Genomic DNA, 576716 nt, shown 5'->3' with positions numbered 1-576716 from the left:
CTGTGCTTGTTCAAAGTTAGCCGTTTTACTGTTTGTCAGAGCAGTTCTCTGTACTGATAAGCAGTTCCTTCTTCTCACACAGGAGACAAACTGAAAATCCAGTCTCTTTAGATAATCCATTTTCAGACACATCACTGTCAGCCTCATAGTGCCTCTTGGAAATACCGTTAACCTCCTTGTTCCCTGTCAGTGCCGCAGTACTTTGGGGAAATGAGGAGATCTGTTGACTCTAACAGACCCTGCCAGCTGCTGTTACACGTGCTTCCGGTGGATAAGGACATGTGATCCTACCGCCCCCTCTGCTCCTATCTGGGAACTGAGATGTGGTACACATTTTTTAAAAAAAGAATAGAGAAATACATTGCCAAACATTTTTAAAGCAAGAAGGGGAAGTCATGGTGGATGTGAAGCTAAGAAACCCCTGAGAAAATGAAGCATCGGGGATTGAGTTGAAGAGAGAAGCTGCCGCCTGAAACACGGGTGGCAGGTGCGTGGGTGAACACTACCCTAATAGGTGGCAGGCCTGCTGGGGAGGCCCGGTACCACTGCAAGTGGTGGAACCCGGGGCCAGGACAGGCTTGGGCAACGTACAGACAGGAAAGGCACAAGGGGATTACATGGGGTGCTGCAGCAGAAGCAGCCAGGCCAGCAGGTCCACCTACACCAGACACACACCCATCCCCGTCTCACACCCTCCAGGGTGGGAAGAAGCCATATCCTGCAATAGGGAGAACGGGAACATCCAAGTCCAGGAGGCCAGCCACTAAGAGACCCTGCTTGGCAGCACGTCTTTTTTGGCAGTGAACACACTGCACCTACCCTTAGGCAGAGTGCTCTCTCCAGAGCGGCAGACGCTCCACCCAGGGGTCTCAAAGGGGAGCGCCCAGGCAGGGATAACCAAGCAGTTGAGGAGAGCCCAATGGAAGAAGACAGATTCACAGAATTTACCTTCAGGGGAACAGTTGACAAAAAGACCTCCATGCTTACAGTTCCAAGTACTGGAGCCATCCATTGGCCCAGAAGGTCTTGCCAAGCGTCGTACAAAATCAGGTTGATGAAGTCAAGTCACAGAACATTTTACATTTCTCGCACCCAAATCCAATTAGGATTCCCCAGGACTGAACCCTGAAGAACTATTTTTTCCTCAAGGCTCTTCTAACTATAACAATAGATTTGACTCAAAGATACGGTGAATACAGTAAACTTATTATTGATAAACCTTTTCCTGCAATATGTTCTCTTCCTGTGGCATCCTGTCCTGAGACTGAACCTAGAACCTGCTGTCTGCATGGATGGAAAGGAGGGGAGAAGCATACCCCATCTCATGAGATGCTTAGATTCCCACCTGGAACAATACGTGGCCACCATCAGCACTTACTCATTCCATAGATGTTTGGAACCAGACATCAAAACCACAAAGTAAATGAAAAGGAAGGTGAATAGGAAACTGGAAGTAACATATACATGGTACTATATGTAAAATAAACAACATGATCCTACCGTATAGCACAGGGAACAATATTCAGTATTCAGTATTTTTTAATAACCTATATGGGAAAAGAATCTGAAAAAGTATATATATATAGCAGTACACCTGAAACTAATTAATATATAACACCATAAATCAACCATACATCAATTTTTAAAAATTTTAGAAATTGTTAATCGCTCTTTTGCAACCCCATAGACTCTAGCCTACCAGGCTCCTCTGTGCATGGGATTTCCCAGGCAAGAATACTGGAGTGGGTTGCCATTTCTTTCTCCAGTGGATCTTCCTGACCCAGGGATTGAATGCATGTCTCCTGCATTGGCAGGTGAGTTCTTTACCACTGAGCAACCAGGGAAGCTCTAAAAAACATATCCTCCCTTAAAAGAGGAAGGTGAAGACAACAAACAGAAGAAAGTATCTTGAAGTTCTCTACTACATTGTATCTATACAGTGACTATGATTATAGAGGAAGGAGGCAGAAACTGAGGGGCTGCTGCTGCTAAGTCGCTTCAGTCGTGTCCGACTCTGTGCGACCCCATAGACGGCAGCCCATAAGGCCCCTCCATCCCTGGGATTCTCCAGGCAAGAACACTGGAGTGGGTTGCCATTTCCTTTTCCAATGCACGGAAGTGAAAAGTGAAAGTGAAGTCGCTCAGTCGTGTCCGACTCTTAGCAACCTCATGGACTGCAGCCTACCAGGCTCCTCGGTCCATGGAATTTTCCAGGCTAGAGAATCCTAAACAAGCTCATAAGTAACCATTCAAGCCTCCAGCCTATGTGACAGTTAACATTCTTACTTTTATGTTTTTCCTCTTCCAAAGTATTCCTGGAAATTCTAGGAATTCTTCTATGTTGCATAAACTAGTCTTGGTTGTCACTCATACCTCAGCCAATCTCTAGCCCTGGGCTGGCTTCCACTTCTCTGCAGCCACCTTTTACCATCTTCTAATTGCTTTACAAGCTGCAAATTTCTCCCGAAATCCTGCACCCCAATCGTGGATTTTTGTCCCCTTCTCTTGTGGCTCAGCTGGTGAAGAATCTGCCTGCAATGCAGGAGACCTGGGTTCTATCCCTGGGTTGGGAAGATCCCCTGGAGAAGAGAACGGCTGCCCACTCCAGTATTCTGGCCTGGAGAGTTCCATGGACTGTGTAGTCCATGGAGCTGGAAAGAGTTGGACACGACTGGGTGAGTTTCACTTTCACTTTTACAACCAGGGATAGGATCCTGCAAAGCACATCAAAAGCCTGGCTATAACTTTACATAATTTTTAACGGAAGGCCTGAGGAAGAGAGGATTACTATATACCCTCCCTTCCCCCACCCCTACCCCCCACAAAAAGAAACCAACCATACAAACTGGGCATTGGACTCTGGCTTCTAGAGTCTATTGGCCATGGGCTTGTTTGGAGGCTGCCCCAAGTCCTGCCTCCCTGGCGCTGACCTGTCCCAAGTTGCCAGCACCATCTTACCTCCCCTAGATGGGAGGGATTCTTGGACAAGGTCCCCTTGCCTGAGTCCAGACCCCACCTCCAAAACACAATAATCAGTGCAAATGCAACTTGGCCCCTAGAGAAGATAGAGTTACTCATAATTAACCACATGATCCTTTCAACCCTTTTAATCCAAGAAGGAAGATTTTGTTTCATGTGGCCAAGAAGCTCATCAAAATGTTGCTTCTTCCATCACCCTGAACAAGCTCTGTTAAAATGAATTAAAAATTTATTGATAATGTCAAACACCAGTTTCCCCTACTTCTATCCATGAAGATACTAAAATGTCAGGATTTGGTATCATCAGAACATCATGCATTCTGCATCAGAAAAACCTTGATTTGCCTATTGGCATATTCATTAATGTTATGCAGTCACATTGTTAGTTGCTCAGTCATTTCCGACTCTGTGACCCCATGGACTGTAGCCCACCAGGCTCCTCTGTCCATGGAATTCTCCAGGCAAAAATACTGGAGTGGGTTGCCATTCCTTTCTCCAGGGAATCTTCCCAACCCAGAGATTGAACCCAGGTCTCATGTATTGCAGGCAGATTCTTTACCATCTGAGCCACTAGGGAAACTAATAGTTGATCTTTGAACTGGGGCCAGAGGTGTTGGGAAATCCTCCTGTACCAGTCAGGGTAGGTTCAACTTGCTGCAAGAAGAAACAACTGCTCAAATCTCAGGGTGAAACACAACAAAGGTTTATTTCTTACTCACTATGTGTCCGTAACAGGCTTCTCTGGTAGCTCAGCTGGTAAAGAATCCACCTGCAATGCATGAAGACCCCATTTTGATTCCTGGGTCAGAAAGATCCCCTGGAGAAGGGATAAGCTACCCACTCCAGTATCCTCAGGCTTCCCTGGTGGCTCAGATGGTAAAGAATCTGCCTGCAATTCAAGAGACCCAGGTTTGATCCCTGGGTTGGGAAGATCCCCTGGAGAAGGGAATGGCTACCTACTCCAGTATTCTTGCCCGGAGAAATCCATGGACAGAGGAGCCTGGCGGGTTACAGTCCATGAGGTTGCAAAGAATTGGATATAACTGACTGACTTACTTTCACACACACATGTACATCACGGCTGGCTCTCCTCTGGCATCTTCTCTTGGGAGCCTGAGCTGACAGCTCTTGGCAGAAGAGACCAAACATGGAGACCCACATGGGGGTTCTTAGAACTTCTTCCTGGGGGCACACATGCTCCACCCACCCACTGACCAGGGCCTGCAGTGGGTGGCCAAGCCTAATCTCAAGGGTGCAGGTGAAATTCTCTCAGTCGTGTCTGACTCTGTGTGACCCTATGGACTGTAGCCTGCTGGGCTTCTCTGTCCATGGAATTCTCCAGACCAGAATGGAGTGGATAGCCATTCCCTTCTCCAGGGGATCTTCCCAACCCAGGCATCGAACCCTGGTCTCCCACATTGCAGGTGGATTCTTTACTGTCTGAGCTACCAGGGAAGCCCAATCTCAAGAGTAGGTGGCAGGGACCAGCCCCGGCTGATCCAGGGTATTCAAAGGAGAGACAGCATAGGCGACCTATTAATTTATAAATATTTATCAAAGATATAAAGAGTAATAGAATGAGGATAGCTCAGTAGGAAAATTCAGTGGAGAAAAGAGGCTGAGTAGCTTGGTTTACACGGGAGACCAATAAAACTTCAAGACAAGAAGCTTGCACCACTTATGTAGGCCGCAGGCGTCCTTCCGTTGTCCTGAAGGAGAGGAGACACTGAGGCCTCCCTGGTAGGATCTTAGAAGCCCAGGCATAATTAGCAAGCATGGCGGGTTCCGCTCTCCAGATGGAGACTCAGCCAGAACTTGAGAGAGTGAGTGACATGGGGAGACCAAGTTTCAGTGAACAAGGCCCGCACTTTATTTTCCAAAGTAGTTTTTATACCTTAAGTTATGCATAGAGGATAATGGGAGAAGGGGTGGAGTCATGCAAGGACAGCAGTTCCTGGTTCTAATCGAAGCCAGGCTTTCAAACTTATCATATGCAAAAGTTCAGGTGATTGACATCATCTTCTGGCCAGGAGGCCTGTTAACATTTTAAGAAACGTATTTTTCTCTAAAGGTGATTATTCCAAAGTCAGGCACCAGCCTCCAAAAAAGCACTGGACAAAGCTGCATTCCTGTAAGGCAAAGGTGAGGTGGGCTCAATCAAGAAAAGAATTAACTCAAGGGTCCAAGGTTACAAACATTGAGGCTACTACTTACATTTCTATACACCCATTATATCAATCAATACACTGCCAAGGACACAGTAGGTAAGGAGTATGGAGACTTAGCAGCAAACGTTGGCCCAATAAGTGAAAAACCCTTCACCAATACAATTTCTAATCAATCTTTTAACTACTCAAAAGAATCTGTGTTTAAACAGTTTAGAACATCTCCTGCCTCTCACAGTTGGGAGGCTCTGAACAATCACATGTGGTCGGAAAAACCTATTCAGGCAGGCTAGAGGATTTCCAAAGGAGTTTGTAGGTTGAAACACTGTCACACCCAGGAATTATTAACTGGAGCTGTAAGCTAACTCCTTTTTCAGAGAGAGGTAGTGGGGGACAGCCCCCGTAAAGTCAGAGGTGTAGGTGAGAGCACAAAGCAGAAAGTAGGCAGACTCTGGTTTTGGGGGTAGATGCTCAAGAATTTCCAGGGGGACTCCTGAGGCTCGATCCCGCCTTTGTGTATGCCGAGCCTCCTTCCTCATGACCTTTGCCACAGGCGGAATGCCTCATGCTGGCTCCCAGCAGTGATAGAATTCTAGTTGAGCTATTCCAGATCCTGAAAGATGATGCTGTGGAAAGTGCTGCACTCGATATGCAATATGCACTCAATATGCAATATGCCGGCTCCCGGCAAGTAGGGAAGTAAAATTCAGAAACACAGACCAGCACCATTCTTTTGACCACTCTTCCCTTATTTCTCTTCTGTCCCTAACCCTCTTATCCTGTACTTTAATTTCTTTTTTTATTTAAGTACTCTGAATCTGGTGTTATTATGAATAACAGCATGATACCTAATAGCCAAAAATGAAGTGTCTGTTCTTCGGTGAAGCCTGTGTTCAATTTTTTTGCATAGTTTTATTGTTTGGGAAATAGGGACAGTTGAGAAAGTTCATATCAAAAATAATCATTGCCCCTTCACCTATCAGTGCTGAACCCAGAGATTAGAGGAAACCAAGTTTTCTGTACCATCTGATAATTTATAAAAAACATGAAGAATCTGTTGGAAGTGACTTGAATCTGTTAGTCTAATAGTTGACATTTTATTCAGGATAATTACTCACGATTGCCATTTATTCTTTTCTAGCAATGGGTCATTGCAATGCCCATGCCCATAATCTGTTGGTCTCTACCGTGCTCCCATGAATACGATTGTCAAATCTGTTCTTTCACAGCCATTGAACCTGCTTTACCATCAACCTGTTCCTCACTGTTTGATCCACTCCCCTTCACCCAGGGTTGGCAGGTTGGCTGCCAGGGTCTCTCAGGTAACCAGGAAAAGAGCTCATTGCCTGCAAGGTGTTGGTCACATGGGCTGAGTTGCATCCTTTGGGCAGAGGTAGAACTTGACTTTCAAGATCTCCAAATTCTTGCCAGGAATCATACTCAACACTTTCCATCTGGGCCTCCTTTTCCATAATTCTCACGGAACTGATGAGTCAAAGATTGATGGATCAACAGACTGGACGTGTATGTGTGAATCCTACAGTTTGCTTTATAAAACTACATGAGTAGCAAAAAGCAAGATCAGATCATCACCTTTGGAGACATTGAACAGTTGAGGTGGATCACTAAACCTGGTTGCCCATTTAGAGCCACTGGCTGCCTTTTGGTCATGGCATCTGCCAACAGATTAAAAGAATGCCAGCGCGAGTGCATGGCTGCACATGCATCAGGGGGATGGGACTGCCCTGTAAACCCAGCGGATCCAAAACAATAGGGCGAGAGGTGGCCTCAAGTTTTCATGGAATATTTACTAAGGCAGTGTTATTTAATTAGACAAATAATAGCATCTATAGTTCCTTGGTCCTCTTAGGAAAGCAAAGTTTGTAGTTTATTTTTGTTAAATATTTTCTTAAGATTTCAATTTGGGATGACAAATTGAAATTGTAATTGAGTAATCACACTTTGGGTGTATAAAAATGGTGGCCACGGGGAATCTGATTTCAGATGCCTCTCTGCCTCTCTGAGAACATGAACTTTCTTTAAACCCTTCCAACCCAAGGACACCATGAGCTGTCTTCAGAACAACACCTGCCAGCTGCAACCTTGTGGTCTCGAGTCCTCCCCCTTGTAACTATGCAACCATTTAGGGCCCCAATCAGTTCTTACTCAACAAGTATCCTTAATTTTTGCCAGTTCCAATGGTAATTCTTAATAAAAAGTTCATCTAACTGTAACCTTGTGGGTTTTGCCCTTATAAACTCCCCTTCCTGTGATGCCAGCGTTCCACTCCTTTGAAGATAAGCTTGCCTTCCCAGAGCCAGGGCCCTGCTGACTCACTGTGTGCGTGTTAATCTGTAATCATCTGTTGAAACCTTGAAGAAAGGTCATGTTTGCCGTAGGCTCTACGTTTTGACACAATATAAAACTATAGTGAAAACCATGCTTCTCCAGACCACTTTCTTCCTTACTGGAGACTGCTCTCCTGAGCTAGTCCTCAGCCTGGTTCAAATAAAACCCTCTCCTACTCATTGTTACAGATTGTTTATTGATTCTGTCAACACGAGAATTCTGAGCTTTTCAGTTAAGGCTTATCCCCTTTCACCAGAATCTCACAAGATGATGCTTTCAAACAACAAGATGAGGTCCCCTGTGGAGGGCTGTGGGAAGGATCTGTCAGGGCTCCTCCCAGACCCTTTAGAGTAATTTGGTGGATACCAAGGTAGGAGGCCAAAGCTTCCCTGGTAAAGCTCAGACGGTAAAGAATCCACCTGCCAGTGCAGAGACCTGGGTTTGATCCCTGGGTCAAGAACATCCCCTGGAGAAGGGAATGGCAACCCACTCCAGTATTCTTGCCTGGAGAATCCCACGGACATAGGAACCTATCCGGCTACAGTCCATGGGGTCCCGAAGTGTCGAACATGACTGAATGACTAACACACACACAAAAGGTGGGAGACCAGCGGTCAGGAAGTGTATGTCCTCTAGGGGCTGACTCTAGTATTTGTCCCACAGAATCTAATTCATTTGACCAGGGCTGCTGCCCACAGGGCAGAGGCTACTGGCCACTTCCTTGCATTTGTAGAGGATAAGCATGATTGGTCAACGTACAAGCCAGAAAGAGATAGAAAGTAGGGGTAGCCTGGGGACCACTTCTAGAGCAAGCAAGAGGGAAAAAAAACATCCAGTTCTGGCAGCAAGGTCAGAGCCATGAGGTCAATAACAAGAAGAATGAGCAGGTGCTATCAGTCAAGGGCATTTGGGAGTCCCTGAGCAGGGTCTTGGGAGTGATAATTAGCAACTCAAGGAAAGAGAAACTAAAGTTGCCAAGGATCCTGTACTGAAAGAGCTGAGTCCTAACGAAGGGAACGAGGAAGGGAGAGAAGACACAGTCTCTTTTCTCTGCCCTTCTGGGGATCCCAAGGATCTCCCCTGCAGACAGACAGTTCCAGGGTCTATGTCTCCTTAGAGTAATTCTCTCAAATTGCATTGTTCTTTTTTAAATGTCTTTTTTTTTTTCTTTTTTCTTTATACTCTCCAGCTAAATGAAACCCTTCCTGGTAGATGCAAACAGAAAAAGAAGGAAGCAAATGTCCTGGTTGTAACCAATCAGAGGAGCAGAAATGGAAATAGAAAAAGAAGGAAGCAAATATTCTGGTTGTAACCAATCAGAGGAGCAGAAATGATCCCTAGGAGAAAGGGAGAGAGAGATTTGGGGAGACCAGTTGCACTTTAAAATACTTCATTAACCAACTAATTTTAAAGCTGAACATTGTCTCATATACATTTCCCTAATTATTAAGAGCACTCACTTAAAATTGTTAAAGTGTAGCATATATACAGAAACTTGCATGGATCTTTTTTTGGTGTGTATCTTTGGAGGGGGGTGTGTGTATGTATGTGTGTTGCATGGATATTAAGTGTATAGCTTGAAGGGTTTTCATAACCTGGAGAACACATACATCCATGTAGCTAGCTCCCCAGAGGTACCTCTAGAAAAAGCATTTATTTTTAATATCTCTGAAAGAGGCCATCATAATTTGCTTAACCATTTTCCTCATGCGAAATATTTTTCTCTATAATAAATAATGCTGCAATGATTAATGTTTCTCCGAGTTTATGAGACCACCAGCACCACCATCCCACTTGTTTCTCTGGATTAATCCTTAAGATTGCCATTTCAGTGCTTGTGATGGTCTTAGATTTGTTGCACCACTTCGAATAATTTTTATTGTGTGTTATCAGTGGCATTTCTGTATATTATTACTGTATGGTTTGATAAATGCAACATGTAGATGATTCAAAAATTTAAATGAAGTTAAAAAGTTGTAATAGGCTATCAAATTTATACAGCAATACTATATTTATTTTCCTTTTCAAAATCGTTTTATGTATTTATTTTTGGCTGTGCTAAGTGTTCATTGCTGCATGGCCTTTTGCCATGAGCGGGGGCTATTCTCTAGTTGTGTTTGGTGCCCAGGCTTCTCGTTGCGGTGGCTTCTCTTGTTGCGGAGCACAGGCTCTAGGCCTCTCAGGCTTCCATAGCTGCAGCCCGTGGGCTCCCTAGTTGCAGCTCCCAGGCTTAGTTGTTCCACAGCATGTGGGATCTTCCCACATCAGGGATCAAATCTGTGTCTCTTGGATTGGCCAGTGGATTCTTTACTGCTAAGCCACTGGGGTATAAAAAAGCCCTATTTTCCTTCTTAATAACACCCCCTAGGCTATCTACTGTATCCTCCTTGACTGTACCCCATGCTGGAAACCCCATTTGTCCACGTTGTCTCCTCTGGGATGTTGAGTGTAGTGAGAGAAAGGCCACAACACATTCATCCCATCTGTTTAAGGCACTTAACGCTTGTTGCACTAAGTCCTGTGTGCTGAGATCAGGGGCTGTTTGTTTGCCTTAATGATGGCAAGTGATATTGACATAACTTTCTAAGTGATCTATGCGTGTATATGGAGAAGGCAATGGCAACCCACTCCAGTACTCTTGCCTGAAAAATCCCATGGATGGAGGAGCCTGGTAGGCTGCAGTCCATGGAGTCACTAAGAGTCAGACACGACAAGCGACTTCACTTTCACTTTTCACTTCCATGCATTGGAAAAGGAAATGGCAACCCACTCCAGTGTTCTTGCCTGGAGAATCCCAGGGACGGCGGAGCCTGGTGGGCTGCCATCAATGGGGTCGCACAGAGTCGGACACGACTGAAGCAACTTAGCAGCAGCAGCAGCAGCAGCATGCGTGTATATATATTATAACTTCTTAGTATTACCTTTGTTAAATTTTAGACATTAAAAGCTTTTTGCAATTTTATGTTTTGAGGATGAAAATGTTCTGTATTAGAAGCTTAGATACCTGTATAATTCTTTCTTTGGTGGGACAAACGTAATCCTGGGATAAGCAGATGATTTTAAACAGTACACAAACATTTCTCACTCAAGCAAGGATGTGTTTCTTTTAAGTGAGCTCCAGAGGAGAATAAAATTAGTACACCAAAGCCAATTTTTGCCAATGCTACTACTCGGAACAAAGTTTTTAAAAATAAGATAAGTTAAAGTTGATTTGAAGAAAAAAAATTAATTAGATAATAATCCAGGTGGCCCACAGATGTGGTAGTGCTAGGAAAATGCTAGTTAAAATGACATTGCTTCACTGGAACTTGGAGGTCCTGACTTCTTTCTCTCAGTATATTTTAAATCCTAACAGAAGAAGAAACAGAGGAAGTTATATGCCAAGAAAAAGGACCAGACCCTCAAAGTTGTACTAAAACAGTGTTTACTTCCTATTATCAGTCTCTTCATGGGATATATTTCGTGAATCAGTTTTGTACTTAAGTAATTTAAATAATTTTAAGTATTTAATTATGTAAGTGATTATCTAGTCTGCTGGATTCTCAGTTTATTAACATATCCCTCTGAGATAATATCAGCCTTGCCATTTTTAGACCAAATTTTTCAAATTCTTGGTGGTTTTGTTTTTTTTTTTTGGCTGTGCCGCACGGCACGTGGGATCTTAGTTCCCTGATCAAGGATCAGATCCATGCGCCTGCTTTAGAAATCAAAGTCTTAACCACTGGACCACCAGGGAAGATTCAAGTTACTTATGATCCTGTGACTGACTGGGAGCTGTGGCTGCCCTGCCCAGCACCCCAGGAGAGCCTTATATCATAAATCACTAGCCAGGAATAGATAAAAATTCCAAGCATGATTTCCACTGAATATGTATTGCTTTTGCACTATTGTTAAGTTTAAAAGTCATAAGCTGAACCATTGTAAGTTGGAGACCATCTGTAGATGCCATTTTCCACTTTGTTCACAGCACCTTATATTTTTTAAAACTTAGGTTTAATTGGAAGATAATTACTATGTTGTGTTAGTTTCTGCTGTACAACAAATTGAATCAGCTATCACTTCAGTATTCTTGCCTGGAGAATCCCAGGGACCAGGGAGCCTGGTGGGCTGCCATCTACGGGGTCGCACAGAGTCGGACACGACTGAAGCAACTTAGCAGCAGCAGCAGCTTATGTATACATATAGCTGTATAACCTCAGCTATGCGGATGACTCCACCCTTATGGCAGAAAGTGAAGAAGAACTAAAGAGCCTCCTGATGAAAGTAAGACATGGAACAATAGACTGGTTCCAAATTGAGAAAGGAGTATGTGAAGGCTGTATGTTGTCACCTTAACTTATATGCAGAGTACATCATGCAAAATGCTGGACTTGATAAAGCACAAGCTGAAATCAAGACTGCAGGGAGAAATATAAATAACCTCAGATATGCAGATGACACCACCCTTATGGCAGAAAGCGTAAAGGAACTAAAGAGCCTCTTGATGAAAGTGAAAGAGGAGAGTGAAAAAGCTGGCTTAAAACTCAACATTCAAAAAACGAAGATCAGGCATCCGGTCCCATCACTTCATGGCAAAAAGACAGGGAATCAATGGAAACAGTGAGAGACTTTATTTTCTTGAGCTCCAAAATCACTGCAGATGGTGACTGCAGCCATGAAATTAAAAGACACTTGTTAAAAGCTATAACCAACCTAGACAGCATATTTAAAGCAGAGACATTACTTTGCCGACAAAGGTCTGTCTAGTCAAACTATGGTTTTTCCAGTAGTCATGTATGGATGTGATAGCTGGATAATAAAATAGGCTGAGTGCCAAAGAATTGATGCCTTCTAACTTGTGTTGCTAGAGAAGAATCTTGAGAGTCCTTTGGATAGCAAGGAGATCAAACCAGACCATCCTAAAGGAAATCAATCGGGTATATTCATTGGAAGGACTGATGCTGAAGCTGAAACTCCAATACTTCGGTCACCTGATGCAAAGAATTGACTCACTGGAAAAGACCCAATGCTGGGGAAGATAGAATGCAGGAGGAGAAGGTGACAACAGAGGATGAGATGGTTGGATGGCATCACTGACTCAATGGACATGAGTTTGAGCAAGGTCCGGGAGTTTGTGATGGACAGGGAAGCCTGGTGTGCTGCGGCCCATGCAGTGGCAAAGTTAGACACGACTGAGCGACTGAACTGAACTGAACTGCTTCCTCTTGAACCTCCCTCCCACTGGCCCCCCCAACCCCTCTAGGTTGTTACGGAACACTGGATTGAGCTCCCTGTGTTATCCAGCAATTTCTCACACTATCTAGTTTACATATGGTAATGTATATGTTTCAATGCTACTCTCTCAATCCATCCCACCCATTCCTTCCTTCTCTGTGCCCAGAAGTCCATTCTCTATGTCTGCGTCTCTATTCTTGCCCTGCAATAGGTTCATCAGTACCATTTTTCTAGATTCCATGTATAAACATTAAAGTACCTTGTATTTTTATGTATCATATTAAACCTAAACTTTGCTTCTGCACATAAACTGTAACCCCTAAGGGAAGAAATCCTGTCTTTTTCCTTTCTGGATCCTCAGTATCAGCATCAATAATATATCATTAAAGTAGATACACAGATTTCCATGTCAAGACATCAGATATATACATCCATTACTTAAAAAAAAAAACAAACACACAACTTTTATCATGGAAAAGTGCAAATACATGCACACAGGTGCCATCTAGTACTTTCTATCATCTGTTTCATGGGGCATATGAGAGGAGGGATGGGAAAGATGTCAGTTACATTTATGCTTTCTCTTAGCTAACAGGAGAAGCAAAATACAGTACACCGTGGGAAAAACACTGCTGTAAGAATTCCACAGCAGCCAGAGAGACGAGAGGCTCCTGGCTTCCACGGCCAGCATTATGTAGGCGATGATGAGCTGGGTGTGGGCCCAGGCCAGGGCTCTGTAGAGCAGCCGCGTGGGCCAGGAGCTGATGAACACGCTGGCGAAGGCGTGAATCAGGTAGTCGGCTTCCACCATGACAGCCCAGCAGAGGAAACCGAACACCTGCCCCGGGTGGAGACCGTGCCACCAGGCCGAGAAAAGGAACGTCTGCAACAAGGGCCAGGTCCTGCGCTGCTGGAAAACCAGGCGTCGGAGCCACCGAGCCGTGCTCTGGTTCCACTTCCTGGTGAACAGGGCTATCCTGTGGGTCGTTTCCAGTGTCCAAATGTCCGCATCGGGGAGGAGTCCCTCCTCACCCGGGCTGCGACCTAACTCAGATCCAAAGCCGGCCGCACGGAGGAGGCAGTCATCCAGGAGCCAGTGGGAGTAGTAAGTGAGTTTGAAGAGCCCGGCCGTGGACCACAGGATGAAGACGCACTGCAGCTGCCGGCAGCCTCCGAGTCCTGCCCCCACGCCCACCACCCCGCTGACGATCACCTTCAGACTCTCCAGTCCCAGGATCTGCAGCACCCTCCAGGTCAGAGCCCAGAAAGAGTGCCTGGACCACAAACTGCTGGGCCCTTCAACTCGAGCCTGAAACCTCTGGAAGGAGCACAGCGGACCTCCTAGGAGGGCAGGGAAGGAGAGCAAGTAGCTGAGATAGGGAAGAGCCGCACGCAGATGCTCAGACAAAGAGTTCTTGTTAGGGATGCGTCCTGATGGTGCTACCACCTTCCCCTCACGAATATCCAGAGACAGGGATGTGACCTTCTGGGTCAAGAGCATGAGCGAAGAGAGAGTGATGCAGAACCTGAAAGAGATAATTTTTTTTCTAAGTAAAACATTCCATAGTTTATTTTAGCCCCATCCAATTGCTCAAACAAGATCCCTGGGGAAATGGGTGGCTCTAGACAATTGAGATCAATCTGAGACTCTCCTGGAGATCCAGAGGTTAAGACTCCACTTTCCAATGCAGGGGTCATGGGTTCAATCCCTCTTCAGGGAGCTAAGATCCCACATGCCATGGGGGGAGGGGTGACCAAACATTTTTTTAAAAATTTTTTAAAAAGCATGTAAGACCAATCTAATACCCCGCAGTGCTGCCCCAAAGACTCTTGGCTTAATTCAGAGCCACAGGATCCTCTGAGCAGGATAGAAGGATAAATGAAGAGATGAATCCTTAGTCAGAAAGGCAAATAAAAGAAAAACAAGGAATATTATGGGGGAAACACTGAATATATTATCTCTGAGAGTGGCTTATTAAGATTAGGATCAGGGACCTGGGAGAAATTTGCCACAGAAGAAACAGAACCTTAGGAATGAAGAGAGTCTAGGAAGCTGAAGATCTGGACTGTAAGATTCTGCAGGCTTTGTTATACAGAGTGAAGTGAGTCCGAAAGAGAAAAATAAATACTGTATATTTTGTATATGAAATATAGAAAAATGGTATTGATGAACCTATTTGCAGGGCAGGAATAGAGACATAGACATAAAGGATGGTCTTGTAGACCCAGTGTGGAGAGGAGAGGGTGGGATCAATTGAGAGAATAGCATTGACTTATATACACTACCACGTGTGAAACGAATAGCTAGTGGGAAGCTCTGTGTAACACAGGGAGCTCAGCCTGGTGCTCTGTGACGACCTAGAGGAGTAGGTTAGGGCGGTGTGGGTGGGAAGGAGTCTCAAGAGGTAGGATGTATGTGGAGAATCCCATGGACAGAGGAGCCCAGTGGACTATACTCCATGAGGTTGCAATGAGTCAGACATGGCTGAACAACTAATACTTTTCACTTTTCATATATATAGTTTTGACTGGTTTGAGTTGTTGTACGGCAGAAACCAACACAACATTGTAAAGCAATTATCCTCCAATTAAAAAATTTTTTTAAATGAAAGATTCTGCAGGCTTTGGGATCTGAGCTGAGGAACAGTGAGTCATGCTAGAGGTTCAGGGTGTTCGCTGAGTCATTAGCTATTCGAGGCGTGTTCCTAACCAGCCACCTGAGCTCTTCCTGCTTTGCCCTCACAGTAGAGAAGATCCTGCTGGCAGGACTGTCAAGGAGAAAATTAATGACAATTATAGTGACACACTTGACAATCAGGATTGCTGTCCTGTGGGGAGGAAATGGTTCTGTTTCCCAACCCATGCTGTTTCTGTGTCTGAGAACTAAAGGACAACTGACCTCCTTACTTGACTTATCAAACAGTAAGCAAACCGGCCACTCACCCCTGTTCAAGGGCTGAACGTGTCCACCCCACCCTCAATTCATATGTTGGACTCTTAACCTCCAGCACCTCAGAATGTTGGGTGTTTTGTTTTTTTTTTTCAATTTGTTTATTCGTTTTGGTTTTGGTTTGGTTTTGGCTGCACTGCGTGGCACGTGGGATCTTAGTTCCCCAACCAGGGATGGAACCCGCGTCCCCTTCATTGGGAGCATGGAGTCTTAACCACTGGACCACTGGAGGTCCTAGGATGTGTGTATTTGGAGCTAGGGACTTCAAGGAGGTAATTAAGGTAAGATGAGGTTGTGAGGGTGGGCCCTAGTCCAAGGTGACTGGTCTCCTTAGAAGAGATCAGGACACAGACCCGCCAAGAGGGAAGACCGTGGGAAAGCACAGGGAGAAGCATCTACAAGCCAAGGAGAGAGGCCTCAGGAGAAGCCGAACCTGCCAACACCTTGACCTTGGGCTTCAGCCTCCAGAGGAAATAAAATGTCTGTTGTTGAAGCCACCTGTCTGCAGCCCTCTGTATGAGGGCCAGAGCAAACAAATGCATCTTCCCACTTCAGCTCTGGCTCAGCCTCCTTCCCGTCCAGCCAGATCCTCTTCGACTTGCTCCTCCAGGCCCCCCAGGTAGCCCTAGGTCACCACATCCCAGTCGGGACTCCCTACTCCCTACCCACCCGCCATCGTGCCTTCTCCTCAGAGAAGCAAGCCCTGGAGCCTTTGGTGAAAATAGAATAAAGAAAAGGATCCTGGGTGCAGAGGGATGGCAAAGTGCAGGAGCCAACGGCAGCTAGAATCAGAGAGGTGATCCTCCCCTTGATAGGTCACCACTCCAGTTCACCACGAGACCGTGGAGCCGGGAGCAACAGCCCTCAGGATGGCAGAGGTGCCTGCTTCCCTCTAATCCTGCTGATCTCACTGGTTCAGGAAAACACGTCCCTAGACTTTGCTTGGCACCTGATTTTCTTTCCTGGATTGGGTGACTTCTCTTCTTCTAGGGGACGGAAGAGTTGTGTCTCAGTGAAAGTAAAACTCTTGCGGAGCAGGTGTGCGGAAATTCAGCAGAGGCTGACAGTCAGTTTGGACCTTTCTTGTCTTACCGGAAAACAGCAAGGAGGCTGCCAGCTGGGTGTCTAAACCACCTGCACTGAGGTGTGTGTCCTCTGCTTAGTCACCTGCAGGCGGGGGCCTGGGACTCCTGGTTCACCCTCTTTCTTGGGCACAAGGATAATTACAGCTGGTGCCAGGCACCGTGCTAGTAGGAAGCTCATGGTTGTTACTAGGCTATCAGTCATACATTTACACTTACAGTAAGTCTTCTACATACGAACAAGTTCTGTTCAGAGAGAGCATTTGTGAGTCCAATTTGTTCATTAAGTCCAACAGAGTTAGCCTAGGTACTCAACTAACAGAATCAGCTATACAGCACTGTGCTAGAATGGTGGTGGTTTAGTCGCTAATTTGTGTGCGACTCTTTCGACCCCAGGCTACAGTCCCTGGGATTTCCCAGGCAAGAATACTGGAGTGGGTTGCCATTTCCTTCTCCAGGGGATCTTCCCGACCTAGGAATCAAACCTGGGTCTCCTGCATTGCAGACATGTTCTTTGAGATATGAGGGAAGCCCCTTACTAGAATAGATTTATACAGTAACTCCCCTACATATGAACCTTTAAGTTGCGAACTTTCAGACATGGACGCACATTCCATTAACATCAGGTGGGAGTGAAACTGCAGCTCGCCCTCCGTCTCCTGTTGCAGACAATCCTTCAGCTCTACCATCTCCCACCTCCTCTCCCTCCTCCTGGCAGTAACTCTGCTTGCCTGTTTGCTCAGTGTCAGCCCCTGTGTGCCAGGGGCTGTACTTTCCAAGGTACTGTACCATAATATTAAAAATGTTTTCTTTATTTTTTGTTTTTTATGTATTGTTTGTGTGAGAAGTATTATAAACCTATTTCAGTATATATAGCTGATTGTGTTAGTTGGGTACCTAGTCTAACTTTGTCAGACTTTTGAACAAATTGGACTTACAAACACACTCTTGGAGTAGAATTCGTTCATGGGTAGCAGACTTACTGTATATTCATTACCTCTAACCTAAGAAGCTTGGAAGATAGGCATTGTTATCCCCCAACACACACACACACACACACACACACATATACAGCCTTTATTTCAGAAAAAGACATGAAGGCTGAGAGAGGTTGACTGATTCCCTCAAGATCACACTGCTGAGATGTGGAAGAATTCGGATTCAAACTCAATGCCCAGGTCCTCTCCACCATCTGGGTGGAAGCAAACCCTGGTGGCTCGGTACCAGTGCAGGAATGGGCTGCTTTACCTTGTAGAAGGAGCTTCTTGCAGATAATACTCCGTATAGTGCAGACCCAGGTGGCACAGCGTCTGCCAGGTCATCTGAAAGAGGAAGGTCGGCCTGTGGACATCCTGGGGGCCAAGCGAGTGGATGAGGACCACCGTGCACAGGGCGGGGATGAAAACCAGCACAGCGAAGGCACCCATAGCAGCCACGGCCAGGGCACCGCCTCCCGCCAGGAGGAACAGGTACCTGGAACACAGACGACAGCCTGGCCTTGAGCCCGCCTTCAAGCACTGCACAGTCAGTCCCTGTGGCAACCACCTGGGAAGCCCGATGGAGGTGGACCCCACTTCACCCCTAAAGAAGTCACAGTGGCGTGTGAGAGCAATGCGGGAGGCAGGGTCAGGGTGGATTTGTGAACTACTTCATCCGGAGGCAAACCGTGATTCCTGCCTGGTCACCCCTCTTTGATGTCCACTGTAGCAGTGAGAACACTTGTCCCCAACAGTCCTGTGGGGACAGGTCTGTAATGTTTCCCGGTAGGGCCACACACAGCCCTGTGCCTGCTGCGTGACCTAAAAGCTCTGGGAATCTAGGCTTGAGGATCTAGGAGGGCTCCAGATGTCATCTCAGCCAGATGGGTGTCTTCCCTTTGACATACTCACACTGTCCTGGCCTTCAGAGGGAAGGTTGAGGGGAGGGATAGGCTCAGTGGCTCCCTTTTAAAATTTATTGTTATTATTATTATTGCCATGTGACATGTGAGATCTTAGTTCCCCAACCAGGGATTGAACCCATGCACCCTGTATTGGGAGCATTAACCACTGGACTGCCAGGGAAGTCCAATGCCTCGCTATAATAAGTGTTTGAAAATTCAATGACAAAGTCTTTGTGTATCATTTAATAATTTTTGTCATCTGTATACATAGTTTAGCCTACTCTCTACATTCATACGAATAAAATCTTACAGTACATCCTTATTCGAGTAAAGCTGCTACCATCAGTATAATATTTTGTTTTGTTTTTTAATTTATTGAAGTATAGTTGACTTTCAATGTTTCAGGTGTACAGCAAAGTGATTCAGTTAAACACACACATATATCCTTTTTCAGATTTTTTCCATTATAGGTTGTTACAAGATATTGAATACAGTTCCCTGTGCTATACAGTAGGTCCTTGTTGTGTATCTATTTTATATATGCTGCTGCTGCTAAGTCGCTTCAGTCGTGTCCGATTCTGCGTGACCCCATAGACGGAAGCGCACCAGGCTCCCCTGTCCCTGGGATTCTCCAGGCAAGAACACTGGAGTGGGTTGCCATTTCCTTCTCCAATGCATGAAAATGAAAAGTGAAAGTGAAGTCGCTCAGTCGTGTCCGACTCTTCACGACCCCATGGGCTGCAGCCTACCAGGCTCCTCTGTCCATGGGATTTTCCAGGCAAGAGTACTGGAGTGGGGTGCCATTGCCTTGTCCGATTTTATATATAGTAGTGTGTATATGTCACTTCCAAACTTCTAATTTATCTTTCCTCCCCCACCCCCAGCTATCCCCTTTGGTAATCATAAGTTTGTTTTCTGTGCCTGTGAGTTTTTCTGTTTTGTAAATAACTTCCTTTGTATCATTCTTTTAGATTCCACGGGTAAGTGATATCATGTGATTTTGTCATTATGTCTACCCTTAATCCACCCTGCTGCACTTTAAGGCCTCATGACTTAGCACTTTTTATAATGTTGTAAATACCCACATCCACATCGATGGTTTGGGAGCTTGCCTCCCTCGGAAGCCAGTGGATGACTCGAGGACCAGCAGAGGCCCTGGAGATTCCACATAATGAAGACTCAGCTCTTCTTTCCACAGTATATGGAGGTTTGTTTGGTTTTTCCTTTTAATTGGTGCCAACTTAATAAATCTGAACAAAAAGATCAGAAGAAACCACCTGAAACAGGGACTGAGGAGTCAGGGGCAAGAAAAATGACTGAATATGCCCCGGGGTATGGATCGAGGCTCCTTGGCTCCTGTGCTTGGGACAGACACGCCTTTGCAAAGATGTCTTCCTTTCTTGAGGGAGATGTAGGTTCCTCAGTGTGAGAGGCTCCATTCCACAGGCCCTGGCCCTTCCTGAACCGCTTGTTGAGCCTATGTGTAGGGCTTTGAACACTGTGGTTTAAGCCTTCGCCCCCTTGCCATCCAAAAATAAGGGAAAACACTTATTCCTTACACAGCACAAGCAAAACCTGAAGCAACTGCCCTGGGGATTTGTTAGCACTGTTAAGTTAGGAAAAGAAAACCAGATATTGTTTATTAACACATGCACATGGAATCTAGAAAAACGGTACTGATGAACCCATTTGCAGGGTAGGAATAGAGACTCGGGCATAGAGAATGGACTTGCAGACACAGAGCGGGGTGGGGAGGGTGGGACGAACTGAGAGGGTAGCCCTGACCTATTCACACCACCACGTGTAAAACAGGAGGCTGGTGGGAATCTGCTGAATAGCACAGGGTGCTCAGCTCAGTGCTCTGTGACGACCGAGAGGGGATGCAACGGTGGGGGTTTGGGAGAGGGAGGGAGGTCCGAAAGGGAGGGGATGTATGTATACTTAGAGTTGATTCATGCTGTGGTACAGCAGAAACAAAGACAGCACTGTAAAGCAGTTACATTCCAATTAAAAAACAATTAAAGAAAAAAACTGTCTACACGTATACAATGCAAGATGCATGATTTTTTTTTAGTGCTTATTTTATTCTGGGCATTGGGCCAATAATCCCTTTATAAGAAATTTCTTTATTTAATCCTTAAAATAATCCCATGAGGATTATATTATTATTATTGTTATTTCCATTTTACAGATAAAGGCGAAGTTTATTCACATATACAAGAACACTCAGGAAGAGAGGGCCCAGGACTCATCAAGCTGACTCCAAAGCCAGAAATCTTAACCTGTGGGAATTAACCCTTATTCTTACATTCATTTTGCTTTATTGTTAGTGATTCTTCCTCAATAGGAAACTATTTTTTTTTTAACAACTGCTTCCTTCATCTCTGAAGCAAAGCTAAAGAGCCACCAACTAGCTGTGTACATGTAATAGTCTACCATAGTTTAATCAAACTCAGCCATCCTGATTGTTAAATATAGCCAGATTTTACATAAGAACCCCCAACATGTAAAAATCCAAATTTCAGAAATAAGTGAATTATTAGGAGGTAGAACTTTGTCAATGGATTTTAACTTTGCAAAAGGATATACCATAAAAATTTTTTTTTCATTAAACTTTTTTACAAAATAGGGACTGTCTCTAATGTATCGAGTTGACTGGCTATAAAAAATCATTTTAATCATTATCAGATCTCTGATGTGAAGTGAAAGTGACTCAGTCATGTCCGACTAGTTGCAACCCCATGGACTATACAGTCCATGGAATTCTCCAGGCCAGAATACTGGAGTCAGTAGCCTGTCCCTTTGCCAGGGGAGCTTCCCAACCCAGGGATCAAACCCAGGTCTCCCTCATTGCAGTTGGATTCTTTACCAGCTGAACCATGAGGGAAGCTGAAGGACAGTGGAATGGGTAGCCTATCCCTTCTCCAGTGGATCTTCCCGACCCACAAATCGAACCAGGGTCTCCTGCGTTGCAAGTAGATTCTTTATCAACTGAGCTATCAAAGAAGCCCATCAAATCTCTAGTGACAATAATCACTAGATCCCAGGTTGAGATAAAACTAATCTAAGAAAATTGGTTTTGACTTATTTCATTTCTCTGGGAAATCATACAAAGGCACTTAAAAAAATCATATTTAAGAAAATTTAATTTTATTGAAAATGATAGAATTCCGTGAAACTAAGACTGTTCAAGAACATCTGGAGTGCATGGTTGATTTATAGATGCATCCATTGGGGGAAATCTATATCACCCCAATATTCATCTCTCCCTGGTTTATTTTCACCCTTTTCCCTTTTAATGTGAACTTATCAAACTTAGCTGAGTCAGGGCAGACATGATGTCAACTTCCAATTCTGATTCACTCTATTAGACATATGCATAATCAAGCAATCAATAATCAGTGGCAGTGATGATATGATGATAACTTAAAAATGACCAGTGTAATTAATATTTAATATTCACAGGTGCACTCCAACCTAAACATAAGAGCAAAATTAGCCATCAAACCTACCTGGCCTGAGTGGAAAATGAATCCATAATGCAGAGATGATTAAACAGAAGTGCAAAAGGAAAAGCAGCTCCTTGATAAAGTGATACAGGATCAAGGAAGAACAGCTGGAGCCAATCCATCATGAACTGGAACAAAAGACGCTGTCCTTCCTAGAGTCCTTAACTGATGCTTTCCTGAAAGAGAAGTCTCAACCAGGTTCTCTGATCTTTTTATATGGTTTAGGAAGGGTGAGCAAAAGGCAAACAAAAGCACTGGAGATAAGCAGTATAAAAAGTTGGCTTTCTGATAAAGGGAACTCACTATAGAAACCAAAACGTATTTGGTGTTATATCACTTAACAAGGACATGTACAAAAGCACTGCTTTCAGAAGTTCTGGTTTTGTTTATATACTGCAGTATTTGCCTTTCCAGTCATCTGACTGTCATATTCTTTTCACTAAGTAAATGAAAAATCTCATTTTCCCATTGAGGACAGTTCACTCACTGGATTAGGAAGGGAGAGCAAGAACGTGAGCTGTGAGAAAGGGAGGCAGGTTCTCAAAGACTAGGAAGACTCTCCCAACCATTTCCTCCCTGTGCTCCTTATACTATTTCCTTATGCTCTATTCTTTTTTATAGTACTGGTCACCAGCCCTTGTATATCTATTTCTGGATTAGTTTATTGCCTGTCTCCCTGTGAGCTCTACAGGGGAGGAACTTTGTTTTTATTGCTGTATTCCCTGCACATAGAACAGTGCTGGGTGTGTATGATGTGCTCAGTAAGTGCTTGTTAAAATTCAAAAGGTTTTAAGGAAGAAAACATGTGGAGAGGAATATTTAAAGAGAAGCTTTTCTTTAGGGTGTGGACAAGCAATCCAAGAGACACTGCCCAGAAGTAAGACAAGAACAAGAAGCCTCATGCGAGTTGAGGTCCATCTACTGAGCCCAGAGCATTACCGTGCTGTCCCTGACCAGCCATTTTTCATCTCCGAAGGTACATGCAAGAGCAAGCAGCCTTAAATAAGAGACAGGAAAGTATAGCCTGATATAATATCATCTTAAGGAAAAAAAAAATCTTAAAGGCAAGGACCACCTGTTAGTGAGATACAGCTCTTCACAGAAGAGAAAGCATGAAAGGAAGCCTCCTGTTAGCTGGGGAACCCTGAGCAAATCACTTTACCTCTCTGAGACTGAAAGCCTTCATCTTAAAAGTAGATACAATAATGCCAGTTATTCAGCAAAATTGTTCTGTTGTCTTCAAGAGAATTGTTATGAAGATTAGATACCATATATAAAAGCATGGAGGATAAACTGGTTGGTTAGATATAGTTGAAGGTAAACCAACTGATTAATAAAAATGATGAGCACCATTGGGCTGCCAATTTACGAGAGACCTGTGCTAAGCTCTTGGGATAGAATGATGAATACGATATGGCTCCTGCCCTCCAGTAGCTCTGAATTGACTAGGAAGAAGGAAAAGGCAACAAATACTTTCATTAAGGAGCTAGTGATGCAGTACATCACTGGCATACTGCAGTGAATAAATAAAGAAGCAAGCATCTACAGAGATGAGGAATTCTTCAAATGCAAGGGAAGTAGAGAAGGGGGAATGCTCAAATTGGCTCTGGAAGGATGTTCCCAGATGGATAGTTTTTTCCAGGCTACAGATGGCACAAAACCCTAGACAAACAGTAGAGCAATTAATGGGAGAAAAGGGCTCCCTAAGCAATGAATAAACTCACATCATATTAAACACATTAAAATGCAACCACAACCCCCATTGAATATAGTTGCTAGGTTCAGAAGAATTGAGCTGCACTTATTTTAATAGGGAAAAGTTATGCTTTTTGTCATTGAATTAAATATTTATTAATACCTACTTGTACTTTTCTTCTTAAATTTTGGAATCAGCACATTTTACTTTCAGGTCTCAAATAATTTATAGAGTTCTCAAAAGCTTATAGGTCCTAGACACTGTACCTAATATTGATAAAATTGTCCTTCTTATAAGCATGCTCTTGCTATTAATTTTGCATCAACCCAGGCTTCACTGCCCAGCTCTTTGTCAAACACCAGTTTAAATATTGCAGCAGAGGTATTTTTAAGGTGATATTAATGTTTAAATCAATAGACTTTGAGTAAACAAATCACCATCCAAAATGTGGGCGGGCCTCATCCAATCAGTTCAAGGTCTGAAGAGCAAAGACCGAGGTTCTCCCCCCAGAAAGAAATCCTGCCTCAAAGAAACCTTGCTTGAATTCCCACATTTAGGTTTTGGGTATGAGATTGCAATATCAACTTTTCCCTGAGTTTCCAGCCTGGGGGGCTGCTTCTACATGATCAAGTAAGCCAATACCTTAAAATAAATGTGTGTGTGTATATATTATCTTCCACCACTTCTGTTTCTCTGGAGAACCCCGGCTGTTACTCATGCCATGGAAGTCTTTTAAATTAATTTAGACATTGCTTAAAAGTGAATAGGTGTTTACCTGCTTGGAGACAACAGGATGTTCTAAATTCATCCATATATTTATTCAAGTGTTTTTTTTTTAAGTATCAACTATGTGTCAGGTATTGTGGCCAGTGTTGAGTAAAGAGTAGGGCCAAAGTGGGAATTGCCTGATGGTCCAAGGGTTAGGATTCTGTGCTTCAACTGCAGGGGACATGGCTTTGATCCCTGGTCAGGGAACTAAGATCCTGCATCAGTTAAAAGGCCTTAGGGGCAGAGCTGGAGCTTCCCTGAAGAAATTCTACCTGTATACACAGTGGCTGCGCTCCATGTATGAGTGTTGCAATGCGCCCTGCAGATTTCTTACCTGCCAACAACCCCCACGATCACGTTAACCATTCCCTGCAATAAGCCTCTTATTATATTATCTCCTAATGCTTTTGTTTCTGTGGCTGAACCCTGACTAATACATTGAACATGAGACTTAAACAGTCAGAAGAGGGGTGCGGGTAGAGGGCGGGTGGAAGCAGTTTGGGTTTGAATTCAAACTGGCTTCTTGGAGAATTAAAGTGTGATTATGTTACCGAAAGTTAGGGTCCAGGTCCTCGCCACTCAAAAGCCAATAAACAGGCCAGGCTGGTGGAAAGGAAAGTTTGCTTTATTTCGGATGCTGGCAATGGGGGTAGGGGAGGACAGATGTCTGTTCAAAGGTGGTTCCCCCTCCACTGACAACCAGAGGGGCAAGAGCTTTTATAGACTGAGGGAGGGGGCTACATGCAGAAACAGCACAGTCCACTCTTACGATCATCTTCAAGTTGGTCACTGGTGGTCTGACCAGCTTCATCTTGATTGTTTTAAATACAGTTAATCTTCAGTTCCAGGGTCAGTTGTTTCCATTTCTTTGAGGCCAGTTCTTGAAACTGTGGCAGCTTATGTCACGGCTACAGTCTGGTCATCGTGTAGTTAGCGTCTTCCACCTGGTGGGGGTTTCAGTGTCTATAAGACAGCTCACAGCATATGGCTCAGAATATTATCCATACCCCTTGAGAAGGAACTAAAGTTCCCTGACTATGCTTAATGAGTACATCATTAGTATTTGGTCTCCTTTGACCGCTACCCTTTGTTTCCACATTTTCTCATTTCTCTGATTAAACTAATAAGTTTTGACTGAGATTTCAACAGACAAAAGGCAGGCAGAGGACATTGGGGGAAGGATCATAGGGTCCTGCTCCGTTTCAAAGAGGAAGAGGAACATGAAATTAAAGAAGAGAGAAGTGGGCAGGAGCTGGATCAAGCCCAGAGGTAATGGCAATTTTAAAAGGAAAAAGAAGTAAAAAAAAAAACCTAAATTTGGTTTTTAAAAGGATGATTTTAGCTACAGAAGAATAGCTTGGATGGAAATGTGATTTTAGAGGTCAAGGGTAGATGGTGCAGACTACAGAGGGAGCTTTAGAGATAGTAAATGATGCAAACTGTAAGCGTAGGACCAGCAGAGGTGAAAGTCACTCAGTTGTGTCCAACTGTTTGTGACCCCATGGACTATACAGTCCATGGAATTCTCCAGGCCAGAATACTGGAGTGGCTAGCATTTCCATTCTCTAGGGGATCTTCCCAACCCAGGGATGGAACCCAGGTCTCTCGAATTGCAGGTGGATTCTTTACCAGCTGAGCCACAAGGGAGGTCCAGGACCAGCAGAAGTTGTTGGCCAATTATATATGGACAGGTGAAGACAACCAAGGATGACTTGAGTTTCTGTCTTGAGCAACTGGGTGAATGGTGGACTCCTTTATTGAGACAGAGATCAGAGGACCAACTTACATTCTTTAGAGAGAAGTGCCTGCGAGCTCAGGTGCTCCAGACGTGTCCAACTCTTTGGGACCCCACGGACTGCAGATTGAGGGCTTCTCTGTCCATTGAATTTTTCAGGCAAGAGTCCTGGAGTGAGTTACCATTTCCTTCTCCAGGGGATCTCTCCATCCCAGGGTTTGAACCGGAGCCTCCTGCAAAAAGGGAATGGTTACCCACTCCAGTATTCTGGCCTGGAGAATTCCACGGACAGAGGAGGCTGGCAGGCTACAGTCCATGGGGTCACAAAGAGTCAGACAGCACTGAGCGACTTTGACTCACCCACTCCTGCATTGGCAGGCAGATTCTTTACCACTGTGCCACCAAAGCTCTGTTCTGGACATTTTAGGTTTCATAAGACCTCGCAGCATCCAGGTCAAGATTCGAATAAGCTGGTGTGAAGCTTGGCAAGAAGGACAGAATTAGAGATTAACCTGAGAAAGATATCAGGTAGAGGGCACTTAACTTACGGGGGCGAGGGGAGGAGAACCAGCTCACATTGAAAGGGAAAAGGGCCCAGGTTTAGCAGGAGGATCCTTAAGGAACTTAACTGAGAATGAACAGTGGGGCTTAATGAGGTCACAATGACTTGCGTTGGATCTGACTTAACGGCCGTTTTAAATCCGAGTCCCCCGATCTTTTACTGCACTAACGATCAGTTCGCGGCCAAACACCGCCGCCTGGCTGGAGCCGGCTCACGCAGAACTGAAACCTCCAACGCGAGCCGGCCCCGCCCCCGCCCACGCGAGCAGCGCCAAGGCTCCGCCCCTTCCCCGTCCTGCCAGGCTCCACAATCACCTACAGAGATCATCGCTGTGGCCAGGCGGTTGTGTCGATCCAGCTAGAGACAGGAGCTGAAACCATGGCGGAGAAGACTCAAAAGAGGTGGGTCGCTGTCTGAGAACCTATCCTCTCCTCCCCTCAGGGATGGAATCTGCTCTTGGTCACCAGTGGTGGGGACTTAGGTGGTGTCTTATTCCAGTCGCCCGGCCCAGATGGTTCTTAAGGCCCAGACCTGGCGTTCCCGGAGGGAGGAGGCGACGGGCTGGGGGTAGCGGAACGGGGGTTCCCTGGGGGTAGGGCCGGGAAAGGATGCGGAACGGGGTGGGGGAAGGTCCTGGTTCGTGGTCCCTCCGTGGCCTCGCTGGCCCTCCGCCACGCGCCCGCGCTGTCTCGGGCGGGCCTGCTGGGGATGCAGGGCGTCCCCGTCGCCTGGGACACGGAGGGACCCTCCCTTTTCCCGTGGCGCTCCGAACCCGTGTAGCTGTCCTGTGTCCCCATCACCCACGGTCCCCCAAACCCTCCCTGTCCGTCGGGGGCGCTCCGTGTATGTGTAGACGGACTCAAAGCGGGGCCCGCCCCTGGGCCAAAGCTAGCTGCTTGGTAAACGCGTGGGGACGGGCCTCGGGGCTGCTGGGCGCTGTCGGTGGAAAGGGACAGCTGGGATGCAAGACAAGCTTCAGTTAAACCGTTTCCCAAAGCCTCAAAGTTGAGCACCCTCTGCTGACTCTTTTAGAAAATGAACACCGACAAGCCTCGTTTTGGGGGCGGCCGTAAATTAACATTTAGGTTTTTCATCCATTTAGGCAGGTAATTGTAATCTTTTGCAAAAGCTAAAGAGGAACAGATATGCTAGGAATAATATGCACAGTATATAGGAGTGTACTGTGGAGATGAGGATACTGTTGATATTTTATAAGTTAGGACTTCGGCTAAGTCTTCCCTAGGCTGTCTGCTCCCGGCTCCGCCCCTTCACTCCTGAGTTTTATTATTCCTGCCTCACAAAGAAATATGCTGACTGACGCACGCAACCTGGGGCGTCTTCCTTGGGCCTAAAACTGAAGACAGGGCACTTTTGAGTCTCTTCCGTTCTCACTTGCCCAGTATAAGTTAAATATTAGATAATGCTTTTTTCATTAAAAAAAGAAATCATAGCAAGAGGGAGGCTGAGGGAATGGAAAACTAGGATTGGAAATCGTGTAAAATGAGCTGTTTTATAGAGGTTAATTTATTTGTCCACAGCTTAATAAGATTGCTTTTTTTACATACACAAACCCACCTGAAGGGAAAAGGATCAGAGAAAAAGTGTTTATAAATGATGATACATTTATCACCATTTTCAAGGGCAAAATCATTCAGCTGACACAGGAAAACTGTCCAAAGTGACAGGCTGTTTCCAGGAAACTTCCAGCTAACAAAAAAGGGATGATTGATGTTTGTGTTTTAGAGTGTGGCTGAGCACAAACCTTAGCATGGACTGTTGCTGTACACCTTTAAGCCCCGCCCCTTTAACAGGTAACAGTTGCCCAACTCTTGGTGACCCCATGGACTGCAGCCCCCGAGGCTCCTCTATCTATGAAAATTTTCAGGCAAGAATACTGGAGTGGGTTGCCATGCCATTTTTTTGGAGGGGGTTGCGGTCTTCCCAACCCAGGGATTGAACCTGCTTCTTTTGCATCTCCTGCGTTGGCAGGCAGATTGTTTACCAGCAAACCACCTGGGAAGCCAGGTAACAGTTACTGGGCTCCTGCCATAAACAATCAACTGCTGGTGAGCAACCGTTAGCGGTCCTGCTCAGCCATCCATGGGTGCTGCAGAGGGCCCCTTCCACAAGCCACCAGCTGTCAGTGAGAGATAGTGGTCCCCTCAGTCAGCAGAGCGGTGGTCTTCAGGCCTCAGGCAGAGAGTCTGGTAAGAGGCAGATCCTGGGAACATTTGGGGGCTGTGTCCTGCAGGGCTTCAGAGCCCTGGCCAGGCTCAGATCTTGAGTGGCTGCGAACCTCTCCCCCATCCCTGTGTCTGCAACGTAATGGCAGTGGCGTCTGCATAGGATGCAGTCTGCAGGACCCAACCCCTGCCCTAAGGGTGGCTTGAGGAGCCTGAGAGTCGTTGGGGTCCTGGGCGCCTGTCTCCCTCAGCGATGACGGCTAGGCAGGGTCTGGGGATGGATGGTTATCTGATGGGTATCTGCCTCTTCCTAGCCAGGACCTGGACTTTGGAGGGTGACAATTGTGCCCTGGGACCTGGGCCTTTCTTGTCAGAACAGAGAATAACACTTGTTTGGTAGAGATTTACAGGAACATCGTTATCTGAGCATGAACTAACCTCAAGAACAAAGGATCTGACACCAGGATGTTTGCAACAACTAATCATGCCCCGACCCCGATTCCTAGAAAAGGGCTTTGCTAAAGGCTTTCAGGGAGTTTGGGGGTTTTAAGGCATAAGCCACCTATCTCTGCCTGGCTCTGCAGTAAACCTTTCTCTGCTCCAAACTGACGTTTTAGTATTGTTTGCCCTCACTGTGAGTTACATGGACTTGTGTTTCGATAATATTAGGACAGTAATGTCCCGGGAATGAACTTTGCTTCAAGAAATTTCAAGGCCCTGGGCTTCAATTTCCTCATCTAGAAAATGAGAGGTTTGGAGCATTTTCTGTTTTCTAGTCCATGTCGCTAAAGTTTCTCCTTCTCCTATTCAATAGAAGGGTTATATATTTTCTGTGATTTCAGCAGACAAGTGACATGTAGTAACCCAGATGGATCATTTTTAAATTGTATTATTTTGTGCCTTGTAGAGAGTCAGTGCCTGTGAAAATGATGGAGACAGATGTAGCTGTGTCTCCTCTGGACATTTCGTAAAGATAGACTTAAGGATTATAAGTATTTTATTTTATAAGTATTTTTTTTTAACTTACTTATTTTTGGCTATTCTGGGTCTTCATTGCTGTGTGGGGACTTTATCTGGTTGCAGTGAAGGGGGGCTGCTCTCCATTTGCGAGGTGCGGGCTTCTCGTTGCATGGCTGCTCTTGTTGCAGGGCATTGACTCTAGGCTGGATGGTTGTGGTGCACAGGCTTAACTGCTCCATGGCACGTGGAACCTTTTAATTTCAGAGATGCTTGCTCCTTGGGAGGAAAGCTATGACAAACCTAGACAGCATATTCAAAAGCAGAGATACCACTTTGTCAACAAAGGTCTGTATAGCCAAGGCTACGGTTTTTTCCAGTACTCATGTATGGATGTGCGAGTTGGACCATAAGGAAGGCTGAGCACCAAAGAATTGATGTTTTCAAACTGTGCTGCTGGAGAAGACTCTTCAGAGTCCCTTGGACCCCAAGGAGATCAAAAACCAGTCAATCCTAAAGGAAATCAACCCTGAATATTCATTGGAGGACTGATGCTGAAGCTGAAGCTCCAGTACTTTGGCCACCTGAGGCAAAGAACCGACTCATTGGCAAAGAGCCTGTGCTGGGAAAGATTGAGGACAAGAAGAGAAGGGGGCAGCAGAGGATGAGATGGTTGGATAGCATCACTGACTCAGTGGATATGTGTTTGACCAAACTATGGGAGATAGTGAAGGACAGGGAAGCCCAGCATGCTGCAGTCCATGGGGTCAAAGAATCAGACACAACTTAATGACTGAACGACAACGATGTGGAATCTTCCCGGACTAGGAATCGAACCCGTGTCCCCTGCATTGGCAGCCAGATTCTTAACCACTGGACCACCAGGGAAGTTCTGATGGATATTCTTTTTACTTAGAGCTTTAAAAATACTTTGTGAGAGGAAGATATGTTCACTTAAATTTATAGAAGAAAAATCCGTACGTCTTTTTTAAGTTTTCCACATCAGTATGGAAGTGGTGATTTTTTAAAATATTTATTTTTGGTGTTACTCTGCATTTATATTAGGGAATATTTGGGTGGATTCTGGAATAAGAATGATGGAGAAACATGTTAAAGAGTTTGTACTCTGCTGACTCTCAGCTATATTTCTGGTCTAGCGCTCTCTCATAGCCCCAGATCTAGATATACTGGGTCTTTCTCCATGGGTACCTCAAACTGACTTCATCTAAAATTTAACCAAATAACTTCCATTTTTCATTTTCTTTTGTATGTACTGATGTTTTTCAAATCTTCCAACAGATAATGTCAAATGCCTCCTAACTTTTTCCCCAAGTGCTCATCACATAATCTTTCAGTTTTTTTTCTTTTTTCCTAGAAATCTTCCCTTTGAAGTCCTCTGTCTTTGCTCTCTAAGACCGATGCACAGCAATTACCCTAATGTTCCCCTCTGTCCTTGTATGCTAGAGCCTCTGATTCTAATCCCTGGCTTCGATTTTTTTTACTTAACAATGTAGATTGGAGATCATCCCGACTCGTTACACACAGGATTGTTCCTTCTTTTTTATGCTGTATATTAATAATAACGTATTAACCAGGTCCCTGCTAATGAATACCTAGGTTGTTTTGAGCTTTTTGCTATTTAAAAACAATGTTGGTATTAAGAGAGTCCAGTGCCTCATTTCTTCTCAAGCATTTTAAGAACACATGATAAATGATTTTAGGTTGATGGATGGTGAATCACCTGAGAAGTTTATAATATATTAAATCTTACAGTTTACTTTTCATTTTTCCATCAGTTTGTTTTAACTTTTCTATCACTGCAGTGCCAGGATAGCTCCTATAACAATATTTTTAAACCTTACCCATGATGCATGTTCCTTTTTTCTTCCTGCAGCGTGAAGATCGCACCTGGAGCAGTTGTGTGTGTAGAAAGCGAAATCAGAGGTGATGTCACTATAGGTAAGAGAATAGCCTATAAGTGTTGTCTCTCAAGAACTGGTGTTATTTAGTTTATTTCAGTGCTTTACATTTCGTTAGGTATTATTTTCTATGTTTGACTGAGCCCCTAATTTTATTGACAAAGCAATGTATTTCTCTAAGTGTTTAGTATTTCACAAATAATTTAGTATGATGGAGTCTATGTTTAAACTCCCATCTGATAAACTAACAAGGCAGTATAATAAAGTAATTTATTCGAGAGACATCTGTGTACCTACTATGTGCCGGGCCCTATGCTCACACCTGTGCTTGCACTCTGGACCCAGCAGTGAATATAGCAGAACTTACATTCTTCTAAGAGTGTAAACCACAGAGTCTGACGGACTTGGGGTTAGCATCCTTGCTCTTTATCTGCTGGATTACCTCAGGCATATCACATATCACAGGCCAGGACGTGATGTCTGGAGCACCAAGAGTGTCCTGGGTGAGAAAGGAGAGGAGTGGAGACAAAAGGGTGCACCTCCCAGTGGAGTCCACTCCCCTTAAGTAGTCTTCCTGAAGGTTGCACAACACTCTGCCTTGGGCCTGGTCTCAAGGACACGTCTAGCTACGGAGAATGCTGGGAGATGTAGTCTGAACCGGACACATTGCAGCCCTGTTGTATTGGATTCACTTACATAGAAAAAAGGAAGAATGGATATTCAGCGGCAGCAGCTTTTGTCACATGCAAAATAAGAGTGCCTTCCTCAAAGCTTTTTGAAGGATTAAATGAGAATATTTATGAAAGTCATGGCCCAATACCTGACATGTAGTAAGCACTCAATAAATGTTGGCTGGCTGCACTGTAAAATCAGCGTGGCCTTGCTCTAGAGGTTAAGTCCAGTGTTTAAAATGAAATGAAAAATTTAACAATGTGGCAGCATGGACTTCCCTGGTGGCTCTCCGTGGTAAAGAATCTGCCTGTATTGCAGGAGATGTGGGTTCAACCTCTGGGTGGGGAAGATCCCCTGGAGAAGGAAATGGCAACCCTTTTTTATTCTTGCCTGGGAAATCCATGAACAGAGGAGCCTGGTGGGCTGCAGTCTGTAGGGTCGCAAAAGAGTTGGACACCACTTACCAACTAAACAGCAACTTGCTTATATGAACATGATTGAGTTCCCCCAAATGCACATTTTAGCCACTAGATCTTTTCCATACATTTTCACCGGACATGGTACCCTGGTAGCTTTATTAACATGCATGCATGTTTACTAGCCACTGGGTATTAACCGAGTAGACCTTTCAGGAAACTTAAGTGCACTTTCAGAGAGAAAATGTGCCTTGTTCCCTTACACTAACAGTAACTGCAAAAGAAAAAAAAATTCTGTAATTTTAGTAAGTCTAAGCCTCCAGCCACTTCAGGATCATGTCTTATAAAACTAGTTACGATTATGCCAGTATTATGGAGCATAATTAGGGCTTTGCCCAGGTTGGATCTAATTAATTATTTTAAATTGACAGAATTTCAAAGTTTAGAAGGTGACTCTGTTTCTTTTCAGTCCTGTATTAACTTTGTTAACTTTTAAACCACTTACAAACTTTTTATGAGGAGAAATTAGCCACATGTTTCTCTTCCTCTGCATTTTTATTCTAGTATTTTTATGGTTTTCATCATGATTCGAGGGAGAACACCTAATATTAATTCGCAGGGTATTCTGTAATTAAAAGGAAAGTAAGACTAAAGTAATGATATTTCCCTCTCGTTTCTACTTCTTCCCTACTTTAAACAACGTGTTCAGTATCTACTGCGTAGTAGATACATAGATGGTACGGATATCTCTACAGGCATAAGTATACATACAAGTATACATATATGTTTGTGTGTGTGTTTCAGATTTGAAATAACAGGTCCTGTCCTTGCAGAAGCTTCCCTAGAAGAGCAGTAAAGGCTTTATCCTGGGCAAAGGAGAGCTGGACTGCTGCATAGGACTGGGGCCTGGGGATTTCAGGAATCAGCACTCACTTTCCTGTTCTCCCTCTGTCTTTCATGTCTTGGTGCTCTTCCCTCTTCTTTATCCCTCTTATCCTCCTGCCTTCCTTGAACGTTGAAATTATGTAAAGAAATGTGGTATTTAAATCTGCTTTCCATGTAAGCTGATCACCAGCTGATCGTGCACCGCTCTGGTGGTTAAAATATAAAATGATTGTTCAACACAGATTTTCAGTGATGGATTGTAGCATAAGAAATGATAATATATTTTTTTTTAACTAGTGATTTTAATTTCATCATTGAATGGATCTAAGTTAATATTTTGTTGGGTTTATTTTTGACCCAGGTTTTTAAAATCAGAAAATGTTCTCACTTTACAGAAACACCTCAATTTTCAAAACTAAGGAAAAGATTCAGAGTGATACCCAGTGTATCACTCTGGTATAACCCAGTTACCCAGTGTTCCATGTTCCATATTTCTTATCTCATTTTCATTGTGCCTGTTTCTGATTCTTAATTGTATATATAAATATGGAAATTTTCCAAAACTGATACTTAGTCATTTCTATCACTTTTGTATTTGGTATAAAATAATCTCTAATCTTTTTGTACTGTTAATTGCTTTTTCTGATGTAATATCTCAAATTAAAAAAAGCTCTTGGTAGATATAAAGTTAAATCAAAGCAGAGAGTAGAGATAAGTTACCTGATGAAAACTCACTCTCCCTACCGTGTTTTCTTTTTCCTTCTTTTTTTTGGGGGGAGGGGTGTGGAATTTTCTTAGGGAAACTTTTATTTTTTATTTATTAAAAAATTTCATTGATGTACAGTTGATTTACAATGTGTGTTGTTAGTTTCTGCTGTACAGCAAAGTGAATCAGTTACACATGTACATATACCCACCGTTTTTTAGAGTCTTTTCCCATATAGGTCATTACAGAGTATTGAGTAGAGTTTCCTGTGGTATACAGTAGGTCCTTGCTGCTACTGCTGCTAAGTCGCTTCAGTCGTGTCCGACTCTGTGTGACCCCATAGACGGAAGCCCACCAGGCTCCCCCATCCCTGGGATTCTCCAGGCAAGAACACTGGAGTGGGTTGCCATTTCCTTTTCCAATGCATAAAAGTGAAAAGTGAAAGGGAAGTTGCTCAGTCGTGTCCGACTCTTAGCGACCCCATGGACTGCAGCCTACCAGGCTCCTCTGTCCGTGGGATTTTCCAGGCAAGAGTACTGGAGTGGGGTGCCATTGCCTTCTCCGAGGTCCTTACTGGTTATCTATTTTATGTATAGTTGTCTGTATATATCAATCCTAATCTCCCCATTTATCCCTCCCTCCCTTCCTCCCTGGTGACCATGTTTTCTATATCTGTGACTCCATTTCTGTTTTGTAAATAAGTTCATTTTTTTAGATTCCACGTATCGTATTATATGACATTTGTCTTTCTCTGACTTACTTTGCATAATATGATAATCTGTAGGTCCATCCATGTTGCTGCAAATGACATTATTTCATTATTTATGATGGCTGAGTAATATTCCATTATGTATATGTATCACATCTTCTTTATCTATTCCTTTGTCGATGGGCTATTGTTTTTCAACTTATGGCTTGTTTTGTTTTTGCTTAATTTATCAGAATAACGGAGAAGGCAATGGCACCCCACTCCAGTACTCTTGCCTGGAAAATCCCATGGATGGAGGAGCCTGGTAGGCTGCAGTCCATGGGGTCGCTAGGAGTCGGACATGACTGAACGACTTCACTTTCCCTTTTCACTTTCATGCATTGGAGAAGGAAATGGCAACCCACTCCAGTGTTCTTGCCTGGAGAATCCCAGGGACGGGGGAGCCTGGTGGGCTGCCGTCTGTGGGGTCGCACAGAGTCGGACACAACTGAAGTGACTTAGCATAGCATAGCATTAGAATAACTAATGTAGGTCTTCTGTTACAGTATAGATACGGAGATTTCACGATGTTTTACATAACTTTCCATCCCCTCGTCAGTTTTACCTTGCTATGTTTCAGTTAGTAGAACATTACGTTTTCTGTTTTCCTAGAAAATCAAGTATTTGGTTTATTAAAGAAACTAGTCTGAAGCTTTGAAGTATAGTCCTTAACCAGAAACCCTATGTCTGTGGCGCTGACGGAACCTGACCCCTTTCATTAGAGTCTGTTAGGAAACAGAGCTTAGGAAAAATAACAGTTCTCTCGTTAATTATAATTTGGGTAAATAAGCTTTCATCTTATTTACTATCAAGCCTGCTTTTTTTTTTTAAGCCTGCTTTTAATTAGACTGCCTTGATTCAGGGGTTTTGCGTTATTTTCTGAAAATTTGGTTTTAAAAGCTGAAACCCATCTTAGAAAGGTCCGTCTGTGCACAGTCCTGCGGTCCTGTTGCAGCCTGGAGGCAGAGTCCTGGGCTTAGGACAACACCCGGGGACTCCCGGTGTGAAGGCAGAACGCCTACAGAGTGACACAGCTTTGTGATGGAAGCACTTTGTCCCACATTGTTGTTCTTTCCATTAGAGTTTTTAATACAGATCAAAAGCTTCCCTTTTATTGTGGAAATTTTTTAAAATTGAGGTCACATTGGTTTATAATATTACGTAAGTTTCATATGTACGACATTATATGGAAATCTTTTTCAATAAGGCAAAACAGTGGCTTTGACTTGAGAATGCATCGAATATAAAACAGTTGTTAAAAGTACTTCGTCTTATAGGTCAAAGGAATTGTTTTCATTTTCAAGAGACCTTGTGGCTTTTGGAACTGTTTATTGACATATGAATATGTCCACAAAGATTGCATTCTGTGGCAAAGATAGACAGGAAAAATACCCTTTACTAACTGAAGGGAATGAAAATATGATGCAAGGAATGTCTTTCTGGCTAGGTTGTGTCAAGCCCAGCCAACCATTTAGAAAAATAATTCATCAGCCAGTAAGGCAGCTCCAACTCTAGACACATTTATCCAAACAAGGAGATAAGCCAAATAGGGTTTCAGCACATTTGGTAAGAAAATACACAAACTACCCTGCCAGAAAGAGCTCCAGAAAGTTCACGACAGCCTTTTAACAAAAACTTTCCATTGTGACAGATTTTTATTTTTAAAGGATTTTAACCCCAAGACCCTTCAACTTGGTTTGAATTCAGCCCCATACTAGGTGAAAGTGCCACTTGGATGCAGAAAAGTGTGGGGCAGACGGCACTCACGTTTCAGCGTGAGGGTGCTGCCCGCGTCTTGCGCTAGTGCTGGGCTGCCAGGCTTTCTGGGGCCAGCCTCCGGCGCTGTGCAGAGACAAAGCACCTGCTCAGACGTTTCCTTCAAGAAGTTCACCAAACTTAAGTCTTAGCAGTCACGTGTACTGCAATTCATGTTTAAAAACTAACCTCTCTAGTCTCTGCCCCAAAAAAGCTCTTCAAGAGGTTAAGGGGAGCTATTTAGTTTGTCACCCATGACCTTGCTGTTTCTTCACAATTCAGAATAGATTGCATTGCCAACATTCACTGGCTCATGGAAAAAGCAAGGGAGTTCCAGAAAAATATCTACTTCTGCTTCATTGACTATGCTAAAGCCTTTGACCATGTGGATCACAACAAACTGTGGAAAATTCTTAAGAGACAAGAGACCAAATCACCTTACCTGTCTCCTGAGAAACCTGTATGTGGGTCAAGAAGCAATAGTTAGAACCTGACATGGAACAATGGACTGGTTCCAAATTGGAAAAGGAGTATCTCAAGGCTGTATATTGTCACCCTGCTTATTTAACTTCTATGCAGAGTACATCATGCAAAATGCCAGGCTGGATGAAGCACAAGCTGGAATCAGGTTTGCTGGGAGAAATATCAGCAACCTCAGATAGTAGATGATACCACTCTATTGGCAGAAAGTGAAGAGGAGAGTGCCTGTTGTTGAGAGTGGAAGAGGAGAGTGAAAAAGCTGGCTTGAAATTTAACATTAAAAAAACTAAGATCATGGCATCTGGTACCATCACTTCATGGCAAATAGAAGGGGAGAAAGTGGAAGCAGTGACAGATTTTATTTCTTTGGGCTCCAAAATCAGTGCAGGCAGTGACTGCAGCCATGAAATTAAAAGGCGCTTGCTCCTTAGAAGAAAAGCTATGATAAACCTAGACAGTGTATTAAGAATCAGAGACATCACTTTGCTGACAAAGGTCCATATAGTCAAAGCTCTGGTTTTTCCAGTAGGCATACAGATGTGAGTTGGACCATAAGGCTGAGTGCTAGAGATTTGATGCTTTTGAACTGTGGTGCTAGAGAAGACTCTTGAGAGTCCCTTGGACAGCAAGGAGATCAAACTTGTCAATCCTAAAGGAAATCAACCCTGAATATTCATTGGAGGACTGACGCTGAGGCTGAAGCTCTAATACTTTGGCCACCTGATGAGAAAAGCTGACTCATTGAAAAAGACGGTGATGCTGGGAAAGATTGAAGGCAAAAGGATAAGGGAGTGGCAGAGGATGAGATGGTTAGATGGCATCACTAACTCAATGGATATGAGTTTGAGCAAACTCCAGAAGATAGAGAAGGACAGAGGAGTGGCATCCTGCAGTGCATGGGGTCGCTAAGAGTTGGACATGGCTTAGGGACTGAGCAACAGTTTCACCTTTCAAGTCACTTCAGGAACTCCAGGACTTGTAGTTTGGCAGTGTGACCACCAGGTGGAGGTGTTTTCTTAAACAGGTCTCATGGAATCTGCTCACTGGTCTCCTGTAGTGCTTTCTATCCCAGGGAAGGCCCTGAGACTTAGAACCAGTTTTCCAGTTATTTACTAACCCTCTTGTTAAAAATGATAATAAATAATAATAATAAAATACCTGGCTAACACAGCGCCAACATTATTTTTAAAAGGGAAAAAATGAAAATATCAGTTGTTTTCAAACCTGTACTTTAGAGGAACTTTTAGAAACATAGGTCCCAGTGTAACTTTTGTCTTATCAGCCTTTTCTCACGTAGCTTTTTGCAAGACTGCTTGTTGTCAAAAGCTGCAGCCTGAGGACCAGCAGAATATCTTGTGCCCCTGGGTACTAATCGAGCTGCGGTAAAGGATCTGCTTTCTGTCACAGCCAGGACGACCTCTTCCTCCTATCAGATTTTTAATGCCAGTATGGAAATTTTTTATTAATCTGTTTCACTGTCTTACAGTAAGGTGAAGAATTTCTTCCCTGTTTAAAAGGAGGTTTCACCCTGTTACGGGAGTATCAGGGGAATAAAGCAGTCCCTTTTCTTCTGTTTCTCAGACCAGAAAGAGTCGTTTTATTTACTGTGATAAAGTTCTTAGCTCTTAGTGTCAGATAGTGATGAACCTCCCATTTTGAAGAACTATGGGCCAGACCCCATGATCTTCTTTCCAAATATAATCCACACTTCAACCTGGTGAGATAGGCTATCATAGACTTCATCTTTTTATAGATGAGAAAACTGAAGCATTTGAGAAGCTAAGCACACAGCCTTTAAGTGATAAAGGCCAGAGCCTGGACTTTGTAGACAAGGGATGTGGTTGCTGGCTGGGGCTTTAATTATAAAGAACCGAAAATAGAAAGATCGTGTCCCTTTATCATAGAATATCTTGACATAAAATATAAATATGGTATTGTGCAAACCACAGCTTTAAATTGCTTCACACAGCTGGAAGGACCTATAAGAAATTTCTCATTTCAAAGGAATCCAATGTTTGTTTCAGCATTGTTTTAGCACCTCTCTCCAGAAGTGGTAATTCTTCTAAATGCCTTATATTAAGGGGTTGGTTAAATAAATCATGGTATATTAATATAATGTGAAATAATATTCAACAATTTATGTGGAAAAAAATCACGATAACTTTTTAGGTGAAAAAGCAAGTTGCAGAATAAGTACCATTCCTTAGTTTTTGAAATTCATATTTTAGTATGTAAAATTCATATTTTTTCTCCTTCAGGTTGAACTTATCTTCTAACTTTCTAGGGAAATATATTTTATATACAGTCATATTTACAGATTTTAAATACACACTAGTACTCAAGTCTGGAGTAATACTCCAAACTTTTAAGAATAGTTACCTCCAGGGAATGAGATCAGCAGGAGGAGAGAGGATCTTTCACTTTTGACTTTGATTGAGTTTTTTGGGGTGAGCAGGTATTCCTTTTATGATTATGTGTATGTGTGTGTGTATATTTATAATTATGTGTATGTGTGTTATATTTATGATTATATGTATGTATAATTATATATGTGTGTGTGTATTTAAAATTATGTGTATGTATGTGTGTATTTATATGTGTATGTGTGTTATATGGATGATTATATGTATGTATATTTATGTATGTGTGTGTATATATTTATAATTATGTGTATGTGTGTGTGTATTTATAATTATGTGTATGTGTGTGTATTTTTTAACCAAAGGAAAAAGGCACCCGTGGTCACAGTCATGGCCACCGTGAGAAGTTTCCCAGGGATCTGAGTGACCCCATCTTCTATTCTGAAATCTCCGATCCTAAACAGGAGCATTTGCCAGGAAAGTTTTACTTTAGCAACTGAGGATTTAGGGAGCCAGAGGTGACATAAATAACAAAGCCACCCTCTGTGTGTCCCCTGACCCCGCACCCCATGTTGGGCCCCACCCTCTGTTATCAGTCCCCAGCTCTTCATTGTTGGGGAAAAAAAATAAGCTGTCCTGAGATTCTTTCCAATTCTCTGGGCACCAGGAACACCTCCTTATTTATTTTAATACATTTTTGAGTGAGCGTGTTAAGTCTTCCCGATTTTCAAGACAAACAAAGCTCCAGAGGGCAAAAATAGCACCCATTCCTCTTTGTTTCCCTGTAACATACAGCCCTGCGTCTTGCCTGCCATTAGCAGATAGTGATTGTTGGGTAAATTAACAGTTGATTAGTACAGTTGACTGAAGCAGTTGAGCGCTGAGCTTGACGGGCAGCGTCGTCTTCCCGCCTCCCTCCCACCTCGTGCCGCCCTCCCTACCTTCTGCCCACCCAGTCGTGCTGTTGGAGTCCGCTGCATCCTGTGCAGAGCAGAACTTCCTGTCCCCTTGTTTACAGATAAGAACGGCCTTGATCTGGGTTGGTGGGGCAGGTTGGGAGGGAGTGCCTGCAGTGAGGTGATGCTTTCTCATCAGTGGCTTCACTATTAGCCAAATGCTAGGCCTTTGGGTCAATCGAGTGGAGGAAGGGAATGGTACAGTCTGGAACTGACGGCCTTGTTGAGGCCGTGCAGGGCCTCCTCCACCCCGGTGGTGAAGGGATGCGATGAGGGCCCTTCCTGCCCCGCAGCGTGAGGCTGGAGTCACTGCCTCAGCTCAGCTCTCCCACTGCCAGAGTCCAGTAACCGCGCTTGGCTCCTTCCTCTGCCTCCCTTTATCCTTTTCAACTGGTTAAAATCATATCCTCGACCAGACGTCAAGGGCTCTGCCTTCTTCCACTGAGTAGGCGTATAATAAGGATGGTGACAGAGTAACAAAGGTCAGGTTAGTCTCCATGTTTTCTAACTCCCATTCCACCCGTATTTCATCATATTCCCTTAATAAAAGGACTAATCCTGTAATACAGCAGCATGAGAAAGTGTTATGTGGTTCACCAGCATAAGCAAGTACCAGTGTTGTAGCAACGAGAGCCTTACCTTTAGGAGGGAAGAGAAGGAAAGGAATTAACTTTTATTGCCAACTCTGTGCCAAAATATCATTGTCTACAAACAGTGTTTCATCTAATTCTTACAACAACCCTGCAGGACTGGTATTATCACCACCCCCATTTCACTACTGAGATAACAGACTTCACAACAGAGGTGAGCCGGACTGTCCGGCTCCAAAGCCCTGTGCTGTGTCCTCTCTCCTGGGCTGGAGATTTGGCCCAAACTACAGTGATAGCCTTTCTAACGTGCCCTCTGGGATACCTGGTACCTGCTTTAGGAAACGTTCCTCCCAAGAGCCTCCTTAGAAGCTCAGCCTCCACAAGTAATTTCTTTTCCATCCGTTTAACAGGACCCAGGACAGTGATCCACCCTAAAGCACGAATCATCGCAGAAGCCGGTCCAATAGTGATAGGCGAAGGCAACCTAATAGAGGAGCAGGCGCTTATCATAAATGCGTGAGTAGCACCCTTACACATGCTCTGAACGAGCTGCCGCAGAGAGAGTCTCCTTTCATGTCAGCCATCTCTAGGGACCTTTTACAGCTGACATCTGGAAAGCCCACTGTCAGAACCAGGAAGACACTAAGGATCTTTTTCAACATAAGCAGTTAGTGAGGACGCTACAGAAGCAGCTTGTAGGTAACTAGAATCTCCGAGTCTGGATCTGGTCCTCTTCCCTTCCGTGTTCCAGCCTCTTGTGTCCCTTAAGGAGGCGTCTCCTGAGGACATCCCCAGTGGCCCTGTCCTGTGCTCCCAGCCTCAAATTGTCTTCTGATGGGGTGGCTTGATCCTGACTACCATGTTATTACTCATACCAGGACGCGTGAACTTCAGTCTGATGTATATTTTCATGTGCCTTGTGGGGATAACATTCAGAATTATATTTGAAAAACTGGAGGTCCTAGAGGCAATGTTTCAACTTTAAAGATTAAAAAAAATTATAAGCTATTAGAACATGTATGATCTTAGTCAACTAGACTGTAATACCTATGAAATTTTTACAAGCATCTGTAAAGCTAGATAAAATTTTGGCAGGAAATTCAAGCTTATACCTAATTTATAGCAACAGTGTATGGAATTTGTAGTAAAGACCTTGGGAAAATATTTAACTGTGATAAAGAGATTGATTTGTCTTAATGCTTACTTAGGCTTTGGGAGTTTCTTACTATATTAAGCAGTTTCTTTTTAAAATATATTTTGGCACCTTTAGTGTAAGTCAATTAACAACAACTATATTCTGCAGTAACTCAGCTGTCAGAGATAAAGCACCGTTTTTAAATGGCTTCCTTCTCTTAGACTGCAAACATTTTTTTGTTACAAATGTTTCAGCTAATCACGTAACAGCATAAAATGATTATTTTACATGAATATCTGTTTACATTTCACAATCTTGAATGGTTATTAGGAATGGAAAATTTTCAAGTTAGGCATGATTTTGATTCCAATTTAACAAGCTGAAAGTCCCAGCCAGCCTCTTTTCTACCTTGTCCTGGGAAAGGTCCCCTGGGCTTTGAGTTTAAAAAATAAACAAAGGAAGACTGACCTTCTATACACACCTGTGATTTCTTTACATTGCAGTAGTTCTTTTTCAATTCAGAATCAAGTCTTCTCCAGCATAGAGGATAAATAATTCACTTGGATTAAGAAGTTACTTAACATCATTACATGTATCAAGCTTAATAGAGGTACAATTGAGAGAATGAACCCAAATTCTGTAACAGGAGAATTGCTTATTGCATTATTGACTTTTTGATCATTTCTCTCTTCTTTTTATAGTCACCCTGATAATATCACTCCTGATGCAGAAGATCCAGAACCCAAACCTATGATCATTGGCACCAATAATGTGTTTGAAGTTGGCTGTTGTATCCTTTGCAATAATTTAAGAGAAATCATTTGCAACTGTCTTTTCAGTACCCAATCTTCTCTGTAGAAATTGTTGTAATTTATCTATCAAATACTTTATATATATATGTGTGTGTGTATATACACACACACACACATACACTTTATATATAATAGATCATTTAATTATATATGTGACATATATTATGTATATATATAGATAAATGTATGAATTATATTTTTAGGACTAGGCCATCCATCTCTTGAAAAGACTTATTTACAGTATATATAAAAAAAAATTATTCCCTCTCCTTCATTGAGTAACTTCAGAGAGTAAAGGAAGCACGCTGTTTTCAGGTGTGCACGCGTGCACACACGCACACTCACCTTTAGGAGCCGTCTTGCTTGTGTTGCTGCGTCTTGTTGTTGGGTAGTGACTGAGTGGCAGTGGACATGAAGCAGAGCGATCTTGGCTTCAGTCCTGATTTAAGAGCTGCAGCTCTGCCCGTTTGCGATTTCTGTGTAGTTTTAAAGGTTGACAATGTGGTGTTGTCTGATACAAGGAAATGGTGGATGGGCTGGAAATATTTCATTCTTTGATGTTTTTCTCCTGAGTGTTACCAGTGCCTTTGCTGATTTCATGCTCTTAAAAAGAGTAAAATCTTTGCATAATGTGAGTAAAACCTTTTCATAGTGTGAGCAAAACATTATCTTATAAGAGAAACTATTAATACTTCAAGGAAAAAACTAAAGGTTTAACAATAGCAAAATATTTAAATGAATTAAGCTTCATTTATAAGATAGACCATTAGAACCATTAAGGAGTCGCATAAAATTATGTTTTTAAATATTCTGATGGTATGGAATAAGGCTTGCAAAGGTAGGTGAACTGAATAAAGTAAGCTACAAAAGGTTATAGAGTTTTATTTTATACAGTTTGATTTCCAGTTATATAAAGGGAATTATATATCTTTACAATGTAAAGATATGTCAAGCTGTTAACAGTGCTGCCCTTACGTGATTGGGTGTTAGACAGTTTTAATTTTCTTAAAACAATTATGAAAATATATTTCTTAAAACAATTATGAAAATACTCATAAAATTGGGGTATAAGGTACTCATTTCTTTAAAAATATAGAAGTCGTTTATTTATACTTCGAGATATTTCTGTTTAAAGCATTAAACTTTACTTGCCTGCTGCCCTGGGCAGGGAGTTCTGGCCAGCCCAGCCTGCGGGGCCCTCTCAGGCCTCGGTCCACCCCACTGCAGGACGAGGAGAGTGAATCAGAAAGAAAAAGATGAACATGTTCACAATGTGTGCTTAACTCTGGCTTACAGATTGCCAAGCCATGAAAATAGGAGATAATAATGTTATCGAGTCAAAAGGTAAGCTACATTTGGAACTATATTGTGAGAAGTGATTACCTCCTCTCTCTCGGTGGTGTTCTGGAAAACAGCCTAAGTGCAAACCACGACGAAGCCACGTGCTTAGACGGAAGGCAGGCGTGGTTGGGAGCGGGCTAGCATAGCCGTGAGATGAATTCTTTGCCTTTAAGGAACCTCATCGAATCATGTTTTTTATCCACTAAATTAAATTTCTAGCTGTGTACGTTTAAATCGGGATTGAATTAAACCTTCAGGTGAAAGATTTGAAAACGGTTTCTTCTAAAAACTAGTGTCGATGGTAATTTAGTTGATTCATGTTGTTGTCAAATTAAAGGAAAAAAACCAGTTTCTCTACTAGTTTGCTTTCTTTAATTTCAGTACTGCTTTCCCCTAGCCCACTAGAAACAAATGTAAGCTACTTATCATAGGAGGGGCTAGGCAAGGGGTCTCCTGAATTGCCACCACTGATAGGAAGTGACTCCAAGAGCTTGTCCAGAAAGAACCAGAATGATAAGACTTGTCTATTTTTCCAAATAATGTTATCTATTTAAGAGGACAAATACAGTCATTTTATTCATTTTTAAAATTTTTATTTATTTTTGGCTGTGCTGGGTCTTTGTTGCTTCGAGGGCTTTTCTCGAGTTGAGGTACTCGGGCTTCTCGTTGCAGTGACTTCCCTTGTTGGGGCACAGGCTCTAGGGCGCGTGGCTCAGTAGGTGCCGCTCCTGGGCTCTAGAGCTCAGGCTCGATAGTTGTGGAGCATGGGCTTAGCTGTTCTGCAGCACGTGGGATATTCCCAGATCAGCAGTGGAACTCATGTCTCCTACATCGGCAGGTGGATTCTTTACCACTGAGCCACCAGGGAAGCCCAAGACCTCTTTATTTTTTTTTTAATTAATTTATTTTAATTGGAGGATAATTACTTTACAACATTGTGGTGGTTTTTGCCATACGTTGCCATGAGTCAGCCATGGGCGCACATGTGTCCCCCCATTCTGAAGCCCCCACCCACCTCTCTCCCTACCGGCTTTGAGTGCCCTGCTTCATACAACGAACCTGCACTGGCCAAGACCTCTTTAGAATAGTGCCTTTCCTTTCTTAGTCTTGGATGGCATGAAAGAAGAGCTTTTTTAAAAGAGTAAGACTTGTTGTTAACCTACACAGTGGTTTTTATTTAACTTGGATTGCCAGTTATGATGATGATGAGTATCACTGTCATTTTCTATTTATTGTATACTGACCGTGTGTCAGACCTGTGCTTGACACTTGACATTTATTATCTCATTTATTCCTTACAGCACATTGTGAAGTAGGATGGGCTCCATTTTAGAGATAAACTTGCTGAGAGTGTGTACAGGTCACGCAGATCACAACAGGGCTCTGTTTTGAATCCACTTAATACTAGCCTGTTTTGTGCCTCTCTGCTGTACAAACTCTGGACTGAAGTACTTCTTTTAATATGTTTCTTAAGGACAGTTTGTATTTTTATGCTTGCATCATCTCAGGAGGAAAACAGTGTTCTGGTCTCTGACTGTCTTCTGTAGTCGCTCTCTGTGTGTCTTTCCTGCAGCGTATGTGGGCAGAAACGTGATACTGACGAGTGGTTGTATCATCGGGGCCTGTTGCAACCTGAACACGTTTGAAGTCATCCCTGAGAACACAGTGATCTATGGCGGAGACTGCCTGCGACGGGTGCAGACTGAGCGGCCACAGGTACTAGAACCTCTTTAGTCGGTAGCGTCCTTTCTAGGGCTGCTAATTTTCCCAAAATACCACATAAATGTTTTAATGGGGCCGCGAGTCTGTTATTTTAAAAGCAAGTGATTAAAATAAAGCATCAGAGGAACATTCCTAAAACTACAATTTATTTGTTGACTCAACAGAATTATTGAGTCCTTAAGTTAATATCCGGAGAAGGCAATGGAACCCCACTCCAGTACTCTTGCCTGGAAAATCCCATGGGCGGAGGAGCCTGGTAGGCTGCAGTCCATGGGGTCGCTGAGGGTCAACACGACTGAGCGACTTCACTTTCACTTTTCCCTTTCATGCATTGGAGAAGGAAATGGCAACCCACTCCAGTGTTCTTGCCTGGAGAATCCCAGGGACGGCGGAGCTTGGTGGGCTGCCGTCTATGGGGTCGCACAGAGTCGGGCATGACTGAAGCAACTTAGCAGCAGCAGTAAGTTAATATCAGAAATACGTCCAAAGATGACAGTGACACATTGACTGTGGGAAGAGAACATCCAGGGATGTTTCTCCTAGTCTTATGTATTTTCACTGAAGGTGCATCGCCAAGCCTTACGAACTACACTGATTTGCTCCTAAAGTACCAACCTTCAAGGGTAAGAAATGGACCTACCAAATTACTTTACACCCAACTTGGGTCCACCTATCAGTTTGCTGACATAGTTGGCCTGAAAATAAATGCAGCTTGTGAATATGCAAGTATATTTAGATATTTTCCTGGCTTATGAGGAATTGTCCCCTCCTAATAACCATCACTTCATGGGAAATAGATGGGGAAACAGTGGAAACAGTGTCAGACTTTATTTTTTTGGGCTCCAAAATCACTGCAGATGGTGATTGCAGCCATGAAATTAAAAGACGCTTACTCCTTGGAAGGAAAGTTACGTCCAACCTAGATAGCATATTCAAAAGCAGAGACATTACTTTGCCAACAAAGGTCTGTCTAGTCAAGGCTATGGTTTTTCCTGTGGTCATGTAAGGATGTGAGAGTTGGACTGTGAAGAAGGCTGAGCGCCGAAGAATTGATGCTTTTGAACTGTGGTATTGGAGAAGACTCTTTCGAGTCCCTTGGACTGCAAGGAGATCCAACCAGTCCATTCTGAAGGAGATCAGCTCTGGGATTTCTTTGGAAGGAATGATGCTAAAGCTGAAACTCCAGTACTTTGGCCACCTCATGCGAAGAGTTGACTCATTGGAAAAGACTCTGATGCTGGGAGGGATTGGGGGTGGGAGGAGAAGGGGCTGACAGAGGATGAGATGGCTGGATGGCATCACTTACTGGATGGACGTGAGTCTGAGTGAACTCCGGGAATTGGTGATGGACAGGGAGGCCTGGCATTCTGCGATTCATGGGGTCGCAAAGAGTTGGACAGGACTGAGCGACTGAACTGAACTGAACTGAATAACCAAGAATAATGGCAAGTATGCATTTGGAGTTTCATGTTAGAGTAGGAGATAAGTATTGATAGAGCATTTGGGGCTTCCTTTGGACAGAAGGCATTCTGATTGAAGTTTTAACCTTACTGCTTGGCACAATCAGTATATTTCCTTAGTTATGCAGCCTCCTTCCCCTCCCCCAAAGAAAATGTTTGCAAGATATTTAGCACTTTTGATTCTTAGCCATATTTTATCAGAAATTAAAATGCCAGTTCTTTCTGGGTTATTCTAATTCTGTAATCTTTGGCTTTTATTATTATAAGCAAGTATTACTATTCTTTGGACCAAAAAAGAAATAAGAACAAATCTAGTATTTTTTCACTATCTTTCTGCATAACAGCAAAATGATTGAAGAGGGAGAGATGAAGCTGGAGTTGGGTTAAGGGAGATTAGAACTAAGTGAGCAAGAATATCTGAAGTTTAATACGTAATGGTATGTATGCAACACTGTTTTCCATGTTTTACCAATTATAAGGATCACATAGAGGTCCTTGTTACAAATGATCCCCAGACTTTTTGAACCAAAGTGGTTAGGGTAAAGGGCCTAAAAGTACCCCAGGTGAATTTAAAGTAAGGCCAAGTGTGAGCAAAGCTGATGTATGAAGAGTGAAGATCAGATGCGTGTTGTAGCTGTGTGCTCTGTCATATAGAAAGCAGTGTACTCATGATGTCTACTATAATTGAAACTCTTTCACTTCTTAGAGGCTAAGATGAAATCTACAAAAAGCAAGGTTGAAAACTGATAAACAGACATTTTTACATGCAAAAGTTTTGGCTTTTTCTTATTACCAAACTTAATGTATGTTCATTGTAAATTGAAAAAGCAGGGAAGCAAAATTAAGTCAGTGAACGGGATCCACTGCAGGGGGCACAGGTTCAGTCCCTGGTCAGGGAACTAAGATTCGGCATGCCTCAGTCCAAAAAAAAGAGATCGGTGAAAATCACCTGTAATCCATGACTTAGTGATAATCATTTCTACCTGATGCTCTTAACTTTGCCCTCTGCTGGCCAGTTCTTAATTCTCTTATCTTTTTAGCCCCAGACACTACAGCTGGATTTCCTGATGAAAATCTTGCCAAACTACCATCACCTAAAGAAGACCATGAAAGGAAGCTCAACTCCAGTTAAGAACTAAAAACAATAGATGACATCAAGATAATATTTGTGTTTGACCAATGTCTTTTTTTTTTTTTGACTGGTGTCTTTTGAAAGAGCCACGTTTGTGCATTTATAACAGTCCACGAAACACCTGTTGACTTTATCTTGTAAAATTGAATTTGAGAAGAAAGTAATGGATTTTCATTGTAACTGTCCTCTATAATTTATATAAAATGTATTATTTTCTGATGTCCTTGTCCCATTCTGATAATTTACAGATTTTTTTGTTCTATGTTTTATGTTATATAAAATGTTGGCCATGAGTTTTAGTTATGTAAAAGACTACCCATGATAAGAAAGAACATATTGTTATGTATTTATATTCTAACAAATACTAAACTAAATAAAAATGTTGATGACAGGACTTTTACTTTAATCAGTTTTTCTACTTGCATCAACTTTCCCAAAATAGCTCTTTTAATTTTTATTGTATACTAGTTAAATATTAAAGCTAATGTGTTTTCATTTTCCTTTTGTGAATTTGTGTCTGTCTAAAATTTCAGGTGAAATTTCAGCAGCTATTGAATTAATTTAGATTTCATTATGTTCCTAAGAAAAATATTTTTTTTTTCTTTTTAGTAAAACAAAAGTAATCAGGGAAAGATGTATTCAGTAGAATATGAAGTCAAAAAGAATGGTCTAATGAAAATGACAAGTAAATGACCATTGAGTGATATTCTTAGGTTTCTGAGGACAATGAAACTAGAAGAGATTTTGATATATTTATAAATATATGAAATTATTTTGGCATATTACTAATCAATAATTATCAACCTTGGGCATGATTCTGTTTACCTGATTACATAGTAGGCAAAATGTTGAGAATTTTATTGTAATTCCAAGGTTTCTTTTTAATAATTCAAGTGCATCCATTAATGGAACATAGTAACTTTTGAATTAGTAGATGTTAATTAATAGTAAGACATTAAATGCTAAAATATTTTCTCTTTTTTTTTCTTTTTTCTTTTTTTTTAATATTTTCTCTTGAAACATTTTTTTTAATTGAAATACAGTTGAGTTTGTTGTGTTAGTTTCCCATGCACAGCAGAATGATTCAGTTATACATGTATGTGTATTCTTTTTAATATTTTTATCCATTATAAGTTATCACAAGATTAATTTTTAATTGTGGACAGTAAAAAATTATTTCTGAATTTCCAAAACTGACTGGTACAAATTAGCCTTTGTTCCAAATGTGAATGACTTTATTTTGATAAGAATATTCATGACTCAAATTAGAAAAGTATACTGCTACACGTAGTGGTTTGAGAAGAGAAGAACATCACATAAATGTCCTGTTTTTTGATAACTTTTGTCTATTCATTTTTCAAGCCCTGGTAATCACCTTAGAATGTTGTTGATCACAAAAATTTCTACATAAAAGAGCAGAAATTACAAAACTACCCTTGAAATGCTGTGCCAGTTCTGAATATTATATCTGGATAAGCTCTGTTGTGCTCATAACTGCCCTGTGCTCCAAACTACGCAAGTAGTATGTGAAGACAGCCGCGGGATCCCTCCCGAGGACTTGGTAATAAGATATCCCCAGAGAGTCAAACTATTGACTCATCATGTGAGAAGAGCCTCAGCGTTTATCAGGTACACTATGGCTTTTAATTGCCATTAACTCATTTGAGGAAAGAAAATGTTAACAGAAAATGGTGGTTTACCAGGAATACAGAGAAAGAAAATGTGACAGCGTGAACACAGCGTTAACCCATGGAGGGGAGGCGCTGAATCCAAGAGATGTGAGCTGTTCAGTGACCAGAGGTGTTCTCTGCCCTCAGCTGCCTTCAGCTTCCTCCAGATGCAAGCAAGGAAAGACCTAGTCTCCAACATTACACACCACCACTTGCGCTTCATTTTATCTGTTAGAAGCAGGTCACTAAGTCCATCTCACACTCAAGGGGGTCATTAGGCTCCACCTTTTGAAGGAGCCAAGAACTGATGTTCTTGGAACATCCAAGAGTCGATATTCATCTTCTAAAACTGCCGGCATCCACAAACACACGTCATTTCCACCTGGGTTCCTCCTGGTGCACCGTCAGCGTCTCTTAGGGGCCCCCACACTGTGGGGAAGCTTTAGGAAGGACTGCTGTCTAAGATGGGCACACACATGACATCATTCAAGGTTTCTTTTCTGTTTTGGCCACACGTCCTGCGGGATCCCAGTTTCCCAACCAGGGACTGAACTCAGGCCCTCTGCAGTGAAAGCATGGAGTCCCCACCACTGGACCAGCTGGAAATTCCCTGTTTAAGATCTTCATCTCCTTACCTTGTATAAACCTTGTCCTCTTAGACATTTAGGTTACTTGTCCTAAGTTGAGCATGCATTTCATTAAGCCTCTGTTTAACCTGTCTGGGCTGCCCTGGTGGCTCAGACAGTAAAGAAACTGCCTGTAATGCAGAAGACCCAGTTGATTCCTGGGTGGGGAACATCCCCTGGAGAAGGGCATGGCCACCCACTCCAGTATTCTTGCCTGGAGAATTCCATGGACGGGGGGCCTGGCGGGCACACCCCACGGGGTCACAAAGAGTCAGACATGATTGAGCGACTAATACTAACTTGTCTAGGCTAAGTAGGAAGTATTAGTAAAAAATCTTAAAGGATAAGGGTGCTGAATGTTGAAAATAATATGAAAACTGTTCATAATGCTAAAATATATACTTAGTAAACTCACTGACATTTAAAAAATTTGCCTGAATTTGTTAAACTTGTATAGAACCTATTACATGTTAGGCACTGTTTAAAGCAGTTTACATATAACTTACTAACTAGACGTTAACTTAATATTCTTAATCATCAGGGAGGTAATGTTATTACAACTATTTTACAGATGAGGAAATTGAGGTGCAGAGAGGTTTAGTAACCAAAGTCACTCTGCTGCTGCTGCTGCTGCTGCTGCTGCTAAGTCGCTTCAATCGTGTCCGACTCTGTGCGACCCCATAGACGGCAGCCCACCAGGCTCCCCCGTCCCTGGGATTCTCCAAGCAAGAACACTGGAGTGGCTTGCCATTTCCTTCTCCAATAGTCACTCAGCTAGTCAATGGCATTTCAGCTCCAAAGTGCATAACCTTTACCCCACTCAATGCCGCCATTAGGAAGGCTAGTTAAACCTTTTAAGATAGAGATTCTATAACTTGGTGAGCTTCCTAAATGCTAGTGGGAAAACAGCTGTGGATTTGTCTTGCTTGGTTTTGGGCTCTCAAAGTTTTTAAACAGCCTGAGACAAAACAATAGGAACATAAAAGATTTGGTCTTCCCACTGGATTCAATAAGAATTACTCAAAGAGGGATTAAGGTTAAGACTACAAGTCATTCTATCTAGAACTCTAAACTGCTTCTGCTTATTATTACTAATTAAGTGTGGTGGTAAATTGTGGTGGTATTTTCATTGTTTTTACTTCTAAAAGTAATATAATTTCATTTTAGACATTAAGAGGGTAGAGAGGAAATACTTCTAATTCCATGGCTTATCCTCAAGCACCACCTCTTTTATCATTTTGCTGTCTAATTCTTAGCATTCAACTCCTAATGAAGGTAAATGAAGATAATTTAATCTTAAAGGTTTATAATCCCACTGTAGACCTGCTGTTTTATCACAAGAGAGCACCAGAAACAGGATCATTTTTCCCCCCTTTTGGCTAGCAGATGGGTTCTCCTAGAGAATTTTATTATCCTTAGTAATCCAACCTATATTAAGGCTACTTTAGACTTAAGTGTTTTATTAAACGTAAACTAGGAACAGTTCCTCGCCTGCCTCCTTCAAAGGAAGATAGGTATATTTTATATTTTAGAGTATTTACCAGGGGCAGAACCAGTCCCACTGCACACATCCAGATGGGGGCTCAGGCACAACATCGTCCCTCAGAGAAGCGTTGCTGGTCCCACTAGGGAGCTATTAATAGCAAATGAAGGTTGGCCAGATCTTTGTTAACATCCCTTCCAGAAGAGTGTCTGCACTAACTTCATGTGTGTGTGAGGGCTAAGTCTCTGAGTTTAGATGTTCTGTTTCTTAAACCGACTCTGCTTCCCTATGGTTCAGACGTTTGAACCAGTCTCTGTTCTTTCTGAAAAACGGTGAGGAAGGCCCACAAACTTTTTACAGCTAGTAAGTAGGCCAGTCCCTGATGGGCTAGTCACGTTTTTCCTGGCATTGTATGCTTTTCAAAGTCAATCACTTGTTCCCAAACTTGTTTATGCAAGTTGTACTCAGTAATTACATAATTTCATGCAGTATTACCAAAATCAAACAAATATGAGTGTGAAGAGAGTCATAATCTCTCTGAAATTACGTTGAATGCTTGAGAAAGACCTGGTATCAGGAAAAAAAAAAAAGATGCTGTGGAATCAAGTGTGGACAGAACAGATGTGAAAGTTTGGGTGGGAGGAAAGGGCAAAATCTAGAATTCTGCCCTTGGTTTGCTCCCCAAGTGTCTTGAGTCCTCACTGCGCTGAAACTAAAATGGACAAGGCTACCTGCTGCACTAGTGGATATCTTACGTGCACCCCAATCAGGAGACCCCGTTCAGAGAAGAGGTCTTAGCCTGATATCAAAGGAATGATGGGTGAATCAACTTGTATATGTTTTATGTTAAAAATAAAGTTATAAGGACATTTATTATAATTTTGTGATTCCCCATTTTAACTTGCTTTTCTGTTCAACTTACTTTTCTCTTTAACTGGCCATCGACAGATCCTGACGACACAGCAGCAGGGAGGTTCCACAGTGTGATATAACAAGCAGCTGCCAACCGCACACAGGTACAGGAACATGAATTACCTAGACCTCAGTGCTTGCTAGTGACGTAAGTACTTTTTTAAATCAGTCTCATTTTTATAAAGATTACACGAAAGTCCTTATTTCTGGGTTAGACGTGCTTCATTTTTAATACAGTAGATTTTATAACTTAACTACATATAATGTGCCTAAGCCCATTATCTGAAGAGGTGGTTTCAGATCTTTCAACTTATCCTGTAACCGTGCCTGAAGTATGTTTCCATTTTACTTAAGGCTGGCATAATTGTAGATATGTGCTATATCAATATATTGCTTAAATGCTTACAGCCCAGAAGGAAAGACTGTGACTTTTTATTTACTCCTGTAGTCAGTGAAGCTCTGCCATCATGTTAGTATATTTTTGGGAAAAGAATGACCCACACCTGATCACATACACCAGCTTTTACATTTTAACTTTGTCAGAATGTAATAAGAAAAATTAGAAAGCTCTTTACTTAATTATAGACAAATTATTAAAGTTAGTTTGTGCCGGGTGACAGAAAATCAAATGCGTTTGGGTTTTGAATATTGAAATAAGAAGCGGGGGAAGTCATACTGCAGTATGACTGTTTTGCTTAAATTACCTTCCTCTGTCTGCAGTATACAGAGGCCCCTTCCCTATATTTCAAGCTTTGTATATAAGAAGAGCCATATTAGATCAGGGGCAAGCATCTGTCTCCTCTTCCTCCTTCTCTGCAGATTCTCAAGTTTTGTTCAGCTGTCCACCTAATCCACAAGTAAGCCTCAGTCAGTCCAGGCCAACAAGTTTTTGGCCTTTCCTTGGCCCACACAGGTGCACATGTAGCTTAGATTTGCTCAATTCAAGCTTAGGGAAGAACTTATAGTTGGGAAGGAGATTTTCCTTCTACCACAGGATGTGTTTAGGGGAATAGGCTGCATATTTGCTCCTGACAGCCACCTTACCACCCAGAGGGGAGGCAGCAGAATGGAAAGATAGGAAAAACATAGGCGCTTCAAGACATGGCTGAGCCTACCTTAGGGCCTACCTAACCTTGAACTTGTTAGGAGAGATAATACATTTTCTCACTGTCTTAGCTGGGGTTTCTATTACCTGCAGGAATTTTGTATCCTAACCGATAAAAAATACAAAATTTTTCAAGAAAGCTTGTCTCGATTTTGTGTGTGTGTGTGTGGTGAAGGTAAGTATAGCATTTATTTGCAGGACACAAATCCAGGAGAATGGACAATTCACCCTCAAAAGACCTGAACCCCCTGATGCTTTGGAGCAAAGGTTTTTTTTAAGGCAGCATTAGGAGTGAGGATCACAGGTTTGTGATCAACTCATAGACATTCTTCTGATTGGTTGGTGGTGAGATAACAGGATGATGTTTTGGGAATCTTAATCATCAGTCTTCTGGTTCTAACCATTCTGGGGTCTGCATGCTTGTGGTCAGTATGTACTCTGACTGTTTGTGATCCCATGGACGGTAGCCCACCAGGCTCCACCTTCCATGGAATTCTCCAAGCAAGAATACTGGAGTGGGTTGCTATTTCCTACTCCAGGGGATCTTCCCGACCCGAACCCGTGTCTCTTGCATCTCCTGCACCGGCTGGCAGGTTCTTTTACTACTGCACCACCTGGGAAGCCTCCACCTGGTGGGGCTCTTAGTTTATATCTTAAGCAAGGTCCTGGATCAACACCCACTGTGTACCACAGACAGCAGGCATGACATGGCAGGCTTCCTGCCTCAGTTTTTTGGTGGCCTGCTTTGTGGGACCAGCATAAGCCTGGTCCATCTATTGAGCAACCCAGCCCTGTCAGCTACTGCGTGGGTGATAGGTTGAAGAGCGGTAAGAGTGAGTAGAGAGACCAGAAAGAAATTTTGTTAGCAAGAGATGTTTGTATGTAGGCTTGGTATGTAACAATAAAGGTATTGACAAGAGGAAAGGGACCAGAGGAAAAACTAAAGGAGAGATTTATGAGATAAAAATGAAAAGATTCAGGGATGAACTAAACCTTGCTGGGGGGAGGCAGGCAGGGCAGAGACAAGATGCCAAGCATGACCCAGGGGTTTCCACTTTGCATAAGTAGATGCACTGTGGTCCATTCTGAGCTCCACAGAGCATAGAAAGAAGACAAGGTTGATGTGAAAGAGCAAGAATTTAGTGTTGGACTCCTGAGTTAGAGCTGCTTTTGAGATCCCCAATGAAGATTTTTCTAGAGCAGTTTGAGACATAATTTATCCTACAAAAAGAAAACCCCATACTCATTAGCAGTGCTTCCTCCTTAACTATGGCCACCACTAATCTATTTTCAGTCTTTATGGATTTGCCTGGTCTAGACATTTTACATGGAGAAGGCAATGGCAACCCACTCCAGTACTCTTGCCTAGAAAATCCCATGGACAGAGGAGCCTGGTAGGCTGCAGTCCATGGGGTCGCTAGGAGTCGGACACGACTGAGCGACTTCACTTTCACTTTTCACTTTCCTGCATTAGAGAAGGAAATGGCAACCCACGCCAGTGTTCTTGCCTGGAGAACCCCAGGGACGGGGGAGCCTGGTGGGCTGCCGTCTATGGGGTCGCACAGAGTCGGACACGACTGAAGCGACTTAGCAGACATTTTACATAAATGAAATCATATAATATGTGATCTTCAGTGACTGGCTTCTTTCATTTAGCATAATGTTTTCAAGGGTCATGTAAGTTATATCATGTATTGATACTTCATTCCTTTTTATGGCTGAATAATATTCCAGCATACAGATAATACCTTATTTTGTTTATCCATTTATCTGTTGATGGACATTTGGGTTGTTGCAATTTTTTTGGGGGGTATTATAAATAATGCTGGTATGAGTATTTATGTACATGTTTTTTGAGTGACAAGTTTTAATTTCTCTTATTCATACCTGGAAGTGGAAGTGGAATTGTTGGGTCATGTGGTAACTACGTTTAGCTTTATTTTTTTTTAGAGATCTTATAGGTTCTTTTTAAAAATTTTGCCTGAGATCAGCATGTACACACTGCTCTATTTATTTATTGACATGTACACACTGCTTTATTTATTTATTTTTGGTTGTGCTGCCTCTTTGCTGCTGCACTTGAGTTTTCTCCAGTTGGAGAGCACGGGCTCTGGACACATGGGCTTCAGTAGCTGCAGCACAGGGGCTTATTAGTTGTGGCTTGAGGGCTTAGTTGCTCTGCGGCATGTAGAATCTTCCCAGACCAGGGATCGAACCCGTGTCCCCTGCATTGGCAGGAGGATTCTTACCCACTGTGCCACCAGAGAAGTCCTGTGCTTTTTGAGGAAATGCCAAAATGTTTTCCATAGTGGTTGCACAATTTACATTCCTACCAGCAACAAACAAGGACTCCAGTTTTTCTACATCCTCACTAACACTTGGTAATATTTGTCTGTTTTATTTTAACCATTCTAGTGGATGTGAAGTAGTGGTGTCTTATGGTTTGAGTTTTTATTTTTTTGATGACTAATGATGTTTGGGGTACAAATCATGGTTTGTATGCAAAAAGTATTTTAGTAATTGAAAAAAGTATTTTTCAATATTGCAAAGTTTTGGGGGTTTTTTTTTTGGTGTTTTTTTGGCTGTGTCCCATATCATATGGGATCTTAGTTTCCTGACTAAGGATCAAACCTGCAGCCCCTGCATTGGAAGCACAGTCTTAACCATTGGACCTCCAAGGAAGTCCTATTATAAAGTATTTTGATAAAATATATATCCAGTAGTTTAACAGATAATAATAACTTTATTGAACAGTACCATTTGAGCCATCTGGTAATAAACTAAATTTACAGAGAAACAAATCTTTTATCTTTTACAAAGAAGCTTATAATTGGGAGATATAATGAAAATAACATGTATGTAAGCCCCATTTATTAAGGCTCAAATCAAAACACTAATTACCTAACTATTTAATTTGTGGTCCATGGATTATATGCAAAATGTGGGGTTTTTTTCTGAAGAGAGGGTCTGTAACTTCCATGAGTTTCTTAAAGAATTCTAACCATTAACACCCCCCAAAGCTAAAAATGACTGCTCTAAAGTTTTCATCAGGGAAAAATGACTAATATATTCTTAATGTCTGCTTCTGTTTACGTTTCTTTCTCACTATTAGTTCCTGATTAAGTTACGCATTTTGCTTTGGTTACCATTTTTCCTAGTCAAGACTTTTTGGGTCACAAAGTAAAGACATCACTTCAAACTAGTTTAAGCAAAAAGGCCTTTATGGAAGGCTCTCGAGGTGGCTGATGGAATCCGAGGGCATCCAGCCTGCCTTGGGACCCACAGAGGACTGGCCCAGAAAGCCGGCAGCCTGCGCCCCTCGCTTGCGTTCTCTCTCTAATTGTCCGCTTGGCTGGTCCCTGAGCGAAGCAACTGCCACTGCAGATGCGGGCCCCTGACCGCGTGCCTGCCCTCGCTCCCTAGTTTCCAGTCCTCCGTTCACTGCCCTGCGGTGATGACTAAATAGCATCTCACAGCCCCAGTGCAAAACTCTCAGGACTGAGACTCTTAGTCCCACTGCTAGTCCCATCCGACTCTAGCCAGGAAGGCCGGATCCTGTGGACCAAGTGTGACTGCCCCTGGGTCTGAGCAGAGACAACTCTCAGGAAAGGGGAGCAGAGGCCAGGGGACATCTGGTCTGTGTCTAATACTCCAGTCAACTGAAAATCAATTTGCATGTCTGTCTACCTGACTTTCAGGAACTTTTCATTTATCTCTAGAATCTGAAATAAAACACCCTCATGTCCTGTGGAGAAGATAATCAAGAGAGAAAACTCACTGAATTTACTTTTAGATCAAAATCTCCATTATGTTATCTTTATTGCCAACCAAGCCTTGAGTGACTTATGTCACTTCTCGTGTTATAGTTTCAGATCCTGGCCAGCATCACCACCACGGCCACACCCACCCTCACACCCGCTAGCCAAAAAGACGTCATAGTGTTTCTGTTCAGTTGCTCAGTGTCTGACTCTTTGCGACCTCATGGACTACAGCACACCAGACTTCCCTGTCCTTCACCATCTCCCAGAACTTGCTCGTGGCCAACTCTTTGCAACCCCATGAACTGTAGCCCACCAGGCTCCTCTGTCCATGGCATTTCCCAGAATGCTGGAGTGAGTTGCCATTTCTTTCTCCAGGGGATCTTACTGACCCAGGGATCAAACTCGCATCTCCTGCATTGCAAGTGGATTCTTTACCACTGCCTCCTTGAATATTTAGCTTAAAAGTTGTCATGGTTGGCCTGTTTATTTTTATCAATCTGAAAGAGGTGAATCCCAACCTATAGAACCACATATATATTTTATTTCACAAATCCTCTCCCATTTCCAAGAGTGCTATGAGTTTTGTTTGTATGTGTATTTTTTTTTTAATGAATTTAAATGAATATTGCTTTGAAAATTAACTGACTATTTTCCAGTATCTGGTAGGTTAATAAAGGATGTGGAAACCACCCTGGGGAATCTGTTCAATCCAAGGGACCCAGGGGACCCACGCCCTGTTATCCATTCATAGCAGTGGGTGGCTGCTGACACTCCCTTCAGCTTCTGATTCCAGCCAGAGTCTTGCTGTCATGGCCTTCACAGGAGGGTCATACCCAGATTAATAAGAAAGCCTGGAAACCATTAGCTTGTTACCTAAAAACTGGGTTTTTCTCTTGACAGACATCAGGCCAGAAGACAAAACCAAGCACAGAACTCATATACACAGAACTCATAGCATTCTTGGAAATGGGAGAGGATTTGTGAAATAAAATATATATGTGGTTCTACAAGTTGGGATTCACCTCTTTCAGACTGATGAGTAGAAGGAGGGATTTATTATTACTTGCAGCAAGTAAGAACACTAGGGATCTTTCCCAAAGCAGTCTCTCTCTGAAGAGCAAAACTGGGGAAGTCTTAAGCTAAAGGTACATACATACTCATGAAGGTCTTTGAGCAGAGGAAAATTCAGCATAGAATAGAAAATTCAGTATCGAATGGGGCAAAGATCGACAGAGGCCAAGCTTTAGTTGATTGAAATCAGGAGGGTCGAGTCAGCACTTTCTGGCTTCCACATGGAAAGGAGCCTTAGTTCCTGCAGAACTCAGACATAAATCAATATTATGTATATCCCTTGAGAAAGAGCTAGGACTCTGCTTTATCATTTCACTATTTTTTGACTGCCTTTTCTCAGTTCCTGTATTCCTTTGTTCCCTTAGCATCGTTAATTACTGAGCCACGTTAAGGCGAACACTGTGGCTAGGCTTAGAGCCCAAAATGACTTCTCTTATGTTGAGAAAGCCATTCCTGGTTCTCTTTCTCCAGGGACCCCCTAAACTATCTGTTTTAAGCTCAAGGGTCCTCTACCTGGGCTTTACATCAGCACCCCCATTCTAGACCTCACAGTCTCTGAAGATTAAAAGCTTTCCAGGTGACACACGTCCCCCAGGTTTGAAGATACTACATTCGATGGAATTTTCAGACAAAATGTGTAGCATAAATTGCAAAACAGGGTAGGTTCCCCCCCCCCACCATATTTCAGTTTCATTATAAATATGTCCCATTTAGTACAAAACTTGGGAAAAAAAGACACCCACCTCAACGTGAGGAAATCACTGGTACTATTTAATTATATTTTCTGCTAATTTTTTTCCTATCCATATTTTTAAATAACTGAGGCCCCAGTGTAAATACACAAAGACTATTTGGTTTTATTTTGTACTACTAGACACCACAAAGAAGCATTTTCCCAGGCAAGGCAGGCAGTAGGATTATCCGAAAATGAATGAAAATCCTTCCATCACTGTAAGGTCCATCCCCCCCATCTTACTCCTAGCTTCACCAGGTCAGAACAAGAACTCACCAAAGTGTACAATGTTAAAACACAAACATGCCAATGGCAAGTCAGAACGCACTGGTTTTACCTCAGCACCTCACCGCGTAAGGGCCCTTTTGATAACAGAGCTCCGTTTAGGGACACTGAGCTGCCTCCCCTCAGAGTCTAAGGGCCACTTGCTTTGATGTGCAGTGCGCTTTAAGGTGCCTGGAAGTTCCTGAGAGGGCCTGTAAGTCAACAGCACGGATTTTTGAGCCATGACCTGACCTGATGTCCCTTCCCTACCTCTCCCAAAGGCAGCATGTGTGGGGCAGACAACGGGACCCCAGCCCCAGAGGGAGCATCCGTCCCTCTTCACCACCGCCGGAGTCACAGGAGGGAGCTGCCAGCCAGAGAAGGCTCCTCCTGCCCTCGAGTGAAGGTGTGGCCAATCCTCCTGGAGTCCTCGTTAAGAGTCCTTGTCACTGGGCAGCCGCCCTCTCTGGAAATCTGAATTCTCTTTGAATAGTTTCTATTTCAGTTAGGTTACTGTGCACAAGTATTTTGCATAATTATGGGGGGTGACTCGGGGAGAAATGAAACAGAGAAATGATCAGATACATAACTGTACTTACAGGCACACACATATAGATTGTCCATAAAGTACAAGTGTAAAGATTATGTATATGTGAAGACACATTATTTATAAAGGAGAGTGAGCTTCATTCTAGACCACAGTCCACCCCACCTGTCACTTATGATGCACGGGCAGCTGTGGAAATGCCAGAGCCTCCCTCTGAAGCCCCACCAGACAATACAGATCTTCCTCAACTTGCAGAGGGGTTACTTGCTGATACTCCCATCATAAGTTGAAAATGCATGTAACCTACAGAACATCATATGTTAGCCTAGCCTACATTAAACATGCTCGGAATACTTTAACTTGTGTACTTAGTCAGGCTTCCCTGGTGACTCAGTTGGTCAAGAATCTGCTTGCAATGAGGGAGTCCTGGGCTCCATCCTTGGGTTGGGAAGATCCCCTGGAGGAGGGCATGGCAACCCACTCCAGTATTCTTGCCTGGAGAATTCCCATGGACAGAGGAGCCTGGTGGGCTACAGTCCATGGGGTTTCAAAGAATCAGACATTAAACACAGAACACTTACATTTGCTTACAGTTGGGCAAAATCCTGTATCACAAAGCTTCTCATGTCATTGACTGAGCGCTGTACCGAAAGAGGAAAACAGGGCGGCCGTGAGGGTCTAGAATGACTGTAAGTGTATGAATTGCTCACCCACGCGATCACAGGGCTGACCAGGAGCAGAGGCTCGCTGCCCCCACCCAGCATCACCAGGGAGCAGGCCGCTAGTCCAGGAAAAGATGAAAATTCAGAATTTGAAGTACGGTTTCTACTTGCTGAGTATCACTTTCACACCATCCTAAAGTCGAAAGATTGTAAGTCGAACTAAGCTGAGGACTCTAGTGTACACTTAGTAACAGAGGAAAGGCCTTTGCCCCTGCAGGGCCCAGATCCAGGCTTTCCAACTTTGTTTGCATAAAAGAACACTGTTTACAAAGTAGAAATGAGCAGAATAATTGAACAAGAATGGCGGTTGTCTTTCGGTAAAGCCATAAATTCTTTAGCATTTGAGTCAAACTGAAACCTTAATAATCGATCCCTCTAAAAAAGTCATTCCAAAAATGTATTTCATTCATCAGGATGTTGCCTTTTTCCAAAAGAAACTTGAAGTGGGTTAAGATAAAGATGTGTACACGTTAAGATTAACAAAGCAGACATGAACAGGACAAGCGGGAAAATGAGGAGAAGCAGAAAACCTGACCTCAAGAACCAGCTAATCTCTGACGATCAGCCTGGGCTTCGAGGGCAAGTTTATAAGGCACCTATCAGGAAACCTGAAACATGGTATGGGCTAATAAATGGTGGCCAGTGTTATCATAATTCATAACCAATATTACATTTATGTTCTCAAATTCCCATTTTATATATTTTTTAATTTAGATTTCCCTGTTTTTCCTTTTGGCTATGTTGTGCAGCTTGCAGAATCTCAGTTCCCTGGCCAGGGATTGAACCTGCGCCGTTGGCAGTGAAAGCACAGATCCTAACCTCTGGATCGCCAGGGAATTCCCTCAAATACCTATTTTATTTCACCACATGAAATTGCAGCTACATTCATTTTTAAGGCTTTAAAATAATTCTGGAACAAAATGTCATTGGGTTGGAATCTTCTGGTACAGCCCCATACCAAACTCCCTCTTCTGAATCAGGATCATCTGAACCTTGCATTTCAGCAAATAAAAAGGAATGATTAAATTAGCAATGTGCTTTTCCCATACATTTAGCTCTTCCATCTCTGACTAGAAAGTTTGGAGGCAATAAGGTCCCCAGTATTTTGGTTTGAAAAACATTTCTGTGATTCTTGGTAGCCATGACACACAAGAAAAAAGGACTTCCCTGGTGATCCAGTGGCTAAGACTCTGAGCTCCCAAGGCAGGGGCCCCTGTTCAATGCAGTCAGGGAACTAGTTCCCACATGCCACAACTAAAGATCCCCAAGCTGCAACGAAGATCCTGTGTGCCGCAACTGAGACTGGAGCAACCAAATAAATGCGTGCGCTCAGTCGTGTCCAACTCTTTGCAACCCCATGGACTGTAGTCCGCCAGGCTCCTCTGTCCATGGGACTTTCCAGGCAAGAATACTGGAGCAGGTTGCCTTTTCCTATTCCAGGGATCTTCCCAACCCAGGGATTGAACCTCATCTTTTATGTCTCCTGCATTGGCAGGCGTGTTCTTCCACTAGCACCACCTGGGAAGCTCTTAAAAAGGGGGGATTCATTTTGATATTTGGCAAAACTAATACAATTTTGTAAAGTTTAAAAATAAAATAAAATTAAAAAAAAAATGGGGGGGGATAAAAAGAGTAATTTCCATTTTCCCCATCACCTATAATGGAAGGTTTCAACTGGGAGACTCTCAAACGATATTTCCAGTGCAGGTCAGAGAGACAGAGAATTGAACCAAACGGGATTTTTCTGTTATCCTTCATCTTGATCTAAGACGCTGCCCTCAAGGACCAGCTTGTATAGCCGATGGCCCCAGCACAGTCCCCGCAGGTCTCCCAGAAATGTCTTGTGTTGAAGCCTGGAGAGAGTGTCCCACTTTGTACAGCAGGCTGTCGCCGGCACCAGGGGAAAACTAGCAGATTCCACCTGGGCACGAAGGCCAAGTCTCCCTTCATAGCCCTTCCTTTAGCTCTTCCGTTTGCCTTCTGCCAGATCCTTAGGTGAGTCCATCCTGAGATTCACCTGAGATGATACCAGAAGGTGGTTTATAAAAGCCTGGCCTCTCCCCAGGCGTCTAGCACAGTGCATGACGCATACGTGCTCAGTAAGTAAATGAGAACTGAACTGCATCCAAACAAAAATGACCCCAATGATTCAAGTTCAGTCCAGAAGGGAAAAAAAAAAAAAAAACCCTCAAAAGAGGAGAATGAGCTGTCAGAATAATACTGTCAAAATGAGATCCTCTAGATTTTCCCATATATGAGTCCTCCTCCTCCAGTCACACTGGTTGGATGTCCCTTCATGTCTGTATTCATTCGAGCCTCCTCACCTATCAGAAACCATCATCGGCTATTATCATTTAGTAATTCTATCTTGATGAGATTAACAAGATTGGAGGTGAGAGGGGGAACAGCAGATGGAATATATTCTGAATTGATAAGATAAAGAAGGGAATGTGGACATGGACAGTTTGCATCACTGATCAATTAAAAAATACTCATTTCCTGAAAAGAAAATGTGTGGGTTCAATGCGTCTTTGTTGTTTTAGTCACTAAGTTGCGTCTGACTCTTTTGTGACCCCAGGGACTGCCAGGCTCCTCTGTCCACAGGATTTCCCAGGCAAGACTACTGGAATAAGTTGTCATTTCCTTCCCCAGTGAATCCTCCCCATCCAGAGATCAAACCCATGTCTCCTGCATTGGCAGGAGGATTCTTTACCACTGAGCCACTAGAGAAACCCCAATACCTTTCTACTTTTTCTCAAAAAAAAAAACTGTATTTGCTTCCCATGCACCAAATGAATGTAATTTTCCTGGATTTATATCAGGCTAAAAACTACCCCATCTCACTTCATTCATAGTTAAGAACCTATAAAAGCTGCCTCCTGTCCACTGGAATTTTTATTTAACCAAAGAAATGATCATTAATACTAACATATACATTGTTTACATTGTGATTATGCAAAGCAGAAAATTTAAGAGAGTAATTTGACTTGTGGAGTCTTTCCGTCATTGTTAAATTCTCTAACCGTCCGCCACTACAACCCCACATTAAAATCTTCAGAAGTGAATTTCAAACTTCATACAAATGTATTTTAAATTAGTTTGCACATATAGAACATGATTTCAGGGTCTTCCCTGGTGGTCCAGTGGTTAAGACTTCTTCCAATGCAGGGGGTGCAGGTTTGATTCCTGGTGGGGGAGGTAAGATCCCACATGCCTTGGAGCCAAAAAAAAAAAAAATCAAAACATAAAACAGAAACAGTGTTGTAAAATTCCATAAAGACTTTTAAAAATGGTTCACATCAAAAAAGGAAATCTTTTTAAAAAAGAAACAAAACATGATTCCACTTGTGATGTGAACCTAGGTACACAAGCCTTTTATGGCATTATCAGGATTGTTGTTTAAGTAAAATTTCCAGCTAACATATGGTAGTTGTTAGAGGTGCTTAGCCGAGAAGGCAGTAGCGGGCGGTCGGGTTCAGAACACACCACTCAGGTCCTCTGATGGCCACGGGAGAGCCTTTTTCCCTGACTGCTGAGCGTTGAGACCTCCACCAATCAGCCCAACACCCAGTCTCTCAGCCAACAAGCAGCAGATTGTTAAGAAGCTTTTTTTCTTGTTTTTCTCCTGGAATGTTTCCACTTCAAGATCAAAGCCATGCTTGGAAATATCACTGTGTGGTATCTACACTGATTTTTTTTTTTCTTTCAGTGCAAAACAAGAAGGATTGGAATTGGCCCAGTGGTCCAGAAGCTCTTATCCAGAGACAAGTGAAGGGAGGCTATACACCCTCCTTGCTTTACCTCTGATCCCAGAGGCTCGAGCCCCCAAGGGTCAAGAGCCGGGAAGGATAGGCCCAGAGCAAACTAAGCGGGGCCTGGATTCAAAGAAGTTAGTACACAGGTGGGAGCACTCGAGTCCTGGTCACTTGGGCTAACCACCACCCCTTACCCTCCTCTCTGCCCCATCCTGCCCCGCTCTGCTTGCTCCCACTCTGCCAGTCTCCCTTCACTGGTGAAACGCCCTTTAACCAGCCTGGTCCACCCTGCAGCCGATTCCCAGCCTCTGCTCTCCCCTTGTCTTCTTCACACCCCAGTTTCCACGGCCACCACCTCCTCAGCTGCTCCCTAAACGCTGCCGTTCCTTGGGTTTCTGTCTGGGAGTTCTACTTGAGTGATTTCATGCACACCCCTGGCCTCAGCTGCCTCATTTGGTAATTGTTTGCAGCCTGGATTTCCAACCTGGGCCTCTCCTGGTATCCAAGCTCCGGCTGCCTTCTAGCAGGTTCCACTGAATGGTCTGCTAGTACTGCCTTCAGCGTGCGCTCTCTTCGGACCAGCCTCCCAGACGTGCCTCACGTGTGGGGGTCTGGAGCGAGTCCCACTTGACTCCGTGCCCGTTTATGCAGTGGTTGGCACCAGTGGCAGCACTTGCAGGCGTTAGGAGACCCAGCAGAGTCCACCTGGGCGCGGAGAACGAGCTCTCTCCACACGTCCTCCCTGAGCTCTTCCTTTTCCCTTCTGCCAAATCCGTAGGCAATTCCATCCTGAGATTCACCCGACACAGTAAAGTGTTAGTCGCTCAGTCGTGTCCGACTCTGCAACCTCATGGACTGTAGCCCGCCAGGCTCCTCCATCCATGGGATTCTCCAGGCAAGAACACTGGAGTGGATTGCCATTTCCTTCTCCAGGGGACCTTCCCAACCCAGGGATTGAACCCTGGTGTCCCACATTGCAGGCAGATTCTTTACTGTCGAAGCCACCAGAGAAACATCCTTCGATTCACCTGACATGACCAGTTTATAAAAGCCTTAGCCCCTCCTCAGGTATCCAAGTGCGTGGTAGGGACCTGCTCCCCAAACCAGCAAACTTTCTGTCATGCCTTACTCCTTCCTACACCATCAACAGCCAACAGAGCTCAATTCTACATCCTAAATATTTCAAGATACTGTCCCTTTCTCTCCATCCCACCTCCTGAAGCAGGCTTCATCACCTGCATCCTCTAAAAGCTTCCAGATTGCTTTTCATCACTTCCCTCTCTTCATGTCTCTCTAGTTATTTTTCTGAAAACACAATCCACCACTTCTGCACACATTCAATGAGTTCCAGTTGCTTGTACTTTAGTAAAGCCCAGCCCCAGTGTGTGGTGCGCCAGGGCCTCTGCAGGCGACTATACCAGCTGCATTCTGGTCACTCCCCAACCCCCCCATCCCACTGGGCTCTCTGTCTCCTCAGCTCTAAATGCACTTGGCTCTGCCTGCGAAACACCCGCTTACCATTTAAAAACTTAGTTTAGACATGAGAAGCCCCAGTCCCTTGGGCAGAGTCCACCGCAGCTCCCTGTGCTCCGTGGGCCTGCCAACCTAACCTCCCGGGACTCACGACTGGGCTGTCCCCTCACCCACCACCAAACCCACTCCCAAGGGTGGTGCTTTCAACAGGCCAGGTGCTCAAAAGTGCCTGTGCTTTTGATTCCACGAGAGTAAAAAAGCTGGAAAGCCACAGATCCGTTTCCTAACAGTCTTGTTATGTTTGTATTCTCTTCCATCCCCACAACAGATACTGTCTACATAAGAATCTAATCTGGTGGGTACTTATTGATTTCTAAAAGCAAAGAAGAAGCTCTCAATGCAGAAACTTCACAGTGGAAGCCTGTTTGGGAGCCATCAGGCACCACCCCCGGGGAGCGGTCAGTCTTTACCTGGACAACCTCGAGCCTGGCAGAAGAGGGCAAGGTAAGGAGGGAGAAGAAAAACTAGAATCGCCAACACTACAACAACCCCTCATACGTGTCTAGATGAGCAATTCATTTAAGCCAATAGAGAAGTAATGGTCTTAATCAACTGCAAAGAGCAAATGACATTACGTGGTGATCAGATATGAACTCAGGGTAGGAAGGCCTGGGGGCCTCTGCTCCATCTCTGATCCGTCTCTTCCCCTCTCCTACTTCTGGCTTCCCTGCTGTTTAACGGGAGCCTTGCAGAGGCTGGCTCATCAGAAGGCTGGGGAGCTGCTGGGGAAAGGCTGTCGGGGGCAGGGAGGACGGAGGGTGGTGAGGAGGAGACAGAAGTGTCACTTGGGTTGTGGAACAGCAGGGTAGTGTGGGACCTTCTGTCCACTGCTTTGTCCCCTCCTGGAATTCGGGCTCTGGTCGCCTCTCTCCTGGACTGTTTCCTTTGATGACTAAGCTCAGTGTCCCACCTCCACCCTCATTGCTCTGGTCCCCAGGCGGCCACCAGAGCAATGCTCCAAGGGGCTAATCTAACCTTGTCTTTCCTCTGCGTCCCGGGGCCCAGTGCATTACAGGATTCACTCGTCTACTTCAGCCAACAACTATGGGCCCCCCAGTCCTAACCCCTGTCCCCTCTCACCTCCCATTCCAGTTGATGGGTCTCAACTTGTCATCCATCACCTCTGTACTGGCTCTGCCCTTCTCTTTGATTGGAGTCTCCTTTCAAGATTTAGGTCAGGTGTCTTGTCTTCAGGAAGGTGTTTACCTTGTTGACCTAAAACAAACAGACTGCCTGTCATTTCTCCAAGAAAGATGGATCAGCAGAGAATTGTGGAGGAGAGCAAAACTTGCCACCCTAGGGCTTCCCTGGTGGCTCAGATGGCAAAAAATCCGCCTGCAATACAGGAGACCTGGGTTCAATCCCTGAGTTGGGAAGATCCCCTGGAGAAGGGGATGGCTACCCACTCCAGTATCCTTGTCTGGAGAATTCCATGGACAGAGGAGCCTGGTGGGATACAGTCCATAGGGTCTCAAAGAATTGGACATGAGTGAGCGACTATCACAGACAACATGCCTCTCAGTCTTGGGGATTATTTCAAGCTGGAAACAGTCAAGGCCCAAAAAACCCAGAAACTTTGACCTTCCCACTAACTGCCTAAAAGAATTTGCATAGAGATGTCTGTTCCCAGAATAGAGCTGCCCCAGAGACTTCGGCAGAAAGTATGGACCAGAGTGGTAGGGAAAACCCCTAGAGATCAGGGTCCAATCTGGGTCCCAATGTCTCTGCAGGCCCAGAAGACAGATGTTTATTTACCAAACATTTGCATTTCCATCTCCTTGTGAAGTGCCCTCCTCCCCTTTGAAGTCCTAAACCACACCCAACAGCCTCTTTTGCCTTTGGCTGTTCAAGGTGAGGGCTTGGCCCCATTTTCATGACTTGCTGAGTTTTCCTGGGTCTCCTCCATGAATACATATTATTGAAATTTTGTTTGATTGTCTCTTGTTAATCTGTCTCATGTGCATTTTATTCTTAGACCAGCCAGAAGAACCTGGCAGGGTAAACAAGAATTTCTTGCTCCCCTACAATTGCAGCTAGGGGTCTGAGCCATGGTAGTCAGGGGAAAGAGATCCCTTTTCTGGTGGCGGGCGTGGGAAGGGAGGCGTGGGGGCAGAGGAAGAGGAGGGCTGTAGTAAACGCAGAGTCTGTGGCTTTCCATTGGCTGAGAGCTTGCCAGGAAAGGAGTCTTTCTGCTTCCTGGTGGGCTCTGCGGTCATCACGGGGCCTGAGAGCTCCCTCTTCTGTTCTCCCAACTCCATTTAAAATAAATCGAGGGGGACTTCCTTGACAGTCCAGCGGTTAAGAGTCCAAGCTCGATGCATGATACTGGTTGCTTGGGGCTGGTGCACTGGGACGACCCAGAGGGATGGTACAGGGAGGGAGGTGGGAGGGGGGTTCGGGATGGGGAACATGTGTATACCTGTGGCGGATTCATGTTGACTTATGGCAAAACCAATACAGTATTGTAAAGTAATTAACCTCCAATTAAAATAAATAAATTTTATATTAAAAGAAAAAAGACTCTACTTTTCACTGCAGAGGGCACTAGTTTGCCCTGGTCAGGGAAATAAAATTCCACATGCTGTGTAGCACAGCCAAAAAAAAAGTTGGAAGAAAAAGAAAAGAAATTGAGGTTTCTACCTAATTTTTACAAAACATATAGATATACATATAGACAAACACAGAGATAGACACATATGTTCATACACACACACACACACACACACACACACACGCACACACACAGCATACTACACCACACGTTGACACTGGGCTAGATCCCTTCCCTGGACCCCCCCCAGCACCTCATCCTGACCTCATCCGCACTGAACCAACCATCTTTTACCTATAAATCTGTCCTATCTCACTGATAAACCCCTCCAGGTCAGAGACTGTGCCCCTCTCAACTTTAACACCCTGTTTTCCCCCACACTCTGTCTGCTTCATAGTGGGCCATCAATAAAGCTTTGCTAACTGAACCCAACCCTAAGGGTGACCAAATTTAAAACCGATTACCCTCTTCGAGTCCCTGGGCAGACTGCAACTACCTTTCATGGCAATGGACAGTATCACACCCCTCCCCACACCCTTCAAGTCTTATCCTTGCCCCTTAAAGCATACACAAAAATTGTACTCCTAAAACCCAGCCATTGGCTGTTGAATTCAAAACCCTTCTCCAATTTGAGATATTCCACAGAATAAATGGAGTCAGTGCCGTTTCTAGGCAGCCAAAAGGAAACAGAAAAGGGACTAGCTTAAAGTTTCATTCAGCACTCACTCACTTTCCCATTTATCTCCTTTATTAAGACCTTTTGAAGACAGAAACTACATCTGACAGTTCTTTCAATTTCCCACAGCTCCTCACAGGATGCTTTCGATACAAAAGACAAAGTGTTGCCAGAGGAGACAGGAGAGGATGGACATGGGCCCTTTGGACCCATGGACATGGGTTTTCCAGAGGAGAAAAATAACACGTAACATGGAAATGTAATACACGCTTCAAAAGTACATGTCACCACCTGTGTGCATCGCAGGAACTCAGCTGTGTTTCTGTCTGTCCCACGGCAGTTTATACACCTGAATCAGCTGCTCATCTGGGTCACACACAGCCACCACCACAGGCTTTGGGACCAGACAGCTCTGGGTGGAATCCCAACTCTCACCCACCAGCTGTCCGCCCAGGGCTAGCCTCTTGGGCTCAGTGTCCTCACGGGTAAAGAGAAGATGACACGCCTCGCAGGGATGGGGCGCTGTCACCAGGGGCGGTGTGCTCTTCAACAGTCAGTATTTGTCTTTCAAACTTCAAACTTTTGATTTTGCACTTTGTATTGGAGTATAACCAACTAACAATGTTGTGGTAGTTTCCAGTGAACAGCAGAGGAACTCAGCCATACAGAGACATGTGTCCCTTCTTCCCCAAACCCCACTCCCATCCAGGCTGCACACGTAATTGAGCAGAGTTCCCTGTGTTATCCAATAGGTCCTTGTTGGTTATCCATTTTGACTATAGCAATGAAACAGTCACTATCTGATTGTTATTGTTATGTGGGTCCTCAGTATTATCTGAAATGAGAGCAGAGATTCTGAATTAGAGCAGGACACTATTCAATTATTGGTGGAAGTTTGGCAATTTGGAGAGTATAATGGGAGAGATCACACCTGAATATTTCTAGAGCCAAACAACAAATTAGTAAAGAAAGTTTACTTTAGGCACTAAGACCACTGCCTACATAGGGCACTTCTTTGGCAAAAGAAGGTGGGGAGGAGGGGGTCCAGCTGGGCCCAGCACGTGGAACAGGGGAGTGAGGGAGTGGCCGACCACTGACAGAGGGTCAGCTCCGAAAGCCCCTTTAGGTCTCTGGTGGCAGCAAGTTCCCACCCGGAGAGGGGGAAGCAGCCCAGGAAATCCAGGGCTCAGGCGAACCTGAGCCTGGACCTTAGATGAATTCCACCTCTCAGGCAAAAGCGGTCAGCAGCCGCACAGAAGCCCTTTCCAGTGCTGGTGAAGCCTGGGCTTCTCTGAGGCTCCAGGACTGGCCAGACCCCTCTCCATGGGACTGGCCGTCAAGCACAGTGGAACCAAGATGGAAACCGGGGGGTCATTTGGAGGCCAAGGCTCCCTAAACCCACAGGAATCGGGGGTGGGGGGAGGTGCTTAAACTCTGTAATTCCTGCCTGCCTGAGCACTGACTCAGGAAACTGCACTGAAGGGAGAGCATCAGAGAAGTCAGTGGTCCCAGCTCTGAGCAATTGGTGGAAGGAGTCAGGAAGACGGGATGCAAGCCACACGTCCAGCCGGGTTCAAATATGTTGTGTTATCCATCATTGACATTGGTCAACTTTTTCCCTCCCAGATGCATCTTTGGATCGAGGTGCAGCTACCTACCTATGGGCACATGTCGTTAACTTGCAGATATTTTTATTTAAGAATTTTTAAAATTTATTTAGGCTGCAACACGTGGCTTGTAGGATCTTAGTTCCCTAACCAGGGATTTTTTTTTTTTTAATTTTAATTGGAGTATAGTTGATTTACAGTGTTGTATTAGTTTCAGGTGTACAACAAAGTAAGTCAGTTATATATACACATATATCCACACTTTTAGATTCTTTTCTAAAGAATAACAGGCCATAACAGTGTAGAGTCCCTTGTGCTATACAGCAAGTTCTTACTAGTTATCTTATTATATAAAAATATAGTAGTGTGTATATGTCAATCCCAATCTGTCAATTTATCTCTCCCCACCTCCCTTACCCCCTGGTAACCATAAGTTTATTTTCTACATCCATGACTCTACTTCTGTTTTGTAAATAATTTCATTTGTACCCACTTTTTTTTTCAGATTCCACATATAAGTGATATCATATTTGTCTTTGTGTCTAACTTACTTCATTCAGTATGACAATTTCTAGGTCCACCTGTGTTGTTGCAAATGGCATTCTGTTCTTTTTTATGGCCGAGTAATAGTCCATTGTGTGCAGGTACCACGTATTCTTTATCCATTCCTCTGTGGATGGACATTTAGGTTGCTTCCATGCCCCGGCTATTGTAAATAGTGCTACAGAGAACACTACAGTGTTTGACCAGGACTGAGCCCATGCCCTTGCCAGTGAGAACACAGGACCACCAGGGAATTCCCTGCAGATATCTTTATAATAACATCACCAGCATTTACACAGTGCTTTTTGGATTCCGAACCACTTTCATAAAAACCGGCTCACTTGTTTCTTGGAATAACTTGTGAGGTAGAAAAGGAGGTGATTTTTACCACCTGAGATATATTTTGAAGCCTAAGAGAATTTGAGGTGTCACACAACACTTGATTTGGGTTTCAGAAGAAGGAATAGGAGATTGCCAAGCATACTTGGAAGGCTGCTTTCTCCGGAAGTGATGGTCATTTGCACCATTATATGCATGCCAACCCATCCGCCCAGTCACTTTAATGCTGGACCAAAAAGTTGGGGAGACATAACCACTTCCAGTAGAGTATCTTTGTGGGACCAGTGCCCTGGGACTTGCGTGTGACCTACAATCTCAGTTTTAACGTAACATCTTCCAAAGCAATTAAAAATACTTTACCCATGGATTGACGTCGAATTCCCTTCTCTGTACCCAATTAAAAAATAATGATAACAGTCTTATTAGATCTAAAATAAGCCCAGATTAGAAACAGCCTGTTTAAAAATCAATAAACTTGCCTTAATCCCTGCAGTGGAAAAAGAAAGAGGCTCCTCTCTGTCTTCCCTAAAAAGTCAGTATTTACACAAAGCATTGCGTTGCCGGATTCGGAGACTCAGAGGTGCCCGAGCCTTCACCCAGAGGCCTGCACCCCCTGAATCCTGCAAGACTTATTTGGCCATAACTAATCTTAGCTCCAGGCTTGCTTACATTTTTGGGTGACCCTTTCGCCTGGAATGCTTCTCAGTGTTCTCATTAGCACTGTCTTCCCAGCCCCGGCCCTCATCTCCTTTTGTTGCTGTTACTTTCTGTCCTGCCATTTGTAATCTTGACTGCTCCCAGCAGCCGGCCTGGCATGTTCCCTCTCACACTGACATCTGTTCCCGCACCAGACCCGGCCCGCCTCCTACCCCCCTGCCCTGTCCCCACGGCCAAGCCCCTCTGCTGCCCTCCCTGGATGTTTGCACCTGGATTTCTGATGTTGTTAATTCTTTTTCCAATTATGAAACATACTTTATGCTTTTTATATAAGACTGTAAAGAAAGATATTAAGAAAACCTCCATAATCTACACTCAGAGTCAGACACTGCTTTTTGTAGTGTGATCCGTATTTATATTTTATTGTATGTTTCATTCAGAAAGTAACGTAGGGAGTTGTCTGGGGGTCTGGCATTAAGATTCGGCCCTGTCGCTGCCGTGGCCCTTGTTCCATCCCTGGTCGGGGAACTAAGATTCTGCAGGCCACACAGTGTGGCCAAAACAAATAAAAACAAACCAAGTAATTTTTTTAAAGTAATCTATTCTGTGCTGTGACGTGATGAGAATGACACTTAACTTTTGTGGTCTTTTTCCCCCAAATTCATAACTGCAATCTAATCATGAGGGAAAACATAAACCCAAAGTGAGGGACCTTCTACAAAATATCTGACCAGAACTCCTCAAAACTGTCAAGCTCACCAAAAACAAGGAAAGCCTAAGAAAGTGTCACGGTCTAAAGGAGCCAAGGGAGACACGGTGTCTAATGTCTCCTGGTGTCCTGGATGGGCTCCTCCTGGAACAGGAAAAAGGTATTAGATGAAACACTTTAAAAATCCCATGAAAGAATAGATATTGGTGGGATTCCCTGGTGGTCTAGTGCTTAAGACTCTGTGGTTCCATTGCAGAGGGTGTGAGTTCAATCCCTAGTGGGGGAACTAAGATACTCACATGCCATGAAGCCAAAAAAAGTTGACATTGGTTAACTAAAGTTGTTCATTAGTTGTAACAAATGCAAGATGTTAACAATAGAGGAAACTGGGTACTGAATATATGGGAACTCTCTGAATTATCTTTACAACTTTTCTGTAAATCTAAACCCATTTTCAAATTTAAAGTTTATTTTTTCTTCCAGTTTTATTGAGATATAATTGACATGCAACACTAAATAAGTTTAAAGTGTACAGCGTCATGATTTGACTCACATCACGAAATGATTATCACAGTAAATTTAGTGAACATCCATCAACTCATATAGATACAAAAGAAAAGAAAAAAATTTTCCTGGTGATGAGAACTCAGGATATACTCTCTTAAAAATGTTCATATGGAACAAATTTTCATATATAACATAACAGCAGGGTTAATTATATGAATCATACTTTATATCCCAGGTACTTATTTATCATATAACTGGAAGTTTATATATGTTTTGAGCACTTGCATCCAAGTTTCGGGAAAAAATATTCAGGCAACACGGAAGAGTGAAGCAAAAGGCAATAGGTTTCCAGCTCACCTCCCCACCTCACAGTTGGCACCATCCTTATTTTCTGGAAACGTTGCCTCTTTGTGTAGTCGAGCTCGTGCTGCGGTGCAGTTCTGAGTCCTGGCTTTTTTGTTTTGTGTTACAGTGTAAGCATTTTCCCATGCCCTTAAAATTCTTCTTAAAGACAATGTTACAGGTTGTATAACAGTCATGCACTGTTTTCTTGCCTAAGGTAGCTGTGATCCACCCTTATGATTCCAGGAGATTTGCTTTCATTTTCCATATTTTAGAAACTTTCCTCCTGCAAAGAACTGCTCCCCTACTATCTCCAAGCAACAAGGAAGACCTCAAAATCCTCATCCAGGCCTTCCTAGGGCCTCCAGAAAACTTGTTTAATCCAACTGCTTCAGCAGAGTTTGGGTGTCAAGCCTTTCTTTTCGTGATCTCTTCCCTTGCTTTTATTTCTCACGATGGAGGATTTGTGATCCAATGGGTAAAACTCAGGGGCTGTCAAGACTGGTGATTAAAATGTGGACTGTTGGAACGTTAATGTACAGGGTAGCATCCTTCCGAAATTAGATTCACCTGGAGCCCCAGAACAAGATGCTATTTCAAGGTAGGGTCTTTGCTCATGTAATATGGTAAAATGAGGTCATGCTCATTAAGGATTAAGGTGGGAGTCCAGTCCAATCACTGGAGTCCTTGAAAGAAGGCCACGTGGAGACACACACACACGGAAGGAGAATGCCACGTGAGGGTGGAGACAGGTTGGAGGGACGTATCTAGAAGCCAAGGAACGCCAGGGGCCAGCGGCGGCCACCAGGAGAAAGGCAAGGGACGATGATCCTCGGAGCCCCCAGGAAGGAACGAACCCTGCATATAGCTTCAGTTTGGACCTCAAGTCTCCGGAACAGTAAGAGAATACATTTCTGTTCTTTTAAGGCACCCAGGTGATGGCATTATTTACAGCAGCGCTTGCAAACTAATTCCAGCAGGCTGTGGTCTCAGAGGGTGGTGGGTGTAGGCAGAGCTCCGGCACTTGAGTGGGGAAGGGGTCGTGGTTCCCCTGTGGGGGCAGTGAAGTATCTGGGGATGGGTGGGCGGGCGAGAGCTGGGGGTCACAGGCGTCAGGCACTGAGCAAAGGTCCCACTGGCCGCAGGTGTTTCGTGTTATTTCCTTTCTCCACAGTCCTCCCCACCTCACGGCCGTTTCTTTCTGGTCAGACAGAAACAGGCCCACAAAGATCCCGTTCTTCCCTCACATCTGCGTCCAGAATATTTCTAGAAGACCCAAGCTGTTGTTTGCCAGGAAATGCCTTAATTACACAAAGCCTCGAGGGTGCAAAGCAGTTCATTTCCAAGCTCTGGCTATGACAAAATAAATTACTTCAGCGCTTCGTTTCTTATTCACTATTTGTAGTGAATTTGCTTGGATAACACACGCACACCTTAACAGCGATCGCTGTATGGATTTTTCACTTTTTCCAAAATCATCTTAGATTACTCTCCTAAGGAAAATATTGTCACAAAACCTCCTTTAAAAGAGAGGTGCTGTATCTGCTGTAAAAGCTGATTGCTGATGGAGAGGTTCTCCTCAGAAAAGAGGCTGAGGCTCAAGGTTGGTGAGCAAAGTGTGAGTGGGATGCTGTCGATAACTCTCAGCACGGTGACGTCTCAGGGGTCCATGGAGTCATTGTCTTTAAGGGGCTAGAAGGTTCCAGGAGATCATGAGGCAGGTATGTGGTGAGGGATTCCTCTCTTGGGGCTGGGGGAGGGGTGGTGCTGGAGAGCAGAGTCTTAAAGGGGCTTGATGACTTTTCCTACGATTATGACAGCGGTCCCCAACCTTTTTGGCACCAGGGGTTGGTTTTGTGGAAGACAATTTTTCCACGGACTGGGAGTAGGAAGAGTGGTTTCGGGATGATTCAAGGGCATTGCATTTATCATGCACTTAATTATAACATCAACTCCACCTCAGATCACCAGGCATTGCATCCCGGAGGCTGGGGACCCCTGAACTATGGGGTCAGAGTGGCAAGAGAAAACAGTCACCCTGGACTACTGTGAATGAAACCTGGAAGGAGGGTGCGGTTTGTGGGAGGAGAGAGCTCCCGGGGTTCACTGCAGGCAGATGGGCCACACCTCCCCAGAGGGGCCTTCACATCCTCTGAAAGTCCCAGCGTCGCTTTCTGTGTTGCTCATCAATTGCTGTGTAACCTCAGAACTGAGTGGCTTCGTACGACCAATGTCTGTTACCTCGGAGTCGACGTGGGTATGGAATGCGGGAGTGGAGTGGCTGGTCACCAGCCTCCGAGCCTAGCAGCCTCCCACTCGGGTGTGATCGTCTCCTTCACCTTCCTGACCTGAGTGTGCATCAGGGTGAGGTCGGGGCTGCGGAGCACCACCCGCCCCCCCCCCCTGCCCCCAGGGCAGAGCTAGGTGTAAGTACAGATATTCTCCCCTCTCAGCTCTGCAGCCTCATTGCTCTGAGCTTGGAAAGCTAACAGGGCCTCCCACCCAACCCCAAGCCACCCAGCCGTCCCTCAACCCCAGTGCTCACTGGCTCCAAGGCAAGAAATTGACACTTTGCTGTAGGCAGTAACGGGTCAGCCTCATTACCGGTCACTCTGAACATTCTTGGTTGGGTCCGCTAGTCTTCTGCATCAGGATGTTGCCAGCATGCAGTAAGGAGCCTCTTGCTGCGGTGAGGAGGGAGGTGAGGGACAAGGCCAGAAGTGGGGTCACAGAGCCAGCGATGGGCCGAAGGTCTGGCCAATCTGATGAAGCAACCTCAGAGAGGTCCAGAGAGTCCAGCCCAGGAACAGTCTGGGATGATGCAAAAGGAACCAGACATTGACTGGGAAGCCTTCATCCTAGCTTCACTTCCTGAACAGGTCTGGAGGCCTGGCCTGGTGAGCCAGGGCCAGCAGCTGGGAACAAGGACTCAGAAAAGCACCTTTTCCGCGCACGAGGGATGTGTAGCCATCAAAACAGGTTCCAATCCTTTGGCAGAAAACTCAGGCCCCTTCCTGCTGCAGCGCCTGCTTTTTGTAATTTAATTCATTGTAGGAATCCTCCCACCCCATACTACCCCTCCCTCCCAAAAAGCCAACTGCACAGTCCAGACAGGGACTCCTGCTTCCAGTAATGCTGAGTCCCTTTAGTTTAGACACTCATGCAGCTGGGCTCTCCGATGGAGACTGGTGGAGAGAACGCTGGTGCCTGGTTAGACAGACTTGTGTGGGGAGTGGGGGTGGCCAGTTACCAGTTCATCAAGGGTTTTAAAAATCATCTCAAAAACGAGTTCTTTTGTCATTTGCAGAGGCCAGGAGAAGAGTTTTAAGGAAAGGGTGGGAGAAGGGATAGGAATGGATAGAAGCCTACTATGAACTGTTTTCCCTCCAAGGCTTAACCAAATGCCCGCTCTCCTCCACGCACAGACCGTCTCCTAAAGGCCTCATCATCTTATATCCATCTCCCTTTCTGTGATTCCTAAAGCACTTTTTATCTGGGCATTCATCTGAAGTTTAGTTATAGGTTGTGTTAGAAATCTGTGATGGCTTACAAAAATATGAAATTGAAAAGACTTTTAAAACTCAGGTATATTGTCACAGAGAAGTGCATGGTCTTATCCAGTTGCTAAAAGGGGTCAGAAAGTTTCTCTGAGTATCCTTCCTGGAGGCAGAAGTTAAAGGGCAAAGGACCGTTGCAGGGGCCACACAGTGTCCCTTAGGGGTGATCAGACTGGTTTTTAGAAATAGAACATCTCTCAAAACAAAACTGAGAAAAATCTCCCCTGTGGGTCCAGCCAAAGACCTCCGTGTACTGTCTTATCTGAGAAAACGGATCATCTCTTATGACAGTGTGGGCTTTTTGTTTTTTTTTTAATCAAAATCACAAGCTGGCTCAACTAACTTACTCCTTTAATAGGAATGAGAAAAGCGTGTGTGTGTGTGTGTGTGTGTGTGTGTATTAGTCGCTCAGTCGTGTCCGACTCTGCAATCCCATTTACTGTAGCCCGCCAGGCTCCTCTGTCCATGGCATTCTCCAGGCAAGAATACTGGAGTAGGTTGCCATGTCCTTCTCCAGGGGATCTTCCCGACCCAGGGATCGAACCCAGGTCTCCTGCATTGCAGGCAGATTCTTTACAGTCTGAGCCACCAGGGAAGCCTGAGAAAAGCGTAAGCCAATGCAAATAGACAAGAAAGAAGACAGGAGGCAGGAAAGGGCACAAGAGGCTTCCCCGCCCCGACAAGAACAGACCATTTTACTAAGCAGTCGGCTGTTGTCCTTCCTTCCCAGCGGGGGCTGTGACTGGGCACCCTGCTGCATCTTCCCTGTAACCCCTTCTCCATTTCTCTGGGGGTCGAGAGGTTCCTTGTCCCTGTCTCCCGATTAGGGGCTTCTCCCAGGCCTGACTGTCACCAGCCTCTTCCTCTATACGTAGGTCCTCAGGAAACGGCATGCTTGCCTCTGGGTGCAGAACCTCCACCCTTGTTTGGCTTACTGTCTTGTTGCAGCTGGTGGATGACCTTGTAGTTTTATGTGTAGAAAAGCTCCTGTTGGGCTCCAGCCAGGCGAGTCACTGCTCAAAGACAGGGTCCAGCCGGGCCATCAGACTCTTCAGGTGTCGCCCTGTCTGGGCCAGCTGTTGTGTCACTTGGACCAGCTGTTGAACAGGTATTTTTTAGAAGCTTATCAAGAGTAAAGGACAGAAACGTTTAAAAAAAAAAAAAAAGAAAAAGCACCTAAAATTTCCACACCAAGAACCATGTCTAAAATTTGCTGCCTCCCTCCTACAGCACCCATCACAATGACTGGCCCAGAGTAGTTCCAAATTTTTCTTATTTATCACAAGGTCGCTGTCATCCCATTTGTAACTTTAAACAGTGTTCAACAACTGCTTTCTCTCTTCTTCCCTGAAGTCGCAGTCTGTGCTAGGCTGCAGGGTTCCAAGTGGCCAGCAGGTGTCGCCAGCTAACACGATTCTGAGACGCCAGAACACGTGAAATTCTTTTTCTCTGAAAACTTTCCATGGACCCTTAATATGGGTCGTGTAAAGTCCAAATCCTAACCAGGACATCCCAGGCCCTTCAGATTTAATCCAATTCACTTTTTATGGCCTTAGTTCTTACCAGTCCAGGCATCCATTCAATTAATCAGGAAAGGCTTATTGAATTTTTGTTGTTGTTGTTTTAATTAGGTGCTTTGCTGGGTGCTGGAGATAAAAAGATGACAGAGATTTCATCTCTGCTTTGGAGAAGCTCTCTGCCTACTCCACCTCAGAAAGCAATGTAGGGTTAAGCTGCTATGTTAAAGAGACATCTATCTACATACACATACACAGTGGCTTAAATTAAATTTATTTATTTCTCACACCAGAGACCAGAGTGGTCCAGATTGGTGGGTCAGCTGGGGTTCTGGCTTCTTCTCATACTGTTGTGTGTGTCATCATCTGTAGGATATTATCCTTAGTTCAGTTCAGTCGCTCAGTCGTGTCCGACTCTTTGCAATCCCATGGACTGCAGCACACCAGGCCTCCCTGTCCGTCACCAACTACCGGAGTTCACTCAAACTCATGTCCTTTGAGTCAGTGATGCCATCCAGCCATCTCATCCTCTGTCATCCCCTTCTCCTCCTGCCTTCAATCTTTCCCAGCATCAGGGTCTTTTCCAATGAGTCAGTTCTTCGCATCAGGTGGCCAAAGTATTGGAGGTTCAGCTTCAACATCAGTCCTTCCAATGAATATTCAGGACTGATTTCCTTTAGGATGGACTGGTAGGATATTATCCTTAATTGCACAGTCACTGCTGGGTCATAACCATATCCATGCTTCAACCTAAGAAAGGAAAAGAGAAAAAGAGGAGGGCGGGCAACTTCCTTTCAAGCAGCAAACACAGAAGTTGCACCTACCCTTATATTCACATTCCAGGGCAGGAACCTAGTCCTGTGGCCACATCTAGCTGCAAGGAAGGCTAGAAAATGTAGTCTTTATCCAGGTAGCAGCACGCCCAGCTAGCAATAACTTGCAACTATCAGTCTGGTCAAAAGCATCTCTTTTTTCATACAACCTAACTTTACGTTTCTTTAAACTTAAAAAAAAATTTTTTTTTCAGCAGAGCTCTGCGGCATGTTGTAATCTTAGTTCCCTGACCAGGAATGGAACCTGTGGTCCCTGCACTGGAAGCTCAGAGTCTTAACCACTGGATTGCCAGGGAAGCCCCAACCTAAATGGATTCTTGAAACAGTTTATGTATCTTCTACATTGCTGTCAATAGTAATTGTACTGTCAGGGTTTAGGAATGCTAGTTCATGGGAATTTGTGGTGACTGATAGCAGTTTACCATGCATGTTTCATATTTGTGAGACATACCTATTTCTGCCCAGCAGAAATGATAAAGTATGACCACAAAGACAACTAAGTTGATAAAATTCAGTGAAATGAAACTTAAAATCCAGTTTATTTTCCACTCAAGAAGATATGACATCTGAGTTAGTCTCTTGAGAATGTTCGGGTGGTAAAGGAGGAAGAACATTCTAGAATGTGAACAGCACCTATAGAGACCTGTAGTCATAGAGAGGCCAGCTATAGTGGTACATTGGTTATGGGGCGTGAGTATGTGTATGGGGAAGGGAGGCAGGAGAGAAAACGGAAAAATAGAATAGAATCAGATATTGCTAGGCTTCCTACTCCAAACCAAGGAACTTGGATTTTCCTCGGCAAAGCAGTTGCTTTGGAGGTACTTCCCAGTCCAAGAGCCACACTCAGATCTCAAACTTTCTGTCACTGTACGTGGGTGGGCTCCTGGCAGCCAGTGTGTAGAATGTGACCCAACTGACTTGTGAGACCGTGAGTGGAGATAACGTAGCAAAGGTATGTGTGTGTGCCTGTTGTTGTGTTCTTACTGGAAATTACTTGTGTGCGTTATGAAATCAATAGTAAAGATCCAGAAGCCAAAGGTTGAGAACAGGAGAGAGAAGATTTATGTTCCTCCAGAGGGCTCTTGGCCAAGATTCAAGGCAGGATTGAAGGACTGCGCTTTCATGGGGGGTTGTCAACCCTGCCATAACGAGAGGACAAGAAAGGAAAAGACAGGCTTTCATTTGGTGTTGGGAAGAAGAGGTGGCCATTACTGTCCCAGCCATTTCTGTGTCTCTGCATGGTAGAAGCAAGATCACTTCCTGAGTGAGGAGATCTGAGGAGAGTAGAGGGGGTTCAAAACCGGCAAACCTGGTAGTGTCACTCAGTAGTCATCAATTTATGCACGTGTCCAATCAACGAATGTTCACTGAGATCAGGCCGAATGGCAGGCAGTGGGAAGTGCACAGACGAGTAAAGCACAGCAGCTGACGCCAGGGCTTCCCCGCACAGCTGTGCGAGTTGTGCACTGCCCAAAGGTGCCAGTGAGGGACGAGCCTAAGCTGAAATCTGGTTCACGTGTAACGAGGCAAATCCTGCAGCAGATACGTGTGCCCAGAGTTAGTGCCTTTATCAGTGACCTCAGAGGGCCAGTGTGAAAGTCTGAGGGCCTGGTTAAGGGCGTTTTGTAGGAGAGAAGAATTCACTGTGGAGCGAGTGCTGTGATGAGGAGAAGGCTCTGCGGGCACAGAGGGAAGAGTGACATGAGCCAGTGGAGAGTGAGCAGGGGCCTGGAGCCACCAGAGAGTGCTCTGGGAAGCAGGCAGAGCAGGGGGGAGCGGAGTCACGAGCAGAGGCAAGGAAGCTCCGTTCACCACTTTTTTCTGTTTGACTCTGAACAATTCTCCACTGCAGGCACGCTCTCTCCCCATCAGGGACACCTAATCAGAGCTAGTTGGCCCCACAGGCAGGGGGCACCAGGCCCCCCAAGTGTAACACTCCACTCAGCCTGGAGTGTTAAGATGCTGATTGGCAGCAGGCTTTCTCCTCAGCCAGGGTGGGGTGGCCCGCGTGGCAGTTCTACTAAGCAAGAAGTGTTTATTTTCACGTCTAGGCTGTGTTGGTGAAGAACAGGTCCAGGAAGAGGACAGGACTGGGGTAGCCCCATGTAGCTTCTGACTCTGAAGGCTTTCTTTCCTTTCTGAAGCCGGGGGTCCTGCTCACAGAAGCCATGACGCCCTTATGAGACCTCCAGCAAGCCATGTTTTGGGCTTCCCTCAGATGGTAAAGAATCCACTTGCAATGCAGGAGACCCCAGTTCAATCCCTGGGTTGGGAAAAACCCCTGGAGGAGGGCATAACAACCTACTCCAGTATTCTTGCCTAGGAAATCCCATAGACAGAGGAGCCTGGCAGGCTACAGTCCATGGGGTCTCAAAGAGTTGGACACGACTGAGCAAGTAACACTTTGACTTTTTTCAAGCTGCGTTTTAAATATTTATCAGTGATTGGTGATATTACATATATTCACTTCATGGAGTAAAAGCTCTCACCTGTGTTATCCAGTCTGAGATGGGAGACAGCTCAGCGAGTGGACAAGGCCTGTGTCTCGGGGAAGGTAGCTGATTCGGCTGAGGACACGGCTGTTTCACCGGCAGAGCCAGGATGCAATCCCTGTCTGCCTGATTCAAAAGAACTGCTCTTATTTTTTACCCAGAGAAAAAGAAAGGTGACTCCTGCTTTATAGTTGTGAGAATCCCATGAGAAAATCAACACAAGGTGCCCAGCAGAACTCTCTACGCACAGTCGACATGTTCACTCCCAGAAACTCTTCATTGCCTTCTCTCTGTAATCAGAAGTGACCAACCGCTGCTAAACCACGACACTGAGAACACGGCTGGTCCCAGCCCCCATGCCTGCGCGTCACTCTGCTCTCACATGGCGCCCGGCTTCTGCTTGATGTTCTAAGATGGGCTTCTTGGGGTAGTGTTCTTCCTCTGGCTCCTCTCCCATGTGGTGGTTTAATTGCTAAGTTGTGTCCGACTTTTGAAACCCCATGGACTGTAGCCCACCAGTCTCCTCTGTCCATGGGATTTTTTCCAGGCAAGAATACTGGAGTGAATTGCCATTTCCTTCTGCAGGGGATCTTCCCGACCCAGGAATTGAACCCAGGTCTCCTGCGTTGCAGGCAGATTCTTTACCTACTGAGCTACCAGATGCACAATAGCTAAAAAAATGAGAAACAGCATGGCGGTCGTGGTGGGGTTCCAAGACCATCATCAATTCTTATAAAAAAAATAATCATTCTCTTTGAATGTGGTGTTTATCTGGGTACCGTGCCAAACTCAGTCTAGGACAGACACTGGGATAAGTTGAGGGTGGGAAGAGCGTCTCCTGACTCTCTAACCCACCAGCTGTAGGAAGTTTTTCTAGACCCAAGGGTTCTCAACCTCACCGGATCCAACTCCCCCCTTTTTTAATGAATACTCTATATTATTACCATGAAATAAAAAGGTAAACCACTGTAACTTGCCTTTGATGGAGTATTGATGGGCGAGCACACAAGGGAGCCTTCTGAGGTGTTGGAAATATTTTATATATTGATTTCAATGGTGGTTACATGCCTATATTCATATATAAAAATTCATTAAACAAGGGATCTCTCTTTTATTTTTTTATAAATGTATGTGAATCTATAATTATCTCCTTTAAAATTGAAATTAAAAGTGAGATCCAGGTAAAAATTTAACTGTGTGTTTTGCCATAATTTTATATAAATGAGGTGTGCTTACACCCATAAGATTGGCAGAAATTGGGGAGTTTAATACTATTCAGTTTACAAGGATGTAGAAAAAAGGGGAACTCTTCCGGGCTGGCAGAAGCATAAATTAGTACAGTGACTATGGACAGCAGTGTTGTCTGGTAAGACTGAAAATGTGTATGCCCAGCAATTCCACTTGCACACGTGAATAGGGATGTATGTATGAGTCTGTTCCCTACATCTGCACCTCTATGCCTACCCTGCAAATAGGTTCTTTCTAGATTCCATATATATGTGTTGATGTAGGATATTTGTTTTTCTCTTTCTGACTTACGTGGGGGGCAGAAGAGGGGCACTGAGAGAGCAGCATTGACATATATATACACTACCATCTATAAGACGGCTAGCTCATGGGAAGCTAGCTATCTTAGCGCGGGAGCTCCGCTCAACTCGGTGCACTGTGATGACCTAGAGGGGTGGGATGGGGGTGAGAGGGAGGCTCAAGAGGAAGAGGATATATGTATACTTAGAGCTGATTCACGCTGTTGTATGGCAGAAACTAACACAACATTGTAAAGCAATTATATTCCAATAAAAAAAGAATATATGAGATATTCTTTGGAATATTGCTAGTAATGGTACCATATTTAAAGCAAAGTATTCATAAGTTTTTTTCTTTTATTTAAAAATAAAAAATACTATGTAAAAGTCAACATGGAACAGGAAATATTAAACTTGACTCTGGGCTTTGAGAAACCATTCAGTGCCCAATAAGCGCACACATACCATTATTAAGCAATTGTGGTTATTGAAGAATTAAATAAAAATACTGTTTTTTTTCCTTAAAAAAAAAATCACTATTCCCCACTACAATATTTTGAAGCAATTAGCCTCAAATTAAAATTAATTAATTAATTAAAAAAATCACACTTCCATGTTGCCTATCAAAAGTGTAACAGACAGATGAGGTACTAGACCATTAACTCGTTTCTGTCTATTAAAAGCCCTTAGAGAAGCAAGCAGGTAAGTCATCCTGGCGTTAGTTCAATGATGGGGGTCAGTGTTTGCTGACAGTAAGCATAGTTCTCAGAACTCTTGAAGACACCTAGGAAGGTGCAGTCCTGAGGAGCCGGGGCGACCCTAGAAAACTACCCCCGCAGCACTCAAGACCTAGGATGTTAAGAGACGATGTGGCATTGGCACAACCGTGGGACCAGGAACTGAGCCCATCCACGGGGCAATGTGCTAGCCATCCCCCTGTAATCCTAGGCCCCAAGTATTCATGCCCTTGTGTGGTCCCTTCCCACGGGGAGTCAGCTGGTCCTATGGGGCCAATAGAATGTGGCAGAAATGACTTCATGTGGCCTTCGAGGCTAGATCATGAATGGTACTGCAGATTTCACCGTGGTCTCCTTGATCTCTAGGGAGGTCCATCCACCATGTTGTCGGGACACTCCAGCAGCCCCAAGGAGGGGTCCACAGAGAAAGGAACTGGGGCTCCCAGCTGCCAGCTGGCACCAACTTGGTTCAGTGTATGAGCCACAGTGAAAGTGAATCCTCTTACCAAGCCGTGTACATTATGTTCCGCTTTTTGTATACGAATTATACCTCAGTAGAGCTGAATATAAAAGAAAGAGAATCCTCTAGCCCCAGCCAAGCTTGCAAATGACTGCAGTCCCAGTTGACATCTGACCTAAATAAGAAACCCTGAGCTAGAATAACCCAACCAAACTGCTCCCAAATTCTTTGTGTGTCTATAATAAATGACCTGTAATATATGAAATATGAATATATATAGCCTTAAATCAAAACAAATAAGAAAATTTTAATAAAAAAATTTAAAAACTTTATTATAGTTGACTTGCAATGTTGCATTAATTTCAGGTGTACAGTAAAGTGAATCTTTGGTATACATATATATATATATATTTTCATATTCTTATCCCATGTAGGTTACTACAGATTATTGAGTAGCATTCCCTGTGCTATACAGTAAGTCTCTATTATCTATTTTATGTATAGCAGTGTGTATATGTTAATCCCAACCTCCTAACTTATCACTTCTCCCCACTTTTCCCCTTTGGTAACTGTAAGTTTGATTTTGATGTTTATGGATCAGTTTCTGTTTTGTAATTAAGTTCATTTACATCATTTTTATTAGATTCCACATATAAGTGATATTGCACTCTATCTGTCCTTCTCTGTCTGACTTGCTTCACTCAGTATGACAGTTTGTAGGTCCATCCATGTTGCTGTAAATGGCATTATTTCATTCTTCTTATTAGGTTGCTTCCATGTCTTTAGTGCTGCAATGAATATTGGAGTGCATGTATCTTTTGGGATTATGGTTTTCTTTGGATATACGCCCAGGAGTGGGATTCTGAATTCTTTTCTCATTCAATTTATATCAACAAATAAACTAAACAAACAAAAAAAAACCCAAAACAGTTTACTCATTTCCCCCATTCTCTACCCCTCACCTCTAGCAACCACCCATCTTTTCCAAATATAAGTGAGATTGTATGGTATCTGTCTTTGTCTGTCTGATTTATTTCACTCAGCATAATGCTTCAGAGTCCATCCATATTGTCACAAGTGGCAAGATGTCCTTCTTTTATGGCTGAATAATATTTCATTATATACATATAACACAATTTCTCTATCAATGGACACTAAGATTATTTGGCTATTGCAAATAATGCTGCTGTAAACATGGGAATGCATATATCTTTCTGAAATAGTGTTTTCATTTTCTTTAGAGGCATACCAAAGTGGAATTGTTGGATTATATGGTAGTGCTGTTTTTTTTTTTGGAGGAAACTCCATACTCTAGTGGCTGTGCCAGTTTACACCCTCACCAACTGTGCACAAGGGCCCCCTTTCCTCCACATCCTCACCAACACTTGCTATTTCTCATCTTTTAGATAATAGCCATCCTAACACATGTGAGGTGATACCACAGTGTGGTTTTGATTTGTGTCTCCCTGATGATGAATGATGGAGGGCATCTCTCATGTAATATCTATTGGCAAACTGTGTGTAGTTTTTTGAAAAATATTGTTTCAGGTCTTCTGTCCATTTTTTAATCAGATGGCTTATTTTTTGCTATTGAGGTGTATGCATTCTTTATATATTTTGGACATTAGTGCCTTATCGGATATACAATTTGCAAACATTTTTTCTTGTTCAGTATGTTGCATTTTCATTTTGCTGATGGTTTCCTTTGCTGTGCAGAAATGTTTTAGTTTGATATAGTCCCACATATTTATTTTGCTTTTGGTGTATGTTGGTTCGGGGAATTTAAAAAAATATCCAATTACTAGCTGACCACTAAGCTAAATGAGCAAAGAATTCAGTGGCCACACATGACCAAAAATGCAAACTCTATAGAATTAGTTCAGGAAAGTCACTAGGCAAGCAAATAACAAAACAGAAAGAGAGAGAGGAGAAAAAAAAATATCCTCCCCCTGGAGGAAGAGAATCTGATTTCCAGAGTTGCTGATTATATATTTTTTTAATGTCCAGTTTTTGACAAAAATTACAAGATATGAAAAAAACAGAAAAGTATGGGGCTTCCCTGGTGGTTTAGTGATAAAGAATCTGCCTGCCACTGCAGGGGACACGGGTTCAATCCCTGGCCTGGAAGATCCCACATGCCGTGGAGCAGCTAAGCCCCAGCACCACAAGTACTGAGCCAGTGCCTGAAGCCCAGGAGCCACAACTGCTGAGACCGTGTGCCTCAATTACCGAACTCCACGTGCCCTGGAGCCTGTGTCCTGCAGCAAGAGAAGCCACTGTAGTGAGAAACCTGTGCACTGCAAGTACAGAGTAGCTCCTGCTCACTGCAACAAAGACCCAGCACGGCAAAAAATAAACACACAAATTTTAAAAATACATAAATCAAAATATATTTTTAAAAAGAAAAACATGACCTATACACAGGAGGAAAAGCAGTTTATAAAAACTGTCCCTTGGATGTCTATACATTCAAGACCCTTAGCAAACTCCAAGTGGATTAAACTCTAAGACACCAACACCCAGACACATCATAATCCAACTACTGAAAGCTAAAGACAAAAAGAGAATCTTGAACATAGCAAGCGAGAAGCAGCTCATCACAAAGAAAGGATCTTCAGTAAGATTAACAGATCATTTCTCATCAGAAGCGATGGAGACCAAAAGACAGTGAGTGACATATTCGAGGTGTTGGGATGAAAAAGACTGTCAACCAAGAATTCGATATTCAGCAAAGCTATTCTTTAAAATAAAGGTGAAATGAAGGGATTTATAGATATTTTTAAGCAAGAGCATTGCTTGTTAGCAAACCTGCCTTGCAAGAAATACTTAAGGAGTTTCTCAAGCTGAAATAAAAGGATACTAGACAGCAACTGTGATCTATACAAATAAAGAACACCATAGGTACATATACGTAAATGTACCATTATACTTTTCTGTTCTCTGACCACAATGCAAACAAATTATAATAGCAGAAGGAAATTTGGAACATTCACAAATGCATAGAAATTAACCAACACTTTCCTTGAAATTTTCTGAGTGACAAGTATGAGAGGAGTGTCTTTTGTTATTCATAACAAGACACTTTCAACCATACCTGAGTTATTCTACTGAGGTAACTCTTTTGGTTTCCTAGATAGCTGACCGACAGAGGAAGCAATCTTGTGATTAAAAGGTTGGAATTTTCAGTCCCAACCCCTGACTTCGTGGAGACTGAGTTAATCACCAAGGGCCAATGATTCAATCAATTATGCCAGGTGGTACTCGTGGTAAAGAACTTGCCTTCCAATGCAGGAGACATAAGAGATGTGGGCTCAGTCCCTGAGTTGGGAAGATGCCCTGGAGGAGGGCATGGCGTCCCTCTCCAGTATTCTTGCCTGGAGAATCCCACGGACAGAGGAGCCTCGCAGGCCACAGTCCATAGGGTCACACAGAGTCAGATATGACTGAAGTGACCTAGCACTCACACATACACGCCTCTGTAATGAAACCTTCATCAAACCCCTAAAGTGCAGGGTTTGGAGAACTTCAGGTTGGTGAATACATCAAGGTGCTAAGAGGGCGTGCTGGGGATTAGCTCTCATTTGGCTATTCCTGAGTTGTACCCTTGAGTTCTGTGAGCCATTCTAGCAAATTATCGAGCCTGAGGAGGCAGTGTGAGAGCCTACCTCCCAACTTTACAGCTGATTGGTTAGAAGTACGGGAGGCCTGGGCTTGCAACTGGTCTTTGGGACTGAGCCTTTATCCCATCAGGTCTGCGCTAACTTCAGGCAGTTGGTGTCAGAATCAACTTAAATTAGAGGAAACCCAGCTGGTGTCCAGAGAGTTGGGAAATTGGTCGTTGTGGGAAAACTCCTCACATATTTGGTATCAGAGGTATTCTGAGTAAAAACAAATCGTAGTAGTAGGGTTTAATATATCCATTATGTATTCCTGCTTACTAAGTCATCCCAAACTTAGTGGCTGAAAACAAAACCGCTTATAACTTCTCATGATTTTGTGGCTTGGCTGGGTGGTTCTTCTGCTGATCTTGCCCGGACTCCATCAAGATGCTGCATTCAGGGACTTCCCTGGTGGTCCAGTGGCTAAGACTCTGTGATTCCAATGCAGGGAGCGCGGGATCGATACCTGGTTGGGGAAGTAAGATCCTGCATGTGTTGCAGTGTGGCAAAAAAAAAAAAAAAAGAAACTGCCTCCAGCAGCTGGAGTGGCTGGAACTGGAAGGTCTCACTTGGTGGAGACGGCCAGGAAGCTGGGACCTCTCTTTTGGCAAGTCATCTGGATTTTGAGAGCGTAAGCCCCAGTGTGCACGTGCGTGTCAAGCCTCTGCTGTGTCACGGTTAGGTCCCATTAGCAAAGCAATTCATAAGGCTAAGCCCAGTGTCAGTGTGGGAAGACGCTACCCAAGGGCATAGATGCCATGAATACCAGTGGGCTTGAATCACTGGGAGCCATCTGTGTAACAGTCTGTAATTCTGTAATTTTATATACATTATTGCTACCTTGACAGACAGCAGCCTGCCACCTAATTTTTCTTGTCACATCTTTTTCAGATGAGGCATCTAAGGCCCAATGAGGTCAAGTAACTTATACTTGCCCAAGGGCTTCCCTGTTGGCTCAGATGGTAAAGAATCTGCCTGCCAATGCAGGAGACATGGGTTCAATCCATGAGTCAGAAAGATCCTCTGGAGAAGGGAATGGCAACCCACTCCACTCTTCTTACCTGGAGAATCCTCATGGGCAGAGGAGCCTGGCGGACTATAGTCCATAGGGTCACAGAGTCAGATATAATGGAGCAACTAACATTTTCACTTTCCAGGTCCATAGCAATTAAATAGTGGGAAATTCTAATTTTTTTTCCAAAATCTGTGACCCTCTACTGGATTACAGGCTCCTCTTGGGAGGACCAAGAATATGAGAAGGAACGCAACTCACGCTGCTGCTGCTGCTGCTGCTAAGTCACTTCAGTCGTGTCCGACTCTGTGCGACCTCATAGACGGCAGCCCACCAGGTTCCCCTGTCCCTGGGATTCTCCAGGCAAGAACACTGGAGTGGGTTGCCATTTCCTTCTCCAATGCATGAAAGTGAAAAGTGAAAGTGAAGTCACTCAGTCATGTCTGACTCCTAGCGACCCCATGGACTGCAGCCTACCAGGCTCCTCTGTCCATGGGATTTTCCAGGCAAGAGTACTGGAGTGGGGTACCATTGCCTTCTCTGTACAACTCATGAGAGAACTCCAATTCATGTTTATATTTCAATGAGAAGCAAAGTGAGGTTTATTTTTGTTTGCATGTTCATGGAGAAGATGAATGAGTCCGATAATATGGGCAGAGGAGATATTAAAACTATTGACCTCGATGGCCAAGTCATCCATGCTCTCAGTGGAACGTTCATGGTTCCTCAGCTGTGGTCACTCAGTATTTCATAGGTGATTCTCTGTTGTAGCTCTTTCCTGTATACTATTTGGTGTTCACCCTTTATTATGAGTTCTTCCTGGTCTGAGTCCCCACAGCCTTTTACACTATCTGAAGCACAGAAAACTCTGAACAAATGTTTGTTGAATGAATAAATGAGCAAGCAGAGGTTAGGGAGACCAAAGATGGACTCCACACTTTTCCAGGGAGTCCAAGGAGAATCAATGATTCACCAGGGAGTGAAACATTAAATGTGATGAAGAATGAATGAATCATGTATTATCTGAAGAGCAAGCAAGAGTTCATAGGAGCAGGTGTTTTGATTAAACAAATAGGTCAAAATTCGAGAACTTAAAGACTAATCTTAAAATTGATTTACACTTCTAAGTAGCCTTGTCAGATTTTTCACTTAGAAAATTTCTCTTTCATTTCAGCCAAATCTGCTTGCTTGTTTCATTTTGATTTGTTGATTTTTTTCCTATAGCTTTTTATCAACAATTTTGAAAGTCCCCAGACAGGAGCCTGACTCAATAGCACAACTTCTCTCCTCTTGCTTGTTCTATTCCTTTCAGCCTTGATTTCAGGAATTTAAATTTTCCTCTCCAATTGAGAGTAAATTGTCCCAAAGAAAATTTGTTTTAAAACACAAGAGTTGGGAGGTTTTGTCTCCAGAGAGATTGAACCATAAAGGGTTTATCCCCAGTGAAGTAAAGGGGTGAAGCAACAATTCAATAAAAAAAAATAAAATAGACTTTAAAAAAGTGACTGTTATTCAGTCACTAAGTCATGTCTGACTCTGTGACCTCATGGATTGCAGCACGCCAGGCTTCCCTGTCCTTCACTATCTCCCAGACTTTGCTCAAATTCATGTCCATGGATTTGGTAACGCCATCCAACCATCTCATCCGCTGGCCTCTACCACCCTCTTCTTTTGCCTTCAATCTTTCCTAGCATGACAGAGTTGGCTCTTTCCATCAGGTAGCCAAAGTATTGCAGCTTTAGCAACAGTCCTTCCAATAAATATTCAGAGCTGATTTCCTTTAGGATTGAGTGGTTTAATCTCCTTGCAGTCCAAGGGACTCCCAAGAGTCTTCTCTAACACCACAGTTCAAAAGCATCAATTCTTCAGTGCTCAGCCTTCTTCATGGTCTAGCTCTCACATCCATACATGACTACTGGAAAAACCATAGTTTTGACTATACAGACCTTTGTTGGCAAAGTGATGTCTCTGCTTTTGAATATGCTGTCTAGATTTGTCATAGCTTTCCTTCCAAGGAGTAAGCGTCTTTTAATTTCATGGCTTCAGTCATGGTCTGCAGTGATTTTGGAGAAAATAAGATCTGTCACTGCTTCTAGTTTTTCCCCATCTATTTGCCATAAAGTGATGGGACTGAATGCCATGATCTTCGTTTTTTAAATGTTGAGTTTTAAGCCAGCTTTTTCACTCTCTTTTACCCTCATCAGGATGCTCTTCAGTTCCTCTTCATTTCTGCTATTATAGTGGTTATCATCTGCATGTCTGAAGTTGTTACTTTAAAAAAGTAAATGTATTAAAAAAAAACAAAAGAGTAAGTGTAAGTCCACTCACTGAATTTGGCCCCCCAGGCAGTTCGAATGCTATGTTTGAGTGGCGAGGGTCGAGTTTGCTACAAAAAGAAAAACGAACCTCCAACAGAAAGGAAGGGCAGATTCATATGGACCATTTCTGGAAAAAACACTAAGATGAGAAGGGGTAATTTAACATCCAAATGAAGTATAGAGGGAAAAGAAGGGTGTTTTGAACCATTTCTTGTTTAGCTGGATCGAGTGTGCTCACACAGACAGCTCGGCTTCCTTGGGTTCCCCAGATGTCCTGAGTGAAACTGGGAAGGGGTCCTGATCACCCAGGGTTGCTGTGGTGGCAGGAACCACTCCTGGTCCCAGATTTCCTTCCTCCTTCTAGAAGTGTCTGCGGCTCAAGTGGGTGTCTCCCTGGGACACTTGGGGCAGGGAGACAAGCGATGGTAAAGGCAGGGCTGGATAGTGTGAGATCTGGGAGGCCGGGCTAGAATTCCAGGAAGCTCGTACAGATTTCAGATTCTTTCTGGACTTGTCTTCACGCAAACATGTCTCCGGCATGATTTCTGGCGATAGTCAGAGGCTTGTGGAACCAGAGCAGGCACTCTTCATGTCGAGAGCTGATGCACAGCATTTTTTTTTCATTTTCCTTAAGAGCATGTGTGCTCAGTCTTGTCTGACTCTTGGCAACTCACCAGGGTCCTCTGTCCATGGAATTTTCCAGGCAAGAATACTGAAGCAGGTTGCCATTTCCTCCTTCAGGGGACTTTCCCAACCCAGGGATCAAAGCTGTGTCTCTTGTGTCTCCTGCATGGCAGGTCGATTCTTTACCACAGCAAACTTAGTTTAAAAGAACCTCTATATGCTCCATCTCAGTTGAGCAAGTGAGGCAGGTTATCACTGACCCAAGGTTAGACAAGGCCCAGCTAGGACTTCATGGCAATCACACAGAAGACAAAAACCAGACTAGAACCCAGGTCTTCAAGTCAATTATCCAAGAAAGTGCACAGGGCTCCCTAGGGCCCAATACCAGCCCTCCAAGGCCAGGTGGGCCCAGGATCCCCTAGATGGGCCAGTCCATCAGCCTGTTGCTGGCTCTGAGAACTCTATGTCTGGCCATGTCCCTCACCCCTCTCCCAGCTGCCGTGACTGGCCCCTCCAATGTTGCCAAGGGGTGTGGGGGACTGTGGCAGAAGTGGGTATAAATATTTATAACGTTATGCATTAATAAAACACATATTGAGCACAAAGTATGGATTCCTGCTTTGAAGATCAAGGTGACCTTTGATGGGTGCAGGGCTGATGGGATGCAGGGCCCCATCTCTATATATGGCCATGTTTTGGGGGATGAGTTTCTATGACTCTTGGCTCTCCCCAGCCTCTTGCTAAGGTGGTTCTCAATCAGGAGCAATTTTATCCCCAGGGCACATTGGGAGATGTCTGCAGGCATCCTGGGTTGTCAAAGCAGGGAGGAAGGTGCTCTAGCCTGCAGTGGGCAGAGACCAGGGTTGCTGCTGTGTATCCCAGGACACACAGCACAGCCCCCACAAATGTCAGTGGTGCCGAGGCTGAGAAACCCTGCTCCCAGGCAACAAGCCTGGGCTCAGGAAAGGACTCCCTTGACAAGGCAACTTGCTCAAGACCTCATGCTAGTGGAGGCCAAGCCTAAGGTCAGGGATTCCAGTCAGGTGCCTCCAAAGCCCCCATTCATTCAAGGAAAAGCCATTATGTTTCCTGACATTTCATTTCTTTTCCTTTCATTGTTGATTTCTTCTCCTATAGAATGGGGTCACGGGACTTCCCTGGTGGTCCAGTGGTTAAGACTCTGCATTTCCAATGCAGGGTATGGGGTTCAACCCCTGGTAAGGGAACTAAGATCTCACATGCCACTCATGGTGTGGCCAAAATACTATAAATAAATAAATGAGTAAATAAATGAAAAAATTTAAACTTGGATCGCAATACCTATCGAGTAGTATTATTATGAAGATTAACTCATCTAAGGCATATGAAAATGCTTTGTAAACTGGCCAAGTACTGAACTAATACCAGTTATTATGAATAATCAGATGGTGAGTAACCACACGGTACAAGACAGTCCGTATCTGATCTTGTAGGTTATGGACCGTGCTGGGATGTTGCTTCAACTCAGCCAAGAGAGAAAGCTTCCCTTGTGGCTCAGACAGTATAGAGTTTGCCTGCAATGAAGGAAACCCAGGTTTGATCCCTGGGTCGGGAAGATCTCCTGGAGAAGGAAATGGCAACCCGCTCCAGTGTTCTTGCCTGGAGAATCCCATGGACAGAAGAGCCTGGTGAGCTCCCCTTTGCATCTCTGCGGTAGACGAAGGACAGTGGTGTCTATCTCACTGTTGTTTCTTGTTTATAACACTGCTTGGCCCATAGGAAGTACAGAGTAAACTGTTATTTTGCTACCGTTATTGTTGCTGTTCTGCTATCTGTCACCTGCTTCCCACAGTGCTTTTTGTTTTTAAATCCCTGTATGAGCTCTCTGTACTTTTTTTTAGCCACACCAGGTCTCAGTTGCCGCATATGGGATCTAGTTCCCTGACCAATATCAAACCCAGGCCCCCTGCATTGCAGGTGCAGAGACTTAACCACCCGGACCACCAGGGAAGTCCCTACAGTGCTGTTTGACAAACTGCCTGTAGCAACTCCCCACCTGGGAACATTTTTGTCACATTTTACTCTTTGTAGTAAATGTCGCAAATTCCAATCAGATTGAGGTCAGGACTGTTTTGTTGCACCTCCACTTCCTAACACAGTGCTATGGACTGAATTGTGTCCCTCAAAAAGTCATGCGTTGAAGACCTAACCTTCCATGTGACTGAGTTTGGAGCTAGGGCCTTTAGGAAGGTAATTAAGGGTGAAGTCATAGATGAAGTCATATGGGCGGGGCCCTGATCCACTGGGATTGGTGTCCTCATAAGAGTGAGAGACCCTGTGGAAGACAGAGATCTCTCCCATGCGTGCACACAGAGGAAAGACCACATGAGGTCACAGGGAGAAAGCAGCCACGTGCAGGTCAGAAAGAGCTGTCACCAGAAACCAAGCCTGACAGCTGGTTGATCTTGCACTTGAGAAATTAAAGTTGTGTTGTTTAAGCCACCTTGTCGGAGGTATTTTATTATAGAAGACACATGGAGTGCACACAAACTTTGGTGGAAAAAACAAGTGAAAGAATAAATACATTTCCTGCTCTTGAGAATCATACCACCTAGTAGAAGTCTGTCACCAAGTACTCACAGTGTAATACTTGTAATTATTAAAATATCTACTGGTTCAACCAGTATTTATTGACCCTTTACCATGTGCCAGGCACTGTGACGTTACTGAGGATAAAGCGGTGAATGAAATAGGGTCTCTTCTGTCACATCTGATGTGGGAGACAGCAAACAGCTTGATATCCAATCAGGGAGAGGAATACAGCAGGTGAGAGGGAAGGAAATGGTGGCGGCTATCTTTTGTACAGGATGCCTGCGAAGTGCTTTCTGACCCAGTGGTATTTGAGCAGAGACCTGAAGGAAATGTGGAAGGAACTGTACAGGTATCTGAGGGAAGAAGGGCCAGGCTGAGACGGGCAAAAGCAAAAGCTTGAGCAGGGAGCTGACATGTTCATGCAAAGGGGGCCCCTATGGCTGGAGCGAGACAGGAAAGGCTGAGCAGGGCTGAGGTCCCCATGGAGCACCAGGGCCCCCACTGGCTCAGGTGTCTCCTCCAAGCCCTGAGAGGAGCCTGGTCATGTCTCGCTTGTCACCCACTTTGTAATTTACACAGTTGAGATATTCCAGCTGAATTGGGCCTCCTGCCTCCTTCTGTCCTGTTCCCTTCCATGGCACTTACTCCCAAGGTGGGTGGTGTCACCTGTTTGAGTCTTTGGTGATCCAGAAGAGAAAAAGCTAGGAAGCCATTAAGTGGTTGGTGGAGTGTTTTATTTTGGTTTTTGAGGGAAATGTCTTTCTTTTATTATGGTAAAATAGAATGACATAAAACTACCATCTTAGTTGCTAACCCTAACCCTAACCCTAACTACCATCTTAGTTGCACTTCCCTGATGGCTAGTGATAATGTTGGGTGGTTAGAATAGGAAACAGGAGTCCAAAATGGTGCTGGCTAAAAGACAAGGAAGGGAAAAGCCCTCGAAAATAGAAAAAAGGAAGGTCAAAGGAAGGTCCGAGGACCGTAGTGAGGACTTCAGGTAGAACAAACAGAATTTCTGGCTAGCCCAATTTGCATAGGGCAGGCCCAGGGGGAGGGAAAAACATATAAAAAGAGGAGCCAAAGGGCTCTCTCTCTCTTTCTCTTTCTCTCCCGCACGCTGGGGCATTCTTATCTTCGCGTCTTTGGGTCGACATGCCCTCACGCCTTGAGGATGGATTTTCCTGCTATTATCTAACCTTTTCCCTTTCACTATCTTAATAATTTTTAAGTGTGCAGTTCAGGGATATTAAATTCATTTGCATTATTGTGCACCCATCCTTGTAAGTCTTTTAATCGAAATATTGTTGACGTACAATATTATGTGAGTTTCAGGTGACTGCATAGTGATCTGATATTTGCATAAACTAGGAAATGCTCACCACAATGAGTCTATTAGTGTACAAAGTTATTGCAATATTATTGACCATATTTCTTATGCTGTGTACTACATCCCTGTGACTTATTTATTTTATAAATGGAGGTTTATAAATCTTAATCCCTTTCACTTATTTCACCCAGACCTCACCCCATCTGGAAATTACCTGTTTGTTCTCTGTGAGTCTGTTTCCGTTTTGTTTTCTTTCTTTGTTTGCTTTGATTTTTAGATTCCACATGTAAGTGAGATCATACAATGTTTGTCTTTCTCAGACATTCTTTTTTATGGCTGAGTCCGGTCCCATCACTTCATGGGAAATAGATGGGGAAACAGTGTCAGACTTTATTTTTGGGGGCTCCAAAATCACTGCAGATGGTAGCTGCAGCCATGAAATTAAAAGACGCTTACTCCTTGGAAGGAAAGTTATAACCAACCTAGATAGCATATTCAAAAGCAGAGACATTACTTTGCCAACAAAGGTCCGTCTAGTCAAGGCTATGGTTTTTCCAGTGGTCATGTATGGATGTGAGAGTTGGACTGTGAAGAAGGCTGAGCACTGAAGAATTGATGCTTTTGAACTGTGGTGTTGGAGAAGACTCTTGAGAGTCCCTTGGACTGCAAGGAGATCCAACCAGTCCATTCTGAAGATCAGCCCTGGGATTTCTTTGGAGGGAATGATGCTGAAGCTGAAACTCCAGTACTTTGGCCACCTCATGCGAAGAGCTGACTCATTGGAAAAGACTCTGATGCTGGGAGGGATTGGGGGCAGGAGGAGAAGGGGAAGACAGAGGATGAGATGGCTGGATGGCATCACTGTCTCGATGGACGTGAGTCTGAGTGAACTCCGGGAGTTGGTGATGGACAGGGAGGCCTGGCGTGCTGCGATTCATGAGGTCGCAAAGAGTTGGACATGACTGAGCGACTGAACTGAATGAACTGAATATTCGATTGTGTGTATATGCCACATCTTCTTTTTCCAATCATCTGCCGATGGTTGCTTCCATGTCTTGCCTGTTATGAATAATGCTGCAATGAACACCGATGTTTGTCTATCTTTTCAAATTAGTGCTTTTGTTTTCTTCAGGAGCTGACAGAGTGTTTTGAGCATTAAAGGATAGTGCATGTGTCCTGTTAAGACTACACCACTCTGAGGGGGTCATAGTACATCAGGACACTGGCCCTGCAAACCTCTGCATTTGAATGGAGTCACAGGGGTTTTTCTAGAGGGTGCAGGCAGCCTCACCCTTGGGTGGGGAGGAAGTTGCCATGGGGACTGGCCAGATAAGCAGTGAGGGGAGATTGATGTGAACTAAGGAGATCAGCAGGGCTGGATCACAATGGACTGTCGATCATCTCCCTTTTTCTTGGTTTTGTTGTTCTTAATAAACAGGCACCATATTAAAGTGGGAAAGCAGTGAGATCCACCAGTATCTTCTTACGCTCTTACTTGGCCCACACAGACTCTAGCAATGTAGCTGTCTTCTTAGTTCTTGGTCACAAGAGAGAGATCCTGAGGACATCTGGGTGACACCAAGGCAGCATATTCATGCTGTAGGGAACTGGCTCTCCACTGCACCCTAAAGTTCTGGGACCAGCAGGCCTGTCTGGGGTAAGGAGAGCTTGACGGATCTCTTTGACCATGACCCCTGGACACATTAGACATGAGTTTATGTGGTTTTGTGTGTGGGGGTTTGTGTACATGTCCCTTTCTACATCTTTCTGCCCTTCATTTCATTACCAAAGCACCATAAGTGGCTCTGTTTCCCAAAGACAGGTGGTCTTATTCTCGGAGGGGTCTGCTCTCTGTCCCAGCACGTCTCATCATTGTCCCTCGAGTGCACCATCTCATGTAAATAGATCCCAGGTGGCCTCACATCTGGCCCTTCTTTCATGTCTGAATATGTCTGAATTTCCAGGGGACATCCCAGGCTAGGCTCTCACTCTGGAAGCCCCACTCTCTGTACAAACATGTGTATACCCTATAAAGGCGTTATGTACATTCAGAGGTGTTTGTATATCTGGATGATGTGCCACGGCTCATGGAGCTAACCACAGGAACGTGCGTTTTGGTGTGTAGGCTAGAGTTTCTGCTCATGCCCACGTCCACACGATTGCCTTCTGGGACAGAATGACACGACTTCTCTCCCTTAGTGTAAACATGAAGAAGGAGATCCTTTCTGCTGTTTCAGTTACTCTTATTTTACATTAATCGGGGGGTGGGGGAAGAGAATTTTCCATTGAGTTTTTGGCTGATCATTTGGAGGTCTGTTGTCTGACGGTATTTCCTTTGTCTTCCTTCCGTTGTGTGTGTTTTCTACTCTGTTTTGACACAGGCATAATATTCAGTATCTACCATTCTCGTCGGTAAAGAGCTATATAATTTATAAAGTTCTTTGGCATACAGCAGTTCGTGTAAACATCACAGCAGCTTTGTTTAGAAGGCATTGTTTCTGTTTAATAGATGGAGTAATTACAGGCCAGAGAGTGTATACATTTACCCAAGGGCGCACAGATAGGAAATGGCAGTACCGGGACTTGAACCCTACATGTGTGTGCCAAGGTCGCTGCCCCAGTATGAGACTGTTGGTGACTCCTTGTGTTTTTGTTTGAGAACGTTCAGGTGGGTGGTTAATGCTTTCTTGCCACAGAAACACTAATGCTAAGGAAACAGTTCTCACTCTTGCTATCAGACAAACACAGTATTATTAGCTGTTCGAGAATGTCCATTTTCTAGCAGGGCTAGGCAACTTTTCAAAGCCAAAATTCCTGTTTTGGATGAAGAAGCATAATAATAAAGAATCAATGAGCAGTTTGAAGCTAGTTTGTATCCAGAAAAAAATATACCTTGGGGTTTTCCTGGTAGTCCAGTGGTTAAGAATCTGCCTTCCAATGCAGGGCATGTGGGTTCAATCTCTGGTCAGGGAACTAAGATTCCACATGATTTGGGGCAGCTAAGCCCGTGCACCCAACAGGAAGACCCAGTACAGTCAAAATAAAAATAAGGAAAATTTATAAACACATAAAGGACTGATGCTGAAGCTGAAACTCCAACACTTTGGCCATCTGATGCAAAGAACTGACTCATTGGAAAAGACCCTGATGCTGGGAAAGATTGAAGACAGGAGAAGGGGACGACAGAGGAGGAGATGGTTGGATGGCATCACCGACTTGATGGACATGAATTTGAGCAAGCTTTGGGAGTTGGTGATGGACAGGGAAGCCTGGCGTGCTGCAGTCCATGGGGTCACAAAGAGTCAGACACAACTGAGCGACTGGACTGAACTGAAAGTTTAAAAAAGAAAAAATACATCTTCCTACTGGATTATCAGTTGAAGTTCAAGGACCGGTAATAGAGATGAACATGGGTTAGCATAAACCAAAAGGAGGAATAAATAAAATCACAGGTTGTCTCAAGGAACCAAGGAGCAGAAGGCCGCCAGGCTAGGAGCAGAAAGCCACCAGGCTAGGACCAGAAACCATTAGGACATTTTCACCCCAGTTCTTGTCTCTGCTTCCCTCCGAGCATGTGCTGTGGTCTCCTTTCTGTTCTCAATTCAGACATGGTTTTTCTGCCTCTCTGGCCCTCCAGGAGGATTATGGAAATATGGCCACCTAGTATTTCCACAGCTTGAGACACCAGCAGAGGCTGACAGGCAGCTTTTTGGTCCCAATTCTCAATTCCCAGAAGAGAGAACCTGGGCCCCACCTTGGGGCCAGGTGTCCCCTCTGTTCTAATTAACAGGAGCAAGGAGAGGAGTTGGTCCCATAACAGTAACACCGTGAACCAGGGGAAGTTCCCAAAGGATGAAGAATAGCAGTTTTGCACTTTGTATGTGTCCTCAAAAGTGTTTATCATAACTGAGTTGCAGGAAAATTGTTTTTAAAATTTGGAATTAACCATTAGTGATAGTTCTGTATGACTTAATTTTCACTACTGTTTATAAAGAGTTCAGAAACTCTTTTTTCCCTCCAGTTTTTTTGCGATGTAACTGACACATGGAACTGTATAAATTTGAAATGTACAGCATAATGATTTGACATGGATACATCATGAAATGAATATTGTAAGAAGTTTAGTGAGCATCTGTAACTTCATGTAGATATAAAAGTAAAGAAATAGAAGCAAACTGTTTTCCTTGTGATGGAATTCTTAGGATTGACTCTCTTAACTTTCATATATAATATAGAAGTGAAGTGAAGTCGCTCAGTCATGTCCGATTCTTTGCAACCACATGGACTGTAGCCTACTATGCTTCTCTGTCCATGGGATTTTCCAGGCAAGAGTACTGGAGTGGGTTGCCATTTCCTTCTCCAGTATATAACATACAGCAGTGTTAATTACACTTATCAGTATTGTGCACTACATACCGGTACTTATTTATCTTATAACTGGAAGTTTATACCTTTTGATCACCTTTATCCAGTTCTCCCTCCTTCTACCTGCTGCCTCTGATAACCACAAATCTAATGTCATGTGTTTCCTTGTATGTTTAAATTTGAGAACATCTTTAGAGAACACCTAATCCACACCCTGTTATGTAACAGTGATGTAACCGACACTTGGAGGGTTAAGTGACATGACCAAAGTCACACAGCAAGTCAGTCGAAAGATGAAATTGGAACACATATCTGAATCCCAGAACTAGGCTCTTTTTATTGTATCAAGTTTCCCTACGTGATCTGGAAGTCTGATGACTGGTTTTGGATAGAAACGACATGTATCAGGCAGTGCTAGCTCCGAGAAGCCGAATCACTAGGAAGGATGTTGAATAAGGGCATTAAATTGACTGAGAAAGCTAGTTAAACAGTCTGAGTCCAGCTGTCCCTCCTGGATCTGGGGCCAAGCCCAGTGTCTCAGGGTGGGTGATGGAGAAGGTAAGATGAATGCAAAGTGGGGAAAAGAGGGGCAGCTGACCTCCCCCTGCCCCTCACTGAAGTCCACATCAGGCCACCCCATCTCCATTGTCACCATGACCTGCAGGAGAGGGTTTGGAAGAGCTGGAGGAAGAGATCCCACTGAGCTGGAGCTTCAGCCCATTTGCTTCCCGCACCAGTAATGGATCTATTGGATCCACAAAACCCAGTGGGAGCTGTGACCAGACCTGCCCTGTCTGGACCCTCTGGGAATAGTCGCAGCTGCCACCCCACCTCCATCTTCCACATCACGTGCAGATGCCTCTTGTGGGCAGCCCTCACCAGAAACACGGAAGAAAGGGAGTTGTGGGGCCCTCGCTCAGCCCCACCAGGTTGCAAAGCCACGACATTGCAGCCGATGGCTCTGGGGATGGAGCCTCCCAGCTGCCGCCCCTCCTCCGAGACCAGCTCTCTTTCTAGCTCTCTTGTTGCCACTCGCACCAGAACACAGGCAGCCAGAAGTCTACCATCTATGCTGATGTTCAGCGGGGGAAATGAGGTGATCAGAGGGGGCTTCTCACGGGCAACCTCTTTGCCTGTAAGTGATTCCCTAGAAGGTATCGACTCTTTGCTTGGGTTCACAGAACATGAGCATCTCCCTCCTTTGGAGGGTGGGGAGAGAATCGCTCCTCATTATGCACCCTGACTCATCCCCAGTCTCAGATAGAATCCATCTGGAGCAGCACAGGCATGGTAGCGGAACCTGTTCTGCCACTTTCTGTGAACTCCAGGGGGCGGGGTGGATGTGTCTGGCCCGTTATTGGCTAATTGTGTCAGTATTAGTTCCTCTCGTCCTCAGCTTTGAGCCTTAGCCACAATTCCAGCCTGATAAGAAAGTTCTGACATTTCACAATTCTCCCTTGGAGCTTTCCACAGACACTAAAGCTCCTACTATTAGGAACACCAATTAGGGAGCTTTTAGAAATATGTGCTTTTCAGCTGGGAAGGAAATACACATCTTCTGTCATCCGAAAAGTGATGGGGAATCAACAGAAAAACTGAATGTCCAAGATAGGTACCCTTCAGTTCAGTCGTGTCTGACTCTTTGCGACCCCATGGACTGCATCACGCCAAGGGAATAAAGAAGGGAATGAAGGACTTCCCTGGTGGTCCAGTGGTTAAGACTCCATGCTCCCAATGCACCAATGCAGGGAGCATGGATTTGATCGCTGGTCTTGAAACTAAGATCCCACATGCCACAGGGTGTGGCCAAGGCAAAAAAAAAAGAGAGGGAGAAGGGAATTGAAGCAACTTTGAGGCTTTCAGTGAAATGACTAGAGTCCTCTGGGCATCCTGGTTGCTAGGAGGAAGAACTAGGACCATGAATGGCAGAGGGAATGACTAACTTGCTGTCATACTTAGGATTCCAGAGGATAGAGGGTCATCATCCCTGCCCCAGGGCCATAATGTCTTCATGGCACTTGGCTAGAGGTTCCATTCCATAAGAGATCATAATTTGTTCCTCTAAACACCTACTCAGAAAGCTTTCTGCTTTTCTTTCTCCATAATCTCATCAGAAGAAAGGAGCAGATGTTTTTAATTCAGTTAATTTTCCTACCCCAATCACATAAAGAGAAATCTTTGGTTTCTCGGCAGACTTATGTCTCTGCATGTAAGTTGCCCTTTTAAGATGCTAGGCTGGTAACTTTCTTTCTACTTAGTTCATCCTCAGGCTGATTCCTTTCATCCCCGCAGGCCGATAGGAAGACATCCTCAGAGACACACCTGGAAATCTTGTTCTCCCTGGCCTCTGCATACCTCGGGCAGTCAGGTTCACACATAAAATTAACCACAGCATGACTTAACCTTTCTGAGTTTAAGTTTCTTCACCTGTAACTGGGACTAAGACTTTCTCCATCGCGGGGTACCTGTGAGGATCAAGGCGGTACCCAGTGTTCCCCTTCACCCTTTCTGTTCCCTTGTAGTGAGCACCCGTGGCAGGGGCTTTTATCCCCCAGGCCGATTCATGCTCTTTCTGACTTCTGCATCCTAGGAAAATAAGCAGAGAGCGTCAAGGTCAGTTTCTCTGAGCAATCAGGCTTGTCCAAGTCTCTGTTCCTGCTCCTCTCTGCCTAAAATGGGCTGAGTTTATTACCTTGAGGCTGCATATAACCTTCTTGGATTCAAGAAGGCAGAGATCAGAGAGTTCCCCTGTGTCTCTCTGGTCTAACCCATATTCTCCAGTGCATTTCCCCCAAGGCAACCCACATCTGGGAGTATGGAGGGCTAGGCGAACTATGACCAAATCATGCTTTGTTTCCCATCTGACTATTCTTCCCTGCAGAGAAGCCCCTTGGAGCTATGGGCCACGGGACTGAGAAAGTCCTACATTCCTGGGCATGATACAAACACTGGCAAAACCTCACTTCTAACTTCAAATACTGCCTTTCTTTAAGTAATACAGAACCTTTCTAAAGTCTTCAGTTCGGTTCAGTTCATTTCAGTCACTCAGTCGTGTCCGACTCTTTGCGACCCCATGAACCACAGCATGCCAGGCCTCCCTGTCCATCACCAACTCCTGGAGTTTACCCAAACTCATGTCCATCGAGTCGGTGATGCCATCCAACCATCTCATCCTCTGTCGTCCCCTTCTCCTCCTGCCCCCAATCCCTTCAGCATCAAGGTCTTTTCCAATGAGTCAACTCTTCACATGAGGTGGCCAAAGAATTGGAGTTTCAGACTCAGCATCAGTCCTTCCAGTGAACACCCAGGACTGATCTCCTTCAGAATGGACTGGTTGGATCTCCTTGCAGTCCAAGGGACTCCCAAGAGTCTTCTCCAACACCACAGTTCAAAAGCATCAATTCTCCGACGCTCAGCCTTCTTCACAGTCCAACTCTTACATCCATACATGACCACTGGAAAAACCATAGCCTTGACTAGCCGGACCTTTGTTGGCAAAGTAATGTCTCTGCTCTTGAATATGCTATCTAGGTTGGTCATAATTTTCCTTCCAAGGAGTAAGCGTCTTTTAATTTCATGGCTGCAGTCACCATCTGTAGTGATTTTGGACCCCAGAAAAATAAAGTCTGACACTGTTTCCACTGTTTCCCCATCTATTTCCCATGAAGTGATGGGACCGGATGCCATGATCTTCGTTTTCTGAATGTTGAGCTTTAAGCCAACTTTTTCACTCTCCACTTTCACTTTCATCAAGAGGCTTTTGAGTTCCTCTTCACTTTCTGCCAGAAGGGTGGTGTCATCTGCATATCTGAGGTTATTGATATGAATAACCTTAATGTTAAATCTATTTATGAATGAAATAACCACTGAGTTGTTGGAGGTTCAAAAGGAAGGAAACACATGCATATCTAAGGCTGATTCATGTTGATGTTTTGCAGAAACCAACAAAATTCTGTAAAGCAATTATCCTTCAATTAAAAAATAAATAAATGTAAAATTAACCAAAAAACCCTTCAACATCCAAAAAAGTACTTTAAAATTTTTAGTAAAACGTAGTATGTAATTGAATAGAAAATGCCCTAGAATATCCTTATTTCAGATCTGTGATTTGCACCTGCTCCCACCCACATGAAAAAGTCACTCCAGAAAAACAGGTAAACTGGGTCAATGCTGCTGTTCAGTCGATCAGTCGTATGTGACTCTTTGCAACCTCAGGGACTGTAGCATGCCAGGCTTCTCTGTCCTCCACTATCTCCTGGAGTTTGCTCAAACTCATGTCCATAGAGTCAGTGATGCCATCCAACCATCTCACCCTCTGTCACCCCCTTCTAAACTGGTGCGAAATATCATTTTGGAGACAGGGAATTTTGCCTTACGTTTGGGGACATGAAGCTCTCTGGGGGGCAATTTCTTATAAGCAAGAGCACACAGCAGGAGGCGGGTCTTGGGGCAGGGTGGTCTTCTGCTGTCATGTATCTCTGTTATTGTAAGAGTCTCACCCTACGCTTATGGGATTTCTGTATCATTACGGGCAAAGCTTTATGCCAATCTTGAAAAATCAAGAATTTTCTAAGGCATCCTAAACTCTGCTTGGGTGGAAGCAGACACTGCTTTAAGGCCACTGGAACTGAAGGAGGTGCTGAAAACAGGAGGCTTACAGAGGCGCTTCAGCTGTTGATGGTAGGGATGAACTAGCCATGTCCTGTGGCAGCGAAAGGAATTCTACATGATGGGAGCCACAGAACAGGCCTGGAAGGGGCTCAAAGTCATGGAAAGGCAGAATGACAAAGGAACCCTCTATCTTCAAGGAGGCGGCAGCTGTGTGCCCTGATGATGACTTGGCAATGACATGGTTTGAGAACTGAGACCCCAAATCCTCCAAAGTCCTGGAGATGAACAGAGGGACCCAGAAAAGGAGCAGGTACCAGAAGAAGAAAGTGGGACAGCACCCCTCTCAGCTGCTCTGTCTTGCAGGCAAACACATTCTGGATGCTGGTCACTGGATGATGTCATGATTGTCGTCCTTTTGACTTAAACACCATTTGAGTTTTACACATTCCAGGACTGAACATTTGCTTGACTTAAGAAGAAGCAACATTAGCAGAGGCAGTCTCTGAGTGGCAGGGTCAGAGGTGTTATTATCTTACTTTAATATATTGGCCGAACTGTCTACAATGAATATGTGCCACTTTTAACATTTTATAAAACACTACTTTAAAAAAAATCGTAATTACTGAAAGCTGTATTTAGACATTCTATTTGAGACTAAAGGAAGGAGATGCAGCCTGGGGAAGTCCAGGGGGCTGAAGAAGAGGGGACCCACAGTCTGGGTAGATGTTAGACTGGGAAGATTATGGTTGGAAGGTTCTAGGTTGTTTAAACCAGTGGCCCAGTGATATTATCAAGGAGCTGAATCCTTCCTCTCTCTGTTCTGCCTTCATCAGTTTCCGCTGCATCCAAAGCTGACTCCCCACATTCTGGCACAAACGGCTCCAATAATTCCAGGCTTCACATCTATGCACGGCGCCATCCAGCACAGCACTGTCCGGTAGAAATATAATGCAAGCCCTGTGTGTGATTTAAAATTTTCCAATAGTCATGTTTTTAAAAAGCGAGAAGAAAAAGGTGACGTTAATTCTAGCAACATACGCTATTTCACCCAATGTATACAAAACATTATCTCAGTGTGTAATCATTAAAAAATCAATAACCTATTTTGCATTCATTTTTTTGTACTAAGTCTTCAAAATGCAGTGTGTTTTTTAAAGTATTTATTTTGTATTTTTATTAATTTATTTTTGACTGCACTGGGTCATCATTGCTGTGCAAGGGCTTTCTCTAGTTGCGGCAAGTGGGGGCAACTCTCTAGAAGTGTGCAGGCTTCTCATTGCAGTGGCTTCTCGTTGTGGAACACGAACTCTAGGGTGTGGGCATTAGTAGTCGCGGCTCACAGGCTCTAAGCTCAGGCTTTAAGAGTTGTGCATGGGCTTAGTTGCCCCCTAGCATGCGGAATCTTCCCAGACTAGAGATGGAGCCCAGGTCCTCTGCAATGGCAGGCGGATTCCTAACCACTGGGCCACCAGGGATGTTCCAGCATGCGTTTCACATGTGTTTTACACTTAAAGAGGGCTTCCCTTGTGGCTCAGCTGGTAAAGAATCTGCCTGCAATGCAGGAGACCTAGGTTCGATCCCTGGATTGGTCAGACCCCTTGGAGAAGGGAAAGGCTACCCACTCCAGTATTCTGGCCTGGAGAATTCCATGAACTGTAAAGTCCATGAAGTTGCCAAGAGTCGGACATGACTGAGCGACTTTTACTTTCACTACACTCAAAGAATATCGTAAGTCAGAGCCGCATTTCAAGTGCTCGATAGCCTCATGTGTCCGGTGGCTCCTGTACTGGGTAGGACAGATCTAGAGCAGAGGAAAAGTCCTTCTGTCCCAGCGTTTCCAGCTAGCGTGGACATCCACTCTGATTGGACTGCATTAGGCTATTGCCTAGGACTGTAGCCAGGGCAATGGATTGTGCTAATTGGATACAGCTTGGTGTGACTGTGGGAGGCAGAATACTGCCCCTCCCCCAAAGATGTCCACATCCTAATTCCTAGAATTTGTAAACTTGCTAGATTACATGGCAAAGGGGAAGTGAAGTTACAGATGGAATTAAGTTTGTGATGAGTTGATCTTGGGTGGAGGAGATTGTCCTGGTGGTAATGTAGTCACAAGGATCCTTACAAGCGGAAGAGAAGTGGCAAAAGAGAGAACCAGCAAGATGGCAGCATGAGCAGGGCTCAGCTGCATGCCCCTGGCTTTGGAGACAGAGGAGGAGGGCCACAAGTCAATGAATGTAAGCTGCCTCGAGAAGCTGCAAGAGGCAAGAAAGGGATTCTCTCCTAAAGCCCCTAGAAGAAACGCAGCCCTGCCAACACCTCAACACCTCGACTTTAGTCCAGTGAGAGCTGTGTTAGACTTCGGATCTCCAGTGCTGTAAGATAATGTACATGTATTGTTTTAAGCCACCATGCATGTCGTCATTTGTTATAGCAGTCAAAAGAAACTAAATTGATGACCCAACTTGGAAACCCAAAATCTTAAATGACAGCCGTTTTGAGAGATAAGAGTCTTTAGTTCCAAATGCTTGGTTTTTAAGTGTCAAAAACAAAACCATGAAAGAATGAGAAAATGTGTGCCATAAACAATAGACTGAAAAGAGAACAGATAAAGAATTGGACGACTCTGTACCCTGGGAGGTCAGATGAGGTTTTCCTAGGAGAGGGAAAGGAAGTCAGAAAGGCAATAAGGTCATAAGATGCTGTTCATCTTAACAGGTCCTTGCACTCTGTTGCTTCTTTTATGCTCGAACAACAATAGAATTCCACATATATATATGTATACAAATACATACACACACATATGGGCTTCCCAGGAGGCGCTAGTAGTAAAGAACTCACCCGCCAATGCAGGAGACATAAGAGATGTAGGTCCAGTCCCTGGGTTGGGAAGATCCCCTGGAGGAGGGCATGGCAACTCACTCCAGTATTCTTGCCCGGAGAATCCCATGGACAGAGGAGCCTTGTGGGCTATAGTCTATAGGATCCCATAGGGTAGGACACGACTGAGCAGCTGCATGTGCACACACACACATATATATATGCGTCTAAGAATAGTTAACCGCCCCCCTACCAGGGATCAAACCCACGCCCCACTGCAGTTGAAGAGGGGCATCTTAACCATTGGAGTACCAGGGAAGTCCCAGCTGAAGGGTTTTTTTTTGTTTGTTTGTTTTTTATTTTTGGCTGCACTGGGTCTTTTTTTGCTGAGCTGGGGATTTTTCTCTAGTTGCAGCAAGTGGGGACTACGCTCCAGTTGCGGTGCTCAGGTTTCTCACTGCAGCGGCTTCACTTGTCGCAGAGCACAGGCTCTAGGGCATGCAGGCTTCAGTAGCTGTGGCTTCTGGGCTCTAGATCCCAGGCTTCAGTAGTTGTGGCGCGTGGACTTCGGTGCCTCTCAGAATGTGGGATCTTCCTGGAGCAGGGATCCACCCGTGTCCCCTGCATTGCAAGGTGGATTCTTAACCACTGGGCCACCAGGGAAGCCCAAGGTTGGACTCTCAGCAGTTGTAGGAACACAGACCTAGAGCCTGGAGATCCAGAGCTCCTGCTCTCTGGCTAACTGAACTGTTGGGTCATCCTTGACTCCAATATTTTTCAATGAAAACCCCTCACGTGTTTAAATTACTTTCCTTGCCTAAATCCAACAAAATGAATCTTTTCTTCTAGTGGAACATCTTGCAGGGTCAAGGCGGTCACTATTCTAAACATTCGCTCTCCTGTCCTCCAGGAGTATTTGCATCTTGCCAGCTTCCTTACAGGAAAGGTCCTGGAAGACCAACCTGAGGTTGTCCACAGACACCCTGGTCTCTGACAGCCAGCTCCCCAACTCTCTTCCCAGCCCTTTCTAGTCTCTTCTGACTTCACACGTGCTCCAGGTTTAATGTGTGGTCAGTGAGAGCCAGCACTTTGTAGACTTCACAGTATTTCCTGGTTCATGGCCCTGTGAAAAATCTAGGTTTTTTTTCCCCCTCTGTGTTTACAACAGACTTTTGTTGCTTAGATTCCCACACAGAGGGGAAAAACCCAGGAAGCTGTCTGCTGCTTTTTCCTCAAACTCTGCAATGGCACAGCCAACCCCCTGGGCTATTGTGAATCCTTAGAGTTTTGACCTTAGGATGATTTATGGAGGTTGTAAAAGTAAGTTTATGAGGGGAAAAAAGTGCAGGCATGTAATGTGTATGGAGAGAGAGAAAGAGAAGGGGGATGGGGAATATAGACACAGTAAAATCTACTAATCTTAGGGGAATGTATATGTGTGAGCTGTGTGTGTGCTTGGTTACTCAGTCATGTCTGACACTTTGCAAGCCCATGGACTGTAGGTTACTGTCCATGGGTTTCTCCAGGCAAGAATACTGGAGTGGGTTGCCATTTCTTACTCCAGGGCATCTTCCCCACCCAAAGATCGAACCCGCATCTCCTGCGGCTCCTGAACTGCAGGCAGATTCTTTACCACTGAGCCACAGGGGAAGCCCCAATAATTATTTATATTTATCATATTTGTCCTAAATAGGCACAAGTGCCTTAAAGATACGAACAGAAAATTCACATAGACATACAACTGATTAGCAGACATACAAGCAACTGTTCAATCTCACTAGCCTAATAAATATTTCTAGGTTAAAAGAAAATGCCCTTTCTATTTTTCAAATAATTAAACTTATTTTTTAAATGAATCCAATAAAATCCAATCCAATACTCCCATTGAGACTATAAATTAGCACAAGTCTTACAGAGTAAAATTCAAGAGCTTTTAAAAATCTTGATTCCCCTTTAATAGTTCCCTGTAGTGAGTCTAATACAAGGAAATCATCTTAAATATGGCAAAAGACTTTTGAAACAAAAATGCCCAGCCAGCACAATAAGTAATGTGTAAAGTAAGAAACAAGCAAATACCTAGCACTTAGGGAATCGTTACAAAAATTGTGACAGGTTCACTCAGCAGAATATTAGATCGTCTAGCTAACTCCCTTTCTTTTTTTTCTTTTATTTATTTCTCTTTTTTTTTTTTTTGGCTTGCGGGATTTTAGTTCCTGGACTGGAGATGGAACCCAGGCCTCAGGCTGGCAATGAAAGCGGGACTTCTAACCACTGGACTGCCAGGGAACTCCCAGCTGCCTTTGTTAGGACAAAGACAGACAGGAGAGGACAAGGTTCCAGTTAGCTCTGCCAGGATTGGCTGTTTTGTTTTACACACAGTGTTATAAAGCTGAAACCTCTGGAATCCAGGGATGTGCTTATCAACAAACAATGGACTTATTAAACTATTTTTTTACTTAATTAAGAAATGAAAAGCCTTTTCTGGTAAATGACTACAGAGTAGATTTATCAGTTTCTAGCACATTTCCTGGCCAAAGGAGGTGACAGTGGTTATTATCAGAGTAGTCAGGGATGTTTTATTGAATGCTGACTATATGTCAGGGGCTTTCTCAAGTGGTCCATATCATCTTATTCTCATTGCACACATTTTGCAAGGCTGCCCAAACTAGTGTTCCAATCTGTTTCGCTCCTAAGCATTTTGCCAGCCAGGTAGGTACGATGGCCCTGAGGGATGAAGACTTTCGAGTTATTAGCTTGGGGATCCTGGCAACCTGATCCTGGATTTTATTGCACTTGTGAAAGAGGACTGTGCAGGAAAAAGCAGGGAACTGGATTTGCCCATCAGCAGCCAGCTCACCCACCCAGACCAGCAGTCCCCAGCCACCGTAGGGCCTCACTGGGGCTCCAGGAGGAATTGGTACCCATGCTGGTGCCAGCCAGGTGCCCGCTCCAGATACAGGCTGAGACACCAAGTGTAGACAGCAAGGTCAGGGCAACCTGGTGTGTGGAGTCTACTACGGAAGATAGAAAACCCCTGGGAAGTAAAGGAGATGCAAATTCGTCCTTTTGGATTTGGCCTTTTCAGCCTTCTTCGTAGCCTCCCCACCACCCCACACCAGCCCCTTCTTCCCTCCCCCAACCCTCCACCTCCACCCGCAGCCTATAAGTTCACGCCTTTCAAACCAACAGGGAAAAAGCAGAATATTGTCGTCTTAGTCCCATTTCTTCAGAACAACACTGGCAGGGCACTGTGCCCTCCTCCCAAGGGTGTGACGGTGAAAATCTCAACCAAGTCAGCCTCGGAGTGGCCAAACCTCAGAACATCCCAGCTGAGCCAGCCCCAGGTAGAAACCTGAAGTCAAAAGCATTTCTCTTATTCCTTCTCATGTCTCTCATTTTTGGGGGGGAAAAAAGGAATTTTATGTCTATTATAAGAAGAAACGTTAACTTGTTTGAAAAACTGAACGCTGCTGGATTTGGAAGGAAAAGCGGGAATCCCTGATGTAGCCCTCTGCACTTCTGAGGCCTCTGCTTTTGTTTTTTCTGGTACTTACTCTGTAGTTTTGAAATATAAGCCTACTCAACTACAGCTCGATTTTTCAGTTTTAGATAGTGCCTATTGCCTTCCTAGCGGAAAAGCAAGATCTAGGGTTACAGAAAGGAAGACCCCTTCTGGGGCCGGAGAGAGGGCTCTTGTCTGACACCAGGAAATGATTGTTCAAGGATACACACGTGCTGACTAAACGAGAGACTTTATTGGGTGGGGGCAGCTGGGCGGAGAGCAGGAGGGTAAGGGAACCCAGGAGGACTTTTCTCCCATCTAGCTGGTATTATGGTGATGCTATTAGTCTCCTGTCTCTGGCCAATCACTCTGACTCAGGGTCCTTCCTGGTGGTGCCTGCATTGTTCAGCCAAGATGGATGCCAGCGAGGAGGATTCTGGGTAATTCTTACCATCTGTTGGTAAGACATATGGGCTGGTGTCTCCTTTTTGACCTTTCGGTGGTGGCTTATTAGTCCTGTGTTCCTTACCAGGATCTCCCTATCATAAAGTACCTCACACACACGGTTACTGCGATGCCTGACTAGGGTGGGCAGTTTCAGTCAGCGTTCCCCCAACACCAGGGCTCTCCTGCGCACTGCCTCCCACACATTCCACCTCACCCCTCATCCCGCTCACAAACCCTAAATCCACATTTAGGGTTTCCATTCTGGTGACCTTTCATTTTATTCACAGCTGTAGCAAAGTTGTGTATTCTCTCCTCTGAGTTCTCGTCCATTGATTTTGGCCCTTGTGGATTTATGCTTTTTTTTTTCTTTTCACTCCTTCGCTCCATTTTTGTGGGTTTGGGAGACTCATCAATCCTCTTGTCACCAAAAGTCGGCTTATCAGTCTCCAGTGTGTTCTTTCTCCTCCAAAGCCTTGACTTGGACCCATTCTTCAGAGTCTGTGAGCCGATAAAAGAAAAGCTTGTCATTTCCCTTCCCAAGGGTACTTGCATAATTTTATGAGGAAACACTAGATGACAAAAAATATTCAGGTTCCAGGAGACAGGTTTATGGAGCAGAATTTCAGGCAGGAGTTTGGGTCCCTGGAAACTTGAGTGACACCTCTCAGAGTCTGTCTGTCCTGCCTAAGGGTGAGGCCAGTAGGCACGTCGTCCTCAGGCCAGGAAGGGGTTAAGGGCCAGCCGGCAGGAAGGACTAGGAAGGGAGGGGAAGGGAGAAGACAAAGGAATCCGGGTCTCTGAAGGAAGAGGGCTCATGGGCTGGACCAGCTCGTCCCTTCCCTGGACTTGCTAAATATAACTGTTCAGTAATCTGCAGTCCCAGGGGGTCAGGCTCAGAGGAGGAGCCAGGCCGGGAAAGAAGTGGGTGTTGGGCCCCCCAGGTCAGAGGTGAGCTGGGGAAGGCGTCACCAGCGTCTTCTTTTCCTGGACTCAGTGCCCTGAGTTCAGTGTCATCCCCGTCTGGGGGTTTCACATGGAGTAGTCTGAGGGGCTGCCTGCACTTGCCCAGCGCGTGATAAAGATCCGCTGTCCCTGGGTCACTGCGACGGAGGGCCTGCATTCCTCCGGGTTCTTTATCTGGGGAACATTCCTGACTAAAACGGGACAGACCCCAGAGGAGTGCTGATGGACAGGGCCTCTGCCCAGAGCACACAGGCCCGGCCCCAGGCTCGGGGGCCCGCCAGGACCGCTCCCTGGAGGGCGAACCCTTAGGAAGGGCCTCGCGCCTTGCAGAGGCGCTGGGGAGGGACCTGACTGGGGTAGCACCATTGCTGGAAGTCTCTGGCGTCCCCCTGCCCTGTCTGTTTACGGGACAGCCAGAGGTCTACATCTTGGGTCCAGGGTTCGGTGAAGGAGCAGATCGTGGGCTCTGTCAACGGGAAACTTATGTCCTCTGTTAAAAATATCAACAGAGAAAATCTCTTGTGGACAGGGCAGTGAGAAAGAGAAAGCTGGATTCAGAGACTGGTTTCACTTCACAGTAAAGAAAAAGCCCTTCCCTCTCTTTGGAGAGAGAGGTTTCTGTACCCTCTCAGAAAAGGTCTTAATCATCTAGTATTTCCTTTTACGCAGGCACAGCGGTTCTGTTTATGAAAGAAAGCAGACCTTTTTCCTCACCATGCATATTGTGGAGAGGATTGTTTACAACACAACACACACAGGGCTAAGGCTCCAGGCACTTTGCAAACATAGCCTCTCGGGGCTGACCAAGGCTGTGGTGCTTTCAGTCTTGCCACGAGGTTAATTTGCTTCATGGTTTATGCAGGATTCTCCCTTCACCAGGCACCACTCAGGGTTTCAGTGGATCTGTCCCCCTCTTCTCCCATACGAATGGTTTTCCTGGAGAGGGGCCCCTGCGAGGTGTTTGACAAGGGGGCAGCCAGCCTGGAGGTTTCTTCTCTGACCAGCATCTTCTCTCAGTCACCCAGAAACATCGTGAGGGCTGTGAGCTCCTCCCACCTTCATGGGAAGGTGTAGCTGGTTAATAAATGGGGCTAACTGAGTCCCTCAGCTCCAAACTCCCAAGTGCTCATGAACCACCTGAACATCTTGTTTAAAATGCAGATGCTGGGACTTTCCTAATGGTCCGATGGCTAAAACTCTAATGCAGAGGTTGCGGAATCCATCCCTGGTCAGGAAACTAAGATCCTGCATGCACAGCATAGCCAAAAATAAATAAATAATACAAATAAAATGTAGGTGCTGATTCCGGCAGCCGGGGGTGGGGCCTGAGAATCAGCATTCCTTACCAGCCTCCAGGGGGTACCAGAGCTCTGGTCCAGACCACACTTTAAGCAGTGAGGCCTGACCCCAGGGAACCTTGTTACAGAAACACAGAGGCTTTGTCCTCTGCCTCACTCTGTTTGTAAGGCTCCGCGTCCTCCCCATGGACCTGGGGTCTTCCCACCACCCCAGTGCTCCAGGTCTACACCCCTGTCCTTGAACACCATGCTCACCATGCCTCCTCCTTCCCGCTGAAAGCTTACTGCATGCATAGCAATAGTAACCGCAACTGCTCCCCTCCTCATGGGCACTATTAATAGGTATTCCATGCCCAGTGTGTGCATCACAACAGTTGTGTCCAACTCTTTGGGACCCTTTGGACTGTAGCCCGCCAGGCTCCTCTGTCCATGGGATTCTCCAGGCAAGAACGCTGGAGTGGGTTGCCATTTCCTTCTCCGCTCCGTGCCCGTTTGTCGTCACAAATGAGGTAGACGACCATCATAACCGTGATCCAGGTGAGGACCGCAAGGCTCCGGAAAGGCTAACCTTTCCAAGGTCACAGTCAGTGGGGGATGCAGCTGGGGCGCCTCTTTACTGCCCTGTGCTGCCACCCCATCCGTGACATGGGTGGCAGCTGCTAGCAGGGAACCGAAGAGCAGGGCGCCTTCACGGACTCCGGGCGTAACTCTGGAACCTGTGCCTGAGTCGCTGTATGTAGGACTCTACCCACACCCAACAGGTTCCCTGCATCTGGGACATGGGAACTGGAGCCACGGGGTCTGAAAATGAGTGGAGCAAGGTTATCTTCCATCCACGCTGCTGGGAAAAGACCGAAGGGGTGATAATCCTCAGATCATGAGGCTTTGGGAAAGACAAGCTGTTAAGGGAAAATGGGCTTATCTCCAAAAGCAGCCCTGGGTAACCTTTGCTTCCACCTTCAGCCCTGGCATTCCTTTATTTATTTATTTTTTTTTGGTAGAGAATAAAGAGTCAGGGAAGCAGCTGTTTGCTCTAGAATCTTTTACTCTTCTCTGTTTACCACTGTGATCAAAAGGGGGGACATAGGTCCCTTACCTCCAAACATAGCAAAGGTCCAGTGAGCTCTTGTTATCTTGTGTGCACACACACACATATGCACATGCATGCACACATGCGCGATTTGCCAAGCAGATACAGGGCTCAAACATGGAAGCATGGAAGAGGGGAATGTGTCCACACTTGTGAAAACAATCTCGTAAAAAGAATTCCATCTGCCTACGTCTCCTTTTTTTTTCGGTCTCATCATGTGGTGTGCAGGATCTTAGTTCCCTGTCCAGGAATCTAACCCTAACCCCTTGCATTGGGAGCTTGGAGTCTTAACCACTGGACTGCCAGCGAAGTCCCTCAATATCTCCTTTTTTTAAACTGACTCTTAAAAAATTTATTATTATTTATTGGTTTTTGGCACTGCTGGGTCTCCGTTGCTGCGAGGGCTTTTTTCTTCTCTAGCTGCAGTGAGTGGGGCCTACTCTTGTTGTGGTGCACGGGTCTCTTATTGCAGTTGCTTCCTATTGTGGAGCGCAGGCTCTAGGGTATTCCGGCTTCAGTAGTTATGGTTCCCGGGCTCCAGAGCGCAGGCTCAGTAGTTGTGATGCCACGGGCTTGGTTGCCCCATATCCAGTGGGATCTTCCTGGATCAGGGATTGAACCCATGCCTCCTCCATCAGCTGGCAGACTTTTTACCACTGAACCATCAGGGAAGCCCTTTTTGCAAAATGACTTTTACAGGTTTTTTTTTTTTAATTGATTTTATTTTTTATTTCCAGTTTTATTAAGACATAACTGACACACGGCACCGTATAAGTTTAAGTGTACAATGTAACAATTTGACTTACATATGTAGTGATTATCATAATAAATTTAGTGAATGTGCATCATCTCATATAGGTGTGACATAAAAAAATAGAAACATCTTTTTCGTTCTGATGAGTGCTCTTACGATTTACTGTCTTGACTTTCATATATAACATATGGCAGGGCTAATTATATTTATCGTGTTGTGCATTACATACCTGGTACTTATTTATCTTCTAACTAGAGATTGGTCCCTTTTGACCCTCTTCATCCAGCCCCCCTCCCCGACTCCCTCCTATGTCTGCTTCTTTATCATTAATGTGAGTCTTGAGCTACTCTCACTTCATTAAATTTACTGTAAAAATTATCAACCATGCTCATCTTTTTTTTCCTGCATTCTTGGTTCTCTGCAGCTCAGTCTGAGCTCTCCTCCAGGCCCCCTGGGCAACCAGTCATCTCTTGGAAATAAACCATCTGATACCCTCAATCTTTGCCTCAAATGCTTGTTTCATCACCTTTTGTCAAAATCTGACTTTATCTGCAGGAGGATACGTTCCTCCTCTTTTTGCACAGCATTCCACACACATACCTCCTTTCCCCACCCTCCCCATTCCAAACTGACATGAGTCTCCTGATGCTTGCTTCCCTGGTTCCTTTTCCTGACTATTTTTTGGTCCATCATCAACTCCAAGGAAGTCCACGCCGCTATGCTTCCTCAGCTTCCCCAGTCCTTCTTCCTGCCTGCCACCCTCTAGGGTACTCTTCAGATGTCTCTTGCTCCTCACCATTCTAGAAACACCCATAGATCTTTTCTTATAGTTCCTCAGCCTCCTAGGGTCGAGAGAGCTTTATCTGTACTGCTTAATGTCATCAAGACACAGGCAGATAATCAAACAGGATCTCTCCTGGCCCACACTCTGAAGCCTGGAAATTCTCCACTGGGCTCTGCAGGCTCTCACATTCCCCCCCATCCCTACCGAACCCTTCTCGTTGTTTTCTTTCTTTGTTTTTTAAAAAAACATTTATTTATTTGACTGTGCCAGGTCTTAGTTGTGGCAGGCGGGACCCTTAGTTGCGGCAGGTGGGACCTAGTTCCTGGGCCAGGGAGGGAACCCAGACCCCCTGCACTGGGAGCGCAGAGTCTCGGCCACTGGACCTCCAGGGAAGTCCCCCCTTCTTGTGGCTTGAATGTCCTCCTGGACTTCCTTGCATCTTCACCCAGGCTGGAAAGTTCCCACTTCTGAATCACGCAGTTCCCTGTGTAAGCTGTTCCCAGCCTCCACCGTTTCTACGAGGGTCTCTCTGTGCCTCTTTGTTTTTTGATTCTTTTGCGTTTGTCTTTCGCAGGCTTCCCGAGGTCCCTCTGGTGGGGAACCTGCGCCTTTTACCTTCTCTCCTCTGCTGTGAGGCCACCACCGTGGAGCCTGGTTCCTGGTTTTACTTCTAGTTCTTACTAGTTAGTCTCAAGAAAGATGTCAATGACGCAATGCTCCAGTCACTCCTCAAACCCCGCACTGGAGGAGGAAATGGCAACCCACTCCAGTCTTCTTGCCTGGAGAACCGCATGGACAGAGGAGCCTGGTGGGTGACCGTCCCTGGGGTCACAAAGAGTCAGACCTGACTGGGCAACTAAACAACAATATACTCCCCACAGGGCCTGTCTCAGCCTTTGTTTCACCCTGTGGGTCCCCAGGCCGTCCCTTTTCCCTGCTCTTCAGATATCGTTCTGGACTGAAAACCCTGTGATTATCCAAAGTAAGGAGTTTCCTCATTTCCCCCATTCCCTATTGGCCTTCTCCTAATCAGAACATTTATTATTTTCAGCTTGGCACACTGTAAGAACCTCCTAGCTGCATGATCCCATCGTCTCCTCCATTCCAACCTACTGTTCAAAGACCACATTCCTGTCTTGCTTAAAAATCTTCATGTTTCCCCACTGAGGCTCAATGCTTTGACCTACTGGGCATGCCTATTTTTCACACATACCCCACTTTGCTGCTTAATCTTTGCTCATGTTCTTTTCTCTCTCTTTTTTTTAAAGATTTTTTTTTTAATGTGGACCATTTTTAAAGTTTTTTATTGCATTTGTTACCACATCACTTCTGTTTTATGTTTTGGTTTTTTTGGCTGCGAAGCATGTGGCATCTTAGCTCCCCTACCAGGAATCGAACCTGCGCCCCCTGCATTGGAACGTGAAGTCGTAACTACTGGACTTCCAGGGAAGTCCCTTTTCTCCATCTCAAGGGCCTTCTCTCCTTCATGGCCACATGAGAGAAATTCATCTTACCTTAGAGGCAAGTTCAAAAGCTATCTCAGACAAGTTGTCCCTAAAGCCTCCCCGTAGAAGTGATTTCTCCCACCTTTACTTTCCTACAGCTTTTGAGTCCTCTTAAACCTTGATAATTTTCCACCCCGTATTATGGTTGACACACAGAACTGTAAGTCCTTTAAGGGTGTGCATTCTTGTCTGTTCATCTCCGCACGCCCCCTACAAGCAGCATAGCACACGCCACAATGCTGGACTACAAGTGACAGGAACCTCGCTAACAGGCCGGGAAAAGAGAACGTATTAGATAAACAAACACAGCAGGTCACACAGCAGTGGGAGGCACAGGGGAACAGCTGGGCCTGGAATTCAGCAGGACACAGGCTCCATGTCTCTGCTTCTCCCTACCTGTTGGATTCATTCTCCTTCTGCAATCAAGATCCCTCCGCATGGCACTGACAGCTCCCAAGACTCACATACCAGGCTTCCACCTCCAAAGAGGGCCGGAATTTAAGTTGCAGTTGGAAAAATTGTCTTAGAGAACTACTCTGATTGGTCCAGCCTGGACCAGAGGTCTTCCTTCAATCAATCAGCTTGGCCAGTTGATTGGATGACTCAGTCTTTCAGGAGCTCACTCTGACAGTTCTGGAGCTGGTTTTTAGAAAAGAGGAATTTTCATGAGCCAGGCAGGCACCCCAAGAATTAGAGCATTCTTTTTCTCCTTTTTTTTTTTTAAAGAAGTACTATAGTTGATTTACAATGCTGTTTTGTTTTGTTTTGATGTCTGATCTTATTTATTTGTTACTCTTAGAACATCTCATTTTTGACTGGACTCAGAAGTAGAAGCTCTCAGAGAGGACAGCCTCCGTCTCTTGGCAATCTGTTCCTGCCGTTTTTCTTTGGCCTCCTTCATTCTCTTGGCCAAAAGTTTAGCATATTCTGCAGCCTCTTCTTTATTTTTCTCAGTACGCTGTTTCTTCAGAGCAGTACGCGGGCGTTTGTGCTGCAGAACTCCTGGAGTCACGAGACGTTGAATCTTGGGTGCTTTAGTCCTAGGTTTCTTACCGTCTTTGTTTAGGGGCTTTCGCACAACGTACTGGCGGATATCATCTGCTTTAGACAGATTGAGTAGTTTGCGGATTCTCTCGCTCTTTGGGGACCCAGGCGACGAGGCACTGTAGTATCAGTGAGTCCAGGAATATCCTCCTCCCCTTTTTTCACGATGACCAAATTGAGAACACTCAGATTGGCATCCACAGTGCAACCCCGTACAGATTTGCGCTTTCTCTCTCCAGTCCTCCTTGGTCTGTAACAGGAATGCCCCTTACTCCGTAGCAGGCAAACTCAGCCATGGGTCAAGACACTCTGCTTCATGGGGAAACCCTGCTTATCGTTCCTGCCACCTATTCGGACCACATAACCCTTCCATTCTTCACCCAGAGCGTCAGCAGCAACTTCTGTGGCCATACGCTTCTTGTTGAAGGTACGAAGTTTCTTTCATCGTCCACTTCAATGAGCTTCTGGCTGCCAGTGGCCAGGAAACAGATGTTCAGCTTCATTCTGAAGCAGCCGACAGCCTCCAAGGCGCCACAGAAAAGAGCTACAATGCTGTGTTAGATTCTGATATACAGCAAAGTGACTCATATATATATATATGTATATATATATATAATTTTTTAAATTATAGGTTATTACAAGATATTGAATATAGTTCCCTGTATTATACAGTAGGACCTTGTTGTTTATTTTATATATTAGAGTGTGCATCTGCTAACTCCAAACTCCTAATTTATCCCTCCCCTAGCTCTCCTCTTTGGTAACAATAAATTTGTTTTCTATGTCTGTGAGTATTTCTGTTTTGTAAATAAGTCCATTTGTATCATATTTTAGATTCCATATATGAGTGATACCATATGAGATTTGTCTTTCTCTGTCGGATTTACTTCACTAAGTATGATAATCTCTAGGTCCAACCATGTTGCTGCAAATGGCATATCTCATTTTTTATGGTTGAGTAGTATAGCACTCTTCTATCCAATAAATTTATTTCAAACATATTATTAGTATTTTTGTTGATGAGAATTGTGTAGTAGTGCCCTAAGAATTCAATCACTGGTTAGGGCTGTTCTTTGTCATATTAACCACGTACCCATTTCTTGAAAGGGAAAGGCGTTCAGTTGTGTCTGACTCTTTACGACCTCATGGTCTATACAGTCCATGGAATTCTCCAGGCCAGAATACTGGAGTGGGTAGCCTTTTCCTTCTCCAGGGGATCTTCCTAACCCAGGTCTCCCACATTGCAGGCGGATTCTTTACCAGCTGAGCTACCAGGGAAGCCTATTTCTATTCCTTAAAGTAGGACTTTTAATAATTCCACTTGTCAATCTCACTCCTAATAGAATATACACCTGAAAGGAAGAAAATTGATTCTTTCCTTCTTTCTTCCTTCGGCCACAACCTGAAGCCTGTGGGATCTTAGTTTCCCAACCAGGGATTGAATCGGCACCGTTGGCAGTGAAGGCATGGAGTCCTAACCAATAGACCATCAGTGAATTCCTTCCTAAAGATCCTTTAAAATCAAACTTTCCTCTAATCTAGATAAACTTTACCTCTAACTAAAATGGGTTGATGAAATTTCTATGTGTATGTAGCTGGACCCCAGTGAAAAAATGGCATCAAGCTTATTATAGCTCTTGGTTGTTGTACACAAATTCCTTGTACTTTTGACCAATTTTCTCTCTTCCACTTTCATCAACATCCTATACCTTGAATCCCAGCACTTGTGGATTTGCTATGTAGAATGCATGTTTGTTTCTTTTGCTCAAATTGACCATTATTCATTATGAAAAATTATGAACATATTCTTCAGGACTGGTTTTTCTGGGATGGGCCCTCATGGCCAGGGCTGTGAGACTCAGATTGGAAAGTAGGTCAAGGGTGAATTGGTTTTCTCACTTTGAGCTTTTTCACACTTTGAGATCTTTACTAACAATTTTGACCCCTTTTATCAATGTCACCTCCACTGAAAGTCAATAAGAACTGAATTACCCAGACCTTCTGGTCCTTGAGTCCTTGAAAGCTGGGGGGATGGCAAGAAAAACCTTTTATTTCAACCAATACTTATGATTAAGAGAGGAGAGAAGCAAAGAGATGTTAAGGATAGCAGAAAGTGGGCTGTTAACACTACACACAATAGCCAAACATCTATATGAAAAGGAGATTAATTTATCCAGATGATATGTCAAATGTCTAGACCATACCATGAACTGAATATTTTTTTCATAGATTTGGAGTTGCCAGGCTTAACAAAAAATATATAAGATGCCATTTAAATTTGAAATAAACAATGATATTTTTAAACTATAAGTATTTCCCATGTGATACTCAGGACAAACTTACACTAAAAAATTTAGTGTATCTGAAATTCACATTTAATCGGGTGTCCTGTATTTTATCTGGTAGTTCTACTTAGATTAGGTACTTTGGCCTTATATAGACACAGTATGAATTTTACTTGTAAGTCAATAATTTTTTTTTTAAGATATATATACATAGGATTTCCTGGGTGGTCCAGCAGTTAGGAATCTGCCTGCCAATGTAGGGGACACCAGTTGTATCTCTGGTCTGGGAAGATCCCACATGCTACAGGACCACTAAGCCCATGAGCCGAAACTATTGAGCCTGTGTCCTAGAGCCTGGAAGCGGCACCTACTGAGTCTGTGAGTCACAACTACTGAAGCTCGCATGGTCTAGAGCCTGTGCTCCACAGCAGGAGGAGCCACTGAGATGAGAAGCACATTCACCGCAGCTAGAGAGTAGCCCCTGCTCACCACAACTAGAGAAAGCCCATTCACAGCAACGAAGACCCAGCGCAACCAATATAAATAAATAAATAAAAAATTTCAAAAGGTATATGTGCAGAGAAATGAAGCCTTTCCCATGGTTTATCTTTCCACTGTCTTTGAAATGAAAAACTTGACTACTCTTCTAAATTCCAAATTTTATCCCATATGGCTCACATCCTGGAACCCGAAAGCAGTTTAATCAATGGATAAATTGAGTTAATACTCTATTCTGTTAGCATGCTCATTGTTAATTCGATTGCTTCTTACTTTGAATACATTACAGTGCTTAGGCCAGTGTCACAACCTTTAGTCCTCTCACAAAATCTCCTAAATAGCGGTGATGCAGTCATCTATTCAAGGACCAGTTGTCAAACACATAGTCCCTGCGATGCTCCTTTCTAGGCTCTATGAGATGCATGCGTGCATCCCAGGTCGTTTCAGTCGTGTCCAACTTTTTGCAGCCCTACACACTGTAGCCAGTCAGGCTGCTCTGTCCATGGAATCCTCCAGGCAAGAATACTGGAGTGGGCTTCCCTGATAGTTCAGTTGGTAAAGAATCCGCCTGCAATGCAGGAGACCCCAGTTTGATTCCCGGGTCGGGAAGATCTGCCGGAGAAGAGATAGGCTACCCACTCCAGAATTTGGGCTTCCCTTCTGGCTCAGCTGGTAAAGAATCCGCCTTCAATGCCGGAGACCTGGGTTCAATCCCTGGGTTGGAAAGATCCGCTGGAGAAGGGAAAGGCTACCCACTCCAGTATTCTGGCCTGGAGAATTCCATGGACTGTATAGATCATGAGGTTGCAAAGAGTAGGACACCACTGAGCAACTCTCACTCACTCATACTGGAGCAGGTTGCCATTTCCTTCTCCAGGGGATCTTTCTTACCCAGGGATCAAACCCATATCTCTTATGTCTCCTGCATTGGCAGGCGGATTCTTTACTACTAGTGCCAATTGGGCACCCCCATGAGATGTACAAAGATGTATGAAATTCAATGACCCTCCGAAAATCTACTGTGGCAGGCACTACTCAAGGTGCTGGGAGTGCTGTAGATGGACTTGCAATTGATCAAGGAAGAACACATCCAATAAGGTGGTAAAAAGACACCAAGGTCCCCAACGCCAAGGGACTGTGTTCTGCTAAAGAGTAGGGGTTTTGTTTTGCTGAGTGGAGGGTACAAGCTGAGGGCAAAGTCTGACTTTCTTAGGATGACAAATCTAATTCTTTTTTTTTTTCTTTTTTGTTTTAGCTTTTTATTTTGTGTTGGAGTATAGCAGATGAACAATGTTGTGGTAGTTTTAGGTGAACAGCAAAAGGACTCAGCCTTTGAACATGCACGTGTCTATTCACTGCCAAACTCGCTTCCCATCCGGGCTGCCACAAAACACTGAGCAGAGTTGCCCGTGCTACTGAGCAGAAGACATTGTTAGTTATCCATTTTAAATGGAGCAGTGTATACATGTCGATCTCAAACTCCTTAACTATCCCTCTCCCCTCCCCTTCCCCCCTGGTAACTATAAGTTGTTTTCTAAGCAAAGGCAAGTTGAGTGGGAGGAAAGAAAGAAGAGAGAAGAGGCAACCAGCAGAGCTGGGCTCTTTGATGGGAAAAGACAAAGATGTCTGCTGGGGTAATGGATTCAGTTTCTGCCCAGTGATATGTGTGAGACGTGATCCCTCTTTCACAGGCTCCAAAGAATCCCCAGTAAAACATCAGTTTTCTCATTAGTACATTGTGGTATTGGATGTGTTTTGGAGGATATGACAGAGCGGTGAGCATGGCCTCATAGCGAGTGTAAAGTAAGAGTCAGGGCCCCCACGGGAGGCCCACCCATCTGGGCTGCATCTTGGGAATGTTCATCTCACATGTTTGGTATAAGTTAGAGAAGCCAGCTGCAGTTCAGATTAAGTTGTTGCTAAGAAGACAACCTCGCCATCCATGCCAAACATTTGGACTTTTATGTAAGAGAGTGAAGATACTTCTGGCATGAGCCAATGGTTCTTGGCATCAGTTAAGTTTCTTTTGTTTTAAAGCAAATCAAGGCCGATTAAGCAAGAAGAAAAAAAAAGAGAGAGAGAGAGAATGTGGGGAAAGGGATTGGTGGGAGAAGGTATTGCAAGCACAGGGGAGAGTTCACAGACTCAAAGGAAGAGCTGACCAGCTAGGCCTTGGGAAGGACAGGGGGCAGAGACAAGGGCTTCTCCAGGGACCTCGGGGGCCAAAGCTCATAGATGTTTTTGTTTTTTTTTTTTCTTAGCTGCTGCATTCATGTGTTTTAGCCTTACTTATCATCCTGGTCATGTTTTCAAGTCCCCACTAAAGAATCTTACTAGTACAGCTCACTCCAGGGTTCTCTACCCATTGTGGACAGCCAGATCGTACAGACATGACTCACAACAGAATCACCTCTTCTTTCCAGGCCTCCAATATACTCAAAACTAGCTGGAAGTGCTGTTTTCTTGGATGCTTATACAGCTATATCCCTTCTTTTGGTTTAACTGAGAATTTTAAATTATTCCATCTTTCTCACAAACACTAATTTGGAAGTTACATACTTGATTTATATTCTTCTGGTGGTTACCCTAGAAATTCCAACTTAATTTACAAAATTTAGGTTAATCAGTATCTTTACTCTCTTTTCAGGCATTATAAAGACCTTAAATACTTAAATTCCATTCCCACCTACCTACTTGTAAACTGACTTTTTTCATATATTTTAATTCAACTTTTAAAGCATAACCTAAAATTATTTATTACAATTTTATATTGCCAATGTTCATTTGCACTTGCCATTTTCTTTGCTTTTCCTTCTTTCTGTGTCTCGTACATTCCATATAAGATCACTTTTTTTTTCCTATGTCAAGTATCTTTTAGCATTTCCTTTAGGAGATTTTGGGTTTCCCTGTAGCTCAGCTGGTAAAGAATCTGCCTGCAATGCAGGAGACCTGGGTTCGATCCCTGGGTTGGGAAGATCCCCCTGGAGAAGAGAAAGGCTACCCACTCCAGTATTCTGGTCTGGAGAATCCCATGGACTGTATAGTCTGTCATGACTGAGCGACTTTCACTTCACTTCGCTTAGGAGATTTTGTTAGTGAGGAGTGAACAATCTTTATTTCCCTAGAATATTTATTTATTTATTTTGCCTTTATTCTTTTTAAAATTTATTTACTTATTTACTTTTGGCTGTGCTGGGTCTTTGTTACTGCGTGGGCTTCCCTAGTAGCTCAGATGGTAAAGCATCCACCTGCAAAGCAGAAGACCCGGGTTTGATCCCTGGGTTGGGAAGATCCTGTGGAGAAGGAAATGGTAACCCACTCCAGTATCCTTGCCTGGAAAATCCCATGGACAGAGGAGCCTGGTAGGCTACAGTCCATGGGGTCACAGAAAGTCGGACACAACGGAGTGACTTACACACACAGAGAGGGCTTTGTCCAGTTGCGGTGAGCGGGGGCTGCCCTCTAGTTGCGTTTCAGCGACGTCTCATTGCGGTAGCTTCTCTCATTGCTTAGCACAGGGTCTAGAGCATGTGGGCTTCAGTAGCTGCTGCGTATGGGCCTCGCTGCTCCACAGCGTGTGGGATCTAAGTTCCAAAACCAGGGACCTAACCCGTGTCCCCTGAATTAGCAGGCAAATTCTTAACCACTGGACCATCAGGGAAGTCCCAATTGTGTCCGTATTCTTAAAAGATGTGTTTTCACTAGATACACAATGGTAGGCTTGCAAATTGTTTTTTTTAATATGCTGAAAATATAGCGTTATTTTTCTGGTGTCCATTGTTTGCTGTTGAAAGCTTGCTGTCAGTCTAGCTCCTGGCAATCTTTTCTCTCTGTTTTTTTCTGAGTATTTTTAAGAATGTCTTTATTTTTAGTTATCTATAATTTCACTATGATGTATCTGAATATATCTAAGTATGTTATATTGCTTGGATTCAGCAAATTCCTTAATCTCTGGATAAGTATCTGGAGCAGTGGTAAAAATGTTTGAGCATTATGTCTTCACATATTGCCTTTGCCCAATTCTTTTCTCCCTCCTTCTGGAATTCCTCTGTAACATTATCTTGCATGTCTCTTAACCTCTATTTCGTATTTTCCATCTTTTTGATTTTGTGTTGCATTCAGAACAGTTCATTGCTCTTTCAATAACTGTTTCTTCAATTGCACTCTTAATCTATCCCCTGAATTTTTAATTTCAGTTAAAACTTAAACTTTTTTATTTTTAAAGCCCGATGACACTTTTTATAGTTTACAAATCTCTGCAGATATTTCTAAAATATATCCTTTAAACACTAAGTAAGGATGTCTTATAATTTATCATCTCTAACTTAATCATCTAGAATCTACATGGCTCTTTTGATGGTTCTCTGTTGTTTCTGTTGGTTTCCGTGTGTGCCTGGATATCTTGGATATTTTAAATTATACACTGCTCACTGCCTTAGAAAACTGTTTATGGAGATGCTCTGTGGCCTAAGATGAAGGGGCTCTTCCTCAGGAGAATTTGAATTTGTCTTTCCTTCTTTCGGGCACATAGGTACCCTTCTGTGTGGTACCATTTTAACTTCATTCAGGGTTTAGGATTTCTCAGACCACCCAAGTCTTTTGAATCGTGGGAGTAACTACCTCAAATTACAACTTCTCATGCATTTTGTTTTGCTCCTTTGCTCCTTCTGGCCCAGTTTAATCTCCTCAAACCCCATGGAGGTGGAAGCAGGGAGGTGGCGTCCCCTTTGAAAGTCCCGCTTCCTGTGGAGGCTTCCATTTAAACCTCTGTCTTGGGCTTTAATTTCGGTCCCTCTCACATTGAGAGCTCAGTTCCTCGGAACCATCTGGCTTTTGTGAGGACAGAAGAGTGCTCTGTTTACCTCTGGATTTCTGCTTTCTCTTAGCTTTTGGAAAGATTTTTTTGTTTTTATTTGATCAGTAATTTGATGCTTTCGTGAAGATTATGAAACATTTTTCTTTTCCTCATAGTTTTTAGATGCTCTTAGCCAAAGGGTATCTCTGAATAACCTAACTCACCACAAAGAACAAGGCCAGGCCACATAGACTGAGCGCTTGCTCCTCAGGCCTCCAGCCGGTGTCACGTTTCTTGGGGAGAGTCAACACAGCACTTTCTGCCGTGAGACAAGAGGGTCTGCTTTGTGTCAGTCAAATGTCATATGATTTTTGAGGACTAGAGGTTTATAACCGTCTTGAGGCAGTTAATTTTAAAAGGACGTGAAAGTGAGAAGAATTTCCATTCTGGAGTCTCTTAATACTTCTTCTATCCAGTACTAAAAGGGCTCAATCCACATCTGAGCTCCACACTTGGAAAGAGGAAACATCTGATGGGTGGCCTGTCTCCTGTAGCCTTCCCCTGTGGTCCTGCGTTCATCATGGTAGATAGAGTGTTTACCATACTTTATTCCTCACAGGTAGAGTCTGCCTCAAAAGACAGGTATTTGCACCTGACTGAGTCGAGTTCTATCCTTGTTTTATTTCAGAACCTGCTACATCCACATAGAAATTGTATGCGGAGGAGGAGACAGAAAGGGAAAGTAGCTGGCAGGGAAAATCTTCTGGGTAAAGATGAAGAATTTGATGGTCTCGTCTCTTGGCATTCAAATGCTTTGCCCTTCTCTCCATAAAGTGAAAGTGAAGTCGCTCAGTCATGTCCAACTCTTTGCGACCCCATAGACTGTAGCCAACCAAGCTTCTCCGTCCATGGGGCTTTCTAGGCCAGAATACTGGAGTCGGGTGCTGTTTTCTTCTCCAGGGGATCTTCCCTACCCAGGAATCGACCCCAGGTCTCCGGTATTGCAGGCAGATGCTTTACCCTCTGAGCCACCAGAGAAGCCCACCAACAGTGTAAGAGGATTCCCTTTTCTCCACACTCTCTCCAGCATTTATTGTTTGCAAATTTTTGGTGATGGCCATTCTAACTAGTGTGAGGTGATATCTCATTGTAGTTTTGATCTGCATTTCTCTAATAATTAGCAATTTGAGCATGTTTTCATGTGCCTCTTGGCCATCTGTATGTCTTCTTTGGAGAAATATCTCTTTAGGTCTTCTGCCTATTTTTTGATTGGATATTTTTTTATATTGAGCAGCATGATTAAGCAGAATACCTTAAGGAGAAGGCAGACATGATTATCATTTGTAGCTGTAGACTCGGGTTCAATCAGCATTGATCAAGGACCCCTTAGGCACAAGGCCCTAGGTTGAGAATTTTAAAAAATATAACTCATTAAATTCAAAACAAAAAAATCATGTCCCCTCTCTAGTGTTGAGCAGGGAAGTGTGAAAAACAACAACAACTATTTTAGGACTCTGGAAGGAAGAAAAGTTATTACTAGATTTTCTCCCACGTAGGGAAAAATATTTCAGGAATATGTTTGGAGACTCGGGGGTACATTTTAAAGCTCAAGTTTGTATAATATTCCATTCAATTAAGCCTCCAGTTCTTCTGAAGGATGTGGTAAGAGTCCTGGACGTGAAAGATTTGCATTTTAGCCATGTTAGTTCAAATTACATTTTAATTTTCCAAAAATTTATTTATGTATTTATTTTTGGCTGCTCTGCATCTTCGTTTCTTCATGTGGGCTTTCTCGAGTTGCGGCCAGCAGGGCGACTCTTCAGTGCAGTGCTCGGGCTTCTCGCTGTGGTAGCTTCTCTTGTTGTGGAGCATGGGTTCCAGGCGTACGTACTCAGTAGTCGCGACTTGTGTGTTCTAGAGCGTGGGCTCAGTGGTTGTGGCACACATCCTTAGCTGTCCTCAACATGTGGAATCTTCCCAGAGCAGGGAGTGAACCTGTGTCCTCTGCATTGGCAGGTGGGCTGCTAACCACTGGACCATCAGAGAAGTCCTTACGTCTTCATTTTAAGAAAAGTTGCACAATGTGCTATTTCTGTGAAACCCCCTGTCCACAGGGTAAAGATGCTCAGCACCCATACAAGAAATTGTATGCAACCCAGTTAAGGAGGAGAGTACCATGTGTCCACAGAGGGGAGTTTTTCTTCAGGAAGCACCTTACTGATTTTTCTTTGATGACATGTAGTCATTATACTACCTTCCACTGTAGCTATTTATGGATGCCTTCTATATCATATTAAACTCTACTTTCTTGTACATTCCGAGGCCTTATTTTCCCACAGCCCCTAGCACTAGACAGGCAATAAATCACAAGAGGCAGTATGGGGTATAGAGCATTAAGTACTAAGCTCTGATACTAAAGACAAAAGAGGTGTGAGACTTCCCTGGTGGTCCAGTGGTTAAGGCCCTGTACTTCCAATGCAGGGAGTGAGGGTTCAATCCCTGGTCAGGGAACTAAGATCCCACATGCTGTGAGGCCAAAAAAATAAATAAATAAAATAAAAATCTTTTTTAAAAAAGACAGGAGAGGTACAAGTGTCACAGATGCTTGTTCTTTTTCTCGCGCCAATTTTTTTCTTCTTTCCTTCCTTCCTTTCAATGACAACAGAATCCCAATTTTCATCACTTATCCATTCCTTGCTCATGCAGTCAACACCCCTTGGGAAAAATCTGATCCCACTCCTGGCTCCAGGGGTGTATTAGTCAGGGTTTTCCAGAGAAACAGAACAAATATATATATAAAGAGATTAATTATAAAGAATTGGCTCGTGTGGGGCTAAGATGGAGCTTGCAGATGGAGGCTCAGGAGAGTGGATGGATTGAGTTCAAGTCCAAAGACAAGAGGAAACTGATGTTGTTGCTCAAAAACAGAGAGCAAATTCTTCTTTCCCCCCAGACCTTTGTTCAATTCAAGCCTCCAACGGATTAGACAAGGCTCACCCACATTGGGGAGGGCAATCTACTTTACTCAGTCTACAAATTTAGACATTCATCTCCTTCAGAAACACCCTCACAGACACAGTCAGAAATAATGTTTGATCAGTGTATGGAAACCCTGTGTCCCAGTCAAGTTGATACATTGAATCAGCCATCACCAAGGGCAAACCCTATTTGGTTTAAGCCAGTCATCACATCCTGCCATGTTGCTGGTCACAGTGCTTGGTTCAAAATGAGCAAATATCCAACTCCAGGCCAATAAAATGCAAGAGGAGATGACATTTTCTGGAGACTGCAAGAATAGAAACTTTCTTACTTTTCTATGGAAGTGACTTCTTATCCACCTGGACATGAATGAAGAAGATTCAGCCCAGGAACTTTGCTAGTAGTCATCTTGAGACAATGAAGAAGCCAGGCTTGGGACATAACAGGTAGTGTGGAAGGCAGAGAAAGGCATGAAATTAAACTGGATCAGTGTTGAAATTATTGAGCCTGGGATCATGGTTTGCCTTAAAACCACCATATAGCTGAACTTAACAGTTATAGGAGCCAGCAAATTCCATTTATCATGTCAACTGGTTGGGGCTAAATTTTCTGTTACCTGCAACCAAAAGATTTCTAATACAGTTGGAATTTCAACGTGATGATCAATGAGAGACTTTAACATTCAATGATTCCGTTAAGAATGCACCAGAAAAGTAAACATTTCTGCTACGTGAGCAACCAAGTTGGACTGCATACATCAGAAAAGATGACCATGTATGCAAAACTTGAAACCACCAGAGGAATTCTGCAGAGCTACAGGCTACATTCCTTCCTTCTCTGCAGCTATAAACATCCTTCAAAGTAGCCTCCTCTTCTCCACAGGGTTCCAGGGATACATCTCAACAGTTCTCTGAGAGTTCACTTGATCGAGAATCTTTAAAGAAAGGGAGAGTAACTTATTTTTCTTTGTGCATTCAGCACTTTGAAAAGTGCCTGGCAAAGACTAAGCCCCTAATAAATATGAATGTATGAATGAATGGATTTATTTATTTAACAGTTACAGATCTTCCTCAACTTATGCTGTGGTTACGTTCCAGTAAACCCATCATAAGTTGAAAATATTGTCAGTTTAAAATGCATCATAAGGGGCTTCCCTGGTGGCTCAGTGGTAAAGAATCTCCCTGCCAATGCAGGAGACACAGGTTCGATCCCTGGTCTGTGAGGATCCCACATGCCCTGGAGTAACTAAGCCGTGCATTGCCATTACTGAGCCTGTGCTCTAGAGCCTGGGGAGCGGCAGCGGCTGAGTCCACGAGCCCCTAGAGTCCGTGCTTCACAGTAAGAGAAGCCCCTGAGAAGCCTGAGCAGCACGATTAGTGCAGCCCTCGCTTCTGGCAACTAGAAAAAGCCTGTGCTGCGACGAAGACCCAGCACAACCAGAGGTAAATAAATAAAATTATTTAAAAAAATTAAAATCACCATAGGGAATTCTCTGGTGGTTAGGACCCCACACTTCCATTGCAGGGGCACAGGTTTGACCCCTGGTTGGGGAACTAAGATCCTGTGTGCCTCATAGCATGGCCAAGAAAATAAAAATAAAATGCATCATAGCTTAGCCTTCAACATACTCAGAGCACTGAAACTAGCCTACAGTTGCACCAAACCATCTAACACAAACCGATGTTAAAGCAAAGTGTTGGGTATATGTCATTTATCGAATGCTGCACTGAGAGTGAAAAACCAGACGCTTGATGGGTCCAGAATGGTTGTAAGTGTATCACGTGGTTGACTTGAAGCTGTGGCAGGTGCCACTACCCAGGGTCAGAGTATGTAACCAGTGGAAAGATCAAAATTCCAAGTGTGGTTTCTATTGAATGTGTATCTTTTTCACACCATCAGAAAGTTAAAGAAAAAAAAACGCAAGTTAAACCATTGTAAGTTGGGAACTGTCTGTGTTTATTAAGCACCTGCTGTATGCCAGGTACCGAAGGAGGTGTCGAATTACAACAGAGCTCAAGACCAAGGCAGTCCTGGGAGTCTTGGTGTGACAAAGCTTCTAGGAAGAGGGAATGTTTTATTCCAGATAAACAGGTACTGGTTACCTCGGTGTGTTTATGTTGCAAAATTTTACCAGGCTGGGGACTTCCCTGGTGGTCCAGGGGCCAAGACTCCACGCTCCCAATGCAGGGCACCCGGACAAGATGCCTCGTGCTGTAACTAGATGATCCTGCATGCCACACAGAAGACCGGGAGCAGCCAAATACATTTTAAAACTGACCAGGTTTATGATGCATGCATGCTGTGTCTTTACTTCAATAAAATGCTCCCCCAAATAAAACACAGAAATAAAAACTCCTTATTCTCAAAGTTTACATTCCCATCAGAGCAGACAATACAAATAAATATACAATATGTTGAGAGGTAATAAGTGCTATAAACGTCTGACTGTAAGAAGGATGAATTCAGCGAGAATGCAGACGTGACAGAGAAAGCACACTTTGAATATGTACTGCCACATGAAGAGCGTCCCCAGGCTCCCAGCCATCCACCTCAGAAGCTCAGCTTCAACTTGCTTTCTGAGTCAGGCTGACACATACCTTTGTGCTGCTAACTGGGCTCAACTGAGGATGGTCCTGCCAGGGACGGATGTGGGAGTGGTTAGCAGATGGGTACATGTGGGACTTCCCAGGTGGCTCAGTGGTAAGGAATCCACCTGCCAATGCAGCAGATGCAGGTTTGATCTCTGGGTTGGGAAGATCCCCTGGAGGAGGAAATGACAACCCACTCCAGTATTCTTGCCTGGAAAACCCCATGGACAGGGGAGCCTGGCAGGCTGCAGTCCATGGGGTCACAGAGAATCGGACGTGACTTAGCGACTGACCGCACATGCGCGAGCTTACGTGTAAAACCTGACTCCAGAAGAGTGCTGGGATACGCATCCTCAGCTCTGCTTCTCCAGATGTTGGAAGGATTTGATCAGATATTTTGTACATCATTGTTTATATTTTAGAGTATTTAACGAGAAATGTTAGAATTGCAGAAATGGAAAAGACATTTCCCCATGGCCAGCGGGTGTTTTTGGACAATCTATTGTGTGCCCAGACCTGTGGAAGTCAGTTCTAAGATACAGTTCCAACCACAGGCAGTTTATCATCTTAATAACAAGATGGATACCTGTCAAACAATTACAGAATAATATAGGAATTTAAATAATCAAACTTAGGACCACCCTGGTGGTCCAGTGGTTAAGACTCCTCCTTCCAATGCAGGGTGTGCAGGTTTGATCCCTGGTCAGGGAGCTAAACTCACATGCTGCAGGACCAAAAAAACCTAATCATAAAACAGAAGCAGTATTGTAGCAGATTCAATAAAGACTCTAAAAATGGTCCACATCAAAAAAACAAAGATCTTTAAAAAAACTATCTTGTGTGATTTTTAAAAACTGTAAAAAATTGGAAAACAAAAACACGATAGGCTTGTACAGTATCCTGTATCTCCTTTTTATAGCATTTGTCACATGTGAAATTTTATTTATTTTTTAAAATAATTTTATTTATTTTAATTTTTTGGCGGTGCTGCGTCTTCACTGTTGCGTGGGCTTTTCTCTAGTTGTGGTGAGCGGGAGATACTGTCTAGCTGTGGTGATTGGACTTCTCATTGCCGTGGCGTCTCCCGTTGCAGAGCACTGCTCTAAGAGGGTGCGGGCTTCGGTAGTTCCAGCACGTGGGCTCAGCAGCTGCAGGTCCCGGGCTCTAAAGTGCAAGCTCAATAGTTGTGGCCCACAGACTTTGTTGCTCCAGGGCATGTGGGATCTTCCCAGATGAGGATTGAATCCAGGTCTCCTGCGTTGGCAGACTGAGCCGCCAGGGAAGCCCACGTGAGCACTTGTATTTTTATATGTGTGGGTGTTTGATCGTTCATCTCCTCACCAGCCTGTTAGCTCTTTAAGTCTGGGACTGGGTCCAGTTTTGTTGACCGTCGTAGTCCTCAGAGTGGAGGAAACTGCCCCGCACAGAGCAGGCCCTCGGCACACATGTGGAATGAAGTAACTGAGTGTGACAATGTAACCACATCACAAAGCCAGAGCGGCTTAGCAGTCCACAGCACGGGCTGTGCGGTTAGATCGATCTGCAGATTCCTAGATGGTTACTTGTGTGTCCTTGGGTAAGATCTTTAAAGTAAATAAATGTTTTACTCCATTATCTCTGCATAAAATGGGGAGAATTATCATTCTCACCAGGACGGTTCATTGTGAAGAATGAATGACAGGGGCAAAGGACCTGGCACATAGTGCTCAATAAACAGTACTTCTGAGTATTACCTTTGAAAGTATTCCAATAGTCGCTTTTATGAGGTTGAGGCAGAAACTAGCAGAAATTATGAATCTAGTTTCTAGTCCTCGTTTCTTAAAGAAGAAAAGAAATGAGATGTGTATCCTGGTTGTATGCATCCTTCACTCACTCATCCCATCTGATGAAGCCCCAAAGCCAGTGTTGTGGGGTGAGCGTTTAACTTATTGAAAGTCAGCAGACCTGGCTCCTGAGCCTCTCTGGGCTGTGCTGGTGAGTCTACTATACGCATCAAAGCTGCAGGCCAGCACAGGCAGCAGGGCACTGGCCCTGGGACTGGCAAGGCTCAGGGTCTGTGTGACCCTGAGCCTCCCAACCACAGTCCTTAGATCTCTGCAGGAACCACAGTGAGTCTTCAGGGCCCAACATCTCAAGGATCCCCTTCCTGTGAAATTTCAGAGGTTTCTCCTGGGTCAGGAAGCCTTGGGTAGTAGTTAGCATAAATATTCTCACGTCCCTGCCCCAAATCCCAATTTAAAAACTGGCTTAAAATCCAAATACAATCACATGTTTACACCCAAACATGATCCAATGTGTATTCCCCACGTGGGAGGAATTGGCAAACCAGGTTGGTGAGCATCAGAACAAAATCACCTGCCCAACTAATTGCTCAGTCATGTCCAATTTTTTGTGACCCTTATGGACTGTAGCCCGCCAGGCTCCTCTGTCCATGGGGATTCTCCAGGCAAGAATACTGGAGTGAGTTGCCATGCCCTCCTCCAGGGGATCTTCCCAACCCAGGGATTGAACCCAGGTCTTCTGCATTGTGGGCGGATTCTTTACCAGCTGAGCCACCAGGGAAGCCCATTTCCCCAATAGTTTACTGGCAAAGGAAGGAGTTTCTACTCTGTTTTTACCTGAGCAGCAAGAACCAGGTGGACCATGTGCAGGATAGGTGATAACAAGCTCCAAAACCTAACCTACCCCGCCATATTCCAGATGGTGCAGATCATCCCCCCAAATTCCCTCATTAGAAATTCATCCTTTTAGTAAAGTTATTGATCTTTCCTTACAGTTCTTTTACTGCAATGTTTTAAAAGTCTCTCTCACTACCTGTATTATTAGCAGGCTCCTGTGAACTGATGTAACAGTTCCTTTATCCCAGCCCCCAGAAGGTTGGATGGCAAAGATGAAGGGCACAGGGGGATGGGGGTGCCTTGTGGATTTCACAGTTGAAGGAGACTGGGTCAAGTCTGAAAGCCAGGAATATGCCCTGCTTTTGATTTGAATCATTGAGGATTTGATATTGTTTATTAAAAAAAAAAGATTATTTTTTGATGTGGATCTTTTTTAAAGTCTTTATTGAATTTTTTACAGTATTGCTTCTGTTTTATGTTTTGGTTTTTTGGCTACAAGGCATGTGGAATCTTAGCTGCTTGACCAGGAATTTAACTCACATTCCCTGCATTAGAAGGGAAGTCTCACATGGATGGAGTCTGTCATGCAGAGTGAAGTAAGTCAGAAAGAGAAGAATAAATATTGTATATTAAAGCATATATGTGGGATCTATAAAAATGGTACAGCTAAATCTATTTCCAAGATAGGAACGGAGACGCAGACATAGAGAACAGACATGTGGAGCCGGTGGAGGAAGGGGAGGGTGGGAGATTGAAATTGACAGGTATATACTACCACGCGTAAAATAGATAGCTAGTGACAACCTGCTACAAAGCACAGGAAGCTCAGCTCAATGCTCTGTGATGACCTAGATGGGTGGGATGGGGGTGAGAGGGGAGGGAACCCAAGAGGGAGGGGATGTAGTATACATACAGCGGGTTCACTTCATCGTACAGCAGAAACTAACACACTATTGTAAAGCAATTATGAAGATTTTTAAAATTAATTAATTAAAACATAGGTGAAGTCTCAACCACTGGACCACCGTGGAAGTTCTGATGTTTTCTTTGAAGGACTGTGTAATTCAAATAAAAAAAGCTTTGAAGAGTAACTCGCACATTCATTTATTCATATTCACCAAGTGCCTGCTGTATGCCAGACATTATTCAAGGTAGAGTCTCCCCCAACCCCCTACCTTTTGAGAGGCAAGAGGTAAATACAAAGGAAGACCCCGGCCTGTGTCCCCCTCTTCTTCTTATCTCATCCTGAAACTTTCTCCCACACCAGAAAGACCCCTCTGCAAACTGTGTGGATGCTCCAGCCAGCCTGTCAAAGCTCCATCCACACCCATTTCGCTAGACTCTTAGGACAGACTCAAGGAAGAGGCTGATGCAGACTCTGGAAGTGGGCTTGAGGCCAATATGTGGATTCCCGGTGCATGTTCTAGAAGCAGGGGTGTGGGCTCCATGTGGCATAGCCACTTACCCACACAGACTCTTCACCTCAACAGTTGCGGGGGGCTGGTGCGGTGAGGGAGGCATGACCATAGAAGGGCCAGAGAGAGCCTCGTACAGCCTGTTGGGGTGTAAGGGCAGTATTGATTCTAGATGCAGGGAATACATGAAGAAACGCACCAAAATCTCTGCCTTCGTGTTGTGTACACTCAGTGGAGGGAGACAGACTATAAACAAATACAGAGCAAAAAAGTAAATAGCTACATATATAGTACACTTAGGGGCTTCCCTGGTGCCTCAGTTGGTAAAGAATCTGCCTGCAATGTGAAAGACCTGGGCTCAATCCCTGGGTCAGGAAGATGCCCTAGAGAAGGGAATGGCAACCCACAGCAGTACTCTTGCCTGGAGAATCCCATGGAAAGAGGAACCTGGTGGGCTATAGAACATGGGGTTGCAAAGAGTCGGAGGTATTTGATAGTAATAAGTACTCTGGAGAAAACAAGAGGTACACACAGGGGAATTTTAAATAATGTGGTTCGAGCAAGGTACTGTACTGGGATTGCTGTAATAAAGTATCACAACCTGGGTGGTTTAAGCAGCAGAGATATATTGTCTCATGGGAGTCTGAATCCAAGGTATTGGTAGGGTCTGTTCCTTCTGAGGCTGTGAGGAAGAATTGGTTCCGTGTCTTTCTCCTGGCTTCTGGTAACCTCAGGTCTTCCTTGACTGGTAGATAGCTGTCTTCTCCTCATGCCTTCACACCATCTTTCCTTTGAATGCGTCTGTCTGGGTTTCTAAGTGTCATCTTTCTACAAGAACACCAGTCATGTTGGGTTGGGATCGCACCCTAATGAATGACTTCATCTTCCCTTGGTCATCTGCAAAGATCTTGTTTCCAAATAAGGTCATAGTCACAGGCACTAGGAGTTGGGATTTCAACATATTCCGAAGGGACACAAGTCAACCCTTATCAGAAAGCTTTATTGTCAAGATGCTGCTGCTGCTGCTAAGCCCAAAGGTGAAGGGTTAAAGGAGTGAACCATGCTGAGATCTGGGGCCAGGGCTTTATAGCAGAAGAAACAGCACGTCCAAAGCTGCTCATTTCTCCAGAACAACATTTTTGTGGGTTAATACAATGAGCCTGGAAGGTCAGGGAAAGAGAGTCTGCAGCAGAATAATGCATTCCTGGGACTTCCTTGGTGGTACAGTGGCTAAGACTCCATGTTCCCAAAGCAGGCGGCCTGGGTTCAATCTCTGGTCAGGGAACCAGATTTCACATGCTGCAACTAAGAGTTCACATGTCACAACTAAAACACTGTGAGTCAAGAGCCCACATGCTGCAGCAAAGATCAGAAATCCCCTGTGCCACAACCAAGACCAGGCGCAGCCAAATCAATAAAACGTTTTTTAAAGAAATAGAGGAAATGACCCATCCACCTCTCACGGATGTCCTCCATAACCTCAAAGTCCATCCTTTTGAAATGTTGGAGACTCTTACATTTCCCGAGAGCAAGGTGTAAGATCATTGGAAATGGAGAATAAGCCCCCTACCTCCTGGTGGTCAGTGAACATCGGTGGTTAGTGAACACAGGTGATGCTGAAGGTACCCAAGCCACCGTTCTCTTTCATCTCCACTCCAAGAAGTGGCTTGTACCCTTCAGCCCAGGAGGAGCCCATGGAACAAAAGGGAGTGTGGCTGGAGGCAGGTAAGGGCTAAGATGACAAAAGGCAAGGGAGTCAAGCTTATCATTGAAAGATGCCTATGGAATTTTGAGGATGAGATGAGATGAGATGGTTGGATGGCATCACCAACTCAATGGACATGAGTTTGAGCAAGCTCCGGGAGTTGGTGATGGACAGGGAAGCCTGGCATGCTGTAGTCCAGGGGGTCGCAAAGAGTTGGGACACAACTGAGAGACTGAACTGAATGGAATTTTGTCATCATTTATTGTTACTCTCTCGTCACGTTCAGTCCCCCATAACACGACCATCACTGACAGCTTTCATTCTGATTTTCTTAGTATTTTTTTTCTTAGTTTTTAATTGGAGGATAATTGCTTTACAATGTTGTATTGGTTTCTGCTGTACAACGTGAATCATCTTAGCTTCTGAAATCCTATCTTACCAATGAAAATTAGAGAAGTAAAAGAGAAAAGGCAAGTTTCCTGGAATTCAAATTTAGAGTAAGAGGAACCAGCCATGGATAGTTAGTGTGTGTGTTAATTGCTCATCATATCCAACTCTTTGTGACCCCATGGACCAGAGCCCACCAGGCTCCTCTGTCCATGGGATTTCCCAGGCAAGAATACTGGAGTAGGTTGCCATTCCCTTCTCTAGAGGATCTTCCCAACCCGGGGATCAAACTCAGGTCTTCTGCATTGCAGAGCCACCAGGGAAGTTTTCAGTTAACACACAAAAGAGAACAGGCACATTTCCTGGAATGCAAATTTAGAGTAAGAGGAAACGTCTTTAGTTGAAATCTGACAGCCACTGATCAAGCCCAGCATTACAGACCCACAAAGCCTCAAAAGTTCTCCCTGATGTGTCTCATTTCAACTCAGGTCAGGAGTGGAACGGGCAGTTCTTCAGACTTCCACTGAATCATGCCTAACCTTCTGGCTTCACTTATCTGCAAGCTGGAATGCTCTCTGCAGCCGTCAGCCATCACCCCCCACCCTTCCCTTCATCCTGCTCTGTCCTCAGATAACAATCCTCTCCAAACAGGCTCTGTTCCCACCACGTTTGGAATGCTTCAAAGTCAAACTGAATGTGAATCAGAACCAAAGTCCCTTCATACCATTCCGTTCACCTTCCTCTCACATTCCACACCTCGCCCTTAGCTGGAGGGGCCCGGGTGGTTTTCTGCTCACGACTCCCCCAGTTCCGCCTGACCCGGCCCAGGCTTGTTGGGAGACTAAGTCCTTTGTTCCCGTCCCCCTTGGGGCCCTGGGCACCCTTCCTCGCCATCCCAGCTCTGCAACAGTCTCCTCCTTGTCTGCCCAAAGCCTACTCCGGATCCAAGTTCCCGTGTAAGGCTCTGGCCCCGTAGTTATTTTCTAGTGACGTGTACCCTTGGTTTCTCCCTCAGGCTGGGACAGGAAGCCCAGAACGTTCTTTAAAGCATGGCAGAGGGAGAAAAGAGACGGTATCAGCCTGTCCCAGAGCCTTGCGCTTTCTGGGGTTTTCAAAGTAGAAAACAGCTTCCTTTCCAGGGCTCCCCTATCTCCTCCAAAATGGAGACACTTGGTGCCTAGGGGAGTGGGCAGCCCCCCTAGGTGGGTTGTCTGTGTCATCAGGAATGTCAGGATGGGAAAGGGAGAAGGGTGAACAAAAGGCCTTGTGTGTGCCCAGCAAAATTTCCTTGGAACCTACCAACTCCCAAATATCCTTAAAGGGCTTGGAAATCAATCCGTAGTGAGCATCCCTCAGGCGCCTTGCACATTTTCCTTGTATAGTTTTATCTTTATTTGTATGCAGATATACACATGCAAACCACTGCGGGGTAGGTTTTATTATCCTCATTTTACAGATGCAGAAACTGAGGTGTGCCGTGCTAAGGGCCTCGCAGGTCACAGAACTAGTAAGGGGTGTAGCCCAGACTGAATTCGATCCTGAGTTCAAACCCTGGGCTCTTTCATTTCCTCTTATTTAAAAATAAATATTGTTGTTTTTCTGAATATCTAAGTGATACATATTCTTTTTTAATGTGTTTTTCTACTGAAGAATAGTTTATTTACAATGTTATGTTAGTTTCTGGTGTACAGCAAAGTGATTCAGATATACATATATATATATATATATATATATATATATATATATATATATATATACACATATTCTTTTTTAGATTCTTTTCCTTTAGGTTTATTACAGGATATCAAACATAGTTCTCTGTGCTATACAGTAGGTCCTTGTGGCTAATCTAAGTTTTTTTAGACAGTAATGTGTATCTGTTACTCCCATACTCCTGATTTATCCCTTCCCTCCCTTCTTCCCCTCCCGTAACCCTGTTTGTTTCCTAGTCTGTGAATATGTTTCTGTTTTGTAAGTAAGTTCATCTGCATTTTTTTTTTTTTTAGACTCCACATATAAGTCCTAAAAGTTTCCCTCTAAGCACTGCTTTTGCTGCATAGTTTAAGCTGTATTTTCATTTTGTTCAAAATATTTTAAAATTTCTCTTGAGATTTCTTCTTTGAACCATGTGTTGTTCAGATGTGTCTTGGGGATTTTTCAGCTATCTTTTTACTCTTATTTCTCGTTTAATTCCTGTCAGATCTGAAAGCAGAGATTGTATGATTTCTGTTCTTTTACAACCACTGAAGTATGTTTTATGGCCTAGAAGGTGTTCTATCTTGGTAAATGTTCCACGTGAGCTTAAGAAGAATGTATATTCCATTGCACGTCGATGAAGTAGTCCACAGATGTCTATTCTATCCCGTTGATTAATGGTGCTATTGAGTTCAACTATGTCCTTACTGATTTTTTGCTTCATGGATTTGTCTATTTCTGATAGAGGGGTGTTAAAGTCAATATCTATGATAGTGCATTCATTTCCTTGCAATTTCTCCTTACATTCCATCAGGTTTTCTTCACGTATTTTGAGGCTCTGCTGTTAGGCACATATACATTAAGGATTGTTATTTCTTCTAAGTAACTTCTTAAGTCTAAGTTTATGATACCTTGTACAGTTTTATGTCCTTTTTTTTCTCACTAAAAACAGGATTTTGCTCCTAGGTACAAGCCCTTTCCACTACATAAGTCCAATATTTCTTAATCAACTTGGTTGGGACCAATTTGTGATGATTCACAGCATTGCCTGGCTACTCATGTGTTCTGGAAAGTGGTAGGAGGGGGTACAGGACTTCAGGTGGAGAAGGGGTTGAGAGGGAGCCCTTGACTGCTAGCAGCCATTATCAGCAGGGGAGATGGCAAAAGAACAGGCAGAAGTTTCAGTTATTGAGTGAGACAGCAGGTCAGCATCAGCATAGATTGGACCAGTAATGCTCTTGCCATCTGAACACCTGCCTATTGGTACCGAGTTAGGACCAGGAACCTAAAGTAAAAGGCATTTTGAGTACTTCTTAAAACAGAAGCCATGTGGGCAAAGGACAGGGCAAAGTTGAGAGCCTGTGTAGAGTAGACACCGAGGTCAATACCACTCACCCAGTCTGAGTGTCCAGCGGGTCTCCTAGATGGCGCCTCCAGTCTCTGTTCTGAAACTCCGGGAACTTTCTCATTTGTCGCCTTGGAGCTCTGCATTGCTTCCTGTCACCTGGGCAGCCGAGCCACAGTTTGAAAGTGAGTCATGACAGATGTTTGACATGTAAACCCTCGTTAGTAACCACCTCTGGAAATTTCTTCAATTACTTTCCCAATCAATTCACTTGTCTTCTGGAGCTTTGGCCTTGATTGGCCATGCCTATGCTCAGAATGGAAGAAGGAAAAAGGCTCTAAAGAAAGGATTGAGCAGTGTTAAAATAGTAGGTTGGGTGAGGGCAATGACCTTAACACTACTGAAATCATCTGCATTTTATACTGTTCTCAGTTTCAAGGTCTCCAAGGTATGTCTGTGCCCAGTGCAATCATATGCTGAGCTTCAGGACTTCCAGACCTTTCACACAACAGTGACCCTGAGCAACCTTTTAGTGCCAACCAAGTCACTAGCTCCGAAGATAAGGGCTGACTTTGTCTTGCCTTGTAAGAGGGGCTTTGGCATCTTTCGTGGACTAAAATTTTTTCTGAGACATCTTTTGCTTTCACTGGAATACGGTTGTTGCTTTTCCATAATAGATTAATAAGGGATGTTCTAGAACTGGCAGTAACATCCTCTCATAAGCATTGCCTTTGAGCCAAGAGACAGTGTAGTATCATCCCAGAGATTGAAGTCTCAGACTTTGAATCAATGTTATGACCAAGTGCAGTGGAAGGACCAGGAAGAGCAGAGCAGGAAGGAAAGGAATACAGCGATGTGGTCAGGATACAGAAGCAGACACGCCTTCGCTCCTTCCTGCCTTGTTATTGTCCAGCTAGGTACTTACCCAGAGCTTCAGTTCCCCCAGCAAGAATTCCCAGCGTGGCCTCTTGAAGAGGGATTCCTTATCTGTTTATTGAGCATCTATTAAGCACTGTGAGCCTCTTGTCAAGCATAGCCAGATATTCTTCATCTTCTATCCCAAATGCCTAACACAATGTCTGCTACATTTCAAGCATTTTATCAACAATTATTGAATAAGTAAATAAATGTATGGGTGGGGAAAAAAATAAATGAATGGAGAAACAAATGAGTCAGTGTAGAACTGCTGACCTTTGAGAATCTGCTTTGGAAGGGCTGAAGGTTAGAGGAAGTGCTGGTTTTGAGGTCCCTAGTGGTTACTAGTACCAGCCACGGAAGTAAGTAGAAATAAAAGAGTTGGCTCCCTTCAAAATACACAGCCCGTAGAAACAAGGTTGCTACGAAAGGGGTGGAAAAAGCCAGAAGTTAACGGGCTCCATTGTGTATGGAGCCATGTGGCCCAGCAAGACGGTTGGGTCAATTTCATTAATGCCCTTAATGATTAATTTCTTAGTTAATAATTGACATGTCGTAGCAGAGAAGCCTGAAAACTGAAATGGCGATTGTTTCATTATTTCAAATTCTCGTGAGTGTCTGGGTCCTGTTAATAGTCTCCATGGGAAACATCTGCAAGGGTAAGGTGCGCTTTTAATCTTCTGACATGTTTAAATAAATTCAAATAAAATAAATGTAAATACAGGTCTCCTGGGATACCAGAAGAGGGATGAGCATCATCAAGAAGGAATACTGGACTTCCTTAAATATCTGGGTTCTCTGAACAGGTCCTCATTTAAGATCTGAGGCTCTCCAAACAGGGCTGCCAGAGAATCGAGTCACCCCACATGTATCGGGGGTGACTCATATAACAGGAAGAGCGCTGGAGATTTTTGCTTTGTCATTTCCTCTTTGAATACAACAGAAAAATCCATTTAGCCAGGATTCTGGAACTCTGCCGATGCTTCCTGTCCTATCTGACTGTAAAATTCAACAACGGATCATAAATAATAGACACGAAGCCAAAAATACATCTGGGGAATCCTGTCAAAGAGAAGGGCTGACGTCAATGACTTCTGCATGGCCTCTGATATTTAGTCCCGAGAGTGAGAAGCGAGATTACAGCTGAGGGGAGGGCATGAAGCAGGGACTCAGCTCAGCCCAGGTAGCCCTGGTGTTCTCTGATCTGTGGCTGCATAAAAATTTCCCCAGGGCTTAGCAGGTTAAAACAGCAGTCTGTCTCCTGACCTTGGGGGTTAGGAATTCGGGAAAGTTCAGTTGGGTGATTTTTCTGCTTCATGTGTATCACCTCAGGAGGTCTCAGCTGGAGGGTCCGTGGCTTCACCCTTCCACTCACGTGTCTCGAGCCTGGTGGGCTTGACTGGAACTGCTGAGTGGAGTGTGTTCCCAAGACCTCATGGCATGGCAGTCTCAGGGCAGACAACCTCTTACGTGGTGCCCAGGGCTCCCAGAGAAAGTGTTCCAGGAGACCTGGGTGGAAACTACACAACTTCGTAGGTCTTTACCCCCAGAAGTTCTAGAATGTCCCTTGGACAGCATTCTGCTAGTCAAGGAGGTCACTAAGGACAGGCCAGCTCCAAAGGGAGAGGCATGAGACTCCACCTCTAGATGGGAGAAGTGTGTGCCCAGCTGCTCTGTTGTGTCTGACTCTCTGCAACCCCATGGACTGTAGCCAACCAGGCTCCTCTGTCTGTGGGATTTCCCAGGCAAGAATACTGGAGTGGGCTGCCATGCCCTCCTCCAGGGGATCTTCCCCACCCAGGGATCGAACCCACGTTTCCTGCCTTGGCAGGCGGATTCTTTATCACTGAGCCACCTGGGAAGCCCTGCTGGTGGGAGAAGGAGCAAGCCTTTGTGGCCCCATTGACCTAGGCCATTGGAGAATGGAAGAAATGTCCCCCCAGTGGAGGGTGGTCCCCTGCAGAAGCCTATTGTCATTTCTCTGCAATAGCAAGAAGGAGACTGGAGAGATGAAAGGCAGGTCTTTTTTTTTGGCCCCCACCCCCACCTCAGCACTGCATGGCATGTGGGATCTTAGTTCCCCGACCCACGGATCTAACCTGCGTCCCCAGGAGTGGAAGGGCAGAGTCTTAACCACAGGGCCTCCAGGGAAGTCTCACAAGGCAGGTCCTGAACACATCCTCCCAACCTCTCCCAGGGACTCAAGGGTGCTGCAAACAGCCTTGGGGACCCAGAGACCCAGGGCCTTCCCTGTGAGTACCTTTTTCTGAAATGAAGAGCTCTCTCTGACCTCCCTCCCTAAGCTTTCAGCCCATCTCGTCTACAAAGTCATATACCTTTGGAGGTCTTGAAAAAACAGAGATGCTCTTCCTGCAGCCGCACTGATGAGGAAATTGATGAGGAAACCAAAGCACAGGCCTCAGACCCAGCACATCCTATAAACATTTACGTGCGGGCCTTTCCTCACCTGTTAAAGACATAATTCTTCATAAACTTTTCCACAATGTTTTCCAGTTCCTAAACACAGGGAAGCAAGGTTATGGGTGAAGACAATCCATGCATTCCCTGGTAGACATTTATTGCCCTCAGTCCCGGAGCAAACAGAGCTGGCTCCTAGCAGTACAAGGAAGGAAGGAACTCGTAGACCCTTCACACCAAGTGAGTCATAGGGAATGACAAGAGCCCAGAACTCTACAAAAGTTTCTCAAAACTCCCTGAGTAAGGACTATCATTTAACCTCTTCACAGACGAGGAAGAAATCGACTCAAAGGGGTTAGGGAATTTGTCTAATGGCACACATTTGGAGATGGTGGCAAAGCTGAGATTAGAACCTAGGTCAGGCAGTGAAACCTCCTTTCAGAAGACAAAAATCCCCTCACAGAAAGGAAGCAGAGACTTCCCTGGCGGTCCAGTGGTCAGGACTTTGCCTTCCGATGCTGGGGGTACAGGTTCGGTCCTTGGTCGGGGACACAGAATCCCACGTGCCTAGTGATCAAAAAACTAAAACATGAAACAGAAGCAATATTGTAACAAAGTCAATAAAGGCCTTAAAAATGGTCCGCATTAAAACAAAAACAAAAACAAAACCAGAAAGGAAGCGATTGCACTTCTGGGTAAACACGTCTGGGTACAGAGGGTGGGTCTTCCTAAAGTCCCCTCCTTCACATCTCCATCATTAGTGCTGGAGAGGGTACTAGAGAGGAACCTGAAGCAACATACAGGACCAACTTTTCCAGTTAAGCTATGATCTCTCCAGGCCCTGGTTGTCTTCTATGGCACTTTTGAAAAATATCCATCGCCTCTGGAGATCAGGCTGGCAATATATAAAAGAGAGCTATAAAACTGTCCCTACACTTTGACCCAATGGTCCCCGCTGTGGAATAGACCCCAGGGGAAATATGCAAAAGAGAAAAGCAAGTAAATAGCACCGAGAGGTTTACGGTAACACCATTCACAACAGTGGAAAAATGGGGCATGACCCAATGCCCCAAATTAGGAAAAGGTTATGCGAACTATCGTACATTAAGACAATGGAATGTTATGTTACTATTAAAGGGAACTGAGTTTACAGATTCTGTTGATAGATCGAAAGGCACATGTAAGATAATCGCAAGAGAAAAGAAAAGAATGTGAAAGAGTATGTTCACCCTGACCGCGGACATAAATCAGTCTGTGTGCTCATCGATAAGGATCAGAAGCCCACAGAATGCTGCAGATAGCTGGTGCTCGACATTTATAGCATTTTTTCCCCTCTAAACTCCATAGTACCTTGAAAAAAGATCCATTATTCACATTTGTTCCCAGGGAGGAGAGAGGGGATTTCCTCATTCCGGGGCTCAGTATGTGTCTGCAATGTAATATGTCTGTAGGGAGAGCCAGTAGCTGGCTCATCCACATGATAGAAACACGGTGTTCAGGGCAAAGGGAGGGGGTGCCTGGCCTACACTCACTGGGCCATCTCTCTGTAATCACAGATAGTTCTGGGCCCCGCACCCCAGGCCAGATGAGAGCCCATTTCAAGGAGGATAGCTAGCATGTGTGGTGACTAAGGATCATGGAATATGGGAAGAGCTTGAAAAGCCTGGGAATATCTGGTCTGAAGCAGAACAACCTATCAGAGACCCAAGAAACTCTCCTCCAGCCCTTGGGAAGCAGTCATTTGAGAGAGGGTTGGGCTTTAGTGGGTTGGGAAGACCTATGGACAGAAGTTATGGAAGAGCAGACTTCAGGCTGACGTGAGGAATACAGTACTCAAGAGGCGGTGCGTCTCACACCACTAGACGTATGGAAGCAAAGCATGTAAATTTCCATCACATAAATGGCCCTCCAGTTTGACCTTCACCAGCTCCAGCAGAATTACGCATCAACCCAAGGGACAGACACAGTTCCTCTGATTCACGGAGGCCTGAGGGAAAAACATGGTAAAAATAGAATATTCTGCCCTCCATGTACCAAGATAATTTTACTGACCTGCTGTCAGCGGGGTTTCCACTGTCAGCTGTTTTCCTAGGACTGATCCTAAGTGTTTACAAAGTGATGTTGTGGAGAACTGCAGACAGGCCAGAGGTACAACCTATAGCTTTCCTGTTTTCCAATGGAAAGTGAATTATCCTGAATTGAGCAGTATCCATGATCTTTGACCTCATCAGTGACACAAACAACTATGTCTTCAAAAAATTTACCCTAACAGAATGTTGTAGTCTAGTGGCTTCTACACTGTTTAAAATGAGAAGCCCATCAGTAAAAAACAAACAAACAAACAAACAAACCTGAGTATGTACCCCTAATGGCTGGATGTTAATATACAAATTTAAACATGAACTGGGGCTTCCCAGGTGGTGCAGTGGTAAAGAATCTGCCTGCCAGTGCAGGAAACACAAGGGTCGTGGTTTTGATCCCTGCATGGGGAAGATCCCCTGGAGAAGGAAATGGCAACTCACTCCCATATTCTTGCCTGGAAAACTCTATGGATAGAGGAGCCTGGTGGGCTACAGTCCCTGGGGTCGCAAAGAGCAGGACACGACTGAGTGACTGAACATGCACACACGTAAACTACTGTCAAAACATATTAAATATCCACAAAGTTCAATTTCTTTCCTACCTATCTGCAAAAGTATATAAACAGAAGCTCCAGTATTTTCTCTCTAAGCTCCTTGGATCCTTTTACTCACCCCTCCCTCCCTGCCCTCAAACTTGAATACTCACTGAGAGTCCATAGCTCATGCCAACAGAGAGGTCAGTCTGATAATACTGGAGCAACTATAAAAGGAACAAGCACATTGGGCTTTAAGATAATGGGAATATCTAATAAACACTACTACCTCTGGGAAAAAACTAGATCTATTGGTAGGTATTGGAGCTGTGATTTGAGCAACTTTTCCCAAACCAGTTTAAAAGTATGATGAATAAAATCTTATACTAAAATATGAGCAACTTTATAACAACTAAATAGAAAGCTTTAAAAAGTAAAGGATAAAAAATAAGGGATCTCATCACTGAATGTCAGTCGTGCTACCTACTGAATGGATGGATTCATCTATTAATTCAGTGTTTATTAAGAACTTACTAAGTATCGATGAGGCATTGTGTGTTAGATGTTGGGGATACAGTAAGAGGAATAAAAACAGAGGGTCCCTGAGATTGTGAGATGATAAACAAGTGGATGAGACAGAAAACACACATGCAGATAAACAAATTTCTGATTATGAACTGTGGTCCGTGCCATGAATTAAATAAGCAAGGTGATATGATACACAGGGATGGGAGGAGGGAAGAGACAACTTCAGAGAAGGTCCCCAGGGTGGGCTTCTCAGGAAAGTGATGCTGAAGATTGAGAAGAGGCTGTCACACGAAAGAGGGGAAAGACCTACACAGCACATTGCCAAATGCAAATCGTGACACCCAAAGGCCCTAAACCAAAGGGCAAACTCACGCTCACCTTTTAGTTGGAGTCCATCGTGTATATTTTTTTAATTTTTTGGCTGTGCTACATAGCATTCAGGATTTTAGTTCTTTGACCAGGGATTGAGCTGGTGCCCCTGCAGTGGGGGCATGGAGTCTTAACCACTGACTGCCAGGGAAGTCACCCATCATGTATATTTTAATGCCCTCTAGGGTGGCTTCCTTGGTGGCTCAGTCGGTAAAGAGTCTGCCTGTAATGCCAGAGACCTGAGTTCGATCCCTGGGTTGGGAAGATCCCCTGCAGAAGGAAATGCCAACCCACTCCAGTATTCTTGCCTGGAGAATTCCATGGACAGAGGAGCCTGGTGGGCTATAGTACATGGGGTCACAAAGAGTTGGACTCGACTGAGTGATTAACTTTCAGGGTGGCGCTAGTGGTAAAGAATGAGCTTGCCAATGCAGGAGACATAAGAGACACAGGGTTCAATCCCTGGGTTGGGAAGACCCCCTGGAGAACGAAATGGCAACTCACTCCAGGATTCTTGCCTGGAGAATCCATGGACAAAGGAGCCTGGGGGGCTATAGTCCATAGGATCATACGGAGTTGGACACTCCTAAATCAGAGTTGTTTTTTTAGGCTCCCAATGCACTGAGTGAACAGGTATCTGGTGCTAAGAACTTCCCTATAATTGGGCCATTAATGTCCTCATTTAAGGAAGCACACACACTCTCCTCTCCTTGGTCAAGGCTTCCTGGCAACCTTTCTGGATGACACCGAGACAAGAAGACTTCATAGCTACAGACAAGCTTCCCACTGGCCCTGCCCATGGGGAGCCCTCTTAGTTGAGCAGGGTCACCCAACCCACACCAGTGGGTACAGCAAACAAAACTGTGGACTTGCTCTAAACTAGTTCAAATTCCCTGCAAGGGCACCTGACTTATCTTAAAATGTAAAACACCTGGATTGAGTATGTTGTAGTTTCCGTGCCTGCTGAAGACGTAAATGCATGGTCGGTAGGTTGGATTTATGAGACGGTACCATCTGGGATTCACATTCTGTCCATTAGGTCGAGCTAAGTGCTGTCAGGAATGCGGGAAGAGCCATGCTGAAATGGGGGAGCAGATAAGCAGTTAAGGCGCCTTAAGTGAACCCAGCTGGACGAGCAGGCCCATCAGTAGCAGCGCCACACCAGGCAACCCCGCTGAGCCAACTTCAGACTCACTTAACCCTCAGACGTTCGAAAAGCAAAACATCAGTCCTTTGCTGTTTCATCTCACTGGCTTTCTGTGCATGCTTACGTGACAAGAAAACTGGAAGAGAGATCACCCAGACACACTTCAGACTGCAAAGAAGAAGGGTAAGTCTGACCTTGAACTTGAACTTGACTCACTCTAGGATTTTGTGGAAGATTAAGCACCACAACTATGACTCTCAGAGGTTCATTGACACTTAGTTCAGTTTTGAATATCGCCAATGAAAGGGTGAGGAGGAGAGTCCCTAGATTCTGTTTATAGAAAGATAACCCTGAAGTCAGGTAAAAAAAAAAAAACAACAACTGGGTATTAAAAATAGTATTAGAAGAGAAAGATAGCTTTCTAATGGGACCAGGAATAGCAGAGACACTTCTGATATGAAACCTTTGTCACTTTAATGTCAAAGAAACATGAGAAAAGGGAACCCTCGTGCACTGCTAGTGGGAATGTAAATTGGCACAGCCACTATAGAGAACTGTATGGTTGCTGTTCAGTCGCTCAGTTGTGTCCAACTCTTTGTGACCCCATGGACTGCAGCACGTCAGGCTTCCCTGTCCTTCACCGTCTCCAGAGCTTGTTCAAATTCACGTCCATTGAGTTGATGATGCTATCTAACGATCTCATCCTCTGCTACCCGCTTCTCCTTTTGGCGTCAATCTTTCCCAGCATCAGGGTCTTTTCTACTGAGTCAGCTTTTCACATCAGGTAGCCGAAGTATTCGGAGAAGGCAATGGCATCCCACTCCAGTACTCTTGCCTGGAAAACCCCACGGATGGAGGAGCCTGGTAGGCTCCAGTCCATGGGGTCGCTAAGTCGGACACGACTGAGCAACTTCACTTTCACTTTTCACTTCCATGCATTGGAGAAGGAAATGGCAACCCACTCCAGTGTTCTTGCCTGGAGATTCCCAGGGATGGGGGAGCCTGGTGGGCTGCCGTCTATGGGGTCACACAGAGTCGGACACGACTGAAGTGACTTAGCAGCAGCAGCCGAAGTATTGGAGCTTCAGTTTCAGCATCAGTCCTTCCATTGAATATTCAGGGTTGATTTCCTTTAAGGTGGAAGTACCTAAAAAAACTAAAAATAGAACTACCATATGATCCAGCAATCCTACTCTTGGGTATTTTTCCAAAGAAAACAAAAACATGAAATTTGAAAAGATGTATGTACTCCCACGTTTGTGTGCGTGTAGTCACTCAGTCGTGCCTGACTCTTTGCAATCCCATGGACTGTAGCCCACCAGGCTCCTCTGTCCATGGGGATTCTCCAGGCAAGAATACTGGAGTGGGTTGCCATTTCCTCCTTCAGGGGATCTTCCCACCCAAGGGATCGAACCCAGGGCTCCTGCATTGCAGGCGGATTCTTTACCGTCTGAGACACCAGGGAAGCCCACCCCCATGTTTATTGCAGTGTTATTTACAATTGCCAAGATATGGAAACAACCTAAGTGCCCGTCAATAGAGCAATGGATAAAGAAAACAGTATGTATGTAAATACAATGGAATACGACTCAGCCATAAAAAATACAATGAAATCTTGCCATTTGTGATAATAAGGATGGATCTAGAGGCTAGTAGGCTAAGTGAAATCAGTCAGACAGAGAAAGACAAATACCATATGATTTCACTTACATGTGGAATCTTAAAAAAAACACAAAACAGATTTACAGAGAAGAGATTGGTGGTTGCCTCAGACAGGGTCTAGGGATGGATAAAATGGGGAAACAGAGTCAAAAGGTACAAATTTCCAGTTATACAATAAATACGTCCTGGGATGTAATGTACAACGCCCAAATTACTATAAATAATAATACAGTGCTGCATATTTGAAAGTTGCTAAGAGAGTAAATCTTAAAGTTCTCATCGAAAGAAATAAATTCTGAAACTTTGTATAGTGAGGGATGTTAACCAGACTCCTTGTGCTCGTTGTTTCATAATATGTACAAATATTGAATCATTATGCTGTATAACTGAAACAACATCATGTTTTGTGTCATTCATACCTCCATTAAAAAAAAACACAAATTGAAGTACATCCAATGGTTGTATAAAAATGTAATCTGGAAAAAAAAAATGTAATCTGAGCCATTCTCAGTAATCATTTACACACTTAAAACAGAGAGCAACCAAATGCACAAAAATTCAACCAGGGAAGAAACGTGTATTCCAGAGAATGTAGACCAGAATTGGTTTGATTTTGATTCCCAGCAAAACCTAAAAATTAGTGAATAACAGATGGTAAGTAAACCGAGAAAAGGAACAAGTGAAAGATACAATCAAACTAGCTTCAGTTATTTTAAAAGATTTTTTTAAGATTAATTTAAAAAATAGAGAAGGCTGTGTCCTGTGTGCTATGATTTGCAATAGATGTGTAACAGAATCCCTCAGGGTCTCTTGGTCAGAGGAGACACGTGGGTTCCATGTACAGGTGACGGGATCTGCGGGTGATAGAACAAACTGAGTGGGCTGTTGGCCCTGCGTGAGCCTAAAGAGGGCTCCCCACTGTCTGGCCCTAGTCCTGCTCACTGAACTGTTTTTGCTAGCTTCCCAATGGACACACGGAAGACCGTGTATCCTGTTTATGATTGATGCCACGTTATAAGGGACTGTCGGCACACTGGAGGGTTCCACCCAAGCGTCCACGCACGAGCTATGGGAGCTTTTGTGGGCTTCGATTTCCTTCTCTGAGTCTCAGCAAATGAGAATACCTCCTAGAGGCTTTGCGAGAATTAGACTGCACAGCAGAAGTTAAACACCCAGGAGAGAGATTCAGTAAATGTGGATTTCCTTCTAATCTTTAGGAAGGGCTGGGATTCAATATTATCTCGATAGCTGAGATTGATAGATTAAAAACCCAAAACAAAATAGAATACACACCTTATCTTAAAATAGACAAAGTGTAGCCAAGGGAGAATGAACCTAATATCAACTTTGATTAAAAAAATAGAAACCCTGGGAATGTTTTAATTGCCTACAAGTTCATGGTAAAAGGGTAGCTTTTAGACTTCTTTTTAATGTATCTGATTCTGGATTTTTTTTTTTTTTTTTTTTTTTTTGCCACGCATGCAGGGAGGGATTGGGGGCAGGAGGACAAGAGGACGACAGAGGATGAGATGGCTGGATGGCATCACTGACTCGATGGACGTGAGTCTGAGTGAACTCCAGGAGTTGGTGAGGGACAGGGAGGCCTGGAGTGCTGCGACTCATGGGGTCACAAAGAGTCGGACACGACTGAGCGACTGAACTGACTGACAGGGTTTGAGGGGATCCTAGTTCTCCGACCAGGGATCAAACCCCAGCCCACAGCAGTGGAAACACACAGTCCTAACCATTGCACCACCAGGGAAGTTCCAGAGGTAGCTTTTAAAAAGATACACAATCTGAAGATACCTACCGTAGGGCTGGTGTGGCATGGAATAGGGCTGATGGCTGGGTGTTGCAATTAGGCAAAGTTTGCTCAATGAAAGAATGTGTTTCCTAAAAGAAAAAGCTGTTTGTGGATGAAATTAGTTTCCGCATGAGGTCGTGGCACCTCCATTAGGCTCTCTAGGAGGAGAGTACTCTTGTTTAAGGTCTTTCAAGGTCTCTCTCAGCAACACCTGGGGTCCCTCATTCCTGGGCTTCTCTCCCGTGGGCTCCAGTCTGGGAGAGAGGTACGCGTGGCCTTTGCCTGAGTGCCGCCTAACACCTGAGCTCATGTGCAAGGAAGCTCTTCTCATATTTGGAGACTTGGTCTGGCAGCATCACCATGTAGCATTATGATTCTGTTTCTCACCAAGATGAGGCAGTAATAAAATAAAAAGAGAGCAAGTCCCAGTTCTAGAAAGACTGCATGTCTCAATTTCTGCTCACCTTTGAGTCACGTGGAGGTGATAACAAGTACTCAGGTAATGTCTGCACTGACCAAGGAGTAGACCTGTGTTTGACAACATCGTGGTAATCATCGGTTCAAGATACTGTATATTTATTGAGTGATCAAACTGATCTCTTCTTTAAAAATACTTATTTATTTTTATTTGCTTGGCTCTGCTGAGTCTTAGCTGTGGCATGGAGAATCTTTAGGGTTAGGGTTAATTTGCAGCATGTGGGATCTAATTTCCCAACCAGGGATCAAATCTTGGTCCCCTGCTTTGGGAAATCAGAGTCTTAGCCACTGGACCACCAGGGAAGTCCCTGATGATCTCTTAATAATGAAAAATTCTATAATTCAAATTTGATCCTGTGGGTGACCCTTTTCTTGCTTCTCCATTAGCTGAAAGTATTGTAACAATTTACAACCTAGTCTCATAAACTCATATCAGGAAGGACCATTGAGTCTTTCCTGGAACTTAGTTATTTTTGAAAATTCATACTGACTCAGATAATGTACTTTTCAAGTTTTGTTGTTTACAGAAGTAAGTCATCACTGAGTCATGTTTATAGTAAAAGTAAGCAAAAGGACAGTAACATACTTAAATAAAAGTAACACACCGCATTGAGCCTGTACAGAAATAAATTTGTTTCATATTTACAAATACAGGTACTCAAAATGGACTTTCTTTAAATAAGGTCTTTCTTATCATCTGCCACCATATTTAGTACATGCCAACGTTATTAAAAACAAAGCCATTTTTTAGTTAAGGGCATAAAAATGCATCGCATCTGCTTTTTTTTTTTTTTCCCCCAAAAAAAGAGGAAATAATTTCACCATTCTTAAAGTGATCAAAAACATCCAAGTGGACTTTTAGGGAGTTTTCCAAAAGCAAAAGAAAGGGGAAGTTAAATAGAAGAGAATCTGGTACCTGAATGAATTTTTTCCCAAAATATAAAAGATTAGTTTCGCAAAAATCAAAGCGCAGTGTATCTCAGGGGCTCAGAATAGCTCCTGAACTAGCTGGATAAGTATATCAGTTGTTATACAATTTATGTTGTTATAAATGTGAATCTGGTGTTAAGGCATGAGAAGAATACAAGCTCTATAAATGAGTATATTATGATTTTCTATTGGGACAAGTTGTTATCAGTAATTTTGAATCTCAGCCCTTTGCTTGTTAAGCTTTACACTAAGCAGAGCTTCCAAATTAAGAATAGATTTGAAACACTTTCTTAAATTGCCTTTATCACGAGACTCCTTGATTGAATCTAACCTGCTTTGTGCTGCCGACTCTCTTGTTTTCACTGGCTAGCTGCCCCGACCCTAGACAGTGGGTCAGGAAGGTAGAAAGACACCCAAATATCCTCCCCAAATAGCTGACATACCTGTGGAGGCAGAGCTGTCTTGACTACACTTCACCACGCTGGCATTTTTCTGTCCAAGTCTTCTCCCACCATGGGAAATTGTCTGTGGACGAATCTATCTTCTAGTCCACTGGGTTACCTTTTCCTCAAACTTCTGTTTACCTGGGGTTCTTCCTTCCTCTCCCCAGAAATCTATTGCCTTCAGTCTTTCTCCTCCTCCAGTTAGCTCTCTGATTGAAAACATAAATATTGAATTTAACATGACTTCTGGGTGCTGTTCAGAATAGTTCTAAGTGGCAAAATATCCCCCGCAAAAGAAGAGAGGATTATGGAGGTGAACGGTACTGAGAATGAATCTGGTGTGGATATACCTGTTGCTATGAGGATAAATCTATGAGAAGTATAATTGAGCTTGTAGCAGGGTCTACTAAAATATAACTTTTCTTAAAAATTATTTTATTGAAGTGTAGATGATTTACAGCATTGTGTTGGTTTCTGGTGTACAGCAAATTGATTCCGTTATACATATATAAATTTATTCTTTTTCATATGCTTTCCCATTATGGCTTATCACAGGATATGAATATAGTTCCCTGTGCTCTTCAGTAGGACTGTATTTATTCATTCTATATAGAGTAGTTTGCATCTGCTAATCCCAAACTTCCAGTTCATTCTTCCCCCACCTACTCCCCCTTGGCAGCCGTAAGTCTGTTCTCTGTGTCTGTGAGTCTGTTTCTTGTTTGTAGATAAGTTCATTTGTCATATTTTTAGTTTCCGCATATAAGTGATATATGGTATTTGTCTTTCTTTGATTTACTTCACTTGTTGTTTAGTTGCTAAGCTGTGTCTGACTCTTTGCGACCTCATGAACTGCAGCATGTCAGGCTTCCCTGGCCTTTACTATCTCTCGGAGTTTGCTCAAACTCATGTCCATTGAGTTGGTTAGTATGATAATTTCTAGGTCCATCCATGTTACTGCAAATGGTATGATATCATTCTTTTTTATGACTGAGCAGTATTCCATTGTATATGTATATATGTATATATACACACACACATCCATTCCATTGTGTGTGTGTGTGTGTGTATGTATATATTTATCATTTCTTTATTTAGGGACATTTAGGCTGTTTCCATTTCTTGACTATTGTAAATAGTGCTATATTAAACATTGGGCTAAAACATGAGTTTCTATTTTAAAAAATCAAATGGGATTTTATTATATGAATGTTGTATACACATAAAATCAATGATCAAGAACAGCTTCAAATAACCCGTGGATGGCCCATTACGTTAGGAAGCCTTGTGTTGCACTGTGGCCTGGTTTCAAATTTGCAGCACTGCCTAAGCTCAATGTCAGATATCTCAGTTTGCAAAGATCCTTTGGCTCTCTCTGTATAAATAAACGAGACTTTTTTTTTCTCAAAAATGATAATCACACTATTTGTAGATTGAACCAAGGACATGGGTAGAAAATTTAATGGAAGGGATGGAAGAGAAACAGGAGTTAATGTTGATGTTTCAGGTGCTAATAGGTTTAGGGGAAATTAATAAGTTCGGTTATGAAGACATAATCTATAAACTGCTAACATAATGTCCATGTTTGGTGTAGGTACAAAGAAACCAGCTGAGAAGAGAAATTCTGGGAAAGGGATACTGGGACAAAGAGTGATATATTTGGATGGGAAATTTCCACCTTGGAGGGTGAGATATTTAAGCAGATGTTTCTGACTCAATTGCAGATTTCCAATCGGAAGTTGAATATGGCAGTAAGTAAATTGGGTGGTGCTAGTGGTAAAGAGCCTGCCTGCCAATGCAGGAGACGTAAGGGACCGAAGAGATGCGGGTTTGACCCCTGGCTTGGGAAGATCCCTGGAGGAGGAAGTGGCAATCCACTCCAGTATCCTTGCCTGGAGAATCCCATGGGCAAAAGAGCATGGAGGTCTACAGTCCATGGAGTCGCAAAGAGTCAGACATGACTGAAGTGACTTAGCACGCTCGCACTGGAGACAGACACTTAGCAGTCATCCACACAGGGGTGATGCTTAAGGCTCCGAGTAGATAAGGGAGAATGATGACAATCCCGTTGATTTTTATAATATAAATCTTTTCATTGCCTTCTCCTCTGGTGTGTAGCCCATTACTATGTCTCTTCTGTGTCCATCTATTTTGGTTTAGCTTATGTGCTCACAGTGGGTAAGAATGTGTCTAACTCACTTTGAACAGTACACAATTCAATATCATTGCTAAGCAGGCTCTCTCTCTCTTTCCTTTTTTTAGTATTTATTTTTAGTTATTTGGCTGCATCGGATCTTAATTGCGGTATGCAAATATCTGATCTTGGTTGCAGCATGTAAACTCTTAGTTGCAGCATGCAGGATCTGGTTCCCTGAACTGGGATCCAATCTGGGCCCTCTGCATTGGGAGTGTGGAGTCTTAGCCACTGGACCACCAGGGAAGTCCCGCCAAGCAGGCTCTTAATGTGTACATTTCTCATCCAGATCTGAGTTGGTTTGACCTGGGCTTGGGGAGGGCAGGACCCAGCTCCAGGACACAGATCATGGAGTTAAGTATGAGCAGAGAGACAGGGTTGAGAATTAAAAACCCACTCAAAAGGCAGCGCTGTTGTGAAGGTCCTCCGAGGAGTCAGAATCCAGGCAGAAGACCATCAGAGGGCAAGCAGAACAGGTTATAAAGGGACGGCAGAAGCTTTAATGAGTAAGGAGGAAATAGATAACGTGTGATGGTTTTCTCTGAGCTCCTCCACCAGGGACATATTCCTGAGTGTATGATTTCAGAAGCTCTGACACACTCTCTGCATAGTTCACCCAGTATCTCGGGCTTTGGAGCATGCATCCGAACGTGTACCTTCCCACATGTGAATTAGTGTCTTTTCTTAGTCAGTTGTGATTTTGACCATCTGCAAAGTACTAACTTGTAAGCATCTCAATGGCAGGGATGTGTGAGAAGCGCCCCTGCCAGCCCCCTTCATGGTCTACCCTGGAATCCTTGAGGAGCTGCCCCAGGCCTCCTGCAACCTGGGTTGACTGAAAGCAGGGTCCACTGGGTGCCCCCAGAATCAAGGACTCATTTTGCTAATACTAAACCGAGGACCTCTCCCTCGCTGTACCTTTCTCCTCCCCCACATCATTCTCTTCGTACCCCCAGGCAACCTCCTCACTCCCCAGCCCTCACCAAGCAGGCTCTTAACATGCACATTTCTCAGCCAGAGCTGAGTTGGTTTGGCCTGGGCTTGGGGAGGGTAGGACCTGGCTCCAGGACACAGACCACAGAGTTGAGTGTGAGCTGAGAGACAGGGCCCTGGAGGAGGATGTTAGAGAAAGCCATCGCATGTTATCTCTTTCCTCCTTACTCATTAAACTTTCTGCCCTCCCTTTCTGACTTGCTCTGCTTGCCCTCACAATCCAGGTCTCCTCCGGCTGGGTTTGCAGCTTTCTCTGACACAGCACTTTCTCTGAAAAACCCTGCCTCAAGCTAAATGGCCCCCAGGCTGAGAATCTCTGCACTTTTGCGCAGGCAGGCTTGCCCAGTTCATCCCAGAAAGAGATCTGGTCCTTCTTGTGGTTGTCCGCACTCTTGGCTCTGGCCTGTTCATCCCACATTTCTGACATCCTTGCCCCACTTCCTCCACTATGAAGGAGAGTGAAAAGCTAAAGGTTGAAACACTTACATACTGTTTTAACAGGTATATGATCATTAGCAAATAAATATAATTCAAGTGAATGAATAAAAACAGCTCACCTTTGGGTGGATATAGCTTTGGGGTTAAATAGAGACTTTTTTGCGTAAAATTAGAACCAGTTGCTGTGTTTTCAGAAAAGGCTTTGCTTCGCCAAGCAAATTGGCAGAGATGTTCTTGCAATAAAAGGACTACATCCTAATATCTTTTCCTAGCTCCAACCTATAAAATGCGGTCTCTGTGGCATTTCCCAACATCAGGGAATTATAACTTCCTCTCATCACACCACCAACGTTGCTAGGAACAGAAAGAGACAAGCCAACATCTTTATTAATTTTTTTGAATAAGTTGTTACTGTACACATGTCAAGTGTTAGAAATTGGGCTAAGCACTATGAGAATTACAGCTGCATAGCTGCTCTGATCCCTGGTCCTCAGGCACTCACAATCCAGCGGGGGACACCAGACAGGTGCATTTAGCCACACTACGAGGCAGTGTGTTGTAACTGCCGTGGGAGTGAGTGGGGAAGAGGGGAGGGAAATCATGTGCCGTGGGTTTTCAGAGGAGGGAGAGAGCATTTCTGGCTTAATAGTGGAAGTTCAAGTTGAGCTTGCTTTTTGCTTATTCAGTAACTATTGACTGGATGTCTCTGAGGAGGACTGGGGACTGTGCTCATTGCTGGGAAACACAAGAGTGGGCAAACAGCCACGGCCCCATGGCTCCCATGAGAGCCTAGAGAGAAAGTAGACCTTAAAAGATCATATAGTAAGGGGGGGGGGGTGTGTGTGTGTGATGGATTGGGAGATTGGGATTGACATTTATACACTATTGATACTATGTACGGAATAGATAGCTACTGAGAGCTGGCTGTATAGCACAGGGAACTCTAGTCAGTGCCCTGTGGTGACCTAAATGGGAGGGAAACCCAAGGAAGAGGGGACATATGTATACGTGTAGCTTATTCACTTTGCTATACAGCAGAAGCTAACAGTGTAAAGCAATTATGAAAAAGTGAAAGTTAGTCACTTAGCCATGTCCGACTCTTTGTGACCCCAAGGACTATAGCCCACCAGGCTCCTCTTTCTATGGAATTCTCCAGGCAAGACTATAAGGGGTTGCCATTTCCATCTCCAGGGGATCTTCCCGACCCAGGGATTGAACCCGGTTCTCCCACATTGTGGGTGGACTCTTTACTGACTGAGTCACCAGGGAAGCCACTATACTCAGTATTGATTTTCCTTCCTGTGAAGAGCTTGTCTCAGCCCCTTCCTCTTCCTCTCAGGAGTGAGTGGCCAGAGAGCAAGCATTCTCATGGACTCCCAGCAACTAAACTCCAATTTTAAAAATCACACAATATATAATAATAACTTATGGTAAGTTGAAGGAAGGAAGTTGAGGGAGTTAAGAGGGCTCAAAGGAGGGGGTCAGGTCAGGGAAGAATTCCCTATGGAAGGGATGTGACAGCTGAGATCTATAAATGAGTAGGAGTTAACTGGGGAAAAAAAGAGAAGAAAAGCAAGAAGAAAGGAGAAGGGAATAAGCATTACTCTCAAAGGGAACAACACATGCAATGTTCTTAATGTAAAAATAAACGGCAACTTAAAATGTTTGAAATGCCCTATGTAGTGAAAATAATAGGGAAGAGGGAAGAACAGGAAGAGACTGGAGCCAGACCACTCAGGACCTGGGGAGATAAGCACTTTGGTCTTGATCCCAAGAGCGATGAGAATCTACTGAAGGAATTTAAGAAGAGAAACAGGACTTCCCTGGTGGTCCAGTGGTTAAGACCCCACCTTCCAATGCAGGGAATGTGGATTTGATCTTTGATCGGTGAACTACAAAAAAAGAAGAGGAGAAACAATCAGATTCATCTGTTAAAACACTCTTCCGGCCACTTTGCCAGGAATGATTATTTCTAGAGCTGCAGGGTGGGTGCAGAAGACAGTTCTGCTACAGGCAATTACACTGGTCCAGGCAGTGGGTGACGATGGCATGGGAGGAGAGAAGTGGGTGGGTGGGGGAGATAGGTGGGAGTACAAAGCTGGTACCAGTTCTTAGTAGTGGGTTGCAAGAATATGGAAGCCTTTATTCTCAATTCTGATTTTCCTTCCTATAAAGAGTTTGTCTCAGCCACTTCCTCTTCCTCTCAGGAGTGAGTTGCCAGAAAGCAAGAGTTCTCATGGACTCCTAGCAGTGACTGAAATGAACATGCCCCTTGGGACTGTGATGTGAGTGGATCTGCTTTCTATGTAGCTATCTGGCCCTCACACTGAATTCAATCCTCAACTCTATCAGTAAAGCCAATCTCCTGATCTTCATACGTCCTCTTCATTTTATTTCTCAAGTTTTTCACAACTTAGGAAGAGAGATGCTGTTTATCAGGGAATCCTTTGAAACTTCCAATAGACTAGAGATGGGACGTCCATAATGGATGAATCAGATTTTGACAGAAACAGAAGGGAAAGCAGATATGAGAAAAGCCTAAGGAGAGAGGAAAATGATAGAAAAGCCTACAAGGCGTGAGGGTGGAGAAGGGAGTGAACTAATCTGGCTAAAGCTAAAGATCTATGTGGAGAAGTTGCTACAATCAGGCTGGAAAGATTGGATTAAGATTATGGAAGGTTCCGAGGGATGTGCCAAAAATTTTGGACTTTATTCTATAAACAAAGGAAAGTCATTAAGGTTTTCAAGCAGGTGGCCTGAGCTAAACAGCTTGTGGTGTGTTGGGTAGGTTGAGCATGGAAACTAGTTAGGAAATTATTACAAAGTCCTGAACTAGTGTGGAAATGATGAAGAAGAAGCAAATACAGACATGTGAAGGAAGAATTCGCAGGTTTTTCCTAAAAGATGGGATGTGATGGGTGATAAACAAGATGAATTTAAGACAGCTCCAGGGTGTGCATTCTGAAAGCAGAGAGAACAAGAGTACCATGTGGATGTTGGGAAGAAAATGATAAATTCAATTTTAGACACCCCAGGAAAGGGACAGTTGTGGGAGACAAAAGACCATGAGGGACAGACAAGTGGGTGCATCAGCATGTGGAGATGGCACTGAACCTCTATCAGCTAAGGGCATCTCCCTCCCCTATGGTTACAAAGCGCGGTTTCCCAGGTCGGGGGTCCTCAGGCTATTGTTGGTCTAGAGGGCCTTAAGCATTTACAAGCTGAGTTTACCTTCCAAGAATGGGAGAAGACAGAAGACAGTTGCCTCGTCCAGATACAGGAATAAATTTTATTTAATGGGTTAACATTTAAAAGTCAGGAACTGATTTTCAGCAAAGATATCCAGCCTGAAGGGGGAAAGAATAGCGTTTTAAATGAATAGTGCTAGGAAAACTGGATATCAACATTCCAGAGAATAAGACTGTACCTTTACCTTACATCGCATATAGAAATTAACTCAAAAATGGACAAAGACCTAGATTTAAAAGCTAAAACTGTAAAACTCTTAGAAGAAAACAGAGAGGCAAATCTTTGTGACCTTGAATTTGGCAGCGGTTTCTTTAAAATAACACCAAAAGCAGGCAACAAAATAAAAATAGATAAATCAAACTTGATTAAAATTAAAAACTTTTGTACCTCAAAAGACATTATCAAGAGAATAAAAAGACAGCCCAAAGAATGAAAGAAAATATTTATAAATTGCATATCTGACAAGGGTTCAATATCTGCGTTATTTATTTATTTGGCCACACCATGCAACTTGTGGGATCTTAGTTTCCCAATCAGGGACTGAAACTGTGCCCCCCGCAATGGAAGCAGAGTCCTAACCAATGGACTGCTAAGGAATTCCCTGGGTTATATTTTTTTAAATTCCCGGAACTCAACCACAAAAAGATAACGGAGCTAATTTAAAAATAGGCAAAGGATGTGAACAAACATTTCTCTAAAGAAGATATGCAGATGGCCAATAAGCACATGAAATGATGTTCAACATCACCCGTCATCAGGGAAATGCAAAATCAAAACCACAGTGAGATAGTACTCGATACCTGCCAGGATGGTATAATAAAGAATGAATCCTTGTACATTTCTGATTGGAATATAATATGGTGTAGACATTGGAAAACAGTCTGGCAGTTTCTTAAAAAAGTTAAACATAGAATTACCAAATGATCCACCAATTGCACTCCTAGATGTATACCTAAAATAATTGGAAGTAGGGGCTGAGGTATGTACACCAATATTCATAGCAGCATAACTCACAATAGCCAAAAGGTGGGAGCAACCCAAGTGTCCCTCACAGATGAATGGGTAAACAAAATGTGGTATAGCCATACGATAGAGAATAGCAGTCAGCCTTGAAAAGGAATGAACTTCCGATGTATATTACAGCATGAATGAACTTAGAAGATACTATGTTTAAGGAAATAAGTCAGATACAGAAGGACGAATCTTGTATGATTCCACTTAGATGAGATACCTAGAAAAGGCAAATTCACACAGACAGACGGTGGACTAGGGGTTACTTAGGCGTGAGGGAATGGGAATGGGAAGTTACTGCTTAATGGGTACAGAATTTTGTTTGGAGTGATAAAGTTTTGAAAACAGTGGTGATGGCTGTTAAAATGGTTAAAATAGCAAATATTCTTACCACAAAAGGCCAATAATAGTTGAATGCAATAATTATATTTTTATTTTAAAAATTGTTTTATTTTTTCCTTTTTTATTTTTAGTTGGAAAATAATCTCTTATAATGTGCTAGTTTTTGCTGCAGTAATTTAACTGTCCTTTACTGACTGCTGTCTGCATGCCAGGAGCTTTACAAGTACCATCCAATGTTATCTTCGTAATAGCCCTATAAGGGAGATGCTATTATTATCCCCATGTTATGCAGAAGGAAACTGAGGCTAATAGAAGCTAAATGATTTTCCCAGAGTCACCAAGCTGGTAAATAGTGTGAAAGTAAAATGATTTCAAGTCACTTAGTTAGAAGTTAAAAGAATTCTGCTTTCTTTTGTTGCTGTTACAGTTAAATTTTGTATCTAGAAATAATATTTCTAAGAAAATAATGTTAATAAGACTATAATTACTTCTAAAAACAAAGTGGTTTTAGAACAACAGTGAAATACCAATTTCTGCCTCTTTAAAAAAAAAATATCTATTTATTTTATCTGGCTGCATCAGGTCTTAGCTGCAGCATGCAGCATCTTTTGTTGCAGAAGTGCTCAGGCTCTAGAGCACTCCAGTTCAGCTGTGGTACCTCGAGGGCTTAGTTGCTTCAGGGCATGAGGGAGGTTAGTTCCCCAACCAGGGATGGAACCATTGTCCCCTGCATTGGACTCTTAACCACTGGACCACCAGGGAAGTCTCCCAATTTCTGCGTGTATGTTAGTCACTCAATCCTGTCCAACTCTGAGACCCCATGGACTACAGCCCACCAGGTTCCTCTGTCCATGGAATTCTCCAGGCAAGAATACTACAGTGGGTAGCCTTTCCCTTCTGCAGAGGATTTTCCTGACCCAGGGATAGAGAACCCAGGTCTCCTGCATTGCTGGCAGATTCTTTACCATCTGAGCCACCAGGGAAGCCCAATTTCTGCTTATTTAATCGAAAAGATGTAAACCTGTATAATAGCTGCTGTTTTTGAGGATGTAATGAGTTGAAAACCTTTGAACAGCAATCTGGTAATGTAAATCAGCCATTTCACAAGATATACCAGAATACTAAACACTCATTTTCAAAGTCGTTCTACTTTTGGAAATGGATTCTAAATGAGATTCTACATATATAGAGAAAGTTAACTATGCAAAGGTATTAACTGAAGCATTGTTTAAAAAATGGTTTAAAAAAAAAAACAGCTGTACCGCTTGATACAACCCTGGGCTCCTCAGGAAGCCCATATTATTTCTTTTTAAATAAAATGTTTAAAATCCTTATTTTTATAAGATCCTTATTTTTATAAGATCCTTTTTTTTTAAGATTGAAAAGGGTAAAAAAAATTGAAAACAGTCTAAACTGCTCAAAAATTTTTGAATACATTATTATATATTTATTCAGCAGAATATTGGAGAAGGAAATGGCAACCCACTCCAGTGTTCTTGCCTGGAGAATCCCAGGGACGGGGGAGCCTGGTGGGCTGCCATCTATGGGGTCGCACAGACTGAGTCAGACACGACTGAAGCGACTTAGCAGCAGCAGCAGCATTTAGCAGAATAAATTTCTTAGAATATCACATATAATATTTGAAAGTACCTTTTTACAAGGTTGTTTTAAAAGTTAGATTAAAAATTGGATGTCCATTATGAGTGTAGTTCAGAAAAAAATAGTATACAGAAGAGAAAAATAACTTTAAATAAATAAACAAAAAATTTCAAATGAGATTATCTTTCAGTGGTGGAATTCTATAATGTATGGAATTCTTTTATCTATTTCTCATATATTTTAAAATGAGCATATATTACATTACAATTGTAAAATAAACTTTAAAAAAAGTATAGTTAAAAAGGATCAAATTCATATTCTTCTTCTGGATTAGTGAGTGAAATAAAAGATTTTATTTTCTCATCTTCAAAGATGGTATGTTCTTTCTATCACATCTTAAGAGCTCTGGTGTGATTAAAAAGACTGATAAATGACCAAGAAATCATGGGTCATCAACTACAACTCCCTGAGGAATGAGCAGAAAGCCCTAAGCCTTGAAGTTAGCATTAAACTAATGTAAAAAATTAGTCATGTTAATCCACCCAAATTACATACATGGTACTTCATTTATTGCTTAGTTATGTAAAGACTCAATACACCAATGCAGTGAAATTGAAACAAGTTTTAATAACAAACAGCAATGGAGGTTTCACTAAGTGAAGCAGAGATACGACCGGAAAGATTTTGAAATGATTAAAATATTACAAAGAGCTGAAGACAATGCCAACACAGGGAAAGCCCTTGGCTGATTTATAGCCAGATCACCCCCTGTTGGGGTTGGCATGTGTACCTCGGGTGACCCTGGAAGAGACCTGGCTGAGACATGGGACAGAGCTAATGATTCCATCAAGCTGAGACCAGGGTACAATTAGATGAACCTTTATCCTAAATGGACATCACACATTTGTGATTCTGTCCGTGTAAGATTTTATTTCTACCTCAGGCTCTGTCCTGTGTCAAAATTTGCCAGTGATTTTTATGAATCCCTTGACGATTTTACACAGATCCAAATGATGCCTCTGACTTCTTAATATCCCTATTTAGCCATTAGATTTTGATGGATCAATTTAATTTTTAATATTGAGCATATTCTATATTTTAGACCAGGGAGTATAAAGCCATTCGGCAGTTAATGAGTTTCATCATTACATACAAGCCAATGAATGGTGTCTTATTTAACCTGGGCAAACATTAACAACATACCCAGAACATTTTTTAAAAACACTCTATGGCATATGGCAAAGTTTCATGGTAGATGTGAGAAAAGAAAAGGAAGAGAGAATTGACAGTGGGGAGGCCAGAAGGAGACACCTCCTCAGCCTACTCTTTTACTGGAAGGAAGTTCTGTGGGACAGGGGAGGCGGGTGGGCACGGAGCAGACCTCCTAGTTGTATCCATCTTTCCTATAGATTTATCACAGTGCCTGAGGTGCTACCATTACCGTTTTCCCCTGGAATCTTGAAAGCTAATCATGTTTATGGTTCTGCTTTGAAGATTGCAAAGCGCCTCTGAGAAGACTTCTTTTCTAATACCTCCAAGCAGGCGCTCTAACCAGTTGATCGAGATTGACTGGTGGACCTTTAATGGAAGAGGTTTGGGTTTCCGTTCTGCCTCGCCACTTACTGAGAATGACCCGGGGTGGGTTATCTTCTCCAAGACTCAGTTTCTCTAATTATAAAACAAGGATAATAATATTTACTTCGAAGGGCAGTTGTAAGGAGAAAACAGATGTAAAATAACCACAACAGATGCTACCTGGGCTTCCTTGGTGGTCCAGTGGTTGGGAATCCACCTTCCAGTGCAGGGGACATGGGTTCCACCCCTGGTCTGGGAAGATTCCACATGCCCCAAGGCAACTAAGCTTGTGCACCATAACTGCTAAAGCCTGTGCACCCGAGAGCCCGCGGCAAGAGAAGCCACTGCAATGAGAAGCCCACACAGCCACAAAAACCCAGCGCGGTCATAAATAAATAAATGATACCTCTTTCAGCACAGCCACGTGGGTCAGTGGGAAGCTCTTAGCTCCTGACTTTCAGCAGCTCAGATCACGAGCTTCTCCAATAGAAGAGTTTTTGATCTAGAGGCCTCCAAACTTGGAAAGGTGGAGATATGTTTGTGTAATAAAATGAGATACTCAGACACACACACTTTATTTTTGTGGTTCAGTCGCTAAATCATGTCCAGCTCTTTATGACCCCATGGACTGCAGCATGTCGGGCTTCCCTGTCCTTCACTGTCTCCCTGAGTTTGCTCAAATTCATGTCCATTGAGTCGGTGATGCTATCTAACCATTTCATCCTCTGCCACCCCCTTCTCTTTTTGACTTCAATCTTTCCCAGCATCAGGGTCTTTTCCAATGAGTCAACTCTTTGGATCATGGAGCCAAAGCTCCATGTATTGGAGCTTCAGCTTCAGCATGAGTCCTTCCAATGAATATTCAGGGCTGATAATACTACAAGGAGAACCAATCAGTCCATCCTAAAGGAAATCAGTCCTGAATAATCATTGGAAGGACTGATGCTGAAGCTGAAGCTCCAATACTTTGGCCACATGATCCAAAGAGTTGACTCATTGGAAAAGACCCTGATGCTGGGAAAGATTGAAGGTGGGAGGAAAAGGGGATGACAGAGAATGAGATGGTTGGATGGTGTCACTGACTCAATGGACATGAGTTTGAGCAAACTCCGGGAGATAGTGAAGGACAGGGAAGCCTGGCATGCTGCAGTCCATGGGGTCTCAAAGAGTCAGACACGACTGAGAAACTGAACAACAAAGCTTTAGGATGGACTGGTTGGATCTCCTTGCAGTCCAAGGGATTCTCAAGAGTCTTCTCCAACACCACAGTTCAAAAGCATCAATTCTTTGAAGCTCAGCCTGCTTTATGGTCCAACTCTCACATTCATACATGATTACTGGAAAAACCATAGCTTAGACTAGACAGAGCTTTGTTGGACCAACACTTTAGAGACTGTGATTCAGGAAGTCTAAGAGGCTTTGGAGGTCAAGAGTATAGATTCTGGAGTCAGACTGCCTGACTGGGTTCAAATGCCAGCTCCCTGGCTTACTGTGTGCCTGTGAGCAAGTCATCCATCTTCTCTGACCTAAGTCTCTTCATCTGTAAAATTGTGATAATAACAGTAACCTACCTCAAATAATTGTTCATGGGATAAAATTAGTAAGCGTGGGGTAGAGCCTAGCATCTGAGATGTTTAAAAAGCAGAAGATCATGAGATGCAGCTGAGCTAAAATCACTTTGCTACAAAGCTCTTTTTAATTAGCTTCCAACCACTGGCCCTTAATGTAATTTCAGAACTAGAAACAGAAGATTCGGGGACATCAAAGAATAATTTTTGGCAAATGACTGGTCGCTGACAAGGAAGATAAAAATGAGGTGGCATTGCTTTTTGATCACGCCTTATATGGACACATTTATGCCACACTGGGCAACTCTCAAGGTAAACCATTTACGTCAAGAAGCACAAAGTCGAAAGATTGGAAGGAAAACTGAAAATTACAGGATTGCACTTGACAAATCATAAGTAAATTAATCATTGCCAGAAATGTTTAACACTGCTTGAGTTGGACACTGAAAGTCAAGGGAAGAAGATATACCCATCTTAAAATGGAGAGAATTCCATAAATTAGATCCAGATGCATTAAGAGCTTCATACTTGTATATTACAAATAGACCAGCTCCTCTAAGAGTCAGAAATGGAAAGTAGACAATATGTAGAGAGGAAATTTCCGTACTTTTAGCAACTTAGTATGTTATCCATACTTCCAAAATTCAGAGACTCTGTCGGGCATTTCTTACAGCTTCTCTTCCTTGCTTTTTAAAATTGCCCTTTCCAAATTCCTTTCTCTTCGTCTTATGTGCCATCATTTACTCGTCTAAGCTGCTATAATATCAAAACCCATCGAAAACCATGGCATCTAGGTATTTACACAGCATATTTTAATTGAAAACTTTTTGTTGCAATAACTATAGATTTACATGCAGTTGTCTGAAATAATACAGAGAGTCTCTCTATCCTTCATCCAGTATTCCCTAGTGGTAGCACTTGGCAAAATTATACTATGGTATTATGACCAGGTAATTGACATGGCTACAATCCACTGATCTTATTCAAATTTCCTTTATTGATACTCATTTGTTTGCATGCCTGTGTGTTTATTAAGTTCTATACAATTTTATCATCTGACCAGGCTCATATATCTGCTACCAGAGTCAAAATACTGAATATTCCAACACCACAAGGATGCCCCTTTAAACCACATCCACCTCCTTCCTGCCCTACCCCACCCCCAGCCCCAAGTCCCCTACCCTGACATCTATCTTTCTCCCATTTCTAAAATTTTGTCATTTTTTGAAATGTTATGTAAATGGAATCATCCACTGTGCAACCTTTGGGGACTGGCTTTTTTCAGTTAGGACAATTCCCTGGAGAGTCATTCAAGTTGTCCTGGGTATCAGTAGTTCATTCCTTTTTATTGCTAAGTGGTAGGAAAGATGTTCCACAGTTAACCTGTAGGAGGACATTTCGGCTGATTCTAGCTTCTGTCTATTACAAACAAGACGTCCATGAACATTCATGCTCAAGTTTTTGTGTCAATATAACTTTTCCTTTCTCTGGGATAAATGCCCAGGAGTACAATTGCTAGATCATAAGGTAATTGCATGTTTAGCTTTCTGAGAAACTGCCAAAATGTTTTCCAGACTGGCTATATTTTTTACATTCCCACCCACAACATACAAGTGATCCAGTTTCTCTATAGCCTTACAAGCATTTAGTGCTGAGATTTCTTAATTTTAGTCTTTCTGGTAGAGGTGTGGTGATATCTTGTTGTAATTTTGATTTGCATTTCCCTGAGGGCTAATGATGTTGAATATCTTTCATGTGGTTATTCGCCATCTGTATATTCTCATCAGTGAAAGATCTGTTTGCGTCTTTTGCCCATTTTCTGATTGACCTTTTTTTATTTTGCTGTTGAACTTTGCAAGTTCTCTGAGTGTGTTTTATATACTAGTGCTTTGTCACACATGTGATTTGCAAGTACTCATTCCCAGTCTGTAGTTTATCTTTTCATCATTTCAACATGGTCTTTTGCAGAGGAAATGTTTTCAATTTTGATGAAGTCTGCCGATCTATTAGTTTTTCCATTTATGTATTGTGCTTCTGTGTCAAGTCAAAGAGCTCTTTGCCTAGCCCTAGACCAAGATTTTCTCTTATGTTTATACCTAAAATATGTTACAGCCTTACATTTTACGTTAAATCAGTGATCCATTTTTAGTTAATTTTTGCATAGGTGTAGAGTTTAGGTCAAGCTTTGTTTATTTATTTTTTGGCCTCTGAATGGCCAGTTGCTACAGTGCTATTTGTTGAAAATGTTCTACTCCCTCCATTGAATTGCTTTCTCACCTTTACCAACAATTATTGACTGTATTTCTGTGGCTCTATTTCTAGAATCTTTATTCTCTTCCATTGCTGCATTTATATCTCTACCTTGATTACTGTAGGGATACAGTAAGCCTCAATATAGGTGAGTGATTCCTCCACTTGATTCTTGCCAAGATGGTTTAGCTGTTTTAAGCCCATGACTTTCTTTATAAATTTTAGAATAAGCTTCTCTATGTGTGCAAAAAAATCTTGCTGGGATTTTGATAGGAATTGTATTAAATCTATAGGTCAGTTTGGGGAGAACTGATACTTTAAATATGTTGGACTTTCTAGCTATAATCACAATATGTGTATTCATTTATTTAGATCTCCTTTGATTTCTTTCACTGAAGTTTTGTAATGTTCAGCATACAGATCATGCTTTATGTATATTTAAATATTTTTCCTTTATTTGAGCGATTGTAAGTGGCATTGTGTTTTAAGTTTAATTTCTGTAAGTCTACTGTCAAACTGAAATGCTATAGTATTTTTGTGTGTTGATCTTATATCCTAAACCTTTGCTGAACTTATTAGTTCTAAAAGATTTTTTTTGTAGACTTCTTGAGGTTTCTACATAGACAATCATGTTGTCTGCAAATAAAGGTAATTTTATTTCCTTTCTACTCTGTCTACCTTTTAAAAAAATTTGTTTTTCTTGCTTGTTGCAATGGATAGAACTTCCAGGACTATGTTGATATGAGTGAGAGTAGACTTTTTTGCCTTGTTCCTGATCTTTTTCTTTAATTATTTATTTTTATTTTATTAAATTAAAAAAAAAATTGGCCATGCCACGTGGCATGCAGGATCTTAGTTCTCCAACGAGGGATCAAACCAGTGCCCCCTGCAGTGGAAGAGCAGAGTCCTAACCACTGGACCACCAGGGAAGTCACTGCTCCCTGATCGTAGAGAGCATTCATTTTTTCATCACTGTGTTATTAGCTCTAGGGTATTTTGTAGATGCTATTTGTTAAGTTCACATATCTCCCTTGTATTTCTAACATTCTAAGAGTTTTATCATGAATCAGTTCTGGGATTTACCAAATTATTTTTCCTACATAAAGTTGATACGGTCATACAATTTATTTCTCTTCAGCTTGTTGATCTGGTGCATTATCTTTATTGATTTAGAAAATTTTTAATTGGAGTATAGTTGCTTTACAATGTTGTGTTAATTTTTTCTTTATTCTTGAATGTTGAACCAGCTTTGTATACCTAGAATAAATCTCATTTGGTCATGGTTCATAATTCTTTTTCTGAGAGATGTTGTTTTGGTTTTGTTGTTGTTGTCGTTGTTTTGTTTTTGTTTTGAATAGATTTTTGAGTTTTATTGAAATCTTACATGAACAAGAAATTGGAAATACAATCACATCAAAGAACAAATTGTCACGGCTTTGACGTTTAAGCCAAACAAATTTTGTAGGGCAGGTTTCAAAAAGGTGTGAAGTTATAACAATTTAAAAACACAGTTGACCTACTTCTAGGAATGCAAAACATACAATCATAGGTTATTTTCAATACAAGAAAACTTAAATTTGTTTGCTTTTAATTTCTTCAAACTACTAAGACAAAGCACTAGCTTGTATTTTTATTTGCTTTTGTTATCAGGGTTCATAAAATTAGTTGGCTTCATAAGATTAGTTAGAAAATGTTCTCTCCTCTTCTATTTCCTGGAATACGTTGTATAAAATTGGTCTTAATTCTTCTTTAAGTGTTTGGTAGAATTCTCTAGTAAAACTATCTGATCCTGAAGATTCTGGGGGGCAGGGTGAGATGGAGGAGGAGAAGGGTAGTTTTAAAAAACATATATATTTTTTTAGAACAGTTTAGATTCATAGGAAAATTAGATGGTACAGAGAGTTCCCATGTATCCAGTTCTTCTGTTATTAATATCTTACTTTAGCAAGGTGCATTCATTCTAACTAATGAACAATACTGATACATTAATATTAACTAAATAGGGGACTGGAATGCAAAAGTAGGAAGTCAAGAAACACCTGGAGTAACAGGCAAATTTGGCCTTGGAATACAGAATGAAACAGGGCAAAGATTAATAGAGTTTTGCCAAGAAAATGCACTGGTCATAGCAAACACCCTCTTCCAACAACACAAGAGAAGACTCTACACATGGACATCACCAGATGGTCAACACCAAAATCAGATTGATTATGTTCTTTGCAGCCAAAGATGGAGAAGCTCTATACAGTCAGCAAAAACAAGACAGGGAGCTGACTGTGGCTCAGATCATGAACTCCTTATTGCCAAATTCAGACTTAAATTGAAGAAAGTAGGGAAAACCACTTGACCATTCAGGTATGACCTAAATCAAATCCCTTATGATTATACAGTGGAAGTGGGAAATAGATTTAAGGACCTAGATCTGATAGATAGAGTGCCTGATGAACTATGGAATGAGGTTCGTGACATTGTACAGGAGACAGGAATCAAGACCATCCCCATGGAAAAGAAATGCAAAAAAAACAAAATGGCTGTCTGAGGAGGCCTTACAAATAGCTGTGAAAAGAAGAGAAGTGAAAAGCAAAGGAGAAAAGGAAAGATATAAGCATCTGAATGCAGAGTTCCAAAGACTAGCAAGAAGAGAAAAGAAAGACTTCCTCAGCAATCAATGCAAAGAAATAGAGGAAAACAACAGAATGGGAAAGACTAGAGATCTCTTCAAGAAAATTAGAGATACCAAGGGAACATTTCATGCAAAAATGGGCTCGATAAAGGACAGAAATGGTATGGACCTAACAGAAGCAGAAGACATCAAGAAGAGGTGGCAAGAATACACAGAAGAACTGTACAAAAAAGATCTTCACAACCCAGATAATCATGATGGTGTGATCACTCACCTAGAGCCAGACATCCTGGAATGTGAAGTCAAGTGGGCCTTAGAAAGCATTACTACGAACAAAGCTAGTGGAGGTGATGGAATTCCAGTTGAGCTATTTCAAATCCTGAAAGATGATTCTGTGAAAGTGCTGCACTCAATATGCCAGCAAATTTGGAAAACTCAGCAGTGGCCACAGGACTGGAAAAGGTCAGTTTTCATTCCAATCCCAAAGAAAGGCAATGCCAAAGAATGCTCAAACTACCACACAATTACACTCATCTCACATGCTAGTAAAGCAATGCTCAAAATTCTCCAAGCCAGGCTTCAGCAATATGTGAACCGTGAACTTCCTGATATTCAAGCTGGTTTTAGAAAAGGCAGAGAAACCAGAGATCAAATTGCCAGCACCCAATGGATCATGAAAAAAGCAATAGAGTTTCAGAAAAACATCTATTTCTGCTTTATTGACTATGCCAAAGCCTTTGACTGTGTGGATCACAATAAACTGTGGGAAATTCTGAGAGATGGGAATACCAGACCACCTGACCTGCCTCTTGAGAAATCTGTATGCAGGTCAGGAAGCAACAGTTAGAACTGGACATGGAACAACAGACTGGTTCCAAATAGGAAAAGGAGTACGTCAAGGCTGTATATTGTCACCCTGCTTATTTAACTTCTATGCAGAGTACATCATGAGAAACGCTGGACTGGAAGAAACAGAAGCTGGAATCAAGATTGCCAGGAGAAATATCAATAACCTCAGATATGCAGATGACACCACCCTTATGGCAGAAAGTGAAGAGGAACTAAAAAGCCTCTTGATGAAAGTGAAAGAGGAGAGTGGAAAAGTTGGCTTAAAGCTCAACATTCAGAAAACGAAGATCATGGTATCTGGTCCCATCACTTCATAGGAAATAGAAGGGGAAACAGTGGAAACAGTGTTAGTCTTTATTTTTCTGGGCTCCAAAATCACTGCAGATGGTGACTGCAGCCATGAAATTAAAAGACGCTTACTCCTTGGAAGGAACGTTATGTCCAACCTAGATAGCATATTCAAAAGCAGAGACATTACGTTGCCAACAAAGGTCCATCTAGTCAAGGCTGTGGTTTTTCCTGTGGTCATGTATGGATGTGAGAGTTGGACTGTGAAGAAGGCTGAGCGCCGAAGAATTGATGCTTTTGAACTGTGGTGTTGGAGAAGACTCTTTCGAGTCCCTTGGACTGCAAGGAGATCCAACCAGTCCATTCTGAAGGAGATCAGCCCTGGGATTTCTTTGGAAGGAATGATGCTAAAGCTGAAACTGCAGTACTTTGGCCACCTCATGCAAAGAGTTGACTCATTGGAAAAGACTCTGATGCTGGGAGGGATTGGGGGCAGGAGGAGAAGGGGATGACAGAGGATGAGATGGCTGGATGGCATCACTGACTCGATGGACGTGAGTCTGAGTGAACTCCGGGAGTTGGTGATGGACAAGGAGGCCTGGCGTGCTGCGATTCATGGGGTCACAAAGAGTCGGACACGACTGAGCGACTGAACTGAACTGAACTGAACTGAAAGTCTATACTTTATTCAGAAGACCTTAATTTGACCTAGTGTCCCTTTTCTGTTCCAGAACCCCACCTAGGGGTTTCCACATTGTGTTTGTCATGTCTCCTTAGGCTTTCTCTTGACTCTAACAGTCTCTCAGACTTATTTTTGATGAGTTTAAAAGTTTTGAGGAGTACTGACCAGATATTTCGGAGAAGGCAATGTCACCCCACTCCAGTACTCTTGCCTGGAAAATCCCATGGATGGAGGAGCCTGGAAGGCTGCAGTCCGTGGGGTCACTGAGGGTCGGACATGACTGAGCGACTTCATTTTCACTTTTTACTTACATGCATCGGAGAAGGAAATGGCAACCCACTCCAGTATTCTTGCCTGGAGAATCCCAGGGACGGGGGAGCCTGGTGGGCTGCCGTCTATGGGGTCGCACAGAGTTAGACACGACTGAAGCGACTTAGCAGCAGCAGACCAGATATTTTGTAGGATTCCCTTCCATTGGAACTATCTGATGTTTTTCTCATGATTAGAGTGAGGTTATAGGTTTGGGAGAGGAGGAACATAGAGGTAAAGTGCCATTTTCATCACACCTTTCCGTGTTATTAATACATAGTATCCACACGATTTATCACTGTTGATGTTGACTTTGACCACTTGGCTGAGGTGGTGTTTGCCGGCCTTTTCCACTGTAAATGTAAACCCTTACTTTCCATGTTACTTTTTGGAAAGAATTTACTACGTGTAGCCCAGGACTTCCCTGTTGGTCCAGTGGTTAAGAATCCACCTGCCAGTGCAGGGAACACAAGTTTGATCCCTGCTCCGGGAAGATCCCACATGCCTTGGGGGCAACTAAGCCCATGCTCCACAACTGAGCCCACTCTATAGAGCCGGTGTTCCGAAACAAGAGAAGCCATTGCAATGAGAAGTCCATGGACTACAACTAGAGAAAGCCCACGCACACCGCCAAAGACCCAGCTCAACCAAAAATAAGAAATAAACTAATGCTAATACAACGAATTTATTATGTGTAGCCCACACTTAAGGAGGAGTTACGCTCCTTCCCAGTTCCCTTGCAGGCAGAGTATTTGTATAAATTATTTGGAGTCATACATGGGAGATTTGTCTCTTCTCCCCTATTTATTTATTTATGGTATGGCAGATTTTCCTTAATGCATCCACCTTCTCACATGTCACTAATGGCAGATATGAGATGGCTTTCCAGGTGAAAGCACCCATTATCCTTTCTTGGTTCTGCAATGCTTGGATACATAACAACCACCTCACTTTATAGGTGCGATACGGCACAAGATCCTTAGTGAGACGGAAGTGAATACAGACTCATCAGGATGTCAGGGTGTCAAGGCGCAGAGGCTGGGCTAGGAATCTGGAGGCTGCAGCTGGACTGCTCTGGACTCTAATGAGCTACGTGACCTTGGGGAAGTCAGACTCTGCAAGACAGTATGTTCACATGCAAACACGAGAACTGAAACCGATCAGCCCTTCCGATTCTAAAAATATCCACGTGTTGCAAAGCCACAGCTAGGTTCAGAGTGGTTAGCTGATCACTGCAGGTGCAAACGCTGCGGTTTTCCCTGACCAGCACTGGTGTGTGGACTTGAACCATACAAGCGGTGGTCTTGTGCTTGGCCCTGCCTCACGGTTCCATAGCCGTGTTTCCTGACTCTCTCTTCCCTTTCCGTGCCTATTACTACACTATCGTTAACATCATCAAGCTTCCATACCGAGACCCCCACAACACTCTTCTGGTGAGTATCCCAACTCCCATCTCTTGCCCAGCACTTCAGCATACATCCTGCAGTAAGGGTTATCTGAGAGCTGCAGATTTATTGAAGTTATAGGTTGAAGGAGACCTTAGAAAACAACCACTCCAGGGTTTACCAAACTGTGTTTTTGTTTTGTTTTGTTCCCTTTACATAGAGTTTCCTTTTATTTTTTTCACTGTTCACATTTTATTTTATTTATTTTTAAAATTGGGCTTCCCTGGTGGCTCAGATAGTAAAGAATCTGCCTGCAATGCAGGAGACTTAGGTTTGATCCCTGGGTTAAATTGATTTTTATTGAAATATAGTTGCTTTAAAATGGTATGATAGTTTCTACTGTGCAGCAAAGTGAATCAGCTCCACATATACATACATCCTTTCCCTTTTGGACTTCCTTCCTGTTCAGGTCACCACAGTGCATTAACTAGAGTACCCTGTGACCTAAACTGTGTTCTTTTTAATAGTGGTTATGCTCACACACATAAACCTGAATTTGTGATAAACTGCTTTTGAAAATTCTGTATTCCTCCCAGAGATTTACAACTCATGCTTGTATATGCAAGCATGTTCCTTGCATCATACTTTACCACCACCTATGAGTCAGGTCTTAAGACTGCTGAAAAAAAAAACAGGATATAATTTTTAAAATATTATAAAATATTTCTACACATATACTTTTTAGAAAAATAACATGTATGTGGGATAAAAATGGCTCTGAGAAGTCTTGTTATAGGGAAACCCTCTTAATGTTTAACCCAGAGTTCCTCAAATGAATTTGACCACAAAGCTTTTTTCTTGTTGTTGCCACAAAATACCAATAACATATCTTAGAACTAATGTTCTGAAGAACATGGTTGGAAAGTGCTGACCTGCCCATTTTCTAGATGAGGGAATTTTATCAATTGTTCAAGGTCACAGGGCTACTTAGCAATACTTGTTGTTGTTTAGTTGCTAAGTCATTTCTGACTCTTTTGCGACCCCATGGACTGTAGCCCGTCAGGCTCCTCTCTCCATGGGATTTCCCAGGCAAGAGTACTGGAGTGGGTTGCCATTTCCTTCTCCAGGAGATCTTCCCAACTCAGGGATCAAACCCCTGTCTCCTGCGCTGGCAGGCGGATTCCTTACTGCTGAGTCACCAGGGAAGCCATTTAGTAGTATGCTGCTGCTGCTGCTGCTGCCAAGTTGCTCCAGTCGTGTCCGACTCTGTGAGACCCCATAGATGGCAGCCCACCAGGCTCCCCCATCCCTGGTATTCTCCAGGCAAGAACACTGGAGTGGGTTGCCAGTTCCTTCTCCAATGCATGAAAGTGAAAAGTGAAAGGGAAGTCGCTCAGTCGTGTCCGACTCTTAGCGACCCCATAGACTGCAGCCTTCCATGTATTTATTTATTCAGGGCTTCCCAGGTAGCACTAGTGGTAAAGAACTCACCTGCCAATGCAGGAGTCGTAAGAGAAGCAGGTTTGATTCCTAGGTTGGGAAGATCCCTGAAGGAGGCCATGCAGTGTTCTTGCCTGGAGAATCCCATGGACAGAGGAGCCTGGCAGGCTATGGTCCATAGGGTTGCAAAGAGTCGGACACAACTGAAGTGACTTAGCATGCATTTATTTATTCTCCTGTCAATTTATATCTGAGATGATTCCTTCTCTTTTTATTTTGGTTGCTTTGGAACTGTGGTGTTGGAGAAGACCCTTGAGAGTCCCTTGGACTGCAAGGAGATCCAACCAGTCCGTCCTAAGGGAGATCAGTCCTGGGTGTTCATTGGAAGGACTGATGCTAAAGCTGAAACTCCAATACTTTGGCCACCTCGTGCGAAGAGTTGACTCATTGGAAAAGACTCTGATGCTGGGAGGGATTGGGGGCAGGAGGAGAAGGGGATGACAGAGGATGAGATGGCTGGATGGCATCACCAACTTGATTGACATGATTTTGAGTGAACTCCGGGAGTTGGTGATGGACATGCTGCGATTCATGGGGTCACAAAGAATCAGACATGACTGAGTGACTGAAATGAACTGAACTGAAGCAGTGTTGTATGAATTATCCTGCATGTACACACGTGTGTGAGCACATGTGCTAGTGTTTCTTTAGGCTATAACCTCAGAGAGAAGTTGATGAGTTATTAATATAAAATATACTACCTTCACTTTTACTGCTAAATTGTTTCAGTCGTGTCCGACTCTGTGTGACCCCATAGATGGCAGCCCACGAGGCTCCACCATGCCTGGGATTCTCCAGGCAAGAACACTGGAGTGGGTTGCCATTTCCTTCTCCAATGCATGAAAGTGAAAAGTGAAATCACTTTTACTAGATAATATGAAATAGTGTTCAGTTCACATCTTCACCAGTAGCATATGAGGATTTCCATTGTTCCACATCCTTGGCAGCAGTAACTTGGCAGATTTTTTTTCAAGTTTATATTATAGAAAATTTCAAACATAAACAAGAATTATAAGCATTCTTCAGCTTCAACACTTACTGACCCACAGCTGATCTTCCATGGGCCATCCTGGGGTATTTTAAAGCCAATTCCAGACATACTATCACTTTATGTGTAAACATTTCTGAATGTATCCTTAAAAAGATCCTACCTTTAAAAAACTGAGCTGAGACTACATGCAGTAAAGTACACAAATCTTAAGATTACAGCTCAGTAAATGAGTTTTCTCACATACCCACAACTACCACCCAGATCAACATCTAGAATGCTTTCAGTTCACCCAGAAGGTTTCTTTAAGAACCTTCCTAAGACCTAATAAAAGACCTTATAAAAACACAAGAACAAGACCACTATCATACTGAAAATTGGATAACAATTCTTTTAAAAAATATTTGTGTATTTTTGGCTGCCTTGGGTCTTAGTGGTGCAAGTGGAATCTTTGTTGTGGCACGTGGGCTTCTCTAGTTATGGTCGAGGGCTTAGTGGTCCCAGGGCATGTGGGATCTTAGTTTTCCAGTTCAGTTCAGTTGCTCAGTTGTGTCGGACTCTTTGGACCCCATGAACCGCAGCACACCAGGCCTCCCTGTCCATCACCAACTGCCAGAGTCCACCCAAATCCATGTCCATTGAGTCGGTGATGCTCTCCAACCATCTTATCATCTGTCGTTCCCTTCTCCTCCTGCCCTCAATCTTTCCCAGCATCAGGGTCTTTTCAAATGAGTCAGCTCTTGCATGAGGTAGCCAAAGTATTGGAGTTTCAGCTTTAGCATCAGTCCTTCCAATGAACACCCAGGACTGATCTCCTTTAGGATGGACTGGTTGGATCTCCTTGTAGTCCAAGGGACTCTCAAGAGTCTTCTCCAACACCACAGTTCAAAAGCATCAATTCTTTGGCACTCATCTTTCTTTGTAGTTCAACTCTCACATCCATACATGACCACTGGAAAAACCATTATCTTGACTAGACGGACTTTTGTTGGCAACATAATGTCTCTGCTTTTGAATATGCTATCTAGGTTGGTCATAACTTTCCTTCCAAGGAGTAAGCGTCTTTTAATTTCATGGCTGCAGTCACAATCTGCAGTGATTTTGGAGCCCAGAAAAATAAAGTCAACCACTGTTTCCCCGTCTATTTCCCATGAAGTGATGGGACTGGATGCCATGATCTTTGTTTTCTGAATGTTGAGCTTTAAGCCAACTTTTTCACTCTCCACTTTCACTTTCATCAAGAGGCTTTTGAGTTCCTCTTCACTTTCTGCCATAAGGGTGGTGTCATCTGCATGTCTGAGGTTATTGATATTTCTCCTGGAAATCTTGATTCCAGCTTGTGCTTCTTCCAGTCCAGCGTTTCTCATGATGTACTCTGCATATAAGTTAAATAAGCAGGGTTGATGTAAATATACAGCCTTGATGTACTCCTTTTCCTATTTGGAACCACTCTGTTGTTCCATGTCCAGTTCTAACTGTTGCTTCCTGACCTGCATACAAGTTTCTCAAGAGGCAGGTTAGGTGGTCTGGTATTCCCATCTCTTTCAGAGTTTTCCGCAGTTCTCCAAACTAGTTTCCAATTTCCTAGCTCTCCAACCAGGAATCAAACCCACGTGCCTTGAATTGAAAAGCAGATTCTTAACCATTGGACGACTAGAACAGTCCCACAATTTTCTAATATCATGAAATATCAAGTCAATGTTCAAGTTTCTTCTGCTTTTGTTTTATTTCATTAGTCCTATTAATTGTTTCTATTTCATTTATTTGTTTTTATTTTATTTCATGTTATTTCATTAATCTGCTCAAATCAGGATTGAAGTAAAAAACTACCCCTTTCTCCTTCTTGCAGTTTGTTTGATGAGCAAAACACGGAGTTTGTTCTGGAGCTTCCTGTGGTCTGAGTTTTGTTGGAGGCATTCTTGTGGTGCTGTTTCACAGGTTCCTCTGTTCCCTGTTTCCAGCAATGTGCTTGTTGCATCCTGAGACTGGATGAGATTCAGGATCAAATTTCTGGCAAGAGCATTCTGTAAGTGGTGGTATGTTCTTCCATTAGGAAGAAGGTTGTCTCTGTTTCTTGTTGGAAAGGCAGAAATCATTGATGATCATTGCTTAGTTCATTAATTCACTGGAGGCTGCAGACTTGTCAGATGCTATCATTCCCTTTTCATTTATTAGCTAGAATATTTCTTTAAAGAGAAACTTCTGCTTGCCATTTATTTGCTTAACCTGAGATGCATTTTGTATGAGAAATTGCCAAACTTTAAAATTTCTACCAATATAAAATAATATTGTGGTTTACATTTTCTATTTCCCTAATTACTAATGAGATTTTCATATATTTCATGATTTTCTTCTGCCAATTTCCCATTCTTTTCTTTTGCCCATTTCCCCCCATTGTACTATAGGTCTTCTTACTGGCTTTTGAATTGTTCACATATTTTGGATACTATTTCTTTGTTGGTTGAAAATATCTTCTTTTGGTTTGTGGCACTCTACTTTTGGCCTCTGAGGCTTTCCCCTTGCTTTGCTACCAGCTTGGGAAAACATTTTAAAAGATGTTCATTTTGCCATGTAAAAGGCACAGATATGTACACCACTAGAGGTATGTGTAAATAAACATGATGTTTACATGAAATATGCAGAAAGAGCAAACGGAATGGTCTGCCGCCTGCCATCCTCTCTCTATTCTGTGAATAAATGTGTTTGAGTAAGGTATAGCTCATTTGTAGAGAATTTAGACCACGAGAATAAAAGCTTCCTAATCAATGATACTGCTGCTGCTGCTGCTAAGTCGCTTCAGTTGTGTCTGACTCTGTGCAACCCCATAGATGGCAGCCCACCAGGCTCCCCCGTCCCTGGGATTCTGCAGGCAAGAATGCTGGAGTGGGTTGCCATTTCCTTCTCCAATGCAGGAAAGTGAAAAGTGAAAGTGAAATGGCTTAGTCATGTCTGACTCTTTGCGACCCCATGGACTGCAGCCCACCAGGCTCCTCTGTCCATGGGATTTTCCAGACAAGAGTACTGGAGTGGGTTGCCATTGCCTTCTCCATCAATGATCCTAGCTTATTCCAAAGAGGAACTTCCAGAGCTCATCTTCTGATATCCTTTTGCTGAAAAAGCTATCCTTTTGCTGAACTATGGTAGACCTGCTGAAGCAACTTCTTACTAAGCTACAGAAATGGGAGAGGAAATAAGCCTCCAGAGCCATCTTTTAAATTATTTGGGGGGGGCGGCTGTGCTGGGTGTTTGTTGTGGCATGTGGGCTTCTCTAGTTGTGGCCCACGGGCTTAGGTGTCCCAAGGCATATGGGATCTTGGTTCCTCGACCAAGATGGAACCTGTGTCTCCTGCACTGGACCTCTAAGGAAGTCCCTTGGGAATTTAATTTTAAAAATATTATGCAGATCCTAGCATGGAAGGCAGTTGGAGTTCACAGGAAGAAGGCAGCCAAGCAGGGTGACAGCCTGGCAGCCCTTAGAAGAGCGTGTACAGTGAAACTGAGCAATAGGTGAATTCATTGAGGGTAATGAGAGCCAGGTTACTCACTGATGGAGGAGGGAATTACAAATATAGAAAAGGAAAAAACTAGAATGAGCGTTGTATGTTGGATTGGGGTTACAGGGATTGATGTGAACTAATGGTATGGAATACAAATATGTAGAAATGAAGATATATATTTTATGTATATATATGTGTGTGTGCAAAAATCTAAGTGTGAGGGTGGCACTTTTATATATTCCCTTGCTCTGTCCATTAAGAGAACTAGTAGCAATGAGCACCTAATACCCAGATTTTGGTATCTAAATTCCTTTTCTCCACTAAAAGGGGTCCTTGTAGAAATGACTGATTCCAGGTCTGGGGCATGGGAAGTACAATTTGAGTCAATGATATCTTTTACCAGAATGTAACGAAGTGCGTATAGATGGATGGGATGTAACAAAGGGACACAGGAGTCAGTTTGAATGGGGCTCAAATCTGGGAAAATCTGAGCAACAAAATAAAGAAGAACAGGGACCTCCCTGCTGGTCCATTGGTTAAGGATTTGCCTTGCAATACAGGGGACTCAGATTCACTCCTTGGTCGGGGAACTAATATCCCTATGCCATGGAGCAACTAAACTCTCATACCACAACCAGAGAGTCTGTGTGCCTCAGTGAAAGTTCCCACATGATACAACGAAGATTCTGCGTGCTGCAACTCAGACCCAGTGCAGCCAAATAAATAAATGTGTACCCTGTAGCCTGTCAGGCTTCTCTGTCCATGGGATTCTCCAGGCAAGAATACTAGAGTGGGTTGCCATTTCCTTCTCCAGAGGATCTTCCCAACCCAGGAATCAAACCCAGGTCTCCTGCATTGCAGGCAGTTTTTTTTTAACCAACTGAGCTACAAGGGAAGCCCTTAAATAAATAAATATTTAAAAACAAATAAATAAATAATGACAGTAACAGATTATATTCCATTGAATAGAATAGGAATCCACCAGTCCACACTACTTGTCAATAGACAAATGAGTAAACACACAGGGAGAAGGCCAACTAACAAGTTTAAAAAGAGTGGTTGAATTAGAAAATTACCACTTGTCAGTCATTATAATGATTTTTAACTGAGGCAGGAAACATCGACTGATGCTAAAACTGGAAGGTGAAAGTTGGATGAGAACAGGATATTCACACAGCCTCAAAGTTCCTTCCCAAAAAATAATGATTAATTATGAGGAAAAAGAGTAACCTTTCCATCAGACACTATTAACGTTATTTTCAGACCCTCTGACATGAGCTTCCTGATACGCAATAAGAAAAACACAGCATCACTTTTCTGATATCCCTGCCAAAGATGGATGATAATCTAATCATGAAAACAGAAAGCACCAGACACACCTAGTTGAAGGATATGCTACAAAATAACTGAGGAACTATTCTAGGTCAAAGGAAACTGAAGAGACATAACAAGACATATACACACACGACAGCATGTGACCCGGGATTGGATCCTTTTGCTTTAAAGGACATTATTGAGACAGATGGGGTTTCCCTGGTGGCTCAGATGGTAAAGAAGCTGCCTACAATGAGGGAGACCTGGCTTTGATCCCTGAGTCGGGAAGATCTCCTGGAGAAGGGATTAGCAACCCACTCCAGTATTCTTGCCTGGAGAATTCCCTGGACAGAGGAGCCTGGTGGGCTACAGACCGTGGGTTCACAAAGAGTCAGATATGACTGAGGGACTAACTCCTTCAGTTTCACACGTTTTCATTGAGACAGACAGTCCATGAAACTTGATGTTTCTGGGTGAATAGTATATGAGAATTCCTTGTACTGTTCTTGCCATTTTTTCTGTAAGTTTGAAATTGTTTCAAAATAAAAAGTAAAACACACACACATCATAAACCAGAATAAGTTCCAGATTTATAGTCAGATGTGGGAACAGGATGGAACACTTAGATACTCAAACGCTTCTTTGTGGTTAATGGAAGAAAGAGAACCCTTTAAATGAAAGGAGAAACAAAAAGGCTCATATGGCTGTAAATATCAATATGTCTTGCCTAGGTCTTTATGGAAAGTACTTCAGCAAATAACATTTGTATTAATTAGGAAAAATATAACAGAAATGGGCTTCCCAGGGGGCACAGTGGTAAAGAATCCTCCTGACAATGCAGGAGACGAAGGAGATGTGGGCTCAGTCTCTGGGTCAGGAAGATACCTGGGAGGAGGAAATGGCAACTCACTCCAGTATTCTTGCCTGGAAAATTCCATGGACAGAGAAGCCTGGCAGGCTACAGTCCATGGGGCTGCAAAGAGTCAGGCATGACTGAGCGATAGCACACACCCAGGTAAAAGAAATGATTGATCAAAAAATGAGGCAGACCTGTGTAGGTCAATGCGATTCTAGTCACTATCTCACAAACAACTACATAGTGAAAAGCAAGAGTTGAAAGTGAAGAAATCACATGCAGTTCAAAATCCAATAAAATATATAATACTGAGAAAAATAAAAAAGAAAGATAAATATATAGGACTGTGGGCCCAGCGCCAGAGGATATTCTCAGAATGGGCTTCAGACCTAAATTTTAACCATCTGGATTTTTTTTTTTTTTTAAAGACTCATCCTACTCAACCTTTTCAAAAAGGATGAACCTTTTACTAGGAAGTCTGTATTGCCTCGTAAAGACCTGAGAAGCATGCCAAGTCCTTAGCTGAGTTAATCTCCAGAAAGCAGGCTCTTTTTTAGCATTGCAGAGTATATTGTATGGACTTGGCTTATGGCAAGCTTATTTCACGTGGTCATGTGTCAGCATACCAATCAGGAGCTGATGGACTGGCAATGTGCATCCTAACTTTGTACTTCTGTTAAAATAAAATATGGTATTGACTTTCCAGTGGTCTTGACTTCAGCTCTGAGAAGAAGGCAAGTCACCGTCACTAGCCGACTTTACAAATAAGGAGACCACATCGAAACGAGATGAGGCACCTTTCCCAAAGTTGATTCTTACAGGTGGCAGGACTTGGGCTTAACATAGATGCACTATTGCTAAATTTGCTTCGGTTTCCATGATACCAGGCTCATGCACAAAAATAAAAAATCAACAGTAAGCAGTAACTCTGTGATATCAAACAGTGGTTCATATGTTATGATGTACAGCTCAAAAAACTTATCCATTCAATTACAGCTAGTATGAATAACTCATTTGTAACTCATTTCTTTTTAAAAAAAAGTATTTTTAATTGGAGTATAGTGGCTTTATAATGTTGTGTTGGTTTCTGCTGTACAACAACATAAATCATCTGTAAGTATACGTATATCCCCTCCTTCTTGACCTCCCTCTCATCCATCCCCATCTCACTCCTCCAGGTTTTCATGGAGCCCTGAGCTGAGCTCGCTGGGATATGCGGTAGGTTCCCACTTGCTGTCTATTTCACACATGGAAGTGTATATATGTCAATGCTACTCTCTCAATTCGTCCCATCCTCTCCTTCCCCCAGTTTGCCCAAAAGTTCGTTCTCTATGTCTGCATCTCTGTTTCTGCCCTGCAAATAGTTCATCAGTACCATTTTTCTAGGTTCCATATATATGCTTTAATATATGGTATTTTCTCTTTCTGACTTACTTTTGTATGACAGACTCTAGGTCCATCCACCACACTACAACGGATGCAATTCCATTCATTTTTATGGTTGAGTAATATTCCATTGTATGTATATACCACAACTTCTTTACCCATCCCTCCACTGATGGACATGTAGGTTCCTTCCATGTTCTGGCTATTGTAAATAGTGCTGCAATGAACACTGGAGTACATGTGTCTTTTTGAATTATGATTTTTTCTGGGTATATGGGCTTTCCCAGTGGCTCAGCGGTAAAGAATCTGCCTGCAACGCAGGAGCCAAAGGAGACATGGGTTAGATCCCTGGGTCAGAAAGATCCCCTGGAGGAGGGCATGGCAACCCACTCCAGTATTCTTGCCTGGAGAATCCCATGGACAGAGGAGTCTGGCAGGCTACAGTCCATAGGGTCACAAAGCGTCAGACACGACTAAAGCGACTTAGCATGCACGCACGCACGCACAAGAGTATATGCCTAGTAGTGGGACTGTGACCAAGCAATTTCTTTAGAATGTATTCAAGGGAAATAATCAGGCAATGTATGAAGACATTTCTGCATGGATATTCCTTATTTAATATTAAGAAATTGTCAACAACTTAAAGGTTCACTCATATACAAGTTGAACACCCATAGGGGCATTCTTCAAAGCTTAAAAAAAGATTAGATAGGAAAATCTAAAGTGTCTTAATACAGATAAATATTCATAACATGGTTAATTTAAAAAGCAGGTATAGAGTATTAGTATATAATAATAACTTTTAAATACACATTAAAATTGATTTAAAAAATAAATTTAAAGCAAACCAATTAAATAAATTGTTGAAACAAACTGTTTAAAAAATCTACTGGACCAAGACGAATATATCCAGCCTCTAGTTTTGAACCTTTTCAGTCAGAGAATATCCATTTTACGTTTACAAAGATTAGTCATACATACATTTTAATATAGGTCACTTAGGGTAAAAATTATGGTAATGCTCAGGATTGCTGAGACCTTAAATTTATATACACGTACACACACACACATACACACATACACACAAAGATCTAGGTTTGCAACTTTTCAGCCACTGGTGTTTAAATTAGTCCTATTTCTTTGTCTTTTAAAAATTTATATACTTACTTTATATTTAAACTGATTTGATGAGGCTTTTTTTTGGGGTGGGCGCCAGGCTCCATGGCATGTGGGGGCTTCCCTGGTAGCTCAGCTGGTAAAGAATCCGCCTGCAATGTAGGAGACCTGGGTTCGACCCCTGGGTTGGGAAGACCCCCGGGAGAAGGGAATGACTACCTACTCCAGTTTTCTGGCCTGGAGAATTCCATGGACTGTATAGTCCAGGGGGTCACCAAGAGTCAGACACGACTTTCACTTTTGTGGCCTGTGACTTCTTAACTCCCTGACCAGGGATCGAACCCATGTCCCCTGCAGTGGAAGTGTATAGTCTTAACCATTAGACCGCCAACAAAGAAGTCCCAGTGAGGCTTTTTTCATTAGAAGAGAAATTAATTTCTGATATATAGGAAAACATGCTGTTTTTCTTTTTTATGCTGGATATTCCTAAAAAAGAGGAGAGAGACTTAAAATGTTAACAATAAAATGTGCAAAAAAAAAAAAAAAAAAAGAGGAATCTGGGTATAAAATGCTTTCCTTTCAATCAATCCTCCAGGCTAGAGCCCCATTTTCACTCTCACTTCCAAGGTACCAGCTGCTCTCAAAGCTTTTGGGGATTCTTCAATGTAAGGCTGCTTCTCAATTTTCTCCCATCAGGCTTAGGATTTTATTTTCTTAGTTTCCCCCAATTTTATTGCTGTTGTTCTCTTTCATTTTCTTTATCCTTGTTAATTTACGTCTTAAATGGTAACAGCCACAGCAAGAAATCTTTTCCGTGTTTTTATTGGAGATTTTGGAACAGAGTGAACAGAAACGTGTAGGTTTCACCTGCCGTCTTAAACAATAAAATGTGACAATCCACATGAAGTCTGTAGCACCGTTCCCTGGCCAGTGCTTTTAGCTGGTATTATTTTTATTAGTGTGCTTGTTCCCCTTTTATATCTGACTGCTTGGTCTGCCTCTTTTCTGGCTAGTCTTTCTCCTTGTCCTCTCTTAGCATAGATGCTTCCTAAGATTCTACTCTTCAATCTCTTATTTTTTTTTTTAAGCTCACCTATGATTCCAATTCCGATGGCACCCAAATATACATATTAGCTCCTATCTCTTCTGGATTGCAGACCCATTTTCCAACCATCAGCGTGATCCTGACACTTGCAAACCTTATAACCTTATAACCTTGATGTTGAACTTGATGCTCATCTAACCATACAACCAACTCTTTCCTGACATCTGTTTTCTTTTTTTTCTTTCTGGAGTTGGCATCACTAAATCCTTGAAGCCTTGAAACCTGGCTTTTAGGTCAGATGCCTTATTCTTCCTTCGCTCCTACATTCAGTCATTTGTCACATCACATAGCTTTCATATTGGAAATGGCATTCACGTCCATCCTTTTTTCTCTGCTTGTCCATGGACCATTCACCATTCCTGTTTCCCATCTCCCACCTCACCTCACTCAAATCTATACAAGCCACTAACGATTTCTTTCTAAAGGGCAATTCTTTTTTTTTTTTTTTTAATGTATTTCTATTTATTTATTTAATTTTTGGCCACACTGTGGGGCTTGTTGGCTTTTAGTTTTCCAACCAGGGATTGAACCCAGGCCCTTGTCAGTGAGAGCATGGAGTTTGAACCACTGAAGTGCCAGGGAAGTCCCTCAGGCAGTTCTTAACAATGACTAAATGAATGAAATCTTTAGCCTTATCCCTAATACTCACATATAAATTCTTTACATTCTCAACAAGTTAGAGTACGGTAGGCATTTACCATGTTTATTTTAGCATTTGACTTTTGACTGTTTATGAGTCTCTAAAAGGCCAGAGACATTTGCTAATTTATTAATTTCCTGAAGCACAAATTCAAATCACAGCTATAAAATTGGTTACAAAAAAAGAGTCACTTATCAAAAGCGTGCTTGCCAACTGCCCTGTAGCCACACCTCAATCTGGCTTTGTTGTTTTCTACTTATCATCATGTATTTAGCGAAATTTATTGAGGTTCTGAAGGCACTGCATATATTTTTTCAATTCCACTTTTCTTGTCGTGGAAAGGAAAAGTACACGTCAGAAATGGCATCTGCGATCTTCGCTGTTTTACAAATCTAACTCTTGGGTCGAGAGTTACCATACTGGCCCGTCCTTAAGAATGTCCAGTGCTTCCTGGTTTGCAGAGCTTGGCTTCCATTCTTCCCTGCTCCAGTGTGTTCATTGTCTATTGCTATATAAATAACCACCCCAAAAGCTAGTGGCTGAGAACAAGAATCATTTACCTGCCCACGAGCGAAGTGAAAGTCTCTCAGTCGTGTCTCTTTGTGACCCCATGGACTGTAGCCCTCCAGGCTCCTCTGTCCATGAGGTTTTCCAGGCAAGAATACTGGAGCGGGTTGCCATTTCCTTCTCCATGGGATCTTCCCAATCCAGGGATCAAACCCAGGTCTCCTGCATTGCAGGCAGATTCTTTACCATCTGAGCCACCAGGGAAGCCCTGCTCACAAGGGTATTTACAATTTGGGCCATTTCTAAGACCCACATGGGTCTACTCCATGTGGTGTCAGCCATGGCATCTCACTGGAGAGCATCCACCGCCAAGCCAGCTCACTCCGAAGGCTGGCTGCTGATGCTGGAAACTCAGACAAAGCTGAGTGGGGTTGAAGGAGCATGGCTAGGGCTTAAGTTTCCTCCACGTGGGCCTCTCCCGGTGACTGCTTGTGCTTTCTTATTACATGGAAGCTGGGTTTCAAAAGGGAGGGAACAGAAGATACCAGAATTTTTTTTTTTTTTAATTTATTGGAGTATAGTTGCTTTACAGTGTCGTGTTACTTTCTGCTCTACAACAAAGTGAATCATCCATACGTATACACATATCCCCTCCCTCGTGGACCTCCCACCCCACCCCCATTGCACCCCTCTAGGTCATCATAAAGCACGGAGCTGAAGTCCCTGTTCTATGCTATACAGCAGCTTCCCACTAGCTAGCTATTTTACACATGGCAGTGGATATATGTTGGACTTCCCAGTGGTAAAGAACCTGCCTGCCAATGGAAGAGACACAAGAGATGCAGGTTCAATCCCTGGTTTGGGAAGATCCCCTGGAAGAGGTCTTAGTTGCTCTAAGGTGTGTGGGTTCTCCCAGACCAGGGATTGAACCTGTGTCTTCCACATTGGCAAGCAGATTCTTTATCACTGAGCCACCAGGAAAACCCTACCCAGAAATTTTTTATGCCTGGGTGCAGAAATGTCAGACTGTCATTTCCTCCACATACTATTGCTTGAAGTAGAAATAGGCCTTTACCTCTGGATGGCAGGAGTGGTGTGTATGTACCAAAAAGTGATGTTATTTGGGGCCATGTTTTATTTTTTTTATTTGAACTCGAATGGCTCAGATGGTAAAGAATCTGCCTGCAATGCCAGAGACCCGGGCTTGATCCCTGGATAGGGAAGATTCCCTGGAGAAGGGAATGGCAACCCACTCTAGTATTCTTGCCCAGGAGAATCCCATGGACAGAGAAGCCTGGTGGCTACAGTCCATGGGGTTGCAAAGAGTCAGACACGGCTGAGTGACTTTCACTTTCTCTGAAGATTAGCTAAGACCATCCACCTTGTGGCCATAATATATTCTCCTCCCATATGAAAATATACTTGTCTCCTTCCCTAAAATATCAAAATATCTCATCACATTATCTACCAGTTCATAGTTTAGGATAAGGGTTGATCAAGTCACTATCAAGTCCGTAGTGGCTTCCCTGGTGGTTCAGTAGGTAAAGAGTCCCCCTGCAATGCAGGAGACCTGGGTTCGATCCCTGGGTCAGAAGATCCCCTGGAGAAGGAAATAGCAACCCACTCCAGAATTCTCGCCTGGAGAATTTCATGAACAGAGGAGCCTGGGGAACTACAGTCCATGGGGTCACAAAGAGTTGGACACGACTAAGTGACTCACTTTTCAAGTCACAGACTGAGGGCCAAACCTCACCTGTGGGCTATTTTTGTACAGCCCTGAGATAAGAATGGTTTTTAGATTTATTCAGGGTCATAAAAAACAAAAACAAAGAATAATATGCAACAGGGATCACACATGTGACCTGCAAAGCCTAAAATATTTTCTATTTGGCTCTATGTGGGAAAAGTTTGCCAGTCCCTGGTCTAGAATATCAGTATCTAAGTCAGGTCCAAGTGCACACGTGGCTTCTTGGGTGTGTTCCTTAACTGTGGCTCCTCAGACACAATTTTTTTTTTTTGATCTGAAGATCAGTGGACTTAAGAGACAAAATATCTGTCTCTCACATTTGTTGTTGTTCAGTTGGTTAATTGTGTCGTACTTTGTGACCCCTGGACTACAGCACGCCAGGCTTCCCTGTTTTCACTGTCTCCCTGAGTTTGCTCAAACTCCTGTCCATTGAGTCGGTAATGCCATCCAACCATCTCATTCTCTGTCACCCTCTTCTCCTCCTGCCCTCAATCTTTCCCAGCATCAGCGTCTTTTCCAGTGAGTCAGCTCTTTTTATCAGGTGGCCAATGAATATTCAAGGTTGATTTCCTTTAGGATTGACTGGTTTGAACTCCTTGCTGTCCAAGGGACTCTCAAGAGTCTTCTCCAACACTACAGTTCAAAAGCATCAGTTCTTCAGCACTCAGTCTTCTTTATGGTCTAGCTTTCATATCCATACATGACTACTGGGTAAACCATAGCTTGACTAGATGGACCTTTATTGGCAAAGTAATGTCTCTGCTTTTTAATAGCTATCTAGGTTTGTCATAGCTATTCTTCCAAGGAGCAAGCATCATTTACTTTCATGGCTGCAGTCACTGTCCGAGGTGATTTTGGGGCCCAAGAAAATAAAGTCTGTCACTATTTCCATTGTTTCCCCATCTATTTGCCATGAAGTGATGGGACCAGATGCTCTGATCTTACTCTTTTGAATGTTGAGTTTTAAGCCAGCTTTTTCATGCTCCTCCTTTACTTCCATCAAGAGGCTCTTTAGTTCCTCTTCGCTTTCTGCCATAAGGGTGGTGTCATCTGCATATCTGAGGTTATTGATATTTCCTCCAGCAATCTTGAGTCCAGTTTGTGCTTCATCCAGCCTGGCATTTCGCATGATGTTTTCTGCAGAGAAGTTAAATAAACAGGGTGGCAATATACAGCCTTGCCATACTCCTTTCCCAATTTGGAACCAGTCTGTTGTTACATGTCTGGTTCTAATTGTTGCTTCTTGACCTGCACACAGGTTTCTCAGGAGGCAGGTAAGGTGGTCTGATATTCCCTTCTCTTGAAGAATTTTCCACAGCTTGTTGTGATCCGCACAGTCAAAGGGCTTTAGTGTAGTCAATGAAGCAGAAGAGGATGTTTTTCTGGAATTCTCTTGCTTTTTCTATGATCCAACGGATGTTGACAATTTGATCTCTGGTTCCTCTGCCTTTTCTAAATCCAGCTTGTACATCTGCAAGTTCTCGGTTCACGTACTATTGAAGCCTAGCTTGAAGGATTTGAGCATTACTTTGTTAGCATGTGAGATGAGCACAATTGTCTCTCACATACCCAACACCTAATGGTAAGGTAGGGACAGAAACCCCATAACAAATACTCCCATTTAAAAAGGGAAGAATATGAGAGGGAGGTGGATACTGGTCCCTAGCAATTCTGAAACCCATCTGGTCAAATGATATCACTTCCTTAATTATGCTCACTCCTGATCTTTAGAAGTAATTCTCAATGACTCTTTCATGCATGTTGAGTTATCTTCCATTTTGGAAACAGTTCATCATTTCAAATAAATAGTTTCCTCAGCCTGTCTATAATACTGAAGGTCCAGAGACCTCTTTTCAATATGAATAGTTTCTATTTCAGTGCAAGCTATTAAAGTTACAATCATCTCTCTTAGGCAAAAACCGTATTCATATTTTTTATCAAGACAGGCCCTTCTCAGGGACTTCCCTGGCAGTCCAGTGGTTAAGACCCCATACTTCTAAGATCCCACAAGGTGCAGGCAAAAAAAGAAAAGAAAGACCCCTCTCTACTTTCTCTGCCTTTGTACACTATTAAGGGACAACATCATTTAGATCCCCAGAAGCCCTGCTCTATAGTTGAAAGGATCTATAAGGTACTACCTTAAATTTTTCTGAGATATTCTCTTCTTGTATAACAATTAACTCCAACATTTAATGGATTCAAACTGTTATATTTCACACTTTCTGTTGGTTAGGAATCCAGGCTCTGCTTAGCCAGGTCCTCTGCCTTAAGGTCTCTCAAAGGTTGTAAACCAAGATGTCAGCCAGGGCTATGATCTTGTCAACCTGATCTGTGTCAGTTTCCAATAATAAGATAACATAGACTAGTGGTTTAAACTTTTTTTTTTTTCTTATAGTTTTGGAGGTTGGGAAGTCCAAGATCAAGGTTCCAGACAATTTAGCTTTTGATGAGGGCCCTCCTCATGGCTTGCAGATGACCATCTGTATACTCATAGAGCAGAGGGGCCAGAAGCTCTGGTGTCTCTTCTTATCAGGGCACTAATCTGATCATACAGGCTCCTCCCTTGTGACCTCATCTAAACCTAATTACCTCCCAAAGGCTGTACATCCTAATACCATCACACTGGGGATTCAGTTCAGTTCAGTTCAGTTCAGTTGCTCAGTCATGTCCGACTCTTTGCAACTCCATGGACTGCAGCACGCCAGGCCTCCCTGTCCTTCACCAACTCCTGGAGTTTACTCAAACTCATGTTCATTGAGTCAGTGATGCCATCCAACCATCGCATCCTCTGTCGTCCCCTTTTCCTCCTGCCTTCAATCTTTCCTAGCATCAGGGTCTTTTCAAATGAGTCAGTTCTTCACATCAGGTGGCCAAAGTATTGGAGTTTCAACATTGGGGATTAGGGCTTCATAATATGAACTTGGGGGAGGATACAAACATTCAGTCTGTAATAGTCCTTAACTAAGGCTGTACTTAGGTGAATGCTTCCAGGCATACTCACATGGTTGTCGGCAGGATTCAGCTCCTCGTGGGTTGTTGGACTGAAAGCCCCAGTTCCTTGCTGACCCTTGGATGGAGGCATCCACCACTCCTTGCCACATGTGCCTCTCTATCAGACAGCCAATATCATAGCTGCTGGTTTCCCTCAGAGGCAGCAAGTGAGAAAGCAAGAGAGAGTGTGTACAACGGGAGCTGAGGTCTCTTTGTAATTTAACCTCCGAAGTGATATCCATCACTGTTGCTATGTTCTAGTCATTAAAAGCAAGTCACTATGTCCAGCCCAGGCTTCCTTGATGGCTCAGTGATAAAGAATCCACCTGCAATGCAGGAGATATGCATTCAATCCCTGGGTCGAGAAGATCCTCTGGAGGAGGGCATGACAATCTATTCCAGTATTCTTGCCTGGAGAAACCCAGGCACAGAGGAGCCTGGCGGGCTACAGTCCATGGGGTTGCAAAGAGTATGACACAATTGAAAGGTCTGAGAATGCATGCACGTGTGTCTAGCCCACACTCCAGGGGAAGAATTTATTAATTTATTATACCAGGGCTTGTGTACCAGGGAGTAGGGATCACTGGGGGCCACCATAGACGCTGCCTACCACGGGAGTCTTCTAACTGCATCCTTGTGGTTTTCTTTTTTTCAGGTCATGCCCTGGGTCTTAGTTGCAGTATGCAGGATCTTTGATCTTTGATCTTAGTTCCAGCCCGTGGACTCTTTAGTTGCGGCCTGTGAGATCTTGTTCCCAGACCAGGGATAGAACCTGGGCCCCCTGCATTGGGAGTCTTAGCACTGGACCATCAGGCAAGTCCCCTACATCCTTGTCTTGAACTTTACCTATGGCCAGATTTTTCTGGTAGCACCCTGGCTTTGAGCTTTACCCTGAGGCCATATTTTATTTTGAGAGTGGAGAATCTAGGAATAAAGCAGCTTTATTTCAAATCCAGTAAGTCCTGACTTCTTTAGATTTCCCCCCATATTCTGATTGAAAATGGAACAGTTCCTTTTTCCTTTAGCTCACCTCATTTCTCTTGCACTAAATCAAACACATCTAAAAGAAACCATCCAATCCTTTTGGCAATCTATCCAGATCTAGCTAGATCCACAAGTTCATTAGGTATCTTTCACATAATAGCAGGCTAGTTTGGCTAACTGTTCTTCTAATACGTAAATGGGGTCCCCTTTTCTCTTGCCTGTAGTGACAATACTCAGTGTCCTTAAACAAAGTTCTCTGGCAGTGGTCCAGTGGTTAGGACTTGGGCTTCCATGGCAGGAAGCACAGGTTCAATCCCTAGTCCGGGAACTAAGATCCTGCAAGCCACAGGGTGTGGCCAAAAAAGAAAGAAAAAAAGAAGAAGAAAAAAAAAATGCTCTTCATGAGCAGACTCCTCAAAGTTCTTCCAGCTTCTAATACAGGCCCCCAAAGCCACTGCCACTTGTTTGGGGTTGGTCACTGTGAAAGCAGGATCCCATTTCTAGGTATGCAAATTATGTTCAGATATCTATTTCTGTATAACGAACCACCCCAAAACTTAAGTGTTTTCAAACAACAGTATTTGCTTTTTGGCTAAAAATTTTGCAGTTGGGGAAACAACTCACTGATGACTGTTCACATCTCTTCCATGCGGTGTCAGCTGGGACAGATCAAGTGGACAGGAATGTCCACTTGTGAGATAACTCACTCGTAAGTCTGGCATTTGCTCCCCACTGTCTGCTGCAAGCTCAGCTGTAAGCCAGGGACCTAATTCTCTTCCACTTGGGCCTCTTCATGTGGCTGCGTGGGCCTCCATAAATGTTGGAGGGAAGTAATTGAATCTCAGAATTGTTTTAGGAGGTAAAAATCAGGATGTTGTACAACAATGTGAATATACTTCACACCACTAAACCCTACACTTAAAAGAGGTTAAGATGGTAAATACTATGTTGTGTGTTTTTAGGCACAATTAAAAATTAATAAATAAAATCAGGGGAAGGTGGTTATGGCCTGGAGGTGAATGGGGGCGGGGTGAGGGAGAGAGAAGTGCTAAGAAGGAAAAAAAAACAATCAAAGTAGTGGCTTCAAAAACATTTTTGGTCCAGCAAAGTATGTAAAAGAGTTAACGGACAATCTAACACTTGTGGTAGATCCTGCAGCTTTCTGCCACGGGTGCTAACAGAGTTACGAAGCCCACGCCACGCAAACTGCCTCAAAATAGACCTTTAATGTCTGCAATTCCCAGAGAGGAACATTTAAGACATAATTATAGGTTTGGATTTCTTAAAGCAAACTTCAAAATGAACACTGCCAGAGAAACAGAGATGAGTAATGAAAACTACAGGTGCATAGAATATTTCCCTCTCAATCTAGTAAAGAACCTTCTTTCAGGCCAGAAGCAATGAGGCAAAGCGGTGGGCAGGGGGGTAAGCAGATGTTTCTTGGTCATTAGCCCTGTTTTTCTAGGACTATAAAATCCCTTTGTTGTCTGATAACTCTTAGCATGTCTGGAAACTATTGCTACTGAGATCTCATTTTGATACTGTCTTTCTTTGAAGTAGTAAACCAGGTCATAAAGATCATTTATATCCTGATTCAACCGTTTGTCCTCCTCACTCTTTTGCTTCACTGACAAAGTTTTATAAATAGCCAGTCTATTTACAGATTTTCACTGAGTTTTGTTGGCAACTTAACTCTATTGTTCTTCCAAGTAAGCCTAAACTATTCTTCATACAAAGGACAAAATAGGAGTCCCTCTTTTCTGGTATATTATACCATGAATTTCACCCTCACCATTGACTATATGTTGTAGATTTCCCTGCTTTGTTGTAAATTGCCTGATGTGTCTGTCAGTTGACTGGCTGAGTGGTGTGATTTTATTTTTTGAAATCTCATCAGTTATCCCATCCTGCACAAGCTCTCTCTAGAGGGTCTCCCACTGCAGAACAATGACTAAACACCAAGACCAGGAACCTGCCTAGCGCTTCTGCGGTGCTCTCCATGCTGAGAGACCTCCACTAATTCAGTCCCTCCTGCAAGGTCTTGGAAGGGTCTGTTTGAATCATTTACGCCCTAGAATGAATACCCGGTAATGTGTTTATTCATTCCAAAGAAACTATAGAGTGCCTACTATCTGTTGGGTGAACACAATAATAAACAGGCCAGACAAGGATCCTCCATAGAACATATCCTCTTTTATTCCAGAGGCTTTTGACTTTTAACAACGGACAAGGTGCCAAATTGGCTTAAAGACAAAGGCATCAGGTTCTGTGTTTGAGATTAAGCCACATTTCCTTGGATGGGGTTAGGGGAAGTTCTCCAGCATCCTAGAATCCCAGGACACCCACCTACTCCTAAGTGGAGTCTGATGGGGACTAGTTCTATTGTCATTTTTCCTGGGCCTCTGCCAGGCTCCAGTTAGACAATATCTTCCTGTGAAGTGTATTCAGGAACAGGCAAGAATGGCCAAGGAGGGCAAAGAATGGCCAGTGGCTGGCATCGGTGGTCAGCACATGGGCCCAAGACCACCACTCTGCCATTGCTCAGAAAGACATTGCCCCCTCGTGGTTCCTTGTATAACCCAGGGAGGAACTGGAAGTTCAAAGGGCCAGTTTTCAGATTAACTTTTCTCTTACCTCTTTTGAACTTCAACTGCAATTTCGATAGTCTCTTGGTTTATTTTCATCCGGGGTATTTTTTTTTCCCCATAGAGAGAAATGACATCATGACAGCAATGGAATCTTTTATCAAAATCTCCACCCCAACCCCAGAGAAGTCTAATTTAATATGTAAATCCAAATATCACTCCTGCTTTTTTTTTTCTTTTCAAAATGCTCTCAAAGCAAATTATTTGTTTCGGTTTCTACGTTGAACCAGAACCTGCTGTTCTGGTGATGTTGCCGCGGAGCTGTTTGGGGTATCTTGTCTCCAGGGCACCACTTTAAATTCCCTAAAAGCAGAAGCCTTATCTTCAACTCCGTCGCCACCCCCATCTCATTCCCAGGAGCACTTAAACCAGTCCAGGGTGAAGAATGTCTAGTGGGGGAGGAGGGCGGGGGCAGAAGGGGGAGGGGAGGAGATTGAAGCAAGCCAATACGTAATTAGAAATTGTGACCGTCGCTGGGGCTGGAAGGGCTTGCTGTGCGAAATCCCGGGAGTGAGAAATGAAGGAGAATCTACCCATGTTTAGAGTTTTAAATTATGTGTTTGTAGAAATGGCAACCCACTCCAGTATTCTTGCCTGGAGAATCCCAGGGACGGGGGAGCCTGGTGGGCTGCCGTCTATGGGGTCACACAGAGTTGGACACGACTGAAGTGACTTACCAGCAGCAGCAGTCACTCAGTTTGAAAGCTTAAATGATACAATATTGGAAAAGTTCTCGGTGGCGCAGGAAAAGTGGAAATTAACCATGTCAGCTTCCAAGTATAGCCAACAACTGGGTCCGAATGGGTGCCAGCTGCTATAGTTTTATCTATCAATTTACAATCTCCTCTAATAACAAACTCCTGGGAGAGGAATAGAGCTACTTCTATTTCACAGAGGAGGAAGCAGAAACCAGGCAGTTCGGCGTGTGGGGAGCCAACAGGCATGGTACGCTGACCTCCCAGTATGCTGAGTCTCCCTTCTTTCAGCGGCTTTTACCCTCCGAAGATCATCTGTCTTGGCCTCCAGGTCGGCTGGCAGTGAGAAATGTTCCCTTAGCCAACAAATATTTATTGAGTGCCTACGATATACCAGGTAGCGTTTTCAAACTGCCATGGGATTCAAAAGACAAACAGGGCCCGGTCTTGTCTTCCAAGAAGGATCTCCCGAAAGGGTGAGAGAGGCAGCCAGGTAAACAATTCCAGGACAGTCTGATAAGGGCCGTAGAGGAGTCCGAGCAAGGGTGGCCGGAGAAGTTTCGGAGGACCCGGCGTGGAGGTGAGGTTTGAAGATGCGCCCTGAAAACGCCGGCCCGGCCCGGGCTGCCCCCGGACGTCACCCCAGTTCCCGCATCCTGTCATTACCAGCTGCCCACTAGGTACTGAAGAGGAGGGGCAGGGATTGGGGAGTGAATCCCTCGTGAAGAGCGAGCAAGCAAACAAAAGTAACACATCACACTTCCCGGTCGCCGGAGCCCCGCAACAAGCTGCGCGCACGGCCCGGCGGCCTCCAGGTGCCAGGCGGACCCAGCCTTTTGCCCTCCCCCTCGGCCCTCGCCCTCCGACCTACCGCGGAGTCGGGGGCCGGGGTCCGCCGCTTCCGCCCGCCGCCCGCCGCCCCTCCCCAGCGCGCGCCATCCGGCCGCGGGGCCGCAGCCCTCGGCGCGGCCCCTCCTCCCGCGGGGGGCTCTGCCGTCCCTCGTCCCGTCCCTCCGGGCTCCAGCCGGCAGCCCACGTCCAGGGAGGGCGGAGAGAGGAGGAGGGGAGGGGAGGGAGGAGAGAGCGGGGGGAGGGAGGCAGGCAGGCGAGAGAAGGGGAGCTGCTTGGAGCCCGGACTTCCCAGAGCCAGCCAGGAGCGCGCACTCGGCGGCTCTCCGGGTCCCCACCGCGCCCCGCCGCCCCGCACCTCCCTCCTCCTCTCGGGGTACCCCCTCGCCCTCTCCCTCCAGCAGTTGCTACGCCCGCGCCAGCGGCCGCCCCCCAGCCCCTCTCGGCCACATCCCCAACTCTGCGGACTCACTCCCGGGACGCGCGTCCTCGCCCCATCCTTTCTTCCTTCCTGCCTTCCCTCGCGCCCGCCCGCCCTCTCCAGGTCTCCCTAGCGGGTCGCGATTGTCTCCGTCCCCTCCGCGCTGCGCCGGCGCCTCGCCCTGCCCCGTCTCCCCCTCGCACTTCCTGAGTCGCCGGCCGCCGCTGCCCCGACTCCAGCCCGCGGCGCCCGGGGAAGGGAGAAGTGGGCGAGCGCGCCCTCGCCCAGCCCCGCGCCCTAGCCCTGCCCGGCGAGGGAGGACCGGGAAGATGAACAACGGCAGCAAAGCCGAGAAGGAGAACACCCCGAACGAGGCCAACCTTCAGGAGGAAGAGGTACGGAACGGCTCGGTGCCGGGGCGGGGACGACCTGGGACGGCGGCCGCGGGCTCTGCCCAGAGTACGGGTGGGTGGCCGGCGGGGCGCGGGTCCCGGGGCGCGCTGGGGAAGGGGCACCGAGGGTTTGGGAATCGCCCTGGCGTGGAGACGCAGCCCCAGACTGCGGCCACGGGATGAGGGTGTATCATCGGAGAGTGTGTTTTGGTGGGTCCACGCGCGTCTGCGTGCCTGAAAATTGCGTAACTTTGAGGACTTTCCCGAGACCTCTGTAAGTATAATGGTCAGCTTTGTTTGCCCCGGATTTTAAAAGCGGAATCGAGAGCTGACTCCTGGGTGACCTCAGATGATGGGGACCCGGAGGGTCAGCACTTAAGTTCTGCGTTTGGGGCTGGAAGTTGTGGGGTGTGTGTTTGTGTGGTTTAGGGAAAAAACTCGGGGAAAGTTCTCCTGAAAAGACACCTTCCGTTCCCTGCCCCCCTAACCCCCACAATTTCTATGCGAAAAGTTCTCGGTGAAATATCTTTCCCAGCTAAGGCGTTTTGGATTAATAGATAACTCATCAGCCGCATTCTTCTCTGATGAGTCAAAGACCCCGAACCTGGCTGATTAGTTTTTGTAAATTTAGGGGCGTTGCGGTTGTGGGGCGCAGCATGCTGGAGTTTCAGACTTTGCAACTCGCGAAGTGTTGATCCAGACTATTTTAATAGGACTTTGACGTCTGAGCGTAAATTTTATGTGGTGCGTCCCTAACAACGGTAAAAATGTTGCGGCTGCAGAGCGTTCCTTTGGTAGAAACAAAACTCAGTACATGTGGGGGGCGGGGAACTCCTGAACAATCGTTTCAGAATTTTGTCGTTGGGATATTTGCGTTATCTTGTTAAATGGGCTCTGTTCTTGTTGGTGCGTTATCTAGAACCCAGTAAACACTGTTTTCCGCCTACCTTTTGAAAAGCCCAGGAAATTGACTTCTGAAACATTCCAAAAGGAACTTTAGAATATATGTAGATGCAAGAAAGTATGCAGTCTAGATAAAAGCATTCTTACAGAAAGGTGAACTGATTCCTAAGCGGTTAAGGTGTTCAGATGATTATGGAAATACTATGTTGCGTGTAAACGAAAATTCTGATTGTGAAACCCAAGGTTGCGGAGGACTTAATACATTTAAGCCCTCAGCACTTGTAAAATGGGAACTATTTAAATGGGGAAGACGGAGAGCTCCAAGACCAAGCCAAACATTATGCAAAATAACAAGATTTTACTCTTAACACAGGTGTTTGTGGGTGCAACCCAGGTGAAATGCTGTTGAGCCTGAAGTTGCCGTCTCATCTGAGCAAATCGCCTTTATTATTATAAACTGTTCTGAAAAGCATTGTTTTTACATGCTGGTTTTTTAAATTGCAAGTGATGGAATAGTACTGACATTCCTTCTCTCTCAAAAAGGTGGAGACTTGAATTTCAAGTTCCGCTTTTTTTCTTGAACCTCACTGTCTGCTTTCCTATTTTATTTTCCCTACCACTGAAATAACCTTTAAAAATGTAGCTTTTTGTTTTTTTTGAGAATGCTGGAGTATTTTATTTTTTATAATTAATAAAAAATGTAGCTTTTTTAAGGAGTTGCAATGGCTTCAGAAACCTTTCTGTGTTTCACTTAGATTGGCAATCTGTTGACTTCTAAGGGTAAGACTGTATCACATGAAACCATCTTTCTCTCTTCACCTGAAAGAGAAACTTGTAAAAGTTCATTAGGGTAAACCAAAAACTTTTTTTTTTTTCCTGCACACCATAAACTATTTGACAGAACTAAGCAGAGAAAACTCAGGTTTTTCTTTTTTGACCTAGCTCAGCTTAACTGCCTGCAGCCCTGGCCTGTTCGCCCAAACCCCGGGTGTCTTGATGTGCGAGGCTGTGTACCAGTAAAATCACAGGTGATTCCAATACAATCGCTGTCTCTTAACCTGTCCTGTTGCCTTAAATCTTCCTTAATGGCCCGTGGTTCTAGAAAGTATCTGTCTTTTTAGCTAGATACTTGTTATTTTAAAAATAAGGGGACAGATTAAAAAATCTTAGAACCCAAGCTGTACAAGAGATGGAGTAGACAAAACAGATACACCGTGAAGGGAGAGGTTTTATGATATTAAAAATTTGGTAAAAGAAGTTGGCCTGAACTAGGTAATTTTGCCCTAATTCCCTGTTTGGGGCTTATGTTTTGTTTGTGAAAAACTCCTTTTTTCCCCAACCCTGAAAGCCACAAGTAAAACACATGTGTTTGAGTCCCATTAATGTGCTCAGCAGTATACAAAACCACCCGAATGGTCCTTTCCCTTGCCCACCCAGGGATCAGCAGTTTGTCCTCAAACACATTGGAAAGCCGTGCAGTGGAGGATTCCAGTAAACAGAACACACACATAAATGTATATACACATAATGATTGTTTTGTAGCTTCTGGTAGCCATTGAGCTGATGAGGAAGAGTAAGTCCAGTTATCTTTGAGGGAAAATAGTTCATTTCCTAGATCATCAGGGTTGTTTAGACTTCCTCTATCGACAAAATCCAGGTTTTATTCCACACTCCCCCCCCCCCCCCCCCCATTTAAGTGTGTTCCTTTATCTTCTGGTACATTTCAGCGGCCCACCTCCTGGTTTGAGAGCTTCTGAAGCTCACTCTGAAACAATGATGCTGAAACACTTCCTTTAGTTCCATTGCTATAGAAGGAACAGTCTTGAGACCTAGGAGCATTTCTGCAGCTTTTTAAGTAAGGTTGGAAGTTTTTGAGATTTTGGGCAGGATATACGCTTCTGCTTTGGGTAATATTTAAAACTTTGAGGAAAAATAATTTTAAGATTTGGCTAGCCAATAGTGTAAGAGAGAGGATACATCTGGCTTTCTGGCTTCTAGTGTGTTGTACATGCATAGTCCTATGCAACTTGTCCCGATAAAGAAGAACCGGTTGTCAAAATCTTAATGGCATCTGAGATTTACAAGGCTTCTGTATACATTTGTGTAGGGCAGACAAGACTGGGTGACTGAATAACAGGGCAGTAGAGCTTTTCTTACATAGCTTTACAGTTAATAAAAAATTCCTCGAATTTACCTCTACTTTTGGACTAGACATTCTTCTCTTCAAATACTTCACACTTGACAAGTTTCAGTACTGTTAATATGTGAGAGACATAATTTTTTGGCTTGAAGTTCTGTATATTGAAACAGTCTTGTAGTAGATATTATTTTTGATCCCTGAATTTTCAAAATGGAAATCAGATAAATAATTTGGTCTTATTTTTACTTTTATGGTATGCCGTTGGACACTTTTCAAGCTGATTACGAATCATTTCTAAAAGATGTGTTATTACGTCGAAGCACTGATGTGTGTTTTCTCCTTAAATCGCTGTGAACATTCTTTAAAACAAAACTTGGCCTTGTTGAAATATTGATCAAAAAGATGTTTGGCAGATGGTGGTCAGAAATCACAAAGTCAGGTGTTGAGAAGTTTAATACAGATCTTTACCTCGCATTCTACATTTTAAAGTGCTTTGTAATTTTTCCCAAATAACTGGGGTCATGAAGAAAATTGTTTGATACAATTGGCACAGAGAAATGTGTGGTGGTTTGATGCGTCAACCTCAGGTTTTCATTGAGCATTAAGATTAATCAGTATTTTGACCTGGGGGAAAAATACCGAATGGTTTTGTACAGTTTTACCAAGTTTGGAGTCTGTTACTCCAAATCAAATCAAATACAGTAAACTTATATTTCAGTCATAAATAGGATTCGGTGACAGCGTTTTGGATGAAAATGTGATGATTTCATAGTAAAATGATGCTGCAAGACCACTGCCAATATGGCATGCCCTTAGTTTTCCAGTAGAGGTTTTAAAATTTCCATGATAAACCCTGACGCTCACATGCAGTCATCTGTTTCTAAGGGCATTTGTGTGTTTAATGCTCTCACTGGACATGCTTTCATGTAAATTTTGCAGGTTCATCTTAATTTTCCACTTTGAGGATAGAACTGTGACGTTGGTGATGGGGCAATAAAATGGGAAATGTTGGGCGCTGTGATGAGGGCATGAATTATTGCGGCTTTCGGAAGGACTTTGGTGCTCTATGTCAAATTTTCAAACCCTTTTATTCCGTGCTTTTATTTTTAGAAATTTACCCCAAGGAAATAAGCATGCGCAAAGATTTATTTGTAGGATGAATATTGGTTACTTAGGACAGACATATCTAGAGTCTGTGAATTTTCACTAACAAGGAAATTGCTAAGTAAATCGTTGTATAATTCCTCAAAGAGAATATTATGTGGCCATTAAAAGCCACAGTTTAAAAGAATGTACCTATGTGTATTTACCTTTTTGGGGGGGAGTGGCTTAAAACATTTATTCTCTCAGTTCTGGAGGCTAGAAATCTGGAATCAGTATTTACCTCTCTGAATGCTGTAGTAGAGAATACGACTTAATCTTCCAGCGTCTGCATTTTAATTGAGTTAATTCCCATGACATTACATGAAAAAAGTAAAAATGAAAGTTTGCTATTACGTGATGCCAATTTTTAAAAGTAGTTGAATATGAATACAAACAATGTGGTGGATTACAGGTCTTTGTATTTACCTTGTGATGCTTTTCTGGGTTCTCTGAATTTTCTGTAATGAACATAGACACAGAAGCAGTTCTAGGTCTTTGCTTAGATTTCATTAAAGACCCTTGCAGTATCTGTAGGTTTCACAAAACCATTGTGCCGGCCACGCTGCGTTTTGCTCGCAAGCCTTGCCCCAGGAATCAGGCCTCCATTCCTCATAGCATGTTTATCTCGCTCATTTCCTTGTCCTGTCTGTTCTAGTGATCTTAGCCTGCTCTCCTTGTTCTGACGTTCTTTCTCAATCCGTCCACACATATGCTGCCGGATGCTCTGGTGCCCAACTCCGTCAGCACTTGGTGAAGTTTAAATATGACCTTCAAGATTGCTCTTGGTGCTCCGTAATATTCTGCACACCATTTATTTCAACCAGTTTTCCCCTCTTGGGCGATCTTGACCTGCTTTCTAGGCAAAAGCCAAGGTTCAGCATGCATTTTGCAAGATCCCATCACCTGAATGTCTTATCCCAAAGAGATGACTTTCCTCAGATTTCCAGAAGTTATATTCTTCTATCAACATTTAACTCCTGGATCATTATCTTTAAAAAAAAAAAAAAAAAGGCTGTGCCATCTTACCAGAGTATTTCTAATCCCCAGCACATCCCCAGGTAAGTACCACCGACGCACGCTTACACCTGTGTGTGCACATATATTCCTGATGAGCAACTTATGAACGTAGGAAATATCCTTACTGGTAGGAGTGGTGGCCATGACCTTGAATAGGTAAGCTCTCAAAAAGCAGCCACTTAACTTCATGTGCAATTTAGAGCCTGTGATGGATGGACCCCCCACGTGTCACCTGCAGCCTCCCTTTGTGCCCAGAGGCCAGTGTGCTGGCTGCATCTAACAGTGTGGGCCCCTCATCTCCAGGTGTAGCTGGGGCTTCACTGTTAGAATGTGGCGTCTGCTGTGGGATCCGTTCTGACCTTTTGGACCAGGGCTTCTGGGAGCTCCGGTTCGATGCGAGAGGAACCTTCCCAAAGGAGCCTGCTCTGTGTGACCTGCGCGACTGCCACTTTGGAATGTTTGTGTTCTTTTTCATTTGGCACCTTAGTGTCTGCCCGGGGGTAGGGGAGACGGAATGCAAATGGTCCTCTTGAACAGTGCTTGCTTTGGTGAAAGGAAAAATTTAGGAAGGAATGAAGAGAATGAACCTTAGTAAAAGCTGGGGCAGAAGTGGCAGCCTGGCTCTGTGGGGCTTGAGGCCAGCTGGGACCAGGCCTTTAAAGTGATGCTCTGTTGATTGGAGAGTGTCATCGGTGGATGACCTTGTCTGCCTTGTGGGGATAACTTGGGTATGATTGCACCGACTCGCGTCCCTCCTTTAAGTGTGTGGGGAGGATATTGCAAGCCACTTCAGTGCATTGTGAGTGTTGGGGGCAAGTGGGGAGTGCTTGACTGCAGAGCTGATCAGAGCAGAGTTGCCTAGTTTGTGGCCTGGTCATCTTTGCTGGGCATCCCAGGTGGCTCAGTGGTAAAGAATCTGTCTGCCAGTGCAGGAGACTCTGGTTCGACCCCTGGATCAGGAAGATCCCCTGGCGAGGGAAGTGGCAACTCTCTCCAGTATTCTTGTCTGGGAAATCCCATGAGCCTGGCAGGCTACAGTCCATGGGGACGCAGAGTCAGACACGACTCAGCGACTGAGCACGCACGCACATCTTTGCTGAGTGCAGAAAAAAGAAAATTCTGAACTACTTGATCTGGGAAATTTTCAGAGATCTTTTTAGCCATTCACCCAGGTAAGAATTATTAACTTTTGAGTATTTACTCTGTGCCGAGTACGGGCCAAGCACTTTTATATGTGTCTTATGACTCATCCTCACAATGAGCTAATGTAGGGATCAGGGCAATGATGAAACTCATCATATGGGAAGGTGACTGAGATCCTGAGTGACTTGGGACCTTGAAGGTTCTGAGGAAGCCAAGATCTGGGACAAAGCTCCGACTCTTAAGTTGCTCCCAGGTTTAGTGGAGAGGGCCTTGAGTGCACAGGTACCATCTAGCACTGTCTTCAGTTAAGTGAGGCAGTAGTTTGAGCTGGAAACCAGTCAACACCCTAAGGAGGGAGAGGGTCATGGAGCTATATCAAAGGAAACTTTTTTTAAAAAAAGAGGTGATACTGGGATATTTTTTTTTTCCAGGCGAGGGAAGGATTGAGGCATTAGGGGAAAGATGGTCCAGTCAAAGGGATCGGGCCTTCTATGAAGAAACAGAGGCTTAAGAAGTAAAACAAGCAGGGGAGAAAGGGGAAGTACGGATGATTGGGGTGGGAGAGGGATGGAGGAGTCCCTTCCGTGCCAGGGACCAGCATGCTTCCTGTGATGGGAGCGGACTTCTGTGCAAGGGGGACGTGGCATCCTGGGATGTTCCATTGAGGAAGTGGATGCATTAGGTTTCAAGGCTAACGCTGCAGGAATCCTGCTCTCAAAATAAGACAGTGGCTGCTGGTGGTAACTGAGCCTGGCAGGGGCAGGAGACGTGTTCACGGGCTGCAGTAACTGTCAGATGCTCCAGAGAGGAGACTGGGAGCCTCTTGGATTTCTCTTTTCGATGATTAGCTGCGTGGTGGTTGTATTTGTAGAAGCCAGAAAATTTACCTTGAAAGGGGAAGAAAAGGCTGCTGGGAGGTGAAGAGGTTGGATTTGAGATGCAGAGGTCTGCTCTTGCAAAGAAATTTTCAGAACACTTCAAGATTATGTGGGACTTCCCTGGTGGCTCAGGGGTAATGAATCTGCCTGCAGTGCAGGAGACATGGGTTCAGTCCCTGGATCAGGGAGATCCCTTGGAGGAGGGCATGGCAACCCACTCCAGTATTCTTGCCTGGAGAATCCCATGGACAGAGGAGCCTGGTGGGCTACAGTCCATGCATGGAGTTGCAAGAGAGTTAGACATAGGGACTCAACAAATAAGATTATGTAGCTGGTCATCAAAAAGATGGGTGAATATGAACTGGGTGCCCATAAAATTGGAGAGGGTGTAGGACCCCAGTTCCTAGGAAACCTTGCAAGGGTAGGCAGCAGAAGATGGACAATTGACTTAAAATTTGAAGCTTTTTTTTTTTTTTTTTTTTAAGGCGTGGTGGTGGGGCGGGGTGAGGGGGAGAGCTGGACATTCTCAGAAAAAGTTAAAGCAAAATTTTAAATGCGCTTTCAATGTAGGAACACGAACATGTATTGCATATAATCTGCCTAGTTATACTAGTGTTCAAGATACTTAACCATTTGAAAGGCTGGCTCGGGGGAGCCTAAGAAATCTAGGTATATATAGTGTATATCATATCCTTTTATTTTTTCTTTCATCAGCAGTCTTTGAACATTGTTTTCCTCTAAAATTTGCAGTTTATGCTTAGGCTTTTACTTAAACTTTTCTTTTCCCAAACCTTTACCTAGAAGGGACATAAAATTTGCAAATGGGTTTGGAAGGTAAAGATGGAAGGCCTGAAGAGGCTTGCGTATTTTTATAAGAAAATCTCAAGTTGCTTTGTTCTTTTTCATTTCATAAGGGTTGGGGGAGTTAGAATGAGTCTTTGGCTAGAGCCCAAAGTTGTCTCTTCTGTGGGTTATATTTTCAATTTATTCATTTCGTTTGCTGCTTTTTCTGCTCACAGCGTAGTGTCAGCTTGTGAATAAAGAAATGCGGTCCAGGAATTTAAGAATAAACAATTGTGTTTCTCGTAGGTTTTAACCCTACTGCAACCATTCTGATGCACATTATGTAGAATACAGGAGTTAAGAAAAGGAAATGGCAGTAATAAATGCCAATCACGCCAAGGAAGATGGTTCCAAATTCCAGGCTGTAATACAGTATTGTTACACAAATTTAAAACGCTGAGGGGTTGCTAACAGCTAGCTTAGTTCTGTCACCCCCCCTCAGACTTTGCAAACATACAAAGAAATTTAGGCATCTCAGAATCAGTGCATCTCATGAGCCCACAAAAAGAAGTTAGAGACTAATTTCTACTTTCAGTTAATCTTTATTTCTCATGAGTTTTTTTTTTTTTCTTAAACATTCTTTGCTCTTCCTAAATTCTTATGTCACCAGGTAGATAGGCTGGCAGGTGGCCAACTTTAAGAAATCCTAGAGATTTAAAAAAAAAAAAAAAAAAAATTTTTTCCCCTCAGATCCCCAGGATCCTGTTTTATGAACTTTTATTTTTCTGATGCCCACCTGTAGGATGGATAGTTTTGGCCTCATGAGAGAAGGGATGGCTCAGAAAGTGCTATCTTATAACAGAAGTACCAGAATTTCCTTTGTGCTCAGAGGAGAAGTGCTACAAAAGTGTAATTACTTTACCCAGCATGTGTGATTTACAGGCCTGAAAATGTGCGAGTTTCCAGAAGCATCTGTTTTTATATACAGTATCCCTCTAAGCCGGCAGGATGTGTTTTGGGCCAGGGAGGGGACATACACCACACACACACACACAGCTCTCTCCACTGTGACACACACACACACTCACACTCCCCGTCCTGTCCTATGCCTTCCGTGAGATGCTGGGTGACAAGAGACTGAAAATGTCGGTAATTGCTTCTCTGGGCCTTGCTTATCCTGAGAAGAAACACAAGCTGTCCTGGAGTCCAGTCAGCCTCCCCTCTGCCAGATCAGTGTGTCCTGAGTCTGCCTTCTCTCCTCTCTACCCTTCTAAGCCTGTTTCTTTCTTTTCTAGGAACTCCAAGCATTTTCCCAGCAGTGACCAAAACAACAAAAAAGGTCAGAGCCAGTGCTGAGACCATTTTTATTGCAAACATTTTTTTTTTAGTCTTCAGAGGTATAAAAAAATTGGAGGGATAATTGAAGATCAGGTGCATAGCCCCAGTATAATCAAACTTATAAAAGCTCTTATGGATTCTTGGCACATTGATTCACTAAGCATCTGTGGACTAATGTCGTCTCTTTTAAGCACTGCACTTCGAAATTTTTTCTTTTGGAGTATAGTTGTTTAATGGTGTTTCACGTGATTCAGTTATCCATATACATGCATCTACTCTTTGAAATTGTTTTCCCATTTAGGTTATTACAGAGTACTCAGCAGGGTTCCCTGTGGTATACAGTAGGTCCTTGCTGGTTATATATTTTAAATATAGCAGTGTGTACACTAAGTGTGTACTTTAGCCAGTGTGCACTTTAACACAATGAGGTGTTCTCATGTTTAGGGATGAGGAAACCAAGGCTCTGAGAGATTAAGTAATTTGAGGTTTTATTTGTAAGTGGTGCTAGGAGCTGAAAATGTCTATAGTAGTATGTGGGGTTCATGTAATCTGGGCCTGCTGGTCTCTCTGACTACATCCACCAGGAGTCACAGCTTCATTCATTATGCTTCAGCTGCTGGGCCTTATTTAAGTCTCTCCAACATGCCAACCCTTTGCTGCCTCAGGGCCTTTGTATGTGCTCTCCTTTCCGCCTGGGAAACCATACACCCAGGCATGAGGCAGCCTTGTCCTTCTCATTCATTCAGATCTCACTTCAGATGTTACCCAGAGGGACCTTTGACCTCCAAGTTCAAAGGAGCCCCAAGTTCCCAACCACAGTCAGCTTCCTCTTATTTTCCCCACAGGACTTCTTCCTCACTGATGTTACCTTGTGTACTTGCCTTGTACTCCTGGAATGTGACTCTGGTCTTGTTTAAGGCAGTAATTCCAGCGAATGGAACAATGAGTGGAACTGCCTGATGCATTTGGTGTTTGTTAAATGACTGGAATACAAACCAACTTGTCAGATTCTGAGGCCTGTACAATACATTCCATCGTCCTAAACCTTTTCCAGCAGTTTTTCAGTTCAGTCACTCATTCGTGTCCCATTCTTTGCGACCCCATGGACTGCAGCATGACAGGCTTCCCTGTCCATCACCAACTCCCAGAGCTTGCCCAAACTCATGTCCATTGAGTCGGTGATGCCATCCAACCAACTCATCCTCTGCCGTCCCCTTCTCCTGCCGTCAATCTTTCCCAGATTTTCAACATTTCCCAGCAGTTTTTAGATTAAATCTTAACGCTGCCTTCAAGATGATCACTTCTGGATTCCCATTTAATTACATCAGAAACGACAATTAGCATATGCTTTTAAGCCAGAAATTTTGGATGGGAAGTGATGAGTCCCATGGAGATGAAGAGGGTGGGAGAGAAAAGCTGATTTTCACGTGTAAAGGTCTGCTTCCCCTTGTCCAGTAAAAATGGAAACCGAGTACATATTTCCACAGAAGCAGGAGTGAAGTGTGGGCTGCCCAGAGAGTGATAAGTTGAGTGGAGCAGGGTGACTTGGATTCCTGCTTTGCAGATGTGCTGTTGGTTTGCAAAGAGTTAATGTTAACAGCCCAGGTGGAATTGATTTGGAGATAGACACACAGGCCTTTGATTCAGTCTAGCCTCCAGCTCAGTGTGCTTTCTTCGCTTTGCAAAGTGAGAAGGCAAGCAATGCAGGACGCTGTGGGCTTTAGCTGGCCCTGTCCAGCCTGTGAGCACCTGTGCAGTAGCCCCAAGGCCGCCGCTAATCTGAGCCCTGTGAACCCTTAGGGAGGCACCTCACAGCCACTGGTCAGCCTCACAGACTCAGGAGCTGCTTTTATTCCCTGTAAAACACAACAGATGACAGGTAAGGATGAAAGAAATCTAAGTCATCCTTACTTTGGTCATCGGATTGTCTGTTAATCGAGCCCACGAAGGCACTCATGAAAACGCAGGCCATTGGCATATTCTTGTTTATGGCCTTCAGGTCTAATACTTAAGCCTGAACAGACTTTTTATTTTTCTTTTTGGCCACCTGTGCGGCAGGTGGGATCTTAGTTCCCCAACCAGGGATCGAACTTGTGTCCCCTGAAGTGGAAGCATTGGAGTCTTAACCACTGGACCACAGCGGAATTCCAAGAGCAAACTTTTTAAACTTTGCCGTCGTCCAGTGTCTGATAGTCTTGGAACCAGTGGTATATAATCTTTTTATTAGTCGGTTCTTGACCAAATAATCAGTACTCTTTAAGATCCCCTGGAGAAGGGAATGACAACCCACTCCAGTATTTTTGCCTGGAGAATCCCATGGACAGAGGAGCCTGGAGAGTCGCAAAGACTTGACACGACTGAGTAACTAACATACACGTTAAAAAAAAAAAAAAAAAAAAAGATACCTTTTTTCCCTTTTGTAAGGGACCTAGGACAAGTCACTTAAGTATCTTGTTTCCCTAACTAAAATATAGAGATGGAGAGTCAACGCTTGCTGTGCATTCAAAGAACTGAAAGTTTTTCTATTTGATCCCACTTTCCATCTCCTCTGTGTGATGCCAAGTGCTGCGGTGGCCCGCCGGCCCAGATACATCCGGGGTGGAGGGGGAGAGACGGTTTGGGAGGAAAGGTTTTAAGCCTGAGATTGTTTTGTTTTTGTTTTTCGCTAAGCAAATCAGTGCCTCTTCTGGAGAACTGGGTGGGAGTTTCTGGGTGTGAGCTAACGGCAGGAAATGACCCTCTCTAAACAAAAGGACTCTTTAAGGCCCATCCTGAGTCTTTGTGTTTCTCGAGGAGGGGTTATGCAGAAAACCAGAGCTAGGAAATTAATCTCTGCTTTTAGCCTTTCTAAGGGGGGGGAGGGGAGAAAGAAGATTCCTTCCCTGCTCGCCCTCCTAAACGTCCAAAGGGCCCGCCACTACCCACTGTGAGCGCAGAGAGGTTTAAGAGCAAGGCAGCTTTTGGGCCACTGTGCCTTCATGCGTACAACACGCAAACAAACACCAGGTTGGGTAGAATTACACCCACTGTGACCTTCAGCTTTAACCTTGGCTTTCAGCTGCTGCTTGAAAAAACCCATCACCAGCAAAATGCAGAATGGGGAAAGGAGAAGAAAGGAATATTTTGTATGATCTATTAGTTGGGGTGCTGAGGTTTGCTAAATAACGTGAACGTCGCTCAGTCGTGTCCGACTCTTTGCGAGTTCGTGGATAGTCCATGGAATTCTCCAGGCTAGCATACTGGAGTGAGTAGCCTTTCCCTTCTCCAGGGGATCTTCCCAACCCAGGGATCGAACCCAGGTCTCCAGCATTGCAGGCAGATTCTTTAGCAGCTGAGCCACCCCCATAAATAAAAGATTTGAATACATTAGCCACAGTCTTCATTTTTCTAAATCTTAACAGATAAGAGCCTGTGACTTCTGCCAGTTGATTAACACAAGGCATTTCTAAGCTTTTCTGTGTTAAATGGCAAGCCCATATGAAGAAACGTTGGGCCTTGCCCCTGCTTTGGCATGCTGCTTCTCTTTAAAGTGACCGTTCACTGGATTTCTGTATCTGTAGGGCTGAGTCCCTCTGCTGTTCACGTGAAACTACCACTACATTGTTAATTGGCTATACCTCAATACAAATTGATCTTGCTGTTAAAAATAAATTATAAAAAATGGCCATTATATCAATATTTATACTGTAGGATTCTGAATTTATATTGCTAGGGAAGTGTCGATAGTTCTGTCTTATCAAAAATTATTTTGCTTTTACACATTCTTGCTGACTTGCAGTAATGAACTTCTTCCAACCACACCACTTTTATTTTTTTAAAGGAATATAAATCTTCCCACTAATAATTAGAAACACATATTTTGTTGAAAATGGTTTTGTGGTTTTACTTCATTTTCAGAATGAAAATGACAAACATCTTCTCCAAGAAACTTCCTTAGCTTACTATTTTAGGCTTTATATTGTAACTGTATTTTTAGAAAGGCCTGCCGATGTATTTGGTGGGTACAGTGTGGTGGGGTGGGGGGGCGCGGTGCGGAGGAGGGTGGAGAGGTGGATTCTGTCACAGCACCAGACACTTAACAGAATCGCAGAGATAAGATTAAAGCCAATGCTTGGATCCCAGAATGAAAGGATTTTGTCTGGATGTTGCATGTGTTGAAAGACTCTGTATCTCAGATAGGAACTGAGTGTAGTATCATTGTAAATTCCAGGGTTTACAGGGGAAAACTACTCTTGTTAAATTCTAGTGTCTGATGCGTCGGTAGGTTTTTTCATTTTCTTAAACTTTTGAAAGAAAGGTTTCTGTTGTAGTGTTAGTAATTTACAGATAGGAAAATTACACATTGACTTAGATTCCTTTGGAGGCTTATGGTATACATTTGGCATGTGTTTTTCATTTGTGAAAGATGACTTATTTTTCAGTTATTATCTGTGTAACATCACTTGTTATTTTTACAAAGATTAAAATACCAGCGATGATCTGCTCTCTGCATTTAAGCACTTATTTAACTACAGTGTCTGGCCAGTAGAGTTCTTTACATTGAGAACCATCCTGCATCTGTCTTGGTAGAAACTGGGACCAAATTCCCAACCTGCATTTTTTACACAGGTTAGTGTGTGGTTTAGCTGGATTTTGGGAATGAAGCGTATCTGATTGTATTGGGTGGAGGGACAGCTTTTTCCGTAGCTCTGTCCACTCGTGCAACTCCTGGTAAACCTTGAAACAAACTTGAAAATGTCCTGATCAGGAATGTTCTTTGATGATCAAAAGAAAGCGTCTTGCCCTCTGCATCTGTTGCTGTTTGGTCATAGTGCACCCAGCCTGCTGACTCTGTGTCTTAAAAACAAAAACAAAAGCCAGTAGGGAGGGAGCAAAGAACTCAAAAATACGCGTGGGGCTTTGGAATATGGTGAATTTCTGGTTTTGGCAGATGATCATTTGAGAAGTTTTAACCATTAAGTTGTCCCTTCTCCCCTCCCAAAGCCCCCCAGTTTTAATTAACAATTAACCAGTATCAAAATGGGTCATGATTATACAGAAATCCTATTGGTCTGAGCTTATTCTGAACTTCACTATAAAGTGTTACTTCTTTTGTTGTTTAACAAGTCGTGTTTCTAAGTCGTTGTCTAACTCTGCGACCCCATAGCCTGTAGCAAGCCAGGCTTCCTGTCCTTCACTATCTTCTGGAGTTTGCTCAAACTCCTGTCCATTGTGTCAATGATGCCATCCAACCATCTCATCCTCTGTCCCCTTCTCCTCCCGCCTTCAGTCTTTCCCAGCATCAGGGTCTTTTCCAGTATGCTGGATCTTCATATCAGGTGCCCAAAGTATTGGGGCTTCAGTATCACTCCTTCCAGTGAATATTCAGGGTTGATTTCCTTTAGGATTGCCTAGTTTGATCTCCTTGCAGTTTAAAGGACTTTCAAGTCTCCTTCAGCACCACAATTCAAAAGCATCAATTCTTTGGGGCTCGGCCTTCTTTATGGTCCAGCTCTCACCCTCATTCCCAGTTGGCACTAGGTGGTAAAGAACGTGCCTGCCAGTGCACGCGGGTTTGATCCCCAGGTTGGGAAGATCCCCTGGAAGAGGGCATGGCAATCCACTCCAGTATTCTTGCCTGGAGAATACCATGGACAGCCTGGAGGGCTACAGTCCACAGGGTCGCAAAGAGTCAGACACGACTGAAGTGAGTGAGCACTCAGTTAGCACTCACATTCATACATGACTTCCTTATTCACTAATAGATTCAGTCCCAGGTAAAAGCTTGGGTGCTGCTCACAGCAGGAGACCCAGGCATAGAAATCCAGCAACTTGACCGCAGTCCTCCGACTCATCCCCGTGCGTTCTGAAATCTTGCCACAAAACTTAAAGGCATTATATTCTCCAAACTGAAACTGCAGTCATATTCCTTGGAAAAGGTATACCGTAAATACATCACTTCCCGCCCCCGGTGGGTTAATTTGCAGCCATACAAATAGGTTTGGGATGACGAGTAAGCATATTGTTCGTTGTATAATCCTGGAGTGGTTTCCTTTGTCTGAAGCTGTAGGATGTTAATTCCATTTTTTGTTGTTTTGGACATCTGTGGCCCCCACTCCTGTAATGGGCCACAGCTTAGCTTCCGTGTACAGCCTAGGTGATCTCCTGAGTAACTGCTGCATATTTTAAATCCTTTTATGCACTTAACGTTGCAGTCATTTCTCCCAACACTAAAATAATAGCTCCATTGGATTTTTAATTTATCTGGTTTGTATTATCGAGACTACCAAAATGCATAAACCACTTGTTGACTTAATTGGATGACATTGGGTGGGTCCAAATTTCTTCACTTCTCCCCGCCCCCAAAATAAAATCTTTTATTTTTTTTAAATAGCAAAAAGTTTACTTACATTATCCTTTTTTTGCCTTCTCCTCATTCCAAAAATAAAGGTAAGCAAAAAAAAAAAAAAAGCTATAAAATTTGTTAAATTTTTTTTCTTTTTGTTAAAATCTTATAATTTCTTTCTCTACAAGTAGCATTAATATTTTGGTGTATATCTTATGTATATGCTTTTCTGTGTGTATGAGTGTAAACACACTCACTCCCCTCTTTTTTTACAAAAATGAGATCATATCATAATAGTGTTTAGTTACATTTGATTTTCTTTTGACAGTATGAGTATCTTTGCATGCCAGTGGATAACAGTCTGAGCCCCATCTTTGTTTTTCTTCTCTAAGGTTCTAATTAGTTATCTATTTTATACATAGTAGTGTATATATGTCAGTCCCAATCTCCCAATTTATCCCACCTCCGTTTTCCCCCTCTTCGTGTCCTTGTATTTGTTCTCAGCCCCCTCTTTAATTCTTAATACTGTGCCGTGGTAAGGATGTGCCTTCATACACTGAACCATTTTTTGTTACTGAGCAGTGAGTTTGTTTCCAGCTTTGTAATATAAACTGTATATCCTCCTAGCTAAATCTGTGTGTACACCCTTAGTGATTTCTTTCGCTTAGACCCTTAGAAGTTGTAATTTCTGGGTCAAAGGACTTACATTCCTTTTTAAAGACATTTTGATGTTTATTGCCACATCTTCCCAAGAAACAATTGTACTAATTTATACTCCCACCAGGAGAAGGCAGTGGCACCCCACTCCAGTACTTTTGCCTAGAAAATCCCATGGACGGAGGAGCCTGGTAGGCTGCAGTCCATGGGGTCGCTAGAGTTGGACACGACTGAGTGACTTCACTTTTACTTTTCACTTTCATGCATTGGAGAAGGAAATGGCAACCCACTCTAGTGTTCTTGCTTGGAGAATCCCAGGGACAGGGAAGCCTGGTGGGCTGCTGTCTATGGGGTAGCACAGAGTCGGACATGACTGAAGCGACTTAGCAGCAGCATACTCGCACCAAGAGTATTAGCAGGTCCATTCTCCTGCATCCCTGGCCACTGCAATTTTTAAATCTTTCAAAGGTTGCTTCTTCACCCTGTGGCTCAGTAGTAAAGAATCCACCTGCAATGCTGGAGACTCAGGTTCAATCCCTGGGTTGTGAAGATCCCCTGGAGGAAGAAATGGTAACACATTCCAGTATTCCCAAGGAATACTGTCCCTGGGAAATCCCAAGGACAGGGGAGCCTGGCGGGCTACAGTTCACGAAGAATTGGACATGACTAAGCGGCTGAACACAGCACACACTGATCTGTACAACACCTGGGTGTTACACTTTGAATATTTTTTTTTTTTTTTTTTTTTTAGTGTCGATTATTTATTTGGCTGCACAGGTCTTCGTTGTGCCCCACAGGATCCTCCATCTTCGTTGGCAGCATACGAGATCTTTAGTTGTAGCATGTGAGATCTGGGTCCCCGATCAGGGATTCATACCTGGGCCCCCTGCATTGGGAGTGCCTTGTCTCTATATTGACTTCTTTAACCCCACTTCAAGACAACCCAGTTGTCTCAGGTACTGCTGTAGGCACTAAAATACTTCGCAGTTCATTTCTGGAACTGTTATTCTTGAGTTCCCTTGAACCCAATGAAAAGTGTTGATTTTGTGATCCTTGATGTATATTTATATTTAGGTCCTTGATGTATATTCTGGCTAAAAATGTAATGACTGGGTGGTGAGGCCAGTACTTGAGGTGTTCTGTGCGCATGGATAGAATTTCATTGCATTGGTTGCAATATCTAGTGAACCAGTAACGCTGCTGATTAAACCGTATTGTAAGGTGCATCCTGATCTCAGAGATGTTACTTGGTGGGGAGATGTCAGAGCCGGTGGATATGTCCTTGTAACTCTCCTTTTCTTGTCTCATGGCTTGAGGTAAGCATAGAGACACTTGGAGACACATTGGTCAGTCTGACATAAGTTTTGGTGGCCAGTTAGCCAGTTCTATCCCTGGAAAGAACTTCTATGGACACAGTTAAAACAGTAATGCCTTTCCTTAGGCATAGACACTCCAGTGGTCCTTTTCCTCCCCTCTAGATTGAGGAGGGCGCCTGGACCTCAGTGTAGACTCTGTCATGAGGATTCCTCAGTCTGAACGAGGGACCATCAGCACTTTCTCGTCTGCTCCAGAGGGGATGTTTTCACCATGATGCCCATAATGTACCAAGAGCTACATGTGGCTGAGGAGTGGGGCTCAGGTCTTCCCGTGTGGGTTGGGCAGTCTCCATTAACCCCAGCCCACAAGGTCTCCTTAATTGTTTCCAGAACATTCCTTCAGAGCACACGCCCTCCACAAAGCCTACACAGATGTTCTTAGAGTGTGGCTCTAGGAAATGAGCAGATGTAATGGAAACCTCAGTCTTGACTCATTCTGTTGCATATGAATGGAATTTGCATCTCATTTTGCATTTACTCGAACACTGTTTCAGGGCAAATTCCCACTGAGGTCATGAAATCCTGAATTTTATGCACGCGGCACCTTTCTCAAAGGAACTGGAAGCTCTTTTGCAAAGAAAAACATGCCTTTTCCTTGAGGCCTTGATTGTGGTTGACAGATAGGGAAGGAGTTGGTGGAGAGACCATTGATTAGGGGTGAAAGAGGTACATCTCCCTGGGGCTCTTTCTTCCTTACCGCTGGTCCTTGTCTTGGCCCTTCAGGTAGGATGAGGAAGTGCTACAGAGAGTTCTCTTGTCTGCTTGGAAAGACTGTCAACACAGAAGACAATGGGAAAATACCGCGAGTTCCTTTGTAAATTGACGCTATTGTGCAATATAGACAGACAGCTTAGTAATTCAGAGATCAGTGTAGATGCGAAGGAAACAGACATTTAAGAAAGTGAAAAGAAAGATGGGTCTTTATGAACTGGGAGGATTTAAATAGGTAGAATTGGGGACTGGAGTGGAGGTTCACCATCTTAAAGGGTTTGGAGGTAGGAATGAATATGATTTATTTCTGTGATGGGGGGAGCCTTTTCTGGCTGTGTATTTTGAATGAATGGAGGAGTGATGATAAAGCCTTGAGGATATTTTAAAGTTTCTATCAGTTTTCATTGGTTCCCCAACCAGACTTGTTCCATAAGTGACAGGTATAACCACCTGCAGAACACAATGCCAACACATAAAGCCCAGCTTGTCTGCTGGCTCTGAGGGTGGAGAATCTGCCTGCAATGCAATCTTCAATCTCTGGGTTGGGAAGATCCCCTGGAGAAGGAAATGGCAACCCACTCCAGTATTGCCTGGGAAATCTCATGGACAGAGGAGCCGGAGGGACTACAGTCCATGGGGTCTCAGAGTCAGACATAACTGAGAGACGAGCACTTTCTTCTTCCAGTTCTTTTTTTTTTTTAAATATGTATGGCTTGCAAAGCCACCTAGCCATTCAGATTAGCATACTGGAAAAATGAAACAATTTCATTTTTGACTCTTCCCATTCAGCTTCCTCGATGGAGTCATTTACTCCATGAGGGCACTTGTTGCTTTTTGTCTTCCTTCTACAGTAGTGGGGCTGCTAATCAGTCATGGTGGCCCTCAGCTTTAGAAACTGAATATATAATTCCCCGGTGATGCAGTCACTCCACATATATATTAAACTCCGAATGTATTAGGCCCCGGTGATAAAAGGGACAGCGAACTTAGACATTGTCCTTGACCTTCCTGGAACTTCCAGTGTAGTGAGAAAGCATATACTAAACAAAAGTACCAGTAAATATAAAATTATAAACAAGGCCAAGTCTCACGTCACTACTGGAAAAACTGTAGCTTTGACTATATGGAGGTGTTACTTCTCATAAATCAGCTAGCACCTGAAAACATTTGGGGGCTTCTTGGCAAAGCATCTGACATCTAGGGAAGTACTTTGAAAACTGGAAAGCACTGTCTGCCACCATTTTTTTTGGTTGTAGTTAGTAGGTAGGATCCTGCTTTCCAAAGCTGACACACAAAGCTCTCAATGATCAGGCTCTTCAGTGCATTTCCAAACTTGGTGTCTGCTGTCTGCCTGCGTGCATTCTCTCTTCTTAACCTTCATCCCTGCATCTAGTTGGGTGATGGTGTCTTCATTCTTTTTTAATAACTTTCTCTCTCTCTCTAGTCGTTAAGTCATGTCTGACTCTTGGGACCCCATGGACTGCATGAAGGTATAGTTCACAAACCTTAAAATTCACCCTTCTGAAATACAGAATTCTGTTGAGTTTTTTTTTTTTTTTTAATATTTATAGAGTTGTGCAACCATCACAGCTCTAATTTTAGAACATATTTTGCTATCCCTTCTCCCTCCCAAAATAAAACCTGTACTCATCAACCCCTCCTCCCAGCCCTTGGCAACTATACTAACTTTTGTCTTCATGGATTTGCCTATTATGGACATTTTGGACAAATGGAATAGTACAAAATGTGGCCTTTTGTGTCTGACTTCTTTCACTTAGCATAATGTTTGTGGTTCATCCATGTTGTAGGATGAATTCATCATTTGTTCCTTTTTAATGCCTGAATAATATTCCGATTATCTGTCTGTACTGCATTTTGTTGGCATATTCATCAGTTGATAAAACATTTGAGTTGTTTATCAACTCACTTGTTTATCAACTTCTGGGCACCCTGTTCTTAGAAAGTGACAATTCCATCCAGGTCCCTGACTTGCTTGTGCCTGACCTGCTTTGTTCTGTCCTCTCCATAAATTTACATCCCCTTCGCACTTCCAGGCTTCCCCTGTGGGCTTTCCTACTTGTTAGCCTGTCTGGCTTTCCCCCATAGAACAATTATGTTAGTCTCTGACTTAGCACCCTGAATATGCTACCTAGTATTTTTACTTCTATCCTTTCATGAATATCTCCATATATTTATTTGGATCTCAGACTCGCTTGTTAAAGACGGTTCATTCAACAAATACAGAGTTGAGGCTAAGTCAGTGAATAAGGCTAAGAGCCTTACCTTTGTGGGGACATTAAATTCTAGCAGAACTTAGGTGACTTTTTAATTTAACTTTTAAAATTAATTTTTATTGAATATAGTTGCGTTAAAATGTTTTTACTGTACAGCAAGGTGAATCAGCTATTTGTATACATATAGCTTGGATTTCCTTCGTAGGTGGACTTATTAAATACATATATATTTTACTGCTATTCTTTTAGATTTCCACCTGACCACAATATATCACAGTGTAGATTCTCAGTAAACATTACTTGATAATTATTGCATTGAAATTTTCTTAACTTAAAAATTGAATGAGGCCACTTAATCCTCTCTGAACGGCATAGGTTGCTGTCTTATTTCCTACTGGCATGGTAATCACAGCTTCGGAGGTGATTCCTGAAGGTGAGAGGATGGGTGTGAAGTGGCTCCTTGGAGACTAGAAACCAGCTTGCAGAGGACGAGTCTCTCATCCTCCTCTACGCCGTCTTGAGTCCAGACCCTCGCCGCCGTTGTCTTATTTTGCTGGGCTGTTGGAGTCTGAAGTCTTCGTTATTCTAAGGACTGGAATCTGGGGGAGAGAGAGGAGGACGGGCGGAGTCTATTCTCCACGTACTGTCAGAGTTGAGAAGCTTTCCTCCTCCTTCCTGTTCATGAGGAGGAAAGCGTTTACTCAGTTCCTGATAAAGCTGAGGCTTGTCGGGCCCTGAGCAAGGCGCCGGAGAAGGGCTGCCAGGCCAGTCTGGGAGCAGGGTTTGGGGGGGAATGGATGCATGCATGCATGTGTGTGGCTGAGCCCCTTGGCTGTCCACGGGAAACTCACAGCATTGTTGTGTTTTGTTTCTTTGGCTGTGCCGGGTTGTAATTGAGGCATATGGGATCGAGTTCCCTGACTGAGGTTCGAAGCCGGGTCCCTTGCATCCGGAGCTCAGAGTCTTAACCACTGGGCCAGGGAAGTCCCTCACAACATTATTAATCAGCTCTTCTCCAATTGAAAATAAAAAGTTTAAAAAACAAACAAACAAACAAAAAAAAACCTGCCAGCTCCTCACACAATGTGCCATAATTACCTGTGAGGTCAGGTGTCTGGCTTTCCCAGCCTCTTTTGGAAATGGTGGTAGAATGGCTATCCCAGAGCCCTGTGAGGATTCAAGAGTTAACATTTGTAGAGGCCTCTGGAAATGTTAAGTGCCTGGTGTTCTTATCTCCTTTCTGGGCATAGTTGCCTTATAAGGCTGTCCACTGGGCTGAGGGACCTCTGCTGGGGAGCTGGGCCAGCCCGGGAGGCTGCATGACTGGCAGGCTGTGACAGTTGGCCCAGAATGGGCTCCGATTTCTTATTTTAATACTGGTGATACCACTTTTTTTTTTTTTCCTAATTGTTAGTGTCAGCCTCACAAACACTTTACCCTCAGCTTTATTGCATCTATTTTTAGCCCCGCATCTCCGTGATTCTTTCCCTGTGAAAACCAAGTATAGTAAAATCCATTTGAACAAAATAACCCAGTCAAAGTTTTTAAATTTTCTTTTTTTGGAAAGGAAGACTACTCATCCCAAGACGTATTTTGAAGTAAATGAATTCCCTTTTTTTTTTTTTAAAGCTGTATTTAAAAAAATAGCAGCTATGACTTTCCCATAGCGCTTCTAAAATAATCGATGAAAATGCACAGATAATTCAGTCTAGAGGACTATGAACTTTTGTTCATTTTTCTTTTGTGAAATAGACTGCTTTTCAAATAGCAGTATGTAAACATGGAAACTTAGGTGTTTGAGAGCTGGTTTTAAAAGGTCTTCCTTCTTACTCTGGCCATTTACTCTTGGCATGTCCATTTATGCTTATCAGAACTTTTTGGAGCTTGGCGACACCCAGGAAGTGCTTTTGTTCAACACCCTCCTCTGAGCAGTGAGTCAGCTGAAGGCCCAAGGTTGGGTCTGGAGCCCATTCTGTTTGTAAGACCGTGCTATTCAAATTGACCCTGTGTCTCTTTCTGGGTCCCTTGATGTCAAGCAGAATGACCCCTATATTTTGAGTTGGTTAATTTATAAAGTAGAGGGGATGATAGCTACTCTCAGCCTACTCCAGGAAAGGTGCTATCAAGGTGAATGGTGTAAATAGTCCAAGATGTTTTGGGATCTAGAGACAGGGAGTAGAAGGTTAGAATATTATTTCTTAGATCCTTATTGATCTCTAGAAGTATTGAAACCTTGGTTCAAACCTGGCTTCCTTTTTTTTTTTTTTTTAATTGAAAGTATCATCAGAACAACAGGTATTGTGGGGAACTTCCCTGGTGATCCAGTAGTTAAGATTCTGAGCTTTCTATGCGGGGGGGCATGGGTTTGATCCCTCGTCAGGGAACTAAAATCCTACATGCTGCATAGCGTGGACCAAAAAAAAAAAGAAAAGAAAAATAAAAAAGCTAATTAAAAAAGAACAACAGATGTTGAGTCATTGGTAACTATCTATACCAACTTACTGGGTTACCATCATTTTCATTAATGATACACTTCTGCTTGCCAGGGCAGTACCTTGTGAGTAAACCTAAGTCCTATTTAGAGGCAATAAGAAAGTATTTTTGGTGAGCCTTGTACCTCCTGTATCTGTGTGAATGTTTATAGGCAATCTTGTTTATAAGAAATGGTGCAGAGTTGGGGAACTTTGGCCTTAGTAGTGGTGGGAAGTGGGACACAGTAGGCTGGGTCTGTTGCTGGTTAGCTCATTTGATGAGAACAGTATGCTCATGACCCCGAGGTCAGTGGACCATCTGTGTGTAGGCCAGCCAGCTCTGCTCTGCTGGGATTCCAGGAGGCTGGGCCATGTGTGTCACTGGTCACGAAGCTGGAGCAGATAGATCACCAGACCCAGAGAACGAATTCAAAACACATGCCCTAAGGATAGAAGACTGTTTGTGGCTCTTGAATTTATGAGTCTATCATAACAGTTAGACATTTTACACAGTTCAAGTTTTCAGAGGAATAACAAAATACATCACTCTCAAGGATCCTAGGAAAAAACAGTAGAGCATAAGGAAGAAAATTTAAAAAATCACTTATCCCACTAGTGACAGATTTTATATTTTGGGTTTTTCTCATTCTTGACACTATCTATCCTTGACTTTCATAATACCGTGGACTTTCACCCTCCCCCCTCTCCCCCGCCACTTTAACCTCACTCCTTTTCATCTGTTTTCCTTGGTTTGGTTCTTAAGTGGTAGTATCCCTTAGCCTTCCGTTCTGTCTTCATTTCTCATTATCCTACCCTTCCATGGATGATGTCCTTATGCTGGACTTCTCTCCTCAGCTCGATTCAAATATCTGAGTGTCCACACCACCTCCAGTTGAATGGCTCCCATACACCTTAAACGTACCATGACCAGTAGCTGACTTCAGTATCCACACCCCCCTGAACCTGCTCCCCTGTATTCTGCATCTGAGCCACCCTTTACCTGGGTGCCCACTTCTTCCTCCTCCCCTCCCTGTCTGTCTGGCAGCCCAACAATTCATCCTCTCATGTGTCTCTCACATGTGTTGACTTCTCTCCATCTTCCCTGCTGCTATCAGGAGGCCACTGTCAAAGCTTTCTGCACTCTGTGCCAGGTTTTGAAACACCTTTCTGTCTCGAGTGCTGCCTCGCCACGGTCCTTGATCTTTAGGACAGCCGGGGTTACCTTTCAGAAATTGGAAATATGCTCTACTATTCTGCTTAAAACCTTTGGCCACAGCCTCTCACTAGGTAGCCTCACCTGTGACCCCGTCTCCTGCAGATTCTGCCTTTAATCATACTGAACTGAGCTTCACTGACTTCGCTAGTAGCGCACCGTCTCATTCGTTTATTCAGGAAGCATTTTTATTGAATATCTACCATGGCAGATGCTGTTATAGGTTCTGGCAACGTGCTCCAAGGAGAATGAGGGAAGGGGTCAGGATACACCTGGGGGAGGGCTCCCCTGAATGGCTGTAAGAGCTCTGTTTTTGGGAAAACCTGGGCCAGAACCGTGCAGTTCACTGCATTCTGTGTTAGATGGCAGTGCTTGTGCATTCTGTGCCTAGCCCAGTGCTTGCGATGCAGGAGGCACACTCAGCTTGCATTTCTGCAGGACTTTGAAGGATGACTCCTTGGAAGGACTGTATGAGAAGCACATTGTACAGAGGAAGGGACATCTGATTTCTTCATCAAGAATTAAGTGTCTGAGGTTTGGCAGTGTGGTTTTGTGTTAGTTTAATACTTAAAATGAGTTTGGATAGGGCTGAATTTTCATTGAATACAGTAATTCCTTTTTGTAACATTCCAAGTCATGTTACATTGCAATGTGGGATTTTCAGAGTTGGGAAATTCCTGTGGAGCCAGGATAGAGAGTGTTGTTTCTGGATATACTAGTGACTTATGACTTGAAAAAGTTGCATATATAGTAGCCATGTCCCCTGCTTCGTCTTGGGTTTGTTTCGCATCATCCTGGACAAATAAACTAAACAAAATGATAAAGGGTAGAAAAGGGCCTGCGTTAGTGGAGTCAGTGTTTGTATAAATGTTAATCCTTAGGAAATACAGTGTTCTTCAGGCCTACAGATCCATCCTTTGACCCTCATTCTACTGCCTCCACGTTTCTTCATATATGTTCCTTTTTGTGGGAGAAGCTTGTGTGTCAAAAGGACAGATACATCTTTTTGCCTAATCTCAGAATACAGTAAAACCTTTTGATAGTGTTTGTGATCTCTGAAAAATTTGTTAAAATGTTCAGATGATTTACTTTCATATGGAAACAGAGCAGAATAGATCACATTGATTGGGTACTTAAGTGTTTACAGAATGTTTGCAATCGTTGGATGCATTCTGATTTTCTTGCTCACTGTCTCCACTTCCCAGGGACTTTTCCTACCCAGTGCCAGAGAACTGATACTAATCAGTGACTGAAATCAACATGGAGACTCCTCAGAAAACCTGTTGTTCATAAACTTTTAGAGACCTGCAAAGGGCCATAACTACGATGGCTCCTCATTTTTCCATTGTTAATATAATGTACAAAGTAATAAGACGTGATTTTTGTATGTCAAAATACAGAAGTACATGCAGCAAAAAAATGTAATTTCTCCCTCAACCTCCCACCCTATCCTGTACCAAAAATGTAATCACAGTTAATGATATAATATTCATCTTTCTTTGCACTTAGATACAGATAAAAATGTCTTCTTACATGCAGTACATTATGATTTGGTCCCTCTTTTTAACTTGACAATAAATCTTAGATCTTGTGTATCAGAATGTATAGCCTTACCTCATTCTTTTTAATAATTATATAGAATCTGTTGTATGGATGTACACTAATATATTTTACTACTTCCTGCTGACATTCAAGTTATTTTTCAATACTTTTGCCATTACTAATGTTATTGCAGGAAGCATCTTTTATGCATACATCTTTGGACAGGAATGTGCTGGTATTTCTAACAGTAATGGAGTTGCATTTTATGCATTTAACTTATTAGAACTCAACCTCATAATATGCTCTTATGTAATTAAAGATGTAAAATTTTATTTTGCCTACATGTTCTTTATGATATATGTACATTAGTAAATAAGTTTATATTTATGTATATTTTGCATATTCAAATTAGGTTACATGACACGTGGACAACTTAAAGGATATTTAAGGATTAAAACAAATTTTTTTTTTTTTTTTTACCATATGTCATTTTAAAATTTACTCTTTAACTCTGAAACATGAGTATAATGTAAAGATTCCTAGAATTGGATTTTCTGGATGAAAAGGTTATATGCATTTAATTTTTTGATAATACTGAATTTGCCTCTAAAAAGACTCATTAATACGCAATTCCATCTAGTGTTCATTTCTTCACCTCCTTTTTAACATCAGATGTTATCTTTCTTTGCAGTCTTTGGCTGGGAAAAAGGCATTTCATCACTTGAATTTGTATTGTCATTAATGAAGTTGAACATTTTCATATGTTCACTGGTTTTCTGCTTTTAAACAACTTGGTTAGTAGTCCTCTCTTATCCAAGGTTTTGCTTCTGTGGTTTGTTACTCACAGTCAACTGTAGACCCAACATATTAAATGGAAAATTCCCGAAATAACTCATGAGTTTTAAATTTCATGCTCTTTTGAGTAGTGTGATGAAGTCTTTGCCATCCCACTCTGTCCCATCCAGAGTGTGAATCATCCTTTGTCCAGTGTATCCATCTTGGGCATGCTCCCACCAGTTAGGATGGGAAGAAACATGTATAGACTGTGGGTTTCAGGCGTCCTCTCGAGTCTTAGAATAAATAAAATGGTGGCTCAGACAGTAAAGAATCAGCCTGCCATGAAGGAGACCTGGGTTTGATCCCTGGTTCAGGAAGATCCCCTGGAGAAGGAAATGGCAACCCACTCCAGTATTCTTGCTTGGGAAATCCTATGGACAGAGGAGCCTGGGGGGCTACAGTTCATGGGGTCACAAAGAGTCAGACACGACTGAGCGCCTGACACTTGCACTGTATTTATATTCTTTATTTTTCTATTATTGATTTCTAGGCTCTCTTTATATATTATAAACATTGTTTATGTACTTTCTAAAGTATTTTGGAAATATTTCGCCTAGTTTTTTGCTTGTCTTTTAAGAATAGGTCAAGGTGTGATTGTTTGTCTAGAAAATCCAGAATTATCAAGTGAAAAGGAAAAAAACCTAGAATAATAAACTTCGGTAAGGTGGCCAAACAGGATAAGCACAAAATCACAAGGCTTTTTTTGTTTGTTTTTTTAACCTACCAGCAGTATTAAAGAATTAGAAATTTTAAGAGATACATTTTTGGCACCAGTAAAACAAACTTGAAAGAACAACCTGAAGAATATTGTAAAGAACATAAAAGACCCGAATAAATGGAGACAGAAACTATATTCCTGGATGTATATTGTAACGTTGCCAGTTTCCTCCAGATTAATTTATAAATTAAATTCCAATAAAAATTTCAAAGTAATTTTAAAAGAATTTGACAAACTAGTTCCAAAGTTCAATTGGACTTAAAGATGTAAAGACAGCCAAGAAAATTTTGAAAAAGAAGAACTATGAAGGGGGACTTTCCTCACCAGATAGCGAAATCCATTTCAAAATGTTTTGTTTTTTTTTTTTTTAAATTTTTCTATAGTGCAGCATTTGAAACAGACAAATCACTAATTGAGGACAGTGAAGTCCAGAGAGGTGAAATGAGCAGCTGAAGGTCATAGAGCTCAATAAGGTCATTTTTCATGAAGTAGAAAAATATTTCTCAGTTTTTGAACGGATGGCATGCCATTCTAACTTTGAGCAAAACTCCATTTGGGGATTTCTGGTTTCATCATCTGAAAGAGTATTTTAGTATGCATTCAGAGAATCAACTTGCAGAACATTCACAAAGCTTGAATAGAGTTTAGAAAAGATGCTTGTACGCGTCAGCCAGGCTCACATGTTTTTTGTGTTGTGTGTTTCCTGGTGGAGGTGACTCAGTAGTTCAGAGGTGCAGGGGTGGAAGGTGAGAGTTCTGGGGTGTATCTAGGAACAGGAAGTAGGAATAGTTTAGAAATTTGGAATCAATTGACAGACAGGTTGGTTAGTATTTTCTTGATATTGAGTTAAAAGTTTCAAATATTGATCTGTTGCAAGTCATGAGAATGGCCAATTTTATTTCCCATTGATTTCCCCCTTATGCTTTAAATGTGTGCTGTGCTGTAAAAATATGCATGGATGGGAAAAGGGTGTGGAGAATTTGTAGTGACTTGTATGAAAATTTGGCTTTTTTTTTTTTTTTTTGACTGTGGCTGGTCAGCTGCAAAATGTTCTGTTTAAGGAACTGATAGCATCTTGGGTGGAGCTAGGAGCAGAATCATGTCTAATCACATACTTACCAACTTCCTGGCACTAAGAAAATTATCACCAGGCAGCAGCTACCGGGCTCATGTAACTTCAGTTCTGGACAGGCACATCTGAACTAAATCATTTTTGAAGTAAAATTTTTTTGAGCAAATGTAGGCATTACTTGGCTTCCTCTTTCTCGTGATGTTTTCTTGCATCCTCTACAGTGTTTTTGTCATTGGTGTGTGCACATATGTCTTTCCCATTAAAAAATGCGTTAAAGTACAAATGTCATATCTGAGTACTATATTAGTATTCTTAAATTTGAAAGTACAATATCACATAGATGATTCTTGAAGATTTCTGTGTTAATCTATGTATCTACTATTGCAGTGCCCTCAGGTCGCATGTAGGCTAGGTGGAAAGTATTAAATGGAGGTTGAAAGTGTTGAAAATGTTAGTTGCTCAGTCGTGTCCAACTCTGCAACCCCATGGACTGTAGCCTCCCAGGCTCCTCTGTCCGTGGAATTCTCTAGTCAAGAATACTGGAGTGGGTTGCCATGCCCTCCTCCAGGGGATCTTCCTGACCCAGAGATTAAACCCATGTTTCATGCATTATAGGCAGATTCTTTACCGTCTGAGCCAAAAAGAAGTTAGAAAAGGTTAATTGCTGTAACAGATAAAAATAATCGCTGGGCAGGGTATTGAGGAAAGCAAGCAGTAGCGTTTGGGCAGGGATGTGTTGGATTATCTACTGTTACTTTATACACAAACCTGGGCTTTGTTTAGGGATGAGAGAGTTCCATGGCACTTCCTTTTGTAGGAACTTAATGTACAAGAGAAACCCAGATATGTCTTTCTGAACAAAGACACACGAGGGTAGATTTTGAAATCCTTCTACTTGGGCTCATTGCCATTATGTTCTCTTATATAGCCTAACACACAAGAAGTTGCAGAACAAATATGTAAAAAATTTAAAAAATAAAAAAGCTCCTTCTTAAAATGGAAAGATCCTATTCTTCATGGTATTGAATGGATGTGTGTTCATTTTCAGTTAGTATTGGTCCACTCTTCATGTTAGAGGAACTCATGAAACAGGAATCTTCCTGTCTGCAGTAAGTGCCTTTCCAATTTAGTTTGTTTTGAAGAGGTCATGTGTCCATTGATCCCCACTATCTAAAGTAGGGCTGAGGGGGACTTCCCTCATGGTCCAGTGGTTAAGATATTTTCTTCCCATGCCAGGGGGCTGTGAGTTCGATCCCTGGTTGGGGAGCCTTAGCTGCCATATGCCTCCCTGGCCAAGAAACCAAACCATAAAACAAAAGTAATATTGTAACAAATTCAATAAAGACTTTAAAAAATGGTCCATATTAAAACAAACAAACAAACAAAACACAACGGAAAGCAGTGTTGAGAAGCAGGACCTGGCCCAAAGACCTTGGAGCAGCTGAAATAGGTATATATTACAGAGTCCACACCCTCCTCCTTCATGGCTGTGTTCATAGCAGAACTGTTCAACCTCACTTTTGGCCTCTTTGCTCTTGAACAGCATCGCCATGGGATTAGCTATCTGGTGTCCCTACCTAGCCCTGCAACTTTCTGCCCACCAGTGTCTTACCAGGGCTTTTAAAATTCTTACCCGGACTAGAGATCCAGACTCTCAGACATCTGTACTGGGTGTCCCTTATCTCTTTGTTCCGTGTTTCCGTCACCTTGCGGGTATTTATAGGTCACCAGTTCTGCTTTTGTTGGAAGCCCTGGTGGCAGGGCTTGGCACCTCTTTCCTCTTTGTGTACGTGGGGTCTGGTTGCCCAGCTACCTTGGAGGGAGAGTGAGGGAGGGTCTAGAAAGGGAAGCCTGGAGTCCGGGTTAGACTCTGACTCTCCTTGTTCTCCAGGGTGGGCGGAGCTCCAAGGGCCCACGGAAAATCTATTGCTGGGAAAACGGCCACTTCCCTTCCATTTCTTCTTTATGGTCTTTCCCTCTTTTTCTTCTCTCGTTAGTTCTTCATCTCTGCTTCTGCCGCAGACGCACTGGCGCTCATCGGGACCCAAGAATCTGCAGAGTCGATTGGGTGAGGGGTGGGGGTGGGAACTTGCTGAAAGAATAAGATTTAACTTTTCTGTGAGCGGACTCAGGGATCAGTTGAGAAGAAAGTTTTCGGGATGGTGGAGAGTTTTACCCTGGGTCTGGGTTCAGAAAATTTAGATGACCTTTCAACTTCTTCAGAGTGCCCACATTGGCACACCAGTGTAGGTTTTGAATTCCGGTCTCCTCTGCTGGCATTGTCAGCTAATAGCTGTGTTACTTTGGGCAAGTTACTTGATTTCTCTGAGGCTGTGTCTTCCTGTGTAAATTGCCAATCACAAAATATACCACATAGGGGGCTGCATATGGGCTTCCCTGGTGGCTCAGAGGGTAAAGAGTCTGCCTGCAATGAGGGAGACATGGGTTTGATCCCTGGGTCGGGAAGATCCCCTAGAGAAGGGAATGACAACCCACTCCAGTATTCTTACCTGGAGAATTCCATGGACAGAGGAGCCTGGTGGGTTGTGGTCCATGGAGTCCCAAAGAATCTGATATGACTGAGCAACTGACACAGGGTTGCATATGGATTATAGCAATAGTAATAGAGAGTATGCCTCCTTGGATTGTAAATATGTGTTGTACAAGTACAGAGTTACCATTATTATTACTAATTTTACTATTTATTTGGAAGGGAGTCATCATGGAGAAATGGATGAGGACAGGTTATGGAGAAATCAGCCAATAAGCTTGGTTTTTGTGACGTAGAACATTTAATTATAAATCACTTACTTCAGGGGACTTTCCTGATGGTCCAGGGGCTAAGACTCCATGCTCCCAGTGTAGGGGGCCTGAGTTTGATCCCTGGTCAGGGTGGATTCCACATACCCCAACAGAGACCTGGCACAGCCAAAGAAAGAAATACTAAACGTGTATTTTAAAGAAAATAAAATCACTTGAGGTGCAATTATGTTGGCTTCATGACTAGGTTCATAATCTGTTTTGCCTGCTAGCTAGGTGAGCTTTAACCTTTCTAAAATGATAGTTTCTTCATCTGTTTTTAAGAAAATGATAATATCTACTTCATGGAACTGTAAAGTAACCTTGTATGTAAAACATGTGGCAGAGTGTCTGACTCAGAGCTTGACCTAAAGGATCTTATTTTTAACTCTTAGTAAACTTTAAGGTAAAAGAGCAGTAAATTCTACAGTTAAATTATATCAGCATACTCTCTGTTCCTGGAAACATGGCTGTTTCCAAAATTTTTGACACTCCTGCTTTATTTTCCTGGAGAAAATATACATACTCAGCAATAGCATGAGCCCATTATTAAGGAACACTACTCCATAAAACCTTTTTTAAGTTTTTTGGCCATATCATGTGGCACGTGTAATCTCATTTTCCGGACCAAGGATCGAACTCATGTCCTCTGCATTGAAAGCATGGAGTCTCAACCATTGGACCACCAGGGAAGTCCCTACACTGCTCCATTATTACTTGGGTAGAAATTTGTCTTCCTTCAAAAGTTAAGCCTGGCTCTTCAGTGTATTGCAGTGGATATAAGCATGAATACTACTCTCAGCTTTCTATGCTCCTGTGATATAAAGATATATATGTAGAATAATTTTTTTTTTTTTTTACCACCAGCATCTAGCATAGTGAATAATATGTGGTAGTAGCTCAGTAAATGTCTCTTTAATTTGGTTTGATTTTCTGATTTTTAAATGTTTTTCTTCTTAAAAATATATTTTTTTTCATGGAGAGTTACATTTTTTGCACTTGTAGTGGTTATCTTGGTGTTTTGTTTCACACTGAACAGGAGGCATATTACCCTGGATATTGGCATGTTACTGAACATGACTTTTCCTTCTCAGTTTTGTTGAAACAGCTCTTTTCTTTAACCAAGGAATTTTGGTGAGATTTGGCGTATTTGTCAAACACTAGCTTCCAAACACTGTTCTAAACATTTTACGAGCCTTACCTTACTGACTTCTCACAACAATCCTATGAGAAGTTAAAACCATGATCCCCATTTCATACTTGGAGAAAGCACAGAGAGGGCAGGTAACTTGCCGGAGCTCACACAGCTCGGTGATCAGGCTGGCAGTGAACTTGGACCACCGCTCTGCTGTTTGCTGCTGGGCGTGCTGCATGCCCAAAGGCTCGTCTCTGTGTCTTTCATGAAAAGTTGCTTCTAATCCCTTGGCTTTGTGCAGCAAAGAAATAGAACAGAAATAGAAAAGATGCTGACAACAGAGGAATTGTGATATGTTGCAATGCTGGTGATGTGATGTAAGATGTAATCCTGATGACATGCTGGGTTAGCAATGTTCACATTCCACCAGGGGACCCAGTCGCCAATCGGCATATAAGCTTTCTTGTGTTCAGACTCTTTGGTGATTATTATTCCTCAGAGGGCAGTCATCCTTTTAATCTTGTGGTAGAAAATTAAGAGCGAGTCTCACTGAGGTATGGTTTATTTTTAAGTTTTCTTTTAAATATTAGTTTCGAGAAGTTAATTAAGTACCCAGCCTGTGAATCCAGCGTCTTGGATTTCCTCCGTGTCTTCCCCGTTTAGAGGGCAGGTTTTCTTAGGAGAGTTAGATTACAAATTGGTGAGTTTATGCCTTATCAGTAAATCAGGAACATTTGGGGTCCTGAATAGGTGGCCGGCTTGCATAATATGACCTGAGTAAAGTTAGGCAAACATAACTATCTCAGATCTTAAAGGCCTTTTGAACAGAGCCTTAAGCTAACTAACGTGTTTCTCAGCTTTTCAAGTAAAGCTCAAGAGGCACGGATACTTTATCATTTTGCTTGCACTGATTTTTTTTTTTTTTTTTTAAACATAATGTCTTAGGGTTGCTCCCGGTGTTACACGTTACGGGGAGGTCTGGTCTGCTTGAAAGCAGTGATTGTTGATTTGAGGGGTCATTAATCCCTTTGAGAATCTGGTGAAACCTGTGGGTATTCTCCCTAGAAAATGCACACACAGTTTTTTCCTAACCCCCTAAGGGCCACAGACCTAGACTTTAGAGTTTATGGAAATCCATCATGGGGGCAGTCACCTTCCCCTTCTGTGTGCCAGCTTCTGCCTGCCTGGCTCTAAAAATTTCAGCTAACTGGTTGGTTTATCACACTTACATTCTTGCTTGCACCCCAGGACTATTTGACTCTGGGGAAGTGTTACCTCAGAAGGGAAGAAAAGATATTCCTTTAAACTCCACCAGATATTACCCTTGTAGGACAGGGCTCCCCAACCTCCAGGATCTAATGCCTGATGATTGGAGATGGAGCTGATGTAATAATAATAGTAGAAATAAAGTGCACAACAGATATAATGCACTTGAATCATCCCAGAACCATCCCCCTACCCTGATTCATGGAAAAATTGTCTTCCAAGAAAGTGGTCCCTGGTGCCGATAAGGTTGGGGACCGTTGCTGTAGGAGACAGCTGTCAGTGGGCCCTTTCCTAGCCACCGTTAGTCAGGTAGGATGAGGCAGAAAGGGGTCCGGTGAGCGAGCCTGGAAACTCCCTGTCCCTGGCCTGCCTTCTCTCCCCTCCTGCCCCACTGGATTCCGTGGCTTCGCTCACCTTTATGTACCTTGGCACATGCTGTTCTCCACCTGGAATGCCTTTCCATTCTTCCTGCTCCCCAGGAATGCGTGCTCATCTTTCAATACCCAGCTCAAATGGAAGCCTGGCTGAACTCCCAGGCAGCCTCTCCTCTCTCGCTTTGCTGTGTTGCCACAACAATGTTTAAAGGCCTGGGTTACAGCGCACATACTGTGTTGTAATTATTTCTTAAAAGTCTGGCAGGCTCCACCACCTGTAAACCAAGCGCTTGTCTTAATTATCTTGATCCTTTCGAACGGTGTCGGATGCTTGGTAGGTTTGCCGTCCAGCGTTTATAGACAGGTAGGCCGTGGGGTCAGGAAGGCAGAGTGCAGATTCTGCCTTCACGACCTTGTGAGGAAGTGACTTCTCTCTGCCTCTGTTTTCCTCGTCTGTAGGCTTCTGGGGGCAGGTGGATGCCTGTTCTCTCTGGCACATGGTACACTAGTCAGCAAGTGCTAACCATCATGATTAATCATAATGTTAAGCAGTTGTATTATTGAGTGAAAAACTCGTAAGTAATCCAGCTGTAATTGGAGATAACATTGTTTAAAGAAATTTAGTCAATGCTGTACTGTCCAACCAATCTAGCATTTATAAGGCACCCCAAGAGGCTTGGTAAGACACCCTATACTTTCAGCCTACTATCCGTCTCCGTATTAGTATTAACTGTGATCTATGTGAGGGCTTTAAAACAGTTAGAAGTAGGTACGTACTGTGGGAGACTTAAAAGAACAAACATATGGTTACCAGAGAGAAGGGGCAGGGGAGATAGATGGGGAGTTTGGAACTGACGTGTATACATTTATCACATTTAAAATAGATAACCGACCAGGACCTACTGTGTATAGCACAGGGGACTCAGCTCGGTATTCTCAAATAACCGAAATGGGAAAAGACTTTGAAAAAGAATGGATATTTCTGTGGATATAACTGAATCACTTTGCTGTACACCTGTAGCTAACATACCACTATTAAGTAGCCATGCTGCTGCTGCTGCTGCTAAGTCACTTCAGTCGTGTCCGACTCTGTTCGACCCCATAGACGGCAGCCCACCAGGCTCCCCCGTCCCTGGGATTCTCCAGGCAAGAACACTGGAGTGGGTTGCCATTTCCTTCTCCAATGCATGAGAGTGTGAAGTGAAAGTGAAGTCGCTCTGTCGTGTCCGACTCTTCGCGACCCCATGGACTGCAGCCTACCAGGCTCCTCTGTCCATGGGATTCTCCAGGCAAGAGTACTGGAGTGAGGTGCCATTGCCTTCTCCAATTAAGTAGCCATACTCCAATATAAAATAAAAAATTAAAAAACAAGTACTGTGGGAATATAAGACTTTCTTTTCTTTCCCTAAAAAAAACGCACACGGTTTTAAGGTGTAGTTTAAATGTGTTCACAACCTTGTGTTTTTTTACATCACTTTCAGAGCATCGCTAGCGATCTTTGGGAAATGGAACAGGTCACCACCATGTGTAGCCCCAGTGTATCCCCCTTCGGCCCTGTGGGAATCCCTAAGAAACACTTAATCACAAAAGCATTTGCTTCTGCTTCTAAGACAAGTCAAAGGTGGTGAGAAGAAAACATCTTCTAAGTTTCTTCCTGTGTGTGTTTTGTTTGTAGGCAAGCTAGAGACATCCTGCTAAAGTCATAAATGTCATAATCCTGTTTTAGAACTGGAAGGAGCATCACTGGAGCAGCCTTTTCTCCTTTTTCACATAAGGAAACCGAGGTCCAGAGAGTGGCTTGCTGTGCTTTGTAACATTGTGTGTGAAGGTGGGATGGTTCTGTGTCCCTGGTCCTCACGTGAGTCACATGGATGGCTGTGTGACGGGCTCGGGGTGAGAGGGTGCTGGAGAGCCCGTGGTCTCTGTGCAGGACGAGAGAATCTGCCTTCCAGCACGCAGCTGGCTTCTATTTCTAGAAGGCTTTCGCCTTCCTGGACTCCCTAGGCAGTATCTCCTTTATGCTTGCAAAACTAAATTATGTCTAAATTAAAAGTCGTGAAATCCAGACCTCCTGGGAGGGTATTTACTTTTCCCTTTTAAAAAAAGTAAAACAATTAAGCTAATGACAGTGTTGGAAGCCTTAACTACATCATTTAGTGACCAATATCTATGTCCCCCAATTTTTGTAGGGAAACATAAAAAAGTCTATAATCTTATTTTTCAGTCAAAGTTTAATCAATTATAGTAGGTCTCAATACATCCTTATCAAGTTTTTTTTTGGGGTGGGGGGAGGGAGTCCTTAGGTCACCCAGCAAGAGATCCCTTTTGTCAATTTCTTTATTTTTAACTGGAGGATAATTGCTTTACAGTGCTGCGTTGGTTTCTGCCGTACAACATGGCGAATCAGACACACACACACACACACACACACACACACCCTCCCTCCTTTAGCCTACACACACACCCACACACACCCACCCTCCTTGAGCTTACACACACACACACACACACACACCCTCCTTGAGCCTACACACCCACCCACCCACCCACCCCCTCTTTGAGCCTTCTTCCCCCCTTTTATCAGCTTCTTGCTTCTCTTTTTCATGTTTTGGCTTCTTGATGTCTACATAGTTTATAAGCTCAGCAGCCCAGTAAATGGTACTATTATCTCCAGATTTCCATGCTTAAAAAACAAAAGGTATATACTTGCTATTATCTCCTTTTTCAAAGTGTGGGTCAATTTGTGAATTTAAAAAAATTTTTTACATGAAAGAAGGGAAGGAGAAAGTGCTCTAGAAGTAATTAAATGCTAGTGGTTTATAAATTAAATTCCTGAGCCCTAGTAACTGGATTCACAGAAGGTTCCTTTTGTTGTAACTGTATGGTTATATAATCTACACTTAGCAAATTTTGAAAGTGTGAAATCTCACAATTCCTTTTGCCACTGTTGGCGGCACAGGAGAGAACCATACTACTTGTTCTAAACTTGTAGTATTTCTCTAAGAAAAAACAAGTTGCATGTCTTGATTCTTGGCTTCATGTGGAATCAGGATATTTGAGGGGTGAAAGCAGAGAAGAGACTTCATCATGCATATCCCTGAAATGTACTTTTTGGACACGTTTTTTGGAATCGAATAAAGAGCCAGTCTTCTAGTGAGTTGTTGAATAACTTTGATCCATTCCTCCACTGTATGTTACAAAGTAAATAGCATATCAAAGAACAGAAATGCAATAACGAGAGCATTTAAAAAATTAGTGGTATTGAAGTATTATATGGAGAAACCAGTGTTTTGAGTTCCTGGTAGCCCTCTCAGTTACTGATTGGAAAAAGTGGCATAATCATGCAATAATCCTTTTATATGTGTTTGAGAATTTATGGGTAGCTTTGAGAGACATGTACTAACACTCTTTATTATTTTTTATGGGATACTGGGCTTTTTTATTTAATTGGGCGATAATTGCTTTACAATGTTCTGTTGGTTTCTACCGTATGGCAATGCAAAGCTCTGATAAGATATATATATATCCCTTCCCTCTTGAGTAATAATACCTTATGTGGTAGTTTGTCCTAAAGGGCAAAATTTTAGCTTCTTGCTTCCTCTTCATTTACTTTTCTTGAGCTATGGATGAACATGCTGTGCATTTTTTTGAAAACCCATCTCTTACAATTCACTTATTCCGGTAAGATGTATTAAGTGTCTCCCATGTACTTGGCACTGTACAAGCTGCTGAAACTTAGACAAAAACAAGGCCATTTTCTCAGTGAAGGTGATGAGAAGTGAAGCGGGTGACAATGGAGGATAAGTAATTACATGTGGGTATGATTTACTATATGGTTTTAAAATGAAAAAGGCCTACTCCATTCACTCTCTTTAGTTGAATTAGAGTGCTTATCAGTTTATGAATGACTGATCATACAGTTCTGTTGTCAAGAAGACACTTGTAAAGGCTTCCTTGGTGGCTCAGTGGTAAAGAATCCACCTGTCAACACAGGTTCAATCCCTGGTCCTGCAAGGTCCCACGTGCTACAGGGCAGCTAAGCCATGCGCCCCAGCTACTGAGCCTGCGCTCTAGAGCCCGGGAGCCACAACAGGAGAAGCCCCCGCATTTAGATGCTCCCGTGCCACAACTACCGGAGAAGGCAGTGGCACCCCACTCCAGTGTTCTTGCCTGGAGAATCCCAGGGACGGGGGAGCCTGGTGGGTTGCCGTCTCTGGGGTCGCACAGAGTCGGACACGACTGAAGCGACTTAGCAGCAGCAGTGCCGCAACTACAGAAAAGCCTGTGAAGCAACGAAGACCCAGTACAGCCAAAAATAATAAAAAAGGAAAAGACTTAAAATTTTTGGTTCAACCTCTCAAAGATCACTTTTCTTTAGAGCCAATCTTTAATTTGACTTCTTATCTGGTAGTTGTTTAAAGTGACCCTTTGGTCAAAAAGTTACGATTTTCCATCCCTTTGATGAGATGTCCGGAGTCTTTGGTTAGAAGGAAAATTGCAGTCAGGTTAGCAACCCTGCATCTCATTTGCATTATTTATTTATTCTTTTACTCTTAAGCAAGGCATCTTCCACCAGGACCTCTGATCTGGCACTGACAGGTATGGACCTCAGAGGTGCTCTTGACTTCTTTTGATGTTCCTTGACGATGTTGGTGCCGAGGGCTACTTAAATCCTCCTTGGAGTGATTTTTTATCCCTTGAGGACTATTGCCTTAACTTAATGTCGCTTACCTGTTTTGCCTTCCTGTCAACCAAGCCACTTTCTTTGTTCCTTTGACTGCAGTGACTATCTCCATGAAGGTAGTTATTTTAAAAGCAGACGACAATATTAAAATCAGATAGACTTCATTAAATATAGCATGAGAGTATGGTATGCCTATTAGTCATATGGCTAATAGTTTAATAGTAGCTACTGTAATAAAACCAAGTACAGCTTCTTGGCTCATTCGTAGCTTTGGTAGTTTCAATTATTTGTTACTATTTATGGCTTTATTCTTGATAGAACAAGGCAAGGAATAAATAAATGGGAAAATATCCTTACACAGTTGCTTTCTATCTGGCTATATTGCAATGTAGGAAAACAACAAAAGCAAAACTCTTGAGCTTGGACATTCCATTGACTCAAGAAAAATCACCCAAGCTCTGAAGACAGCTTTTATTTGGAGAGCTAGACTTTCTGAGTTTTTCTGTGTGGAATGTTCAATAGAAATCCAATGCAAGCTTCTGCTCCTCTAAAATGATGATGACTTTTGCCTAAGAATAGACCCTTCTTTCAGTATAGAAACCAGATAAGCTGTCCCACAGTGATCCAAACAGCTAGCAGCCTCACCCCCACCCCACCCCCAAACTTGAATAACAACACAGCAATATAATTTTACCGTTTAAAACTTGGCTGACCCAAACATGAACTTTCAAAGAAAACAAGAGTCATTACTAAAAGAGATTCCATTTCTTTCCGGGGCCTAATTTAAGATGACTTTCCAGAACTTTGAAAAAACTTATTCTTCCAATGGCCACTTAATTGTGAAACAAAATAAACACCCACAAGGGAGGCAAAAGAGAAAGTTCTCTTATGTTTGGATTTTAAAATTATCCTTTTTTGCGGGGTGAGCTTTTTCTTTCTAGGGTTGTCATCCGTTGTTTGGAATGATTTATCAGGTTCCATCCGAAGATTATACTCTTCTGTGAATTTTAAGGGTGATGATTTATGAGTAACTCTTAGTAAGACTTCATTTCTCAAAATTCTGCCCTGTTAAGCTTCTCATAATACCTCTCTAATCTGTGTGCCCTGGGTTATTCAGAACCAGTGAGTGATGGTGTCAGGAGTCTTAAGCCTAGTGGGCCTGGCTTCTAATCCCTTGCTTGTTTTAGTAGACCATACTGCTTTTCATTGGGTATGCCTTTCTGAACATTTGGAAACTTCCTAGAGAACTGAAGAATTCCATGAACAGAGGAGCCTGGCGGGCTACAGTCCATGGGGTTGCAAAGAGTCGGACTTAACTAAGTGACTAACACTTTCATTTTTCTTTCACTTGTGAGAATTGAAACAGCTTTGAGGAACTAAAAGGCAGCAAAGTGGCACAGCAGAGAGTGGACAAGCTTTGAAGTCAGGCTGGGGTTTAAATCCATACTCTGCATTTTTGAGACATTGTCTTTGGGTAGAATGAGTCTCTTTGGCCTCATCGGTCTTTTATTTGCGTAGCAGGGTCATTGGGATGATGGCATGGTTGTATGTATAGGATCGAATCAACTAAAATGCAGTAGGAGTTTATGACACGATAGCTGTTTTTACCATAACTGATTCATTATTATAGTTGTTGACTGGACCTAGAACTCCTGTGTTCTGATTTTTGCCGTTGGGCACATAAGACTTGTCATTGTACCCATGTTGTCTAAGTGGTGATGACTTCCAAGTGTGAGTTACTTCAAGAATAAAGTAACTGAGCGGTCATGAATCTCAGGTGGTCCTAAACCAATGCAGTGATTTCCATGAGGTGATTGAACCTGTATTTTATTCTTGATTTGAAAAGAAAAAGTGAGAAAACTGTTAAGAATCCTTCATCGTCAAGTCATTTTACTTTTCTAAGCAGTAAAATGAGGGAACTGCGTTAGATGGTCTCTAATGGCAACCCACTCCAGTACTCTTGCCTGGAAAATCCCAGGGGCGGAGGAGCCTGATAGGCTACAGTCCATGGTGTCGCAAAGAGTTGGACACGACTGAGTGACTTCACTCTCACTTTTCACTTTCATGCATTGGAGAAGGAAATGGCAACCCACTCCAGTGTTCTTGCCTGGAGAATCCCAGGGACGGGGGAGCCTCCTGGGCTGCCGTCTATGGAGTCGCAGAGTCGGACACACCTGAAGCGACTTAGCAGCAGTAGCAGCAGCAACAAGGTACCTTCTAAGTCTGAAATTCTGTGATTGGCATTAGACCCAGTAATAGAATCCTGGGAACTTTTAATTTCCACAGCTTGTAGAAAATTAGGTGTATCAAGGATTATTACATGAGTGTTGGCGGTAAGAGAGTTATTGTCGGTGGTCTTCTGTGTCCACAAGAACAGAAAAAGGAAAAAATCTGATTCTACCAGATTCTCAAAAATAGTAAGTACCCACTCATCTCATACACACACACACACACACACACACACACACACACACACACTATTACATGATTTAGTTCTCCAAGTGTAAGTTTTTTTTCTATTTATGAGCAGTTTATGGAATTTCATTTAACCAGCTACTAAGGTCACTTGTGGAACTGGCAAAGGAAGACTTCTACATCCTTAAGTAATTTATAATCTTAAGCAATGCTGAACTATATAAAATGACAAAGATTCTAGAACATGTTTCTAAGGGACAGATGTTCAAAGAAGACACACATCCATATGATCCAAGTGGTTCCTAACTCCTTGGATGTCAAGGTAGAACCCATACCCTCTGGTCACCTTTTTAGGTGTATTACTTTTTTTAAATTATTTTTTTATTGAAGTGTAATTGATCTGCGATATTCTGTTACTTTCAGGTATATAGCACAGTGACTGTTGTATATATGTATACATATTTATTTACATACATATTCTTTTCCAGATTCTGTTCGCATGTAGGTTATTACAAAATACTGAATACAGTTCCCTGTGCTAGACAGTAGGTCCTTGTTCATCTGTTATACATATAGTAGTGTGTATATATTACTCCCAAATTCCTAATTTATCCACCTCCCCCACCCTTCCCTTACGGTAACCATAAGTTTGTTTTCTATGTCTGTGAGTCTGTTTTGTAAATACATTCCTTTGTATCATTGTTTAGAGTCCACATATAAGTGATACCATGGGATATTTCTTTCTCTAAGTGAAGCTTTGCTTCACTTAGTCTGATACTGTCTAGATCCATTCATGTTTCTGCAAATGGCATTACTTCATTCTTTTTTTTTTTCATGGCTGAGTAGTATTTTGTTGTGAGTATGTACCACATCTTCTTTATTCCTCCATTGATGGACATTTAGGTTGCTTCTGTGTCTTGGGTATTGTAAATAGTGCTTCAGTGAACATTGGGGTGTATGTATCTTTTTGAATTACAGTTTTCTCTGGTTATAAGGTGCATTGCATTCTGATTTAGTTCTTTCATAAATTTCATAGGTTTTTGCAATTCAGTAGTAATACTTTATGGTACAAAGTCTTAAGCTCTAACTTAGAATTCTGTTCATGTCAATAATCCTTATGGGACAGAGCAGTATGTAGGGTGATACACACAGAAAACCATGAAAGCTTAAAGAGATAGCAGCCTGTGAGGATGTGTGCACAGTCTTGCTGTGTGCATGGTGATGGGGTGATGAATTACGGAAGACTGTAATCAGAAATGATGTTGAAGTGGTTTCAAAGGTAAGTTGGTGACTGGGAGAAAAAGAAACAATTTTTGGTTAGATTATTTAAATCAGTTATATACTGATGCAAGATGGAAAAATTTGGAATATGGATAAATACAGGAAAGGAACCATTTCTGACATCTCCTTAAGTCCATATTTGGAATTTGTTTCCAATAATTATCCCCCTTTTTCATTTGAATAAAATATATGTTCATAGTAAAACAGACTAACTTGGAGAAGAGAAAGCTTCTGGCCCCAGAAAATGTTTAGAGGTTCAGAAAAGTAATGACTCCAGGCTTTTCATTTTTCTGAATCCTTTAAACGTTTCCTACAGCCAGGAGCTTTCTGGTCTTGAAGGTATTCCGTTTTACTATAGACACTTCCAGTGGTTCTACACGCCTGGAACTCTGACTTCCATGCTTGATGCTATTCCTGCCTAGTTGGATGGTGACATAGTTAACCTACTCCTTGTATAGGGGCTTCCCAGGTGGCACCAGTGGTAAAGAATCTGCTGCCAGTGTAGGAGACACAAAGACATGTGGATTTGATACTTGGGTCAGGAAGATCCCCTGGAGGAGGAAATGGCAACCCAATCCAGTATTCTTGCCTGGAAAATCCCATGGACAGAGGACCCTGGTGAGCTACAGGCCATGGAGTCACAGAGTTGGACACGACTGAACGTGTGTGTGCATTTGGTTGAACAGGGCAGCTCTAAAAGTATTTTAAATGTGCTGTCAAGTTTCTCCCAAGCCCTTGTATTTTTCCCTTTAGGACAAACATATCTACTTTGATCAACCATTTTTATGTGCCATGGTTTCCAGTTCCTTTCCTGACCGGATTGCTCTTCTGGGAAGTCTTCAGATGGGGTTCTGTGCTCTGAGCACAGCCCTTCTATTCAAGATAGGTTGACACCATTTTCATTCCTTTGTCTAACGACATTATTGTCACTTAGGACTACACTGTTTTTTCTCGGCACATAGCGGCCTGTTTCGCTTTTTTCCCCAAGACTGGGGCGTGTGGTTTGTCGCAGCTTGCTGGTGCCCTTATATTTTTTCATGCAGTTTTGGTTTTCCTGTATATTTGTTCTCAAAAGAGAGTTGGATTCATTGTGTTGAATTCATATGATTGGATTTTGTACTAGCAGAGATCCTTGTTCATGGGATTTCATGTTTCTTGAACATTCGCATAAGAACAATTTGAATAAGTCATGAACCTTTGTATGTTTATATTCCTCGTCATGATATGTGTAGCAATTTGACCTTAAGTTGTTGGGATTATAGGTCAAACGTTAAAATTGATCTTATCAAAGCCTGCCATTTGGATAAACAAGTTCACTTCAGAAGAATTTTGTAGTGAACTCTGAGTGCTTAAAAAAAGAAAACAGTGTTGTTTTTACTTAGGAAATGATTTATCTATTATGGAAGTTTGTCTTAAAGCATAATTTTAGATAGTTATTTGCTTAGTGTTCATTCCTATCTTCCTCTTCCCTCGCTGATGAATTAGCCTCCTGACTTTTAGTAAGATAACGGCAAATCAACAGGGTTCTCTGAATATCTATTGTAAAATCACTGAGCCAACTGATGCTCTTACTTCCCGGGTTTTAGGATGGTCATTGTAACCTGTATCAGATACAGAATATAACTGGGTAGGTTCACCACTTCTGTCCCGTCTGTGCCGTGAGGTAGACTGATACTGTGTAGAAGCAGAAGTTGATGGTGGTCATTATTGCAAGGGGTAAGGAAGATGATAGCAGCCAGGAATACCATTTTCCCTGAAACTTCTAAGTGACTTGGTAGAGGAAATACTTGTTCAAGCAAAGGTGTAACTGATTACCTTTCACAGAGGAATAAGAATTGCCATTTAGTTCTGCATTTGGAATTAAATTATTTAGTCCTTTATCCTTACACACGTGAGAAGGTGAAAGGCGTTTCAAGTACAGACTGTACTTCTCTACCTTTTTATGTTTTTCTTTTCCTTTGCATTAATGATATATATTATTAAAATATCTTGGATGTGCTATGATTTACATTAAGTTTGTATTTATTACATACAGAGCTAGAAATAGAAAGACATGGTCTTATTTGAAATGTCTGTTTGCAGAGGGGAGGTATTTGAATTTACTTGAAAATGTCAAAAATACTCTGATACTGTAATACTGGTGGTTATTTTGACCTTATTTTAGACAAAGTTAATGTGAGCTGTGATCAGTCACTAACGTGAATTACTGTTTGGAGGATAAACTGTGTGTGTGCGTCACTGAAAAGTAAATCTCTTTAATCCTAAAGCCAAATGGAAAGGATATGTTCTTTCTTCGGCGTTTCCTGTTGGGTCTTACAGGAAGAAGTTGAAGGAGTTGTGAATCGGCACTTTCCAAGAACTTAAAAGTAATTTTGATAATTCATAGAGCAAAATCTCCTTGGAGAGCCCTTTTCCAGGATAGCCTAATGACGTGGAGACACTGATTCACAGTTTACAAGGACCCTTCTGGAACCTAAGAGCCCTTTAAATAGGCTGGTTTGCAGTGACCATCTCAAAAAAGGAATGTTGTGAGAAATCTTTTGACATTCTGAAAGCGAACAAGACAGAAGTTTGTCTGTAGAGAGTTAATCTTCCATCGGGTTCTCTCTTGCCAATTGTTTCTTCTTTTATATCATCAAAAATTTTTTTAATTGTGGTTAAAAGATAAAATTTGTCATTGTTTTTAAGTGTAGAGTTCAGTAATGTTGAGTATATTCACATCGTTATGCAATAGGTCTTCAGAACATTTTTTTCCTAACAAACGTGAAACTCTATACCTGTTAAACAGCTTCGCATTCCCCGCCCCCCACCCCAGTCCCTGGCAGCCGTCATCTACTTTCTGTTTCTCTGTATTTGTCTGCTTCAGATAACTGTGTCTAAGTGGAGTCATATACTATGCCTTTCTGTGACTGGCTTTTTTCACTTGGCATCATGTCCTCAGGTTCATCCATATTGTAGCATGGGTCAGAATTTCCTTCCTTTTCAAGGCTGAATAATATTCCATTGTAGGTATAGACCACATTTTGTGTGGCCTCTCTGTCGGTGGGTGTTTGGGTTGCTTCTACCTCCAGGATATTGTGGATTATGCTGTGGTGAATGTGGGTTCGCGAATACCTTTATAAAATCCTGTTTTCAATTCTCTGGGATATATACCCTGGAATAGGATAGCTGAATGATACGGTAATTCTATGTTTAATTTTTTGAGGACCTGCCATACTGTTTTCCTTAGCAGTTACACCAGTTTGCATTCCCCACTAATGGTGAAGAAGCATTCCAGTTTCTTCACATTTTCGGCAACACTTTTGTGTAATGTTTTTTTCCTATGGTAATTATCAGTTTTTCACATTAACCATAATGAGCAAATGCTTTGAGTGTCTGAGAGTACACACATAGGAGATTTGTGTGTAGTCTGAAAAGCTGGGGTTTTGATTGTTCTCTAACTTGCTTTTAATAGGTCTAGTGCTCTGTTTCTGTCTTGATTTTCAGCAAAGCCAGTAGGGGATTTTTTAACCAAGGTAGAAAAAGCGGTGGAACATCATGGTAACTAAAATTGCCGATTTCAAACTTGGCACAGCTATTTATGCTGATAGAAATAAGGTAAAGTTCAGTAGACCAGATTGTAGGGAAAGCATTATTCATGTCACAAGAGTTTACAAATAACAGGTGTACATAGTGTACCAGGGTCTTTCTTGCCCATTAATGGAAATGTTCCAGAGACTGAGCAGTCTAGAAAGATGGATAAGGTGGTGGATCTCTTCAGCTCCCCAGGGTTTCACTTTTTCCATCATAATGCTGCTTTTCTGTCCTTTGTGTGCGATGATAGAGGCTAGGTAGTATCAGGATTGTTTCCTTGCTGTTATGCCACAACACTAATCTGGAGCAAAGGGCTGTGTGAATGTTGCTTGTTTATGAAATACAGGCACACACATTGGCCCGGTCTGTTTCCTTGAAATGCAGTACTTTCTGTACTTTTCCCAAAGCTTAAATATGGTTTTTAAGATTTTTTTTTCAGTGTCCTGCATGAATAACTTTGGTGATTATGATTAGAAAACCCCAAACCTCATTCATGTGGATGCTGTAAGAAAGAAGAGACTGCATAGCATAATGGTTAAGAGTTCAGGCTCTGAACTGCTTGAGTTGAAGTCTTAACCTTTAACACTTAGCAACTTTGTGAGCTTGGGTAGTTTCCTTGATCCTTAGTTAGCCTCATTTTCAAAATAACTCCTATCTCCTTGGGTTGTGATAAGGGTGATTGAATTAGTACAAGTCCACACATCCTTTTCTGAAATCTTTGGGAGCAGATATGCTTTTAAAAGGTAACACAGTATATAACCCACTGATAACACAATACCCTCAGTGAGGTCTAAAGTAGAGCCTTTTAAGCACACTGTTTCTCCGGTGAAAGAAATACGCGGAGGAGGGGAAATGAAAACTCCTCATTTCAGGTCACGGTTTGCTGCTCAGTGTATTTGCATACACCACTCTTTTCTCCCAACACATAACAACTTTAGGCTTTATAAGCATTTAGGTTTTGGAGTTGGTTTAGGAATTGGATCCATACATTTGTAAGCATCATGTTCATTATGTACAGAACTGAGTTCTTTCTATACTTTATGACCTTTGGCCTGTCATTATAACTGTTCTTATAATAACAGTTAAATCATCGTGGTTTAAAGTGAGTATGGTGGGGGTCATGCACTTTTATGTATTTTTCACACATTACTATTTCATTTGGGTTTCAGGTCTACCCCTTTTTCCTGTTATAAACAAACTAGAAAGATTGGGGACAAGGTGTGGCAGAAACATGGCATGTTCTCTGAACTTCCAAACAAAATTTTTTTTTTTTTTTAAGACTATCTTTTTCTAGGACTTCTTTGGCGATCGAGTGGTTAAGACTCTACTTCCACTGCAGGGGGCTCAGGTTTGATCCCTGGTTGGAGAACTAAGAGTCCTCAAGCCATGGGGAGAGGCCAGAAACAAAACCATTTCTTTCAAAGATTTAAAATTTCTGAAATGGGTTTTGTGATTTCTGCTTTCATTTGCCTCTGCTCCGTAGTACACATTAAGAACAGAAAACTGCCCAGTAAATCTTAATCTTTTGATGTGCTTTGCTGCCAGCGAATCATGGCTAGAATATCTGGTGTAGAAAAATTTTAAATTTTAAGTGAATTAAGTGCACTTCAGACTTTAGTTTTCTTTTCCAAAGAGAGGAGCCTCCTGAGCTTAGGACTGTGGGGTTAGCTGTCTTGTATAAACTCATGGTTAGTATTACAATTGGCCTGAATGTCTAGCAATCTGGTATATTTTATTCTATTTAAAACATGCATTTAAAATCTATTAAAATCCATTGAAAAATCTCTTGAAGCTTATACTAGAAAATAAGTAGAGCTCTTGGTTTTCATCCTTTTTTCAACTACTGCATGTATTTGCTAGTCAGAACCTGACCCAAAGGACAATGTGAAATGTTTGGAAAAAATAATGTATGCTTTTGAAAAGATAAGATACTGTGAGCAGAAACTGTGTACTCTGAGAGGCAAATTTAAAAATTTAAAGGAAATGTTAGTATCCTTAAGTCTGTAAGAAACATCAACAGAAGTAACTTAAATACATAGGTATTTAAGCACTACAGGAGAATAATCTTTTAGATTAATTTGCTGGCATATATCTGTTTACTGAAGAACTTCCAATTCCACTTAAACTCATTTATAAATCAGTAGTCTATTAGTTCCTAAAAATAACTAATTCTCTATAGACGCCATGCTGATACTGGGGCTTTTAGATTCTTGTGCTCTAACATTTCTTTATCACTTATCTTTAGTCTGCCTATAAATATATTTGTGTGAGGACTTTGATTCCATTGCCTTGTTAAGGCATACCAGTGTGGCACATTAAAAATAACTTGGAGGGGCTTCCTAGGTGGTCCAGTAGCAAAGACTTTGCTACCAGTGCAAGGGGCCCAGGTTTGATCCCTGGTCACTAGATCCTGCTTGCTGCAACTAAGATTTTGCACGCCAAAACTAAGACCTGGCACAGCCACACACACACACAAAGAATTAAAAAAACCATAACTTGGAAAGTTAGATCAAAATTGCCAGAAATCATCCTGAAGTAAGCATTGTTTCTTTGTATAAAGTTGCCTTGGTTGCTGCTTTGCATCACAGTGATGTGGGGTATTAATTTCAAAGATGATTTTATAGTTTAGTATAGTTTATGTGTCTAGTGATTGCTCCAAGTTCGCTTTTCTCTTTATTGTGGTTAATCTGTGGGGTACATTAGTCACTTGGTACATTTTATTTTTAGTAGTCTCACAGTATTTTAAATCTGAACATTTTACTCCTTTCCCAAGTAAGGAACCAAGGCCAGCAATCGCTCAGGGTGAGACTGCTCCAGGTTTTCAGACTCGCTGCTCAAAACGCAAGGAGCTTAAGAAAGAAACCAAGATATCTTAGGTTCTTCTGCTTTTGTTTTCTATTTTAAGATTTAACACAGGTAGATTAACTTTTAGTTTTTAGTTTAATGAACTTTTAGTTTTTAGTTTAATAAACTTGTTTTTAAAGTGAGATTTATAGGATTCGAGTGTATGTGTGTGCATGCATGCAAGCTTGCAGTAGGACATTGACTGCAGCAATGGAAAACAAAGGCCTGTGGCTGAAACATAGCAGATGTTTATTTCTCTCACATGAAAGTCTGAAAAGTGGTCCATGATCTGTCCGTATGCTTGGTCCACATTCATCGGGGACCGTATTTTGTTGCTCTGTCATCTTCAACAGGTAGCTTTTATCTTAAGGTCTAAGATGGCTACTCCAATTTTCACCATCATATCTTCTGTGTAGCAGAAAAGAGGGAAGAGATACGGTGCCTTTGTGGGACAACTCAGAACTTGCAGGCAGTGGGGTATAACCTTAACGAGCAAGGGAGTTTGGCAAATCATGTACCCAACTAAATTTTCTTAACATTGGCTATTCATCAGTATTTACCAAAAGGAAAAAAGACCCACCAGTGTTATACAAAGGTCCATCTAGTCAAAGCTATGGTTTTTCCAGTAGTCCTGTATGGATGTGAGACTTAGACTATAAATAAACCTGGACACCAAAGAATGGATGCTTTTGAACTGTGGTGCTGGAAAAGACTCTTGAGAGGCCCTTGGACTGCAAGGAGATCAAACCAGTCAATCCTAAAGGAAATCAGTCCTGAATATTCATTGGTAGGACTGATGCTGAGGCTGAAGCTCCAATACTTTGGCCACCTGATGTGAAGGACTGACTCACTGGAAAAGACCCTGATGCTGGGCAAGATTGAAGGCAGGAGAAGGGGATGACAGAGGATGAGATGACTGGACGACATCACAGACTCAAGGGACGTGAGTTTGAGCAACCTCCGAGAGTTGTTGATGGACAGGGAAGCCTGGCATACTGCAGTCCATGGGGTCGCAGAGTCGGACACGACTGAGCGACTGAACTAGCTGACTGTTATATAGCCATTGGGATTTATACATCACCAGTCTTGGATAACCCTGAAGAATATTTTCTTAAAAATCTGCCCTGTATAGAGAAGGATGCATGTGTGTTTGCTCACTCATGTCTGAATCTTGGTGACCCCACAGACTGTAGTCCACTGGGCTTTTCTGTCCATGGGATTTCCCAAGTAAGAGTAACTGGAGTGGGTTGCCATTTCCTTCTCCAAAGGACCTTCCCGACCCAGGGATTGAACACACATCTCTTGCATTGCAGGTGGATTTTTTCACTGCTGAGCCATCGGGGAAACCCTACATGTAGAGAAGGATCTCCTAATTCTTAATTTAGGAAAGACTTTCTAAGGAGAAAATTGTTAAAAAAAAAAAAATACGGTTTAAAAAAATAAAATCAATAGAGATTAAAAAGTAAACGTTTTTCATCTAATTTGCTTTGAAGTAGTTTTGGAGCTTCACTATGTCGTTGTGCAAAATTGCACCCTCATGTTTTTGAATCTTCAGCATCTTTCTGTATCAGCAACATAGCTCTCACTTTACAAAATGTTATTTAGCAATTATTTGGCAATTTTTTTAATTAAAATTTTAATTGGAGTAGAGTTGATTTACTTTGTTGTGTTAGGTTCAGGTGTTCAGTGAAGTGATTCAGTTCTGTATAGATCATTTTTCAGATTTTTTTCCATTATAGTTTTTTACAAGATGCTGGATGTAGTTCCCTGTGCTCCACAGCAGGTCCTTGTTGTTTATTTTATATATAGTAGTGTGTTTCTGTTCATCTATTTGGGGAATTTTTAAACAGTGCTGTTAATGGAGCTGTCACATACTTCATTTGTGATTACATTTTTTTTTGTTAGTTGATGAATTATAGATCGCTCCCTGATTAAAACAGGAGTTTTATAAAGCTTCTTAGTTCATTTTGTTCTTGCCTCAGAAATGTGTAGCTTGGTCTTTCAGTGTTCCAAATTTTCTCTGAGAATACATGGGATGTTGAAAGTTGGAGGCTGTTGGCATGAAAAGCAGACAAACAAAAACTGAGATGGTTGCCCACTGTTAAATTTAGAATGAGGGACTTCCCTGGTGGCCCAGTGGATAAGACTTCATCTACCAATCAGGGGGTGCAGGTTCAATCCCTGGTTGGGGAGCTAAGATTCCACATGCCTCGTGGCTAAAAAAAACCAGAACATAAACAACGGAAGTATTGTAACAAATGCAGTAAAGACTTTTAAGACTTTTTTTTTTTTAATAATGTGAACCATTTTTAAACAATTCAGAGTGAAACATTAAAAAATAGATCTGTTTTTAAATTCTGGATCACTTTTGCATAACTCCTTTCTGTTCATTAGAATGTTAGAGTTTAACAGATTGTATGTTAGTAAAGCATTAGAAGAATTGGTATTTTTTGCATGTTATTTGAATGCTGTAACATTAAGGATGTGTGAAGTCCTTTGCACATTTTTTAAAAAAATGTATAGCGTGACAGTGTTGGTGGAAGATGCCAAGAGACTTGCGAGGTTGTGCACTCCCAGTGGTTGGCCCCCATGTCCTTTTTACCACTGACACAGGGATCCCCTCCACCACTGTTACCAATGTAAGCCTGTATGCTCCAGTCTGTCAGCCATGTCTGACTCTTTGCAACCCTATGGACTGTAGCCTGCCAGGCTCCTCTGTCCATGGCATTTCCCAGGCAAGAATACTGGAGTGTGTTGCCATTTCCTACTCCAGGGGATCTTCCAGACCCAAGGATAGAACCCAGGTGTCCTTCGTCTCCTCCATTGTCAGGTGGATCTTTACCACTGAGCCACCTGGGAAGCCTATTGTGTTGTTTAATAGCGAAGTCGTGTCCGACTCTCTGTGACCCCTGGACTGCAGCCCACCATGCTCCTCTGTCCATGGGATTCTCCAGGCAAGAATACTGGAGTGGGTTGCCATTTCCTTCTCCAGGAAGCCCATACTTGGGCCTAAAAGAGATCAAGCCCTAAAACTCACCCTCTTATATTTTTAGCATTTGTAAACTTGGGGTGTTGGTTAAAATACTGGGAATCTCTAACGTGATCCTCCTCTTCTGACTTAGTCCTGTATTCTTATATCCAGAAGCCACTTAAGTTGTGTCCCCTTTTCCCCTCCAGCCTTTAGCTCTTCTAGGTCATGAAGTCTGTCCTCCTCACGTACCACCTCCTCTCAGGATGTCAGCCCTGGCACCTCACCTTGGACAGGGAGAGACGGCCCCCTGCGAGATTGACCCAAAGATATACTAGGGGGTTTCTGCCCCTCTGATAGTCTCTTAGGCGTTTCGTCTTTCAGAGTACTTTTCCATTGTTTTAGAAACAGCTTCTTGAGCACCAGAGCCTACAGTTTTATGGGCAGAGTTTAGTTTCAACAGCAAATCATGAAAAATTACAATTTACATTTAGTTATACTCTAAGTCAACTCTCATGTCCTGTTAGAAGCAGGGTTCCCAGCCTTTTTAAAGAACAGTTTATCTTTCTTTTAAACAAATGGAGGTAGTACAAGGGACACAGATGGAAGACAGGTTGCCACACCAAAATAAATTAATGCATAGTTTCCTTCTCCCAAAGAACTTTCCTCTTAAAAAGAAGGGTGGGAGAATGGATTAAATGTACAGAACTTTAGATTGCTACAGTTAGTCCCTTTACAATCAAGAAGCACAGTGCCTAGCCAGCCTTCTAATAATTGTTTTAAAAGTAGACGGCTTGAAAAGCCCTAGAGGTAGAATATTTAATTGCTTGCGTGCTAGTTCCTAAGAATTAATAATTAAGCAGTTCAGCATGAAATGGACTTGCAGTCTACCAAGTAGACTTTCTTTCAGTCTGGTGGAAGCTCTGGATGGTTATAACCTGATTTATTTGCTTTTATTGCTTACTTCCAGAACCATTCTTTGAAGGGGACCCCAATGGAGGTCACTTTAGGGTAGGGGCTGGAAGGCTGTGAGCAGAAAGCCAAGCCCACACCTGTGGCTGGAACTTCACATGGTAAGCACATAGCAACTTCTGATAAACAGCCAGTTCAGGCTTTCAGTCCCACTTTCTGCCTTGGAACTTACGACAGCTTGAATGGGAAGAAGTCATCACGTAAAATGCTGCATAATATTTCCAGAGCGGCATGACTGTGAAAAAATAAGTGGCATTCTACAGACTCATAGAGGACGAACTTATGGTTGGTGGGGAGTGTGGCAGGGGGCACGGGGGAAGAGGCAGAGAGTTTAGGATCGATGTGTATACACTGCTATATTTTAAATGGATAACCAGCAAGATCCTCGTGTATAACACAGGGAACTCTGCTCAATGTGATGTGGCAGCCTGGATGGGAGGGGAGTTTGGGGAGAATGGCTACATGTCTCTGTACGGCTGAGACCTTTTGCTGTCCACCTGAAACTGCCACAATATTGATAATTGGCTATACCCCAATAACAAAATAAAAATTAAAAAATATATATAACTGGCAATCTGAAAGCTAGCATAGTCTCTTATTGCAGCAGGGGTGACCGTGGCTATTAATTTATTGGTCATTTTTTATTTTATCTGGTTTCCCTTTGTCTGAAAGCAGTAGAAGTAAGGTTTTCCATTGGAGAAAACGTTCTTTAATAATAGAGAAACTTCAGAGTAGAATTATTTTTCCTTAGTCTTGTGATACTATGATGAAAGGCAGGTGTGTTTCTAGAGCAAAAATCCTGCTACATATGTTGAAATGAGTAGAAAACATATGATGAGCGTGGTGACTAGCCAGCATTTAATATTTGTTTAAAAGTGGACTGCCTTGAAAGCCCTGGAGGTGGACTATGTAATCAATTGCATGCCCCAAAATGTTTCAGTCGTGTGGTCTTGGACAGGCCCTGAGTGATGCGACACAAGAGGCCTTTGGTTTTTCATGACCTGCTCTGTAGCAGAAGTAGGCAGACCAACTCGTTTCACTGGCCTGGGCTCCTGAGATCTTTAGAATCACACCTGCCATCCCAGGACCCTAAGCCTCAGAAAATTTTATTTTCATGCCACCCTAAGCTAATATCTAATAAACTTCATGTATAAAATGGTGTATATTGGGTATTACTGCAGCTGTTGACACAGGTCTGTACTCATGGGGCTTTGTGGATTTCACAAGACTGAGCTGTCTTTCATTATTTAGTGGGCATTTTGATATAGGTCAGGTGAAGGTTGTCAAGAAAGGCCTGAATGGTTTGCACAGGAACTGAGATTTTGATAGATATGGATTACCTCCCCTTACCCCCAGTCTTCTCTTTGCAAATAACTCCCATGATTTCAGCCTCTCCAGAAGTATGAATGGGGCTAGTGTCTTTTCTCAGGGGAAACTGTCTTTTTCACTGACGTTTTCCAGCAGGAAATAGTGTGTTAGTGATGGACATACTGATAAGAAGGGAGAACAAGGGAGAAGCTGGAGGGTTTTGGGTAGAGTTGGGGGATGATTTTGTTTAGGGGGATATTTAACCACTTTTTTTCTCTTTTGTAATTTCATTTACTTATTTTTGGCTGTGCTGGGTCTTGTTGCTGTGCAGGCTTCTCTCTAGTTGCGGCAAGTGGGGCTACGCTGGTTGCAGTTGACAGCTTCTCGTTGCGGGACACTGCTCTTGTTGCACAGCACGGGCTCGTGGCCACGCAGGCTTCAGGAGCTGCGGCTCCCAGGCTCTAGAGCACAACCTCAGTAGTCGTGGCACACAGACTTGGTTGGTCCGTGGCATGTGGGATCTTCCTGGATCAGGGATTGAACCCATGTCTTCTGCACTGACAGGCTGATTCTTTACCACTGCGTCATCACTTCATGGCAAATAGATGGGGAAACAGTGGCTGACTTTATTTTGGGGGGCTCCAAAATCACTGCAGATGGTGTTTGCAGCCACGAAATTAAAAGAAGCTTACTACTTCAAAGGAAAGTTATGCCCAACCTAGACAGCATATTAAAAAGCAGAGATATTACTTTGCGAACAAAGGTCCATCTAGTCAAGGCTATGGTTTTTCCTGTGGTCATGTATAGATGTGAGAGTTGGACTATAAAGAAAGCTCAGCACAGAAGAATGGAAACTTTTGAACTGTGGTGCTGGAGAAGACTCTTGAGAGCCCCTTGGACTGCAAGGAGATCCAACCAATCCATCCTAAAGGAGATCAGTCCTGGGTGTTCATTGGAAGGACTGATGCTGAAGCTAAAACTCCAATACTTTGGCCACCTGATGCGAAGAGCTGACTCATTTGAAAAGACCCTGATGCTGGGGAAGATTGAGGGCAGGAGGAGAAGGGGACGACAGAGGATGAGATGGTTGGATGGCATCACCGACTCAATGGACATGGGTTTGGGTGAACTCCGGGAGTTGGTGATGGATAGGGAGGCCTGGCGTGCTGCAGTTCACGGGGTCTCAAAGAGTCAGACACAACTGAGCTACTGAACTGATACTGACATCTGGGAAAGCCCAGTCCATTGGTTTTTAAAAACCAAAAATAACTCTACAAATGGCTCCCATCTTCTAAGGAATGCAGAATAGTTGGCCGCTAGATGCAGTGTTGATTCAGGAAGTCATTAGCTTGGAACCACTGTAAAGTGGTTGGTTCTAGGTTTCTTCTCCATCATGATTTCTGTTGCTTTATTATTTCAAGCATCCTTAGAAAGATGGCGCATCCATAGACAATACAGTTTTTAGGGATGAAGCAGTGATCAGAGGTGTTTAGTACTAGAACACAGAACTCAGAATTCCCTGTCCAGAGTGTTTTCCTCCATATCTCTACCTTTCTCATCTATGGGCTCCCTCAATGAGGCTGTATTCCTGTTTCTAAAGATCATCAATTCAAGTTGTACTAAGTTCAACATCAGTTGAACTTCAATAAGAGTGAGGCAGTAGCCAGAAATGTATTTTACAGTCATCATTGCTTAGTTATCATGAAAAATACAGGCATTCCAGTGCCCTTTTATCTCTATTTAAGAGGTGGCCAAGAAACCCAGTTCCATTAAGTCTAGTAGGAAAACAGGAAGGAATGAGTAATTCAGGTTAAATGTGCAGAGATGATTGTACCGGCCATTACCACTCAGAAGACATCCAGACTGTAATTTTAAAACGCTAGATGTTAGGGGAAGAGAGGTGAAGAATCAGTAGGCTGGAGTTAGGTATTTCACACTGGCATTTTCTTCAGACAGTAGGTGAACATGATCTTGTAGCTAGATTGATTATTTTTCCCCACCTCTACTCCCTCTCCCGTAAGAATTTTTTCTTTATTTAAAAGTGGCTGCAGTGGGTCTTAGTTACAGCGTTGAACCCGGGTCCCCTGTATTGGAAGTGCAGAGTCTTAGCCACTGGACCACCAGGGAAGTGCCAGATTTTTTTTTTCTTTTATTGCATAGGATTGGTCCTTCTTTAATTTCTTTTGGCTTAGTACCTGTTGTTCCATCATCTTTGATATCTGTAATGTTGCCTGGGTCGTGGGGAAGAGTACCAAGGGATTCTTAGGCCTCAAATTCCTGCCCAACTATGAGATGATTGTAGTATTTTCTGCTACAAAATGTACACCAGGATCCATTGCTTCAGCTTGAAACCATTTCTTGTCAGAGAATTGGGGGAGCCGATTTCTGACATTCCTTTGTCATATGAGGTCTGCTTCTGCTATTGGTCTAAAAACTATTATTTTCCTACTTAATAGTTTTCTGTTGGCTAGTCAGAACTTCCAGATCTTTCCCTTTCTAAAATATCAATAGCTCCTAACTTTGGAGCGAATTGTGAGTGCTTTTGTTAACAAGTATCTCATACTGCTTTGAAGTATGGCTTCTTAGCACAGATCTCTTCTTTGCCCTATCCTGTAAATTCCTCAGAAAGACGTACCAAACTTTATTCATCTTTGTGACCTTCATAGCAGTAGTTCTCAGCGTGTGTTCTGCTTCTGTCAGTATCATTTGGGGCCCTGTTTAAAAATGCAGATTCCAGGGGCCCAGCCATAATCAAGTATCCAGGAATGGGGACCAAAAGTCTTCATTTTTAACAACCATCCTGCCCTTCCTATGACCCTTCCATTCATTAAAGCTTGGGCAGTCATTCCTGTAGTCATTTGCGTCTGTTCTGTGGACCAGGCAACTAGCTAGAAAACCAGAATCTTGGGCCCCACACTAGGTCAGCTGAATCACAATCTACATTTTAATAAATTCCTTTGAGATAATACGCACACTGCTTTACAACTCCATGCAAGCAGTAAGCTCTCAGTAATTAATCATTGCCTATTGGTTCCTTGATCTGCTTCTCAGATATTCTACTTTTCTAAAAATGGCCGTTACTTTCAGCTTTTCAGAAATGTAGGGAGTGTCTCAGAATTATTCTACTACATTATTTTCAATACAAAATTACAGTGAAAGTTCATTGTCTCACTAGTTTAAGCACAGACTTTGTGCTTTCCTCCTAAATAAATGCAGAAGTACCTCATAAAATATAATCACAGATCAGTTTCTCATAAGAAAGGGTCTGATTCTTCTCTGCCTGTGTGAGATTCATTCTGGGCCTGGCTGAAAGGCCTCTGCTCCGTCCAAGATGAAGCCAGGTCTTCCCAAAAGCCTGTGTGGCACTTAGCGGCGGTGAGGAGCTTTCAAGGGCCACAGCCTTGTCTCGGTGGGAGCAAGCATAAGTGAATATTGTTTTGGTTGTTTGTTTAAGACCGGAAAACCTTCCTGTGGGCGTGGCAGCTTGTTCATTGGTGTTTCCCAAATGTGTCTGATCAGAAAAATCATCTGTGTTCCTTGTTAAAATTCAGAAGCCAAAGCTTCATCCTCAGGTCAGCTGAATCAATTTCTGGGGGAGAATCCCAGCAACCTCTATTTTTGGACACTCTAGACATTCTTGTAATCAGGCATATTTGAGAAACACCGAATTAGGTGATCCTTCCCCAAGCAGATCACCTTCCCGATTATATTTTTTGTCATCCCTTGTGTTTTCTCCAGTATATTGTACATTGCCCCCAAGAGCTGCTCAGGATTACCGGTTTAGAACTGCAAACCAGAAATGTGAATAAGTACTGCATAATACTGTTTTTCAAAGACTTAAAGATTAATGTAATTTTCTACTACTGTGTTCCTTAAAAACATAAAGATGACAGGTATTATGAGGATGGAAGACCTGGTAAAACATCAGAAAATACTTGAGGGGTGGGTGGGTTGTGTGTATGGGTAGGAGGCTTAAATATGTGACTTGTCATCTCTAAGAACTCCTTTTCTTTACATTTAACTCTTGAATGCTTTAACCTCAGATAAATTTTTATTATTATGGCTATGTTAGAGAAATGAGTTGTGCTTTCTTTTTTTATAATTAGATAATTCATGTGCCATCCTTTTGGAACTTTGCTGGTCCTTTCCTCTTAGAGAATAACAAGTTACGTTGACCTCTAGTTTAGGTCTGGTGGCTCAGATGGTAAAGAATCTGCCTGCAATGCACGAGACCTGGGTGCGATCCCTAGATCTGGAAGATCCCCTGGAGAAGAGAATGGCAACTCATTCTAGTGTTCTTGCCTGGAAAATCCTGTGGACAGAGGAGTCTGGAGGGCTGCAGTTCATGGGGTCACAAAGAGTCAGACTTGACTGAGTGATTAACACTTAACACTAGTTTAGGATAAGAGGGATCCTTGTATCTCAAGCATTAAAACAAGAATTCAGTTCAGTGCAGTTCAGTCTCTCAGTCATGTCCGACTCTTTGTGACCCCACGGAGTACAGCACGCCAGGCCTCCCTGTCCATCACCAACTCCCGGAGTTTACTCAAACTCATGTCCATTGAGTCGGTGATGCCATCCAACCATCTCATCCTCTGTCATTCCCTTCTCCTCCCGCCTTCAGTCTTTCCCAGCATCAGGGTCTTTTCCAGTGAGTCAGCTCTTCACATGAGGTGGCCAGAGTATTGGAGTTTCAGCTTCAGCATCAGTCCTTTTAATAAACATTCAGGTCTGATCTTTAGGATGGACTGGTTGGATCTCCTTGCTGTCCAAGGGTCTTCTCCAACACCATAGTTCAGAAGCATCAATTTTTTGGTGCTCGGCCTTCTTTATGGTCCAACTCTCACATCCATACATGACTACTGGAAAAACCGTAGCCTTGACTAGATGGACCTTTGATGAAGTCATGTCTCTGCTTTTTAATATGCTGTAGGTTGGTCATAACTTTCCTTCCAAGGAGTAAGCATCTTTTAATGTCATGGCTGCAGTCACCATCTGCAGTGATTTTGGAGCCCCCCAAAATAAAGTCAGCTACTGTTTCCACTGTTTGCCCATCTACTTGCCATGAAGTGATGAGACTGGATGCCATGATCTTTGTTTTCTGAATGTTGAGCTTTAAACAAGAATTAATCTAATACTCAGTGGTACTGTCATAAAGTCACTGAATCTGTTTTGCTTGTGTAAATCCACTGTTAGGTAATGTTATTTAATTTGGGATTTCAGGGTCTTCTACTTTATTAATCATTTCACAGGTTTAAATTGTTTTTGATAGAAAAGGAGCCCTTTTCTCTTATATTAAGATCCTGACCATTTCTGTGAAATAATTTAAATACTATCCAGTTGTGGGTCTCCCCCAAGTGAGTGTGTCATCTGTAAGTTTCCAGAGGAAAATTTCAGTCCCTCAGCTTGGGACATTGAGATCCCTAATTGAAGATGGTAGTGATAGGTGAGTAAGCATCTGCTCTCAAGGAATGCATAGTTTAATTGGAAAAGACTTAAAGCCTGTGAAACAATTAGAGATGGAATCAGGCATAGGACCTTGCTATAAGCAGCGCAGCAGGAGTTGCACATAGAAGGAAGTAATGGAGCAGTCACGAAATGCTACTGCTTCGGTGGAGGAAGGAAACTTGATTTGGGCTTCTAAGTCTAGAAGTGAGCCTTCTACTCATGAGTAACTCTACAACAAAAGACCTTTAGTCAGGAGCAAGCAATATATGATGGATATTAAGACGGACCTAGGAGAGCCCAGGGAGGTATGTTGCAGAACAGGAAGGAATCACAATTATGAATATTGGAAGGCCGGAGGCTTAGGAATTTTGATGTAGTAGGAAGAAACTGCTGCATATTATAGCAGTGCTGATTGTGAGGTTAGATAGAAAACCACTCATTTTGTTTGTGTCTTTTTTTTTTTTAATTTAAGTTATTTGCTTTAATTGGAAGATAATTACTTTACAATATTATGATGGTTTTTGCCATACATCAATGTGAATCAGCCACAGGTATACAAGAGTTCCCCCCCATTCTGAGCCCCTTCCTACCTCCTTCCCCACCCTATCCCTCTGTCTTGATTTATTTGTAGGTGTATCTGATATTCTGTGTTTTAGCATCTTTGAGCCGTAAGATGGCTTTGCAAGTAAAATTGAAAATTTCTGATAATTTAAAATTTTATTGTGTTCTGATGAATGGAATATTCTCTAGCACAGATTAAGATGTTTGCCTCATGGGCTCATCTGAGAGTTATGGGCCGATGTCCCAGCATTGCTTACACTTGGATAGTGTAGAATGGATGAGGCTTGGGGTTAAAGATCCATTTTCATCTTCCTGGGTTCATAGGGCCTGTGACACCATTTCAGTGAGCAAAGAAATGTATCGCTTGCCATGTGTAGAGTACACTGCACACTAAAAAGATTTCAAATCATTGGCGTACTGTAGCTCAGTAAAAACACAGACTGTCTTTTAATTTTCTGATGACGTTTTATCTTCAATTGTATTTAGAACATTAGGAAATTCTTTCACCAGGCTCCAAATAAGTTACATTTGAATCACTGAGATGTGGCCATTTGGAATGGCCAAGAATTTGATCGAGAAGTTTTGGCACAACAGAACAGCAAAATCTGGAAAGTTGGTTGTATCTTTATTTGGTCTTATTAGAACACAGACTCTGGCACGGGGAGAAATGTTTTGGCTGTGCATATTTTAGCCCATGTCCTGGGCTGGCACAGCGGGTTCCAGGGAGATCGCCGACAGGCCGGGTCATGTCCACTATGAAAGAGCCTTCACATGCCCCCAGGTTTTGACAATTTGAGAATTCTTCCTCAATTGGAGATGAACAGTTTTGGAACCACCTGAGCTGTTTGAAAGTCACAAAATGGGTAAGAGAGAGCTGGTTTCTGGAAAGTGACTGTTTTGTGTTCTTTACAAATACGCTTTATCAGAAATGCATATTTTCATTCACATGTTAAACCTTGAAGAATTGTAAGAAGTTCCTGGAAGTGTGAACAGCAGCCTTTCACTCTGGAGAGTCACTGTTAATAATGAAATATTTGGGGCTTCCCTGGTGGCTAAGTCTGGCTGCCAATGCGGGAGACAGGGGTTCGATCCCTGGGTCAGGAAGATACCCTGGAGAGGGAAATGGCAACCCACGCCAGTATTCTTGCCTGGAGAATCCCACAGACAGAGGAGCCTGGCGGGCTACGGTCCATGGGGTTACAGAGAGTTGGACATGACTTCGTAACTAAACAACAACAATAAATTTCTTGTGTCTTGTGTCCTAAGTAGTGTATGCAGTTTGTTCAGTTTTTTTTTTTTTTTTTTTCTTTTTTTCCTTAATAGCTATTGTTGAAAAACTATTTGGGGTAATTTTTCGAAGTTTTTGTTTTGTTTTGGCTGTGCTGGATCTTTGTTGCCGTGAGGGTTTTTCTCTGGTTGCGGTGAGCAGGGGCTACTCTCTAGATGCAGAGCACATGTTCTCATTGCAGTGGCTTCTCTCTCGTTGTGGAGCATGGGTTCTAGACCATGTGGGCTTCAGTAGTTGTGGTTCCCAGGCTCGAAAACACAAGCTCAGTATTTGGGGTGCATAGTCCTCGCCCCTCCACGGCCTGTGGGATCCTTCCGGACCAGGGATTGTACTCTCCTGTCCTGCATTGCAGGCAGATTCTTTACCACTCAGTCTCCAGGCAAGCCCCCAAAGTATCTTTCGCTGGCTAACTGAAGTCCTAAGTTCTGCACTTGAATAGTTTCATTTTTGAGTATTCTTTTTGCCCTGCCAGCAAAAAATATTACCTGATAGCATTTGAGAGGTTATATTTATTTTACTTATTTAACAAACACTTACATAATGCTGCTTTCTATGTGCTAGGTGCTTTTCTATATACTTTACAAATATTCACTAATTTGATCTTCTTAGCAACTGTATAAAGCAGGTTTTATTCTATTTCCCATTTACTAGTGAGGAAACGGAGGCTCTAATTAGTGATAGGTTGTTCAAGATAGTTTAACTTACAGCAGTGGAAGCTGGGGTTCAAATTCAGGCAGTCTACCTCCAGAGTTTGCATCCTTAAACACTGCTCTGTGGAGTCACTCTTTCTCACAAGGGAAAAAACCCAATGCAAATAGATTCCATCATGACTGTTTTGCTATCAGTTCATCAAATAATTTTACCTATCAGGAACTCTGGGGCCCATTTACCTTGTTTGGCAATAACAAGTCTGAGAATTCTTTAAGTTTGTGGCTTAAGATGACATTCTCCTTTATGACTGTAAATAGAAAACAATTTTTTAAAAGTACTTATAAAAACAAAGAAATGTGTGCTCCATTGGTTTGATTGAGAGGTCCTCAATGGCAAGAACTAGGTGGTGGTCTTTTTTTTTTTTTAATTTATTTGGCTGTGCTGCGCCTTGGTTGCAGCAGGCAGGATCTTTAGTTGTGTCACATAGCATCTTTTTAGTTGCAACATGTGGGATCTGGTTCCCTGATCAGGGTTCAAAGCTCAGTCCCCTGCTTTGGGTCTTAGCCACCAGGGAAGTCGCCAGGTTTTCCTGACTGGTGTCCTTTGACCCCAGTATGCTTTTACCCAAAGCCTTTCCTTTCCTTTTGCTGTACCTCTGGGATTGGGATTGGGACCTAGAGGTGAACTATTCCACACCTTCCTTTTATAAGTAGGAAAATTGAGGCTCAGAGTGGTCATGCCCAAGACCTCAATAGCTAGTTTTGAAGCAGATATGTGACTTAAACTACTAGGCTCAACTTAGTGGTCTTTTCCTTTCATTATGGAAATTGAAAAGTTACACTGCTATGGGAACCCAACTTAAATACCTAAGAAACTCTAAAATATTTTAGATCCATTTGGAAAGCATATATTATGCTTTTATTAATCTAGGCTATTTCTCAACCTCAAACCTCATCATTTTTTTTCTGACATTTATTACATCTTTCAGTATTTCTAACCAACATATATTGTCCTGCTTGTTACTCATGCTGAGTCTTCTGAGACCTGCATCCCTTTACATAATTATACATATACATAAGTCATGTATGAACTTAATATTGATTTGATCGAAATGACCACACAAATGGAAAGTAGGTATGATTATAAGTGGTGTTCAAACCAAACAAATATATCCCACTAGAGAGGTAGTTCACATATAGTGGTCTGGGAGATTATAAATCATCTTGTAAATTCATTGACTGTATTCGGAATTGACAGTTTCTATCACTTCATGGCAAATGGATGGGGAAACAGTGGCTGACTTTATTTTGGGGGGCTCCAAAATCACTGCAGATGGTGATTGCAGCCACGAAATTAAAAGAAGCTTACTACTTCAAAGGAAACTTATGCCCAACCTAGACAGCATATTAAAAAGCAGAGATATTACTTTGCGAACAAAGGTCCATCTAGTCAAGGCTATGGTTTTTCCTGTGGTCATGTATGGATGTGAGAGTTGGACTGTGAAGAAAGCTCAGCACAGAAGAATTGAAGCTTTTGAACTGTGGTGTTGGAGAAGACTCTTGAGAGCCCCTTGGACTGCAAGGAGATCCAACCAATCCATCCTAAAGGAGATCAGTCTTGGGTGTTCATTGGAAGGACTGATGTTGAAGCTGAAACTCCAATACTTTGGCCACCTGATGCGAAGAGCTGACTCATTTGAAAAGACCCTGATGCTGGGAAAGATTGGGGGCAGGAGGAGAAGGGAACGACAGAGGATGAGATGGCTGGATGGCATCACCGACTCAATGGACATGGGTTTGGGTGGACTCGGGGAGTTGGTGATGGACAAGGAGGCCTGGTGTGCTGTGGTTCATGGGGTCGCAGAGAATCGGACATGACTGAGCAACTGAACTGACTGATCACTGGAAAAACTAGGTGATCCAAACTTAAACATTGAAGTTGGCTCTTTTACTGGAAAAATGCATTATTAGCACTGGGCTTTGCAGTAAACTAACTAGTTTATAAATTAGAGAAAGTAGCTGACATAAAATAGATTGTGTTTTTTAAACGACCCAATCAAAAAATGGGCCAAAGAACTAAACACATTGCTCCAAAGAAGACATACAGATGGCTAACAAACACATGATAAGATGCTCAACATCACTCATTATCAGAGAAATGCAAATCAAAACCACTATGAGGTACCATTTCCCACCGGTCAGAATGGCTATTAAAAAGTCTACAAACAGTAGGTGCTGGAGACTGTGTGGAGAAAAGGGAACCCTCTTACACTGTTGGTGGGAATGCAAACTAGTTACAGTCACTCTGGAAAGTAGTGTGGAGATTCCTTAAAAAACTGGAAATAGAACTGGCATACAACCCAGCAGTCCCACTGCTGGGCATATACACCGAGGAAACCAGAAGGGAAAGAGACACGTGTACCCCAGTGTTCATCACAGCACTGTTTAAATAGCTAGGACATGGAAGCAACCTAGATGTCCATGGGCAGACAAACAGATAAGAGAGTTGTGGTATATATACACAATGGAATATTACTCAACTATTAAAAAGAATGCATTTGAATCAGTTCTCATGAGGTGGATGAAACGGGAGCCTATTATACAGAGTGAAGTGAGTCAGAAAGGAAAATGCCAATACAGTATATTAATGCATATATATGGAATTTAGAAAGATGGTAACGACGACTCTATATGCAAGACAGCAAAAGAGACACAGATGTAAAGAAGAGACTTTTGGACTCTGTGGGAGAAGGCGAGGGTGGGATGATTTGAGAGAATAGCATTGAAACATGTATATTACCATATGTGAAATAGATGACCAGTCCAAGTTTGATGCATAAAACAGGGCACTCAAAGCCAGTGCAGTGGGACAACCCAGAGGGATGGGATGGGGAGGGAGGGAGGTTCAGGACCAGGGGACACATGTACACCATGGCTGATTTCATGTGAATGTATGGCAAAAACCATCACAATATTGGAAAGTAATTAGCCTCCAATTAAATAAATCAACTAAAAATTGATTGTGTTTTTAAAAATTCTTATTTCAGTTGTAAGGTATTTCACGTACATACCAATATGGGCTGAAATTCTTATGTAGAAACAGGTATGGAAACGTGGGTGGTTCTTGGTGAGTTCACCGAAGCCCTGTTAATATAAAATATAGCCTATGCATATATTTTTCTTTTTTTCTTATGACTTTTCTTGGCCACGTGGCACAGCTTGTGGGATCTTAGTTTACCAACCAGGGATCAAACTCATGTCCCCTGCATTGGATTTGCAGAGTCTTAACCACTGGACCACCACGGCACAGGCATCAAGCCTGTGCATGTGTATTTCTCTGCTCTTTGGAAATCTCTGGGCTTGACTCTCCAGAGTTTTTCCCCTGCTAGTAGTTTAAAATATTTTAAATTTATACTTGCTGTTTTTATTTTCCATATCATATGCAATGAATTTTAAATGAAATATGGATACTAAAATATAACTAAGATGTATCATACAATAAAAGGTAGTGATTGAACAAATCAGGGAAGTTAAAATTAAATAATATACACTTTCTAAAAAAAGTCACATTTCATTCTAATGTCTTTTACAATACTGAATCTTATCAATTAAAAACTTAGTAGGAAAAAGATCAGTCTTCTTCTGATAGTGCTTTTCAAAATGGATTAAAGATCTAAACGTAAGACCAGAAACTATAAAACTCCTAGAGGAGAACATAGGCAAAACACTCTCTGACATACATCACAGCAGGATCCTCTATGACCCACCTCCCAGAATATTGGAAATAAAAGCAAAAATAAACAAATGGGACCTAATTAACCTTAAAAGCTTCTGCACATCAAAGGGAACTATTAGCAAGGTGAAAAGACAGCCTTCAGAATGGGAGAAGATAATAGCAAATGAAGCAACTGACAAACAACTAATCTCGAGAATATACAAGCAACTCCTACAGCTCAACTCCAGAAAAATAAATGACCCAATCAAAAAATGGGCCAAAGAACGAAATAGACATTTCTCCCAAGAAGACATCCAGATGGCTAACAAACACATGAAAAGATGCTCAACATCACTCATTATCAGAGAAATGCAAATCAAAACCATTATGAGGTACCATTTCACACCAGTCAGAATGGCTGCGATCCAAAAGTCTACAAGTAATAAATGCTGGAGAGGGTGTGGAGAAAAGGGAACCCTCTTACACTGTTGGTGGGACTGCAAACTAGTACAGCCACTATGGAGAACAGTGTGGAGATTCCTTAAAAAACTGGAAATAGACCTGCCTTATGATCCAGCAATCCCACTGCTGGGCATACACACTGAGGAAACCAGAAGGGAAAGAGACACGAGTACCCCAATGTTCATCACAGCACTGTTTATAATAGCCAGGACATGGAAGCAACCTAGATGTCCATCAGCAGATGAATGGATAAGAAAGCTGTGGTACATATACACAATGGAGTATTATTCAGCCATTAAAAAGAATACATTTGAATCAATTCTAATGAGGTGGATGAAACTGGAGCCTATTATACAGAGTGAAGTAAGCCAGAAAGAAAAACACCAATACAGTATACTAACGCATATATATGGAATTTAGAAAGATGGTAACAATAACCCTGTGTACGAGACAGCAAAAGAGACACTGATGTATACAACAGTCTTATGGGCTCTGTGGGAGAGGGAGAGGGTGGGAAGATTTGGGAGAATGGCATTGAAACATGTAAAATATCATGTATGAAATGAGTTGCCAATCCAGGTTCGATGCACGATACTGGATGCTTGGGGCTGGTGCACTGGGACGACCCAGAGGGATGGAATGGGGACGGAGGAGGGAGGAGGGTTCAGGATGGGGAACACATGTATACCTCTGGCGGATTATGTAAAGTTTAAAAATAAAATAAAATTAAAAAATAAATAAATAAATAAAATAGAAATGTGTGTGAATTTGTAACTACCACCTAGCTTCACTGCTTAGTTTTACCGACTGATGTAAATCTCTTGGTTAATGTTTATATAATTACTCAATGTCAAAGGCACTTCCCTTGTAGCTCAGTCGGTAAAGACTCTGCCTGCAGTTCGGGAGACCTGGGTTTGATCCCTGGGTTGGAAAGATCCTCTGGAGAAGGAAATGGCAACCCACTCCAGTATCCTTGCCTGAAAAATCTCATAGACCGAGGAGCCTGGTGGGCTGCAGTCCATGGGGTTGCAAAGAGTCGGGCATGACTGAGCGACTAACACTTACTTATGTCAAAGTCTTGAAAAGGTCGCAGTTCAATTTGTTGAACTCAACTGACTTTGAAATAATTTACACAAAGTTCTAAGAAGTATAGTTCTGGAAAGATCCTGGGTGCCCTTTGCATGTGTGCGTGTGTGCATGCTAAGTCGCTTCAGTTGCGTCCAACTCTTTGCAGTAGCTCTCCAGGCTCCTCTGTCCATGGGATTCTCCAGGCAAGAATACTGGAGTGGGTTGCCATTTCCTTCTCCAGGGGATCTTCCCAAGCCAAGGATCAAACTTGTGGTTCTTAAGTCTCCTGCACTTGCAGATGTGTTCTTTACTACTAACGCCACCTGGGAAGCCTGTGCTCTTTGCTTCATTTTCTCTAATGATAACGTATTGTAAAATTATAGCACAATATCACAACCAAGAAATTGAGGTTGGTACAATCCACTCCTTTTGTTTAGATTTCCCCAGTTTTACACGTATGTGTTTTGTTGTATGCAGTTTTATCCCATTTATTATTTCATTTTTTAAGGGGCAGAAACCTAGGCATGGCTTAACTAGGTATGTCTAGTTCAGGATGTCTCATGAGGATGGACTTCACTTTTTTTTTTTTGCCCTGTGCTGTATACTAGGCCCTTATCTGTTGATAGTGAGTACATGTCCATCTCAAACACCCCAACTATTCCTCCCATTCCTCTTCCTTCCATAAACATAAATTCATTCTCTATGTAAGTGCTTCTGTTTTGTAAATAAGTTCATTCGTATCATTTTTTAAAAAAGATTCTGCATGTAAGTGGTACCATATGATATTTGTCTTTCTCTGACTTCATTTAGTATGATAATCTCCAGGTCCATCCATGTTGCTGCAGATGGCCTTATTTCATTCTTTTTAATGACTAATATTCCACTGTGTATATATACACACCACATCTTCTTTTCCCATTCATCTGTCGATGGTGTCTTGGCTATTGTAAACAGTGCTGCAATGAACGCTGGGGTGCTCGTATCCTTTCAAGCCATGGTTTTCTCCTGATATGTACCCAGAAGTGGGATTACTGGATCATATGGTAGTTCTATTCTTAGTTTTTTAAGGAGCCTCCATACTTGTCTTCATAGTGGTTGTGCCAATTTACATTCTCATCTGCAGTGTAGGAGGGTTCCCTTTTCTCCACACCCTCTCCATTTATTGTTTGTTGACTTTTTGATGGCCATTCTGACTGGTGTGAGGTGACATCTCGTCGTAGTTTTGACTTGCGGTGCTCTAATTCTTAATTAAGATGCTTAATTAATTAAGACGCTTAATTAATTGAACATCTTTTCATATGCCCCCCAGCCATCTTATATGTCTTCTTTGGAGAATTGTCTGTTTGAGCCTTCTGCTCATCTTTTGATTGGGTTGTTTGTTTTTTGGATAGTGAGCTCTTTGTAAATTCAGAAATTAATCCCTTGTCAGAGATATTGAAAAATACTTTCCTCCCTGGGATAAATCACACTTGATTGTGGTGTATGATCCTTTTAACGTGTTGTTGAAGGGTTTTGCGTCTATGCTCATCAGTGATCCTGGCCTGTAATTTTCTTTTTTTGTGTGGTGTCTTTGGTTTTGATATCAGAGTGATGGTGGCCTCATAGAATGAGTTTGAGAGTATTCCCTCCTCTGCAGTTTTTGGAAGAGTTACAGAAGGATAGGTGTTACCTCTTGTTCTAAATGTTTGATAGAATTCATTTATGAAGCTTTTTGGTCCTAGAGGTTAGTTTTTTGGAAGTTTTTAAGTCGATTGGTTTGTTTGTATTTTCTATTTCTTTCTGTTTCAGTCTTGGGCAATTGTACCTTTTTAAGAATTTGTCTTATTTCTTTTAGGTTATCCATTTTATTGGCATATAGTTGCTTGCAGTAGTCTCTTATCCTTTGTATTTCTGTGGTGTCTGTTGTAACTTCTCTGTTTTCATTTCTAATTTTATTGGCTTGAGCCCTCTCCCAACTAACCTTATAACTAAAGCAACTAAGAGAAAGAAGAACAAATAAAACCCAAAGTTAGTAGAAGGCAAGAAATCATAAAGGTCAGAGCAGAAATGAAGTGGAGACGAGGAAAACGGTAGAACAGACAATGAAACTAAAAACTGGTCTTTGAAAGATAAAATTGATAAACTTCAAGACAGGTTTCCCTAGGGCTGCAGCCATCTGACTACTTGGGTAGAGCTGGAGAATCTGCTTCTAGGATGACTTGCTGGCATGGCTTTTGGTCCATCACCATGTGCTCCACACACAGCTTCTTACAATCATCATGGTACCCGGCTTCACTGAGTGAATGATTCGGAAGTCCTCTCCTGAGGAAGTCAGAGTGCCTTTTTTGACCCGGTTGTTAGAAGTCTCTTCAGCCACATTCTCTTCATTAGGAGTGAGTCGCGAAGTGAAGCCCGCACTGACGGGCAAAGGAATTAAGTTCTATGTTACAAATGGAGGGATATCAGAGATTGGATGTAATTTTAAATTGCCACATGTGAGATTACTAGAATTGTCTCAGTTTTCCAGGTGAGGAAACTTGTGACTGGAGAAGTTAAGTGACTGGTCCGAGGTGTGTAGCTAGGTGGAGAAGTGGGGCTTAAATGACAGCAGCCTGGCTCCTCATGAATCCTTTTTTTTTTTCTTCTTCTTCTATTTGTGTGTTGTTTTTACTGTGTGTGCTTTACTGCCCAGAGACCTTAACCTTTGGAAATGAAAGTGAAACTTTACTGCTCGGAGACCGTAACCTGTTGAGTGCATGTTGAAAAGTCATACTGATTTGACTTCTTCATAATCATCCATATCTGGATATTTATGGTTTATTTTGCTCTATAATGCCTCCCTCCTGGTACTGTGATTTAATGCTCATTTAGTTCATTCTGTAGAATACTAGCATCTGTTGCTACCTACTGGGATGCTCACCACTGTCATTTTGAAGGCATGCTGACCTGGCAGCAAAGAATTTAAAGGTATATATTGGGTAGTTTCCTATGACTAAACATTGGGAAGCAAACCTTTTCTCTACAGCTTTCAGCTTTTGATTTCTGTAATCCTGACTCTGTAGCTGTTAGAACTATGGTGCATTGTGGTTCTAACAACTACAGAAAGTGTGAAAATCACAAGATTGGAAAATGGCATCACCGACTCAACAGACGTGAGCTTGAGCAAATTCCGGGAGATGGTGAAGGACAGGGAAGCCTGGCAGGCTGTAGTCCATGGGGTCGCAAAGAGTCGGACACGACTGAGGAGCTGAACGACAATGGCACTTTGTGAGCTGAAGTTGACAGTGGATCAGGCTCCTCAGATGGAGTTTGTCTGTTACTGATATCAAAGCAATAAATGCATTAGACCCTGGGTAGTTTTAGTACCATAATCTGCTCCTGTGAATTTTTTCTGGTTACTTTTAAGTGACCATAAAGAACTCTGTGCTATCTGGGGTGGTTTTCCTGTGTAGTGTGGGAGAGGTAAAATGACTTTTTATTTATTTTTTTAATTTAAACGGAACTGCTTTGTAAAATAACAATCACAATCACCAAAGCTATGCTAAAAGAGAGAGGTTTTAGAATTTTGATTATATATCTTCATATTTTCTGCTTATATTTCATTTTGTTAGGCCATGGAAAAGTCTATATTAGGGGTAGCCCAAGGGATCTTTTTGACATATAATTTTGGGGTACTCCATAGGATTGAAAAACACCTCAAGGGTAAGTGCACTTTGAGCTTCCCTGATGGCTCAGTGGTAAAGAATCTGCATGGCAAGCAGGAGACACAAGAGTGTGGGTTTGATCCCTGGTTTGGGCAGATCCCCTAGAGAAGGAAATGACAACCCACTCCAGTATTCCTGCCTGGGAAATCCCATGGAAAGAGGGGCCTGGCGGGCTACAGTTCATGGGGTCACAAAGAGTCGGACATGACTGAGCATACACACACACCACTACATTTTATAGCATTATTAATGCATACTTCTGTTTATAACATACTATATTAATATATCCATTTAAAAATCTTCGTGTTTTAATGACATAAGCAGTACAGTGTAATTGAACGAAGAGTGGGATTCCATGGGCTAACCAGTATGAAAACAGGATAAACCATCAGAAGTTAACTAAAGGAACTTAGAGAAGCCAGGGTGGGGCGTTTAAAGGGTAAAGCTTCCTGCCTTTATAAGGAACTTCCTGTTGACCTCTAAGGACTTGACAACCATATATTGTATTTGACAGCACTCGGTGAATTTCTTAATAATGAGGTTAAGTTCTCACATGCACACACACAGATATCTAGTTTCCTATCGAGGCTAATTCGGATCCTAAATTCCTGATTTGCCTTTGGTACCCACCTCTCTTTGTGTGACAGCACCCAGTGAATTTCTTAGTAATGAGGCAAAGTGCTTACATGTGCAGACACGTCTACCTATCTGCTTGGGCAGTTTCAAACCCTTGAAAGTCTTGATTTGTCTTATCCGTTTAAAAATACAGGACTTCCCTGTTGGTCCAGTGGTTAAGACTTTGCCTTAATGTGGGGGGTGGCCAGTTTGATCCCTGTTGGGGAATCTAAGATTCCCACGTGCCTCGTGGCCAGAAAACCAAAACAGAAAACAGAAGCAATATTGTAGCAGATTCAATGCAGACTTTAAAAAAATGGTCCACATTAAAAAAACAACAACAGATGTGAGAGAGGGCCTAGATAAGATTTTGATGTTAAGAAGTCCTATCAAGGTTAGAGATTGAGATCATCTGATTATAAACGGACATCGGGTTGGACTGGGAAAAGTTCTTCCAGAACAACAGTAGAAGCATGGTGTTCTTTGTGTTAACTTGGAACCCCAACCCCCTGTCCTCGTTCTGAGCCGTGTACATACAAGTTTTTGAAACGTGGCATTTCTCTTCCATGTGTTTCCCTGAGTCTTCCTCCTTTCCCTGATAACTTGGTGGTTTAGTTGCTTAGTCGTGTCTGACTCTGCGACCCCATGGACTGTAGCCCACCAGGCTCCTCTGTCCATGGAATTCTCCAGGCAAGAATACTGGAGTGGGTTGCCATTTCCTTCTCCATCCCTGATACTTAATGGAAACTTTCTTATCACCTTGGCAAAATGACCCTGGTTTCCATGAACCCCAAACATATAAATTTGGTTATACAGATCGGTTCAGTCGCTTGGTAATGTCCAACTCTTTGTGACCCAATGCACTGCAGCATGCCAGGCCTTCCTATCTATCACCAACTCCTGGAGCTTGCTCAAACTCATATCCATCAAGTTGGTGATGCCATCCAGCCATCTTATTGAATAGCTATTAGAGGGCCAAGACAAGTGGATCCCTCAAAACTAGGGAGGTGCACATCATGGGTAATGATGTGACTTTTTTCTTTAGAAAGGATAGAACAGTCCTTCATTTAAAACTAAAACAAATGTGGGAGTCCTTAACAACAGCATTTATCCTATGGTTAGTTGGTCCTTGGTGTCTGTAGCAACGTGGCCTCATGAACCAACGCATACTTTCCCAGGGCTAGAAAAGGAGCAAATCTTTAGGTTCAGTAGGTGGCCATTGTCAGGAACAAGGAACTTGACCACCTGTTCCGTCTTGAAGCCAATGCGAAGAAGAAACTGGAGCTTGACCAAAGGCTGGTCAGTTTCTACTGAGCTGCAACCAGAATTAAATGCCTGGTAGACCATTTAATGATTGTGGGCATCCATTTTTGTGGTGGCAAGATGCAAATGGGAAATCCTTGCAGGCCGGCCAAGCCTTCTTTGGAACTGAGAGGATGGGCAGTCCTCGGTGTGGTTCAGTCTTGCAATTTGGTTTTTCAGCTTGTGCTTATAGAATAAGCAGAGAACTCAATTCATTTAGACTTTATTTAAAAAGAATAAAATAATTTAACCAGTGTATAAAACTGAGAAGGCTCTGGGACACACAGATCCCCCGTCCCAACCTCATGTGTATAAGCAACCCAGCTCTGTGGAATTTATACTGCTACTCATGAGTGGAGCTCTTTTCAACTCCTCTGTCCCTGAAACTATGTTTATTTCATCATCTCGGAAGAGATAAGGCACTTCCTTAGATGTTGGAAAGTGAGTGATCCCTCTTTTCTCGTTCGAGTGAGAAGTAAGTTGATCACAAAGCAGGAACACTCTTTGACTGTAGTTAGGGTAGACCCTCCTGCTCTGAGGATCTTCAGCCATCAGTGTCCCTTTTTGGGTGAGATTGTCGTTTTAGACTAAGTTCGAAGAAGCACTCACTCGTTGTCAGATTCTGAAAAATGAAGTTAGTTAATATGAATGTATATTTCTACTAGATCAAGTTTGTACCTGTAGAGCAAGGACAGGCAGAAGATGAGAATTTCTAGGGACAAAAGTGGATGGGAGTTTATGCTTATAAAATGCTTAAATACCAGATTATATACATAGAAAAATGAAAGTTCTCTTCATTCACCTTCCCTCTCCACTCAGTGAAGAATCTGCCTGCAATGCAGAAGACCCAGGTTTAATCCCTGGGTTGGGAATATCCCCTGGAGAAAGAAGTGGCAACCCACTCCAGTACTCATGCCTGGAGAATTCCATGGACAGAGGAGCCTGGCAGGCTACAGTCCATGGGATCGCAGAGAGTCAGACAAGACTGAGCAACTAACTTTCACTTTCAATGTGGTATGGTCTTTAAAAACTTAAAAAAAAAAAAAAAAAAGCATGTACTACTTTATAAAAACACTAATAAGAATTAGTGGGATTATGAGCAATTTCTGGTGCTTTTTTAAACTTAATAATCAGAAACTTTGTTCTCTATCAGTAGATAAAGATATCTACTTACCAGTTTAAATGTGCAAGAATTTGAGAATTTTCTCAAACTTTTTGTGAATTACTTTTGTTGAAGTTGAACTTATTTACACAAACTTACGGATGTTTCAGTCATCAGTTGTAAGAAATGTGATTTTTTTAACACTATTTTCATATATTGATTCTATATTGATATTCTATCCTTGTTAATAGGTTCAAAGTCCTGAATTTTTTGTTTTATGACTTTTTAGGTCTGTTTTGATTTCAGTCTGTTTTTCTTTTTCATTTTTTGACCTTTTTTTTTTCTCATTCCTCTTTTTCATCTAATTTTGATCACTTATGCTGTTATCTCTTCTGCATTTTTGTCAGATGAGTATTTATCATTTGATGTTTTAACTAATACTATATCATCACCTCATTTTGTTTGCCGTGTCATCACTAGAAGTGTTGACAAGCAAACACTTATCTGTTTCCCCTGAATACACAATGTTATCCTGTCGATTTCTAAAATCAAGGGAAATTTTTATATCATGTACCTATGGACTGCTGTTACACACTACCCCAAAACAGCACTTTCAGACTCGAAAATGCCCACTGCAGGATCTTACCTGTGAATCCACTTGGCATGTCTCAAAAGTTAGTTATTCCAAAGAATGATTTAAACATCCAGCACATTTTAAAGCTGCTTTTGGAGTCTGTCTGTGTGAGAATTTGGATAGGTGGAGAGAAAGTTTGCAGATGATAGATGATCATTGAAGCACTCCTGTGGGGTTTAGAATGTTTCAGATGAGAGATTATACACAGTTATTTGTGAGTCATCAGAAAATGAAAAGTTGCCTTTCCCAATCCTATGAATCTAAGAGGAACCTCGAGAGGTCAGCTCAGAGCAGCTGGAGATGATGACGAAAATCTTTTTTATAAACAATTAAAACTTACACAGAAAATGCCATAGTCTTTGGACACAGTGTTTATTGGATGTGACTGCTGAAAAGCGTGCGTGACTATTCTCTACTTTGTATTGAAATTAATAAGCATTTGTCTATTGGTTTTTATTTTAATGTCTAGATTTGTTGTTGTTGTTCAGTTGCTATGTCATTGTCTCTTTGCAACCCCATGGACTGTAACCTGCCAGGCTCCTCTGTCCTTGGGGTTTCTCAAGCAAAAATGCTGGAGTGGGTTGCTATTTCCTTCTCCAGGGGCTCTTCCCGACTCAGGATCAAACTTGAGTCTCCTGCATTGGCAGGTGGGTTCTTTACCACTGAGCCACCTGGGGAGCCCAATGTCTAGATTACCTGTGGGTAATTATCTTATAAGATAATGTGTGTTCTTTATTAAAGGAAGGGCCTTTCTGTTTTGAGGACTCTCTTGGCCTTTCTATCCAAGAAAGCCCAAGACTCTCACAATGACTGTACTTCTTGAATTTATTAAATTGGAAGTCAGTCACTGAAATGTGGCTTCTGTGTCCCCATGGGAGCTGGCAGTGCCATTTCAGAACACACATCGAGTTTCATCCGGAATCTGACTGTGGGCTCCGCAGGAATGGTTGGTCAGGGCTGAGTCAAGAAGGCCCTGGCTCTTACTGACAGGATGATTTCTCCTGGCGTTTGTTCTTTCAGTCCTGTTGGGGGAGAAGTGAAGTTGGAGGTACAGCCGCAGAGTCCATTAGCGTCCCTTTGGGATAGAGCTGTCAACAGCTTCACGTCTCGAACGTCTATGAGGCCTGTTGTGTCCTTGACGAAGAAATGTGTTTCCCCGTGTGTCTGATAAAGTAAACATCTGCAGTGCCAAAGGCGGAGTGCCAGGCACATCTGTGTCCATAGACAATGCTGTTAAATTAAGGGCCGACCTGGAAGAGGATTGACCCGCCACAGAGTTCATGTGGCGTCATTCATTTGTTCTTTGGGGGCACTTTTATTGAGTATTTGATCGTGGATTTACATGTCTTTTAAACTTTGAGCTCACTGGGTTCTAATTGGTTACTCTGAATGAGCTAAGCTTTCTCTTGTTGCCGTGACAGTTAGGCTCCCTGCAAGCAAGTATCATATCTAACCTTGGTGATCTATATAGACACACAGCAAAGGCAAAACTTAAAAATGCTTTGCTCTTTAATGACTCAGATAAAATGAGTGGTGGTAAGAAAAGTAGAGAAACTAAAATCTTTTTTTATTTTTATTTTTTAAAATATTTACTTTTATTTGTTTATTTGGCTGCACTGGGTCTTAGGTGCGGCAGGTGGGATCTAGCTTCCTGATCAGGGATCGAACCTGGGCCCCTGCACTAGGAGCAGGAAACTGGACCACCAGGGAAGTCCCTAAAATGTTAAAAACATCCCCATGACTCTAGGTTCCAGTCACCGTAGGTAAGTATGAATTAGACACTCACCCGACTCATTAAGTTTTTGTTTTTAACTTAATGAAATTTCTTAGTCTGGGGAGGTCTAGAAAGGATTCAGAGCACATCGATTCCAAAATTTGGATTTAAAAGACCTTTAATTGTTGTCATAATTCCATAACCTAGCTAGCTATTTAAGATCTATTTCTCCTATTCAGTCTATCTGTCCCATCAGAGGAGGGATCAGCTCTTCAGTGTGTGATATCTTGGCAGGTTTCTGAGAAAATAATGGGCTTCACTGACTTCTAGGAAATGTAATTTATGCCCATGTGTAAATAAAATGCCAGACATCTTAGTTGCCTCTAATTTGATGAACAACAACGAAAAGCAAGTGGCTTGAGTGAGTGGCGAACTTCAGCCTAATAGGAGGTCACTTTTTATTTGTTTTTTTAATGTATAACCCTTTGCTGTTGAAATATTAATCTTCTAATTTTGAAATACTTAAAGTTTTCTCTATGAACTTTGCAATTTTTATTGATACAAATATTGACATTATATATGGTTTTCTAAATATAGAGCAAAGTAATAAAAAACAATCTAGGCTATTGTCAACCTAACAATAAACTGTAAGACATGCTTATTATAGAAAGATAGAAAATATAAATAAGCTCATAAAAAACAGTAAAATCATTTATTAGGACTTCCCCCGTGGTCCAGAGGTTAGGACTCCGTGCTTCCATTGCAGAGGGCACGAGTTTGACCCCTGGTCCCAGAACTAAGATCCCACTTGCCACAGAGTGCAACCGCCACCCCCCCGCCCCCAAATTGCTTGTTAAGCATATATATCCTATAAGGTATTTTTACCCCCTTTTGTATACATACATGTGTTGGCTTTTTGCTTTATAGAATAAAACTGAATGTACTTTTCCCTGAACATGATTTTTATTGCTTGCATAGTAATATATTCAGTGGGTGTACATAAACCTTAATTTATATCAAGTAGTATTTTGTTGATAACTCCCAGATTTCCAGTTTTTTTTTGTTTTTTTTTTTTTTTTTTTTGGATAAATTGTTTGACTACAACTTTCTAAAGCCTCTTTCTTTAGAATAGTGCTATAAATGGTAGCTCATTTCCTGAGTTAACTCCCAGGTCCTAACTGATACCTGTCACATGGCTAAGCTTCCCAGCTGGACAAACGGTGCTCCAGTGTTTAAAACACAGCATCTGCTTATCATTATTTCCATGGCAATCTCTATAATAATTCGGTCAGCACCCGGCATAGTGCCAGTCACAATGGGCACTGAACAAAATATGAATGAGTGGAGTCTGGAATTCCCTCTGTCCAGGTTGTCCTGGCCAAGGCAGCCAAGTAGAACAGATGGTGTTCACTTTCTGGAATGTGGGGAGGGGGTGTGGGTTGCAGGGAGGGCCACACGGGGTAGCAGGATCCCTTTGACTGTGTTTTTGGCAGTTGTCAGTAAGTCAGTCTTAGCAGCTTTGATAAAGAAAGTTCTTTAGAGTACTCCCCTGGCAATCCAGTGGCCAGGACTCTGTACTTCCACTGCAGAAGGCACAGGTTCGATCCTCAGTCAGAGAAGTAAGATCCCACATGCTGCATAGGCAAGAAAAAAAAAAACCCATTTTTTTGGAAAGAGTGTTTATCACTGGCAAAGTTGAGAGAGAAGGGAGAGACAAAAGGTATATTGAACAACAAACTTGACCTTGATTGAAATTTATAAAACACTATACGCAACAGCAACAGAATATACATCTGTTTTACATTCAATATTTATCTTGTTCTAGGCCACGAAACAAGGAGTTGAAGAGGGTAGTTTCTTAAAAGTTTGAAAGTGAAAGTCGCTCAGTGTGTCCAACTCTTTGCAACCCCATGGACTATACAGTCCATGGAATTCTCCAGGCCAGAATACTGGAGTGGGTCACCTTTCCCTTCTCCAGGGGATCTTCCCAACCCAGGGATAGAACCCAGGCCTCCTGCATTGCAGGTGGATTCTTTACCAGCCGAGCCACAAGGGAAGCCCAAGAATACTGGAGGTGGGTATCCTATCCCTTCTCCAGCAGATTTTCCCGACCTAGGAATTGAACCAGGGTCTCCTGCATTGCAGGTGGATTCTTTACCAACTGAGCTATCAGGGAAGCCCTTTTTTTTAAAAGCATTTTAAAAAAATGTTTTAAGCATATTCCTACCATATCATCCATTCCATTTCTAGTTTATTATCCAAAAAGAAAGCATGCTGCTGCTGCTAAGTTGCTTCAGTTGTGTCTGACTGTGCGACCCCATTGACAGCAGCATAGGTCCATACAAAGACTTGTACACACTGATCCCTGAATGTTCATAGTCATTTTATTTGTAAAAACCAGAAACTAGAGATAACTTGTATCTCTTATAAACAAGTGAATGGATAAATGAACTGTGATGTATTCCTACCACAGAATACTGCTCAGAAACAAAAATAGCCTTTTGAGATGCACAGCAATGTGGATGAATCTCAAAATAATTATGTTAAAGTGAAAGAAGTTGGACAAAAAAGGGCACATACTTTATGGCTCCATTTGTATAAAACTTCAGAACATGCATACTCGTCTATGATGACAGATGAGTGATTGCCTAAGGATAAAGACTGAAGGAAGATTACAGAGCCATGAAACAAGGAAACATCACAGGGATGTGATGAGTTTGTTCATTATCTTGATTGTTATAAAAACAATATTGGTTTCATAGGTTAAACATAGTGTCAAAACTTGTAAACAAGATGTTTAGTTATAGTCAATTATATTTCAGTAAAGCTGTTTAAAATATAAATAAATGATAGGCATTTATGATGCCATGACTGTTTACTTCATCATAATGTTTGTTATACACCTTCATGTAAACGGCAGGACATTTTTCCATATACTTTGCTGGATCAGCAAAAGGGTCCTGCTTGCTGCTTTGTGGTTCTTCAAGCCAGAATCAATGGAAAGTGTTAAGATTCTAGAAAATATTCTCCTATTTCTCACGGAGGAAAAATCTTCCATAGTTGTACATGGTTTACAACTAAGCACTGGTTTTTTTTTCCTTTGAGTAGTAACTCACTTTCAGTTTTCACATTCATGCATTGGAAAAGGAAATGGCAAACCACTCCAGTATTCTTGCCTGGAGAATCCCAGGGACAGAGGAGCCTGGTGGGCTGCCGTCTATGGGGTCGCACAGAGTCGGGCACGACTGAAGCGACTTAGCAGCAGCAGCAACTTGATTTCTAATGAGGAACTCAGTCATGTCATATCAGCTTGAGAAGAGAAGAGGAATAGAAAATGGGAAAGTGAAGTTGAACTCATAAAAACAGAATGGAATGGTTAGTACCTGAAACTGGAGGGTGAGGAAAATGGGAAGATGTTGGTCTAAGGTTACACACTTCAGTTAGAAATTGAATAAGTTCTGGAGAATCTAATGCACGGTACTGTATTATAGGTGTACTTGAAGGTTACTGAGAGTATATCTTGGATGTTCTCACCACAGAAAAAGAAATTGTAGTTATGTGATTTGATGGCAGTGACGTATCTCAAAGCTAGGGGAGTAGGGGACGGAGTAAAGGCTCGCAAAACAGACATTATTTCTTCCTTTTTTTCGTGGCTGAGTAATATTCCGTTGTATATATGTACCTTTTTCATACTGAGTTTAGTCAGAGAAAGACAAGTATTGTGTATCACTTATGTAGAATCTAAAAAATGGTACAAATGAACTTATTTATAAAACAGTCACAGATATAGAAAACAAACCTATGGTTACCAAGAGGGAAAGGGGGTGGGAAGGATAAATAGGGAGATCGGGATTGACATATACACACTACTATAAGAAGTGATAAAATAAAAAATAGATAACTAATAGATAACTGACTCAATAATAGCACAGGAAACTCGACTCAATACTCGGTAATGGCCTGTATGAGAAAAGAATCTAAAAAGCAGTGGATATATGTATGTATATAACTGATTCACTTTGATGTACAGCGGAAACTAACCCAACATTGTAAATCAAGTATACCCCAATAAAATTATTTCAAAACTTTTTTAAAGGTAAAAATGTGTATATGTATGTCTTAGTAAGTTTCAAATAAAGTTTTTAAAAACACACTAAGTAGAAACAAATTGTGGTGATGATAATTCAGTGGTGACTACTTGCCGATTCATGGGGTTCTCAAGGCAAAAATACTGAAGTGGTTTGCCATTCCCTTCTCCAGGGGACCACGTTTTGTCAGAACTCTCCGCCAAGACCCGTCCGTCTTGGGTGGCCCTATACGGCACGCCGTAGTTTCATTGAGTTAGACAAGGCTGTGGTCCATATTTGGACCACTTGCCAATTGAATTAAGACCATATTCCTGTGCTGATGACTTGCTGTCTCTGTGGTTTGAGCCCCCATTTCCCGTTCAGTTGAGGCTGGCCCTTCTCCCAGAACGCACTCTGCTATCCTCCTCTTCGTTAACTGGTTGATGCTTTTTTTCTGCCTGTGCTTTTCCCCACTTCAGCCTTTATATACCTATGTGGTAAATTCCTACCTGTTCTTGAAGGACATTCCATGCAGACACCAGCATACTCTGAGTAAACATACTCTGATCCTCCCAGCTGGAAATTTCCCCTGCGTTCTGTGTTTCGGCACACATTAAGTACATATTTTGTACCCTGGGCCTTATGGGTATGTATAGGTTGGCCACATCTGCCATGCTTTTCCGGAACTGAACAGATATAGGGCTAGTCATTTGGCTACTGTTGATACGTAGATGCATTTCAGTTGTTTAATAAACTTCTTCACTTACTAAAATTGCTGTAACTATTAATGCCGATGAAGGAAGCAATGACAAGACAAGCAGAAGGAAACAAAAATTGTTCTGGGACTTCCCTGGCAGTCCAGTGGTTAAAATTTCATACCTCCAATGCAGGGGCCCTGGGTTTGATTCCCTGGTCAGGGAACTTAAGGTCCCACATGCCACAAGGCAAGGATAAGAAATTTTAAAAATAAAAAAATATAAACTTTTTTTCCCAGAGGTTCAAGAGTGAGGGGACATACATATAACTATGGCTGATTCATGTTGATGTTTGGCAGAAACCAACACAATATTGTAAAGCAATTATCCTGCAATTAAAAATAATTTACGTTAAAAAAATTTTTTTTTCAATTGTGTTTTTGAACCACATTTGTATTCCTTTGTTCACAGCAGAGGGGTGGTAGATTTACTGTCCTCATGACACTTTTTTTTTTCCCCCTTAAGCTAACATTTTAATTTTGGACCCTCTCTTCCCCTCACAGTCTTAGAACCAGGCAATGGCAAGGAAAAGAGAGGTCACTTTGTAAATTTACATTGGCTAGAAGTGATCCACTCTGATAATTCACACAGAACTGTTTAAGAGTTGGCTTAAGAGCATCTTAACATTAGTCACTGTGTCATAAAAAGAGCACGAATTAGGTAGGAGTTGTGGAATATCTGAAGAAACATGTTTTTTTGGATTTCAAGTGAGCTGTTCTATGACTGTCCCCCTCCTTGATTGCTTCTTATATTTATTTTCCAGGTCCGGACTCTCTTTGTCAGCGGTCTCCCTCTGGACATCAAACCTCGGGAGCTATATCTGCTTTTCAGACCATTTAAGGTACCTTTTCTATCTTTTAGAAATCGTAAAAGGAGACAGAAAGTGGGTCTGTCTGGAGAAGGAGATGAAATGTTTGAGAAACGCCTATTTTTTAAAGTGCTTAGTGAGCAAAGAAGATTTAACAACTCAGTTCTAATATAATATACATTCTCACTTTGGAAATACTGAAACGGCCTTTTGTCCTCCCAGCTGCTAATCTCGAGAAGCTAATCTATCCTAATTTAGAACAGCCTCAGTTTCCTCCCTGTGTATTCTCTGCCAATTGGGGGTATTTTGAGTACAGATCACTCCAGATACGATCAGTGACTTACCATGTATTTATATCTCAAACGCAGGAGTGTAAGTCAAGCCCTACCTCTAGGAAGTTCCTTACTAGCTGAAATGCTGCTGTTCATACAATTCCTAGGAGACATAATAGGTTAAATAAGCTTTTATGAACTTGACAAGGAACCTAAAACCATTATTTTTTCGTTGGTAAAATGTCCAACGTTGCTGAAACAGTAGAACAGAATTTTAAAGAACTGCTTGGCAAGAGTTGAGGGACGTCTTCCCTGGTGCTTTGTGTGTGCTCAGTATCTCATTGTGTCTAACTCTTCGCAACCCTATGGACTGTAGCCCGCCAGGCTCCTCTGTCCATGGAACTTTCCGGCAAGAATACCAGAGTGGGTTGCCCTTCCTTCTTCCAAACCCAGGGACCGAACCTGCATCCCTTATGTCTCCTATGTTGCCCAGCAGATTCTTTACCACTGTGCCACCTGGTGAAATATTTAATACAAGTTGTGTGTCCATTGTGATTATCAAGATAAATTTACTTTAGAGATCGTTAATTTTGTTGGGATTGAAAATTTAACAGGAGAATTGAACTAAGGCTGAAATAACCGTGTGCACAGAGAAACCTTGAAAGTTAGCCTTTGGAGGGTCAGAGACAGCTGGGATTGGGCACAGTGTGGGCTGGAGGCCTTGGCCCTCAAGGAGCGATCCTGCAAGTCAGGGCAGACTCAGGGCCTGTGTCTGAGCTGGTCCCGTCGGCTGAGGACATGTCAGCAGCAGTCGCTGGCCAGGGCCACACTTAGGACTGAGTGATGGACCATCTTGATTGCTGGTTAAAGATCCATTCTGATGGAAGCAGGATCCGAGCCACAGAGGCAGGACAGGTTCTAGCGTCTTAGGGAGAGAGAGTAAATGTGACAGCTGAAAACAGCTGGGTTGGAGAGAAGAACGGGGGTTGAGGGGGCGGCCAGTGAAAACCAATAGAGATAAAACAGTCTAGTTTATGTGCCCCAAAGGCACCAGGTGATAATGGACATAACTCCATTCTGACAGCTCTCCGTTTTTCTGCTGTTTTTTTTTTTTTAATTGGAATATAATTGCTTTACAGTGTTGTTAGTTTCTACTGTACAGCATTGAGAATTGACATTATATATACGTATATCCCCTCCCTCTTGAACCTCATCTTCCCGTCACATCCCTCTGGATCATCACAGAGCTCCCTGTGCTTTACAGGAGCTTCGCGCTAGTTAATATAAGACAGCTCTTCTTTTAATGCAACGATAATGATGATGTTACAGAGGGAAACAGGTTAGCCGAGGGGTTGGCTAGAGGAAGTGGGGAAGAAAGAGAAGGTGCTATGGGAAGAGTGCCAACTTGGCAGAATTTCCCATTTCTTCTGCAGGATTACAGTTTTTACAGTTTTGTAGGATGAGGATTTTTTAAGCTAACCATTCCTCTTAATGAACACAACAGCCGTGTTTCTGTGTGCATATGGAGAGACCTAGTAGTAAGTCCCTTAGGAATTATGTCACTTAATTCTCATCACAGTCCTTTAAAGTGGGTTAGCCTCATTTTTTCCCCCACTAAAGAAAGAAAATGAAACTTGGAGCAGTTGAATACATTTTGCTCAAGTTCACACACATAATAAGTGGCAGGGCCAGGATCAAACCCGAGCAGTTTGACTTTGCCATTCCTATTCTGAGCTACTGTGTGATGCAGCTTCTGGTTTCTGTGACTTGAGAGGACAGTATATCCCTACAAGTGGTCTTTTACTTGAGTGAAATACCCATTTGTCCTCTGCCTCTGAGGCCTTCGGGGTGTTTAAACCTGCGTGTTTTTCAGAGAGCGAGAGCACCTTAAAAAAGCAAGAGGCAGGGCTGTGAATCATGACCTCTAGGGCCAGAAGAGCTCAAGGCCTTTGAGGTAAAATGTTTACAGTAGCTAATTGGTAACATAGTTCTCTGCTGGGAAGATAGGAGGGTGAATCAATTGAAACATGCTGCCCAGAAACCCCAAAGCGAAAGTCAGGACCCTGGTACATTCCTACAACCCTTTTTTAATTAAAGTCCCTGGTGGCTGACCCTCGTCTGCAAATCTTTGTCTGGACCAATATGTGCTGTGGTCAGTCATGTCAAGTGGTGTTTTTTTTTTTTTTTTTTTTTTTTCCCTTCTTCTGTGTCATCTATCAGTGCAAGCCACCTGCCTTTGATTACTTTCAGAAATAAGCAGACTTTGTTATCTTCATCCTGGGGAACCAGGAGGGATCAGAAAGGGAGTGAAAGGGAGTGTTTCCATCTTCCTTGAAGATGAGCTGGAGTAAAATCCAACAGGGAATGTTTGCATCTCCCAATCCTAATAACAGCATGAAAACACATGGCTGCAATAAATAAGCAAAATAACAGAATTTAGCATTACTGCCTGTTTAACTTTTCCAGGCAATTTTGAAATTTTCATTGACAGGTTCTACTAAGTACATATCAGTGTTTTGTTGTTGTTTTTTAGCCAATATATTTTTCAGTGTGAATAAGTCATCACATACTCTTACCCGCCTTTCTTCTCCTGTGCTGTGTGCGCAGTCGCTTGATTGCGTCCAGCTCTTTGCCACCCCATGGACTGTGGCCCGCCAGGCTCCTCTGCCCATGGAATTTCCATGGGAGAATACTGGAGTGGAGTGGCTTTTATCCTATATATAAAATGAAAAAGACTTGCTGTTGACATAGATACCGTTTTCCTACTGTTTCCCAACTTCATAAGAACATAGAAAAGAAACTTAAGAGTGAGTTTCAGGGCTTGATCCCTTTTAGGCCCAAGTATGGGCTTCCTTTGGACTGCAAGGAGATCCAACCAGGCCATTCTGAAGGAGATCAGCCTTGGGATTTCTTTGGAAGGAATGATGCTAAAGCTGAAACTCCAGTACTTTGGCCACCTCATGCGAAGAGTTGACTCATTGGAAAAGACTCTGATGCTGGGAGGGATTGGGGGCAGGAGGAGAAGGAGACGACAGAAGATTACATGGCTGGATGGCATCACTGACTTCGATGGACGTGAGTCTGAGTGAACTCCGGGAGTTGGTGATGGACAGGGAGGCCTGGCATGCTGTGATTCTTGGGGTCTCGAAAAGTCGGACACGACTGAACAACTGAACTGAACTGATGGGCTTCCCAGGTGGCTCAGTGGTAAAGATCCACCTGACAGTGCAGGAGATGCAGGAGACTTGGGCTCTATCCTTGGGTCGGGAAGATCCCCAGGAGTAGGAAATGGCAACCCGCTCCAATACTCTTGCCTGGAAAATTCCGTGGACAGAGAAGCCTGTCGGGCTACAGTCCAGGGGGTTGCAAAGAATCAGACACGACTAAGCATACAGCACATATATACATATTAAGGCATATATATCGTGTGTGTGTGTATAAAACTTGTTTTATAGTTAACAGACATTTGTAGGAAGAGTTAGTGGTCATAAAGGACTCATTGTCACTTGAGCAAGATGGTATTACAGTTGCTTCTTTTCCTGGCATATTTTTTTGTGGTCTAAATCCTGTTCTTTATTTTCAGGGCTACGAGGGTTCTCTTATAAAGCTCACATCTAAGCAGGTAAGCATTTCAAACTTGCACATAAATGATCACTTCTAGAATAAGTTTTGATTGACTTTCTTCAGGAATGTCACAAGGGCTCAACATCGTTTTGTTTTATATTTCCATTAAGATTTAATTTTTTTTATTGCTCTAAAATTAAGGGTGAGATCAGTTAGGAATTAGCAGAAGAAAATGATTCCTAATTCCAAAGCCTCCAGCTGGAGTGTCTGAGACTAGCCTCAAGGAAGGCGAATATAATGCCTCCAGCATGGTTATATTAGGATTGATCTGTATCTTCAAAAGAAATTATTGTCCAGATTCACTTTTACTGCCAATTCTTTCCTGTTTTTTTTTGTTTGTTTATTTTGTTTTTAATACAGTTAAATAGTCAGACTTTTCATTCACAGTCAGTATGAGGAGTTGATGGTAAAGAATCAGGCTCTCTCTCAAACCCTTAATAACCACATGCAGAGTCTTAAGTCTAGAATGGTGCATAAAAGGCACAGGTGCAGAATGGAGGTAGGAATCAGTGACCCTGATAGCGGCTTCAAGTGCCTTGAAATTTTTTAGCTGTGTGGTTTTTTTAACCCTGAGCAACCGGCGTCTCACTTTGGGTCACTTTTCGTCTCAACACGGTATTCTCTGGTTCATCAGGAATAAGCTGTGTTGCAACCATCCTTCTGGACTCAAAGATACTGAGTCCAAAGCAATTAGGAGCCCTCTCTTGAGTTGGAACAATATGGTTTGCACACCTAATTAAACCCAGAACTTTTAAAAAATATCCCTTGGGATTTGAGATTAAAATGTTCATTATATAATTTTGATCGTGCAGTGAGACTACAGGGCTTTTATCACTGTGTCATTATATTCCTTGCACTTACAGTGTACCAAAAGGTGATTCGGTTCTCTTTGCATTTTAAACGATGAAGATGCTGAGGTACAGTGAGTTCGATGTAGGACAGTAGAGCCTCTCCACCCAAGTTTTCCTCTGTTCCCTGGTTCACTGCTGCTCACCTTCCAGCCCCTTCTAGACTTTTTTTTTAAATGATTCTCTAAATCTCCAGCTGTCCCTTGAAGAACCACCCTCACCATCCCTTTGATCCATGTTAGAAATTTGGCTAAGCCACTGAGTCATGATTCTTCTGGACTGGCTTTCTGATTTCTACCCATTGCCTGCGGTCATTTCTTTATCTGAGCTCTTTGGTTTGATGTCACCTTTGACCCAGAAACAGAGACATCCCCTGATATTTTTTTCTTCATATTTCTCTTTCTTTCCTTAGCCCGTAGGTTTTGTCAGTTTTGACAGTCGCTCAGAAGCAGAAGCTGCCAAGAATGCTTTGAATGTAAGTACGAATGATGTTCATCTTCGGGGGTTTCCTTATGAGGTGAAGGGAAAGTAATAGAGTCTCTTTGGACAGGAAAGCAAATGGAAGGGATGTGACTACTTGATCTAAGAGGAACAGACTCTAATTAGCTGCATAAAGAGATTTTGCCTAAAATTGTGGTTAGATGTGCAGACTATTAAATAACACTTTGCTCGTCTCTAGCCCTTACTGTAATGCTCAAGATACCTGATGCTGGGGATTTTATTTTAATTCAGCCCAATCACATCCCATGGTGGTATGCAGTTTACTTCAGCCCCCATTATATTCTCAGTGGCTAAGCCCAAGTCAAGAATAGATCAAAATCTTGGCTTTCCTTAACACATGAGGTTTCTAACTTATGTGGCTTTTAAGGGCTTCCCTAACTGTCCATTGGTGAAGACTCTGTGTTCCCAATGCAGCAGGCACGAGCTCCATCCCTAGTCAGGGCTCCCTAAAAATATTTTTTTAAAAGGTATGTGACTTTAAAAAAAGGTTGTAGTCTTTATTCTGATTGATTTAAAATTTGCATATACTGCTTCCCCAGTAGACATTCAGCATTGTGGTGTATAATAAAGGATTTCCTTCTCCAATGCACGAAAGTGAAAAGTGAAAGTGAGGTTGCTCAGTCGTGTCCAACTCCTAGCGACCCCATGGACTGCAGCCTACCAGGCTCCTCCATCCATAGGATTTGCCAGGCAAGAGTCCTGGAGTGGGGTACCATTGCCTTCTTTGATAATAAAGGACAGGCAACTACAATTGAGTAGAGATAACCTGTCTTTGGTTTGTAAGCATTTTGTTTGCCATATTTTTAAGACTTTTTACCAGCTTTAATTTAGTAAGATTTTTTTCCCTCCCTTTGGTATGTTTAAAAAAAAAAGGCAGTTTAAGGGGAATCAACCTGAGAGAAGGTGGTAGAAAGCAGAATTTAGTTCTGGGTGCCAAGGCCTGATCCAGGTGAGGCGTCTCAGTGAAGAGCCTGGCTCTGTCTTTCTCCAGACAGTTGACTTAAGCGGCTATGAATGAGGTGTGAGTACAGCTGCCAGGAGTGTTGGAATACTTCTCGGAGGGTCGGCATATGTGAACTTGCGGCTGTGGGTCCTGCAGGTGTCCTCCCAGCTGTTTCTCGGTGCCTGGAGGCCCAGGGACCCTGTGGTGAGGGGGGCTGCAGGAGGGACTCTTCCTCGTGACTTGGAGACCCAAGAGAAAGAGCTTCCGAGGGAGACTGTTTACTTGGCATATGGGTGTCGTCGTGACACAGTCTTGAAAGGGTTTTCAGCTTTGGAAAACACGTGCACTCAGAAGAACAGTTTACTCATTTTGTTGGTTTTCCGTGAAAGTGTACAGGCACATCTGAGAATCCAGGAAGTCCAGAGAGTTTTAGGATTTTCTGGATTTGGACTAGGGACTTCCTGGTCAGAATAACTGCTTCCTCTGTTCCTCTCCCACAGAACAAAATGTAATTATTTTCTTCAGTTGTACATGCTGAGGCACAGTGTATAACTAAAAATTTTGATAGAAAAATGGTTTTGTGAATTTTACATTATACAGATACAGTCAGAATCTTTTCAGTGTAACCAAATTTTAAACTTAAAATGGATTTCTATTTAGGCAGTGTTTCCTTTCATTCTAGCCAGGTGGCATCTTTCTTTTTTAATTTAAAATTTTTTTTAAATTTAAGAATTTATTTACGTGTAGTTGATTTACAATGTTCTCTTAATTTCTGCTGTATAGCTCTGTGATTGTTATACATACATGTACATTTTTTTTCCATTATGGCTTAGCACAAGATACTGAATATAGTTCCCTGTGCTATACAGTAGGTCTGTGTTGTTTATTCAGTCTATATATAATAGTTTGCATCTGCTAATCCCGAATTCCCAATCCATTCCTTCCCCCTTGCCCCTCACCTTGGCAACCACAAGTCTAGTCTCTGAGTCTGATTCTGTTTCGCAGTTAAGTTCATTTGTGTTGTGTTTCAGATTCCACAGGAAAGTGATACCATATGGTATTCGTCTTTCTCTTTCTGCTTTACTTCACTTAATATGATAAATTCTAGGTCCATCCATGTTGCTGCAAATGGCATTGTTGCATTCTTTTTGTAGCTGAGTAATATTCCGTTGCATGGACGTACCACATCTTCTTTATCCAGGTTGGTTTTTTTTTTTTTCATTGTCTTACAAAGGAAATAACAGCAGTTGAAGCTTGTTCACAAAGTGGGCTTTCCTTCTCCTCATTTTATCTCTCCTCTCTGTAGAAACATGTTACTGACTGTCTGAAAAACTGTAAGGTTTTTATAGTGGGTTGATTTTTTTTTTTTTTTCTAACAAGAGTTTATTTTTTAGATGTTTAAATGATCATAGTCGCAAATTGTTTTTTGCCTTAGTAAAAGTATAGCAAGCATCATTTCATTTTTTCTCAGTGCCGAGGGTTCAGTTCAGTCGCTCAGTCATGTCCGTCTCTTTGTGACCTCATAGACTGCAGCATGCCAGGCTTCCCTGTCCATCACCAACTCCCGGAGTTTACTCAAACTCATGTCCATTGAGTCGGTGGTGCCATCCAACCATCTCATCCTCTGTCATCCCCGTCTCCTCCCGCCTTCAGTCTTTCCCAGCATCAGTGTCTTGCAGCTGGTTCAATATCCTTGCCGTCCAAGGGACTCTCAAGAGTCTTCTCCAGCACCACAGTTTGAAATCATCAGTTCTTCTGCACTGAGCCTTTTTTATGGTCCAACTCTCACATCCGTATTTGAATATTTACTGGTGGAGTTTTAAACCTGAGCTTTCTCTGCTAAGAGGTTGACTTGTGGATTTAGAGCATCTATTAAAATGCTGGTTGATCTGTTTCTCGATATTTTTAACTTTTATAAAAAGTATTGTATTACAGTTTTTGGTACCTTAGAAACTGTCCTGTTCAGAGAGCTGAGACCAGAGAGGATGGATGGCCCAGCCAGGAAGGGTGGGTTTACAGCTATAACTAGTAGGAAGCCTCCCGTGTCTTAGTTCTGTCTGCTTCCTACAACATCTTGGTGTTTGCTTAGTCCGTGGAATGTGGCTTCATTTTTCCTGGTGGCAATGACAAATGATTTAAGTCTCTTTGTCCAGGACAGATGCCCACGGTAAAGTTTGGTGCAGGACCGTGGAGCAGGGTTTCTTTCTTCTCTTTACAGAGAACATGGGCCCGTTCAGGACAACATACTTAATCATGAAACTGACACATCTCTGTGACCCGACCTAGTGTGATCTTTTTCACCATCATCTTTTCTAATTGGTGAATTAAAAACATACGGCGCTCGTAACCATTACAAAATTTTCTCCTATGTCATTCGTCCAAGCTTCCCTTAAAATCTTTCCTTCGCATTCCTTTGGGGGAAGGTTCCATGTTGTAATGTCTTGTTTTCCACGATTGAGAAACGTAAGCCTCATTCCAGTAAGTCCCTCTTTGTAGGTTTGTTCACAGTATTATAAACCACTTGTCCATGTTTAGAGCGTCTTTTCTTGTTGTTTGTCTGTCTTGGTTACTGTCTGTTTCAGTTATGAGTACTAAGTCTTTTTTCCCCAAATGACTTGAGGTGATTTTTAAATCCATTTTTTTTTTTTTTTTTTTCCCCAGTTTTGGACTATGCTTTAGCTAGTTTGATAATTTTATGGAAAAACATGCCCAGACTGAATTAAGTGGTAACACTGAACTTTTTTCGGGGAGTTAGTCAAATCTTCTAAAGTAAATATAGTATATTTTGGTTTTACTGTAAAAACATTCAAGTTAGGCTAAAAAATAGCCCAAACCCAGACTTGCCTTCAGGTTATCTGTTATCTCATTAATCCACATGACTGGAAACCCCATCCATTCTTTAACCCGACAGCAGAATATCTAACCTGTCCTTTACCTCTGCTCACATTTATAATTGCTGTGCTAAACTTTCTCCATTTTCCATGCTAATGGAAGAGGGAGCTGATAATCCAAACTGTCTAGTTATTTTTCAGATTTGTTTTTAATTTTGGAATGTAAATCAAGTGCAGCCATATTGACAGTCTTAATTTAGTAAAAATATGAAGAAACACAGGAAACAAGACTGGCCTGGAGGTAAGGACCCTGAGCAGAGGTGGAATAAACCATCTCTGGCTACTGCTGCCAACTGGAAACCCTAATATTGCCATTGCTGTATAGCTGGAATTGTGTTTCATAAACAAAAAGGATTGGAAGTTAACACTTAAAATACACAGACCTGTCAGCGGTTTCTGTTTTATGTCCATTTCCATGGCAGGCATTGTCTTACGTTGGTGTTTGAGATGCACTCATATAGAGTACTTTAAAAAGTTGTATGTGGCCTGTTGAGGACATGTGCCATCTTGTTGGATACCCCTTCTCACCTCATTTTAAACAGTTGTCAGTGGCCTAGGCTTCATTATAAATTTATCAGAACTTGAGAAGTGTGATGCGGTGTAACCATGAACATAATTACAAATTGCCTTCACAGCTGAACCTTGCTTGGGATGTCACAATAATTTGCTTTACTGTCCAATCTAATCTCACGGACCTAAGTGATCTCTAATTATTACTGTGCCCTCAAGTCTGTTGGATTCTTTTTAAAGTAGCTTTCTTGAGGTACAACTCAATGATTTTTGGTATCTTATAGTTTTGAAGTATATAAAACATCTATACCAATTTGAAATGTTAATGATTTTTTAAGTGTACATTTAATACATTTACCATGCTGTGCAGCTAGCCCCAGTATTTGTGTCTTTTCATCATCCCAAACACAAACTTTGCAACCATTAAGCAGTACCTCCCTGTTACTCCCTTCCTCTGACCCCTGGTAACCTGTCATCTGTTCTGTATCTCTTAACTGGCCTATTAACTGGAATACTTGTCATTTTGCGTCTGCCTTCTTTCAATTAGCATGATGTTTTCATGATTATTCCATGTTGTAGCAGATACCAGAACATCGTTCCATTTTACGGCTGAATAGTATTCCATTGGATGTATATTCCACATTTATCTGTTCATCTGTTGATGGACAGTTGTTACCACTTGTTGGCCATTGAGAATAATGTTTCAATGAACAGAGGGTTACAAATATGTGGGTCCTTAGTTTTCAGTTCCTTTGGGCATATACCTAGAAGTGGAATTGCTGAGTCATATGATATTAATATTTTTAGCTTTCTGAGAGACGTCCAAACTTTTTCATATTGGCAGTACCATTTTATATTCCACTGGCAATGTCTGGGAATTCCAGTTTTCACTATTGTCACTAGTTCTTTAAATAACAGCCATCCTACTAAGTGTGAAGTGGTCGTTGGTTTTTTTGATAAATACTTTTTGACTAATTTCAGTAGTAGAGTTGATCATTGCAGTTGGAGATTTGATTTCTCTTGGAACCCCATATGACTTAAGCTATTGTTTCTTTTAACGGGGATTAGTAAGATTTCTGTGATGTCAGTTAAAAGTAATGGAACTGTGTTACCCTTAAGTAGTTTAAAGTGGAGAAGTGAAATGGGTAGTTGCTCAGTCGTGTCTGACCCTTGACACACCATGGACTTAGCTTACCAGGCTCCTCTGTCCATGGGATTTCCTAGGCAAGAATACTGGAGTGGGTTGCCATTCCCTTCTCCAGGGGATCTTCCTGGCCCAGGGATCGAAGCCAGGTCTCCTGCACTGCAGGCAGGTTCTTTACTGTTTGAACCATCAGGGAAGCCTATAATTGTTTACCTGTTCATAAAAGAAGGGAAGAGCCAACCCTTAGATGATTCATTTAATAACATAAGACTAAGATTTTGTATTCTCTCATATACAATATGCCACACATGGAGAAAAGGTGTTTTCTGAAGGTCTCAATAGACCTTGGATTAAAGAGAAAAAAGCAACTTGATTTTGAAGAGGGAAAATGTAGCTGTTATCTTATTAAGAAGAAAATGAAGAGGACTTGAGGATATATAGTATTAAATTATTTATTGTTTACTGAGGACATTTATTCGACTGTGTGGTAAAAAGAATTTTTAGAAAAATCTTTGGTAGTTTGTAAGAAAGCATGCTGAAAAGGTACTTGGTAGTGTCCCATGTGTAAAAAACTGATATAATCAGGAAAACTTAGTTTTCTTTATCTCCATAAATTCTTGGCATTAAAGTAAGCATTACAGTTACTTGCATCACAGTGATCCTGGCCTTGTGCATAACTTAAATTTAGTTGAATAGCTTGAGCTCTCCAACTACTGAGTTTTTAAACACTTGCATATAATTCATTCATTATTCCTATACCAGGTTTCTCACTTGTGAAATAGGGATATTACTTCCAAAAGTGTTAGGGAAATCAAGGAAAAATACTTGCATGCTTCCTCAGTGGTAGCTCTTTCCCCAGGCAAGAATACTGGAATGGATTGCCATTTCCTGCTCCAGGGGATCTTCCAGACCCAGGGATTGAACCCCAGTCTCTTGCGTTGTAGACACATTCTTTAGCACTGCATCACCTGGGAAGCAGATGTTCTCAGTGTGAACCCATTCAGTTCAGTTCAGTCACTCAGTCATGTCCGACTCTTTGCAACCCCACGGACTGCAGCATGCCAGGCCACCCTGTCCATCATCAACTCCCGGAGTTTACTCAAACTCATTCTCCATTGAGTCAGTGATGCCATCCAACCATTTCATCCTCTTTTGTCCCCTTCTCCTCCCACCTTCAATCTTTCCCAGCATCAGGGTCTTTTCCAGTGAGTCAGTTCTTCGCATCAGGTGGCCAAAGTATTGGAGTTTCAGCTTCAGCATCAGTCCTTCCAGTGAATATTCAGGACTGATTTCCTTTAGAATGGACTGGCTGGATCTCCTTGCTGTCCAAGGGACTCTAAAGAGTCTTCTCCAACACCACAGTTCAAAAACATCAACTCTTTGGTGCTCAACTTTCTTTATAGTCCAACTTTATAGTTCAACTCTCACATCCATACATGACCACAGGAAAAACCATAGCCTTGACTAGACGGACCTTTGTTGGCAAAGTAATGTCTCTCTGAACCCATTACCTGAATCTGTTTTCTCAATGAAAAGATGTACAAACTGTTGAGCACCGAGTGATAGCAGGGGAACTTGAGACAGGTACTGGCCACACAGAAACAGAAGTTTGGATGACAGTCTCTGCGTCCTGTATCACAGGGTTTGCTGACAGTTTGTATGAGTCAGGACTTTTGATCTTAATATTTGTACAGCTTGCGAGTTCAGTGAATTGTTTCCACTAAACAAAACCTTTCACGTGCACAAGCATCCAGATGGCCTGTCTCAGCTCCCCGTTCACCAGGCACCCTGTCAATATGTTTCTTATCAGGTCTAAAAATTTCTCCGTGAATTTCTTTTAGCCTGTTGCCCAGAGCGGTTGATGAGGCCCATTTACTGTGATCCCAGCTGGGAACTGTGCAGGGCTGCCAGATGAGATCATGCATCTGATCTAGTGTTTATCTGTTAAATCTGTTGATAACTGCTTACTCTTGACTTGCAGTTTAGAAGCAGCCATTTGACCTCACTGAGTTGGGGGCTGCCTGTGCCCTTCCTTCCTTGATGACTGGATCCTCCTCTTTTTCTCAGCAACTGTGTGCACTTCGGGGCTTGGCAAACAGCTTAATTAGGCTACCCTCCTCACAGAAATTTGAAATAGGCCCCTTTTTTTCATGTGTGTGGGAGAAGGGGGCTGCGGTCTGCTCTTTCTTGTAGTTTTGGATTGTTGCAGAACCTTGCTAAGGATACTGCAACATAGAAATTAAAGTTGTTCTGAAAGAGCAATTGAAGATGAATGTGAGGAATTTGCTGAATTCCCAGTCTTTGAAGAAAAGGAGGTTATTTAAGTCTATTAAGCATTTTCGTAGGAAAGTGGGAATTGGGATGCTAGTAAAAGACATTCTAAGGACGTGTGAAGAAGGAAAAGTATCTGGAAGAGTTTGCATCACCAGTTCCCCAAGGGAAGAGGCAGATGGAAGCCCAGGGTCTTGTGCATAAACCCCTGTTTAGTCCAGTGACACTTATGTGTGGAAATCTCAACTCTGCCCGGCTTTTCTCTAAGTGAAATAGTTCATGAAATATTACATGGCTGTGTGAAACCGCCCTCAGACTTCACATTCTAGCCTTTTTTTCCCCCTGAGGATCTACATGTTAAAACTTATCTCGACTGTCTTTAAAAGGCTATCTTGTATTGACCTTGCTTGCCCTTTCTCCATGGTTCTTCAGGTATTTCAGAAATGCTGAGAAGCTCTTTGCCCCTGTTGTAAATGAAAGTAGAAAATATCGTTAGTGTTTGCAGATCCTGTAGTGCAACGAATGATTTATTGGCTAGGATTCTTTTTGGTCAGGAAGCCAAGCTAGTTTTAGAACCAATGATCTTGACACTCTAGGCCATATACATTCCTGATTATTCTGCAGTGCAGCATATTTTGGGGCTTTAAATCCCAGTGAATTGAAAAAGTGTTAGCTCCTCAGTCATGTCTGACTCTGTGACCCTGTGGATTATAGCCCGCCAGGCTCCTCTGTCCCTGGGATTTCTCCAGGCAAGAATACTGGAGTGGGTTGCCATTTCCTTCTCCAGGGGATCTTCCCAACCCAGAATTAAAACCCAGGTCTCTTGTACTGCAGGCAGATTCTTTACCATTTGAGCCATCAGGGAAGTCTTTGCTGTAAAATCACTCTTCTACTTCTTAGTGAATGATCAAATCATCATAATGACAATGGCTTAATGTTTCTGACCATTTGAAGTTTTGGTCCTCAAAGCTGAAACTCTATGCCTTCCTCTATAATTAAAATGCATTAGAACATTTTTAAACCTGGGGGTGGGGAGGGGTAGGACTTAATGGGAAATAGGTTATTTTGACAGGACATTTGTAAATTACTCTACTCTCATTTCCTTTCATATATATACAGTATTTCTTTATGATTAAATACAAACTTTTCTTGCTGCTTCAATAGACGTTAATTATTACTACATGGAAACATTTTAAAAAATGAGAGAAGCACAAATAGTCAAGGATTGTTTTGTACCTAAAAATAGGAGGAGATAGAGTAAGTATTTCTAGAATGTGAAACATACATCTAATGCATTATAAACATGGGAAGAAGAGGATAAGGAATGAAATAATTCTAGTGAACATCAAACTAATTTAGAATGTTAAAAGTAATAAAATCTGCCTTAAAATGCTAAGATCTGTAGAAACATAAACCATGAAATTTATTGATTAAAATTTCTCTTCTAAAAATGTAGTGATAAGTTTCAATAAAAAACAGTTTGGAAAAATTAAGACATACCTCAAGTAACCTTGACATTGCATAAAAGGATGTATGTTTTGGTTTTCTAGGCATGGTGGCAAGTTGATTTGAAAGACTGTTTTTAAATGAAAAGATCCAAATAATTTCCCTGGGAAATACAGTCGGGTAGAAAATTCCCAGTGTGAACTTCCCCCTTGGTAGCTAGAAGCTTGTTTTTGCATCTGTGACTGTTTCTGTTTTGCAGATAGGCTCACTAGTAGCATATTTTTTTAGGTTCCACATTTAAGCAACATCATATATTTGTCTTGATATTTGTCTTTGACTTCACTCAGCATGACACTAAGTTCAAGTGGCGTTATTTTGTTTTTTCTAAAGGCTGAGTAATACTCCATTGGATATATGTACCACATGTTTATCCATTCCTCCATTGATGGACTTACAGGTTACTTCCGTGTTCTGGCTATTGTAAATAGCACTGCAGTGAGCATTGGGGTACATGTATCTTTTTAAATTAATGGTTTTCTCTGGATATATGCCAGGAATGGGATTGCTGGAGCATGTGGTATCTCTATTCTTAGTTTTTTAAGGAACCTGCATACTGTTCTCCATAGTGAATGTACCTGTTCATACCCAGTTTGTATATGGATAGCATAGGCATTTTTACAGTATTGATTCTTCCAGTCCAAGAACTTGGTATATCTCTTCATCTGTATATCTTTGATTTCTTTCATCAGTATCTTACAGTTTTCTGAGTATAGGTCTTTTTGCTTTCTTGCATAGGTTTATTCTTAGGTATTTTATTCTTTTTGATATGATGGCAAATGGATTTGTTACAGTATTGCTTTTTCATAGAATTTTAGCATTCATTTAGAAAGCCGGTATAACGTTGCCAATAAAGGAAAACTGAACAGAAGGCGGGAAAAGCCCATCCTGGGTTACAGGTCATAGATAGACCTCAATGAAAAAAGTGAACAACTGGATTATAAAAGAGAATCTGTCTGTTTTACACAGCTTAGAATGCTCTATCAATGACAAATGGAGCAAACTCTTAGAAAAGTTCACAGTAAGAAGTTGATTTTTGCCAACCATTGCTATATTTTCTTAGCTTATCTGTGGGGGGTGTTCACCAAATTCTAAAAACATACTTAACATATCCCTGAGAATGAATTTTAATTCACTGATGTTAAAAGTATATTGCATATTTGATTTAGGTGGGTGGTTTTTTTGTATTTGTGCATAACACTAAGTATACCTGTGAAAAGGTACTCAATCTCTAAACTGTGGCTGAGAGGAGAACAGAAAGTATGTCTTCTTGATAACCACTTAGCCTGTCTGAAGGGCTTTCTGGACAAAGGCAGTGTAATAAAGGTGTCAAGCAGGCTGACCTGGCTCAAATCCAGATTCTGCCACTTACTAAATCGAGGTTTTCTGCACCTAAATTTTCCTTCTGTTAATACTGACAGTACCTATCACAAAAGGTTAGGGCATCAAGTTAAATGATATAGGTATTTTTAAAGCCACTAGTACTCAATAAATGATAAAAATTCTGATAATTGGTGATTACTGTCAAAAAGAACTGGTTTTAATTCCATAAGTCCCCTTTTCCGCAGTTTGATTTAAAAGTAGTTTCTGTGGAATCCCAAATTATACTGAGTTCAGAGTCCTTCTAAACATTTATTTGTTTTATAGTATTGTTAATGGTAAGTTGATTCATCAATCCTTGGGGTGTTTTAGGGAAACAAAGGAATAGTGTTGTCCTTAAAGTATCCAGAGAAGGAGGCTCAAGAGGGAGGGGATGTATATATGTATCCATAGGGCTCTTTCATGTTGTTGTACAGCAGAAACGCAACATTGTAAAGCAATTCCCTGCCAATTAAAAGAATAAAAAGCCTCCAAAATACTGTGAGCCCAGCAAGCACACTCTCATCTCACGTTTTTATTCTGTTAAGCTAACTATGCACATGGCTTTCTCCATTTCCGGTTCCAGTCCAGTCTGTTTAAAACCAGAGATACCGCCCCACCCCTCCACCCACCCCATCAATTCCATAGGAATTTTTGTAGCAGCCAGTGAGATTCTTCTGAGTTTTGTGTCTAGACTTTTGTGTCTAGATGCGCCTTTTAGAGAGGGAGAAATCTGGACTCTGCCTTGTCAGATCCCGGTAAGCGCCCTTGAGCTGCCGCTTTCTAGAGGAGGAAGTGTGTTGATTCCCGTCGCTCAGAGATGAGATCCGCTTTGACTCACTTTATTTTGGCTCCCTGTGCAGCACAGGAAGTACTTTTCGGTGAACTTCCGAAGTTTGGACTTCACTGTTTACATTCTTTTCAACTAACTCTTGCTTAAGCCCCAGATTCTTGGTTGGAAAGAGCCTGCAAGCCATTTGATGGTCTGGGCTCGAGGTTTTTTAAAAACCAGTTTAAGGAGCAAATGCTACCTTCTTTTTTTAATTTCTTTATTTTTGTTGTATTCATCAGAACACATTTCCCACCCACAGATCGATTTATCTGTCGTCATGTTAATAAGTGACTTTGGGGACCAAATAAGTAACTTATTGGTTAAAAAAAACAACAGCTGAACTCATTTTTATCCTCTCTAAAGTTGAGGACATACCATCGACTTTTTAAAAATGTTTAATCTTTAAATGTAATGAAACCTTTACTTTCTAAAGACTTTCCTTATGTGCAGCTGAAAAGTACATAACTTGGAGGTACATATTTTTGACTCTTCTTGGTGTTTCACTTCATTAAGATTATCCTAAATTTGGTTATACACACACAGTATGGGACAGTCCACTGGATCCTGTTGGGGTGAGGGCTGTTCATTGCTGATAAACTAGAGAGCAGAAACAGGGCTATAAAAATATTCTCGGAGGCCCGTTGTGGGCTGTATCTGATCTTTAAATGGAAGTCTTTCGAAATGGTTTTGGAACGTTTAGGCAACTGCCTATTTTTCAGTTGTAGGGTTTGTATATATTACTACTATTCTCCCCCCACCCCTCCTATTTGCTTCTGCACCAGTCACTAATAAAGACTCAAAGTAAACTTTGCACAGCGATCCTTGAAGCATATACAAAAAGTTAAGATGGGTGCTCAGATGACTTAACATGCACTGTCCGTGAACCTGAAAGAAAAGTGTGTTAAATGCATTCTCTTTGCCTGCCTACCTCACAAGTAGGACTTACTCTTCATAGGCATTTCTACATAGACATAGAAATACTTGGTTTCTGTAATTCCAAGACTGTTTATATTGCACACTACTCATCATTCAACGTATCTCAGAGTTTAGAAAGTACCTTAATAACACAAACTCACATATATCCACTGTCTTTATTTTTCCTGGCATGCACCTAATATGTGCAAGAGGGTGTTGGTTTCCTTCGTGCAGTAATTAGAAAATTAGTATGTAATTAGTGTGATTATTCTTTGCCTTAAAGAACTGACATCACTCTTGAAACTTTAGTCTCAACACTAGTAAAAACTAGTAACCCTTTTATCTTTAAAGGACCAAGTCATCTATTCGTGATACATTGGATTCGGAATTAATAAGCATTTAGAAATGCACTCCTTTGTAGTTTAATTCTGGGTTTTGTGATTTGCACAAGCTGTATGAACACGTGTGTGGCCTTAATGAAAGTGATGCCCTCAATTTGCCATCACTAGGAAAGGAGATTTACACTATTATTTTCCGTTGTAATTGATAGGAATTTGAACATAAACACCCTTGCCTTTTCATCAGATACACTGTGTGACCAGCTGTATATATTTTCTAGACTGGCTGGTTTAGAAATATACACTATGGCTAGGGACAGGGTTGTGATTTCTTCTGTTAGTTTTATTGTTTAGCTTTCCTTTTTCTTCATTGGCAGATTTGCTGATTTAAGCTCATGATCTGGGCTTTACAGAGATGAATCACACACCCTAGGAATCATTTACCTTGGCCTAGCACAATTTACGGAGAAGGCGATGGCACCCCACTCCAGTACTCTTGCCTGGAAAATCCCATGGACGGAGGAGTCTGGTAGGCTGCAGTCCATGGGGTTGCAAAGAGTTGGACATGACTGAGCGACTTCACTTTCACTTTTCACTTTCATGCACTGGAGAAGGAAATGGCAACCCACTCCAGTGTTCTTGTCTGGAGAATCCCAGGGACGGTGGAGCCTGGTCGGCTGCCGTCTATGGGGCCACACAGAGTCGGACACGACTGAAGTGACTTAGCAGCAGCAGCAGCACAATTTATCTCTTACATTTCTTTAGGCTCCCTCTTTAATCCCTGAAGTTTTTGCTGTGACAGCTATAAGGTTTTGCACAAATACCAAGTAGTTGGTTAAGGCAGAACCTCTTTGTTGATTCCTCAAATAAGTTAACCATCAAAATTCTGAGGTTCCTCCGGTGTCCCGTGGAGGAGCAACAGACATGAGGCTAATGTCACAGACTGCCCTCAAGCCGATGTGGACTGTCAAAAGACTATGTGCAGGTTGCTCCAGATCACGTTAAGATCTTCTCAGACACGCAGGCCTAGAGAACAGACTTCTGGACACAGTGGGGGAAGGAGACGGTCTGTTTATATATTGAGGGTGGGCTGAACCGAGACAGTAGCATGGAAACATATATTACCATATGTAAATCAGATAGCTAGTGGGAAGTGGCTGAATAACACGTGGAGTTCAACCCAGGGCTCTGTGATGACTTTCACGGGTGAGACGGAGGTTCAGTAAGGATGGAACGTATATATACTTACAACTGACTCATGATTTTGTATGGCAGAAATCAACACCACATTGTAAAGCAATTATCCTCGAATTAAAAAAAATCTTCCCAGAGTCAGAGACTTTAAATAAAAACCATTGCCCAGTATCTACGTTCTTTTAAACTTCCATCGTGAGAGCCATTTCATGCCTTCGTTCAGCAGATAGCTGAATGACCGCCTTTTACTCCTGCTATTACTCCCTCCCCTGGGGGAGTGAGGAGAGGCTTAGGTTTACAGTCACTGTCCCATTAATGAGACAGGAAAGAAAGAGTCTTCAGGACTAAACAGTAAGAGGGACTGCTGGCAGCCTTTGTGGTTTAAGGATTCCAAGAGATGCCTTTGTCCCCACCAGAAGAGTTGACCCTGTGTGCCTTCAGAGGGAAAATGTTAACGTCAGGATTCCTGAATGGACGCGTGCTCTCTGCACCCTGGCCTGTGCTGCCTCCGTGTAATATTATTTGTCTCCAAGCGTCACTATAAAATAGTGTTGTAACAGGTTAACTGACTGCGCTTGAAGTGGAGACATCCCCTTCCTAACGTTGTCAGGGCCCAGCGCTCTCAATCATCCTTTTCAGGACAGTTTGAGAACATAGCGGCAGAAGTTCAAACAATCATGCCCTCTCAACCCTTTGGAAAATAAACTCCGTTTGACTCTGATTCTGTTGACAAGTTAAAGATGGAGTTTATAGCGTTTTCAAAGGCTCTGTCATGACTTTATAGTCATCCTATACAAAGCAGATTCTTCCAGGGCATGGTTATGTACCAGCAGGGGTGGGGAGAGCTGCCTAACAAAAAGTGTGCTTTATTGGAAAAGAAAGAAATTTAGCCGGGGTGAATGGTACGGAGACCCGGATCCAAAGGACTTTTACCTAATTCTCCTCCATGGTGGATCTAGTCTCTGGAGTTTCCCAAGAGCTACTCACTGTGAGAAACCAGTAGACATGGGCTAGAGAAACCAAGGTCACACATCTGTTCCCTGTGGGGGAAATGAAACCAAAGACAATAAAAGAATATTTTGAACCTGTATATCACTAGCTTCTCAAACAGCAGCTCAGGTAGCCTGCTTCCTGCAGTTGGAGAAAGTCTGATAGTAGAATATGAATGGCATCTTTCTCTTTGACACGTGGGAGAAGCACCGTTCCAGAAAGTCCAATGGAGAAGAAACCCCATCAGTCCATGGTAGCTGGGCTGCAGGAGTGTTTCATAGGCTGACATTAATCTAACCATGGAGCAGAATTCGTTTTTTCTTACAGTCAACCCTGTGATGTATGGACGATGATTCCCAGTTGATAGATTAGGAAACTGAGGCACAAAATTTAAAAAAACATACCCAAGATCAGTACTGGAGGTCGATATGAATGCATACGGGCAGACTCCAAAAGCTAGACAGTTGCTAAATTTTAAATCGGTTTTTGGAGGGAGGTTCTACTCAAAATTGGTTGTGACCCTGAATGGAGTATCTCCTTATAATTGTCATTATAATTTGCTACAAGTGATGGTTGTTCTGGCGAACCTGTTTTCTTGCTTCCTTCACCAATATGTGAAGAGGATTCACCAGGACAATTTCTATTTGTTTTTCTGATCCTTCTAGATTGGCTGCAGAGGAGAGGCATCAGAAACCAGGTTTCCCTCATTTTGTTTCTGTGTCAGATAAAACCTAGCCTTAACTAGTTGTAGGTTTTAATGTACGAGTCTGGCTTAGTTCTGAGACAATCTGAATTTGAATTCTGCTCTTCACACAAAAGTGAAGCCAGAGATAAACTGTGTTTTACTAAGTGGCCTGGGAAATAAAAAAATTTTTTTATTCCAAGCCAAGGTTGGCTAGTGAGGGATAATTGTGGGCTTCTCTGTCTTGGCCAAGCTGGTTCCATTATGACACTCAGACCTGAGCTGATTGCACAGTATTATCAGAGGAGGAATTATTCAATACATAGGCTTCAAATCAAGGGTAAACCTCGGGAGACATTTTCGTCTAGATGTGGACATAGTATTTCTTTCACTGAACTTCTCAAAACAAGATAAAGCTTCTTTGTATTTTAAGGAATAAATATCTGGTTTAGAAACAAAATTCTACAATTTTTTTTTTTTTAATTCAAAGAGTTAAAAATGAGGGGCTACAAGACATTTGGGCTTCCCTGGTGGTTCAGATGGTAACGGATTTGTTTGCAATGTGGGAGAACTGGGTTCAATCCCTGGGTTGGGAAGATCCCCCTGGAGAAGGGAATGGCAACCCACTCCAGTTTTCTTACCTGGGAAATCCCATGGACAGAGGAGCCTGGTGGGCTGCTGTCCATGGGGTCTTAAAGAGTCAGACATGACTGAGTGCATAAGACATCTAGAAACATAATGGTTATTGGAAGATTTTTACTTTTTGTTTTTAATGTGGACTATGTTTTAAAAGTCTTCATTGAAAATGAATTTGTTACAATATTATTTCTCTTTTATGCTTTGGTTTTTTCGTCCCTGAGGCCTGTGGGATCTTAGTTCCTGGATCAGGGTTTGAACCTGCACTCCCTGCACTGGATGGCAAAGTCTTAACCATTGGACCTCCAGGGAAGTCCCTGGAGGACTTTTAAATCAGTCAGTGGAGTGGGTCAGAGTCCAGCTCTGCTGGGCATAACCATGTAACCCAGAGTGCATCATTTGGAACGGATCTCTTTCTGAAAGCTTGATCTAGATACGTTACTGTGGAAAGGGACACATTCTTTCCAGATGACTCTGCTTAGGCGAGGACGACAGTGAGTAGTAAATCAGATTATTCTAAGGTAAATCCAGGGCAAGCACTTCGAGGTAGTTGGATTAAGAAAAAGAACAAGGCGTAATCGGTCTGAGGGTTTCTCAATGGGCAGTGACCCAGCGGCACGAGCTGTCGTGTTAACAGTGCTGTTGTTTCTGCAAGCAATGCCCTTATTTAGGAAAAGTATGAAATATGGTTTACATCTGATGGATTCTTCTCTTCACTTACTCATTCTCTGTTGGAATTCACGTCTGCCTAAATATTAGCACAGCGGAAACAGAATAGCAACCTCCATTCTTATGTGAAAATAATGTCTTCTTCACGGAACTGTAATGGACGGAGGTTCACGACATATACAGGAGACAGGGATCAAGACCATCCCCAAGAAAAAGAAATGCAAAAAAGCAAAATGGATGTCTGAGAAGGCCTTACAAATAGCTGTGAAAAGAAGAGAAGCGAAAAGCAAAGGATAACAGGAAAGATATGATAAGCATCTGAATGCAGAGTTCCAAAGAATAGCAAGAAGAGAAAAGAAAGACTTCCTCAGCGATCAATGCAAAGAAATAGAGGAAAACAACAGAATGGGAAAGACTAGAGATCTCTTCAAGAAAATTAGAGATACCAAGGGAACATTTCATGCAAAGATGGGCTCGATAAAGGACAGAAATGGTATGGACCTAACAGAAGCAGAAGATGTTAAGAAGAGATGGCAAGAAGACACAGAAGAACTGTACAAAAAAGATCTTCACGACCCAGGTAATCATGATGGTGTGATCACTGACCTAGAGCCAGATACCGTGGAATGTGAAGTCAAGTGGGCCTTAGAAAGCATCACAACGAACAAAGCTAGTGGAGGTGATGGAATTCCAGTTGAGCTATTCCAAATCCTTAAAGATGATGCTGTGAAAGTGCTGCACTCAATATGCCAGCAAATTTGGAAAACTCAGCAGTGGCTACAGGACTGGAAAAGGTCAGTTTTCATTCCAATCCCAAAGAAAGGCAATGCCAAAGAATGCTCAAACTACTGCACAATTGCACTCATCTCACACGCTAGTAAAGTAATGCTCAAAATTCTCCAAGCCAGGCTTCAGCAATACATGAACCATGAACTTCCAGATGTTCAAGCTGGTTAGAAAAGGCAGAGGAACCAGGGATCAAATTGCCAACATCTGCTGGATCATCAAAAAATCAAGAGTTCTAGAAAAACATCTACTTTTGTTTTATTGACTATGCCAAAGCCTTTGACTGTGTGGATCACAATCAACTGTGGAAAATTCTGAAAGAGATGGGAATACCAGACACCTGACCTGCCTCTTGAGAAACCTGTATGCAGGTCAGGAAGCAACAGTTAGAACTGGACATGGAACAACAGTCTGGTTCCAAATGGGAAAAGGAGTATGTCAAGGCTGTAAATTGTCACCCTGCTTATTTAACTTCTATGCAGAGTATATCATGAAAAATGCCGGGCTGGAAGAAGCACAAGCTGGAATCTAGATTGCTTGGAGAAATATCAATAACCTCAGATATGCAGATGACACCACACTTATGGGAGAAAGTGAAGAGGAACTAAAAAGTGAAGAGGAACTAAAAAACCCTTTGATGAAAGTGAAAGAGGAGAGTGGAAAAAGTTGGCTTAAAGCTCAACGTTCAGAAAATGAAGATCATGGCATCTGGTCCCATCACTTCATGGGAAATAGATGGGGAAACAGTGGAAACAGTGGTTGACTTTATTTTTCTGGGCTCCAAAATCACTGCAGATGGTGATTGCAGCCATGAAATTAAAAGACGCTTATTCCTTGGGAGGAAAGTTATGACCAACCTAGATAGCATATTAAAAAGCAGAGACATTACTTTGTCACAAAAGGTCCATCTAGTCAAGGCTATGGTTTTTCCAGTGGTCGTGTATGGATGTGAGAGTTGGATTGTGAAGAAAGCTGAGCACTGAAGAATTGATGCTTTTGAACTGTGGTCTTGGAGAAGACTCTTGAGAGTCCCTTGGACTGCAAGGAGATCAGTCTGGGTGTTTATTGGAAGGACTGATGTTGAAGCTGAAACTCCAGTACTTTGGCCACCTTATGTGAAGAGTTGACTCATTGTTAAAGACCCTGATGCTGGGAGGGATTGGGGCAGGAGGAGAAGGGGACGACAGAGGATGAGATGGCTGGATGGCATCACCGACTCGATGGACATGAGTTTGGATAAACTCCGGGAGTTGGTGATGGACAGGGAGGCCTGGCATGCTGTGATTCATGGGGTCGCAAAGAGTTGGACATGACTGAGCAACTGATCTGAACTGAATGTATACACATGCATGCAATCAGGGAGAATCAAAATTAAATTTTGATCTGGATTCTACCAATAGTTAATCAGGACTTTAGGGAGATTCCTCGACTTTTCTTCACCTTCCTTTCTTCATGTATGTTTGGGAGGCTATGGAACTTTGGGTGAGGCAGTTCTTATATCGTACAGGACTGTCCTACTCATTCTGGAGTTTAACATCCTTAGTACCTTCTGGTTAAAAGCACTCTCATACATTTCCAAATATCTCTAAGGCGTGTGCTGGGTAGTAGGGATGGGGGACAGGTACCCATGGTTGAAAACTAGGAGGTTAGGAGGTCCCCAATATGCAGTACTAAATGCTGTGACTTTTATCCTTTACACACTCAGTGCTTAGCATCTGAGAGCCTACCCCAGTTCCCCCTCAGTTCCCCTCTTCTGTGATCTTTACTCAGGTAGTTTGTTTTATGGTTTTTGTTTTAACATTTGGGCATCACAACTCTTCACTTCTGGTACAATGACATCTTTAAAATGGTAGAAAAATTCTATTCATTGATTCATTTTCAGAAACAGTATTGAGTTTGGAGAAACTTTTTAAATTGTGGCATTGGTCCCCCTCCCCCCACCATTTCCTTTCCTCCAATCATCTTTTCTGTATGTATCACATACAGAGATCTTCCCTTACCTTCTGTCCACGCTTGTCTCTGAATGAACCCCATCCATTCCACAGTAACAGGTTACCCAGGCATGTTTCTGTTTGGCTGGTTATTGAACCCTTTTAAGGCTCTGACTGAATGTAACAACTGTTTTCAGAATCCTGGGGAAAGTTTTCAATGTACCTTGCTTAGAGTCTGTTTCTAATTCTACTGAATATTTTATGCTGCCTTTAGAAGAAAAAGATGTATTCAGAAAACTATAAATATATTCCCCTGAGACTATCTCTGAAGTATGTATTTACCTCCTCTTACTATCTGATGGGAGTAACATGTCTATCAGTAATTTTCAGTAATTACCCTAAAAGGTAAAAATTCTTTCAGTTTCATTTTTTTTCTATATGTTGAAAAATTTGTGGTCCCCAGGTTATATCCTTTCCTTGTGACCTAAATGCTCTTTGAAAATAGAAGCCTTTTATTCTTTACAAAATATTTTAAAATTTAATGGCATAAAGATATAAAAATCAAAAGCACATTGAGACACCACTTCACACCCAGGAAGGTGGTGAAAATAAAGATGGGCAATAGCAAGTGTTGGCGAGGATGTGAAAAAATTGGAATCCACCTACATTGATGGTGGGATTGAAATTGTATAGCTACATCAGAAAACAGTTTCACAGTCCTTCAAAAAAAAGTTAACATAAGAGTTATATTCTATGCTCCAGCAGTTCTCCTAGAGAACTGAAAACATATCTGCACAAAAACTTGTACACAGTGTTCAAAGCAGCCCCCCAAAGTGGCAACAACCCAATGTCCCGTTGGTGAAAGGATAAAATGTATATGTTTGTACAATAGTATATTATTCAGCAATTAACAATGGATGGATCTTGAAAACATTCCGACGGATAGAAAACAGTTTAAAAGATCAGATGATGTAGGATTCCATTTATAAGAAATGTCCCTAATGAATAGGTACAGAGACCAAAGTGGATTTGTGGTTGGGAGATGGGAGTGAGTGAAGTGGAGCGAGAGAGAGAAGTGGGGAGAGACTGCTAATGGATGCCCTGCCCTTTTGGGGTGATGAAAGTGTTCTCAGGCTGTATGGTGCGCATGGTTGCACAAGTCTGACTATACTAAAAATCATTCAATTTCATGTAAAAGGGTGACTTTAATGGTGTGTGAATTGTGTTTATTTTTAAAATTTTATTTCATTATTTGGGGTCGTGCGGGGTCTTCATCGCTGCTTGGACTTTTCTCTCCTTGTGGTGATTGGGGGCTACTCCAGTTGGCGGTGAAGGCTTCTCAGTGTGGTGACTTCTCTCTTTGTGGAGTGCAGGCCCTAAGGTGCTGGAGCTTCAGTGGTTGTGGCAGGTGGGGTCAGTAGTTAGAGCTCCCGGCCTCTAGAGCACAGGCTCAATAGTTGGGGTGCTCAAGCTTAGCTGCTCTGCAGCACGTGGCATCTTCCTGGACCAGGGATTGAACCCGAGTCTCCTGCATTGGCAAGTGGGTTCTTTACCACTGAGCCACCAGGGAAGCCTGTGAACTATTTTTAATAACAGCTTTATGCAGTGTATCTGTAATAGCAGAAACTACTATCGAAACTTTGACAGCATTGAATTTTTAGTTAGGCTGACCTTACATAACTAAAGTAGAAACTTAAGTTATAAGTAAAAGACCCCTGTCTCTTAGCAGGAAAGGATTCAACTACATTTTTGTGTTAAAAAAATTTTTTTAATGTAGTGTTGTAATTAAGCCACCTCCTACCTCTGAAGATCTTGCCTATATCTTCCTGTACATACAATTATGATTAGAAATCTTTTGAGTACATTGTGTACAAGAATAAGTACGAATAAGAATCATTTTCTTGTTTATTAGCTTGTTTGAGTCAGCAGTAGGTGAAGGAATTAATTTATTAGCTTGTCCTGGTCAACCATAGTGGAGGGAACTGGTATTGGAGCCCTGAGTTTCTTAATGAAGACGTCATCTTGGTTTTTTGGTTCCTGAGAAACTGGGTAGTTGTTTATTGAAGGTCAGCTAACTCATGATCTCAATGAATAGGAATATAAATGCTTTGCAAACCCCTCACATCACCAGCAGAGTATGCTTTTTTCTTTATTACTCCCGAGAATTGATTCATTTCTTTCTTCCCTATAGATCTCGTTTTGTATACCACTGTTTATAGAAATGAGCAGTGTTTGTTGAACTTTTCTGTTTAAAACTTGAGAGTTCTGATTATTTAAAAGGAAATCACCTTACCTCCCACTCCCTAATCCTACTATTCAGTAGTCACTACAGTATGGTCACTACCTTAAAAAGAAGTTAAGCAACCGTAACACAGCTTAATAATAAGAAAGGTCAATGGCAGTATGGAGAGTTCTTAAAAAACTAGAAATAAAACCACCATATGGCCCAGCATTCCCACTCCTAGGCATATACCCTGAGGAAACCAAAATTGAAAAAGGCACATGTACCCCAATGTTCATTGCAGCACGGTTTACAATAGCTAGAACATGGAAGCAACCTAGATGTCCATCAACAGATGGATGGATAAAAAAATTCTGGTACATATACACAATGGAATATTACTCAGCCATAAAAAGAAATGCATTTGAATTAGTTCTAATGAGGTGGATAAACCTAGACCCTATTACAAAGTAAAGTCAGAGAAAGATAAATATCATATACTAACACATATATACGGAATCTAGAAAGATGGTACCAAAGAACTTATTTGCAGGGCAGCAACGGAGAAAGAACATAGAGAACAGATTTATGGACATGGGGAGAGGGGAGGAGAGGGTGAGATGTATGGAGAGAGTAATGTGGAAACTTACATTACCACATGTGAAATAGGTAGCCAACAGGAATTTGCTGTATGGCTCAGGAAATTCAAACAGGAGCTCTGTATCAACCTAGAGGGGGTGGGATGGGGAAGGAGATGGGAGGGAGGTTCAAAAGGGAAGGGATATATGTATACCTATGGCTGATTCATGTTGAGATTTGACAGAAAACAGCAAAATTCTGTAAAGCAATATCCTTTTAAAAAATAAATAAATTTTTTAAAAGGTCAGTGGGTACCAGGTATATCAGTAACCACCTGGTGGAGCTCTGAGTCCTGGTGGTTTTGACAGCAGTTTTTCAAACAAGTCTAGATATTTACTGGAGTCTCTGCTTGAGTAAACCTGGAGAGGTGTATGAGAACTCCATGCTTCAGAGGATCTGGGGTTTAGGACCAGAGCTGTGGAGCAGGAAGATAGGATCCAGGTACTGAGATAATGTTATAAGATCACAGAGATATTATTACCAAGTTTGACTTTGATTTGAGCTCCTTTTCTTCTCATAAGAATTTCATATCCTTCCATTAAAAATATTGTTTTTTAAAGATGGGGATTTCATTGACCTCATCTGTGAAGGTATGAAGATTCTAAAGGCCAGAGAAGAACTGAGCAGATGATTACAAAAGAAAATGGATTTTCCAACACCAGGATTTTATTGTACAGCATATAGTTTCTGGTGACAGATTATTCTCACTCTATATTAGAAAGTCCGAATGAATTGGTTAAAACCTATAACCTACACCAGGAACATTATTTCTCCCATTCAGTGTAGACACCTGGCTAGCCAGTCTTTCTGGATACTCTGCATTCCTTACAGCAGCAGTGGGTTTTCTTTGGGAGTTGGCTATAGAGAAAAGGGCAGTAAGAAGCTTATCAGAATCAACCAAGAAACTCAGCAGTTATACTAAGTGGACTCGTAGGAGATTGCTGCCACTGTACTGGAGAAGGAAATGGCAACCCACTCCACAGTGTTCTTGCCTGGAGAATCCCAGGGACAGAGGAGCCTGTTGGGCTGCCGTCTTTGGGGTTGCACAGAGTCAGACACGACTGAAGCGACTTAGCAGCAGCAGCAGCCACTGTCCTATTTTTTATTCTACTTACAAAAAAATATCTGGTTCAATAACAGATACCATAAAATTACCTGATTTAATACAGAAGCCTTGGATCCACTAGATTACTGCTTCAGAGTGGGGCATGTGTGAAACACCAGGAGATTTCGATGGGAAATGACCTGTGCTCTAGAAGAGGTGGGTCCCCGGCAACCCAGGAGAGAAGAGGGTACTGACAGTGGGGGAGGTGGTAGAAGCAGCCTGTTGCCTTACAGGGGAAAGTCATGTGGCTCACCCGAGTGGAATCATGTTCTTAACGCTTGAACTTGCCTATATCAGCATCTGGTAAAGGCTTTTGACCCAGGAATCAGTAGAAACCAGGCTTCATGCAAACCCTAGGTTCATTCAGGCCCTGAACTTAACCTTTATAGCGGTATTTACGACAGCAATTTTAGTTCCAGTTGTCTTTACTCCCCCTCCCATTATTTTTTTTTAACATTTCAATATATTTCAATTAGAAGTTGAAAATTAACTAAAAAATTAAGTGCAAGAAACAACATTGAAAACTTGGTCATTTAGAAGCTTCCTTCAAAAGATTGGGCCTCTTGGGAAGTCATAGCGGTTTGGGAGGATGTTAAAATTCTGGGTCCTCAGCTTTTTAGTCCATATATGTAAAATTATTCAGAAATTCCTAGTCAGAAATTCAGAAATGTGTAAAAGATGAATGGGTTGATGAATCAACTTTGACTTTTCAATTGGTAAAAGTTTTACCTGCTATGAATATGTAGAAGGAAACGGTGAAAATGACAAGAGCAGGGAAGACACTCCAAGGCAAACAGAAACAAAGGAATCGTAACTATTTCAAGTGAATAGTACAGCCATAATGAAGTTGGAAAGAGAACTGACTTTTTAATTCAGGAAAGAGAACTGAATTTTTTAAAATTATTATTAAAAAAAATATTATTCCTGAATTTTTTAAAATTATTATTAAAATAATAATTATTATTTTTAATCTATATTGGAGTATAGTTCCTTTACAATGTTGTTACTTCTACTGTACAGCAGAATGAATCAGCCATGCATATATATGGAAGCCCTCCTTTTTGGGGTTGCTTCCCATTCAGGTCACCACAGAGCATTAAGGAGAGTTCCCTGTGCTCTACAGCATGCTCTCATTAGTTATCTATTTTATATGTTATATATGTGTCAATCCCAGTCTCCCAAATAATTCTCAGATGTATATATTGGCTGTATACTTTTGGGCTAAAGACACGAAAAGCTGTAAATACTGAACTATAATTAATAGGTTTTCTTTTTATGTTGAAATTGTTAGCACTTCTGAAACTTTTTTGAAACTTTTTGTTAGTATTCCTGTATTGAGCAAATAAGCAAATGTATAGTGGGTGTTGAGCGCTAGGATTCAGTGGCGGAGTTAAAAGTAATGGAAAGGGAAGGCTAGAATTAACCTAATGGTATTGGATTGGAATTGGAACTCTCAGTACTAACTTGTATTTTTAATACAGCTAAGTAGATATAGAGAAATAGATGTGGATGTAAAAGCATGTGTGTGTTTCCATATAAATCTGGGACAATTTGAGCATGCAAACAAAAGCTGGTAATTATAATGTAAAATAAGGCATGAATCGGTACTGATGTGTGAGTGAATGAATGAACAAATGAATGTGGAAAGGAATAAATAATAAACAGGGAGGAGGGGTAGGTGTTTCCTTAGAGTAGAAGACTAATGAATATGAAAGAAATGATGGGCTTAGGGGAAGAAAAAAAAAAATCACCATTTGGCAGTCCCAATAGTAAAGGTGGCTTCAGGTAAAAAATATTTATAGATGTTAAAATTGATGGGTGAAATGTTGAGAAAATATTTAGTCTCAGAAGTACCTCCCTATGACATACTTCCTAACTAGAAAGGGGGAAAATAGTAACCTCACAGTGGAAACTTGGCAAGTGATCAAAGTTATTACCACTAATAATGAGACAAAAATGACATCATGTGTCTCCTTGATAGGATGCATGGAGAATGACACTTGTGTGATATTCCTGTCAAATACTTATAACCTTAATTTAATCAACAAGCAAATCAGATAAACCCAAACTGAAGGACATTCTACCAAAAAATAGCCTGTACTCTTCCAAAATGTCAAGGTCATGGAAGACAAGGCCTGAGGAAAATATTCAGGGAGACTAAGAGATGACAGCTAAATGCTATGTATGACTCTAGATTAAATCCTGGATCAGGAAAGCAAAGAGATGGCCTTGCTTTACGAAACCAAACTGATTAAAAGGGCATCATGCTTTCAAAGTTATTCTTTTTTTTAACTTCTTATTTTGTATTGGCGTATACCCGGTTAACAATGCTGTCATAGTTTCGGTCAGTTTAGTTGCTCAGTCATATTTGATCTTTGTGACCCCATGGACTGCAGCATGCCAGTCTTCCCTGTCCATCACCAACTCCTGCAGCTTACCCAAACTCATTCCCATCACTGACGTGATGCCATCCAACCATCTCATCCTCTGTCGTCCCCTTCTCTTCCTGCCTTCAATCTTTCCAAGCATCAGGGTCTTTTCCAATGAGTCAGTTCTTCACATCAGGTGGCCCAAGTACTGGAGCTTCAGCATCCATCCTTCCAATGAATATTCAGGACTGATTTTCTTTAGGATGGACTGGATGGATCTCCTTGCAGTCCAAGGGACTCTCAAGAGTCTTCTCCAACACCACAGTTCAAAAGCATCAGTTCTTCAGCACTCAACTTTCTTTATGGTCCAACTCTCACATCCGTACATGACCACTGGAAAAGCTATTAGTTCAGTTAGTTCAGTCACTCAGTCGTGTCCGACTAGCTTTGACTAAATGGACCTTTGTCAGTGAAGTACTGTCTGCTTTTTAATATGCTGTCTAGGTTGGTTATAGCTTTTCTTCCAAGGAGCAAGCGTCTTTTAATTTCATGGCTGCAGTCACCATCTACAGTGGTTTTGGAGCCCAAGAAAATAAAGTGTGTCACTGTTTCCATTGTTTACCCATTGTTTGCCATGAAGTGACAGGACCAGATGCCATGATCTTACTTTTTTGAATGTTGAGTTTTTCACTTTCATCAAGAGGCTCTTTAGTTCCTCTTTGCTTTCTGCCATAAAGGTGGTGTCATCTGCATATCTGAGGTTATTGATATTTCTCCTGGCAGTCTTGATTCCAGCTTGTGCTTCTTCCAGCCCAGCGTTTCTCATGATGTACTCTGCATATAAGTTAAATAAGCAGGGTGACAATATACAGCCTTGACGTACTCCTTTTCCTATTTGAAACCATGATGCCACCACTGTCGACAGGTGTTTGTCACATTGTAAACATTCCTCGCATTACTAGGATACACTCATGAGTTCACACACATGTACGGATACAAAGTCTCCTCTTTTAAGATGACTAAACATTGTTGAGTATCCTATTTTTTTTTTAAATCTAATATTGTCATGGACATCTTTCTCAGTGTAATATGTATCAGATCAGATCAGTTGCTCAGTCGTGTCCGACTCTTCGCGACCCCATGAATCGCAGCACGCCAGTCCTCCCTGTCCATCACCAGCTCCCGGAGTTCACTCAGACTCACGTCCATCGAGACAGTGATGCCATCCAGCCATCTCATCCTCTGTCGTCCCCTTCTCCTCCTGCCCCCAATCCCCCCCAGCATCAGAGTCTTTTCCAGTGAGTCAACTCTTCACATGAGGGGGCCAAAGTACTGGAGTTTCAGCTTCAGCATCATTCCTTCCAAAGAAATCCCAGGGCTGATCTCCTTCAGAATGGACTGGTTGGATCTCCTTGTAGTCCAAGGGACTCTCAAGAGTCTTCTCCAACACCACAGTTCAAAAGCATCAATTCTTCAGTGCTCAGCCTTCTTCACAGTCCAACTCTCACGTCCATACATAACCACAGGAAAAACCATAGCCTTGACTAGACGAACCTTTGTTGGCAAAGTAATGTCTCTGCTCTTGAATATGCTATCTAGGTTGGTCATAACTTTCCTTCCAAGGAGTAAGCGTCTTTTAATTTCATGGCTGCAATCACCATCTGCAGTGATTTTGGAGCCCAGAAAAATAAAGTCTGACACTGTTTCCACTGAGCTTTGCCTAATTCTTTAACATTTTTCCCCCTCCAAGTGAGTGCTTCCTTTGTCTATAAAATTAGGTGTCAAGGGCTGATAAACCCATTTACTTTAATGGTAGAACCATCTGTACAGACACTGGACTGTAACTCACAGATTTGAAGGATGTACCAAATAAACGAGACTCCCAGCAGGCGTTAGAGCAGCTTTGTTGACCTCGGTGACGGGAGTTTGGAGACCTTTTCTGTAGTGGGAGATCGTGGAGGTACCTCAGCTCCAGCCACCTTGATTTTATCTGAATTTATTGATATATTTTTGGCTGCCCTGGGTCTTCGTTGCTTTGTGTGGACTTTCTCTAGTTTCAGCGAATAGGGAGCTACTTTTTGTTGCCGTGCAGGGGCTTCTGTTGTTGAAGAGCATGGGCTCTAGCACATACGGGTTCAGTAGTTGTAGCTTGCAGGCTCTAGGGCACAGGCTCAGTAGTTGTGGTTCACTAGGCCTGGTTGCTCCATGGCATGTGGGATCATCCTGGATCAGGGATTGAACCCATGTCTCCTGCATTGGCAGGTGGACACTTTACCAGTCAGCCACCAGGGAAGTCCCAATTTTCTCTGTGTTTTATACTCAAGGTTGAAATCCTCAGGGGGAAAAAAACATGTTTGGTCACTGTGTGATGCATCTGTCCCTTAAATAGCCAGCTGTTGTTAGGGGAGTGAAGGGCCCTGAACCTGGCCTGAGGTTCTAGGTGCTTCCTGGAGAAGGGCCAGCAGAGCCGTGATCCCCGCTGCATTCTCAGGCTGTTCTAACTGCTTCACGTCTGGTCTGTTTCAGTCTCTCAAGTCCAGCCACCCTTCCACCCCTGGAGTTAGCCTCCACTGCAGTGATTGTGAGATGTGATCCCTACATGAGTATTGTTAGCATCAGCCTGGAGACTTGGTACAAATTCAGATTCTCAAGTCTCATCCCAGACCTACTGAACCAGAAACTCTGGAGCGGGGTCAGCACTCTGTGTGTAGGAAGTCTTCCAGATGATTCTGGATGATCACACTTGAGGATCACACTCTACTACCTAAATCCGATCATACTATTTCCCCAGTTTAAAAAATTTTTAGCAGCTCAGCCATGCAAATATTCCAGAGCCCTCACTCATGACCTAAAAGGTCCTGATGATCTCATCCCCGTGCTTATACAGTCATCTACCAAGCTCCCCTGCTCCCCGGTGGCTTAGTGGGAAAGAGTCTGGAGACCCGGGTTCTACCCCCTGGGTTCAGAAGATCCCCTGGAGGAGGAAATGGCAACCCACGCCAGTATTCTTGCCTAGAAAATCTCATGGACAGAGGAGCCTGGCAGGCTAGCTACAGTCCATGGGGTCGCAAAGAGTCAGAGACAGCTGAGGACATAAGCACCTGCTTACACACAACACATCCACACCCTCTCTACATCCTGTCTCTCAGAACTTTGCTGAGCTCTTTCCTGGACTACCACCTGGTAAATTTTGGCTCTTCCTCTGTGATGCCTTCCTGGTTGTCAGTCACTCCCGGCCTTGGCTGTGTTTCCTGTGGAGTTCTAAACCTTGTGTTTGTCTCTTAATCTAACCATTAGCTTACCTGTACAATTCCTCTACCAGAGTGTACCCTCTGAACTCCTCAAGGCAGGGACTTCACTGATTCTTATATCTGTAGCACATGGAACTGTTATGTGCTTGCTTAAATCTGTTGTTTTTACTTTTATGAAATTTCAAGCATACCAAAAGATATAGTAATGAACATCCACAAACCCATCAGAATATACCAACATTTTGTTGCATTTGCTTCCATTTTTTCCCCCCTAAGTATTCTAAAGTAAAATACTCGCTGTTATGGTATTTTGTCACATTCTCATTATTCTTTGTATTTCAGTACCAAAATTTAAAGATAGGATGAATCGGGAGATACAGATTGACATATATACACTAGCATGTGTAAAAGAGATAGCTGCTGGGAATCTACTGTAGAGCACAGGGGGCTCAGCCCAGTGCTCTGTGGTGACCGAGAGGGGCAGGGTGAAGGGGTGGGATGGAGGCTCATGGTGGGAGCCGGGGTGGGGGATATATGTATACTTACAGCTGGGCTCATGAATTCATTCAGCAGCAACTAACACATCTTGTAGAGCTATTATATTTCAATTAAAAAATAAATTTAAAATATGCATGAGAAAAACATTGTTGAGATCACAAGAAAATCAAAAGATATTTTCCTAAATTATGATATTATCATGCCTAATAAAATTGACAGTTCCCAAATACCACCTAATGCACATCCTATATTCAGCTTTGTTCATATTCCCACAAGAAGTCTTTTACATCTGGCTTGTTCAGTCAAGGACCAAACATTGCATATGCGGCTAGGCCTCTAAGGATATTTGAATCATTCTAGAATAGCCCTTCTCTTTCCTTTTTCCTTCCATTATTCAGTGAATAAGCTCCTGACTAATATTTATTCCACTCTTGTGAGACGACATTAATACCAGTGCCACTGCTAAAGGGTTGGAACGATGTTGAACCTTTATGTTCAGAATAATCATGATTCCAAACCCATGATTTGCAGACAGTAAATCATTCCAGCGCAGCCACTGTGCCTAAGAAACCTGAATTGCAACAGCTAGAGGAACACGAGAGCAACTTGGGATATGAGCTTTGCAGCGCATTAATTAATAGGTTTTCCATCCTGTCTTCCAGAAAGACACTGAAAGAGCTACAGTCCATTTCCAGTGATTCTCTAGATTTCTGTAGGCTTGGGTCTTCAGGATTTTGTGATGTCTTTTCAGTTTGCCATTTTCTAATATACTAGCTCTTCCCTTGTCCTTCTGAGACGCCACCCTTTGATATAGGCCGTAGAGCTGTAAAATGGCGTTTTGAAGCTCTGTAACTTGCTTAGAATCTAAATTCAATGTAAATAAGAAACAAAGATTTTCATTAAGGGGGATCTTAGTTTACAACTCTGAAAACTCTCTTTTCAAGATTTTCTATTTATAGATAGTTTTAACCTTTCATTTGCGGAGAAAGAGAAGGGATAAAAAGATATTTTGCAACTGCCTCAATAAAGTGAGTGTAGAATATTACTGTATGCAGATGTGGAGTTTGAATTTTCCTTCCAGTCTGTAATTGCTGTTTGTCACTTTTGAGATTGAATTGTTAAGACTTCTAGTAATCGCATACATCAAGACAGATGCGTTGACTCAAACTGTCCGTACGGGTTGAGTCACTTGCAGTGAGGGGAGAGGTGGGCTTGGGGCTGGGGCTAGTGGAGAAGAGGAGATTCACCTGGATGAGACTCCAGAAAGTTCAGAAAAGAGTACTGTGGCCTATTTTAGGAACTATGGTGCAAGAAACAAAACCGTGTTATTAAGGTATCTTAGCTCTGGCTGCCATAACAAAATAACACAGATGAGGTGGTATAAACAACATTAATTCTTTTGGTTCTGGAGGCTAGGAAGTCCAAGATGAAGCTGCCAGGAGATTCAGTATCTGGTGAGGATCCTGCTTCTGCTTTGTAGACTGCTACCTTCTCACTTTGTCCTCGCGTGGCCTTTCCCCGGTGGGTGCTCTTGGAGAGAGAGATCTTGCATGTCTCGTCCTCTTCTCTAAAGGCCACTAAGCTCTTCATAGGGGCCCTCCCTCTGAATACATCACGTTGAGAGTTAGGGCTTCAGCGTGGATTTTGAGAGATCACAGGCATTTAGTTGGTAACACATAGGCTTATGGATTTGCTACTGCCCTGATAACAAACTTTGGTGTTATTCAGTAGACTGCTAAATCCTAAAGGAAATCAACCCTGAATATTCACTGAAAAGACTGATGCTAAAGCTGAAGTTTCAGTACTTTAGCCACGTGATACGAAGAGCCGACTCACTGGAAAACACCTTGATGCTGGGAAAGATTGAAGGCTGGAGGAGAAGAGGGTGACCGAGGATGAGATGGTTGAATGGCATCATCGGCTCAACGGACATGAGTTTGAGCAAACTCTGGGAGTTAGTGAAGGACAGGGAAGCCTGGCGTGTCGCAAGCAGCTCATCGGGTCACAAAGACTTGGACTCGACTGAGCAGCAGTAGACTTCTAAGGATACTTTCTGGCCCCTTGGGTAGGGAGTTCGTCTTTGTAGATCACAATGAACCTGTGTTGCTTTGGTCAAAGTGTATTAGGCCATCTTGGAGAGGTTGTTGGCTGTCCCTATGGCCAGTAAGGTTAGGTTGCTTCTGAAAAACTTCTCAAACTGGTATCATCCTGATATCCAGAAACTGCCCTTTCTGGACACCATTTACAATCGGAAGAGAAAAGGTTTCTCTTCACTTATCAGAAGGGTTTTGGTCAATTTTAGACAATAATGAAAAAGTTGATTTTGAAAGTCACAGATTCCCTCTTTTGATTTAGTAGTGATCTTATCCTGATAGCATTTAATATTGAAGTCACTGTGGCCAGAGAGTAATCTTAATAGGCTTTAATTAAAAGCACAAGGAGTTTGTTTTTTCTTTCCGTGTCTCCTTCATCTGTCGTTCTCATTTTCATCTTTCTCCTCTCCTTTCTTCCTCCTCACTTCCACGTTCCCCCCATCTCTGCCTTCTCTTCATCCTTTCACATTTAAATGTTTTTGGCTTGGCTAATCCCTCTGGATAGAAACTGAGCTGAGCAGGATATTGATTACCAAATATGGTATTGCTGCTAAAGATGTTAGAGGAATGTGGCTTGTATTCTAAGCCTCCGGCCTCTGAATAAGCTGCCAAACAAATTAGGTCATTTTAACTTCTGAGCTTTTTTTTTTTTTTTTTTAATAAGGAGCTGGAACTTTGATTTGGAACATGATGGTGGTGTTATTTTAGCTCACAGAGGGAGGAGGAGTATGAAGAGTGGGGGTGAGGAGTTGGGGCCACTCAGGCATGTTTTAGGACCTGAGTCACGAGACCAGGTTGTGTAAGAGCCTCAGTCAACTCAAGCGCATCAGGAAAAGGACTGAGGCATCGGATGCAGATGGAGAGCCTCCTCTTGGGGACTAGAAACTCCAGAGGACCCCTGACCAGGGTGCTCTTCCCACGCTGCTCATGGTGATGTGGGCTTAGGGTGAGAACAGGTGCTTCTTCACAGAAGGATGATGGAGTTACGCGCCAAGGAGGTCACTGAAATTGAAAGCACGCTGTTTCTATGGGCGGTTGGATGGAGCATGAGACGAATATGCAGGCCTTTCCACGGCACCCCTCTGACAGTGGGGAAACTGTGCTCATCTCCCAGCAAAGACCACAGCCCTTCAGACCCATATTTGGACATCCTTACTCTGTTGTGATACCAGCTCTGATGGAGGGGGATGCTCTCCGTGGACATGGATGGAAGCAAACACGACTTTTGCATGCTGCCTTGTCTTTTTCCCCCTAGATACATTTTTGGCAAGACAGTCCTGAGGTTTCCCCAATTAAGACAAAAACTAACGGCAGTTAAAGAATTGCTTTTTACATTTCATACAGCTGCCCCCTTTTTCATTTTTGTCACTGTTTAGGGCTGCCCAAGAGGATTCCTTGTTCACTCCAACCTGCTTTCTCTTGCAATTGGTTTCTTCTGAGAAAGTGTGAGATCAGGCTTAGAAGGAAATTCCACCCACTCTGGGACATCTGTGGGTCGGGGCTCTGTGGCTTCTGTGGTGCCTCCCCTAGGACTTCTGTCCCCCTCACCTCCTTTCATTTTTCTTATTGCTGTTACCATGAAGTCACAGCTCGTCCTCCCATCTTTGGACCTGGGCCTGTGAAGTTCAGAGTTGTTCATGCTGGTCTGCAGAGTTAGAGACTCTTACTAATTTCTGGTGGAAATTGCTGTTTAATTCAAGCTAATTAAATAAAGAAAAGGGCTTTGGAACCCGCACGCTCCTGTGGGTGCTAATTTAAAAACCTGTGTTCTTAAGACCCTCATTTTCAGAACTCACTCCTTTTCCAGAACATGCCATACAGACAAACAGGGTGCCTAAGTCTGTTCTGAACACACCGGTATGCACCATATTATACTGGTGTGTCTTTTTCATACCATTATTGAGGTCCAGATTCCATAGCATTGGACAGTAGATCTCATGAGATGATTCAGTATGCTCAGACCTTCTTGAATGATGGAGTTGGGGTTGGGGGGCTGTTCAGAACAGACTTATCTTGTCCTAAATCTTGTATTTCATAGGGACTTCCCTGGCAGTCCAGGGGTTAAGACTTCGCTTCCAATGCTGAGAGTTGCATGTTAGGTCTCTGGTCAGGGAGCTCAGATCTAACATGCCTTGTGGCCAAAAAATCCAAAACATTAAAAAACAAACAATATTGTAACAAATTCAGTAAAGGGTTTAAAAATGGTCTACATCCAGAAAAAAATCTTGTATTTTATAGTGTGTGACTTATTTTGTTGAATATGTTTTGTGTAGATAAACTATAATAATAGAGTTAAGGGTAGAAATTACTAGCCTCTCTTTGGCTCCAGTAATTGTTGTCTGTCCATCCATGTAGCTAACAAGCCAGCTATAGTCAAAATCAGGACTTAAACACGCCAAGGCATTCATCTAAATTTATTAGTCTAGAAGCTAACTGGAATGAAATGATGCTAATTATATTGAAATCTTAAAACTGTTTCCTTCTTATCTACTTAGTAATTCAGAGCACATGTATCATCAATATGAAAGCTCTCCAGTTGGAAAAAGATGGGAATTTTCCCCCTCTAGAGGTGATGAAACTAAAGCATTGAAGAATTATCTTGTTTTAAACACTGGTCAAATTCTTCTTACGATTTTTGGTATTAGAATTTCCGGTGTTGCACAGGGCTTTATGTTAATTTATTCTTGTTGGTAGGCATTAATTAGTTTTTAGCCATGGTAGGAATTTGTTGGTCCAGATTTAAAATTTTAGCCTGAGGGAATTCCCTGGTGATTCAGTGGTTGAGACGTCACCTTCTAGTACAGCGGGGTGCAGGTTCAATTCCTGGTAAGGAAGCTAAGATCCCACATACCTCTTGGCCAAAAAGACCAAAACATAAAGCAGAAGCAATATTATAACAAGTTCAAGAAAGACTTTTAAAATGGTCCACATTAAAAAAAAAACAAAACCCGAACCCTGACAATGTAGTCCCAAAAGAAAAGAAATAGTTGGAAAACCATGCAACTAAATTGAGTTTTTGATAGAGTAAATGAAATCTCCTTGACCTTATGGACATGTTGTATCACAGGTTTTCATGTATTCTGTATAAGCAGTGAGAATGAGTGCTCTTGCTGACTTTTTTTTTCCTGATAGGCTGGGTTGACTGGTATGTTTATTTTGTCACCATTCCGGTGTGCTTCTAAGGAAATGAAAACATCTTCCATTTGTTCTTTATTTCTAAAGGGCATCCGCTTCGATCCTGAAATTCCGCAAACACTACGACTAGAGTTTGCTAAGGCAAACACGAAGATGGCCAAGAACAAACTAGTAGGAACTCCAAACCCTAGTGCTCCTCTGCCCAACACTGTACCTCAGTTCATTGCCAGAGAGCCGTGTAAGTCCGTCTCCTTTTCCTTTGGTGGGGGCGGGGGGGCGGGGGAAGAATTGTTCAAGGGCTTCATGTGAGAGTACACCACGGGACACAGAGCTGGCTGAATGTCATTTTCCATTTCTGAGAACAGGCTGCCTAGGCTTGCTGTCTGAATTCCAAGGACAGCAATCTTGTTCGTGACTGGCTGTCCCAAAAGATGGTTCGGCTCAATCAGAACTGTGACGGCACAGCTTAGCTTTAACTGCTGTAGGCTTCCTAAATATATGATCTTGACCTTACTGTGAGTATGCCCTCTTTGCCTTGAGGTTGAAATCCTTATTTATTTCCCATCCTTGGACCATGAGGGCTGGTTCTTGGCATTCCCTTTATTTCATTTTTTGAAGATTGTCAGTTCTGTGGTTTTGGGAAAATACAATGTGAAACTTGAAAGAAGCAGATCATAAGTTCGTTCTATTTTTGAGAACAGGTTGGCCATAAATCGGGGGGGGGGGGGGCGGTGGCCAGTAAACATACACAAAGAATTTATATAGTAGAACAGTCAGTTCTAACAAACTAATACGAGCAACGCTTTAAGGAAATTCAGGGCTTCCTGTTTTAAATGAATTGGGTAAAAAGACACTGACTAATTGCAAAACAAGTCTTTTGCCCCCACCTAATGAGCTCATTCTCCTAAATGCCCAGGCTACGATTTCTGCCTTTGATGGAATAACTTGAAAAGCTTGTCTTCATTTTCTTTGTCGATCAGTAGAAGGGGCGAGGCGTGCGACACGCCTGCCCTTCTCCCGTTACTGCATGGCCGTGTGGGACTGAAAATGGCACGGCCTTCAGGGAATCCCATGTGCTTGGTGCTACTTGGAATCTTTCTTCCGTCTGGTTCTTGCCCTTTTGCCCAAGCCACATGATCTTGATCTTCTTCCTTCTCTCCCCGACAGTCCGCTTCAACTTTTCTTATTGAAATTGAAGGGTGCAGGGGTCCTCTCTCCCTCATGTCTTGTACGTGTCAGATTTAATCAGGTGGTTGTGGAAATTACAGTCATTCTGTAGCTCAGTCATTCTTGAAAAGCTGCTGCTTATCGGTGGAAACTGATAGATAAAAAAGTTTCTCCCTCAGTGTACTGGGCAGTTTTTCTATGAATCCAGGAAGTCATAATAGAGAGAAACATATATATTTTGTTCTTCCATGTCCTAGGGAAACTCAAAACCTTTGTTTATTGGGGAAAATTAAACACAAGTTTTATCTTAGGGTGCAGTTGGATATATGGATATTTCTTATTAATGCTAATTATGTGTCATTAACAGCATCTAGTCCAGTGCTTTGTATATTACATATATCTAGTAAGTATTAGTGATGAGAAGTGGATAAATTTCATATTTTTTAATTTGGCTATTTGCAGAATTATTCCATTTGTATGCCTCTTCATTTCTTTCTGAAATGTCCTCACTCTTTAAGGCATCAGAACCGATTATTTGTAGGATACCTTTACTTAGAAAAGAGAACCTAGAGTAACTCTTTACTTTCCTAGTGATTTTGCACCAGATCTCAGAGTACTTCTTTGAAAAGCTTGATTCAGATAGGAAGTGTAAAAATGCTGCCAATACTTTATCCTTTTAGTTCTTTATTGAATGTTTTTCTTTCTGGGAGTTTGGGGGGTGGTGGTGGTTTTGTTTTGTTTTTTTCTAAATTTGTTACAACATCTATGTAAAGTACTTAGTCAAAGAGATGATAGCCAGTTCACAGTAGGGTCCATGAAAACAAAAAGATGGGTAATCTGGACGTCCACACACGAGGCGCTGAAGTTCAGGAGAGCTGAGAGCAGAGGTTTAACCACTGCTCTGGCCGGCCCTGGCTCCCCGCCTTGCCTGTGTACAGAACCGCTCAGAAGCGGTCAGATAGTTTCCATGGCAGGGTCAAAACTTGTATGGCACGTTATGGCAAAACAAACTGGAAGCTTTAAAAACAAACCAAACACTATAGTCTATTCTTGAGAAAACAAATTAGCGTGATTTCTCTTAATAGAGCTCCTTTTTATGATGTAGAGCCCTCGACAGACAGCAGTTACAGTGGCCACGCAGACTGACCTTATCATCCATTTCAGTTCCCTCTGGAAATTGGGAGCTTTTCTGTAACTTGTGCAAAATGGTTGTTTTCCCCGAAGCACTCTACAGACTAAGAATGTGACGGTGGTTCTGCCCTGGTGAATTCAAGTGCGTTGTGCCCGTAACTGGTGCTAGAGGTGGAATTTATCAGCCAACCAAGAGTAGAACCGGTGGAATCGTTGGATTTGGGACTTGGGAAAGGCCTGTAGGCTTCTCCGTTGCAGACCATGAGAGAGATTTTATAAACGCTACATGCACACACACAGTTGTTATTCAGTTGCTACATCATGTTTGACTCTTTGCGGAACCATGCCAGGCCTCCCTGTCCTTCGCCATCTCCTGGAGTTTGCCCAAGTTCATGTCCATTGAATCAGTGATTTTATCCAACCATCTCATCCTCTGACACCCTCTTCTCCTCCTGCCCTCTGTCTTTCCCAGCATCAGGGTCTTTTCCAGTGAGTTGACTGTTTGCATCAGGTGGCCAGAGTACTGGAGCTTCAGCCTCAGTGGTTCCAACGAGTATTCAGGACTGATTTCCTTTAGGATTGACTGGTTGGATCTCCTTGCTGTCCGTGGGACTTTCAAAAGTCTTCTCCAACACCACAGTTTGAAAGCATTGACTTGATTTGCTTTTGGTTGTGCTGGGTCTTGGTTGCAGTGCACACACTTCTTCTTGCAGTGGCTTCTCTTGTGGTGTAGCATGGGTGTCGGGGGCAGGGGCTTCGGCACTTGCAGCTCCCAGGTTCTAGAGCACAGGTTCGGTAGTTGTGGTACGTGGGCTCAGTTGTTCTGCTGCATGTGAGATCTTCTTGACCCAGGGATCGAACCCATGTCCCCGGCATTGGCAGCTGTATTCTTCCCCTTGGTGCCACTGGGAAACCCCAAATGCTTTTTTGTTGATGTTATTTATATAGTGGTGGCTGAAAAATACCCACTGCCAGCACTCAAGGAAGAATGTGATTTGATTATACTAACAAATACTTACTTGAACTTCATTTCTCAAGTATCCATTGAACCTAAATGAGCACCAAGTGTGCTTGGCACAGGGGAGGAAGGGGACTGTGATTTTTGCCTTAAGAGAGCTGTCAATCCAAAGGGTTAGTGGTGATCAAAGTTGTCAGGGCACTTGGCATATGTCAAGGGTATGAAAGAGATTCATTACAGCTTAGTTTAAATGTCCCCAGATCAGACTGCCTTATTTGCTGAATGCCTGCTCTGTGCCAAGCATGAAGGATGAGAAACCCAAGTATTGGAACTTAAAGACTATTAACCTTGCTATGCTCCTGTTCTCTCACCTTGGCTGAAAAATGGGAATAATACCATTTTCACATGATTGTTGTGAGAGCTAAATAAAATGGTATTATAAGATGGTGTTGAGGATTAAATAGGTGTATTATATGCAGAATACTAGGCAAATGTAAAGGATAATCTTAATTTTTTTTTTGAGGGTTTTTTTTTCCCCTGAGAGCTAAATATAGGTATTTATCTTCTGAGGTGTCATCTCTATGTGGCTATAGCCAGTTGCCTTTCCAAATTAGGAGAAAAGATGAATGAAATTTGCATCCAATCCCAGGAATGTAGTCTACTTCCTTCAATAAATTTTTATTTGTTTGAGCTTCTCTTTCTTTTACTCACATTTATGTAATAAAAATACTGTGAGGGACCTTCCTCATGGACCAGTGGCTAAGACTTCACCTTCCAATGCTGGGGATGCCAGTTTGATCTCTGGTCTAGGAGCTATGATCCCTCATGCCTCGTGGCCAAAAACTCTGGAACATAAACCACAGAGGCAATGTTGCAACAGATTCAATGAAGATTTTTCAAAATGGTCCCCATCAAACAAAATCTTAAAAAGAAAAAAAGAAAAACATTGTGACAAAGCAGAAAGTCGAGATGTATGACATGTATGAATTACATAAAATTGTGCTGCTGCTGCTAAATCGCTTCAGTTGTGTCCGACTCTGTGCGACCCCATAGACCACAGTCCAGGCTTCCCCATCCCTGGGATTCTCCAGGCAAGAACACTGGAGTGGATTGCCATTTCCTTCTCCAGTGTGTGAAAGTGAAAAGTGAAAGTGAAGTCACTCAGTCGTGTCCAACTCGTAGCAGCCCCATGGACTGCAGCCTACCAGGCTCCTCCATCCATGGGATTTCCAGGCAAGAGTACTGGAGTGGGGTGCCATTGCCTTCTCCAAAATTCTGCTAGATGATGCATTTGGTTATGGAGGAAGATAGTGTTGTGTAGTGTAAGAAGTCCACCTCAGAGATGAACACAGGGCAAGTCACCCTCTGGAGATGTGTTCTCTTCCTCTGTAAAATGATGATACTCTGTGTCAGACACTGTGCTGGGCATTTTGCATGAATGACCTCGTTTGATTCCCAATAGTACTGTTTGACAGTTGAAGAAACTGCCTCCTGGGAAGATCCAGTAACTTTCTTGAGGTTCCACAGTCATCAGATGGTCGGGATTGATGTGTGCCGCCACCCCCCCCCTCCCCCCCAAATCCGTATATCAAAGTCCCAACCCCCAGTTGAGGGTTGCTTTCACATGTAACCATATTTGGAAATAATCTCAAGGTGATTAAAGTGAGGCCCTTAGGGTGGACCCTCATCATATGACTGGTGGCCTTCTAAGAAGAAAAAGAGATAAAAGGGACGGCTCACACAGAGAAAAGGTTGATGCTGCCAGCTAAGGACCGAGGCCTCAGGAGAAGCTCACCCTACCCACGCCTTGATCCTGGACTTCTAGCCTCAGAATTACGAGGAAAGTAGTTCTGTTGTTTAAGCCACCCTGTCTGTGATATTCTGTTACGGCAACCTGAGCTATCTAGTCCATTAAGCGATAGAGCCTGGATTTAAATTCTGGTCTGTCAACTCACTCATTTTATACCTTTGGTCTAATTACTCAACTTGTCTGTACCTCACTTTTCTCACCTGTAAAATGACAATGCTTACACATAAACGCTTGTGAGGATTAAATTAATTGACAAATGTGAACGTCAGAAGATGGGGCCTCATAGTGTTCAGTGACTGTTAATATGTGCAGAGAGGAATGTATGTTTCTGCGCCTCTTCTCTTGCTGTGGGACCTATAGTTTTTGTATATTTAGTATCCTAGCACCTAGAAAAATATGTAGAATTTTAAAATATATATTTATTTATTTGGCCATGCTGGTTCTTAATTATGGCTTGTGGGATCTAATTGCCTGACCACAGATAGAATCCAGGCCCCCGGCATTGGGAGCACGGAGTCTTAACTACTGGGCTGCCATGGAAGTCCTTGGAATTTTTTAAGGTGTACAGATTTCATTTTCTGCTTTTTCATATGGAACTTTAAAAATTCTCCATGTTAATGAGTATGATTGGGATATAAAAATGATGCACATAATGCAGGTGTCTGGGTAAATTTTGTCACAGTACATACTGGATTTAATTGGATAAGTGTTCTTGCTTGCTCTGTTTACACTGTTGTATACTGTATTATAACAGTGCCGTTAAAGACGGAGGCAACCAACACGTCAAAGCCCTTCCTCAGGTTAGACAGTCCTCTTTCAATTCAGATCTTTGGAGTAAATACCAAAAGGCTCTAGAAAGTGAAGTCGGTCAGTCGTGTCCGACTCGTTGCGACCCCATGGACTGTAACCTACCAGGCTCCACATGGAATTTTCCAGGCAACAGTACCAGAGCAGGTTGCCATTTCCTTCTCCAAAGGATCTTCAGATTCCTGTAGTCCAGGATTCAGATATCCATGGGTCTGGTCTAGGACTTACTCATTGTAATTTTTAAAGCTCCTTGGGTGATTTTGATTTTCTTTTCTTTTTTTGAGATTAAGTACACAAATCCTTTTGTTACTGTAAGCAAATAAATTGCAATTCCAGTTAGACAGCTTCAGCTCATTTATGCATATGGTAGTTCACTAGATTGATTGATACACTCAGTGAACAATAGAAAAACAACCCACTTCAGCCATTAATCTGATATTTGGGGACAAAAACCCCAAACTATTTCCCTATTAGAATACAGGTAAAAAGTAGTCCAAAAAAATTTTTTTTTTTTGGTACTTCACACTAACATTTTAAGATTTAGAAAACTGAAGTACCTGTGTGGAAATCATGGCAGAAAATGGCATTTTAAGCTGATAGTGTATTTCTTCTCTAAGTCTCAGTGATTTCTACTTGGGAGACCTGTTGGCCAGAAAATTAAATTAGAATTCTGTGCATGTTGAGGTGTCCAAATAGAGATATAGGAGCTGATACATAATCATTTTTGAGAATCACCAGCTGAGCAAGAAATTGTAAAATTAAGTTCTCTTCACTACTCACACCCTCTCTTCCCTGACCCTGGCCCCTGCCGTGTCGCCTCCTCTCACAGCAAACCAGTGCTGTCTCAGCTTGATACTCTTAAATACACTGTAGGCACATAACCGTTTGGTGAATAATCAGACCACCGCCTAGATTTCCCGGCACATCACTGGAATTTCTCATCCATCCTATACTTACCCCAGCCATCAGGAAGTGAGTGTTCTGTCTGATGTCTAAAGAGATCCTGTCAAAGTTCAGAAAAATCTTCAAAGTATATGGCAGGTGCCCTCCCAGGGAAAACAGTCAGCAAATATGAAATCTCTTCACCTTCATCTCTGTGGACTAGAGGCCTTCTGGGGTCTGGTCTGAAGCTCCTGTGCCCAGGGGAACACAGCCTGTGTGCCTGCATTTTCCAGGGCAGCATGCACAGTGTGTGCCGCCTGAAGGATCACGGGTGACTTTACAGTCCCCACCCCTGCTCTGAAAATGTGCTGAGTGCCACCAGTACCAGATGCTGGGTGTCCCACGCCTCTTGTCCTCAGTGGGGGACCCCCAAGAAAGATGGCAACTGGACCTGAGGAAGACCTGGTCAAACCGGGCGGAGGGTGGCAAGGGAACGACGACATAGGTGTTGTTTGGGGAGGAAGGCAAGATTTTTTTCTATTTTAACTCTGAAAAGCAGCTTCCTTGCATTTTTGTGTTTTATGTTTCATCATGCAGATCCTTTTATTTCTTTCTGATGATAAAAATTCTACATGCTTCTCAGAGGAAAAACATTTTTAGGCAGTCCAGGAAAAGAGAGGAAAGAAGTCAGTACAATTCTACCAGCCTGAGACAGTCACCCTAAGATGCCTTTAGCATGTGTATGATGATAGTGTATTTCTGTCTGATTTTTGAATTTCAGAATCATTTCATTCACCCCTTTAGGACAAAGTTCCAATGCCCAGTGAGATTAAATGGCCTGGCAGGGCCATTTAATCTGGTTCTCACAACCTTTCTCTCTGTATTGTGCTTGCTGTAGGGCTCTGTGTATTCAGGTGGCACAGATACCTTGCTAGAACCAGAGGAGTGGGAGGAAATGTGTCTGTTTGGCTCTTAACTATGTGATGTCTCAAGTGAGTCCAAAAAGCATCTGGGCTGCTAGAATTTGGGAAGTTGACTGAATGATCCATCCGTCAGTTCAGTTCAGTTACTCGGCCATGTCCAGCTCTTTGCAACACCAGGGACTGCAGCATGCCAGGCCTCCCTGTCCATCACCAACTCCCGGAGTTCACTCAAATTCACGTGCATCGAGTTGGTGATGCCATCCAACCATCTCATCCTCTGTCGTCCTTTTCTCTTCCCGCCTTCAATCTTTCCCAGCATCAGGTTCTTTTCCAAGGAGTCAATTCTTCGCATGAGGTGGCCAAAGTATTGGAGTTTCAGCTTCAGCATCAGTCCTTCCAATGAATATTCAGGACTTAACTCCTTTAGAATGGACTGGTTGGATCTCCTTGCAGTCCAAGGGACTCTCAAGAGTCTTCTCCAACACCAGAGTTCAAAAGCATCAATTCTTCGGCCCTCAGCTTTCTTTATAGTCCAACTCTCACATCCATACATAATTACTGGAAAAACCGTAGCCTTGACTAGACGGACCTTTGTTGCTTTTATTAGATGGATGACAGGGACTTCCCTGGTGGTCCAGTGGATAAAACTCTGTACTTCCAATGTAGGGGGTGTGGGTTCAGTCCCTGGTCTGGGAACTAAGATCCACGTGCAGTGCAGCATGGCCAAAAAATTGAAAAAAGAAAATGATGGGAAAAGAGGGAACAAATGTTTATCAAGCAACTATGCTATATATACCCTTAAGAACTGTGTGTAAAACACTTATTTTCCAGCTAAGGAGACTGAAGCACTGAGAGTTCGAGTAACTTCCCCAGATTCACACAGCTCAGTTTTAATCTGTTTGGCCCTAAAGCCCATCGTTGTTCTCACTGTACCATACTATGTAACTTAACAGCCCCCTGATGCTCTTGGTCGGAGCTATTTTTAAGATCCTCCTTAGGAGGTGCTTTAAAATCAAACGTTTTTAGGGTGGTTGTATTAAAAAACCCAGAGGCCTGCATCAAATTGTAAGGGCAAGATTTCAGAGCAGGTTGCTGCTTAAGTGAAAAGCAGGCTTTAGTATAACTCTTTGAGGGGGGTGCCCTGCCTTGTGGCATGCAAGATCTTAGTTCCCCAACCAGGGATAAAACCCATGCCCCCTGCTTTGGGAGTTCTTAACCACTGGACCCCGCCAAGGAAGTCCCAGGCTTCAGCATTAACTCTTTGAAGTATCAGATTTTGATGGCCAGAGTGTATTAACTCTAAAATGTATTCTTAAGTAGCTGACCAAATTGAAATACTTGGCAGTTTTTATTTAGTTTTGGTGTACTTAATTCTGAGTCATTATTTCAGAAAAGAAGAGTGACCACTTTCAAGAGTTGATGTATTTTAGTTCAGTAAATAATGGCATGTTCAGCCATCCTTCAGGCAGGATATTTGGCTTCTTTGTTTTATGCTTAGAGGACACGTACTTGGGTTATGTAGGAGGCTTTTCATATCATTCGAGTGGAAGTGGCAGTGAGCTTGGGTGGAAAGGCATGTGAAACAGCCCTGTTTTATTTACATTGTTTGGGATTCTAAGACCTCACCTGCCCACTCTTTGAAACAATGCTAGTATGAAACCAGCATAAATACTGGTTTATGTTAAGTAGATGGTATGCCGGGTAAGTGGTGCCTTGCTGTAAAGTCCCACAAGGCTGATGAGCAATCTGCAGGAAACGTCTCACTTATAATTTTCAAAGTGATTCAACAGATCAGCCAGACACCTCGCCTGTTCTTTATGTTAAAGATAAAATTGAGACCTAGTTCTACAATTTTTTTGTAAAGTAAAAGTAACACAGAACTATGAGGAATCATCTCACTGGATATTGGGTCTGTTATTTGAGGAGATGAAAGATTTCAGTCTACCTTAGGGACCATCCTGGAGATAGAGGTTTGATCATAGGATTATAATCTGAGCCCATCTACATTTGAGAAATAGGTCCTTTTTCAAGCAATATCATTTTAGCTTGAATTTTCTCTTTACGCTAAAATTTATAAAATTGTGTTTTAATTTATTTTGTAAAATGATTATGCCTGATCCATTTTTATTGTTATAAAAGTAAGGAGGTCATAAATGAAATTTAAAGGGTTAAAATGATACATTTTCCTCCCATCTGGAAATAACCTCTGTTAACATTTTGTTTCTCTATGTACCTGTCTATACATTTATACATCTATGTATAAAAACACAAAGTGTCACAGGTAGATTTTGTTTGGTTTAGTTTGGTTACAACATAGGACCATGCTGTCTTTATCATTTCTCACATACTGTCGGAGAAGGCAATGGCACCCCACTCCAGTACTCTTGCCTGGCAAATCCCGTGGAGGAGCCTGATGGGCTGCAGTCCATGGGGTCGCTAGGAGTTGGACACGACTGGGTGACTTCACTTCCACTTTTCACTTTCATGCATTGGCGAAGGAAATGGCAACCCACTCCAGTGTTCTTGCCTGGAGAATCCCAGGGACAGGGGAGCCTGGTGGGCTGCCATCTCTGGGGTCGCACAGAGTCGGACATGTCTGAAGCGACTTAGCAGCAGCAGTCCTTCTTTTAGGCAGACTATTCTTAAAGCTCTCCTTTTGTCTGGGAAGACAAGAGAGGGAACAGGACACCATAAAATCTTTTTTTTTTTTTTTTTTTTTAACGTAGACAAGGAAATTGGATAGTAAGGAGGAGGCACTCACCCAGATTTTGCCAAATATGACTCCAGATGCCACTGGCAGTCCCTTCAGGAGGTGGCTTTCTGCTCCCTCTCTTATCTTCCCAGACAAGAGAAGAGCCCAAGGGTGAAAAGGAAGTTCTGGAGAAAGACAGTAATGACTCTGGGCAGTCAGAGACTCGGGGAAACATTGCGTAAAGGAAAGGTCAGGAGATGGACATCGGGAGGAGACCGGAGTCAGCCATCCCCTCAGAGGAAGGAGATGGGGATATCTGAGCCTGAACACTAAACTTGCAGGAACTCTGCTCACTAGACTTAGGCACCTTTTGCCCCTGTGCATCTCTCCAGTGGGAACCGTCAGGGATTCCCCCTGAGGATTTCTGCCCTTGAACTGGATCACTTTGAAGCTATCAAGAAGTGATGTTCTCGGAAACGTGCCAGTGACTTCTATTCTATGTACTAGGACTCCATGATAATTGAGTAACCCACTGAGCATCTCTGAACACTCGCACCCTCCCCCCCAATACCAGCAGGCATTTGTTAGCCCGATTGTCATAAATTAGGATATGTATTTGGCACTCAGGACATATAAGGGCACCAGATGCCTAGGCCCCTGGACATTCTGAGAAATAAAAACACAGAACAAATCTACAGTAAATAAGGACAGCAAATACTCTTAGAAACCAGAGACCTAAACTAATGTTTATTTCCACATATGTCCCACTGTGAAAAAGCAAAAGCATGTTTTCCTTTTAAAGAGAAGAATCAAACATGTACTGAGCCACATCGAGAGGTGGAGCCCGCTTCCATCTCTTTCTTCTCTTCAAACCTGCATGTATTCCTAGTTTTTGCTTAATGCACATAATTGCAATAATTTTAATAATTAAGTGTAACAATAATATTAAAATATTAGGCAATGGGTTTGGTAAGAACAATTTCCATGTGATGTATCTTTTATGTGGGAAGTACTTTTCTTATAGCATCAGTAGGTCAGCTAATCGGATCCTATTTATTTAATTATGATTTAATGAATAACCTACCTTTAATTAGTTTCCGTGATGGCTTAATGGTAAAGAATCTGCTTATCAGTGCAGGAGATATGAGTTGTATCCTTGGGTCAGAAAGATCCCCTGGAGGAGGAAATGGCAACCCACTCCAGTATTCTTGCCTGAAGAATCCCATGGACAGAGGAGCCTGGTATGCTACATACAGTCCAGAGGGTCTCAAAGAGTCAGCTACGTTTAGAAACTAAACAATAGTAGCAATCTTTGATTAGCAGTGGCTATTAGTTAACATTTTGCTTTGAATTTCTTTTTTTAAATTGCTTTGAAATGTTGTCTTAGTTTCTGCTGTACAATAAAGTGAATCAATTATATATATACATATATCCCCTTCCTCTAGAAACTCCGTCCCACCTACCACTATCCCACCCCTCTTTAAATTTCTGTTTATCTGGTCATTGATCAGCAGACTTCCCTGGTAGCTCAGCTGGTACAGAATCCGCCTGCAATGCAGGAGACCCTGGTTCGATTCCTGGATTGGGAAGATCCTCTGGAGAAGGGATAGGCTACCCACTCCATTATTCTTGGGCTTCCCTGGTGGCTCAGATGGTAAAGAATCCGCCTGCAGTGTGGGAGACCTGGGTTTGTTTGATGCCTGGTTGCGAAGATCCCCTGGAGGAGGGGGCATGGCAACCCACTCCAGTATTCCTGTCTGGAGAATCCCCATGGACAGAGGTGTCTGGCGGGCTACAGTCCACGGGGTCTCAAAGAGTTGGAAGCAACTAAGCACATAAACAAATGCCTTAAGAACTCAGGAAGTCAAATCTCCTTGGAAGTCAGAGATTTCTTTTGTAATGTAGATAACGGCCATAACTTTAGTGTTTTGTAAACTCAATGTATTTATTTCCTTGGCAGAGAAATGAGAGAATAAAGGTAATTAATTTACTAGGACAGTCCAGAAGAAACAGCTGGTACCGACTTCATTCTTTTAAGGCCATGTTCTCTCCTCACCTGCTTATTAAAAGGAAGGCATCTCCTTCTTTGTCAAAGTCTTATGCAGGCTTCTGTTTCTTCTGCTCTTTCATACACTTGGAATCCTCAAATAGACATATTTTCTTGTACAGCAATTCTCAAAAGTATTTGTCTGCCAGCCCCTGGTTGGTCTCCAAAACCCATTCAGGGAGTTCACGGGGTCTAAACTATTTTCATGAGAAGAGTTTGTTTTTCGTACTGTGTCGTCATAGACACAGCTGGTGAGTGCGTGTCAGGACAGTGGCACCGAACTTACCAAACTGATAACCCCGTGATCGCCACTGCCTCACACTCTGAGTTTTGAAAAAGTTTCACTTAAGACTGTCCTAGGAATTACTAAAAGTATTACTTTTGTTCAATCTCCACTCTTAAATACCAGTCATTATGTAATTCCTTTTTGACAAAATGGGGCAGTAATGTTAAGTTGTAAGCGGAACCGGCTCCCATTTGGGGGCTTCCCTTGTGGCTCAGCTGATAAAGAATCACCTGCAAAGCGGGAGACCTGGTTTTGATCCCTGGGTTGGGAAGATCCCCTGGAGAAGAAAAGGCTACCCACTCCAGTATTCTGGCCTGGAGAAGCCCATGGACTTCATGGGGTCACAAAGAGTCGGACACTACTGAGTGTACAAGTCATTATATGATTCCTTGTTGACAAAACGGGGCTGTACACAATAAAGTTAAGTTGTAAGCTGAATCAGCTCCCATTTTTTACTTGAAAGAGTAACTTGATAGACAATTATGGTTATTCAGACTGTGATACTTGGCTTTTTTTTTTTTTAGTGAAAATTAATGAAAGAACATGTCCTTTTAAGAAAAACAGAGTTTGTTGCAACAATAAAATTAGAGCTCTAAAAAAATCGTGTGTGTGTATTAGTCACGTCCAACTCCTTGTGACTCCATGGACTGTAGCCCACTAGGCTCCTCTGTCCGTGGGAATTGTCCAGGCAAGAATACTGGACTGGATTGCCATTTCCTCTTCTAGGGAATCTTCCTGACCCAGGGAACAAACCCAGATCCTCCTGCATTGCAGGCTGATTCTTTACCATCTGAATTATAAGGAAGTCCACTCTAAAAACATTAGAATTCTTGAAAACATAATGTTTACTACCATGAGTTTGACAACTTGCCAACTCTTAAAAGACTTTTTTTGTTGAGATTAATGGTGATACTAATGAATTTCTTTTTGAAAAATGAAATTAATCAACATTTGGAAGATCACCATAATGCAGAGAACTAGTATTTTTCAAATGACCAATGCATCATGTTATAAAATGATACGGTTTTTGGTTTAAAAAAAAAGACAAAAAAAAAACACATGTGAAATAATAAAGTGGAATTTAATGTAAAAATACAAAAAGTTTATCGATAAGTTTCCAGATACCACAGTGCAACAAAATTTTTGGTGTGATATGAAAAAGAGATGTCCACAGTTACATGTAAAAAGACATAAAAATACCCATTCCTTCATAAGCTACCTATCTCTCTGAGGCCTTTTTCCCCCATATGCTATAGCTGGTACAATTCCTTGTAATACATTGAATTTTTTAAAAATTTATTTTAAAAAAGGCTAATTACTTTACAATATTGTGGTGGTTTATTGCCATACATTCACATAAATCAGCCGTGGGTGTACATGTGTTCCCCATCCTGAACCTCCCTCCTCATCCCATCCCTCTGGGTCATCCCAGTGCACCAGCCCTGAGCACCCTGTCTCATACATCGAACCTGGACTGGCGATTTATTTCACATATGATAATATACATGTTTCAATGCCATTCTCTCAAATCATCCCACCCTCACCTTCTCCCACAGAGTCAAAACGTCTGTTCTTTACATCTGTGTGTCTCTTGCTGTCTCACATATAGGGTCATCGTTACCATCCTTCTAAATTCCACATATATGCGTTAATATACTGTATAGGTGTTTTTCTTTCTGACTTACTTTGCTCTGTACACTGAATTAGAAGCAGATATGGGAATTGTCTTTTTTTTTTTTTTTAATGTTTATTATATATTGGAGTGAAGATTTCGCATATGATATTTGTCTTTCTCTGACTTCTCTTAGTGTGATAATCTCCAGGTCCATCCATCTTGCTGTAAATGGCATTATCTCATTCCTTTTATTGGTTGAATGATACTTGATTGTATATATGTACCACATCTTTATTCATTCTTCTGTCAATGGACAGGTTGCTTCTACGTCTTGGCTCTTGGAAACAGCACTGCAATGAACATTAGTGTGCATGTATCCTTTCAAACCATGTCTTTTGCGTATGCCCAGGAGGGGGATTGCCGGGTTTACATGGTAGCTAGTTTTAGTTACCTCCATACTCTTCTCCATATGTGGCTATAACCAGTTGACAGGCCCATCAACGGTGCTAGGAGAGTTCCCTTTTCTCTACATCCTCGCCAGCGCTGCTGCTTCTAGAATTTTTGATGATGGCTATTCTGACCAGTGTGGGTTGATAATCTCATTTTCATTTTGATTTGCATTTCTCTAATAATTAGTGATGTCAGGCGTTTTTTCATGCGCCTCTTGGCCATCTGTATGTCTTCTTTGGACAAATGTCTTGGCCCATTTTTTGATTGGATTGTTTGGTTTTCTGATATTAAGCAGCATGTGCTCTTTGTAAATTTTGGACATTAATCGCTAGTCAGTCACATCATTTGCAAATATTTTCTCCCATTCTGTGGGTTGCCTTTTCATTTTGTTTATGATTTCCTTTGCTGTGCAAAAGCTTTTGAGCTTAATTAGGTCCCATTTGTTTATTTTTGCGTTATTTCCATTACTCAAGAAAACCAATCGAAAAATATTTTGCTGCCATTTATGTCAGAGTGTTTGTTCGTTGTTAGTGTATAGAAATGCAACAGATTTCTGTGTATTTATTTTGTATCCTGCACATTTAACAAATTCATTCATAAGGTCTAGTAGATTTCCTGTAGCATCTTTAGGATTTTCTATGTAATAGTATCATATCTCCTGCAGATTGTCTTCTATTAAACCAGATATTAAAGAGCTTTGCAAAAGTGTAGAATTTAAGTTTTTCTTTGTTTTGAAATGCGTTTTTCACAAAATATATCTTATTTTAGTATGTAATGGTTTGATTTTAAGTTTTAATTTTTAATATGGTGGATATCAATTAGATATACCCCATATAAAAATTCTTTGACATCGTCAGTAATTTTTACTAGGGTAAAGAGGTATTGAAATAAAAATATAGAAAAGTCTAATTTTGACCTTAAAAAAATTTTTTTTTGGTTACATTGGGCCTTCACCGCTTTGCTTGGACTTTGCTCTAGTTGCAGTGCTCAGGCTTCTCATTGCAGCGGCTTCTCTTGTTGGGCAGCACGGGCACTGGGCACTCAGGCTTTAGCTGGTGCAGCTTGCAGGCTCTAGCGCCTGGGCTCAGTAGTTGTGGTGCGTGGGGCTAGTTGCTCCAGTGCGTGTGGAATCTTCCCAGATCAGGGATCGAACTCGTGCCCTGTGTTGGCAGGTGGGTTCTTATCCACTGTACCGCCACGGAAGTCCACCAGTCTTCACCGTGTAAAGTTCACATTTTATTCCTGGTTGGGTAGAGTGGGTATGGAGATGATGCAGTTAACAGAAGATGACTAGAGATTTGGGGCCAGGGACTGTTTGGCTTTAGCAGCTGCAGCCACTCTGGGCTAGACTGGAGGGGAACATTACCCCTGCGGTGCCCGGGACCTGCAGGCTCTGTGCCAGCCTCAGTTTTGAGGGCCTCCACTTCTGCCGCTTACTGTGTGGAGGCCAGCCCAGAAATAACTGCTCAATGGTGGTTTGAACAGCTGGATGATACACCTCCGATTCATCCTCAGAGACCCTCACACAGGCCTGGGCCCGCGCTGTGTACCTTTCAGAGACGCTGACTCCTCCCCCACAGCATCCCGCTCCCTTTCCCCAAAGTAATAGGAGCTCATTTCAAGAAATTTGGAAAAGGCAGAAAGTGAGTTTTTAAAAGCTAATGTTTCAAGGTCCTAAAGACACGTGCTATTAAAGTCGTTCATATTTCCTTTGTATTTTTTAATGTACAACTTTTGCAGACTCTTTTAAGTGTAAAGGCTTGAGACATTTTAACAGTTTTAAAAATACACGTTTTCCTCATGTTCACTGGTTTTTAATAATATTACTAAACCTACTGTTTATTTTACAAATTAAATGCAACAAATGATCTTTTTTGTAAAATTGCCCAAGGAGACACTGACTTTGTGAGATGGACTTCTAATTATTGATTTAAGTTATCCAGCGAATGTTTTCATCACAGGGTTTTTTTGTTTGTTTGAATTACAAACATGTCCCATTCTCAATCCTCACAAGGTAAAGAGACTTTTTTTTAAGTTGTAATTTGCAGTGTTGTGTAGTTTCTGGTGTTTAGCAAAGTGATTTGGTTCACACATACATATATTTATATATTTTTCATGTTCTTTTGTGTTGTAGGTTATTACAAGATAGGTTCCTGTTGTTTATCTACTTTATATCTAGTTGCTGTTTTTGCTAATCCCGACCTCTTTAATTTATCCCTCCCTCGCTCCCTTTCCCCTCTGGTAACCATTTTTGTTTTCTTTGTCTGTGGGTAATGAGACTTTTTAATGAAGGTTTCCTTTCCAATTAAATTCAGGCTTCTGGGTAATGGACAGAAGGTAGGTGCAACTGACAGAGAATCTTTCTCCGTTTATCAGGAAGGAAAAAAAAAAAGCATTCCTCTTAGCTCTGCACCCCTTTCTCCATCAAACAGGGCAGTACTGTCCCGCACAGCTGTTATGAGGGCAGCGATTATGTACTTACCGCATTGTGGGCTTGGTAGCGGCTCAATTAAATGACAGCTTTAAAACAAAACTCATACTCATAGCCGGTGGCCTGCAATCTCAGGATCTTCGAATCTACCACAAATGTGTGGGCATGGAAGATTAGATGAGATGGCAGCTCACTCAGCACATTGATCTCAGGTCTGTAAGATCAGGAGCAGAGGACCTTGAAATCGTGACCAGTAGGGACTCCTGCCAGTCCAGTGGGTCTTACTGCACTTTCCAGTGCCGGGGGTCAGAGTTCGATCCCTGGTTGGGCCGCTAAGATCCCACATGCCTCTTAAAAACCAAGACATAAAAAGAAAGAGGCAATATTGTAACAAATTCAGTAAAGACTTTAAAAATGGTCCACATTCCCCTCCCCCCCAATTTTTTTTTAAATAAGATAAAAAAAATTCTGACCAATAGAATCTGTGAAATGGGGTTTCATGCCCCAGCCTCCGAATCCATCCTTCTTCAGTTTGCTTATTCTGGAAGTGCTTATCTATGGCTGCAGCAGCTTGCTGATCAGATGTGTACTTTGATGGGGTCAGAGAACCTAAAATGGTTTCCTCCCGCTCACAGAACAGGACCTGTCACCAGGGTTCCCTGCGATCACACACACTCTTGCCCAGTGTTGTCGCCTGTTCTGTGCACCCCTCCTGCCTCCCCAGATCCTCGAGCCCTCCTCGGGTCCCTTCCTTCCTGTTCCCTCACAGTTTTCATCATCACATCAGTCACCGCTCCAGTCTTGAGGCCATTTTGCATGTGTTCTTTCTAACATCTTTCTTGGGCTCCTGTGCTAGGTCAGCATGCTTCCAGGACATCCTTTCCCCATTCTCTGCGTGATGATTGACTTCTTCATTTGCACACAGCGCTATCCATACATTGAATTCTGCTCTGCTGCCTTCTTCTGTTTTTAAAAAAATTTTTATTAGTTTTTGGACACACCACTCAGCATGTGAGATCTTCGTTCCCAGACCAGGGATTGAACCCATGCCCCTCTGCAGTGGAAGTGTGGAGTCCTAATCCCTGGACCGCCTGGAAAGTCCCTGTCACTTACAGACCTGTTTCTCCTATTAAATTGTAAATATCTTGAGACCAGATCAGGACTTCATTCCACGCTTTACCTCCCCTCCCCTCAAATGTTTGCTAAACTCAAGTGAGAAAATTGGAACAGGAATGCACCATAATTTCCTGTATAGAGCTGTTCGTGTTTGGGCAGGGCGATCTCCTTGACCTCCTGAGAGAGATTTAATTAAAAGGCAGAAAGGCACTCCTCCACCCTCAGCCCCTGATTAGATTGTTTTGTTCAAGTAGACAAGCTTCTTCTGGCCCCAGCTCCATCATTTCTCTGGAGAACTAATATCTGACTAGAGGAGGATGACAAAGCATGGACTCTGTTGCACTTTGAGTCTGACATTTTTCATTTCATTTATTCCCCAAGCAACCACCACTTCTGCTAGTCTTTTTGCCATGGAAAAGAGCCTTGATTTCATGGTAATCCATTGTTACAGATCGGCTATATATTTATTGATGTGGAAAAATGAGGCCTAAAGCAGAGAATGAAAGCAAGTATCAGCATCACGTACTATATAATCCCATTCATATCAAGGGCTTCCCTGGTGGCTCAGACGGTTAAGAATTCTCCTGCCACGTGGGAGGCCTGGGTTTGATCCCTGGGTTGGCAAATCCCCTGGAGGAGGGCATGGCAACCCACTCCAGTATTCTTGCCTGGAGAATCCCATGGACCAAGGAACCCGACGGGCTACAGTCCATGGGGTTGCAAAGAGTTAGACACAACTGAGCGACTAAGCACATTCATATCAGTATGTATATATTTGTATGGCTTTTCATCACAAATGTTAAAATATGTAACTCAAGACTTTTTACAGTTGGATTGTTCACACCAGGTCAGTATATTGCATTTAGTTAAGTCTCTTAAGTGTCTTTTAATCTAGAAGAGATCGCCACACTCTTTCATTTTTGCTCCATTGACTTGTTGAAAAAAAGTGTCAGTTTTCCTGAGGGAAAAAACTATCTTCCTGGGCTTTTCTGTTTATTTCTTGAGATGTCCTTTTATTTGTTCTTGTGTCCCTTCTAATTTATTGCAAACTGAAAGGTTGATTAGATTTTAATTTTATAGCTGAATTTAGATTTCACTTTTCTGTCAAGGTGGGGTACCGAATACTTGCTATGGCATTGCATCATGAAGTAACTAATGTTAGGGTTATTCTGAGTTTGGATGGACCTGTGGATTCAGATTCCATTGTAAAGGTTTCAATTCCTTGGTTTCCTCTGTTGATCTTTCCCTCATTATTTAGTTAGGGTTTGAAAAATGATGAGTTTACCAGTTCTGTTTGTTTACTCTGAAATACAGTTCTTCCGAAAACAAAAAGGTGGAATGGATACTGATTATTTCCCTTTCAACGATAATTTTGAGCCTAAAAGATTGGTGCCTGTTGTCTACATTGGTGATCACTGTTTTGGGGGGAGGGAGGGTTGTCACTTTTTTTAACTTGCTATATTATTCAATATCATAATGAACTTGTATGCTTATATTTTCAAGGTATTTCAGTTTATTTCAATCATTCTTTCTGATACCTGGCAGCATCTTTAAAAAAAATTTTTTTTTAGCTGAAGTGTATATAGTTAATTTACAGGTTACAATAAAGTGTTTGAGTTATAAATTCACATATATTATTTTTTAGATTCTTTTCCAGTATAGATTATTTCAAGATATTAAATGCAGTCCCCTTTGCTATATAGTAGGTCTTTGTTGAAGTCTATTTTTGTTTTGTAAGTAAGTTCATTTATATATTTAATTTTTTAATTCCACATATAAGTGGTATCATGTGATATTCTCTAGATCCATCCATGTTGCTGTGAGTGGTATTTCATTCTTTTTTATGGCTGAGTGTTACTCTATTTACTATATTCTATATGTGTGCCACATCTTCTTTATATAGTCATCTGTCAAGGGACACTTAGGTTGCTTTCATGTCTTGACTATTGTAAATAATGCTACTGTGAACGCTGGGGTGTGTATATCTTTTCAAGTTAGGGTTTTCTCCAGGTACATGCCTACGAATGGGATTGTAGGGTCATAAAGCAACTCTGTGTTTAGTTTTTTAAGGAACCTCCATCCTGTTTGCGTCGTCACTATACCAATTTACACTCCCACCAACAGTGTAGGAGTGTTGCTTTTTCTCCACACTCTATCCAGTATTTCTTATTTGTAGACTTTTTGATGATGGTCTTCTGTGTATGAAGCGATACACAGTGTAGTATTCATTTCCTTTTCTCTAATAATTACTGGTATTGAGCATCTTTTCTTGTGATTCTTGGCCATCTGTATTCTTCAGAGAAATATCTATGTAGGTCTTCTGCCCACTTTTTCACTGGGTTGTTTGTTTTTTTGATACTAAGCTGCATGATCTTTTTGTATATTTTGGAGATTTATCCCTTGTTGGTAGCGTCATTTAGAAATATTTTCTTCCAGTCTGTAGGTTGTCTTTTTGTTTGTGGCTTCCTTTCCTGCGCAAAAGCTTTTAATTAGGTCCAAAATGTTTATTCTTGTTTTTGTTTCCATTACTCTAGGAGATGGATCCCCCAAAAAAATACTGCTGTGATCTATGTCAAAGAATGTTCTGTCTTTGTTTTTCTCTAGAAGAAAAGTCCTACATTTAGGTCTTTAATCCATTTTGAGTTTATTTTTGTATATGGTGTTAGAGAATATTCTATTAATAATTTCATTCTTATACATATATCTGCCAGTTTTCCCAGCATCACTTATTAAAGTGACTGTCTTTTCTCCATTGTATATTCTTCTTTGTTGAAAATTGTTGTTGTTGTTTGGTTGCTAAGTCATGTCTCCTACCCTTTGTGACCCCATGGACTGCAGCATGCCAGGCTGTCCTTCACTGTCTCCTAGAGTTTGCTCAAACTCATGTCCATTGAGTCAGTGATGCCATCCAACCATCTCATCCTCTGCTACCTCCTCCTTTTCCCTTCAAGCTTTCCCAGCATCAGGGTCTTTTCCAATGAGTTGGCTCTTTGCATCAGGTGGCCAAAGTATTGGAGCTTTTGACAGAGCCAAATTATGGATCTGTCATTTTTTTCCAAAGTATTGTCCATAAGCGCATGGGTTTATTTCTGGGCTTTCTTTACTGTTCCATTGATCTGTATGTCAGTTTTTGTGCCAGTACCTCCTGTTTGGCGACTGTAGCTTTGTCTATTTTAGTATAGTCTGAAGTCATGGAGTATGACTCCTTCCACTCCATTCTTTTTAGTTTGGTCAAATCAACTTTTTTTTTTTTTTTAAATCCTCTCAAGAAAGCTCCACTTATGACCTCACTGAGGATAAGATTTTTAGAAAACAGATTGTTATTTTTTGTTTTTTAAATTCTTCATATTCCTTAATAAGGAACTGTAGTAGAGCACTGGAATTACTAGTCATTTTATGGCATTGATTATTTTCTTCTTATGTGAGCAGAAGAATAATGAAAAGTAGTTTTACATGTCCTGCAATTTTCCGCAGTGATATTAAAAATGGAAACATGGGACATTTCTTAGCCAGAATGGTCATCAAAAAGAAATGAAATTTATCTCAGAAAAGAGTATCTTTGGATTATGCACATTAAAAACAAAGTAAAACAGACTGAGCTGTGATATTGACTAGATACTTTTAAAATAGGCTCAGGGGCAGAAAGTTAAATATTTAGATTAGTGTGAAATGTTAGCTTTGTAGCAGTGTACCATTGATGGAGTACTCCTGGAACATGTCTCCTCTGCTTGTTTTAGCACCTGACCTTGGTCCCTGAAATGGAATGTATAGTGGGGAAGACACTCCGTGATGTGGGTGGGTTTGTTTGACATTTTCTCTTTGTTTGTATAAGTACTTTAGTTGTTTCTTTGCACTCCCTTTAATACCTCGGAAATTTTGGTGATTTTGTAGAATCAAGATAGTATGGATCTGTCATTCCATACGATCTGTTTGGGTTCACTGACTTTTCCTCCAAAAAGACTAGACACTTGAGTCTGAGGTTGATCTTACTTGACTTTTTCATCTTGTGTTTTTGAAGGGTAGATTGATTATATCACCAAGATTGGTGACTGGCACAAAGATGGAAACTCAGTAGGCTTAAAGATGCCTGTTTCCCTGACTCTCCCCCTCCTCTGGGGCTATTATCGCATATATAAACTGATTCCTTCTGGCTGATAGGTCTAAATGACATGGCGTTTTGCTTGTTTATTAATAAACTTAGTTTCTTGTCATATATGCATTGGCCATTAAGATTGGTATTTTTAGTTTTCCTGTTTCTTGTTTCCCTTACTGATATGTTTCTGTTAAAACAATGCTTTCTTCACTACTGTTGTTTATTTTCATTGGATAGTTTCTTTATCATTTGGTTGAAGAAGAATCTGGTAGTTTTGTGTTTTCTTTTTTCTTTCCCATAAAACTGATAACGTGAGCACCCATCAGAGCTGGTGGTTTCCCTTTAAAATAATGATGAACTCCCTGTTCTTTGTGACCTCGCAGAGCTGTATCAGGAGTAAAATGAGAAAATGTGCTTTGACATATGTTAAGCACTACAGAATGGCACATTGCAAATAATACGGCTTCACCCGGAGAACCTGAAACTCAGGTTTAACATGGTGTCATTTAGAACATGGTTAGTTGCTCGAGAAATACCTTTTTCTAAATTCCTGGACTCGTACAAAGTTGCTGCTGCTGCTGCTAAGTCGCTTCAGGCGTGTCCAACTCTGTGCGACCCCACAGACGGTAGCCCACCAGACTCCCCCGTCCCTGGGATTCTCCAGGCAAGAACACTGGAGTGGGTTGCCATTTCCTTCTCCAATGCATAAAAGTGAAAAGTGAAAGTGAAGTCGCTCAGTCGTGTCTGACTCTTAAAGACCCCATGGACTGCAGCCCACCAGGCTCCTCCATCCATGGGATTTTCCAGGCAAGAGTACTGGAGTGGGGTGCCGTTGCCTTCTCCGTACAAAGTCGCTAGGTTGCATTATACTCCCTATAGACACAAATTGTGATATTATAATGGCCTCTTGGTATTGACACTCCGAGTTGGGGGAAGTAGATAACCCAGAGGACAGACAAGAAAGAGTTTACATTTACAAATTATCTTGCTTTCAGTGTTGACATTTTTTTCTTAATGGTGATCTCCTAGTTTTTTTAACTTTTTATTCTGGAATACTTCATATGCAAAAGTAAAGCCTATTTGCATAATGTTTTGATGTTTTTAACAATTTGTTTAAATCAAGATACAAATCTATGTACAGTCTTTACATTTGGTTGGTCTCTTAAATTTCTTCTCATCAAGTCATCCCTGTGTTCCTTCTCATTCTCTCTTTTTTCCCTTTCAGTGTAGTTACTGAAGAACCCAAATTGTTTGTCCCTCAATTCCCGGTAAGGTGTTGCTGCTTGTATCTCTGTGGTGATGTTTAGTGTGATCCTGTTTCTGACTTTTCTGTAAGTTAGTAGTTTAGTAATGGAAAGCTTGATCAGATTTGGGTTTGAATTTGCAGTCAGAGGGCAAGAATACCTTAGACCAGCAGTAGGTCCACATAATGATTCAGTTCAGTTCAGTTCAGTCGCTCAGTCGTGTCCGACTCTTTGCAACCCCATGAATCACAGCACGCCAGGCTTCCTTTTCCATCACCAACTCCTGGAGTTCACTCAGACTCACGTGCATCGAGTTGGTGATGCCATCCAGCCATCTCATCCTCTGTCGTCCCCTTCTCCTTCTGCCCCCAAACCCTCCCAGCATCAGAGTCTTTTCCAATGAGTCAACTCTTCGCATGAGGTGGCCAAAGTACTGGGGTTTCAGCTTTAGCATCATTCCTTCCAAAGAAAGCCCAGGGTTGATCTTCAGAATGGACTGGTTGGATCTCCTTGCATAATGATTAGTTATATCCTAATCTGTTTTTGTAATTAACAGCCATTAATGAATTTCATCTAATGGTCCATTCCTTTTGTATTTAGTTATTTACTTACCTTGGTTATTTTAATATATTTTCATGAAACTTTAAAAACACACTTTATATAACCCTGTATAAAAGATTATAACAATTTATATAGCATACAGCCATGTATCAGAGTACATCAACTCTAATTTTCTTAAGGGAAATTGCTGTTTTCCCCAAGGGCACAAGATAAGGTACCTAGAATTCAATATGGGCTTCCCTAGGTGGCTCAGCAGTAAAGAATCTGCCTGCAGAATTGGGTTCAATCCTGGGTTAAGGTTCCCCCTCGAGAAGGAAATGGCATCTCACTCCATTTTTCTTGCCTGGGAAATCCCATGAACAGAGGAGCCTGGGTGGGCTACAGTCTATGGGGTCGCATACAGTCCAATACGACTTTGTGACCAAACAACAACAGAGTTCAACATATGGGTCTTGCCTCGATCTCATACATAACGTCTGCTTCCTTCTTCTCTTCTTTAACACAGCCCAGTTAATTGCTCCTCTTCGTTTAGAAGAAATGATAGGCTAAAGGAGGCAAGGTGACAGATTCAAAGAAAGGAACTGAACATTTAGCCTTTAGCCCAGGAGAGTTAAAGATGGAACAGTGACTTCCAGAGGCTTCCCCAGTTTATCCCGTCATTTGATTCTCTGGTGCTTATCCAGGCATTGATTATCATTCCTTAGGACTGCTAATTTATTGCCTGATCCTGTGTATTTTTTAAGATCCACATTTAACCAAACCTTAGTGACTTTAGAGTCTTAATTTCAAATTTTGCCAGAAAAACTACTTTTTTTGAAGCACCTTTTCCCACGCCCTTTAAAGATCGTTTTTAACACGATAATAAATAGTGAAGCTGGAATCCTGTGGGAACATGACGACTGTATAGTCCATCCTTTCACCTAAACACACCACTTTTCATAACATTTCTCTCTCAATTTATCAGTGGATGTATTTATGGAGAAATTTAATCTAGATATATTTATGAAAAATGTAATAAACAAGAATAAGCCGTGTCATTTAAAGGTATTTCAAAAGGCATTTTCTCAAACTTGTTCCATTTAAGTTCTTTTCCTAAAATAGCCTTTTAATTTGACTTCTGGCAAATACTTATTCCTCAAAGGTTGAGCTAAATTTTGAATGTAGTGATTTTTGCATAGAAGCTAAATTTAGCAATTAGCAGTCTCCCACTTTTAGTTCAAATCTAAGTGAACTTTTAAAAGTCTAAAATACACTGGCCTCTCCCAAGACCTAGACTCTGATATTAACAAATACCAAAAGAGATGTGCAAACGGGAAACTATGTGATTCTTTTTTTAAATGTTTGAAATCATATAATCATTTTTCCACTTGACCCCCCCTCACCCCCAAATAAAAAGGATCTTCAGTAAACCTGTGGAAACTTGAGAAATCTTCTTGTTTTTCTTCCCCACATCTCCCTATTTATATATTTTAAGTGCCACTTGATAGGGCAAACAAATGTAAATGATGTCTTTTCAAAGTTCCCTGGCTTCCTCTGTGAAGTCATCTAAAATTCTGGAGCCATAATACAAACCAGCAGATAAAAGTGGGAGGCTCTAGAGAAACATCAAGTGCCTTCAAATGATTAAATGAAACCACAGGAGCGCTCTTTTTTTTCTTTTCCAGTTTGTAGAAGGGATTGTGTTACTCCTTTAAGTGATACTCTTAAGTGAATGAGTCATGAGATTTTAGTTCAGGAGAATCCAAGTTACTTGAGACTACAGGTATGTATATTCTCATGTGTTCGGTGTGTGTTTGTATGTTTGGTATGGATAGTGTTTGTCGCACAGACCCTTTGAAAGACAGGTAGGTTGCTGACTTTAGGATCAAACCAAATAGCTCCCACCTCTGCCTCTGATGACCACCCCTCCAGCTGGGTTTCCAGCCCTGTCAACTCACTTCAAGCCTTCCCAGCCTCTCACCACTTCTCTGTAGAATTCTCCCTTGCATACTGCACAGTGTGGGAAAGAGTCCTCAACACTCAGGTGACATATATTGTTTTAAAATAGCTGTTGTATTTACATCCCAGGTTAGCAGCAGTTATGATAGCAGTTAAAATAGCTTTCTGATGGAAAGCTGTTTTTCATAGATCCCGTAGTGGCCTAAGAAGGGCTCCACTGTCCTTTGGGGAGAGTCTCACCACCTTACCGTGGTACTCTGCCCCTCTCACCAACACACAGCCTCTGGGAGTCTGTGCTGGCATCTCATGTCCCATCTTTGCCTCGGGGCTTTTTGCTCAGTGCCCATTCTCTGGCAGTAAATTCAGTCCTTTTGCAGATTAGCTACTTGTCCTATAGAAGTCATCTTATCAGTCTGCTCTTTTGGAAAACCTGTCTGACTCGCCAGAGGAGAGAAATTCATTGCCCTATTGGATCAACTGCCTTACTAGATGAGTTGCTGCTGTGGAATTGTGTTCATTCCTTTAGAGAAAACTTGTCATGCTGTATTCATAATGTCTCCATAATAGTATGTATACATCATACTGTATCAGGTATTGAAATCGCTAATTACTCTCTACCTCCCCTCTGTAATCTCCAAGCTTCCTGAGTAATAAGACTGGATGTAGTGTTAGACACAGTAGTAGTTAATAAATACTTGCTATATTGATTCTTCAGTTCTGCTTGTAACTCACCAGAACTTCCACCCAGCAACCTGTTTTTAATCCTTGGGCCTCGTGGTACAAATCTAATTCCACCTTTACATGCTAGCCCTTCAGAATGTAGATTTCTGGCAGATGGTTCTCCAGGGAAAAAAATGAGATATTCCAGAAAGTGTGGTTTCTTACACGTGGGCAGAACACACTTAATCTACTTGAACACGAACAGTCACTGTATAGCTTTCCTTCTAAAGAAGGATAAGCAAAGATCTTACAGTTTTCCTTCTGATGAAGTAAGGAAGACAGTTAAAGGTGTGAATACTGACTACATTTAAGTTGGATGATAGGCGTAAGAAGTTACTAAAAGTAGAGACATTCCACTGAGATCAAATTTTCAAGCTCAGTTTTATTTTAATAACTGGTGGTCCAGTGGCTAAGACTCCACACTCCCAATGCAGGGGGACCGGGTTCAGTTTCTGGGAACTAGAGACGGTATGTGCTTGTGCTTAGTCGCTCGGTCATATCCAACTCTTTGTGACCCCATGGACTGTAGCCTGCCAGGCTCCTCTGTCCATGGGATTCTCCAGGCAAGAACACTGGAGTGGGTTGCTATGCCCTCCTCCAGGGGATTGTCCCAACCCAGAGATCAAACCCAGGCCTCCTGCATTGCAGGCAGATTCTTTACCACCTGAGTCACCAGGGAAGCCCATCTGCCACAAAAAAAGATCCTGCAGGTCACAACTAAGACCTGGCACGGCCAAATAAATAATTAATATTAAAAAAAAAATAATAATAATACCTGGGAAGCTCTGAAGTGGGGTCTGGAAGCATACACATCCTTGGGAAATGCACTCTGAACTGCATGGCTACCCCCAGATTTAGACAAACTACATTCCAGGGAAGAGGAAGAATGATTTTGATGTTCCATGGCAAAAATAACTTTTCAAGAAATCATTAACTTTACCCAGAGACAGGTGAGTTATGTGGTAGTGGGTAGGGGAGGGAGTTGGGAAGGAAGAAAAGAGCAAATGGAAATCCTTTTTACAGTTAGGAGTGACTTTGATGCGGAAGAAATTGGAATCTATTAGAAATGTGTGAGGAGGGTAAACAGCTTTATCAGAAAGAACTCAGCATTAGGTTTTTGAAGGCGGTAGCTTTGTTTTAGGTATTTTTTCTCATCCCCCGAAATTAAGCATAAATGCATCATCTTGTTCTGTGATGACCTAAAGGAGTGAGATGGCAGGGTTGGGAGGCTTGTGAGGGAAGGGATTATATATATATTCATAGAGCTGATTCACTTCCTTGTACCACAAAAACTAACACAACATTGTAAAGCAATTGTGCTCCAATAATAAAATTTTTAATGCATCATCAAAAGTGCCAGGGTGATGATTCAGATAATACTCTCTGGCTCCATCCTAAAAAGGGCATGTCAGCCTGTTTCTCGGACACATACTCTCAAGAAATGTTCCCAGTGGGCGCCCCCCCCCTCCCCCACCTCTGTTTATTTCCAGCACCGTTTGCCCCTTTGGACTTGATTCTCATCTAAAGATATTCTGAGTGTGGGAAAAAAATAACTACCAACAAAACCTTGTGATAAGTTACTGTGAACCCTCAGGCTGGCTTCTTGTTCTTCGTTCGCAATGGGATCAGAGGAACGAACAGAACTTTCCCGGGAGCCAGTGTGAAGTCTCCACACCATGGGCTCTAGCCACAACCTCACAGCTGCCCGGAGAGGCATCTTCTGGGACTCCAGCCTCACCCTGCATAAGGCTATTCTTCTAGCAGGTCTCCCAACTAAACTTCCCATTCTCATCTCTTTTTATTCATTCTTATGAAAGGTCCGGAAGCAACTCTCCAAACAGCTTCTCTTCCGTCTAGGAAACATTTGCAAACTAGTCTTGTCTCCCACTGGCTGGCCTGCGGCCACTGGTTACACTCACAGCTTCTTCTTCTCATAGTTCACCATCTGAGCCCCAAACTGTATGTGCCGTGGGCTTCATAATTCGTTTACCTGATCGTCTCTAGCTCCTGCATCCTATGCTGGGCCTCAGCACTGTTTGAGAAAAACAGTGCTGAGAGAAAGAGAAAGAGAAAAACTCGAGGGGATCCAGCACAGTGAAAATGATTGAAAGTTTGGAGAAAGGAGCTGCAAGAGAAAAGGGTGAAGGAAGTGCATAGGTTCGGCTCTGAGAAAGAGATGGACAGGGAAAGAGGTGGAGAACAGTCTACAGTCCCATAGCTTGCTTCCTTTTCATCACAGTTACCATATTGTCCATAAAGATACTTTTAAACAATTGTATTCCTTATTTGGGAATAATCTGTATTTGGGGCTTCCCTAGTAGCTCAGTTGGTAAAGAATCTGCCTGAAATGCAGGAGACCCGGGTTCAATCCCTGGGTTGGGAAGATCCCCTGGAGAAGGGAATGGCAACCCACTCCAGTATTCTTGCCTGGAGAATTCCATGGACAGAGGAACCTGGAGGGCTATAGTTCATGGGATCGCAAAGAGTCAGACACGATTGTGCGACTAACTTTATTTTTCTTTTCATTCCTTATTTAGTGATATACTCTTTGTGTTGTTGTTCATTGTTCAGATTCTCAGTCATGTCTGATTCTTTGCAACCTCATGGAGTATAGTATGCCAGGCTTTACTGTCCTTCACTATCTCCTGGAGTTTGCTCAAACTCATGTCCATTGAGTCGATGATGCCATCCAAACATCTCATCCTCTGTCATCCTCTTCTTCTCTAGCCCTCAGTCTTTCCCAGCATCAGGGTCTTTTCCAGTGAGTTGGCTCTTCACATCAGGTGGCCAAAGTATTGGAGCTTAAGCATCAGTCCTTGCAGTGAATATTCAGGGTTGATTTCCTTTAAGGTTGACTGGGTTTTGATCTCCGTGCCATCTAGGGGACCCTCGAGAGTCTTCTGCAGCACCACAGTTTGAAAGTATCAATTCTTAGGCATCAATTCTTTGTGGTCCAACTCTCACATCCGTACATGACTACTGGAAAAACCATAGCTTGAGAAATATCAATAACCTCAGATATGCAGATGACACCACCCTTGTGGCAGAAAGTGAAGAGGAACTAAAAAGCATCTTCATGAAAGTGAAAGGAGAGTGAAAAAGTTGGCTTAAAGCTCAACATTCAGAAAACGAAGATCATGGCATCTGGTCCCATCACTTCATGGGATATAGATGGGGAAACATTGTCAGACTTCATTTTTCTGGCTCCAGTATCACTGCAGATGGTGACTGCAGCCATGAAATTAAAAGACGCTTACTCCTTGGAAGGAAAGTTATGACCCACCTAGATAGCATATTCAAAAGCAGAGACATTACTTTGCCAACAAAGGTCCATCTAGTCAAGGCTATGGGGTCACAAAGAGTCGGACACAACTGAGCCACTGAACTGAACTGAGCACGTTTTGTTTCGCCATTCATCAGTCGATGGACACTTGAGTTGTTCCCACCTTTTGGCTGTTGTGCAGAGCCTAAGTTTTAACTGGCATGTATACATTACAGCCTAAACTGAGGGCCACCCCAGGGTGGAAGCTCCTGTCTACTTGGGCATCACATCTTGTTACATCTAACTCTGCATCGCACTGACTTTTCTAGAAGTATTTTCAAGAGTCAGGAGGTCTGAGTTCTGAAATCCAGGTGTGTCACACGTCCATTGTGGGAAATAGGACCAGTTTCTCAGCTTCTCTCACCCTGAGGTTTCTCAGTGTCTTAACAGGGAAGCAGTTATACCTGCCCTTCAAGGTTATTTTGAGACACATAATATCTAGTAGTTGTGTGTGTGTGTTTTTAAATTTTTATTTTAGTATAGTTGATCTACCATGTTGTTAGTTTCAGGCATACAGCAAAGAAATTATACATATATCACCCCCCCCCCTTTTTTGTAGCAATTGTTTTTTAAGTGGCTCGTTTGCTGAGATTTAGGTATTTTTCTTCTGTATATTTTTACTGACATAGGATTTAACAGGTGTAAAATTAAGAAAATGTAAAATCCATTATCCAGAAGTAATCCCAATAATATCATTGAATATGTGTTATATCCACAAGGATTTTTCTAAATCTTTTACATTACCTTATTTAATTCTCATGGCAGCCTATGAGAACAGGCATTCCCTTCCTCCTTCTCTTCCCCTTTTTCTCTTTAATAATTTTCAGATAAGGAAGTTTGGCCTTAAAGAAGTTACTAACTTCTCCAGTTGTGGTTGTTTTTAGTCCCTAAATGATGTCCAACTCTTTTGCGAACTCATGTTGTTCTGTAACCTGTTTTCTTTTTTAGTGTTTTGTCAACGTTTTTCCGTATTTATACATACAGATTTCTCATATCATCCTTTTCAATGGCTATAATAATATGCCATTTTAAAATTATTTAGCCACACTCCAGATTTGAACAATAAGGTCCTCCCTCTCAATTTAAAAAACCAAAACCTTGGTTAACCAGCTCCCAGTTCTAGATTTGTGAGAAATCTCCCTGGCACCAGAATGGTTTGGACAAATCCTTTCTACTGTCAAGGTGTTCTGGTATCTGACTCCTAAGGAGGTGGAGAAGTCCCACAGACTCCTTGGTTCCTGCATGGATCACCTACCCGGGCTCAGAAGTCATGTCAGAGCCAGCCAGCCTTTCTCCTCACTCTCTCATGCAGGTTTCTCTAGTTTTATGTATTAGTGTAAATCTGGAAAAGACCAACACTAACAGCCAACCAAAATCACTGCAAACTGTGACTACAGCCTTGAAATTAAAAGACTCTTGCTCCTCGGAAGGAAAGCTATAACCAACCTAGACAGCATATTAAAAAGCAGAGACATCAAATTGCTGAAACAGGTCCGTATAGTCAAAGCTATGGTTTTTTCAGTAGACATGTACAGACATAAGAGTTGGACCATAAAGAAGGCTGAGCGCAGAAGAATCGATCTTTCAAACCTGGTGCTAGAGAAGACTCTTAAGAGTCCCTTGGACTGCATGGAGATCAAAGGCAGTCAATGCTAAAGGATATCAACCCTGAATTTTCACTGGAAGGACAGAAGCTCCAAAATTTTGGCCATCTGATGCAATGAGAGGACTCATTGGAAAACACCCTGCTTGAAGGGTCTTTTAGGACCCTGGGAAAGATTGAAGACAAAGGAGAAGGGGACCACAGAGGAAATGAGATGGTTATATAGCATCACTGGCTCAATGGACATGAAGTGAAGTGAAGTTGTTCAGTCGTGTCCGACTCTTTGCGACCCCATGGACACTAGCCTACTGGGCTCCTCCGTCCATGGGATTCTCCAGGCAAGAATACTGGAGTGGGTTGCCATCTTCTTCTCCAGGGGAACTTCCCGACCCAGGGATCGAACCTGGGTCTCCCACATTGTAGGCAGATGCTTTACTGTCTGAGCCACAAGGGAAGCTCAATGGACATGAATGATAGCGAACTCTGGGAGATAGTAAAGGACAGAGGAGCCTGGCGTGCAGCAGTCCATGGGTTGCAAAGAGTCAGACGTGACTTAGCAACTGAACAACAGGCGACCTTTTAGAGTTTGAAGGTAATCTGATCATCCCAGACCTGAGATCCTCATGCAGTAGACATACTTTTCCATTCAAATGAAGAAGCTTAGTTAGGTTGAGCCCTCCAGTTGTCTTTCGGTATTTCAGGGCTTCTAACCAGGTTAGGATGCCCTGTTCTCTCAGATGAACTCTTCCTCATTCACATCCCAAGAATGAGTGCAGTCTTCAGGAATGAGGCGGGTGGGGAGGGGGGATTGCAGAAGTAGTGCTTGGCAAGTTTTTACTGTTTATCTTACTGTAAAGTCAACACTGTGGCTCTTCACCTCCTGCACAATTAAGACGTAGGCTTTTTCTTATGGTTGTTCTTACACTTGATGCTTAAATCTTTCTGATTTTTATGAGGCAAAGAGATGGAGAAAAAATGGAAAATATAGTTTGACCAGTTAGGGACTGAGGTGCATCAGCTTTGGAGCTGCGGTTCTAACTTAGTCCTGTCGTAGCTGGTGGAATTGGGTGACCGGGGAGGTTAGAACAGTTTCCAGAGGTACTTGGCCAGTTATGTTTATGAGGTTAAGTGGAACTTTGAGTGGATCGGATTCTCTTAGAGAAGCTAAAGGGCAGTGAGACTTCTTTGAAAGGAAGCCTTGTGCTATTAAAAAAGAGCACTGTTGTTTTAAAAAATAAGAGAGTAAATGTCATATAGTTAACAAAGCTGTATCTTCCAGTGATCATCAACTTATTCCTAGTAAAAAGAGAGAAAGGAAAAAAAGTATTCGTCACTCAGTCGTGTCCAACTCTTTGTGACCCCATGGACTATAGCCACCAGGCTCCTCTGTCCATGGAAAGGGTACCCACTCCAGTCTTCTGGCCTGGAGAATTCCATGGACTGTAGTCCATGGGATCACAAAGACACAACTGAGCGACTTTCACTTCAGTAAAAAAGTTGAACAGTAAATATGAAACACAAAGGACTTCCCTGGCATGCCAGCAGTTAACCCGGCCCTGCAGGGGACACGAGTTCAATCCCTGGTCGGGAAACCAGGATCCCACATGCCACATGGTACAGCTAAAACATTAACAACAACAGCAACAAGAATGAGGAAGAAACATGAAAAGTGGCTTAGAGCACGCATTCCAAAGCTCCAGTCCTTGCTGTCTCCTCCAGGAAGGTGCAGCCCCAGACAGTTTGATGACCCAAGGGAATTTCTTGTCATTAGCATAGATTTCCTATAGCATAGACATCATTGACACTCCCAGACTCACCTCCTTTCCTATGTTAATGTCATAGGATTAAGTTGTTAGCTACCACCGCGTGCTCTGGTACATTTACTGTCTGAGCCCCAAATTTTCAGTTCCTTTTTATGCTGAAGCTATATCATAGTCTGTATTTTTATCTGAGGAAACTGAGGCTTGGAGAAATTAGATAAAATTGTCCAAGTTGGCACAGCTAGCAACATTTACAGCTAAAACGTAGGAGAGAAACACTGGTTTGACTTTCAGGTGAAACTTTTTTTTTTAGTTGGAGTATAATTGCATTACAGTGTTAATTTCTGTTGTACAATATAACTGCTGTATGTATAACTGAAGTGAATCAGTTATATGTATACATATATCCCCTCCCTCTTGATCCTCTTTCCCACCTCCCTCTCATCCCATCCCTCTAGGTCATCCCAGAGCAATGAGTTGAGCTCCTTTGTGCCATGGGAGCTTTTTACCGTATTTTTGGAATTATGTGCACTACTGATCCAAGAAGGTCATTTATTCTTCCCTTGTCTAGTCCTTTTTGGTGACCATTTGCGGACTCCCTGGAGAGTTTATAGCTGTTCCAACACTTTCCAGATGACAGATCACATCATCCTAACAGCCTGCCATCTTGAAATTAATAAGTTCCATTTCCAAATAGTTGTTTTTCAAGTACATTCTTCCCCACCCCAAGATCACCAAGATACATTCAATTAAGTAGGAATTACCTTCCCTGGTGGTTCAGCTGGTAAAGAATCTGCCTGCCATGCAGGAGACCTGGGTTCGATCCCTGGGTTGGGAAGTTCCCCTGGAGGAGGGCATGGCAACCTACTCTGGTACTCTTGCTTGGAGAATCCCAGTCCCATGGCCAGAGGAGCCTCACGGGCAAAGAGTCGGACATGACTGAGTGACTAAGCACAGCACACATTTCAGTTGTGTAGATAATAAGGTTCCTTCATGGCTCATCATTACTGTCCCGAATTTGGGCTGGAGAAGTTTTAAATGATGGCATTCACCTGGCATCTGGTCCACAGTAGGTACTTAGCAAATATGTGTTGAAGCCATTGACAGAGATGCTATCAAACATGAGAAAAAGTGGCAGTGTGCATACTGAGTCGTGTCTGACTCTTGGTGACTCCGTGGACTGTATTTTCGATGCTCCTCTATCCATGGGATTATCCTGGCGAGAATACTGGAGTGGGTTGCCGTTACCTTCTCCAGGAGATCTTCCCAACCCAGGGATGGAACCCTCATCTCTCGTATCTCCTGCATTGGCAGTCCTTTACCTCTAGTGCCCCTGAAAGCGAAGTCGCTCAGTCGTGTCTGACTCTTTGCGACCCCGTGGACTGTCGCCACCAGGCCCCTCCATCCATGGGATTCTCCAGGCAAGAATACTGGAGTGGGTTGCCATTTCCTTCTCCAGGGAATCTTCCTGACCCAGGGATCGAACTCAGGTCTCCCACATTGCAGTCAGATGCTTTAACCTCTGAGCCACCAGGGAAGCCCACCTGTGTCCTGACTAAATTGACATTTTTGCATCCCTTGGGCTATATTCATTCATGCTGGCCCAGTACCCTGAGCTGGTACTGTTTCCCTCAAAACTATGCACATTCTCTTGTAAACGTTCGGCCATGCCTTATGACTTGCTGGATCTTAGTTCCGTGTCCAGGAATTGAACTGGCACCCTCAGCAGTGAAAGCGAGAGGAGTCCTAGTTGCTGTTGCTGTTGTTAGCTGAAGGCCACCGGTTATTTCATCCAGCTTGTGGCTCAAGGTTCAACCCTCTTAGAAAACAGTTTATTCAGCGCCACCCTCGAGTGCGCAGATGGAAGCGCAACCTTCAGTGGTAAAGTGAGATCTGTGTCTCTTCTGAGAGTGCAGGGGACCAAGGAGAGCAGCTTTTGCAACAGATGTTTCTGGAAGTGGGAGTTTGTTTGTATTAGTTTTCCTCTGAGGTCACTAGATTATAAAAGTGAATGCATCGAGGAAAGCGAGTTCTACATGTTCTCAACTACGTTACCTGTGGACAGAAGTGTTCTGATGGCTATTTTCCTGTAACTTTTTCAGAGTTCACAGTAATGGGAGGTATGAGACTTCCTATTTAAGTAATTGATTTCTAACCTCCTGAAAGAAATGTTAAAACACCTTGGCACAGAGAAATGTTTAAGCAGCCTTTGCCATACCCATCAGCGTTCCTGTGCTGAGATAATCTGATGTTAAGTAAAGAGTGATGATGATATTTCATTCAGTTCATTTTTTAATGTGGACCATTGTTAAAGTCTGTAGTGAATCTGGTACAGTATTATTTCTGTTTTATGTTTTGGTTTTTGGCCTCATGGCATGTGGGATCGTCGCTCCCTGACCAGGGATTGAACCTGCAGCCCCCTGCATTGGAAGGTGGTCTTAACCACTGGACCACCAGGGAAGCCCCTTGGTTTGCTTTTTAATATTACCAAATGACAATCACCACAGTGCCATGAGGAATAAATGGCCTCGTTATTTCAAATGTTCCTCCTCACTTTCCAAGTGCCATTCAGGGACCATGGCAAGGAGAGCTTGGGAAAGCTTGCTCGTGGAGGGGCTTTTTTGGCATTCATCATGCATGCGATGTGGCTGTCATACCCCCTGGGCTTTGAGAGTCTGGAGGGCGGGGGTGAGGTGGTCATGGCCGTGGTTGTAGTAAAGTGCCCAAGCGGCCACAATCAGGAAGGTGATAAATGACACAGCTGCCTCTAGGTTAAGTAATGTGCTCAATTTTATTTTTTATAGAGGGTTTTTTTTTTTTTTTTTTAATATGGACCGTTGTTAAAGTCTTTATTGAATTTCTTAAAATATTGCTTCTGTTTTTAATGTTTGGGTGTTTTTGTTTTTTTCTTTTTTGCTGTGTCTTCAATTTTAAAATTGCAGTTTGAATTTGAATTTCTAGGAGTCCAAATTATAGTATCACCCGAGAAACTCTGAAATATCCATCTGTCTCTAGAGATGATGACATTTTACTTCAGTGGGTCTTATGTAGGACCAACACCTTTTGGTGTAGAGGCTGTACCTTTTCAGTGATTGGAAAGGCCCCTTGAGATACAACAATATTAGCATAAGCGAATGCCTATTTTTTCCTGATTTCCAAAAGATGGGTAAATTCCCTTGAGTTTTACAAAGTATGCTTGGAACTTTTTGACATAGCCGTGCATATTGAAATCAGAATTATTTTCAGAATAGTGAACTACAGACTACAATTGCTCTGACATGAGAGAACCGGCAAAGAAGGGAGCAGGGATGACATGGGTTTTACCAGGCTGGCCCACCCGCCTGTCATCTGTGTACTCAAGATGTAACACTCTGCCAATGACTTGTGAATATTCTTGTCCTTCCCTGTGGATAAGTCAAGGGCACGGAACCTGGGGTGCGCAGTGGACATAGATGGAGAACCGAGAGGGATAGAGTTCCTGAGCTCATAGAGCAGGAGGTGGGAAGGCATGAGAGCAGGGGCTCTATTCAGATACACAGCTTCATTCAGAAATGCCTCACGTGGCCAGAGGCTAGCGTGCTCCTGCCTGTGTGTGGATTTGTATTGTTTGTACTCTGCGGCAGTGGTCCCCAACCTCTGGGATCTAATGACTTAATCCACTGAGGTGGAGCCTATGAAATAATCATAGAAATAAAGTGCACATTAAATATAATGCACTTGAATCATTCCGAAACCATCCTCACCTCACCCCTCCCACCCCACTGTGCATGGAAATATTGCCTTCCACAAAAGCAGTCCCCAGTATCAGAAAGGGTTGGGGATCACTGCCTAAGGTGTATTTTGAGGTTCTGCTTCATTATCTCCTAGAGTCATCTTCAAGCTCTTAAAAACGGACAGCTATGACAGATTATTAAAATCTCTGCCTTTACTTCCAGGACCAGGGCCTGTGCAGATTTAGACTGATATTTTCTTAAAAGTCAAGGGAATGTGCCAAATCATACATCGTTTGGGTTGATCATTTCCTAATTTTACGTGTGCTTGACAGTGTGATAAGTTGCAGGCACTTGGTAATATCAATTAAATTTAACAGACTTTGTTTTAATGTCATACAAAATGTCCCTCAAAACTATGCACATTGTAAACTTGTAAACTTTACTCGGCCATGCCTTAGGACTTGGTGGATCTTAGTTCCGCGTCCCAGAATTGAACTGACACCCTCAGCAGTGAAAGCAAGAGGAGTCCTAGCCTCTGGACCATTTGGGAATTCCCTAGATTTAATGAACTTTGATTGAATATCTTTTGTGTGCCAGACAGAAGTGATGGGAGTAGGAGATTACAACTTGGAGAAGGAGAAAAATACAGAAAGAGATCGTTTTCAATGCCGGTGATAGGCGCAGTAGTCAGGGTACATATGCTGTTATGGGAGCTGCCGTGAAGATTGTTTGGTCCTTCCTGGATTTTTTTTAAGAGAGCAGCATGCGTTAATGAAGACTTTCCTAGGTGGCACCTGCTCCAAATAAGAACCTGGCAATGAGTGAGTTCAGCTTTGTTAACTTAGTAATATAGAGATTTTTTGCTTCTAAAATTGTCTGTGTTTGTTTAGTTTTGTTTTCAATAATAATCCCCAATATTGTCATACTAAAAGCTGGTACAAATATTTCTGTTTCTGTTGGGAATATCTATTGAAACATTTCAACACAGAAAGATGTATCAACATCCTTAAAAATTCTCATCACCTCCGACATAGTCGTTTTCGGTCTTAGAATTTATCTCAGAGAAAATCAGCATGTGCAAAGATTTAGTGCCTAACAGAGCATTTATCCAAAAATGATGAGTGGAACTTCCCTGGCCGTGCAGTGGTTAAGACTCGGCACTTCAATGCAGGGGGCAGAGGTTTGATCCCTAGTCAGCGAATGAAAGATCCCACATGCCTTTGGTGTGGCCAAACCAAAAAGGGAAAAAAAAAAAAAGAACTTCTGTTAGATAAATGTGCTATACTAGGCACTGGGGATACTGTGGTGAGCAAAAGAGATGCAGGCTCTGGGCTCAGGGAGCTTGTCATTTAATGAAACAGTTTGTAGATGATCTCTTTGTATAACTAAAGAGTGTAGCGTTAGTTGCTCAGTTGTGTCCGACTCTCTGCGACCCCATGGACAGTAGCCTGCAATAGTCCGCCAGGCTCCTCTGTCCATGGAATTCTCCAGGGAAGAATACTGCAGTGGGTTGCCATTTCCTTCTCCAATAACTAAGTAGCGATGTATCCAAACAGCAGTTTCATTAAAAGACACCTACGCCTGTACTTTCTTGTAAACATCTCTCCCTTCCCCACTTTCTTCCCTCAGCAAATGGTATCAATACATCTATGCCCCACGAAGGTCAGTGGCAAGTGGAAGTTTTACTGAAGCACAAAGTGGTTATTTTTTCCTTAAATACTTTTTAAACAGAGCAAGAAATGTCTTCTGCTTTCTTTCTACTCGGGCCAGTATTCTCAGTAACGCACACATTGTTACCATCTCTCATCTGCCATCTCTGTGATCCACACCTATAATTAATTTCTCATGCCTTCTCTCTCCCTTACTTAGTGCTTATATACATATTGTATATCTTCTAACTAGTTTTGTAGAACTCATGTCGAAACTACCTTATGACTGGGGACTTCCCTGGTGTCCAGTGGTTAAGGCCTCGCCTTTCGATGCAGGGGGTGTGGCGGGTTCCACCTCCGGCCAAGGAGCCCAGACACAGAACAGAAGCAGCGTGGTAACAAGTTCAATAAACACTTGAGAAATGGTCTGCATCAAAGAAATATTTTTTAAAAATTTTACCTTATGACCATGCTTTTCTTTTTATTATAAATTTTAAAAATTAAGTGTTCATTACACATCATCAGTGCCCAGAGAAGCAGACCAGAATTGTCATGTTGCCAAAATGACTTCTTATGATATTTATTCAGCTACCCTAAAGTAGCGTTTTGTTTGTTCTTTGTCTTTGAAGGTGGTGACCTGTCTTTTCTAACTTGTAAAGTGAAACTTTATGGCTTGTGGGGAAGATGTTTGGCTAGGGGTGGGGGGGAAAAAAACACCGTTTTAACAGTGGGTCAAAGCATGCGCTCTGTAGCCGTACTGCGTGAATTCAGATCATGGCCCCGTTCCTCCCCGCTGCCTGGCCTTGTGCCTGTCACTTCGTCCCTCTAAACCCTTAGTTAGATCCTGCTTTTGTGACATGGAGTAGTAATCGCAGTACCTCATAAGGATGTTTTGGCAAATAAATAGGTTACAGTCTGGAAAATATTTTGCACCAAGTATGTACTGTATAAATACCCTTATTACAACCATTTGCTATGTGGCTGGTCCCATGGACAGCCACACACCCACTCTTCTGGACAGTCTGAGATCCCTTTATAATTAAATGACCTACTACAGATGGAGAAGTCTGTTTGGGCAGCAAGAGAGGCAGAAGAAACATTTTACCTGACAGTACAGTTCTGGATGAATATAGAGGAAGGAGGGGGTGTGCTATGTAAAAGGAAGGGTATATCCACTCAGGGAATATTTATCGGGTGCCTACTTTGCTCCAGACACTGTGAAAATGGCATGTTAGTAAATACAGCTATTAATAGTATAATTGCTAGTAGGGAATATCTAGTAGTGAATCCATGAGAGTATTCTATCTTCATGAAGCTTACCTGGGTCTCTAGCAGAGTAGATCTGGGGGAATGTTTTTATGTTGTATGTGTGTATTAGTTGCTCAGTTGTGTCCAACTCTTTGAGACCCCATGGGCTGTAGCCCACCAGGCTCCTCTGTCCATGGGATTCTCCAGGCAAGAAGTCTGGAGTGGGTTGCCATTTCCTCCTCCAGGGGATCTTCCTGACTCAGTGATTGAATCCGGGTCTCCTGCATTGGCAGGCAGATTCCGCACCATCTGAGCCGGCAGGGAAGCCCTTTATGTTGTTTATATGATAGAAAACCAACGCTTGGGATTTCCATTGTGGTCCAGTGGCTAAGACTCCATGCTCCCAAGGGGCCTGGGTTCAGTCCCTGGTCAGGGAACTAAAGTACCTCATGCCTCAACTAAGTTCTGGAAAGCTGCAAATAAGACCCAGTGCAGCCGAATATGTTTAAAAAAAAGACAAACGAACAAACATAAAACCACCAGTGCTTTCTGGAAATAGAGCTCCTGTTAAACATCTAGATTTGATTGCAGTTAATTGCTTGTTGACCAGCTCTCAGAGAGAAACGTAAAAGTTCAGTTGTGATGTCTGGGTGGGAAGTTGCTGGGGAAGTTCTGGGTGATCCTCCACCCTGCAGTTCCAGGTCTCAGGAAGGAAGAGGTATGAAAATGGGCCATTCTGATGAGCAAGAGGCAGTAACAGTGATGACTTTAATTAAGTCACCAGAGAAACAGTTTTCCTGCAGCTTGTTCTCTGGGTTTCCTTCCTCGCTCAGATCAAGAGTCAGTTTAGTTCAGTTGCTCAGTTGTGTCCAACTCCTTGCAGCCCCATGGACTGCAGCACGCCAGGCTTCCCTGTCCATCACCAACTCCTGGAGCTTGCTCAAACTCGTGTCCATCGAGTCGGTGATGCCATCCAACCATCTCATCCTCTGTCCTAGACTGGAAGGTATTTTAACATGGAACATCTGCCCAGTAAGGAAAGAACGGGACCCTGGGAGCAGTGAGCGCTCATGGCCCGGCCCAAAAACCTTTAACCTGGAGGGGAGGTGCCCCAGTTGAATAAAGACCAGCTTGCTTTTGGAATTTCCTTGGCATACCTTTTTTGGTCTGGGTTAGCCTGCAGGTTTAAAGGGTTGCTTTAGGAATATGTATTAGGAGAGAAGAAAGTGAGTGGAAAGACCGTGGAAGTCATTAGGAAACCAGTTTAAAAGTCAAGGGGAGGCTGTTAAGAGTCCAGCTGGGAACCTCATTTGGGTGGTAGAATTAAGGCTGTAAAGGGAAAGATAGTTATGAGAAAGGCACAGAGGAAATGCCACCTGTGTGAAGAGGCAGAGAAGTGGAGGGTCTGGAGATGACTGATGCACACCCTGGTTCTGTCGCTTGCTGTGAGCCAGCGGACGAGGAACGGAACCTGTGAGGACCTGTGCTTCCTCATGACGCTCAGGGGCTGGAGTTGGAGCCTCCCACCAGCGGTGTGAGCATGGTGGGTGTCCTGTAAGACATGTTCCATAAACATTAGCTACTTTTTTGCTACTCTTATTATCGTTAGTCTGCATCATCATCTTTAATGTGTTAAAACTCTAGTCATTGGATATGAGAAATGAAGGAGGCTTGTACCTGAATGGATGGGATAATGGAGTGTGGGGAGGCATAAAGAGGCATCGGTTTATGAGCGATAGTGAGTGCATTTTTGGATGAGTTGACTTGAATGTGTTTAGGATGTCTGCACTGAAGTGGAAATCTTAGTTGTATATTTATGTTGTTGTTGTTCAGTCACTGAGTTGTGTCTGACTCTTTTGCAACCCCATGGACTGCAGCCTGCCAGGCTCCTCTGTCCTCCGCTGTCTCCTGGAGTTTGCTCAAATTCATGTCCATTGAGTTGGTGACGGTATCTAACCATCTCATCCTGTCGCCCTCTTCTCCTTTTGCCCTCAGTCTTTCCCAGCATCAGGGTCTTTTCCAGTGAGTTAGCTCTTAACAAAAATGGCCAAAGTATTGATGCTTCAGCATCAGTCCTTCCTATGAACCTTCCAGGTTGATTTCTTTAAGGATTCCTTGGTTTGATCTTATAGTCAAGGGACTCTCAAGAGTCTTCTCCAACATCACAGTATGAAAGTATCAATTCTCGGGCACTCCGCCTTCTTTATCGTCCAACTCTCAAATCTGTACACAGCTACTGGGTAAAACCATAGCTTTGACTGTATGGACCTTTCGTAAGCAAAGTAATGTCTTTGCTTTTTAATAACACTGTCTAGGTTTGTCATAGTTTTCCTTCCAAGGAGCAAGTGTCTTTTAATTTTATGGCTGCAGTCACCTTCTGCAGTGATTTTAAAGCCTAAAAAAGTAAAATCTATCACTGCTTCCACTTTTTCCCCACTTTTTGTAACTTTTTCCACTGAAGACTTAGGAATTATCCTAAATTGAATTAGTAACCGAAACAAAGAAAATGGCCAAGGACTGGATTAAAGAGCAGGTGGAGGGACTTCCCTGGTGGTCCCATGGTTAAGCATCTGCCTTCCAGTGCAGGGGATGTGGGTTTGATCCCTGGCCTGGGAACTTAGATTCCTGCATGCCTCAGAGCGACTAAGCCCAAGTGCCACAACTGAGACCCAGTGCAGCAAAATAAATATTAATTTCAAAAAAAGAGCAGGTAGAGTAGAGCGAGTGCTGAGCACTAATTGATTTTTTCCTAGGGTCTCCAGCTCTGAACACAGCTGGCTCCCTATGCCGAATGGACAAACTCCATTCACGATTGGTATCACATTCATTTGAACTTTTCACCGAATCTTTTGATTGTCCCCCTACACTTACCTTCTTGGGGAGCTGATGAAGTATGTGACCTTTTATGGGAACCAGAGGTTTTCTTGGGCCATGACAACAGATTCCCACCAGACGGGTGGCTGAAAACAACTGAGATATATTCTCACCGTTTAGGAGGAGAGAAGTCTGAAGTCGAGGCATCCACAGGGTTGGCTTCTTCTAGAAACGCAGAGAGACCATCCCGTGTGTCTCATAGCTTCTGGTGGTTCCTTGGCTTGTGGCTGCATCATTCCAACCTCTGTCCCCGTCTTCACATCACCTTCTTCTCTGTGTCCTCTGTTCTTCTTATAAGGACATCAGTCTTTGGATTTAAGCCCACCACCACCACCAAATCTAGGATGATTTCATCTCAAGATCCTTAAATAATTACATCTCCAAAAAGTCCTGTTTTCAAAAAGGTTACATTCTGAGGTTGCAGGCAGACAGGAATTTTAGTGGGGACACTCTTCAACCCCTACAGCCTGTGTTCACTGTCCCTGGCCACAGAAACTGGGAGTGGACTGTGTTCTTAGCCCTTATTACATCAGAAGAGCATGTCCTAATGGGATAGTCCTCAAAAGAGTGGGCCTCGTAAGGCTGGTTTTTGAAGGGTTTGCTTAACAAACTTGGATCAACTACTTGCAGAGGTATGTGAGTAGGAGTTGCTTGCTTAAGAGTCCTGGATTTATTTTTCTTGTTTGGAATTTTTCATCATACTTGGGCCTTCTGTGACATGGCTGCTGTTTTTTCTGGCCGAATTCTTCATCTATCAGGCAGGCCCTCGTGGAGTTTGTTCTAGTATATTGAGTATGCTGAATGCTAGAGATGAAGACCACTTGTGCTCCAGGGAGCCCGAACCATGAGACGTGGGTGAAAATAAGTCAAAGTGTTAGTCGCTCAGTTGTGTCTGACTCTCTGTGACCCCATAGACCATAGCCCACCAGGCTCCTCTGTCCATGGACTTCTCCAGGCCACCGTACTGGACTGGGTAGCCATTCTCTTCTCCAGGGGATCTTCCCTCCCCAGGAATTGGACCCAAGTCTCCCACATTGCAGGCAGATTTTTTACCGTCTGAGCCACCAGGGGAGTCCAAGACATGGGACCTGGGTTCTAATCCCAGCTCAGACACTTAAGTTTTTCTCATCGTTAAAATACGACATCCATTCCTGCCCTTTTCTCCAGGATTTTTTTTTTTTTAATATTTATTTATTTGGCTGTGCTAGGTCTTAGTTGTGACATGTGGGATCAAGTTCTCTGACCAGGGATGGAACCCAAGCCCCCTGCATTGGGAGCACAGAGTCTTAGCCACTGGAGTAGGGTATTTTCCATTTTTCTGAAGAAATCTCTCTCCAGATTTTTTAATAAGGATTCAGAATAATGATGTGCACGTTCTCAGTTTTGTATAAAATATATGAAAATAGGTGTTATTAATATAGAGTTAAAGTGTAATCTTACTTAAAAAGTAGCATTTGGGGGCTTCCTGGCAGTCCAGTGGTTTAGGCTCTGTGCTTCTACTACAGGGGACACGGGTTCAATCCCTGGTCGGGGAACTAAGATCCTGCATGCTGTACAGTATAGCCAAAAAATAAAATTAAAAGTAGGATTTGCAGGCTCTCACCTTCATCCTCTCTCTGCCTGTTTCTCTCCCACACAGAGTTGAATTAATCTACAACTTGATCATTTCCTCCTGAAGGGCAATTTCTCTCTCTTTTTTTTTTTTTTCTCCATTCATTTTATCAAATACACAGCAAAGAGTTGACTTCTTAATACCTTCTGATGTACTAGTCTAGGTACCAGGGTAAGCAAAGGGTGTCTGTGACACTGGGAGTGCAGAATGTAGCAAAACACAGAAACACAGAGAGAGAGGACTTTGCTGGTGGTCCAGTGACTGAGACTCTGTGCTCCCAATGCAGGGTACCCAGGTTCGTTCCTCGGTCATGAACTAGATCTGACATGGCTCAACTGAAGTTCCTGCATGCTGCAACTAATAAGATGCTCATAATCTCAATAAATAAATAAATATTTTTTTAATTTTTTTTTTTTTAAAGAACACAGAGAGGATTCTCATGGCCCCAGAGATGGTCATTTTCACCTCCCTTCTACCCTCTAGGAAGTGACGTCTAAGGGGAATCCTTTAAAGAATGAATAAGAGTTACACCAGGTGAAAGGAAGGTGCATGCCTGACAGAAGAGATGTGTATGTACTAGACCTAGAAGTGGGAAGGGAACCGTGTGTGGTCAAACCAGGTAAATAACTCACTTATCCTAGACCAGGAGGGAAAACCAGGTGAGAGTAAGGGCTGGAGGGGCTAAGGGGTTCACAAACTATCCAGACATCCAAGGGAAATCATAGGAAGGTTTTAAGCTGCAGAGTGACAGTACTGAATCATATATTTTAAAGTTCTTGGGTTCAGGAATCCTTTTCAGTAATCCAGTGACGGTGGTTAGGATTTAAGTGATGTGATGGGATAGATTCAGTAGGACCTTGATGAAAGATTGGATATGGGTAGGGTGATTTCCAAGTCATCCTGGCTTGGACATCTAAGCATCTTTTACTGAAATCTGGGACTGAGGAGGACAGGCCATTGGAGGGAGTATGTTTCCTTTTATGAATATTGAGCGTGATACTGCTATGGAATATTTCCAAATAGAAATGTCCAAGAAACAAAGTAAATGGTGACTTAAAGTTCTTGGACCTTGTGTTCTCAACTGTACTAAGGTTATGTCCTTTAAAGATTCTCCTTTTCCCTCCCTCTTGATCTCCGTCATTTCTAAGAGTCCTTCATCTTCACCTAAGTTTCAGCATGACCTTAGACTGGAAACTTCCCTTGTCTGCCTCCTGGTTTTCTCATCCAGAAGAAAAGGCAGACTGGGCGATCTTCAGGAGCTCTTTGGGTTTAAACCTTCCTCAGAGACTTTGCACAAGTTGACTGCTTTCGCGTACAAAGATTACTTGTCATTTGGATATGTGTATGTCGGTTTGAGAGGGGCAGAAGAGATGACAAGGCAATACAATGTCAGTATCTATACCCCCACCATCCTGATCGTTAAAGAACACATCCACAAGCCTGCAGATGTTATCCAGGTACGTGGGTGTCACCTTGTTTCAAGATGGCCCTCCCATTTTCTCTCAAGGTGTCATACACAAATAGCAAAATGGAACAGAGTAGGAGAGGAGAAGAAACTAGTTTTAATCTCTTCCTTCAGGGACTTCCCTGGAAGTCCAGTGGTTAAGACTCTGAGCTTCTGCTGCAGGGGGCACAGGTCTGACCCCTAGTCAGGGAACTGAGATCCCAATGTGGTGCAGCCTAAATAAATAAATAAAAAAAAACCTTTCAAAAATATCAGACTTGGCTGTTGTATGTCAGACAGTATGCTAAGTACTGAGGATACTTCTCAAGCAGCTCTCAATCTAATGGGTGACTGTTGCCTTCATAGAAGGACATTCTTAAAGTCATAGAGTTTAAAAATGAGTTTTTTAAAAAATATGATTTGGTACTATTCTGCTTACAAAGATAGTCTTTTGACGGATAATCTTTTGTTGGAGAAGGAAATGGCAACCCACTCCAGTGTTCTTGCCTGGAGAATCCCAGGGACGGGGGAGCCTGGTGGGCTCTATGGGGTCGCACAGAGTTGGACACGACTGAAGTGACTTAGCAGCAGCAGCAGCAGAGACTTTGCAGTTATTTCATTTCAAAGAGATTGGAGGGTGGAGTTGGGGATTCTAGTCCTTGTTTGTTAGAATTCAGTTTGAACTGTTCTGGTTGAATATATTCTTATGTTAAGAAAGAGGTCAATTCAGATGGATACTGCCCCAACAACTGTATGTATCCTCAGTGGTACAAAAGGAAAAAGAATGTGACCAGATGTGAGGCAAGGGGAAAGGGTTGAGCCAGCCTCCCAGGAGGGTTGACTTAGGCCCAGACAAAAGCCCTGGCCTCCTGATCTTTTTCTGCTCCCTGGGCCCTGGCTCACTCAGCCTCACTGACTCCCAGGCCATCCATCCCCATGGGCTCAGGCCATCAGAGGTTCTCTTGCTTTAGCCTTGCTTTCCTACTAAGTTGGCACAGGATGGGCCGAGACTAAGGAACGTGAAGCCCACCTGAGCTCTGCTCCTTCCAGGGGGTGGTCAGGTGAAGGGCTTGTTCTATGGAAAACCCATCTCTTTACCTATTACAATTTTCTCAAACCACATTAGCAACAACAACAACAAAAAAAGCATACAGATGCAAAAAAGCTCGTTCAGCTTACTGCCTTCTTGCAACAAAGGAGAGCATGTGCGTTTTCAGGGAGTTTCAGCCTCTCAGTGAAGTGGAGGTGTTCTTGTGGACTCCTCCTTTCCAGGTGTGATCCTGCCCCGGGCCGGCCACCTCCACTGTGCTTGTATGGCTCTCTCAACTCATGGGTGGCTCTGAGCCTTAGTGGCTCAGTGGTAAAGAATCCACCTGCCAATGCAGGAGACATGAGTTTGACCCCTCGGTCAAGAAGATCCCCTGCAGGAGGAAATGGTAACCCATTCCAGTGTTCTTGCCTGTGAAATCCCATGAACAGAGGAGCTTAGAGGGCTACAGTCCATCAGTCCATAGGGTCGCAAAGAGATGGGCCCGACTGAGCGACTAAACAACAGCTGAGCCAAGCAAGGGATGCCAGGCTGGGTCTACTTTGACCCTTCAGTTTCTCTTCACAGAACAAGTCCAGGATGATCGCTTTCATTTGCATCTTCTCTCCTGGAGTGTCTCATTCATTTATTCCACGGGTACTATGTCACAGCACTTGGAAAGCAAAATACCCCAGACTTTACTCAGGTAGCTACTGTCGTTAGTGGCTCTCAGAGTGAAGTGTGTACCAGAATCACCTGGAGGGCAGAATTCCCGATTAAGTGGGTCTGGGGTGGAGTGGAGAACTTGCCTTTCTCCCGTGCTGCTGGCTGCTGGTCTGGGGAGCACATTTTGAGAAGCGCTGGCCCCCAGCACAGCGCTCTGGGGGGGCTGTTCTGCCACTGGCACCTCTGCCTTGGGAGCACGGGGAGGGGCGTGAAGAACTCCACCTGGGTTGTTGGCCTTTCTTCCTGTTACTTTACCTGCTGTACGGCTTGGGTCAGATTTCTCAGCACCTCACTCATGAGGCCATTAAGTGTTAGTCGCTCAGTCGTGTCCGACTCTTTGCAACCTCATGGACTGTAGCCTGCCAGGCTCCTCTGTCCATGGGGTTTTCTAGGCATGGAAGTGGGTTGCCATTCCCTCTCCAGGGGATCTTCTCAACCCAGAGGTTGAACCCAGGTCTCCCATGTTGGAGGCAGATTCTTGACCATCTAAGCCACCAGGGAGGTCATTAATCCATGGCCTTGGCATACCTTGGTACCTTGGCCCCTGAAGTCAGGCCAGCAGGCCTGCTTGCTTCCCTCCCAGCTGCGTCACTGTTCCTTGGTTTGTCCCCATCCTACTTTGACAACCCTTTGCACGTCTGCCTGCTCCACGAGGGGTTTCCAGAAACTATAGGAATGAATTCAGACTTCAGAGTTTTGGAAGCAGAGCTTGCTTTAAAAACTGGCCCCTGGATGAGAACAACTGGAGGAGCGATTTTCAGACAGTTACTTCCAGAACCCCAGTGTTCTCCAGGAACTGTCCCAGGAGTTGAGTTCCTCCAGCCAGGACCACCGGAGAGTCAGCCCAGACCGCTCCACTTCTATTAAAAAAGAGTTTCTGGGAAACATGTTTGAAGAAAGGTTCCATTGCTTTTATTTTTAACTTTAAAAACGCCTGCTTCAAAACACTTGCTCTGATTTGAGCCTCCCTTGGGTCAATATTTCGGGTGCCTATGACAGATATTGCCAGGGTTGAGAAACTTTAGATCTGGTTCCTCTGGCTATTCCCTCAGTTCCTTGAACAAAGAAAACAGTGGTATCTCTTTAAAGAAGTTTTGGGATTTTCTGTCAGGTGCTGTTCAGTACACCAAGCATGACTGCATGCTAAATGCCGGGCTCAGAGCCGGGCCAGGGGTGCAGAGTAAGACCTGGCTCCTGCCCGAAGGATGTGCTGTTAGTCATCACTTTACTGCCCTCCTGTCTCAGCACTCATCACACAGAGCATCTCCACTGATACCCTGAGTTCATCTTCCTCCTGACCAACCTTTCATGCGCTTCTTAACAGTTACCATAACTCCAGATTCAATTCTAAGAAGAGAAGGGAGAGCTGACGAGCTGGAGCAAGGGATTTACCCAGTGTGTGTTCCCCCTGGTCTCTTAGGATCTGCTTCACTGGCGCTTTGCTAGGAGCTCAGATGGTAAAGCATCTGCCTGCAATGCAGGAGGCCCCCTATTTGATCTCTGAGTTGGGAAGATCCGCTGGAGAAGGGAATGGCTACCTACTGCAGTATTCTTGCCTGGGAAATCCCATGGACAGAGGAGCCTGGTGGTCAGTCCGTGGGGTCACAAAAGAGTTGGACACGACTGATAGACTAAGACTTAGACATTTTCACTACCTGACTTATACTGTTACTCTGCAGTTGGGATATAGGACAGCGGTCCCCATTGTTTTTGGTTCCAGGGACTGCTTTTGTAGACGGTAATTTTCCCACAGACTGGAGTGGATGGGGTGGTGTGGGGATGTTTCAAGCACATTAAATCATCGTGCACTTTATTTCTACTATTATTGCATTGGATCCTGGAGGTTGGGGACCCCTGGCTTAGAGGACTTGGAAGCAAGCCCCCCATTCTGCTGGGCTAGGCTTTTTAGTATTTATTTATTGGTTGCACTGGGTCTGCCATGCTTGGTGGGCTTTTCTTTAGTTCTAGCAAGCAGGGGTTACTCTTGTTGTAGAGCACGGGCTGTAGGGTGCTCTGGCTTCTGTAGATTCTCCCGGGCTCTAGAGAACAGGCTCAGTAGCTGTGGTGCGTGGACTTCGTTGCTCAACAGCATGTTCGATCTTCCTGGACCAGGGACTGAACTCTGCATTGTCTCTACAGCGTCTGCGGCACTGCCCGGCAGATTCTTTACCACAGAGCCACCAGGGAATCCGTGGGCTAGGTTTTGTGCAAATATCCATCCGTGACTGGTCAGTGTGAAATAAAGCTATAGGACAAGATACGGAAAGATCTGAAAAATACAAATTCCATCAGGCTGAGATCAAAACTCAGACCCTATGTCTTTACGATCAGATACCTTAAAAGACATACTTTCTGGAAACTTTCTGAAGGGAGCCCCAGAGCACCCTGCAAGGCTTCCTCACCTCTAGCCATCAGGCAGCAGACTGAGCAGAGCCCCTGGGTGGTGATTATTGTCCTCTGCTGTCACCGTGGGGCCAGGCAAGCATGGGCCGAAAGATGACTGTGCTGGGTCTTGAGACTCTCTTGACTTTTTAAAAAAAGACTCAGAATGTCTTAAAATAACCTGGTAGCTGAAATAACAACAGCAGCCATGGTCACAGCCTGCCAGTCCTGAGAATGGTTGTTTGTTTAAAATCTGAGGCATTGGTTCTGGCAGCGGTTGGTTTCCACGAGCCTGGGCTCTCACAAGAGTTGTTGCTCTAATGGAAATCATATGGTCTCATCGCCACAGGAATCACGGGGCTCAGCTAACCCCTCGCTATGGAATTTCCTTCCAGAAACTACACACACACCTCCACACCCTAGAACTGTGGAAGCAGGTGGTGGAGACCTGATCACTTTAAAAAGGATTATGATGTTAATATTTTCCCATCCAAATAATTGGCCTGGGCTCCAGCAGACTGTGTTCCCATCACCACGAGGAGGTCGCTTTAACAGCCTTGTTGAGAGAGGGAAAGTTGGGGTGCCTGAGCAACCAGAGTCTCATCACCCCACCTTGTTGGGATCCCCTGCCTGGCACCTAAGGTGTCATCATCAACAGCTCTTGGCTCTCCCTCATCCTTTCAGAAGCTCTTCCTGGGACTTCTCTGGTGGTCCAGTGGTTAAGATGCCACCTTCTGATGCAGAGGGTGCAGGTTCGATCCCTGGTCCAAGAGCTGATTCCCATGTGCCTCACAGCCAGAAAACCAAAACATAGAACAGAAGCAGTATTGTAACAGAGTCAATAAAGACTTTAAAAGTGGTCCACATCAAAAATAATTTAAAAAAAGAGAGAGAAAGATAAACTATTACCACAATGACAACTGAGTTGATTTAAAAAAAAACAAACCTCTTCCACGCTGGCTGGAGACAGAAGCTCCGCACACACCCATCCACTGATGAGACGCTCCTGTGGGCTCACCTGCCTTCTGCTTGTTCTGTAGGGTGGTCTCCATGTCACACTCCGCATGGCACTCGTCTTTTTCTAACCTCCTCCCCACACTGAAAATCTGCCCAGAATCAGAATTTGGGGAGATAGGGGAGACCTGGAGTGAAGACTTGGGACAGCTTGGATGGTGAGAAGGAAGCAAATGACTCTCTGGACCTTGGGTCACATGCCATGCACTGTCGACTTCTGGACAGTCCTGAATGGCAGAATCACTAATGGCTTTAGGGGTCACCTTTCCTGACTCCCTTGGCAGTCCCAGGGAGCATCCCTGGCCTACATGATATCAGAATTTGACAGGTGATAAAAGCACATACTGAGATGCTGCTTCATGGGTTCCAGACGCATAACTATTGACTGGGTATTTTTGCCTTGAGACACACCCCAGCCCACCCCCCACGTGTGTGTCGTGGCTTCAGCGGGCTGCTTCCCAATGCATTCTAAGACCCCAGCACTTGCCTGTCAATCTGACAAAACTGCAGCCTGACCAGCATGGACTCGATGCTGAATGAGGAACATTGAGACCAGCCGGTCAGCATCACAACTCACGTGTTTTCCCTAGAAAATGAAATCTGTGTCAACAGAAGTGAATGCCCTTATTTGGATCTTGGTGCAGCGCCTCTTGAATCTGAACATCCCAGACTTTGTTTCCATCCTCCAAACTTAGAACACTTTAAATGCCCTGTGGGCAGTATCTGCCCTTGTGCTTCTAAACAGAAAACGCTGAATGATCACAATATTTGCCAGTAATTAGTATGCCCATGAACAGGGTCCTCCTCCAGTCCTTCTGGGGTCCTTCTGGTCCTGCCGGGTGGCTGCTGTTCTCCCAACGGCTCTGCAGTGGGTCTTCACGGGAGATCGCTACTGGATCTCTCTTTTCCTTGGAGGACCCTGTTTGCTTTTGGCTTCAGGAAGTCCCACTGTTCAGGGGGTTCCCCGTATTCCAGTTGGAAAGACATCAGAGTGTCCACTGCGGAGCCTAAGATCTCAGCAGGCCAGGCTGGAAGCAGATGCTTACTGCTTTTTTAAAAACTTTTATTTTACTTCCTGATTTTTATAAATACTATATAATTATATATGAATTTATTATATGGTATAAATTTATACTTTTAAATAAGTATGAAATATGTTTAATTACTTACAAATTTTAAATGTGTTTTTAATTGGAGAAGAATGGCTTGACAGTGTTGGTTTTTGCCGTCCAACAACGTGAATCAGCCATAAGGAGACATAGACCCCCTCCCCCCGTCTTGAGCCTCCCTTCCACCACCCGCAGTCCATCCCGGCCCTCGAGCTTTCCTCCCCGCCCCCCCCCCCCCCCCCAATTCTGTATGTACTGGTCAGTGGTCGGTGTTCAGGAGACCGGAGCCAACAGGCGATGCCGCGGCCGAGAGCGATGCGACCCGTGCCGTGGCCGGGGGCTCGGGCGCGCGGGTGTGTTTGCGACGCGGAGCCGGCGGCGGGGTGGCCACTAACTGTGCCCTTCTTCTTGTCTTGCAGATGAGCTCACAGTGCCTGCACTTTACCCCAGTAGCCCTGAAGTGTGGGCCCCGTACCCTCTGTACCCAGCGGACTTAGCGCCTGCGCTGCCTCCTCCTGCTTTCACCTACCCCGCTTCACTGCATGCCCAGGTAATTGACGCCCCTCGGCCACGACTCCACTCACCCCAGCACCCGTCCTTTCCAACCTGGTTCCCCAGAGCACACCGTACAACTAACACCGCTCCGGCTAACAGATCCACCTCCGAGAGATTAATGTCCCCCTCTCGATCAGCCGCCACTCCTCCGGGACTTCTGAGGACCATCTGACAGCCATGACATCACCCACTGCCTGACGTTTGCCCCGCCCCCCCAGACAACACCACTCTCTTCCTTAATGATCTCACCTCATGTCACACACACGGGAGAGGGGGCCCGGGTTAGACCTCCCCCAGCCGGCTCGAGCACAGCTCGGGGAGCACAGACGTGTGTGCCTTGTGTGGAGGGACCGTGGAGGGAGGCGTGCGCGTGGCCCTGGAGTCGTGTGTCTGCGTGTGTCTGTCTGTATGGAGTTCTCGTGTGTTCTGGGAGCTCGAGTGATGAAGGGGGCATGTCGGGAGTCTTAGGAGGAAGGCTGTGTGCTATCCTACGTTGTCAAAGACCAGATTTCACACTTCCATTTATTTTTAAGAGACCCTGTGGGAAAGGAGGTACGACATAATGTCTTAAATGTAATTAGAAGTCAGGGTCGAGGTGTGTCTTCTGACCGGCTTTCTTTCTCAGTTAAGAATAGCCTGAGTTTTATAAACAAACTCCAGTGTTTCTTCACAAAGATTACTGTCTACTTACGAACCCTTTCTCTTCCCTTGGGATAAAATAAATTGTTTCTCTTAGCTTTTCTTTTCTTGTAAGCAGTAGTAGTAATCCATGTTAGGATCCAGAGTGATGATCAATAGCAAATAAGAGAAAAAGAATATAGCTGTCATGTGTCTTATTCCACGTGAACTCCTCTAAAAGCAGAAATCCTGTTTTTAAAATATCACCTGCACAGGTTTGGAGAGGAGGGGGTTGTTTTGCTTAGTGTTTATTGACCAGGCCGGGTGAAATCAACAGCTTGCCAGAAAAGCCTTCTGACTTAATGCTCTTTTACGTGGTACAGAACTTAATTGTGTTGTGCACGACACCTACCAGCTGCCCCAGTGAGGGTTCTCACAGGGAGGCCGTGGGCTCAGGAGTCTTGTTAGATGGACATCCTTCCGTTCCCTTCCAGCTCAGTTGTCAATGCTTCGATTGTGCATGGACAACCCAGCCTCTCCGGTACTGTGCAGGCAACCTACAAAGAAAAAGCCTCCGTGCCTGGACCTCCAGAGTTGGGAGAGGCGGGTGGAAAGAGTCCAAGTAGTGAAGAAACACGTAGGTGGTGGTGGTGGCAGCACTTGGCACAGAAAACAGAATAACAGGGTTATTCCAAGACTGACACGCAGTCTGGATTGTCCATGCTGTTCGCTTTTCCTTCCCTTGCTGCCCTTTCCACCTTTGTCCACGTCAGTGCTTGGTCACCCTTGCAATGGCAGGCAGCCAGAGCTGGAAAAGGGAAAGAGAACCAGCAGACGCCTTCTGCTGGGTTATCAGAATGTTCATGGGGGCCTCAGGCATAATTTCATAGAGGCCGTGGAGCAACTCAAAAAGTCCTCTCTGTTGGTGGCCCACCCCCGCCATCTGGGCTATGTAATAGCCCCCTTCTCCCTGGGAGCTATGTAATAGCTGCCTTCTTGACTGCCTAGATACAGATCCATTGACTGTTGAGGCCATGTTAATAATACCATGGTGCCAAGTTTGCATGGTCTTCTAAATACCCATGGCTTTGGTTAATCAGCCACAAAGCCTTTTCACCACTGCCCAGGAAAAGCAAGACCTGACACTGGCCGAACAGGACCGGGAATGAGAGATCTGAAAGCCCAGGACGTTGTGAGAAAGGATGAGGAGAGACGGTGCCAAGATAAATGGACTCACTTATTCTGACTTACGGGGATGGGTACTGCCCATGGTGGCATGTTCCCCGTGAGCTGTTCTTGGTCTTGAGGCTTTCCCAGCCGGGCATCCACTTGGCATTGCTACATCAGCCCTAGAGCTGGTGGGACTCTCATCTGATACCAGTGTGAGATCCTTGCGCTCAACCCCGCTTCTTGTTGGGGGTCATTCCCAGTACAAGCTTGAGTTACTGTGTTGCAAAGACTGATGAACAGATACGGTCATTTAAATGTCTTTGTCCGATATGAGAATCGTAGAATGAACTGGGAGAGGCTTGACAGATCAGCTGGTCTGACCCATTTTACAAATGAGGACACAGACCGGAGAAGATGCAGAGAATTATCTGAAGTCTGCATGTGGCTCTGCTGTGGCCAGAGTCAGGTCGCCTGATTCCCAGCTCTGTCCACACCTCAGTGCTGGCTCACCAGAGACTAATTCTTTAATGGAATTGTGGAGAGGCCTTGCTCCAATGACTCCTTGGATCTTTTTCTTCTCTAAGTAGATGAGAAGCCTATAAGAAGAGACTTGGAGGCAGAGACGAGGGACTCAGAACTTAACCATCACCCAAAAGGCCTAAGAGAATTTTTACTAACTGGAGGTAGAGCAGAGGGGAAGACCAGAATGGAGCGTCCCCTTAGTGGCTAATTCCGTTTTTGTTCTGGAAATCTTATTATATGTCTTTGGAGATCAGCTTTGAGATGATTTTGCTTTTCTTAGTGATGTTGTGCTCTGTTTTGAGACTTGGATTTTTTTTTTCTTCTAGTGTTTCTCTCCTGAGGCAAAGCCCAACACACCTGTCTTTTGTCCACTTCTCCAGCAAATTAGATTTGTCTCTGGGAATGTGTTTGTAACATATCAACCTACTGCAGACCAGCAGAGGGAGCTCCCATGTTGAATTTGCTTGTTAGCTGTTTTTTGTTGTTGTTTGTTTTTTCCCTTCCCTCCCTTTTGCAAAAACTATTTCTTGGTAACGTTTGAGAGATTTCAATAAAAATTTTAATTAGAGCAAAAATGATCTCAAGTAGACTGCAGCGTTTTGTTTTTCATGGTGATGCGACTTTGGAGCTAAGATGTTATCTCTGACTGAGATTTGGGGAGAGCTGGGCCCAGGACGCTGAGTACACATTATATGGGAGAAGGAGCCAGCATCCCAGGGAGACTTGGTCCAGGGCCGAGGCCTCGCTGCTGCTGCCTGTATCCTCTTGGGCTCCTGGACCATCAGAGCTGCATATCAGAAGTTGCTCATTCTAGCATCCGTGGGTCACACCTGCCGGGAGCTGTCACTTCAACAAGGATGGATGTCTTTTCCAGTCTGTCTGATCCAGAGGGAAGATCCAGGAGAGACAGAAATTATCGCTGCAAAGGAGTTGATGCTTCATATCTCTAGTTCTGCCCGGCTTGTATGGTGCCTCCATGGCTACATTGAAGATGCATGTTGGACATCACATCACACCTGTAAAGAATTACTGGAGGAGGACTGTAAGCCGAAGTGCTGCCTTTTGTACTTCTAGAGATAAGAGAGCAGCTGATTTCTGAAAAGATCATTCACATTTTAAGAAGTGCTCATCCTGCTTACTTTCACCATCGTTGGTACTTGAAATGTATTCAGTGTATTATGTGAGTCACTGAACAAGGGAGGAAGGTTTCATTCACGACTTTTAGGAAAGGTGCACGCGGAAGAGAGTCCACACAGTTCCTCTTAACTCACACTCACACATCTCAGCTTTTTTTTTTTTTTTAAGTCTGAATTCATTTTTGCTTTTGGTCTGCTTGCTAATGGGGCTGAGAGGAAGCCAATAAAACACACTGTCCTCTCCCACAGTCTGGAAGCAATACCATTTACCCTTGACCAGAGTCACCGTGAATTGAGCCAGGAACTTGCGCAGGTAAGTGGGACCGAGTGAGCAGGTCCTGGCTACCACCCTGTCTCCTCCGCGGGCCCCGTCTGCCCTGAGTCTCTGTACGTTGTGTCCCAGGGCTGCCCTGCAGCTTGTGACTGGAGCGCATCACCTGCCCGTGAACAGAAGGTCTTCAGATGAAACGACAGACTTCCCGGGGCAAGACGGGCCCCTGGGGAGGTCTCCTTGTGACACACTGGAAAAATCCTAAAGGTTAGACCTAAAATAAATGCCAAAATGGACCATGGGAAAAACACATAGGCAAACAGGGAAGAGAAGTCATGGGGGAGAGATGGCCTAGGGTGACGTGTGGGTGTCCTGACCTCCGGGTCCTCACCCCAGACACTGCAGTTTCTAGAACTGCATTTGTAAACTTCTCATTTGTTTTTTTAAAGCAAATCTCTTCAGGCATCTCCTCTGTCACTGAGCCCCCATAGTGAATACTGAGATGAAGCAGCATGGTCTGATGTGAGTCGGATTTAAGTGTGGTACATAGCTGGTCAGAGGGGGCCATGGTGAGGGAGGCAGGTGTGACTGTGGACTCGGGTGAGCACACAGCGGGGCAGCGGGGCTTGCTTCCTACCCGGCTGCTCCTGGGGACTCGCACAGAGGGGACTCGGTTCCTTGAGCTTCTCCCTCCTATTCAGAAGGCAGCAGCCAGTGTTTAAATGCTGGGCCTGAGAGCTGAACCCCCGGAGGCGACTTCATTCCCTCACCAGTTGCCAGCCTCCCAGAGGAAAGGGAGGCATCAGGAGATTGAGGCGTGGTTTCTCTTCCCCCTGACAGCCTCATCCTTGAGGCCTGACTTTCCCAAATATATCTTATTCTGTAGCCCTGGGGCTGGCCTCTGCCCCAGAGACCCCAGCCTTGAAGGACTGCCTTTGAGGCAGATCAGCTCAAGGCTTTGAATTGTTCTCGGGCATAAATGAAAGTATTAATCCTCTGACATTTGCTTTTCTCTTTAAACCTGCAACTCCGTGAAGGTCAGAGTAGGGGCGGGGAAACCACGCCCTGGTAGTCTGTCTCCTGATCGAACCAGCCTTGTCTCGTTCCCTGTTTTTGTTGGACTTTCTGGTCACCTGAGAGCCCCTGGCTCGGCTCCCATAGTAGACCAAAGATGGGCAGGCGTAATGTTCACAACCCAGCCTCTCGTGAGCACCGGGCCCCCTTTCCTGTTCCAGCCCCCGCAGCCCCTCCCTAGGGGGCTCTTTCCCTGTTAACCCCATAAGGCCTGAGGTTTCTGGGACTCCCTGGTCAAATGCGGGCTTTGCCATTTACAGGTTCTGTGACCTTGACTCAAGTTCCTTAAAAGAATCCACCTGTAAGGTGGGAGACCTGGGTTCGATTCCTGGGTCGGGAAGATCTCCTGGAGAAGGAGATGGTAACCCACTCCAGTATTCTTACCTGGAAAATCCCATGAACAGAGGAGCCTGGCAGGCTACAGTCTGTGGGGTCGCAGAGTCGGACACGACTAAGCAACTAACACTCAAAGTGGGGCTAAAAATCCCTCATGTAAAACAGGGGTGCCTGGTGCACAGTAAGGGCTTAGAAAATGTTAGCCTTTCCAGGTGCATTTGAAGCTTCAAGGAGAAGGGAGCCCAGGACTAGCTACCCCCACGAACTGTGCTGGTTCAGACGTCTAGCCCGTCTGGACACCAGTGGGAATGCAGAGTCCTCGTGGCTGCAGCCCAAGGGAAGACCAGAGGCTGGGGAGGTGGCTGGGGAGTGGGTGAGCGAGATGAGGCCTGAATGATGGTCCCCATCGTCACGAGCGATGCCTGCCCGCATCAGCACTGTGGTCCCTGCAGCCGGTGCCTGCTCTGGGAGAACGTGGCCCCCAGAGGAAGCCCCCCACACCCTGGGGGCAGGCCAGGCCTGGACACGCCTGTCCCCGACAGGAAACAGCTGGGTTCCCAGAGACCAGTGGTTAAATGTGTTCCTTTACTCAGAGCTCTTCAGCTGCTGGTTACCCCGCCTGTCCTTCCCTGGGCCTTCTAGCTCATTCTCCCTCCAGTCTCTCTGCTATGACTCAGCTCCAGTCTGGTGTCCAGGTGATGGGGTTACACTGTGTGCCTTGGGGGCGGGGGAGATGATTCTCCTAGTCCTGGTGGCTGAACACTGCCTCCCACCCCCAGGAGCCAACTCCTGGCCTAGGAGATGCTCTGCCCCCTTTTACCTTCTCTGTCCCACCTGTCCTGTGTCTTGCCCTTGCTTTTCGGTATTTGAAGACCTAAGGAGCCTCTTCATAAGGGAGCGACGTACGCCTCTGCCCTGGCCTCGCCAGCCTCAGAGCAGTCCAGAGCCAATGTTCCGTCTGGTGGTTGGGCCCGGTGGTTCCTGTGATCAAAGCCGCAGCTCTGGCTGCAGGAGCCCGGACACCCCCAGTCCTGGGCAGATTTCCTGACAGTGGGGGCAGGTGGCAGGATTGCCTTCATTTGGGGTTCCTTTTTTTTTTCCAGCTGTAAGGCTACATCCCCCCAATGCTGTGTGTTTCCCCCCACCTGCATCCCTCCAACCTCGTGAGCAGGGAGAGCCCCCAAGGCTCCGTGAGCCTCACCTGGGTGCTCCCCTTTGGGACCATCGGTTCACTGCTGAGCCGTCTGCCTGTCGCAGTGGGACGGTGCAGAAAATCCAACAGACCGAATTTAATGACAGGTTCCTCCCATGCTCCTGACTGAGGTTTTAGGCAGGCTTTTGTTCTGTTGATTTTGCTACCTCACTGAGCCTCCGTTTCCTCATCTGTAAGTAGGAAGAATGAACCACTTATTTCATGGGGTTATTTTGAGACAAAGTAAAGTGCTTGGCATAGAGCAGTAATTACTGTTAAAATAGCTCTTCCATTTCCTTTTTTTTGTTGGTCAAGAAGAGATGCCTGGGACCTCTCTCTGTAGCTTAAGAAGCAGTTAGGATGCAGGGGCTCAGGACTGGTACCCCTGCCTGCAGAAACCCGAGGGCCCAGGCTTCACACTTTGGTAAATTAGAGAAGCATCTGGAATCAGGCAAAAAGGGCCCCGGCGTGAGCTGAGGGGTGGCTGGGGCCAGCTCCACTGGCCCGTCCACCCAGGTGTTTGGCCTCTGGTGGGACAAGTCCCCAGATACCATCTGAGAGGACATGGATTCAAACTGCTTTGGGAGCAAAACCAAGAAAGGCTACCAAGAAACTTTGGAATTAAAAGATGCAGGCGCCATAAAAACCAAGTGAACTCCGTGAAGAAAACACGTGGTGACAGGGGCGAAAAGGAAAACGAGCTCCAAATGGGATCATGTTTTATTCAAGGCCGGCGCTGCCGGTGGGGAAGGCCAGAACTCGGTGACAGGAGGGGAAAGTGGGACGCCCCGACTTCCAAGTTTCATTTGCTCTGCCACCGAGCGCTTCTCGCTCCACCGACCGCAGCTCCTGGAGACCTCTAATGGCCCTTGATAGCAAACATAGTTAAAAATTAACAGACTGACAGAATTAAATATGGATGACCAGCCAGCACTGCGGACTTAATCTGACACAGGGTGTTACACGCCTGGGTGCCTTCGACCTGAGTGGCGTCCTGAGTGAGCTAGGATGTCTGAGCACATTTCGCATGCCTGTTTGGAAGCGCAAGCTGAGTTGGTGCTGAGGAGAGACAGGGAGAGATCTGAAAAGGCCAGAAAAGAAGATGATCCCTGAAGGGTTATGTTTAATTAGCCCTGGCCTTGATTTGTCTTAGCGGGAGGGGTTCACTGGCCTAGGACCTTGCTCTTGGGATCTAGACCGTGTGGCTGCCTGGACTCAGACCTCAGCAGCCTCGCACCGCTCAGACCTGGAGATGGTGCAAGGTCACGGTGCTGGGGCCTGGCCTCAGCCTCCTCTCCCTGCCATCCCTACCCCCACTGGCTGTTGGAGTGGGTCAGATGGCACACTTCAACCTTTGAACCAGTTCACAGAAATCTTGACATATTTGTCTAGGTAACGGCCACTTGCTTAATCGCTCCAGGCAAAGAGTTGTTCAGTCACATGGCAAACAGTATTGTAAAAGAAATAGTAAGAAATGCTGATTGCAGTTCTGTCTTCTTTGTCCTTGGAAAGAGTAGGAGGGGGCGGAAGGGAGACTGTGGGGGTGGACGTTCCTTTAGGGAATGGACCTCAGTGGGCCTCATCTTGTGGGGTAGAGAAATTCCTGGCAACTGTTCTGCTTTTGGTGAACGCCTTGTTAGAAATGGGGAAAATTGCTGTTTCACAGAATCCTGTAATTCATCCCATCATGAGGATCATCACTTTTGTAATTGCGAATCATCACTGGGGTCTGTTGGGTGAGTTTGTACTTCCTTAGACCAGAGGAGGTGTCCGGCTTGGCTGCTTCTCCACAGCCTGCAGCGGAGTTTGCTGTGGGACCTGACCTGTTTATTTGGTGATACTGCTTAAGAGCTGAGCCTTAGAGCTGGAGTCAGTGGAGGCAGAGTTGATCATCAATAAGTAGCATAGGAGTGGCTGGTGGCCGGTGGCTCGTGGCTGAGAAAGTTCTGGCAGGGTCTTCAGGGCTTTGTGTTAGGGACAGTTGGGAAAAACCCGCCTAAAAATCTCCATGTCTTCAAGAGGAGAGAGAGCTCAGTTCTGAATGTGGTGCCGGGAAGTCTGCATCCAGGCCCAGCACCCGCCTTAGGAAACGGAAGTTGCTACTGTGACCTGTAGACCAGACAGCCAGGGAACCAGCTGGTTTGGTGATCGCCTAGCCCTGATTAGTTTTGTTCAAGAGCTGGTTGACGCGTCAGCATGCTCAGCCTCCCACGTCCGCCAAACGTCACCACTGGAAGGCACCTTCCAGACCAGCATTTCTCAACACTGTTATGTAATTTAAAAGATGATGTGATCCGATAAACTTGGGAAACCCAGGATGAAATCAGGCCAGACAGGTTTGTTTCAACTTCTCGGAGCCTTTCCCGTAGTGATGTGGATCTCGAATTGGCTGAGACGGTGTGTTTTTCTCTCAAACATACTTGACTGCAGAGCGTGACTCACTTCTTCCAGCTGCCCTTTAGGAAACCTTGTTCAAGAGCAGGGTCTCTCAAAGTTGAGCATGCATATGCAGCAGCATTACCTGGCGGACTTGATAAATGCAGGTGCTTGAGCCCTCCCCCTAACAGCTTCTGCGTTTTGGACATGGTCCCAGGTGATGCTGGTGGTCGGGGGACCATGTTCTGAGAACCACTGGTCTAGACTTGTCCCTTGAGTCCACAGAGAAGAAAATCGCTAAATCAAGGGGTGTTTATTAATGGTGGCTCCCAGGAGTTGAACCAGCCACCTAGTAAGCACTTCTCGTGACTGCCTCTAAAGGCAAGTGGGATAATGATGGCATTGTCACTAGGAAGGAAGACCACAATGAAATAGTAGCCCTTTGGATGCTTCACTGTGTTTGCTCCTCAAAGCACTGTAGGAGAGCTACTGGGTGAGGCAGGGAGCCCACTGTGGAGCCCAGTCAAGGTCTTCCTATGCTTGGCAACACTATTTAGGATGTGAAGTCTCTGTATTTGAATCCTCTGGGCCTTAGTCCCTCATCTGTACTTGGAAGAGGATGGATGTTTTATGGGTATCTTGTCTTCTCTAGCACTTTATTTGTGCACTGAGTCATTTCTTCTCTGGCTGCTCTCCTTCTGTCTGTCACCAGTCACTGGAGCTGGTATGATGCTGAGGTGGTGGAGACTCCAGGGTTACCCTTGCTGCCCTGGGGAGGAGCGTTCCTCAAGAAGCGTGATGGCGGAACCCCAGTGTGTTCCCTGGGGATGAGGTTCTAGTGGAAGCGCCAGGGTCTTCCACGTTGCTTACTCACGTGTTGCAGGCTGCGTGCTGTGTCTGGCAGTCTCTGGTTGGATCTTATGTGTTATGTTAGAGTTCTTTCAGGGACTTCTGAGGCCCCTGGAATTGCACACAACACTGTGAGCATGCGGTTGTGTACATGGGGTCGAGCACACATGCATTTTTCTGCTGAACAGGACGGTGGCCTTAGGAGGAAGGTCAGCCACGCTGGATGGTCCCTCAAGCCAGAGTCAGCGAGTCATGGGTTTCCCCAGGGTTAATGACGCATCTAAGTAGCCCCTAGGCGCCAGGCAGGAGTGGCCACAAGTGACCGGGAGCCAGAAACCACAGCAGAATGGCAGTCTGAGTGGGCGTAAGGATGAACCCTCTTTTCTCAGAGGAGAGTGGCAATTAGCACAGAACACTTGTTCCCCCGGGGCTGGCTGCCTGTGTGTTTTGCCCCGTGAGCTCTGCTGCTGCTTTGCCCTCCTCGGGCACGGGGACGTTGCTAATGACAAGCGCAGGCTAGGGGATGCTGAAAGGGGGATGGCGTTGCACCCCGTGGAGCTGGAAGGAGGCAGCCTTTGGTTGAGGTGGGCGGCCCGGCGGAGAAGAGCCCACCTTCTGGGCATGTGCAAGACTGGCCACGTCCCATTGAGTCTCAGGCCCATTGCCCCCTCACCTTCCCTGAGGACCAGCCCATGGGCTGACTACCTCTGCTCAGCTGAGCCTGGCTTCTGGCCCCTGGCTCAGCATCTGCCTGCCCATCCCCCGCAGGGCTCCGGCCCCCACCGCAGGCAGGTGCCCTGGAGAGTGCGAGGCTGTGTGTGCAGTGGAGAGGCTGGAGCGGATGTGTGGGATGGGGTAGGGGGGTGGGTCTCCTTGTCACCGTCACCTGCACAGAAACGGGAGTCATGCCATCCACCCTGCGTCCCCCCTCTCCCCGGGCTCCTGTGAAACACCAGCGCGCCTTGGGCTCCGTGCCCCAGCCCCGCACCTGGGCATCACCGGCCGCCGCCACTGCTCCCCCAACCCCGGTGCACTCGGACCCATCCCCCCTCCACTGTGTGTCTAGGTTCCCAGCCCCCCACCTGCCACGGGGCTGTGCCCCTGCCCCATCCTTTACTACCTGTCTCAGGGAGGCAGCTCCAACTCTGCCCTTTGCTTAGTGAGCAAGTGGATTCAGATGCACAAAGCCGTAAGCCATGGGTAGGTATGAGTTTTTTCTTTTGTGTCTCTCCCTTCTGCCTTCTCCCTCTCCTCTACCCTCCCTCTCTCCCTTCTGCCCCTGCCTCCCACGTTTCCCCCTCCCTCTCTCCCTTCTTTGTTCTGCACCCCCTAAATTCCCCATGTGACATGTTTTTAGCCTACCTGCATGAGAAGGTTTGATCTGTGTTCCCTTTGTTGCTATGAGTATTGAAAAGACTCTGGTTCGGTCCTAAAAGAGCTTCAGTACCAGCTGGTGGCCCTCCCGATACAGGGGCTCCACTTTGGCTGGTAAACCCGTTTCTAGTCATATGTGATGTTCTGCCCTGGCGGGTCTCTAAGGCACAGCTGGCCCAAGGGCTTCCACGAAACAGAGTCCTGGTGTTAGAAGCTCCATATACACCCTTGGTATATGGAGTGAGCGAGGCCAGACCACTTTGCTCCACAAAGGGATGGTGTCCCCCAGTGTGGCCCCTCACCACAGAAGGGACACAGTCACTCTGTGAAGGATGCCTGTGGGGTCGAAGGGAGCTCTGCAGACTTCCGCATGTGACCCACGGGGAAAGGCCAGGGTCAGCCCAGCTTGTAGAATCTAGTTAGAGCTGGAGGAGCCTGAGCCCTGACCCAGCCCCAGGCCCACTGGGCTCTGACCATGGTGGACACCACTCAGAATACCCAGCCCTCAGCCGATTTCCCCACCTGTACCTATCAGGTGAGAGGAGGTGGAAGGTCTCCAGGCCCTCTGCACCTCTGGCTCAGCCAGAGGGCTGCTTCATCTGTTCATGCTTTGGAGATATGAATAAGATGGCTGTGAAAAAGGGGTTCTGCTGGCAGATTTGATTTTATTAAGCCACGGAAATTGGCTTGCCAGGGTAAAGTTCCCCCCAGCATCGCATTCCACTCTAGAAACGAGCTCCCGTGAACCGAAATGAAGTGCAGTCTTCCTCCTGCCATGCTAGGGAGGGTACCACCTCCGGGTCTCCTGCTGGCAGCCTCTGCCTTTGCTGTAATTTGCCCGCCTTCCCCCAACCCCAGCGCTGCTTCCTGTGTTGCTCAGGGGCTGGTGGGGAGTATAAACGGAAGCAGCGGTAAACGGGGATCTCTCATCTCTCGCCTCTATCCAAATGCTTAGGCGCAAAGCCCACGATGCCAGTAGATGGACGTCTGTTCAAGCCGAAGGGCACTTGCCCTTTTGTTATTTTCACATTTTCTTTGGTACAGGATGGAGAACATTCTGCCAAGCGTACCCAGCATCACAGTCCATTTGTGGGTAGGGCTGGCCTTGCATTCTGGAAACCTAACAGAAGAGGCTGGGCCCCACAGAGTGAGCAGAGGACATGGGATACCAGACACCCCCTACAGTGCCCAGAGGCCTTTTCTAAAAGCACAGGAGCAGATTCTCAAAAGCCCTCCTGGCCAGACCACTGGCATGGATGGTGTCAGGAACCGTCCCTTCCTGATCAAAGAGAGACAAGTTTCCAGCTGTTGGGCAGGCTGGCCCCCCAGCCTGGGTGATGCTGGGTGAATGTGGGGATGGCGGCTCACTGGGCAGATTCCAGCCCTGCACTGGCTGTTGGCTATAGAGGAGGCTGGGAGCAGGGGACCCCTGGGGCTCCTGAGAGCATGGTCCTGTGGAGGCGTTCTCAGGATGTGGCTCTGATGCTTTTCAGCCCCTGATGGGGAGCTGCCCGCAGGCAAGGACCTGGGAACAGTGACTGGGGTGGGGGCTCTGCTGGCCGCCCTGTGAGGAGTGGACGTGCGTCCGGGGCCTTGGTTCACAGCCTTCTCCCCACGTGTCTTCCAGATGCGCTGGCTCCCTCCCTCCGAGGCTACTTCTCAGGGCTGGAAGTCCCGTCAGTTCTGCTGAATCCTGCGTAAGTACTTGCTTTCAACAAGAACTGTGTCCAGTGCCTGGACGAGCCCAGGACAGAGCAGACATTTGTAACTGGGTGGCCCCCATCCTGCCCCAGCACCCACTCCTAGGTGCTTCCTGGGCTTGTCCAAGGTCGTTCCACTCACCCCAGGATCCCCGCATGGCCCAGAGAGTTCTGAGGTTCACTTTCCTCAGGCAGGTTGCCCTGTTGACCTGAGGTCTCAGCTGGTGGCTCAGGTCCCCTTCGTTTCCCTTTCCAGGGGGACTGCCGAGGGCAGATTTCACTTGCTGACATTCTGGGTACCATAAAAGGTCAGGACTTCCAGAGGGCTCTCGTCCTGGGTCAGAAGGCCAGAGCCTCACCTAACAGGAGGATTAGCAATAGGCATCAGAGCCTCAGAAATCCCACCCCCCAGGGGTGGTCCACACTCCAACCCATCAGGATTCTTCCTCTGGCAATAAGTAAGTTGAGGGATGACATTTTTGTACTGGAAGACATCAACTTCAATAAGCTACGCTTGTACCTTTCCTTCTCCTAACCCAGTGTATTGCTGAGTGTGGTCAAAGAGCACTTGTCCTTGGGTAGAGACTTACATGCTTGTGGGGTTGGAGCTTAAAAGATTTCTTCACCAAGCAATTCTCAGAACCTTTATAACAATGTGAATCGTTGAGATCAGGAAACTCTAGGATGCAACAGTATTTCTCAAACTTGAGACCAGGAAACCCTTTTCTCAGAATCTTAGGAGACTCAGGTGTTACTTAGAACACGCCTTGGGAAAACTTGCCCTCACCTCACCAAGAACCTTAAACCAGTGGCACCCATGCCTATAACCCTCAGACCAGTAGTCATCTGTCCATGCTTGTCACTCATCTGTGAAGAAAGGGGAAAAACCAGGGTTCTTCCCTTAAAGCTGCTTGTATTTGTTCTTTATTCTGGAATGATGTTCTCTTCTGTGTTAAAATACACTTGAATGAAACGGTAATGTTAGTGAATGACAATTATATTTTAAATGTTCGTGGTAGATACCTAAAATGTTCCTTTAAAATATTTTGTGACATCTTAAAGTTTGTTATTTAAGGGACTTTTTTTCCCTGCCTGAAAACACAAATTTTAAGTTTTGAGGTGTTCCCGAGTCCCTTTAAGTACAGAATTTCCTAAGTCCATGCTTCATATCAATATGCAGGCCCATAATTAATTATTATTATATTTTTTTATGTGGACCATATTTAAAGTCGAATTTGTTACAATACTGCTTCTGTGTTATAGGCGGGGTTTTTGGTTTGGTTGTTTTTTTTGGCCATGAGGCATATGGCATCTTAGCTCCCCAACCAGCGATTGAACAGGCACCCACAGCATTGGAAGGTGAAGTCTTAACTACTCAGCCACCACGGAATTCCCCATTTACTTTCACACTTGATTTATATATCCCCAGCCATTGTGTCTTTGTTCTGAAAAGCCTTAGTCATTCCATTCTGTGGGAACCTCCTCCCTTAGCGGGTGGCGCGGGACCAGCACGGTCGTGTTACAAGCTCCAGAAGACACTGTCCCCACGCACCTCTCTCTTCCATGACCATGTTTCTCTCTCAGTGTTTGGAGGCTGGTAGGCATTTACCTAGAGGTGTCTAGGGTAAGAAAACCGAAAACTGTGACGCTCATGAAGGAGAGCACAGGGTGGAATGTAGATCTGGCTTTTTTTTTTTTTTTTAGCATCAGCTAACAGTTGAGGAGATGAATGACATCGGAGGGGAGGCCAGTGGGACAGAACCTGGAGGCTCCCCCGACTGTCAGGAGTCAGCTTGTCCGCAGTGAAGAGGGACCAGGAGCGGGGGCAGCCCGGGGCCGGGGCGGGGGGGCAGTGTTGAGCTGCTTGGTCTGCAGCGTCGGATGCTGAAGGAAAGCTGTGTGAGATGCTGGCATTTCCAGTTGGCAAAAGGTGGTGGTGGAGGCATAGGGCCTAAGGGAGGATTTTGCTTTAAGCGTTTATAAAGAACAAAGAGAAGACGTGATCAGTAAGCAGTTGAAGAGAGCTCCCTCCTTTCCCCAGAGACCTAGTGTGGGTGTGGCCTCCAGGGCAGGGCTGGCAGTTGCCCCCGCCCCCACCCCACTCCCCTTGAAGTACAATTTCTAAGACACGGTCGGATCCACATAAGGATGTCATGTCTCCTGTGGCTGCATCGTTTGTTCTGAGATAAACTCGGGCCACAGGCCAGGCGCCTTCCTTGGGGTCTGAGGGACTCGAGTGGGTCGAGGAGGTGCTTAGGGAGGAAGACAGATCCCTGAGCTCATTACACCGCGCTTGCGGTTGGGGCTGCAGTCTCCCGTCCCGCCCGAAGTTAGACCAGCTCAGTAGGGCCCCATGACTCAGGCTCTGTCCAGCCTCTTGGACCAAGCCCTTTCCGAGACAGCTAATAATCCAGGCTGAGTAATCGTAGGGAAATGTAAGTTAGAATTGAAAACAGTGGCGCCGCTGCAACGGCCAGCGTGTTATAGCAGAAGGAGTCCCTTGAAAAGGCTAAGTGAGGGGTAAGTGCCACCCGTGTCACCACTGGTGACCCACGCGGCCTTTCTGCACTCACTGGAAAGGGCCCCAGAACAGGAGCAGGAGTGACATCTGGCGTCAGACACGAGGACCTGGGGGATGTCAGGGCTGCCTCCTTCTGGATCCTGAAGACTCCAGGCCTGTCCCCCTGGGGGGCCCTCAAGGATTTTTTAACACATTATTGACTGGGAGCGGGGGTGGTGTTGCAGAAACTAATGCCTGTGGCCAGTGGTTGGTTATGTAAGTGAATATTGAACATCTGGGTAACAAAAGATGCGTTAATACATCTGAGTTGTTGATTGACCCACGCTGAGCTCTTACTTCTAAAGAGAAATCACTGACTAGAAAAGTAAACGAGCTCTCTATTCTTTAAATAAACACGTTATGTGTCTACTTTGTGATAGATGTAAAAATGCAGGAAACTAGGCCTGTGCCCTTGAAGAGCGTAAGTTCTAATGGGCAAGAGCCATGGACACACATTTCAGAGTGAAAGAATTACCGCTCAGGATGCTCCTGAGGAGGGGTGTGTGTGTGGACCGCCATCTGTGGCATAAGTAAGACCTTTAGAAAAGTGGTTGTTCAATGGTTGGGTGTTATTGACTCTTTAATTTGTTCAACATCTTGCTTGACAGATGATGTTTAGTCTGGTTGCAGTTGTGTGCACCTCACTACAGAGTTTTGCTGATGGTTCAGCCATGTGGTAGAGAGTCCCAGAATACATAATACTGATTGGAAGTGAACAATTTCCCATATGGTTTGAGAATAGGACACTCGAGCAAGTCTGTATTCATTCCTTAGTAGGAATAAGGGTTACACAAGTTTTCCTGGTTGGAGTTCCTGGTTATGCAATTTTCCTGCATTTCCAAATGTAATTAAATAAATCAGATAAAAGGGAGAAGAAAGAGTTGGAGTTGGAGTGGATGTGAGAGGGTGTTCATTAGAAACTCATGAAATTTTCCTGGCTGTGGACCAAAACCACAGCATAGAAACTACAGGCACATGTAGTTACAGCCTCACCAAATCAGAGGACATAGCAAGAGAGATAACAAAGCTGGAATTTGAAGCTGTTTGTTCCTTTTGTTTACTTTCAGGGAGGAATGGCCTAGTCTGTCTTTGGTTGTGAACAGGAGAGCCTTGGGTATGTGGCTATCATCCAGAGTCCAGGCGCTAGATATCCAGGCAGAATTTCGAGTTTAGCAGGGTGGGAAGGGCAGTCTTCGTGGTATCCTGATAACTGCTGTGGCTCTTGCAATCACCCCTGCCTTCTCCTAGAAGAGGCCCCAGGACCCCTTTCTTCTATGAACCAAGGTCTTTCAATCACACTGAAGTAGATGAGCACAGTCAGTATTCAGTGAAGATCTGCGGGGCATAAGGTGCTATTCTAGGTACCGCATATACAGCAGTGGACAGAAGCAGACAAAACCCTTGCCTTGGTGGAGACATTGTAAGACAGGGAGAAGAGTAATAAGCTACTAAAACACAGTAGGTCAGATGTGAGAAGGGCTAATGGAGAAATGCAGAACAAGAAAAAAAGGCAAAAGTCAAGGGTAGCAGGTGCTTCTTGTACACAGGAGCAGAGATGAAAGCGCGCCCATATTTACATGGGGTTCCTTTCCTAGAGCAAACCTGTGTGCATACCTGCTAAGTCACTTCAGTCATGCCCGACTCTGTGTGACCCTATGGGCTGTGGCCCGCCCAGCTCCTCTGTCCATGGGATTCTCCAGGCAAGAAGACTGGAGTGGGTTACTATTTCCTCCTCCTGTGGATCTTTCCAACCCAGGGATGGAACCCGAGTCTCGTAAGTCTCCCGCATTGCCAGGCAGGTTCTTTACCACTAGTGGCACCTGGGAAGCCCCAGAACAAGCCTCCCTTTACTCAAGTTTAGGGAACAGTTTTACTTCTCAGCTTTTCTGCTCACCTCCTGTTTTGCTAAATCAACGTGAACAGGCTTGAGCCAGCTGGCGCGTTAAAGCACTGCTGGCTGTCCCAAACCTGGGAGGCCTGAGTCCATGAGCCCTGTCCAGGGGGTCTCCACATGCCCTGGTTATGAAGCCTAGGGTTGGTCTCTTCTGCTTCCTATGTGCATTAAAAAGTAGGGATGGCCTGAGAACCTGCCTCCTGCCAGGTACTGGGGTCGTGGCGTCCCTTCCAGCTTTGGGAGTTCAGACACACCAGGCATCTGCTCACCAGCGCATCTGCAAAACCGTGTGACACCCCCAGCCCGCCCTTCGTCCATAGCCTGTTTCTGGCTGGGAGACCCCTGAGCATGCGCACCAGGGAGCTGCCTGTCTGGTCCCTGGAAGACGTTCACAGAGAGCAGAGCACCGAGTCTGGGTGGCTCCACGGGCACAGGGCAGGGCCACCTGCAGGAGCCCACCTGCCCCTCTGCCCTAACCCTTCCCACCATCAGCTCCACTTGGCGGAAGGTGGAGCCTCAGAAGGCCCACGTGCTCCCCATAAAGTTAAAGCTGAATGCCTGGGACTCCCCTTTGGTGTGCTGTGTTCCTTGGGGAGTCATCTCCTGGGGTGTCTACAGAGCAGGCATTCTGTCTGCCTGCCTGCCCGGTGTGCAGACAAGAGTTGCTGATGTTAGCAACTGCAAAGAGTGCCTTGGTGATAAAACACCCCGTGCTCCCAGAACCTGGGGCGAGAAGCTAGGTAGGGTCCCAGGACTCTTAAATCACCAGTCCTGAGTCATCAGTCCAGAGGCTGAGTGGCATCTGGTCATCAGTATGATTTCTTCAACAACAAACATCCCAAAAATGCAGCCTTGGTCTGGCTGCCCCGGGGCCTCTCTGGGTCTCCCTCCTTCCTTGCCTGCGCCCGGCAAGTGTGGACAAGGCTGGGGGAAGTTGGGTGAGGGGAGATGTTTTGTTTGCAGGGTGAATATTTATTTTTTCTGTCCTCAGATAACCCAAGTTTTACTAGGAAAGTAGAATCACATCTATTCATCTTTTAATGTTTTTTATAGTGAAATTCTGGGGAAAACGTTTTTTTCCCCCCTTGATTCTGAGAAGAGAGATGCCCTAAGAAGGTGATCTTTCAGTGCAGGGCATGGGTCTCCCTGCGGCCTCCTGGGGTCAACTTTGTACAGCTGACCTCCAGTTCACACAGCCTGCCTGGAGCAGGTGCTCTGTCCCAGGAAGAACAGCAGTGCTGAGAACCTGAGGAATGTTAGTGGGGAATGGGGTCCACATGGGCCATCCTTCGGGCTTCCTCAGCACCAGCAATTCTTGATGAAAACCAGCCAGCTCGGAGGCAGCCATGCCTGCAGGAAAAACATTTAAAAATGTACGGCCCACTGACACTCTGTCCCTTTTAGTGTTGCTTAGTGTTGCAAAATTCTCAGATCTTGGGAATAGCAGAATATGTGTTCACATGTGTTTGCCTTGGGTTTTTGTTTTCTAGTAGGTGGTTCTCCTGGAGAGTGGCTCCTTGGCCTTGGGCTGAGCAGAGTTGACCGTGGGGTCTGGGGTGGCCCCTGGAGTTGGTTTCAGGTTCCTCCTATCGGGGAACCTGAGGCTTTTGGCCAGTCCTGGGGATCTAGCCTGTGGGGATGTGTGTGCAGAGGCCCTGCCAGTCTGCCCCCGGGGTGCTTACACCCTGGTGTTCTTGAAGGGCACCCCTTTCTCCAGGTGCCCTCCCCACTGGCCTAGCTATCAGGGAGCTCCCCTCTGCTGCCGGCCGCCTCACCCCCGCCCCGCAGAGCCTCCTCCACTCCACCGCACCTCACCGCATGCCCTTCATGGCCCTGACGGTCCTGGTCACTCCTAGTGGTGTCTGTCCTTGGGCTCAGCGGGCAGATGCGTTTGGTGCTGGGGCCTTTGCCTTTCAGCTCTTTGCCCTCAGAACCAGCCGGCGTGGACGTCACTGGTGTTAACGGCTGCTCTTCTCTCCACCCCAGGTTCCAGGTGTGTGATGGTGGCTGCAATCTGTCTTGTGGGTATTAATGCAATCTTCAAGTGGCTACTGTTCTCGAGCTGTTCTACAAAACTGGAGCGTGCTGGTGAGTTCCAAGCCGAGACTGAACAGTTCCTCCCGAGAAGCAGCATGTCCTGGGCCGGGCACAACCGTGTAGATGAGAGTGATGTGGTCGGGACCAGCCTCCTATGCAGGGTGGGTGCTTGGGGATCAGGGCGAGCTCTTTGTCGCTTCCTCCAGCCGCCGCATGCTGAGACGTCGTCCCAGGAGAGCAGGTGAGCTCTGAAGGTTCTTAAGAGCGTGTGGCTCAGTGCTTGGTCCTCACAGCTTTGCTGGGTGATGCCTGGTTGAGAGTTGACACTTCTCATCCAGCAGCATCCAGGGATGAGATCATCCACCAAAGGGAACTTAGATACAAATGAAGCTTTTCCCTTGAAGCCCTAAGCCTTTTTTTTTTTTAATTAACAGTTTTGGTGGAAATCTTGATGTAGTGTGTATATCCCTCTTATTAATCCATTTATGCTAAATATAGTGTAGCCCTTTCTTATGACTCGAGACATATTGATGAGCCTTTTCAGAAATAGAGCGATGATGGGCCTTGAGCGTGACTGAACTATGATGGTATCTCACTGGATTCCTCTAAACTGTGGGGCTTTTCTGGTGGTGAGGATTTGAGTGACTTGTCCGTCTTTTCCGTTGATACCAGCTGTCACTGCTCAGTTCTGCTTGTAGCAGTGCAGTGAGGTCTCCATCGTGCAGCAGAGTTCCCAGAGGCGAACCGCGTGTGGGCCTTCCAGTCTTTTTGGAAAGCTTGACCTAGGACAACAGGAATGCCAGGGGCAGGCCAACCGCAGTTACGGCTCGGCCCAAATAAGGTGGCAGATTGCATCTCTGTGAGGGGCCTATAAAGCACAGATGAGTCACAAAGAGAATACGATTCCTGCTAAGGACAGAATCGGGCAGTCGGGCCTAGGAGGTCATTACCCCATTTGGGAGGTAAGCAAGCATGTGCTCAGAACACCACCTCTCCTGGCCTCCAGAGGGGCATGTGGTGCCTGTGCGGGGAGCTGGCCTCCAGCACTTGGGGGTCTTTTTTCCTCAGTGAGGTCTGTTTCTCACACTAACCTGGGGCTTCCCTGGCGGCTCAGGCAGTAAAGCATCTGCCCGCAGTGCAGGAGACACTAACCAAACTTACTAACAGGTAAACATTTTTCCCACATCACTGAGGAAAGCCGACAGATACCCACCAGTTGTACAGGCTTCTGATTGGTCAGGTTTTCCTGTTGTCATGGTCCTTAATGGAAGTGCCCACGGTATTCTTACTGATGTTACCACTCAGTAAAAAGATTTTATTTTGCTTTCTCCGCTCCTCTGGGGACATTTAAGGACCAATTGAAAGCCACCCATATATAACTTTGAAACAGGTTAGAGTAGGTTTTTTTTTTTAAAATGCAATAAATCAACCCAGACTTCAGTAATTGGGGCACAAACAGATGAGCCCGTCAGGACGCAGCTGGAGTGTGTGGTGACTGTGGACACCAGGAGGGCCTGGTGACGAGGGGGAGGAGAACCAGGGCTTGGTCCTGGCGGGAGGCAGCTGGGAGTCTGACCACAGGTGAACCTGAGTGAGTGGGCGGTGCCAGTGTGGATGCGGGAGGGTCGGCAGCACTAGCCCTGTTCCTGGTGAGGCTCCTGGGTCCCAGGGCCACCCAGGGAGCTCCCAGACCTCCCCGCCCAGCTCGGACAGCCCTGCTGAGTCTTACTTGTGTCGCTTAGGATCTTTAGTTGTGGCGTGCAAACTCTTAGCTGGAGCACGTGGGATCTAGTTCCCTGACCAGGGAGCAAACCCTGGTCCCCTGCATTGGGAGTGCAGTCTTAGCCACTGCACCACCAGGGACGTTTTGACTGACCCTTTTTAAATGTTAACTTGCCTGGAGAATGCCAGGGACGGCGGAGCCTGGTGGGCTGCCATCTATGGGGTTGCACAGAGTCGGACACGACTGAAGCGACTTAGCAGTAGCAGCAGCACTCTTTTTATTACAAATTAGTATGAACATTTAAAAACTGACAAAATAAAAACTAAACCACTCATTAATTAAAAACCTTAGTCATATGATGTTGGGATTTGGGTAGAAGAGAATATTCCTTTACTTGACTTTTAGTAAAAATGAACAAGCGTTGGAAAAACTCTTGGGGAAGAAATCGTTAGGAAACAGGTCAAGTATATAGGGATGGATTGGTGGAAAACCGGATTTTCTTACTGCTGGGAGGAAAAAAAAAAAAAGCTTGTAAGGTGCTTGGATCAATAGACTTGAACCTACCAAGTTACCTCTGGGAAGAGCGGCCTCTCCCGGGTCACGGCATTGACCACCACCAGCAGGGCAGCCCTTGACCCACACACATCAGCAGCTGTCCCCAGGCACTGGGGAACACACAGCTGAAATGAGCTGGATTAGAATAGCTTCCTCCGCCGTAAGACACCAGGAGACGTTCTCCATTGTCTTCACACTGGGCGGGTGCCACGTGGCTCACTGCCTTCCCTTGTTTACCCCGCCACGTACGTGTCGTAGGTGACCCCCTTTCAGGAAAGGCTGTGCGAGGAGAGTATGCTGTCTGAACAGAGGGGCCTGACCCCTCCCTGCCACCCCAGTGCTCTGCGTTCCCGGATGTCTTTGCCGTGTTTAAAATGTCCTTGTCAATACATTCCAAGGTTTGAACTCCGTTTCTAGCTAAACCCCCTTCCTTGTTTACAGGGACTGAAATAGCCACATTTTGACCTTGTGTTCAGTCTGGAACAGCTATGGCAACGCGGACACATTCTTTTCCCATGTGAGAGCTGCCTTTACCCAGCAGTTATGGAAAAGTTCAGGAAGCTATCAACTTGCACCCCCTTCCTTGTCCTTTTTCGCTCCGAAAGGTCCGTCTTTCAGCCTAGGTTAGCCAGCTCCATCCACCTTTCTTTCTGCTCAGGAACCCGGCAAAGGGGCAGTATCCTGAAGCCAGGTGGGCTTCTTGAAAAGCTGGGCAGGTGCCTTCCCAGTCCCTGTGTCAGCTTTCTGTGGCGACTCCCGCTCTGCCCCCAGGGCCAGTGTGCAGAGCTCCACACGGGCTCCGGGCACCTCCTCGCTCTCAGCCCAGCCCTGGCATCATCAAGCCTAGGGGCCCATGTCTCTGGGCCTCCTCCCACTAACGGCCCATCGTTCTGGTTTCAGTCCCAAGTGACTTGAGTAGAGGAAGGTGGAGCTGGTCTTAGGAAAATAATCCAATCTGATCCTTGTATAATCCGAGTAAGTGGTCTGGACAGGGAGGGTACCTGTGAAGAGCTGAGAAAGCCCTGAAGGGACCAGGAAAGGCTGGAGGAAGTGGGGCTTCATCTGAGTTTTGAAAGATAGGAGGGTCTGTGTGTGTGGAAGATACACTAGCAAAGGGAGGAGGTGCAAATACAGACAGCATGGTCTTGCTCAAAGGGGATTTTAACGATTTTGAGGGTCTTGGGGAGGCACTGAAAATCTGGGCGGGGGGCAGTGGTGCTTTAGGAACTGCCCTCTGGCTGGCCAAAGCACAAAGAAGAATCAAGTGGAAACACCAAGGTGAGGCGAACCCAGATGCTAATGTTGGTGTCGGGGTGACAGAGTGACCCGCGTGCGGTGTACGTGAAGGCAAGGCGGCGAGTCTGAGCAGAGACACGTGGCCTTTGTGGTCGTGGCAGAAACGCCCAGCACAAAGGTGAGTGGAACAGGGGGAGCTGGCTGTGGAACCAGAAAGAGGCCAGAGCAGGCACGGTGCACTTCCCGAAGGCGGCCTCAGCTCCCGAGAGGCAAGCAGGCCTAGACCAGCCAGGCTCTGCCTGCAGGGGCTAAAGCTGTGGGCGCACCGAGGAAAGGGCCTCCGCCTGCTCAGTCCCTGAAGGCCCACGTGCTGTCAAGGCCGCCGCCGGCCGTTGCAGGCCCCTCAGGTTCTCAGGGCCCCAGGCTGCCCGCTGCTGTCCCCAGTGAGTTGTTCGGAAGTGGAAACTGCTGCTCCTTAGAATCAGTTTTTCTGCGATCCATGTCTGCAGCTTGGGTTGCTGGCGCAGGACTTGTCATTCCAGGCCTGATGAGCCCAGAGTGTGGAGGAAGGAAACTGGTTCCCCTCCTCCGTGGACAGAGGTTGGGGCAGGGGCGGGGCGCTCCTTTGGCAGACTGAGGGCCGAAGATCACTCATGGGGACATGAGGCCTGAAGCTCTAGAGTTCATTAGGGAACGGCAGCTACTGTGTGACCCTCCATAACCCTGGTCCCAACCCCAGAGCTGCTGCTTACTGTTCACACCTGGACGTGATTGTGATTTCTACTGGGTAGAAAAATTCAGGGGACAGAAGACACGTGGCTTCTTTTAAGAAGGGATCCTTCCAGATGATGAAATTGGTGTAGTGGTGTATTGTTGGTTATCAAAATTGCATGGCTTTGGTACTTTGGTAGATATCCGTGATGTGTGGAAAAGCATGATAGCTGTATAATCTTAATCACGTGAAAGTGGACGCTTAGTTGTGAAAACAGAGACCTAGAAGGACACGTCAGCCAGCAAACTGCTCGTGAATATGAATGCCTTTTTTTTTTTTTGCTTCTTGTGTTTCTGATTTCCTATTATGCAAGTGTTAAACTCTGCCCACTTAGATTCCTCCATCATTGAGCGAGTTGCAGGGGGTGGGTGGTGGTTAGGCACTGTGCTGGGCTCTGAGAGAAGCAAAGGAATCAGAGTGGTGTCTTCCTTAAGGAGGGCACCTCGTCCTGCTGAACAAGTTCTGTGTTTCTCAGAAAGTGGAGGGAGGAGGTGGGGATCGCCGAGCTTAAGTTGGAAGCATTTCTCAACCCAGGGGGGTACACTCATTCTCTCTAATCACAACAATCTAAGCACACCAGTACTTTACTGGGTTTATAATACTCTTCGCACAAACAAACAAGGCAGAGAAAACAAAACACTTTTAATCCTCCGGTCCCCTTGATAAGTACAGGACTACAACAGCTGGCCTCCAGGGGCTGGCATTGAGTCAACAGGCAGGAACAGTTACTGACCGGAGGAGGAGGGGGAGCTGAAGGATCGTCAGCAGTAGGAGGTGAAGGCAAGGTGCAGTTTCACTCACACCTGACGTTGACGGCACCACAGATTCTGGTTCCTTGCCGGTTCAATTCTCTTTTCTTGGGAAAAAACCATGCAGTGATGTCTGGATAGTAGTTTTTTCCTTATCATAGATGATATATGGTAACACTGGACTGCACTCTGACTAGCTGCTGCAACCTTTGTGTTCTGGTCCTACGTTCCCATCCCGTGCCTCCTTAAAGAAAGAAATCCCCTTTTCACTTCCTGCATCTCGAAGCTCTTCAGTTCCTCTTCATCCTTCCATTCCACCTTTTCGTCTTGCTCCACACGCCGTTATCTTCACTTTTGTTTCCACCGCTAGCACTTGCGCTTCGGAGTAGTGCCAGCTACTTGCTTCCACACACCCTGGACTTGAGATACACTAGGACTATCCTCTACTGTAAAGTACACAAACGCACAACCACTTGGAGAGGATGCACGCACGTGACGGTTTACTGCAGACACCTGACCTTACCTGACTGGACATCCCAACTGTCAAAAGTTCAAGTATAGGGGACTTAAACTGTATGTGTAATGACAGCTGCCTCCCATGTACAAACCCAAAATTCTAGTCCCTTTCCTACAGTCAGATTTATGTGAGTCTCACCTATTGGTAAGAAAAGAAGGGACTGGGTAGACGATAGTAAAATGAGTAAGAGGAGGACACTTACCAATGCAGCCTTGTTGCGTGCTTAGTCACTCAGTCAGGTCTGACTCGCTGCAACCCTCTGGACTGCAGCCTGCCAGGCTCCTCATGGATAGAGATTCTCCAGGCAAGAATACTGAAGTGGGTTGCCATTTCCTCCTCCAGGGGATCTTCCTGACCCAGGGATCCAACCCACATCTCTTATGTCTCCTGCACTGACAGGTGGGTTCTTTACCACAAGTGCTACCGAGGAAATTCGGACACAGAATTGAGATGTGTTTAAGAAACTCCTGGGACCAAGGTGGGGCTCTGGCAGAGGCAAAGTCTTGTTGATTGTCCAAAGGCCCTTTTTTCTGCCACAAAAAAAATGAGTGTTTCCTTGCAACTGCAGGGGAAAGAGAAAGATAAATAGAAATTAAGCACCCACTGTGAGGCCACCGACCCTCTAGTGCAGGGTCTTGCTGTGGAGAGGGTCAGTGAGTGTATTCTGTGTTTACACAGACGAGCACATGGACAACTCTGAAGGGGAGCAGCCAGGGGTTTCTCAGCCGGGACTTCTATCCACCGGTGCCTCCAAACAGCCCTGCGGCTCAGAGAAAGGATTGTACGCGATTATGAGATCAGCTCCTCTTAAACACCTTCTTTCTGTTTCAGGCTTGAAAAACACCTCGCCCAGTTTTGAGCCCTTCAAGACTTTGCCACAGCCTCTATCACACATCTGTTTTTCTCGAAGAAAAAAAATATATAATAAAAAATGTTTTACTCTTTTACACTGTATAATTGTAAGAAATAGTGTGTTATTTGTGAACGCATGGTCTGCCATTTCTGTACAGTTTGGAGATATTTTCAAATGAAACATAAAAGATGTCAACGATAAAACCAAGAGAGTGAGTATTTTTATACCAAACATTTTAAGTGTGACAGGATGGATGATCTTACACTGGGCTGGATCACACATTTTGTGCTTGACTTTTGAATGCTTGTAATTTAAAATATATATATATATATATATATTTTTTTTTTTTCCCTTTAAAATAAGCTGCATGTTTGAGGCATGGTTTAAAATATTATCAGAATTTCCAGGATCATATGGTGAATGTATAGAAATCTGTTTACCTGGCCTGGGTCCATGAGTAACGCGGTGATTAGAACTGCTGGTGCGGCACTTGAGGTTTGCTTCCAAGTCTGCTAGGACGTCCTGCAAGACATCAGAGCCTCCAGGAGCTTCCAGTGTGATGGCGGATTCGCGGCTGGGCAAAGCAGCCTGTGCTTGGTGCAGATTCCTCACTGAGGTGCACCTGTAACACGCCCACAGCTCCAGAGGTGACTATACAAACTGAAGTTCTGGGTCTTGCCTTTTTCTTCTAACAGCAGGCTCCTGCGTGAGCCCCGCTGATGCACAACACCCCCAGTGGGCGTGCTGAGTCTAAAGGGGAAGCCTCCCGCTTGGGAGCCCAGCCCTGCCGACGTGGCCGCAGCGGGCCAAGCGATTTGCAGAACATGGGTTGAACTGAGCTGGTGTTCCTGAGTCTTGGCGGCACCAGGCCAGACAAACCTTTTAAAAACCTGACCTTGAATCCCGCTGTACTCACTGGGACACTTTGACACACTGGCCTGGGGGAAGATGCGTGAGCAATGAGGAGAGGTCAGCTTGCTTCAAGACTCCCTCCACACCCGGGTCAGTCCTGTGTGGGAAACTGACACTCTTCCAGGGTCACCTCACACTCTCCCCACTGTGCAAGAGCAGCTGTGTGTAAACATACATTGACCTACAAATTTTTAACTGCTGACATATTAAACATGACCACAAGCTCTTATTGATCTGCTCACAGTGTGCTGAAGATTTTGATGTTCTAATAATTATATGGCTGGTGTTCGGTTTTTAGTTTCATTATTTTCTATTAGAAATCAAGGTGTCAAGATGCTTTTAAAGGTCATCACAAAACAAATAAACGAGAGCCAAGGGTGAGAGGCTCTTAAACTTAGGAGAAATGCTGGCAAGGGGTGTCCCCGGTGCACCCAAGCGCTACTGAGGCCTCCAGCACCACCTGGTTCGTGGTGACAGTTCTAGACTCGTGCTCTTATCAACTGTTTAAAGGGGCTTTTCTATTGTCATTTTTAAAAATAAAGTGCTAATTCCAGCTGTCACACCACTGCTTGGCAAATTCCTTCTTGCAAGACCAACCAAGTACATCTGATACTGCAATCCAGGAAGTGGCAGATTTTGTTCCCATTTTCAGGTCTGGATGGAGCAACCAAGGGAGGGATGGGAGAGCCTATGCAAATGCTCTACTGTGGGTGCCTGGTGCTCCACAGGGACCCCACAGGAGGTTCACGGGGGAGACACATACCTCTCTCTCGATGTCTTTTTACTGCACTCAGCAGACTGCACATCTACCTCAGCCTACAAAGACTCTGCAACCTACATTTGTGGTTTTCTACTAACTTATTAGAGTAACAAATACATTCTATTAAGTGGTAAGACAGGCATTGATAGCCAAGCAATAGAAATGCTCTACCTATATAACACTCTCACCAAGTCCTCTGTCCCCAAAAGGGGGGAGGGAGGTCACAGTGCTCAGTTCCAAGTGAGGGCAACAACCACTAACGCTACTAGTCTTGCTGGGCACTGACATTCTAGGTTCTGTTGGATCACACATACCTTTTGCAGAGGAGACCAGCCACCAAAAGTGGGTCCCAGCCACAGCCTGCCAGAACCCTGGAGCGGGGGCTGAAGGCAGACACTGACTGCACAGCTCTGCCGCCCTGCCCAGGCTCTGAAGCCCACAGCCATCAAGGCTCGGGGGTCGTGGCTCTGGGACAGGCTCGATCACGCGGCTTCACCGTCAGCCCATCTGGGACTTTCCCACTCACTCCAAGGCACCAGGTTCAAGCCAGGAGGCATAGATCTGAGGGCGCCTCCTTGGAGGGGCTGAACGCCATCACTGCTGAGTGCTTTTTCATAAAATGAGGGCCTGGTCACCATCACTGTGCAAGGGACAAGTGTGTAGAGAGTACCTGCCCGTCTAGTGTGAACTCCAGGCACAACCCACTGTCTGGTCGCTTGAACACCAGCTTCATTTCCTGTCACTCCACTGAGCAGAAACACAGTATATCTTCTGGAACTGGGAACTTGGGATAAGAAAAGGGCAGGTCTGTCTGTTCCCTCTGCTTACACACATAATGTCCCAGTTTGTAGGATCCAGAAAAACAATAACTAGGCCATTTTTTGTTATCGAGTAAATCCTCCCTTGGGGGTAAAGATCTGCCACTTCTGAACACAGGACTAATGCAGCTATAATATAAAACCACCATTTAGTACTGAAATTAAGAACTGTGCCTTCTACCTCTAACAAAATTACAAAGTAAAGGAATCTGGAAAAGAACCTTAAAACTTGCAAAATGTGCATTATACTTACAGGGTAATCATATGTGTGGGCTTTAAATTCACTGGACCCAGCACCTGAATATATGTCGCTGACCCACTTTCAGAGAGTAAGCATGGCGGACGCCCCAACAATTCTTGGGGTCTGTGTCACAATGACATACAGGAATGAACTGATTCTCAGTGTTTCAGGCAGGCGTGCTTAGCTCTAGGAGTGCGAGCTGACTCACTACTCTTTCCCCATCCATCACTGGGACGTCCAACTGTTAGGGGACAAGCATGTTCAAGTATCAGCACAGGGTCGCTCTCTTGCTCTTCAACTGGTCCCCCTGTTCTGTCACACCTGATGACATCAAACAATTGTCCAACATTCTGAGAAGGCAGAAGAGTATCTGCTACTAATGACATTATCTGTAACACTGGTCTTCACAATGCCTACACCACAACTCATGACTTGAATACTGAAAAAAACACATGCCGTCAACCAACGGATAAGCCTCTCTAAGCAGGGAAACATTTACCTGCCACAGTGAAGCTCCGTCACCACTGCAAACCGTCCTGGGTGGCACTCAACACCCCAAGACTGGCCTGGCTCTGTACGACCCCAAGCCCCAGATGCCAATATGCTGTGAGAAACCTTGGCTTGTTTCCTCCTCTTTGCAGCTCTCCAGTGACCCATGGGTGCTGATTCACCTGGACTTCCATGGTACAAACCACACTTTCCTGCTTTGTGACGGGAAAAGGGCCCTGTGCCCATGAACCATTACAACAGGCCCATAAATCAAGACCACAGGGAAGCCTGTTCCCCACTGCTCACATATACTGCTCATTTCAAGTTTAACTCTCTTGCCATGCTAATTAACAACAAACAAATTTAATTATGTTAGACGCTTAAATTCAACCCAAACTTGTCTTTGGAGTTAAAAGACACACCTACATGGAATAGGAAATAATGCTCAGGTTAAAATATTAGTATTTACCTGGACAGAAGAGTACTTTTTCCTTAAAACTAGGATGCAGAAAAGTTCAAAGCTTCTTGACACTCACATGCAAGATAAAACCTGGTCTTGGAGTTTCTGGAGATGGGCCTGCCAAGGTCAGGCTGTGATTTACTCCATAAGGCAAGTTGGCCCTGAAGGTCTTTGGAGCCCTGCACAGTTCTGGGTGGTGGCAAGTCACTGTGTTCTCACAGGGTCTTGAACCCACATGGTTTGAGTCACAGGAACATGCTGGCCCATCTCCAAACGAGGAGAGCTAGGTGCGTGTCCAGCCTGTTTCCAAAGGCCCATGGCAGCAGCCTTCCACTTGGCCTGCAAGCACCAGCAGGTCTTTCCAGTGGAAGCCCCACTAAGAAGGGAAATGTGCTTTTGTTTCTTGAGCTACGGCCAGAAGGAAGGGCAACAGCATGATGTCAGGGCCTATTCCAGCTCTGCGCTTCCCAAGTGCTCATTCAACACCATGCTCACAGGGCAGGGACAGGGGTTCCAAGGTCCAGCTCACCTGAGAAGTGGTTTCCAAGAGGTCCTTTGATTCCAAGAGGTTCTCCCCCACAGAACACCCATTCTCTCGGGAACAGCCCACAAAACACGCCTGGGGAAAGGGTGGACTGTTCTCCATGAAGCCCCAAGGGTGGCATCACGTGATGAAGGTCATCACGCTGTCTCCACACACAGCACCCCAGCCTTGCCACACAGCAACAGTAGTGGACCCGGCTTGTTAAGGACAGTCACTAACACCTTAAAAAAAAAAACACCCGCAAATGAATCATTTTTGCAAGTAAAAGCAGCAGCTAGAAGGAAGAGGGGACATCAAATCTCATTTCCCATGCTTCAGAAAACCATTGTTAGCCGCTAAGAACTGGGGAGTTTATAAATCCAAATACCCTATCCCCACACCCAAAATGTATTTTCTGCTGGTGACTTCAAACACCCCATCACAGAAGAACCCAGGGCTGTATGTCTGCAGTGCCCTTGCTACAAACCATGGACCGAGCAGGAACGGGAAGCAGCTGCCCTGCCTTCTCGCTCAGGCACGGCTTCACACGTATCAAGTGCTCCTCTGTCCCTCGAGTCCCACCATCATCTGACCACACTTACAGGATGTGACAGCAGCGGCCAAGTATTCATTTTTTACACTTTGGGCTCAGAGACATTCCTTTTAGCCATCCCCTTAAAAGCCTCAGCTGATTGTGATGAATTATAGATCAAACACACTAAAGATGGTCTTAAACTTTTAATGCACCCAGACAAGCCCATTCCAACTTGCTTCTTCTAAACAGCCCACAAACCCAGCAGAAAACAGGTAGAGGTGAGACCATGACTTTGACTTTAATTTGAATTTCTCATGGAAATGTTCCTAGGTACCCAGAATAACTGGTAAAGAACTTCTTTCTATTACAACCTTCAAACACAACTGGGTTCCTATCAAAATTTGCCACAAAGACTATCTCCCTTTCCATATATCAAAACAGCCAGAAAACAACAAAATGGAAACAGTACAATGTCCTCCCCTATCAGTAATGACCTTAAATGTAAATGGATTAAATTCTCCAATAAAAATACATAGACTTGTTGAATGGATTAAAAAAAACCCCAAGATCCTGCATGCCACAACGAAGATCCTGTGCAAATTATTAAAAAAAAAGAAAAGAAAAGATAACCTATGGAATCAGAATATTTGCAAACCATTTACCTTACAATGATAAGGGGGTTAATATGACCATAATATATAAAGCACTCATAAAACTCAGTAGCAAAAAACAACTCCACAAATAATCCAATTAAAAGATAGGCAAGGACCCAAACAGACCTGAATAGACATTCATCCAAATAAAATACACACATGACCAACACGTACCTGAGAAGATGCTCAACACCATTCATCAGTGAGGCATCTCAGTTTTACATCTTCTCATGATGTATTTTGGGGCTTGGGTATAAGAAACAGGTAAGATGACACTCAAAATCAATGAGACGTAAATACAAAGGATAAAAATTAAAACAACAAAATGGCTCCTTGTCCTGTGTACAGAGTAGTTACTGCTCTTGGTTATCATTATGCCTTTTTTAAGAACACCAAACCCTATTCTTATAATCCACTGGTTTCAATTTGTGATATGAGGACCTTATCAACCAACCCAAAGGTCCACTACAAATCATAAACAAGCACAGAGAAGGAAAATGGGTTGTTTAGAGTAGAATGCTGGAATGACCACAGACCTCCCCAAAAGTCATGACGATTCTTCGGAACCTACATATGTGGTAACAGCTCTCGTGAGCTCAGTCAGTGAGAACCTCGGGGCCAGGCGCCACCAAGCCTGGGACACCATAACACAGACGTTCAGGTTGGCAAGTAGACTCAGTCCATCCTCGCTGTAAACAGCATGACAACATGACTTGGGACATCCAGGAGACTAAACAGTGATTTATCCTCTTAAAGCCTTAAAAATCACATCAAGTGTACCTTTACTGCTTCACTTGCCAACAAGAGGCACACCTCGGGTTCCACCTGTGAAATCCACACGCTCAGTGACACAGCCCAGACCACGGGCTTCAACAACATTCCAGACCAGCACCTGCAGGACTCAAAAACCACCTGCAACTGCCAAGAACGGAAAGAAGCAAACTAAAGTCACCGACGTCTTAGAGCTCCTTCTACAATGATTTTATTATAAATATGATCTTTTGGAATAAACAAATATTGCATTCAAGACTACCAGCAAACTTGTTCTAAAGTAATAAAAGAGGGGAAAATGGAACCAGGAGCCACTGAGAAGTAGCGATAAATAGCAAAGATGCCTGCACGCCATGCTGAGCGCCGTTCCCCCAAGAAGTGACAGGAGGTTCACAGGGGACATCACATTTCTCAGTAGCCCATTAAGGAAAACAAGCTTCGAGTTTGGTAATTTGCCCTAGTTCTGTAAACTGAACTGCTCCTCTCCTCGGTCCTAGGTAGGAGAACAGGAAGATGATCAGTCTGCAGATGCCAGCGTCAACACGGAAGATCTTGTACTTTGAAACTCTTTGCTCTCGGACCAAACTGTTTACTACTTGCCAGGAGCAATATCAGAGTAGTCCTTCAGCACCCCAGCCAAGTGCTCATTGTGAGTCTTAAACCGTCGCTTTTTCTGTGAGGCAGGCTTTTTCCTTCTTTGAATTGGGGCCTACAGGAAGGTAAAAACAGAAATGACAGCTACTCAGAGCAGTGATATGGGGAGGATTTACAAAAGATGCAGCAAAGAGATGCAGGGTAACCTGTTCTCTGTTCCTCAACCTATCCTCACACACACACACACACACACACACCCCCCTCCCAATACACAGCACATCCCCAACCACAAACACCAGCCAGCGGTTTCCGTTACAGTGAGGTGTGTGTACCTCCACCTGGAAAGAACGGGCTGGCACGACAACTTACCACAACTACGCTAGGCACTAAGTGGGTGAAGAGAGAGGCAGTACTGCTCTTTTGTTTTTCATCTCTGTTATCAGGTTTAAAAAATTTTATCCACCATTAATTACCCATAAATTAAAAACCTGAAGCAAATACAACAAAGAATAGAGACATAGCAAAACTGGGGAGTGAATGGGCACAGAAAGAGTTGTTAGGTATTATTCTCTTTACTGTATCACATAATTTAAAAAAAAAAATCAACAAACTAAGCAATGATAGGAAACCATGAAGTGCTGCAATCACACTAATTCTTAGAGATCACTGGCAATAAATTTTCCCTTTAAAGGAGTCCTAAACTTCACCGAATAAAACACACGCACACACAAAAAAGTCACAAAAAAAACAAGCTACAAGGCATGATGGTGGCCAGGGGCAGGAGGGTGTTAGTGAAATATCCCTCATTCTGGCTTTGTCTCTGGACTGCAGAGAGCTGGTTAGCTGGCACGGGGCAATTCATAAATCTTCATCTGGCTACAAATCCTTCCAAATGAGTGGATCTGGGGCTATCAAGACAGTAAAATCTGGTTCCTAAAGGATCTGAGAGTCATCAAGGACAACTGAGTGTGATCAGCACTAAGGCAAAGTCAGGCACCAGCAAGAAGCGGGTCGGGGGATGAAGATCATGAAGGCCAGGGGGATGGAGCAGGCTCCCGGCAGAAACCAGGAGGACATCACGGGGATACCGGAGGTCCACATGGCAGGCACCGCCAGGACGGGGGCGGGGCAACGGGAGAAGCACTCCCCTTACCCAGGGAGCGCCACCTGAGGGCAAGGAGTACACCAGATGGACCTGAAAGCATCTGACCAAGGTCAGAGGGTTAGGACACGGAGAAAAAACTGGAAGGAAGAACCAGATACATGCTCTTCCGAGAGCTGCACAGGAAGCAGGCTAACAGTTCAAAGGGCACAGCATTACATTCTCTCCTAGAGACTACATACCACTTTCTTTGGTCCGGAGTCCTGCATGGAAGAAATACCCTGTCGCTTCAGATACTCTTCAATTTTCTCCTCGTCCATTGAATCCACGGTGACACTCCTCCACAGTTTCTGAAACTCTGCGCCAACAAGAAGTAGTTACCATACAATGAAAGTGAAAGTGAAGTTGCTCAGTCGTGTCAACTCTCTGCGACCCCATGGACTGTAGCCTACCAGGCTCCTCCCTCCATGGGATTCTCCAGGCAAGAGTACTGGAGTGGGTTGCCATTTCCTTCTCCAGGGGCTCTTCCCGACCCAGGGATCAAACCCAGGCCTCCCGCATTCCAGGCAGACGCTTTAACCTCTGAGCCACCAACAGATGTTTACAAACATCTTGGTGATCAAAATCAGGCTTCCACATTATCTCCTCTCATCTGCATTAGCACATCTGAGATTTCATTATAAAAATGAAGGACGACAGGAACATTCAGATGCTGGACACTGAGCAGCAGAAGGGCCTGGGAACACGAGCTGCATCCCTAGGCCAGATCAGCACTGCTCTATTTTTAGAGTCTATTAATGAAGGGCCATGTGACTGAGGCCTCCCGGCTTTCCTGGGAAGAAAGGCAGTTGACACTCTCCTTTTATCCCCAAAATCAGTTCTCTCCGCTGAAATAGTTCAAATTCCTGCTCATCTCCCATGAGCCCAGTACATCCCACTTCCTTTCCTACAGAAGAGAAACACAGGGAGATGAGGAACCAAAGTTTTATATGAGAGTGAGGAGTTATAACAGCCTATTTGCAAAAGAGCCTTCTGAAATCTGAAATAAACTGGGGATGGGTGACTAAGAGGTCATTAAAGTGAAGGGAGGGAGACTGAGGCAGTAACACTGCTTCTCTCATGCCCTGCAAAACAGGACAAAAACCTTCCTACACCTTGTTCTCAGAGTCCCTTGACCCCTTTGCCACATCACTATTTTTGCAAACAAAAGGGATCACAATTGGGACGTGTCCAGAATGAAACTCATGTGCATCTTAAATTCTGTCCCTAAAGACAGGCCCCTTTCCAAGTGGCACCAGTGGTAAAGGACCCGCCTGCAGATGCAGGAGAACAGTAAACTTAGGTTCAATCCCTGAGTTGGGAAGATCCCCTGGAGAAGGAAATGACAACCTACTCCAGCACTCTTGTCTAGGAAATCCCATGGACAGAGGAGCCTGACTGGCTACAGTCCATAAGGTCGCAAAGAGTTGGACACAACTGAGCATACACGTAACACAGACAGACTCAGACAGCCTGGTTTCACTTCATCATTAACTACTTGCCAACGCACATCATCTACTTGCCAATGCACAAAAAGTTTATGACGGAAAATCCAAAGATGAATGTACTCTGAAAGACTAAAAAAAAAAGCAAAGTTCCCTGGGTGCTGAGGTGAGCCTTCTGCTCAGATCAGGACACACAGCCGCCATCCCTCACGCCTGCCGCAGGATCTGGAGGCCTAATGCAGGCAGCGCCAGTGCCAGCACCGCCCCACCTGCCACTCTCACCGCAGAGCCCTCAGCCTTCAGGTGGACCGTGGGTACAGTCCATTCACAAGCTGTAAATAAAATCAGCACACAATACCACTGGACCAGACTATTCTCTTTCCTGTCTCAATACAAACCACATGAAGCCAACGACGCCCTAATAGCTGGGGTGCCAGTGATATTTAAGAAATCTGTCTGGAAAAAACTTTGGTTGTTGACAATGACCAAATGCAAAAATGACAGTCCACTACAAAGAATTCAACTTAGGCACAAACTGTTTTTGGGTTTTTCCTGCTCATTTTTTAAAATATTATTTGGTCACACGAGGTCTTGGTTGTGGCACTCGGGATCTTTAGTTGCAGCATGCACACCATTAGCTGCGGCCAGTGGGGTCTAGTTCCCTGATCAGGGATAGAACCTGGGCCCCTGCATTAGGAGCGCAGAGTCTTAGCCACTGGACCACCTGGGAAGTCCCCAATCTGAGCACAAAGTTATTTCAATACAAAACATCTCTAAATAAAAATATTCTGTATTTCTATAGATACATTAGGGACTCATTCTCTTATATGTTCCCTGAACTTCCATCGGCATAGATTTCAGAAACCACTTAACAGAGGGCAATTATTTGTTCGCATGACTTTCTCAGCCTCTTGAAGCTCCTTGGGAGGGGGATTCTATTTCATAAGTTTTCCGCTATGGTTGGCGCTGAACTTACTTATTAGCACATCCTCAACAATCTGACCACTGAGAGTATGAAATGCTATTGTCTGGGCATCAGAGAGTATCTGTTTTCCTTTTACATTTTTTAAACCTCAGTTGCATCATTAGTATACCCAATTCCAGTATGTGCTTTGACCCCGTTTTTCCTAATGTTAACACTATATAACCTTAACAAAACTATTTAAACTAATACAAGCCTATTAACTAAGCCATAGACCTTATTCTCCCATCCAGCTTTAGCAGCAACATCCCCATCCTGGCCCAGGATCCCACTGTGTTTAGCTGCTGTCTCCTTGCTCCAGGCTCTAAGTACATGCCCAGTCTCTCTGCTCATCTCTCAGGACCAAGACACCTCAGAGGAGTTCCGATAGTTATTTTATAAAATGCCCACATTGATGTGGGGTTGTCTGATGTTTCCTCATGATTAAACTGAGGTTCTACCTTCTGGCCAAGAACATCACAGAGAAGATACTGTGCCCTTTTCAGGGCCTAATAACATCAAGGGTCCATGATGTCCATATGTCTTTTTACTGGGGCTATTAGACTGATTGCTGGTTAAGGTGGTGTCTCTCAGATTTTTCCACCATGAAGCTATTATTTGTCCCTCTGTAATAAATAGGCATCCCCTGGAGAGATCCACTAAGACTATGCAAACTTACTGCTTCTCTGCATACTTTAGCTCACTAATTTCAGCAAGTGTTAATTGTGGATTTGCTTAAAGGCACGTTATTTTCATCATTCCTTTCATACATATGGATTAGAATTCCACTGTAAGGGAGGAGACTATTCTCGATCCAATCTATTTAATTAACTTAGTATGGATTTATGGATATTTATTTTACTTCACTTCAATGGATTATAATTCATTACTATCAGTTACTTTGCTCTTCAAATATCCTGGCTTTGGATATTGAGTCCCTCCAAATTGTTCCTGTGTCTTTTTGACTTGTCCCTTTTTTGTTACTTGTTTTGGGATTTTTTTGAGCACTTGCTCAATTTCTGATACCAAAGCATGTTTCAAGCTCAGCTTGCATTTCCCCAAACTTGGAATCAAGGAGTCCTGACTCCTTTTACTGGAGAATAGTACTGTGAAACCAAGATCGAAGCAACCTGTTTTCTTTTTCTAGCAATCATTTTTCTTGTTTTGAAAACAGCAAATAATTACAGGACATCAAATTTAAAGACAAATGATTTGTTTCAGATTATTTCCAAGTATTATGAAAGTCAGTCAAGATCTATATTATATGGGTAAGTAAAATAGGAACTGTTTTAAAATGTGCTGTATTTTAACAGAAAAGAAGAAAACAGGCTAGAATTCAGAACTCAAATTTGACCCTTTCAATGGAAGGGAGCCCTGTCCTACCTTGAAGCTAAGATTGAAAACTGTATTACAGAAAGTATGCCAGGAAGGAGAATAAACAAGCAAATTCTTTAATAAGGTTTTGCTTAAATTCCCAAATAACTCTTTGGCTGCACCCAAAGCTTTCCTGTGACACACAAAAGCAGCAGAATACAGTATGGAGCCACATGGCCCGTGTGTGGAACCCAAGGAACCCATCTGTCTATGTCCTCAGATGGTAAAGAATCTGCCTACAATGTAGGAGACCTGGGTTCGATCCCTTGGTCAGGAAGAGCCCCTGGAGAAAGAAATGGCAACCCACTCCAGTATTCTTGCTTGGAGATTCCATGAACAGAGGAGCCTGGTGGGCTACAGTCCATGGAATCAACAAAGGGTCAGACATGACTGTGTGACTAATGTGCGCGCGCGTGCGCACGCGCACACACACACACACACACACACACGAGGGAGGTTACTTAACCTCTCTGCCTCAGTTTTCTGATTTGTAAAACTGGGATAATATATACTTCACAGAGTTGTGGCAATTAAATGGGTTTATATAAAGCACTGAGTTTAATGCCCACAAAGGAAAAAGCACTATCTATCTCTCTGTTACCATTATCATCTGACGCTGATCATTTATTTCTGAGTGCTAATGCCTTTAAGGAAAGAATGACACATCTGAGCTCTACCCATGTTGTTGGGCATGTCAGCTCTTCGTTCCTTTTTATTTCAAAATTGTATCCACTGTAAGGATGTACCACACTTGGGAGCAACAAAGGGACAAGTTAAAGGGCACTTGAGTTTCCAGATTTTGGAGGAAATGAATAAAATTGATATGCACATGGATTTTGAGCAAACCTGGGTAAAAACCTGAGTAGGATGACTGGGTCATGCAGTTACACATATCATAATGCAAATGCAAAAATAAAAACAACACTGGACACACATCTCACACTATATGCAAAAATTAATTCAAAATGATAAAAAAATCTAAATGTTAAGAGCTAAAACCGTAACTCCCTAAAGAAAAAACAGGAGTAAATCTTTGTGTTGTTGGATAAGGAAACGGTTTTTTAGATATGACATCAAAAACACAAGCAACAAAAGACAAAATGTTATCTCATCAAAATAAAAAACTTTTGTATCACAAAAGATACAAGATAGTAAAGAGACAATCCACAGAATGGAAGAAAATATTCACAAAGTATAAATTTTCTAAGAGACTTGTATCCATAATAAAGAACTCTCAAATTCTGTAATTTAAAAAAGTTTAAAACGGACAAAGAACTTCAACAGACATTTTCCAAAAGACAATAAACAAGAATTGATGCTTTTGAACTGTGGTGTTGGCGAAGACTCTTGGGAGTCCCTTGGACTGCAAGGAGATCCAACCAGTCCATTCTGAAGGAGATCAGTCCTGGGTGTTCACTGGAAGGACTGATGCTAAAGCTGAAACTCCAATACTTCGGCCACCTCACGCGAAGAGCTGACTCATCGGAAAAGATCCTGATGCTGGGAGGGATTGGGGGCAGGAGGAGAAGGGGACGACAGAAGATGAGATGGCTGGATGGCATCACCGACTCGACGGACATGAGTTTGAGTGAACTCCGGGAGCTGGTGATGCACAGGGAGGCCTGGCGTGCTGCGATTCATGAGGTTGCAAAGAGTCGGACATGACTGAATCACTTTGTTGTACACCTGAAACTAACACTGTAAATGAACTATACTCCAATAAAAAATTTAAATAAATTTAATAATAAATAATATATAAATGGCCATTGAGCACATGAAAAGATGATCTTTAGAAAAATGCACATCAAAACCACAAAATTCCATTTCACTAAATGGTATCTTAAATAGCTCAACTCAGTGTTGGCAAGGATATGGAGAAACTGGAACCCTCGTGCACTGCCAATGGGAATGTAAAACAAGGCAGCCACTTTGCAAAACAGTATGGCAACTGCTCATAAGTTAGCCCTTGGAATTACCACATGTTCCAGCAATTCCACTCCTATACTTAAAGGAAAAATTATGGCCACACAAAAACTTGTACATGAATGTTCACAGTAGCATTGATCACAATAGCCATAAAGTAGAAACAACTCAAATGTCCATCATGAATGCATGAATAAAGTGTTATATCCAAATGTAATGTTTTTTTTCCTAGTGTTTTTTTTTTTGGTAATGTTCTTTTTAATGTAAGCATTTAATGCTCTATTTCACTTTAAGCACTGCTGCAGCCGCATCCCATGAATTTTGATACGTTGTGCTTTCACTTCCATTTAATTCGACATACTTTTTTTTTTAAACTTCCCCTGTGATTTCCTCCTTGAACCATGAGTTATTTAAGTGTGTTATTTGATTTCCAAATATTTTGGCGAGTTTCCAAATATAGCTGATTTCCAGTTTGATTCCATTATGACCCAAGCACATCCTTTGTTTCAATTCTTTTAAATTCATTTAAGGTTCTACGATAAATACCATCTGTCTTGGTGAGTATTCCAAGTGCACTGGAAAACATATATACTCTATTGTCAGGGTCATCTTGTTTTATAATAAATGTCAATTAGGCAAGTTGGTTAATAGAGTTAAGATTTTATATACTAATTTTCCATCTATTTGTTCAATGGCTGAGAGGAATGCTATGAACTTTAATCTTAATGATAGGTTTGTCTATTTCTCCTTTCACTTGTGTCTATTTTTAATTCATATACTTTAAACATTTTTATGATTCTACTTTTTTTTTCTTTATTGAGATAAGTGTAATTGACATAATACTGCATTAGTTTCAGATATATAATGATTTGATATATATATAGTGAGAAGATTACCACAGTAAGTTTAGTTGACATAATTTTTTTCCTGTGATGAGAACTTTTAAGATCTTCTCTCTTAGCTTTCAAATGTACAACATGGTATTGTTAACTACAGTTACTTTTTAAAAAATGGTTTTAGTGGTTGTCCTAGGGTTTACAATACACACCTTGAGTTAACCAGAGACTGACTTCAATTAAATTGTCCCAGATCACACGTGAAGATGTATAACAGCACCCTTCCTGACCTGTGGTGACCGTCAAAAACTTCATTTTTACATATGCTCTAAACACAAATTTCTCTCTTAATAGTCTGCTTTATAGTTAGCTATCTTTCAGAGTGATAAAAAATTTTTTAATAAGACAAGCGTGAATTTTAAAATTGTTTTTCATTTATTCCAGCTTTAGCACATTTTCCTATACATATCCAAGTTTCTGTCTAGTATCATACCCCTTCTGCCCGAGGACTTCTGGCAATGCAAGTCTGATGTCAAGGAATTCTCTCAGTTTCTGTGATACTGAGAGAATATTCCTCTGAGACAGGACTTCGCTTTTTAAAGATCACTTTGACTGCAGATGCAATTCTGGGTTGAAAACTTCTTTCCCTTTTAGCACTTAAAACATGTCACAACACTGTGCTTTGGTTTGCATAAGGTCAAATGACAAGTGTGCACTAGTTCTTTTTTTCCTTTGTAATGAGCTTTTGCCTCTCCTTCAGGTATTTTCTCTTCACCATCCGTTGTCAGCATTTTGAATGTGATATGCCTAGATGTTTTTCTGTCATTTGTTTCTTTTGGGAGGGATTATCTTGCATCCTGTTCTCTGAGCTTCCTGGACTTTTGTTTTGGTGCCTATCTTTAATTTGGGGGCAGGGGTATCCCTTGTAGTTCAGCTGATTAAGAATCCACCTGCAATGCAGGAGACTCCAGTACCATTCCTGAGTTGGGAAGATCTGCTGGAGAAGGGATAGGCTACACACTCCAGTATTCTTGGGCTTCCCTGGTGGCTCAGCGGGTAAAGAATCCACCTGCAATGCGGGAGACCTGGGTTGGGAAGATCCCCTGGAGAAGGGAACTGGCTACCCACTCCAGTGTTCTGGCCTGGAGAAGGCCATGGAGTCACAAAGAGTCAGACACAACTGAGTGAATTTCACTTTCATCTTTAATTTTAGAAAATACTTGGCCATTATTTCTTCTACCTCATTCTCTTTCTGAGATTTTAATTATACATTCAGGCCACTGATGTTATCTCACAGTTAATGGAGACTCTGCTGTATTTCTTCCCATTTGTCTCTGTGCATTTCAGTTTAATTTGTACTGGCCTATCTTGCAGTTTGGGCTCTCCCAGGGGCTCAGTGGTAAAGAATCCGCCTGCAATGCATCAGCCGCAGGAAACATGAATTCGATCCCTGTGTATGAAATAGCAACCTTTGAGGAGGAAATAGCAACCCACTCCAGTATTCTTGCCTGGAGGATTCCATGGACAGAGGAGCCTGGTGAGCTACAGTCCATGGGGTCACAAAGAGTTGGACACAACTGAACATGCACGCAGAAGCAGCATCTTGCAGGTTATAGATTCTTTCTTTGGTTATGCCAAGCTGACTGATGAGTTTACAGAAGGCATTCTCTGTCTCTGTTACTGTGCTTTTCATTTCTAGAATTTATTTGATTTTCTTATAATGTCTATCTCTCTGCTGAAATATCCTACCTGATCATGCATGTGCTCTGTTTCATATCAACCAGAGTTATTTTAAATTTCAAGTCTGACAGTCTCAATACCCGTGTCCTCAAAATTTGGTTCTATTAACTCTCTTCTCTCAAAAGCGCTTTGTTTTTCCTTGCTTCTTTTTATGCCTCACCTCATAATTTTTTAATAGCAGAATACCCTCTAGAGAACAGCTGAGACTGAGGTTAATAGTTTTGTGCCGGGATTTGGGCACGCCTTTCCCTCTGCTACCCCTTCAGCGTGTGGAGGTCGAGGCAGTCTATGATGAGAACATGAACTTGGTTTGAAATCTGTCGCTGCTATGGTTACCCATAATGCACCACAGGCTCCAAATTCCTCCAGCCATACCCTGCATTCAGTGGAAAGACCGCTTTGCCAGAGGGTTTTGCCTCAGTGTCTACTCAACCTGCTCTTTTAGGTCTTCCCTTAATGCTATAACCCTGGTTGGCCTGTCAGCCTCCATGCTCTTGCGACTCTCACAGAATTCCACTGCTACCTGTTTCTGCACATCTGTCAGCCTGGGGTGGGAGTTCTGATATTCTAATTAAGCCTCGGCCTCAGACAAGCCCTGCGTCCCATGTTACCTAAACGGGGTCTCCTCAGTGTTCCTGCCTTGACCTCTGTCAAATTTTAGGTCCAGCATATATTTCGGCCTTTCCCTTGAGTAGATGTTCACTCCCAAGTGTCTGCAGCCTCAAGGGTTCTACAGTCTCTCGCTAGCCTACACTAAGCCTTTAGCAGTTCATTAAACATTTTAAAACTGAATTCTTCTCACCAGTATTCACATTCTCAGTATTCATGTCCCAGGTGTACAAGTGTTTGTAGCCCATCTTTTCTTGGTGTCTGTCTTTCCTTCAATTTCAGGTTAGGTGGCTGCCCTGCACCTCAGCTCTCTGATGGAGTCAGAAGTTGCTCAATCATGTCCGACTCTCTGCAACCCCATTGACCATATAGTCCATGGAATTCTCCAGGCCAGGATACTGGAGTGGGTAGCCTTTCCCTTCTCCAGGGGAGCTTCCCAACCCAGGGATCAAACCCAGCTCTCCCGCATTGCAGGCGCATCCTTTACCAGCTGAGCCACAAGGGAAGCCCAAGAATATTGGAGTAGGTAGCCTATCCCTTCTCCAGGGGAACTTCATGACCCAGGAATTGAACCAGGGTCTCCTGCATTGCAGGCGGATTCTTTACCAACTGAGGTATCAGGGAAGGCCCCTGATGGAGTCAAGAAAACTATAAATGTGTAGCTGTCTAGGGTTTGTTGTTGTTCCAAGACTGGGAACAGTGCTTCCTCCATTCTAAGTGAACGCTGCAAGCCCCAGCTATCTCCTTTTTAGCCAAACTTGAAGAACAATGTGACTACCACAACTAGGTCTGATCACAACAGGGACATATGAGAAAAAACAGCTTCAAACTTCCACGTCAGCAATAAAAACATCTAATTCCAAGAAAGCACACAAAATCGTTTTAAAATGTGTATCATAACTGGGATTTTACGTGCCAACTTTTACCATAGCTGAAAGAATTATGTAACACACACACATATATGTAACACACACATGAACAGTTCTGATATTTTAAATGTGACTTGCTAAATTCTAACTATCAACATGTACAAACTGCACTCACTTATTTAGAATAAGTAACACATGATATAACTGTATAACAGCTATACTGTGGACTTCTCTGTATAAAAAAAAGGATAAAAAATACATATAATAAAAACACTTTTCATCCAACGTTAAATTTCATTCAGTTCACTTTTTACCAAGCCTATGTTTGCCAGGATTTGCAAAATTTCAGCTTCTTGAAGACAAACTACTTTGACTTTGTACCTGACATGTACAGAGCTTATATACTTCACGGCACTCACGACACGACGACAGACACTATGACAGTAATGGTTGGGAAAGCCAATCTTTGTTAATGTACCACCAAAAAGAATATACAATGCTACATTTACATTTTTCAAAGTACAACAGAATTGAAAGTACATTAAAACAAAATGTAACTACTTCCTTTTACTAAAAGAAACATCACTTGAGCTGTATTCAGAGGAAAATACCTGAATAAAAACTCTTCAATGTGTTTGTTTCAATAAGACATTTCTACTTTAATCCTTGGCGTTCCTTAGCTCAGTGCTAGTGCAGTATTTAAATAATACATCTACTATGGAAATGTATTACAGCTGCATAAATACTTAAAATGAACACTGGAAGGCAGGGCCTAAAATAGAGACAGCATCTCACAGGATTCCAAATTTAATTACTTTTTAATGTATGTAGGGACAGAAAATGCTCAGATTTTCTGTCATAGGTACAAAAAATAAAATAAACTGGTATAAATTTTATTAAAATCATTGCAAGAAAAGAAAAATTAAAATCAAGATAATCTTTATGTTCTGTTGAGTCTGGCAAAGTCAACTAAAAACATCCAGTATTGGTGAAGGTAAAGAAATGGAAACCTCTGCATAAAAACTGGTCTCCCAAAATAGGTTGGGCAATAGGCAGGCTACTGAAATTTTTTCAAGTATGCCTTATCTTTTGTCTCATCAATTATACTTTAAGAAAACAAAATAACATAACTAGGCAAATATATTTATGTACAAGGATTGAGCATTATTTATAAAGCTTATAATAGCACATAGCAAAAAAATTAAATTTCTCTCTGTGGAGCATCAGAAAAAGTGTTTTAAAGTGTAGTCATACCTGGAATACCATATAGCTATTAGAAAATGAACTAAGACAGCATCAGGGCCCCAGGGAGAGTGGCTGGCCACTGGGAGGAATCCTGGATTCTAAGGATAAAGTTGAAATTGCTGATGCTTCCAGGCAGAAAAGAACAATTTACTGGCAATTGGAAGGAACAACCAGATTGTCATCGGACTTCCTCCAAGGAACACCACCTAACATTACATCAGTGCCACAGATCAGCAACTCCAACTAACTGCTAAACTGACTTGGTTTCTTTGCTGTCTGTATAGCTCAGTTGGTAAAGAATTCGCCTGCAATGCAGGAGATCCTACTTCAATTACTGGGTCAGGAAGATCCACTGGAAAAGGGATAGGCTACCCAGTCCAGTATTCTTGGGCTTCCCTTGTGGCTCAGCTGGTAAAGAATCTGCCCGCAATGCAGGAGACCTGGGTTGGGAAGATCCGCTGGAGAAGGGAAAGGCTACCCACTCCAGTATTCTGACCTGGAGAATTCCATGAACCATATAGTTCATGGAGTCGCAAAAAGTCAGACACGACTGAGCAACTTTCACTCACTTCACTAACCAACTGCCAAGCCACAGATTCACTGAGTTAAGATTAAACCACCAAGTACTTTGGTACTACTTTATATTTTTAATGCTGCTAATAGTAGCTAACCTGATGTTCCTATTATTCTTACTATGTGCCAGGTTCCATTCCAAGCTCTAAGCATTTTGATTTACATTTACTCATTTAAGCCTCATAAGGACCACAGATGAACAGACACCACTATTCCTGTTTTATACAGGACTGGCTCAAAAGATCAATCAAGTTTTTCCATAGCATCTTGCAGAAAACCCAAACAAACTTTCTGGCCAACCCAACAGATAAGAAATCTCAGACAGAGCATCTGTTCACTAGTAAGGAGCAGAGCCAAGATTTACACCAACAGATCAATTACTCAGCCCACCCTCTTGACCTCTGCATTTATACTGCCGCTAAATGAGTAAGATTCTGACTTAAGGAAATAAGCACCTCTGTGAAATAAATCACATACCAAGGTTCATCTACTCTGGGTTCACTTATCTATTTAATGTTTTAAATTACCACACAACAGACTCTCTCGGTACTTAGGCTGTATCTCATTTTTGGACATCTGCTTCTATCATAGGACGAATGGTGAGTCTTCAGTGTGACTGGAAAGCTTGCTCACTCAAGACGTCCTCTCTACAGCTAAGGCTGCCACCTAGTGGGCTAACACAAATAACCTCATCAGCACAAAACAAAACATTTTGAGAAATAAAATACAAAAGAAGAGACAGATGGACAGTGAGAAAGACAGATGTTAAAATATGCATCGCTTTTCAATAAATCTTCTGTGGAAACACATAATGTAAGTCAGTAAGAGAAAACCTCAGTTTTTAAAATTAAGTGCTTTAGGCAACACCAACACTTTGAACTAATGGGCATCTACCCCGGGAGCCCTGTGGTGGCTGTGACCCCCAGGCCCCTGCAGCACTGTATGAGCGCCGCAGGGACGTGCTGTGTGGCATGCTGTACCATAACACGTGTACCCGTGTTATTCCTCCTCCTGCCTGCGCTCAAGGACAGAAATCTTATTCAACTTTGCTATCTTTGCTATCACTGAATGTGCTGAAGAACACATGAAAAGAAGCTTGAAGACAACATATTGTAGCATTTCTGTTTTATAAATGTAAACTATACCTTTAATATAATTCTCAACCTGGGCAATTCCACTCTTCAGGGAACCGCTGGTAATGTCTGGATACATTTTTGGGACTCACACTGTGGGGGAAAGTCTGCTACTGGCACCAAGAGCAGCCTGGGATGCTGCTAATCATCCCACAATGCACAGTGACAGTTGTGACCCCAAAGAAGTATCCAGCTCCAAATGTCAACACTGCCAAGGTTGAAAAATCCTGCTTCCTCCCAACCATCTTTAGTAAAAAGTATACAGATTAATGATAAATATAAATTTATAATAAACTGATAACACCACTAATAACTAATAAAAGATGATACCACTCTAATGGCAAAAAGCAAAGAAGAACTAAAGAGCTTCTTAACAAGGGTGAAAGAAGAGTGTGAAAAAGTCAGCTTAAAACTCAATGTTAAAAAAACTAAGATCATGGCATCCTGATCATGGCACACTTCATGGCAAATAGAAGGGGAAAAGGTGGAAGCAGTGACAGATTTCCTCTTCTTGAGCTCTAAAATCACTCCAGATGGTGACTGCAGCCATGAAATTAGAAGACTATTGCTTCTTGGCAGCAAAGCTATGACAAACAAAAGCTATGAAAGTGTGTTAAAAAGCAAAGACATCTCTTTGCCGACAAAGGTCTGCATAGTCAAGGCCTACGGTTTTTCCAGTAGTCATGTACAGAAGTGAGAGCTGGACAGTAAAGAAAGCAGAGCGTCGAAGAATTGATGCTTTCAAACTGTGGTGCTGGAGAACTCTTGAGAGTCCCTTGGACAGCAAGATCAAACTACTCAATCCTAAGGGAAAGCATCCTTGAATACTCTTTGGAAGGACTTAGCTGAAGCTCCAATACTTTAGCCACCTGATTCTAATAGCTGACTCATTGGACAAGATCTTGATGCTGGAAAAGACTGAAGGCAGAAGGAGAAGGTGAGAGGGTGAGACAGATGGCATCACCGACTCAACAGACATGAACTTGGACAAACTCAGAGATGGTGAGGGACAGGGAAGCCTGGTGTGCTGCAGTCCATGGGACTGCGAAGAGTTGGACACGACTTGGCGACTGAACAACAAAATAAACTGAGCTAGAACCCAACTCTGGTTTACATATATAAGGTATTTCTTACATTGGTTAAGTACACACTTGATTTTTTAGGAATATATGGTACATAATGTATATGAATATACTATGATTAACCTTTGTATATCACAGAAAAGCTATACTTTGTATGAATTTTTTTAGAACTTTACCAAGAATTTTTATCACTTCAGGAAAATACCAAATATGAATGGTATTTTCATAAATATATCACACATTTATTGAATCAAATAAATCATACATTAGTTCACTTGTAGCTATACATTCAGTGGTTAATTCTACATAAAAATATAAACAACTACTTCATTTATATTCTAGTCTGTATAAAAAACAGTCCACTGAACCTGATTAAATAATTAAAAATTTCTCCAGCGTTTGCTGTTTTCTACCTGAGAGATCTCTCCCTGCACAACTGCATGCGTGGGCACTGTCCTAACACTTCACCAGGCTGGCTCCAGCTCATTCTTCATCTTTTTTCCCCACAGTGGTCTTTTCTAAGCTCCACCCTTCCTATTATTTTACTAGCTCAGCACGTACCTTATTGAATTCCTTCCTAGCATTTGATACACTCTGCAATCACTTTTTATTTTGTGTGATATCATCTCTTTTCTGCTTCAGAATATAAGTAAGCTCCATGAAGGCTAAAACTACCTATGTTGTTCACCACTGCACCCCCTACATTAGCAAAATGACCAAAGAACGCAATAGGAAATCAGTATTTGTTGAAAAATGGATTCATGAATAAATGATAACAGACTGTAACAAAATTCTCATAATCTATCAACTAGAGAGTAAAAAGAAAATGAAGTTGATAAACTGATACCAAGAATAAGCAAACTACTTAAAGATGTAAGGAGAAATACTTTATATATGAATAACCAAAAATAAACTATACAATTTCCAAATAAATAATGGTGAGGATACATCAGATAACAAAAATGGTAAATACAAAATGACACTCACAACTGGTTCAGAAAGTTAAGACTAACTATATGCCATCTACAAAGGAAGTACCTAAAACAAAAGAACGCAGGTACAAAGTAAGTATTGATTTTGAAGAAAAAGACAAATTACCAAGACTGATTCACAAGACAGAATACTTAAAGAAGGACATAATGAAAGAAGATTGTAAGAATGTCTAAAAAAGCATGCTAGATACATTCACAGGTGTATGCTTTCAAACCATCTTTAAGGAATCCAATATTCTCCTAAAGAAAGGTAAGGAGGAAAGGCAGCGAAGGGAGGAAAAACTCTTCTTCCCTTTTCTGAATCCAGCATTATACCCATACCAAACCGTAAGAAAACAAACACGCAGAAGAAAAAAGCAAAAATCCTTAAATACATTAGTAAGAAAAGAACACACAAATACATAAACCAAACAAGTATTACTCTAGGACTAAAAGGATGGTTCAATACTGAGAAATCTAGTAATGTATTTCACCAATGGCAGTAAAAAATAATTTACTGTTAAACTTCCTAATAGCTTCCTAAATTATATGTATTTCATTAATATAAAATACATTATTATAAATTATATGTATTTTATTATTATAAAATACATATACATATCCCACTGTATAAGGGTTTTAAGAATATTTGCTGCAGCAACATTAAATGTTTGAAAATACATCTATCAATCAGACACATCTATAAAATTAAATACTAAATAGTCACACAGCATCACAAAATACTTGCAGTACAGAGAAAATAAACTGGAAAATTTTACAGAACTTGTATCTAAAAATATATCTAACAAGCACATATAATCTGTGGGGTGGGGGTGGGGGGTAGTTAAAATCCTTATTTTGCCTTTACAGACAAATAATGAGGTGATGGGAAGAGTTTAAGCCAGCAGAGGCCATAAAACACAGCAAATGAAAAGAGGTTAACACTAGGGAGCAGAACTCTACGTAAAAGGCACGAAGCAGGAAAAGGCTGAGCAAAGTTAAAACAACGGTATCCAGAGAAAGCACACACGAGGCACAGAAAAATCACAATCCAATATAAGGACCAGGGTGACAGCTACTACTGAGTCCTAAGTGCACTGCCTACAATGTTTCCAATAAAACACGATCAAGAAACCCTACAATTTCAGGCTATTTCTTTCTCTTGACATACAGAATTTTATTTAGAAACTGTTTAAAGTAGGAAAAAACCCTGTCAAGAAGGAGCAGGTAGAAAATGCGTTCCCAATAAAATGGAATTCTAGGGCAACGGAAGTCTAAAAGGTCACAAAAGAGAAACAGCACCACTGTTATTTGAATAATGGCTAGTTGCTTGCATTTTCTGGCACTGTTAATCACTAAATCTGGATTTTCCTCTGAATGCCACACAGAGCATGCACTACGCAACAAATTTATCATAAAATACCTGCTTGCTACACACATGTCATGACAGGCTACCACCAGAAACAAGACAAACACATTTCAGGCTATTCTTACAGAACTACTGCGATCTCTCTCCTGTCAAACACGTGCTGTGCTTATTAGTTGCTCAGTTGTGTCCCCACCCTTTGTGACCCATGGACTGTAGCCCACTAGGCTCCTCGGTCCACAGGGATTCTCCAGGCAAGAATACTGGAGTGGGTTGCCATGCCCTCCTCCAGGGAATCTTCCTGGCCCAGGGATCAAGCCCAAGTCTCTCTCGCATTGCAGGTGAATTCTTCACCATCTGAGCCACGAGGGAAGCTCAAGAACACTAGAATGGGTAGCCTTACCCTTCTCCAGTGGATTTTCCTGACCCAAGAATCGAACCAGGGTCTCCTGCAATGCAGGTGGATTCTTTACCAGCTGAGCTACCAGGGAAGCCCCCCAAACCAAACACTTGCTTAAACATCTACTTCCAGAACAGATATGCTACACTATACTGCCATCTAGAGAGCAGAACTAATTAATACTACATATTCTCTCTGAGAAAGTTGATGTTGTTGAAAGTTGGATGTGGTCAAACAGGAGATAGCAAAAGTGAACATGGACATTTTAGAAATCAGTGAACTAAAATGGGCGGGAAGGGGCAGATTTAATTCAGATGACCATTATATCTACTACTGTGGAAAAGAATCCCTTAGAAGGAATGGTGTAGCCCTCACAGTCAACAAAGGAATCCAAAACACAGTACTTGGCTGCAATCTCAAAAATGACAGAATGATCTTGGTTAGTCTTGAAGGCAAACCATTCAATGTCACAGTAATCCAAGTCTATGCCCGAACCACTAACGCCGAAGAAGATGAAGTTGAATGATTCTATAAGGACCTACAAGACCTCCCAGAACTAACAGCAAAAAGGATATCCTTTTGATCATATGAGACTGGAATGCAAAAGTAGGAAGTCAAGAGAATAGCTGGAGTAACAGACAAGTTTGGCCTTGGAGTCCAAAATAATGCAGGGCAAAGGCTAACAGCTTTGCCAATAGAATGTATTGGTCATAGAAAACAAAACAACAGAGGACTGCTGTGGACATCACCAGATGGTCAGTACTGAAATCAGACTGATTATATATATTCTTTGCAGCTGAAGATGGAGAAGATCTATACAGTCAGCAAAAACAAGAGCTTACTATGGCTCAGATCACCAGTTCCTTATCATAAAATTCAGGCTCAAATTGAAGAAAGTAGAGAAAAACATTAGGCCATTCAGGTATGCCCTAAATCAAATTCCTTATGATCATACAGTAGAAGTGACAAATAGATTCACAGGACTAGATATGGTAGACAAAGTGTCTGAAGAACTATGGACGTAGGTTTGGAATATTGTATAGCAGGTGGTGACCAAATCCATCGATAAGAAAAAGAAATGCAAGAAGGCAAAGTGGTTGAGGAAGCATTATAAACACCTGAGAAAGGGAGAGAAGCAAAAGGCAAAGGAGAAAGGGAAAGATATACCCTAATGAATGCAGAGTCCCAGAGTAAAACAAGGAGAGACAGGAAAACCTTAAGTGAACAATGCAAAGAAGTAGAGAAAAACAACAGAATGGAAAAGATTAGAGATCTCTTTTAGAAAATTGGACATACCAAGGCAACATTTCATGCAAAGATGGGTACAATAAAGGACAGAAACAGTATGGACCTAACAGAAGCAGAAGAGATTAAGAAGAGGTGGCAAGAATACACAGAGGAACTATACAAAATAGCTCTTAATGACCCAGATAACAATAGTGTGATCACTTACCTAGAGCCAGACATCCTGGAGTTCAAAGTCAAGTGGGCCTTAGGAAGCATTGCTATGAACAAAACTACTGGAGGTGATTGAATTCCAGCTGAGCTATTTCAAATCCTAAAAGACAGTGTTGTTAAGCTGCTGCACTCAATATGCCAACAAATTTGGAAAACTCAGAGCAATGGCCACAAGTCTGGGAAAGATAAGTTTTTATTTCAACTCCAAAGAAAAGCAATGCCAAAGAATGCTCAAATTATTGCAAATTACACTCATTTCACATGCTAGCAAGATTATGCTCAGAATCTTTCAAGCTAGGCTTCAGTAATATGTGAGCCGAGAACATCCAGATGTACAAGCTGGATTTAGATATGGCAGAGGAACCAGAGATCAAATTGCCAACATACACTGGATCATTAAATAAGCAAAGGGAATTTTTAAAAAATCTACTTCTGTTTCATTGACTATGCTAAAGCCTTTGATTGAGTGGATCACAACAAACTGGAATATTCTTGAAGAAATGGGAATACCACACCGTCTTATCTGTCTCCTAAGAAACCTGCACGCAGGACAAGAAGCAACAGTTAGAACTGGACATGGAACAACGGACTGGTTCAAAACTGGGAAATGAGTACATCAGGTTGTGTACTGTCACCCCGCTTATTTAACTTATACGCAGAGTACATCATATGAAATGCTGGGCTGGATGACTTACAAGCTGGAATCAAGACTGCCAGGGGAAATATCAACAACCTCAGCTATGCAGATGACATCACTCTAGTGGCAGAAAGTGAAGAAGAACTAAAGAACCTCTTGATGAAGGTCAAAGACGAGAGTGAAAAAAGCTGGCTTAAAATTCAACATTCAGAAAACAAAGATTATGGCATTCAGTCCCATCACTTCATGGCAAATAGATGGGGAAAAAGTGGAAACAGTGTCAGATTTCATTTTCTTGGGCTCTAAAATCACTGCCAATGGTAACTGCAGCCACAAAATTAAAAGATGCTTGCTTCCTGGAAAAAAACCTATATAAACTCTAGACAGTGTATTAAAAAACAGAGACATCGCTTTGCAGACAAAGGTCCATACAGTAAAAGCTATGGTTTTTCCAGTTGTCATGTATGGATGTGAGACTTGGACCATGAAGAAAGCTGAGTTCCAAAGAATTGATGCTTTTGAACTGTGGTGTTGGAGAAGACTCTTGAGAGTCCCTTGGACTGCAAGGAGATCCAACCAGTCAATCCTAAAGGAGATCAGTCCTGAATATTCACTGGAAGGACTGATGCTGAAGCTCCAAAACTCTGGCCACCTGATGCAAAGAAGCCCATTGGAAAAGACATTGATGCTGGGAGCAAGAGAAGCGGGCAACAGAGGATGAGATGGTTGAATGGCATCACTGACTCAATGGACATGAGTCTGAGCAAACTCAAGGAGGTAGTGAAGGACAGGGAAGCCTGGCATGCTGCAGTTCATGGGGTTGCAGAGAGTCGGATACCACACAGTGACTTATGGACAACAAGTCATTAGACAATATTTCAAGTTAAAAATAAATAACAGTATAAAAATATTATTTAGCAATTTGGGAAAAACCACTGAAAGAATTTAAAGTAAAACCAGTTAAGTTACTTGCCATAAAAGAAAGGGACTGGAACCAGAGAAAGGAAAAGTACATCTGCTTTTTACTGTATCTTTCTGACTATTTGAAAATGTGATGCTAGTGTTAAGTTTAAGACTGAAAAATTTTTTTCAAATGGATTAATTATGCTTAAGGAATCAGTTTGTTTATTTAAACTCAGAAGGACTTAAAGATCAAGTCCATTTTTATGGTTTTAAATAGGAAGAACTCAATCTGACAATTATAAAAGTTTATATAACAGCAAAACTCCAAGTAAAAGAGACACAGGCCAAACAAAAATTGCTCAGCTGAATCTTTCTTGAATGAGCACCTATCATTACAATTTACAGGAGGAGTTGACTTCTAGCCTGTTTACATACAGGAAGCTTATTCAGAGAAATGGCATTATAGAAGAGCTGTAATACTTTGCAAATTTTCACTTAATTAACAAACATTAATAGAGAACCAACTGTATACAAGGCACTCTTGATGAGAATTCTTACAAAAATATAACATTCTATTTCCTACAAAAAAATCAAAGTCGGGGCTTCCCTGGTCCAGTGGTAAAGAATCCGCCTTGCAATGCAAGGGATCAGTTCGATCTTTGGTCAGGGAAGGAAGATCCCACATGCCCTGGGACATCTGAGCCCATGTGCCGCCCCTACTGAGCCTGCTCTCTGGAACCTGTGAGCTGCAACTACTGAGCCCACGTGCCCCAGACCTCGTGCCCCACGACGAGAGAAGCCACTGTAAGAAGAAGCCCTTACAGGCAACTCAGAGAGTAGCCCCCGCTCGCCACGCCCAGAAGCCCACGCATAGCAACGAGGATGCACCATAGTCCAAAACAAACAAATTTTTAAAAATCATGGTCATCTAAGTAACTTTAGGTTGATGAAATTACAGCACCACAAGACTGAGTATCCACAGCTAGATAACACATAAAAGAAAAATCTGGAGTTACTATACAAATTACAAATCATAACCAAAACAGGGCTCTCCAGGAACAAATTTGTAAATGCATTTCTTTTACAAAATTATTCGTTCAATAGACTCTCCTCTATTTACTGTCATAGAGAGAGTCAATATGATTACCAAACTGGGACAGCAACGGTGTCACTCTATTGCACTCTGCGTCTTTCAATATTGTTAAAATATTTTGCTGGAGTTTAAATTACTTTTGAAATTTTATAATTAAAATGTTCAATTTTTCTTGCCTTTTAATAAAACTTCAAAGTTAATACAAATTTAGAGTAAAAGATATTTGCTTAAATGGGAATATCTACTTGTCTATAAATTTCTCAAAACTAAACTTTCACTTCTATTTTATATCCAAATATTGATGAAATATTTGAAACTAAAATCCAAAATATAAGTATCATGCATTTAGAAGACAGCATAGAGCTCATAAGCATCCAACTCTACAACTGCCAGAAAGAAAAACATTAATCTCCTTTCTTATCCAACTGGATAACCAAAAATTCATAAGTTATTTAAGAAAATATCAGTCTCCACAAAAAGTTAGTATATTTTTTCCCCATCATGGATCGAGCTTTCATACCAAGATATGAAGTAGTATTTGTAAAATAGAAATAAACTCCTGTTTGGTACACCTGAAGTATGAGAACAAGAACTTACTGTTACACTACAACTGTTAAGTACAATTAACCTAAAAGCTTTCAAATTACATATTTCAAATTGTATTGCGAGAAATACATTAGACATATAAAGTTGTTAGCTCTAAGAGATGATAATGCTAAAAAAGCAGTATTATACCATTTAAGTTATAATTTTACTATGAACAGTATGAATTTTATCATCCTAAATTTGTAACATGCCTGCAATTTAAAGAAAGTATCTAGAAAGGAAGGCTCACCTTCATCCACAGAAAACTGACAGCTCTTATCATTGAAGAAAAGAATTTTCTTCTTATCAGGACGGTTTACAAATAGTATCTGGTCCCCTAAAGCCTTAAAGATAAAGAAAAAATTTTCAGTTTCCAAATTAAATTCCAAAAAAAATTTCCAAATTACATCACTCAAGATTTTTTTTTTTAAACAACAAAGGATTTCCAGTTTCTTTAACTCTCAGTATACTAATAGGGTCCACTAAACCAAATTTTAATTCTAAACTTTCTTTCTTGAGCAGTTCGACTTTTAAGGATTGATATTTTGAAACTTTTAGAGATCCTTTACAGTACAAAAAGAAGAAAAACTGTTTTAAATATTAGAACAAAAGTCAATCCATCTGACAATTACAACTTGGTCTAGTGGGCTCTTATTAATCTGTGGGAAGAAAACCACGGATCTCAATGTTCTTACTTGTCCTTAAAATATTTTGTTACTTACTCATCATTATCCATCACTTACTTCCAGTCATGCTTTGAAAAGCTAGAACCCTAAGATAATGGAAGAATGATTAAATCATCTAAACTGTGTATGACTATGAGATAAATAGCCATCCTTCTGTGTTCTTACTGCATTGTCCAAAATACTGCATCATCTTTACAGAAAAAAGTAAAGGACTTGAGTTTTCATTGTCTTTTAGCTTTGATTGAACACAACTGACAATTAAAATTTTCACTCACTACTCTAGCAAGGAGAAGAAAATCGACATATTTCATTATTATTAATTAATGAGAACAAGAATGCAAAAAGTCTGATAATACTCTGGACTATAATGATGATGGTAACATTCATCACAGAAATACAGTCTCAAACTATAAGTCTTTAGACGACAACATCACAGATGCATAATCTCAACCTTAGGCATCAACAAGGGCTTCCCTGGCAGTGACAGTAAAAAATCTGTCTGCAATTCGGGAGACCTGGGTTTCATTCCTGGGTCAGGAAGATTCCTTGGAGAAGAGAATGGCTACCCAGTCCAGTATTCTTGCCTGGAGAATTCCATGGACAGAGGAGCCTGGCGGGCTACAGTCCATGGGGTTGCAAAGAGTCAGATATGACTGAGCGACTAACACTTCAGGCATCAACATGTGAACCATATGCACTTAACAGATATATAAAGAGCATTCCATCCAAAGATAACAGAAAGAATATATACTATTCTCAAGTGCCCACTCAACATTCTCCAGAATAGCTAATATGATAAGGCACAAAACAAGCCTTAACAAATCACATCAAACACCTTTTCTGACCACAATGGTATATAAAACTAAAACTCAATTACAAGAAGCTAGAGGATTCACAAATAACAACAGAATAAGTCCACTACATATGAACAAGTTCTGTTCTGAGAGCACATTCCTAAGTCCAATTTGTTTGTTAAGTCCAACAAAGCACAACAGGTTATACAGTATTGTACTGTAATAGATTTATAATACCTTTCATACAAATAATACACAGAAAACAAACAAAACATTTTAAACCTTACAGAGCAGTTTCATGAAAAGTATAGTAGTAGAGTACAACAGCTGGCATACCAGGGCTGGCATCAAGTGAACAGGCAAAAAGAGCTAGAAGACTGGAGGAGGGAGAGGAGGTAGGAGATAGCAGAGCTGAAGCATCGTCAGCAACAGCAGATGGAGGTCAAGCTACAATTCCACCCGTGCCTTATGTGATTGGACATGGAAACACACATTTGCCTCTTTGAAAGTTTACTACTTGAAAGTTGGTACGAAGGGGACTTACTGTATGCTGCTAATTGCTGGGTCAAAGAAGAAATTTTAAAAACACCTTGAAAAAATGAAAACAGAAATACAATGTAGCAAAACTTATGAGAGGTTATAAAAACAGCAATTCTAAGAGGAAATTCAGTTATAAATGCCTACATTAAAAAAACAGAAACATCTCAAAAAAACCTAAACTTACACCTCAAGGAATTAGAAAAAGAACAAATGAAGCCCAAAGTTAGTAGAAGGAAGGAACTAACAAAGATTAGAGTGGAAATAAATTTGAGAGAGACTAAAAAAGACAACAGAAAAGATGAATGAATCTATGAGCTGATTCTTTGAAAAAATAAAACTGACAAAACTTTAGCTTAACTAACCAAGAAAAAAAGACAAGAAGACTCAAATACATTAAATCAGAAATGAGATTCATGTTGACATATGGCAGAAACCAATACAATATTGTAAAGCAATTATCCTACAATTAAAAATCGGAAATGAAATAGATGTTACAATATTACAGAATACAAAAAATCATAAGAGACTAGTATGAACATATGCCAAAATTGGAAAACCTAGAGGAAATGAATAAATTTCTACAAACGTATAAACTATCAAGACTGAACCACAAATAGGAATTCTGAACAAATCAATAATTAATAGAATAAGTAATCAAAAATCTCCCATCAAAAGTCCAGGACAACTGCATTAGTTCTACCAAACATTCAAAGAAGAGTATCAATCCTTCTCAAACTCTCCCCAAAAGCTGAAGCAATGCATCACATTTATTCTGTGAGGCCAGCACTACCCTGATACCAAAACGAGACAAATATGCAACAAGAAAAGAAAACCGCAGGCCAACATCCATGATGAACACATGCAAAAACTCCTCAACAAAATACTAACACACCAGATTCAACAATACATTAGAATAATCACACACCACAATCAAGTGGATTTACTCCAAGTATACAAGGATGGCTCAGTATCTGCAAATCAATCATGATACAGCACATTAACAAAATGAAAGATAAAAGTCACGTGCTCATCTCAAGAGATGCAGAAAAAGCATTTGGCAAAATTCAAAATACACTGACCATAATGCTCCACAATATGGATACCAAGGTAACATATCTCAACATAATGAAGGCCATATATGACAAGCCCACAGTTTACATCAAAATCAACAGCTGAAAGCACTGCCTCTAAATCAGGAGCAAGACAAGGAAATCTACTCTTGCCACTTTTATTCAGAGTATTGTGAAGTCCTAATCAGAGCAGACAGACAAAGAAGTAAAATATCACTTTTTCAGACTATATTTTATATACCTCCCTAAAGACTTCACCAAAAAGCTATTAGAATAATGAATTCAGTAAAGCTGCACAATACAAAACCAATATACAAAAAATTTGAGTTTCTATAAATTAACAACTATCAGAAAGAAATTAACAATCCCACTTATAACTGCATCAAAAAGAATAAGGTACTTAGAAATAAACTTCACCAAGATGAATAATCTCTACATTGAAAATTATAAGACAATGATGAAAGAAACTGAAGAAGACTCAAAAAATGGAGATATTCTGTGTTCATGAATTCTAAGAGTTAATACTGGTTAAATATCTATTACCACCCAAATGAATACAAAGATTCATTGCAATCCTTATCAAAATGTCAATGGGATTTTTCACAGAACTAGAACAGTGCTAAAATTTATTTGGAATCACAGAAGATCCTATCAAGCCAAAGCAATCTTGAGAAAGAAGAACAAATCTGGAGGCATCGCACTCCCAATATTACAAAGGAAAATTACTGAAACAGTATGGCACTGACATAAAAACAAACATGCAGATCAATGGGACAGAACAGAGAATCCAGAAATAAACCTATGCATCTATGGTGAATTAATTTATGACAAAAGTGCTAAGACTATACAACAAGGAAAGGAGAGTCTCTTCAATAAATGGTTCTGCAAAAACGGGACAGCCACATTCAAAAGAATGAAATTGGACCACTATCTTATATCATATGCAAAAATCATTTTAAAATGGATTAAAGACCTGAATGTAAGACTTGAAACAGTAAGAATCTTGGAAGAAAACAGAAGCAGTAAGCTCTGTGACATTCATTTTGGCAATTTTTCAGACTCAACATTAAAAGCAAAGGCAACAAAAGCAAAAATAAACAAGTGAGACATCATACTCATAAGTTTCTGCACAGCAAAGAAACATCAACAAAATGAAAAGGCAACCTAATCAGTGAGAGAATATATTTGCAGATCATACATCTGATAAGGCGTTAATACCCAAAATACATAAACTCATGGAACTCAACAGCAAAAAAAAAAAAAAAAAAAAACAACAAAAAGACACTCAATTAGAAAATGAGCAGAGGATTTGAATAGACATTTTTCCAAAGAAGACACACAGGTGGTCAAGAGGTACATGCAAAGATGCTTCACATCACTAATTATCAGGAAAATGCAAATCAAAACCTCAAGATTATCACCTCATGCCTGTCAAAGTGGCTATTATCAAAAAGACAAAATAATGAGTCTTAGAGAGGATATGGAGAAAAGGGAACCCTTGTGCAGTGTCGGTGGGAATTGTAAGCTGATGTAGCCACCATGGAAAACAGTATGGGGGTTCCTCAAAAAATTAAAAATAAAACTACCAGATGATTCAGCAATGCTAATTCTGAGTATTTTTATCCAAAGAAAGTGAAAATACTAACTTAAAAAGAGATATGCACCACCTTGTTCAGTGCAGCATTATTTACAATAGCCAAGACAGGGAAGCAACCTAAGTGCCCACTAAGGCATGAATGGACAGAGAAAATGTGTTATATATAAACAATGGACCCTCAGGGCATTATGCTAAGCCAAGCAGGTCAGAATAAAAAAGACAAAATACTGTATGAACTCACTTATATGTGGAACCTCAAAAAAAAAAAAAAGCTTACATATACAGAAAATAGACTGGTTGATGGTTTCGAGAAACAAGGGGTTAGGGGTGGGCAAAATGCAAGCAGGGGATCAAAAGGCACAAACTTCCAGTTACCAAGTTGGTCAGTCGTGGGGATGTACTACACATTATGATGACTACAGTTAATAAAGGGCTTCCCTGGTGGCTCAGACAGTAAAGCGTCTGTCTACAATGCGGGAGACCCGGGTTCAATCCCTGGGTTGGGAAGATCCCCTGGAGAAGGAAACGGCAATCCACTCCAGTACTATTGCCTGGAAAATCCCATGGACAGAGGAGCCTGGTAGGTTACAGTCCATGGGGTTGCAAAGAGTCCAATACAACTGAGTGACTTCACTTTCACAGGTAGTAATACTGTTCTGCCTATCTGAAAGCTGTTAAGAGCAAATCTTAAAAGTTCTTATCACAAAATAAATTTTTTGATAACTATGTATGGTAAGAAATTTAACCAGACTTACTATGATCATTTTTAAATTAAAAGATTAAAAACAGAGTAGCTGATTCAATATACCATCTTAAAATTTAAAATCCTATCACTAATGCAGAATGGTCTATTTAAAATCATACTGGTTTCATTATTTCATTTCATTATTAATCTCCAGAACACAGCTACTTAGAGAAGAATAATCTGGAACAATCACTGCTTTCTCTCATTCTCTTCTCTTCTTGCTTTTGCATACTCCTTTTTGTTCCTTGCTAGCATTATACATTTCTTCAAAGCACTGTATGGTCAACAAAATGACAGTAATAGTTATCTTCTATCTCTGCCAAGAACTCAAGAAAAGGAAACAACCCAGAAGGGATTTAACTTAATTATGCCAAATTTCTCCCTTGAGAAATTACTTAGGATAGAACATGAAAGTGAAAGTGAAGTCACTCAGTCATGTCCGACTCTTTGTGACCCAGTGGACTGTAGCTCACCATGCTCTTCTGTCCATGGGATTTTCCAGGCAAGAGTACTGGAGTGGGTTTCCATTTCCTTCTCCAGAGGATCTTCCCAATCCAGGGATCGAACCCAGGTTGCCTGCATTGTAAGCAAGACGCTTTACCGCCTGAGCCACCAGGGAAGTCCATATCTTCACGTTTTTTAAGTGTGGGGGTTTTAACAATTTAGAAATAATCCTGTCTGAAAATAACAGACTGTCCACTTTTCATGACCCCTTCAATTCCTTAAGGAAAAGAACCACTAAAAACAGGATGTCAAAGTAACTTTACATCACAAAACTATTTAAAATAGAATAAGCAGTTGTTAAGTTTACATCACCGTTCTACTTTGAATGTAATGAAAAGCCTACTGAAGATTAAACAATACTAGCTCCAATCAAACTGGAGGAAAAGAATGGAGCGGGAAATGCACCCAGAACTCCCAACTAGTAAGCTACGATTCAATGCTTCTACCTTACAACATGCTATAAAAGTGCAATTTATCAACTCTGGTCACATATTATTTGCAACATTTGTGTGGATTAAGTTTAGATACTTAAGTTGAAATCTCAAAAGGGTTCTTCAGGTGGTAATGGCCAAGTAGCTCCTAAGGGACCAGCCCACTTGAGGACAACTACTATAATCTCTGGACAAGGTATTCCAAAAAGAAATCTCCTCCCTGCAAAAAAATAAAAAACAATTCCCTGGCAGTCCAGCAGTTAGAGATTCCTCACTCTCATTGTGAGGGCCCGGGTTTGATCCCTAGTTGGGGACCTAAGATCCCATAAGCTGTGTGATGTGGCTCCAAAAAAGACCCAAAAAGGAAAAAAAGAGCTAAATGAACAAAACAGATGTGTCATATGGTACCTACCACAGAGAAGAGAAAGTCTGAAGTTTGAGTCTAGTCAAGACATATGCCCACTTAAAAACAAAATAAACAAAAACACTCTTTTGAGGACTATAATGGAATCCTGAGTAATGTAATTCACAATGTTCAAAATTCAAAAGAAACTAGGTATCTGAAGAAACAGGAAAACAAGAGCCATACTCAAGAAACAAAGTCTCAGTGCAGACCATTCCCAATATGAGCCAGCTCTTAAAATTAGAAGATTTTAAAGCACTTTTTCAAAGCAGCAACAGAAATTATTCACAAGGGTGTAATGGAAAATATGCTTGTGATGAATGGAAAAAATAAGAGTATCTCAGCAAATAAACAGAAACCATTTCATTCAGAAAGAATGAAAAGCCTGAAACTGAAAATACAATTTAGAAAATAAAGAATTCACCAACTGGGAGCAGAAGGACATGCGCTCACCTCCTGCGAGAACACCAAATCTCAACTAGCTGTTGAGCAAGCATTAACAGAAGGACACTGGAAACTACCAAAAAAGACACCCCACGTCCAAAGACAAAGAAGCCGCAGCAAGACAGCAGGAGGGGCACAATCACTATAAAATCAAATCCCATACCCGCCGGGTGGGTGACCCAAAAACTGGAGAACAGTAATATCAGACAAGTTCTCCCACTGTTGTGAATGTCTGGAACCCCACGTCAGGCTTCCCAGCCTGGGGACCCGACAAAGGGTCTGGGAATCCCCAGGGAATCTGACCTTGAAGGCCAGCGGGATTTGATTACAAGACTTCCACAGGACTGGGGGAAACAGAGACTCCAGTCTTGGAGGGCACAACAAAACCATGCGCACACCAAGACCCAGAGGAAAAGAGTAGCAACTCCACGGGAGACTGAACCAAAACCACCTGCTGGTGTGAGGGTCTCCTGTGGAGGTGTGGGTCGGCCAGGGACCAAGCACAGGGTGGGACACTGGGAGCAGCAGGCTGGGAAGGTCCCCCCTGGTGTAAACCCTCTTGGAGGTCGCCATCAACCCTACCATAGAGCCCATAGACCTGAGGGCTGGGTTGCCTCAGGCCAAACAACTACCAGGGAGGGAATGCAACCCTACTCCTCAGCAGATAACTGGAGTAAAGCTTTACTGAGCAAGGCCCTGCCCACCAGAGCAAGACCTAGTTTTCCCCACCAGTCTCTCCCATCAAGAAGCTTACACAAGCGTCTTAGCCTCCTTCATCAGAGGCCAGACAGAAAAAACAAGTAGAACCACAATCCCACAGCAAGTAAAACAAAACCATATTACAGAAAGTTAACCATTATGAAAAAGCAAAAAGGTACCTACCAGATGAAGGGACAAGATAAAACCCCAGAAAAACGACTATATGAAGTAGAGATGGGCAACTTTCCAGAAAAAGAATTCAGAATAATGATAGTGAAGATGACCCAAGATCTAGGGAAAACAAAGGAGAAGATACAAGAAATGTTTACCAAAGACCTACAAGAACTAAAGAACAGAGATGAACAGTACCCTAGAAGAAACCCACAGGAGAATAACTGAGGCAGAAGCACGGATAAATGACCTGGAGGACAGAATGGTGGAAATCACTGCCACAGAACAGAATATAGAAAAAAAGAATGAAAAGAAATGAAGACAGCCTAAGACACCTCTGGGACAACACTAAATGCATCAACATTTGCATTACAGCGATCCCAGAAGGAGAAGAGAGAGAGAAAGGACCTGAGGAAATATATGAAGAGATAATAGCTGAAAACTTCCCCAACGTGGGAAAGGAAATAGTCAACCAAGTCCAGGAAGCACAGAAAGTCCCAGGAAGGATAAACACAAGACACATCGAGACACATAGTAATCAAGCTGACAGAAATTAAAGACAAAGATAAAATACTGAAAGCAACAAGGGAAAAATGACAAATAACATACAAGGGAATTCCCATCAGTCTATCAGCTAATTTCTGAACAGAAACTCTACAAGCCAGAAGGGAATGGCACAATATATTTAAAGTGATGGAAGGGGAGAATCTAAAACCAAGATACTCTACCCAGCAACATTCTTCAGATTTGATGGAGCAATCAAAAGCTTTCTAGACAAACAAAAGTTCAGAGAATTCAGCACTACCCAACCAGCTTTATAACAAATGCCAGAGGTACTTCTGTAGTCAGGAAACACAAGAAAAGGAAAAGACTGACAAAAAAACAAACCCAAAACAAATCATACATATCAATAATTACCTTAAATGTAAATGGATTTAATGCACCAAGCAAAAGACACAAACTGGCTGAGAGGATGAAAACAGGTGCATTTATGCACTTCTGCTCACCGCTCTGCTCGACCCCCCAAATTATATGTAATTATTTTATATTGTTAGGTTAATCATGTTCCCATTATGGCTTGCAATTGTAATTATCTTTTATTTTCTGTCTGGCTATTGATTGTGAACACTGATAAAACATCTTTACTATTAAAAAAAAAAAAAAAGAATTCACCAATTCGGCTTAATAACAAATTAAAGGTAAAAAATAAGTCAGTATAATTAACAACAGATCAATAGGACAAAAAAAGTCCAAAAGCAGGCACACACATATGTGCGTACACACACACGCACACACAGGCACACACCTCCCCCCATCCCCGCCAAGGCACTAATGGGACAATACCAAAAAGACCTAACACATGTAACTGAACTACCAAGAGGAGGAGAGAAAGAAGCAAGCTTTCTCCACGGGTAGCCAAAAAAAAAAAAAAAAGAACCTAAAGCTTCCAGGTTAGCAGCAGTCATTAGAAACTAACAGAGACCAGCAGCCTTCCCAAGAGAGTTGAAAATTTAAACTAGAAATATAATCTCTATCACATTTACTGACTGCCCCTTTCAGAATGCAAAACCAAGTTATTAGTCAATGCTTTTGTGTGTTAAAGCCTCTGGTTCCCTCGGGTTGGCAATGTGCCCAAGTGCTGTTGAAGGAGTTCTTAAATACAAACATTAACAACTTAAAAGAAAAACACTTATGCCATTGAGGAAATCTTTCCAGATGCATTTTGAAGAATCAATTATATACAACAACACGAGAAAGGTGTCAAAAGTTACACAATGACTATGCTCTGTCCTGTTCTGTAGCACAAAACACAAATTTCAAATCTTCAACTGATGATGAAGGTTTTAAAATAATTTTTTTTAAGTCTTGATGTTTTTTAAAGCCAAAAGACAGTATCAATTCAAGTTATATTAAGGTGTAGAAAGAAGAGAGGGGTTACCTTGACAGCTTTCTGGGAATTGGGCAATCCTTCCTCGATGTCTTCTAGAAGAATCCCTCCTAAGCCTCGCTGGTCATGTTGATCTAAGAGCCTAAGCAGAGCCTTCTTATCTTTCAAGTTGTACTTGGGCTTAAAGGCATACTTCCCATCTACTACTTCAATTTTGGGATTATTGACTAGTGCCTGGAACAGTGACACAATTTCAATATATTAACAAAAGGAAATACCATACATATATTATTTAATTCAACTAATACTAAAAAAAAAAAAAAAAAAAATACCTAATACAGAGGCAAATTAAAAGTAGCTTGTGGATATCAACAGATCTGAACAACAGGCTATCTATCAACAGGATCTAAAACAACAGGCAGAGATCAGCATGGTGCTCACTTTTTATTGGAAAAAAAAAAAAAAAACTTTATTATTTACATAGAATCTCTGAATAAGAAACCAGTTTATTAGAAATGCTTTGAAGAAAATGTACCCATATTGTTTCAGAAGACAAAAGAGGTGAGAATCAAAAACACACCTATTAACATCAATAGCCACTGCCTACCCACCCTCAAAGTATCACATATCGGGATTATAATGTGAGAAACATTCCCCTGGGATGAACATATCAAAAATCAGTCTGTTCACATGGTATCAAATGGCACTACCAGCTGTAGAAGGACTTCAAAAGGACCAGAGTAGTGCAGATACGAAATTACCTATAATGTCAGTTGAGACTGAAACTGAGAAGGAATACAGAAATTTCTGAATATAATTATGTTCCCAGTCAGTTCTGTTGTATAGCTAATACCAGAAGGAAAGCTCTTCAAGAAAGAGCAACCATTTTATTTTCTTCTACAGTTGCCAGCCTGACTGTGAAAGGATAAAAAAAAACAGAAGAAATGAGAACAGAACAGTAATTAAAGTAACCTTTACCTAATGTCAGTAATCCATGAAATTTCAAAATTAGGAAAAGCATCAAAAATGTGGATTACCACCATTCGTATATCACTAATATAATGAGCCACAATGATACTGCCTAACTAGTTCATTTTACATTACGAAAATCAAGACTATCTTGCTTGGTAAAATAAACTGAATTCTATTTTAGGAAGTTTACATTTAAAATCAGCACTGGTCTTAGAAAGTTGCTTTACTGAATTGTCATTTCATACTTAACCAGAAAAGAGACAAATATCTCAATTTTTATTTTAAAGTGCTACTCAGTTCCAAATTAACACAGTCACTGATTGTTTTCAGATTCATTTTCTTCCAATGTTGTGTGTATATACACAAAATATTCGTGGTTATTTTTCCAAGTGACTTGCCAGAGGCAGTAACATCACTATCAACTCATAATAGCAGCAGCAGTACAACAAATACATTTCTTAACAAATATCTTGCTTTCCCTGTAATACTTCATGCTTTAAATGTCCCAAAACATAGAAACAATACAATCTGTCAATACATACATTACAAATTTAGCAATTCAAAATAAGCATCAATTATTCTGTAAAAACTTAAAAATTAGTAGTGACTGACTTCTTTACAACTTTAATGCTACTGTCTCTGACATTTAAAAATAGATACACAGAATATATGAAAACAAATCAATCTCAAAATGTGTATGTTTAAAAAAAACAAACCCTATACCAATTCTTTTAAGAAAAAACATCAGATTTCAGCATATGAAAACCCTTCTTACAGTAAAAAAATTTTTTTACAATAATTTAAGACTATTCTTACCTCACTCATTAGCCATTGCTTCTGCTTGAGTCCAATATCTAAATGTTGCGTTTCATCCAAAATTTCTTCTAAAGTAAGAGGATGTGTATCTCCTCGCTGATGCCGTGTCTATTGAAGGAAGAAATTGCTATTTGAAGACAAGTTTTAAAATGCTAGATGTATTAAATAATAGGCTAAATGAATCTTTTCAGGAATGCAGAATGTGTAATTATTTGAGGCAGTACAATTATAGTGATGAAGAGAATGGACTATAAAATCAGAACTGAGTTCAAACTTGAAGCTACATAAAATCAAACAATAAAATGAGAAAAAAACATTTGCAATTCTTATCACAGAAAGTTAACCTTCCTAACATTTGAAAAGTTCCAAAAAGCTAACAAGAAAAGGACCAAAAACAGGAACATATAAATCACAAAAAAAGAAATGCCAATGACCATCAACAGAGGAAAAGATACTCAACTTCCACTAAGATATATCTCATCTATTACACTGGCAAAAATCCTTATCTGACAACTCAATTGGTAAGGCTATAAGGAAACAGGCCCTCTAACACACCACTGGTAAACAATGCAAATTGATATAATTCCTTGGAAGGGAATTTGGCAACAGAAATGCACTGAAACCCTTGATTCAGCAAATCCACTTCTGAGCATTTATCCTAGAAGAACTACAACATAGAAAAGCAGAAAGGTTACCTGCAGCATACTTTTAAAAGGAAAATACTAGAAACAACTCAAGTGGTCATCAATGGACCTGAGTTTGAGCAAACCACAGGAGATAGTGAAGGAGAGGGAAGCTTGGCGTGCTGTAGTCCATGGGGTTGCAAAGAGTTGGATACGACTGAGTGTCTGAACAACAAGGGCCCATCAACAGAGGACTTATTAAATTACAGCATATCAATGCTACTATACAGATGTTAGAAAATGCAGGTGTTCGCAATGTGCTGATTTGCAAACATGTCCAATACGAACTATTAAGAAAAATATGTTGACACCAAATGCTGGTGAGGATGTGGAGGAACAGGACTCTCATTCTTTGCTGGTGGAAATGCAAATGGTAGGTGCAGAGTACATCATGAACTGTATAAAAAAGGTCTTAATGACACAGAAAACCACAATGGTGTGGTTACTCACCTAGAGCCAGACATTCTGGAATGTGAAGTCAAGTGGGCCTTAGAAAGCATTTCGACAAACAAAGCTAGTGGAGGTGATGTAATTTCAGCTGAGCTATTTCAAATCCTAAAAGATGATGCTGTGAAAGTGCCACACTCAATATGCCAGCAAGTTTGGAAAACTCAGCAGTGGCCACAGGACTGGAAAAGGTCAGTTTTCATTCTAATCCCAAAGAAAGGCAATGCCAAAGAATGTTCAAACTGCAGCACAATTATGCTCATTCACATGCTAGCAAGGTAATGCTCAAAATCTTTCATCCTAGGCTTCAACAGTACATGTACCAAGAATTCCCAGATATACAAGCTGGATTTAGAAAACACAGAGAAACCAGAGCTCAAACTGCCAACATCTGTTGGATCATGGAAAAAGCAAGGGAATTCAAAAAAACATCTACGTCTGCTTCATTGACTACGCTAAAGCCTTTGACTGTGTGAATCACAACAAACTGGAAATTTCTCAAAGAGATGGGAATACCAGACCACCTTACCCGAGAAACCTGTAAGCAGGTCAAGAAGCAACAGTTAAAACAGGACATGGAACAACAGACTGGTTCAAAATTGGGAAAGGAGGACTTCCAGTTCAAGATGGCAGAGTAGAAAGACGTGCACTCATCTGCTGCGAGAACACCAAAATCATAGCTGTTGAACAGCCATCAACAGGAGGATTCTGGAAACTACCAAAAAAAGACACCCCATGTCCAAAGGCAAAGAAGCCACAGTGAGACGGTAGGAGGGGCACAATCAGGATAAAATCAAATCCCACACCCACCAGGTGGGTGACCCACAAACTGGAGAACAATAATAGCAAAGAAGTTCTCCCACTGTTGTGAAGGTTTGAAACCCGACATCAGGCTTCCCAGCCTGGGGACCCAACAAAGGGACTGGGAATCCTCAGGGAATCTGACCTTGAAAGTCAGCAGGATTTGATTCTAAGACTTCCACAGGACTAGGGGAAACAGAGACTCCAGTCTTGAAAGACACAAACAAAACTTTGCATACAACAAGATTCAGAGGAAAGGAGCAGTGACTCCACAAGAAACTGAACCAAACCTACCTGCTAGTGTTGGAGAGTCTCCTGTGGAGGCCTGAGTCAGCAGCAGCTCACCACAGGGACGGGGAACTGGCAACAGCTGTCTGGGAAGGTCCACTTTGGTGTAAACTCTCTTGGAGGTCGCCCTTAACTGGACCATAGAGCTCAAAGACCCCAGGGCTGGGTCGCCTCAGGCCAAACAACTACCAGGGAGGGAGCGTAACCCTACCCATCAGCAGATAACTGGAGTAAAGTTTTACTCAGCACTGCAGATGGTGACTGCAGCCATGAAATAAAAACACACTTACTCCTTGGAAGAAAAGTTATGACAAACCTAGACAGCATATTAAAAATCACAGATATTACTTTGCCAACAAAGGTCCATCTAGTCAAGGCTATGGTTTTTCCAGTAGCCATATATGTGAGCGTTGGACTATAAAGAAAGCTGAGTGCCAAAGAATTGATGCTTTTAAACTGTGGTGTTGGAGAAGACTCTTGAGAGCCCCCTGAGCTGTAAAGAGATCAAACCAGTCCATCCTGAAGGAAATCAGTCCTGAATATTCATTGGAAGGACTGATGCTGAAGCTGAAACTCCAATACTTTGGCCATGTGATGCGAAGAGCTGACTCATTGGAAAAGACCCTGATGCTGGGAAAGATTGAAGGTGGGAGGAGAAGGGGACAATAGAGGATGAGACGGTTGGATGGCATCACCCACTCAATGAATATGAGTTTGAGTAAACGCCAGGAGTTGGTGATGGACAGGGAGGCCTGGCATGGGGTCGCAAAGAGTCGAACACGACTAAGTGACTGAACTGACTGACTGACTTTAGTCAGCAAGGCCCTGCCCAGCAGAGCAAGACCCATTTTTTTCCCACCACCAGTCTCTCCCAACAGGAAGCTTACACAAGCTTCTTAGCCTCCTTCATCAGAGGCCAGACAAAAGAAGCAAGTAGAAGCACAATCCCACATCAAGTAAAACAAAACCACATTACAGAAAGTTAACCATCATGAAAAAGCAGAAAGGTAACTCCCAGATGAAGGGACAAGATAAAACCTCAGAAAAACAACTAAATGAGTTGAGATAGGCAATCTTCCAGGAAAAGAATTCAGAATAATGATAGTGAAGATGATTCAGGATCTTGGAAAAAGAATGGAGGCAAAGATTGAGAAGAAGGAAGAAATGTTTACCAAAGATCTGCAAGAACTAAGGAACAAACAGAGGTGAATAATATACTAGACGGAATCCATAGCAGAACAACTGAGGCAGAAGCTCCAATAAACACCCTGGAGGACAGAATGGTGGAAATCACTGCCATAGAATATAGAAAAAAAGAATAAAAAGAAATGAAAACAGACTAAGACACCTTTCGGACAACATTAAACAAACGAATATTCACCTTATAAGGTTCCCAGAAGGAGAAGAGAGAGAGAAAGGACTTGAGAAAATATATGAAGAAATAATAGCTGGAAATTTCCCTAACATGGGAAAGAAAATAATCAACAAGTCCAGGAAGCACAGAGAGTCGCAGGAAGGATGAACTCAAGGAGGACATACTGAGACACATAGTGATCAAGCTGACAAAAATTAAAGATCGAGATAAACTATTAAAAGCAACAAGGGAAAAATGACCAATAACATACAAGGGAACTCCCATCATGCTATCAGCTGATTTCTCAACGGAAACTCTACAAGGCAGAAGGGAATAATGGCAAGATATATTTAAAGTGATGAAAGGAGAGAACCTACAACCAAGAATACTCTACCCAGCAAGACTCTCCTTCAGATTTGATGGAGAAATCAAAGGCTTTTCAGACAAGCAAAAGTTAAGAGAATTCAGCACCACCAAACCAGCTTTACAACAAATGCTAAAAGAACTTCTCTAAACAGAAAACAAGAGAAGGAAAAATTTTACATAAAGAAAATAAACCCCAAACAGTTAAGAAAACAGTAATAGGATCATACATATCAATAATTATTTTAAATGTAAATGGATTAAATGCACCAACCAAAAGACACAGACCGGCTAAGCAGATGAAAACACGGGCATGTATGCACTTCCACTTACCACACCATTCTGCTTGACCCCCCAAATTGTATGTAATTATTTCATATTGCTAGGTTAATGATGTTCCCATTATGGCTTGCAATTGTAATTATCTTTTATTTTTTGTCTGGTTATTGATTTTTTGAAAAAATACAAATGCCCAGGGATTGCTTTTTTTTTTTTGGCCAGAGCTCCAAATATGTTTCTAATGAGCAGCCATGTTTAAAAAAAATGGAACTATATGAGAATCTTTTACCTTTATCTAGGTTGTTTCACTTTTTCTATCTCATATGCAGTGCTCCTGTTTATGTTTTCCAATTTCTTCATTGCTTTTTTTTCTTTTGATGTTCTTTATCAGGCACAATAGAAAAGCTTTTAAATACATATTACACATAATATGTATATAGAAAACTTATGAATTTTTGCCTAGCTAAAAAATTTATTACATTTTGATTCCACTTGCTTGACTTAGTATAAATAGAAAGCTCAATTTCTAACTGAAAAAAATAGATATGCAACAAGCAACAAAAGTTTTTACTGCATAACATAGGGAACTGTAGTCAATATCTTATAACTTATAATGGAAAATAATTTCAAAAATAACGTATGTGTATATGTATAGCTGAATCACACACACAAAAAAGAATTCTACTTTTTGAAATTTAGCGATGTTTATCTTTTTGCAAGTTTTTCTAAAATGCCCTATGGAGACCTAGTAACAACATATGACATTCAAAATTTTAAATGTATTTGTGTAGGATAGATTAATATCTATTGTATTTAATTAATATCTATTGTATTTAAATCATTAATGCCATCATTCAAGATGCTCCTATTCTTATTTTTTCTGCACTTGATAAAATACTTTCAGGAAATGTTAATGTCTCATGACGATTATATTTTTTATTTTCCCTTACATTTCATCTGATTTTTGCTTTACGTATCTGTTTCTTTGTTGTTAAGGTGTCTAATGGTTTAAGATGTCTATATTCTTTGTACTTTTATCATTAAAAATATTCCTGTTTCATTTAAAATAAATAAATTTTTTAAAAATTGGGAAAGGTGTATGTCAAGGCTGTATATTGTCATCCTGTTTGTTTAACTTATATGCAGAGTACATCATGGGAAATGCCAGGCTGGATGAAGCACAAGCTGGAATCAAGACTGCCAGGAGAAATATCAATAACCTCAGATATGCAGATGATACCACGCTAAAGGCAGAAAGCTAAGAGGAATTAAAGAGCCTCCTGATGAAGGTGAAAAAGGAGAGTGAAAAGCCTAGGTTAAAACTCAACATTCAAAAAACTACAGTCATGGCATCTGGTCCCATCACTTCACGGCATCCCATCACTTCACGGCAAATAGGTGAGGAAAACATGGAAACAGTGACAGACTTCATTTCTTGGGCTCCAAAATCACTGTGGACAGTGACTGCAGCCATGAAATTAAAAGACACTTGCTCCTTGGAAGAAAAGCTATGACAAACCTAGATAGCGTATTAAAAAGCAGAGACATCACTTTGCTCACAAAGGTGCCTGGAGTCAAAGCTATGGCTTTTCCAGTAGTCATGTACACATGTGAGAGTTGGACTATAAAGAAGGCTGAGTGTTCAAGAACTGAAGCTTTCAAACTGTGGTGCTGGAGAAGACTCGAGAGTCCCTTAGACAGCAAGGAAATCAAATCAATCAATCCTAAAGTAACCCAAACCTGAATGTTCACTGAAAAAGATTGATTCATTCAAAAGATTGATGCTGTAACTTAAGCTCCAATACTTTGGCCACCTGATGCAAACAGCCAACTCACTGGAAGAGACTCTGATATTGGAAAAGATTGAGGGTAAGAGAAGGGGGCGATAGAGGATGAGATGGTTGGATGGCATCACTGACTCAACGGACATGAAACTCAGGGAGATAATGAAGGACAGGAAAGCCTGGCGTGGTGCAGTTCACAGGGTCACGAAGCGTCAGACACGACTCAGTGACTGAAAAACAACATATTAATTATATGGCATTCTGAAAAAGCAAAACTATGGAGACCATAAACAATTTAGTTGCTGCTAAGGGTTCTCTGGTGGTTCAAATGGTAAAGAATCTGTCTGCATATGCAGGAGACCCAGGTTCAATCCCTGGGTTGGGAAGATCCCCTGGAGAAGGGAATGGCAACCCACTCTAGTATTCTTGCCTGGAGAATTCCATGGATAGAGGATTCTACACTTTCACTTTTCAATTTCACACATTGGAGAAGGAAATGGCGACCCACTCCAGCGTTCTTGCCTGGAGAATCCCAGGGATGGGGGAGCCTGATGGGCTGCCGTCTATGGGGTCGCATAGAGTCGGACACGACTGAAATGACTTAGCAGTAGCAGCAGCGAGCTACAGTCCATTGGATCGCAAAGAGTGGGCATGACTGAATGACTAACACTTTCACTTCAAGGGTTAAAAAGAAGGGAGACATAAACAGGCAAAGGATAGAGGATTTTTAGGGCACTGAAACTATGCTGCATGATATTGTAAATGATGGATACAATCACTATGCATTTGTCAAAACCTACAATCCGTGTAACACCACGAGTGAATCCTAAAGTAAACTATAAACTTCAGGTGATAACAATGTGTAGGTTCAAAGAGTTTAACAAATGTACCACTATGGTGCAAGATACCCATAGTGTTGGAAGTTGGGAAGATGGAAGAGGACACACACACACACACATACTTTCTGTCCAGTTATGCTGTAAACCTAAAACTGCTCTAAAAAAGTAAAATCAGCTTAAAAACTTTTACTTACATACATACACAAACACACACAGAAGAATGGTATGTTATTTAATAACAGAAGGCAATCCTGCCATTTGCAACAACATGGTTGGACCTTGAGGGCATTATGCTAAGGGAATTAAGTCACACAGAGAAAGACAAATATTATATGATATCACTTATATATGAAATCAGATAAACTTAACAGAGAACAAATTAGTGGTTGTCAGAGGTGGCATGGGGGATAAGAGGGGATAAGAGGACAGCAAAATGGGTAAAGGTGGTCAAAAGGTACAAACTTCCAGACAAGTAAGTCCCAAGGATGTAATGTACAACACAGTAACTACAGTTAACTATACTTCACTGCATAATATATACATATATCAGATCATTACATTGTACACCTAAAACTAACACAATGCCGTCAATTATATTTCAATTTTAAAAAATTAAAATGTTTTTAAAAAGCTTATGTTAAAAAACATGTATGAAATCTTTTATATAGAAGGGAGAAAAACAAAAATACATATTCCTACTTTGTTTCCACATAAAGAACCATGAAAAAGTCACAAAAAAGCAATAAATGAGACTACCTATAGGAAGTAAAGCAGGAGAGAAAATAAGTAGAATTAGAGCCAAGAACAAGACTTCTTCATTTATACCTTCTCATATTGTTTTAGAGACATATTACTTACTTTAAACAAAAAAAGGGTTCAATTAAAAAGAAATATTCCAGGCTCTAAGCTTCATCACTGTTGGGTAGGTTTTTGAGCCTCTCTGGGCTTCAGTCAGGCCACTATACAACTAGAACAAAAATATTTCAAAGGTATGTTTAGAAAGCATATAAAGATATAAAGCCTGAAACTTCCCTGGTGGTCCAATGGTTAAGACTCTGTCCTTACAAGGCAAGAGGCATGAGTTCGATCCCTGGTCAGGAAACTAAGATACGACATGCTGCATAGCGTGGCCAAAAAACAAAAATATCTAAAACTGAACACATACCATGAAGAACCATTTATCGAGCATTTGCTTTTAGTTCACTTACTTGATAACTCCCATATGCCAAAAGTACTGCAATGAGACACACAATGAAACGCAAACCACTTCTGCCTTTCAAGAGCTCCCAAAATAGGGTCAGAGCTAAATGTACATATATGAAAGTTAGGTATATAATCATCTGCCCAAAAAACAGGGACATTCAGAGGAAATGAAAGAGAAAGCTGAATGTGGACAAACCTCTGAATGGTGACTAAAGAAACAGGAAGGAGCAGCAGCTGTAGTACAGCAAGCACTGCTGCTGCTGCTGCTGCGTCGCTTTAGTCGTGTCCGACTCTGTGCGACCCCATAGATGGCGGCCCACCAGGCTCCCCTGTCCCCTGGATTCTGTAGGCAAGAACACTGGAGTGGGTTGCCATTTCCTTCTCCAGTGCATGAAAGTGAAAAGTGAAAGTGAAGTCGCTCAGTCGTGTCCGACTCTTCGCGACCCCATGGACTGCAGCCCACCAGGCTCCTCTGTCCATGGGATTTTCCAGGCAAGAGTACTGGAGTGGGGTGCCATCACCAAGCACAGTGGGCTCCAAAGCCAAGTGTACACAATCCAGAGCTATGAAGGTCAATCCATTTGAAAGCTTTATTAAATTTTTTAATTTAAAATTTCCACTTAAAAATTATGCTTTACAAATACTGAATGTGAACTGACACCGGAAGACTCCCCTGGCTTCATGTCAGATGACCCACATTTCAGAGGTGACATGTGTGGAGGAATCCTGAGAAAAGAGTGGGAATCCCACGTGACAAGAGGGTTGACAGACATGACCTCACTCATTCACTCGCAGCCTTCTGCAGCACGCTATAGTTTACCTGCTGGAAGATTCCAGCACTGCGGTGAATCTTTTTTTTTTTAAGACCTTTAAAATAGAGCCTGTACAATGATTTTATTAACCTATTAAGGAACATCCACTTAAAACTGAGTCACAAATTTGTTTTACAAAAGGCAAGTGTTTCAAATTTGTTAGCTATTTCTAAGATTACAGAGGTTATTCATAATATGCTAACAATTCCTTCAAAGTAAAACTAGCATTTTAACAATGTGTGAAAGTAACAAAGCAACTATTTTGGAAAGCAATTTATGCTGAAGGAACAGGACTTTGAAAAAGAACCTTTAGGAAATATTTCCATCACTATGTGACTTGAGTTTAAAAATATTTATGAATAAAAACTCTTATACCTGCCTATTTTCAAAATTTTAGAAATTTTTTTATTTTTAACCTTTATTTTTAAAAACACTTCTGAACAAAACCCTTCAGAGAGTTTCAAATCAATGCATCAAAAATATAAAAAATTATAAATCCTTCTGACATATTTGCATGAATTGAATGACATAAGCAAAGATGGAAATGTACTCACCAAACTGCCTAATGAGTTGACAAGACTATTAAAAAAAACACAAAAATTTTTGTAATGTAATACTGTGCCTGTGTCACTAGAGAATCCCCTCCCCCAAATACTGCATCCTCTCCCCCAAGGATATCCATGTCCAAACCCTTGCAACCTGAAGTGTTACCATATATGGCAAAAGGGACTTCACGGATGTGACCAAGTTAAAGATCTTGAGAAAGATTACTGTGGCTTACTGCATAGGCAGTAATCACAAGTGTCCTGGGAAAAGTCCCAGTGAATGTGAATAGCAGCAGATGTGACAATGAGATGGAAGATGGAAGGCTGGAGAGATGGAAGGAAGGGGCCATGTGTCAGGAAACACAGCTGGTCTCCAGAAGCTGAAAAAGGAAAGAGAACAGAAGGTCCCTCAGAGTCTCCAGAGGAACCACCCTGGCTACAGCCCAGTGAGACTGACTTTGGACCTACAAAACTAACGAATTTGTGTTATTTTAAGCCACCAAGTAGGTGGTAATTTGTTACAGCAGCAATAAGAAACTAAGATAAGGACTTTCTTCCCTGCAGATCTAAAAATATATGTATTTATAGCTATGAAAGCAAATTAAAACCCAGGATCCAAATACACTAAACTTAATTTTTAAGACACAAGTCACTTTATAGAAAAAGCTAAATGAAGATTTTCAGACATGATGAATGACATACTGCTTTCACTTAGCAAAAGAGCTTTTAAGAAAACATTCCTTTTTTAAATCTCAACTTTTAAAAATTCTTAATTCTGTGCACGTTTAAAACATGCACACTTTATCTGTGCAGTACATGAGCACATATAAAAAGAGTAGGCCAGAAAAAACTTAATTTGGGGGTGGCTAACCAAAAACAGGTGGAGATTGGGACTTCCCTGGTGGCCTACTAGTTAAAATCCGCCTGCCAATGCAGGGGACACAGGTTCGATCCCTAGTCAGGGAACTAAGACCCCATGTACTATGGAACAACTAAGCCCATGTGCCACAACTACTGAGCCCGTGCACCTACAGCCTGTACTCTGCAACAAGGGAAGTCACCTCAACAAGAAACCCTCGCACCTCAGCTACTGAGGAGCCCCCACTCACTGCAACTAGAGGAAGTGCATGCACAGCAATGAAGACCCAGCACAGCCATCAACAAACAAAACAGGTGGGGACCAGTGCAGCATTTTGCACTAATACTTTGCTTACTTTGGATATATGTAATACATTTGTACATATTTTGGATATATGGACCTGGAAAAGCCTAGCCTAAAGGAGAAGGAATAAGGGAGTTTAGGGTAATTTTACTTGTCTAAGGACAGCCAAATCAAGTCCTTCAAAGTAATTATTCCATACTCTTCATTGTCACTAATTATCAAATTTCATATATTTTCCTTAATTTTCTTCACATTAAAAACTTCTCCCCCATTATAGTATTATGTAAAATTTTCAAAAGGCTAAGTTAATCTGCAAACAGAAGAATGAAGACAGTTCAAGAAAAAATTTAGAAAGCACTAGCCATGTCTGTTATTATTCATTTTAATATTTAAAATAAGTGGGACTTTTAAAATTAGAAAAGTACAAAGATGAAATACTCAATATATGAAAGCCTAACCATTTTCAAACTATGTAAACAGAGAAGCCAAAAAACACAGCTATCAAACTGTCAAGGGAAAAGATTTAAGAAAATATGACCAGCAAAAAAAAAAAAAAAAAAAAGAACGAGAGATATAAACCTGAGAAACTTAAAATTACTTTTATTTCTTGCTCTTAGATCAAGAACTAAGAAAAATGGGGGAGCACCTAGAGAGAATACTCAATGCTATAGAGCTACAGACTTCAGTTTTTAGTGAAGAGTATTATACATCTTTGTTTAATTTCTTCCTGGTCATTAGATGATTTTTGGTGTACTGCACTTTGTAATTTTACTAATTTTTTTCTTGTTACTTTGTAGAGACTGATTTTAGCAATACTGACTCTGTATGTAGCAACCCTATTAAACATATTTAATTCCAACAGTTGGCAAACTGTCTTGGCTTTTCTATGTACTTAATCACGTCTACAGTTTTACTTCTTCCTTTACAACTTTTACATTTGCCATTTCTTTTTTCTTGCTTTATTGCATTGGGTAGGACTTCCAGCATAGTATAGAAGTGACAAGTAGTTATCTTTTTATGACTTCTGAGGAAAAGCACTATTTCACTATAAGTATGGAGGTTTTCACCAGGCTTCCCCGGTGGCTCAGTGGTAAAGAATCTGCCTGCAATGCAGGAGACACATGTTCAATCCCTGGGTCAGGAAGGTCCCCTGGAGAAGGGCATGGCAACCCATTCCAGTATTCTTGCCTGGAGAATCCATGGACAGAGGAGCCTGGTGGGCTACAGTCCAGTGGAGTTGCAAAGAGTCAGACACAACTGATGAGACTTGGCATGCATGGTGGTTTCCATAGACACGCTCCCATTACAGGGTTTCCCCATCATTGTTCCACAGAAATCTAGGGATCCATAAGATGTCACTAGGTGTACCATAAGAAATTGTGATTTAAAAAATGACTTACAGGAGCAAAAAGCAGCTCTGCTTGTGTAACAGGAAATTTGGGGAAAATTCTAAACAAGGAATCTTCCATACTGGGACTCAACTGCCTCCTTCTGACCTGCTGTTGTAAATGTTGCAAAACATGACCATGTAGTAATAAAACTAAAATTCTGTGAGTTGTTCATATTTTTTGAGACATTTTTTGCAAAGTTAGTATTACTTGCTGTTTTATCCTTTATTAGAGACTGTTTTATAAACATGTCCAACAGTTCACTGTGATGATTTCTGAAGGTGAGATCTGTGACAGAAAATTCTAAGCCTAAGCCCATGAACAATCCTAATCAGGTTGTTGTTGTTCTTTAGTCGCTCCATCGTGTTTGACCCTTTGCAATCCCGTGGACCACAGGACACCAGGCTCCTCTATCCATGAGATTTCTCAGGCAAGAATACTGGAGTGGGTTGCCATTTCCTTCTAAAGGGGATCTTCCCAACCCAGGGATTGCACCTGTGTCTTCTGCATTGGCAGATGGACTCTTTACTACTGAGCCAGCAGGGAGGCCTCTCTCTAATCATCAGGTTGGTAGAACTATAATCGGCTAAGCCATTTCACTGCACCAGTGCAACAAGAGATACCAAAAGAGCCTACCACTACAATGAGAGCTAGGAACCAATGCATTTTACATGGCCTGATAATCCACAGGGTCCTATTCCATTATTCACCACTATGGCAAACAACTTATAACGGTTCCAGCAAAACTGAAAAGACACTTAAAAAGAAGTAACAGGCACTGGAAAAGTCAAGGTACTTACCATTTTAAATAGCTATTGGAAATCTCAAACCAAACAGAGTAAAAGTTCCGTTTAAAAAAGTTACATTCAGTGAAAAGGCTCAGGAAGCAAGTTACAGTAAAACTTATTACCCAGAAAAGGGGGATTAGGGGATATCCCACTGCTAGCAGGAACCCTAGTAACGCCATCATATCAAATGACAGTGAGTAAAATGCATATTATGAGAAACTGAAAAGTATCAAACAGTTTAAGTCAACGCACTGATGACATATCACATGATGCTGATAAGGCATATTTAATAAACTGAGAAACAACAGCTTGTCTATCTAGGCTGACAAACCAACAGATTTCACCAATAAATGTCATGAAGTAACATCTGTAAAGTTTTTAAATGATGGTGAATTTCAAGAAAAACTTTGCTACTGCAAAGAACAACCATGAACAAGCAAAGAGAAGGACATTTATGTGGTGTCTTTATATCTGGAAACAAAGGTCTGTCTTGGAGGAACCGTGCTGGTATTCTCATTGATGTGTCCGATCAATGGCTGGCTCAGTACAAGGTTTTACGTCTCTTGTTTAAAAAAAAAAAAATACACACACACACATATATATAAATAATGATGTTATCACAATACACTGATTTCTTCAGAGAGGTACCAGTATCAAAAACCTTTGGAAATGAAATGAAAAATGTCTTAAATAATGGTACAAAAATGGTCTGCTTTATTACACAAAGACCAGTACACTTGGGCACAGAAATCTCCTGCTGCATACAGAAATCCAGTGGCTTAGCAGATTTCTCTCAAAGAACATTTAAGCTGACAGGTGAGTTACAGAAGTGCTTTCAAGAAAATAGGAGACCATACTTCACTGAGTGCTCTGAAGATGAAAAAGGACTGCAGAAGCCAGCTTTCTTTGCAGACTTTTTTTTTTTTAATTATATGAACCAGTTGAACAAGTTTCTGCAAAGCTCTAGAAAAAAACGTTCTGACTTACAGTGACTTCTGATTTTCAAAAGAAAACAGAATTTTTGGAAAAATCATGTAGCAAAAGGAAATCCTGCTGTTTGGGATGGAGAGCGAGGAAGGATGTCAGCAAGTCTCAAGCATTACTGAAACGTAGATGGAGAAGGACAACATGACAAAAATCAAACCATATTTTCCCTCCCTTTCAAGTATGCCTGGCTGAAGGACTCTTTCTTTCTCTGGCTTGTCTGCTCATCTGTGAACAAGTAAACTGCCTACCTGGGTAAGGTTAAAAAAAAAAAATTTAAAGGAGCTTCCCTGGTGGCTCAGCGGATTTGATCCCTGATCTGAGAGGGCCCCACATGGTGCAGAGCAACTAAGCCCGTGTGCCACAACTACTGAGCCTGTGCTCTACAGCCTGGGAGCCACAACTACTGAAGCCCTCACATCCGACAACCCACGCTCCACAGGACAGTCACTGCGGCGAGGAGCCTGCGCATCACCACTAGAGAGCAGCCCCACTCGCCGCAACTAGAGAACAGCCCATGCAGCAACGAAGACCCAGCACAGCCAAAAACAAACTAATTTTTAAAAATTAAAGAAAAAACTGAAGTTTACCTATACTACCGACTTGCATTAGAGTTGATATCCTTTCTGGAGAGGAGGAACCTCACACACACGAAAAAAGTAGGCTAAAAATAGAGCAAAATATATACAAAGAAAACTGCATTCTCTACTTAAATGAACAATTATTATTGGCTATGATAGTCACATGGAGAAGGCAATGGCAACCCACTCCAGTACTCTTGCCTGGAAAATCCCATGGACGGAGGAGCCTGGTAGGCTGCATGCAGTCCATGGGGTCGCTAAGAGTCGGGCACGACTGAGCGACTTCACTTTCACTTTTCACTTTCATGCACTGGAGAAGGAAACGGCAACCCACTCCAGTGTTCTTGCCTACAGAATCCAGGGGACAGGGGAGCCTGGTGGGCCGCCATCTATGGGGTCACACAGAGTTGGAAACGACTGAAGTGACTTAGCAGATGATAGTCACAACTTACAGATTAAGTAATGTACATGAGCTGTAGGTATAACAATTTTTTTAATAAGAGTTCCCTGAGACCTAAAAATTATTTCAAGGCTTCTTTCAGAGTAACAAAGATTGAGAAAGGCCATTCTATTTTCCTAAGGAACTCTGCTTCTATTACTAACTTGTTACAAGTTTTTATCATAAACAGGTGTCAGCTTTTATCAGAAGCATTTTATAAAATTAAAAAATAAATAAAATGATCCTATGATTTTTCTTATTCTGTTAATATGACTCACACTGATTGATTTTCAAATAGTAAAATCTCTAACATTCTTAAACTCTTCTTCATCATGACATATTATACTTCTTAGATATGAGTGATTTGGTTTGTTCCTCTCTGTTTAAGGATTTTTACACCTGTATTTATGAGAGATACTGGTCTATGACTTAAATTCACTTAAAGCTGTAAATAAATCCAGGTTCTTGACCCAACCTTGCTGTCAACCAAAGCTGTGCCTATGAGTCAGTCATTTAATTTCTCCGAACTTCAGAGTTTTGAAATTCAAATATGATTGTCTGAATTAATTCAGACACAAGCTAGCCCAGTGGTCCTCAACCGTCAGTGTGAATCAGAATCACCTGAAGGACTTGTGAAAACCCAGACTGCCGAGCTGCACCCCCAGAGCTTCAGCTCAGTAGACCCAGGAAAGGGCCCAAAAATATGCACTTCTTACAAGTCCCCGGGAGATGCTGATGCCACTGGTTGGAGAATGACACTTTAAGAACCACAGAGCTAGGCTAAACCACACTGCTTTCAACATGATGTTTTACATAACTGAGGTACAACCACCTAAAGGGGTAATATAGTGAGATCAAGAGAAAAATCATTCGATCAAAAACAAAGTGCACCATTGACTTGCCATCTAAGAACTAGAACAGTGTCTCATATGGAGCTAATGGTGTCCGCTGAACCGTCTCCATATAATTTCTACTTAATTCTCATTAAGCAACTAAAGAGAGCTCTTCCATCAGTAAATGAATAAACTATGAGGAGCATTTACTGTTGCCTTTTTTGCTTTCTTTCTAAGTTTTTGCGGAGAAGGCAATGGCACCCCACCCCAGTACTCTTGCCTGGAAAATCCCATGGATGGAGGAGCATGGTGGGCTGCAGTCCATGGGGTCACTAAGAGTTGGACACGACTGAGCAACTTCATTTTCACTTTTCACTTTCCTGCATTGGAGAAGGAAATGGCAACCCACTCCAGTCTTCTTGCCTGGAGAATCCTAGGGACAGGGGAGCCTGGTGGGCTGCCATCTATGGGGTCGCACAAAGTCGGACACGACTGAAGCAACTTAGCAGCAGCAGCAGCAGCTAAGTTCTTGGTTTTGTCAGCTCTTCAGAGTTGAAGACTTTTCAAAAAAGAGCTTACAGATCATCGTTTATATGTACTCTTTCCCTTTCAAAACAGAGCCACCCTCTTTTTACTAAAAAAAAAAAAAAGGTAGTAACTCTAACCTCCACCCAGAATTTATAATGTGTTGCCTGAAGGTATAATTAAACTCCAGGGACTCAAGTTAAAAAAAAAAAAAATGCTGTTTGGGGAATCCTTCATAAATGATAACTGAAGTATCATAAACTATCCACTATAGACAGAGCTTCTGGTTTCTTCCCATCCTAAATATTTTTCTGAGAGTTAAAAACAGGACCCTTGCTAGGACATTCTAAATTCTGAATTCTGATGAATTACAGTTTGTGGGCAATTGAGAGCCAAACCTTTCAATAACTCCATCTCTTCCATCTCCACACACCCAATGTTCATGCCATATTGTCCAACAACACGTTGCTTTTAGGGGAGAATCTCCAACGAAAGGAACCATTGATAAGAAACCTCTGATAAACTGCTACTGCTGCTGCTACTGCTAAGTCACTTCAGTCGTGTCTGACTCTGTGCAACCCCAGAGACGGCAGCCCACCAGGCTCCCCTGTCCCTGGGATTCTCCAGGCAAGAATACTGGAGTGGGGTGCCATTTCCTTCTCCAATGCATGAAAGTTTAAAGTGAAAGTGAAGTCGCTTAGTCATGTCAGACTCCTAGCGAGCCCATGGACTGCAGCCTACTAGGCTCCTCCGTCCATGGGATTTTCCAGGCAAGAGTACTGGAGTGGGGTGCCATTGCCTTCTCTGCTAATGATAAAAGTAAACTTTTTTCAAGTATTTTCAGATAAGTAATCTCCTCAGTAATTCTCAAAATCCATCCCTTGAACATTTATTAGCTTGAAGGAAAAGCACATTTGAAGAACTGAAGAAAAATCAGTAAAGGAGGTTGATTCTTTTAAATGTAACAAATATTTTCTGGGACTACCAAAATGTTCAAATTATGCTACATAAAATGCACAGACAAAAACCATATATGAACTTTTTTAGCTTGAGTGTACATTATTCAATGTAGTAGTTAAAACCTACTCAATCAAACTATACCATAAAATTTTTATTCTAATTAGTCAATTCTCATTACATCTTTTAAATATTTAATATTTCTACATCCTATTGAAAAAATAAGTCATAGCTAGTTATAAAACCAATTCGTTTTCAGCAAAAGTATCCTTCTCCTTCATTAATCACCTCAAACTAAAATTTACAGTTATTTCTGAACCAGTCCCCCTTTATTTATAACTAAAGGCTGATTATTAGAGATTAGAAGATACAAACACACACATTTAGAAAGAGTAACACGATTTAACACATGCTTGCTTCATAAACATTTATTTCATTTTTAACAATGCAATGTAACATGATGGCAAACCACATATTTTTTTTAATTATTGTAAAAATGAACAAATTTCTTTTCTTATGCATGTAATTTAAAACTCAACTACCTTAGTAGTAACTGTTAGTATACATTCCATACTATATTCCTAAGTGATTACTACTTAAAATATTAATCTGTTTATTCAAACTTAATAGTGAAAGATAATAAGATTATTAGACCTTAGAAGATGGCGCTCATCTTCTCCCGGGAGAACACCAAAATCTCAACTAGCTCCTGCACAATCTTCAAGAGGAGAATATTGGAACACACCAAAAAAAGATACACTATGTCCAAGGGCAAAGAAGAAGCCACAGCAAGATGGCAGGAGGGACACAATCACATTTAAAATCAAATACCTCATACCCGCCAGAGATGCCTGCAAGTCACAAACAAAACCTTGTCCGCACCAGAACCAGGGAAAGAAGCAGTGACCCCGACAAAAGACTGAGCCAAACCTGTGAGTGTTTCGGAGTCTCCTGCGGAGGCATGGGTCAGCAGTGGCCTGCCATGGGGACAGGGGCTCCGACAGCAGCAGTCCTGCGAGGCGTGACGTGTGGCACAAGTCCTCTTGGAGGACGTCACCATTAGTCCCTATAAACATAGGGCCACCAGGAAGGCGATACCCAAACTGGAGAACAATTATAACAAAAAAGTTCTCGCACTGTTGCAAAAGTTCTAGGTCCCACAGACTTCCCAACCTGGGGATCCAACAAAGGGCCTGAGAATCCCCAGGGAATCTGACTTTGAAGGTCAGCAGAACTTGATATAGAACTTGCACAGGGCTGGGGATACAGACTCTTGGTGGGCACAAACAAAACGGTGTGCTCATCAGGACCCAGCAGAAAGGAGCAGTGACCCCACAAGAGACTGAGCCAGACCTGGCTGTGAGTGTTTGGGAGTCTCTGGAGGAGGCATGGGTTGACAGTGGCCTGCCATGGGGTCAAGGACACTGACTTGCTGGCGTAAGTCTTTTTGGAAGAGGTCAGAGGTCACCAATACTGCCATTACCCCTACCATAATTAGGCCTCAGGCCAAACTAAAGGGAGGGAACACAGCCCTGCTCATCAGCAGAAAACTGAATTAAGGATATACTGACCAAGGCTTTGTCCACCAGAGCAAAACCCAGTTATCCCCACAGTCAGTCGGTCCTTTCCATCAGGAAGCTTGCACAAGTCTCTTATCCTCATCCATTAGAGGACAGAATAAAAACCATAATCACAGAAAACTAGCCAAACTGATCACATGGATTACAGCTTTGTGTAACTTAATGAAACTATAAGCCATGCCATATAGGGCCCCCCAAGATGGACAGGTCATGGTGGAGAATTCTGACAAAACGTGGTTCACTGGAGAAGGGAATAGCAAACCACTTCAGTATTCTTGCCTTGAGAACCCCATGAACTGTATGAAAAGGGAAACAGCTGTGACACTGAAAGATGAACACCCCACCCCCAGCTCAGCAGGTGACCAACTGGCTACTGGAGAAGAGCAGAGAAATAGCTCCAGAAAGAATGAAGAGGCTGAGCCAAAGCGGAAATGACACACAGTTGTGGATGTGTCTGGGGGTTAAAGTAAACTCCAATACAATAAAGAACAATATTGCATAGGAAACTGGAATGTTAGGTCCATGAATCAAGGTAAATCAATGTTAAGTCCATATCCAAGGTTTGGTTGTAGTCAAACAGGAGATGGCAAGAGTGAACATGGACATTTTAGGAATCAATGCACTAAAATGGATGGGAACGGGTGAATTTAATTTAGATGGCCATTATATCTACTACTTGGGCAAGAATCCCTTAGAAGAAATGGTGTAGCCCTCATAGTCAATGAAAGGGTCTGAAATGCAGTATTTGGACACAATCTCAAAACCGACAGCATGATCTCGTTTCAAGGCAAACCATTCACTATCACAGTAATCCAAGTCTATGCCCCAATCACTAATGCCAAAGAAAATGAAGTTGAATGACTCTATGAAGACCTACAAGACCTTCTGGAACTAACACCAAAAAAAAGATGTCCTTTGCATCACAGGGAACTGGAAAGCAAAAGTAGGAAGTCAAGAGATACCTGGATAACAGGTAAGTTTGGCCTCGGAGTACAAAATGAAGCAGGGCAAAGACTAACAGAGTTTTGTCAAGAGAACCTGTTGGCCAGAGCAAAAACCCAAGAGATGACTCATGGACACATGGACATCACCAAACGGTCAGTACCAAAATCCGACTGATAATGTTCTTTACAGTCAGAGATGGAGAAGCTCTATACAGTCAGCAAAAACAATACCTGGAGCTGACTGTGGCTCAGATCATCAGCTTCTCATTGCAAAATTCAGGCTCAAATTGAAGAAAGTAGGGAAAACCACTAGCCATTCAGGTATGTACTAAATCAAATCCCTTACGACTAAACAGTGGAAATGACAAATAGATTCAAGGAATTAGATCTGACAGAGTACCTGAAGAACTATGGACTTAGGTTTGTGACACTGTACAGGAGGCAGTGATCAAAACCATCCCCAATAAAAAGAAAGGCCAAAAGGCAGGTTGTCTGAGGTTACAAACAGCTGAAAAATGAACAGAAGTCAAAGGCAAAGGAGAAAAGGAAAGTTATACCCATCTGAATGCAGAGTTCCAAAGAAGAGCAAGGAGAGATAAGAAAGCCTTCCTCAGTGATCATTGCAAAGAAATAGAGGAAAACAATAGAATGGGAAAAACTAGAGATCGCTTCAAGAAAATTAGAGATACCAAGGGAACATTTCACGCAAAGATGGCTCTGGTGGACAAAGCCTTGGTCAGTATACCCTTAATTCAATTTTCTGCTGATGGGTGGGGCTGTGTTCCCTCCCTTTAGTTTGGCCTGAGGCCTAATTATGGTAGGGGTAATGGCAGTATTGGTGACCTCTGACCTCTTCCAAAAAGACTTACGCCAGAAGTCAGTGTCCCTGACCCCACGGCAGGGGGGGGTCACAAAACTCTGCCCAAGAACATTTCACACAATAAAGGACAGAAACGGTATGGACCTAACAGAAACAAAAGGTATTAGGATAGTAAGAATACACACAAGAACTATACAATAAAGGTCTTAATGACCCAGATAACCATGAAGGTGTGGTCACTCACCTAGAGCCAGACATCCTGGAATGTGAAGTCAAGTGGGCCTTAGGAAGCATTGCTATGAACAAAGCAACTGGAGGTGATGGAATTCCAGCTGAGCTATTTCAAATCCTAAAAGATGGTGCTGTTAAACTACTGCACTCAATATGCCAGCAAATTTGGAAAACAGTGGCCACAGCACTGGAAAAGGTCAGTTTTCATTCCAATTCCAAAGAAGAGCAATGCCAAAGAATGTTCAAACTATCACACAATTGTGTTCATTTCACATGCTAGCAAAGTAATGCTCAAAACTGTCCAAGCTAGACTTCAACAGTACATGAACCAAGAACTTCCAGATATATAAGCTGGATTTAGAAAAGGCAGAAGAACCAGAGATCAAATTGCCAGCATCTGCTGGATCACAGGAAAAGCAAGAGTTCCAGAAAAACATCTACTTCTGCCTCATTAACTATGCTAAAGCCTTTGTCTGTGTGAATACAACAAACTGTGGAAAATTCTGAAAGAGATGGGAATACCAGACCACTTTATCTGCCTCCTGAGAAATCTGTATGCAGGTCAAGAAACAACAGCTAGAACTGGACATGGAACAGACTGGTTCCAAATTGGGAAAGGGACATGTCAAGGCTGTATATTGTCATCCTGTTTATTTAACTTACATGCTGTGTACATCATGCAAAATGCTGGGCTGGATGGAGCACAAGCTGAAATCAAGACTGCTGGGAGAAATATCAATAACCTTATATATGCAGATGACACCACCCTTATGGCAGAAAGTGAAGAGAAACTAAAGGGCCTCTTGATGAAGGTGAAAGGAAAGAGTGAAAAACCTGGCTTAAAACTCAACATTCAAAAAAGTAAGATCATGGCATCCAGTCCCATCACTTCATGCCAAACAGATGGGGGGAAAAATGGAAATAGTGACAGACTTTATTTTCTTAGGCTTCAAAATCACTGCAGATGGTGACTGCAGCCATGAAATTAAAAGACACTTGCTCCTTGGAAAAAAAGCTATGACAAACCTAGACAATGGATTAAAGGTGCATTTAATTTCATGGCTGCAGTCCTCCTCCGCAGTGATTTGCCAACAAAGGTACACAGAGTCAAAGTTGTCAAAGCTATGGTTTTTCCAGTAGGCATGTAGAGATATGAGAGTTGGACCATAAAGAAGGCTGAGAACCAAAGAACTGATGCTTTTGAACTGTGGCACTGGAGAAGACTCTTGAGGGTTCTTTGGACAGCAAGATCAAACCAGTCAATTCTAAAGTAAATCAACACTGAATATTCATTGGAAGGACGGACGCTGAAGCTGAAGCTCCAGTACTTTGGCCACCTGATGCAAACAGCTGACTCACTGGAGAAACCCTAATGCTAGTAAAGACAAAGCAAGAGGAGAAGGGGATGACAGAGGATGAAATCGTTGGATGGCATCACTGACTCAATGGACCTGAGTTTGACCAAACTCCGGGAGATAGACAAGGACAGGGAAGCCTGGCGTGCTACAGCCCATGGGGTCACACAGTGTTGGGCGACTGAGCAACTGAACAAAACAACAGTAAAAGATATTTAATGATAAAAAAATAAGTTTGATATATACAGTTGGCCCGACAGTGGAAACTAGTTTTATTAACCAAGAAAAAATTTCCATAAATTGAATATGCTATACCTTCCACATGACAGCTTTGGCAAAGATATATTTATAAACATAAAAATATTTCATTAAAAATTGCATTGGCAAAACTGTTGAAACTAATATTTTTATTTTTCAACTGCTTCTGAATATATGATTAACAAAAGTGCCTAAACAGAGAAGAGGAGGAAACTGATATAACACTTATTTACTGAGTCTTGGTAAAACTTTTTTTACATACATCGTAGAACTAAACAAATGGTTAAGGACAAGGTAACAAATTATTTGGCTAATTAGGTGATTCCCATTCTTCTGCATTCAACAAAACTGAAGGAGGACCTAATATTAATAGAATTGTCAACTGAGAAATGCTTGATGATAAGTCACTATGTGATTTTTGGCACACAGCTTGGAACGTTTTCTACCACAAAATTTCTATTAGGATGAACATATTTATATCAACATTTTTATTTTTCAGCACTACAAAATCTCAAAATAAGACCAGAAATCGATGTCAAATCCTATTTAATTCTATTAATAAATATTATCTCCAGATATAAGAACCACAGATATAAGAAAGACAGCTCCATTTATTTCATTAAAAATGGATTTCTGTTGTATAATTATTATATACAAAGTGCATTTTAATCAAAATTTTAATGTATTTATGTTATTCCAAGCAACTATGTGGTAAGAATAATTATAACTCAAACCAGAAAATATTTAAGTCTTATGGTCATAGGGAAAACATCCCTTATTGCATATACATAGTGCCATGACAAAGGAGTTTGATACACGATCAACAGAAGATTCCTGAACACTAAAATATGTAAAACTTGCATAAAATTTGGCAGGAGTAACAGAACTACCATACAAGTTGAAAGGGAAAATAATTAAAATTTCCAACCACTCAAGTTTGTTTTTATATTTTAAAAAAATGGCATTTAGATTCCCTAAGATAAATTTAAGAGTGCTATATTTTATTTAAAATATTAAAATATGCCAGCAATTTCATCCCGTGTCACTATGTATACTTTTGTTAAAACAGAAATAGACAGACATAGAAAACAAACTTATGGTTGCCAAAGGGGAACACAGTGAGTAGCAGGGAGGTGGGCAGGGAGTAACAGGAGTTTGGGGTCAACAGATACACACTATCATATATAAAACAGATAAACAACAAGGACCTACTGTATAGCACAGGGGACTTTATTCAGTATCTTACAGTAAGTACCCTATGAGGGGAAACCCAACCGAATCACTGTCACACACCTGAAACTAATACAAACTGTGAAAGTGAAAAGTCAGTCACTTAGTCGTGTCCGACTCTTTCTATCAGGCAAGAATACTGGAGTGGGTTGACTGTATTTCATTTAAACAAAAATTCTGCTGAAAAATTATACTTATCAATTCAAATATGTGCAAAGGAACACACAGTTTTTCAAAACTGTTTCAGGGAACATTTGAGTAAAAATTTTAAGATCGCTGTTCTAGATTAACAAAGCTATAAAATGAAAACTGTTTTAGCAAGATACCGAAAACATGAGATTTAAATGTCAGTCTCCCTCAAAAGGCTGATAGCCTCAAGGGCATATATTCGTCTGGGTATTCATACTATTCGTGCCATGATTAGCATATAGTATTGTTCAGCGGCAGAGTCATGTGCAACTCTGCGACCTCATGGACGGCAGCACAGCAGGCTTCTCTGTCCTCCAGTATCTCCTGGAGTTTGCTCAGATTCATGTTCACAGAGCTGGTAATGCTACCTAACCACCTTATTCTCTGCTGCCCCTAACAGGATACAGTACAGATACAGTAGTTTTAATAATTGTTTACCATGTGGGGGAATGGACGGATGGAATTAATGAATATTAATTATGAGAGTATATTACTCAACAATGGGAAATTACAGATTTCTACCAAAAATCAAATACAAACCACAGATTTCAGATATAGCCAGACAGATACCAAGTTCTCTTAAATTACGAAAGAAAAGCCTTCACATAAATCTGATTTATATACTAAGGAACAAACAGCTAAAACATGAAATAACAACAAAAATATCAGTAGTATTTTCCATGACTTTTTTCAAGAGGTGCAAGCAGTAACTAAACAGAATATGAGTTTGGCAGACAAAGAGGTTAAATCTGAAATCACTTAACCATTTTAGCTAAATGAAATTTCACTTTGATACAGTAAGTTCGGGTTCAGAATTTTTAGTAAAGCCAAAATGTTGTATCATCAAAACTTCAAAATCTACTTCAAAAAATACTAAATCTCCCATAAAACATTAAATTCTAATCCTTTTGAAGTCAAAGCTTTTCTAAGACCCTCCGTAAATCTTGATTTTCCCCCTCCAAGATGCAGAAAAGCCACCACTACCATCTCCCTGAACTGTGTAGTGTTCTGTGTTTTTTTTGTTTTGTTTTTTTTTTTTTTTTTTCACAAAAAATTTCAATCCAGTATTACTGCCAGAAATTTAACAACTCTTATGATACAAGTGTACATAATACTTTTCATGCTAAAGTATTCACAAAAATTAAATCATTCACTTTGCCAAATTCACTTTTTTTTTTTTTTCCCCTGCATTGAGTCTATTTTTGATCACTAACCTCACACTGACTTCATTCTACATGCTCCTTGCATCTCTGAAATACTCCATCTTGGTACTTTATTTAGGCTATTCTATTTCTCAGCAGGGACCTTTATTTTGGTAACAATACATACTGCCAGCTTATTATAAACGCTTTATTTATTTTTTAACACAGAGGAAGCGTGGTGGCAGATCTGTAGCCACTTGATGTTTTTATAACTAAGAATTACAGTTCAGGCTCTCTTATAGAATGTAAAGGTGCACTAACACATGTATATGTAATTGTTCTGAAAATTAAGCTTAGTCACTAAAAGAAGATTCGCTATCTGAACTTTCTTCTGTGTTTTTTTCACCTTCACCATCAGGCACTGGAGCATCTGGCCTCTCAAGAAGATCTGGATCTAGTCCTTCTGATATCATTTTGTTTCTTATTGCCATCACTGGAACACCCACTTGAACCATTTTGAGATATCGGGCATATCTTGGATCCTTGGCTACAGTTAAGATATTTTCTGGTGTTACTTCACTTTCCTGTGGTCCAGAGTCTTGTAAACTGTTCTGTGATTGCCCTGAAGTGGCTTCAGAATGTGTTCCATTTGTGATCCTAGTGACATTTACAGGAGATACTTCAAATGTGACATCATCTAGGCCCGGGATAGATGATAACTTTGCATCTAAAATATTGAGAGTTGTTTCAATCTGCTGGATACGAAGAGAAAGGTCTAGTTTCTCCTCACAAACTGTAGAAAATCGGTTGAGGAACTGTACAGTGTGCACCACAAACTGGTTTAGAAATGCCACCGTTCTTTTCTGTTGAATAGCTGGCACCTTAGTCAGGTCTATGCCTGAACCCATGAGAGGAAGCCCATCCTCATCCATCTCCTCAGCGGGCGGGGGACTCAGGGCTCACCCCCAAACCCCTCCCAAGCCCGGCCCGCCCAACCCGGTAATAGCATCCAAACGCCTCTCCTAGTCCACCGTGTAGTGTTTTTTACTTCTCACCATCAATGGAAGATCCTGTAAATCATTCACATTTTTTCATTGGTTTCGCCAACAGGTATTGACTAATTAAGAGGTGGCTATCTCTACTGCCTGAGCACAATTTTATTAAGTGAAATGGTGGGCTCACACTGTGTACTTCAACTACCGCTCTGCAATGTAAATAAAATATACTTAGATGACTCACTGCAAAGCTAACTTGCTATAATGTAAAAAGCTTGAAGCATTAAATATTTTTTTAGTTTTGCTGAGGTATAATAGGCATACAAAAACCACATATTGAAACATACAATTTGATAAATTTTGACATGTATATACAAATTTACTTCTGAAAATTCCAATCCCCCTCTTCCGAGCAAAACCAAAAGAATTTTTGTTAGTTGAGAAAAGTACTTACCTTCATGTAATTCACAATCTTAGCCAGAACGCCAAACTTATATCCAGAGCTTCCTGATAGAGCTTTCAAATTAAATGATCCATTGCTATGATCTGAAAATGAAGTTCAAAAAACAATTACAACATTTTCATTAGATGTGATTATCTACTTTTAAGCAGCTAAAATGATTTTAAATCTGGTAAAATATTTATTGAGTTCTTCTATCTAGAAAACTCCACCCTATGAAATTTTGGTGACAAATTCAAAATCTTTGCATGTGTAGTAACTATTTTCTGAGGATGGAAACAAAGTACAAATACTCCAAAAGCATTAAAATATATTTCTTTTATAAGTACCTTTATCTCACTCCTTCCTTAAGTCTGACTAGATTTCCTCCAAAATTACAAGTTAGGTTTTTTAAACAAGACGACAATACAAATCACAATCTGATCCATGGTGCTTTTCTAACAACCTTAAAACCATGAGAAGTGAGTAGATTACTAAGGGATAAAAAGTTCAATTTATCACCAATTACATCAATTTCTGCTTATCAAAATAAAACAAATAGGTATTGATCAATGGGAATTAATAAAAAGTATGATCCCATAACTATTTTAAAGTCAACTTCAGAGATATATTGGAATAAAAAATGTAAGCAGTACCACTGTATAAACATGAAGACTTTAAAATGATGGCAGCATGATACAAGGAGCAATTTACATAGATCATTTGGTTCAGAACATATACCATTCTGTTGCATATTTACAGGCAGAAATCTGAATGCTACCATTACATCACAAACCCATTCTATAGATCATAGGTAGCAAGAGTGAAAAATTCATAAATACTAGGAAAACATTTTAGAAGTACACATTCTATTAGCAAGGAATCAGATCACATGCTATAAAGTTCCCATGTGGCTGATCCACAATGGAAGAGGTTAAATAAAAGCGGAGAGAGTCAATTTCTGGCACCAGTTTGGTAATAATAATTTAAACAAAAGAATGCATTAGAATAACCGCAAGTCAAATGGAACAACTGTCAGAGATCCAAAAGAACAGCTTCTAGAAGGCAGCATAATATTCCTCTGAGATTAGTTAGTGAAAAGGCTTTATTGAATATCATTTTTTTTAGACTAAAATGAAACCTCATATGCAATTTTCCTTTAAGAATAACTGCTACAACTTTAATGAAACTTAACTGACACATTAAAGTCTACTTTATGTTTTCTGAAATAATATTAAGAATGCCTTACAGGTGTGCCTTCACATTTGCTATTTCAATTATGAATTACTTCCTATGTAATTTTCATTTTCCCAAGGTGTTCAGGACACTCATAACCAACAACAGCAACTAACCTTCACTGAACACTGACTACTGCCAATAATCATGCTAAAATGGTTTTCTCATTTAATCCCTCCCAGAAATCCTATTTAAGAGGTTTTTACTGTCTCATTTTAAACATAAGAAAACAGACTAATAAGTGGCAGACTAAAGATTCCAATCCAGTGGTAAACTGTGATGTGCCTGGTATAAGAATCATTAGTTACCATTTAACGCAATTATTCCATTTCCAACTGGATATTTTTTCAGAATACAGGAATTCATAAATACATATTTAGTGAATTCTTATTAAAGTAATACATTCATCCTATAATACTAAATAAACAACCGGGAAGACTATGAATAATAGCTAAGGACAATGTGCTAAGGATAAGCACCATGCAAGTAATAAGCAATCATGAAGCATATAGAGTTTTGTTTACCATAAGGTCTCCAGTGTAATAAATATTAGTTGACTGAACAAATGAAGGTAATAAGATTATTTCCACATACTCCTTTACTGGTCTTAGAAACAAATGTGACTTATTCAAAATTTTAAAAAATAAGTCTGCACAGCAAGCACTAACCCAATCGGCTGCTGTTCTAATAGCCACTCTCACAAATAAAAACCTTGACCGTTACACTTAGACCACAACTCTAATAAACCATAATAGAAACATCATTCTATCTCTATAAACATCCAACTGAGGATTCTTTTGCAATTTAACTTTCACAGACGGTTTTTTTAGTATCGCTGATGTACCTACCGAAGTTAACCCTCTCCCAATTAGTAGAGATAAAAACCTTTTTTCTTTTTCGTCTCCCTCAGAATTTCATACAAAGCAAACTACCACATGGAAATAATCACTTCCAAGAGTCAGGTTCATATAAATGGCAAGTTGAAAGAAGAGAAAAGAGAATATCACTTATGAGAGTCTATGCACAATTTGTGGAGGAAGCACCATGCTGGAGAACCTGGACTGCTGGTTTCCCAGGTTACTGTCTCTCTCGAGATTAGCTTCTAGCCTGAGCACTTAAATAATCACTGAAGGATCAAAAATTCTACAGCTAAACACTAAGGAATCATCAATTTGTTACTAACTCACAAATTCTTATGCAGCAATTTAGCTTAAAAACAACAAAAAAATTAGGCCTAAAGAGGGGGTGACAGTTGAGAACCCAGTCCGCTCTAGTCAAGTTTATGAATGATTTACTCAGGGTGGCAGGACTTAATGCAAATGAACACAGGGGAAACTGTCAGCTGCCCTGCGGTTCAGCCAATAGAAGCGCAGCTCCACCTTAGCTGTGCGCTGGACTGCACTACAAACAGACGAAACCATCGCTTCAACTGCAGCCTTTCAGACGAGAGGTAGGTTTCTGAAATCTTTTCATTTAATAATACATGTTCTTATGATACAATGTAAATATTTTACCATAAAGCCCAAGCAGAAAGCTTTGTTCCTACTGAAGACCAAAAAACCTCTATTCTTTTCATTGTCTGGTAGGATTTTATTATGAAAATATGAAGACTGCCTTTGCTATTTGACAAGCACCCTTACCATCTGTGCCTTAATGGAAAATTCATGACATTTTCTATGAACCTGATCTATATCCAGACCTTAGAGTAAGCCATATGCATTTGATATTAAGAGATTACTTGCAAATTTAATTTTCTCTGAGCTATTTCATTTCAGCAGTTTGTTCTGTCTTAACAAAGGATTTTTCTTAAAGAAGAATCTAGACTAAAAGCAAACCCAGGATTAAAGCTTTCTGATTATACATACAAATTTAAAGCATTTATATTAAAGTTTGTTATATTTTAGAAAATGAGAGAATATATTCAAAATTGTTTTATTTAAGTGTACATGCAGAGAAGGCCAATAATCACACTGTGATTTTTATATAAAAATAAAAAGACCACAAAAGTACCATTTACTAGGTTGCATTATACTGTAAGCAATGAGATGATTTTCAGAGCTAGAGCTTTAGACTTTCATACATTTTAATTAAAATAATTTCCTACAGTCAAATTTTAAAGTCTGTATTACTGTAGCATGTAAGTCATGCTATTATTAAATAAAAATCTAATGTTTAATTTTTAGATGCCACAGAAATATGTATTTATTACAGTATTTCAATATAATGTTATATTCTTAAACTAATCTTCAAAAATAAATACACAGTAAGTCTTTTTGATAAACTACATTTTAAAATGAAAATATGTCCTAAGAAGAATTGGTTAAGGGAGGGAGGAGGGTACCTTTTGAGGTAATAAGATTAGTTTCATAGCTCAGAGCCATCATTCATGTCTACTCAGAATTAGTATCAACTTGCTGACCAAATTTCAAATCCTATATGAATCTGAAATATTCAAGCATGAAAATTTAACTATTTTGTAAATGCTAGAGTTCTAAAATATTACCTATATATACTGACCTAAAGATTCAACTTTTGCCCTTTTCTTTGCTGGTAAATCTATTTTGAATTTTAAAGGTTTTTTTTTCATAATTTTTATTCCTTCTGTAATAATCAGTGTTCCGCCAGCATGAGAAAAGTATCCCCTACAAAGCCCAAAGGTTGCTGAAAGAAGATTTCTCCAGACTCAGTACAATGTGGTTAATTGCTTAGGAAATATTCTTGCTTGCTACCCAAAGTAAGAGAGCTCAAAAACAGTCTCAGATCAAATACAAATAACTGTCAAATAGAACAGTTAACTCGTAACTCAAACTTCAGACAGAAACTCCTGCCTCCCAAACTGTCTTAACGCTATAATCAGCCTACGTCTGGCTGGTAACTGTCTATAGTTATACGGATGGAGGCTCATTGCCATTTCACCCAGCTAACTAGATACATGGCCTACCCCAGACAGCTCCAGAGTTGGGCGAGCTAGTCTATATGTAAAAGCTATAATGATTAATCGATCATATTTCAAAGGGATATGCTTTTAAAGGCACCAGAAAATTCAATTCAAGGGCTTTTCCATAAATAGAACAAAAGCATAACTTTATTTCAATCTGGCAATTCAAGGGCTCCAGAACAGTTCCAAGTCCTATACCCATAAGTATCTCACTAGGGCCTTAAAATGGGAGGAAAACTAGGTGAAGGGAATTTATATTTTAAAAAACTAAAAATTATCTATATAATTGTATATATATGTATAACAGACTGTTCCCAACTTTGACTGTTTTCTCTCACTTTCTCTAAGGCATGTTTACAGCATTTGCTTCATATAAATTAACATTTTAATTTCAAAAACAGTATCACAATACAAGAAAATCCTATCGGTAAATGACTTTCTACATACCCGCGTGCGTGCTAAGTCGCTTCAGTCGTCTCCGACTCCATGCGACCCTATGGACTGTAGCCCACCAGGCGGCTCTGTCCATGAGATTTTCCCGGCAAGAATACTGAAGTGGACTGCTATGCCCTCCGCCAGGGGATTTTCTCAACCCAGGTATCAAATCCATGTCTCTCACGTCTCCTGTATTGGCAGGCAGGTTGTCTACCACTAGTATCACCTGGGAAGCCCCTCTACATACATATCTAATTACGTCTAATTCATCAAAAATTTAGATTTTAACCTAAACACACAAAATTATTAGAGTTTTAGTGTACTATTTCATAAACCACATTACATGTAAGGTGGAAAATAAATCTATATTACAGGGTTTACTTTTTCCAGGTTATGCCCAGAAGCTAACTAAAGGGTGAATGTTCTGAGTTGCTCATCAGTTAATCAACACATTCACAAATGGCAAACTGCCATCATTCACAACATAAGCCTGCTATGTATATACTCTGAAAACTGCTTAGATACCCATGGCAAAAAACTTACAGGTACCCTTGGAGGTGGCATATACGTCTATCCATAGTCACCATTCCAAGAATAATTATTATAAGCATGTTTGCATGTGGATAAAGTATGCAGTCTAATCAGTCACGATGCACTAATTCTGTTTTAGAAGTAATCTAAACACAATAAACTATTAAAAGCCAAAGGCAAGGAGTACTTTTGGCTTTGAATAACTACATTCAAATGGTTCAAAAGCCAAAAGATTATAACAAGGTACACCTTGACAAGTTTCACACACATCCCTATCACCTGACTCTACTCTCCAACCAACCCTACAAGTAATCATTGTTATTAATTTCTGTATATCCCCAAGATTCCTGTGCAGATACAATCAACTAAAAATACATATTATTTCCCTTTTTCCTCCACATACTGGCCTGCACTTTGTTAACAACATATCCTAAAGATCTTTCTGGATCACTACAGTTGCGCATTCACACGTAACATTCGATTGTGTGACTATACTGTATTAATATAACCAGTAGAACAGCTTAACGACAGGTACAAGTCAGCCTCAAGTAAGTGAATGTAGTGTGTATCTCTCTGCCCCCTTCTCTCCTCTCCTTATCTCTCCCATTCCATCTCTTTCCCTCCCTCCCGCTCTTTTTTTCTTTTTTAAAGGGAGAAGGGGACCCGAAAAATTTTTAAGCAGTTCACTTGTACCTCAAAAATAAACAGAATACAAAGTTCCTTAAGCCAACTTTCTAATCATTCTAAAATTTCATTTTGAAATAATAACTTAATTATTAAGTCTCTATAATTTCTCCCCGGTCTTAAAAAGTCACCACAAATTTTAAAAGAGTTACTCAAAATAAATTAAAATACAAAGGAGTAAATTCAGTATAATTTCAACCAGGTTTGACTTATACATTTTACACAGCCAATTTCTAGGAGAAAAAAAAAAAAAATTAAAAGTTTGATATGTTAGGGAGATAAGATTATAAATGATATTTTTTAATTTAAAATTGCTAGGATAACGTTTCTGAAATCAGTCATGAAAAACAGAAGTTTAAGTTAATGATCAGGATAGGTTAAATCTGAGAGGTAAAACGAGGAAACTGCCTCACTCTGCATCTTCTTCCCTCCCCTGCCGTGATTCTCCCTGCAGTCAGTTCTAATGTCAGATTTAGACATTTCAAACGCAATTTCCAAATTTTATAAAGGAATCACAACCTGAAAGGCCTTAACACAACCTGAATCACAACCTGAAAGGCCTAAGGAATACTCTCCTCTGTGCTGGAGAGGGCTAGGCGGGCCAAGGCAAAATTACTAGATAGGGCTCAGGCAATTCTCCCTGTTTTTACGCATCCACATAAGACACCCCTACCCCGATTTCCCCAAGGCCTTCATCTTCTTCCTCTCCCTCTCCTCTATTCGCTCTGCTTTTCAAAAAGAACCTAAAACTCATTCATACTGAAGCAAAAATAACCAACAATCTGTGTTACCCCTCCAAGGAATATCTGCATTTTAGCAGTGCTAAAAATTCAAAAGGATTTTTTTTCATTATTCAGGAATTTGTGCACACGCATACATGACACTACTCTTATCAGCAAGGCTGGGTCAAAAGGAGGTAACTTTTGTCTCCATTTGAGTTAGCTTCTATAGGTTACTTGACTATTTGTGTAAAAGGTGCTAAGGTCAGAGGCAGCGACCATGCAGAGGAGGAAGGGTAGGCTATCGGGACCTTCACATGCACAACGCCAGCGCACACTGTGTTCTACCTGAAAAGTGCCCGCCACACACCAGACGTGACTGATACTCCCTGGAGCTGTGCAACGCAGAAACCCTGCCTTCTCCTAGGGTGTACTTGGAAAAGACAAAACCAAAAGATAAAAGAGTAACTTTGAAAGGCTGGGTCTCCTGACATAGTCTGAAATCCCACTGGACAGAGGAGCCTAGGCGGGCTACAGTCGCAAAGAATAGGGGTAACAAATCAAACAGTAGAACACAACTAAGGGACTAAACAATAACCACCACAAAACTGTAAGTTAGCAGATACCCATGTGCCAGAAAATGTATTTTTGTATCTCCCATAAGCAATTGATTCAATTACTGTCCATTAGTCTCCTGTCTCTCATTTCAAGATGAAAGGTCACCAAGCATCATAAAACAGAAGGATTCTTAAATCCAACAAGAAAAAATGAACTTGAACCTTTACTTTTGCCCTCAGATCATCAATTTAACCTTCAAAATACACGAAAGAAGAAAGGAAGGAACCAAGTCCATCCAGAGGTGAAATGACTTGTCAAGCAAATCAGATTTAAAAAAGAAAAGGAAAAAAAAAAGCTTAGAAAATATTAGTTTATTAACAGCAAAGTTTTAAAGTTATATTTATAAGGAAAACAGAGAAATCTAAGGAATTGAACTGTTACATTTGAGGGGGCAAGGGGTTTAAGCTTTAATCTTTTTTGAAAATGATACTGCAGTTATATTTAAAAACAGAGTCCTCACCTCTTAAGATATACATACTGAAATATTCCTAGATGAAGTGACATGATGTCTGGAATCTGCCTCAAAATATTCCATGGGATGGAAGTGGGCAGAGGTATAGACTGGCCAAGCGTTGAGAAATGAAGCTGCGTTATAAGTATGGGGGTATTTATCATACACTTTCACACTACCTTGGAATTATCTATAAATGAAACATACTCTCACACACAAGTTATTTCTAGCACTTAGAAAAGTATTTACTACATAGCAGGTAATCAATAAACACTTGTTTACAAGAATAAAAGTCTACTTACAACTATGTAGCAAAAAAAAAAAAACACACTAAATAATTCATTTCTGTCATAAAAGAAAGCATAAAACTGACAACAGTCACCGAATTAGGGAAGTGGGACTCTGGGGTTTTTTCCTCTCATTTCAAAGTTCCTTAGTATTTATGTATTTTAGAACTTCTTTCAAAAAGCTTAAAAAGATTATCTTTGAAGATTAAGATAATAATAAGTCATTTTTTATTTTTAATACTATCAAATCTTCAATCCTTATGGTCCCACTTAAGGCCCAACCAGTATCAGGTCAACAGGAGCAAAGCTCAATGTAAGAATAGTGAAACTTTAATTCCCTGGCTAATTTTGTGAAATGGAATAAAAATTTAGCAATACATACCTGTGGAATGCTGAATCTGCCTGTTTTTTTTCCTTAACTATTCCTGTCCGTAGGCCATTTAAGTATTATGAAACATTTAAGACTATCATATGCATATATATATATATAAATCCTAAGATTAAGGTCTCTTCATAGGCAACTTTAATCTAAAATTGTATTATCCTTATTCTGAAAACTCATTATTTGGCTTTTCTTTCTCTACTATTTTTCACTCAGCCATTATTTCCTGATTTACATCACCTGTCTCAGAAGTTTAAAGGCGTGGAACTAAGACAGACTACACTGAACCAGGAAGGTGAGAAGGATCTACAAGGGTATGAGAAAAGCTTTTCTGGGGGCAGTTTGAAGAACACAACTCTAAAATGCTAAGTTTTGGTTTTGCCTTTTTTTTTTTCTTTTAGATAATAGTTCTGTGACTTCTGCTCTAGTCAAATTTTAAACCAATTCAGCTGCCTTTTTTCTCCCTCCATTAGCAGTTAATTTCTATATATGAATCTTGAAGATAAACACTTGTCTAACAAATGATCTATATTAAAAAAAAAAAAATGGTGTGGTTTATAGAATTTTATACTCTATAAACAGAAATATAGAAAAATTCAAGAACACCATTTTGGTATTAATTCTGACAGAAAATAAGGAAGATTCATGCAGTCTATATAAACTAACAAATCTTAGAACTGAGATTTTAACTGACAAATTTGTTGAGTTTGGTTACATATATTCATTTTCTACCTTCTATAGATTCAAAGGACAGATATAAGAAGTAGAATCTCTAAGAATGGCCTCACTGAGCTCCAGCCTCTGGAATGAAACCACTACCTCTGTTTATCAGTACCTTGGTTTTCAAGTTCAAAAAATTTACCCCTTCCATGATAACTGGAACACCGCCTGCTTTGTCATTCTGCTTTTATTTATATTTACAGTGGTTTCTTTAGTGGTGCTGGCTTTTCTTTATGAAGTGCTTGATTGCTGCTGCTGTGTGAAAAACAAAACCGTAAAAGACTTGAAAAACGAACCAAACCCTATTAGAAGTATGATGGACAACATCAGAAAACGTGAAACTGAAGTGGTCTAGTACTCTACACGGAATGAACAAAAGCTCTGAAAACAGTCTTCAACTACTGAGAAAAAAGAAAAATTTCTGAGACCAGCTGTTATAATATCGACTATGAATAATTAAAAGATTTCTACTAGAAGGGAAAAACAAGCTAAATATGCACTTTTTGTGTCTGTATCCATTTCATTAAATATACAATAAAACTTTGACAAATGTGAGTAATTGACCAACCTGTTTTAAAATGACACTTCAGGGAATTCCCTGATAGGCCAGTGGTTAGGACTGGACGCTTTCACCACCGTGAGCCTGGGTTCAATCCCTGGCTGGGGAACTAAGAACCCACAAGCCGCACAGTGCAGCCAAATAAATAAATTTTTAAAAATAAACTAAAATGACACTTCAAAAACTGGATTAGATTCTTAGAATTCAATTCTAAGAAGCATTAAGAGGTAAACTGAAAAACAAAAGAAAGGCTAATGATCCCAAAATAACTTACACCTAAACAAACCATGTGGACTAAAGAACAGTACTGTCATTATTGTGTTTTGATAATTAAAACACTACTTAAAATGCTTATCTAAGTCCAAAGTAAAATACTTCCACATACATGTAAGACCCTACTTATTAAGCAGCAATATTTTCTAGTTAGTTACAGACAACTTTCATAGTTTTAAAGACTTAAATTTTATGTAGAATTAGTGTGAAAGACTCAAAATATTCAGCAAGGTCACAAGGACACTCGCATACACATTTCATAAAACCGACTTACTCTTTAGTAAGAAATTCATGATCTAAGACAAGCTATTTTCAAACTGAAACTCACTAGCACACCTCCTAATCTCATTTCTTAAGCTTGTCCTTTCATTATGCCTCTCATACTCACTCTCTCAAGAACTAAGATACCCAATGCAAAAAAACTGCTAAAAATGTCAAAAGATAGGATCACTTAACACTTGTTAATATGGCAGTTTTATTTATTGAAATGCCAAAGGCTATATAGTATTAAATTTTATAACCCTGATACTATTTCGCTACAAGCCATGAGCAAACCAAAGTATGGTTTTAACTCCTACAACTGCCCTTAAGCCAGAAACATCACCTCTGGAAATTTATTCTGAGAAATTAGTTCAAAAGAAAAAAACTCAAGATACAAAGATGTTTACAATAGCATTATTCAAAACAACAACATAAAATGGAAGCAACAGCCTGTCACTAAATGCGTCACATCAACTTAATAGATTAAGAAGCTACTGAAAATTATGGCAAAACAGAAAAAATTTGATATGTGAAGTGAAAAATAAATATCATTTTCAATTTAAAGAGCCCTACATGCCAGTCTGAAATTGCTTATCCAGAGTATTTATTTATTTTAAAGTCTTTACTGAATTTGTTACAATATTGTTTCTGTTTATGTTTTGGGTCGCTAGGCATGTAGGATCTTAGCTCCCCAACCAGGGATTGAACCTGCACCCACCCCTGCACTGGAAGGTGAAGTCTTAACCACCAGACCACCAGGGAAGTACCTAGAGTATTTATTTTCTATATTTTTCTTCTAACGTTAGAAACTAACACAAATCACATAATCAACTATCAAAGGACTTCTGAAACTTAGATATACAAAATATTTTGGTAACCAGGAGCAATTCGGAGCAATTGTTAAAACCACATTTTCATAAACTGAAAAACTTGGGGTCCATGCCATAGATGGGAAGCATACAGGTCCTTTAATAACCAGACTTTTTGACCATGAACACTATCTTTTCCCTACCTTACTCTGTAATTTATTTAACTCGTTCAAAAAAATGAATGCAATACGTTCAAAAAGCACGTATTGCGTGCTTCTCTGTGAGAGTGATTAGGTTACAACAGCAAACAGGTAATCATGGCTCAGTGGGTAAAGAATCTGCCTGCAGTGCAGGAGACACAGGAGATGCAAGTTCAATCCCTGCATTGGGAAGATCCCCTGGAGGAGGGCATGGCAACCCACTCTAGTACTCTGGTCTAGAGAATCTCCCATGGGGAAAATCCTATGGACTCAAGAGCCTGGCAGACTACAGACTGCAGCCCACAGCCCAAAGGGTTGCAGAGAATCGGACATGACTGAGCGGACTAAGCATGCACAATCATGTAATTAGAGTAGCACAAACAGCTTTGTCAGAACAGGGAGTGCTGTGGGAACTGAAAGGCTAAACAATGAACACAAACTGGCAAGTGGAAAGGACTTTTAGGCTGAAACCTAAAAGAGAAATAGGAGCTCACCAAAGGAAAGAGGGAAGGAGGTAAGAAAGAAAGTTCTGTTAAGAGGAAATACTATGACCAAAGACCAAGAGGCAAAAGAAAGCAAAGCATGTTGGAGGGGCTCCAAGCCAGTGGCACTAGGACCTAGGGTAAGAACACTGAGGTCAGATTCATCAGCGGAAAATCACTGACGGAGGTAAACAGAATGGCCAGGAGAGAGGCGAGCCCAGGAGACCCAGCAAGCAGCTGACCGGGCAATCCCGTGATAATGACCCAGGTTAGGGTGCTATGGCAGTCTTTGCTGTTTACACCCAGTATTTCAAGCTCCCCTCTCATTCAGCACATGGAAGTGGTGGGGTACATAGCCCTGTGATGAGGTCTGGTCAATGAGCTACGAGAGGAAGTGATATGTGTCACCTCCAAGTGCTAGTCTCTCAGCTGTGTCCAACTCTTTGCGACCCCATGGACTGGAGCCCACCAGGCTCCTCTGTCCATGGGATTCTCCAGGCAAGAATATTGGAGTGGTTGCCATTCCCTTCTCCAGGGGATTTTCCTGACCCAGGGATCAAACCCAGGTCTCCTGCATTGCAGGCGGATTCTTTATCATTTGAGCCACCAGGGAAGTACAAACCAGAGCATTTAACTGCCAGGCAAGATTTTCCAGAGTTCTCTTTCCCTCAGTCATTGAAACCAACAACATTTGATGTATCACCTACTATGTCAGCTTGGGTCCTTGAGTGACTACAATGAGTTAAGACCCCTGTCAACACATGACAAACATGTGATATGAAACAGAAACAAACCTTCGCTGTTTTAAGCTACTGAGATTTTGGAGCAAAGATATTCTTGCTCAGACGTTCAGTCGTGTCCAACTCTGCAACCCCATGGACTGTAGCCCGCCAGGCTCCTGCATCCATGAGGTCCTCCAGGCAGGAATACTGGAGTCGGTTGTTGCTGGGGACCAGCCCCGGCTGATCCAGGGTATTTGAAGGAGAGACGGCATCGGTGATTTATTTAAATATTAATTAGAGACATAAAGAGTAATAGAATGAGGATAGCTCAGTAGGAAAATTCAGTGGAGAAAAGAGGCTGAGTAGCTTGGTTTACGTGGAAAATCAATATAACCTGTGACACCAGGTTAGCTCTGACCACGGAGGCTGCAGGCACCCTCTCGGATAGCGGAAGGTGCCCCACCTTAGACACCTTCTCGAGTGGGTCTTAGAAGCCCAGGCAAATAAATGGTCGCAGAGGACCTCCGCGCTCCAGATGGAAACTTCAGCCAGAAATTGAGAAAAAGAAAGAATGACATGGGAAGACCAAGCTTTGGTGAGCAAGGCCCGTAGCTTTATTTTCAACAGGGGCTTTTATACCCTAAGTTGCACATAGAGGATAATAGGGGATGTGAAATCATGCAAAGTCAGCAGTCTTTGATCCTTATCAAAAACTAGGGTTTCTTTCCTGCAAATTTATCGTATACAAATGGTTTAGGTGATTTACATCATCTTCTGGCCAGAAGGCCTATTAACATTTTATGACTCTTGACAAAGGTTTGTCAACTGTAAGACTTATTTTCTCTAAGAGTAATTATTTTAAGGTTTAGCACCATCCTCCAAAGGTGTTAGATAAAGTTGCAATCCTATAGGGCAGAGGTGCAGTAGGTTTACAACAAAGGAAAGAATTTATTACCTTAAGGGTCTAAAGTTGCTAACACCAAGGCCACTGCTTATTTTTTCTACATACCAGCTATATTAATTAATACACATTCAAGGATACAATACAGGGGATGTGGAAACTTGGCAGCAAGCATTGGCTCATCAATGAAATCTTTTACTAGTTTTATTTTATTTTATTTTTATTTATTTATTTATTTTAATTTTATTTTTTTTTAATTTTATTTTTAAACTTTACATAATTGTATTAGTTTTGCCAAATATCAAAATGAATCCACCACAGGTATACATGTGTTCCCCATCCTGAACCCTCCTCCCTCCTCCCTCCCCATTCCATCCCTCTGGGTCGTCCCAGTGCACCAGCCCCAAGCATCCAGTATCGTGCATCAAACCTGGACTGGCAACTCGTTTCATACATGATATTTTACATGTTTCAATGCCATTCTCCCAAATCTTCCCACCCTCTCCCTCTCTCTCAGAGTCCATAAGACTGTTCTATACATCAGTGTCTCTTTTGCTGTCTCGTACACAGGGTTATTGTTACCATCTTTCTAAATTCCATATATATGCGTTAGTATACTGTATTGGTGTTTTTCTTTCTGGCTTACTTCACTCTGTATAATAGGCTCCAGTTTCATCCACCTCAGTAGAACTGATTCAAATGTATTCTTTTGAATGGCTGAGTAATACTCCATTGTGTATATGTACCACAGCTTTCTTATCCATTCATCTGCTGATGGACATCTAGGTTGCTTCCATGTCCTGGCTATTATAAACAGTGCTGCGATGAACATTGGGGTACACGTGTCTCTTTCCCTTCTGGTTTCCTCAGTGTGTATGCCCAGCAGTGGGATTGCTGGATCATAAGGCAGGTCTATTTCCAGTTTTTTAAGGGATCTCCACACTGTTCTCCATAGTGGCTGTACTAGTTTGCATTCCCACCAACAGTGTAAGAGGGTTCCCTTTTCTCCACACCCTCTCCAGCATTTATTACTTGTAGACTTTTGGATCGCAGCCATTCTGACTGGTGTGAAATGGTACCTCATACTGTTGGTAGCTTGATAGGGATTGCATTGAATCTATAGATTGCTTTGGGTAGTATACTCATTTTCACTATATTGATTCTTCCAATCCATGAACATGGTATATTTCTCCATCTGTTAGTGTCCTCTTTGATTTCTTTCACCAGTGTTTTATAGTTTTCTATATATAGGTCTTTAGTTTCTTTAGGTAGATATATTCCTAAGTATTTTATTCTTTCCGTTGCAATGGTGAATGGAATTGTTTCCTTAATTTCTCTTTCTGTTTTCTCATTATTAGTGTATAGGAATGCAAGTGATTTCTGTGTGTTGATTTTATATCCTGCAACTTTACTATAGTCATTGATTAGTTTTAGTAATTTTCTGGTGGAGTCTTTAGGGTTTTCTATGTAGAGGATCATGTCATCTGCAAACAGTGAGAGCTTTACTTCTTCTTTTCCAATTTGGATTCCTTTTATTTCTTTTTCTGCTCTGATTGCTGTGGCCAAAACTTCCAAAACTATGTTTATTCTGACAGTTTCTAACTCTCTGAGAGGCTCTAAGCTATTTGAATATCTTAAGCTTCCAGTGCCTCTCGAGGCTGGGAGACTGTAAACAATCGTATGCATAGCTGTAGGAGTCCCGGTAAACTTGTCAGGCGAGTTAGAGAGCTATCTGAGGGGTTTGGATTTAAACACTCCTAATGCCCAGGAACTTATTAACTGGAGCTGTAAGTTAACTCTTTGTCAGAGAGAGCGAGATGGTGGTGGGGGACAGCCCCCAGTAAAGTCAGAGGTGAGAGCACAAAGCAATAAAGTAGGCAGACTCTGGTTTTTTGGGGGTAGATGCTCGAGAATATCCAGGGGGACTCCTGAGGCTCGACCCCGCCTTTGTGTATGCCGAGCCTCCTTCCTCATGACCTTTGCCATGAGTGGAGTGCCTCTCTACGGCTCCCAGCAGGTTGTCATTTCCTTCTCCAAAAGATATTCTTAAGTAGATAAAAGAGACTAGTTCTAAGAGTAGATTTCTGCTAATGCTTAAAACAGTTTCTAAAATTTTGTTCGTGCATGTGTGTTTAGTCAGTCATTTGTGTCTGACTCTTTGAGACCCCATGGACTGTAGCCTGCCAAGCTCCTCTGTCCATGGAATTTTCCAGTCAAGAATACTGGAGTAGGTCGCCATTTCCTTTTCCAAGAAATCTTCCCAACTCAAGGATCAAACTCAAATCTCCTACGTCTCCTGCATTGCAGGCTGATTTTTTTTTACCACTGAACCCCTTTTGGGAAGCCCAAAATTTTCTTTACTATGAATTAACTCAATATGAATTTCATTAAGGGACTTTTGAAAGTCCAGTGGTTAAGAATCCATGCTCCTTATGCAGGGGCCATAGGCAGGATCCCTGGGGGGCACAAGAGAGCCAAAAAATTAAACTTAAAAACAAAAAGAATTTTGATTTAAAATTTAACTAAAAGAAGAGATAGTCAAACCTAATGTATGTGCTAGTAAGAATGATAAACCTGCTTTGATAGAAAGATTGGCTTTGCTTTAACATCAGTTAGTAAAACAGTCTGAAAACCACGTAAGATGACATCAGTAAAGATTACTACTGCTATACTTTGAAGGAGGTAAATAATTTCTGTTGTGAACTAAGTTACACTGATCTAGTTCTCTAAAAAATAATAAGAGTAAACTAAACCCAAAATAAGCAGAAGGGAAGAAATTATGAAGTAGAAATAAATAAAATTTTAAAAAACCAGAAAAACAGAGAGAAAGCAATGAAACCAAGAGTTAGCTTTTTATTAAAAAAAAATATCAACAAAATTGGCAAACCTTTAAGCGAGACTAACCAAAACAAATAAACAACAACAAAATTCCTAAAATCAGAAACTAAAGCGGGGAGGGATAGCACTACTGATCATACAGAAATCAAAGCATTGCCAGGGAATAGTCTGAAAAACTCTGGACAATGTAGATGATGAAATGGACAAACTCCTAAGAAAGACACAGAGTACCAAAATTAACACAAGAGGGAACAGAAAATCTGAACAGATCTATAAGAAGAAACTTCTATGAAGAGCATCCCACAAAGGAAAGATCAGGCCCAAAAGGCTTTCCATGGGAATTTTATCAAATATTTAAGAAGAAATTTTTATCAAACCTTTCCAGACAACAGAGGAAAAGGAAATACCTCACAAATCATTTTATGGCCAGAAATACCCAACAGGCACAAAAAACTACAGACCATATCATATCCCTCATGAATAGAGATACAGAAATCCTGTACAAAACATCAACAAAGTGAATCCTACAACAAAAAGGATTACACACCACAGCCAAGTAGAATTTATTCCAAGAATATACGGTTGGTTTAACATTTAAAAATCTATTAGCATAATATCCACATTAATAAGAAAAAGAACAAACATGTCAATGGATGCCAAAAAAGCATTTAATAGTAGCCACTACACAGTTATATTAAAAGTTCTCAACAAACAGAAATAGAGGGGAACTCCCTGCAGCTAACAAAATATTACAACATGAAAGACTGAATGCTTGCCCCCTAAGATTAGGAACAAGGCAAAGATGTTCACACTTACTACTATTAGTAGCCAATATTGACAAGAAAAAGAAATAAAAGGTATTCAAACTGGAAAGTTGAAGTGAAACTTCCTATTCACAAATGCCATTATCTTACACGTGCTTGTGCTCAGTCACTAAGCCGCACTGACTGTGCAACCCTGTGGACTGCAGCCCACCAGGCTCCTCTGTCCATGGGACTTCCCAGGCAAGAATACTGGAGTGGGTTGCCATTTCCTTCTGCAAGGGATCTTCCTGACCCAGGGACTGATCCTGGTCCCTGGATTGGCAGGTGGGTTCTTTACTGCGGGACCACCAGGGAAGCCCCAATCTCACATAATCCGTAAAACTTCACATAAAAAAAAAACTAGAAATAATGAGTTCAGCAAAGTTGCAGAGTTCAAGATCAATGTACACAAATATAGTGTATTTCTAATAGTAGCAATTAACAATCCAAATACCAAATTAAGAAAATAATTTCATTCACAATATCAAAAAAAAAACATTTAGAATTTAATAGAGCAAGACTTACACATTAAATACTACAAACCATTGCTGAAAGAAATAAGAAACCTAAACAAATGCAAAGACAGCCATATTAACTGGCTGCACGACTTACTATTGTTAAGGTAGCAATTCTCAATGCAATCTCCATCAAAATCACAGGTGACTCTCACAAATGAAAACAAGCTGATCCTAAAATTTATGTGGAAATGCAAAGGATCCAGGAGAAACCAAAACAACCTTGAAAAAGGTAACAGGACTGAAGGACTTATACCTCCCAATTCCAAAATGTTACCAGAATGCTACAGCTATCAAGAGACTGTGGTACTGGCATCAGTTCAGTCCAGTCGCTCAGTTGTGTCCAATTCTTTCTGACCCCATGGACTGCAGCACACCAGGCCTCCCTGTCCATCACCAACTCCCCGAGTTTACTCAAACTCATGTCCATTGAGTCAGTGATGCCATCCAATCATCTCATCCTCTGTCGTCCCCTTCTCCTCCTGCCTTCCTTATTTCCCAACATCAGGGTCTTTTCAAATGAGTCAGTTCTTCACATCAGGTGGCCAAAGTATTGGAGTTTCAGCTTCAGCATCAGTCCTTCCAATGAATGTTCAGGACTGATTTCCTTTATGATGGACTGGTTGGATCTCCTTGCTGTCCAAGGGACTCTCAAGAGTCTTCTCCAACACCACAGTTCAAAACCATCAATTCTTCGGGGCTCAGCTTTCTTGATAGTCCAATTCTCACGTCCATACATGACTACTGGAAAAACCATAGCTTTGACTACACAGACCTTTGTTGGCAAAGTAATGTCTCTGCTTTTTAATTTGTTGTCTAGGTTGGTCATAACTTTTCTTCCAAGGAGCAAGTGTCATTTCATGGCCGCAGTCACCATCTGCAGTGATTTTGGAGCCCATAAAGCTAAAATCTGTCACTGTTTCCACTGTTTCCCCATCTATTTGCCATGAAGTGATGGGACCAGATGCCATGATCTTAGTTTTCTGAATGTTGAGCTTTAAGCCAACTTTTTCACTCTTGTTTTTCAGTTTCATCAGGAGCCTCTTTAGTTCTTCTTCGCTTTCTGCCATAAGGGTGGTGTCATCTGCATATCTGAGGTTATTGATGTTTCTCCTGGCAATCTTGATTCCAGCTTGTGTTTCATCCAGCCCAGCATTTCTAAATGATGTACTCTGCAAATAAATAAGCAGGGTGACAATATACAGCCTTGACGAACTCCTTTCCCTATTTAGAACCAGTCTGTTGTTCCATGTCCAGTTCCAACTGTTGCCTCTTGACCTGCACACAGGTTTCTCAGGAGGCAGGTCGGGTGGTCTGGTGTTCCCGTCTCTTCAAGAATTTTCCACAGTTTGTCGTGATCCACTACTTTGATGTAGTCAATAAAGCAGAAGTAGATGTTTTTCTGGAACTCTCTTGCTTTTTTGATGATCCAGCAGATGTTGGCAATTTGATCTCTGGTTCCTGTGCCTTTTCAAAATCCAGCTTGAACATCTGGAAGTTCACGGTTCGCATACTGTTGAAGCCCAGCTTGGAGAATTTTGAGCATTACTTTACTAGTGTGTGAGATGAGTGCAACTGTGCGGTAGTTTGAGCATTCTTTGGCATTGCCTTTCTTTGGGATTGGAATGAAAACTGACCTTTTCCAGTCCTGTGGCCACTGCTGAGTTTTCCAAATTTGCTGGCATATTGAGTGCAGCACTTTCACAGCATCATCTTTTAGGATTTGGAATAGTTCAACTGGAATTCCACCACCTCCACTAGCTTTTTTCGTAGTGATGCTTCCTAAGGCCCATTTGACTTCTCATTCCAGGATGTCTGGCTCTAGGTGAGTAATCACACCGTTGTGATTATCTGGGTAGTGAAGATCTTTTTTGTATAATTCTTCTGTGTATTCTTGCCACCTCTTAATATCTTCTGCTTCTGTTACGTCCATACCATTTCTGTCCTTTGTTGTGCCCATCTTTGCATGAGGCTAGACGTATGAGTCAATGGAAACTAACTGAGATTCCAGAAGGAAAAAAAAAAACTCATTTGTAGTCAACTGATATTCAACAAGGGTGCCAATGCAAGTCAAAAGTGAGAAGAAAGTGGTTCCCCCTGCTCAAGAAATTGCACAGGGACAACTGAATAACCACACACAAAAAGATGAATTTAGACTCTTACATTAAAACCACACATTAAGAAATCAACTCAAGGGATCACAGGCCTAAATATGAGAGCTAAAACTATAAAACTCTTAGAAGAAAACACAGGAGTAAATATTTTTATGAGCTTAGGTTAGGCAAAGATTTCTTAAATATGACACCAGAAACACATGTAAGGGAATTCCACAAGGTGGCCTAGTGGTTAGAACTTCACACTTTCACTCCCAAGGCCTGAATTCAATCACTGGTCAGGGAACTAAGATCTCGCAAGCCATAGCATGCCCCTCTACCTGCCTCCAGAAAAACAACAACTTTTACAAATCAATAGGAAGACAACTCAATTTTTTCATAGGAATAAAAAACAATCTGAATACACATTTCATCAAAAGACACATGAATGATCAACAGCACATGAAATTTTATTCATATTAAAGCCACAATGATACCACTTCACATCCACTAGAAAGGCTATAATCAAAATGGCAAGGATGAGAAAAAATAGATTCCTCATGCATTGACGTGGAGAAGGCAATGGCACCCCACTCCAGTACTCTTGCCTGGAAAATCCCATGGACGGAGGAGGCTGGTAGGCTGCAGTCCATGGGGTCGGCTAGGAGTCAGACACGACTGAGCGACTTCACTTTCACTTTTCACTTTCATGCATTGGAGAAGGAAATGGCAACCCACTCCACTGTTCTTGCCTAGAGAATCCCAGGGACGGGGGAGTATGGTGGGCTGCCGTCTATGGGGTCGCACAGAGTTGGACACGACTGAAGTGACTTAGCAGCAGCAGCAGCAGCATGCATTGATGGTGAAAAGTAATATGGTACAGCCATTCTGGTAGTTTCTTAAAAAGTTAAACATAAATTTACCACATAACCCAGAAATTCCACTCAGGTCTCTTTCCAACAGGAAATACACACGCCCACACAAAGACTTGTACATGAATCTTCCCAGCAGCACTATTCTTAACAGCCAGAAAGTAGAAATAACCCTAATGTCCATTAACAGGAAAAGGATAGGCAAATTGTGGTATATCCATCTAGTGAAATACTCTTCAGCAATAAAAATGCAATGAAATGCTGATATATGGGATGACACGGATGGACACTGAATAAAGTATCAGCAAACTGAATCACACAACAAAGGATTATACACCATAACCAAGCAGGATTTATTCCAAGAATGCAAGGCTGGTTTAACATCTGAAAATCAATTAATTAATACCATATTAATTAACTGGAGTAGGTTGCCATTTAATTAATTGGAGCAAGAAATGGCAACCTATTCCAGTATTCTTGCCTGGAAAATTCCATGAACAGAGGAGCCTGATGGGCTACAGTTCACAGGGTCACAAAGCCTGAGCCCAGCACAGCACACAACACCATATTAACAAAGAACAAGAACAACATTATCATCTCAACAGATGACAGGAAAAAGAAGCCACATACTGAAGAACATATTCTGTACAATTTCATTTACATGTAATGTCCAGAAAAGGCAAAGAGACAGAAAGTAGATTATCAGTTATCAGGGGCTGAGGTGGGAACAAGCAGTGACTACCAATTGGCACAAGGAATCTTTTGAGGGTGATGGAAATGTTCAAAAATTCAATGCAGTAACAGCTGCACAACGCTGTGAACCTACTAAAAATCTTTGAACTATACACTTAAAATGAGCGAACTATAAGGTACGTAATTTAAATCTCAATGAACTTTTTTTTAAGATAATATCCTAAATTCTAACTACAAAACAACTATTAACATCTTAAGAGCCAAAAAAAAACTCATCATTCCAGCCCTTATACTTAACAAACTAAGAACCAATATGAATGTTGAAGTAAAAAATGAACTTACCATGACTAAGTGGTTCCCTGAAAAATAAAAACTAAATAGTCAATTCTACTAACCAGAATTTTGTTTAGAGCCCGATGATCCTCCATGTTCTAGCTTTGCTTTTTTCTTCTTTGATGATGATGCCTCAGAAGACACAGAACGTTTTTCTACTACAGGAGTGGAAAGAGCTCGTTTTTTGAACAGCTCCCGTTCTCTCAAAAGGCTTGGATCCATAATGCTGCAAAGGTAAAAATAAGTTTTTTTTAATACAGATTCAAGTCACTCAAATCTATATGCCAAATCCACAGGTCTCAACAAGTTACTTCCCAAACAAAATTGCCTTTTATTACTAGTTCTCCAGGACTTGTATTCATTCACTTACTCATTCACTAAAAAAAAAAATCCTTAATTCGTGCCTGTTATGTGCCAAGCACTGCACTAGGCACTGGTAAAGAAAAACAGGATTATTCTCTAAAGCTCCAGAACTTATGCTGTCCAAGATGACCGCCACTGGCTGAAGTGCCAACTGAGCACCTTAAGCGGGGACAGAGTTGAGATGTACTCTAAGTGTAAAATACACATCAGATATAAAAAGACTCAATACAGGGACTTCCCTGATATTCCAGTGGTTAAGACTGCACTGACAATGCTGGAAACACAGGTTCAGTCCCTGGTCAGGGAGCTAAGATCCCTGAATGGCATGAGGTGCAGCCAAAAAACTAAAAAGACTCAAGACAGTGAAAAAACGTTTTAAATTACTGAAATATTTTAAATGGATTATGTAATAACTAGAGATTAATGTAATAATATTTTGGATATACTAGGTTAAGTAAAATATTAATTTGCCCTATTTTTTCTTTTTTCTTAAATTATGGCCACTAGAAAATGTTAAATTACATGTGTGGCTGACACTCCCAGCTCACATGGTCTTCCTACTGGAGAATGGTGCTTCAGAAGCACTGGGCAGAAATTAGGAGACAGATTTAGGCTCATTGCAAAAAAAGAACCACCAGAATTAGTTGTTAATTAAAAGGTATATTTTCAAGCACTGGAGAAGGAAATGGCAACCCACTCCAGTATTCTTGTCCCTGAATAATCCAGGGACAGAGGAGCCTGGTGGGCTGCTGTCTATGCGGCTGCACCGAGTCGGGCACAACTGAAGCGACTTAGCAGCAGCAGCAGCAGCATATTTTCAAACTGAGGGACTCTATATCATAAATAATGAAGAGGTTGAATTAATATTTGTTAAGAAATATCTACAGAAAACTCCTGCTTTGGAAGGAGGTGGGACTAGACAGATCTCTTTGGGTTTTCTTCCGTTTTAAAATTCAACATTCTGAGCAATTTCAGTACAACCAGAGAAACCACAGGTTATTCAAGAAGTATTTTAAAACACTCCTCTCTTGTCTGAACTCTCCCTAGAACGCTACGGAGAGTCTCAGAAGTACATAAGATGACCATGTAAATGATTTCTACACTATTTAGACTAGTGTTCATAAGCTCATAAGCGAAGTCTCAGAGGAAATGAAAAGGAGCAGGACCCTATGGTCCTTGCCCCCACCAAGTCCTCTGCCTGCCTTCTTTCTGTGGAAAGGTTCAGAGTTTACTCAGAGAAGTGAGAAATGAAGAAGCAAGGGAAAACAATCAAAGGAGACTAAATAAGAGTCCCTTGGACTGCAAGGAGATTCAACCAGTCCATTCTGGAGGAGATCAGCCCTGGGTGTTCTTTGGAAGGAATGATGCTAAAGCTGAAACTCCAGTACTTTGGCCACCTCATGTGAAGAGTTGACTCACTGGAAAAGACTCTGATGCTGGGAGGGACTAGGGGCAGGAGGAGAAGGGGACGACAGAGAATGAGATGTCTGGATGGCATGAGGCATCACCGACTCAATGGACATGAGTTTGAGTGAACTCCGGGAGATGGTGATGGACAGGGAGGCCTGGCGTGCTACGATTCATGGGGTCACAAAGAGTTGGACACGACTGAGCGACTGAACTGAGAGTCATTAAGCACAGTCAAGGACCTTTAGTTCTTTCTCAAGGACTACAGATAATATTTGAGCCATATCCTGTGAGCTTGTCTTACAGATACTGAAACCCCAGGTGGGAGAAGTTACTACATGATGACCAGACTGTATCCACAACAGAAGCTGCCACAATTCTGAGAACTGGCCTCAAAGAAATGTGAACAAATGGACCCTGGAACTGAAGATTAACTGTACCTAAAGCAACCAAGGTGACGCTGGTCAGACCACTGATTACCAAAGTGAAGATAACTGTCAGAGCTGACTGTGCTGTTTCTGCGACAGCCCCCTTCTTTTATCTATAAAAGCTCTTGCCCCACCGCCAATGCGGGGGGAGAGGGAGGGGGGGCGCAGTCAATCGGCCTTTGGACAGACATATGCCCTCTCCCAGCCTGCTATATTTCAAATAAGCAAACTTTCCTTTCCACCAACCTGGCCTGCTTACGGGCTTTTGAGCAGCGAGTAGCCAGACCCCACACACCCTTCTGTGACAAAAAAGAGACTCTCAGACTTTGGAAGCTTTCAGGCATGGGGTAGCTCAATAAATATTTTGTAAATGACTAACAAACAGAAGAACATCTTTAAATTGCCCTAGCCTCTCTGTTAATCGTTTTACAAGCCTTTATTAAATGTCTTCTGTTTGGCACTTTACTGCACTGCAGCCTTTGGAAAGTTTTGGAAGATAAATCCTTGCCTTCATGTAAGCAGCTTACATTTGAGAACATGAAAGCACTCAGCCCCTCACTTAAAAAGCAATGAATAAATAAAATGTGACTTAGCGTGCTAAAAGTTAAAAATGTAAGCACTGAATATCACTCAGTCATGAAAAAGAACGAAAATACTCTATATGCACAATATGGATGGACCTAGAGATTATCATACTAAGTATGAAAGAGAAAGACAAATACCATACAATTTCATTACTTGTGGAATCTAAAACATGACATAAAGGAACACATCTACGGAACAAAAAGAGACTCACAATTGTAGAGAACAAGCTTGTGGTTGTCAAGCAAGAAGGGGAGGATAGAAGGCAAGGGCTGGCAATTTGGGACTGGCCAATGCAAACTATGATACAGAATGGATACACAGGTCCTACTGCACAGTCCAGGGAACTATGTCCAATATCCTGTGATAAAGCGTAATGGAAAAGAATATGACAAAGAGTGTATGTTTAAGCCACTCTGCTATACAGCAGAAATTAGAAACACTGTAAATTAACTATACTTCAATAAATTTTTATAAAAGCACTGATAAGAAATAAACTTGTCAAACTTTAGTTAAGGAAAGAAGAATCACTGACCCTGGACCTCAAATCTAAGACCTCCCTAAATTCTGACCCCTCACAGTAACATGACCTAGGGAATCCACTAGACCTCTCTAAATCCAATTTCATCATAAGTAAAATGAGGATACTACCATGCTGTCTACATCTAGCCCAATTGTAAGAATAAAATGAGAAAATGTTTGTGAAAGTGATTTTTTAAGTAGCAAAGCTAGACCAACGTGTTATTTCAGAACTATTATTTTGACTTGGATCTGAAAAGAAATAACCCAGTGATTATACCCAGGTGAGGAAGGCAGAAGACAGTCTTGGGGAAGGGAAAGTGTATTAGAACAAGAAAGGAGAATTCCCCAATGACGTGGTGGGGGAAACAAGCTTAAAACAACAAACATCTGCTGATTTCGCTTTGTAAAGACAGATTATTAACCCAGGCTTTTATAATCACGATTTTAACACAGATTTAAATAAAAGTCTTACAGTTTACAAAGACCTGGATGTTAACAGCATTTGATCCTCACAACTCTATGAGATAGCAGGTATTTATCCTATTACACCTGAGGAGGCAGAGTTAAGATCACACAGCTGAAAATACCCAGCCTGGACGCCAGGAGACTGATTCCTAAACCAGGTGCTCCTTATTCCAGACCTAAAATGCTGGTAAAAGCCTCCAAAACAAAAGCGACCTGTGTGGTATGGGTAAAGTTCAATGGTCCCTAGAACAGAAGGTTTAATGTCTTTCACCGTCACATGCTCTGCCTAACTTTTCCACCTTTTTCTCAGAAGACTACTCCACATCTGTAGAGTTTCATATGTACTGACCCGTGTAGTAAACAGGACACATCAACCTCCCCGTTTTTACATTAACACACACATCACTGCCACAACTCAGTGAGTTCACGTGTTCCCCACTGAGAAGCCAAAAGTTCAGTGAAAATCTTGTAACTGCAAAGCCCACATTCCTCCCATTTTATCATCTGACTTTATCATTTATCCACTTTATCATTTGATTTCTTTCAACCTTTCAACTCTTTCCTCTCTTGCTTCATTTGCCTGCCTGAGCCTCGCAGGGGCCCATATTGCTTTGAATAGCCAGCCGGCAAGCTGAGAAGAGACTGCTTACCGCTGAAAAGACAGCAATGTAGAAGTGGAAGGGGAAAAAGTACCGCAGGGACTTGTTTTGGAAAATGTCTTTAAACTCTGCAGAAAACTATTATAACTCAAGGTTAGGAATCATTCCAAACTAGGTTTCCAAGAAGCAGCTGGAAAAAAAAAAAAAAAAAATCCGTGAAGGAGCGCCTAAATCACAGCCTTTACTTGGCTGGGCGCCGCGGTTCCCCAAACTCCACACACCTGGTCCGTGTGGCTACAGCCAATGTAAGTTTGGGGGCTCAGAAGAGGCACGACCAGCTCTCCAATTCGAATTTCCCCTCTTTCCAACCCAAAACTTTGCTCACTGAACCTCCGGCCTCAGAAACAATGCTCCCGAAAAGCTGTAACCGGGTCAAGCGTTTTGGGCAGGGAACCGCAGCCGCGGCTTCCCGCGGGATGGGAGGCCGCGTGCCCCCGGGAATGGGAGGAGGCCCCGAAAAACAACAGGCTGGGGCTCCGCGCCCCAAACCCGGCGTCCGCAGCTCCTACCTGAGCCAGGAGGGCCGCCCCACGCGCCCCGCCGCCGCCTCCCAGAGCCTCCGCCTGGACCAGCCGCCCACGCCCGCGTGGCTGCCGCTTCGGGCTCGTTGTCAGCGCCTCCGCCGCCCGGCACGCATGCCCAGCGCTGCCCCGCCAGCTCGGGGGTCTTCGCACTGGCGGCGGCGGCTGAGGCGGCGACTCTTCCCCCAGCTCCGCCCGCCACTTCCTGATCGGGCGACTGGGAGCTCAGTCCCGGTAGGCACCGCGGCGCCTCGGCCGCTGAGAACGCGCGTGCGTCATCCCGTGCTCCGCCCAGGTATCGCGGGAGGGGACTCTACCAACTTGGGCGTCCCGATCTCCATGACAACGGGAGGATGATTGGGGGCGGGACGTAACTAGGAGTTGAGTCGGTTCAGTTCAGTCCCTCAGTCGTGTCCGACTCTTCGCGACCCCGTGGACTGCAGCACGCCAGGCCTCCCTGTCCATCACCAACTCCCGGAGTCGAGTAGCCGCAGCTAAAATGGTGCGACTTTACATTAGATGCTATTCACCATCACCTAAAATTCGGAGAACGTTGTTCCAGCTCTCTCTCTACACAACTGAAACGAGATCCAGTGAAACTAAATGACTGGCTCGAGACATTACAGCTAGCAAAGGCAAATTCTAAAGCAAAGTCCGGTTTCTGAACTCCGAACCCCCATCCCTGTAAACTCTCTTAGGAAAGGATTGGGATTCAACAGCGTAAAGGGGTAAAAATAAAAATTAAGCGGCAAAAAAGACAACTGCCCTTGTCCACAGCCTGCAATGTATTGGACCATGCCAAATTGTGGTGCTGGCCTTGCCTCACTCCTGCAGCCTGAAGCGACCGCACGGCCAGTGCTCTACTATTTTATAGCTGTCCTTTACTTAATTCTGGTTACTCAAGTTACTTGTGTTTTGATTTTCACATCTGAGAAATGGGAATAATAATTGAGCTACCACAATGGGTTACTTTCATTGGATTGTTGTGAAGATTGAATGAGATAATACATAAATTTTTAATCAAAACTTGGAAATAAAGCCAAAAGATGATTGGGTATTTTTTTACATTTTTATTTTATTTATTTTGCCTGTGCTGAGGCTTCACTGTGACAGGCAGGCTCCTGCTCTAGTTGTGGTGTAAGGGCTTAGTTGCCCAGCAGCCTGTGGGATCTTAGTTCCCCTACCAGGGATCGAACCCACTGCCCCCTCATTGGAAGGCAACCAGGGAAGTCCCTGTATGGCTTTTTAAAATTGATTTCATTCTATGGGATTTTGTAATAAACACACTTGATATTCATTTGACACCCTCGGGAAACATAACTTCATTTGGAAAACAATTTATTAGGACTCAAAGGTTTTATAACCCAGGAAAAATTGATGAGGTGTAATGAGGAGGAGTAGTCATAAACTGAAAAAAAAATTCCAAAGCTTAAAATTACATTGTCCTGAGAAACATAAGCCAGTTTTGTATAAATTTATTTTTATTTCATCCCTTCCCCAGTGATTATGTAAGTACCAATTTACCATGTAAGTCTCAATTTACTCATGGAATCAGTTCTACCATTCTGCTAGCTTCCTTCTTAATGAATGAGAGAATTCCTATAAATGAACAGTGGCTAAACCATATATGCTTATAAAACTCTGGCCGACTTGAGAAACCAAGCCACAACCTCTGCAGCAATCAGCTCAGAATGGTCAAGATTTACCCAAAGGCTGCCAACTTTCCTGTTTCAGACATCCTTTCTCCAAGTTTCCCTTCCAGCGCATACTAGAAGCTTTCTACACCCACCACCTCCCCCCCCCCCCCACTTTTTTTCCCTCTATAAAGCTTCCCCTCCCCATGATTGCCTTTGAATCTCTGCTAAATGCAAGAGATGGTGGCTGACTCTCTTGCTTAACATTGTAGCAAGGGATGTGATCTCTCTTCTCATTTGAGTGGTCTTCGTTTTTTACTAGTGTTTAACAAAACTTGGCGTCACCGACTTGATGGACATGAGTTTGAGTGAACTCCGGGAGTTGGTGATGGATAGGAAGGCCTGGCGTGCTGCAATTCATGGGGTCGCAAAGAGTCGGACACAACTGAGCGACTGAACTGAACTGAACCGAATAAAACTTGGATACATACATGCTCCTTACTAATCACTTGAGACAGGATTTTAACAATTAGAGAATCATGCTTTGACAGAACTAGATTTACCAGATGGACAGCATGCAAGGAAGTTAGAAGATAAACTAAGGTACTAAGGTACATTAAAATTCTGAAGAGTTTGAGCAAATGCCAATTCAAATTAGCCCCAAACCAAAAATGATTAGCACTCCACTCCATAGAAATTAGGGCAAAGGTTTTTTTACAGAGAAGACAAGGACGCAAATCAAAGAAAGTATTGATTGGTTACAGCTCTTAAGTGGCTGCCTTATTGGGAAATCCTAGTTGGCTATTGGTGATTAGTTCTTAAGTTTCATTTTTTTGGATTCCAGTGACTCTGCCTTAGGTCATTGTTTCACGTGTAGACTTACCAAGGCTTTGGAGCCAACCCAGGTCTATGGCCTCCTTGTTTAAGTACTTGGACAAAATGCTCACAAGCATTCCTTTATTTCAATATTCTGTCTCATTTCAGCCAGCTGGAACACCTATGTGGTGGTGGTGGTGTTCTAGTTGCTAAGTTGTGTACAATTCTTGTGACCCCACGGACTGTAGCCCACCAGGCTCTTCTGTCCATGGGATTTCCCAGGCAAGAATACTGGAATGGATTGCCATTTCCTTCTCCAGGGGATCTTCCTGACCCAGGGATTGAACCAGGTCTCCTGCATTGAAAGCAGTCTCCTGCATTGCAGGTGGATTCTTTACCAACTGAGCCATCCCAGAAGGCCTGGAACACCTGTAGGACATGTTAACCCTTCTAATGCCAATATTAGAATATGTTGCTTATAATACTAACCCTCAAATCTCAACTGCCCCCACCTTTACCCCAAAATTATAGCTGTTATTATCATTGTCCAACTTGAAACCCTCTCCTAAACACCCCAGCAAATCATTAAAATAAATAAATGATCAACAACATCAACCAGTGGCATCATTTCTCTCTGTTCTGGCTATTTGCTGTGACTAAGTCATAACACTGAAAGCAATGACTGCATTCATTCAAAACACTCTTGGGTGATATCCTGCACGCTAAAGGTGCTCTTCAAGTGGTATCAAAAATTAAGTCCCTATATGGCCTGTAAATAGGCCATTTTTGTGTCAAACATACTTACACGTGGACAACACACTTACCAGTGAACTAGAAAAGGATTCCGTTCTTGTCTACTGGTAATGTTGACTATGTGATGACTGAATGATAACCACATTTCCAAACATCAGCCCAAGTTAGCCTCATTTCAGAGAATTCAAGACGTGAGGTTAAACATACAGACTTGCATTCTGCCTTTTCATCCTTGTTACACAATATAGACACCATGTGGATGGCTTCTGAAGCAACTTCTAGCCAGGGCTCAGGGAAGGAATAGGAAAAACATTTCAATCTGAGGTGAGGGATGTGATGATTTATAGGAATGGCTATTTACACCATCTCCACAACTGATGCTTCAATAGTTTAATTACTATAGCCTCAATATTTCCAGGTCAGAAGGGTGTGGTGAATGTCAAATTATATGAAGAAGGATCCAAGCTACTAATGCAATAGCAATTTATGTCTTATCTCATGAATGCTTCACTTTGCATACACTTTGGTAGACAGTGTGGTGACTTCTTCAGGGAAATATACTTTGTATATTTTAAAAAAAAATTTTTCCCTCCTGGCCTATCCAAACCCTCTTACCCCAAGGAACAACTCAATATAACCACATGATTAATTCCAACACGGTGTTTAAATTATTTTTTACCATTTTGTTTAATTGTGATATATTGTGGTTGTGGTTTAGTTGCTAAGTCATGTCCAACTCTTTGTGACCCCATGGACTGTGTAGCCCACCAGGCTCCTCTGGCTCCTCTGCCCATGGGATTTTCCAGGCAAGAATACTGGAGTGGGTTGCCATTTCCTTCTCCTAGGGATCTTCCAGACCAGGGAATCAAACCCAGGTCATATATATATATATATATATATATATATATACACACACATACAATTTTGTGGCATTAATCACATTCAAGATACTGTGAAATTATCATCATAATTTCTAAAAGTTTTCATCACCTCAGACAGATACCCTGTACCCATTAAGGGATAACTTACCATTTCCTCTTCTCCTCAGTGCCTGCTCACTTCCAATCTACTTCCGTTTTATAATATTTATCTTTATTGATTTGGCTGCACTGGGTCTTTGTTGCGGTATGTGGGATCTAGTTCCCTGACCAGGGATCAAACCTGGGCCCCTGCATTGGGAGCACAGAGTGTCAGCCCCTGGACCACCAGGGAAGTCCCCTTAAACTGCTCTCTATCTCTATGAATTTACCCTAATTCTAGACACTTTATATACGTGGAACAACAGAGTGTTTGTCTTTTTGTGTCTGGCTTTTCCACTTGATATAATGTTTTCAAGTTTCCCCTATATCATAGCCTGTATCAGAACTTCATTTTTTTTTTTTTATGTAGTGGCTTAATTTTACATTTTGATTTTTCACACTAAATAATTGCTTGGTAGAGGAAAACTGGGTAAAGCAAAAAACAAAATTTACTTCATTCTATCAAATAATTACTGCCTTTCAACTCTCCTCACCAGTTGATCCATCTCAACTAATTAGATAACTACCTTCTCAAAATAGCTGACAGAACAAATTAGCCAACAGAACAAAATTAGCCCACATCCACACAGATCATGAGCTAAAGTAAGTAGGTTTCTCTAGCATTGACAGTCTCTGCTCACTTGGAGAATTTACCCTGCCTTCTGATGCAGGCTGCCCATTCCTGAAAATATCTTTCTAGGACCCTGCTTCTGTCTCAATCATTTACCCAGTAAGGGAGGGAAAAAGTCTTTTTACCCCATCGTAGGTTCTCAGACTGGGGTGTCCTGTTATTAGACTAACAAAAGGCAGACTAACCAGAGAAAAAGCAGAAGTTTAGTTTATTAGCATGTGCATCACACACACACACGGTAGTACCAAGAGATGAGTAACCCAAAGAGGTGGTTACAAGTGGAACTTACTTAGCACCTTTTGTTTTTGGCCGCACTGTTCTGCTTTCGGGACCCTAGTTTCCCCAGCAGGAATTGAACCCTCACCCTCTGCAGTGAAAGTGCAGAGTCCTAACCACTGGACAACCAGGGAAGTCCCTCAGCATCTTAACAAAAGAACAATACAATTTTAGAGAACTGATGAGAGTTTTGAGCAAAAAGGACGTTGAACTTCTAGGATGGTAGACTGTGTAAAGGCAGACATCTGGAGAAACTAATGCAAAAGGAGGGCTCGTTAGTAAAGTCTGTCTCCTGCCTTCCTCTGCTGCCATCTCTGTGATGACAAGGATCCAAAGTTGTCTCCAATGATTAACTTTCAACCTTCCTGACAGACAGAGGAAGGGGCAACCTTCACAAATTTATATCCCGCTTCTAGGCAAATAGGGGGAGGGCAGATAGTTTTTCCTCTCTTTTCCTTTTTTTTTTTTTTTTTTTTTTTTGTTTGCTTTTGGCCATGCCGTGTGGCATGTGGGATAATAGTTTCCTGGCCAGGGGTCAAACCTGTACCTTTTGCATTGGGAGTGTGGAGTCTTAAACTGGGCCACCAGGGAAGTCCCCAGAGAGCTTTGCTTTATCTGTTGCCACTGCTGCTGTGTGCGCTCAGTCGTGTCTGACTATGTGACCCCACGGACTGTTGCCCGCCAGGCTCCTCTGTCCATGGGGATTCTCCAGGCAAGAATACTGGAGTGGGTTGCCATTCCCTCCTCCAGGGGATCTTCCCAGCCCAGGGATCAAACCCGGTCTTCTGCACTGCGGGCGGATTCTTTACCACTAGCTCCACCTAGGAAGCACGATCCACCACTTACTAGTAGTCATATGGCCTTGAGGCAATATTTAATCTTTGTAAACCTGTGCTTCCTCACCTGTGATGAAAAGGATTTTCTCAGGCAGCTTGGGCTGCTATAACAAATTACCACAGACTGGGTGGCTTCAACAACAAACATTTATATCTCACACTTCTGGAAGCCAGAAAACCCAAGATGAAGGAGTCAACAGAACCAGTGTTTTGTGACAGCCTGCTTCCTGGATTGCAGACGGCTGCCTTCTTGCTGTGTCCTCACGTGGCAGAGAACAAAGTGACTGAAAGAAAGGAATCAAGCTCTCTCCCCTCTCTTCTTATAAGAACCAATCATGCCATGAAGGCTCCACCCACCTAATTACCTCCCAAAGACACTATCACCTAATACCATCACACTGGGGGTTTCAATGTATGAATTGAGGGGGTCACAAACACACAGCCCATAAGAATTTAGTTCAGTCAGTTCAGTGGCTCAGTCATGTCCAACTCTTTGCGACCCCATGGACTGCAACATGCCAGGCTTCCCTGTCCATCACCAATTCCGGGAGCTTGATCAAACTCATGTCCATTGAGTCGGTGATGCCATCCAGCCATCTCATCCTCTGTCGTCCCTTTCTCCTCCTGCCTTCAATCTTTCCCAGCATCAGGGTCTTTTCCAATGAGTCAGTTTTTTGCATCAGGTGGCCAAAGTATTGGCGTTTCAGATTCAGCATCAGTCCTTCCAATGAATATTCAGGACTGATTTCCTTTAGGATTGACTGATTGTATCTCCTTGCAATCCAAGGTACTCTGAAGAGTCTTCTCCAACACCACAGTTCAAAAGCATCCATTCTTTGGCATTTAGCTTTCTTTATAGTCCAACTCTCACATCCATTCATGATTACTGGAAAAACTGCAGCTTTTGACTAGATGGACCTTTGTTGGCAAAGTAATGTCTCTGCTTTTTAATATGCTGTCTAGGTTAGTCATAGCTTTCCTTCCAAGGAGGAAGCATGTTTTCTTGGCTGCAGTCACCATCTTCAGTGCTTTTGGAGCCCCCCAAAATAAAGTTTGTCATTGTTTCCATTGTTTCCCCATCTATTTGCCATGAAATAATGGGACCGGATGCCATGATCTTAGTTTTCTGAATATTGAGTTTTAAGCCAACTTTTCACTCTCCTCTTTCACTTTTATCAGGAGGCTCTTTAGTTCTTCTTCACTTTCTGCCACAAGAATGGTATCATCTGCATATCTGAGGTTATTGATATTCCTCCCAGCAATCTTGATTCCAGCTTGTGCTTCATCCAGCCTGGCATTTTGCAGGATGTACTCTGCATACAAGTCAAATAAACAGGGTGACAATATACAGCCTTGACATACTCCTTTACTAATTTTGAACCAATCTGTTGTTCCATGTCCAGTTCTAATTGTTGCTTCTTGACCTGCATTCAGATTTCTCAGGAGGCAGGTAAAGTAGTCTGGTATTCCCATCTCTTTCAGAATTTTCCAGAGTTTGTTGTGATCCACACAGTCAAAGTCTTTGGAGTAGTCAATAAAGCAGAAGTAGATGTTTTTCAGGAACTCTCTTGCTTTTTCGGTGATCCAACAGATGTTGGCAATTTAATCTCTGGTTCCTCTGCCTTTTCTTAATCCAGCTTGAACATCTGGAAGTTCACGGTTCATGTACTGTTGAAGCCTGGCTTGGAGAATTTTTACCATTACTTTACTAGCGTGTGAGATGAGTGCAATTGTGCGGTAGTTTGAGCATTCTTTGGCATTTCCTTTCTTTGGGATTGGAATGAAAACTGACCTTTTCCAGTCCTGTGGCCGCTGCTGAGTTTTCCAAATTTGCTGGCATACCCAGTGCAGCATTATCACAGCATCATCTTTTAGAATTTGAAATAGCTCAACTGGAATTCCATCACCTCCACTAGCTTTGTTCGTAGTGATGCTTCCTAAGGCCCACTTGACTTCACATTCCAGGATGTCTGGCTCCAGGTGAGTGATCACTTCATCACTTATTTCTCACTCATGCTCCGTGTCTATTGTGGATGGGTCATAGCTCTACTCCATGTCATCCTCATTCCAGGATCATCAAACATCATGGCTATCAAACAAGGATTAAATGAGACCATAAAGGTAAGCCATTCACCAGAGTATGTGGATTACAGCAAGCAATCAGCAAATTATAGCTATTATTATTAGTATCCAAGTCTTCAGTTAAGGTCTATTCAAAGGTCACCAATGATTTCCCAATTGCCAAATCCAAAGGCTTCTATGGTAGGTTGTGTAATTGTTCATAATTACCTCTTCTTGAAGGAAGATTATACTGCCCTGTTAAACATAGGAGTGGCATGTGACTTGCTTAGGCTAATGGAATGTGACACATGTAATAACTAAGCGAAGCCTTAAGAGCTAGCTTGTGATTCACTGTCTTGTTTTTTTCACCTGCCATATTCCAGGTTGGGGCACTGTGTCTACTGATCCTGGAGTGAGGATGACATGGAGTAGAGCTATAACCCATCAACAATAGACACGGAGCATAAGTGAGAAATAAACTTTATGGTTGAAAGCCTCTGGGTTCATCCCTAGCCTGCTAGAGGAGTGCACTGAAACCTTAGCTCTTGCACCCATAGAGCTAAGCACCAACCTATGTCCTACTGACATCCTCAGAGACGCTTCCTGAGGGGCCAACTGGTCTCCCCATACAACAGCTGTAATTAGTCTCTATACTTTCAACAGTGGCTTCCCTGCTGGCTCAGTTGGTAAAGTGTCTGCCCGCAATGCAGGAGACCTGGGTTTGATCCCTGGGTTTGGACAATCCCCTGGAGAAGGAAATGGCAACCCACTCTAGTATTCTTGCCTGGACAACTCCATGGACAGAGGAGCCTGGTGGGCTACAGTCCATGGGCTCACAAAGACTCAGACACATATGACTGAGTGACTAACTTTCACTACTTTGAACACCATCCTTTTCTCAACTAGGGTCCATATATGAAAGTCAGCTGTCCCAATAACCCTTTGCCTGGCAACAACTTCATTGTAAGTCATCAAAAAAACTTTCACTTGAGACTTCCCTGGCAGGCCAATGGTTAAGACTCCACCCTTCCAATGAAGGGGATACAGGATGGATCCCTGTTTGGGAACTAAGATCCCACATGGTACATCCAAAAAATGGATAAAACAAAAAAAGCAAAAAACCTTTCACTCAAAGAGTGAAGTCAAGGATGACTACAAATCTTTATTTTGTATAACTGAGTGAGTGGTGATCCATGTACTGAGATGGGAAAGGAGCGATTCTGGAGGAGGAAATGAGTTCGTTTGACCGCATGAAGCTGACAGTCCTATTAGATACCTAGGTGGAGCTGCTGGGTAGGCAGTTGGCCCCAGGAGTCAGCTTAGAGGTGGCATTCAAGGCCACAGAACTGAGGACTTCCCTGGCGGCTCAGTGGTTAGGACCCTGCATTTCCATTGCAAGGGGCATGGGCCATGGGTTCAATCCATGGCAGGGAATTACGATCTGGCAAATCATGTGGCATGGCCAAAAAAAGATTTAAAGCCATGAAACTGGCTCAGTTCATCTGGGGAGTAAATGAAAATAGAAAAGAAAGACAAGAAATGAGTTCAAAATCCCTCGAAGAAAGATCAGAAAGGATGCTGAGAAGCGACTAAGGAAGGAGAAAGAGAACCAAGGAAGAGTGGGTTTCCCAGAAGCTAAGTGAAGAAATGTTTCAAGAAGAAAAGGTTGACCATGTAGTCATCAGTGACCTTCACAAGGGCAGTTATCATTGTGTGGTGAGGATGAATGCCTGAGTATTGACACAACATCCAGACAACTCTTTTAAGGGTTTTGCTAGAAATAGATTCAAAGTGATGAAGCAGCAGCGAGAGAGGGATATAAGATTAAGGAAGGATTTGGAATCAATGGGAGCTGATTATAGAACTGTATGTTGATGGTTCTCACCCAATGAGGAAAGAGAAATTCATGATGCAGAGAGAGAAGGGAGCAAAGTCCTCAAATATCTCTATCCGGACGCCTCCTCGGACCCCGGCGCCGGGTCGTGCCTGTCCTTGGTTTGCTCCACAGCTCCTGGAGATTTCCTATCACAGCTTGTGCACTCGTCAGCTTTCCCTCCTGATAGCTAACAATCTGGGGAATGGATAAAGCTACTCCTAGGAGAAAAAACCCAGGTTTGTCAGAGGACAACAAAGAGGACGAACATGTTAAGAACAACCCTTTAGGGAATTTCCTGGTGGTCCAGCACTTACGACTCTGCTTTCGCTGATGAGGGTGCAGGTTCAATCCCGGATCAGGGAACTAAGATCTAGCAAGCCGTGCGGCACGGTCAAATAAATTAAATTGAAAAACAAAACAACAACAACACTTTAAAGATTGGGTATAACTTAAGTGTCCCCCCGGAGAAGGAAATGGCAACCCGCTCCAGCAGTCTTACTGGGAAATCCCATGGACAAAGGAGCCTGGCGGGCTACAGCCCATGGGGAAATAAATTCAGTTCAGTTCAGTCGCTCAGTTGTGTCCGACTCTTTGTGACCCCATGAACTGCAGCACGCCAGGCCTCCCTGTCCATCACCAACCCCTGGAGTTCACTCAAACTCATGTCCATCGAGTCAGTGATGCCATCCAGCCATCTCATCCTCTGTCGTCCCCTTTTCCTCCTGCCCCCAATCCCTCCCAGCATCAGAGTCTTTTCCAATGAGTCAACTCTTTGCATGAGGTGGCCAAAGTACTGGAGTTTCAGCTTTAGCATCAGTCCTTCCAAAGAACACCCAGGACTGATCTCCTTTAGAATGGACTGGTTGGGTCTCCTTGCAGTCCAAGGGACTCTCAAGAGTCTTCTCCAACACTACAGTTAAAAAGCATCAATTCTTCAGTGCTCAGCTTTCTTCACAGTCCAACTCTCACATCCATACATGACTACTGGAAAAACCATTACCTTGACTAGATGGACCCTTGTTGGCAAAGTAATGTCTCTGCTTTTGACATGCTATCTAGGTTGGTCATAACTTTCCTTCCGAGGAGTAAGTGTCTTTTAATTTCATGGCTGCAGTCACCATCTGCAGTGATTTTGGAGCCCCCAAAAATAAAGTCTGACACTGTTTCCACTGTTTCCCCATCTATTTGCCATGAAGTGGCATGCCATGATCTTCGTTTTCTGAATGTTGAGATTTAAGCCAACTTTTCCACTCTCCTCTTTCACTTTCATCAAGAGGCTTTTGAGTTCCTCCTCACTTTCTGCCATAAGGGTGGTGTCATCTGCATATCTGAGGTTATTGATATTTCTCCCAGCAATCTTGATTCCAGCTTGTGCTTCTTCCAGCCCAGCGTTTCTCATGATGTACTTTGCATATAAGTTAAATAAGCAGGGTGACAATATACAGCCTTGACGTACAGCCCATGGGGAAATAAATTAATTAAATTTAAAAACAAATCAACAACACTTTAAAGATTGGGTATAACTTAAGTGCCCCCACCCCCAGAAGGAAATGGCAGCCTGCCCAGGTATTCTTGCCTGGGAAATCCCATGGACAAAGGAACCTGGTGGGCTACAGCCCATGGGGTCGCAAAGACTCAAATACAACTTAGGGACTGATGGCAATAATTTACGGCTTCTCTGGTGGTTCATCTGGTAAAGAATCTGCCTGCGTTGCGGAAGACCAGGGTTCAACCCCTATTTTGGGAAGATCCCCTGCAGAAGGATAATTTAAGCTTGTCCTCTTCCCTTTTCCTATCACAGTATGGCTTCAGCCCCACCTCTGTTGGCATCCTTGGCAGCAAGTGGCCTAAGAGAGCCAGAGACCAAAGGCCAAGGGGCACAGAAACTGCTGGCTTCAAAGCTCTTTTGTGTCTCCTCCCACCCTTCAACTTTTGGTTTGATTGCAAAGTCTCCTCTTCTTTCCTAACCAGAAGCATCTATCTTCTCTGGGACTTGACACAGTGCCCTGCACAGAGAAGAAACCCAGCAAATGTTTTAAAACAATGAACCTGATCTATTATTGCCTTAACTCAGACTTCCCCTTTTATAACCCCACTCACTCTTTGAACACATGTTGAAATCAGGCTCACTGGCCTGACAAAGAATAGCCATGGGCAACCGAGTTTATTATGCACTAGTTATTATGCTAACTTCTCTACCTGCATTAAGTCATTTAATCCTCACAAGAACCCAGTGAAGTAAATACTTTATCTCTATTTTGCATATGAAAAAAGGAAGGCAGCAAGAGATTAAGTAACTTGTCCAAGGTTACCCAGCAAATAAACAGTATTACACAGGCTCAGAGCCAGGCACCCTGGCTCCAGACCCTATAAACCACCTACAATACCACCTCATGGGGGACCAACCTCAGTCTTCTCCCCTTTCCCCAGTCAGTAGTTAAGCCTCCAGCATATGCCACAAAGTTGCTCTAGTCAGTCAGATTCCATTCTGCTCATCAGGCTTTGTGGCTTTATTTTACTGCAAGTGTTTGACTTGGAGAAGTCGGTCTACCTTCCATCTCCATGCTAAGTATAATTTCTTGAAAATTCCCTTGTCTAGTGTAGTATTGGCCTAGCAAATTTCTTGTTTCTATATTCACCTCATTCTTACTTTCCATTCTGATCCTGTTTGACATCTGAAGACCAGGAACCCATCATAGCAAAGACATGAAAATAGATCCACTCTCATAAAGAGTCCTAGTAATAATGCAAAGCATAACCACAATGGGATGTCGTTTTTGTTAGTCAAATTGGAAACAAAAGCCAACAACATCTATGCTGATGAGTTTATACTCCAGAGGTTTTGAGTAGAATTTTGAGACTTAAATATTTTTAAAACACTAAGGAAAAAGGAACTAACTTTTGAGTATTACCTAAATGTCTGATAACTGCTAATACTTTGCATATGCTATCACATATGAAACTTGCTCTAGAAAACAATCCTGCTCTTTAGTTTTTTTAATGTAAAAGGTATTTCCTACAATTTTGTAAATGCAGAGTTTTATAAATTAAATTTTTACAAGAAAAAGTTCATTTTTTGCTTATAAGCAAACTCAGAACTATGGAAATGTATTCTATGGTTTAGAATATTTTGACTGCAAGTAACAAAAGATCTATCCAAATATAGCTGAAATAATATGTAGTTTCTAATCTCACATAACAAATGCAGAGAGATATTTTGGGGTCTCATTAATTCGACACCACCACAGTGTCATTATGAACCATCTTCACATCCTCTGACTGTGGCAAAATTTCGTCCTCCTGGCCGCAACATGGCTGCAGCAGTTCCAGATATTATTTTCTTCCCTGCATTATTTTAAAAAAAATTTAATGAGGTAAAATATAAAGTAAACCTACCATTTTAACCCATTTTAGGTCCATAATTCAGTGGGATTAAGTACATTCACTATGTTATGAAACCATCACCACTCCCCATTTTCAGAACTTTTTTTCATCATCCCAAGCAGCACCCGTTAAATGTTAACTCCCCACACCTTCCTCCCCCCAGTCTGGCAATTTCTATTCTACTTTCTGTCTCTATTAATTTGTCTATTCTGGGCACCTTGTATAAGTAGACACATACAATATCTGCCCTTCTTTGTCTAGCTTATTTCACTCGGAATAACGTGTTAAAGGCTCATCTACATCACAGAGCGCGTCAGAACTTCATTCTTGTTTTTATAATTCAAGGATAGTTGATGTACAAAATTACATAAGTTAGAGGTGTACAGTTGGAGAAGGCAATGGCACCCCACTCCAGTACTCTTGCCTGGAAAATCCCATGGACAGAGGAGCCTGGTAGGCTGCTGTCCATGGGGTCACTAAGAGTCGGACACGACTGAGCGACTTCACTTTCACTTTCATGCATTGGAGAAGGAAATGGCAACCCACTCCAGTGTTCTTGCCTGGAGAATCCCAGGGACGGGGGAGCCTGGTGGGCTGCCGTCTATGGGGTCGCAGAGAGTCGGACACGACTGAAGCGACTTAGCAGCAGCAGCAGAGGTGTACAGTATAGTGATACACAATTCTAAAGGCTATACTCCATTTATACTTATTCTGAAATGCTGGTATATTCCCTGGGTTGTACAGTATATCATCATAGCTTATTTTCCACATAACTGCTTGTATATCTTGATTCCCTACTCCTGTATTGCCCCTTCCCCTTTCCTCTTATTTGTAACTGCTAGTTTGTTCTCTATATCTGAGTCTGTTTCTTTTTTGTTATATTCACTACTTTGTTATATTTTTTATACACATACAAATTTGTATTCCACATACAAATGATATCATACAGTATTTCTCTTTCTCCGAATTATTTCACTTAGCATAATAACCTCCAAGTTCATCCATGTTGTTGCTATTTCATTCTTCTTTACGGATGGGTAGTATTCCATTGTATGTATGTATGTATGTATGTAAAACAGGAGGGCATGGCAACCCACTTCAGTATTCTTGCCTGGAGAATCCCATGGACAGAGGAGCCTGGTGGGCTACAGTCCACGGGGTTACAAAGAGTCAAACACAACAGAGCAACTAAGCACAGCACAGCACATGTATCTATACACACATATATACAAAATCTTCTTTGTTCATCCCTTGATGGACACTTGCTTGCTAGATCATATGGTAGTTCTATTTTCAGTTTTTATAGAAGCCTCCATATTTTTTTTTCACATTAGCTGTACCAGTTTACATTCCCGTCAAGAGTATAATAGGATTCCCTTTTCTGCACATCTTCATCAGCATTTGTTATTTGTGTTCTTTTTGACACCTATTCTGACAGGTGTGAGGTGATATCTCACTGTGGTTTTTGATTTGCATGTCCCCAGTGATGAAAGATTGATTATATTGTTTGTAGCCAAAGATGGAGAAGCTCTATACAGTCTGCAAAAACAAGACCAGGAGCTGACTGTGGCTCAGATCATGAACTCCTTATTGCCAAATTCAGACTTAAATTGAAGAAAGTAGGGAAAACCACTAGACCATTCAGGTATGACCTAAATCAAATCCCTTATGATTATACAGGGGAAGTGAGAAATAGATTTAAGGGACTAGATCTGATAGATAGAGTGCCTGATGAACTATAGACAGAGGTTCGTGACATTGTACAGGAGACAGGATCAAGACCATCCCCATGGAAAAGAAATTCAAAAAAGCAAAATGGCTGTCTGGGGAGGCCTTACAAATAGCTGTGAAAAGAAGAGAAGCAAAAAGCAAAGGAGAAAAGCAAAGATATAAGCATCTGAATGCAGAGTTCCAAAGAATAGCAAGAAGAGATAAGAAAGCCTTCTTCAGCGATCAATGCAAAGAAATGAGGAAAACAACAGAATGGGAAAGACTAGAGATCTCTTCAAGAAAATCAGATACCAAGGGAACATTTCATGCAAAGATGGGCTCGATAAAGGACAGAAATGGTATGGACCTAACAGAAGCAGAAGATATTAAGAAGAGGTGGCAAGAATACACAGAACTGTACAAAAAAGATCTTCACAACCCAGATAATCATGATGGTGTGATCACTTACCTAGAGCCAGACATCCTGGAATGTGAAGTCAAGTGGGCCTTAGAAAGCATCACTACAAACAAAGCTAGTGGAGGTGATGGAATTCCAGTGGAGCTATTTCAAATCCTGAAAGATGATGCTGTGAAAGTGCTGCACTCAATATGCCAGCAAATTTGGAAAACTCAGCAGTGGCCACAGGACTGGAAAAGGTCAGTTTTCATTCCAATCCCAAAGAAAGGCAATGCCAAAGAATGCTCAAACTACCACACAATTGCACTCATCTCACATGCTAGTAAAGTAATGCTCAAAATTCTCCAGGCCAGGCTTCAGCAATATGTGAACCATGAACTTACAGATGTTCAAGCTGATTTTAGAAAAGGCAGAGGAACCAGAGATCAACTTGCTAATATCCGCTGGATCATCGAAAAAGCAAGAGAGTTCCAGAAAAACATCTGTTTCTGCTTTATTGACTATGCCAAAGCCTTTGACTGTGTGGATCACAATAAACTGTGGAAAATTCTGAAAGAGACAGGAATACCAGATCACCTGACCTGCCTCTTGAGAAACCTATATGCAGGTCAGGAAGCAACAGTTAGAACTGGACATGGAGCAACAGACTGGTTCTAAACAGGAAAAGGAGTACGTCAAGGCTGTATATTGTCACCTTGCTTAATTAACTTCTATGCAGAATACATCATGAGAAACGCTGGGCTGGAAGAAGCACAAGCTGGAATCAAGATTGCCGAGAGAAATATCAATAAGCTCAGATATGCAGATGACACCACCCTTATGGCAGAAAGTAAAGAGGAACAAAAAGCCTCTTGATGAAAGTGAAAGAGGAGTGAAAAAGTTGGCTTAAAGCTCAACATTTAGAAAACTAAGATCATGGCATCTGGTCCCATCACTTCATGGGAAATAGATGGGGAAACAGTGGAAACAGTGTCAGTCTTTATTTTTTGGGCTCCAAAATCACTGCAGATGGTGATTGCAGCCATGAAATTAAAAGACGCTTATTCCTTGGAAGGAAAGTTATGACCAACCTAGACAGCATATTCAAAAGCAGAGACATTACTTTGCCAACAAAGGTCCGTCTAGTCAAGGCTATGGTTTTTCCAGTAGTCATGTATGGATGTGAGAGTTGGACTGTGAAGAAAGCTGAGTGCCAAAGAATTGATGCTTTTGAACTGTGGTGTTGGAGAAGACTCTTGAGAGTCCCTTGGACTGCAAGGAGATCCAACCAGTCTATTCTAAGGGAGACCAGTCCTGGGTGTTCTTTGGAAGGACTGATGCTAAAGCTGAAACTCCAGTACTTTGGCCACCTCATGCGAAGAGTTGACTCATTGGAAAAGACTCTGATGCTGGGAGGGATTGGGGGCAGAAGGAAAAGGGGACAGAGGATGAGATGGCTGGGTGGAATCACCGACTCGATGGATGTGAGTTTGAGTGAACTCCGGGAGTTGGTGATGGACAGGGAGACCTGGCGTCTGCAATTCATGGGGTCGCAGAGTCGGACATGACTGAGTGACTGAACTGAACTAAATGATGAAAGCATGTCTTATACACTCTAGTATTTATTTCTCCCCACACTCAAGCATGGGGTTTTCCTGGTAGGTCAGACAGTAAAGAATCTACCTGCCATGTGGGAGACCTGGGTTCAATCCCTGGTTCAGGAGGATCCCTTGAAGGAGGAATGGCACCCCACTCCAGTATTCTTGCCTGGAAAATCCCATGGACAGAGGAGCCTGGCAGGCTACAGTCCATCGTGTCACAAAGAACACAACTGAAGCAACTTAGCACGCATGCAAAACTTGTTCAAAGATGGGATGCTCCTTGGCTGAAGAACACTGACACTCCTGTGAACGTTCCTCTGCCTTCAGGTTCAGTGGCCTAAGACTCTTCCCCTTTTCCTTGAGCACCTTCCCCATGACTTTATTCCTATTCTGCCTTTTTCCTCCAAGATTTTAGCCCTTTATCCATCCTTTAAATGTGGGCATTATTGATGCTCTGGCCTTGTCTCTCATCACACTCCCTAAGGGTCATATGGCTTTAACTATGATCTTCAGGTGTGTAATTCACAAATCTCTCCCAAGTCCTGACTTTTCTTCCAAACTCCAGCTTCTTTATCTCCAGGATCCTACTGGGACCACAAGCTCAACATGCCTAAATCTTGGAGCATCTGCTCCCTGTCAACCAGTTCCTCTGCCTGTTCTTGGTATTTTATTAATGGTCTTTCTATGAATGGTATCATCTTTCTCCCAGTCCCTCCTGCTGGAAATGTCAGGCCTAGTTTTGACTTTTCCCTTCCCCTCAAGCCCTAAATTCAATCAGCTCACAAATTCTGCAGGTTCATTTTAATACAATTTTTCTTGCATGTGTTCCTTTCCACTCCCACTGCCACCACCCTAGTCTGGGCCCTTTATGGACTCACACAAAGACAGCATCAGCCCCATTGCTGATCTCCATCCTACACTCTACTTTTTTTGCTACTTCCACCTTCATCTTCTAACCCCCACTTTGGTGACATTTCCTCCTCTGACGATCTTCAATGATTCCTTGTTGCTCATCTTCTCATCCATTTATCAAGGTTCTCTTCACACAGCACAACCTAATATTCTACTGTCATCTCCGACTGCTCCCAGTCACTCCACAGTACTGGACGCTGCAGTGAAGAAGAGGAACACACAGCACAAAAACGTGTAGGGTGTGCTCCCTGACTTTGAAAGGAGCAAAGAACGTGGAAAAATATTTAATGGCACTGCAGCCAGTGTACCTAGAGAGACAAGCTTTCTTGAAATTCAAGATGGTTTTAGGAAAATAAGACAGGGTCAGTGTAACTTTCAGATAACCATGGACTAATTTAAGCAAAAGGAATGGTATCCTATGTAGGGTAGCTCACAGAATCTTGGGAGGACTGGTGATCCATATTCAGAAGTTAGGCAGCCAGAGTCACAGTGGCCAAAACCACGGCTCTGAAATGGGCCAGTGAGGTCAGCATCAGGGTCATGGTGCTCTAATCACGACAGCTAGAAACCTACAAGACAGGCACTAGGGCTGCAGCCGGCTGCCCCTTGATTTTACTGCCACGATGGCCATCTCCTGCCACTAGGATGGAGCCTCCTATCCCTGTTCCTTTGCATCACTGGTTTCTTGAATGGTCAGGAATGGCTGCGTCTGATTGGCCAAGTCTGCCATGTGCCTCCTCCTTAGCTGCAAGGGAGACTGGGAAGCCTTGCACCAGTCTAGGAAGCATTTCTAGGTTCTTTGTGGTGAGTTGGGCTTTGCCTCCAAGGTTTGTAAGGTTCGGATTCCTCAAATATATGGAGTCTAGAGGTTGAACATGCAAAATGAACAAATGTTTGCTTACACAACTTAAGGGGACTTGTTTGCATAAACACTGTATGTAAAATCTAGATTTAACGCCAGTGCTACCTACCATTTAGCATGTTTTGAAACTTCTCCTAAGACATTAAATAGCACTTAAAGTACGCTATATAAAACCTAGAAATGACTGTATACAATCATTCCTACCTTTAAAATGTTGACTTTGATCTTTATTGATGAGTCAACTTGCTAAATTATTGTATCAATGGTAATGGCAAAAAAAGAGAGTATTTCTCAGAGTAGAGCACAATGGAAATCATTTTCTGTATCTACCTGTTTCCCTGGAGGTCAGATTCACACAAAAATTCATGAAAAGTTCGAAGGCCTGAAAATCCTGCCTACCCATTTTTCACACAAAAGTTAGGGATTAAAATGTTACGGTTAGGGTTACAGGGCTCTTTTAAAATATAGATCTTAGTCTCAAAAATCACACAATCATATACCTTCTTCCTCGTGCAGCCAAATTTGCTGTATAATATACCAGGAATATTACAAAACTGAAATAGAGAATACAGAAAATGATTGACAGTAAGTAGAAAGTGACATATACGAGGTGAGCACATAGTGTAGACCGCCTTATGTGACAAGGAATTATGGGAATACATACGCATAAGACCGTGAAAGAAGTCTTCACAAAGGTGGCGTTAGTCAAGCATTGTAAAATGAGTAGATTGCCATTAGTGTGTGTGATTACAGATGGCCACAAATTTACCACTCTTCCCAATGACAGCTGAAGTCCAATTCACTCCCTCTTAAATCCTCTGTGACTTGCTTAACTGATAACACAGAGTATTAGTGACATTCTAGAACTTCCAAGGTTAGGTCATAGGGCTTGCAGTGCCTGTCTGGGAATCCTGAAACAATCTCTGGGAGCCCGGAGCTTCCATCTATCAACCTGGAGACGGCCATGCTAGAGAGGCCACACGTGGGCAGTTTGGTTGACAGCCCCAGCCGAGCCCAGCCTTTCAGTCAGTCACGCTGTCCAAGTGTATGACACACGCACGATTGTTTTAGACTCACTAAGCCAGCCCATCTGCCATATGAACACCACCAATTGATTTTTATCAACATCAACAGAAGAGTCATCCTTGCAAGCTCAGTCCTGCTCCAATTCCTGACCCGCAAAATTGTGAAGTTTAAGAAAATGATTGCTAGGTTAAGCCCGTTTTCAGGCAGTTCATTACGTATCAATATATTACCAGATCATCAGGTTTAACAAGTGGGAAAGAACATTCAGCTAACACATGCTCTTCAGCTCCAGTCAAGTTAAACTTAATCATTCCCCATGTATACATGGCCATCTCTGCCCCACTGTACCTCCCACATCCTCTGACCTCCTCCACAATCCCCAATTCCAAATCCTACATACCTCTTTCTTAGTTTCTGCTTCCTCTGAACTTGTATCCTTCCACCTCTCCAAAGCCTCACTAGGATGGCACTGTCCCTTTTTCCCACAAGAGTACAAATTTGTGTCTACTGTCCCAATTAATTGAGTGCCCCTCCTACTCCCCAAAGTGTCCCATTCTAGTCAATAAATTATATGGTCACTCTATGCTTAACACGCTGCTTTGAATCCCAGTTATTTGTGTAGAATTCTCCCTCTTATGCTAGATTATATGGTTACTTGAAGAAACCAAGTACTATAAGCTTTCCTTCCTACTGAGCACCTACACCGTGCTGCCTCATGTACCTGAGCCTTCAGTAGTAACTTGGGTGATCGGCTTGCAGGCTGGACTGAACTGAGGACTAATGAGAAAGAAGACGAACACTTGGAAAAGGTTATTTCCAGGTTGGTGTACTCTGGAACCAGGAAAAAGGCAGTGTGGAGGGCTCCTGAGATAAAAGGAAACCCACCAGGTCAGCAGAGCCCAGGACTGCAGGCCACGACCTTTTGGCCAGCAGTGATTATGTCAGTTCATGTCCAGGTTTTTAGACCGTTTTCTCGACATGACAGATATATAACCTGGTTACTAGTGACAGTTTTCTTTTGTTGAGACTGGACCTACTTAATCTGTCAGTGCAGCGGCAACCTGGCCATGGCTAACCAGAAGGACATTCAGTAAAAGCTTAATGACAGAAGTCAGTTAGCACTAAGTCACTATTGAAAGCCATGGGAAAATGTAACCAGCTTACTTAACCTAGCTGGTAAAGGCTAATGGAAATAAAATGCTCAAAACTTATGATTTCTCAACCATTATATTCACTAAATGTTTCTATTATGCCTCTGGTCTTATAAAAGCAGAATCTCTTTTCTCTCCCATAAGGCCTTAAGCCTACTTAATGTAGCTCACTTTAGCCATCTGACCCTTCAATCTGAAATATTCTTAGAAAATGAACTGTCACCCATTAACTCATAACAAATATTATAAGAAGAAAAGACTGTGATTTTATTTTCAGATTTTTGGAAATAGTTTTCAAAAAAATAAAATGACAAGAACACATACAAAAATTGCAACCATTCACTGAACTATGAGTTCTTGGCAGAGGAAAGGCCTTTTGAAGTATTTGAGTCCCTCTCCTTCTGAAAGCCAGGATCACTTCTCAAATGTCCCTCACGCAACCAGCCTCCTCAAATCCTTCCCAAATTTGATGAACTTCATCTCTTAAAAGTTAACAGGAATCATTTTAAATCATTTAGAACAAAAGAAAGAATAAAATACAGGAGGTATGCCTCTTAAGTTATATGTTTTTAAAGAAAACTCACATCCTTGAAATAGCTTTGCAATATGCAGAGCACAATACTGGCTTCATAAAAACAAAATGACTCTGTACTTGCATCCTTTAAATGTGAAAAGCAGCTGTCATCTTCCTCTAAAAAATTAGCAAGCAATATTCATTCAGGAACATTCGTTTAACTGTACTTCATATAGTTTTATACTTGGGATGAGGCTAAAACAAAAACACAAAAACCAGCCAGCCCAGAGCTACTAATAAAACAAATAGTAATTACTGAGAGATGTGACCAAGTGAAAAATCAATCCTGAATAACAAAACAAATTTCTAATTACAGAAATAAGCTGACTGAAAATTTCCACACTTGGAAGATTCTGATGACGATAAAGAAATACAGAAAGTGGGAACAGTAAGTAAACGTGATGATTTGGTTCCTTCCTGTAGGTCTACTGGTCCAGCTGCCAGCCATACAAGTCTCTGGGTTCTCAACGAAGTGTGACCAGTTCTTCTGAAGAGGTAGGATGAATAGCAACCGTGTTGTCAAAGTCAGATTTTGTTGCTCCCATTTTCACTGCAACTGCAAAGCCCTGCAGCATTTCATCACATCCAATTCCCTGCATATGAATTCCAACCACCTACAAAAGAAAAGAAAAAAATGTTTTTACCTCCACAATTGCATGAGCCAATTCCTTGTGATAAATCTTCTAGGCGTGTGCACACATGCACACACACATTTGTACACTAATGATTTTTGTATTAGTCATGAGAAGTAAAGTGAAGTGAAGTCGTTCAGTCGTGTCCAACTCTTTGCGACCCCATGGACTATAGCCTACCAGGCTTCTCAGTCTATGGGATTTTCCAGGTAAGAGTACTGGAGTGGGGTGCCATTTCCTTCTTCAGGGGATCTTCCCGACCCAGGGATTGAACCCCCATCTCCCGCATTGCAGGCAGACGCTTTACCCTCTGAGCCACCAGGGAAGCCTAGTCATGAGAGATACCTGGTATTTAAAAACCTCTAAAAAAACTTACATCTTCAATCCTGATATAGCATAAAACAGCCTATATGTCCCTGCATAATTCTGCCCCAATATCCCTCCACTGCTCACTTCACTCAGCTCTCACAAAGGCTCTCCGCTTTCCAGCCTCACCAGCTTTCCTCCTAGCCTGAGGATTCACCACGCTCTCTCCTGATGGAACACAGGCTGTTCCCTCTGTCTGGACACTCTTTCCTCCCCTCTCAAGTGTTAAAGTCCCTTCATTCTTCAGATGGCTACACCTGCCTTTCTGACCAAGTTAAACCATCCACGTGAGCACTCAGTCCCAGTATTACTCCATCATGGTTCTATCACAACTGCAGAGTTGTATTACTTGGGGACTGGACAATTACAGTCTGTCTTTCCCAGCAGACATTAATCTGTGGATGGAGGGGACCCTGTCCACTTTTGCTTTCCACTCTATCCATCTGGCCTAGCACAGAGATAACTCTTAGAGGCACTCAACCCACATGGGCTGTCTGACTGCACAGATGACCATCAAAAGGCATTTGTTTCAAATCACACTTTCCAATGAGGTTTCTAAATATATTTAAAAACTAGTTAGTGTTCATCTAAATATATTTAAAAACTAGTTAATGTTCATCTCCAGAAAATATTTCTAGGGTATGTAGTCTGCTGAAAGATAAAGTTAGAGAATATAAAGTTTCACCACAAAAATATTGTGCTTCAAAACAAATCAGGAATATTCTTAATATACCTGAACAGTACACTTAAAGATGGTTAAGATGAAAATTTTATGTTATTTATATATATATATATATTTTTTTTTTAACAGTTGAAAAAAAGTATATCTCAATATAAGACAAAGAAATCCCAAATCATACACTGCATATATTCAACATGGCTAAATTTTTAGATACGGTGATCTAAAACTGAGTTCACAAACAGCTTCTGGTGATGGCATGAGTCTTATGCTATTTCTGTTCATAACCCAGTTCTTAGCCTTTAGTTGACTGTCAGGTAATGTTTACCAAATGAATGAATGATAAATGGTATAAAGAAATAACGGATATGAAGAGGTAAGTAACAACTCACTGTTTCAATAACTGGACATCTCAGGCTACTGAGAACATTCAGGGCAAGAAACGGCAACTTTTATCTTGCTGCCAAACTACTTACTTCTCTTCATACTGATTCTCTGCTTCTGTTAACTTTCAGTGACACTGATTTCCATAAGCCAGCGCCTGTCTCATGGTTTTTAGTGTAAGGGCCCAGTTGATTCAGATACAAACTATGTCCTCTTTCATAAGAAAAGTTGGAACCTACATCTGAATCTTCGGGTATCATTTCTCACAGAGCCATGTTCCCATATTGCTAAGTTCCACCTTAGTATTTAATTCAATTTCTAGAAAAGTCCAATAAGCTGACCTAATATCAAAACAAAATCCATTTTTTAAATTATTAAGAAAAAAAAAGGAAACTGTTCAACTTCAAACCAAAATCACAATGAAATACCACTTCACATCCATTAGGATGGCTACAATTAAAAAAAACACAGTAACAAGTGTTGGCGAAGGTGAAGGGGACCTGAAACCCTCGTATGTTGCTAAAGGGAATATAAAATGGTGCAGTCACTTTGGAAAACAGTTTGGCAGTTCCTCAAAACGTTAAACCACAAAAGATAACTGATTATCTCGGAACATTTTACTAAATAAACTTCTTCCTCACTGATTGGTTATGTTAACTCTAAACTTCTTACATTAAATTCTTACACTTACCAATATTTCTGAGTTGCCTATCTGTTCTGGCCTATTGGTCAATGACATTCTTTTCCCCTCACGTTTTTCTTTTTTGGGGCCAAACCATGTAGCTTGTGGGATCTTAGTTCTGCAAATGGGGACTGATTGTAGGCTGCAACAGTGAAAGGGCCAAGTCCTAACTATTGGACTGCTAGGGAATTCCTCTCCACCTTACATTTTCAATGCAGTGGAACCTTCTTTCTATGTGAAATATTATGAAGAACTCCAATATAGAGAGACAGATAAAAGAGCAACTGTGCTGGCTAAACCAGAAAAAGCTTTACTAGGTCTCTTCCCTTCCCACCTCACAAAAACACCTCCACCCCTGCCAATCTTGAAGACACTCTTCAGCTTACTGGACTTGACCCATACCTTTTCCTCTTTGTTGGCACAAACCATTTTCATCACACATTTTGTTTTCCTTTTGGTAACTGCATGATACATTGGGGTAAAGGTGGTAGAATAAATCTTCACATTTTCTTTTCCATATTTATAAATGGCTTCATCTGTAAGGCAGGGGGGAAAAAGCACCTATCAGAAACTGAAACAATTCCACCGAGCAGTCAGAGAGATGGCCAGAAATACATAACCTGAATCAAGTCATAAAGGTAAATTACTCAAAACGACAAGGAAGGACATTCTACAACATAAACGTCAGTATCATGAAAGACAAAAGACAAGCTAAGGAATTCTGTCTCTTGACTAAAGGAGACCAAAGAGGTATCAAAACTAAATATATTGTATTATCCTAGAATAAATGCAAGACTTGGGGGGAAATGTTAAATATAAAATTATCTGAGGTAATTAGCAAAATTCGAATAAGGTTTAAAGTTTAGATAATATTGCATGTATTTAAATATTCCCATTTGCAACTGCTTCTGTAAGGCAATGGCCTTATTCTTAGGAAATAGATACTGAAGTACGTGTATGCAAACAGCGAGAAAACGATAAAGCAAAAATGTGATCGGCAGACAGGAGTCCTCTGGTGTTTCTGCAACTCTTCTTTAAATTTGAAATTAGTTCAAACTAAAAAGCTTTAAAAAGTCAGACAGATAAAATGGAGTAGGGAAAGGAATTACACTTTCAAAGTAGTAACAGTTGGGGAAGAAACTGGAGATGTGATAAGAAGCTAACCACTGTGCTGGCCCAAAAGTTCATTCAGGTGTTTCTGTAACATCTTACGGAAAACCTCGAATGAATTTTTTAGCCAACCCAATAAAAAGAATTATAATTTGGGGGGGGGGGGGCTGAGAAAGATTTAGTCAGCAGATAGACACCTAGCTAAAGTTAGCAGAGAAGGGGAAGAAACCATAATTGACCTTTGTTTTTAACCACCTACCTTCTGTGAGTCCCACTGTCCCAATAGGGGGGTGGCTGAAGACCACTGTGGGGATGTTGTCATAGTCTAATTTGGAATCTTCTTTGCACTCAAAAAGTCTATGGGCAAGTTTTCGACCAGCAGCAATTGCAACTACAAAGATATTTTAAAATCAGTGTCTAAGCTTATTGTTCATTTTAACATAGCAGAATTGTTCTACTAATCATTTATTCATCTGGCTTAACACACAAGTTTTAAGTTTTTCATCAATGCTCATTACAATATCCATTTCAATATAATAAAGACCTATCAATGCCTTAGTTAACAATCCAAAACAATTTGCTTATACGAATTCTACACATTCCATTACGATCCCCCCACATCCAAGAAACACATTTGCAAGTTTGCAAACATTTGGCAGTTACCTATTTTTTTAAATTAAACTTTTTATTTCATATTGGAATACAGCTTCTTAAAGGCTTCCCTGGTGGCTCAGATGGTAAAGAATCCACCTGCAATGCAGGAGACCTGAGTTCGATCCCTGGGTTGGAAAGATCCCCTGGAGAAGGGAATGCCTTCTTGCCTGGAGAATTCCATGGACAGGACTCCGGCAGGGGTTGCAAAGAGTCGGACACAACTGGGCAACTAAGCACACACAATAGCTGATTAACAATGTTGTGATAAGTGTCAGGTGGACAGCAAAGGGATTGAGCCATACATATACACGTATCTATTCTCTTCCAGTGGCAATTACCTCTTAATGAGGATATTAGCTTTTTGATACAATATTTACGGAGCAAACTATCTCAAGCATCTATTTCAAGCATCTTCAGTTCTACTTTACAATCAGCTACTTCACAGGAATAATTTAAGTTTCTTTTAAAAATTATTTTTATTTCTTATTAATTTTTTAAAAAGTTTACCTTCCTTAGCCTGTTCTTATTCCTAACAGTCTTTTAGAACAAATGCCTGAGTTCAATATAAGCACTAGTTTTTAGTTTTATTGACTTCAAATTGACAAAAAGTTTTTTTCCAAAGTAAGGCATCAGTAGGATATCGAAGAAATTTTCTTCACTTCAACAAAACTTTTGGCTGTTCAATTATGTTATGAAGTCTTTGAAACTTTGCTTGTTTTGCTTTTGTTGAGAGAGCTTCCTAAAGGAGGTGAAGGGCTTGGGGTGTGTGACCAAGGAAGTTTCCATTGTGAGTAAGAACTGGGTGATTATGGAAAGGCGGGTGAGGCCCTAGAGGGGACAGAATGAAGGTGATGGAGGGATGCTGCCAACAGAAGCAGGTAGAGAGCCTGAAACGACATCAGTTAACTCAGGCAGTAGGCTGAGGCATGGGATTCAGGGGATGGCGATCAATCTTAGTTGTATCAAGACTAAATAGTCAGGGTAGGAAATTGGGAGATTGGGATTAATATATACACGCCACTATATACAAAACAGAAGGCAGAGAAGGGGACGACAGAGGATGAGATGGTTAGATGGCATCACCAACTTGATGAACATGTGTTTGAGCAAGCTCCAGGAGTTGGTGATGGACAGGGAAGCCTGGCGTGCTGCAGTTCATGGGGTCGCAGAGTCGGACACGACTGAGCAACTGAACTGAACTGAACAAGAACTACTGTAAAGCACGGGGAACTGTTCTCAGTCCTCAGTAATGACCTATATGAAAAAAGAACCTGAAAAAGAGTGTATATATGTATAACTGATTCACTTTGCTGTACACCTGAAACTAACACAAAACTGTAAATCAATTATACCCCAATAAAAATTTTTTAAAAGACTAAATAGTATGTAAGAAATATATAAGATTAAAATATATATTTTCTTACAAAAATATAAGAAAGCCACTCTAAATCACTAGTTCCCAAAGCCACTTCCTTCCACAGTCATGAACACAACTCGGATTCTAATTTCCAGCACTGTTCAGAGGGTGACTGTATTATCTGTACAAAAGTTTCAGTCTTCACTAAGCATTTTAAAAATCTTTGAAAGAAAATTCAATACTACTAAAAGCATTCTCCAAGTAAAAATGGAAATTATTCAGAAAATGTCAGGTACCCAACCAACATCCATTTCAAAACATTTTTATCATAAAGACATTCATCTTTTTAACTTTGCTTGAGCTGATTTGACTGTAGAAAGCTCAACAGTTTTATATAACACACAGAGCCTCCCTTATTCGCCCCCAAAAGAAGAAACATTACCTGGAGTAAGAAGAGCTTTTCCACACACATCCCCAACTGCATAGACACCTTTTACGTTAGTATTCTGGAATTCGTCTACTATGATGTGACCTTTGTCATCAGTTTGAATCCCCTAAAATTGTAAAGGGACGTCAGGTAAGTATTTGGCCATCTATAAAACACAGCAGCTCACATCTCTGGATCCGCCTCACTTCAGGCACCTCTTCAGCCTGAATCTCTAAGAAACCACAGGATGAAAAACATCCTTGCAAGTTGGCAAGTTTGGTATCTTTTGTTGGACTTAAAAGGCAAATATTTTATGCAATTTTGAGGAGTTTTAACAGGATTTGACTTTGTGTTGTACGATTCAGTGGGCCAGAGAAGCCTGAGAAGGAATCACTCAGCTGTCATACATGGAAACTGGCATCCCTGTGGAGTCCATCTAAGACAGTGATTTTGCATTTTTCCCTTGGAAGCGCTGCTCCTGAAGCATGCTAACTCATACTTCAGACGGGCATAGCCTGAAGCAGTCATCAAAAACAGATTTTGTTGAAGTTCACAGTTTTATCTTTAAAACCCCAAGCAAAATTTCTATTCTACTCTAAAAACATATCAATGTTGCCTTTAACCAAATTTTTTTGCCTATACGTTGAGTTGAATTTTTGTTCCAAAAAGATGTATGATGCGTATCTTGTGGTTTTGCAGATCCCAGGTGTATATATCCCCAAAGGAAAAGTAGAGAGGCAGCAGGCATAGGGAGAAGGTAGTGTAGTGGTGAAAAGTACAGCCTCTGGAGCACAGAGATCTGGGTTCAAGTCCCAGCTCTGTCACTTACTACTGATAGTTATGAGACCTCCCGTTTATCGACAAATACTTGCACCTCAAAATGAGGCATTAATGTAGTCACTGTGGATACAGAGGTAAATAATACAGACATCTCTATTCTCTGCAGGGTTTACAAGCCTGGTGGACAATTTCTTATCTCTGTGCCCCTGGGCTCCTCACTCTTACCCCTAAAACAGTTGTTGGCAAGAATAAATTAGGCTAGTATAGCACAGCGAACTCTTCTCAATACACAGTAATGACCTATATGAGAAAAGAATCTAAAATAAAGAGTGGATATATGATGCTGTGAAAGTGCTGCACTCAATATGCCAGCAAATTTGGAAAACTCAGCAGTGGCCACAGGACTGGAAAAGGTCAGTTTTCATTCCAATCCCAAAGAAAGGCAATGCCAAAGAATGCTCAAACTACCGCACAATTGCACTCATCTCACACACTAGTAAAGTAATGCTCAAAATTCTCCAAGCCAGGCTTCAGCAGTACATGAACCGTGAACTTCCAGATGTTCAAGCTGGTTTTAGAAAAGGCAGAGGAACCAGAGATCAAATTGCCAACATCCGCTGGATCACGGGAAAAGCAAGAAAGTTCCAGAAAAACATCTATTTCTGCTTTAAGGACTATGCCAAAGCCTTTGACTGTGTGGATCACAAGAAACTGTGGAAAATTCTGAAAGAGATGGGAATACCAGACCACCTGACCTGCCTCTTGAAAAATCTGTATGCAGGTCAGGAAGCAACAGTTAGAACTGGACATGGTACAACAGACTGTTTCCAATAGGAAAAGGAGTATGTCAAGGCTGTATATCGTCACCCTGCTTATTTAACTTCTATGCAGAGTACATCATGAGAAACGCTGGGCTGGAAGAAGCACAAGCTGGAATAAAGATTGCCGGGAGAAATATTAATAACCTCAGATATGCAGATGACACCACCCTTCTGGCAGAAAGTGAAGAGGAACAAAAAGCCTCTTGATGAAAGTGAAAGAGGAGAGTGAAAAAGTTGGCTTAAAGCTCAACATTCAGAAAACGAAGATCATGGCATCTGGTCCCATCACTTCATGGGAAATAGATGGGGAAACAGTGGAAACAGTGTCAGACTTTAATTTTTGGGGCTCCAAAATCACTGCAGATGGTGATTGCAGCCATGAAATTAAAAGACGCTTATTCCTTGGAAGGAAACTTATGACCAACCTAGATAGCATATTCAAAAGCAGAGACATTACTTTGCCAACAAAGGTCCGTCTAGTCAAGGCTATGGTTTTTCCTGTGGTCATGTATGGATGTGAGAGTTGGACTGTGAAGAAAGCTGAGTGCCGAAGAACTGATGCTTTTGAACTGTGGTGTTGGAGAAGACTCTTGAGAGTCCCTTGGACTGCGAGGAGATCCAACCAGTCCATCCTAAAGGAGATCAGTCCTGGGTGTTCATTGGAAGGACTGATGCTAAAGCTGAAACTCCAGTACTTTGGCCACCTCATGCAAAGAGTTGACTCATTGGAAAAGACCCTGATGCTGGGAGGGACTGGGGGCAGGAGGAGAAGGGGACGACAGAGAATGAGATGGCTGGATGGCATCGCTGACTCGATGGACGTGAGTTTGAGTGAACTCTGGGAGTTGGTGATGGACAGGGAGGCCTGGCGTGCTGCAATTCATGGGGTTGCAAAGAGTTGGACACGACTGAGCAACTGAACTGAACTGATATGTATATGTAAAACTGATTCACTTTGCTGTACAGCAGAAACTAATACAAAATTGTAAGTCCACTCTATGCCAATAAATTTTTTTTAAAAGATTAAAGTAGGCTAGTACCATATTGCCAAGACTTAAGCAGAGTAATCATTCAATTTGCAGTCTAAAAATATATCAACACTGAACTGAGGGAAAATTTTTGCCTCATTTTTTAAAAATTCAGCAAATATAGTTGAAAACTGGACTAGCAAAGCTTAGGTCTGTGTAATGGCACAACATCTCTTGAAAGGTGAAAAGCTGGGTGAATAGCTTCATTAATATAAAAATAGATTACTGATTTTACTAACTTTCACTGAATAATGAGATTAAAATCAAGTAAAACATGTCCCTGGATATTTTATTCTTTTTAATTATGAAAAATGGCTTTTAGTGAAATGAAAAAGGGATGGAATTTATAACAGATACTAATATTAGAATATAAACCAAACTGTCACACACTCCTCAAGAGGCTCCATCAAATACATAGTGAAAGTCACTCAGTCGTGTCTGACTCTTTGCCACCCTATATAAACCTCCACCAAATATATAAAATATTCTATTATTACTAGTAGAAGAGTACAGCATATCAGAACAATTATCATTATCCTCACCATCAGCAGCAGCTGGTTAACATTGGCTGAGTTCATACTATAAGCCAGCATCTAGGCAAGCTAGTTTGCATGCACTTTCTCACTTACTTTCTGTCTAACCCAATGTGACAAGTACTATTTTTATTTCCATATTTCCATGAAGTAGTTGAAACTTAAAGAGTAGCTAAGCGACTTGCCTAAGGCCATGAAACTGGTATAAGGTTCAAAATGGGGTCAAACACTGGGACCCACACCCCAGGCTACTGTACCAGACTATCCTTTAAAATTTTTAGTACCCATCCCATGCGTACCCATCCCTGAGTGCCACAATGTCCCGGACAAGTCACACACCCATCCATCACGATGAGAGCTGCAGAGGGTAAGGAATAATTATAGGGTTTTAAAGAGACAGCTATCAGAGTACGAAGGAAATCTGTAATGAGGAGGCTAGTCAGGAAATAGCAAGACAACGACCTGATCTAGAGTGAGGACACCAGAAATGGAAAAAAAAAAAAACAGCAAACAACTTTTAAAGAACTTTCAAAGGCAGAAGCAATGGGATTTGATGACAAATTAGACAAATGAAAAGAATCGAACAGAACCCACTCAAGTTTTGGGGGGTCTGGGACTGGATCAGGGGAAACCACAGGACTACCAACTGATTCAAGAATGTTTTAGGCAAGGAGGGTGGTCAAAAACAAACTTCTGGTTACAGTATAAGTAAGTATTAGGGATGCAGTATCTATAGTCACAAGATGACTATAGACAACACTGCTGTGAAGAGTGTATGTAAATCCCGAGTTCTCAACATACAGAGAAAAATTTTTCCTTTTTTCTTTCCTACTTTCTTTGTATCGTATCTGTATGAGAAGATGGGTGTCAGCTGACCCTTCTGTGGTAATCATTTCACAAAATACATAAATCAAACCATCATGCTGTATTCTCTAAACTTACACAGTAATATATATCAACCATTTTTAAACAAAGTTGGAGTAAGGGGAAGAATATCATAGGCAGACTAGGTCAACTTACCAGTTTGTTTAAATTCAGGCCCCAGGAGTTTGGGTCCCGCCCAATGGCCCAGAGCAGGCAGTCAACATCTGCAATAGTGGTGAAGGTGGGTTCCCTACCAGGAATCGAAGTAACCATGCGGAGTTCCAGGCCCGAAGAAGTTTTTTTAACTTCCCTGACCTATTGGCAAATACAAGTTATTAATTGGGGGTGGGGGGAATGGGAAGGAAAGCAAATAAACAGGAAACTAGAATTCTTGACATTTAAAAACTCTCCACTGAATCCTGCAAATGATTCAGGATTCATTGAGTGTGCTCAGTCATGTCCGACTCTTTGAGATCCCCATGGACTGTAGCTTGCCAGGCTCCTCTGTCTGTGGAATTTTCCAGGCAAGAATACTGGAGTGGGTTGCCATTTCCTTCTCTAGGGGATCTTCCCGACCCAGGGATCGAACCCTCATCTTCTGCTTGGCAGGCAGACTCTTTACCACTGAGTCACTTGGGAAGCACACATATGAGTCCTGCTGCTGCTGCTAAGTCGCTTCAGTCGTGTCCGACTCTGTGCGACCCCATAGACGGCAGCCCACAAGCTCTGCCATCCCTGGGATTCTCCAGGCAAGCACACTGGAGTGGGTTGCCATTTCCTTCTCCAATCATACGAGTCCTACATGCTGACAAATTTACTTCTGCCCAAAGGCCGCCCACACTAGAACTCTCTGGAGCCAAGACAGTATCCTTGGTGACCCCAAATCAGACAGCCAGTGGCCAGAAATGTCAACTCATGCCAAGACCCTAACACTTCAGCTTAAAAACAAAGTATTTTAAAGTGTACTTCAAAGTTGTGATAAAATTTTAAATCACAAATCTAAGCACAGTGATTTGCAACTGGACTTGGGGGAGGAAATGGGCTGTAGCAGCTTCATTAAGAATTTTCTAAACTGCACAATCCTTGCTTCTCCCATGACACTCTTAGGATCGGGGAGGAGGGTAGGATTAGGTCAGGAGGGTGAAGGACATACAAAGTTTAGTGGGAGTCCCAAGGGGATTCTGATGTTGACTTTCACCACCAGTCTAGACCTCAGCATTTACAAAGCAACTTCACATTTATTATTTTACTTACAATATGGCCTAAAAAGGACAAAGCTTTTGGGGGGAGGGGAATCATTTTTACAAGGCTCATACTCAGGGAAAAAAATCCAACAAGTTGGTGATTCCCTGAGAATAAAAAAAACTATATAGATATAGATATAGATATAGATATAGATAGTCACTTTGTCATTGTTTTCATCTACAAAACTCAATGATATGCTTTCAAAAGAGATTCCATAATAATATTTCCTGAAAAAAGTATAAACCTGAAAAATAAGGATGTTCAATGAGGACTGTGGTTTTTTAAAAACATTTATTATTTTATCTATCACATATTTATCTATCTGTTCTGGGTCTTATTTGTGGCAGGCGGGATCTTTGATCTTTATTGTGGCATGTGGGACCGAGCTCCCTGACCAGGGATCAAACCCAGGCCCTCTCTTCTGGGAGTGCAGTCTTAGCCACTGGACCATCAGGGAGATGAGGACTCCCTGATGAGGAGGAATTGGAGCACAAAAATTATAGTTTTAGTTCCAACTCAACTAAATTAAACTACCAGATTCCTAATCTTTTATACCTTAGACTTCATTAAAACATCAGTGTAAAATATAGCTTCTTAGGATAAAGAAAAGACTTGGAAGTATTCTAGAAAGGAATAACCGACTGGGGTAGACGTAATTTGTGTTGATAGAACTAGTGGGATGCAGGACAGATGGACGACCAAGGGTGGTAAGCTCGCCCAGGGCTCGGTCGTACCTGGGAGTACTTCAGCACCTCAATGCCAGCGTTCTCCAGCTCTTCGGTACAGTTGGAACTGATTATTGAATCAAAAGTTCTAAGCACCTGTATACAGAGGCAGCCGAGGGATGGGTGGCAGGAAAGAATAAAACCTGATTAAAGATACGCTACAAACCTGGGAGGAAATTTCAGTATCAGTCCCCCTTTCTTCTTCATTCATGGCCACACTGTGAGTTTTCTTAACCATTTTAAAAAAGTAACACAGTTAATTTACAACGTTGTACTAAGTTTCAGGTGTACAGCAGAGTGAGTCGGTTATACGCACACATTCCTCTTAAATGTTTACTCCGCTCTCCTGCATCTTTCATCGTGCCATGTGAACTGAGCTGCAGCGTGTGGGATCCAGCTCCCTGACCCCGGACTGAACCCGGGCCCCCCACACTGGGAGCCCTTAGTCTTAGCCACTGGACCACCAGGGAAGTCCCCGTGGTGAAAAACACATAACATTAAATTTACCCATATAGCCATTTCTAAGGACACAGTTCGATGGTGTTACGTATATTCGCATTGTTGTGCAACCAGAATCTTCCCCCTTGCAAAACTGAGACTCTGGGGGTGGGGGAGGGATAAATTAGGAGGCTGGGATTAACATATGCACAGTAGTTTATGCAAAACAGATAACCCACAAAGATCTACTGTATAACACAGGGAACTACACACAGTATTGTGTAATAACCTATCAGGGAAGAAAATTTGAAGAATATATATATGTATGTATAACTGAATCAGTGGTTAACACTTGAAACTAACATGATACTGTAAATCAACTAGACTTCAATTAAGAAAAACTGAGACTCTGTACCCACTAAACAACTCCCCGTTTCCTTTCCCCCAGTCCCTGGCAATGCCACTCCATTTTCTGTTTCTCTGAGCATAAGTACTCCAGATACCACATATAAGTGGAATCATAATATTAATTTTTTTGAGATTGGCGTATTTCATTTACCATAATGTCCTCAAGCTTCGTCATGCTGCAGCATGTGTCAGAATGTCCTGCCTTTAAAAAGCTGAATAATATTCCATTTTGTGTGGATATACCATATCTTTATCTATTCATGTGTCATCAGACCCTTGGGTTGCTTCTACCTCTTAGCTATCGTGAATAATGCTGCAATGAACATAGTAAGCAAGTATCTTTGATGTTTCCTTTTAATGCAAAGAACGTACTAAATTTTGACTGAATGTTAATACTCCAATACTATCTGGCCAAATGAAATTGATTTTCAGAATAAGAAATTAACCTGGCAGTCTGCTCAATTTAACTAATATTTATGTTTAAGCCTGTATGCCTTATTAGGCACTTATTAGTATACCCACTACTTCATGACAGAAACACCAGCCGGGGTGCCCACTGTTCTCAACTAGCCGCTGGTGGCTGGGAGGAACACTGGTCCTAATCCTGCCTTCTGTGCAGCTCCACGGGGAACAGAATACACGCTGCACCTTGTATTTATTGACAGTGAAACAGGAAATGCTCCCTGTATTTTTATTTTTTGGCTGCGCAGGGTTTCACTGCTGCACACGGCCTTCTCTAGCTGTGGCGAGCGGGGGCTACCCTACTTGTGAAGCACAGGCTTCGCTGACTCAAGGCCTGTGGACTCTTCCCAGACCAGGGATCAAACCCAGTCCCCTGCATGGGCAGGCGAATTCTTAACCACTGAACTGCCAGGGAAGTCCTCCCTGTAAAATTTTTAAAAGATTAGCATCAAGAACAGATTTTACCTTATCATGCCGTATCATTATTGATGTCTTAGAACCCAGGGCAGACAGGATGCCAGCTATTTCCACAGCGATGTAACCAGCACCAACAATGACACTGCGGCTACAAGAGCAGAGGGTTAAGATCGGGAAATAAGCTCATTTTTGAATAAATGTAGATTTACAGAAAAGCTAAGGATATCCCCGCCCAGGTTTTCCCAACGTTAATATCTTATATTCATAGCAGCACTACTCAGAATAGGCAATACATGGAAACAGCCTGAACGTTCATCGACAGACAAATGGATAAAGAAAATGTGGTGCATGTATACAATCGAATACTACTCAGCCATAAAGAGAATGAAACGATGCCATTTGTAGCAGCACGGATGCAACTAGAGGTTATCATACTAAGTGAAATAAGTCAGAAAGAGAAAAACAAATACCGTATGACATCACTTACATGCGAAACCTAAGATATGACACAAGTGAAACTTATCGACAAAGCAGAAAGACTCATAGAGGACAGAGTTGTGGCTATGGAGGGGAGGTTGAGGAAGGGATGGACTGGGAGTTGGGGTTAGTAGATGTAGAGTGGATGGACATGGTCCTTCTGTATAGCACATGGAACTATATTCAATGTCCTCGGGTAAGTCGTGAAGAAAATCAGTACCAAAAACAACGTACAAATTGCCTAACGGGTCACTTTGCTGTAGAAATTAACACAATATTGTAAATCAACTATACTTTAATTAAAAAAAATAAAGTTAACATCTTACAAACCGTGGTTTCCACAGGACTGGAAAAGGTTACTTTTCATTCCAATGCCAAAGAATGTTCTAACTACTGCATAACTGCACTCATCTCACATGCTAGCAAGGTAATTCTCAAAATCATTCAAGCTAGGCTTCAACAGTAGGTGAACTGAGAATTTCCAAATGTAAAAGCTGGATTTAGAAAAGGTAGAGGAATCACAGATGAAATTGCCAACATATGCTAGATCACAGAAAAAGCAAGGGAATTCCAGAAAAGCATCTACTTCTGCTTCATTGACTACACTAAAGCCTTTGACTGTGTGAATCACAACAAACTGTGGAAAATTCTTAAAGAGATGGGAATACCAGACCACCTTTCCTGCCTCCTGGGAAGCCTGTATGCAGGTCAAGAAGCAACAATTAGAACTGGACATGGAACAACAGACTGGTTCAAAATCAGGAAAGGAGTATGTCAAGGCCGTATATTGTCACCCTGCTTATTTAACTTATATGCAGAGTACATCATGTGAAATGCCAGGCTGGATGAAGCACAAGCTGGAATCAAGATTGCTGGGGGAAATATCAATAACCTCAGATATGCAGATGACACCACCCTTACGGTGGAAAGCAAAGAGGAACTAAAGAGCCTCTTGATGAAGGTGAAAGAGGAGAGTGAAAAAGCTGGCTTAAAACTCAACATTCAAAAAACGAAGATTATGGCATCTGGTCCCATCACTTCATGGCAAATAGATGGGGAAACAATGGGAACAGTGACAGACTTTCTTTTCTTGGGCTCCAAAATCACTGCGGATGGTGAATGCAGCCATGAAATTAAAAGACACTTGCACCTTGAAAGAAAAACTATGAGAAACTTAGACAGGATATTAGAAGTAGAGACATCGCTTCGCTGACAAAGGTCCATCTAGTCAAACCTATGCTTTTTTCCAGTAGTCATGTACAGATGTGAAAGTTGGACCATAAAGACTGGTCCAATAAGAACTGATCCTTTTGAACTGTGGCGTTGGAGAAGACTCTTGAGAGTACCTTGGACTGCAAGGAGATCAAATCAGTCAATCTTAAAGGAAATCAACCCTGAATATTCATTGGAAGCCCTGATGCTGAAGCTCTAGTACTTTGGCCACCTGATGCTAAGAGCCAACTCAGTGGAAGAGACCCTGATGATGGCAAAGACTGAGGGCAAGAGGAGAAGGTGGCAATAGAGGATGAGAATGTTTGGATGACATCACTGACTCAACAGACAGAGTTCGAGCAAACTTAGGGAGATAGTGAAGGACAGGGAAACCTGGAGTGCTGCAGTTCATGGAGTTGCAAAGAGTCGGACACAACTGAGTGACTGAACAACAACAAACCGTGGAACAACTGTCAAAACTGACTCTGGTACATTACTGTGGACCAAACTCCAGACTTTATTCAGATTTCATCTGTCTTTTCATTCATTTCCTTTTTCTGTCCAGTTCAGGATAACATAGTCATCCTAAGCAGAAAATATCCTTCTGTAGAGGGGAAATATATTTTTAGGTGTTTAAAAAATTCCTTAGCTTCGTTTCTTCAGAGAGGAAATAAAAAGCCTGTGAAGCTAGAGATGATTCCTTATGCAGTGATCTTCATACCTAAAACTAAAATTGGCATAGTTCTAACCACTATTATTCCCCTCTAGCTCAGTATTTCTCCTTGATTACTGTTAAATCCTATCAGTCTCTCCAAGATGATAAAAGGCCAATTTAAGCAAGCCATTTTAACTTGTAGGATAGAGCTGCAATGAAACTAGATGTCCTGAATAAATTCTGGTCTAAGAAAGCAACTTAAACACTAGATAAATGTTTGGACGAAGGTCTGAGTCCACAACAGGGAAGCTAACCCCAGTCCCTAACTTCCCCACTGCAGCCTACAGAAAAAGTGCCCCCTTGGCCCCTGTTGGGATTGGCGTTCTCTCAAGCTTCGAACACGGTCGTACTACTAGCACAATGCTTGGGTAAGAAGCAAGCAGTCAGGGGAGAAGAAAGGAAACCCTTTTTTAGTATCTTCTACAGGTAAGGTGGGCTTCCTTTGCAGCTCAGTTGGTAAAGAATCTGCCTACAATGCAGGAGACCTGGTTTGATTCTTGGGTTGGGCAGATGCCCTGGAGAAGGAAATGGCAACCCACTGCAGTATTCTTGCCTGGAGAATCCCACGGACTGTAGCCTGCCAGGCTCCTCTGTCCATGGGGTCACAAGAGTTGGACACGACTTAGCAACCAAACCACCACCACCAGAGGTAGGGTATCCGTGCTGTGAGTCCCTGTCTTTAGAGGGCTTCAGTGTGAATGGAGGATGTGGTTATGAACCCGAATGGCTGGGGGGAGGATGGAGCACGGATCCTGTGGAACACTTCGGGGCAGGGAGTTCTTCCTATGGTATGACCAGAGGTAAGAACTCTCTTATACAACCCAGTGTACAAAAAGAGACATGTCTAATTCGGAAACTAGGAAATAGCTCTTCTTCCCTCTCTACCGTCCCTTTTTCTATATTGACTCATTCCTTTCTTTGTGTCTTTGCTTCTGAGTCCCTCCTCTTCCCTCTCCATCTTCTCTCTCCTGCCCAAACATTTCTTATTTAAGTCCTACTTTTGTTAAGCGTTGCGCTGGACGCCATGGGTAGCAATCCCTGCACTTGAGGAATTCCTGACGGGAAACATGCCCAGGGGTCACTAAAGCACAGAGAACGACATGCAGTTCCAGCGTGGGAGAGGTCACAGGAAACACTTCTGATTCAGAGACCTATTCTCAGCAGAAAGGATATACAAGAATAGGTTAAAAATCTTCAAGGAGCTCAGTGTTCCCCTCTCAGCTTCCACAGGCCCCTCTTGTCCACTTCTTACCACTAAAGTAACCACTGGAAACAATCTTTTCATTTGCTTTGGTTTAGAACAAAAAAAGGAATTTATTGATTCATGTAACCAAGAAGTTCTGGTCAGGGATAGCTGCATCTAGGTGCTCAGATGCTGTGGTCCCTTAAAGACGCTCAGCTGTGCACTTCAGGCTGGCTTCATTCCCAGGCTCCACGCTGTGATACAAAGACTGCCAGAGGAATGAAGACACAGTGGCATGGTCTTAAGAAGCTGAAGCTCAGGCTGGGGAGAAGACACCTAGGCTTGTGGGGTCTTGATTTAAAACACCAGTGTTCAGTAGATGAAAACTCAGTAAGTTAGGTAAAAATTGTGAACCAAGAACAACCCCCACATTCTCCTTCTTACCCTAAATGCCTACAGGTCTTGGAGAGTCTCCAGGAGAGGAGGTGGGGTGGCCACGGCTCACCCTGGGGACACAGACACTTTGGCTGTCACCCATGGGAGGCCTCCACCACGTGGAAACAGTCTTATATTCTGCTGGATCCCCAGAGCTCTTCCCTTTCCCTCATTACGGCCCTCAGAACTCCCTGTCCCACAGTATTCCACGGGATCTGTGCTCAAGCCTCCCCTCAGCCATAGGCCCAATGAGGGCAAAGCTGGATCATACAGCCCAGAGCACGTGTTAACCTCACCTACCGAATTTGTTCCTTCTTTGATTATTCACTTACTTACCAACATAACAATAATAAAGGAGTCTTAAAAAAAGACAAAAATCATATACCAATTGTTATCTTCCTGTGTTTCCAGAGTCTTATTTATAACACGCATATATTCACTTCTGAAACTTGCATTGCTACCTACACAAGTTTCATAAATGGTTTAAAAATATGTAATGGACAGATATCTAGAATGAAGCTTCTCTGAGTCTAGACTGAATTATATCATTTAAACACGATGAATCACAACCACATTTCTGCATGTATTCTCACTTCTCATGTCTGTCATCCCTAAAACTCAAAAGATCATGAAGAAAGGCTGCTCTCTTAACATGCTGCCATGTCCCAGCAAACCTAAACAATCTGCTTGCTCTTCTCAAAGTCAGAAGATGACCTGGTCTGAATATTGTAATGGGACATTTTCATAGCAGCCACGAAAATGCCAGGACGCCCTCTTGTCCCTTGTGAACAGTCTGCGGCTCCAGGTGAATCAAGGTAAAGGACTGAGCAGGGATTATGAGTCACCCACCAGGAAGGTCTTTATGTAAAAGCTCGGGATTAAGACCTCACAGTGGACTGGCAGCGCCCACTGAGGGAGCAACAAAGTTGAGCAACAGTAACAATGACTCTGGGAGTGAGTAAGCGCTACTCACAGAAGATGAAGGCCAGTCTCTGGGCTAACAGGACCCCTCCTCCTGTTCCCTGGTGCCCCAATTCTTAGCATGAGTGAAGGGAGCACCCCTCTCATCTAGGAAGCCTGCAACTGGGAATTTCTTCAATAGGAACTTCCCTGGTGGTCCTGTAGTTGGAATTCCATGCTTCCACTGCAGGGGCTGTGGGTTTGATCCCTGGTTGGGGAACTACGATCCCATGTGCTGCGTGGTGCAGCCAAAAAAATAAAAGAGAGAAACCATCTTCCTTGTTATCTTTTTTCTCTGTGTGTATCTAAACCAGTGGCAGAGGTTTACAAAGGTTATTTGGATAAACACATATAAATGACACTTTCAGGAAACCTATTTTTGTGGGACTGATGGAAGCTTCATTTATCCAGAGGCCTCTGCACTAGCCACTCTGAAAATCTGAATGAGTCACTTTAGACATATCATCAATGGATGCTCTGTCACGCTGAAGAGAGAAGACAGTTTTAGGATTTCAGTGCTTATTCTCAAAACACCCCTGCATTTGAGTCTGGTCCTAAACATCTTATCATGGCCTTGGACCAAAAGCATGAAAAGATTTGACTCATTTATTGAGGGGTGCTCATGGATGAGAGACCCAAGGTCATAAAAAGAAAAGAGGTGGGAGAAGAGAATCCAGGAAACACCTACACATAACATCTGGGAAGAGGAAGTAGAAGAAATGTTAGGAGACTGAGGAAGAATGAACACGGAGGTCAGGGAGGAAAGCAGCTTACCGAGGCAACTCTTCCAGCTGAAAAAACCCATCACTGGTTATTCCTAGGCTGGCACCTATGTAGGGAAAGGCAATATAGGTCACACCAATGGAGCTTTCTCTTGTAAAACAACCATATTCTATGCACAAACCAAACACCTCCTCAGCTCATCACTGTTTTGATGACTTCTGTTAAGTCTCCACTCAGGAAGCTGCCAATCAAATCTTCCCAAAGTCAACATTGTAATTGCCTCTGCCATGATGACTAAATAACTATTAAATTTCTTTGAGAAATTAAGATCTCAGGTCCACCCCCAAATGGCTCACTATCTTGGTTCTCTTCTCTCTGCCTTTTTTCCTTCAAAGGTTTTAACCAACTCTCCCTTCATTGCGGGGAGACTTCCAAATGCATAGTTTCAGTTTTGACCTTCTCCCCAGGCTCCAGTTCTGTATTTCTAACTATCCAGCTATAAGATTCTACTCTGCTTCAAACTTGCTATTTTCCAAATTGAACCTTAGTTTTATAATATCTCCCAAACTATATCCCTTTCTCATTTACCACTTCAGTTAAAAAGACCACCCTCCATCAATAATCCAAAGTCTTGAGCTTCCCTGGTGGCTCAGTGGTAAAGAATCCGCCTGCCAATGCAGGAGACAATGGGTTCGATCCCTGATTCGGGAAGATTCGCGCACCCCCCAGAGCAACTAAGCCCGTGCACCACAACTATTGATTGAGCCTGTGCTCTAGAGCCCAGGAGCCAAAACTACCGAGCCCACGTGCCCTGGAGCCTGTGCTCTGCAGCAAGAAAAGTCACCGCATTGAGAAGCCCTTGTACCACAAGTAGGGTAGCCCCCGGTCTCCCCAATTAGAAAAAAGCACACACAGCAACGAAGACCCAGCACAGTCAAAAATAAATAAATGTAATTATTTAAGAAAACAAATAATCCAAAGTCTTGAGTTCTCAATCTGTGATTCCTTAACAATCATCTCATGAGTTATTAAAAATACTGCATTTTGCCAAATTTAATGCCCAATGATTAAGGATACAACTTGATTTCAGAAGTGTTGAACATTTTCTAAAAATGTGTCTTGGAATCAATGAAATAGAGTAGCTGGCTTTTCCTTCCGTGTTTCCTGTCTGCTCTCTTCTCCTAGCGCCTGGCATACAGCAGTGGTTCCGCAACTGTCTGCAGAGCCGAACTGAGTTCTTCCACCACATTTCAGACACTAACACTGTAGTTCAGAACCTATTACCACCTCCTGCACATTCTACTCGAACAACTTTCTAACTGGCCTTCCTCCTCTGTAAGCCACTGTCAGATTAAGTTTTAAAATTACCACTTAGATCTTGTCACTACTCTGCTGCTACTGCTAAGTCGCCTCAGTCGTGTCCGACTCTGTGCGACCCCATAGACGGCAGCCCACCAGGTTTCCCCGTCCCTGGGATTCTCCAGGCAAGAACACTGGAGTGGGTTGCCATTTCCTTCTCCAATGTGTGAAAGTGAAAAGTGAAAGTGAAGTCGCTCAGTCGTGTCCGATTCTTCGCGACCCCATGGACTACAGCCTACCAGGCTCCTCCATCCATGCGATTTTCTAGGCAAGAGTACTGGAGTGGCTTATAAGCTATTAATAATTGGTTTTCATGAATGACCTTTCATGAATGACCATGAGAGACTCCTTATTTTCACTTTATAAGTCTTCACAATTTGGCCCTACTTCTTCCAGTTTCAGTTCAATGTATTTTGGGGTTTTTTTTTTGCTGTACCATGTGGCATGTGGGATCTGAGTTCCCTGACCGGGATCGAACCCAAGCCCCCTGCCTTGGGAGGGCAGAGTCTTGACCACTGGATCCCCAGGGAAGTCCCAGTTCAATGTATTTGCTTCCAGATTTCACTGCTAGAAAACTGGCTGAATTGACTGAATGTCCCTTAAAGACCTATTCATCACCCACTGGTTCTTCTGGCCTTTTTCTTCTTCAGCACATAATACTCAAATCTGTAAGCCCTTCTCCTGGCACGTCTTTTTGGTCTATGCTAGCTCATAGTAATCCATCCCCCCTTTCAGCGACCCAACGCTCACTGTCTGGCAATCACCTTGGAATATTTACATTTCTCTGCATTTATTTTTATTACATGTTTTTAATAAATGTATGTTTTAAAAAACTCAAAAAGCACCACAGGCCATTGTGTGAAAAGCAGGTCGCTTTCCCACCCAGGGCTCTGGCCCTCCCCTGAGGGGAGTGGGCACTGCAGGGTTTTGTGTGCCCTTCCAGAGACCCCAGTGCATCTGCACAGTCTCCCCACCTTTTTAAAACAACACAAATTGCAGCATATGATACACATTGTTCTGCACATTGCTTCCTTTCTCTAAACAATCCATTTTTAAAGCTGTTCCCTATCAGGATATTTATATCCCATCTCACCAACTAAATTTTAAGTTATTTGACAACAGTATCTTTAACATTTTTTTTTACACTAGTTGTTCTTTAGCTTTTGAGCCACATATCCCTTTTAAAAGCTTATGAAATTTTATGGATTCCCTCTCCAGAGAGAAAGAAATACCTACATGCATAGAAACTCAAAATTTTCCATATCAGTTCAGGTTGGTTGTGGGTCTTCAGAAGCCAATCCATGGAGAGACTTCCCTAGTGGTCTAGTGGTTAAGACTGTGCACCCAATGCAGGGGACTTGGGTTCAATCCCTAGTCAGGGAACTAAGATCCCACGTGCTACATGGCATCGCCAAAAAAAAAAAAAAAAGACACCAATCCATGGAGAATATAAAAGTTGTATAAACCACGATCATCATCTATTAAAAACAAAGGGCTTATAACTAGTTGGGGAAAAAGATACAGACAGTGTTTCCTATGACAGAACAAGGCAGTACCTTATGATTCCTCTCTGTATATACAAAGTAAAGGCAGATGACTGTCGGAGATTCATTACTGCTTTAATTTCTAATTCTTTACATGAGAGAAAAATACGCATATAAGAAGGCTTAATTAGCTGATGAAGTTACATCTATACAAGATTTCTCTCCTTTAAACAAAACAGTAAATGTCTCACAACAAACTGAGGCCGGAAACAGACTCCATTGTGCCGAGAGGGGAAGGATGGGGCACTTGCTGATTTTTCCTCCTGTGTTACCTGTAGCCTGGAGCTGGATGAAATATATCTTTCTTTGCCCCATCACTGAAAAGTCAAAGTGTTAGTCGCTCAGTCGTGTCCGACTCTCTGCGACCCCAAGGACTGAGCCTCTGTCCATGGAACTCTCCAGACAAGAAAACGTGTGGGCAAGCCATTCCCTTCTCCAGTGGATCTTCCCAACACAGGGATCGAACCCGTCTCCTCATGCAGGTAGATTCTTTACCATCTGAGCCACCAGGGAAGCCCTGCCCTGTCACTTAGGCACCACTTAAGCCAGTTACATTCAGGTTCTGCAGAGACCTCCTCTCAGGTGTCCAAGACAAAGAACTGGCAAGGGGCAGATGCCCTGGTGTGGTGGATATGGTGGGAAACAACGGTAAGGGCTGTCTGACTGTTATTTGTTAGCAGATGCCTTTGGAAGACTCACCGGGGATCTGGCTCTCCTGAGGAACCGAGGGCACGCCGCCTGTGGCGATCAGGATGTGAGGAGCTGTGTATTTTTTCCCGTTGACCTCCACTGTGGGCTGGGGATCGCATGTGAATGCTGCATGGCCATGGATGATGTCTATGTGGGACTGGAGAAGAGAGCATGGTAACATTAGCCTGTTTGTAGGACTGAAAAACAAGGGAGTGGGGAGGGAAGTATTGGCAGTTTGGGGTTAGCAGATGCAAATGATTATATTTTGGATGGATAAACAACAAGGTCATACTATATAGCACAGGGAGCTATAGTCGATATCCTGTGATAAACTGCAATGGGAAACAATATGAAAAAAATATATATGTATAATTGAGGTACTTTGCATTATAGCAGAAATTAACAGAACACTGTAAATCAACTATACTTAAATTTAAAAAAAAAAAAGAGAGAGAGATTAAATAAAAAGATTAAAAAAATAAAACAAGGGAATTCCCCAGTGATCCAGTGGTTAGGACTCAGTGTTTTCACAGCCAGAGCCAGGGTTTGATCCCTGGTTGGGGAACTGACCTCAAGCTGCACGGCACAGCCAAAAAAAAAGAACCCCCTCCTCCAAAAAATAAGCAAAACAAAACTTGCAGCAACTTATTTTTTCCAGTCTCTATGGAGGATTTTGATTTATGGCTTGCTGATGCCAAGACAACTCTCTGATGTCCGAGTTTCTGCAGAACTTCTAACTGTTGATTGATAGTTAGGTTGGGGGTTGCCACTGATGCTGAAGTATACAGTAAGTAGAAATAAAGATGGAATCTTGGGTGAAAACCCAGAAACTAAAAATATATATATGCAAGTCATCCCACGAGGAAGAAGATTACATGTTTGTTCCCAAAAGGTGAAGGAGAAAGCCTTCCTCACTTGGAATGAAAACACAATGAAGAACGATGTGTCTGGAGGAAAGAAGCCTGAGAAAAACAAGAAGAATAAAGGTGCAGGGAGCTGAGGCCCAAGCAGGGAGAAACGCCATCCTTCTCTCTTCTCAAACGAAAAGGGGAAGAACATCACAATTACGACTGTGAAGTTTTACACAGAAGGGTTTGAGAACTCAGATCTGATTTGCTCTCACTGGCAGCCTCCATGCCTGGGACTGAGTCTGAACTGCCAGCAAGTTTCTGCCAGCAGTGATACATGCACAGGCAAAAAAATGTGGGCAACCCGCAAGGAGACTGGAATCCTGTAAGCACGATCACAGAACAGGACGGTTTAAGTTTGAGCACACCTGGTTCTAAATTGAGCTATTCCCTCCTTTCTAATCAGCCCTCCAGGCCTGTTCTGCAGATGCCCTGCTTAATCAAGGTGAAACAAGATTGATGCCAAAAGCCACAAGCCTCCCAAAACACCTTCCTTCATAAGGTAATGATTTCCTATGCGGGGTTAGACAAAAAAGGGAGTGAGTCGAGTGGCAATATAGGTAATCATTTAGGAAAGAAACTGATGAAATTTTAATTTTCATTCCCTAGGATATTTAACAGAAAGTTTCCTATTCTGAATTTCTGGATGACCCATGGTTCCTTTCCCATATGAGGTCATGGAAATTCTGCTATACACCAAGATTTGTGAGTATTAAAAAAATGTTGTTTCCTGAGTAACTTTCCATTCTCTTTTGCAAAAGTATTTTAAACAAGTTCCATTAAAAAAAAATTATTATTTTTTTAACTTGGGTGTCTTAGTATAGCAAATGGCATCTCACATTCATGTCTATCAGCCTTAAAATCCCGTGAACTCAGTGCACAGGGATCTGAAGACCAAATATGTTCCCTTTGAACTGAGCTTAAGGTCAGAAAATATCACCTTCTCAAAAAGAAACCTAATGAAAAGAATTAATATAAAAATATAAACATGCTGCTAAGGAGATTACAGTGGCCCAAATATAACCCAAGTATACTTAGCATTAGCATACTGATCTAACATAACCTAAGCGATGCTGAAGTCTTAGAAGCTGCAGAGTGAGACCACAAAAACCAACGAAGGATGGTGAGAGCCATGCCATCAAAAGAGTTGGAAATTCCCTGGTGGTTCAGAGGTTAGGACTCTGAGCTTTCACTGCCCGAGGCTGTGGGTTCAACCCCTGGTCGGGGAACTAGGATCCCGCAGGTCGTGTGGCCCAAAATAAATTAATTTAGAATAAATAAATAAAAAAGAGGAAGGAGAGTTGGACGGTTCGTGGTGCACAGTTCGTCGATGTCTCCCACAGTGCCGTGGAAGAGGTGTGACATGGAAGCACAGAGGGGCTTCCCTGGTGGCTCAGACGGTAAAACAGGAGGCGGGAAAGGCCTCAGGACAGCAAAGAACACCACAGTGTGCTGAAAGCAAACACACCGCGGCCTGATTTTCTTTTTTCCTTTCACTTTTAGACTCTTCATAGATACGTTTATTAATATATACATAGATAAGCATAAACACATGTATTTCCTTTCTTCATTGGCCAAGAGGGCCTAAAACCAATACTAGTAGCAATGAGCACATCTACAGCCCAGTTTATGTCTGCCTAATTTTGCTGACTGAACTACGTTCACAAAAATGCCCTTCTGAACCACAGCATGTCCTGAGTAGATCCAGCCACCAAGGACGAGGGTGTTCTGAGCAGGTGAGCGGAGGCAGCGTTCCAGCCAGATAATGGTCCTGAATTTAATCCACAAACTGGCACACTGTTACATAAATCAGGCTCTTAGGTGCTTGGTTTCTGGAACTGAGTGGAGGGTCAGACAGGTGCAGGCAGGTATTCGGTGAGACCTGGCACATACCACCATCTCTCCACACAAACAGAAACAAGATTGATCTACCGAGTCCAAATTATGCTCTGACAGATCAACATCAAAACCATTAATCACAAAGAAAGAAAAGAGATAAATGTAAAGGCTGTGTTTCAGCCTGGCCAGATTCAGTTCTCCAGCAGAGAACAGCTCCTTCTCAAAGTTCAAAGCCCGACACACTCACCTTGGTTAGATTATTTTGATAGATGGTGTTCAGGCGGCTCACATAGGCGTCCCGCTTTTCCTTTATAACCCTGCAATGAACCGGAGTCAGTACTGAGGATCTGTAGTCTCCTTGCTCAGTGGTAACTAGGGCCTCTGACCATGAACACCCCAGAGCAGAGAATCAGACTGTCCACGAGAGCCCTGGGGGTGTGTGTCTCTAAAGGCAGGCGCCCCTTCCCCTGTGTCTGTCTGCTTTCCGTATGCATGCAAAGAAACCTTAATCTACTCCAGGGAAAACATTCAGTTAACATAAACTGTTCATAAATTTCTTTCTGCACAAAAAGCAAGGAGCACTGCTTTGGCACAAAGCCTATATGTCATGGCCACTCATTATTTGCTCAATAAATGAATAAATAAGCTAATTTTTTAAATGTATGGCTTCACAGACATTTATACGAGGGGATTCCCTGGCAGTCCAGAGGTTAGGACTCCCCATTTCCACCGCAGAGGGCATGCGTCAATCCCTTGGAGAACTAAGATCCTGCATGCTGCAAGACGCAGCCAAAAGGAGACCAAAACAAAGTTTATGGCAGTTCCTTTAAAAGTTAAACATAGGGGATTAAGAGGTTCAAATTATTATGTATAAAATAAGCTACAAAGATATATTGGACAGCACAGGGAATACAGCCAATGATTTATAATAACTACAAATGTAGTATAACCTTTAAAAGGTGTGAATCACTATGATCTACATCTGAAACTTATATAATATTGTATGCCAACTATACCTCAATAAAAAATAAATAAAAGGTATAAAAGCTTCCCAAAAAAGTTAAAATATAAACTGTCATAAGACTCGGCAATTTTACTTCTAGGTGTAGACCCAAAAAAACTGAAAACAGGACTTGCAGACCAATGTTCATAACATCATTATTCACAACAGACAAAAGATGGAAAAAACCCAGGAGTCCATTGAAGGATGGATAAATACAACACGGTATATAAACATTAGGGACTATCACTCAGCCTTACAAGGAATGAAATTCTGACACATGCCACAGCATGGATGAACTCTAAAAATGTTAGGCTAAGTAAAATAAGCCAGGCATAAAAGGTCAGATATTGTGTAAGGTACCTAGAATAGGCAAATCCATAGAGACAGAAGATAAAGTAGAGATACCAGGGGTTTGTGTGTGGGAGGGAAGACTGTTTAACAGGTACCCTGTCTCTGCTTGGGAGGCTGGAAAAGTTCTGGAAACGGATGTTGGTGATGGCTGCACAACACTATGAACAAACCTAATGCCACTGAATCAACAACTTAACAATAGCTAACATGGACCTTGTATGTTGTATGTGTATTTTAAAACCACTCTATTGAGGTATGATTGAGATACAAAATGCTACGTATTTAAGGTATACAACTCGATGAGTTTAGAGACAAGTACACACCTATGAAATTATCACTGCAGTCAATGCCATAAACACATCCATCACCTCCAAATGTTTGTTATATACTGTTTACATTAATAATAATAATACGCCCCCAAAAGTTTATGGGTCACTTCATCATGAAAGAAAACATTTGCACTTATAAACAGAACCGTCTCAGCATTTATACTTACCGCCAATTGAATTTACTTTCACAACTTTGAAAGCCATAATCAACGTGGTCATGCATGAATTCAGAGTGGACAGCAGTGTTCCACATTACCTGTATCAAAAAGAAAAGTGGTGCGTGAGTCTTGAGAGAAGAGAGATATTTTTTCCTATAGAAAAGTAACTGTATAACAATAGATAAAAATACTGATCTTTAAGTCACAGATAAAAACATAAGAAAAATAAACAAATAAAACTAAACATTTTTAAAGAGAAGTTCAGAAATATGACCAGATAGATTTTCTAGTGAGGCTTCTGAAATGTTCGGGGAAATTACTTCTGCTCTTGAATTCATTCCCTAGTTTATAAGCTCTATAAAAGCAGAATAGTATATGCCTCACAGTTTTATTCACTACTGCTTACATTCATTCTAAGTTTCAGATTTCTTTAACCTTTTGCATCTATAACTTTAAAAGTGATTTGGAAGGAAACAGAGATAAAACTGATCACTGGAAACTTTAAAAGAACGGACTCTTACTATGTATTCGGTAACTACAACATGTCTTTGTAAGGATATATGTAATCAGACACCTGGAACTCACAAGATTTGACTGGGATGTCGCCTATAATCTGTAAAAGCTTTTTATACCAACTGATTGTCATGATAACTGAATTAAAACTGGCATCCAGAAGTCTAGATGGCAAACTGCCATTTTATTGGTCAGAAATGCCCGAGACTCCACTTTTAACAAGCCTTTGATTTCTTCTTTATGCTTTTCTCCCCGTGTGCCTCAAAAAGAATAATCTGATGACTTTGCTGGACTCTTTTAACTGAGGTGCAGTTCCATCAACTGCTTACCACCACGGCATCCAAATACTATCCTCAGAAACATCATTCAAGCAACTTGAGAAATTCAATTTTAGAATGGCCAGGAGATACCCCAAGTCACATGACACATGGTTTTAACATGGATAATTTACAGGGCAATAGATTTCTGCTGAAAAACAAAAACCATCAACATCAAGATAAAACAAAACAAAAAACCCCCGACAATCTTGACACATCTTTTCAGGAGAAAAACCGTTCTAGACTCCCTGGGAAAAAAATCAGAGCTGCACTGGAGCAGGTGAAAGACCAGATGGATTGAGGCAAACACCCAACTCTGTGCAAAGTCACTGAGGGTTCCAGGTATTAACTGAAGCCACGTGTGTGAGCCACACCCATCCATTTGCTACCCTCAGCTACTAGGTCTTGGTCATTTCGGCACTTGGGCTTAGAGTTGGATATAATCGTTTTTATTTCCTGGCTGGACCTCCCTATTGAGAAAAGGTTATCCTGTGCAGACAGATAATGCTTTTCTTTGACATCATGACTATACATATTTGGTTGGCCTATGTTCCTTCTAGACCATCAGAAGTTGCAGACGACACTGTGTTCTATTCCTGGTTATCTCCCCACTGTGTCCCCAAAGGAACTTTGTCCCTCTGAGAACTTAACCACAAGGTGAATGGCCAGGATGAATTTCCCTTGTATGTATGATGCAGTTAGTATCCAGGAGCTAATATTTTGTGGTTATCTCTGCAGCAGCCCCTCCCTCCCTTTTTCTGGGCTGAATATGTCATTCACTTGCTCAGTTTCCTCTGCAGGGGTAGCTTGCCCTGGCCAGGAGAATCTAAAGCCATCTGCGGGGAAAGTGCTGGGTGAGGACATCCTGCCTGGAGCTCCACCAGCCATCCTGTGGCTTTGGGGCATGATACTACTGATCATACACTGAGGATACCAGAGCGGAAAGATGGAGAGAAGCCAGGGGTCTTTCAGATACTCTATCCCCAGGCATCTTTTCTCCCTCTTCAGGCTTCTAATAAATGTTATTTGTGCATGCTCAGTCGCTCAGTTGTGTTCAACTCTTTGTGACCCCCTGGACTGTAGGCCACCAGGCTCCTCTGTCCATGTGGATTCTCCAGGCACGAATACTCGAGTGGGTTGTCATGCCCTTCTCCAGGGGATCTTCCTGACCCAGGGATCGAACCCTAATCTTCTTCATTGCAGGTGGATTCTTCACAACCGAGCCACCAGGGAAGTCCGAATGATATTTACAAACACAAATAAAAACTATCCTGTGGTGTAAGCCACCATTAGTAGGTTTCTCAGCTCTTTTTTGTGACAAGGATTTTAACTGGTACATCTGAAAATAACCTTATTCTGATCACGATTCACCAAATATGCCCAAGGGGAATGAAAGGAAGGAGAAATAAAAGTTCTACCTTTTTGGGTACACATCCGACATTCACCTAGAAAAAAAATAAGAGGGACATATTTTAGGAAGATTCAATTCAAAACCATCAAAGAAACCTGCAAAAGATGAAACCCAAGCATCCACCCCGGAGATTTACTCCCTTTTTTCTATTATAGAGTTGAAAAAGTTACGAACAATACTTCCTTGTGCGAGAAGGCAGAGAATTTTACTTATCAACATTTTGTCCAGAAAAGCAGTGGGTTGCAGGGGGGAACAAGTCCATTTCTGAGGCAGGGCAGGGGGAGGGAGGCACTCCGGGGATGATACAGATCAGGAGGTAGCCAAGGTCAGAGCTTGCACAAGCCAAGAGGGACAAAGCAGAAGAGAAAGAGCAATGCAGTGGCGAGAGGACCCACCAGCTGAATAAAGGCAACTGAATCATTTGAGCAGCTGTCCTAGAGGATTTCTGAGAAATTTACTATGGCTTATGCTGGGTAAAACACCCAGAATGTCTCCTCTGAGAAAATCTATAGCAGAAAATTACATTATTTTTCAAGATCAAAATATGATGATGAATCAAGCAGTAAAGTTCATCCATTATCTCTCTCTACGCTTATATACATGAAGCTAATACACCATATATACACTTATATTCATGTATATATATAGATCTTTATGTCTATATGTTAGAAACAGACCACAAACTTGACTCTTAGTCTTTGAGCAGCCAATACAAAGGAGAACACAGGTAGTAAGATTTCAGTAAAAACCAGCCAGATGTTTAAAAGTATACTATTCATCATAAAAAAAAATATAACTATTCAAACTCCTTAGAGAGAAATTCCTCCCAACAGTCCTTGTAAATTGTGATGTATATGTATACACACACATTTTTGTGTACATTTGTTTATTTCCTTTTGATCACACCCTACAATTTATAACTTGAAAAAAACTGTGGCTAAGAGTAAGACTAATTAGTACTTAGGCAGCAATATTGTACTATAATTATGTAACATGATAAATATTCTTATATTAGGCAATCATATTACAATCGATAAATACATCAAAGTGACAGGCTATACACCTTAAACTTACACAATGTTAACACATCAAACTTATTCAACTACAAATATGTATTTTTTAAAGAGTAAGCCATTAAAACTGCACATACTGTTTGGCACACACCATTAGAGGTTAGCAATTCTAAATTTAGGACTGTATTACACTTAAACGGCCACATATTATGTTCCAGCATCCAAAGATACATAGATAAGGATGTGCATTCACTGTCACAGGGATTAACTGGAAACAAGGTAACTATCCATCACTTAGGAAGCATTATTATAGGGAAATTACTGTACATTGAGCCTATGGAATACTTTGCAGTCCTTTAAAAGGCCACAGTGATTTGTATTTACTGTTACAGAAGGGTTTCTTAGAATATTAAGTGACAAAAAGAAAGCTGCAGAACAATTTGTTCTCTATATTCTGATTTACATTTATATATATTTGAAAATGTGCACATACAATTAAACACTTTGAGCACATACTCCATGTTATTAACAGTAGTCATCTCTGGGGAGGGAGAAAATGTTCATATTTTACTCCATATACTTCCTATAATGTCATTCCTTACTTGTGTAATTCATTTAGACAAAGAAATAAACCAAAATGATTTTATCTGGGTAGTGGAATTTAGATGGTTGATTCTTTGATCGCTCTTATCTATTTTCAGTATTTTCTACTATACAATTATTTTTCTTTTACATGGAAACATTTGTTACACTGGAATAATTTATATCAGGTGCTCATAAGCTCTGCTGACCACGACCATAGAGAACTAGGCAGGCTCTCTGGATGCCTAAACATTACAGGTCTGGGGCCAAGTGTATGACTTTTGAGTAGTTTATTTTTTAGAAGTTTAACCATTCATTCATTCAGAAGTACTGATTAAGTGCTCACTCACTAATGCCAGAAATAATGCAAAACAGAGCACTAAATGGACGCAGACTTTGCTCTCATGGAGCCACAGTCCCGACCAGAAGGAGGTGCTTGGCCTGTCCAAGAAGCCGACTCCAGAAGCAGCAGCAGAATCACCCACATTCCCTAAAATCGCAGACTCTCGGGCCTGAAGTCAAAGGAGGAAGCTGGTAGAAAATTATGAGCTTTAGGAGCCAGAGAATCTGTCTAGCACACTTTGGGACCTGGGGCTAGGGCTGAATGGAAACCCATGACCTTGACATACTCCTCCTCCTATTTTGGCAGCTCCTAGTGACAGGCCTCCAGGGGTTTCCAGTGGTTTCCAAAACCTCAAACACTTCAGTGCAACCCAACTATCAAATGCTTCTTTGACGTGGAAGGAGAAAATGATTCGTTACCTACAAAACTGAGGAAGCTGGGGTGGAGAGCTCTATGCAGCCCTGGTCAACCCTCCTTCCCACTCTGTAGCTGAGGTTGAGCACAGACGTAGAGTCAGACAGACAGGAGCTTGAATCCTCTACTTGCTGGCAGTTAGGGGTAAGTTTCTAAACCCTTCTGAGCTCAGTTTCCTATCCCATAGAACGGGACTGATAATACTTATATTGTAGAGGTTTTGAGATGATCAGAGATGATGTATGTAAAGCACCTATTTTCTAATTCATGATAGTTCTGATGATGCCACTGACCTCTCTGAATTATTTCTGCAGTCTGCCGGCTCTTCTGGCTATAGAAAAGCCATATGGAAAAGTGTGTGTCTTAGTTGCTCAGTTGTGCCTGACTATGTGACCCCACAGACTATAGCCCACCAGGCTCCTCTGCCCATGAGATTCTCCAGGCAAGAATACTGGACTGGGTTGCCATTTCCTCCTCCAGGGGATCTTCCCGACCCAGGGATCAAACCCGCATCTCTTGCATTGGCTGGCAGATTCCTTACCACTGAACCACCTAGGAAGCCTGAGAGTCCATTGATACCTGTAGCAAAATTCATGAGCTTCACCATTTAACCAAGGTCTGGCCTTCTAACCTACAATTCTGCCCAGACAAGTAAAAACGTCACAGTAACTCAGCTAATCTGCAATCTCATGGGTCAAGAATGTCACTGGTGCTTAAGTAACAGTAAGCTTCCTTCCTCTGGTTTCCCCCTTACCGTTTCCCATCACGAGTTGCCTATGGTTTCTTCCATCCATTTTCCTTCTTCACAGCCTAAAATCTAGTTCAGGACTGAGGCAGGAGCACTTCACAAATGACAAATCGTCATTCACTAAGCAAAACACTATTGGTTCATCAACAGCTTCTTTGAGCACAATCTTTCAGTCATGTTGCACAAGACACTGTTCTAGGGGCTCAGTGTTGATGACCAGAGGAGATAAAGATCTCTGTCTTTGGCGAGTCTCACCAGCTTTACATCCACAGCTAATAAGCCCCTGGACACCACTTACCCACGTCCCTTCACAATTCTGACCACTCCTGATGTGTGTTTTATTTCTCCACAATTTAGCTCCATTCTGACAGCATCCATTGGAGACAGGATCAGATCTCAGAGGTGAAGGGCTCAGTCCTACAAGACTGCCCTATCCCCCATGTCAGTCACCAAACACAAGTCCAGATTATCAGCTGTGCTTCTGACCAACCTGCTATAGATCCAAAGTTTCAATGACTCCACCTCCCACCGCCCTTTCTTGGGTTTGATTAATTTGCTAGAGTGGCTCACAGGACCTAGAGAAACGTGTGATGAAACATTTTACTCACGAGATTACCAGTTTATTATAAAAAGCTATAACGTAACTCAGGAGCAGACCAATGGAAGAGATGCGCAGGGTAAGCTATGTAGGAAGGGGTGTGGAGCCCTCATGCCCTCTCTGGGCACACACGCCGCTCTCCTCAAATCTCCAAGTGTTCACCAACCCAGAAGCTCTCTGAACTCTGTCCTTTTGGTTTTCTCTGAAGGCTTCCATTACACAGTCAGGGTTGACTAAATCATTGGCCACTGGTGTTATTTGACCTCCAAACCCTTGTCCTTGCCTTCCCAAGGTCAGGAGGTTAGGCTGGTTCCTTTGCCAACCAGGACCTATGCTTACATTCTTTCCATCAGACACCTCATTAACATAAACCCAGGTGAGGCTGAATGTCAAGGCACTCATCATATAGTAAATTCCAAAGGTTTTAGGAGCTCTGTGCCAGAAATGGGAATGAAGATCGAATACGTATTTCTTATTATAAATCCAATTATCACACCCTGGCACATATTAAACATTTAATATCCATGTCTTTTACCTTCAAATTTCAGATGAAAGTTAGTCTGGGAAGGCATCTAGCTTGAAAGAAGAGTGAAGGTATTCTATATAAAACAGAATCTAAAGCAAGAAAATGAACTTATATAAGAGGTATTCAAATGTTAGAACTAAAATTGTTTGAGCTCAATTCTTATTTTAGCAGATCCTTAGATTAACATGCAATCTCCCAGTCCCAGGGATCAAACACAAATGAACTGCTACTCTGGGGCAACCAGGAGAAACCAGATTCAGCTATGTGAGACTAGCTCCTCTAGGGTGTCACTTTTCTCTACCACCTGACACCCACTGAGTGATATCTGGCCCCACAGTTCTTGCTCACCCCCAAAAGAAAAAGGATCTAGGATTCCATATCCTATTTAATATCTCATGTTGCAACATTCAGTGAATAAACGGCTATTAATTGTGACTGTGTGAAATCTGCTTAGAAATGCGGAAGGTCACTCATATTTCCATAAAATTCTTTAATTCCACTCGACCAGAAAAATTCTGTTGCTACTTGTGCAAAATACCTTTTACACGCAAGCAGGAACTCTGAAGGATTAAGAGGCAGCCTTTCTTTTACCAGCCTTGCAAATTTAGTGGGTTCTGAGGTGGATGGCAAAGCAACATTACTAAGACTGTTGCAAAAGATTAAACAATCAACAAGGTAAATCAAAAGACTTCAATAATAGGATTTGCCTGCTTCAACAAACCCCACCCTTTCTGATCACTCCTTTCTTTGGCACTTAGGAACATAGGTGTGCCTCATTTTATGAAACTCTCAACTCATGAAACAATCAGGATTATTTTCTGGTTTTGAGGGATCTTTGTCAATACTGAAGGAACTAATGGCAAGGTTCCCTAAACTGAGCTCTCTTTTTAGTAAATGTTCATTTAAAAATGCATGTTCAACCTTGGGAAAGTGTTAGTTGCTCAGTCGTGTCCGACTCTTTGCAACCCCGTGGACTGTATAGCCTGCCAGGCTCCTCTGTCCATGGGACTCTCCAGGCAAGAATACTGGAGTGGGTTGCCATTGCCGTCTCTAGGGGATCTTCCTGACCCAGGGATCGAACCTGGGTCTCCTACATTGCAGGCAGATTCTTTACAATCTGAGCCATCAGGGAAGAACATCGTGGTAAAATAAGACCGTCACAGAAAGATAGCTATTGCATGATTCCACTTACATGAGGGATCTAAGACAGTCAAATTCAAAGAATCAAACAGCGGAATGGTGGCTGCCAGGGCTGGGGATGGGAGAGGGCAATGTGGATTTACCAATTAACAGGCTCCAAATCTCGATAAGCAGGATGTTTTAAAGATCTGTTTAGTAAATGTTCATTTAAAAATGCATGTTCAACCTTGACAGCAATACTGTACCTACAGACAGCAATACTGTTGTTGTTCAGTCGCCCAGTCGTGTCTGACTCTTTGCGACCCCATGGACTGCAGCATGCCAGGCCTCCTTCCTGTCCATCACCAACTCCTGGAGCTTGTTGAAATTTATGTCCATCGAGTGGGTGATGCAGTACTGTACACTTAAAATTTTGTTAAGAGGGTAGATTTCATGTTAAGTATTTTTACCATTAAAAAATATGCATGTTAAGCCTACTGGGGCTGCTGCTGCTGCTACATCGCTTCAGTCGTGTCCGACTCTGTGAGACCCCATAGACGGCAGCCCACCAGGCTCCCCTGTCCCTGGGATTCTCCAGGCAAGAACACTGGGGTACATGCTACTACCTCCAAAAGTGTATGATTTACCTGTTATACCATGTAATTGTTTGCAGCCTGAAGTGAAGAAGTGTTAAGTTGCTTAGTCATGTTCGACTCTCTGCGACCTCATCAACTGCAGCCCACCAGGCTTCTCTGTCCATGGGATTCTCCAGGCAAGAATACTGGAGTGGGTTGCCATTTCCTTCTCCAGGGGATCTTCCCGACCAGGGGCACATTCTTTACCATCTGAGCCACCAGGGAAGCCCTGTAAACAGCCTAGATGAATACAGACAACAATTTACCAGATGGCTGTTTCTCAGGCCTCTTTTAAAGCCTCTACTCCTCCTGCTGGTCTCTCCAGCTGGTGTGTACAGCACAGCTCACTGTGACATTAATGATCAAGAAGACTTTTGCTAGGCACAAACTTTCCATTATAAAATAAGTAAGTCACAGGGATGTAACTACATACAGCATGGTGACTACAGTTAATAACACTACTTGAAAGCTGCTAAGAGGGCAGATCTTAAAAGTTTACAAGAGGGGACTTCCCTGGCAGTCCAGTGGCTAAGGCTCCACACTCCCAATGCAGGGGGCCCAGGTTCTATCCCTGGATGGGAAACTAAGATCCCACACATCACAACTAAGAGTTTTCATACCACAACTAGGACCTAGCTCAATCAAATAAATTAATTAAAATAAATTTTAAACAGTGAAAAAAAAAGTTCACAGGAAAAACTTGTAACTATGTATTGTGACAGATGTTAACGACATTTATGGTGGTGACCATTTCACAATATATACAAATATCAAATTATCTGAAAGTAATATAATACATATTAAAAAAAAGACTTTTTGTCCAGGGATCAACCTGGACAAAAAGTTACTCCCTAACTCTCATTGGTTAAGAACCTCATACTGATACACTAAAACTGGGTTAGTCTTTATTGTTGCATCAGTACACTCAGCAAGAACACTGGAATATGTGCTCCTGCAAGCCCTGGGGCAAGGGAATAGTAAGTCAGAAAGAAGGGCCCTGAACCACGATGACCAAGCTCCCAGAAGGCGCTAGTTCACCCTGGCTTTGGGCAACCTCTGCATTTTCCCTTGGTCTGCACTTGATCATGAGACAAGCATGATACAGGCAGGCCTCGGAGATGTTTCGGGTTTGGCTCCAGACCACCGAAATAAAGTGAGTTACCCCAAGAGTCACATGAATTTTTTTGGTTTCCTAGTTCATACAACAGTTATGTTTACACTACACTGTAGTCAATTAAGTGTGTAACAGCACTGAGAAAAAAGGCACAAAACTAAGAAGCACTTTATTGCTAAAAAATGCTAACCGTCATCTGAGTCCTCACCAAGTCGTGTAGTTACAATCAAAGATCACTGATGGCAGACCACCATAACAGATACAATAATGAAGAAAAAGTTTGAACTACCACGGGAGTTAAAATGACACAGAGACACGAAGTGAGCAAATGCTGCTGCAGAAATGGCACCAAGAGACGCGGGCAACGCAGAGCAGCCACAAGCCTGCAGTTTGTAAGAAGGAAACACAAACACAGAATCTGCAAAGTGCTACAAAACGAGTCACGTCCCTATTTACCTTTTTGGAGACTCCACAGAATGAACTCAAAAATTATCTCATGTATTCTCCAGCCCTCAGAAATGAATGACTTGCAGTAGGCAATACAAGATTACTTCTGATTGAAAGCTGATTTCTTTCAGCTTCCCATTTTTAATGTCTAACCTGATCCAGAAAAATAAAGACTGATTTAAGAGTGAAATCATGTTATTGGAGCTGCACAAGCCTTTTCCCCTAGTTCATCCACTAGACGTTGAGCAGCAGTACTACCTTCACTTATTTCCACACTGAACTCGAGGGCAACAGAATGTGCTACTCCAAAATAGTGGGCCACCCTACTGCCCATGCCACTCCTCCAGCATTATTTTGAGGTGAAGACAATTTAGAAACAGCAGACAGGAGGAACTCTGATCTCCCCACCTTTGTGCTGAAAAACAAAGCTAACATTTCCCTTAGTGAAGGTGTTTCCCACCCTATCCTATACTAGCTGGAGCAAAACCCTTATCACTGGAGATGGAAAGGTAGCAATGAGATGAATCTGTACACACACACACACACACACACCTTATAAAGTAACTCTTCTCTTCCATTAGTATTAGTTGCCCCCCATATATTTACCTTCCCACAATTTATTGCCTCTAGATGTCCAAATCCCCCTTCCTTTGGTTACTTTTCCACAATTTGTCACCCTCTGTTAATTTGTATTAAGCTTCCAGGTCTACGAGTTCCTTTTTTCCCAATTCTTTTCTGTGACACTCATGTGTGCATGTGAAATAAACCTTTTCTCCCATTAATCTGCACATTGTCAAGTTTAATTTGCAGGCCCCAGCTACTGAACATAAAAGGGTGAAGGAAACGTTTTTCCTTTCCTACAGAACACAGTATGGGACACAGTCGTCTCAAACCTGAGTTAGTAACAGTTTAAGGTGATAAACTCCATCAAGGAAAAGTGAAGTCTCAGTATACCAACACAGGTCACTCATCCTGAAAACACCTGTCTCCTTGGAAGGGGCCGACCCCATTATATCACAGAAGGGACAAAAGCATCCAGGAAAAGGAAAACTGTATATGTGGCAAGCAGTCACACCACATATACACCCATGGAAGGCATTTACTCTGGAAGCATGAAACTGTGAAAGCAGGAAATGACTCTTGGACCAAACTCATTATCATCTGACCCCGACAACTGTGCAGGGTTCACTAGATTTGTTCTTGTGCTTCCATGGGGTCGAATTCAGTCTTCGCACAGTTCCTGCTTCCCATGAAGCCTGCAGCATTGTGTCTGGCTCAAGTACACCAGAATCAGAATCGGGCTCTTCATAACAATACACTTGCCGGGGCTTCACTCCAGACCTGCTCCATCAGGAGCTCTGAAGTGGACACCCACCTGGCAGATTCCAAAGCAAGCGTTTTTTGTTTTGCTTTGTTTTTTAATTTGGCTGCACCAGGTCTTAGTTGCAGGATCTTCGTTGTGGCATGCGGGCTCCTTAGTTTTGGAAGGTGGGACCTGCTTCCCTGACCTGGGATCGAACCCAGGATCCCCACATTGAGAGAGTGGAGTTTTAGCCACAAAATGATGACTGATTCCTAAGAGGCAGAAGAAGTTTCCTTCTGTGTAGCTGAGAAGATTAAAAATGTTCATCAAGTCATAAATTACTCCACACAATGACACCAAAGCCATAGCTTCTGATGGCTGGGCTGCTAATTCCATACATTATTTTATGCTTGGTTTGTTTTCAACCACATTTCAGCTGACACTCAATTTGCTCCTTGGTAAAAATGAGGGTCCTAGGCTAGAACACGGAGAAGGCCCTGGCACCCCACTCCAGTACTCTTGCCTGGAAACTCCCATGGATGGAGGAGCCTGGTGGGCTACAGGCCATGGGATCGCTAAGAGTCAGACACGATTGAGCAACTTCACTTTCAATTCACTTTCCAATTCCTGCATTGGAGAAGGAAATGGCAACCCACTCCAGTGTTCTTGCCTGGAGAATCCCAGGGACGGGGGAGCCTGGTGGGCTGCCATCTATGGGGTCGCACAGAGTCGGACACGACTGAAGTGACTTAGCAGTAGCAGTAGCAGGCTAGAACAATGCTTCTAAATTCCTATAAGGTTCTGTGTGAGTCTGATCCTTAATGAAATGAAAGCAACAAGGCACATGCCCCATTTTCATAAAGCTAAAAGTATTTAATTTAAAGGACTGTCAGGGCTTCCCTGGCAGTCTAATGGTTAGAGTTCCGCATTTCCACTGCAGGGAGCATGGGACTGTTACCTGGGCAGGAAACTAAGATCTCATAAGCCGCACAGCATGGCCAAATAAATAAATAAATGACTGTCCTTTACTTAAAATTATAAGCTTCCTACTTTTAATAAAAAAAATTCTTGATAAAAATGATAGTAATACAGTTTTTTCAAATGGTCATTAAAAAGAATTGAGTCAGCAAGCTTGTTAGTGCTTCCTATTAAAAAAAAAAACAAAACTATAGTAAGACTGAATTAGTAGAGCTCCAACATCATTTCCAACTTTATCAATCCTTGAGTCTAAGCTTTCATGCAGGAAGGCTAAAAACAAAAATGTGTACTTTTTTATTTGTTAAAAACCACATGGAAAATTTAGAAATTACATATAATGAAAGAAGATCAGCTCTGGGATTTCTTTGGAGGGAATGATGCTGAAGCTGAAACTCCAGTACTTTGGCCACCTCATGCGAAGAGCTGACTCATTGGAAAAGACCCTGATGCTGGGAGGGATTGGGGGCAGGAGGAGAAGGGGATGACAGAGATTGAGATGGCTGGATGGCATCACCAACTCGATGGACATTGAGTCTGAGTGAACTCTGGGAGTTGGTGATGGACAGGGAGGCCTGGCGTGCTGCGATTCATGGGGTCTCAGAGTCGGACACGACTGAGCGACTGAACTGAACTGAACTGATCACAATATAAGCTCCATGAGGATGGGGATTTTTATCTGCTTTGTCTGTTGCTATGACCACAGCATCGAAAAATGTACCTATATACCTGGTATACTAATAAACGAGCAAATAATTAAAAACAAAACGTAATCGCACTCCCTGTAAATTACCACCACCACTAGAAGGCTCTAACCTGAAACTTCTGTGTGAATTCACCCACAGCAAAAAATTTAAAAATCCACCAAGCTTGAGATCTATATATTTTTTAAAGTTTATGCTCTTAAGAATTTTTTATTTATTTATTATTTTTGGCTGTTCTGGGTCTTTGTTGCTGCGCATGCAGCCTTCTCACTGTGGTGGCTTCTCTTGTTACAGAGCACAGGCTCTGGGCGCCAGGGCTCCAGTAGTTGCAGCACGCAGCTCAGTAGCTGTGGTGCACGGGCTAAGTTGCTTGCTCCATGGCATGTGGGATTTCTGGACCAGGAATCGAACCCATGTCCCCTGCACCGGCAGAAGGAGTCTCATCCTCTGTGCCACCAGGGAAGTCCCTAGACTTATATATTTAAGGAAAAAACTGGTTGGAGAGTCAAAAGTAAAGAAACATTTATGTCAATTTCCCAAGGGACATCTCTCAACAGTATTAATACCTTAACCATAAAACCACTTTTACAGTGTCCTTTTCCTGCTCAAAATCCTTCCATAGTTAACTGTGCTTCCAGAAACACTGTATTTTTACTACCCCTTGCCCATCAGCTTCTCTTTCTCATTGGAGACACCTCTGGTCCAGTCAAATTTGATTACACAACACACCCTGCCTCTGTGCCTAAGCCCCTGACCTACCCTGTCAAAAAATGATATATATCCAGTTCAAGTTTACAAAGATATTATTATCTCTATCCCCAAACTATCCAATGTGCCCAAGCAGACGTGATCATTTCTCAACTACTCTAAGGGAACCTTACTCTGGTGCCATCGCACTCTGGGGTTGACTGTCTACAATACATTTTGCTCCCCTATCATACAGTAAATTTCTAGAAGGAAGATACCTTTGCCTACAAATCTTGGTATCTACCCTTTTCTCTCAACCGCCTCCAGTCCAAATACTTCGCACTTAAGAGAAGTGAAGTGAAGGCAGGAACAAATGAAATGTGCTTCAATTTTCCCTACACCTGTTTGGAAATCACTGCATGTAAGGAGTTTGTTATGGCACCTGCAGATAACCCAGATAACGAGCATCCTGCTGCTGCTGCTAAGTCGCTTCAGTCGAGAATCCTGGGACAAATCTAAACTCACGTTTTATCAATTAGTTACTATCTTCTCTGATAGTCAAGGCATACTACACCCTTCCTGGCATTTCAAAACCAAATCCAGTTTGATACAAGCCCAAATGGCACATCATAAAAATATGAAATGGGGGATTTTCCCCAAGAGATCAGTGTTTACTGAAAACTAAATTGTAGCAGCAGAATGAGATAAGGAAAGTGAAAGTGAAGTCACTCAGTCGTACCCCTACTCTTTGCGACCCCATGGACTATATAACCTACCACGTTCCTCCGTCCGTGGGATTTTCCAGGCAAGAATACTGGAGTGAGTTGCTATTTCCTTCTCCAGGAGATCTTCCCAACCCAGGGATTGAACCTGAGTCTCCTGCATTGTAAGCAGACACTTTACCGTCTGAGCCACCATGGAAGTCCGAGCTACCAGGGAAGTCCGAGCCACCAGCGAAGTCCGAGATATGCAAAGCCAGGTTCTTCACAAGGAAACGGTGAGTGGCTAATTCCTAAGCTGTCCTTTGCTAGCTCTCCAAAGTAGTTGATTTTTTTTTTTTAACTGGAAGTAGCTGATCTTGTAATTCATCTATTTACATTTCTAACAGGAATCTTAAAGTGGGGGCATCCTCTTCTTGATTAATACCAATTAATCAAGGCAATGATAAAGGATGCCACAGGCTGATTAGGACATTCACGAAGAAGGAAAACAGAAAAGCAGAGAGGGACTAAAATGGGCAGCTATCAAGTGATGTCACTGGCTGTCCCGGGGGCCTCTTACTGGCACCCCTCCATGTGCTTTCTGCAGTCAGACTTTTTCGAGGCTCCGTCTGGACTAAGGTGTCATGGTACAAGTTGATCATTAAACCGGGATTTTTCCTTTCGTTGTTCCCACTTCCGTTTTGAACTTCAAAAAAGAGCACTGGACACTGGAGACAGTGTCCTGTCTCCTTTAACCTTTCACAGCTGTTAATTTTGAGTTTCATTCACATACGGTTACTGAGCAGGGACTTTGTTAAAGTGATAAGAGGCTGAAAACATACAAACCCGCTTCTGCCTTTAAGGAGTTCCCAATGTAGTGTCATTTAAGTATCTCTCTCCAAAGGAACTTCAAGAACCCATTCCCAAGTCAAGGGACTCTTAGATACAACTTTTCTTTTTTTTTTTTTGGCCGCATGCGAGGCACGCGGGATCTTAATTCCCGACCCAGGGATCGAGCTCACGACGCCTGCAACGGAATCGCAGTGTTACCACTGGACCGCCAGCAAAGTCCCTGGGATAATACCAACAGCAAGTACCTCACCCAAGTCCTGCAACAGAAAAGCCCTCATCAAAAACTTGGAAACTAAACTTGTTTTTTTAATGAATAGTTTCTGAATCGCTGGATTTACAACCCTCTTTGGAGGAGAGGTAGTTTTAAAATCCCGCACTCCACCCCCCACCCCCCCACCCCCAACGAAAGATCTGTAAAATCATTTAATAGTAAATCCTACATCCACGTAAACTGCAGTCGGTGATTCTCAACCTTGGCTGCAATTCAGCATCGCCAAAGCCGAGGTTGCACCCGGGTTAAGCAGAATTTTTTTCAACTCCTCAGGTGACTTGAATGTGTAGCCAAGAGAACCGCTGCTGTAACTCATTCTGCCCTTAACACTGAAGGGAGAGCCCCAGGATCCCCAGTGAACTGCACACGCTCCATCTTTCCTCCCCCCGCCCCAGAGAGACGCGGGCGAGCGGCAATTATTCTCCACGCAGTTTTACGTTTCAAGGGTCTGGTGTTGAGATCCAGCATGGAATACAATAATACCCTTCCACCCAGAGGAGTGAGGATGTAGGAAAGTTCTGTTAAATTTAATCACCTCGGGCCACCGTTAGGATGACACCTGCGCCAGAAAGGATGCAGGCTTAGCTTCGGGGGTCGCGGATAAGTCCTTTTATACTTCCTTCCTCTATACTCGCTGGGATCCTGACTCCGACCGGCTAGGCGAAGCGGAAAGCGCTGTGCTGGCGGCGGGGGGCGGGGGGTGGGGGTGGGAGTGGATCGCACTAGGGAAGAACGGAGGCTGTTCCTGCAGAAAGCAGCGGACACAAAGCGGGGCTTCGGAACGCTGCTCGGCAGGGACCCAGGCACGAGGAGAAGCGCCAGGAACCAGGGATACTCACGCATGTGCCGCCCAGCTTGTGTCTCTCCACTACGGCCGCCCGGGCGCCCAGCTCCGCCGCCCGGCGCGCGCTGGCCAGCCCGCCCGAGCCGCCGCCGATCACCAGGTAGTCGTACGAGATCTCGGCGCCGGCGCTGAGCGGCGGGCACGGCGGCTGCGGCTCCTGCTTGCATGCCATGGCGCGGGAGAAGGCGCAGGCTGCCCTGGCCGGAGGTGGCGCGGAGCTGGGGAAGGCGCGCGCCACCCGCAGCCAGCAGTGTCCCGCGCTCGCGATTAGAGTCCGGGCCAGCAGGGCCATGCGCGCGGAAGTGCGCGCCTTGGGGGTGCGGCCGGGGGCGGGCCCCGGGAAGGAGGGGGGCGTGCGGGCCCCGGGGCCGGCGCAGCCTCACCGTGACTAAGCACTCAGATGCCGCGCGGTGCTCCGCTGGGAGCGGGGCGGGGTGGGGGTGGAGCCCTCGGGCACGGCTGCCCTGGGGCGGGCCGGCGCCGAGGGGCGGTGTCGACCCCTCTGCGTCCCCTCGCGCTCGGGAGCCAGCCCTCCCTGCTCCAAAGGGGGATGTCTTTCCCGATCTCGCCGCCTACGTGTTCTCCCCAGCACCTGGGTCCCCGCACCCGAGTGGCATCAGCCGGATGTAGGTTTCTGAAGTCGGATGGGTGGAGGAAGGATGAATGCCCCTTTTTGTTCCCCCAGCCTTTTCTGAGCGAGCCCCTTGGGAATTGCCAGTGGCGCCCGACTTCTCCAGGAAAGGAGACTTGCCCACAATCATTTTGAGGGTGATGTTTCTCAAGGTTTAATCCGCAGGCCACCTGATCCCTGGACCCTAACCCAGATCTACTAAATCGGAAGCTTTGGGGCAGGACCCGAGCAATCTACATTTTAAACCCTCCACCCAGCCCCCATCACCACCACCAGATGATACTTTAAGCACAGTTTGGGAGGCTTTGGAACAAATGTTTTTGTGTTCAAAAGTTGAGGCATAAAGATAGCGTAGAGATGGACACACAAAAGCATTTCCTCCCAGGCTGTAGAGACTGGGGTGTCATTTTAGAATATCTGGAGGCTCTCAACGCCACACCACTTTGTGTGGCCAGCGCCCGTCACTCACGAGGCTGAGAGCGTTGTAGGCAGAGGAATAAAGGTCCGGTCTGAGAGAAGTTTAGGCCCCGCATGTGCCAGGGGAAGGAGAATCAAACGCACTCCAGTTAGACTAGTATCCAATTCTTTAAGTTTTTGTTTGGATTATTTTTGTTTTCTTTTCCTGATTAAAAAGGAATAGAGAAAAAAATGGGAAAGTTCCTCCTTTCACTAGACTGCCATGTAGTAAATGTAGATGAAACTGTTGAGTTTTTTAAAAAAATCATTTTACAACTATCATAGTGATCGCTGTGTCATTAAACATTAAACCATTGGGTGAAAGTTTGAGGAGGAAAGTTATTTACATAGTCAGAATATGTCCGCAAAGATTGCTTACTGAGCACAAAGGGGAAACTGGTGGCTTTACAGTAGTCCACACACCACCCTATTCCAGTGGTCAAAGGCGAATATAGCGGGACAGCTCTCATTGCGTGCCTGGCGATGCAATGCAGTAAGAAGAATACAGCTTCACTTATGTAGTATTCCTGCTAAAAATCCATAACCTGAATCTATTCATGAAAGCCACCTGAATCTATTCAGAAAAAGCCACAGGGTGGGAAATTATACAAATAAATGACCTGTACTCTTTAAAAGCTATAAGTGTCTTAAAAACAAAGCAAGCTCAGTAACTATTCCAGGTTAAAGAAGATTGAAGAACTAAGAGAATGAAGGGCCAAGTTTGATCCTAGATGAGATTCTGGATGGGGAAATTTTCCTATAAAGGATGATTGGTGAAATTTGAATATGGCCTGTATAATACGTGAACCGTGAACTTCCTGATGTTCAAGCTGGTTTTAGAAAAGGCAGAGGAACCAGACATCAAATTGCCAACATCCGCTGGATCATGGAAAAAGCAAGAGAGTTCCAGAAAAACATCTATTTCTGCTTTATGGACTACGTCAAAGCCTTTGACTGTGTGGATCACAATAAACTGTGGACAATTCTGAAAGAGATGGGAATACCAGACCACCTGATCTGCCTCTTGAGAAATCTGTACACAGGTCAGGAAGCAACAGTTAGAACTGGACATGGAACAACAGACTGGTTCCAAATAGGAAACGGAGTACGTCAAGGCTGTATATTGTCACCCTGTTTATTTAACTTATATGCAGAGTACATCATGAGAAATGCTGGGCTGGAAGAAACACAAGCTGGAATCAAGATTGCCAGGAGAAATATCAATAACCTCAGATATGCAGATGACACCACCCTTCTGGCAGAAAGTGAAGAGGAACTCAAAAGCCTCTTGATGAAAGTGAAAGAGAGTGAAAAAGTTGGCTTAAAGCTCAACATTCAGAAAACTAAGATCGTGGCATCTGGTCCCATCGCTTCATGGCAGATAGATGGGGAAACAGTGTCAGACTTTATATTTTGGGGCTCCAAATCACTGCAGATGGTGATTGCAGCCATGAAATTAAAAGACGCTTACTCCTTGGAAGGAAAGTTATGACCCACCTAGATAGCATATTCAAAAGCAGAGACATTACGTTGCCAACAAAGGTCCGTCTAGTCAAGGCTGTGGTTTTTCCAGTAGTCATGTATGGATGTGAGAGTTAGGACTGTGAAGAAGGCTGAGTGCCGAAGAATTGATGCTTTTGAACTGTGGTGTTGGAGAAGACTCTTGAGAGTCCCTTGGACTGCAAGGAGATCCAACCAGTCCATTCTGAAGGAGATCAGCCCTGGGATTTCTTTGGAAGGAATGATGCTAAAGCTGAAACTCCAGTACTTTGGCCACCTCATGGGAAGAGTTGACTCATCGGAAAAGACTCTGATGCTGGGAGGTGGGAGGGATTGGGGACAGGAGGAGAAGGGGACGACAGAGGATGAGATGGCTGGATGGCATCACTGACTCGATGGACGTGAGTCTGAGTGAACTCCGGGAGTTGGTGATAGACAGGGAGGCCTGGCGTGCTGAGATTCACGGGGTCGCAAAGAGTCGGACACGACTGAGCGACTGAACTGAACTGAACTGTATAATATACAATAATACTACATTGATGTTAAGTTTTCTGAGTTTGAGAATTGTACTGTGGCTAAATAAGAGAATATCCTTGTTCTTAAGAAATATTTGCAAGTACTTAGGAGTAAAGAGTCTGAGTCAGAGAAACTTGGTTTCATATCCGCCTCAACTCCCCCCCTCCCAACCCCAAAGGCACTATCATAGTCACTTAATCCCTCTGAGAGTCATTTCTTCATGTGTGAAGTAGGAAGACTGACAGAAAGAAGACAGGCATGTCAAACAAAGAAAATAACTTAGAGTGGAGGAAGTGAGCTAGCAGTAAGAGGAAGTAGTAAGCAGAGCAGTGCTGATTGGCTGAACCATAGGCAGCTTGAAGGGGGCAATGGGAGACGGGTGGAGGAGTCCTGGAAAGCCTTGCTAGTAAGCAGGCTAAGGTGTTTAGACATTATTCCACAGGCAGTAGCCTCTGGAGATTTCTCAGAGGTGTCTTTCCCTGGAAATAGATGAAATGGATTGGAAATGGTAAAACTGGCAGTGTAGGAGGCAAAGCTAATAGGTGGCAGTATTGAGAACAGACAGGAAGGAACAGATTGGACAAACTAAGGAAGTGAAATTGACAGATTGGGGAGAGGGCACAAGAGTCAAAGATGACAAGTCTTGAACCAGGAAATATGGGAGGACAATGATGCCATAAAGCAAACATAAAGATGATGAATGGAGGTCAAGGTCTACATCTCTGCTGGTTTTAATAGAGAAAACTTTCCATCCCCTAAGTACATAATCCCATGCAATATGCTGAACAAAGATTCATAATGTATTATTTGAATCTAAAATATTTTATGGTCAGGACTTCCCTGGTGGTCCAATGGCTGAGATGCCATACTCTCAGTGCAGGGGACCCGGGTTTGATCCCTAGTCCAGGAACTAGATCCCACATGCTGCAACTAAGATTGAAGATACTACATGCAGCTAAGGACCCAGTGCAGGCAAATAAATAAATAAATAAAAATATTTAAAAATATATATTATGTTCATGTAAATGTTTTTCCTTTTTGAACTTCTGACTTAGGTGGGAAGGAACAGGTAGCCATATCCCCAGCACTTGAAGACTTCAGACTGTACCTAAACTCTCTCTTCTTCAAGCAAAGAAATGTCAGTTAAAGAAAAAATTTAGTAAATGTAGCTAATAAGAGGTAGTTTCAGGATGCTGAGAATGAAAATCAACTAAGTTATTCAAGTGTGGCAGTCTTATGACATGATTATAATCTACCATAATTTGTAAGGAACAGCAGAGGAAAGCATCTATTTCATGTTTTAATAATTTCATCATTAATTTTTTCTTTTGACCACTAGACAATTTTAGGTGATTTCCACAAAGACTGTGAAATATTTGTCAAAATAATCAAGTGTAAGTGAAAGTTAGTCACTCAGTTGTGTCTGAATCTTTGTGACCCCATGGACTGTAGCACACCAGTTTCCTCTGTCCATGGAATTCTCCAGGAAAGAATATTGGAGTGGGTTGCCATTTTGCCAGTGATTAATATGGATTGAACCAAGCACTGTCCTGAAGAGCTTTCTTAGGGATTTCTCTGGTGATCCAATGGCTAAGATTCCACCCTCCCAATGCAGGGGGCCTGGGTTCGATCCCTGGTCAGGGAACTAGATCTTGCATGCCACAACTAAAGATCCCACAAGCTGCAATGAAGATTGAAGATCCCACATGCCACAAATCAGGCCTGGCACAACCAAATCAATCATTCAATATATATATATTTTTAAAATAGCTTTATTAAGCATGATGGTAAGAGCTTTCTGTTATCCCCTCCTGAACCCAAGAAATAAATAATATTATCATCTCCATTTTGGAAATAGAGACCAAGGCACAAAGACAGTAAATGCCTTAACTTGAATAAGATGACACAGTTGGTGAATGGCAGAGCTGGGTTTCAGATCCTGACTCTAAACCATATTTTCTTAACCATTACTGGAAAGAAATCATCAAAGATATTGTCTCAGTGAGAATACAAGATCCAAGTTTTTTTAAGTGTTTTTTTTTTTTTTTTGTAGGAGAAAATGTTGAATATCGCTTTTTATTTTGTTAAAAGAACTTGTAGCCTCATACTTCCCTGGTAGTACAGTGGTTAAGAATCTGCCCACCAGTGCAGTAGACACCGGTTCGCTCCCTGGTCTGGGGAGATCCCACATGCCTCAGGGCAGCTAAGCCCATGTGCCACAACTGCTGAAGCCTATGCGCCGAGACCCCAGGGTCTACAACAAGAGAAGCTGCCGCATTGAGAAGCGCAAGCACGGCAACTAGAGAGCCGCCCCTGCTCACCACAACTAGAGAAAGCCCTCACACAGCGACAAAGACCCAGTGCACCCAATAAAACATTTTAAAAATTGCTCTTCCCTTCTGTGGCCATCGCTGAAGCACTATCGGCCAAAATGAAGTTCAATCCCTTTGTGACTTCTGACCGAAGCAAAAATTGAAAAAGGTATTTCAATGCACCTTCCCACATTCTCAGGAAATTTATGTCTTCTCCTCTTTCTAAAGAGCTAAGACAGAAGTACAACGTTCAATCCACGCCCATCCAAAAGGATGATGAAGTTCAGGTTGTATGAGGGCATTACAAAGGGCAGCAAATTGGCAAAATAGTTCAGGCTTACAGGAAGAAATACATCATTTACATTGAACGAGTGCAGTGGGAGAAGGCTAATGGCATGACTGTCCATGTGGGCATTCACCCCAGCAAGTAGTTATCACCTGTCTAAAACTGGACAAAGCCTGCAAAAAGATCCTTGAACGTAAACCCAAATCTTGCCAAGTAGGAAAGGAAAAGGGTAAATATAAGGAAGAAACAATTAAGAAGATGTAGGAATAAAGTCATCTTGTCTATAGCTTTAATTAAAAACTGTTAAAATGAAAAAAAAATTTAATTGTAGCCTCTCCCTATGCATTTTTTTCTAAAGTGTAATTTATAGGAAATGTATTCATGACTCATAAGTGACATTTATATTACAACTCTGTCTTCTTTTAAGCTAATAGGTCAAGAGCTATTGTTAGAAGGAAGGTAGAAATGGTACTCCAATAAACAATCTGAGAAGTCCGTACAGGAAATAGTAGTACACAAAGAAGCTTGCACATCCCAGTTGCTCAATGAAATATAAATTTCTCATGATGCATATGTGAAAATAATTACAGTTATTTATAAGAAGGATAGAAATAATGAGAAAAGAAATAATATAAGGATTACTCAATTACACAATTTCATTGTTTCGTATTGAGAAAACGAATAAATACTGAAGAGACAGAGAACAATAACTATAATTGAATGTGAGATTAACAAAAAGCAAGTTTTATAATAAGAGGAATTTTTCCAAGGGAAAGAGCAAGACTCCTTTGTTGGAAAATGGGCCACTCCCTCAGAAGATATATCTAGACAGAAATCATATACGCACTGATTACCCTTTTGATCTCTACTTGTTTTGCTAATGTATTTTAAAAGAATATGGGTGGGGGAGATTATTAAAAAGCTTTAGAAATAACATATACCTATTCTGAATCTAAACATGTTTTATTATTTCTGTAATCACTTCTTTTTTTACAATGTATATTTCATCCCCATGACTTACTTGTTTTGTAAGTTTCTGCCTCTTAATCTCCCTCACCTGCTCATTCATCTGCACAGCACCTCCCACTCCAGCAGCCACCTGTTTCTTCTCTGTGTATATGACGGTTTCTATTTTGAGTGTCATTTGTTTTGCTTTTTAGATTCTACATATAAGTAAAATCATACACTATTTGTTTTTCTCTTTCTGACTTATTTTACATAGCACTGTACCTTCTAGTTTCCTTCATGTTATCACAAATGACAATATCCCATTCTTTTTTATGACTGGGTCATATTCCATTTCATTCTTTATCCATTCATCTATCCATGGGCACTTAGGTTGCTTCCTTATTTTGGTTATTTGAATAAGACCGAGATGAACTTATGGTTGCATATACCTTTTCAAATTAGTGTTTTTGTTTTCCTTGGGAAAATATCCAGAAGTAGAATTGCTGGATCATAGGGTCATCCTATTTTTAATTTCTAGAGGAACTTCCACACTGTTTTCCATAGTCACTATCCAATTTATATTTCCATCAACAGTACACAAGTGTTCTCTTTTCTCCACATCATCACCAACACCTGTTATTTGTTATCTTTTTGATAATAGCCACTCACAGGTGTGAGGTGATATCTCATTGTGGGTTTGATTTACATCACCCTGATGATTAGTGATATTGAGCATCTTTTCATGTATCTGTTGGCCATCTGTATCTCTTCTTTGGAGAATGTCCATTCAGATCCTCTCCCATTTTCAAATCAGGGTTGTTTGGTTTTTTTGATGTTGAGTTGTTGGAGTTCTTTGTATATTTTTGATGTTATATCAGATATATCTGGACAGATCATCCAGACAGAAAAGCAGTAGGGAAACACTGGCCTTACACAACACATTAGATCAGATGGATACATGTAACACTCCTTCCAAAAGCAGTGGAATACATTCTTTTTTCAAATACACATGGAACATTCTCCAGGATACATCACGTGCTAGCCACAAGTCTCAATAAATGTAAGAATACTGAAATCATATCAAGCATCTTCTCCTACCACAACGCTATGAGACTGGAAATCAACTATAAGCTAATGGGCTTCCCTGGGTATAGAATCTGCCTGCAGTGTGGGAGACCTGGGTTCCATCCCTGGGTTGTGAAGGTCCCCTGGAGAAGGGAATGGCTACCCACTTCAGTATTCTGGCCTGGAGAATTCCATGGACTATTCCATGGGGTCACAAAGAGTCGGACACAACTGAGCTTTTTTGTAACTTTTTAAGTTAATAAAAAACCTGCACAATAGCACAAATACATGGAAGGCTAAACAATATGCTACTAAACAACCAATAGGTCAATGAATAAATCAAAGAAGAAATTTTTAAAATACCCAGAGATATGTGAAAATGGAAACACAATGATTCAGAATCTATTGCTGTTGCTGTTTAATCACTAAGTGATGTCTGACTCTTTGCAATTGCATGCACTATAGCCCACCAGGCTCCTGTGCCTATGGAATTTTCAGGCAAGAATACTGGAGTGGGTTGCCTTCTCCAAGGGAGCTTCCTGACCCAGGGATTGAACCTGCAGCCCCTCATGCATCTCCTGCATCGAAGGCGGATTCTTTACCCCTGAGTCAAATCTATGGGGTGCAGCAAAAGAAGCTCTAAGAGGGAATTTTATAGCAATACAAGCCTACTTCAGGAAACAAGAAAAACCTCAAATAAGTAACCTACCTTATACCTACAGAAACTAGAAAAATAAGAACAAACAATACCCAAAGTTAATAGAAGGAAATAAATAAGATCAGAGCAGAAATAAATTGAGACCTAAAAAAAATTTGGAAAGATCAATGAAACTAAGAGCTGGCTCTTTGAAAAGATTAGAAAAAAAATTTTTTTAAAACAGATTAACTTTTACCCAGATCCATCAAGGAAAAAAAAAAAAAAAAGAGCAGGCCTAAATCGATAAAATCAGAAATTAAAAAAAAGACATTATACTTGACACCATAGAAATATAAAGGATCATAAGAGATTACTCTGACCAATTATATACCAATAAAATGGGCAATCCAATCATTCCAAACCCAAAGAAAGGCAATGCCAAAGAATGCTCAAACTACCGCACAATTGCACTCATCTCACATGCTAGTAAAGTAATGCTCAAACTTCTCCAAGCCAGACTTCAACAATACGTGAACCGTGAACTACCTGATGTTCAAGCTGGTTTTAGAAAAGGCAGAGGAACCAGAGATCAAATTGCCAACATCCGCTGGATCATGGAAAAAGCAACAGAGTTCCAGAAAAACATCTATTTCTGCTTTATGGACTATGCCAAAGCCTTTGACTGTGTGGATCACAATAAACTGGAAAATTCTGAAAGAGATGGGAATACCAGACCACCTGATCTGCCTCTTGAGAAATCTGTACACAGGTCAGGAAGCAACAGTTAGAACTGGACATGGAACAACAGACTGGTTCCAAATAGGAAAAGGAGTACGTCAAGGCTGTATGTTGTCACCCTGTTTATTTAACGCATATGCAGAGTACATCATGAGAAACGCTGGACTGGAAGAAACACAAGCTGGAATCAAGATTACCAGAGAAATATCAATAACCTCAGATATGCAGATGACACCACCCTTGTGGCAGAAAGTGAAGAGGAACTCAAAAGCCTCTTGATGAAAGTGAAAGTGGAGAGTGAAAAAGTTGGCTTAAAGCTCAACATTCAGAAAACGAAAATCATGGCATCCAGTCCCATCACTTCATGGGAAATAGATAGGGAAACAGTGGAAACAGTGTCAGTCTTTATTTTTCGGGGCTCCAAAATCACTGCAGATGGTGACTGCAGCCATGAAATTAAAAGATGCTTACTCCTTGGAAGGAAAGTTATGACCAACCTAGATAGCATATTCAAAAGCAGAGACATTACTTTGCCAACAAAGGTTCATCTAGTCAAGGCTATGGTTTTTCCTGTGGTCATGTATGGATGTGAGAGTTGGACTGTGAAGAAGGCTGAGCACTGAAGAATTGATGCTTTTGAACTGTGGTGTTGGAGAAGACTCTTGAGAGTCCCTTGGACTGCAAGGAGATCAGCCCTGGGATTTCTTTGGAAGGAATGATGCTGAAGCTGAAACTCCAGTACTTTGGCCACCTCATGCGAAGAGTTGACTCATTGGAAAAGACTCTGATGCTGGGAGGGATTGGGGGCAAGAGGAGAAGGGGACGACAGAGGATGAGATGGCTGGATGGCATCACTGACTCGATGGACGTGAGTCTCAGTGAACTCCGGGAGTTGGTGATGGACAGGGAGGCCTGGCGTGCTGTGATTCATGGGGTCGCAAAGAGTAGGACACGACTGAGCGACTGATCTAATCTGATCTGATCTGATCTTATCAGAAAATAGGCAACCTAGGAGGAATGGAGGAGAAGGCGATGGCACCCCACTCCAGTACTCTTGCCTGGAAAATCCCATGGACGGAGGAGCCTGGTAGGCTGCAGTCCATGGGGTCGCAAAGAGTCGAACACGACTGAGCGACTTCATTTTCACTTTTCACTTTCATGCGTTGGAGAAGGAAATGGCAACCCAGTCCAGTGTTCTTGCCTGGAGAATCCCAGGGATGGGGGAGTCTGTTGGGCTGCCATCTATGGGGTCGCACACAGTCGGACACGACTGAAGCGACTTAGCAGCAGCAGGAGGAATGGACAAATTCTTAGAAACGTGCAATATCCCAAAACTGAACTAGTAAAACTTACAAAATATGAGCAGACTAATTACCAGTAAGGAAACTGAATCAGTAATTTAAAAATCAGACAAGAAAAAGAATAAGAGCAATTCAAATTGGAAAGGAAGAAGTAAATCTGTCCCTGCAGATTATACTATATTTAGAAAATCCTAAAGATGCCACCAAAAAAATTATTAGAATTATATATATAATTAGTTCTATATACTATATACATACACACACACACACACACACAGTGAAATACTACTCAGTCATAAAAAATGATGACATTTTGCCATCTGTAACATCATCGATGGACTTGAAAGGTATTATGCTAAGTGAAATTAGGGGTGAGATGTGGGAGGGAGGCTCAAGGAGAAGACATATGGTTGATTCATGTTGATGTATGGCAGAAACGAACACAATACTGTAAAGCAATTATCTATGCTTCAATTTAAAATACATTTTTTAAAAAGACAAATACTGTATGGTATCATTTATATATGGAATCTAAAAATAAAGCAAACTACTGTATATAACAAAAAGGACTCACAGATACAGAGAACAAATTACCAGTTAACCACTGGGGAGAGAGAAGTGAGAAGATGCAAGATATGATTAGGGGATTAAGAGGTACAAATAGATACACTGTTAGGTATTAAATAAATAAGCTACAAGGATATATTGTGCAACATAGGGAATATTGCCAATATTTATTAATAACTATAAGTGGAGTATAATCTTCAAACATTGTGAATCACTATGTTGTACACCTATAACCTATATAATATTGTACCTCAACTATATCTCAATTTTTTAATTTATTCTTTTTTCAATTGTTTTAAAAGGGAAAAAAGAATAATACAGTGAACATCCACATATTTTGGCTTAAGAAATGAAGTTTTACCACACTGTATAGCTCCAAATATCCATCCCTTTTCCATCCTCCTTCCTCTCTTCAGAGGTAATCACTATCCTCAACTGGGTCTTTATCACTTCTCTTTTCTTGGAATTAAATGTCCCTCATCAGAAAAACAGACATCCATGTTCTTATAATGGAATAACAAATTTGGCCTTGGAATACGGAATGAAGCAGGGCAAAGACTAATAGAGTTTTGCCAAGAAAATGCACTGGTCATAACAAACACCCTCTTCCAACAACACAAGAGAAGACTCTATACATGGACATCACCAGATGGTCAACACCGAAATCAGATTGATTATATTCTTTGCAGCCAAAGATGGAGAAGCTCTATACAGTCAGCAAAAACAAGACCAGGAGCTGACTATGGCTCAGACCATGAACTCCTTATTGCCAAATTCAGACTTAAATTGAAGAAAGTAGGGAAAACCACTAGACCATTCAGGTATGACCTAAATCAAATCCCTTATGATTATACAGTGGAAGTGAGAAATAGATTTAAGGGCCTAGATCTGATAGATAGAGTACCTGATGAGCTATGGAATGAGGTTCATGACATTGTACAGGACACAGGGATCAAGACCATCCCCATGGAAAAGAAATGCAAAAAAGCAAAATGGCTTTCTGGGGAGGCCTTACAAATAGCTGTGAAAAGAAGAGACGCAAAAAGCAAAGGAGAAAAGCAAAGATATAAACATCTGAATGCAGAGTTCCAAAGAATAGCAAGAAGAGATAAGAAAGCCTTCTTCAGCGATCAATGCAAAGAAATAGAGGAAAACAACAGAATGGGAAAGACTAGAGATCTCTTCAAGAAAATCAGAGATACCAAAGGAACATTTCATGCAAAGATGGGCTCGATAAAGGACAGAAATGGTATGGACCTAACAGAAGTAGAAGATATTAAGAAGAGGTGGCAAGAATACACAGAAGAACTGTACAAAAAAGATCTTCACAACCCAGATAATCACAATGGTGTGATCACTGACCTAGAGCCAGACATCCTGGAATGTGAAGTCAAGTGGGCCTTAGAAAGCATCACTACGAACAAAGCTAGTGGAGGTGATGGAATTCCAGTTGAACTATTCCAAACCCTGAAAGATGCTGCTGTGAAAGTGCTGCACTCAATATGCCAGCAAATTTGGAAAACTCAGCAGTGGCCACAGGACTGGAAAAGGTCAGTTTTCATTCCAATCCCAAAGAAAGGCAATGCCAAAGAATGCTCAAACTACCGCACAATTGCACTCATCTCACACGCTAGTAAAGTAATGCTCAAAATTCTCCAAGCCAGGCTTCAGCAATATGCGAACTGTGAACTTCCTGATGTTCAATCTGGTTTTAGAAAAGGCAGAGGAACCAGAGATCAAATTGCCAACATCCGCTGGATCATGGAAAAAGCAACAGAGTTCCAGAAAAACATCTATTTCTGCTTTATGGACTATGCCAAAGCCTTTGACTGTGTGGCTCACAATAAACTGTGGAAAATTCTGAAAGAGATGGGAATACCAGACCACCTGATCTGCCTCTTGAGAAATCTGTACACAGGTCAGGAAGCAACAGTTAGAACTGGACATGGAACAACAGACTGGTTCCAAATAGGAAAAGGAGTACGTCAAGGCTGTATGTTGTCACCCTGTTTATTTAACGCATATGCAGAGTACATCATGAGAAACGCTGGACTGGAAGAAACACAAGCTGGAATCAAGATTACCAGAGAAATATCAATAACCTCAGATATGCAGATGACACCACCCTTGTGGCAGAAAGTGAAGAGGAACTCAAAAGCCTCTTGATGAAAGTGAAAGTGGAGAGTGAAAAAGTTGGCTTAAAGCTCAACATTCAGAAAACGAAAATCATGGCATCCAGTCCCATCACTTCATGGGAAATAGATGGGGAAACAGTGGAAACAGTGTCAGTCTTTATTTTTCGGGGCTCCAAAATCACTGCAGATGGTGACTGCAGCCATGAAACTAAAAGACGCTTACTCCTTGGAAGGAAAGTTATGACCAACCTAGATAGCATATTCAAAAGCAGAGACATTACTTTGCCAACAAAGGTTCATCTAGTCAAGGCTATGGTTTTTCCTGTGGTCATGTATGGATGTGAGAGTTGGACTGTGAAGAAGGCTGAGCACTGAAGAATTGATGCTTTTGAACTGTGGTGTTGGAGAAGACTCTTGAGAGCTCCTTGGACTGCAAGGAGATCCAACCAGTCCATTCTGAAGGAGATCAGCCCTGGGATTTCTTTGGAAGGAATGATGCTAAAGCTGAAACTCCAGTACTTTGGCCACCTCATGGGAAGAGTTGACTCATTGGAAAAGACTCTGATGCTGGGAGGGTTTGGGGGCAGGAGGAGAAGGGGACGGCAGAGGATGAGATGGCTGGATGGCATCACTGACTCGATGGACGTGAGTCTGAGTGAACTCCGGGAGTTGGTGATGGACAGGGAGGCATGGCATGCTGCGATTCATGGGGTTGCAAGAGTCGGACACGACTGAGTGGCTGATCTGATCTGATCTGATCTGATGCATAAGTGAAAATAAATTCAGTTCAGTTCAGTTCAGTCGCTCAGTCGTGTCCAACTCTTTGGGACCCCGTGAATCGCAGCACGCCAGGCCTCCCTGTCCATCACCAACTCCCGGAGTTTACTCAGACTCACGTCCATCGAATCAGTGATGCCATCCAGCCATCTCATCCTCTGCCGTCCCCTTCTCCTCCTGCCCCCAATCCCTCCCAGCATCAGAGTCTTTTCCGATGAGTCAACTCTTCGCATGAGGTGGCCAAAGTACTGGAGTTTCAGCGTCAGCATCATTCCCTCCAAAGAAATCCCAGGACTGATCTCCTTCAGAATGGACTGGTTGGATCTCCTTGCAGTCCAAGGGACTCTCAAGAGTCTTCTCCAACACTACAGTTCAAAAACTTAGAGCTATACAAATTAACTTTGAACAATTTAACATAACATTAAATGAGAAAAGAATATATTAAAGTTTGTAAAACAATATTATTTTACTTAGAGTTACATAATATGCTAACATTTGAAACTTTTCCATATATATATATATATTTAGAAAATTTTAAAAATCATCCATAATTTCACCACTCTGATGTAGCCATTTTTCCTTGTTGGCCTATTTTAAAGTCATGTCTGCTAATTCAATCATCTATGTAATTTCTGAGTCTGTTTCCCCTGGTTTTCTTCTGCTTATGTGTCACCTTCTCCTGCTTCTTGTCATACCTAGTAATTTTTTAATTTAATAGCTGAGGGACTTCCCTGGTGTTCCAGTGTTAAGACTCCAGACTCCCAAGTCAGGAGGCCCAGGTTTCATCCCTGGTCATGGAACTAGGCTCTTCCCTGGTGGCTCAGATGGTAAAGCATCTGACTACAATGCGGGAGACCCAGGTTCAATCCCTGTTTCAGGAAGAACCCCTGCAGAAGGAAATAGCAACCCACTCCAGTACTCTGCCTGGAAAATCCCATGGACGGAGTAGCCTGGTAGGCTACAGTCCATGGGACTGCAAAGAGTGAGACACGACTTAGCGACTTTACTTCACTTCATGGAACTAGATCCCACGTGCTGCAAGAGCCAAAAAAGCTGCCACAGCAAAAAAAAAAAATAATAATAAGTATTTTAAAAAATGTAATGGTTAACATGATATTGAATAGCTGAATTTTGTTCTTTTTAAAAAGTGTTGCTCTTTGTTTTTGCAGAAAGTTGTTACTTATGGATCAACTTGATCCTTTTGTGACTTCTTTTCTAAAGTCAACTTGATCCTTTTGTGACTTCTTTCCTAAAGTTTTTTTAGAGCAGTTCTAAAGAAGCCTTTAAGTAAAACTCTCTTGTGGTCTCATAAATGCCTCACAGAATGGTCAGAAAACCATGGTCTATAGGCCAAATCTAGCCCATGGACTGTTTTTGTAAATAAAGTTTTATTGGAACACAGCCATAACCATTTGATTATTTATTATGAATGGCTGCCTTTGTGCCACAATAGTAGAGCTAAGTATTTGAGATAGAGACTACATGACCTGCAAAGCTTAAAATATTTGCTATCTACTCATTTATAGAAATGACCACTACCTGGTCATTTACATAAAATGTTTGTTTATTCCTCTCCTAGAGGGGGGACTTCCATGCTGGTCAGTTAGAGTCTAAATGTTTCCTTACTTACATGAGCTGTATGGTTCAATCACCTTACAGCTCCTTGATCTGTCTTTGCCTGCCCTTGTGGAGTTTCC

The 576716-nt window shown here is 42.5% G+C and overlaps 7 protein-coding genes, 3 long non-coding RNA genes, 1 other non-coding gene and 2 pseudogenes across 26 annotated transcripts; 6 read left to right on the top strand and 7 right to left on the bottom strand.

The window, feature by feature from the left end:
* Positions 1-12909: 12909 nt before the first annotated feature.
* Positions 12910-23091, bottom strand: MBOAT4 (membrane bound O-acyltransferase domain containing 4). Its single transcript, XM_006060710.3, has 3 exons — positions 22134-23091; positions 17988-18212; positions 12910-14233 (listed from the first exon to the last, which is right to left on the bottom strand). The coding sequence occupies exons 1-3, from the start codon at positions 22253-22255 to the stop codon at positions 13270-13272; spliced, it is 1311 nt and encodes a 436-aa protein (XP_006060772.3). The 5' UTR covers positions 22256-23091; the 3' UTR covers positions 12910-13269.
* A 2109-nt stretch (positions 23092-25200) lies between these two features.
* LOC102395535 lies at positions 25201-27767 on the bottom strand. Its single transcript, XR_327729.4, has 3 exons — positions 26690-27767; positions 26381-26562; positions 25201-25538 (listed from the first exon to the last, which is right to left on the bottom strand). It is a non-coding gene; the product is annotated as an uncharacterized LOC102395535 (long non-coding RNA).
* On the top strand, positions 27164-49620 carry DCTN6 (dynactin subunit 6). 2 transcript variants are annotated; one of them, XR_003107518.3, is made up of 8 exons: positions 27164-27292; positions 31926-31990; positions 41929-42034; positions 43355-43443; positions 44762-44809; positions 46380-46522; positions 48333-48425; positions 49029-49620. XR_003107518.3 is itself a non-coding variant. In XM_006060709.4 (7 exons), exons 1-7 carry the CDS (start codon positions 27270-27272, stop codon positions 49125-49127), a joined length of 573 nt encoding a protein of 190 aa, XP_006060771.1. In that variant the 5' UTR covers positions 27167-27269; the 3' UTR covers positions 49128-49620. The 2 variants fall into 2 exon arrangements, 1 of the variants encoding a protein (XP_006060771.1); XM_006060709.4 differs by lacking the exon at positions 48333-48425 and having other exon boundaries at positions 27167-27292.
* Positions 49621-113150: 63530 nt separating this feature from the next.
* LOC102394680 lies at positions 113151-120582 on the bottom strand. Its single transcript, XR_006549507.2, has 2 exons — positions 120402-120582; positions 113151-114109 (listed from the first exon to the last, which is right to left on the bottom strand). It is a non-coding gene; the product is annotated as an uncharacterized LOC102394680 (long non-coding RNA).
* A 177-nt stretch (positions 120583-120759) lies between these two features.
* LOC123332611 lies at positions 120760-121568 on the bottom strand (annotated as a pseudogene).
* A 36743-nt stretch (positions 121569-158311) lies between these two features.
* RBPMS (RNA binding protein, mRNA processing factor) lies at positions 158312-402317 on the top strand. 10 transcript variants are annotated; one of them, XM_044936405.2, is made up of 10 exons: positions 200971-201654; positions 283599-283676; positions 287499-287537; positions 288800-288862; positions 323881-324031; positions 376567-376697; positions 389248-389317; positions 389577-391840; positions 395761-395862; positions 402195-402317. In XM_044936405.2, exons 1-7 carry the CDS (start codon positions 201589-201591, stop codon positions 389308-389310), a joined length of 591 nt encoding a protein of 196 aa, XP_044792340.1. In that variant the 5' UTR covers positions 200971-201588; the 3' UTR covers positions 389311-389317; positions 389577-391840; positions 395761-395862; positions 402195-402317. The 10 variants fall into 10 exon arrangements, with proteins under 10 accessions (XP_045020199.1, XP_045020206.1, XP_044792424.1 ...); XM_025278925.2 differs by lacking the exon at positions 389577-391840 and adding an exon at positions 401706-401762 and having other exon boundaries at positions 200975-201654; XM_045164264.1 differs by lacking the exons at positions 200971-201654; positions 389248-389317; positions 389577-391840; positions 395761-395862; positions 402195-402317 and adding exons at positions 158312-158349; positions 162496-162573; positions 187352-187391; positions 379339-379590.
* Positions 352976-353047, top strand: TRNAF-GAA. The gene has a single exon. It is a non-coding gene; the product is annotated as a tRNA-Phe (tRNA).
* Positions 402318-408573: 6256 nt separating the features above from the next.
* Positions 408574-495909, bottom strand: GTF2E2 (general transcription factor IIE subunit 2). 3 transcript variants are annotated; one of them, XM_044936236.1, is made up of 9 exons: positions 495605-495899; positions 495087-495225; positions 490732-490895; positions 469330-469421; positions 443077-443184; positions 441340-441522; positions 431567-431660; positions 410317-410432; positions 408574-409087 (listed from the first exon to the last, which is right to left on the bottom strand). In XM_044936236.1, exons 3-9 carry the CDS (start codon positions 490889-490891, stop codon positions 408971-408973), a joined length of 870 nt encoding a protein of 289 aa, XP_044792171.1. In that variant the 5' UTR covers positions 490892-490895; positions 495087-495225; positions 495605-495899; the 3' UTR covers positions 408574-408970. The 3 variants fall into 3 exon arrangements, with proteins under 3 accessions (XP_044792171.1, XP_006076263.1, XP_044792184.1); XM_006076201.3 differs by lacking the exon at positions 495087-495225 and having other exon boundaries at positions 495605-495898; XM_044936249.1 differs by lacking the exons at positions 408574-409087; positions 410317-410432; positions 495087-495225 and adding an exon at positions 417838-418102 and having other exon boundaries at positions 495605-495909.
* On the bottom strand, positions 465452-469304 carry LOC102396449 (WASH complex subunit 3). The gene has a single exon (XM_044936550.2). The coding sequence runs from the start codon at positions 468810-468812 to the stop codon at positions 468234-468236; it is 579 nt and encodes a 192-aa protein (XP_044792485.1). The 5' UTR covers positions 468813-469304; the 3' UTR covers positions 465452-468233.
* On the top strand, positions 471908-478670 carry SMIM18 (small integral membrane protein 18). 4 transcript variants are annotated; one of them, XM_044936631.1, is made up of 3 exons: positions 471908-472000; positions 477812-477890; positions 478337-478670. In XM_044936631.1, exon 3 carries the CDS (start codon positions 478374-478376, stop codon positions 478668-478670), a length of 297 nt encoding a protein of 98 aa, XP_044792566.1. In that variant the 5' UTR covers positions 471908-472000; positions 477812-477890; positions 478337-478373. The 4 variants fall into 4 exon arrangements, with proteins under 4 accessions (XP_044792566.1, XP_044792510.1, XP_044792535.1 ...); XM_044936575.1 differs by having other exon boundaries at positions 477812-477909; XM_044936600.1 differs by lacking the exon at positions 471908-472000 and adding an exon at positions 474016-474085 and having other exon boundaries at positions 477812-477909.
* A 20898-nt stretch (positions 495910-516807) lies between the features above and the next one.
* GSR (glutathione-disulfide reductase) lies at positions 516808-561527 on the bottom strand. The gene is made up of 13 exons (XM_025278920.3): positions 561146-561527; positions 547282-547308; positions 545043-545131; positions 543440-543509; positions 540455-540602; positions 536904-536958; positions 531196-531295; positions 529432-529518; positions 527609-527767; positions 523442-523553; positions 521248-521379; positions 520281-520414; positions 516808-517749 (listed from the first exon to the last, which is right to left on the bottom strand). Exons 1-13 carry the CDS (start codon positions 561440-561442, stop codon positions 517600-517602), a joined length of 1560 nt encoding a protein of 519 aa, XP_025134705.1. The 5' UTR covers positions 561443-561527; the 3' UTR covers positions 516808-517599.
* Positions 559338-559683, top strand: LOC123331609. The gene is made up of 2 exons (XR_006548343.2): positions 559338-559479; positions 559591-559683. It is a non-coding gene; the product is annotated as an uncharacterized LOC123331609 (long non-coding RNA).
* A 5053-nt stretch (positions 561528-566580) lies between the features above and the next one.
* On the top strand, positions 566581-567944 carry LOC112583152 (annotated as a pseudogene).
* Positions 567945-576716: the final 8772 nt, after the last annotated feature.

This window comes from Bubalus bubalis, chromosome 1 (genome assembly GCF_019923935.1).
Source record: "Bubalus bubalis isolate 160015118507 breed Murrah chromosome 1, NDDB_SH_1, whole genome shotgun sequence".
NCBI classification, from domain to species: Eukaryota; Metazoa; Chordata; class Mammalia; order Artiodactyla; family Bovidae; genus Bubalus; species Bubalus bubalis.
This window is presented reverse-complemented; position numbering and strand designations above follow the sequence as displayed.

Bases quoted from the DNA above. Each gene is read 5' to 3' on its own strand.
- GTF2E2 (XM_044936236.1), bottom strand. From the start codon at position 490,891: ATGGATCCAAGCCTTTTGAGAGAACGGGAGCTGTTCAAAAAACGAGCT. The intron at 431,661-441,339 runs GTAACCCCTCTC...TTTATCTTTAAG, and splicing joins ATTCCCAGAAAGCTGTCAAG to GCTTTAGGGGACCAGATACT. The intron at 410,433-431,566 runs GTGAGCCTTCCT...TTGTTGGCGCAG, and splicing joins TCAGTTTTCTGTGGATGAAG to AGTTTCAGAAACTGTGGAGG.
- DCTN6 (XM_006060709.4), top strand. From the start codon at position 27,270: ATGGCGGAGAAGACTCAAAAGAG. The intron at 31,991-41,928 runs GTAAGAGAATAG...TCCGTTTAACAG, and splicing joins CAGAGGTGATGTCACTATAG to GACCCAGGACAGTGATCCAC. The intron at 44,810-46,379 runs GTAAGCTACATT...TCTTTCCTGCAG, and splicing joins TAATGTTATCGAGTCAAAAG to CGTATGTGGGCAGAAACGTG.
- GSR (XM_025278920.3), bottom strand. From the start codon at position 561,442: ATGGCCCTGCTGGCCCGGACTCTAATCGCGAGCGCGGGACACTGCTGG. The intron at 540,603-543,439 runs GTGAGTGTGTCG...TCTCTTCTCCAG, and splicing joins ATCAAAATAATCTAACCAAG to TCCCACATAGACATCATCCA. The intron at 527,768-529,431 runs GTACGACCGAGC...ATTTGCCAATAG, and splicing joins AGGTGCTGAAGTACTCCCAG to GTCAGGGAAGTTAAAAAAAC.
- MBOAT4 (XM_006060710.3), bottom strand. From the start codon at position 22,255: ATGATGGATTGGCTCCAGCTGTTCTTCCTTGATCCTGTATCACTTTAT. The intron at 18,213-22,133 runs GTAGGTTTGATG...TCTGTGTTCCAG, and splicing joins TCATTTTCCACTCAGGCCAG to GTACCTGTTCCTCCTGGCGG. The intron at 14,234-17,987 runs GTAAAGCAGCCC...TATCTCTTTCAG, and splicing joins CAAGAAGCTCCTTCTACAAG to GTTCTGCATCACTCTCTCTT.
- RBPMS (XM_045164264.1), top strand. From the start codon at position 158,327: ATGGGAAATTTCCACCTTGGAGG. The intron at 158,350-162,495 runs GTGAGATATTTA...TCTTCCTCTCAG, and splicing joins GGAAATTTCCACCTTGGAGG to GAGTGAGTTGCCAGAAAGCA. The intron at 283,677-287,498 runs GTACCTTTTCTA...CTTTATTTTCAG, and splicing joins TGCTTTTCAGACCATTTAAG to GGCTACGAGGGTTCTCTTAT.
- SMIM18 (XM_044936631.1), top strand. From the start codon at position 478,374: ATGGCCTCACTGAGCTCCAGCCTCTGGAATGAAACCACTACCTCTGTT.
- LOC102396449 (XM_044936550.2), bottom strand. From the start codon at position 468,812: ATGGATGAGGATGGGCTTCCTCTCATGGGTTCAGGCATAGACCTGACT.